Below are 562,619 nucleotides of genomic sequence, written 5' to 3' on the forward strand. Positions count from 1 at the left end.
AGTTGTTAAAACTTTATTAACAGACCTCAAATTACATAGATTTCTTGCTCTGGGAATTCAATGTTTATAAACGTGCCGCTTCAAAACAAGCCATTTTAAGGTTGATTTCTTACAAAGTTATTAAACTGACAGCATAGCATCTAAAAAAAAAAATCTTATTTCCTAATCGTGAAGATATTTCTTTTGAAATTACTCATGGAAATAATAGTTCTAATATATGGCTTCACATCTAACCTATAGCTATATAACATTAAAGATTACATTAAGGAGAAAACGATCAGCACGCTAACTCAACCATGGTCACAGTAGCAGCTTTCTCAAGGCTGGAATTGTCATTTAAATCCATTTTTTATCTTTACTAATTCATTGAAGGACTAACAGTGAAACAAATGCCATCTCGAGCATTGGCATAGAATACAGCATTTAGTGCCTTATAAGAAAGTAAAAAGAAACAAGAATGTATGGTACATCAGCAGATAGAGCAGTAAACATGCTTTATCATTTTGAAGAAGAATGCGGTATTGCACGCAGGCTTGCTATTTATTCAGTTTGTGGGTTTGGTTTCAATGGTACCAGTTGTTAAGACAAACGAAGCAATAGAAGAAGAATCTTATCAGGTCTTGGTAATTCTTTATTATGTGGTTGCATTTGACACTCAAATTAGTGAAACAAAGGGCCAACTTGATGAATCATTGAAAGCAAATTATCTGTGGCTCTCCAAGGCTTCCTGCAAGAGACTGCAAAAGGCAGCTCATGTATTTTACAGGGCTGTGTTAACCATCAGCAAGGAGGTTGCTGGTGACCAACCTTTCTAAGCCTTTCCTTATATTTTGCCGTGGCAAACCAAAGCATTGTTTTTATGATTTAGGCTCATGGCTGTATGTTAGACATCTGTTTCACAGTGTATCTGACCAAAGTCATTAAACTTATGGGTTTTGGTAGAATAGGCTGATTTTAAAATCTACTGATAAAGGAGACAAACTAAATTTTCTAATTTAATGCTGAGCTTGACTTGAATGATGTCCAGCTTTCTGTTTGTCAAATATTTAATTAGATTTCCATGATGGTCATAGACAGTATTCTTGGCAGTCAAATGCTCACTAAAACAAATACAGTAGTGTAATGTAAAGCCTGTGGAGGTTTCTGCGTGTAAGCATGGGAACTTTAGAAATCATCTGGAAAGCAGCCCAGCTATTTAATTTAATTTTAAATTCATGTGAATTAATAGTTCTAGCTATCTGGAGGTTTGGTTTTTAACACTACTGGAATCTACATACATGTAGATACGTATCTGTATACCAAACAGTTAGACTTGCAAAGAGGAGAAGACCATAGGCTGACTTAAAAGCATTTAATCAACTTGGAAACGAGTCAAGACACAGAACATCTTAAAGTCCATCTGACTTCCTGCTTCAATTTATGTTCAATATGCAAGGGATGCTGAACTGTCCATGCATTTCTGTTCCTCCTTAGATCTAGAGGTAAAGACAGACTAAAACACAAACAACTGCTTTCCCCAGCCCAGGAGAAAGCGTGGCAGAGCTGTGGTTAGGTTTTTCAACCTTCAGGAGGACTTAGGATGTAAATGCCAAAATAAAAATCCATGTAGAGTGAGGAAGCCATGTAAGAAGTAGTGATCCAGGTAGAGACAAACCTCTCAAAACTGACAGTGGCCTTGCAGTGAGAGAGCTCTTTCATTGATTCCTAAATAGAACTGCTCAAACAGCAACTTCTTCCGAGTCGTCTGGATGAATGAAATAAAATAATATTTTCGTAATGCATTTTAACCCAGGTTGTTTTTCAGAGATTTCCTTCCAAACTGTTGTTGAAGTTCATGTAGAGACAAAATAGGATAATCTACACCTTAATATGATGGACCATTATAAGCACACTTTCCACATTATGGTTGGCCTGGAATGAGTACTCGAGTGGAAGAGCCTCTTACTCTTTATCTATGTCAGTGAATCTCAGCAACTGGAAGCCAAAATGTTCAGTGCAAGTGAGGATGAGGGCAATGGCTAATATTTCTGCTGAAGACCCAGATGTTGTTTGCCAGGACGTTTTCCCCGAGTAACTCCATCAAAGCATGCTCTACATCTTGCTGTCTCTCCTTTCTCCCATAACCAGAGGCAGGGGGTTTGTGCGTGCAGTCAGCACACAGAATGCCTCCAAACTGGAAGCTGCAGCTACTCTTCAGCCCTGTCACTTCCTCAGAATGAAAGCCCAGACAGTCTTAAATGTTTAATTATTTTGTGACTCATTGATGGCAATGTGGCTCCTTTGCTACAAAAGCAAACAAATAAACAAAACAGAACAGAACAAAACAAACAAAAAAACCCAAACACAAAACCAAACTGAAATTTAAAAACCCCAAACAAACCGTAATATTTTAGAAATCTTACATCTGTGCCCAGTTTTAAAGAGAGTAAGAAAATGAAGGTTTCTTTGTTTATCTACTACCCTTCACAAAAGAGTGACAAGAAAAGGTATCTAGTGTGATATACGTAGTTAAAGTCTGGGTGAGTTCTTCATGTTTCTCTGCAGGAGTGCTGAAAGCACTTACATTCCCTTCGCACTAGATGTATGAAGATGTTTTTCAGAAAAATATTGGTGATAGAAGTGCTTAAAATAGATTGGAGGGGGGAGGTAAATTGTATCAGGACCACTTTGATGTCCTTATGCCTTTGAAATGAAGACTACGAGTTACTGAGATTCTATACATGGCTAAGCATGAGAAATTATTTGTTAAAAATATAATCTAAAATGACTCCTGCTAAAGTTGCATCATTTTCTCATTTGTGTTCTATCCTGTGGTCTGCGAAGCCTTGGGTCTCTCTGCTCAAGTCTGAAACTTTGGCCCCACTAATCGCTATACATCTTTTAACCCTCTTTGCTTGCTGTGGCAAGGAGCTCACTAGCAAGTGTAAAGCTCCCATTTCTAGCTCTGCAGCCCCATGAGGTATGAGCTTAAACCACGATCACTAGCATCAAACAGAATATTGCTTGTCCTGGGCCGCTAGCCAGTGACATTTGAGAGGATGGCTGGGAGTGCCACATTTCACGGGGGAGAAGTAAGCTTTTTTTGTCTGACTAGCTAGAAAAATGAGACTAAAGCTGCTAAGGAGGTTGGAATATGATGAAAGTTTGTGTGAATTAATGGACAGAGGGGCAGTCAAAGGTATACAGGAAATGAAATGCATCACACTGATATCATCTCCATGTGTTGTTTTATTATTTATGTATATATAAAATTTTAACCTCTTTTTTCCTGAGAGAAAGGGCTGCATTTTTGCATTGCAAACACAACCAATGGAAAAGATTCAGCAGGCAGCAAAGTAATGAGCTTACACTATAGATTTTTCAAACTGCCCAATGATTCATGAAATGCTTTTCAAAACTGGAAATATGCATTGAGGATTGGTCAAAAAAAGGTAGAAACAATATTAGAGATCAGTCAATACTGGCTCTCCTTTATGAAAGCAGGCTGCCTTTGAACTTCTGACAGAAGCAAACAGTGATAGATGCATTAAAAAATGAAGTATTGCATCGAAATAGAAGTGCAAATGAAAACAGAAGGGGGAAAATTGTGAGATAAGATCTGCTGAATCTGCTGTTGTTTCGTTTTCTATTTCTTGGTTTTCTTCGCAATCTAGGAAGCATAAATAAAGGTATTGGGTACTTCAGAAACCATCTGTCTAGCTCAACTGAATGGACTAATCTGCTTTAAGACCACATGTGAAACACTGTACTTAATTCTAATCACTTTTTTGAGGGAGAAAGTTAAACAAGGTGCATCCTGGAATATGCAGCATACTCAAAATTCCGTGTCTAAAGTCAGAAACTTTGAAGGTTAAGAAATCAGCACAGGAGGCCGCAGACAGAGGGTACGCAGTACCGCTTGTCATCACCAGAAACTGTTCTTCATGGCCTTTGGATTTACCATCTACCACCAAAACAAAAGAAGGAAGACATACATAACCTCTGTAAACAGAGCACAGATTTAACATATGGACTAAAGCAACTGAGGACATGATTACTACAATTTGGTAGGAGATTGGATTACATTTGAATATTCTGGGGGTACCTTTACTATAATATAAGAGCTCTCAACAGGATCCTGAATAGCTCAGTGTACATATGTCTGTTCCTTTGCAGAGAAAAACTACACCAACTGGAAGTAAAAGTGTTAATTGGAACATAATCTCTTAACTTAAAAAAAAATATCAAGCAAATATCAGATATGAAGCATTAGAACAAAAAAGGGAAGACAAGAAGGATAAGTGTTCATTATGGATTGGTTTGCAGTTCTTTATGTATTATTAGAGAGTCAATAGAAAACTCTCCTCCTATTACTAACACAAACACAAACATCACTTATGATGACAGGCTGAACAACAACTATGGCAACAAGGGGATCCATTACCATCAAACTGAAAAGGCACAGTCAGAGAATCAAGTGAAGTCCTTCATTGGCCAAGCTATATATATATATATATGTATATATATATTATTTTGGTAACAGCTACTGCTCCTATCTACAGGTTCATATAAACCCTCTTTACTATTCACGTAATATATCACTATATAAGCATATATGCAAACTTAGAGCAATAAATCAGTTAGCGTACAGTGTAAGAATAGCTGCCAGTGACTTCTGTCATAGCCCAGCGATTTCATGCTCGTGTCCCATGTGCTTCTGAAATTGCGGAGTTGCCGCCTTTGTTATGTATAAATTTCTTCCATTCATGTCAACATACTCCAGAAACAGTTGCCTAAATGAAATCTTGTGGCTTTGAGCTTATTGCGGAGTGGTCTTGAGCACTCTCATTTCCCAGGGAAGCTGACAGGAATTGAAGAAGGGTCTGTGCATCCAAGTGAGCTGCCTGTTAAAGAAAGCGTTGGTTCTAGCCATTTGCAGATTCAGATGGGGATAGATTTCTAGTAGGTAATATCAGAGAGTATGGGCCCAGGCTGCAGTAATTTTGAAAGTATGCAGATAGTGACCATGTTTATGTAGTCTGCTTAATTAATTGCAACTGAACGTAGAATCTGGAACTCAGGAGAGTACAGAATGACTACAAAGTTATTTCCTATGTCCAAATCTGGTACTGCAAACCACCCTAGACAGCTCTAGCCAGGATGAGTAAGCATTGCAGGAACTAGCTTTGAAACAGTAGGAGAGGTTCTTCACTGCGATAGATACCTAACTGAATGCTTCGAGCCAGCTGCTAAAACAGATGGATTTTCCTCCTTTGTGATGTGCTGTGTCCTTGTTTAAACATTTCTGCCATATTATTGATATTTGTCACAAATACAGAAAACAAGTCTTTGTTTCATACAGGATAGATATCTTGGGTGTCTTCTGGCATCCGCAAATCATGGATTAGAGCAAATCCATGGCTATAAACACTCATTTTTCTTTTTTATGCTTCAGGGCAGAGGACCAAGTTCAGATCAGCTGCAGAGCTGGATCCAACATTTCCTGCAGCAGCTGTACCTTCCTTTCTTTGAACTGCTATTAATACTTGTTATCACATTCCCTAGCCTTTGTCATCACCACCTGCCTCATGCTTGTGATTCAACTGACAGAACTTTAAAAAACCTTGTACTTTTCCCAATCACGGTAAATATTTTATTCAAGGTAATTGTTATATATCTATTGTCTCCCATAAACTGCAGTGCCAGGAACATACACTTGAGTTTTCCCGCAGTACTTTTACTGCCTTCTGGTTATTGCATTTGGCTTTTTCTTTTGCTTCATTTTTCCAGGTTCCAGGGACCAAAGCATTCTAATCAAACACTCATATTTATCTAATTGCTTTGTCTTTCCCTTTTGTTTCTTATTTATTTTAGTTTGGAAGAGATTGTTCTTATGCCTTCTTTCTCTACAATAGTTTCTGTTTGTATGGTGTCTAATTTTATTACCAAAAGCCCTCAAATTCTCTAAGGTTTGTTCAGTTTTTCTTAAGATCAGTACCTCAAACGTGAAGCTAAGCTCTGTAGGGCATGTGCTGTTTCTGTCCCGAGTTCAAATAAATGAGGCCTTAGGCCATTTATGGCTTAGACCATAAATTCAGATGTCAAAGGAACAGGTGGTAACGTGACACAAGCTGTTCTTGCTCATTGTATGAGTTTCCTCTGCTCAGTCTCCTACTGCTCCATCTCTGTCACAACCCTGAATCACTCTCCAACAATGGTTACTCCATTTTGGCGGGTTCAGTTTCTATCCACTGATAAATGGGAGCTTCTCTGCTTCCGAGCAGTATCAGTCTGGAAAATGTGGAGCTTGGAATCTGAAAGCTCGTATATACTGGCACATTAACTCGGGCACAGAACTGCATTACTGTGACTAAAGCCTTCTGGGATGAAGCTGGCTCACATCGCCCTGCTTGGAGCCTGTGCAGAGGAGCTCAGGTCCATCTGCACATCAGCTCCTACTCACTAGCAGTCTGCTAGGTTGAAGCACTGTGCGTTGTGGCTTGAGAACATGCAGATAGTACAGGAGAACAAAAGCTTACCAAAGAAGTAAAAACAACAGGACTGATACATTAGTAGAAAATAACGTAATAGTTGCTCAGTGTTTGTTCAATCACTGATTTTGGAGATATTAATATATATAATTGGATATCCTGCTGGTGAGCAAGTGTGGGCAGTATTGGGCTTTCTTCCTCAGTTGGAAAAGAAGGAGTTATCTGCCAGTCTTTTTTGTGTAGCTGGCTCAATCATTTTAATCAAACCACTGACTTTGTCAATCATCTTAAGCACTATTCATTTTCGAGCATTGACTACACACTAACTGGTCCTCACAAAATCCATGTGGCTTCAGCCCTACTTACAGGAGATAGTTGTGTAGCAAACGTAAGGAATGCTGCTCATTAAACTCCAGCTGTCACTTTATAGCTATGAATATGTATTACCTTGGGTATTGAAGCCCATGAAGCCTAAAGTTGGGCACTGAAACTTAGAAGCCTCTTTTGGAAATCTGAACCTTCTTGACTTCTCAAAACCAAGAGTTCTTATTTCTCAGTATCATTTGAGGATTGCTGTGATAACATCTCCCATCTAAGCTTGTAGTTAAAAAAGTTTCAAACAGAACTGGGCAGAAAGCAACCTCATGCAAATGCTGGCTTGGAACAGTGCTTGACTCTCTGATTCTGTACATTTCTAGTTACCATAAGTTATGAAACTTCACAGTCTCTCTTGAATTACCATCAGCAGTTACCAAAAGTTGATGAGACATATTGGAGACTAATGGGTCATTGGAAAAAATTGTGTTTTCTTCACTCTTCCCCAAAAGGCAAGGATGGGCTATGCACAGGCTCATTTCTGGAGAAACTGGGTCAGCCTCTATTAGCATACATGCTAGACATATGGTCCAGCTCTGGTGTTCAATTTCATTTTCTCAGCTTCTGCAGAGGCTTTGGTCAGCCCATTTTGCTTTGCACCACCTCCCCAGCCAGCAAGGCACAAGGACCTGCAAGAAACTATGCAGGGATGAACCAGAAATGTCCAGGAGCCCATGATTACTGCAATACTTTCAGATTGCCCTGTCCTAACACATTACACCTGCCACTAACACCTGACACAAACCTTTCTCAGCTGCCCCTGTCTTCAACTAGAACCACCTGGCTACTTTTTCCTACCACCTACTCCACCATGTACTTAGCCAACCCATGCAGAGCTCCATGATGTAACTGGCTAATGATGGGTCGGCTTGGGAAGTTGCTTTGCAAGAGAGCACTACGTGACTGCTAGCACAGCTACTTATCTGTAGCTATATTATTACAGCATGTCTTTTTGACTAATTAGAAATGCAGCACTATAAGTTCTAGTTTCACAGTCCAGGTATTATTAAGTAACATGCAGAAGAAAGAATGCCCTGTTTGCAACTTCAGATGTTTGAAGGTGAGAGAGGAAGGGGAAGGGATTAGAGTGGGGCATAAGGAGTATATGCAGCAAATACAGACACAGTACAGGAATAAACAAGGTCTTAGGCATTGTCACAGACACTCATAAGAGAGATTAATAAAAGTGTGAAGTCTGATCTGCACAGTTTCACTCATACAAACAGAAAAGTAATCTTCAGGGCCTTTATGCCTTGGGTTGCTGACATTTCAAGCCACCTAATTAGGATTTAACAGAGGAAATAGAAGATGGAACACAGAGAAAGCATGGTTTGCAATGGCTGCTCTCTGACCATCCCAAATACAAGGGAAATGTCATTTCTAAATCTTAATAAAGAGGTGGTGCAAAGGGAAAAACATCTCTGCCTCACCCTGCTTGGAAGTCAACATCCATGAAGATGGAGACCATTTATCCAAATTCAGGCGATTAAAGCACATTCCTAAGCCCAAACCTAAATATTTCTAGATAAGAATGTTACTTCTCAGCATGCTATGCTATCTTGAAAATACAGCTCTGGATCTAAGCTGGATCTTCGTCTTATCTTTCATCTCAACCAAAGCTGCTTAGTCTTTGTGGACACGTGGACACGTGGACTGACCTTTCACTTCTCTAGTCTATTGCTATTGAATTGTTCATAAATCTTGTAATCATTAGACAAGGTTAGCCTTCACATTTCAAAAATGGAACTGTTTTGTTTTGGTTTGTTTTTTCAAGCTGATGTTGGCTGGTTTTTGTGTCCTTGTAACACTAGATTATGCAAACCAGGTGCTGACCAGCAGATACTTCAGGGACTGCAGGGTGCTGATTGTGGCAACACTGAAATAGACTAAAACATGTAGGAATATGGGTTACATAGCTCCATTTTATTCCTAAATGCAGGTATTAACAAATTGGCAAAGTTATTGGCCAATTGACTCAAAATACAAGCATTAAAATAATTCATCCCGAACAATGCGTGGTTTTACTTTATGTTTAGTACAGTAAGCTCACCTGCACGAATTTGCTGTGCTTATTTAATATCCTCTTTAAGATGAAAAATGATGCCAGTCCTGTGGTAATAGCATCTTTTGACGCTGAGAAAGCATTTCACTGGATTGAATGGCAGTTTCTCTTTACTATGATGGAAATTTTAAAATTTGCTGTAAATGTATTGCATCAGTTACACTGTTCTGAGCAAGGATGCATACTAATGTCACAATACTATCTCAATCTTGACTTTCGAGGGAGACTAGTCAAGGGTGCCTACTTTCCGTGCTATTTTTGCTAATGGAAGCAAACCAGTCTTTAAAAGACCAGGGAGATTGGGTGGAGACTCTAAAGTAGAATGCATTAGAGCTGAGAGCTTGTATTTGCAGAAGCGCCCTTAAAATGGTGTCCCACTTTGTTATACATTAGTAACCCTTTGGAGACTTTAAAACAGATTCTGCAGGGAGCTACAGTTCCTAAACAACTTCCCAGATATGCAGCGGATTAGGATTCAGCCACACATTTTGGAGCTGAAGTGGTGACAGCTATGGAAGCACTGCGAGTCCCTCGCTACTCATTAAACTGAAAACTCACAAGTCTGAGGACCCTCACAGTGGCCTGTGTGGGGTACAGTGGGGCTTCAAGTGAAAAAGTACTTTACTCCAGGCTTGGATTTCCACATGATTTTCTGAAGGAGGAGTGCTCTAGAAGCATTATGGACTGTTCTCCCATGCTGGAATCATGGGAGTAATATAAGGAAGAAGTGTCTCCTCCCCTTGCAGTAAAGCATATCATCATAAAGAAAAAGGGAAAATCCTTATGAATTCCCAGGAGGCTATATAATTTCTTTATTGCTTTTCCTCAGTGTCCTGAAAGAGTCAAAGAGAAGTATGCCAGCAGTATTAGAATTAAGAAGCATTTGCCATACAAACAGGAAAAAAAATATGTTCAGTCAAATCAGCCATCATGTGAGCAACTGTGGCACAAGCTCTTTCTCCTTTTCCTGGCTTCCTGATTCCCCTGTTTTAAATGTCAGAACCCTCTTCTATGATATTTTAGACTTTTCTTGTACTGTTTTCCCGCATTCTGTTCACATTAATAATGCTGAGAAACACCATCCCACACTGATGCCCTCCAGCACACATCAACCATTCCTTGAATCTTTCCCATCGCTAGTTTCTGTTGCTGTTCTCTCATCCTCCAGATGAGCTTGGGGCTTCTTGTGGGTGGGTGTTGGCAAAGGTCCTTCCACTGCCAGCTCACTTAGAGCTGGAGCCTGTAACCTCCACAGCAGTCTCAGTGATTTCAAAAGCTAGAATTAGTCCCTATGGCAACAAAGAAATCAGGAAAGTACAGGTGAAATGTTGAGAGGTACCTGATGAAACTAACTGAACAGCTGGTTCCAATTTATTGCAGGCTTCTGCAATTAACTGTAATCAGATCGTCATTCCCACTATGAAGAAGATTGCAGGTAACACTGCATGGCTGAGGAAATACATTTCTTGGGTGGAGTATGATCCTTATGGTAGGACACAGGAGAACCACAGAAGGTGATGGGACATTTAATTGTCCCTGAAATCAGCAATGGCTAATTGCCACTAGATCTCGGCAACCCTGGCCTTTCAGTAATATGTGGTAAACTGAGGTATCTACAGAGGGAAAACAAAAAACAGACAAACAAAACCAAAATGACAACAACAACAAAAACCACACCAAAACCTAAAATCCTTAAATACTAATTTTCTATTCTCACACCAGAAAGAATGTTGCAACTGGAGAAACATTTTGAAAATTCATTACTCTTTTTCTCCTCTTAAGTTATGTTTATTTATGGACTTGTAACAGCTTTAAATATATGGTGATGTAAATTAAATATGCATCAATTCAAACTTTTACAAGTAAAGCCCTCTAGTTACAAAAACTGAGATTTCACTAAGTCCTTGGAAGTTAAATACAAAATCAGTAAATAAAGTTTAACAAAGGTAAATTGAAAGGCAAAATGAACTCACTCTGATGAGTTAATGTAATTCCCTTATGGAATGCTAGTTTCCCTACTATAATTAATTTTAAACACTAAACCAGTATGTCTGTTTTTTCCGATAATTATAAAAATGCATTCATCCATGTCCTTGCAAATTATTAATATTTATCATAAGGAATATCCTGTAGACATTAAGAATCAAGGGAGACAGAGTTTTCATCAAATTATTACACAGCTTTACTAGAACAATAGTGGAGTTTGAAATAGCTATGCCTCCAAACCCAAAAGACATACAGGGAGAAATCCTCAAGCCTCCTTCCTTGCACCATCAGAAATCACTCGGGCACAACTTGCACCGAACCTCAAAATCAAAGAATTCGGGGCTGCAAGTGTGTGATATTGCCAAGTATCCTACATGTTCATTCATGCTCCAGTCCTGGGAGCCAAGAGTATCAAGTGTTCTAAAGGGATGAGGCCATAATGATGTTATAAAAAGATTATGAAAGCCCCTGTAGTTCTCTTCCATTTCAGGGATAACTTCAGTGATAAGGAAACTGCATCAGGACACTTTTGAGTTACTTCTCTGACATTTAAGTCACACTGATTATCAGTAGTTCTGTTCATGGATATTTTTAAGCCTCTCAGCACATTTGGACATAAGCTTCACACTTGTAGGAACTCAAACTCATCATCAGTAGCAATAAGAACTTTCCCTTAAGTCGGCAGGAGCCAATGGGGTTTTTGCTTGCATAGAAGCTGCTGGATCAGATGCATGTGATCCTGTTACATGTTGGCTTACTGGTTATGATAAAGCTGAAAAGCAGAAACTCGAACCAAATATGAGGCATAGCATTTTGCAGTTTCAAAAACTTAGGTTCCATCTAAGTCTCTTTTCCATTAAAAAACCCAAACCCCACATATCCCACTACTTTCTGAAATGAAATTTGACCAGAATGTGCTCTTCTTTAAAATATACTTCAACTCAGAGGCAGGAAACAGAGCAATTTCATAGGATAACCGATTCTAACATGCACACTAATGTGTGTGTGAATATACATATGTAGGTATGTATATGTGTGAATATACATGTTAAAACTTACTTGGTTGACAGGTTAGCTCTTAAACTTCAGATAATTTCTTTGAGTGAGGAAGCAGAAATTCACCCACAGTAACAGCAAGGATTACAATAGCAATGATCAGTAAAACCTGTTGTCCCCTTCCAAAATAACAGGCAAACATCAGTTTACATGTTTTTGAATTAGTGGACAAGAAGCATCATCTCCACAGGTTAAGAAAAGTGAGCTGAGCATTGGTGGGAATATTGGGAAATCTTTGCAGCCTTTTTGTGGCTAGTTCCTGCAACAGACTGAAGGAGCTGGGTTTTCAGAAGATATCATGATTTTTTCTGTTTTCATTTTGCTGAAGCAGAGCAGCTCAGCTCTGTCTGTGATGGGGACTGTAAAAATACAAAGGAGCAGATGAGACAGAGCTAGATAAGAAAAGACAGACATGTATTCCTTGTCCTATCTCTACTCAATAAGTAAAGGAGGCAGAAGCCACAGCCAAGTCAGTACAGGGAGATGTGCATTATTACCTGCGCAATGATGATGCAGCAAGCTATGCTCCTACAATGCAAATTAACACTGTTTCACATACCAATGGAAAGACTTAGACCAGCAAGTTAGCTAACATGCTAAATATACCAATAGGCTGAGAAACAAACTATTAGATTTAGTCTAATCCAAAAATATCAGAGGTATACAGAACAACCATCATGGGGTAAGACAAATGGAACAGTGAAAAGACTTAGAGTGTGTGACCGTAGGGTGCTATGTTTCATGTCAGCATTCTGCATTATTGAGTTGGCTGTTTATGCTGCTGATGTGTAATGTTGTGAAGCAGATGAGCTGGTAAAGTATGAAGGGTATTCTATAACCTTTGCTGTACTTTCAATTACCTTACAGTAACTTAGAATTCAGAAAGGCTACTCTTGAGCAAAATCAAAATACAATAAGATAAACTCCATTAGGAACTGAAGCACTAGGTCTGTTTTTGAAGGAGGGCAGAATGGTCTAATTAATAGTTATTGCATCAAACTCACGCAGCAGTTGCAGTAATGACACTGATGATATTGATGGCATTGAAGATGGAGTTTAGTTCGGAATGGAAATGAGCAGAGTACTCATCTTCGACTGCGTATTGCTGTAGGCAGTGGAAGGCCTTAGAGCTCGTTTTCTTGTTCTGTTGTTCAGCTGGTTTTCTTTGATAGTGCAGCTCCAAGCAATTAATATATATATTTACACAAGACAGAGCACTTTCATTTCACTGGAGCCCCATGGCTGACACTTGGCTGTAGTGAAGAATAAGCATTTATTGGTTTTTATTCCTGCTGTTTGGATTTTCAGTGACAGCTACATGTAGGTGGATAGTTTTTTAAGGGGGTGTCCCAACGTTTTCATAATATGTATAAAACATTTCTCTTTAGTTTGTGAAAGCTGTTGGCAACAGGGAATGCTGATTCCTGCATCCTGAGATAAGGTTTCATTCTCATCAGTATTTGGTTTCTGTTCAGACTCCTGTTGTTATGTTTTCTTTCTTTCACTTTACTGATGTATCTGTTTGGCTTGTGTTATTGTTCAGAAATAAACACATCACAAAGTCTTCCAGTAACCAGGCTGATTTATGTAGGTAGATGAATTCTTTATCAAATATCAGGGTTAGTGAAGCCCCTACCCGCTCTGATATTAATGCCTGCTACCTCACAAACACCATTTATTAATATGAAATGTCAAATCCCAGGACTGGAACCAAAATGACCGAGTAGGACCAACAGCTAACATGGCAACCCAGAGCTTGAAATATACCTTGGGGATTCATCACAATAACTGATGCCCATATCTGATGCACTGCACTTTGATTCTGAATGGGTCATGCCATACAACTGAGCTCAAGGAGCCCCGTGATCAAAAGAAAGACTCAGAGTTGCATATACTGGATAAAATATTTTTCCAGTGCCATTGAATTTGATGGAAAAAGTATTCCTGACTTCAGCAGAGCGATGTATTTCTTTGCCTCTATCTAGACTTCACTCACCTGCCATGTAAACTTCAAGGTGCAATTGCAGGTGGGACAGAGGTGCAGCCAAGCATCCTTGGAGTTTGCTCTGGTAAGCAGTTCTCAAATACCATGTGGACAGAAGTTGACCACACAAAGAGTAGCCAGGTCTCCGGATACACTGTGCAAAACAACTATAGGACCTGTTTAGCTGGACATCTGCAGATTCTGCTCATTGAAGAATAGTCCTCTGGTGAAGACCCAGCTCTGAACTACCCACTTCAGAAGACCCTATTAAGAAAATGGTACTAATCTAAATACCTCCCTGGATTCAGGAACGGCCACTTGTGATACAGACCAGACTTTGGCAGATAGATCTTACTTTCTGCCTCCCTCAGCAGCAGTAAAATGCTGGGTCACTTGATGTCAGTTCTCCAAGCGAGTCTTATCTGTCGCCTCAGGAGCAGACTTACTACTTGCTTTCTTTATGTTTTAATTTACTTTCCCTAAAGATAACACTTCAAAGCAGCAACTAATGTTCTGTAACCTCTTTATTAGGCCATCTTAACACCTGTTTGTCCATTTACAAAGAGAAACTCTCTATCTGTGCAGGAAGAAGCATGCAAATATAAGAAGTATTATAGAGGCCTGGACATGTTCCCAAGCTTTACCATTAATTCATATATTTAGTATTAGGAACAATCGTAGGTTTCAGTCTTCCCAAAATGTGAATTTGTATGATGCCTTAAACAAGTTATACATCTTGTTCATGCTGCTGTACATTATAAAAACTTCACAATCTCTTAGCCCAGAGCCGCTGCAGCACAGCTAACTGCTCCATTTCACCAGGTATATCTGCCACAAAGCCTGAAAATTCACCTTTTCCATGACCTTCCTATGCCATTCCCTGGCTTTTATAATGAAAACTTTTCCAGGCATTTGCAAGGGTTGTCCAACCATTGGCATAGATTGAGGGCAGATATGATAGTTGCTGAGAACATAACACAGCAGCAGAAGCAGAGACGCTGAAAACCTTTCATTTCCAAATAGCCTTGATTTTCAATAGTTGTCTTGGTTTGTAATCTGCAGTCCCAAATTACCGAATACAGAAGAACCTCTATCCCGTATTTTCAGCAAATGTCAATTCACGTAAGGCCGTCAGCTCCAGAGCAGCTACCAAAGTGAACCTTGGAGAGGATTCTGCTCTTTACTTTCTCCGGAATAGAGAAGGCTTGTTTTTCATCAGCATTTCTGCCAGTGCCTTGTCTCAGTACACAGTCTTACACTGACATGTTACCATGTGGTCATTTGTTCATGATTTGGACTAGGAGCGGCTGCAGGTCTTCAGTCTGGATTCTCTTGCTGAGAAGAAGTTATCAGCTTTGTTGTTCCAATAGGTTTATAGCATTACAGCTGAAATCAGACTTGGATCCAGGGTGTTTTATTGTCTCTGATCAATAACTAATGCATAGAGGTCATATTGTTCATGTAATATTGGCACAATATGTCCATATGATATGGGAACAGTTTTCAAACAAGGAGTCCGAAACCTAGGTTTGCTGGGAAATGCATTTACTAAGGGAACATCAAACCAGCACTCAGGGTATTTTTGTTCAGTTCTTCAGTTCAACTGAATGTTTAGTATCTGAGTGGGGACAAATAATCTCAACTTCCCTATATAAATGGGAATGATCATTTTCCTCGATATAGGATTTACAGAATAATACCTTATACTGGCTAAGACAAAGCTCATGAAAGCCAAAGAAGTATTTAATAGATACGTTAGACCTTTAAAGATCTATGTTCTCCCTCAAGACCTGTCAGAAGAGGTGCTGAAATTTGGCCTCCTGCCCTGATGCGCTATGAAATAACCTTCAAATTCTCCTAAGCTTCCTTTTATGTGAGGCTCAGCAGAAGGGAAATATCCTTGCTTTTTTAACAGAAAGCTTCATTACACTAATTTTATTAATTGGCTACTAAATAGTTTACCCTAACCCTTCCTTTGAAGTTTACATCTGCTCTCGTTTATCACCATTTCTTAGTATTTTATACAGTGTTTACTTTCTATTATTTTTTTTAGTGACTGTTCAATGCACCTAAGGGTGTTTTACTGTATAAAGCCCTGTTTCACTGTTTTTTACCTTTCTGTGAACCACAGAACATTTGTTTGCAGAATGAGCTTCATGGGTGAGTTGCTGCATTCGGCAATATTATTCCCCTCTCTTCTGCTACCACACGCAGGGTGGCTGTTCTGTCTGGCCAAAGTAAACTCAGTGAAGCCAAGGCTGCCAGCGAGCAATTTGTGTTTCATTTGGCATGGCTGGAGCAAGTGGTGTTGTGGCAGGCAGTATGTGTGTTATCTACACATTAAGAGCATCCTTCAGGGTGAAAAACTGGCCGTTAGAAAGCAAGGATGAGTAAGAATGCACAAAAGTTATCCCAAAGTCGAATGATTTCTCAAACTGCATCAGCTTTAATAAGAAATGGCAGCTGCAGGCACCACACACGTCTTTTTATACTGTCAGACATAAATGCACAGGAATGTATAGTACATGATTAGCAAGTAGAACCACCAGATCTGCTAAGAAATTTGTGCACCTTGCCAAATAAATGCTGGTCAGGTTAGACAGTACAGACACTGACTCTGTCCTTGGCACCTCTAAGCAGTAGAACTTTGCTAATAAATGGTAAAGCACAATGGCATTTTAGTTTACCAATGTATGGTCAGGAACAGCAATATCTCAGTCCTTGAAAGGAACATTCACTCTTCTTTTTACTTCTCCATTCTTCTCCAATATTTCCCTCAGTTTTCAGAAAAGCAATTTCATGTTCTTCTCCCTGTCAAGCTCTGCGTGCTCCTCTGCTACCAGTCATGAGCAATATTCTGTGCACTGCAGTGCTCAAGCCGTTTTAACGAGCTTTGGCAGAACATCAGATTCATTCCCCCTCCCCCTATCTAATTACAGTGTGCCATTTGTGTCATTCTGGTTCAGGATCTATCAGAAGATCTATTAGAAACACCTATTTCTAGGGATTTATAGATAAGCAATAGTAATGAGCTTTAAAATGACTGAAGAATGGCATGCAGCTGTAATATTTTGGATCCTTTTCACACTGTTTACCCAGTTGGTTTAAGATGCTTTGAGGTCTCACAGCCCTGTGTAAAGAGCAAAGTCTCCTGCAATTAACATATGCTGTAAATTAATTCATTTTGGTACTTGAAGGTGTTTCATAAACTCTTGTAGAACAATTCAGTGACAAAACAATTTGCAAAGTTTCACCCATGGTTCAAAGCCCTCATCCTGCAAGGACAAATGCACAGATTTTACTGTATAAAATTTAGCAGACACATTTATATCTAAAGGGTGACTGATGTGCTTCGAGTGACAATCTTCAGCAGACTTAGACCTCCAGTAACAGGCTGAAGCTACTTTTGGCCCCTAAATATTGATAAATTGCTTTATAACAAAGTATTTGAAAATGATTTTAGTTTTATTCATTTGCCAACCTTGGTTTTCTCAGGACTCAGTTTCTGGCAGAAAGATAAAGGGTATATATGAGAGTTTTGCACATGGACCAGCCAGGGACATACATCGCTACAGCGCAATGTATGTTATTCTGATAATGAAAAACAGAACTTTGCCATGCCTTTCCATTATTTCTGACCCAAACAGGAATTTCGCTCGCATGCATTCTGCATAGGAGCAGATCAACATGGTACTCACGTTGATTTTGTATTCTCTTATAGTTTTATGGATTGAAATGCATACATAGACACATATACATGTGTACAAAAAATTGCTGGTTTGATTTTCTGAGCTGTCAGTCTTTCTCTAGTAACTATAGACTGCAGTCCAGGACAAAGTCCAAAGGTATCCTTCCTGCCTACAGAGATGGGTCTTAAAGCTTTTCAGTGTTATACATCCATCAGCTTAGACACTGATCAGATTTTACAATATTTACTGTCTGCTTAGTAGGACTGATTTAAGGCCTACTCAAGAGATTTGGAAAATAAAGGTATCTATCTTCACAGTTGTTATCTTGCTTTAAGACAGGAATGAGTCCTCTACTTTGCTCATTCCTGTAGTAGGACCTGTGTTGAACTTGCCTATGAATCATAGTCCCAACTTCATCTAGTGACCAACCAGTCAACTGCAGTGTCTTCTTTAAGCCAACTTCCTTGGCAGTTCTGTAATCTGACCCCAAATCTGGAGCTCTCATTAGGCATCAGGAAGGAAACGCAGCTGTGAAGTACAACACCTAGCCTGGCTCCTTAGAAGACAGTCACTGGGTGATCTACAGAGTTCACAAGCTGTAGATCTGGAAAGAACAGGTCAAAGCTTGCTATGAGGATAGACAGAAAAGTGTCCCTCCACAATCAGCTCCTGCACCCAATTTCATGACACAGCTAAATGTAAGTTAATGTTTTCACAAATATATTTTTTCTGCCTGGGATCTCTTTCCAGTGTGCTGAATAACTTCAGGGTTGAGAATACAAAAAAACCAAGATAATAGCTAAAATGAATAGCCAAGGCAGAGTGCTATAACAGAGACAGAAGCCTAAGGCCTGGGGAGCAATAAGACAGGAATAGGAAAAAGGCAACTCCTTAAACATAAATGCACAGGTTTTCCTATGACCATACTGAAACGATACACGTTATGTGACTCTGTGCTCCATCATTCCTGTGTAGCAGTCTCAACATGTCAAAGGGTCCATGGAAAATGGCTTTGTATCCCTTTACCCTTCCAGTGCAAAAACTCAGAGTGATCTCTGCCCTAGCTCCCTATGTCACTGTACATTAAATATTTTTCATTTAAAAATAACAGGAACCCACGGACTCTATGTTTAGCCTTAGATGATTCTGAGTTTGTAATATACTAAGAATTAATTCTCATCTGCAGGCACCTGACATTTCAGTCATATGTATAACTGAAGAGATAAGACATTGAAGAGCTAATGCAGATCTGCAGTTCCCACTACCTGCTCATGTGTTGCTGTATTGCATTTCCCAGTCTCAGCTTTGTTCTCTGAACATGGAATGTCATGGCTCATGAGCTGACTTTGTCAGCCTTTCCCCACTATCTCCTGCTATCATCTACATAGCTCTTTCTGGCTGCATTATCTGTAACATGGTTCTCAAGAGCTAGTTTAGAAGTGGATGATGAGGTACTACAGTCTTTGCTTCCCTTATCCAACACACGTGGATCTTCCCATAAGACAACACACAGGCAGTATCTGTCCTGTTTGCCAGTCTTTCTTTGCTTTTGTAAACCGAGAATGTAAAACAGTTCATAGTTTCCCCCTTGTATACCAACTTACATTTCTACAGCCTAATAATGTCCATACACTGAAAGATTCAAGGGGCATTTTCAAGGCTCACAAGTTCAAAATGTGGCTGCTGTCGCACCAGTGAAGGCTGTGACAGCTGTAAAATCCACATTTCCAGAAGTACTATAGGTGTTAAGTTTGCAGACAGTGATACAATGGTAAACACAAAGGTAAGAAATGTGTAAAAGCTTTATTATTAAACTATTCTCAATTGGAAGTAGAGAAGCTCCATTTAACTGCATCTACCCACGACTACATCAGTACCTGATGACATTTACCTCTGCATCTTACTATGTCACCTTTTCTTGCTGCCTCTCTTTTCATGGATCCCTAGGGCAAGTAAAAACTTGACTCTCTATACCGCTCAGTCATGACCTTTGTATATCTACAGTCCCAACAAATACCAGGTTTTATTAGCTGGGATCCTGTTTTCTGCAGAACTGACTGACAGTGTTTCATTAATGGGACTGCAGGTGTGAAAAAGGTGGTGTTTCAAAACGAAGTTGAGGAGGATATTCAGAATCTGTTGATTTTGTCAGCCTCCATTTTTCTGTTTCATTACAATTAACGGTAGAAGCCACCTGCTGCTTCTTGTGGCGACAGAAGTAGGACACACAGTGGCCACATCCAGTGGAATTTTTTTTTTTTATTGTATTTAAAAGTTATTTAATTCAGTTCCATCTTCAGGTATTTCAACTCTCCATAATCTGAAGTAACAGAAGACGTATTGGATATGTCATCACTTTGTGACTGTCAATTAGGGTTCCTATGGGCCTGGGATTTGCTGCATGCCTTTATGACTTTAATCATGACATTTACCTGGCATTCCGTTTTCCTATATAGAAAGCAATAACAGTGTCCTCATGGGATTGGTGTGTTGATAGACAAATTTAATGGCTGTGGGACACTCCAGTGCCATTGGGAGGTGGCCACAGAAGAATTCACATAAAATCTGTAGTATTAATGGAGTGATCCAGTGAGGATTATGGTAACCAGATACATAAACACTAGAAGCTCGCCAAACATTTTTGGATGACTAGTGCAAATGAATAACCATTTAGTTGTCTGATTTCTGTTCATTTGAGAAACAAAGTGTGAAAATGCAAAGGGGGGTTCACAGTTTCCCTGTTTGGTAGCTGGCCGTGGACTCTTTCTTTATACTGCTTTAACTTGAATCCTATTACCCCTGTCAACAAAATAGTGACAGCTAAAATGAGCTGCAGTGTAGTTTTGGAATATCCCTCTCCTGACCTTCTCTATGTACAGATAATATTTCTAGGGCTTGGTTGTAGTTCCTGAATATATATATACAAGGTGATATGTGCCTGGATATAGCTCCTTTGTATTTGCAATGTGGCAAAAATAATTAAAAAACTGGCCTCATGGAGTTTAACTCTGAATCTGAAAATTAAATTATACAAAAGACAATTTCATGAGTCATAAAAGTAAAGATTCTAGGCAAAGAATGTTCATCATGGATCTAACTTTCATTACTACAATTTTTCATGCTATGAACTGATTTTAAATAATAGGGATGCTCCCTGGTAGTGCCCATTAGTCCTTTGGTGCATGCTAAAGAATGGATTCACAGAGTGGTAGATATTGAAGTTCAAGGACGCTTTCTGACACAAAAATGCAAGAAGCCCTCAGACTCCTGAAAGGCATCAGAATACAATATAATCCTGCTGATAAAGAAAGGAAAATGCCAAGCAGCCAGTACAGCTTCCCAAATGTCTACTCAAAGAATGCATGGCAGCAAGAATGTTTTGGAAATTGAGAGAATTATGTATAAAGGAGCAGAGTTGGACAAAGATAAGAGCAACCTAATGTGCACTGAGGCAATTTGAGTTAAAGAAGAAACAGCAAATAAAAGAATATTTGAAGTCATCAGGAAGAAAAAAATATACTAATGAGAAATTAGACCAGATAATAAATCATCAGGAGGATTACCTTACTGTGCTGGTTTTGACTGGAGCAGACTTGATTTTCTCCGTAGTAGCTAGTATGGGGCCATGTTTTGGATTTGTGCTGAAAACAGCGTTGATAATACAGGGGTGCTTTAGTTCCTGCTGAGCAGAGCTTACACAGAGTCAAGGCCTTTTCTGCTCCTCACACCGCCCCACCAGCCAGGGGGCTGGAGGTGCACAGGGAATTGGGGAATACACAGCTGGGACAACTGACCCCCAGCTGCCCAAAGGGCTGCTCCATACCATGGGATGTCATGCTCAGCATTTAAATCTGGGAGAAGAAGAAAGAAAGGGAGATGTTCAGAGTTACAGAGTTTGTTTTCCCAGGTAACTGCTACATGTGATGGAGCCTGGCTTTGCTGGAGATGGCTGAATGCCTCCCTGCGCATGGGAAGTGGTGAATTAATCCCTTGTTTTGCTTTGATTGTGTACACAGCTTTTACTTTACTTATTAAACTGTCTTTATCTCAACTCACAAATTTTCTCACTTTTACTCTTCTGTTTCTCTCCCCCATCCTGCTGGAGGGACATGAGCAAATGGCTGCATGGTGCTTAGTTGCCAGCTGGGGTTAAAACACGATACTTACTAATGATTCAAAAAATGACTGAGCTGCCTGCACTGTGGGTTTGGTTTGGGTTGGTTTTCTAAGTTTGGTCTGTAAAAAAAAACCAAGAAAATGTGGTATGGACAGTTAAGTATGAAAGAAAATGTTGCATGGCTGGCTCAGGAGCCCAAAACTTTTACCACCCTTCCTTAGGGCAGACTCACGTGGAGGCAGGAGTGTTTGCCCCACATCTCTACCTTCACTTCAGGAGAAGTTTGCTGAATGAAAAAAGTTTCAATGAATGGTTGTTGCCAATGAGATTTGACTTAATTGTATTTCTGTGACAACCTACACTAACATTTGCGAGAGGGGTCCGAAGCCTGGCTGGGGAATAAAATAAGGAGTTTGTTATTAAGTCAGACCCTTCTGATAGTTTGTAATGCCTTAATTCTGGGAGATGGAAACAGCACCATGCATGGAAAAATACGAAAATATGGAGCTAGACAAGGCCTTAGGAAGACTCCTCCTCTGAGACAGAATCAGGAATAGTTAGCCTATTTTATTTTTCCCAGAATCCTCTGGGAAAAGCTTGCAAAACTTCCAGAGGCAGCCTGCTCCCAACCTTTCGTCCCATAAATCAAAAGGTTTTCCTAACATCAGAACGACACACTGTGTTTCAAACTGAGCCATTTCTTCCTTTTTATTGGAAGTAGACACAAGGGAATAAAAAACGCATATCACTGTCTTCTTCATTACAGCAATTCTCACAGGTGATTATCACATCCAGCTGCCTTCTTTAGCAATCAATTCTACCAGCCTTTCATTTCTAAACCTTGTACTGTTCTCACTGGCATTCTCTCAGCTTTCTCAGAATTGGCCACATGTTTAAGCGTGAGATTGCAAACCAAGTACAGTGGTCCTGGACAGCCCCAGCATTACTAAAAATCATGGCATAATTAGACCACACTTCAGAATTACATTTGCTTTTTTCATCCAGTATCACATTTCTGCAGTGACTCCTATTCAGTTTATGGCCAGATAATTATCTGCAGTGATTTTGCTTAGTTAATCACAGCATGATGGTGATTCCACCTAGAGATCTGTCTGTATCGGATGTCACCTTACAGATTTCAGGATGTTTTTCCAAGTTATCATCACAATTTTCTGTTCTGGTCTTTTCCTTGCCCCCACCCTGGTTCATAATCTCAGTCAACAGTGAAACACTTATACAACAGGACATAGGAAAGGTTTTGTAGGATTGCACTGGTTGTATCTTCAGAGTTTGATGTACCAACAGACTTAGCAAAACACCTCTCACAAAATCTTATTAAAAATGTATTGAAATTAGCTTGGATACAATCACTGTCTTAGCAACAGGATGCAAGCGAAAATTGCTATGAACAGGAAGCTAGCATGTTTTATCTACAACAGTGACAATTCAGAGAAAGAAGAAAATACATATTTCATAAAGTTCATATATCAGCATATAATTTCTTAATAAATTTGGCACTTTTATATTCTAGTCAAAAACAGAGAAATCATAAAACAACTCCTAGACATGAGAAATGAGAGTAAAAATAAGAAGAATTAAATTCTTTCTCCAAAAACCAAAGCCATACTTTGTTAGGCTGTGAAGCACTGGAATGCTACAGAAAGGACATACTGGAAGGTCCAAAGAGAGAGCCAAGCCTGGCAAATCAAAGCTCACAGTGAAGAGCTGAAGCAGCCAGAACAACAGCTGACGCGGGGTTGTAGAAATACTGTACCACAGCCCAAGGAGGTGATCATCTTTCTCCTTGTGGCTTTAGTGAGACTACACATAGAATTCTGTACATAATTTTTGGCACGCTAATACTGGAATGATGTCAGTGAACTAAACATAATCTAGAAAAAAACCTGAGGGATTACGTGCAGATTAGAGAGAATGCTTTTGAAGAAGGATTAAAATAAGATTTGATAAGGAATGATTATAGGGAATATTATAAGACCTACAAATCTTTGACAGGGAAGAAGTGAAATTTTTCAGTTATACAGTGGATCATAATAGTGAGTTACAAAATGAAGGCAAAAGAAGCAAACATAACCAGAACACTAGGAGAAGCTTCTTAACTCCATTGCCAAAGGTACATGTCTAATAGGAAATGCTGAAACCCCCTTTGTCAGCAGTAGCAAAACTTGCCTGAGAAACTCTAGAAAAGCCAGGAAACACATGTCATCTTAATGAACCTTCTGACCATTATGACACAGTGTTATCTAACTTCTGATCTCATTTAAGCATATCGCAAACTAGGCTCCAGGTGCAATTTGGAGTATGGAGTTTGAAAAACAGGATCTCTTAGTAAACCTTTCCAGAAGGCAGTGAAAGATGACCAAGTCAGGCAAAATTGCTATTAAAGATGTCTCAGACTGAATGAATAACGCTCCTGTGGAACTAAGACTCGCTGGGATTTCTACATACAGAATTACGCATTTAGCTTGTGAAATATTCCACTCATTTGAGTTAAAAGCTGCAAATGGTACATTCAGTGGAAGAGAGCCAAGGTCATACTCATAACAGGTGAGCTCACCTGCTTCAACTTGAAATAAAGAACTTCCTACCAAATAAATGAGAAATGAAATTCCAAAGCTATGCATTATATACCCCCTTCCTTCATCAGAAAGTGATTTTGCCTGGTGAGATGGATGTCAACTAGTACATGCCAGTTATTTATCCATTATGTCTTTAATTATTGCACCCTAAGAGTGTGAGGTGCTTTGTAAACACATAAGGGGACAATGCCTGAGGAACTGACAATCTAAAATGGACACAGGTGTTAACACGATCCCAAGCAAAGCAGCCTGAGGTACGAAGTGGAGAGACTGGCCACAGCTGATACAGCACAACGGAGCTCAGTTTCTGACACGGGGATTTTTGGAAGAGAAAGAATGGACTCGACATGAATAGGCAAATATTTGCTATCAGTGCCATTTTAGTCTGGGTAACAGGGTGCAGTCTGCTGGACCACTCTCACTGATATAAAAGATTTGCAAGTATTCCTTGCCTTCAAGATTTGGCCTTTCGTAAAAAAAGCAATGACTTAAGTAACCAATGCAGGACTTGAATGGAGGCTCAGAGAATGTATATAAAATGGTTAAACAAGAGAAATGTACTACCCTTTTAATTAATGCACATGAATAATTCTTCCTATGAAAGTAATAACTTCTCAGTATTTCCATTGTTTCTACCACTGCCTGTTGTTTCAGAAATACCTTCTGAAACCGGTTTTAAAATGTAAATCAGACTATGAAAATGTATATGTCTAAGTACTTTGCTGAACTGCAGTCCATTTATATTTATGGATTTAAAAAAAACCCTACAATGTGAATTTTTATTAAATAACCAGCTTCTATCTTCTGTAGAAGCTCACACAACGTCTAGTGGACATTTTCCTGAAAATAAAACCTACACATGGAGAAACATTAGGTACACATCTCTTTCTGGGCTTCAACAGCCACTGTTGATACAGAAAACAAGTGGAAACAAAACAGAGATAAAGAGTGGAAAGTGTGTGCTTTGGCAGACAGATCTGCATTACCTTACACATTATTATTGATATTGTGCCCTAAGGTAGTCCCACAATGCATCAAAAAAAATTTAAAAGGCATAACTTAACAAAGTCTTTTAATCTGTTTAAGAGATTTCTTTGAGTTATATTAAATTGGCAATGTCAAAATCCAGACACTGCTACCCATCTCTGATGAAGTTATCAAAATCAGATGAAAGAAATCTGTGCTACGATTGTTAGGCAGGAAGCCTGGCCAGGTTTTCTGCCACACTTGCTGATGAGGCAAAAGCCACAGCTTGTAGAGAACAATTGAATATTTCCATGTGTTATGCCAGTAATAGATTTCCCTGTAGAGAAGTGTCTCTTGCTTCCAGCTAACAGCAACGCTCACCACCTAAAATGTGACAAATGGACTGTGTTCAAAGTTGGCTAATTGGAATCTCAGTAGTGTGGACGTGACTTTTGTCATTTAATGCTATGACAGCTCATCTGTTCTCAATGGTAACTTAAATAGAAAGCACAGACTCTTCTTTTGTCATCCATTGGTATCTAGTCACAAGTGCTGCTGTCACAATTAGTGAAATACCGAGAATTATTGTGCAGTTACTTTCTATGCATTCTTAAAGAATTTGAGCTGATTGAAAAAAGCTTCTCAAACATGAAGATAAAATAGTACGCTAACCGGCTTCTCTAATATTGTTGTTGAAGCCTAACAAGAAGATAAAATTGAATCCAAATTTGGAAGGTGTAGGATTTTGGATTGACAGAAGTATGCAATGATTTCAATTGATTTTTGATTCTTAAAATAAATAACTTTCTGCAAAAGTACATTGTAAGATATGGAGAAGCCACACTTAATTACTCCATTTAATACTACACTTACTCCCAAAATATGTGATAAACATTGTCAATAACTGATTGTTTACATTGATTTTAGCCTAGGCCAAATGTTCACTCCTGACTGCTTTCAGATGGGAATGTATAATGGCAAATTAGCAGACAGCACACTCATCTGGATTATGCCCATTGCACAGGACAAGGAATCCTCATTAACAGTTGGGAAAAGTATATTCACAGCCTTTACAGCCTCATGAACACTGGAAAAACACCCCAGTAAGCTTGATTTTCTTCTCACTATTAATTCAATTAAACAGTGTACTTAGATAGCACATAGATTAAACAGGTGAGTAAGCAACATCTTTGAATTAAGGGGTTCATTTGAATGTCTGCAGTTTGTTATTTGCTTACATCAGATTTAAAGCAACAAGATGTAGGAAACAGCTGTAGAAATCATACGGACAACATCTGGACTTCAGATAGTCTGATCAGTAATAAACTCATGATATGAGATCATGGGTATGTATGTTTTTTGGACCAGCATCTTTTTATCAGTTAACTCCATTGGAGTCAATAGAATTGAAGTAACCAAAGAGAAAATGTCAACTGGTATTTTCTTCTTGCAGCTTAAATGGGTCTGTTTTCACTACCTATCTTTTCCTTCATTTGATCATAACACCAGTAATAAAACTTCAATTCACCTTCATAAAATGGAGTCAAAGCATCTAATTTCATATACTTCTATTTTATTCTAAAGAGACACTGATTACTCACCTGAAAACATACCATCTTATACTGTTGTACCTTTCAGCCTCATTTTTTCATTTATATCCGTTGTTGACTGTGATGGAATTATACTAGCAAAACAATATGATCCCAGCCTTGAGAAGATGTCTCTCTGCTAGGTCAAACAATTTGCCATAATGAAAATCGCAAAAAGAAAATAAGTGCATTCACCGAACAGTCAGGAACACCGGCCTTTCTCCTCCATGCCTCATGATAACAGATTGGCCTTGCCAATTTCCATCATAAAAACATTTTCGTCTTAGAAGATCTTATAATTTTTGTTTTGAGTGATTGCTTTTAGATGACACATAGCAATAAATATGAACTTTATTTTATTTAGTGACCAATGCTTCTGGAAGACTGCAAGCCAACTACAGCGGCAGTGTACTGAATACATAAAACTGCTATTAAAGAAGGTTAAGGCTGTGTCATAAACTATCTAAAATGCTATTATTATTTCGAGCTCAGGCTGATATGTTGGTGCATGGTTGGGAGCAAAGAAAAGGATACAACAGCAGGAATGAAAGCACAGTCATAGTCAGAAAAAGTCGCTGTAATAATGACTTTGGGATGACTTCAATAAAAACAGGAGCAGACGCACTGTGGGTTACATAGTCTACACCACCGATACCATATCAAAATCATTAAACTCCCAAGTCACAGGGGATTTTTTTTTCAACTAATGATCTAGAACAGGAGAGTCAAACTCATGTTCACCAGGAGCCACATCAGCCTGGAGGTCGCCTTCAAAGGGCCAATTGTAATTTTAGGGCTGTATAAATGTAACTACTCCTATATATTTATTCGGTTAATGTTGATGGGCATTGGCTCAAACCTTGAAAGTTCACAGAAAGAACCAATCAAACTACAGAACAGATTATTTTTGCACGATAGTGGTGTTACAGCCATGATGATTTGTGGATATAAGAGAGAAGATGATGACACTTGTATTAGTAACTACTGTAATACAAAACAGGAATTATTTACATATTCTGTGAAATACAAACTATATTTATTAACTAGGTTATACGTCTTGCAGAATGACATGATTTATATGTGAATTGTACATCTGGTTGAAATATTTGAAATTCACTGATTATCTGATAACCTGCTGCCCATGAAACTCTTTTGGTTTGGATTGTGAATAAAGAATATGTTTCATTTTTCTTCCACTCAAAGCACTAAAGAGCTGAAAACAGGGTAAAATGAATTAATTCAACAATTTCTGCTATTTGCTTACATTAACACTAGTAACACTGTAAATTATTGGTTTTCTTCCAGTTTACTGGCTTGTGTATTTTTTTCTCTCTGCTTTAGTAGTTCCTTGAGTTTTGGAATCCAGGGATCCTGGAAAATGAAGCCTGTTCTGTAGCTGTAAAACTGACATTTACAGTAGAAATTTGCTACATCTACTTTGCTCAAAAAGAACTCCCCCACAAAAGAACAAAACATCTGAATGGCATCTTCAACACCTTGGCATATCTAGTAGAACTGTAATCTAGCGCCAGACACTGAAAGAATTAATTACCCAGCACCTCAGTACTGAAAACACGATTATAACAAGCACATAAATGTCATGTACACAGACATGATGTGGTAACAACTTTCTACTTTGATAATGATGTAGATTTGAACTGCAATGTAGAAGCAGAGATCATGAGGGCTTTGCTTTACTTTCCTCAGCTTTTTTTTGGTGACCTCCTTCTGTTTCTGTCATCTGTATATGTTCTACAATATGGGAAGGATTTTGGATGAGGAAAATGTTTCTCCTTCAAAGTACTTAAACAAAAATCTTTATTTTCTGTAAATCAAATATATTTATCACTATACCATATTTTTGTTATAACGTATGAGGTAGAAAATATGAAATATTGCATATACTGATGTGAAATGCTGCAATTTTAGGTTTATCACTGCAAAAATTATAGCTTGATAATGAGGTTAAGAATGAAAATGTGGTATATAAAAAAACCCCTTATGTGATGTACATTTCAAATGCAGTTTTAATCAACCCCTTATGGAGGAATGTGAAATCTAAGTAATAAAAATGACATACTGCCTATGAGAGTTTTAAAGTGATATGCAGTTATATCCCAAAAAGAGGCTGGATAATCTGACAAATAGGGTTATTTGTCACGGCGTGTCAGCTTTCCCAGGAAATTGATTGGGGCCGATAATTGTTGGTACCAGCAACTTCCAAAACAGCTCTTCCATGCTTGTCAGCAACATAAAGTAACACAGCTCTTAGTACAGGTAGCTCAAAACCAGTTTTTGGTGTAATTATAAAAAGACTAATTGAGACCAGATAGCACACACACAAACCATATAGATCATGAGTGTCTCATGAAACACTGTTATTAATTATTATGGTCAGTGATAATTGTAAGGGATTTCCTTATTTTTAATAACGCTTACATATCAGGTCCAAATGTAACATTGCAAATCAACAAGTCCCTCTCACACAAATAAATAAACCCTAGCATGCCTATTAACATATCTAGACATGTCAAGGGGCATTAAATAGATCGTTTTATTACCACGACTGCAGCTAACATGAGGAGCTTGGCTTCTTTCACAACAAAGAAAACCCAACAAATTTAACATGACAAAAGATAAATCAGTGCGCTCAAAAAGCTATTAAGCCATAAGTGTTAATTTCCCTTAGTTAAATCTTTGCTCCATCACCTTGTTATATATGAATCATTTCATAAAAGTGAAAAAAATGGTGCTTCAGATATATTAAAGTCCCATCTTTATGTCTTCCTGAATAGGTCAGGTTGTTAAACTTTCAGTAAAGGGTACCTAAATGCAGCTCTCTTTGAAAAAGCTAAAAAAAGATGACACACATTGTGCAGTGGAGAGAATCTGTGAAAAATCAAGAATACAGACATATCTCAAATGGATCTCATTGACTTTTAGAAACACTTTGAACAACAGCTGTAGCCACTGGGGTGCTGTAATGACATACCCCATTATAAAATGTAACACTAAGTAAATGTAGGAGTGGAAATTTAACAATTGGACGTTTAATGGCTGCAATTACGGCAAAAGAATAATGAACCTATTAGACAGAAGAACTGGCAATTACTCTAAAGCTTATTGCAATACAGCTGTGAAAAAAGTAATACAGAAGCATGCTTAAAAATGGTTATTAAAGGGGGATAATGCATTCTGTTTACCTTGACAGAAGCAATTTTTCCTCTGAAATGAAATGGAGCTTTTTGGCTATCAGACAGGGGAGCTCAGATGTGATGGATCCTGCTATTTAAAGGTAATGTATTTTCAGATATGCTTTTCTAGGTACAAATGATGTCTACACTAAGACTATAACAGCTAGATTTATCAGCCAACAAACAGACAGAGGAAGATGTTGAAGAACACACATAAATGAAAAATAAATAGCATGCAAAAATTTAAGGTACCGTCTAAGTAGCTACTCTTCATGAATGGAAATGTGAAATGTTAGTTGTCTCCCACCAAGACAGATTAGGTGCCAGACCCATTAGGCAGCATACAAAATTCCCATGTTGGGATTCTGACATAATTTATTTGGCTTACTTAGTTTTCAGCTGTACACATCCCAGTGAGGGTGTGAGTGTATGGAAAGACGTAAAGTGTGGTACAGATGAAACAAGGTAGACTGTAGAACAAAGCCTCAATTGTCTTGTATGGAAGTGAAATATTTGACTGAAGCAGTATATAAATTTTAAAATTTCAGTTTCCTTTAGATAGCCAGAATCGACAACTACAGGTAGAAAGTCCATTAAAGTGTTAGTAAATGGTACAAGATGTGTTACTTGTCCACATCATTAGCAATCTTACAGAAATTCAGAGGACAGCCATGTCAATCTGCCCGAAGTCAATGACTTCACTGGTGACTCTACATGAAGTGTTATGGAAAGTTAAACCTTCCACACCAAGTCATGGCAGTGTTCCTAAAACATATGTCTCAAGCCCAACTAATAATCAGTGTTCATCAGCTTTCCACTTTGTTCAGGGTTTCATAAGAGATTTATTAATTATACTGCAGCTCTCAGCCATACATTCACACAGAAGAGCTCAAAACCTAAATATGAATCTAAATTTGGATGGCAGTGAGAGCAACTGAAGAAAGGGCCTCAGGGCCCATATCTTATCATTTGGTGCAGACTGTTAGAAATAAATGAAGACTTGCCCTTAAAAGGCAATGAAAATAGGATCAACTAATTGAGAAATAGTCTTAGAAAACACAAAATAGTGACTTATAAACAGCTTCATAAGGCCAGGAACCAAAGTAATAAAAATGTTATGCACTAACAAAATTCTCATCAAGGGTTTTGCCCTAAGCTTGCCGACATCACAGAAATGAATATGTACAAAACCAGGTTTACTTTTGGCTTAAACAGCACGACCAGCAATCTGTGTGTATTTGGTCCGGGTTCTGGGACTGGTCGTGGCTGCTTTATGCAGATGTGGCTGCTCAAAGCAGCTGGAAAACTGCTATAAGAGGGCACAAAAATGTTTCAGTTTGATCTAAATTATTCAACAAGTCATTGAGGCCCAAGGCCAGTACATGAACATGGGTACGGAAAAGTGTCTTTGAGCTATGGCTCTCAGTTTCCTGGTATGGAAATTAATTTTGAGAGTGAATGGGATTATGTCAAAATTTGACCTACTGACTTTAAAAGGTTTCTGTTTAAGAGCAACATGAAATGAAAGTGAAGCTATTAATAATGTGTATCAAATATCCACCTTGCACTGTGGTACTTTTTTGTTACATAATTTGGCTACACTATGGAACTAAGTCATTAGTACACATATTCCTTGCTTACTGCACTCGGAAAGTGTCAGTTCCTGAAAATGAGTCCCCAGATCACTGAGAGAAGCAGGCTTTGGAAGTTTAGGAGTGGAGACAATATAGGCCGTGAAGAGGAACGTTACAGAGAAGACCACTAAAGAGTTCTGAGGTAAACATAACCTTGTATTACTTTTCAAGAGTCACAACTCCATTACTTCTGAAATGTGGGCTGCTTATTTATTCTTAAAATATGTAAGTATACGTATATATATTTACAGATGACATGTGGGTGCTACAGTGTGAAAATACAGTATAATAATTCCCCTGAAAAAGATAATCTTTTTTACTTTAAAGCATACCCTGAAGTTAGTGACACTTATACCATCACTCCCTAAGCAGGCCCGCCAGCTAAAATGTCATGATACTATAAATGAGGCCTCTTTTCCTACATATACTTCCTCCTTGTTTCCCTCATCTTTGCCCAAGACATTGCTGTAGAGGTTTTAGACCACACTTGGACTAGCAGTGTATTGCATCAGCATGCAAATTATACTTATATCTATCGATGTGGCTGTTTTACCAGTGTCTAAGTTATTAGACTGTAAAGTATCAGTGGTGTCTCTGGCTGGAAAGGTAGTGTTTTCACACATTCAATCCAAGCATGACTAAGAACATAGCTTTAAAAGCATAGCTTGTTTGATTAGTGTTGATGCATGCATCAGAAACTAGTAACAAACAGAAAATCCAAGAACGTGAGTATGAAGGAAAATGGAAAAAACCATGCCATGAAAAATTGCCATTGAAGAAGGATGTTATGCTCTGTTGTCATCTGGTGAGAATATATTTGTTCACCAAGTAATACATAAACATATCCTCAGGTTCTCTGCTTTGAAATGATGCTACAGAAAAAACCCACATTGCTACTATAATCAAGTTTAGGCTATCATTTGGTTTATGGCAAATAGATGGTATTAGTTAACTCTCTCTGGAAGGAATGATTCATTGCAGAAGGCGGAGCAGTACTTTGAAGACCTCCCTTCAAACTTCTGAGCTCCTCACAGATGAAGCCTATTACACGAGACTAGAGAAGAATAGGCTGTCTTTGAAGAAGCATTAACATGCAGTGCCATCTTTTAAATGTTTTAATTGCTGGTATTCGGCATTTGTATGAGTAAGACAGTCTGTTTATATAAAATTTCTCTTTCTTGTTAACGTCCTTGTTCCCCATAAATTGCTGAAAGGAGTTTGTGCTTTTTCTCTACAAGCTGTGCATATTCATCTGAGTGCCCCTGTGCTCAGTCTCCTTCAGAAAGTTCTTACAATATGTGTGCTTTCTGCAGCACAGTTATCTTTCAACTATTACAGAAAGTCACAATTTAAAAATATAGGTACTATACAGAAGAATAAAGCCAGATTGGTTAATTTCGCATCTTCTTGAATGCCGTGATATAATTGACTTCCCGAATTCTAAAAATTGCCATGCAGACAGTCAATACACCAGGGACAGACAGTCAGGATAATGATTATCTATAAAGCTTCTCTCTCTCTCTTTTTTTTTTTAATTCTCATGCAGCATCAGACCTTTTTAAATGATCTGTAGGTTGTCCTGGTTCATTCAGCTCCATCTGTCTGCTTCAAATATGGGTTTATTATGTGGTAGACTATCTACAAGTGTCTCCTTGCTACAGTAACCTTTTAAATTAAATATGTTAGCAGAGTATGAGAGCTTGCTAACCAAGGGTTTGCCCTGTTTTCCCAAGAGGTTCCTCTCAAAGAAAATTTCTCTTTACACAAAAAAAATGGCAGAAATTCTACTTACTGCATTGGGGCATGTCAACTCTGTGCAGTGAAATACTTGACAGGTCTCCCAAGGCATGTAGAAGCACCATATAGACGTAGCATGGATCTGGAAGTAGAATAGTGTTGATCAAGTGGCCCTGCTGTGATACTGAGGGGATGAGATGTTTTGGATCCAAGCTGCTTTCTGTACATCTATGTAGGTGTTTCTAAGTTGTAAGATAGAAACTCCACAAGGTAAGATACATGTCAACATGACTAAAAATTCCCTGATGCCAGACTACAGCATCAAATTCCTAACTGGAATAATCTATAACCCCTTGAATTCTGACTACTTAGGGGAAATAAATAGCTTGCATATTTTTAATGATGATTTTTTTTTTCCAGGCAGTAGAATGTAGCTCTTAATGCACTGTTACATTTCTTGAGAGTGCAACTAGGCTGTATTAATTAGAAGACAGGGACATCACTTACTTAACTCTTGGAAATCTCGGGTGCTTTAGAACTGGACTGGCATCTTCATAGTTAGCACAGAGAGGTAGGTTTTTTTTAACAACAAAATAAACCCCACAACAAAAAACCCCACCAAATCACATCTCCCAAAGAATTGAAGCACATCTGCAAACAACAGAAAATGTTTAGAAAGTTTGGGTAAACTCAAATTTCAAGAGAATTGTTCATCCCTAATTTGCATGCATGAGTCACATAATTGTCAGTGAGTGATGAAACGGGGAAGCAGGTGGCAATGTCTGCACACTGGGTTATGAGCGGAGCGTTCTGCGGCAGGGTGTGTTTCAGGCTGTAGGAGAGTTACTGGGAAATGTGACAGACCAAGTTCGTTTGGTTACTGGACAAACTGAATAGATCTGCAAAAACAGTTTAACGGGCCAGGAAGATAAATGCTATGGCTATGTTAGAAAGTCTGTTATAAGAAAAGAAAGATGATTTCCGAGATGACAGATGGCAAAATATTGCAGGCTTAAAAAAATACAAAGCACTCTGAGGGCTCCTATTATAACTAGCTCATCCAAAGAGAAGAGACAAAAAAAAGATCAGAGAGATATATTTGCATTGAGGAAAAAAGTCATACCCTTTTTATTCTGCCTAACGGCCTCATTAAAAACCAATCAAAACAAACCAAAGAAACCCCACAAGCCACAAACAAACAAAAAAACCCAAACTAAACCAAACCCCACCTTCCTATAAAATTGAGATCCACTGCTCTTCCACCCTAGCACAGGCTGTCATATTGCCTTATATTTGCATATTCCCACAGAATTTATACTGCTTACATATCTTTCTAAGCAGCATTATACCACAAAAAGTAATGTACTAAATATCCAGTAATACAGCATCCTTTGGACTAAAGACAAGAAAGGGAAAGGAAAACTGGTATATATTCTTCCAAAATATTTTTTTGAAACTGTTAGACTGCAAAAATTTTACTCTTGGAATGTTTCTAACCAGTAGTTTCTACAGGCTGCTATTTTGGTTGTTAAAAGAACACCAAAAAAAGCAAAGACCAATGAGGTGGAAGTTCAGCTTTTCCAGATCAGCTGAGGGTTGGTTCAGGAATAAACAGCAGCATCATAACTGGCCATGCATACACCAATGATGTAGTTGTAAATCCTGGAAAAGCACTGCACAGTATTTACAGTATAAAATTCTCCACCTGTCCAAAACTAAGTGATCCCGTAGGCTTGTTGACACACCATGTTTCAGATTTCAGTGGACAAAATTAAAGCTCTCTTAACTTCTGGGTCAATAATGCAGAATAATGACATTTATTAGAAGCGTTGCTAACTGTAAAAAAAATTCAGAAATACTGACATTGAGATCAGCATTTCTGACTTGTCCACTTTGAAAGACCATAACTCTGTATTGAAAGCTAAAGGCAAATGTTTTGTCATTGGCTTGTTGCATTACAAGCTCCATTTAGGACTAAACCATCCATACTGTGCCAGGAGACAGAAAGCATGTAAACCACTACAAACTTGAGAGTCATCGTGGGATCTCAACTGTACATGTCTCTTCCTCACTGAAACAGTTTTCTGGTAGTAAAGGCTTTGAATGGACTCTGGAAAGAAACCTGCATGAGAAAGAAGTTCTCCAGTGGGTTGCCCTGGAAGCTGTAGTTTGTCTACCTGAACTTAGCTTGAGGAACTGTCTGAAAAGTTAAAGCCATTTTGTTACAGCTGGTAAGCAAAACGAGCTGGAAGAGGAAAAGGCAGGAGGTATCTGTTTGGACCAAGGGTGCTAAGTGGAATGAGAATCAAGGGTGAAGCAAGATCTATCACAAAGAATGTTCATGTTTTCAGAGTTTCGGTGCTCTAAGCTTTTTGTGAGAAAATGTCCCTAAGATTAAGAAATTCTTTGCCAATCATGCGTTTGTCATTATTGCCTCAGTACCAGACCATGAACGTACTGAAGTTGCCAGGATCTCTGGTTCTGTCGTGTCTTCCAGTGCATTAGCAGATCAGTGCACAGCAAGTTAAGTCCTGTTCTTTGCTTTGTATGTTCTTATGTCTGTTAGAGAACAGGTTAAGAAAGCCAGTTCATATCCAACAAACAACAGCCTAACAAATTCTAGCATTTGTGAAATGTCAAGTAAATATGTGTGCTCACAGAATCCAGAGCGTATTTCTAGACACTGTAATCCCTCCAGTCTTAGAAAATAAGAAGGATCACAACAGCAACAGGCTTTAGGCAAACAGACAAAACCCCCACATTTCTTTGGAGGCTGTAAACCTGCAGTACCATACCTGCCAACCTAAGTAGCATTCTTCTGCTGTTTGCTTAAGTTATGCATAGATTCAGCTAGGAAATACAAGCCTGACGTACAAAATAATCAGCATAGAATGACAATTCCTACAAACGACCAAATTGCTAACCATTAATTTTCAATCATCTCCTCTGATCCTTTATTTCTGATTTCTTCATGGAGTAACTTTTGTGACCAACACACGTAAGTAAAACCTCTTGTAACTGTGTCTGCAGAAAGAGCAGCGCTTGGCAAATAAAGCATTGGTTGAGACAAGGTCATTGTAGAATTGCATACAGGTCTATAGCTTTCTGCTCTTCACTGCTGCTTAGATATAGTTCTCTTTGTCTAAGTTAATTTCTTAATTACAATCAATTATGCTACTTGTTGCTTGTTTATATTACATTTTGCAGATTTCCAGTTTTGCACTACTGAGACATAAACTTCCTGACCTTCAATACATTAAGCTAATGTGCTCCCACGTTAATGTAATCAGATGATCACAGCACTTCCCACTATCTGAGCTTTACTCTTACAGTGATTGCTGCAGAAGCCATCATGTTTCAGTTGTGTTGTCAACTACAATAACGATCTTGCTATGTAGTCTTTAGTGCATTATTCTAGTGCAGTGGCTATGAGAAAATTTAACTTGCTGAATACAAAGTCAGCTTTTATGAAAAATGTACATTTGAGACATTCAGGAGAGGTGAGATCTTTTCTTATTCAAGCAAATAGAGTAAGGACAAACAGACCGGCTTTGGGTGTGCAAGGCCTTTTTCAGGTGAGAGCTTTTTCCCCCTCAACAATTATAATAGCTGTTGTAATAAAGTACATGACTTTTTCTTGAAAACCTTGCCTTATCTGTATTCTTGGACCATCATAGCAACAAACATTTTTCACTATAGGTGTGTACAAAACTGAAACCCTGGGGATCTCGAAATCAGTTGTATTTTGCAGTGCCTATGCACCTTTAAACCATAAGCAGTTCCTGCATGGGGACATGGGTGTGCAACACTGAAATTGCATCACGAATATTTGATACAAGAAATTAAGAAGTTTCCCTTGCTAGAACTAGCAGAAGGAATTAGATTAGAACATACTGATGACAAGAATTGAAAACTTCACATTTGGCCAAAACTACGCATGAGGTCATATATAGGGGAAATCCCGAAGAGTGCTCACTGCGTGTCAGCAGCTTGTTCAGTTTGTAGCACAATCCAGCAGTAGCTCCCAAGAGTCTTTCGGCATCTTGGCTTGGTTTGGAGGCAAGTGCGCTCTTCAGTAACGGAGGTGACAGAGCAAGACAAACAGGAAATGCATAATAAAACTGCCTACTTTGTGAAACTCATAAGCTTATCTTACAAGCTGGATACATGATATATTCTCTTTGAAAATGTTATAGATAAACTTGTGCCAGCCGCAGTCCATCAATTTTATGAAATTAAATTCAGCGAACGCAGCAAATTCCCATACCATAGGAATAACTACAGAACCATCATGAATAATGAATATAATGAAAGAAATATACCTCCAAGCACAGACAAACTACTGACTGCATCATCAGATTAAAAAAAACCAGGGTGACTTAAATAGTTATTTGCAAATATCATTCTGTAAACAAATTTGAATATAAAAGCCACACAGAGTTTGTTATTCTTCACATTTGTATAAAAGAGTTTTCATCTCTGAAATGACAATCCATTCAAAGTACAAAGGCAAACGTACTGAAGGTGGCAGTTTGATTTACCAGAAGTACCAGGAAATAGGGCAGAATACAGCTGAGCATAAATTCCCACGAAAAGTTATCATCAAGTGAGTGATCACCAGGGAGTAAAATGCTTGTGCCTCCACTTCACAGAGATCTTGGGGAACAACAGCGCACTTATCACTGATCAGTACCATTGCCACTGTACTCCAGAAAATTGTATTTACAGAGGTTTATTGCTTCCTTTATTTAACTGTTTCCAAATATAAGAGAGACTTGGATCAAAAATGGCATTCACCTTTCCCCAAGCAGAAATAAAAATACACCAAGAACCCCAAATCACTTGTGTCTCCATTCAGACAACAGTTTGAAAAGAAAATGAAATGGATTTTCCTTTGTTTTGAAGACTACTGCATACCACATTCAGGCCAGTATGACATATTGAAAGATCAGATAGCTGATAGTGCGATCACCTGACAGAGCTGGCTCAAAGATAAGTCTAAAGCCTGTATTTGCTACCCAGCTCAGGTTGTCCCCCTTTCGCTGTGTTCGGCTGGCGCCAGAGAACGGGAGGGTCTGAGAGTGAACTTGCCTGTGTTAAGTCTTCATGGCAAAATGTAGATATCTCTATTATCTTTCTGCATTTAGCATCTCTCTGCCTGCCTGCACGGCTCCTCATTAAAGGACAATGTGAACTTACAGCAAGGAAGAGGGAGAAACAAACATCCCAAATAAGATTACAGCTTTGAAAATACTTTATAGATAGGGGAGATGCAGCTCCCACAACCAAGAATGGGTGGGAGTAACCATGAGAATCCATTCCAAAAGTTAGCTGTGTAGCGCCACCGTAGCATCAACAAAAATAACCACCAGTGCAGGGCAGGTGAAAGGAATCTGAGTTTATTTACTCTGTCTTCTGAACCAAACAGGAGCTGTGCTTCAGTGGGAATCTGGGATCGGGAAGTTCCTCCCTGCTGCATTATAGTGCCATAAATAGCAATTTTTGTTATGTAAAAAATGGTAAACAAAACAGTAAAGACAACTTATCCTAAAAATGTTGGATCTAACTGTACTGCTCTTCTTAAAGATAATTAGTAAAAACTTGGCAAATGCAGAAAAGGCACGCATATAGTCCTGTGTCTGGTATGACGTTTATCCATCCAGAAAACAGGATTTTATAGAGGGTAGTTAACATCTCAGTTAATGAGTCTCTTGACTCAGCTGATGCATGTATGTTCCTTAGTGCCAAATTACACATACTCTGGACAGCACAGTGTTACCCCCACTACAGACAGAAATGTTTTCGGGTGGTTATAGACATAGTAAGGGAAAAGAAACTGACTTCATTAACATGGAAGTTACTGATTCCTATGCACAACTATCAAGGAGAGGGTATGACCTTATGAGTGACACCAACATAGAACGGAAAATCGGCAGAGAAGCTGAAGGAACATAAAGAGGAAATAAGAGGCAAAGTACTACTAAATGAGTGATGCGGATGTTCATTTGAATACAAAAATGTTGTTTACATTTTTAGGGTGACTAAGTTGTGTTTTAATGCATCTCAGAATTAATCAGAGGCTTATTCATGCAAAGGAGTGGTACGCGTGGGGCCTGCTATCAGTAATCTGCTTCTTGCTGGCTGCTTTTTTTTTTCAGGAAGCCAATTAAAACCCCACAATTGTAAGCAATCTGGTTATGTCATTGTATTTCCTGGATGGTAAATCCGTAAAAATGCTTGGACTTTGCATAATTTGGCCCACAGATGTCTCTCAAAGGAACTGAAATATATGTAGAAAAGATACATGGGTTTTTGTTGGAGTTAATTTGGAATGAAAAGGCAGAGCCCTACTGCAAATCATATTTGTGAAGCTGGGAAAAAAATAAATGTGGTTGTTGCCATCTGGCTCTTTCAAAATGATCCCTACAGAGATCTGTCTCTGTCTATTTATACCATATCCATTGTCATCATATCTGACCGTCCTGTGAGATGGCACTCTGGGCAAGAAACATAGAGGGTGATACTCCGAAAATTATGGAGATGATTCTCAGTGAAAATCAGCATAGCAAGATTAGTGAATGAAGTACATGGTTTACACCAAATGAGAATCTGCCCTTATGAATGAATTGCCCGTTGTTAAAAGATTTTAGAAGTACACTTGTCATGGCTGTTCTTAGTGAGTTTGTCCTGCCTCAGAGACCAGAGATAAAGGAAAATGGCTTTTTGCTTTCCTCTCCTGATGGGCATTTCTATGTATGTACAAATGCAGTCTCATTTACACCAGTACTCATGGACCCTCAATAAGCATATTCACACACAAATACATATTATGCCGGAAAAGCTAATATACCCACTTGTGACATTCTCTGTAAGAAGCAAGGCTTAGAGGAGGTTGCAGGGGCACTGAAGAGAGAACAATTAAAGATAAATATCTGGAAATTAAATACAACTACTCTATAGCTAACAATAAGGATAGGTAGGCAGCGGTCACTACTTCATATCTAATATTCAGGGATACAAACAGAATATTGTGCTCCTCTGAAAGCTTTTTTGTTTGTAGCTTTGCCTGTGTATTTCTAACTGCCCTTCCCCTTTATGCAGCTGTGTCTCGTCTTTTAAGGCAATAAACCCCTTAACAGGCCCTACCAAGGCTCACTTTCTGATTAAAAGGATTATGGGCATCCACTCAAGGAGCAGGGAAAATACCGTGTGATTTAGGCATCCATTCGTACCATTCAAATGTTGATTATTCATGGTAAAAAGTCCATGAGGATACCACAGGAAAACATGTTAACAATATATTAACAACAAATGTACTAACAAAAGATACCTGATTTGTGGGAGGAAGCTGGTTTCAACAATTAAAAGTGGCTACATTCAGCCAATCATTTTCTCCTTTCCTAATTTCAATATCCCACCTAAATGATAGAACTGTTAAAAATATTTGACCATCCAAGGGGAAAAACCACATGAAATCCCCAGAGGTTCCTGATACAGCAGAAGAAATGCTGTAAACATCACATGTTTATAAGGAGTGTTCTATCAGTGTCTGTGTACTGCACCATTAAGACTCTCAAAAGGCATGTAAACACATCTACAGCAATACAACACTGAGGAGCTTAATTCTGCTCCAATTGAACTCACCTGAGAGCAGTACGGAGTAGCTCAGTGCTGGTTCATGTTTCCACAGCATGCCCTAACGCTTGCTCACTGCTGGCCCAGCACCACTGCCAGTTGTTTTGGCAAAACAATGCCATGGAAATCCTTGCTAAGGTATAGGAACTCGCACTGGAATGAAGGACCGGTGGGAATGCAAACACCCTCACGCAGTATCTTCACTGAACCCTTCTTGGGCTCCACCTCACCCCAAATGGCCTGATTCTGATGCACTACTTAGTACAAAATGGTATTACATTTCAATCAAAACCAGTCATAAGATTTTCTCCTAGTGGCAAATCCACTCAACCTTATTTGAAGGAGGAGGCATTCCTAATTCATCCACCAGGATTTTCAGCCTAACCACAGCTGCCAATTTAAAAAAAAAAAAAGAACCAACCTACTTCAGGGAGCATGAAATAAGATAACACCAACAGCTGATACCAGGTTAGTGTTAAAATCTTCACAGGACCTAGTCTTGGAAAGGTTGTGAAATGCAGTTATCTGAGCCTGAATACATATTACACTTCCAGTCTCTAGTATATTCATTTTTCTTGAGCATTTTCCTATGAATAACTGCTCTAGAGAAGCCTGGTAGCTGATTCTTTCCCTACCTTTCAGCCACCTCTTAGAAGACCTTCTTCTACTTTCCACTCTTCAGGGCTCAGTTTTATATCTTTTCTTCTAATCACACGTAGCTCCTTTGCTGGAGGTTGATTTTTCTTTCACATTTTTTTCTTCAGGAGAAATATAATTTTTCCAACAACAACCTTTTGTTCCTTTCTCTTCAAGTCACACAACTATCATTCTGCAGTTCTCTCAAAAAACCCTTCTATTTTATATAATTAGTCATAGATCAGAATAGCAGACAATGTCTTTCCTACTGTCATTTTTTAGAGTGTTTCTGATAACTATATAATGAGAAAAGCCTTTCCACTATACTTCTCTTGTGCCCTAGTTGGATATTACTTGTATTTAGATCTTGACATAAAAGCCTGAAATTAATTTTCATGAATATTTGTTGCAAAAAGAGGACACATTTGCAATGATAATATTTAGATTCTATTGAGGTGCAATCGACCAGCTTGCAGACAGCAAAATAGAGGCTCAGGAAGAAATTACCTAAGATATCCGTAGGACTCAACATTCATGGCCAGATCCTCCGTTTGGCTTCAATGGAGCAATGCTGATGTACTCCCACACACAATCTGGCCTTGTTCTCTGCAGTGCTATGGTACCCAATACTCTTTTTAACAGGTTTACCTTTGTCCAATTCATTTTTTTTTCAATATTCAAGCAATTTTTCTTTACTTCAAAAGAATCTCCAACGTCTAAGAGGTCTAAAATGCAACCCATGATCTCTGTGTCAGCCTCTTAGCTTTATAATTTTTTATTCAGTCTCCATGTGCAAACTCAAAGACCTTCAATACGCATTTCCTTTCTGGTGCATCTCCCACAGATGCAAAATATTCCCTGGAAACTCTTCCAGAGATGAATGTGCTGAAATTTCACTGCGTAGGGGTAGAATATTATATTATGTAATATCAAATTTCAGTCTCATATCAGAGATTTTCGTCTGGAGATATTACAGCACCCAAAATATAATACTCCAACTTCTGTATTCAAGTATTTAACTCCCAAATAAACGCTCTATCAGCTGGACCCCTCGGGAACTCCAGTGATATCTGGAGCTTATCAGACAACCCTTAGAATTTTTTTGGGGGGTAATTTCTTGGGGAAGTATCTCAGGTTTGGCTGTGCCTACGTGAAGGCAGCAAACCAAAAGTGAAACAGTGCTTGCATCCCACATGCCTAGATAAAACATCTTCACGGGTTTATTGTCCAGCATTCTGCAGTAACAAACATGAATGGCAGGCAAACCCCAAAAATTAGTAAGATCCTTTCATGCATGTGTCTACAGGGAGTCTTTATTAATGTTCAAGTTGAACCTCTAAAGAGATGGCCAGACGTTTTGCATGGCACTCCTCCTGGCCCTTTACTTATAGGATTTTATTAGCATCGACACTGAGATATTACTTATGTAATAAGAGTTTATGACAGCACAAGTACTTATATGAGAGGACTGCACATCGTTAGAACATATTTTCTGACATCGTGTATTCTTCATTAACTTTTAAATATTTTACTAATTAGATTTCGCTTTGTGAAATGGACACTAAATGGACGCTATCCTGGCTCCTACTCCATGAAAAATTATGGGAGGTGGGCAGCAAATGTTAATTGAATATGCAGCAGTAGCTGAGTTCTGCTGCTGCCCTTCTCTTCCTGCTGCCCTTTTCGAGACTGAAGGCTGCCATTATTGTTTCATTCCTTTGACCTCTTATAAGGGCAGCAGAGAAAGGTCAGGTTGCTCTTTTCTTTCCACTCCTCCAGATCAGCTGGCAGTCCAGACCTCTCCAAATTTGTTCCCATAGTTTTCTATCGCAGTATACCTCCTTGAATATCTTATTTCTATTCTTACCTCCGATTTATTGTTCTAGCACTAATACATCAGAAATTAGGCACCTCCAACTCTCCAGGCACCTAGATAACCTCTTAAAATACAAATTACTATCACTTGCCATATGATCAGATAGGAGCAAGAAAGACACCTAAAGCGAAATGTGATACAGCCCTCCAACAGCCCCACCAAAATCCTCTTGCTTCCTTTCAGCCAATGTGTGTCCGTGACTTAAGGGGAAACAAGCAACTGGTCCTGAAAGGTAGTGAACATGTCCTACAGGAACAGTGAGTCACTGCCTCCACCTTCCCACTTCTTTTTGTTTAACCCTAGTGTCCCAATCTAATCAAAGCTTATGTGATCACAGACACTCTGCTAGTTTGCAAGTCTGCCTGCCTCCACCTAGTAACTTTGGCTTTCACCAGGTAATTTAAAATTGATTTCACAGAAAAACAAAAGTCTTTGATATAGGCCTAAGTTTCATGAAGATCGGTAGTCAGCTAATAGGAGGCAGTCCCTGCTGGCACTTTGAATGAAGGAAAGGCAGGAAGGGTTTAAATTGTCACTCGTGTGGTCAGTTTGCCCAGAGGCTGGGAGGAAGTAGCAAACAGGTGAGACATTTTCACCTTAACTTCTTAAGTTACTGCAGGAGAAAGTGCATCTGGGGACACATGAAAGGGATAGAGGTAGCATGGAAAGACAGAGGACACAGATATCACAGAGTATGAGGATTTTTCAGGGACATGGGGGAATCTAGAGCTAAATCAATGGAGAAATGCAGATTATTAAGGACAAATCCATTGCTTAACCAGACTTCATTACTCCCAGAACTAGTAATAGGGCTATGGCTTATGTCCCTTCACTGGCAATAAGTAGAGAAACCATATCAGCCAGAGCTTCTTCAAGGATTCACTCAGATTATTTAGCTTTCTAGATCAAAGTCAACAGCTTCAAGTGAATCTGGAAGACAATGGCATGAATGGCTTTATGGGGTAAAAAGAAACTTCAGCCTTTATTGATATCAGCAAAATGAGATCAATAAATGCAGTCACATAACCTTCAAAAGTGTAGGCAACTCTAGTTATTAATAATTCACTATAAATGAGTGTATCAGCACTCGCTCTGTTCAGGTGTCAACATTTTTAGGTTGAGATAATATACAGAATTTACTGGAAAAATTTTTACTGTGCTATCTTTCCAAATAACCTGACTACAGTGTTCATGCTGTTCCCTGAAGGTACAGGGCTTACAGAGGACCCTTACCCATGCCTAATAAAGGCATTTATAAATCTGTCCATAGAAATCTCTGCATATGGAATCAGGCTGATCCTGAACAGCAATGGCAATGTCCTTATTAATTAAAACATTTTCTTATTAAGAGATTTTAGTACTCTCATTAACAGTAATAGCATGAGAGCAATATCTTGTTAAGAGGAAATACAGTAGCAGAAGGGAGAATGCTCTGGAGAGGAAAATTTCCATGGGGCTTAAAGATCCTTGGCACAGAATATATAATAAATGAGGGTGACTTCTGTGTCTCAGAAAAGTTACCTTGCTTTGCCCACAGAAGAAACATGGCTGGCTCTTAGTTTAATTACATATTGCACCCAGGCTTGATTCCTATAGCAAACGAGTTTGACGTTAACTATTCTTTCTACGTTACAAGTTAAGAAAGTTCTGATTTTGTATAACTTGGTCACGGATACCAGTGCTCTGGAAAATGCAAAGCAAACATATTCTATGAATTTCTCAGGTATCAGAATACGATTTTGGAAATTTGTTCAATAGAATTCGATAGATCTGGAACAAAAATTGAGAAAAGTTATAGACTGCTTATTTGTTCATCTGCCAGTTCACATGCATTTTCAGGCAAAATATTGAGTTAAATTAAGCAAGCAAATTTGGATGACCAAAGTAAAAAACAAGCTCAGTCTATTCCAAAGTATCTTTTCAGTTCCTGAAGTTTTAAACTTTACTGTTGGGGAAAAAAAAAAAGCAGCAGCTGTGTTCAGCAATTCATAGAGGAGCCTGATACCATTGATTCTGCTGTCTGTTGTGCCCGTGTTGGTGGTGCTGCTATGAAACATGACTCTAGGCATACTCAAAGGTGTGGCATGGAGGAATTAACCTGCTTCTTTCATGTCTTCATAGCTAATACATTTTATCTCGTTATTATGTAGACTGATCAAAGGGAGAGAGTTTAAATGCTTAGTGACTTGTCATACTGGGACCTTCAACTGTTCGAAACAGTAAATTATTTTCAGACAGTTGCTGCTGTTCAATTATGCGTTTTTGTTTTGTGATGCATATAATCCATCACCATATTCACAAATTCAAGATTTCCCAGTGGGAAAAGTTTTAAAGATAGGACTTCTATTGCTTTCAATGCCTTATCAAAATGGAGGCAAGCAACACATGTTTTCAGCAACAAATATCTTGGGAAATATACTAAGGGCTCAATCCTGCCGTTCTCAGATATTTTAGGATTTGCTGCTACCAACAGAATAGCTAAGGCAGTATGCTAAGCCCAGATCTATTTTGTTTTCCAGACAGAAAACTGTTTTGAGGAAAGAAACAGGGAGGCTATCAAATTTCAGATCAAAAGCGTAATACATGTGTAAAAAAATTTACTCAAAAGAATGAACATTAGTTTCTTTGGTTTACAGATTATGAACATTATAAACCATTTCCGTGAGCAATACAGGAACAAAAACTCTTAAGCAGTGCTAAAAACGCTCTTCCCCATCAGGAGGAACGGACAGTTTTGCAGCTGTCCTTTGCAGCATCTGTGACACAGCCCGTCAGCGCTAACTGCAGACACACAAAACGCCTGCACCTCTTCTCTGGGAAACAACTGATGCCTGTCCACACCTTTTCTGCCCCTTACAGATCTTCTGCATTTTATATGAATTAAAGAGGTGACAGTGTACAGGGAATCCACCTAGATTTACCCCATCCATTCCACCAGGAGCTTGGTTTCTTTTGGTGTATTAGAAACAGAAATACATTAAGTCACTGACAGAATGAAACAGAATTCTTGATATGGTGATGTACAGTGTTGTAACACCACTGAGGACACTTTTGAAATGTGAGTGCAAATCATAAGACTCTTAGCTTGCTAGATGCAATCAAAACAGTATCTAAGATTTCAAGCCTTAAAAAAATCTAAGGGAGAGAAACACCAAAATATAGATCCGAGCTTTGGGATATCCACCCGTATTAATATTGTGTGGGAATATTCCCGCAGGACGAGGAGAATGTCAAAGACAGGCCAGCTTTGCTTATGCATTGTTCGCCAGAAGAGAAGGATCTCAACACAGTTTTTACATTTCAAATCTTTGTTTTGCTTAACATAGAAGTTATTTCCAGAATTCCCTGTGAGAATCAAGACATCGTTACTCTGGGTGCTGAGCAGACGGTGTATAGCCTGATCCTGGCCTGAAGATATTTCCCTTCCCAGACAAGATATATGTAGCCAACTTTGACAACTTCTCATGCAATTCTTTGTGATTAGAAATGTGCTCAGAAAACAGTCCATTAAAACTGAATGAAAGGTCAAGTCCTCATTTGGGTAATTATGTTGTTTTCAAGAGCGATCAGAGAGAACTATGGCAACAGATTGTGGATTAGTATCTGCCACCATACGGCACTTCAAAATGACAAATAGAAACAATGCATAGACTTTGTTAAAGAAGCAAATTGTAAGCAATTTTAAAAACCTGTTGTATAAAATCAACCCTTGGTATTAAATACCAGAAACCTGTGGGATATATATTTTTTTTGTGCACATTGCTACACAGGTACAGAAATATTCAAGACCATCAAGTCTTGGGCAATTATATCTTACATCTGACTATTTTAGACTTTTTCACTTCTACTATCTAGGAAATCTGTAAAGTATCTCTAGCTGTAAGGAAATATTTGGGCTGCTTAAATACATTCTTAAAAGGCAAAGATACCAAAGTACAGAGATTGAGTATTTAGTCTTATTAAAATCAGCAAAAAAACCCCCAACATCCTGGAAATTCAAATGGAACAGAGTTTTCCTGTCAGTACTGCTGACAGAAAAAAGCACCAAATTGTTCCTCTTCACCACTGCTTCCCCTTTATGAAAATCGCAATATGGTCTTAAAAATCAGGAACGCAAAAAGAAGAGAATTTTTGTACCTTTTTCTCGCTTCCAACTTGCTGAAATTGCACAGATCACTTCTGAGTTTATTCTGCAAGGTGAACTGCACTTTTTTTTTTATTCCTTTTCAAAGAGCATTCTCATATGAACCATGTCCAAATCCTGAAATCTTGTGAAATATGGCGCCTTCAGGAGCTCAGAGCTGTGCAGCAGCGAGCCTGGGCAGGCTGGACAGCACGCCCTGGAAAATTCTAGCGCCTGCTGCTGGGAGATGCTCAGCAGAGATGGCAGCGCTTCAGCACTTCAGTTTGAAGAACGAGCTTTCCAAGGGCGCCATGTCGCCGGCACCATGCTTCCCAGCCAAGCCCAGGCCAGGAAAGCTCTCCCAGGGCAACGGGGCAGCCTGTTGGCTACAGCTGCTCCGCACACACAGAGCTCCAGGGTGGAGATGGCTGGTTAGAACTCTCCCGAGCAATTCCTGGTGGGATGTAAATGCACCCCCAGCAGGTCCTGGGCACTGCCTGGCCCATGTCGGCTGCCAGAGCTGGGTCAGAGCTGCCACTGCCCTCCTGTCCTGGTTTTGTTAAAAACAAGTTTCTCTTTTAGTGAATTTGCCTGTCAGCTAAAGCTTCATATTAGCTGCATTCTCCTGGAGAACCAGATACATGTTTTGGTAAACATAGCAATGGAATGCGAGGTCATTGATAAGGATGGATGCACATCTTGTGAGAGGGGCAACGAGAAACCGGTGACCAAAAACTGACCAAGTATAACATCCCATTCACATCAGACTTCAGATGAAAGTGGGAGACCACGAGGATCTTGTCCTTTTTCCTTACGGCCGACATTAGGAGAGGATCTTGTGAGTCGTCCCTGCGAACTGAGGCCTAGTGACAGACTGAATCCAGCTCCAGCCTAGGACTTTGGGTGCTGGCTCTGCAGTTGCCGGTACTTTCAGGGTTGGTTTTGTATATTTTGTATTACTTTCTCTATTTTTATCAGTAGCATTAGTAAAACATTTTTAACTTTCCAACTCTCTTCTCTCTGTCCTTCTTTCCCTCCCAGTCGCCTGTCCTGAGTGGGAAGGGGGGAGAGGGAGGGGGTTTTATTGTTACCCTGCGATCGAACCTCGACCCCTCCGCTGGGAGACCTGCCAGCTCTCCAGAGCTGCTTCCCTCAGCGAGAGGCTGGCAACAGACAGCCAATCCTTTGCCTTCCTTGGAGAGTGACACCCCTCTTGTCCAATGAAAGCCGTAGCTCTGTGTCAGGTGGTGAACAGCCCGCCCAAAAAGCTGCATCACACCTCCACCCTTCAGCTTCATCTCTGACACCAGGATGAAGTAACTGAGACAGGTAGAAACTTCCCCCCAAATGACAGAGCTGTTCTGATCAAAAAACGTGTGAAATAAACTGTGCAAACAATCGCATGGAAATCGTGCAGCCTCTCTCCTACCTTATAATTCCAATTACATTCTCCTAATCTACAAAATTGAAAGGTAATGAGCAGTATTTCCTTAAACCACATTAAATAACACTGTCAAAATGCAAATTTATTCATTAAGTATAAATGAGTGTGTTAAATATTCATGAATTGTTGCTTGCAGTATATAATTAATCCCATGGTCTGTGTGTCCAAAAGCATTTAGAAGATAAAGAGTTGAGAAAACACTGCTGCAGAATGATAACATTTAAAGCATGTTTTTAAAAGCAAAGGTCGCCAGCCCTTTGGCTCCTAAACTATTACCAGTGCTCATAATTCATTGTAATGCCTCTTCAGCATGTACACATGCTTTCATGATTCAAGGTTTGTGTTCTCAGCCCTTGCTGTCTAATGATCTATTCAAGGAAAGAAATACTTGAGAGCGGAAGGTGCTATTAAATTGTCCCATTCACTACCGATGCACTCAAATTAACATGGCACTTTCTACATTTGAAAATTCCCAAGGAATACAAAGCTGCCCTTGAGAAAAATGATACAGTTTGACTCCCTGGTCCTTCTTTTTTCTGTAAAAAGTGAATCCTGACACTTGCTTGACTGTCACTAAGGCTGGTTGCCATTTCAAGTATCATGAAAGATAAAACAAAGGCTTCAGCACCAGGACTGACCTCTTTTTTCCTGTGCTTTATAGCCATTTGCAGATGTGAAGCTCAAACCCTGTACTAAGCTTTAAGCAGGTGCTCCCATTGATGCCAATGTGAAGTGTGGCACATAAATCACTGGGATGTTATGGCTAAATGTCATTAGCTTAAATATTCACTCTTTTTTCTGCTTTTCTTAAATTCCCACTGCTTCCTTTCATGTAATCAAAACCACTTTCAGAAACTTTGTCAGTCTGCTTCATACTGGTTTTCGGGAAGAATCTTTGAGGTACTGATGGAATTATTTTTTCAAGATAGCACGAAGAAATAACAAAAAATAAAATCATTAGGGTGTTCATAGTAATTGCCTCCACGATCACTTGATGAACTCAAGCTGCCTACTCTACAGAGCTTTCAGCTAGTTGTGCAAGTTCTCCTGCTATTGTTAAAAAACAAGTTTCTCTTTTAGTGAATTTGCCTGTCAGCTAAAGCTTCATATTAGCTGCATTTTCCTGGAGAACCAGATCCATGTTTTGGTAAATATAGCAATGGAATGCGAAAGTTATTGATAAGCATGGATGGACATCTCGTGAGAGGGACAACGAGAAACAGGTGTCCAAGAAACTGACCAACTGTGTATAGCATTCCATTCACGTGAATACTTCATATAAAAGTGGGAGATCACGAGGATCTCATCCCTTTTTTGTCCCTTTTCCTCATGGTCAACATTAGGAGAGGACCTTGCTGGTCGTCCCTGTGAACTGAGGCCCAGTGAGAGACTGAATCCAGCTCTGGTTGGCTGCAGAGTCCAGTCCAGGACTTTGGGTGCTGGCTCTGCAGTTGCTGAGACTTTCAAGATTGGTTTTGTATATTTTGTATTATTTTCTCTATTCCTATTGGTAGCATTAGTAAAACATCTTTAATTTTTCCAACTCTCTTCTCTCTGTCCTTCTTTCCCTCCCGATCGCCTGTGCTGAGTGGGAAGGGGGGAGAGGGAGGAGCAAAAGGGGGAAGTGGGGGGGAGAGGAGGTTAACAATACATCTGCCAGGGTTTGATTGTCACCCCGAAATCTTAACCCTTGACACAAGTGAAAAATCCTTCCTTCCTTCCTTCCTTCCTTCCTTCCTTCCTTCCTTCCTTCCTTCCTTCCTTCCTTCCTTCCTTCCTTCCTTCCTTCCTTCCTTCCTTCCTTCCTTCCTTCCATCCTTCCTTCCTTCCTCCTTTCCTTCCTCCTTTCCTTCCTTCCTCCCACTTTCAGAAAAAAAATACATGGCAGTAAATTGATCTATGATGTTTTAGTGCATGAGATTTTTACCATGTCATTTTGTCTGTGTGTGCTTATGTGTGTGTGAATTAATCAACACAATACCAACCAAAAGTGACTCACATTTCCAAGTAACTCAACTTCTTGTTCATGGCACAGGCCATAGAAAATTAGTATTTAAGAAGTGCTGAGAGGCTGTGCTCTGTCCAAATTTAAATCTTTATTTTTTTCCCTTGCAAACATGTAACAAATGGTGTATTATTTGTGTGAAGACATGTTCATCCAGAGCCAGCAAGAGTATCTCTGCGTGGCATGGGCTTGTTCTGTACCATGTGGACATACCCTGCAAAGTTAGGTGCTGGAGGATTTTTGGTTTCTGTACAGTATATTCAGGGGACACATTTGCATAGTTCTCTTCCTACTTGTGCAGAACTAATACACAGGACAAGGAAGCAATCAGAGTTTTTGCTAGGTGACATCACCATACATCAAGTGTCTTTCATCATTCAAGTCACTAAGGTGATGAAGTGATACAACTTGCAGTGTGTCAAAAACCGAGCTGAACGTCTTCTCCGTCGTGCTGACAAAAAAAGGCAGCATGAAACCAAATGGATTTGATTAGCGTTATTTCAAGGCCTGAGAAGCAGTGCTTTAGGCACTATAAGAACAGGCTAAATGCAAAGGTGGTCACAGAATGCAGGATAAAGTTTCATCGTATCTATTAAACAGGTAAGTCATCAAACGCCACAGCCAGGCAGCTGCAATCCAAACACTGTTGCCACTCAGTTTACAAGACATTTGTGATAATTGCTTTTGTTGTAATTAAAAAGCTGTGCAAGTCTACCCAGATGTATTGTAACTAGCACCTTATCTCCTGTGCCAAGATGAGGACAGACCTCACCTGTCAAAGACAATTAACTTAGAGAGTTCTCCCCTGGACAGGAGAAGAGTTAATCAGAAATTCTCTGGTAGAATGTTTTGCTTTTTCTAGTGAAAAATGCTAGTTCGTTGTCATTTAAATCTCCCACAGAAAGATGCAGATTTTGATCAATCTTCTGACAAAACAAGGCTGTTCTTAATCTGTTTCATTTTTTGACAGAACCTAGACTGCAGTTTGCGAATTCTGCCGACCCAGAGGAGAGACGGGAGCTGCTAGCCCAGGGACTATCCTGGTTTCTCTCTGCAATGATAAACAGAAGGGCCCAAGCAGATAATGTTTGAAGAGCCTGCATTTTCATTTGAAAACAGATGGCTTTCCCCCATCTCCCACTCACCCCTGCCCAAATTCCAGAATCCTCCAGAGGCAGAAGTGTGACGGTGAGGTATCATGTGTAGCCAAACCAACCTAGGATAAAGGCTGGAGATACAAAGGTGATTGGAAAGACTGTTTTGCAAAGAAAAGGTAGACAACAGCACAGTGTTCCTGGACCCAAGGTGTGTCTTTAAGATTGAACAGTTGTCCAGTGTCTGAGAGCAAAGATCATCAGTGATTACACATGCAGCTTCAGTGACTCTGCTTCATAGGCAAGTTCAGGGAACGCTGTGTATTGCTGAAGGAGAAGAATGCCTTGAATGAAGGAAGACAGGAAAAAAGGATTCTGAGCATTCAGCATCTGTCTTTCGATGCAGATGAATGGACGGCACAGTTTGGGTGGTCTCCCGTTCAGCAGAAGGACAAACAGCCTGCTAGGGAAGAGGCTGAAGAAGAGTGCTACAAGAGAAACTGATGAAAAAACAAACCAAACGCCACACGAGTCTTTATCCAGCATGAAGTCAAGATGTCAAAACCAAAATTAATCAAGGATGTAGAAGTAGTAGTCCAAATGAATCTGGGTAAAAAGGAATCAGAATTGTCTCTTTATGAATTAAGCGTAGCTGATATTACTGACACTGTCTGGGAAGAACTACATAACCGAAACATTAAAATAAATGATCATAACCTATTTTGGAAAGATCAAGTAGAGAGAAGGGAAAGAAGGGTGGAACTCAACAGTCAAAAAGACAGTCTGTTTTCAGGACACTGGCAGCTCAGAACGATTATCTTGAATGCAATGGATCAATACTCTAACAGATAAAACACTAGATGGGATAGTAGCTGCTGTCTGCAAATCACCAAATCATAGAAGAGAGCAGGATGACTGGATGCCTTTGCACCTTCTGTAATGTGCAGGAGCAAAAAAAGCTGCGCTATCATCTGAGATTTCAATCTGCCTGACATATGCTTAAAGTTTCATGATGCTGGTACTAAAACCTCTGCAGTATTTTTGAACATTATGTATGAACATTTCTTAAAACAAAAAGGGAAACTCTCCCCAAATGAGAATTCTATGTGAGATCTCATCTCACAAATAATGAAAAGAGATCAGAGGACTTGATAAGAGAACTAAATATTAGTGGCTATGATGCTTGATTGCTCTTTATGGGCATAAAGAAAAGGAAGCCCAAACAGTAATATGGATGGTGCAGTCAGTCTTTTTACCAAACTGGAAATTATTGTAAAGGAGAATCAGCTAGGAGAGAGAACTTATCAATAACTGGAAAATACAAATATTTTACCTAATAGCTGCAAAAATTAGGAAAGCAAGCTGTACGTGTTTAAAAAAATCTAGCTGAAAGGGTTAATGAAAGCCTCTACATAAGTATGACTCACTGAAATAAAGAAAGTTGATAACACTGAATATAGAGTAGAAGTAAGGAATTACATAAATAATTCCTCCAATAAATGTAGCCAAGCAGTAAGGAGAAATTTATGTCCAGAGAATTAAGGACAATATTTTTCAAATACATTAGCAATCCTGACAATGGTACCAGTTCTTCATCAGGTCGAAGTGGAAATTTGTTAAGAGTAATGAAGACAAAAAGAAGTGTTCAATAAGTATTTGTGTTTGGTATTTAAGGAAAAGACACACAACTGGTGATGCTTTATGAGGATGATGAACTACCAGGCAACGAAACTCCTCAGACAAAAACCATTAAGTGGAAGCTACTGAAGTACGAAATATTTGCATAGAGAAATTCCGATAACTTTCACCCAAGAGTTGTTAAAGAGCTGACAGAGGAATCTCTATTGTTATTACTGCTTTTTGCTAATTCTTGGAACAATTGGGAAAGTTCCAGAAAGCTGGAAGAAAACTTATGTTGTGTTAATATTTAAGAAGGATAAACTTAATGACCTAGATAATTACAGTCCTGTCAGTCTGAAATTGATCTGGAGCAAAGTAATGGAATAGCTGACATGGGACTCAATTACTAACTAATTAAAGAGGAGAAATATGGTAAATGCCAATCTGAGTGCAATATGGAAAACAGATACTGTCAAACACATTTGCTGGCTTTTTTTCCAATTGTGACTACAAGCAAAACACAACACTGTTAATATACTTTGATTCTATATGACATTTGATGTGGTATTCATGACATTTGAGTTAAGAAACCATAATAATACAAAACTGACGTGTCGCACATTAAATGAATCAAAAACTGGTTAACTGACATTTCAAGATGTGAATTTAAATGGGGAATGATCACAGATCAGGTATTCTGCTGGGATGGCTTCCCGGGCACACTCCAGTTAAAACTGTTATCAACAATTTGGAGGAAAACCCAAAGGTTTGCAGAAGACTCAGTCATTAAGGGAGAAATTAGTAATAAAAAGAAAAAATCATTGACACTATTTGACAAGATGGAAATGTAAAGCCACAGCAACAAAAAATTCAGGGGAACAGGCTGGCTATCCTATAAGGGCTTGAAAAGGTCCAAGGGGGATAACTCAATAATTAAACTATTTCTTTTTACCTGGCTATCTGGTTCTATGACAAATAAATACATTCATATTCACATCCCATGCCGCTACTGCTAAGTATGAATGTGCTTCAAGAGTTATATACAAACCCAACTGTCCTGCATGGAAAAAGGATGAAATGATCCATATTACATCATGCTATTAGTATGCATTCACAGCTCACGCTGTAATGGTTCTGAAGGGAACATTACGGTATATTCAGAGAGTATGTCTGAAAAAATAACACACAAATTCTTAACAAGCCTCTTGGCAGCATATCAGATTTGAAGGACCCTCAAAGCTGAGTGTGTGAATGGCATTTCTTCCCTTTATTTAGTTTCCTTCGACTCTTTGCAGGGGATGACAAAATAGCCCGGTTTGCAAAGGAAACAAATTCCTGTGCCACGAGCGCCTGAGTTCCACAATCTGGCCCAAAATTAGATGGTAACATTTGCTGCATTATATATGCCAGTGTTGACAAACACACCTGGACTCTCCAGCCCTTTCATGAACCCAGTTAGTCTATATGTGTTTAATTCAGCACATACAGATCAAGCTAAAATTTACACGTCGAAGCCTGTTGCTTTTTAATCACGTTCTTAGCAGGGCTATGAAACAGGAAAATGAGAAGCTAGTTAGAGGCTGGAGGAGATCCAGCTTTCCTCTTAGCGCCATGAGGTCCACTGCATGATGGAAGAGAAGTTAGGTAGCTCCTCCTCGTACCCTTGTCAACGCTGTAGCTGCAAGTTCGCACCTTTTCATGAAACGTGATCTCTCCCACAGCCCCTCTTACAAGTCTTACTCAGCTCGCTCAAGCGTGTGCTGAACGTCTGCTCCCAGGGGTTTCAGCGACTTGAATTCCGAGAGCACACTTGAAGGACGTACCCCATATGGATAGGAGCCAGCGTACCTTTCCTACAAATTCCTGCATTTCTGTGTTTCAACACGCGGAAATAAACACATGAATTGTTCTTCTAAGTGTAGGCTTTGTGGCTGAAAGTCAATTAAGAAATGATGTAAACACAGGTTCATGTTTGTGTGCAGCAGATTATAATGCTTTCTAGAACAGTTTCTAGTTCCTTTGACTTCGGTGAACTGTCAAGTATTGTTATAGTAGCATATACATAAAAAAGAGTAAGCGTTTAGCACAAAATAATGTATAAATTATGTCAGACAACTGGAAAACTGTATACATTTATTCACATTTTAAAATAACCCAGGCACAATTTTGCAAGTACATAGAAGCACGCTCTCCAAATGGGAGCAAAACCTAAGTAGCGTATAGCAAGAAAACACACGGCAGAACATCTAAAATAAGTAGAAATAGTATGAAAGTTTTCTAAGTCTACAGTGATATCTACTATGAATACAGTTGTCAGCGTTACAAAAAGGTAACCAAAGAAAGCATGTAATAAATAGTCTAACATGAACTTTCTACGTAAGTTTATGTTAGCAGCATATAGTAGCAACTGTCTAAGAACAGAACATTTGTATACTGTACACACATGCACATATGCACACATATACAGACACAACTGGAAGGCCACAAAACCAAAAATACCCTGGGAAAATGATGAAGGGAATTTTTATGTGTGATGCAGTATATAAAAATAATGCATGCATTAGCAAGCATCCAGCATGGTCATGATAAAATCACAGCCATGAGTGGAATCGCAGTTAACTCTTCATCAAACTAAGCACTTTCCATGCTGGATTACTCTGTCCTATACCGCATTCCTGATTTATGGAGCACATTTGGATGTTAACCTTAGAAGGAGAAGGAAAACCTTGGTTACCATGACCTGACAGGAGAAATCAGATCTTAGATTTGAGAGAAAAATACCAATGCAAAAAAACATACCCACGTGAAGCCTGAGGGGAAGGGTGTTGGGGAAATAACAAAAGGCTTCTATTTAGCCAAAAGATGAGTTAAGAGGAATTTCACCTTCCTGTGGGACAGTCCAGTATAGCGCTCTCATTTAAGAAGCTTTAGTTCTCACAGTGGAGAGGTCCTGAGGATGTGAACTAGATTCCTTTTGGGTGAAACTAAAAGTTGTGATCCAGTCACTAGTGGCCTCCATCCCATGGGACCAAACTAGAGACCGTGCATGGTGTGGACATCAGGACCTTAGCACCAGCTGTTTCAGGATACAGATCTGATCCAGCTGAGCTAATTCCTTGCCCGTGCAGATATAGGCTTTGGAAATATACAGAATAAACATGAGTCAATGAGTACTACAACCTATAGTTACTGTGTAAGAGATTAATCTTATTTATTCTTACGTGCCACTACCTGGAAAAAAAGTCTTTCCCTATACTCTCTTTTTGTGCCTGCAGATGTGTGTCTGTGTATGAGGATGGGACAGACGAACAGCCAAAAGAGCAGTGAGCACACCATTTCTCTATTTCTCCAGTCATCCCCAGAAAGACGACTTTCAGCAGCAACAATATGAAAAACCTACAGGCATCTTAGCCCGTTTACTCCGTGTACACTTCCCATTAAAAAGACACTCCCATAAACGTCAAAGATTTGTGATTGTTGCCCTGTCAACATCTTGACACTATCCATGTCAATAAAGTCATTCCCGATGTTACACTCAGACGTGGAATTTCCTAAGAACACAGAATTGTGACTCTGAGCACTGGAGCAGATTCACCAAAGGAAGTTCAACTTTTTCTGATATTCCAGTGAAAAATGTCAAATGTAATAAATATTTCTGGACTGGTTTCAACGATTGATTTGCTGCCAGCTGCTAATGGCACTTAGAGAGCTCCAGCAAAGTGCTCTGAGTAACACATGATATGAGAGAAGAAAAAGCACTACTTCTGTTGCTGAAACTAAGTTTACACACAACTTACATTATTTATTATAGTGCGAGAATAAAACGTGTAACATGCTATCATGCATAATACATGGTAAGAACATGCATTAGTTCAAGTTTACAGTCTCTTTATGGCCCATAAATCAGAACAGCAGTGGCAGATGCTGACAGCTGCATATCTTGAGGAATTCTCAGAAATAGCAGCGAGCAATGCAAAAAAGACGCAACATCAGCTCTTTAAGACACCCATACAATGGTCACTCTTCGTGAGTCAGTCTTACAAACAATAACAAAACCCAGTGAAGTATTTCCCGCCGCATTCCAAGACACGGAGTTCAACACCTGAGGTGAGACCATGCTGCTGATTCGAGGGACTGTCCCTGTGCTGACACCCACCACTCCTCACCCCTAGGTCAGCACCACCGCTCCCCTGGCCCCACACAAGGGGAGGACGGGACAGACTTTGGGCAGCTCACAGGCTGCGTAGGTCAGCTGGAGGATGTGTGCTGTCCGACGGGGCTGGCAATGGGTGGGAGCAGGCCCAGGGATGCCATTCTGATGATGATGGCTTCCACAGAAGCCCTGCCCTTCAATGGGGAGAGACCCTGTCTTTCTCCTTCAGCCCCTTTCTGGAGGGTTTGCCTAGGAGACTCCAATCCAGAACACACACACATGAGAATTCTGTAGATTACACAATACAAAGTTTACAAGCAGCTTGCTTTTCTCTCTGTCATTAGCTATACGTCACAGCAATAGCCAGAAAAATAGATATGAATCTGGTGGTTGGCTATTTACCATATCATTCTTCACTCCCCCATGGTGAAGTCACACTCCTCTGCATCCTCTCAGGAAAGAAGGAACAGAATGAGACACATCTGCTGAAAATCAAACACTTTCTCCTCAAAAGAACTATGCCTAGTCAGGAAAGACAGTCCTTTTTTGGTAAATACATGACTCTCTGTTGTACGCAGTACATCAAAATGACCACAGACAGCTCCAGTGTGATCCTTTGGCACTAACACAGTTTCACTCTGGTGGGTACCCTAAGGTTCATCATAAAAATACTCCAGCATAACTATATCTATATGCTATTTTTGAGATACATGTAGCAAAAAAAAATATCAGCAAAATATAAGCATCGGTATGTAAAGTGCTTCTGATTTTTTACTTACTAGGGGCACCCTCCAGTTATAATTAATGAGTGATTACTTATTAAAATCTTACTTACCTGGACATGTGCTCTGGCTGTACGTCTGTGCTCTGCTGCCAGCTACCTTTGTGTGGGGTCCTACTTCTGTCCAGCTCACGAGCTGGTGAATAAAGACCATCTGCATCAGCCCTCCAAGTGCTGGATGGGCTCCTCTCCATTAGCTGTGCGACGCATTGTGTGCACACGGTACTTCTCAGACAGACACTGCTTACCTTAGCGCCCAGGAGTGCAAAGATTTTACTGGCGTGGGCGCTGTATTCGTGACCTTGCCAAAGTGGTTTCCATTAGTTCCTAACTGAGTCCTCAGAGATTCCTAAATCAGTGAGTCTTCAGATAATTTACGTTGTGTTAGGCTGACTTCTTCATCCCCGGTGTTGTTTATATAGAAATCTTTAGCAACAAAGAATTTGCCTCTGTTTTTTTTCCTGCAAAGGCATGTTTTCCCACTGCTGGTAATTCCTACTGGAGAGAGTAGGACAATAGTTCGACCTTTGAAGAAACAGAATACTTTGGAAAAGTATTTCCAGGAGAGATAAATGGGTTCTCCTCTCCTAAAGCACTTTAGGGGCATTTTTTAGAAGTTGCGACACCATCTGCTCCTAAGTAGAACTCTTCCTCAGTCCTTCTCGCTCACTGATGTAACTGATTCAAGCAGTCTGCAGATGGAGCCTCCCAGCCCAGATGGAAAGGGAATTTGGCTGGATACATGGACTACTTTTTTTCTCCTTGTGAAGAGGCCTTAGTGTAAGCAGAGGGCTGTGATCTGGGCATCCTAGCAGGAATGAGAAGGCTGGGATCGTGTCTGCTGTGTCTGTTTAGAAAAACAAAAGGCAGGTTTTTATGTTATTCAGTTAATTACCTGTGGATTTGTAGCTAGCCACTAGAAAAATATCTGCTCCTATTTAAACTTCTTTTCCTTGAAAAAAATTAAATCAGAAAGTAATGCAAATAATACGTGAAGTGTATTAAAATTTAAATGTTCATTAAAAGCAAGCCTACAGCAGACCAAACAATAAATGCCCCTTTTCTTTTTTTTTTTTTTGGTTCCACAAGTCTATTTTAGAAAAATAACTAAGCTATAAAATAAAACATTTGCTGACTATTTAGCTGATTGACAGGGAAAAAGAAAAAAAAAGTCAAATTACTTGTGAGTATTCCTCTATTAGCTGCAATGTGAATACCTATTTTGAAAACCTCAGGTAAACTCCCTGCTTGTTTTATACACATGAGTAGTTGATTAAAATAGGACTACTTGAATGAATAAGCAATTAGGATCTGATTACGTTCAGGTAAAGTCTAGTAGGCTTTATTTTAAAGAATTAAAGATTTTCAGCTGATGTCTTAACTGCTCTCAGAAGGTGAATCATCGAGGTCTCTCACTATCCAGCCAAGTACTGAGATTCTTTCTTCAGTACCACAGTGCTGATTTTTAAGAGATTTCAAGGAAGTAATTTCTTTGTAGAATCATTTTTAACACAGCGGTCACAGTTCCTTACTGATATAATAAAAATCATGCAAATATGTGTTTAGTTTATGCTAAAGACAGGCTCATTTAAATAAAGGAGCTGATGTTCATTTACTCTCATGTGAATGAAGCCTGCTGGAATGTTTCTAAAAGTGGATCTGCTCCTACTGCAAATCCAAGCAGAGAGCAACGCTTCTCCTTTGCTCTGACAACTGCACTCTAATGATGTTCTCGGTTTTGCTGTACATTTAGCTGTTCTTAAGAGCTGTATTTTTCTTAGCTAGCATGAGATATTGTTTCGTACAGCATGCACGCACCCTACAAGGAGCTTCAGTATGAAACACATAATTCACAACTGATTTATGGCGATTTGGCAAGTCTTAATTATCTTAAAAAACTTTCTCAGGCTTAAAAACTGCCGTGCATGTGAACACAGCTTGGGCAGAATCCTTATTCTGTGCTCGCTGGGGAGCCAGACTTTGCTCCATGAGGACACTTCTGATGTAAGTCTGTCCAGCCCATCTGCACTGACATATGCAGCACTTTCACAGTAACCTTCTATTAATCCAAAGGCCTTCTAAATACAAGTTCAATTTGACTGATGTTCTCCTTTTCAGCTCCCCTTCCCACAAGGGAGCTATAGGTTTTCCCAGGCTGCCCTGTACAATATGTGTGGAACGTTCTCCCTAGTTCTGTATGTCCTGCATTCTTCAAATCCTGCATTACAGTTTTTTTTATTAGTTTTCCATCTATCCAGCCATCCATCTGAACCAAAAAGATGCATATGCATATGGCAATAAATCTAGTTTACTGTCTTTTGCAACTGCAACTCTCCATCCATCCATGACCCTTCCCCCTCTTGTTTTCATCCCATGCTATATTAGCCTACAATTGATTTTAAACTCCAGGGAGAAGAAGCAGCCACTTTAAATTATTTCTATAGTACAGCGTTGTCTGTAGCCTTCAGACAATCTGGGCACCTCTTCTGCAAGGCATTATACAAATACATTGCAAATGAGAGTATCTGTCTCAAGAGCTTACAAGAAAGTCAGTCGAGACAGGGAGTAGGAAAATATTATTGTTCTCCATTTCCGAAGAGGAAGGTGAGACATCAAGTCACACAAGAAGCCTGGGACAGAGCGTGTATTCGAATATAGATATTTATCCGGGATCATAAGCATGGCCCCAGTCTTTGTCTGACAACCAGCATGAGCACTTACAGCACTACAGTAAGCAGTGAAAGCTGAGCTATATTAAACATAAAATCAGAAAGCTGCATTTGCAGTAGAAGGGGCAAGAGAGATACCCTGGCACCACCTACCAACAGGAACAAGAAACCAATGCTCAGGAGGAGGAGCACAGGTGAAGAGATTTCCTCCTCATCCTAAGAACTGCAGCTGCTGATGGGAGAATATATATGCCATGAACATACAAAATACAGATTCATATATATACAAATATACAATAGGAAATAGTCAGTATACAAATACTTACATGTAAAAATAGCTTTTTACTTTCCCCTTTTCATGATTTACAAAAGCATACAAAGTTTCTTGTTGGTTAATATTAACGTAGTGTGAGTAAACCCTGTGTGTCTTGCTGCACACGTATTTTTTTCAAGTGTTCACAGTATTGGCTATTACAGTGTTGAATCTGACATTCCAGATGTTAAACTTAAAGCATTAATTTAAATACAGTTTAAATAAAACTCACATGTGTAGTGGAATTATGGTCATGTTATGAATGAGTCTGCTGCAGTTGAAAACCTTCCATAAGAGTAAGCTTGGAAATACAGATTTCAACTAAAGGTGAGTATATCTTAAAATTCTTGAGCTGCCTCTTGATGTGCAGGTAATATTGTGAGATGGTGAGTTCTTTCAACTCTATATGAAGCAATGCAAGCTGAGAGAACTCAGTATTGCATATTATCCTTGGTAGGAAAGTGGATTCACAGAACAATTCGCCATCAGATGCAGACACACTGTCACTCTCTTCAAATACCCAACTGACAAGAATAAAAGACAGGTACCGTTGGTTTTGTATTAAGAATAAATAAATGCTCTGTAGCATTCTTCATCAGGAAAGTGCTTTATGGATTTAAATTAATCCTCAGAGCTGATGGATGAAATTTTGATGGGAAAATACTGTCAAAATACTGGTATCTGGATGTTGGAGCAACGCAAAGGCACACTTGAAGTAAATGGAAATGTTCATAAGACAACTTTACACTAACCAGCTTGGGTACTAACAGCAGGCTTGGTACAACAGCCAAAGGTTTATCATGGGCTGCAAAACACAGTCTTTGCTAAATGCCATGCTGTGGAACTAAACTGTGGGACAACAGCCTCAGAAAGTATAGAACAGGTCATCCAAGACGGTGCAGCCTGACCAGGGTGGAATGATGCTGCACTTCAGAAGTTATTAATTGATCAGCGAGAGCCTCAAGTAAACAGTATCTTCTCATGCAAGAGTTTTCTGCAGTTCAAGAACCACGTTTAGCTCATCTCTGATTTTACCACATATGCAGGTGCTCAGATGTATCAATGTATTCATGTGTTTTTCAAAATTTACTCACTCGTCCACCTTGGAGGTCTATACTTTTCCTCATAGTTCTTTTGCAGAAAATTTCTACTAATCCCACAAATGGAACTAGTGCTGCAGTACCGCAAATGAGCTAAAAATACTAATTTGAATTAACTAAGGTGATGGACAAGTTTTAAAGGACCACCATGTTCTCTGTGTGCACACCTGTACATAGGAAATCTCATCTGTCTTTAACTGCTACTGCCTTGAAGTAAAATCCAGTTAAAGTATAAAGTGCGTTGTGAGGAGTAAAACCCTAAGAAATAACAAACAACGTGTCTGCCTTCCACAGATGATTAATCTTGCTTAACAGCTGAACCATCACCCTCTTTGTCTTCTAGTTTTTAGTTTAGTGTTACCTATGCTGAGAAAGGCCAGCCAGATGTAAGCAAAATTCTTGTAAACGGAGACATTTTTGTAATATGCTGTTAAGGGAGAGTTAAGAAAACCAGTATCAAGACACTGTCCAGTTGGGGTGGGTAAATATTATTGTGTGCCTCTTGGCCCATTCAGCAAATACTTTCTTTTCTGTGATAAACCTATGGCCTCCATACGGAGCATTTTCGTGCAGAAAGTATTCCTCACACTCATCTCTTCCTGGCTCGTAATAGTGGTAGGGAACTTTACGAAAGCCTTCTGACCTAGGAAAAAAACAGATACATTTAAGTATTATTGCCAAGGAAAACATTAATATATACTGTACCTGAATTATCTGAAATCCTTCCCATGTGTCAGCACCTGAGCTCCTTTGCTAAATTGTATGGGCTTTCATTACAGCATGATTTGTATGAATTTTCCTATAGAAAATGAAGCTAAGTGTATATCTCAACACACACTGGTCTTATCGGTCAGTAAGCAGCTGATGGGCTGGCTCTTCCAGGTACGGCACATTTTGTTTAGCCTGAGAGAACTCAGTCCATAAAGGCTCCATCACTAAGCAAAGTCTTCTGTTGACACTGGTTCTTGAACTGGCTGAATAAGGCAGTTATAAGAAGAATATACATTATATAAGTAGGCAATGCAGTCAGAACTGCAGTTTAAGAAAACCCACCCTTCTCTGCCGTTAACAGAATGAAGAGCTATCATGCCGTTAGCTGGTTTTACATCAGGTCTAAGCAATGCCAGCTTGCCTGAACTCTATGAGGACAACTTTAGTCCTGCCACCCCTCATCTCAGGGCGCCTACTGTATTTTCATAAACAAAGAACAACATATGTTCATTCCATCTGGATGACTCACTCAATCAGTGAAATCTGCAAGTTCTAAAAACTCAGTCTCTAATGTTAAGATACCCTAATTAAACAGCTGTGACTCAATTCTGTTTTCTGGTTTTTAGAGTCTGCCAGGAATGAGGAGTAACAGAGAATGTGGACTGGGGGTCCACACAAAGACCCGACTTTAGGAACCTGGGACCCACTGAGCGGGTTACATTCAGGACCTGAACCAGCCTAGCTACAGAAGAATAGACTTGTACTAGTACCACACATCGGTTATGACGTTTCCTGCTTTTCTGAATGAGGAATAGTTTCATTTTATATTTTGCTACCATATACTGTAGATTAAAGCACTTAACTTAGATTGTGTGTATAGTTTTACTTCTGACAACAGAATTAATCCATTGTCACTGTGAGGTCGCTACCAGTAGTTGGTTGGAATTTATGTCAGTTTACTGTGATAAAGCTCGCAGGACTTGTTTTATTATCTAATTAGAAACCCCCTACTACTGAAAACAAGCCATATATAACCTTGAAAGTTCAAGCAGGTTGCTCAATGGTGGTGAAATGTAATTTCGGGTAACTCTCCTGGGCTAACCAGTTCCTTTCACTTCCAGGTGTATTTGGCATTCAGAGAACCAATATATTACTATTTCCTCTATAGATTTGTTTTAGCAGTAGAAGTAAGTACATTTGCCAGAAGAATACGAAAATACTTTGTTGCCAACTAATTCAGAAACCACAAATGATCTTTCATTAAAACCAGTTCCTTATGACATCCAATGTTAGATTTTGTAAGTGTTTTTATTTTATCAACAGCAAATGACATATCAAGACTAACTCAGCTAACAATAGTGTCACATTAAGGCAAAACACCGGGAAATGACCGTCTGATCTATTTTTTGGATTTATAATATTAAAATAAATCACAAAATTTTGACAAGGCATCAGAATTGTAGATGTATGAAAATAATTTCCTGTGATCTTACTTGCAGTAGGTGTCATTTATCATCCCATAGACGTGAATTCCATAGCAGGCATCCATAGCCAAAATTAAGGTAAACCAACCCGTACTGAGATATGAACCTGACTGGACTCTGTAAAAATACAACATACACAAAACAAATTGCAATGAGAAATTATCAACACTTTATCAAAGAAATAGAATCTATTACCTGGGACAAAAGGCATTAAGCAACCTGACAATCTGTCAAAACCATACAATTATTTTGAATTATTTATAGATATGCTCTCATTCTTGCCAGCTTGGGGCCTCAAGCTATTGTCCACAGAAAAAACACCACATTCAATATCTGAAGTCAAACAACACATCTCCCACAAGACAGAAACTATTTCATTTTTATGTCTGAAGGACAGCAATTAGTAGACTGTGTAAAACGAGACAAAGTTCAGCAGAAAGCAAACGAGTGGCAGAGTTTGTGCTGTGTGCACATGAGTATCCAACATCCTCTTCCACAAGAAAAACCTTCATCTGCAGTGGGCTTGAAAACTCACACAGCAATGAAACTTCTAAAGACATTTGGGTAGAAAAGCACGTAATACGAGGCTTTGAAAACCAAAAATTTTTGCACGTTGCTTTATATAAGTTTGTGTCATCATTCTTTAAGATAACATAGCAGAGAGAAAAACACAAGAAGAAAGTGCCCAGATTGATAACCTTTGCTCCAATAACTAGTTGCATTAAATCAGCGTAGAAGTATTACCTGCATGAGTGAGAACAAATGACATGTGTAAGGATTTGGCTTACACACCGGCTTTGTGAGCAAACACGGGTTGTTAATTACAGACCAAATCCTGCTCACTCAACTCATGCAAATGTTACCACAGGGGACGGGGAGTCAACAGAGTTCCCCAAATACGATTCTATGATCTTAATAGAGCCCCAGCTTTGTCTCCGTTTGAGAGAGTTGGGTGTGAGTGAGAGGAGGGGATAGTTTAGCTTTATGCCACATCTTTTAGCTCTTAAGTTTTGGGTACAGCAGGGAGCAGTCTGTTCTCCATCATAAGTTAAAGCAGACTAAGGTTTGCACACAATTAAGCTTTGCTGCAAAAGAGCTCCCAGGTAGGCCTATCCGCGAATCAGTTATCCTTGTCAACAAAATCTTCCGAAAACATTTTCATCCTGGGGTAGGAATAAAGCTTTCATGTGGCAAATAAAAATAAATCATATAGCAACTTATCCAGCCTATAAACCCCAACTTTCCTGCGAGACAGAGGAATCAACTCCGGTGTTTCTTCCTGGTTCAGAACAAGAACGTACTATGGTCTCCTGCCCCCCAGGTAAATCTGCCTATCAGTAGCTTTTGGCTCATATTCTGTGTTACTTCCTTGCTCTTTTTTTGTTGAACCTTGACTAATTTTTCTTAGTGGAAACCAATTACCTCGGCTCCCAGGGAGTTTTACCGTACTCAGGAACACTGAAAGGAGTTTGCGCTAAATTGCTAAATCTTCTCTTCCTTGCCCATGTCTACCTTCCTCCATGGGTTAGCTGGTGTAAACTTCTATCTCTACTTTTACTGAAATGTTCTTTTCCTTGGGGAGACCCCTAACTACCTGCTTGGATGCTTTTCTAAGGGACCATTCTGGAAACCATAACTACAGGGTTAACTTGGCACTGAAGGATGACAAGTGGGAACAAAAGGCAGGGTGTCAAATACCCATGTTCCGTTAGCTGGACACCAGCTATGATTGTGCTTCTTCACTTGACACCTTTGTAGCCATGAAAATGTGCATGTGTTTATCTGTCCCCTTAGGATCTTCCTTTCTTCAAACAGAATGATCTGCTATTGTCTGGCGAAGAGAATTCCCACTCCAATTCAGGTTATTTCACAGTAACATTCTGCCACGATAAAAAGCTGCATTGTTTCTAACTTGCTTTCTGTTCTTGTGCCAGAAGAACACTAGCCTTGAGTTTTTAAAGCCATTTAAAATCATAATAGCTACTTATAAGAACACTGTGAAGATCAGGACCCTTCTGATAATGGAGGTTTATTGGAGAGTACTATATTGACAGTAGCATCTGAAATTTGCTACACTCAGGAGGAAAAAGGAATTTTAAAAGAGAATTAATCAATATTTCATGTCTTATTTTAACACCATTGGACCTTAGTCCTCTCATCTATATACTACACTGGCAGGATAAATAAAAACAGCAGAGTGAGTTCCCAGATACCTTCCCTGGGAGATGAAGTACATGACAGAATACAGATTACGTACTTTAAAACAAAGCACTTAAATTGCTCCCATTTTTTTCCTTTGAAGATACATAGGGATACAAGGGAATATGCTTAAGCAGTGGGGATTCTGGATGATTTGGTAACACCTTAGAATTCAATCTGATACTGTAAACATACATTCAACATTCTAATGAAAGCAATATTAGATCTGTGAAAACAATTTTAGATGTCCCTAAAAAGTCATAAATCTCTGAATACTTTTAAAAATATCATCCCATAAAGCCGTAGTGCAAAGCAATGTCTCAGCTCTTGCTATTATGCTAACACCGTGCACTCAATTTCTTTCTCTACAGGAGAGTTTTACACGGATTTTGGCCAGGGCTTTTTGAGACTCATGAGAAGGAGCTCCTCTCGTTACTGTAATTGCATTCAAATTTCCCATTTTACACACTGAAAAGGATCCTCCATGTATGAGTAGCATAAGGCTATGTCACTGCGCAAATCTGAGAGAAGGAGGACATTCCTCTCAAAATAGGGAAAACAGGAGTTTGTTAAACATCATCCACAGAACAACTATAGGCAAATCTATTGTGATATATGTGCGTGCAGCAAATCCAAAATTCTTCCCTATGGCTCATAGTGACTTTTTGTTATACTCTAAAATGAATGGGGCACCAGATCGAGGCAGGAAATTGTCTGAACAGCTCGGGAGAAAACAATGCACTGGTTTTCAAAAAATGCATTTAAAAAGAAGATGGTTTTGCTTTCAAGACATGATTTACAACTGGATGCAGCAATAAAATGGCAATTCTCACAAAAAGTTACTTTGTCTGTTTATCTTGAGAATGAAAGCTTGTTTTGCATACTTCCTACATCATTTGGATTCTTAAATAAATGTTAGTTATTGGGATGTAATTCATTCTGCTAAATACCATCCAGCATTTCAGACAAGTACATAAGCATATTCTTAACATTAAACACATGAAAAGACCAATGGAATCAACTTAATTAAGATGCTCGAAACAAAGTATATTCCTGCCTATCTTGTTCTTAGTGAAGGTTTAAGTGCTTAAACTGTCATTATTTCATCTCAGAATATAAAAGTAAGCTCCAAGATTCATAGTTATTTGCAAGTTTAAAGTCTCAAAACATAGGATTTGCATTTTTAGTGATGCTCTCCATAAAGTCCAATAGAAAGAACTGACTATAGTTTCTCACAACACCTTAAAAAGGAGCCTTGCCTTCTACATTTCAGAAGGAAATTATAAAAAACATATTTAGGATTGCTAAAATAGTAATGTGTGATACATAAAGCATTAATTAAAAAGAAAAGCAATTAGACATGGTTCTTTAGCCTTAGCTTTCCAATATTCTAAAAAAGCATAATAAATGATATAAATAAGATGGAATAGGTAGAGCCCAAGAAAATGTTGGTGACTGAAATTCATCTTCTTTGACGTCTATAACCGGGCTTTGATGGAGGCTAAATGAAGGAAAAACTGGTTCCTTCTCTCATCAGGGGGAAATGGAGGAACATCAAATATTTTCTTCCTGATCCAGGGCAGGTGAGTTCAAGTCAGGGAAAAGTTTTGTTGTCTGATTTTACCATAGAATTCCAGGAAGTTCTTTTATTAGTTTGATTGTTCCAGGATTTTTTTATGTGCATAATCAATTCTAACTCTATGGTTCAATGGGCTGTAATTTCCAGTGGGGATTTCAGTGGTAAAAAACCCAAAGTTTGTTGAGGCAGAGATGTTCTGTAGACAAGCCATGAAAACGCAGAAAAGAATTCAGAACCTTTTTTTTCCTTAATTATTTACTGGGATAAATTAGAGAGCACAGAAGGTCAATTAAGAGTGTTAATTAAGATGAAAAACGAAGAAATGTAGGACTTCAAGAAGCTATCAAGTAACAGAGAGCTTGCCAAAAGCAGTAACTAGACACTTTGCCTTTTTTGCTTTTTTCAAAATATTGCAGGAGAATAAAATTCAACAATGACAGATTGAAACGACGAGATTCTCCAGGCCAATTAATTGACAATAAAACTTATCTTTTCAAAATGGCTGTTCATAGACTCTAATTCTCAGATGACCCTCCTACCAAACTACTGAATCAGCAGCAGCTTTATTTGCAGCAGCTTGCCAGGCCCCTTGATTAATAAAGAATTATAAGTAAGTGTATGGGTCTAAACAAACTAAGAGACCTGTAATCCACAGAGTGGAGGCTTCATCATGTGAGATGTCCTTCCAGCATGCTAAAAGGTTTGTCAAAGTGATTCAGAATAAATAGAAATATTTTCAAGAACTGTGTCAAGATTAGTTTAGACCATATTCAGGTAGACATGGCTCTGGCACTGAGGAATTTGTATCCGCAGTGCATCACGACCCCATGGATGCCCTGGGAGGGGGTCAGCACGCTCTGGTTTTGCCGGGCTCTGCCACTCGCCCCGTGTCAGCCTCATCTGTCACCGACCCTCGGGAATGAGGGTAGAAGGTCCATGGCCACTCCACGCTCCCTTGTTAAAGACAACCAGCTCTTCTTCTCCCTGGGTTACTGCAGGATTTTGCATGGCTGAATAATGGTGTTTCCTTACAACTAAAAAATTGGAAATTCAGCTACCTGCACAAACTGGTGATCCATTACTTAATTCTATACTTGCCAGACTAGTGCTATCGCGGTATCTACGTTGACTGAGATGTAGTTTTTTCTTCTGCAGAAGCATTTCTGAATATATCTGCTGAACAACTCTTCTTCTTTGCCATATTAAACAATCACATTCACCAAGTTTGGTCTATGCTTTCCTCTTCATAGCAAAAGTAGATTTATTAATGACAGATTAGAGTGATCTGACAGGAAAATGTCCCCACCTCTGAGAGAATGGCAAGGCTCATTTTCCTAGCACCTCTCCTCTGAGGAGGACATGTACTTCTCATGCCAGAAAACTCTTTTCTTGAGAGGAAGAAAATGAAGTACACTTGGTACAGGAGAAGGGCAAGAGTCTAAATGCTGAAGAATGTTAGCACTAGCTTAGATGTAATTTGGTTTTCTGTAAGACTCAGTGCTTCGTTGCTAATAATTTCATTATGTGCTTTGCGCCGAAAAAATAGCACAAGAAGAGCAATGGAGACACAAGCACAGAGAATTGATTTCACTTGGTAAAAACGGTTGCTATTTCTGCATTATAAAGATACCTGTTCGGCGGTTGTTTTTCATAATTATTCATTGTTTTGTACGTGTGTGTATGCACGCGCGTGCTTGCTTTGCATTCCACAGCCATGCAGGACATCTAATAATAAACACCCATGCCCCTCTAGCAGTGAGCAGACTGTCTCACACATTTAAAAGCCCACACGGCGCTTCAGGTCATTCTGAAAAGTGAAACATTTATCTATGGACAGATGTTTTATTATCCATCATGTATGGTTTTATGCAAAGCTTAAACAAGTGGAATGCATTGTGAACAGCACAGACCACATTCCAGATTCAGACAGTGGCCGTGACCAGCAAGATGTACCTGGGAATGGAGAAGGGATGCACTCCTGCCAGCCCAAACTCTTGGCAGATCATCCTTACTGTGAAAATAAACCGCAGTGAGGTGGCACACTGGTCAGTCATCTCCGGAAATATGAGTTTTCTAGCTATATCAATACTGCACCAATGGAACACACAGGACAAGAATCTGTTTCCCTTGAATTTGCTATAAAACCACACTAAAAGCTACTCCTAGGTCACAAACTACCCCATAAGAATCTCTCCCCATAATCTGATTTTAAAAGAGTTTAAAAAATTAGTAAATCCTATGTCAAATGGCCTTGAAAAATAAGACAGCAAGGACACTTCTGAATGATTACAAAAGGGAACACAAAAAATACGGCTTTCTATTTAACTGCATCTAATTAAAAAATACAACTATTTGACTTACTATTTACGATTTTTGGCAAGACAGGCAAAAACAATATTAGAAATAATGAAGACTCTGTTACTGCAATTACTGAAATCCATGCGACATCTGCTTGGGTGTGTAATTTATGCATACAGTTCCAATCTTTGTGTTGTGTGCATATTGTTTTCTTTCTTTCCTCTCTTTCTCTGCTTTACTCAAAATATCCATGTAAACCTGAAACAAAGGAGGGAAGTGGGGGGGGAAAGGCAGCTGAAAGAAATTGACTTCTGCTGCCCAGGCTTCTGCACTTCCCTTATTTCTGGTTCCTTAACCTGACTTTGACACAGCTCAGTCGTGAACCGAGGCAACAAGAGAAGGAAGTTATTTCATTCAGGCAGAGAGGGCTCCTTCAGATGCCTTTGCTGCTCAGCTCAGAGAAGAAAAGGAGAATTCTTGTTTACCAAGAGTAATCAGAGAGGACCAGCTTGCTGCAAACCACACAAAAAAAGAAATGAGGCTAAAGAACTGTAATTGTAAACCCTACTTTCCAGCCTATATATATATATTTATATAGATATAGATATAGATATAGATAGATATAGATATAGATATAGATATAGATATAGATATAGATATAGATATAGATATAGATATAGATATAGATATAGATATAGATATAGATATAGATATAGATATAGATATGTATGGAGAGTTGGGCAGGGAAAAGTTTAATGAAATATAACAAGGGAAAGCGTAGAGTCTTACATCTGGGCAGGAACAACCCCAGGTTCCAGTGTAAGCTGGGGAATGAGCAGTGTAGGGGAAAGGGACCTGGGGGTCCTGGGGCAGCAGGGTGACCATGAGCCAGCACTGGGCCCTTGTGGCCAGGAAGGCCAATGGTACCTGGGGTGGGTTAGAAGGGGGTGGTCAGTAGGTCAGAGAGGTTCTCCTGCCCCTCTGCTCTGCCCTGGGGAGACCACACCTGGAATATTGTGTCCAGTTCTGGGCCCCTCAGTTCCAGAAGGACAGGGAACTGCTGGAGAGAGTCCAGCGCAGCCACCAAGATGCTGAAGGGAGTGGAGCATCTCCCGTGTGAGGAAAGGCTGAGGGAGCTGGGGCTCTGGAGCTGGAGAAGAGGAGACTGAGGGGTGACCTCATTAATGTTTACAGATAGATAAAGGGTGAGTGTCAGGAGGATGGAGCCAGGCCCTTCTTGGTGACAACCAGTGATAGGACAAGGGGTAATGGGTACAAACTGGAACACAGGAGGTTCCACTTAAAGATGAGAAGAAACTTCTTCCTGGTGAGGGTGCCAGAGCCTGGCCCAGGCTGCCCAGGGGGGTTGTGGAGTCTCCTTCTCTGCAGACATTCAAACCCGCCTGGACACCTTCCTGTGGAACCTCAGCTGGGTGTTCCTGCTCCATGGGGGGATTGCACTGGATGAGCTTTCCAGGTCCCTTCCAACCCCTGACATTCTGGGATTGTGTGATTCTGTGATGTATGTATTTTTATGAGGTGATTCTCGTGCAGGTTTTCCTGCTAATCTTTTAACCTGTGCTAATCTTTTCAAGCTGAATGGCATCTCCTATAGAGAACAAGAATTACTAGCTGAATTTCTTACAGCTGTTGGGCTTCTGCAGCTTGCATTGAGTCTTCAGATACAAATTCTGCTCTTGGTGCAAATTGTCTACAGGACAATAAATTCCAATCCCAATCTCTTTTTTCTTCCCCACTCTCTTCCCTAATCCTGTTTCTAGAAATATATATGCTCTTGATTTCTCCTGACTCCAGATTCTTCATTTCCCTTTCTTAAGTACAAACTGTGGCCTGAGGCACGGCCCATGCTATTGCATGTGCTCAAGTTATTAGTAAAAGATGTGATGCCTTTTGTAAGTGCTCTGGTTGCAGTTGCCACCTGAGATCTGAAGTCAAGCAGTTTACGCGTGATTACCAATAACCCTGTCCCACTGGAGGTGTATTGTGGAGAAGGAGAAGTGTCTGGCACCGCACATCTCCCTTTGCTCTTGGATTTTGCTGATGAACAAATGGATATTGAAATCAGAAGATGACACATAAAAGTGTGGACGATTACAACCATGCAATTATGTTTGGAATGAAGGGGAACTAAATTCACATGATTTGAGGGCTAAGCTGTCGGTATCTTTACACAGCCATTTTTGTCTTCAAAAATCACCTAAGTAAAATTCACTCCACCCTCAGGATGACTGAGCTTGCCGGGAAATGCAACTCTTCTGGTCTATGACAACACAGCACTCGCCTCCCATTACAATTAGTTGTGCTTGCAGTGGTTGAAGCAAATGGCAGGTAAGACCATGTCTGCTTTCCCTGGACAGTACTCAAGCCTGCATGTTAGTTGTGGCACCGTGGTGCACTCCCATCCCACCATTTTCCACTTTCCTTCGGCCTTTACTATTAATAGGTCAGACTTACTGCAGTCCCCGATGGCTCTGACAAAGGGATTGACGGCTGAAACCTTGACACAGGTTTCACAACTGGTTCAACATTTTCCCACAGCACGAAAGGGAGTAGAGAAGGATTTAGATTTTCATCCTTCGTAACAAAAAATGAATCAAAATTTGAAAGTGTGCCGAGTGGAAGAGAAAAGACAACAGTGACTTTTTCCTGCATCTACATTTAAATCAACGCTTGCTGTCTTGGGTCTGCACATTCTTCTCCAGGGAGGATGTAAACTAAACAGAGCTGCAGTTAATCCAGGATCCCCAAAGAGAATTAATTAAGCAGGCTTTCCCACCCTTTTCTTTTGGTATTACAGGGCACTTACTACTCCTAGCTGCATATTTTAGTGAAATCTATTGTAGGTGAATACAGAAGTAATTTCTTGATTAGCTCTCACCTTGTCAAGGCAAGATACTAAAGAGAGTTCATCTAATCTTGTCTGAAAGCAGCTTGGATATGTAATAAAAACATTTTTTTTTTATGTTTAAAGCAAAAAATACGAGATGATTTTCTAAAGGTGCACATTGCATGTCTGTGGCGTTGGGATATGAGCAGAGGCTTTTATAAAGGTATTCTGGTTTACTGCTATGGTGAAAATAAAAGAACACCTATCACGAGACTGTACCGAACTATTTGTTTGAGTGGGCAGAACAATGAGCTGGCAGAAACCACACTGATGTACATCTAGCTGATACCCTCTTACATTTTCTACAATCCAATCACTACTTCTTTTGATGGTAACATGGAAAAGAAGACAGTATTACATTTTTCTCCATACATTGCACATTTATCTGAGAACTGTGCTTTTCACCAAGATGAATGCTCATGCAAAAAAAGCTTATGGACTTACGGAGGGCCAGTCATAATATTAATGGGAAGTTTCATTTACGAAACAAAATTATTCACTGAAAAAAGAGCACCCCACATATAAGACATTCGCGGGTGCGTATCCCTCTATCAACGACTTGTGTCTCCCCAGCTGTGGTATCCATAAGAATGTATTGTAAAATTAATTCTTAATTTGTTGCTAAATTACTCACTGATTATTTAGACTGCGGTAGCACTGCAAATCCTCACTGTGCAAGGCACTGTATACCCACATGTGACAGTCCGTGACACAAAGAGCTTAGCTGTCCATCATGAGAAACAGAACCTTTGGAGTAATTTAACACGCACACAAAAGCCTCTGCAGGAAATATAGCAGGTAGAATAGAATAAAAGAAATGCAAGACCTTTTAGTATTGCTCCATAGAAACTTCCTCCAATACTGCATTGTGTTATAAAGACATATTCTCTGAAACTGAATCTGGAGCCACAGTGCTCTTCTCTAACCAAACCAAAAGTTCATTTTAGATTATGGAACATCCATATTTTTAGCAATAATGAAATCTTAAATCCAGACAAATTATTCTGATGTGGAAAAAAGGAGATAAAAATAGAACTTGTGTGGGTTTGAATTTTAATTCACATGCAAGAGGCCATAATGTAACCCATCAGTCAAGCTTTGAAGATGAACTGCTAATTAACACAGATGTTGCCTTCCCTTTTACTATTGTAACTTTCTCCAGATTAACTTTTCCTTAAAGTAAAAAAGGAACAAAATATTTCTCTTTTTTTTTTTTAAAAAAACAAAAACAAACAACACACAAACCCAACCATATAGTTTAATGACAGATACACACATTTATAGGTAACATGCTATGGTTCAATTTCAATATTAGGGTCTTGTTTACTCTCTATATTCTATCCAAATGTCTCTAGTCTTTCACTGGTTTCTTAACTAACTCACCTCTGTCCAGCTATCTAGAAAGCAGCAAATTCTCCCAGCCTCTGAGCTACTGAATCTTCCCCACCTTCTCCATTGCTCAGTTCACATAGTAGCTGGCTTTCTGATGGGTACCCCTTGCTGATGTACACTGTGGACACCAGAGTCTGAGGTCTAATTAAAGCCCCCACTTGAACCAGAGGGTCCCAAATCCTCAGGACACGCAAGACTAGCTTTTGTCTTTCCCCTTCTGTCCACCAAGAGGGACTACATTTGGCAGCAGGGTCTCTGGAAGGCCAGGTGCCTAAAGGCGTTGACACAAATATTCGCACTGAAGGCACCACCTTGATTGCAGACAGACATATTCAGCGGAACAGACAAAGAATGCCGCATTTTCTTCTCTCAGATGGCAGCGTTTAGAAAAAAGCATGATACAGAAAACTATTTAGAAAAGCAGAAGACTGCTCACTGGAAGAGGAACTGTGGCTCAGAGTAGATTCCCTTCTATCCCACTGCACCGTTCCTTCCGCAACAGACAACTTCAGGCTGTTTCCTTCCCTTATTCATTGAATAGACTGCAAAAGGTTCATACAAATGGAAGTGGGGAGGAAAAATCTCCATGCTTATTAAAATGACAGTGAAATGCTCTAAAAGAGAATTTTTATGGCTTCCCTGCTCTCAGTGGAAGTAACAAATCGGTTAATTTTCTACGTCTTCCACAATCCAGCTTTTTCAGAATGGTCAACACGAGAATTATCGGACTGATCATCTCACCAGCTCACTGTCAGCATGATGCCTAGTTACCGAGTACGGTGAATAATTTATTTAGCTTCAGGGATTTGATATTTCCAGTAAACCAAAGTCTCTAGAGCACATTCATGAAGCTGGACAGTGGTCCTTTGCTTTATAAATAAAAGCTCTGGTTTCTCCTCCACATAATACATTGCTCTCAGTGTCATCATCTTTTCAGTGGTTCCCAGCGTCAGCTATAACGTGGAGGCTCAGCTGTGCTGCCAGGGAAGCTCCGCAGGCACCTGCTCTTCGGGAGCCCACACACCTGCCAGCACACATCAGAGGGGCTGCTGCTGCTCCTTAGGCACCAAAGTTCAGGACATCACCTTTAACCGGATTCTTGTCTATAAGCTTTGCACATCAAACATTAAAACAAACTAGTTCATTACAACTAAAAACTGCAGCCCGCTTGTTACAGTATAGATGACCCAAGACTACATATTTTTGGCACCAAATTATAAAATCTAAAGCTGCAAAAAAAAATCTGTCGTACAGTAACGTGACAGAGAACCTTGGCTAACACTAGTAACTACATTGCTGGAAGGAATACCAGATTAAAAATTAAGAGTTCAATCACACACAGTAGTGGAGATAGCATCACAATTAGCTTTACAAAACAACATCATTCTTTATGAGGCTTTTTCTTTTTCTCTTCATGCTATTTGCCTGATAAGCCCTTGCCAGAAAAGACATTAAACTAATTAAAATTACTTATAGAAAATGTGGGACAACTGAAATGATTTATTGATTTTTCTTCTCAAAATAAACCTTATTTTGAATTCCAAATATACAATAATAAAAATAAAGCAGAAGCCTCAGATAGTATGTTTACTCCCGACATATATGAATGCTAATATATTTACAGAGACAATCCATTAAAACTTTAAGGTTACAATAGTTGTTTGGAAAAATCAGTGTAGAATACATTTTATGCAATTAAATTCCTTTTCTGCTTTAAGGTACAAAGCCAAGCGCTGAGGTGTTTTCAGGAAAACCTAGAACTAACAGGAACTTGCAACAATAGTTTAAAAGTGTCCAGGCCAACAAGTAAAAGTGTGAACATTTGTCATGCAATATTAATGCGGTGCTGATATAATCCATTATCTGCATGCAATCTGAAGAGATGAGAGAATACGAAGCTGTGTTAAATATCAGTCTGTGGTAACTATCGCTTCTTATCTAGGCATGGAAATAACAAAGGAATCTTTTTGCTTCAGTTCTTTGGGAACTCATTTTAAGCACTTCTACAAGACCTTCGTCTTCCACCCTGCAACGTCATGAATGCTCCTTAGATCATATTGAGAATTTGCTCATCCTGTGAATATCCCCAGTGTTCAAATGCATTTCTATGAAGGGTGCTCATGGACTGACAGCCTGAGCAGAACACAGCATTTGAACCTTCACGGGGACCCTCCTCACAACTCTCTATCTTAAATTCCTTTGAAGTTTCAAGAAAATAGCTAGACTTACTGAAAAATGAATAGCTGATCCAGTTTGATGTTGTCCCCGTCTTTTTTATATACCCCATCTCCAGAGTTCCAACTCAGGCACTTAGATATAAACGTTCTGTAGCACATACAATGAATATATGCAAGTAAATAGATGCAACAGCCACATTCACAAACCAGCAGTTTTACCCCTTGATCTCTGTGGTGCCTTTTGCCACTCCACTAGCCATTTTGTCCTCAGATTTGACAAGAGAAGGCATAGCACTTAGGCAAAATACATTTCTTCTCTTTTTTTCTGCTCTGCAAGTCAGCATTATCTGATTAGGTCTACTTCCTACGGCTTGTTCAGTCTTGCTTATCAGACACACTGGAAAATATTTCCAATAATAAGCCACCAGAAATCTGCCTTCATATCTGGTGTCAGGCTACATATAACAGAAATCTTTTCATATTAGTTTTAAAGTATTGCTTCATTCAACAAGCCGACGGCTGGCTGACACACAATCTAACCTAAAGGCTATGGATCAGCAGGTAAATGCAGAAATTCTATTAGTTTTCAGACCTGAGGTTTACGCCTTTCATTTCAAATGAAATCAAAATCCTACACATGAATAGGTAAAGCACAGAGTAAAGATCCTTTCTTAAAACCATCCATTACCTGTTACATGAGTACAAGGAAGAAAGCAGTTCCTGCATCTTGTATATACTGAATTTCTTGTGCTCAATGACTCTGGCAAGGATGGTAAATAGCAGACATAAAAGAGATCCATTTTGACGAAAGATTAAAACCATGACGAACATTATATTAGGCAATGTGAAAACCTGCAAAGGTACGAAGACGGGCATATTCAGATATGCTTGGTATTAACAAAACCTCTCCAAGCTTGTATAAATTGGACTTTCTTACTTCAATCTGAATTTAAATGTCATAGGCAAACTGTCTATGCTTTAGAGGTTTTAGAAATGAGCATCCTCATGTAGCACCAGAGGAACGAAATAATGCAAAAGTGCATGTTACAATGTACCCAGAAAGTTTAGGAAAATATTTCTTTTTCCAAAGCGGAAGGGCGGGCTGACACACCAGAAGGCTGTGCTGCCATTCCGCGAGACCTGGACAGGCTGGAGGAATGGGCAGAGAAGAACCTGATGAAGTTCAACAAGGACAAGTGGAGGGTCCTGCACCTGGGGAGGAATAACCCCAGGCACCAGGACAGGGTAGGGGCGGACCTGCTGGAAAGCAGCACTGCGGAGAAGAACTGGGGAGTTCTGGTTGACAACAGGTTGGCCATGAGTCAACCATGTGCCCTCGTGGCCAAGAAGGCCAACGGTATCCTGGGGTGCATTAAGAAGAGTGTGACCAGCCGGTTGAGGGAGGTGATCCTCCCCCTCTACTCTGCCCTGGTGAGGCCTCATCTGGAGTACTGCGTCCAGTTCTGGGCTCCCCAGTTTAAGAAGGACAAGGAATTACCGGAGGTAGTCCAGTGGTGGGCTACGAAGATGATTAGGGGCCTAAAGCACCTTTCTTATGAGGAGAAACTGAGAGAGCTGGGTCTGTTCAGCCTGGAGAAGGCTGAGATGGGTTCTCATCAGTGTTTATAAATATCTCAAGGATGGGCGTCAAGAGGAGGGAACAAACTCTTTTCAGTTGTGCTCAACGATAGGATGAGGGGCAATGGGCACAGACTGAAGCACAGGAGGTTCCATCTGAATATGAGGAGAAACTTCTTTACCTGGAGGCTGACAGAGCACTGGCCCAGTCTGCCCAGAGAGGTTGTGGAGTCTCCTTCTCTGGAGACACTCAAAACCCACCTGCCCACATTCCTATGCAATCTACTGTAGGTGAACCTCCTGCTGGGTTGGACTAGATGATCTCAAGACATCCCTTCCAACCCCAACCATTCTGTGATTTCGTGAAGAAAAGCATGACTTTCTCTTCTTTGAAAAATTAGCTGTAATATTTGTCTTTGGAATATGGCATTAAACAGTAAAGAAGCTACTTGGCTTGTTGGGGTCCCTCTTTCTTATTATACAAGCCTATTCATATCTTTCATTTGTCTTTGTGTTTATTTGTCTTTAATCTGTATTTTTCTCTGGAAATAGGTTTGATAGCCACTTGTTTCATTTCGTGTTGAAGCTATCTTACAGCTTGATGATTACAAGTGAGTTGGTATTCTTTATCATAGCTATTATAATATTCAGTCCTCATGTATGGATTTCCCTTACATTTTCTCCAAGAGAGGTAGAATTGTAGCTGTTACATAAAACTGAGAAGAATAGAAGTCTACACAGTGTGAGGTTTCACCTTATGTGTTCAGTCGGATCAAGAAATGTTACGTCAACTGGCTTACAGTAAAAGCAAACAGAAAACTCCAGATGCAATGTCAGGGTACAGCTCTCAGTTAAGTCCAATACGCCAATTAAATCAGAGTTTATGAAGGAATAAAAACCAGCCATGATCGTTCTGTTTTATCTCACAGAAGATGAAAGTAGAAACGCTGGTGTATCTTGCCCTTCTGACAAGTATATGCCAGCACTTCTCCCGATTCTGCATAAGAACTTTTGACATGGAAACAGTGCTCTGCACTCTCCAGTCAAAGGCTGACCTAAATGGTGCATGAAAATCCACTTTCTGTTGCGGTATACTAAAATCAGGGATGCAGAAAGCTAATACGAAATATACCATATCCGAGCTGGCTCCACTGCTCATGTGGTACCTTTCATCCCAAAAGGTTCATGGCAGACTGCATACACACTGACAAATGCTCCACTTGCAAGGGAATGTGGAAGGCGTTCAACAGCATGGCAACGACAAAGGACAATTCAGGATGAGGATGAAGGTCCGTGTATCAAGTAAACTCCCCAATAGCATGGGAGATGCTTGTGCAATGCTGTCAAGAGAGGAATACTGATATGGAGTAGTTTCCTAATGCATCCTTGAATTACCTTGGAAATTGCTCATCGAAGTATTGACCGGATCTGACTATGTTGAACTTGTTTGATCTGATGAGATTGGGCTGTATGGCTGCAGTTTGTGATAAGAAGCCAGTGTCAAAAATAAACTTCAGATCTCAGAAAAGCCAAGCAAGAAAACTCACAACCCTAAACTATTCATATTCAACATAAACAGGTAATTTATTCTTGAACTGCTCATATAATAGTCTATATCCATCTATCATTATGAAAAATACATGGATACACAGCTTATTACCATATGAAACAACGCAGAGATCTTATGTCTCTCAGATTTACCAGCATTGCTCAGGGCTTTGCTGTTTTAGAGTAATGTCATTATCTTGATGCTGTGTGGTATTGTCCTCCATTGTGCAGTATTCATTATTATGCGCTTTTTTATTCACTACCTCTGCAGATATGCACCGATCAAGCTAACCGATTTTCTGATACCACAGACATGCATTGCACTTAGGTCTACCACAGGTATTCCTCATGCTTACAAAACAAAGCTCTTCACTCTTTGTAAATGCTGAATGATTTCAATGGTGATATTATGACTTTGTTTACCCTCCATTCATTCCTAGGAGGATTTAAGAAATAAAAATTTACCGTTAGGGGGAAGGAATATAAATTAAACTACTTTATGAAGGCCATTCCTTAAAATGACTCAGACAATAAATTGCAGCAATTGTTCAAGAGCAAAAGCTTTTGTAGGTACCTGAGAACAACACCACAGGTGGAGGAAGAAGAGAGAACATCTTCAGCTGAGACCATTCAGGTTTACCATTTACTTGTACAAGCATAACCGGAGAGCTGCTCCTCAATTAGTGAACTGTCACTTCTCCTCTGGGCCTTGAATGATACTTTGCTCTTGTTTTACCTTTGTATTTTTATTTGGTTTCTTTAAGTGCTTGCAAAGGATTAGTTTGAAAGGATGCTTGTTTTCACACACGGTGGAATGAGTTGCCTGTTTCTAACTTGCAAACTACAATGCAGACTAGACAGTCTTCATAACATATACACAGTTTATAGAGGCTGTAAGAAGCAGCTGGAGTGGAAGTGTTTTGCACAGAGCAGTGTTTGAAAAGATGCTAGATATTATCTCCCTCAGTCCTCAAATACCACAGGAAATGAACACATAAAACAAACCTAATTTCTCCCATGAAGATTTCTGAGTTTCTCTTTAAGGAAAGAGTCTGGGATGAAGGCGTAAGAAATACAAAACTATCTCCTCTTGGTAACTTATTTCACTAGTGCATGAACTGCATGAAATACAATTCTGTATTGCATGAATGTGTGAAAATTAACCACGGGAAAAATGTATTTTACACCGCGGTCCAGAACTGAAATATACATTGGTGACATGCTCCTTTCTAAGCAGCTTAATACTGCAAGTAAATGAGACCTCACAGTGTTATGTAAGGTATGCAAGGGCAGATATTACCAACAAGCAGAAAAGTTAAGACTCGGGTGGACAAAGCCAGACCTATACAGCTCAGTTAAATCTATTCTGAGCTCAAGTGCCATCCTCAGTCACACCCAGCAGCCTGTCAGACACGGTGCAATCGAGCTGTGTGGTTGACGACGTTACTGATCCAACTGTTTCTCACCACCAAACAACTGGAGGTTAGGGATCCCACAGTTCTGGTAGCACATGATGCAGGTCTCTAACTTGCTTCGTGTAAAATAACCAGACTAGACCGACTCACATCCATGGGAAGCACAACAGCAGGTGGCTGACCACACCGGGCGGTTAGGAAGTGGCTCTGTCTCACACCAGTCCAGCCAGGAACACGTGTCTTGACCCTCTGGAAATGTGCACTCATGAGTTTTGATAGAGCAGCTTCCTAGAATTTTCTACTGATAGGAAATTGGAAAAACAAATGCATCTAAGGAGAACAAAATATCTGATATTTTGATTATGGGCAAGTAAATACCTTCAAAAAGACTTTGTACCTGCAAAGACCATTATTGGAACAACATCTTTTTCAAGCCTGGCTTGAAGTATGCCTAGTATCCACATATAAAGATCATCATTGTAATGGTGATTGCTTTGCCACTCCAGGAGTCCACTCCAGGAGCCTGAATAGCAGACACAGCTATGATTAAATGTAATTCAATTCACCTCTTTGTATCTTTTACCTGGCACCACGTTGTTATTTACCTGAACAGTGGTTATAAACCCTCACAATTCAAATATTATACAACAAAACCAGAATATTGCCAACTTGAGACAAGACCACTAGTAAAGCACTCCTCCTTAAGCAAATAATGGTGAGAGATTTTGAGTGCTTTGCCTTAGGCGCTTAACTTTGTTCAAAAATAATCATGAGGGTAGGCAGAAAACATATTTGACAGAGCGGTTAGGTGGAGGCTTATATTACTATGGATTTTCATTCAGTAGCAGCAGGTAGAAGATGAGTTTAATGCACTTTCTAGAAAACGATCTTTTGCTTTACGCGTATTTGCTACAACAAAAAGTTTCAATTCAAACAATATTTTTTCCAAAACGCCATAAAAAGTGAAGATGTAAAATTATTTATGTTCTTTGTGATGTCTTTTGGTTTTGGGTTTGACATCACACTGTACTGTGCTCATATCTAAATGACTTCATGGATTGATGGCCTCAGCTGCCCAAGTGCTCAAAATCAGCATTTGCACAAAGTTGTACTGAATTGTTGAGTCGCCTTCACATTTTGGAGTGCTCCAAAATAAACATCAGTCTTTCGGTTTCTGTTCAAAGTACTTCCTGAAAGCAAAATGAATTAAACTATTCGCACACCTCTAAGTTAAGTAGGTATTCTGGCTCGTTAACTGAAGCAGACAGCAGCTGTCTGACATATCCAAACAGCTCGTTCTTGCTCCCATTGAAACCACCAGCAGTGCTCTCATTGTCCTCAGAGTCATAGGACAGAGCCCAGAGTAAGCAGCAAATAAAAAAAAAGATAAATCTAATTTTAATAAATTGCATTATAACGCATAGTAGACTACAGGGTGACAGGAAGGCGATGTGCTTGGCAAAACCAAGCTGCACGAAGCAACAGTTAATACGGCACATCCCACAAGGGTATGTAGGCGTTTGCAACATGAGTACCTGTATATTATTTGTCGCAGCAGCTCTTGAATATCTCCCTCACCGGTGGGCAATGTGCCAGTAACCATGCAATTGCGACGGAAAACCAACTGGAGCCCCATTTAAAAAGTGAAAATCCCTGTTGGCTTCTGCCCCTGAATCTCAAGCGGACCCGATAAACCTGCTGATGCCTTATTAGGAAAAACATATTCCACAGTTTATCATAAATAAGTGGGATGTATGTTTAGGTTCTGCCTGCAAAGAAAACCCTTCATCCTGGCTTGAATGTGTCGGGAACTTTTCAAAGTACAGAATTTCAAACAAGATTAAGCCCCAGTAAATCCTCTTTCATTGTGCCTTGCTGTGCAGACTGTCCTTTCACTAAACACAGGTTTGAAATATGGGGTAGCTTATTTCCCAGAGTGCCATCCTTCTTTGGCTCAAAATCCCACAGAGATTTGTTTTCTCAGCCAACCCTGCACATTCCTCCCACTAACGAGTACAACTGTGCTACAAACCAGACATCAAAATGACTGCCATGCCACAGAATCCAGGCTCCTACAAAGAAGAAAGAGAAAAGAGACAGACATTGTTCAACCTGATCTCCCAAAATGATGCAGAACCCCTTCAAATAAACTGACCCGGTGTTCCTGGTGGTTTTGTATTTCTTGTTCTCCACCTTTTCCAAAATGTCCTTTTCAATAAAGTTTGAATAAATCTTCAGAAATGTAAATGAAGTGCTCTGGAAAGGCCAAGCAATCAACTTTGAAGCCCAAGGAAAAGAAATATTTTTCATTGCAGAATTTATACATCATTCACTCAGAAACAGTATCTTAATTTTAACCTGTATGGTGTCCATGAATGAGCTTGAGCCTCACATGCAAGAAATGAAGTCTTGCTGAAAGAAAAAACGAAGTGATAGTCTTTTTCCAAGTTCTAACAAAAGACAGGAATTATTCAGAAAAGAACAACCAATCAATGCAAGTATTGTAAATACTGCAAATATTGCTTTCATATGAAGCAGAAATTATTTTATAGCTTTCCTGAGAGGAACTGTGAAACCCATTTTCTTTTCCTGCAAGGATAAGTAAAGATCTTCCGAAACTCTATTACTATTATACTCTAAAACATGTGTAAGGCACAGACATAAACTCTCCTAAGAAAACAGCAAGAAAACAATCTAGTTAAAAGTTTCTAATCACAACATTACCTTTCTGGTTTCTTCTGGAATAAAAATGGCTGATTAGAGGGATGAAAACCAGCAATTGATTCATTAGTTTGTAAGGGCAGAGGAATAAAATCCTTAAAATCCCAGATGTTTTCCCATGAGTTTTGCGGAGTGATTTTGTACCTTCTGAGGCATGTGCCAGGAGGAGGTCAGCTGAACTAATCCATGCTTACACCTTGGCATCTCCATTGAAACATGACATCTCTGCACTGTAGAGTTATTACTTGCTGCCTATGACACTAAGTCTCAGAAAAAGGCCAGGCTTGATCCTGAATGGAGGTGTGACTGACATGTCTTTCATAAGCCCAAGAAACCTATAGACTGGGTGTCTCAGGAGACTAATAGTTCATCTTCTTTTGGAGTATTCTCCTCTTCTGTCTGGCTTTCACAGCACGCTTTTTCCCGATACAGTAACTACAGAGCGGAAAAGGAATCACCAAAACTCGAAGGCAAGTCAAATGTATTTGCTCATGCACATTTACCCAATAAACAGGGCTTAGGCATTCATTACCAGTTGTGAATTCCTCTCCTCTAAGTGTGAAACCACAGCTTCCTTGGTTGGTCTCACAAGTTTTTTCCACACAAAGCAGGGAATCCTAAAATCTCACAGTGAATGCCTGGCAGCAAACAAACAAATCAAACAACACATCACAGAATAAAAGCAGCCATAAAAAACCCTCATGTATAAAAATTAGTTGTCAGATAGCTGACAACTCCATTCTGTCTTCCTGTAGCTCGTAATACCCAGGAAACAACCTCTTCCCATTTATCACTATTTACCAATACCAGTCTCTCAGGTCTCAGAGCTTGGACCAGCTACAATTGCCACCCACTCCATATTCACAGAATCCATCTCCTTCTCATGCCATCTGTTCTTTGTCCTGGACTAATCAAGATATATAGGGCAATATGATGACTACCTACTCTCAATGCAGCTCCTAGTATCTTACTGTAGGTTTCAGGAGAATCGCAATGGCGAGGCTACGAGTATCGTCTCTAAACTCCTGGTGTAAAACCACTGCAGCAGAGAGCCAAGTTTTAGGATGAGTACTACTCCTGATGCTGTTATCACCCCTTGTGCTGTGTTGGAAGAGAGATTCTCTCTGATTTTTTACCACTACTATACTTCAAAGCTACATTTGGTGCAAACAAATCTAGTTGATAATGGCCCCTAACACAGGATCACGTCTTGAAATTTGACCACGAAAGGACTCTAAGATTTACTTCTGAAAATCAGGCTTTGATTGGTCTGTTTGGGAGTAAGGCTGGTTACCAGTGATAACACATGCATTTAGACTCTTAAAGAAACCTGACAGGTGCCAGACATAAGAAATTCTCATTTTCCTCTGCGAGTCTGGCTCCATTACACACATGTTCAGATCCCATTTTTGTTAGCCAAAGTCCTGTTTAAAAAATCATTTAACAGGTTTTAAGAAGCCTGTAGTCATTTATTCAGAATTTTTCCTTTTTATTTCAGTCGGATATTAATAGAACAGCAAAGAAAAATGTTCCCATGGTTTAAAGAACCCATTTTTCTCTATATCTGCCTCTGCTTATACATGAGGGGGGAAAGGCTCTTATAATCTACAGTACAAGCAGGAAAGGTGACAAGGGAAAACTTATCTTTTAAAATGCTTTCCTGTTTTACTTCAGGTGAAGCAGGTGGTTAACATGCTGGAGGCTGTTTTCTGTGTAACCTGGAATGCTAAAGAGAAGCAGCATTCTAAATATCATATATAGAGCCTGCATCATAACATCTGTGACAACTTGAGATGCACAGACAAGAATAAAAGTTTAACTAGTTTTGAAGTGAAAAATTAAATACCAGAGAGAGTGTTTCTTACTATCTGCCCAATATTAAGAATGCTAAATAATTTAAAAACGACGGTGCCGCAAACCACACAAGATTTTACCCTTGCAAACAAAGTTCAGGAGCTTTTTTTGCTCACAGGAAAAGCATCTTAGTTTGAATTAGTATGATAAGGAAATATTCCCACTTCTCTGCTGGTTTGGAAGTGAGGTTAATAGAGGTGAAACATTCAACCAACATCTCTAACATACACATTTTTCTGTGCAAGAAATCATTATTCCCACTTCATGATTTTATCAGCCTGGATGCAAGATCTGCAAAATGGAGAAAGGCTTACAAATTGTAAAAACGACTTTTAGAGAAAAAGAGAATTATATCTTTATGTTTCTGGCCAGAAAGTAAGCTAGGGTGGTTATTTCATTGAATAAACAAAGACCAAGTCATCACCTCTCTCTTTGCTGTGGTCAAAGTCAGGATTTGCACATCCCATCCACTAAGGCTTGCATCTTCAGACCTATCCGGGCTGGTACGATTCAATCCAAGCAGTAGTAACATTTTAGTGGATTCTATTTCTTTTCTGCTTGAATTAACTGTCTGAAAGATTCATTACTTGCATAGTTCAAGGCTCTGAACCAATCCGAATTCACTTCAGTGGCTCATTTTCATAGGACAGAGTTAGTTTGTACACAAGTGTAATCTGAATTTTATCAGGAACTGAGGCTGTTTTGATAACCATGGTACAAAAACCCTAAGGCACTTGAGTACCTAATTTCCTTAATTCACATTAAAACCAAATGTATAGAGTATTGTAGTTTAAAAAAAATCTTTGATGTTAATAGGACAAGTGATAAAATGTGGGTCTAATCAAAATGACTCAGTATTGCACATTAAACCCCACAGTACCCAATTACTCATTGCTGTTTCTGGCGAGGAATGTGATATTCAAGGGTATAATCTGACCTGCGGTCACCAATAACATATATATTAAAAAGAGCAGGTTGATGGCAGGGCTACGAAATGCTGTTCTTTTACTGCATGATCTTAGCTTTGAATCCATTGGTAGTAGTATTAGAACAGTAGTTACATGATACAACTTTATTTTAAACCAATCAGGTCCACAGATTCAGCAAAATCATGACACGGTTGTACTTGACAGAAGGCAACATTAATAAGCTTGGCCTTGGTATGGGGAAGATCTTCCTTTAGAAAAAGCACTCGTGTGTTTTGTTTTGAACTTGTCATTTTGATTTGTCTGAGAATCTCTTCTTGATTTACCTTGAGAAACCTTACGAGGCATAAAGAGAGACCTTTTTGGGATGTCTTGTCACATGAAAAGGCTTTATCCTACTGTCCACCCAGTTTGCTAAGTAAGCGACCTGCCATGCTTGTATTAATTCGCTCAGCTCAAAGCTGAAATGCATTTTGAAGCTCATCTTTCAGAATTTTTCTTCTTGGATCTATTGAGCTTGCTGTGTAGAAGCACAAAACTGTCATAGAAAGGGAAAACAACAACAATGAAAAAAACCAAATAAAACAAATAAAAAAACCCCAACCAAACAACCAAAAAAACAACCAAAAAAACCCTGTCATGTGCTTTGGGTTGTTTTTCCCCCCTCTTCCAGTTCAAACAAGTGTCTGTTTTGTGCTGCTGAGATTGGTACAACACCTCATCCATTTCAAAAGAGAGACTGCTTTATGAACTCATGGAAAACGGTTATTTTATACAGCAACTTGCAGATATGATCCTCTGACAAGCAGCGCTCATTAAAAGAGCATCAGCTGGCTCAAGCAGTAGTCTCGCTTGCTATTGAAGTAAGTCAGACCCTTGGGGATTTTAACATCATTTGTTCAACAAACAGTCTCATTCTGTCCAGCTGTAAAAGAAAGAAAAAAAATCCAATTTAAAAATAAATCTTTTGTAATGTGCTCAAGGAAATGTATGGTATGGGAGGATTGAGAAGTTATCTATTATACAGGCATTCTGTTCACATCCAGGATGATTGTGCCTTGATAAACGAACAGTGACACTATTGGCAAACCCGGGATTTGAAGTAATGGTTCATTAATGCAACTGCACACTAAGTAATGTACCTGGGTGTCAGCATTCTGCCAGGTTTTCTTCCTCATTGTAATGCTCTTTTTCCTCCTGGATATGTTTAAAAAATATCCTGGCACTCCTGTCAATACATTAGTTTGAAAAATGTCACCGTGGGCCCGGAACTGTTGTGTGTGTATGTAACTGTGCACTGACACAGGCATTGGCTTGATGCATACTGGTGATGCGAGTTCAGCCTCCTGTAGAGATCCAAATTATGATACAATTGCACTGAGCTTACAGACTTCTCTCATGCTGGGATGGAGATGGTGCGAGGAGCTAAATTCACAAAACAGAGCAACGTGCTCATACGGCATGGTTTGAATAGCTCTTCCAGCTGCACGCCGCGCACATCTTGCTTTTCTTTAGAGGAGTGCGGAGATTAGATACGGCTGAGCTGGGGGTGCCAGGTATTCACTTCTTGCTCTTCACTAACATGATCCTTCTCATTTTGATCTGAGCTTGCTTGCTTGCTTGCTTGCTTCCTTCCTTCCGTCCTTCCTTCCTTCCCTCCTTCCCTCCTTCCTTCCTTCCTTCTTTGTCTTCTTCTTTCATTTTTTTAATCATATTCAACAGTTCCCAACTCTACCGGCCAGTGACCAGACGTTGTAATACAATCGTTTGTATAGCCCATGGCTCTGTTCCAACAGGGTGAGTGCTCAAAGGCCCTGGCAAGAATATTTTAAAGTGTCATTTAGGATTTAGGATCAATTTGAAAAAGAAAATTAGAATCAGCACTGTTGGTAAGGCAAGGTTTTAAAGTACACATAGAGCAGAGGAGGATTCAGCATCAAGGGCAATGACATCCAAAGGGGACGGGCTTAGTAATTCCTTCCATCTGTCACCTATAGATGACAGAAAGTTCATTAAGCTGTCTTCGTGCATTCAGAGAGGAAAATCACATTTTCAGCACAACTATGTAGCACCATGCTTAACTATTATCATATATGTCAGCAACAATTGCTAGTTGTTGGATGCCTTATATAAATATATCATGTGAAGAACTCAGAAAAGGTGTGTGTAATTGTTTCAAATATGTTTCATTAGATTTTAATTTGTAGACGGATGTGACTGGTGCAGCATAAAGTGACCTCATGCTTCCTTGCCCCAGGAAATTCTTGGAAATGAGATATTTCAACTCAGTGGGATTCACATCGCAATGTATTTTAAATTACAAGAACTGAGTCTTTTGCTTGCTGTTGTCCATCTGCGTGATATTCTTTGATTTACTCTTAAAAGCAGAACGTATAGATTGCTTCTTATCCGCACAGCTTAGTGAGTCTTACACAGAAAAATTAGGAAGGAAATCTCAAAGGCAATTATGTTGGAATTAAACAGCTGCAAGGAATCATCAAATGCATTGTGGCCAGACCCAGCGGGAGTGTTTGAAATAGTTTGAGTTTGTGTGAAAACTCACCTCACGCAGACTTTTTGAAGGAAGACGCAAGTGTCTGCTCAGGGTTTTCTGAAATGTTACAGAATTGCTCAGTTTTCCCCGGTCCTATGAAGACATTACTAACAGTCAGCAGAGCTCTCCTTTGCCAGCGGCTACTGATTGTAATCCCTTTCCCCTGCCCTCGCAGGTAGGGAACATGAACAAATATCCACTGCAGTTAATGGGATCATCTTAAATCCTTCAGAGGCACCTATCCTACTCCATTAACCCACCAGGGACTGGCTGTAACAGAGACAAGAGTGTGGTTTGATTCCCAACTTATCTCAATTGCCACAATATTTCTTAGGGCGCCCTTTACCAATGCATCTTTGCACACAAATGAGGCCGAATGCACCGAACCAACGAAGGTTACCTACTGTTCAAACTTTAAAGCACATCAAGGAGCATGCCTAACTAATTCAACCACTGGGCTAAGATCACGCTGTATATTTGACAGTAAGCACAGTCTTTCCAGCTTGCCCAGGGGAACCTCCACTCTTATCATTTTGGCTTTTGATGTGCAGCACCTACGGAACAAAAATACTTAGCAAGTTGCAAACATTAAGGGTGAACTTGAAAAGTTCTTGTTCCAAGCTCAGATATCTGATATTGAATGTGCCTGTTGGCACATTCCGAGCAAGAGCAATTTTAAAAACTAAACCTAACATACCATTATTGATCTGATTTTGTCTGCTGTGCAAGGTGCAGCCGTTCCGCCGAGGTACCTATGCAGTTCACACGGCTGAAGGCCACTGAACTAGAGAACAAGCTGATTGATTTCCTATTTGTGTCCAACAGTACTTTAGTGGCATTAAATATTATTTAATGGCACTGATTACATTTCAGTAAAATTTCCAAAAAAACCTTAACAAAAAATAGCAACAACACCCCTCCCCTGTCCGGTAGCATTGTTCTATATCTGAAGCAAGCACACTGGTTGCACTGGAGGGTCACATCTTGATTAAGCAGAGTGTCAAGAGTATTGATAGCATCTTTTCAGTATTCTGGGGAGCAGTCATCAATAAAACCCTAACAGAGTACAATGACTTGTACTCTCCTTTTATTAATCATGAAAATATATTTACAGTTGGGGCAGAAGTGCATTGCACAGAAGCATCAGTCCTCTCCGCTCACATCCACATTGCAACCCCCGTTCATTTTATAGGAATTGAAGTCTAAAATGGAAGTCAGTTCACATGAATCTTCCTGTTGCAAACAATTATTGTTACCAGAAATCTTCAAGGAAAATCAAAACAAAGCTCACAGGCAAATCAAAATGACAAGTTCAAAACAAAAACACATTAAAGCTTAAAGAAAAAAAATAGATCTATTTCCTTTACCAACTCAAACTTAATAAAGAAGATTCTGACAAGCACAGTCCTGTTATATATACAGCTGCCTGACTCCGCATTCCTGACTGTTTTATATGAAATGGTGTCAAGAAACTACCCTTTCAATAGTACTAAATGGGAAACATCTCAAGTGTATTTACTTCAAAAATCAAATGCAGGTGAGCAAGACGCTAGTTTAATTTCTTTTTTATGGTAAAATTCCTGGCTCATTGCTGGGCTGCAGCTGCCGGTTTGTTTGCAGATTGACTTGTCCAGAGGATGCAGAATGTGAACAGCATCTCGGATTCTCAGGGGAGAGCAGAGGGGAGAAGTTCTCTCCTGCAGGTCAGCAGTACGCAGCGGGGGTCAGAAAGGCAAGTCTGCCTCTTCATGGAGACCATCCAGACAAAAATCTTTCCCCTCACTCCATGAAGAAAATCTTTCTGGAAAGAATTCACTGCAACCAGTCACCGCCTGATCTCTGAGTTTCTTGTTTCACCAGTCCCAAGAGGTGCAAATCATCTCCTGGGATACATCAAACTGCTCGTGTCCATGAGGATACGCAGCTCCTCATCAGAGACATTCAGTATCTCACATAGTTTAGCCCTTAACACACAGAGGCGAAAAAAGAAGACAATAAAACTAAAGTAAAATACTTTGCATGGTTCATGTGCATGAAACAAGGAATGAGGGGTGAGACCCCATCTGGAATATTGTGTCCAGTTCTGGGCCCCTCAGTTCAAGAAGGACAGGGAACTGCTGGAGAGGGTCCAGCGTAGGGCAACAAAGATGATTAAGGGAGTGGAGCATCTCCCTTATGAAGAAAGGCTGAGGGAGCTGGGGCTCTTTAGTTTGGAGACGAGGAGACTGAGGGGTGACCTTATTAATGTTTTTAAATACATAAAGGGTGAGTGCCATGAGGATGGAGCCAGGCTCTTCTCAGTGGCAAACAATGATAGGACAAGGGGTAATGGGATCAAGCTGGAACACAAGAGATTCCACTTAAATTTGAGAAGAAACTTCTTCTCAGTGAGGGTGGCAGAGCCTGGCCCAGGCTGCCCAGGGAGGTTGTGGAGTCTCCTTCCCTGGAGACATTCAAAGCCCGCCTGGACACCTTCCTGTGCGACCTCACCTAGGCGTTCCTGCTCCAGCAGGGGGATTGGACCGGGTGATCTTTTGAGGTCCCTTCCAATCCCAAACATACTGTGATACTGTGATACTGTGAATCCTCCTGACCACATACTGCAGGGGCTGAGCAGCTAGTGGAGTTCCTACCTAGAAAGGGAAATAATGTTCTATTTCCTACGTCAATCCCATGGCAAATATTTGCAAGAACTAAGCAAGCATACTTAATTGGCTACTCTTTTTGTAAGCAGAAGCCACAGAAGATGTTTATCTTCAAATCTGATTTCATACCTTAGCTGTCACTGAGGAAATTAACCATTCCACAAGTCACTCTCTCTGTCAAATACGGAGACAGTTGGCAAATGTAGGCCATAAAGGTAGAGACTAATTACCGGCTGTATGAATTGTTGCTGTTTTCCTCTGTCAATTACGTCACTGTTAATCATGGAGTGAACTCCTGAGAGTTTTGTATCGTTCCTCCCTGCATTTTTCACAAATGAAAAGTAAACAAATGTAACCAGCGATCATCCTAAGCTCTCTCTATCCACTGGCAGGAAAAAGTTCTAGGAGTCGCAGCATATCTCTCCATTAAGAGGAATTTTAAAATGTTAATTTCACAAAATGCTTTTTAACTAACAGATCGAGACAGGTCGTGATTTATCTTATGAATTTGAATACTATTTATGCACACATTTACTTCTGGTAAAAGATTTTCTGCACGCTATTTGTGCACGGTTGTTGCTTTTTGGGGCTCAGAATCATTTACCTTGGGCTACATAAGACTCATCATAAAGGGGCCAGAGCAAAGAGTGAAGTACAAGGGAAGAATGGAAGGAATGTATATACTGTAGGTCAGTCTTCTCAGTCATAATAACTGAGTTAATAATTTTTCCCTATGAGGCCACCCTGGTGTTTCCACCAGAAGGTTCAGCTGTATCAGGTAAAAGGTAAACGTCATAAAAAGGTAGAAGTACGATTTACTGTTAAAAAGACAATATATCTGCCTATGTTGGGCAGCCAGTGGTGCATCAGTATCCCTCCAGCACTTTAGAAAAGACAAGCATCCCAGTTTGCTCCACAGGATTTTTTTAGAAAATGTGATATTGTAGTTGAATTCATTCAATACACCTAGATATCAACACAGAATTTCGCACAGGAGACCAGATGAAAAGAATATCATAAAAATGTCATAAGGGTACACAGACAGGTGAGGGAATGAAATCTTCACAAATACCAATACAGGACACAAGCAGCACAGTTTGAGGCAAGTTTGCCTTGGATTGCACGAGCAGTCTAATCCAATTCCCATATGAGTTAAGGAGTCTCCTTCCACCAAATTTGACACATAGGACTAAACCCACCACAAGCACATGCAGAAGGAAACTACTGATACCTGTTAGCATTGCCCATCGGCTTTTTGTTCCTATAGATTGTTATGGTCACACTGTATTTAGCACAATGCCTATCAGTACTCCTGAAAGGACTGTGCAAGAGCAAGTATTATTCTCACTTGTACCTTATGGATCCACGAATACCCCTACAGAAGTATTTTCCTCCTTTCATCTGGCACTAAAGAACTGTACGTTGCAAAACTGCTCTGGATCAAATGACAACTCTTGCTGATAGAACTGAAGACAGACCTCAAAATTTTGATTTGAAATACAGGAAAAGCCTGTGTACTACACTTCACTTTAAAAATTAAGACTGTGCGTAAGAAAAAACACATGAACAATTGCATCGAATTATATGACCCAAATTATCTTGAAATGGTAATTGGTTATGGTTTGCACTTGGCACTGCTCAGTGACATAGCATGGGCATAAGACAGCAGTCTTCACACAGATCTGCATCAGAACAAGCCATTTGTATGATGAGAATCATTTGAATTGACTAAGATAACAGTGTCTCGGTCTTCTACTGGAAAGACTGGCAGTATGTGAGACAAACAGGACATGCTGCTCAGATAACGAATAAAAACTAGCAATTATTGAGGGGTTGTCATTTGAGTTTGCTAGACACAGAACCAATTAAGAGCATCACCATCTTTCTTTTCTGCATCATAGAAGCTGTGCGGTGTAAGATGTCTGTTGTTTCTTGCCTACTGATCCAGGGATACTGTATTTCCAAGCAGTTCTGGGAATAGAGGCTAGCAAATACATTGGCCTTCATCTGGAAAGTCAATGTACTGGAATATGTTGAACACACGAGGCTGTTACAGAGGTTATGCCAGCTCTGCTGGGGGGAGGAGGAGGTTACAGGAAATAGAGGGCTTTCTTTGTAGTAAACATATAGAAGAAAAAGGCTCAAAAAGTTAGAAAATATTTGCTAAGTTTAGACACACGTGTTTTGCTACCTGCGTTTCAGTTCAGCTCCTTGTCATGCGGCCAGCAAGCTCTGCTGTCCTGTGCCGGATTCAGCAAGATTATGGTTTTGGCACTCGTTTTCTCTGAAGGGAAATGTGATATGACATGAACCTCCTTTTCTTACCTATTTGCTTTCTGTGATCACAATTAGATTGAAACCTCCCTGCAGCTGTTGCAGAAATTCAAACCTTAGCATAGATGTTCAAAACTTACACACAGTCTTTTGGTAAATACTGTAATTCCCGTCTACATAGAGACTGATAACCTCAATTTATAGATGCATACATTTTAAAGAACATAATTGATTTAATTCTTCGCTAGAGTTACTGGTAACTGAACAAATGATGGGTAATAGTGCATTTGGAGTAAAGAGGCTGTATTCCAGGCTGTGAGGGATAGCAGGAAATCCATCCACTCCTGTGAACTGCATATCCCTCCTTTAGCACGGCAGGAACGATGTGGCATTCAGGCTACAATCAAATGAAGATTGGAGTATTCCTGTTATGACCATTAAAATAATTAATTGCTTATTAACCTGCAAAGGATTATCTTGAACCAATACGATTCTGCTAGTTGGACTTCAGCCATTTGATTACTTACTACTTCTGTTTACAGGGAATTGGGGACTACTGCTACTCACCCTATCAGTCATTAAAAGGAAATTACTTTTTCCAGTCAAGCTATTACGGTCACAGGATTTTTCCATTTTCTATTACTGATAGTATGAATTACTATAGCATTGACATATACAGAATATACCTTTCTTTTGGTCTTATTTTAACAATTGGGCAGCTTTTGGGTTTGCAATAGGGCTGTTAAAATTAACTGCAATAGGACAATAAATGTCATGGAATGGCATGACAAGACTGAAAGCAAAACATGGTAATATCAGGTAATAAGGCTGAATTACTGTACTGGTAAGTTTGTATCGTGCATTCTGAATGTGATACCCGGCTGGTTACACTGCTGTCAGGCAAATCTTCAGCACATTGTGTAGAGAGGTAAACTGGTAATTCTAGTTCATTTCTAATTCTGAACTAGATCCATAAAATTACTTGAAAACTGTATCTGCAATAAGCTGATTGTTTCAGCACCTATTTCTTATAGAGAAAAAAAAAAAAGGGAGGGTGAAGAAAGCAAAAAAGAAACACCACAGAAGTGACAATTTGATGGGATTGCAAGCTTACTCAGCCATCACTGGGATGCCTGAAAGGCCAGGCACTCACTTTCCTTGGTACAGATTAATTAGCCAGCTGTGACTCCTAGATCTCTATTTTTAACTAATGACTTCCATAAATCTCTGAAGACAAGAATTTACCACTGCTACATTACACGTAACTGTAGCTGCAAGATATTACTACCAGTGGAAATTCAAGTTTGCAGGAAACTGATACAAGGTTTTTCCATGAAGAGTAGGAAAATTAACCCTGACACCTATATAATTCCACTTGGGCTCACCTCCATTTCCGATATAACACTAGAGCAAATTGCATCCTCGTGCTTCTCATACAATCACGAAAGTGCTAATATTAAAAAAACCCGGTAAGGCGTCTGTGTTATAGTTAGAATTAATGATTGTGAAAAGGGAAAAGTTTGGGAAATGTTGCAGTAAGCAACAGCAGGTGAATTTGTCCCAAGGCTCGTTCATAAAAACCACAATACACACATTTGTACATGGACACCTGTAACTCCAGTGAAGGCAAGCAGAACTATTTTGTCATTATTTGGATTGTTTTTGTACACTTGTGCTTATTACCATTGGGCTCACAGCTCTCATTCTGAGCAGATGCACTGAAGTAGGTTTAACTACCTGCAGGTTTCAGATAAGAGTTGTTCCTTTTTCAACTCGGGTTTGAATTCCCTCCGTTCATGCAAAATTTCGGTCTGCAGTCAGGGTAAAGACAAAGTACAGGATGAAAGGAGTGTCTGCCTGCAGAGTGATCCTCGATAACTGCATACAGCAGGATATTGTCACCAGCTGGAAGAGCATTCAGGTGTCACTCATAAATGTGATTTTTAACAAAATGATAGTCAATAGAATTTCTATAACATTGCAGTGAGGAGAGAAGAAGATATGAAACACTCCAGATGTGATCTATGCTGCAATATTAAGTGAATTACCAACATTTTGCAGCAGGTTTGTCTCAAGGAATACAAAAATAACTCAGCTTTGAAACATCCCAGTAGTTCTTTAATGGGCGCAAAAGATCAACAGATAATTACGGTGTATTTTGGTAATTACAGTGGGTATGATTTATGGTATATTTTAATTACCACAGAGAGCCTAGCATGAACGATGAACACTTAAAAGTCAAGATAAATATACGAACACATCGCCTATGAAAATACATCCTTTAAGTAACATGTATTTCACTGATATTTGCAAGAAACTGCAAAACTACATGAGAATAGCCCTGTTCCCTTTGTTATGTAAATGGCTGATGAGTTACAGGACCATCTCTCACTCTGCCAGATTCAGTAAGACAAGTTATGGTCCCCTTCATGAGCAAATACCTTTAAGAAGTCCATAGGAAAGAAGACGCCTATTGCTTCAGTTTAAATAGGTGACGCCAAATGCCATTTTGTTAGCATTATTTCAGCCTTATGCTAATGAATTCCAGCACTGTTGTAGGTGAGTCTCTCCTCAATTATGCAAACTTTGGTCTTTAGTATAGAGGTCATAATGTGACACACAAAAATTGTATAGTAATGAGGTTATTCGCATTCTGTTACAGTGCACAAGAATTGAAAACCAAAAGTGAAATTAACTTTCTTCCTGGTCTTTTTTGTCTTCATAGATTGAGGGTAATAACACAGTGGTATAGGATGACTGGGATACAAATATTTAGAACCCAGCATCATACCAGTATTACAAAGCAAACATCATAGTGGGTAGTACTGCATTAACACCCCTGTTCTGAGCTCTAGGAGATGAATTTCATATATAATACAGTCTGATGTTTACCAATTCGTCACAACGACCTGGCTTGCTACTTCCTCAGAAAACTGCCCAAATGAAAATGTCACACATATTTGCATTCGGGAGGTTACTGTGTATCACTGCACACTTCTCATACCGTCTAAACAGAAGTCTGGTTTGTGCTGTCAGTCTAATGGCTCAGCTGCTAACCCCGTCCGAACTGCCCTTGGGAGGCATCAGGGGACTCTCCATACTGGTAGCCTGAGGCATGAAGAGGATGAGGCGCTTTGTTCCACAAAGAAGAAGAAAAGCTACTGTCAGGACAGCCTGTATCCCACAGGATCTCCTTCTGGAAGTTATTGGAAAGTGTGACTACAAGCAAGGAAAGGTGGCGGAGGATGGCTGGTGTGGGGAGCTGGAACCAGCTTGTGCACAGTAGGAAAGGGGTTTGAATTGGGGAGAATAGGATTTCAGATTAGGAAGTTGCCTTAGGTCAAGCTGATGCAGAACACAGCTTCGAGGATAAAAGACCATGTTTGGTACATGCATGGATAAGGACATCCACATGTTGCTATCCCTGCTTAAAGTCTGTTTCAACTCACTATTTTGTTGGATCTTTTTAGACCTAAAAGAATAATTTTATAAAATGTGTGTATAACATACGGTCCGGGTGTCTTTAAAACGCATCTTACTCTGTTAACTACCAGAGTAGCTGGATTAAGACAAAAATAGGTTGTGTTTCTTTCTCCCTAAATGTTCATCACACATCTACTGAAATGTACAAAGCAAAGCAAAAATCATAACTCTGCTTCAGAGGATGTGCTGGAACAAAAGGACAGGGCTAGAACTGGATGTTCATTTTATGGGAATTTTTGACAGTCCAAAATTCAATTTCACTGCAAACTAATAGAGATAATTTCCAAAGCAGAACCCTACAAGCTATGTCATCAGTCATTTTTATCCTCAAACTTCCATTTCAAAGTGAGTTTTGAATTTTCATTTATCGTTTTTCCAGTAAAACAGCAGTAATCCCTGTTATTCACTATTTTGAGAGAAATGCAAACATGACCTAGAAGATGATTCATGTTACATTCAGAAAATGGATATGGCTGATTAATACTCAGTATTATTCTGCTTTTCTGCATGAAGGATACACCTGTGTAGCACAAAGCAGTGCAATGCAAAATAAAGATATTCAACTTTAGCTAGAGGAGTGAAGTGCAAACAAGTTCCATGTCTCCTGTCTAATAGTCATAAAACAGTGCAAGAAATGTCTATCCAAGTGGCCCGACCTTCTAAAGTAATGAATACCCAGCAGCTACCAGCGAAGTTGCTGTGCCTCAGAATTCATTTAAACTAAAGCTATTTATTAAGGGGAAGATTTTCACAAGGAAAACATGCTGTTATGGGAACAGAAATACCAGGTCTACCTTGGGAAACCTTATCACTGTCAAACTCTGGAGTGAACATCTAACTTTTGGTACCTAGGTGTGAAAATCTTAGTTGTATTTTCACTGTGTTTTATACAAAATGGCTGACAAACGAAAAATAATTACTTATATGTGGTGACACTATCTCTTTTGGGCAATGCTGGAGTCAGATCCAGCATTTATGTTCTTCCCAATTCTCCCTCTTTTCCTCGTCCAGGAAATCTGTAGCTCTGCCAGTATGTGCGAAAAAACCATCATGACATAATGCTGTCACATAACGTGTTCCCTAAAAGTCAGTTCTTCCAAAACAATCTCTTTTGTGACTTTCTCTGGAGTCACAAGGGGAAGACTCCCATCACGTCTTAACACACCTTCCAGAATTTCTCAGCTTTTGGAAGATAATAGATGTTCTCTGACTCCTGTGTGCGAAACACCATGTCCTGGTTTTGTTAAAAAACAAGTTTTTCTTTTAGTGAATTTTTGCCTGTCAGCTAAAGCTTCATATTAGCTGTATTTTCCTGGAGAACCAGACACATGTTTTGGTAAACCTAGCAATGGAATGCAAACTTATTGATAAGCATGGATGGACATCTCGCGAGAGGGGCAACGAGAAACCGGTGACCAAGAGACAGACCAACTGTGTATAACATTCCATTCACGTGAATACTTCATATAAAGTGGGAGATCACGAGGATCTCGTCCCTTTTGCCTTTTCCTTCCCTTTTTCCTCATGGCCAACATTAGGAGAGGACCTTGCTGGTCGTCCCTGCGAACTGAGGCCTGGTGAGAGACTGAATCCAGCTCCGGTTGGCTGCAGAGTCTAATCCAGGACTTCAGGTGCTGGCTCTGCAGTTGCTGAGACTTACAAGATTGGTTTTGTATATTTTGTATTATTTTCTCTATTCTTATTAGTAGTATTAGTAAAACATCTTTAACTTTTCCAACTCTCTTCTCTCTGTCCTTCTTTCCCTCCCGATCGCCTGTCCTGAGTGGGAAGGGGGAGAGGGAAGGGAGGCGCAAAAGGGGGAAGTGGGGGGGAGAGGAGGTTAACAATACATCTGCCAGGGTTTGATTGTCACCCCAAAATCTTAACCCTCGACACACCAACATACTGATGTTGAGATCTGGGGTTTGAGGTGGAAGCATTGTCACAAAAGCAACGAAGTAGCAACAAGTTTTAAAGGTAATTTTTTGTTAGACAGGCATACATTCTGTTCCACATTTGCATTCAATGATCTGTACAAGCTGAATGCAATACCATTATCCCTTCTATTTGAATTCTTTTTCTGCTACGGCACAAAAGAAATAATTCTTAATCACACGGTGAACTTAGACTTGCAAGTCATTAGGAGACCAAGGTTCCCTTCCAAGCTGAAAGGGCTGCATCACGAGAGATGCAGAGGTGAAGGAGAGCTATTATTTAGCCGCAGGACAAATCCTGCTCTCTCCACACCGCAGGCTGGCAGAGTGCCCAGCACTGGGCTGCTCTGCTCATGCCATCAGTTCAATAGAGCTTCAACCTGACAGAATTACTCCGGATCCGAAAAGGAAAACTTCTTGTTAGTACTGTGCCAGTTGTTTAGCATCTCACCAATGGTGCTGAATGTGCTACTGGTGAGCACTTGAGGTCTGGAGCAACAGTGTATGAATAAGGATACAAAATTAGTTGTCTCACTTGACTGTATTCTTTACTTTTACTTGGCTTAGGCAGCTTAGGGGAGGCATCTACCTGGCATATTTGCAAGAAAGGATCAGTTTCCATCAAGAAATAATTCCTGACATTGACAGCCCTGTTTACTCAAGTGCAGGTGCAGCTGAAATTTGGAAATGAGAGAATATGTTGTAATCGCATCCAACACTGAGGAAGGGTCTTCCCAGGAAAACTTTGCTTTAGCTGCTTCTTCCAGGGTGGGAAGCAGCAGAGATTAGAGATTTGTGTTGCTCTCGCCCCTGAGGATTTCTGTGCGGGAGCCCCAGAAGGGACAGGCTCTCTGCTCTGCACAGAGCAGCAAGCACAGCTTCACTAAGACAAAATCCTGCTATAAACACGCTCTGCTGCAAAAAAAAAGAGTAACCCGGATCAGTGTGGCTTTCTGTACTTTCAAATACCAGCAGTACTGCAGTGCACCATTTCCTCTGGGTGATCCAGCACAGGCTAGATGCCATTTCAGTACTGCTAGAGGTAGAACTAAAGCTAATGGGCCATACAGGTATCGCAGAGGGAGGTGAAACAGTGGGGACAGGGAGGTCCCAGACTGAGAGGCTTCAGGACCTAAACGATCCTTTCCCTGAATCCATGGACTGGGAGCTGCAAAACTCACCTATTCAGAAATGAAGGTATCTTCCTCATCAGAGAACTGAGTTATGTATTCAGTGACTTCTTGGTTGCCTTCCATCAAAGATATTTCCTGTTCTCTTCCTGCACCTAGTGCTAAAGCTTCAGCCTTATGTTTTCCTTAACATCTTTAATCACGGTTTTTGGCTGAATGAGCTTAACAGCTCCTGAGCCTAAAAAGTTCTTAGTTCAAACTATGTCCAAAACTTTTCTAATCATTCACTTTGTCATTCGAATGCATATAAACTTATACATGCGTATATAATCTGAAACGTTTCTTCTGCAAATGACTGTGCTTATATTTCCAGTATCTTCATGTCAACTAAAGAAGCTTTAACTTATTCCATCACACAAGAACGGAAAGACCCTACACGCCAAACACGCACCCTCTTTATTCAAGGTCATGCTTGTGGGGCAGTTTCACTACATGGTTGTGAAACTGCAATCCTGAAACCTCTGAGATGAACTCCTTCCCATCAATTCTGAATTCTACCCCACTAGTGGCATTAACATGCACAAATCTGCTAGAATATGCAGTTTTTATCACAACTATTAATGAAATGCAACATCATAAACAATAAAGTTTAATTAGTAACTAAAGTGTCTATGGCAATTAAACAAGAAGGAAGTGTTCTGGAACACAGCAAGATGGATTATACTTTGAGTCATTTACATTGCAAATGGATTTTAGAGATGTTATTGATGGAAGTTTAGGGGAAATTAAGATTTTTCGAAAATAAGACAATGACTCTATGACACTCAAAGGCACCACTTGGCTTAACATGAACTTGGTAACTGGAATGGCAGGTGGAACTAATGGGAGTAGCTAATAATGTGAAGTGCACTGAAGGAACATTAAAAAAAAAGCTGAAGAGACTATAGTGCAGTGACATGACTCATTAATGTCAGGCCAAAATAGCACTCAAAATTAAATAATACCTACTCAGTAATACAGTAAGGGAAAAAAAGAAATTAATGTATGTCATGCCTATTTGAAACTGAACACAGCTGCTTACTATACAGTCATAACTCCAACTGAAACGCTGTGATCATTTAACATTCAGAGCAAAGGTCCTATTTCAAGACAATCTGTGAGTAACCTAAGTGGACAAGTGGTGGAACACTGTCTGCTTGTTTCAGCTCACAGTTCATTCCACCTGAATTATTCAGCCTACAACAGCAAAGCTGGATAATTGTCAGGAGAAGGCTGGTTAAGAACAAAAATAAAGAGGAAAAGAGGCAGGTGGCTGTGACTTGAGGCCAAGATTTCTCCTCTGTGACAGGAAGGTAAAGAAAGCATTAGTGTTCGCTCTTTTGCAGAAAAAAAAGCCAGCAAAAGCTACATGGGGAAGAACTCCCACTGGCTGATTTGCTAGGAAAGTGAGCTTTCAGTTCTGTGCAGGCTGCCCTGAAAGCAAGCAAATCCTCCTGGGTCACCTCCGAAGCAGCCTGGTCCTCATGCACCTTGCTACCCAGTGTGTGTCGATTCCCTAACCCTGCGATCCCTCGGGAATGGGCGCTCAAGCACCCGAAAACATCGCTGGGCCTAGAACAGGGACCTGTGACTGTGCAAACAGCATTCACAAGCCTTGCAGGGCCTGCCAAGCTTTAGAGTGATCCATGAGGACGTATTTAGGAAGAGGCATTTTGAGTTCTTCATCTGCGGGGTACAGGAATTTGAATTGTTCCCACTGGCAGTAGATACAACATGGGCAGTTAAAGATTCATTTTTGTGACAGTAAGAATGGAAAAATAGTGGCTTTTGATTCTTTCTTTTCACTGGTTTCCATGCACTTGAACTGTTTTATTTTTCAGACCAATCTAATATTTAAAACACTGTCTGCCCTCGCCAATTGCCCTTGTGTCAGGCTTTTTTTCTGTTGTTTTCTCATGTCTCCTCCACTATCCTATGCTCGGCTTATCAATGGTAATGAAATTTAAGAGACAAAATCCTGGACTTTGGTGCTACATTAGAATTTCAGTTGGTTTCGTAAGGATCCTTAACATTAACTATTTTCTCCTTAAGGGAAGAGGTGAGTAAACAGAGCAAAAGGTATTTGTCAATAGCTTCAATAAATAAAGTCCCTTGAAACTTCGGCTCCTACTCTTGTCCCTGTTTGTTTGCATATTTACAAACATTCTGGCACCAACACATAGGATTTTCAAAAGCATTCAGGTGATTGTTTACTCTGCTGCCGGTGCAATAGGAGGTAAAAGCACCCCTTAACTAACGGCAGCCCTGATAAGCCTTTGCTGAGAGTAAATCCCATCTCCAAGGTTTTTCTTCCCAAGTATGTTTGCAGAATAAGCACCGTGAGAATCTCATATCTTGTCCGCAGCGACGTCTGCTCTACAGGATAGATTCTCTCTGGAATATTTGCTACTCTGCAGCGAACCACAGAGAGGGTCGATTCTGCTACACAGCCTTGGCAGGTGACAAACTTCTGTCGCTCTGGCTCCTCAGTATTACAAGGAGACACTGTCTGTAGCTTGCTTTTGTTCCAAGGTGCAGTGGGCAAGGTGAATAGCCGCATGTACTTCTGAGAACTGCTTTGCCCTCGAACACTCACGTCTGTGCAACATGAAAGCTATACAAAAGAATGAAAACAGTGAAAGCAAAAAGTCTGAATGTGCTATTCAAAGGCTTGAAGGTTTTGCTTTATGCTCTTCTAATAGCTCTGAAATGAAATGACAGTAGATCTTTTTAACTACGTGCAGAAAATCTGCTCTTGCAAGTGCTGGCTGCTCCCCTCCTGGTGCTGAGCACTTCTCTTGCTTTAGAACTGCAGCACTCAAGGCACGTGCTTTGTACCTGTGGGACAATCTCATCATTTATATATTTACTATTGCAAGGTGAAGGAAAAAAACGGAGCTCTAAGAGTTTGTATTGTTAATGCATGGAGGGGCCACGGAGCTGACTTTCGGAGCAAAGCTTTGCAACTGGAGGGCACGTGCGAAAGTCCGCATACTAAGTGGCTGAGAGGTTGTTTTCCCTTGAATTCAAACTTCAGTCAGATGACATGACATATGGAAATGGCGCCTTCAGGATTAGCTCATTAGTGCTCTTAAGACCTCTGATTCACCTACCATTTCAAATGCAAAAACTTCCACAAGTTTTGTAAATATTAAACAAAATAACGGCGTGTGCACAAATGTATGGGAAGGTTTTCAGACAGCTTGGGGAAAAAGTGCTATGTGTTTGTTGCCACAAAAAGCACCTTTTTTCCTCTGTGAATGTCAAATTCTTATGGGTGTTGGTGAATTCTGACAACCAGAAACCAGCATGTATTTACTCTGCCCTGTGTGGATGAGGAAATACAACAATATACGAGATCTAAACGAGGAAACATTTTCATTTTGCATAGGGTCTTGGATCTTTAAAATGAACCAAATCCCCAGCTCTGAAAAACATTTAACTTTGAGATATTTGTTGACAGGTAGGCTCAGATCAGAGATCTAGAGTTTGAATTTTTTGTTCTGTGACACCTGTGTTTCTTCCCTATGCATAACAACGCAACAACTAGGGAAGAAAGTCTGCCTTATAATTAGAGCAGAAGACAGAGCATGGAGAGAGAGGATATTCACACAGCTTGAGATGCTTTTCTCCAGGCTTTCTACAGCCACTGAAGAGAGAGAACTTTACGAGGCAACTTATGGCCCCTAAGCAGGCCTCTATTTTTAATCACCTCTCCAGTGACTCTCAAAAGGACTCCAAGGGCTGTGAAGAGAGGCCTTCTCTCTGATGAATACAGAAGGGGCAAGAAAGCCAAATCTCCTAATGTAGGTTTCTGAGCAGGGGTTTAGATCCCCTCAGTTCTGTTTTCGCATATTCCACAAGACTCTGTGCCTGGCAATAGGCAGGTGCCTCAGTTTTCTCATCTGCAGAGTGGAAGAGCTGGCGCCCCTTCCATCCCCCGGTTCCGGGGCTGTCCCGTAAAGCAACGGCAGGACAAGAGGCAGAACGGGCGGGATGTGACGCTGCACGCCGCAGCATGCTGGATTCCCCCTCTAACAGCACGTCTGCACCGATAACCGAGCTAGAAGGAAGATGACGCTACCAGTCCTTAACTGCAACATACAGGAATTGGAATATGATGAGAGGTGCTGATATAAATGCGCTGTGCTGAGAGGTAGTTTTCCCTGCAGGAGCGCTATCCTGGATGTGGCATAGCTATTTTAAAATGTTTTATGATTTTAAAGCATCATAAAGGTCAAAGTTTAATAACTGTGGCATATAATTCCCCCTACCTTTAGCTCTGCTTCTAGTGTTATTAACTTATCCACAGTCTAGACATAATATGCAGTGCAGTAGTTTGAGCAACGCTCTGCCGAGCTGACAGGATCAGCTTCTCAGGGGATGTAAGGGTAATTCACCCTCCAACTTCACTGAATCCTCTTTGGACCGAAACCTGCTAGTTGAACAAAAAGTTGCTACAACATGTCATATGCTATAGCATGTAAGAGATGTCAGATGTGGTGAACATCTGTAATTGAAAACACACAGTCGAGTGCAAAGAGGAGATAGCTGTATTTCAGAAAATGAATGGGATGGTTCCCCATGTATAAATAGCAGTTTTCACTAACGTTATCCAGCTCCTAAGGATAAAAGGTTTTCTTTCGCTTCCACTGGAAGAGGATTCAGCCTCTAAAATGATTAGGGAAGACACTTTTCTTGGATTACTGAAAGAACAAAACACGGCCCAAGCCAATGTGTCACTGTGGAGGAATACATGTTCTTGCAGCATCAATACAGTCCCCCAAATTCAATTAAAATATCAATGTATTGAATTAACTTTGTCTTTTTTTTCCGAGCTCTGGATGTTCTCAGCTGCATCCATGAGGAGACAGATCTAAACCACAGCCAAACCAACGAGCGACTACTGCCGGCTTCAATAGTTTCAGATCAGCAGCTGTTTGAATGCACTTGGGCAGCTTTTCCTTCTAAGAATTGATTAGAAATGTTTAGTAATAAAAAGCCCAGCATTTTTAAGTAGTTATGTAACAAAAGTGATTTTTCACATAGCCCACAACTAGGTGAGCATTACCTTTTGAATGTGCAAAAATACGTGTTAAACTCGGTTCCCACAAAACCTCACACATGGAATATCAACATTTACTTTCTGCAAACATTTATACCAGATATGATTGCTTGACTGTTTGCTGAGTTAATCTGAGAGTGTGAAGTAAATTAATTTAAAATTAAAATTAATAGAAGTTGTTAGTTCACATTATTCATCCCGCTTTGTTTAATACAGAGGTCAAGTAGCAAATGCGTGTGGAGGCAAGAACGCCACACCAGTCTCCTTCCTTTTGCCCCGGTCTATTACACCTGCTGGGCATAGCCTGCTACTCTCCAGTTCTGGCACTCAGAAAACCTTCATCAGTAATAACATTTATGTCAATAAAAGAAAGAAAATAACTTCATTTTGCTCATCCCAGGACACAAACGTGGAAAAAAATGTGGCACTTCTTAGATGCAGAAGCATTATACTGGAGACAACCTCCCTTCCTGTGCTTACGTCTATCTTCAGAATCAGTATTAATGCTGTAACACTATGCAACAGACATACGGAAGTGCTATTTGTTTCTCATTTACCAAACAGATAAGAATATGGAAATAGTTTCAGTCCATTTGTTTGATGAGCTTCCTAAGCCAGTAATAAACAAATCAATACAATTAGTTTTGGCTCATCATCATTAGGACCTTCACTACTGGGATACAATTTAATTATACCTCTTGTTCCACAGCAAAGGAAAGCCTTTGAAAATGGGCCACTTTGCCAACTATTGAACCAGGAGGGAGGAGCAAGAAGATACATCAGTGATGGAGGAGTTATTATCTAAGCAGGGTGTACAACATATAAAGCATATTGTGGAATACAATTTCCCTGATTGCAAGTCTAAAATATTCCTGCCATTAAGTGCTTACGAGCAACCCAATGTGAAATCCAGCTGTAAAATGACTGTGTATATGACATGCTTCATGTGAATGTTGCAATTAATACGGCATGCATCAATCACTCTTGGACTTGATTACAAACTACACTAATCCTAATTGATTAATTAAGCTGCAAAGTTACATACAGTAATGTAGGTTAAAAAATCCTCACCATATGTGCGGTAATGTCCCAAAATACATTTTCATAGCGGAGATTAAATGCTGTTACTTTGCTCTCGGCTGTGCATTAAGAGTCTAACAAGAAGGGCTGCACTAAACATGGATATCCCTGCAATTCTCCACTATAGGAATGCGGCTAGCTATAACAGGTAATGGGAACAAACATCCTCATTCTAACCCTCAGGAATATTTTGGGGAGGAAAAGGCTGAAATCTAAAGCTGAAGGACTCCTGAACCACAATTCTGCTGTGGCAATACCTGCAGAACAGTCCTCACCTCGGCGGGGACAACAGAACATCTTTAGGTGCACTGAATGCACACTCAGAGTGGCAACTCTCCAACACCATCAATCAATGCCTCAAGACTCTAATTGGTATTTTTGCACCATCTTTTTATGCCACGATTGCACTCCCTCTTCTCTAAACCGTGTCTGACAGGTTTGAAAGCAAAGATTACTCCAGAGAGGGGCAGGCGGGGTAGAACGGTGCCAACCTGCACAGCGAGAGGGGCCCAGATAACCTGAAGCTGGAGATGAAAGAGCTACACAGAAGAGGAAAGAAATCTCTAGCGATCTCCCCATCATGCCACCTTATCAAGGGCTAGGTTTGCCAGGCTTTTATTTGCCATGGTTTCAGTCCTCCAGGGAAACTATCTTCGTGAAATCTAAGGTGACTTGATACATAAATAATGCAACTGAGATCACTCAAAAAACATAACATTCACTACACATCCAGTACAAAGCTCACTATTGTATTTATAACAATACATCTTTGGGTGACACATTTTAGATCGACTTATAGGAACTTTTTACACAATCAATAAATGTTACCTCCAAATTAATTGCTTGGATGCTTAAAAGTGTATTTCTGCTCAGTACCCAGCACCAGGCACTGCTAATCAATGCATTCTACTGTATCATCCTAATTTCATCTTATTTTTGAATGACAATAAAAACCAATCCCCCAAAACAAAAAAACAAATGAACCAACCAAAAAAAAAAAAAAGTGTTTTTAAAAAACAGGAGCTGCTGCTTGTATACTTTGAAAAACTGTGGTATATTTAAGGTTTCTGTATGGAGAATTAAGATGCTAACTTCAGACAGCTCTTTTAGGTATCTTGCTGTAAACAGACACATAAAAATTACAGTAGGTTGTCTTAGCTGAAGTTCATTATGAAGTATCATAATGCCAATGCAAGCACTGTAAGCCACTGAGGTGTTGTCCATAAGAGGCTCTGCTTTCAAAGTATGTCAGGCTGGTTTTTAGTTTCAGCAGGTCTCCAGCGTCATCAGAAAGGACCAATCCATCCTGGAAGGTAGGTATGGAAGGAAAATTACCCTATGCTTCCCCACTAACATCAACGTAACACAGCCAATTCAGGATCTCAGCAGTACCATCCCAGAGTGAGCATCTGGAGATTTCCAGAAAACAATAGGATTTTTCATTAAAGCCTCTTATACAGGTCTCTACCTTTTGCTTGGTAAAGTCTGTGAAAAATAATATGGTCTATTTCATGTTTGTTTTGTGGTTACTTTTGTTATCAGGATGTGATGCACCAGTGTCTTTTTGACATGTACGTGTTTGCCCTTCCTATGGTTTAACACTTTAGCTTCTCTTTCATCAGGCCCCTGGATCATAATCCAAAAGTAATGGTCTAGTATCACTGAAATTGTCATCTGAGTACAAAGCTATTAAACACAGCTGGGCTGATAAAAGGAAAGAGACTACTGCTGGTGAAATGTGTTGATGGCTGGGCACTGTAACAAATTTATCAGTCTCTTCTACAATGTATTATCATTTGTAACTGGTGAGGCAGAGTGGAGAGGGCACTGTGTGGTTGGGGCTATTAAAAGCCCATTTTTCTGTGAGGAAGTTTGCCCCGTTTGTAGCGTTCTGTTTTGTTGTGTTGTCCGTAACACCTTCCTCAGCCTCACAGGACACGATGCTGGCCACATTTTGCATTTGCAGTAAAGCAAATCCTACAAGAGGCTACGGTTAAGACAAAAGGGATGGGAGCTTGGGGGAGGAAATGCAAATTTATTAGCATAGCCGTGCCTGAAGCGCACGGGGAGCTGAACCTTTGGCACGGTTCAAGGATCTCTCAACAGGCCCTGCCTCACTCATCGCCGCTGCTGAGAGCCCATGGGAAAAGCCAGCAGTGACCTTAACTCAAATGACCCTACAGCAAAAAAAAGGAGAATTAATCAAACTTGGGTCGTTGTGTCAGGAACATAGCAAAACCATTTTCTGGGATATATTATCCTCCACAGAGAAGTAAACCATCGACATAAATATAGGAATACTTGATCCAAACATCTTTTGTTTCATTGGCAAGAACCTAGGGCTTTGAGATTTCACAATTTTACTGAGAGTTCTACAATATGTACCATTCTTTGGGCCCTGTTTTCTGGAATCAATTGACTATATGGGAGGTGCCACTTTTGCTAAAACAGGCAAAATTTTCTAGCCATCATGATTTCAGAGAACAGCTGGAAAACACAAACTCTGAAATCCCCAAAACAAGAACACAAACAGAATTTCATGTTTATCCTTCTGAAATCTCATCTTGGGAGGCTGAGCTCTGGCCTTGAACACCTGAGAATGTTGGCATTAAGATACTTACTGACACCTCAAACAAGCTCCTATTGCTGGCCCAGAATCTACACAGGGGCTCAGAGAAGAAGCTCCACAGTATGTGTCGGTGCAGATGTGATGATGAGCACGTCTCATTGCCAAAGAGACACGTTTCTGCAGCACCTGGTGTTTTTTCCGAAGTTCAAAACGCAAGCAAACCAACACACTTTGGGACTTGAAGGGAAGAGAGCTGACTGAAACTCTGACCTTGCACGCCAGTGAAAAAAATGTCCGGCTTGTTACTAGAAACCCTTTCTGAAAAGAAAACACAAGTGCATTTATTTCAGCGGGCATTCGTTCAAGAGAGTGCACGCATTTTGTGCTTTTATCTCAACATCTGATTATATACATGCAAAACAATATTTGATTCTGTCATCAAGTGGGTAATTTTGTTGTTTTATTGTTTCTTTTAAAACAGATGATAGCTGCAAACAGAGCAAAATCAGGCTAAAAGCTTTAAATGCACTAAAGCTTACCTATGCGTTTTCTATGGTGCATCACTATCTGACAGCTCTTCACTGATCAAGCTGTTCAGATCCACAGTTACAACATCCATTAGGATCTTGCAGTGAATTCTACTGTCTGATTGTTCCGCCAGTTCTAAGAGGATAAAGCAGTATGGGCAAATTCTCTATTTCCAGAATGCAGTTATAATAATAGGCCCATAACTCCTACAGCAACCACTTAGCAATACTCAAACGCTGTAAAACGCCGTAGCTGTGAAATCTAACAGTCATAACTTCAAGACCCCTCAAAACTGCTCTGCTTTCCAAGATCTAGTTAAGCTTATCTGGGAAATTTATGCCAATAGCAATCATACATGTTCATCTGCAGATGCGAGTTCAAAGGACAAATCTTGATGATTTCAGAATATATTCTTCCATTTTAATTGAACCCAGGATGTTGAAAACATGCTGTAAAACTCAATCCTTTTCCAGTGTCATTATTTTCTCCAATACTGAGTGGTTTGAGTGGTTGGTTGTTACGGAAATGAATGGAAAATGTCAAGAGATTCTGAATTTCAAGTGTTCTACTCCTGAAATCAGATCAGACTGTACTGCAATAAGTAACTAATGGTGTATCTGCCCAGTGTAGTCAATTACACTGCCTTTATAAACTGAAATATTTCTTGTATGTATACAATCGGATGGTTGACTTGTATAAGCTGTATGACCTGTAACTTGGAATATCTTTATGTGCAGTTAAAATCTCAAGCATACTGTCCTGTCACCATAGTTTCTTGAATTTAATATGATATTAATTCAGCAAGTCCCAAAACAGTTGAGATGAGATAAAAGAAACAGTAAGAATTTTACCCGGACTTGGGCAAAGCATTTGAAAGTGTCCCACACAACATTCCTGCCTTTAAATTGGAGACATATCGATTTGACAGATGGACCACTCAGTGGATAAGGACTCGGCTGGACGGCTGCATTCGAAGAATTGCAGTCGATGGCTTGATGTCCAAGTGGAGACCAGCGATGACTGGTGTTCCTCAGGGGTCAGTACTGGGACTGGTGCTGTGACCATCTTTGTCGGTGACATGGACAGTGGGACTGAGGCCACCCTCAGCAAGTTTTCCAGTGACACCAAGCTGTACGGTGCAGCTCACAGGCTGGAGAAACGGGATGTCATTCAGAAGCACCTTGACAGGCTTGAGAGGTGGGCCCGTGCTAACCTCATGAAGTTCAACAAGGCCAAGTGCAAGGTCCTGCAAGTGGGCCAAGGCAATCCTAAGCACAAACACAGGCTGGGCAGAGAATGGATTGAGAGCAGCTCTGAGGAGAAGGACTTGAAGGTGTTGCTTGATGAGAAGCTCAACATGTTCCAGCAATGCGTGCCTGCAGCCCAGAAAGCCAACCATGCCCTGGGCTGCACCAAAACAAGTGAGAAGAGCAGGTCAAGGGAGATGTTTCTCCCCCTTTGCTCTCGTGAGATCCCACCTACAGTACCACATCCAGCCCAGGGGCCCCCAACATTAGAAGGAGGTGGACCTGTTTGAGTGAGTCCAGAGAAGTCCATGAAGGTGATCAGGGGGCTGGAACACCTCTCCTATGAAGACACGCTGAGAGAGTTGGGGTTGTTAAGCCTGGAGAAGGCTCTGGGAAGACTTTATAGCAGCCTTCCAGTACCTAAGGGAATCTACACGGAAGCTGGATAAGGACTTTTTACAAGGGCATGAAGTGATAAGACAAGGACTAAGGGCTTCAAACTGAAAAAGGGTAGATTTAGATTAGATAGAAGGAAGAAATCCTTCACTGTGAGGGTGTTGAGGAACTGGAACAGGTTGCCCGGAGAAGTTGTGGGTGCCCCATCCACGGAAGCGTTCAGGGCCAGGTTGGATGGAGTTCTGAGCAACCTGGTTTAGTGGAAGGTGTCCCTGCCTATGGCAGCAGGTGGAACTAGATCATCTTTAAGGTCCTTCCCAACCCAAAGCATTCTAAGATTCTATGATCCTGAAGATCCACTAACAAGGGAAAGCTGTGGCTTTATAATCTTGCTTCAGAAGAGAGTCTTTCACATAATCACTAAAAATTTTAATTTCTCTGCACAGAATGAAATTCCAAATGGCTTTTGACAGTGGTAACTCTTCTGCAAACCTATTTTGTTTTAGTAGCTGAACATCAATTCATACCATAATGAAAAGTAAATCTTCAAAGTTCTCTCTCTCTCTTCCTTAGCATTTAATACAAATCGATGACACAACGTGACCGCTATCACAACATCTCTCCTTGCAGATTATTTTCTTCACACATTTAATCAACAATGCTAAGATACTAAAATCACTTTGCTGCCTTTTTTCAATTTATCAAGACTTAGTCTTTCTCTAACTTTCAGGCAGCATGTAAGTTAAATAATACTGGTTGAATGTGGATTGATTTGAGGGTAATAGTTATATGTGAACAGCATATATTGTATTTAAATTTAGTGATCTAATTAAAGCAGTGGAATCTTTGAGTACATGTATCACAGATGGCACAGTAGTTTATCTTTCAATAGGTCTCCTGTTATAAACTGTAAACTTCACTCGACAAGCTCAGTAAAACATTTTATGCATATAAACTGACTCCTAATTGTGTGCTGACATTTCTAATAGTGCAACAATCCCAAGGATCTTTCTATTTTATTTGGCAAAGTGCTCTTTACAATATCATTCGCTCTCTTTCTCTCTTGAGATACAGGAAGGTTTAACTGGAGCTCCAGGATACTCTGCACACGGTCAGAGCTTTCATCAGCAGCCAGCCAACCTCTTTATTACTCCTTCATTCCCCAGGTTTATGAAAAGGGCAGTTAATTCAGCAGGCAGCCCTCTTACCTCTGTCCCAGTGCTGCCGGAGCGATGGCTCCGATTCCTCCTTCGCCTGCGCTGCTCTAAGCCTGCAATAACTCCACTGAAATAATCAGTAAAACCGGTCTTTGTGAGAGGAAAATGAAGCTCTTTATCTTTCAGAGACTTAGTGTTCTTTCTTACTGCAAAGTAAGTGCTTTTTCTGTATTGAAGCTATTAAAAATGTCAAGGTGCATCTTGCAAGGCCAAAGACATTTTACTTTTATGACCAAATTTCAGTTTGAATAATTACAAGACCCAGTTAAAAATACGTTTTCCACAAGAAGGGGCAACACTTTCATGAAAATGTTTTCCTTCCATACTGCATTTCCCCCCCTGTGTCAAACGCACATTTGTTCTTTCCTTTCATTCGTAAATGCCTATTTGCTGTTTAGCAGCCACTGCATTTCATCACAGAGGTGGCTGCATTTCGCAGTGGATAAAAGGGACTCTTTTATAAATAGTAAAGTTAATTATTTCATCTTATTTCTTCATTTCCACCAAGATTAGCTGTTATAAATAAATACATTTACAGTCATCAAATACTACTGCCTCATTTCCCATTAGATTCATTCTCTACACTTCTTTTCCATGAAATCAGACTCAGCTTTTTTATACAAAGAGGACACATGATTTTTAATTCCACTAGGATTATGTCTTTGGGTCAAAGCATAATTGCCTACAATAAGTAGAAGCAAGAAAGAGTGACTTGGAAATGGAGAGACAATATGCTGGACCTGTTTAAAAGACATCTGGTGCCCCAATTCACTGATAGCAATGCTGAAGGGCATTTGTTTTCCCCTGCTATGTGAAAATTCAATTTCCTTTGAACTATGGGGAAATCATATTTTTATCGATTAAAGGGAACCAAAAAAAAAGCAGACAGATACCCAGTTTTGTGGGTATCACACAGAGCATCTCTGGCCTTGCATATGGTGTACTACTGCTTTAAATAAAATACTGTTGGTCTTAATTTCTTTCGACAGCAGCCAGATGTAGGGAGCCAAGTGTGCATCTGTGGGAAGACCAATGGAGAAACAATTCTGAATCTTTACATTAAGAGTTAGCCTCAGGCTCTAACTATTATTCGGTAGAGGCACTTGGCAGGGAAGGTATATGCAGTTTGTAAGGTAAGAAGGGGTCTCCATTCCCCACCCTGGCACCAGACGGAACTAATGAACTACAATTAAGTAACATTTGATCCATTCACAGATCAACTGACAGACTGAAAACTAGGAGGGATGTATGCTCAGTAGTGCTGTGGAAAGGACGTGCAACCAGAGCTTTAAAAATACCAATAGCTGCGTGCTAGGTTACTTCTGCACCCCTCTCAACAGCTCTGAATTCTCCTGAGTTGCTGCAGCCCCTTGCCAGTCCCTAAAATACCACCAAGAAGCTCTTCTCAAGGCCAGCATCCTCACAGTGGCTCCTGGACACACATCTTGCACTGACTGTATGTGCTCTGCACAACCGACTCTCTGATCCCTCAAGGTTGTTCACATCAGGGGAGTAAATGTCTTTTCAATCAGCTGTAGAGCAGCTGTGAGCAGCTGGAACAATGAAAGACAGACTGCTACAGCTGGATCCCCTCCATTCAACTATCTTACCTACTGTGGCAACACCTGAAGCTCCCCAGAGCATGGGAAGGTGATGGAGATTCAAGTATCTCCAACTACTGTGGGGCATCTGCCATCCTCTGGGTTGCTGCAACCCACCGATGGCTCTGCATTGTGAGAGGGTGCATGGTGGGGGTTCCTGGGCCCATGTACAGAGAAGGCAGCAATGTCACAAGGATTTACTGCAAGTCTCTCCTGAAGTCCCAGCCTGGGCACACTCTTGTTAACAGCTTTAGCACTGGTGAGCAGCAGGAAACATTTGGAAGAGTAACATTCAGAGCTGAAGTCTGCTCACGACAGATGGGAAAGTTAATTCAGTCCCGGACAGCAGATGCCACAAAAGGTTAGTCACAGAGTCATGGGTCTGAGCAGGCGCTGTAAATACAGTCGAGCATCAGCTTAAGGTATCTTACTCCTTTGCAAAGAGAGCTACTTTTCTATCATTCCATCCAGTGGCTTCACTGTTCTGTGTTCAATCCCACTTCCAATCAGGAAACAATTAACAATGTTAAGTGCCAGGCAGAGTCACAGCACAGTCTACAGACAAGTCTGACCCAGCTACAGCTCTATAGGTCCTGCGGTGTAAGGCTAGAAGGTGAAGAGAGAATGTGCCAGAGAGGAAGAAAGCTCTGTCCACACTCCTGTTGCCAAATTATCAACATACTAGTGTACTAAAGCCTTACAAAGTCAGTTCCTAAACAAACACACACCTCTCAGTGCAGATACTTCAGTCTACCTGTTAAAAAGAAAAGGCATTCCTCCAAACAAACAATTAGCTTTCCCCTCTTCTATTAAAAAAGAAAATGCAAATTTAGGGAAAAAATAGTCTGTATCACAGTATGTTTGGGATTGGAAGGGACCTCAGAAGCTCATACAGGTCAATCCCCCCATGGAGCAGGAACACCCAGCTGAGGTTCCACAGGAAGGTGTCCAGGCGGGTTTGAATGTCTGCAGAGAAGGAGACTCCACAACCTCCCTGGGCAGCCTGGGCCAGGCTCTGACACCCTCACCATGAAGAAGTTTCTTCTCAAATTAAGTGGAACCTCTTGTGTTCCAGCTTGATCCCATTACCCTTTGTCCTATCATTGTTTACCACTGAGAAGAGCCTGGCTCCATCCTCATGGCACTCACCTTTTATATACTTATAGACATTAATAAGGTCACCCCTTACCCTCCTCTTCTCCAAACTAAAGAGACACAGCTCCCTCGGCCTTTCCTCACACGGGAGATGCTCCACTCCCTTCAGCATCTTGGTGGCTGCGCTGGACTCTCTCCAGCAGTTCCCTGTCCTTCTGGAACTGAGGGGCCACAACTGGACACAATATTCCAGGTGTGGTCTCCCCAGGGCAGAGCAGAGGGGCAGGAGAACCTCTCTGACCTACTGACCACCCCCTTCTAACCCACCCCAGGTACCATTGGCCTTCCTGGCCACAAGGGCCCAGTGCTGGCTCATGGTCACCCTGCTGTCCCCGGGACCCCCACGTCCCTTTCCCCTACACTGCTCTCTAACAGGTCATTCCCCAGCCTATACTGGAACCTGGGGTTGTTCCTGCCCAGATGCAGGACTCTACACTTGCCCTTGTTAAATTTCATCAGGTTATTCCCCACCCAACTCTCCAGCCTGTCCAGATCCCGCATACAAACATCCCGTATACAAACAGTATTCTGAGAAGACCAAATGTTATTGCGCCAATGGGAGGAATGACTTTCAGAAGAAAAGGCAGTCAGCTAAAACTGCCAACCATACATACTTAAGTCCACAGAACTGTTGGCTTGAACGTCCCAGCTGAGTTTACTCACTGCAGAAGTAGAAAGAAGCAATTTCGGCTGTTTCTAAATTCAATTTTTGAACTGGAAAGATTCCAGATAACTTTGGACAGTAATTTCACTGCAGTGAGATATGTCAAGACTTTTCTATATCCAGGTGTACTTTAATATGTCTAGAATTCTATAGGACTTCTGTATGACAATTAAAAGCTTCCTGATATTGTTCACTACAACCACTTCCATGGGAAAATACTTAACAGTCATCATTCCTGCGCTTGGGAAATTCACTCCAGCTATCTGGCCAAACTTCTGTGGGTTTTTTGGTATCTCTCTGACTCACTTTTCCATGTCACTTTTTTCGTCTGTCCCAGGGTGCAATTTATTTTCAGATCCAGTTTTATGTTGCCAGAAATAAGTAATTCGGAAGAACCAGGATGGCAACCAGACCAAGAAGTGCATGATATAGCAGATGAACTTTCTGTTGTAGTAAGAACATGAAAGATACCACCTCTGTCATGCCTTTACCGAAACAACAGCATCCTAAATAACTGCGCATACCTGTTAAAAGATATGGTACATAACCAGAAGAACCCACAATTTACCTCCCTTTGCGCATGAAGAGTGAAGCGCCTAGGTCAGGCATCTAGACTCTCTTTAGTCAACAAAGAAGGGGCAGAAAATCTGCTTCACCTGTCTTTACACAATCCTTTCAGAAAAGTACTTTCCAGAGATGTTTACTGAAAACTGCTGGAAGGGAGGCGAACGAACTACCTAAGGCAAACCCCTACCCTCCAAACTGCCAAAGCAACCCACTCAAAGTCTACCTGCATTAGGGATTTTACATCTCTACCTTATGTAATTTCAATGAAGTCCTCTATATTTTATATTTAATATGTTAAGAACACAAATTCAGTCAGTTAACTACGCTTAATGCAAGCCTTTGGTTTTCACTGGGTTGGGAGCCATCTCCTTTTACATTAGCATTCTGTGTCAAGAAGCTGCACCCTGTGACATTAAGGATCTAAAAGTTTTATTACTGTATTCTGTAGCACTAAAAATCAAAGAATCCAAATCAATGCTACAGATCACAGAATGTATCATTGGGAGTTTCTCACCATTAAAAAAACATGTCTCATGATCTATGTTGTAAATACACACTCAATCAATTTTTAAAACGTATTGCTCTGAGTGTGTAGGGATGGTAATGGGAATGGCAAGGATGTCGCTGAGATATTCCTGCCCAAATGTTTCCCCTGAGTGAAAGATGTTTTATTGAACTGACATGGGAAACTATAAAGACAGTTTTTACAAATACAGATACGCACAGTTTGTTAGTTACAGCCAGACTCTTTTGTAGAACTAGAGACTGAAGTTATGGCCACTAATAATGCCAAACACTGCTTCTGTAAGGCCAGTACTTCTATAATCCATAACGGTGCAGATCGCATGATGAGATAAACTTATCTTCAGATAGTCTTCCACACAGAGGCTTATAAATGTATGTTCCTCTCACAGATAAGATAAAGGTTGAGCAGAATTATACCATTTTCCCCCAAATTTATTGAAACAACTATTAAAATCAGGCCATTGTATTAGCCTTGATATTACATGGGTGATTACAAGCGAGTTTTGAGGAATCAGACAAGAAAGCAGAAAAGAAAAAACAGCCTGTAGGCCAGTCTGAATGAAAGCAAACCACACCACTTTCAATTCTCCTGCTCTGCTGTCATGCACAGGAATGCAAGAAATAAAAGCACTTATTAAATATAAGGTGGGAGGGCTGCTGGCTGGACTACTTAGCCTCCAAAGGGCATGAAACCAAAAAATGGAAAGGGTCTAAACTTCCTGCATGCACCTGCAGCCCACTCGGTACCACTCAGTGCTAGGTTGGTATGTCCTCTTCAACAGTAACACCGCAAGGTAATTTGGAGTCCAATTGTACTTTAACTAGAGAGGGCTCCCCTAGGAATTAGAAGAATCAATTACTGCATATTAGATGCAGCAGATATAACTTTTGTGTGAGCCTTTAATTTGAAACCAATAGATTTGGTCCTCGCTAGAAAAGTATGCGCTTTTTAACTTTGACTTTAAATAGTATTTTCTCAGAAGTTTTTAAGTAAGAGTCTCTGTATCACGTTGCCTCCCTACCCATTCCTTTTAGTTCATTGCTTTTGCACATCAGAGACTGAGTTACACTTTTGAGTCTTTCACTTTTAAAGCAATAATTGAACTGTATACATTGCTACCATATGTTTCTTCAAAATGTTTAAAACATTACCAAACAATAAATCTTTTAATCAGTTTATTATACTGGTCTTTTACCTCAGAGACTTAAGGTCAAATCTGGATTAGAGAAGCTGGTGTAACCTGATAGTTTCATCAATTCATGGCAGCGCTCCCTGCACATAGTAAAAGAACAGTTTACCTGAGCTGGACCAGCTGTGGACCAGCTTGGGAGAGAAGGCAAACCTGGGGCAGAAGCATTACAGTGAACTGGGTCTGACACGAACTCACAGAACTGGAAAGGCTTCACCGGGTTCTGGTGTGTGACATCAGCTTGTCACTTTTGCAGGCACTCAAATTATTCAGGCTATTTACACATGAGCTAAGAATTTCAGCGAGTAAGAAGGGTACAACTTCTCAAAGCAGATCAGGAACCTAATCCCATTTTACGCTATTAGATCAAGGAGGCGCTTCAGAAAATGTTTATCCCCTATATTTCTGCCATGCCCACTAATTATAAAGAGCAGCTACTGGTGATCAAGAAATGAAAACAGGAATAAAATACCGACAAAACTTAGGTGCCAGCTCCTGAATTTACTAGAACTAATTGAAACGTTTTCCTCACTTTGAAGAGAGAAACCAGCTCCTGACGCAGCATCCCGTGTGCAAATCCCGCTGTGAACAAAAGTGCAACACAGCGTCTGACCTCCCGACTTTGGTGCAGAACGCACACGTTGAAAACGAGATTAAAGATCTGCTGTTTCGGACCAGGCTTGGATTTAGAGGGATTTGGTGACAGTGAGGAGAGGGGCAGAAGGTGGTAATGGCGGTCTGAGAACGCTGTAACGCTGCTTAATTCACAGCCAAATCTGTGGCACAGAGCAAGCACAGCTTTTCCACCCCTCCTGAAATGAAAGGTTGCATCAGGTTCTATCAGTGCTCTCTGGATGCCACCGCAAAGGCATCTGAGCTCACAGTTTACCACGTCGAGTAAGAAAAACAGCAGCATATTGTGGGCTATTTTCATCAGGTTTTCTTCAGCTAATTTTATTCCTCTTGTGCTATAAGATCATTCATAGCAGCTCAAAAATGCCTAATGAAAAGAGAAATAGTGTATTTGATTCCAGCCATGCTGTTCTAAGAGAATTAATCAGAGTCATCATTACCTTAAACACTTCCATTCAGTGGGTTTTATGATGAGCGCAAGAAAAGTAAACGCTGTTTCAAATAGGTACCTCTGTATATTAAATCAAATAAATGAGTGATAAAGCGCTGGCACTTTTTGGCTGTAATTCTCTTACTGCTTAGAGCAATTTCTAATGCAAATGAAGGATGATGTAGCAGAGCTATTTAGCAATTTTCTTTGATGGGCAGTGCTGACTGCTGGAAAGTGGCAGGAGTGCAACTGCTCCGATGTGGAGTGCTCCAGTGTGTCTTGAGAGCTTCCTTCCCACATCTAATGATCATTCCTGCCTCCTGCAAAGTGTGACCTTTAAACAAGGCTCAGCTGAGCAATACAAGCCTATCTTTGCACACAGGCCAAGACACAAGAGCTGGGTCTAGTCATACAGAATTTTAGGAAAGGTGCAATTTCTAGTGAATTCATTTAGGAAGTTCCACTACTGTCTGTTTATAGAAATGCACTTTATATGGATTTGATCATCATCTGGTCATCCAGGACTCCCCCCAAGGTAAGCATGAACTTGCACAGGCAAGAATACATGTTTGTGTTTTCTGAATGTCAGGGTAGTGCATCAGGGCCCATTTTGGGAACCCCGAGTGAAGGACATCTCCATCGCTCTGCCATCGGCTTGCAGCATGATACCTGCGCACAATTTGAAAAATGACTCCCTGTATAAGTTTGACAATCAGGAAAACAGGGAAATTAAAGCTGATTTTATGTCCTGCGCTGCTTTAAGGTCTGTGGGTGATACGCATTATGAAATGCTAAATACTATTAATGAAATCTAACTGGAGCATCAACACTGGCTTCAATCTCGGGAAGGAAGATGGGCTTGGGAACCATCCCTTTATTTAACGAAACATTGCATAAGGCCAGAAGGAGGTTGTCATCAAGTAAGAGCATATCTACAAAATGGAGTAGATTATATGTCTACAACAAATAAAGCACAGAAAAATTCTTCAGAGACTGCAAAATAACTTGGACAATGTGAAATGCTGTACAAACAGCATTTTTACAGTGGGATAGAGCATAGGCTCTCTTCAGGATATATATGGGAAAAGAATAAGCCCCGGTTATCGCCAGTTTCTTGGTCTTCTTGAACCTTTGTGTCTCATGGATGTGGCACTGACTGGAAACCTCAAGCTACCAAGATGCAACTCTGCTGGGTTGCAAGCTCACATCTCAGACCTTCAGACCAAATAACACAACATCAGAAGAGGCAAAGTCTTACAAAGCTGTAGCGAGGAAGAAAGACCAGACCCCCACGTCTTCACCAGCCACGCCAAAACATCGACCGGCCATCCTGCTAACAACAGCACAGAGCAGATGTCGTCCTTCCTAGAGTATGGAGGCACTCAGTGAGGCCCAAACAAACCTTCCCCAGCCCTTAGCACACCCTGCCACACACTTAGGGGGAGCAAAGGTGTTTCTACTGCTGCATCCTAGGGAAAAGCGAGACACGGTGTTCTGGAGTAAATGAAAACATCAATAAACCCACTTCCAGCAGGATAGCAGAAGGTCTGGAAAACTGGGCAGACCTTACTGAAGAAAGCGGCCAGGGCAAAGGAGAAAAACCTCAGAAAGCTGTTTTCCAGGCAAACTGGCCCTGTTTGAAGGATGCTCACCAGCATTTCTGCAACAATATTTCACAACTTTTTTTTGCTCAGACTTTTCTGTCTGAGGAATGACTTCGGAAATGGAGAGGCAGGGCTTGCTGAGATCCATATGTTGCGGTGAGAAGAGATGTAACGCTGAGCTTTTTCCACAAGACTGGGCAGGGCAATCTGTCCTCAAAGGGCATATTTACAGGAAATCATCAAAGATAAATTTGTGGTTTCCACTTTCCTGATTGGGGCGGATGGTACTGCATGATTGCTACTCCAGGTCCTCAGGTGTCCTGCTGTTTTCAATACTTTGCACTTTAAACTGTCTTACAACTGACTTTGGTTTGTACTTATTTATTAAAAAAACCCACTTCCATCCATTTAACTAGTTAATGCTTTCACAGCCCTTTGAAGCTGTAAAGCACTGCAAATTTAGAAACTGTTCTTAACAATCATTTGGACAAATGGATCCAGAAAATTGCATATTGATGGAAGGAGTTTATGTTCTTCGCAGTCAAATATTTCCTCACTCATTTAATGCAAAATTGCTTGGCCAAACAGATTTTCCCAAGGCTCTCTCAATAATGAATGTAACTTTCTTTTGTTTCTGGCTCTTCTCCGAACCCATCAGGAAAAGGTAAAGCATCATGACATAGGTCTGTTGTCTCCTGTAACCCTCTGGGACTGTTCTCTCTAATGTGATTGTTTGAAAAATCAGCAGTTTTCTGGCAGGATATAAACCAAGCCATTCTACTTCCAAATAACACTGAAAAAAATCTGAGCCTGCTCACTCATTCAACATTAATTTTTAAAAGAATCAATTTTGTAATCTTTCAATTATGGTTTATTATAATGATAAAAATCACTAAGAAATAAGGGTTTTTTCCACTTCTAGTGGTGGTTGCTGTCATCACACCACTTTCAGCAATGCTGAAAACATCTGGACTAATAAACCAGGCATTACTTATTTATATTTCAGTATTACTTATTTAGAAAGATATTAACCATCGATCCCCTTAGCAGCTGGTGACGCTACGAAAACTAAAAGCAAATAAATTCTATCTATAGGACATAAAAACCTAAAGTCACTGTGAGTCTGGCTCTCTTGTACTGCTGTAATTGAAAAGTACTTCGAAAAATCCAAAGCAAAGCCCATGGCCCCCGCTCCTTGCTCACACTGCGGAACACACGGTCTCTGTGTGAGCACCTCTGATTGCTGGAAGCTCACAGAAAGGCTGTTGTAACTGTGGTCCGCGGCCACATACCAGATCCCATTTCTTTTCACACCAAAATCATTGTGCTGAGTGTCTGGCTTGCTTGAGCAGGGACACGAAGCATCTGTGACAGTTTGTGTGTACACACGTGTACAAATTGCTGTATAACCGCTCCAAGCATCTATCAAAGCTTGCATATACAGAGCTACCTACTCACATAAGAGGGAACACGCATTGTTCGTACAGCAGGTCACGCCAGAGCTTAGCATTTAACAGCATGAGCACAATGGCTTTTATTAGGTTCACATTTTACAATAAAAAGCATACAGAAAAATAACTTGGTTTCTGATCAAAATCTGAGCTCCCTGCTGTTTTAATTCCTGTAACCAACGATCATCAATAAATAAACACGCACAACTTCTACGTCCCACTGTGAAATTTTAAGTACTGTATGTACTGAGTTGGGATCTGGAATGCCAGATGAGACTTCCAGGTATTCTGCTCCAGGATTCAAGTGAAAGAACAAGCACAAGGGCACGGGCAGAGAGGGGAGAGCTGTTCTTCATCAGGTCTGTGACCTGCTTTAAAAGAGGTTGTGCCGAAAACAGGAGGTGTGTTTGAGGCAATATGTTTCACAATAAAAGGACAAAGGCTCAAAGAAGAAAGCCACACAGGTGACATAGTTGCAAACAATGAGCGAGGAAATCAAAGAGGAAAAGATGTGGAAAAATACCAGTAATGATAGAGAAGGAAACAGATATTAGAAGGAAAGCAGGAAACATGGCAAATGGAAACAATACCTAATGAAAGGGAAACATGAGCAAGGAAGAGTTTGAGACCAAAGTACAGTGAGCACATGTGATTTGAGTTAGCTAATGCAAATGGAAGAGGCTGAGATGGGCATAAGGAGAAGGCACAAAAGCTGAAATGCTTGGGGAGCTGCTTGCTTGGGGCCAGGCCTCAGCCTCACGGACAACACATGCCTTAGTATGGCATCCAAAGAACCGGACACAAAACCACGCTCTGAACGTCACCATACAACCATGTGCACCGTGGCTCACAAATTCAACCCACCGTTTATCTCGCTGAACAGAAAATTAAACCCTGCCTTTGCAAAGCCACAAGAACTGTCGCCTGCAAGGAGACAATCCCGTGGATGGATGCACCGAGTAATTCGGCTGGTCTCTGGGCTCCCTCTCCTCCCTAGCGTTCCCACCCCAGCAGCCTGAAGGTGCCTTTGCCTTCCCACTGATATGGCCAAGAGCAGCAGGGAATGCGGTAGAGAGGTGGGAGCCTCCAACTCCATCCCCTCGACGGGAAAGGCTTCTCTGACTTAATTCTAATTAATGTTCTTGCCACTAAGATAATTTGGGAGATCTATGCATTCCTGAGCCAAGCACTTGTAACTTAGAGCTCAATATTCCAACATACAAAATGAGAGGCTGGTCTATCCCTGTCAAAGCACCATTTTCCTATTTGTTCTTGCATGCTCCACCTATGGATATAACAGAAAATGAACTTGCTCATGTGGCTGGCCCTACTACTCAGTAGTAGCCAATACTCAAACAAAATTGCCACAGATGACAACACACATCTTTACAGTTTTCTCATTCACCTAAAGAGAGATGGTATTCTACTGACTCAGTGTCAAGCTACCTTCATTTTTCTAACACAAACCTGAAGGACCTAAGATTACGTTAAAATTTTTGTTCAATGCAGCCATGTTGCAAGATTTGAGTACCTCTGGCTTACTTAATTTTAAAAAATTTCTTGTGAAGACTACATGCACCGTTTGATTAAAAAAGAACTTCTAACCATTGGTTTTAATATACCGTTGGTTTTGAAGTACATAAAGAGTGGACACAAACTTCACTGAAGCATGCAAATCTACAATTCTGTGCAAAATGTTCTCTTTACAGGAAGTGCAATAGTACTGTAAAACGTAATTAGATATAATCTTCCCTGTTTTCTTTAGTTATTAACATTATGTAAAGATAAACTAAGGCATAATGAGTCTTTTCATTATCACATAATTGTTATTTTATTGGTTACATTACAAGCAATATAATACTATACATACTTCCACCTCTCATATTAGTGGGCAATTATTTTGAAACTTTCTATTATAATCTACCCACAGAGACCCATGTATTAATGCTACCACGTTATTACAGTATGATGATGACCACGGTTTTGAAATCAATATGATAGCCTCAGGGAAAAATGTGAAGTAATAATGAAGAAAATATCTATATTATATGCCAGTTTCAGTCCTGGTACACAGACAGAAGTTTAAGGGAAATGTGGAGCTGCTCGTGCTACTGCTATCTTGAAACTGGTCAAATACATATGAAACCTGTGGTTGTTATTTCAAAAAGAGGAGGAATACTTTTAATTGATCCAGAATTAAAAGCTTGGAAGTGGAAGCAGAGTAACCCTTCCCTGAATATATCATTCACAACTATCATACTAAACCATTGCCCAAAGTACTATATTTTCCACTGATAATGCAATGACCTGGTCTTAGTTACTTGTCCATTCATTGTCTTTCTCCTAACCAAGCAAAGCAGCATAGCTTGGAAGCTGCTGGTCCTTAGACAAGTCTAAGCAGCACATAAAGCTTGTGGGTATCCTGAGGACATCTGACACAAAGTTAAATGAAATTTCACATCCACAAGGCACTACATTGGCGAGACCCAAAATACCTCTAGGTGTGGGAAGGCTCTAAGCAGCCACTGCAGCTGGAAGTCCCTGGCAGAATCTGTACGGTGGAGCTGAAATCCAACTCTATCGAACACTGTGCTTTCTTGGAAGAGGAGGTAAAGGTAACTTAAGATAATTAAATAAGCCTGGAGGAGTTAAGGCCCGCTGCTTTCTTCTACTCCAAATACAAAACGTATTCCAGTGTCATCACTAATATAAAATCAGAGCAGCACGGAAAAGAGAGAGCGAATAAAACAGAATACTAAGGTCCAGCAAAGACACCATTCTCCCTTGATAACAGAGGACAAACACATGACAAACACTGGTCACATTTTGTAACAGCCTAGAGGAAGGTGTGGGGACAACGCTAAGATGGATGGACGCAGGATACGAAAAAATAATACCCAAAGAAATTGAAACTAAAAATCTTCTTTTAGAGGAATACTGCTTTGCAAATACTCTTCAGATTATTTTTTTCCCTAACATTTTGATTGGCTGTAAAAAGTCACGAGACTACTGCTAATTTCATATGGAAGGAAATGCCAGAACATTATACCACATTTGGCTGAAAACAGGTTATAGAGCAGCAGAAATAGTTTCCACTTTGCAGTTCCAAACCATTCCGACCCAAAATTAACACTGTAAGAGACTGAAATGCCTTCACAATAAGCACACAACATTCAGAAAGCTTTATGGGCATGAATTTCTGCACAGCAATAGCTTGTGCTTTCCTCCGGTGTTCTTTTCTCAAGGAAGTCAAATTGTAAAAAGGGCATAAATATTCCTTGCATCACAAAGGCATTTTGAGGCTTAAGCAATACCTGCAATACTTTTGGAAATGCTCTCATGGAAAAGGTTTGGGACGCTCTTCAGAGACAGGATCGCTAGCATCTCTAATGGATGTACTTCAAGGAAAACTCTGAAACAACATACGGAAAGCAAACCAAACAGAGAGCACATATTTCCGACATTTATGCTTGGTTCTATTGTTAAGATAAAAGCATGCTGTTTGTTCCTTAGGATTTCATCTGCTATCGTTTTCTTTCCTCTGTCGGTAGTGTAGAATGAGACAGCATCTGCAGCAGTTTTTAAAGTTTTGCAGCAAATCCTGTACTTTGGAAATTTTAATGAGTCGTGTAGAGAATGTTATTAGACAGGGAGTTCATCCCTGCTTTCCGTAACCAGTATGGCTATAGCAGAGAGGATGTGCTTGCTGAGACGACTGGTTTTAAAAATAAAGAAACAGAAGTCTCCAAAGACCAGGATGGGATAGTAACAGCAAACTTGCAAAGAACAAATATGGGCATTTAGAAACCTTTTCTTCTACTGCAGTTGCGTGTTTACTGAATACTTATGTACTGTGCAGTGTGGTGTCTCTGGTATGCGGTCTCAGCTGTATTCAATGCTACTACCAACAAGAAATGCTTACAAAATCTTAAAAATAGAATGGCTGAACCTTTGAACATCTGCATCAAAAAGTATTCCCCTTCACACCCAAACTAAGCTACACATATTGATCAATATCTAGAATGCCACACAGACTTGAGGACACTCCTCAAGATTCATAATAAATCCCCACAGTTGTAGTTGTTTTTCCAAACCGCTATAGCTTCCAAAACCTGCTGAAGATGTGAATGCCTGAGAAAAACTGTACGTGCTGCTCTTGTGTATGTTGCTTTCTAAATGCACAGCTGCCTCACTGTTAAAAGCTCAGAGAATTTGAGTATCACAGGAACTGTATAGGATGTAGTCAGCGGTTGTTTTCTAAACACAGGCTGTAACATATCCCAATGGCACATCAAGTTCTCCGAGAAGCGTGGTTGTGAATCCTGAGTTACCTTCAAAGATGCGTGCTATAAATCCACGTGAGCACATACATATCTGTACAGCTTCGCTGTTCTGAAGTTGCAGCCTGAATTTTTTATATGGAACACACGATAACAGACATATAAATAAACAGTGTAGAACATCTGTTGCGTGTTTATATGGGTAAAAATACACACTGAAGATGTGCATGACCAAGCGCCTAGTTACACTGAGTTCTAAATTAATGACACCAAATGTCACCATTTTCCCCTCTTTTTCCTCACACCTGTGTGTATGAGGTCCACACAGGCTTGATTTGTTATCAATTAAATTTTCAGTGAAGTATTTGTTTACTAATCTCTCTACATTCTAAGGTGAGGTACTCCAACACCTGTTCAGCCTGTTTCTACTTTTAAACAGTTTCTCTTTTGCTGTGTTACCTACTTTTTCAAAGCTTTGAGAAGACAATGTTTTTTTTCTAGACATCATCATTCAGTGAGATATCAGAAATTGGTTCTCATCCACCTTTTCTTATAAAAGTATTTTCTCGCAAGTTTTACTAGCTAGTGGGTGTGGACAGATGTAGAGAAACTCTTCTCTGTCGGAAGCGACAAATCACTGTCGTGTTTTATTCCCCAGCTCCTAAGGTTGCTTATCCTCACTTGAGCAGCGACTCTAACACAAAATCCCCCAATGCACCCCATGCCGTTTGACTGCACTACGTTGTCTTTTCCTAAACTCTGTAAATATGGCTCAGAGGACCTTAGGGAGCTTCCATTAGAAAACCCACAGTTAGCATGCTACCCGTTGGTTACTGATAAAGTAATAGTAACATTGCATTTATTTTCTAAACTACTTGATATATCTCAGAAAAGTATTGCTGTGTGACAACTGGTGATAAGTATAGACTTCAATGGTAATCACTGCGTTTTAAAGACAACTATTTCAACTGGCAGCAAGGCTGAGCTGAAAAGATCAATTAATTCCTTGATTTTTAAAGCATCACTTCTGTTCCTTTAAAAGTTTAAGCTCCTTCAGGAAAATCCAGGTCTATTTGAAACACAGTGATCTGAAAAATGAAAATTTTGCACTATGGAAGATGATCCAGTGAAGCTCATGTGAACACCTAAGGCTTCATTCAAAATCTGTGCTTCTGCTCATTTTTCCCTCCAAGCCTTCTGCCTTGCAACCATGAAACACCTTCACTGTCAGCAGCAAACACAGAACCAGTTCAATCCACAGCACTACCAGGGTTTCTAGCATACGGATCACCGACTTGCCTAATCCTTTCTAAAGGTATATGCTCATGGGATGCAAGAAAATGGGAGGCAGAATCTCATCTACACACACCATCCCAGTGTTGCTCATGAGAGGTATCAGCAATACCCTCATGACTAGAAAAGCTGCAGAATATTTAAAAGCCAGGATGGAAAAAGTGTGTGTAATGAGTACAATACCAAACATTGTATAAAGATTTAACATCTGGCTTGTCAGGAGCAGAAAACTGATTCAGCGGCACTTATAGAAGATGCTATAAATTAAGGGCAATAGATACTGAATTAATTCAAAGAACACGTGAACATGCACAAAGATAAAGTAGATCCTGATTATGTATTTCTTGACCTGAATCATCAGGTAAAAAGAAATAACTCCATGGGTAAAGTCAGCAATCACCACAGAATCAATAGGTGTCTGAGCCCACACCAATCCATACGCAGCCACAGTTTTATCACAAAATATTAGCTAATATTGATATTTTTTAATAAAGTTTCACTTCGCTATGTAATTAGTGTAATGTTGTAGGGGTTGTGTTTCTCAACAAAAGTACCAGTGCCTTGTACAGCACTTACTGGCACGTTAATAACAACTGGACTACTTCTATTGAGCTCCATCTGCCTAACAGAGAAAAGTGTTCATCTTAATTAGGAAAATCTTCATAAAGAAATACAAATGCAGTTACTAATGAGCTGAAGGGAATAAATCTAGGACACTCAGGAACAACTGGTGTTTTACCGGGAAATGGAAGAATGAATATAAACCCCAAAACAGTTGTTAGCTGTCCAGTGATTGACTACAAATAGCAATAGATGTTGAGCTTTTAAGTGTTTTATAATGAAAAATCTATTTATTTCATTAAGGCTTCATGCTTTAGACCCTTGTTTTTCCAGGTAATAAAGCAGTCCTGGCTGACAATGAAACTATTTAAATCCTCTATGAATTAAGATGGACAAATCCATTAGCATTTTTTGAAGGAATTACTTTATAAAAAGAAAGAATGGAAGTGCCAAGCAATGGTTCAAGAAAGAATCCGCCATCGAGCGCTTGAAAAATGGTCACCAGATCACTGCTCCAGGGAGCTGACAACTTTTTGCTGACTTCATTGGTGCAGCATTAAACTCTATATCATCATGATAAAGACTATACAAGAATGTAAACTACAATTTATTTTTGTCCTTAAGAATGTTTCAGGAGGCATTACACATTTCCTCTGCCAATCTGAACCAGTTTTTCCACCATTTTCTTCAAAGAGTTCTGTAATTTAAATACATTGATATGACGCGACTCTGGCCATTTTCCTTTCAAAACAAAATTAACTGATCTTCTAGAATTTATATTTTAGAAAAAGCATATTAATACAAAGCACGGTTGAGAAGTACTTCCTAAATCTAACCCTCTGTGTCAGTGTTCACAACTTCCCAATGAAAAACCACTTTCTGCAAATATTACCTAACAGTAGCTTTTATGTTTTCTCTGAACGGCCTTGATAGGAAAACTAATACGTATATGTATGCAAGTGCAAAAGTGGAAATAGCATTACTGTAATATTTAATTCAGCTTCCAAACCAGAAATACAGCTTAAAGCTCTGACGTTCTGGCCGCTGACAGCTTTACTACCTCAATTCACAGAGAATATCACCAAACAATAGAAATTGCAGCTACTTGAGCGTCAGAGAATGTAATTTCATTTATTCATTTCAATGACGTTTTTCCTAGGCTACAGCTTCATGTGGATTAGTCAGCCACATCAAAACCCACGTATTGGCTGAGGTGAAGCTGTGATGACTGCAAATGTCTGACAGTGTCAATCTGAACTTTAGAAGAATATAATTTGCTAGCTCTAAATGACAGAGATATAATATAGGTCTCGTATATCTCCAAAGCAATAAATAATTAGTGAGCGGAACTGAGGAAGAGAGCAGGTTGAGCACACCCCCAAATTTTGAACCTTGATGCAGAAGTCAGTGATCACAATGATCCATCTTTCTACCTTGAATGATAAAACAGCTTTCTCGCAACCCAACACACAGCACCATCTGGCATGAACAGAACAAACTAAGAACTTCTGGAAGAGAAGCACAAAAGCAATTTAGTTTCTTCAGAATTGTCCAAGATATTAACAAAAATCCTTCAAAACCATCCGTTTGACTGCAAATGTGGCTCAGTGAACCTGCCTGCTGTAGACACGTGTACAGGTAATAATCTCAAGACGATGATGTTGAATTGAACTGAACTGTTTTAGTTATGGGATCGGTGTTGTCAGAGTTAAGATAGAAAATTGTCTACCAAACTGGCTGAGTTTCAACATATTATCTCATGTCTCTTAATGGGGATTTTAGGAACTCAGAATACATCTCCTCAGCAAAGCACAGCAGGCTCTTGTCGGTAGTTATTTATAAAAAGAGTGACTACGAACACCAAGTTTAGCTGTGCTTTGAGCAGTGTCACAGCACAGGCATCACCGGCTGTTTGCTGGGGCTTCACGTCCCACGGGTGCAGTGGGACAGGAGCAGTCTGGTCACATCGGCAGTGCCAGGAGGGGACGGGGAGCTGAGCCATCCCCGGCACCCCTTGGATGTGCTGTGCTGCGTGGTTAGTCTGAGGTGTTTGGAGTACAAACACACACGGAGCCTGCAGTCTGGGTGACATTACACTGTCTCGCTGATATTAGCACAGATTTATTTTATCATCGCTTTTTGAAAGTGACTTTTAACGCAGACTGTTTTCTAAATGATCCTTAAAAGACACTCCTTTCTTCCACATCACCTTCACCTAAGGCAATAACATCCAGTAGCACTGATCTATTTGCTGCTAGTTTTCATTAATTTTACCCTCCCTAAGGGTGGTGCAGCTTTGGTGCCAGCTAATTAAAACCTATTTAGGGCTGTTCAGTGCACTTTATCAGACCAAAATTAGCTCCGCTGCTTTAATGAAGACTACAGTTTTCTCTGTTATTTCCAATTAAATGTTATATCATATTGCATTCTATTTCTAACACATGGCAAAGGTAGAGAGGGGCTTTATAACCACTTACCTGGATTGAGGTACATAAAAAGATGCCACATTTAATTATTACCTAATGTTTCTTTAAATTCCTTCACTAGACTCAATACATATCATATACCAAAACATTAGTGAAATAGTGGAAGAAGCTGCCAGCTTTATGCTCCCTCTAGGGAAGCACCAAGTAAAATGCATTAATGAAAAATTGTGCACGTCTGGTAATGAATATTATTTATGTACAACAATTATTCAAAGCAGATGAGCGTTCACTGCCTTGAACCCAAATGCTTCACTAATGAAGACTCTCAGAAAGAACATATGTCCCCCAGATCCATACCACCACACGCAAGGTTAATTCTCCAGCGTGGATAGCCCATCTCAGAGGGAATTTCCCGCTGTTGTAGAATTTAAAAAAATATGCTTCATTGTGAAACAAAGAAACTTGTTTGTTGGAATTTAGAGGCAATTCTTGTTTCTTCCATGAGACAATGATAAAGCCAAGCTGTGCGTTTTGAACCTGCTCTTGGATGAAGCTCACACACCAGTGGCGCAGGAGCAAAGCTCTTCTGCAGCAGAGAAGTGACTGCAGCATATACCTGTTAGCTGCTTCTCATAGCATCCTTTAAAACCTCAACACCAGTAGGATGAAAATACTGAAAAGTCCCACTAATTACCTAAAAAAATGGTACATCAAAGAGTAGAAATAGAAAGCTCATTAAAGGCTTGACAGACTAGAAATCTGTTGCAATCTTACTGTGCGTTAGTAGCATACACTGTACATAAGGACAGTATTTTAGGATTAAACTAAAATAGATGTGGTTACAATGCACTCAGTATGTTTTAAAATATGAGTTGAACTTGGTTTCCTTCCAGAATTTTTGCCGGTAACACTTTGGGACAGACCTCTGTTCAATCTCATATTGCAAGCCAGAGCTGATGTTTCTCTAAGGAACTAAAGGAATATTTGGCTGAGGAACCCGAATCTGTCTCAGCATCCTAATAGTCTGGCACAATGTGCAAAACTCTCTTCATCACCCACAAATCTCTTGTGCTCTCCCTTTACTGCTTTCACAAATACCTCTAACAGCCTCATGACCCTCCCTCAAAACAGCAGACAGGTCCTGTGGATGTTACACAAAATGCAAGTTTCCAGCTGAGGTCCCCCGATTAGTAGGAAACTGCAGGATGTTTTCTTGTGACACAGAAGATGTTGGCTGGTGGCACAGTGATTGTTTCCCTTGTTTCTGGCTGACAAGCGCACTAAATGATAAAAACACCATTTACTATTTGACGTCGAAAAGTGAAATGAAAGGTGCAGTAGATACAAGGGTATTATCTGATTGCCACTGTGAGAAGCGGTGGGTTTTCTCATGATGTTAATAGGAATGCACCTACAAATGCAATGTGATGTGGGTCACGAGGTAGGCTCTTTACAATTTGTCCTATTCACAGTGTGAAACTTTTAGTTGTTGTAATGGATTAAGGAGAAAGAAATTGGGCCACTTTGACATTAGGCTGCTTAAGAACTTTGTTCATAAGCACAAGGAGAATGGAAGTTCAATCTGCCTTTGATATACAAAGAAGCATTTGTATTGTGTTAATTGCATCATAATAAAACCTTAAGATGTGTTAATTTGTTGGAGAGGAATGAATTAGGTTGGAGATGAGGATACTTTGACATTGGATGATGAAAATTTTTGATAGGACATACTAAGGTCTGGTTTTACAATAAGAATTTTGACAAAGTATTGTAAAATCACTGTGACCTGGCTAACATGGAAAAATCATAAATATAAACCAATTTATGCTTTGTAATGCAATTATGTACCCATGATCACACATAGCTTGAATAATATGTAAACCATATGACCTAGATTGTAAGAGAGATCAAGAACAGATCTTGTGTATTTTCTCTGTCAGACTCTGTTCATCAGTTTGCCCAGTTACACTGAAGAAGTCACGATAACGTTGACACCTTCATGACATATAGGAGCTCCCTCCAACTCCAGAACTGCAGCAGCAACGTGCACATGGTGAACAAGCTGAGGGGAAAGCTCTCCTCTACATTTCAGTAGCTTCAAACAAAGGAAAAATCCAAACTTACCCAGTTAGACTTCACAAAGTGAACCAAGGAAGTTTGAGAGAACAAGCTCTTCTACTTCAAAAGCTGAGTAAAAATTCAGACGGAGTTAAACTGTGAATATCTATATTTTTCATTTTGTCAGAATAACTACGCTCCTTCACAACTGCAAATTCTCAGTGCGCAAATTCACAAATTAATACTAAGACACAGCAATGTTCTGGAAACTGCTTCCTAGTTAGCTCCGGTGAGTCTGCCTGACAGGTGCTCTTCCATGCCCACACACAGGTGAGCAGCATTTTTCCACAATTTATGGTGTTAATTCCACAAATCCAATTTCTGAACACTCTAGACAAAGCAGTGGCCCTCACACTTCCATCTCCTCACAACCCACTTAAGCAGCATTCTCAGGTATGGAAAATAGGATTTCAGCATAACTCTGGTAAAAACCTAAATCTGTTACTGCATCACTGAGACTCCATTTTCACCAAGTAACAGAAATAATATATAACACTGAGGTTTATGTTTGAAGAGAAGCTACAGTGCACCTCAAGAGAGAAGAAAATACAATATCCAGACTTATCCTTTGGTTGTGCATTTGGAAATGTTTGTGTGGCATAATCCTCTTCAAATAAAATGTCAATTTAATCAATAGTAAATTGAGCTGAAAACAACGCACAGCTTTGAAAACACTTCAGGAAGACATCCAATATACTTGGGACTCAAGCCAACGGAAATGGAAAGAACAGAAGGTAGCGTAGGTGGGGTAAATGGGGCCTGGCTGCTGCCTCATCAAGCGCTTATAACAGTCAAAACCACATAACAATCCATTAAAAACGTATCTGGGGACTCATTTAGTAGCTGGCATCCGGCACAGACTTCTCTCACGTATCTTTTGTCAAACATTATAATTGTTCTTCACAAGTAGGACTTACCGGTCTTTTCCCGTCTCCTTCTTAAATACCGCATCACAGTAACTCATGCGCTTCTCTGTCGTCACGTAGATTTGGGCAGTTGGGTAGCTCTCAACAGTTCTCTTTAGCATGTTGTACACGATGCCATTTCCATCCTTCCTCATGTTTCGAAAAGGTCCCCAGATCACATAAACAGTGTTGTTGGTTTCTTTGAAGAAGTATTCAGGATTCTTGAGTAGGAGAGGCACGCTGGTGTGAGAGACCACTCTTACGGTTGTCCTCTTCCCAACATCCTCCTCATAGCCCTTTGTGGGAGCATTGTTCATCCTCCATATGCAGGAGGACTTGTCTATCTCAGCTCCCACCTTCTGGCCAGCCATCTGTCCCGAGTTTGAAACAATGGCACAGAGGTCACAGTCAAGCTGTAGAGGCTGAAAAAGAAAAAGAGAACAAAAATATATAGCAAGTCTTTATCTATAAAACACGAAGACTGAAAATTCAGCTAAAAGAAAAACAAGCACAGCCCAACAAACTGATAGCAATGCTTCTCTCTAGAAAAAACCAAACAACTTTAACCATGCCCATGTGGTAGAGCCCTACCACTACGAAACACTGAAACACAACCCTTTTTAGAGAAACAGATGGCAGTTCCAATATTTTTCTCTGTTCTCCACCTTGCGAGGTCAACTAGAAAAAGAATCATTCATTTTTTCCGCCTAAATGTTACTCTTTCCACTAGAAAACAATACAAGAAAGAAGCAGTAGAAAACAATATTTAGATCAATTCCTTTTTTTCTTTTAACAAGATGTTGTCAGCAATAGAAAAAATAATGCTGGAACTTTAACTGTGCAGTGACTGTGTTTTTGTGTCTGAATGAATTGTTCCCAACTATGTGATAGAGGTCAAATGAGATGTAACTCTAAAAAGCAATGAAAAGCACGAAAATCCTGCATTTGGAAAGGAGATTTAGACAAAGGAATACGGTGTTCTGTCTGGAGAATGGTTCTGATCCATGAAAAATGAGAGGCAGATGGACTGGTGACATGTGAACCAGTAACGTAACCCTGGACAAACTGAAGTCAAAGACAGTATTTCCTCAGTGTGTCCTAGGGTACTATTTCTCCAATACAAATTGAAAATAGGAACACTTACCTAACAGAGGTATACGGATCTCTCTCATGTTCCATTTGTCAGACTATACACAGTAAATGCATTTTGGTTCTTTTTTACCAAGAGTAAAAGGAAATGCCCCATATTTAAGTTGGATTGTATGAAAAGTTTGGCTAGAAACCTAAAGCGAATGAAAACTAGATCCACCAAAAAAACCTACAGAAGACAGTCCAGGCCACAAATCATCGACAATTTTTTGTACAGTCACAGACTTGATCTTCTGCCACGTTCCCATCTGGAAAACAGTGACTTCAGATCAGTGTTTATTAGGAATAACTAATCTGATGTTCTCTGGACATTTAGCCCGACAGGATGCTAGGTGCTTTTCTGATCAGACCTGTCATTATTTCCCTTCAAAATCACACCTCATTTAGTTGATGTAGATGAATATCCTGACTACATTTGACCACTATAACCTTAGGACACGGTGCCTGACGAAACATCATGGTTTTTTAATATATCTATGATGGCGGATAATACAAGGACACGAGATAAACATCTGAAAAGAGCCAAATTATAACAGCTAAAGTATCTCATCTTTGGGTGACAAATATTGTACTGAACTAAAATACATCCCGCAAGGCTTCTGCAATAAATCTCACAATTGCAAAGGTTTGATTTCTCTATGTGAGTGATTCATGAAAACATTCTTTCCTCATTTCATCAGGAGTTAAAGATGCCTGACTTCATGCAAAGGCATTGGCAACATTTCCTTTGCAGAACACCGCGTATGTTTTTATAGCTGTTGCAGCTTTAGAGAGCTGTCCTGCATAGCTCTTTGACAGCAGGGGTAAAATCCCAGGAGATGCAGCTGAACACAGTCTTTCTGTTTACTGCTTAGTTACAGAAATCCTCTCTAAGATACATTATGAGGACATGGCTGGGTGACCTAAACAAATCCATAAGCATAACTCACCTCTTAACATGAAGTGAATTGTTGAAGTCCCAGCAGATTAATTTATAGCTTTCAGGGTGAACTTTCAAACTAACAAATACTGAATATGAAACTGCTAGATAGGAAAAGCCAATTTGGTCAAGAATCCGGTCCCATTTAAATTTGTCTCAACCTCAGTGTTGGTTTATTTATTTTTTTCCCGCAATATTCTACCTCCTCCATTGAAATAGAGCTGCTCTCTTAAATTTGGAATTGTTTGATTTTCTGACCTCAGTTAGAAAGGCATTGCACATTTTCTATTCATTGAGTGTAACTGTTCTGCTCGAATAAACTGAGTACACTCACTCTTGCAATTGTGTCCCCTGGTTTTCTAGCTCTTTTGTTGTGATTCATTTATCTTGTTCCAATTTATAAAGCACTTTCATAATATTGAATGCCTGGACTAGGTCAACATATAATCTGTTCTTCTTCAATAGAGGCAGAGACTTAACCCCTCCGAGCCCTACCTCGGAATAAATGTTTTTACAATGTAGAGAAATTTCACGTGTCCTAATACGCATATTTCCCAACAGAGATCCCAGAGGGAGTAAGGAGCCTGACTGACAGACATCCCACTGACTCCAGCATCATCCACTGATTTCAGTATCTTTTTGCATTGCATCTTCCAAAACATATGAGAAAACATGCATCAATATTCATCCATTGAACCCCCACATGGAGACAGGCCAGCAACTTGCTCTCTTGATTTATAAGCACCACAGACAAAAGGGGTAGTTTCAGTAATTCCACATACAATAGCTTTCTCATTTTCCTCATTTAGCACGACATTCCTGGTTATTACATCCTAGCTCAGGTATGGCTGTCCCATCACTTTAAGACTCAAAAGCTGCTCAGATGTAGCTCCTCTGCCAGATGGCTCCCACGGGAGCTATTCAGGCACAGGATTTGGGTGCCCAGCGGGACTGGAACTGGGAAGCACCTGGGTAGCTGTGGCTGCTGCTTCTGCTGCTGAACTAGGACACAGCTGCCACCTTGCTATGACCCTTGAAGGGTTGGAGCGATCTCACCCCATACTCTGGCATTCTATTAACACATCCCTCACACCTTTTTCCCACATGCGTTTTCCGGCTGCAAGTTGCTCACGACAGCCACAACCTGTATGAGAAACCATCACTTTTCCATTTAACTTGTTGTATTGTTTCTATTAAGGACAAACAGAAGCAGAGAGACAATTCTTACACACAGAAACTGGAATATAGAGAGATGAAAACTGGAGAATTAGAGAAAATGTGCCTTCTTGGTGATCTGTTTTGCAGTTAACTGTAACCATTTACAGGTGTCCACATCACAAACACCAGGACAACAATGAAATGCTAACCCATCAGTAGCCGTATCAGAGAAACAAACATGGTTCTGGCAGGCAGTCCAGGCTGCCCTCTCATCTGCAGAGAGGGTACAAAAGCCATAGGATTGAAAGAGATTGACAGGACCATACAGAAACCCGTGTTCTTTCTGTTATTCTCACGGGACCGAGAACGTCAATTAAGGGTTTACCTGTACCTTTCACAAGATCTTTGTTCACTTGCATTATATAGATATATGAGCTAAATTAGAAACAAAACCAACCAAACAAAAACCACAACGGAAAAGAGAACCGTTCACCTTTTCTTCTCTTTTCATGTATTTAGATGCATATTTCACCTCTACGCACCGTGGGGACTGAGCTATTATTGCTTCTAGAAAATGATTCATTTTGTCACCGACCAGAAGGACGTAGAAGTCCTCAGCAGAGCAGCTGGGCACGATTCTGGCAAATTGTCTCATCTTTTTTCCTGAACGATACACCGGAACTGTTGAGGAGCGCTTATATTTTAATCAGTAAAGAAAATGAAATGTCTGACCTTTCCATTTCCTGTGCAAGCTTACAGACAATAGAAAAGATAATTAAAACTGTGAATTAGAACTTGCAAAACAGTGCTGCTTCTCTAGCGAAGAGAAATAGCTGTGCAATAAAGGTCACTTATCAAACAGTTCTAGTTATTAAATCTTTGCATTTAGCACTGAAGTGGCTTCACAGAATCAAAGGTCAAATCATTAAATAACAAAACCAGTCAGAATTAGAAAAGGTCACAAGCAAATCTAAATAGAAGTAGGTCACAAAACATAACTCTTTCATGGAGTATTTCGATATTTGGAACACTGGTTACTTTCCAATCACAAACAACTCCCACATAATTTCAAATGTCTCCTCCTAGAGACTGAAATTCCAGCTACAGGACCATTTGTATAGAAGGGTTTCCCAACGGCACAGATCCAGGATCACAGAGTTTTCCAGGCCTGGACCTGTAGGTCTGCCGAGGTCCCAAGCGTGGATGATCCCAGGCCAGGTCTCAACCCCTTGGCCAAAACTCCAGCGCAAGTCAGTGGAGTCCAACAAAGCAACATGCTGACAGATCCTTCACGTGCTGATCTCCCGGCTTCACAGACTGCCAGATTCACTCTTCAGCTGGACCAAACCGAGCTCAGGACTTACGCAGATGTAATTTACACTAATGAAAAGCCCAATTTCTCTTGCGGCTTCTGAGCGCTGGAGAGCTCGCTCCAACCGCCAACTCTGCTCCACTCTGCGAATCCCACAACGAATCACACAGATAGTTGGGAAGTTCAGATTAAACTTTCCCAATTGTTACTGTAACAATATGATTGTAATTTTGTAAATTGGACGCAATGCCCATTCACTACATAATGAGGCAATTATTAGCAGCTCGCCACATATTAATTTGCTCCTTTAATGTTGAAACAAATGAGGTCTTTTCTTATAATCATCCTATTTGAGTGAATTCTAACAAAGCCGATTGAACAAAGCTCCAGAGAGACTTTCTTTATTTCAATGCCATTTATTCTTCTACTCTTCTTGGATGTCTTTAGAATTTTAGAGGATACAACATTTATAATGATGCCAATAGGGAATAGATTTTGCCTTTATTCTTCTTGATGTTCTTTTGAGGCCTTTGAAATGAAAGGTACAAGAGAGGCATTAACCGTCTGGCATTGTTTTTATTGCTTTTCTCCACTTCACAAGCAAAAAATGTATTTTAATTTTTCCTGTTTTTCAGTAATGATTAAGCAAGCTGGTTTTTTCTACACTTACTCACTTTCTTCAGACCTCTGACTGGGAGGAAGGACTTGCCAGGCTTCTCTAAGACAAAATTCAGCACATTTAAAGAAAAGAAAGAGGGCATTTGCATGTTCACCCAGCAAGAGCTGTGGTATATAAATCACATTATATAACTAACATCAAGCAGTAAAAATAAAAATGATAAAAACCACAGGTCTGATTACCCTGAGTTTGCGGTTGTTCCCCCTTCTCTCCTGTTGTGGTTTTTTAATCTTCAGTAGATGATTTTGGTCCTAGCCCTCGGCATCACATCCCAGCAAACATCTCCGTCTTCATAAAATTTAATGTTAAGATTTCATAAAGATTTTAACATTTTGACATTATTTTGAAATAAGCCCTATGTCAACATGCATCCCATTTCCAAATAAATAGAAAATGATCTGCTTCTCCATAAGACTGTTCCTGAGGCTGAAGTGCCGAGGATGTTTTATTTAGATGCCTGTCACTGATATGTACAGAAGTGCTAGCAGGAAGTTTTTATTTAAATTGAATAAATTTGAAGGGAATGCATAGGAGCCACGTAATGGGACTAATCTTGCAGTAAGAGACTGAATAAATAACCATCTCTGAAATTCTTTCTATATACACTCACCCAATTGTTACAGAACTGTCATTTCCCTGATTTATTGATTCAGCTCATGTCACAGCTCCTTAAAAGGGTTGTATCAGAAGGGGTATCTTGTGGATTCCTGAAGTCAGTGGTAAAGAGACAGCTTGGACTTTGGGCAGAGGTGAGAACTTTTGTGCCAGTGTCTCCAGCTCTATCTAAACTTTAATTTATCGTGTGTATTTTTGAAACATTTTATCTTTCTTTCTCATGGAAAGGGAAAAAAAAAATACACAAACCCAAACCTTCTGAACACGAACCACAGTGCAAAGTGATGCGGTGTCATCTTTCTCACTTTCCAGACAGCTCCAGTTGCTCTATGCCAGCTCGTACCTCTTTCAAGATATAGCAGAGCAAATGCTCACCAGAATGTTGTTGGTTTTGCTGGGGAGCAGTATAGGCAGCTTTGAAAAAAGACAATCAAATATATCGCATGACACTCAGAGCTGAAAAATAAATGCCTCAAATATATACGAGAAAACTCTGAGTAGCAACAGAGCCAAGTATATGGCCTATAAAGAAGAAAACAGAAAACCACATATTTTTATGTATTTTCCTCTATTCTAATATAAAGTAAAAGCTGAAAAGTCAAAGATAATACCTGTCTTGATAGTCCCATTAAATAAAATTTATAGTAAAACCAAGTCCAGTTTGATCAAAATATTTTAACTATTTTTAAAAAATCATATTTAAATAGTATTCTAAAATGGAATTAAAACGCTCCTTCAATTGAACATTTTTTTGTATTATAAAAAGGTTAACACATAGCAGTTCCCATTAACAGAACGGTCTCTCTCATTTTTTCCTTTCTTCCTGAATTCCAGTTGAAACATCATTGAGACTGATACCTTTTAAATAAGCCTATGCTGGTATTTTCTTCTGGAATAACAAACTACTAAGAGATTCCCAATAGCTCTGTTGGTAAAAAAAGTCTCAAAAATGGAAAGGTGGTAGGGAGTAAATAAGGAACAGGAGAAATTGTTCTGTGTCTACATGGAGGGTCAGTGATGGAAGGAAGCAGCCAGATTCAGTGTTTCAAGCACAACGGCGAGACCCAGCGGAGGCAGAGCACTGGAGAACTGATGGTCAACAGCCCTGGGGGACTCCCAGCACTTAGACAGGGGCAGGTGAAGAAAGCTTTGCCCTGAGGTGTTGCCTGAGGGATGTGTGAGGATCTGTCCCGTGTGTGTGCTCTCTGTCAGCTGAAATCTCATTTTAGTTTGCGTCTCGGGTGGTTGGTAAGTTTTCCTCTCCCAACGTACGAGGGCAGAAGGGATGTGCTCTTATTAACATGAATGTGTCACAAAAGGGGAAGGAAATAAAGGGAAGCGGGATACAAAAGGAGAAAAGTGGACAAAAATTCAAAGAACTTAAACAGATTACAAAAAGGTAGGATATAATTTAGTGTTTAAAACAAAGCCATATAAGGGGAAAGAGTATTTGAGAAAAAGTAAAATCCTGATATACAGCCAGTAAGATAAACCATGATGTTCGGGAATGAAATCTAGCAAAAGACAAGTTGGTTGGAAGATATTTGTTAAGGTATAAACTAAGTATGGTGAAAAAAGCTTTATTGGACATGTCAATGAAATAACTCAGCATTATGCAGACAGAATAACTTTTTTCCTTTAAACTACAATTGCCCAAATGGAAAACAGGTACGTTCGGTCCAGCATACAGTACTACACCCTGTAGGTAACCAGAAACCCTAACGCCTGTAGACATACAGATCTCTGTGTCTACAGTTCCAGATCCACCTAATTAACATCTCTAAATTAGGGTAGGACGGGGAGAAAAATAGATTCTTCTTTGCCATATAAAATGTCAAGCTAAAAATACAAAGATGTCCAAGAACGTATGTGGAAATGTGCATGTCAAACACAGTTGAGGATTGAATGCCTATTTGTTATGGGAGGGAGGCAAACTCCACTATGCACACCCTCACAGCAAGTTCACGAGGCGGGCACTAATACAACATTCACTCTGAAAAGCATCCCATGACTAAATTAATTTTCCAATTGCTTAAAGAGGAAAACAAGACAAACTACATTAATTCTAGAGTACACCTAATTTCATCCCAGTGGTTTAACCGATGGCCATAAATAATGAGAATGTTTGAGATACTCCATCTATCACTCATTTGCAAATATACAACCTTTGAAATACCGTGGCTTTGTAACAGTTCAAAAGCTGGGAATTCTTCCAACCAAATGCTGCTTGCTGAATCCAATAAGTCATTTATCTTAACATCCGTCACATTGCTCACTTTCCCTTGTTACCACGTGATGGCTCTTGAATTATGTACACCACAGTTACCGGACAAACACAATTTACACCAGACACTGTCTATCAAACTTCATAAACAACTCCAAATGCAACACAATAAGCTGACCTTAACTACGGCCCCCCTTTTGTCACTGCTGCAAAACTGTATTTGCAACAGTATATTTCTTACCATCAAAAACATCGTCACTTGATCCAGCAAGTCGTCAGTGTTGTAATATTTAGATGTACTTTATCTCCTGCAATTCTCTGCTTATATTGCATTTCTTTTCTGGTTTTTGTATGTAGCAATAAGGAAGATAAATTTGTTTCTTCTCTATACAGGCATATTTGCTCGGCAAACAATACAAAACACAAGGAGGTAAAATGTCACTCACAACTCAAGGAGACATAAAAGGGGGAACGTACTGTTAGCACATGGACTGAATAGCGAATGAATCACAGCACGAAAGGACAGGAACAATTTCTCACATCCAGAAGCATGTATAGCAGCAGAGGACAGGTAACAGGTAACACAACATCCTTCCGTACGGATGGCCTTCAAAGCAACTGAGCCCAAAAGGACTCCCTCCCCAAAAGCTGGATTTTCTTTGCAAATAATAATAAGCATCTGTGCAAAAACATTAATGAGAATTCTTCAGTATGAAGTTGCCTATTAGAAGATTTTTTTCCTAAGGAATTCTTTGTCACATATGCAAAACATTAGTTACCCTGTAACCGCTGACGTTAATTTGTATTTATTATAAATACCCACAGATGGCAGTAAAGTATATAATGTATACAGCAGATTTGTTACAAGTTTGCTTTCTCTAATAACCTCCTATTATCAGCACTCACCATTAATCATGGGCCATTATCTAGGAACATATTTGGCTGAACCACAGGAACGCCTGTTAGGCCTCTAATCTAAATACATTTGAAAAAAATTACACTCACAAACCATGGGCCTTCTAATATGAAGTTCACATCTTATTTCAGGTCAATTTATTTGGGATCTAACCTGGGGAAATGATATCAAGGTAAGCGGCAAAAAACACCTTGTATCCCTTTTTTTTCTTAGATGAAAATCCACCTAACAGGCTGGAAGTCTAACCTCTGATTTATTTTGGTTCCATGCTGTCTAGGCCTATTATTTAATTTTGTCTCTCTTGGTGGTCTATCTATCAAATTATTTGTATGCATGGAAGGAAAGTGATAAGCTAAAATGTTAATTATCCATTTTTCTGAAATTAAAAAAAAAAAAAAAATCCATGACAAGAATAACAATAAGTTTTATGACAATAGCATTAAAACCAGTAGCATTTTTCATTTGACAAAATAGGCCGTAAGCAGCTTTCTGATACCCGTGTTTTTAATTGCAGGATACGTTATCTAAAAGAGAATACTTACTTGCTACATTCATTTCTTTTCCCCTCATAGGTATATTGGGAATATTTGCCGGACCGCTTTATGACTGTCAGCTTTACAAATGTTTAAAACCTTCTGTAAAAATGTCATTTGAGGTTAAGACTTGGCTTACAAGGTCCTAGTCCAAAAATTAAATTGTTTTAAACAGCCTATACTTTAAGACACTTAAATCATTTCATTTGCAGAAAGATACAAGGTTAAATCACCATTTTTCAGATATCTGAACTTTCGAACATTATGGCACTGGGCACTATGACAGAAATTTAAACTGGATTGGAGAGTTCTGCTTAAATAATTAGGAAGATTTATGTTAAGGTCTTTTAAGTCATTAATGGTAGCTGTTGAAGCATAGCTGCATATTTAAAATCTCTGAAGCTAAAGGTCTGTTTCAAATGAAAAAATCATTGTACATATACTCTCTTCTGATTGCTTTCGCATCATTGCCTCAGTGAGTATGTCCACTAACTAAATTTTCATCAGTGCAGATTTCATTGCAGGCACTAGTTTCTATCATGGACTAACATTACCTTTGTAAGCACCCTCAAGTGGGAACTACTGGGTTAAATGATTTGTAAATAATTCAAAGATCATTCTGTATTGGTTCTCCTTCTTCATGGAGCTTGATGGTGTAGTTTCTGGTACTACCGCATGCCACAGCAGCCCAATTTCCCCCCTCACTTACAGGCTTACGCTAAAGAACAGTCCCCGAGCACAGTGGCCTCTGCTACATCTTACTGAAGCCAAGAGGGTTTTGAGCAGGTCATTGCAGCATCGCTCTGGAGCTCAGGACCAGGCCTGAGGAGGTGCTGAGGAACACACACACACACAAATGAGGTGGTAAGTTATGTGGTGAAGCATGCTAGAACCAGCTGCAAAGCAAAATCTTATTAAAAAATGAAAATAACAAGCCCTATCAATCTTTTCTCCACTATATAGTCTGGCCTGACAATAATGCTGTTGCAAGATATAAACAACACTACCTCCAAAATGGGTACTTATAATCATACAGCTCTTCTCCTTATAATCTAAATTTTTAAGGGAGAAATTAATTTCAAGTCCTTCACACATCTTAAGGAGAAAAATACCACTGTAATGTACCTATATGCTGACTTTCTAGGAAAATCTATGGCACATTCATAGCTTCCATCACAGTCAAAAGCAAAACTCCCACTGACATCGTTGGAGTCAGGACATCACCTAATGTTGGAATTTTGGAAAGAGAAATTTGTATTCTTGGTTCATAGATGGAAAAGCCACCTATCTGTAAGCAGACTCAGCAAGAGAAATAGCAAAGAAACTTCTCATGTGACGTATCCAGCTTGGGGTAGAATCTCTGCAGGTCTGAGCTCAACAAAACATACGCTAATCTGAAAAATAAATTTAGAAATGAGACCATAAAATGAAAAGGCTCAGAAAAAAAAATGTTCTATGCAATTACAAAGGTCACGGTGCTGCTCCTTCGCCTGGGCAGCAGCAGAGGCCTCTCAGCTACCATTCTGTTTCAACCTGTGAAAAGGATACAGGTTATTTTCTTGATGTAAGCTATCTACTCACAAAGCCAGGTAACAGTCTTCCTTCTTTGAATGTGAGCATCCATACACACGCTCTGCGCTATATGGACTTAACCTGGTGACAACTGAAATTATTACCCCCATGCCTACTCCTGGGATGGAGACCTAGGAGGCCACATTAGCTTCCTGCTCTTACTGGCAGCAAATGGGTTACGTCAGGTTTTGCCTGTGAGGGCAGAGGGTTTGTGTGGTTGGGGTGTTTGTTGTGTGGTGTTTTGGGTTTTTTTTAAACCTGTTGACTTTAATGAAGCTCGTGATTCCTTATGTTTCCAAGGACTCTAATGACAGGAGCATCTTTATTGTTCAACAACATGAAAAGCAATCTTAAAGGTCAACACAAAAGCTCATCAGCTGGTCTGTAATTCCAACTGACACAGCAATGACTAACGTGGTTCTGACAAAACAGGTTCTTGGGGACAGCAATAAGGAGGGAAACTTGGGGCCCTCTGAGAGCATCTGCCTGTTGACTGCTTTGGCTTGCTGGCACTATGAATATGGTGAAATACACATCAACTGATGGCCTAGTAAGGGAAGCGATAATGGAAGACCGGCAACTGCTTTCTACAGCAAACAGGTTGCGTTTTTCCTTTCCTCCTCCTCCCAGGCAATGCCACAGGTTCTCTTCCACCTCTGGATCCCAACAGCTCACAGCCACACGCTGGGAACTGGAGAGCAACACCACAAAGAACGTCTGAGGGACTACAGTATGCACCCAATCAATCAATCAATCAATCAATAAATAAATACACAGATGTATATTCCACTGAAGTCATCAACTAATTACAAAATAATCATCCAAAAGAAATGCCCATTCAGGTTACAGCTAATGTAGAAGGGAAAAAGCCCAGAGAACAGCAATAAATCTTGGCTTGCACAGAAATAGCCTTTCTTCATTTCCATAAACAGCGTATGTTGGAAAACTTCTATAGTCATGTTAGTTCTGTGTTCTCTTGTCTGCTTAGTGACTTAAAGAAGGCACATACATATGTATTAACAAAACTAAAAGCAGCGAGAGGTATTTATGGAGAGTTTAGATGATGTACTAATTTCATTATAAGAAAATATTTACAAAGCAACTGTGAAAGCTTTGGCATCTCCTCTATCTGAGTCACACCACTGCACAATTATAGATGCGGTATGAAGAACAACGTGTGCGTGTGTGTGCGTCTTCAGCTACCCCATCACACATGGTCTCAGACACATATAGTGGTTTTTAGCTAAAATGGATCAAGGCAGATGAGCTGAGGAAGGAATACTGATGAGCTACTTATGTCCCATAAAAGAGATCCCTTTTTTTATCTTTTAGGGAATGCACCTTTGTAACAGAGGGCAAATAAGCTTTAGAACAAGTGCCCAGAAGATTCTGTAGCCTCCATCCTTATAGATTTCCAAAGCTTGACAAGGCACAGACCACACCTATCCTTGATATTCGTCCTATTTATAGATGATGTTGGACAAAATGGACTCAAGAGGTGCTTTCCAACTTATTTTTTTCAATAATTCTATCACTTTAAGAACTAAGGGGAAATTGGATGAATTGTAATGAAAAAGACAACACACATTTTTAGTAGTGAGGGCTGTTCATCACTGGGAGAAGAAGAAAAAGCAACGATGACAACAACAAAACAAACCACAAACCCAAACTAACAAACAAAACCAACCAAACAACAAAAGAAAACCACTGCAATAAAAGATTGCAAGTTGAATAATGAGAAAAAAATTATTCTCTTTTTCCTTGTCTGTTTTTGGTTCTTTCTACTGCCTGTCACCCGCAGAATCACATATGAAATACAGCAAGAGAGACAGAAACATTGCTAAAATGAAAACGGGATGATAAGATTTGATCTGCATGTCATATCACAGTCCTGCACAGAACCTACACCTAATAAATCTTATTCCCGATAAAACATTACTAGGCACAGCTACAAGACTGGAATCCAGATTGGCTTAAGGTCATAAACACAAGTGCACTCCAGCCAGTGTAGCACAGGGTATGGGCAGGCAACACTGACATTTTGTTCCTGGCGTATGTGAAGTAGCTCCAGGATTGCTAAAGTGGTTGCTTCAAACAGTTTAGGTTCATTGCTTCATAAGGTATTTGTAGAGACTGTAAATTTTAGTTGAGTCTTCCTTATAGGTCTTATTTCTAAGGCCTGTTAGCAATGAATACAAGGTGATATATATCACGTCATGCCTGGAGAACGATGCTGGGAGTTCTTGTTGCTACTTTTTGCTCTACTGACAACGGTGCCTTCACCGGTACCGGAACGCAGCCGAGCTGCAGAAGTAGAAGGTCCGGCTGCCTCTGGGGTTAGGAAAGGGGTAAAAAGAAAGCAAAACTCCCTGCTAATCCAGCATGAATACATCTTTTCTGAAACAGAAGTCAGGACTGGCGTCACGTGCTATCACCATGGAGCAGTAAGCTGTAGCTTCACAGTCAGGGTGCTGTGGAGAGTGTGAAGTCCAGGCTGGGACAGAGGGGAGGAGGAGAAGAGGTATGTTGCAAGAAATAAAATGTACATTGCGTTCTAGAAAAATGAGGAAAACTCCCATACAATGAGACCTGCAAAGCTCCAACTATAATACAGCAGAATTATAGTGGCTATGAAAGGTAGGATGATGAAAATCAATTCCAAAAAAGTGTATCACGAGTGAATACTGTACTTATCCCCTCCCTTTGGAATAACCCCACTGTAGCAGCAAAACCATTGCTAGTTCTGTGACAAGATCCTTGCGAAAATCCCGCAGACCCTGTTTTTCAAAAGAGCAATAATGAAAAAATAAAGTCCTGTGGTGCTTTTCCTCTGTCAGCCCTGTTTATGAATTCATAGCACAGCATGAAGGTTATTAAAATCCCATATGTGAGAACCACACACAGCACAAGGAGATATGAATTGGCATTCCGCAGAGATAATGCTATCTAGTGGGCAAAACAAGTTGCACCGTTTCATTCTTATCCAGAGCATGTGGCTGCTGCTCATGGAGAGCTGACCGGACGCAAACCATTTCTTCTTCTTACCCGTCGATTAATAGTTTCAAGTAAAGAGTGTGGCTGTTATCTTGCTGGGCTTTGATATTCCCAGGACACCCTTCTACCCACACATCATTTAACATGGGGTGGATTAAACGCTATTTGGGTGACTCAGATACAGTAACTATTAAACACATTGCTGTTTACTTCCACATACATGCATTGCGAATCAAAATGTAATTAACTGTGGAGATAACCAATACGTTTCATGAATTAATTCCAGAGTCCTGCCTACCCAATAATTTAATTGTTTTCCAAAATTATCCATTTATTTCCCATTTTATTATTGAAACAAAACAGTCAACGCTGGGGTTTATTTTGCTGCCAAAAATGTTTTGATCGCAAGTAGCAAAAAGCTGGAAAAACTTCAAGGAAAACAGAAAAAACAAAGACAAGTCACAACAAGCTGCTTTGGGAAAAAGGTTTATGGGAAGAAACCAACCAACCAACCAACAATAACCACCAAAAAATAAAGCAACAACAACAAAAAAACCCAAACAAAACCATCACACCACAACCAACCAAACACACCACAACACCACTAACAAAGCATAGACATGGACTAAAAGTTCCCCCAGTGTTTGAATGCTCTGGAACTTTTCTAAAGAGAAAACAACTTGCAGTCCATGGTTTTAAAAACCTTGAAAGGAATTGAATTACATGCCTAAAACGTACTCCACTTAAGGACAACCATCAAAGGTTTGCAAGGTTGTTCCTCTGTCTTGCATTATGATTGATCAGCCATCAGTGAGACCACAGGTGTCTAACGGCAGTCGGCACTAATGACAGAGATGGAAAGCACTCCAAAGGAGGAAAGGCAGGATCTCCCGTGAAGAAACACAAGACAAAACGATCTTCTGGCAGGATTGAAACCCATGTGCTTGTTGGGTACTCTGCTATATTGCTGAGGAAGGGTTTCCTTCTCATCCAGATCTCTGTGATCTCACACTGCTGCTCATTCGCCCATTTGAGCAATGACTGCTGAAATTCAGAACTGGGGTGATGCTGTGAAGTTTCTGTTGAGATCTGAACTTTCTCTAATTTCAGAAGTGTTCAGACTCAAGATTCTCATTTATACTAAATTATGCACCCTTTCAGCTATACCTTCCAACCCTATTGCTATGTGGTAGGCCCCATCACGGTATCACACCTTCTGTCTCAGCTATTGGATACTACTTACTTGCTACAATCATCATCACTGTCAGAAATTATGATCTATATCAATATTTTACAGAAGCAAAGCGGGGAAGACAGTGAAAAGAAATCAAGTCTCATAACTAAAATGCTTACTCTTACAAAGTAGTCAGGAACATTCAACTGTCTTGAATGGCGAAGCAAAGAGGGGAAATCAACTGCTCCGAATCATGGCTGCAGCTAAAGGATGGTCCAGCTGCACCTGGGAATCAAAACAGCTCAACAGAAGCTTAATTTCTGAAGATGTCTGGCAGAGAAACCAAATAGCGAGGGCTGTCTGGAGTGCTTAGCTTACGAAATATGTGCGATGCATTTTTTGCATAGGGATGACAGAATTTTCTTGCCTGAACACAAAGTGAAAAGCCTGGTACCAGTACGTTTTTTTTCTGGATTCATGAAGGAATGACCTGTGGTTTTGAAAAGGCACAGCTACAGCGTAATTGCATTGTACAATGACAGTCCCTGCACTTTGGAGGAGGTGGAAGGTTCAATCACCACCTAGAACAACGCAAACAACCCTTTCTAGAGAAACATATGAAGAAACATGTTCTTCAGGGATGGGGAGATTGCGGTTACCTCCAGGTTTGAGTTCAGCTCTGAGGACACTCGTGCAATACTTTTGGGTGATGTGACAGTCGCATTAGCTTAAGCTTCTGATGCTGCAAAATACTTAAGATCAGCCGGTCTTTTGCTTATGCGATTGGATTATTTTTGCTTCAATCATAAGCCCACAGACTTTTATTCTATGCTGAAAATAAGAGCCCACCCTTGTATCTTTTTCACTGCCACTACCATTACAAAACACGAGGAAAATAACTCCATTTTCCTTTTAGCTTAGCTCCTCAAAAGCAGCCTTACTGCATCTCTATCAAATCAGAAGAAAAAACCAAAATGAGATAAAAAACCCCGACTTTTGTTCTCTTGACCTTGGGAAATAAAAATTCACCAGAGCTTCCCTTCATCTTTCCACTTTATTTCTGCCAAGTCACAGAACAAAATAAATATCCAACCAAAAAAAAATCTTCTATCAGTCCTTTGAATACTTTTGGGACAGAAATCACTGAGAAGTGATGTGTCAGGGCACCTTGTCTGTTTCTTCCTCTCCCTTTCTCAGTCTAAGGATGGTATTGAAAAAGCAAAAGCACTTATAAGTGCTGTTTGGGGCATAAAATCCCCTGCCATTTATCTCTCACTAGGACAAATTTTGAAAAGAAGAGCACTTAGAAGTCTGTTTTTGTCTCCATCTACATCATTCCCTTTCTCAGATGTACTTCAAAATAAAAATAGAAATGAAATGCCATTTTCACTGTTTTGATGTTCAAATCAGGCATGTCTCCTCTAATTTCTTCCTTATGCATTTGCTCTCTAGCAAATATCAGTTTTGGTTTACGCTTCATTCTGTTCCTCTCTCTTTTTAAACTCAACGCACCCCCCTCCCCACCGCCCCCCAATTCAAATAATGAGATTATGACGCTATAATTTTATTCTGAGCATGACCTTTGATTTCTATACCCAAAAAATAGAAGATCCATCCGTTGTGCTGGCCAGATGACAGCAGCACAAACATTTAGCTAATTTAATTGATGCATTAACTTTCTAAAGCGGGGGAACCTTCACTTACAATGGCAGCCATCTCCTGAACCACAAATCAGAAATGGGCACTCAGTGGCAGCAAAATCATCAATACAGTTTTTAATAACTGAAAAAGCAAACACCATCTTGAGTCATACATAAAGGGGTTTGAAATGATCTTTTCACTCTGTTTAGCTGTAATGACAGTAAATTTAGTCTGGGAATTTGACTTCAGCACAGATCTGGATCAGCTGCTGAAAGGCAGGAAAAAATGTAAAAAGAACAATCCATGCCCTGGAAAATTTAAGTAGCAATGGAAGAACAGGGTTAGTGCAGAGAAGAGAAAATGGAAAAAAACATGATGAACATTTCCAAATATGTCAAACATGCTGCAAAGGATTGTCCATGTCTGTTCTACGTGAGCAAGAGAGATTTGGATTAGACTGTAAGCAGCTTTCTAGCATGGGATACTTTAAAACAGTTACAAAACAATCTTGCTGGGGCACAAGTATGAACTAGGTAACCCCTGAGGTCCTTTCTCTTTCTGTATTCTGCGATTCAGTGAGTTGAACAGGCTGATATACATATATGCTTCACAATTTAGCCTTCTTGGGTGACGCTAAAGAACGAAGGTGACGCTATAGAACGAAGGTGACACTCTGTGCTGTACGGTAACAGTGTCCAGCTCCGCACTGTGCCCTGTACCAAATGGAAAAGCAGCTCTCCAGGTGCCCTGCAGCTGGGCAGATGTGCGAGCGTAACTCATGTACTAGTAAAGTAACCTGCAATTTGACAAATTCTAATCCCCAGATAACCAGTAAAACGAGAACAAACCTAATTCTCGATAATGTAACAGCAGCAGTAACAATAACAACTTCCAACTTTTTAGAAAGTCAAGATTATTTTGCTAAATATTATTAATAATTGTTTTAGAACACTGTCACGTGCTTCTGAGTTTCAAGTTAAGCTACAGCAAAATGAAACTGAACTGGAGGGATTCACTAGCCCATCACCTTTTAAGATTTGTGCTGAAATGCAACAAAAGAGTTGCAGTCAATCTTTCTTTCCTCTAAATCTGTTCAAATGCTACCTAAAGTATTCCCAGACAACCCCTGCATCTTGACAACAGTAGGTATAAAGCTGTCTTTGAGTAAAAGCTGTATATCTTCTTAGCTTATGACAGCTTCAGACTCACTATTTTTTTCGTCAGTAGAAGGAATGGAAGTAATTGTGGAATAAAGTACCACTCGACGTGAGTAAGGATAAGGATGTCAAATTCTGTTCTATTGTAACTCAAATGATAAGCAATTAGAACCTGCTCTAAAGGTTGCTTAAATAAACAGTAGTTTGTATGAGTTACTTCTCAAAAACTGTCTAATGTACATAGCGCAGTCTGGAACAGCGATATGTCTACACTGACTGTGCTGTTACATGGATAATTCAAGTATAAGAATTTCTACCTGTGCAAACAATGTTGGTTTTAAAGTCAATTTGAGGGTGTGTATTTTCACATGTTTCTGATCAGGCCTTCACTGCTGCCTTTCTAAAATCTTTGCCATATTGTCAGCATCGTCTTCATATATAGCTGCCAATGGAAAATGGATCAGACACTACAAATTGCTCAAAAGCAATGAAGCCTTGACGGAACCTTCCCACAGAAAGTCTCTGAACACAGAGCCTGAGCCTGCTGTGCCTGAAATTCCCTCAGTGAGGTCCCCCCATGAAGCCAAACATACATTTGTTTACTTCAGAGGAAGCATAAACGTCCTATGGTAAAGAAATGCTAGTTTGTGGCTACCACATTCAGTAATTTATTACAAAAACATAGTTATGCATGCTTTAAAACATTGCTAAGCGATTGAGCCTACTGACCTACAAAACACAGGTTACATCTGCATTTCAAACGTTGCTTGGTTTCAAGCATCTGCAAACTTAGATGCTAACCAAGTAACTGTTTCAGCTGAAAAAACAGATAACGGGGTTCCAGTGACAATAACCCTTGATAAAACAGGAGTGTATTGTGTGTAATCTTGCCCCCTGCATCAGAGAGGTATCGCCAGTTATTGACATTCAGTTTGCCAGCAAAGAAAACCCATCACTTGTGGAAATACACAGGTAGATTTCCCCATCCACCACTACGCTGGATCTGTCCGGTGAAATACAAACTGGTCGCAATATGTGAAAATCAGTTTAAATACCGACCAAAGCTCTCCGACAGAGATCGGTCTGCCTGCTCCCTCTCCAGCAAACGCTGCCCTCGCCAGAGCTCGCTGGGGACAGAACCACTTATGGCTACACAGCACAGGGGCTCTGCTACAAGAGGAAGAAAAGGTTATAAACACTACAAACTTGGGAAAAACAAACTGTAAAAGCCGATGTGCTTTAATTATTGGCACTGGGATGCAAAAGTCTTGCGCTGTCTTTGACTTTACACTTGTAAATATTAAATGTAATAGCACAACAAGGGTACTATTGAGGACAATGATGCCAAGATTCTCTGTAAGATGCAACCTTCAGACAACTATTGTAGATACTAATTGCTTCAGCAGGATTACTCATGTGGTCAGAAAGAGCTGGATTTATCTCTCTGGTAATTAAAAAAAAAATCCCAACTCCGTACAAGTCTGCTAATGCATACAATTTCATCACAGGGAAAAGGAACAGAGGATCACATTCTCCTTTCACACTGACATGAACCTGAAATCCTAGGTAAGCCATTTCTGCCAGTGGCAAAAATAAGGAACCTGCCCTGTGAATTGTAAACTATTATACAGAGATCCAAACAAAGAAGGTAAAGAGACTGCACAAGTTTCTGCTGAAAAATTCCTATGCTGAGGGAAGATACTGCTTCTGGATTATAACTGTACTTTTTACCTTTGTCCTTGTTGCTGAGCACAAGAAATACCAATTCTGTTCCCCAAAAGAATGATACATGAGAAATAATAATAAATACAGATATCCTTTGAACTAAGATTAACTTGCTTCAAAGAGCTTTTTTATAAATAGGTGGTATTGTTAAAGGGGTATGTAAGAGTACAGCTGAAAGGTAAACAGCAGGGTAATGAAACAATCCCTGTGAAGAAGCAATAAACAGCATGGAGTTGAGTCTGGCCGTGGGTGCATTTTCAACTTCAGGAGTCTGAACTTTAGCAGCCATATCTATTCCTTAATTTCTAAATCGGTGGAGTGGCCATCAGAGCTACCTCTGATAAAGTTATTTCTCAAAGAAATAGAAGTTTTTCTAGCCTTGGAGCAAACGCATAACAAACGACATACAACTCACACTCCCTTTCACTTTAAGCCTGACAGTGTCACCTTAAGTAGCCCTTCCTTCTGAACAGGCCTCCTACAATCAATAGCATTGTTCCTGAAGTGAGCTACCGCTTACGTTCACAGACACCAGAACATGGAAGTTTGAGGCAACATTCAGTCTTAACGCAGTTTTGTTTGTGCTTGGTAAGATTCGATCTCTACTATAGGGAGACTCCACTGACAGATGGAAGAAGGAAGAAATGGGAACACAAGTTTAACAAGGCAGAAAGCAGGCAGGGACAGCAGAGCCCATATGCACCTAAAGTCTAAAAGACAGTTAACAATATATATCTTGTGGATCCTGGCCCAGGGGATTGACAACTTTAATGGCAAGACCAAGACTTTTGCCTGTTCAAGGATCTGGTATAAATACCTAACTAGGGTGGCTGAGAATTTAGAGGTTGGAACCAGAGTCTTCTCAGTGGTGCCCAGTGACAGGACAAGATACAATAGGCATGAATAAAAACACAGTAAATTCTGTTCAGACACATGAAAAACTTTTTCGCTGTAAGGCTGGTTGAACACTGGAACAGGTTGCCTAGAGATGTTGTGGAGTCACCATCCATGGAGATACTCAAACACAACGAGACAAAGCCCTGAGCGACCTGCTCTACCTGACTCTGCTTTGAGGAGGGAGGTTGGACTGAATGATCTCCAGAGATTCCAAACCCAGAGGGAAATATCTTAACCCCAATGGGGCTATGTTTACAGGGGTGCTTTTTCCACTGTTCCACAAAGAGAAAGGTGTAAGGATGGACATATTTTTGCTGTATCTGAAAAAATTATTTGATACTGCTTCATCCAACAGATTGATTTCTGAAGTGGGAAAGCATGGCATTGAGCAAGACAAGAAACAGAGAAGGTTATAAGTCTTAGCATAGAGAAGAAAACAAGGATGTGTATTAAAGAACATTTCAAGGTTTTACTGTAGAGAATATGTAGTGCCATATGGGTACCTACTAGAACCACTTTAGGTTTTTTTTATACCATTTGTCGCCATTATAAAAAAATAAATCAGGGCATCTAACGGAGGTCAAACCAATATAGAAAAGGATAGTAAAAATTTTCTGCTAAGGAGAAATTAATTACAACCTGCTATGCTGGCCAGGGGAGGTCTTTCTTAGACCTAGTTGGATAATTTCCAGTCTAACACATAGTTTCTGTCAATAATTGGCAACACATATCTTAAATATGCTAATAGCACACAGATTTTAAAAAGCGTCTCCATTACATATTAGAGTTTCTGCTAAATGTTTTTTATTGTTTGCATAGAACTAGCAATAAGCTGAGTCTGTATAGAGGAAGGTTCAGGTCCATGGAAGCTGATCTGGGTTTCCTGCTTTTAAATGCCAGACTATGGAGAGCTGAAATCATCCTTTTGTGAAAAAATATCAGTAAGCTCTATGCAATCACTAGACACCACTGGTAAAACACTGTAGTACTAAAATCCAGATAGTGTCATCTCGGTATCACAGAATCCCAGAATGTCAGGGGTTGGAAGGGACCTGGAAAGCTCATCCAGGTCAATCCCCCCATGGAGCAGGAACACCCAGCTGAGGTTCCACAGGAAGGTGTCCAGGCGGGTTTGAATGTCTGCAGAGAAGGAGACTCCACAACCTCCCTGGGCAGCCTGGGCCAGGCTCTGACACCCTCACCATTAAGAAGTTTCTTGTCAAATTTAAGTGGAACCTCCTGTGTTCCAGTTTGTACCCATTACCCCTTGTCCTGTCATTGGTTGTCACTGAGAAGAGCCTGGCTCCATCCTCCTGACACTCACCCTTTATAGATCTGTAAACATTAACGAGGTCACCCCTCATTCTCCTCCAGCTCCAGAACCCCAGCTCCCTCAGCCTTTCCTCACACGGGAGATGCTCCACTCCCTTCAGCATCTTGGTGGCTGCGCTGGACTCTCTCCAGCAGTTCCCTGTCCTTCTGGAACTGAGGGGCCACAACTGGACACAATATTCCAGGTGTGGTCTCCCCAGGGCAGAGTAGAGGGGGAGGAGAACCTCTCTGACCTACTGACCACCCCCTTCTAACCCACCCCAGGTACCATTGGCCTTCCTGGCCACAAGGGCCCAGTGCTGGCTCATGGTCACCCTGCTGTCCCCAGGACCCCCAGGTCCCTTTCCCCTACACTGCTCTCTAATAGGTCATTCCCCAACTTATATCCTCAACTTGTATCCACAGTGTAATTACATCAAAACAACAAAGAATGGCAGGTAACAGATTATACAGACTGAATTCTATTATTTTCTTCGGTCGGAGTTATTTTTGATTTTCAGTTATGTGTAGGTATCACCCCATGTTCTGGGCAACTAACTCAGGAATTGAAATATGTGAAGACCACACATATCCAGGTTCATTTTGACAGATTAACCCCATGTTTCATGAACAGGTTCAGAAAGAACGGCATGGTGAAGTGTGAGCTCCTGAGATGCAATACTAGTAAAAATCATCTAGACTAAATCATAAAAAGAAGGAATGAGCGATATAACACCATGAAAAAGGAAAGGAGTTGGAAGTGATGATAAATTATACACTAAACTACCTGCGCAATATATTTGCAATTGATGGCACTTTCTGAAACCATCAGAACCACATTAGAAATAGTTCAGTAAGCAGCCTGAGTTCTGTTATGTGCAAGAAGGAAGTTGACTGCGGATGAAAAATACAGCAAGAAATCAACCAAAATCATGGATTTCTGCAGTAGAAGAAACTTAATTTGTTGGCTGCTTTGTTTTTTTTTTTAAAAAAAAAAGAGAGAATTGAGGGACTGTCGAGGGTTAAGATTTTGGGGTGACAATCAAACCCTGGCAGATGTATTGTTAACCTCCTCTCCCCCCCACTTCCCCCTTTTGCCCCTCCCTCTCCCCCCTTCCCACTCAGCACAGGCGATCGGGAGGGAAAGAAGGACAGAGAGAAGAGAGTTGGAAAAATTAAAGATGTTTTACTAATGCTACCGATAAGAATAGAGAATATAACACAAAATATACAAAACCAATCTTGTAAGTCTCAGCAACTGCAGAGCCAGCACCTGAAGTCCTGGATTGGACTCTGCAGCCAACCGGAGCTGGATTCAGTCTCTCACCGGCCTCAGTTCACAGGGACGACCAGCAAGGTCCTCTCCTAATGTCGGCCATGGGGAAAAAGGAAAAGGGCAAAAGGCAAAAGAGGCGAGATCCTCATGATCTCACACTTCTATATGAAGTATTCCCGTGAATGGAATGTTATACACAGTTGGTCAGTCTCTTGGTCACCGGTTTCTCATTGCCCCTCTCGCGAGATGTCCATCCATGCTTCTCAATAAGTTTGCATTCCATTGCTAGGTTTACCAAAACATGTGTCTGGTTCTCCAAGAAAATGCAGCTAATATGAAGGCTTTAGCTGACAGGCAAAATTCACTAAAAGAGAAACTTGTTTTTTAACAAAACCAAGACAGGGACCTCCCTTGTGTAGTTTAAATGTCTCTTAGCTTCACTGCCTTCCCTGAACACCCATGGACCGTCTACCTTTAAAATTTTATCTGTTACAAATTGGAGGTAATTCAGCAAATACAGAATTTAGCATGCACTTAAATGCTTTGGGACCCATTCCAAAATGCGTGAAAAATCAATGTCTTCATCTGGTTTTGGATGAGGCCCCTGCTGAATATATCTGGTGCTAAGCATGGGCTGAAGTGTTCTGCTAAACAAGTACGAGAGAGAAAGAAGTATCTCAGAGAGGTCATTTCCATCTGTGTATAAGCACTTAAATGTTACCAGTCTGAGATGCCCAGCTTTAGGCAATGTAAGGTGAAAGCATCTGGATGCTTTAAGAACAGCTTATTGAAGAATCAAAAACGTAGCAGCAGAAGATATAAGTTCTGGATAATACTAAGCTTCATATGTCCTTTGCCTTGACCCGTCATGCTTATTTGTCATCATCTGGTGATCTACGTTCTCCATGTTTCTGATTTTAATTCACATGAACAGAGTGTTACAGGGAAATGTGACTCTACAAATCTTTAACTATACAAGTGAAAAACGTGTCGCGAAATTCAGGTATGGAGCTCAGAATTACAAGGGATCTCAAAAGTTGCCATAATTTACATGTATTCTAAGACTGTCAAAGCCCGCACCAGCCTAAGTCTTCAAAAAAGATTCCAAAGGACTTCACAATATGAGATAAAACAATAATTTTAGGCTATGCTATAATGTAATTTGTTGCCAAATGATTTCTATGCAGTTTCCAAAAGAGACAGCTTTATAAGAATGGAAAGATTTGTAAAAGTCTGGTGAAATTGGTATAAAAACTGTAATAAAACAGTCAATATAATTTCAGAGTTAACCATCTATTTTCACTACTACTTTAGGGGTTTTGTGAAAGGTTTCCACCTTCCACCTTAAATGCACCATTCCTGACTGCTGAACAACCAAAAGAGAAAGCTGCACCTAAAGACAATTCCAATGGAAAACTAAAATAAATATTAAATACTAAGTGAATGTAAAAGAACACTTGCAGTTTATTTTCTGTCAGAAAAAAGGAGAGTCACACTGTGCTTCTTTTGTTCCATTGCTCTACTAGAATTCATTACCTTCAAAGAGAAAAACAAACAAAAAACCCCTTCATTCCAGGGCATCGGTGTTTAATTATAGCACATTTTACTTCCAGTCCAAGAACCACTGGTTCTGTGCTTTAAAGATGATGTCTTCATGGCTTGATACATGATGTGGACACCTACATGATGTGGACACCTCCATTCATGATTTCTTGTCCCCATAATGACAGCTTCTTATTTCAGGTAAAATATTAAAAAGAAAAGGAAAAACAACTGAGTTATGAGCTTGTGGAGTGAGCAGATTAAAAAAAGGCTGAGTTTTTCAGGCTTTCTAATTCTGAACCTATCACCTGGATTCGTATTTTGAATACTATTACTATTGCTGAAGATTACCTAGCACCACCACCTGTCCCTTTGGTATGAAGACAAATTTAGCTTGAGTAAGAATATAAGAAGGTAGTTGCCCAAGGAAACAGGGCAGCTTTAACTCTGCGAGCTCTTAGGGACAGCCTGCGACAGTGGACATGGCAAAGGAGGTGCCTTCAGAACACCTCCTGGCAAAGGTGGCCCTAACTCAGATGTCCTTATATTCTCATATCTCCCCTTTCACCCTTTGCTCCAACAGGTAGGTAAGGGGGACACAACAGCAATTTAGACATCTCACCTCAACGAGGAAGCAAGGGGAACAAAGGTCCTGCTCAACCCTTGGCCGTATTTGTGTTCAAGTGATGGCATATTTCAGAATAACAGCACAAGTAGACCACTTACAGTGCAACTGTAGAGGGATGGCTCGGGAGAGAAGCATCAATGAGGCACTGAAGTAAATTATGTGCATGCACAGGACAAAAAATTCTGATAAACCTTCTTCACTTTCCTGTGCTGTCCATCATTTTCCTACTCCACTCTCCCCATTTTTCCAATTTCATGTGTATTGTTCACTGATATTCTGAAAAAGTTCCAAATCACACAAGTAGTTAATACTGATTAGACAGCTGCACTTTAAAATCAAAATACCTGGCTCCAGAGAATACTTTTGCAACAGAGGAAATGGATGAAATAAAGTTATCTTCTAAAATGAGGGCCATAGCTAAATACTGCTCACAATCAAGGGAGAGGAGTGGAATGGAATCCTCATTAAAAAGATGTCATCCACACCACCATCCATACGCTGTGAAGAAAGTGCAGAAGCCAACCTAGAAATAACGTAACATAGTGTGTAAGAAAAAACACTGAAAACATAACTTCTTAAAAATAATTAAGCAAACAAATTCATCACCATCGATGTAAACCCTTCAAAGCTTTGACAAGCCTGAAGTTTCCTGCTCTGCAGCCTGATATCCAAGATTCACTGCAAAGCCCTGTTCATCCAACTAACTGCATTTCTCAGTAGCTCTACCTAATTATCAGTTTGGCAATGAAGGAGGCAATGGGGAGCGTATATATGTAAATACACCAAAATATGCTAGGGAACATTAAATGTGTAAAATCAAGCATTGAAAATGTGGGGAAGTGTCAGAATTAAGGTTGCTGTGCAGGCCTAATTGGGCAACCCTGTGTGCACGCATTATGATAGTGTATTTAATTACCCGACCACCTACTATTTTTTCCACTGGACCCCTGCTTGCACTGACTGACATAATGAGCAGCTACTCAATGCCTTTGTTTTCTTGTTATTAGTCAATGTGTCCCCATGCCTCATTTATTGAGCACTATTCACACCCTGCTCTGAGACTTATTAATTTCTGCATGGGCTGTCATACAGCGCTTATATTCTAGTAGCTCCTCACTTCTCAAATACCGTTCTAAGGTGAGACGCAAAAAGATTGCATTAGCCCTCTTCAGCAGAAGGGTTCTAAGAAAGTAAGGCGAAAGTTATTAATTAAATTGAGAAGTATACATTCACCGACATACAGAACCTGAAGCAATTAAGAGTTATTTGGTCATTTCTATATTAAAAAGATTTTCATTGACTTGAGCTATCTCTGTGCTTCATAAATCAGACCCAAGGGTCTCAAACTATGCATTCAGAAAGTAAACAACACACAATTAGTAAAAATATGGCTTGATTAGACTGGAACCACAAAGAAATTCTGTAACAGAGGCAAGAATAAAATCTAGCAGCCAGCATTAATGCTGAACCATGACAGCCTTGCCTTCCATTCCTGTAATGTCCTAACTCCTTCACAGCTTGCCATACCCTCAGCAAAGGCAGCAGTCCTAGTAACCTTCTTTATATGTTTTCAGCTGGCACCAAAAATGGTAAAATCTGGACAATGAATGAAGCTGAAGTTGTCCCATTATGCGCAGCCATGAATACATCGAAGAAGTGTGAATCAAAAGCAGAAAGGCAATTATAATCATGGCATTTCCCAGACCCTGAACCTTGACTTTCAAACCCATCATGTCAGCTTCACAGGCACACCTATCTTGTCCATGGCAGGGCCAGAACCTTCCTACCCACCACACAGACTGCAGTCAGTTGAGTAAAACAGTAATAGTGGCAGTAGCAGAATACTATTCTCTCCTTCAGTAGCCACACTGGTTGTATTTTTTAATAACACCATGACTGTTATTGGGAAAACATTATTCCAATCAGCACTAGTGAAAATAATCCATTTTCCCTCAACCAACAAATATGTCATTAAGAAATAAAATATTCATACTAAAGAAGCATCCAAAATGTAGAGTTGAGCAGGCAGACATATTCCAAAATTCAATAGGTAAACTAATTACGAGGTATTTAACAAGATTATTTTCTAAATTGCTTTTTGTGTCTTTCACCCACCAGTTCTCCTTTAAGGATACACAAGTTATGCAGCAGGCACACAGGCCCACTGCTCTGCCAGCACAGTGAAATAAATATCTAGAGGTCAGAGCAGTGGCCTTGGGAAGCCTGAGCTGGGTCTGGCCTGGTCCTGACCTGCTCTGTGGCCTCTGGTAAATGACAACCTCAAGGTCTCACTTTCCCAGTCTGCAAAATGGGATGGATACTTGATCTCAGAAAGAACTGCACTTGGTATATTGCTCTTCTTGAAAAAAAGCCTCCCTACATCAAACCTCTCCACATGTCAAACTGTGTGTGAAGGTGAAGTATTTAGCATGGTCCATTTAGTTAGAAAATTATCACGTATCCTGCAAAAGCCTCATTTGCTCCCAGCGCATGGGGATCGGCGGAGTTACGCCTCCGACCTTCCAGGCGTCACCCTGCAGGGATAGGAGAACAGACGGGCAGGGACAGGCCAGGGGAGGAAACCTGAGGCACCGGCACGTGATCCATCAGTCAAACGTAAAACAAGCTAAAATTCCTTTTTGCAAAGTCCTTGTAACTTGGCGTGGATTTAGCTACCAATAAACTCCAGCCATGGTGCACACAAATGCAAGGATCCTGCACTGGAACGACAGATCAAGCCTTCTCAGGTGCCCACTTCCTGTGCACAGCAGGTGCTCAGCTATTAGAACTGAAAAACTAAAATAGCAAAGTCTAAAAATCTATGTAAATATGTGGTTTAGAGGAATGATTTCAACTGATTATTTAAAAGTATGAAGAGGTCATCTCACTGCTAGTAAAACATAATTAGCAGAGTGACATAACTTTCACTCGTTAATTATATTTCTTTCGTACCAACACTACAGGAACTGCAACAAAGAAAAATTATGATCAGTAAAAATGTTTTCCAATGACAGGTTTTTTCTCCTATTAGCTCTGCAAAGCATATTAATCCTGAAAGAATAATATTTCCTTTCAGTTTTGCATAGCAGTGTGTACAAATAAAAACGTTAACTGCCAGGACATAATTTTCAGTATGCTTGTCTTACTTCAGATGTGTGGTTTTTGTTTGGAGCACAGCTGTTCATATTTCCCAACATGAGCTTCAGTGCTGTAAATATCTTCTCTATTGAGGCTGCATTCCCAAAGTGCTGCACGGGGGCCTCCTGTACAAATGGTGTTAGTGCTAATGTAAGCTCTGTGCATGCAAATCCATGCACGGCACTTAGAAAATGCAGACCATGGACCTTGACCCCACCATTTGTCACTGAAGCAGAACCGCTGTATTTAATGTTGTGACTGTGACATAAATCAGGTTTTTCAAAAGGCTAAAAGCACTCACTCTGAGATAAAATTTAAACAGATCGTTCTGCAGAACTGCATTAAAGAAGCAAGTTACTCCCAGCAACCTGGAAATCAAAATTATTTGGAAACTGAAGGAAAGATTGTTTGGCGTTTATCGCCACGTTTTTTCCCCCAACAGTAGAAGTCTGTGTTGTGTTTAGCTCAATTTCTTTGCTTCTGGATTTCAAAAACAAGTCCTTTGGCTGTCAGCATAACACAGCTGGCAGCACTATTGCCTCTGTGCTGGAAGGTCAGAGATGCACATCTCTGACTGAGACACGGGCTGGCAGCCAACGCTGACGCTGCAACAGAGCGACTGGGGGATGTCGCTGCACAGTCAGAACCGCCTGCCTTCAGGTGAGACATTAAATCAAGGTCATCTCTGCCCATCGGTGGGGACCACCTGGGTGAAAGGTAACAATCCCATGGCAATTTTCACAACAGTAGGATATAAGCACAATGGTCTTGACAATATTTTCTCCTGAGAAATAGCTTCTGGTATCTGAGATTCTTTGGAAGCAATTGTTAAGCAAAATAATAGAAGCCCGTGGGACTATTCAAACCATGTCAACAATACTGCCCTCCTTGCTTTGCAATACCTTCCCTGTTTAGGAGGAAGGGTTCCCTGCTTCTAAGTACAGTAATAGTACTGAGTCCAAGTACACATAAATACATTTTGTATAGATATAGCATATAATCATAAGGTTTTTAGAACTGTGGGTTCACAAATTTCCAGTTTCCTGAAGGCAAATTTCAACAATAATTATCAAATCAGGTTAGTATCATTCAGTCTGCTGCTTGAGAAAGACGGAAAAACACAAGAAACATAAGATTATACAAAAAAACCCAAAACAAGCCCAAACCCTATTTCTGCATCATTGTCTTCTAAGCCCACCAAGTCAAGTTTATTCTATGGCTGGTGACAAAATTGGTGGTTGGTGGCCATCTACCCCCTCTGTGCCCCAGCTTTGTGACTACAGGGAGAGAAGCTGATGAACAGACACAGGCATTTTTTAGCTTCCATAGGATCAATCTATACTGTAAGATCAAGAGCAGAAAGAAAAACTGGTACAACTATGGATGGATGTCAGGCTGTTGCTCTGAAATATCACATCTTTTAATGAGAGCTAGAACAATACACAGGTAATGTAACAGGGTGGCATGGAAGTGCAGTGTACTGTGCTCAGGGAACTTGGGCTGTCACAGAAATCTCCCATCCTGAGCAAGGATTTCACCTGTTCTTCATGGACTATAATCAAGCAAGAATGAAGAATTTTGAAAGAAATGTTTTAATTTTTAAGAAATTTTTAAGAAATTATAAAGCATGGTTTTCTTTCCAAGGAAATTGGGAGAACTTGCATCATTTCAGATATTGATACAATAGGGTTCTTCATTATATTAATTTGAGCAACCCTAGGCAGACTTCAAGGAAGGAAATACGTTTTATTCATGTGATGGGGGAAGTAAGAATGGAAGGATATCAGATAAAAGGAAAACCGGACTAACGTTACCTTTGACCACAACTGAAAATGAGAAGCAAAACCTAACATATATATATATATATTAGATACTGAAATAAATTTAAGCATTCACATAAAAACACTGCTTCTATAAAAATAAGAAATAAGCATATACTTAATGTCCATCATGGGAAAAATTCCAGTGAAGTTACAATTAGATTTTGAGAGTAATTTTAGTAGTAATCCATTTCATTCCTCTACCACCATAATGATTTCATCAGTAACAAATTCTCTAGGTAGTATCGCACTGGAAGGTTTGAGGATGGCACCATTAAATAGCATCCATAATTGTTACAATCAACTGCATATTACACAAAAGGGTGCATTTGTGGATGACTGTTAAACGTACCAATTTGTGAGATTAGCATTACACTGAGCCTTCAAGAACCTATTACCTATGGACCAAAGCTCATGTCAAGTCTATTTTCTGCCGCAAAATGAAACTAGGCATCCTTTCACAGTAGAATACGCAAATACTGCTGATTACCATAAACAGTTTAATTACGACGAGGCAAAACACAGGTTCTCCAAATACCACAGGGCGTAGCTCTAGGTATAACAGCTGTCAATATGTGGATGTTTTCTCACCTCGTTTCAATCTCCTTTGCCCTTAAACTACGATAAGAGCCTTGTGGACACACACACCCGTTCCACAAAGCACAAGAACGTGATGTTTCCTTTACAGCAATAACTGGGAGCAAACCTAAACCAAGCAATCTGTTATAGAAACACATCTGCCTCCCCAGATCCTCTAGAGCAGGGGTGGTAAACCCATTGTCACCGGGGGCCACGTCAGCCTCGCGGTTGCCTTCAAAGAGCCAAATAGCATGACAAGGCAACCTCAACGTTGATGTGGCCCCTGGTGACAATGAGTTTGCCACCCCTGCTCTAGATCATTGAACAACAGACACTACCTCTGCGCAGAACACTCTTTAAAGATTATCCTAGCTCAAATACAAAATATAGTCGAAATCTGGGAGACCCTTAGGTCGACAAATACTTCATTGCATAACTATATAGAGAGATGCTCATATTGCAAAAGAAACAAAAGTGCTACAGTCATGAATTCTCTAGCAATTCAAAAATTCAAACAGATTTTAAGATGTATTTTGCAATAATATCTACTCACATCTAACGCAGAAATGCCTCTTAGTGATATGTAGTTGCCAAAATGATATTTGTTTATAAAGGTCTTGCCAGACAAACTAGATTTTTCAGAGAAAAATGACATGCTTAGTTAGTTAAGAGAAATTACTAGAGGCACTTTCACATTTAGTAAAGACCAATAAAAGGACTGATTTTGAGGAATTCAGAATACAGCTTAGATAATTGGACAATTAATCTGAATGCACAAGAGCTACAAGTGTATGTACAAATCAGACGGTTTTAACGTAAAATGAATTGCTAATTTCTTAAGAGACCTGGCACATTCCATCATGAAAGCTGTTCCTCTAATGAACAAACATGTTAAACTGCAAGAACACTACTGCAGACTGAATGGAAAAAATAGTGGCCAAAAGTCATATTTCCAAGAATAACTCAAACCACTCTAAGATTTCTCATCTGGACCGAAACAAACAAAACCAGGACAAAATAAATGGTGTTTGCAGAAAGAGCAGAAAACCATGAAGAAAGTATTAATACCAAGTTGGGCATCATCTTGAGAAACCACAAAGTCATTACTCTCATGATAAAACCATCCAATACATTTTAGGAAAAACAAATCCCAGGTAATTTGATATCTAGAAGCAGAGGTAACATTATGTCACATCCTTTGTCCTGTTACAGCTGAATCCAACGCCAAGCTCCAGAAAACGGAGACGGGGACAAATGAGGAGGAGGCTGGCTTTTCCTATGGACAAATTAGGAAAAATATGGAAGAGTTTTGCTTGCTAACATGGTGATAAAGGTGGAACTGCAAGTGTCTGCATCCACTGGAAAAAAGAAGAGAATGAGAAGCGGAAATATTTAAGATCTTTAAAGAAGCAGGAAACAATGAGGTATAAACGGCTGCAATATTTTCCCTGTCTCTGTCTGAGGAAAAACTGCAGTGGGGAACTGTTAGTCCACTGCATGATCTTACCAGGGATGTGGGCAAAGGCCCAAGAATTATAAATAGAAAAGCAGACAGGTTAAAACCTGAGTTAATGTGAAATATGGGTCAATCATGTACTAGTAGGGAGATGAGCAGAAAATTGGGCTTTTTTGAGCTCTAAACATTTTTTTCTATATGTAACTACTTAGCACACACTGAAACTAGCAGAAAAATATATGCATTATTCATGCTATTCATGGTAGACAGGCACTGTAGTTTCGGTGAACAGGGCTGGAAGTAATACCAGAGGAAACAGAGGCCTTAAAAGAAGACACTCATTTCAGAAACATCAGTGTCACTGTAATTATTTGGGGTTGTTTTTAAGGATTCTGTTACGATAATAGTTTGGTTTGCAGAAAATGGTTTCTGTGCTGTTCAGATAAATGCCCTCACAGAAGGTTATTTCTTCCCCAGGAAATGAAGGGTGGGTAACAGAATGGGAGCAAGCCGCTGAAGAGCAAGTGGAGGGAGCTCCACCAACCTGGTTCCTATGTGATTATCAACAGCCTGAACATAACAAATGTTTTAGATTTCATGACAGAATTTACCTTGTGTTGCAGCCAGCGGAGATAGGAACTCATTTTAAACAGGAAACAATATCCCCCCCATCCATTGCTTGAAAATGACTTCTCATCCACAATTATCTGTGAGTTTTGCCTTCCCATTTTCAGCTATCACCAGCTTCCACACCTAGAAAACTCCATTTCTCCTTGATTCTTGTGCTCAGCTCCAAAATAATTTATTAGGAGTTACATATGCTTATCAAAGGCAGACAGAATTCATGCAAAAATTAATGGCAGTCTATGAAAGTTGCTATATATCATCATATAATACGTGATAACACCGCTGTCACACCACTTGAATTGCCCTGTCCTCTGTCAATCAGAATAAAGCATTAGGGTAGTGCAAAGATTATTTTTGTTGTTGTTCTGACAATAAAGTTCTGGCTGTAACACAATGTAATAAGTCACAATATATCAGGGGTAGTAGATCCCAAATCATTATATGAGAGTTAATCTCACCACCCCCACTTCACTTTTTGAATGTGACCAAAAGCGACTTGATCCAGAAATGTTACGTGCTCTTTATAAACATGAATCCTTGACAAACATGGTGAAACAGAAGAAGTGAACAGTACCTTTGGCCCACACCAGCAGCAGGACAGAAACTGAGGTTAGTACACAAGAGTTCCAGCCTGTTCCTCTACCTGTTCTCTGCTGAGTAAACGATCAAGACTGAACATCATTATTTGCATGACAGTAACGTTGTCAGCTCCATCATTTGTCACTGACACTGGTGATGACGAAGCGTATTGAACAACTGGAGCAGAAATGAGTGGACTCAGCCGAATGGGGGACCCCACAGGATCCTGCTCTCCTGTGGGACTCCCTGAAGATCTGCCATTGAGAGGACTAATGAAGAGACGTCACCTGCTACGATTTTGAGACAATTACATTTCTGTGGTTTCTAACTAGAGAGCCTGTTTAGCCTCAAACCCACTGAAAAGTACCTGTACCCAGCCTTTGGAAGACTCTGGCATGGCAGCAAATAAACATTTTAGGGACTTGCTCCATTTGAGAAAGAAGTTATGCTTGTAAAGACAGCAGAAAGAAACTTAAAAATGTATGTGAGCTCCAAGCAGAGACACAATTTTGCCATAAATTCTTCTGGTTGGAAATCTATTCCCAGTTGCTTTTCCAAAGCCTGTCATCTGAAGACTGGATCAATATTATGCATTCTTCTTGGTGCTACATCTTGAATCGATTCAGGAACCAAACCTTGAGCAGAAGGCAATGGTTGCTGCCTTGTTAAGAACAGTCCCTCGTCTCCTAAATCTCCAAGCGGTGCCTTAGAAGTTCTCCCGAATAGTATATTTTTGGAGAAGAGGTAATCTGATGTTCTAGTGAAAGAAATTTTGGGCAGTGAAGGGCAAGACAAATTGCAGAGGACAGAAGCTGAAGGAAGAAATCAGCACTGGATCTAAAAAGGAAGATTTAACAGGAAATCCTACAGACATCAGAAATTTTTACACACTAGAAATAAGATGACATGAGAAACTGTATCATAAGCTAGAAAATATTAATAAATCAATAAAATTAAATTCACAAAAATCAGTCATTGATCAATTCCATAATAAACTGTATGTCAACAAATACAGGGCTATTGTTTTTACCTAAAAGCCAAACTTTGTCCTTCACCTTGGTGTTTAATTTCTATCATCGTGTATTTGCCAGTGCTGATCTAAGCTTTCAGTGTACTGCTCTGGAACTCTAATACTTGCGGGTGGCTCCTGTGCATGTAGTCGGGCATTTCATAGGAGTCTAAAGGCATCTGAAAAAAAGCTCAGAAAAATACTTTTTCAACTTGATGCACTCCAGAAATTCTATTTTGTCTTTACAAACATGACTCTTGGGCATCAGTATTCAAAAAAGCAGAAGGGAAGGAGGGTGGTAGCGTCACTGAACTAGAAGCAGGGAAATCAACCCGAATCAACTTTGCACTTTGGCTGGTGTAATATTAATACAGGGCCCTTGAGCATTCTCTGCAGACTGGAGTAAGCAGGTTCTGTCCCCTGGAGAAATATTGATCCAAGATCTGTGGCACTTCCATCATTTTCAAATCTAAAACTCTGGGTCCTAACTGCAAGAGACTCTTAAAGACAAATTCAAGCAGCTGTGCTATGAAAAAAAATGCTGTGTTTACTTGCAGAAAAGAGGACTTGTATGAACAAAGTCAAGGCAGTAATGTGTACCCCTTGGGTTAGGGATAAAAATGGAGGACGAATTGCTGTTATTGAGTGGACAATCCCAAAATCGCTCCAGTAATTTCTCTGCACTCATTTTTGGAATTCCATTTAACACTGTATTTATGCATCCAATGGGCATGCCAACTGCTTTTCTGAATGACAGGAAACAACAAATTACTGTAATCTCTGACTAGCTGAATCTAAAAAAAATACATCAAATGAGAAGGAAAAATAAAGATGGAAGAAAGAAATACTGCAGATAACACACAACTTCATCTTTTCCCCACCCCTACCCAGACTGAATTGGTTTTCATTTTAGGGACTTAATTTACCATGAATTTTTCAATGGTGGTGGTAATTATTGGTTTAGAGGTAGTTCAAAAATTATTTATGATGAGTAGACAAAATTTACAGCTACGCTCACAGAAAATGTAGGTCCTTGTTACAGGTACTCGATCAAGTACAGCTCCAAGATCCACACACTGCCAGAGTAGTGATGCTGGTCAGGGGAATGACGCTTTCAATAAGACAGTCATACAGGCCCACATACAGACCAAACAACACATATTTGGTAGTATGGATTAATGTATTCAGACAGATAAGAGAGAGTATCACAAGAAAAGCAATTATTTCTGGTGCGATCTGCATCTGCTCTCAGAGGGTCTCTTAGCTCATTCCTCTCTATGCAGCAGTTATACCAGTCCACCTGTTCCAGCTCAGTCTGAGAGCACATAGAACAGATAAACAGCTCAAAAATGCATTTAAGGTTCACATTTTAATCTAACAAAAAGCCTAAGAGAAAAGGCTCACTCAGTAGAAACTTTCCACCAACTCAGAGAACAATAAACCAGAAAAAACCCCGATATATCCAATCCACAGAGCCTTGCAGCAGACCATGAAGCTGCCAAGCGCAGGCTATGACAGATGGCCATGGGAGCAAACTTGGAAAGCAAAGGCTTTCAAGGAAGATGGTTGTAGCTTTAAAACTAGCCAGGAATTGGCATGATTGTCAGTGTTAGGAGCCTGTCTCTCGTGCAGGTTCTAACTGCTGTGCTCACGTGCACACCCGTGCACACATGAGTGTATGTGTGGCTGGCACGCAGCCTCCCTGTAGGGAAGTATGAACAGCCCTGGGTCAGCTCAGTGTGCACATCTCTGCCAGAACTGCGATGCTGGGCAGGAGCTCAAAGAGCTACAATTGCTGATTGCCACAGCCAGCAGAAATCCATTGTGTAGAAACAGTTATATGAGTAAAATTTCATTTTCACTAGCTCTTTTTACTCTATGGTGTATTTTATACACCAGTACAAAGTGTACCTTAGCCATCACCACTAGCAAGACTTTGCTGCAAAGGATACCTTGATCCTCCATGAGAAACAGACTCCAGGTATAAATGAGGTGAGTGACACGGAACTTATGATGAAAGCATCTTCATTTTGAAAGAGCAGCAGTGGGAGGATATTCGGTGAGTAAATTACAGAGCACTGCTCTCCCGGCTGATGAAATGAAACACCAGGAAGACACCTTGCTTACTATTAATGCAAACCAGCCCATCATTAATTTAGCAACTATTACTGACAAAAGCTGAAATCACATCATGGCAACAGAATTCAGTTCTCCTCCAGGGTAAGAGCATGCTCAGGTTACAGCAAGTTCCTCCTTCCTCCGTTCAACCACAACCCTCACCTGCTCATTATACCAACCATCCTGCCTTTCCTGTCATCCCCAAAGCTTTGGTCTTGTTCAAGAATCTATTGCACCAAACCTCTCTGATCTTTTCTTTACCAGTCCAAAGAATATTCCATTCACTTTGTCTGGTCCAGCTGCCATTTAATGAAAACACAAATTTACTGATGGAAGTTTGTCTATCAGGCTGGTTAACTGCAAAGCTTAGGTTGTTCTCTGTTTTCCAAACGGTGTCAAGTAAGTTTTCGTGGTGTCGTGTCTCTCGGTTGGAGAGGCATGTTCACACTTCTCAGTTGGAAAACACAACCGGCACCTTCTCATTGGGAGTCTAACATTAGCCAATATAAACCTCCCCTTTGCTAGCAGTAAAAAAAAACCTCCAAGAAAGTGGGAGAAATCTCTGGAAATTACATATAACCAAGGTAGATGGCAAATCTATAGCACCGGGCACATTTTCTGCTATAACCTGTAAGCTCCATTCAAAAGATCAATCCAGCCCATGGCTGTGTATCTTAGGCATTTATTTCTACCAGGCCAGATTCTTTAGGGATTGACTTTTGATGGCACAGCTCACTTGCTGATAGTAATCGCTTCTCAAGTCCCTTAGTCTGGTTTTTTTTTTTAAGGAAAGAAAAAAATAGCAAAGCTGCCACACAGGCAGCACTGCTTGACTCATCACATTCAGGCTCTGTGTGGAGCAGATTTAATTCCTTTGTATAGAATACTTGATATATTTATCCTGGCACTTGACTTTTTCCTCATGAGACACCATCAGAGTTGTGGCAGCTTTAAAAACCTGAGCTAATTCCATATATACAGAAGGAAAAAGGCTGAGCTGGCAGGATTTGCTCTACTGAGACACACATCATCTGTGCTGCCTTCTCTCCCGCAGGTTCGTAACAGCCTGAGCGGTTTCAAGTGGACCTCGCAGCTCATTCTGATGGTTCTCTCTCCTCTCAGGCCAATAGGGAGCTGGAAAGAGGAAGAAAGCAGTGGGGACTCTGGTGATAATTTGTTCAGTGAGGTCTGTTTCTGTAATATAAGATGTGCTCCCGGAGTTGATCATTTGGTGGTTAAAATCTTTGGCAGGAATTTTATTTTTAAGCACGTGCCTGCGGCTCCCAGAGCCAGCAATGGGAGCTCTGGCGTAGTCAGCAAACACAGAGGGTTGGGGGGACAGGAATCAACAACCCACCATACAAATCCCCCTCAGAATTACAACGAGCAATACGATTGTCATTAAAAATGTTATTTATCAAAACTAGCGTGGTCAGCAGGACAAGGGCAGTGATCCTTCCCCTGTACTCTGCATTGGGGAGGCCACACCTGGAGTATTGTGTTCAGTTCTGGGCCCCTCAGCTCAGGAAAGAGATGGAAGTGCTGGAGCGGGTCCAGAGAAGAGCAACAAGACTGGGGAAGGGACTTGAACACAAACCCTATGGGGAGAGGCTGAGGGAGCTGGGCTTGTTTAGTCTGGAGAAGAGGAGGCTTAGAGGTGAGCTCAGCACTCTCTAGAACGACCTGAAGGGCAGTTCTAGCCAGGGGGGATTGGGCTCTTCTCCCAGGCAGTCAGCAATAGGACAAGGGGGCATGGGCTTCAACTCTGCCAGGGGAGATTTAGGCTGGAGATTAGAAAGCAATTCTGTGCAGAGAGAGTGGTCAGGCATTGGAATGGCTGCCCAGGGAGGTGCTGGACTCACCGGCCCTGGAGGTTTGTAAACTGAGATTGGCCATGGCACTTAGTGCCATGATCTGGGCAATGGACTGGAGTTGGACCGAGGGTTGGACTGGATGATCTCTGAGGGCTTTTCCACCCAGTCGATTCTGTGATTCTGTAGCCAATCCTTCTGTAGTCTTTTCAAGAAAAGTTGTTCCTGAAAATTTATATGGCAGAAGCAGACAAATATTGAGAATAATATACAGCATGTTTACTTTTAGTTCCATTATTATGACATGATTACTAAGGCTGAAATGGTATAACAGAACAACTGATATACAATTGTGTCTTAGAAGGGATATAAATGATATATGACTATGAATCAGATGACCTTTTCTTAACAAAATATCCTGTGAATTCTTAAGCCGTAAAAATGAATAAGATCCCAAAGGAAAAGACAGGATGGAAGTTATGAAGTTGTCAGCAATTAAACACTAAAGCAACTTTCTGTCACTGTGAGTTCTGGTTGATGAAGCCTTTTAGTCTCCCTAGGACCCACCTCTTCCCAGCAAGAGCACGACACAAGCTTCTCTCAAGTTAGCAGAACACACCACACGAGTTCACTGTCCCGTACCTTCTGTTTTGACATAAAGCCCAGTACTATTCTCCCAGTTCCTCTTCATAGTAAGTGTCAATCTGTATCCATCACTAACACAGGTAAAACTTCAAGCTTCCCAGGTTGATCACTAACTTTAGTTATTTTTAGTATTTCATATGAAAATTTTGGACCTTTTAAAATTTTTTCTTACATCCCATATGTGGAAAGAAACAGCTATTAAAACATCCATCACGCTCTTTGCTTTCTTTGTCCATTTTTTAATTTAGTTATTCAAGAGGTATGAAAACATGGTCTCTCATGATTGGTATAGGTGCTTCCTATGATTACTCCTAACAAGTTTGTCAACTGTGGTTTTGCTATTGTTGAAACAGTATGTGCCTTATATTACTACCAGATGGCACATAGCAAGGCCTGGATTTCTGCATGTGATGTTTTCCTCTATACTCCAGGTGCTATTGTGTTTTTAATGAAGTTAGCCATCCCCAAACAAACAAAAAAGCCCACACCAAAAGAAACACACAAAAACCACACCACAAACTAGACTTAGGTTGAACGTTCACACATGTATGTGGCTGGGTGTGCCACAACCAGCAAGCAATTATTGCTTGTGTACTAGTTTGCTCAGGTTACAGGACAAAATGGTGTGTATATGATTCAAATATATTTGTTTCTTCAATATCACAGTATTGATGAGGTTTTCAGTTGCAATAGGATTAAAACAAACTGACAACCAAAAAACCCCACCTGCTACAATGCATGTTTCTTTTCCCCAGTGCTCATCGCTATACTGCGAGATTCTTCAATGCTCGGGACACAAAGGCTCTTCTCTCCCTCAGAATTCATTTCAGATGAAGCCATTAGATCTCACAGTTGCAGTTTAACGTCGGGATTTTAGGTCATCTCAGAACTTACCCTTTTCCAAGAACAGTTTTAATCTTTGCATAGTACTTGAATATACTACTTATAATTATGTTTCAAGTGTTATTGCAGCTATATTTCAGATTTTAGGTATGTAAGAAAATGCTATATTATTTTAATACTGACGGTATGGTAAAAATCTATTCAATATTCACCTTTCAGGAAGCATAATCAAATATCCAAGAACACTATTAGACTTGCCTAGCATAAAGTTTCAAACCACTAATGGGTTTTAAATTGATGTCATAATGCTGCAATTTAAATACATGATGTTCATTAATTTTACCAGAACTCTTTGTAGAGTAGGAGCAGTGCGAAATAAGGAAGAAGGTTATGTTTCCTACACCTGCCTTTTTTTTCCTATCTGGTTGCCCATTTCTGATAGAAGAGAAGAATCTTTACATCAGCTTGGGGTGGGGGGTGAGGTTTACTCAAATGACAATATGTTTCGATTAGGTAACCACTGTGGAGTGGTATCAGAGTAGTATTTTCTGTGAAAAAATACCAGGAATAGGATAAAAGTAACTAACACATGATAGGCATGACATTTCTTAAAGATGGATTTCATGGGACCTATCACCAAAAATCCATAGGTACAAAGTAGAAGAAATAAGGGATGAAAAAGGTCATCTTGCCCGTCTTGCCCATACACTTTCCCACTGAAAGGTCAAAATTCATGTACTTGAGCAAGATGGGAATACTGCAGAACAGGCAGCAATAGCCTTTCCCAAATCTAAGGGAGTCCCCTCAAATGTGGACACACAAAAAGGAAAAGAGATCCCACTGTGAAGGACTAACCAAGGGTTCTGTTCTCTTGAGGGGAGCGAGCTACAAATTTTCTAGGTGAGGAATTACCTATTTCAGAAATCTCAAAAGCCAAACTAAAATGTGTCTAGATGTAATGGGCCAGTATAGTACAACACTTCACTCCTATTTATACTTCAAATATAGTATGTTTAATGTACATAAAGTCAGGTTTTCAAAGCTGTTGCTATAGCTACAGATCAAGGAAACCATAGCAACAACCCTGTATTATGTACAGTCTTAATTAGGGATTAAGTTATGTCTCTCTTTGCATTTTATATTAAATACTCCCATGCAACCTAGTTATAGTAATCTTAATTTTTTTCAGACTTTTTAATAATCAAAATGCCATAGCATGATACTTTCAAGTCAAATACACAACTCCTAAAATATGTCTTTACCACATTATTCTGATCATACCTAATAATATACACATCACTGTTTTTTACTTAAGATAAACACAGATGTTCATATCACCGTGTTAACTCCTTTAATAGAAATCAGTGATCAGTTCAGCCTTAACCACCAAGTAAGTGATTTTCCATCATCTCATAAGGGTTTCAAGTCCCATCTCATCCCACTCAACTTTGCCCCAAAAGAAATGAGCTCCTCCTAACTAACCTTTTTTTCTATTGATTGAAGTTGTGGGTTTTTGTTGGTTGGTTGTTTTTTCCCTTGTTCATGCACTATTTGAGTACACTGAGAAGTCAGGATGAGAGAGCCCTGGCATGCGGCACACGCGGAGAGGAACAGGAGAAGAGAGAACAAATGTGAAGAACAGGAAGAGGATGTTGGAAGTGGCCGATGAGCAGGAGGGGGTGTTCTCAAATAGCGGGAGACATGTAGGACCCAGTGGGGTGGCAGGCTTCAAAGGACACCCTAGAAGAATGTGAACACGTTCAACAGGTGTGTGTAGATTCTCTCAACAAAACAAAGAGAAAGCCAAAATGATGGTTTTAAAAGCCTTCTCTGCTATCTTCCTCTCCATCACATAATTTTCTGATAATTCATCGTGGTATTTCAGTTCTATGAAACGAGTAGAAATTCAACATATCTGGCACTTACAGAAATGAGAGATCTGTGGTTTTAATCTCTATGAACAACTGAGAATTGCTGGTCATTTTAATACAAATAGCAAACAAATGCATATTTTAAAAGCAATCTGTGTTATAAAAAGTGTAGTCTGACAATGCTACGAGTGTGACTTAGGAACATGAGCCCCGTAAAAGCTTTTCACATGGGCAGCACAATAAAACTTCCTTTGGACAGGGAACAATTAAGTCAGAAGACGGCGCATTCGCAGTCAGCAAGGCACATTCAGTTTCTTCGTTATCATTTTAATTAGCAAAATATTAATGTCATCTGCAAATACAAGGGGAAAAACAATTAAAATTACTAAGTTTAAGGAGTCCTTCACGACCTAAGCTAAATTGAGACAAATGTCTTACTAACCGATACTGGTCACCAACTTTCAGGACATTCATTTCCATTTACCGTTAGAACTTCCAAGCGTGTTATCAAATTTAAGAATGAATTAAGGCTCCCACAAGCTACAGCCAACCTCTGATGAGGGCGATGGTGAATAAAAATGGATTAGCATGCTCCTCTCCTCTCCAGTTATCAGTCCAGACTGATAGTGATCAAGTGACTGTGGCAGCTCTGCCTCATTTGGATTCCACACCTGCCACTGTGGCAATAACCCAGGGACATGCAGAACACGCTGCCCTCTCATTTCCAGTGGGTTCCTGGTCCTTCTGTATTTAAGATATGCTGGATGGAGCCGTAGCCCTTTTGAACTCAACAACAGCTCCCATTCATTTCACTGGGACTAGGATTCACACCCTGACTCAAAAAGATTTCCTTTCAAGTGCTCGTTCTTTTTCTCCTCCTTAAATAACGTACTTTGGCCTCCAGCATACTCAGTGTTGTATCTTATATGGACAACAATTAAAAGTTTAAAAGAAGCTACCTCCTAAAAAGCATAACCCTCTCTCATTCTGATTTTCGTATTTAACACTCTAAAGGTAAAATAGTAACTAATTTGTCCAATACATTTATAGGACTGAACATCATGAAGTGGTATTGGCATTCTCTATAAAAGCTGGTGTGTGAATTAATAATTTAATAATGCAATTTAATAAAGAAAAATAAGTAACAGTAAGTAGAAGTCTGATAGTATTTTTCACAGTTGAGAGTGCTATACCTGTGCAGAAACAACTTTTATAAAGAGTTAACTTTTTATGTTAGCTTATTTTGCAAGTTTGCATCTGTTACAAATAGTACAGAGAGAGAGGAAGGGAGAGGAGTCTGGGCAAAAAGCACCCACCAATATTGCCAACACGCAAAAACGCCATCAGATATTTTGCTGGCTAAGACAGTTTAAAGCAGGAGCCCCTATAAAATATAATCTTATCATTGAAGTATTTTTATCCCACAACAAGTATTCTGCAAAGCAGATGCAGGCTAAAGCATTTTAAAATACAGACTGGAAATACTGACCTGGCTTTCAAATAGATACCAAGTGTTAGTGTAACAGTTGCAGAAAAATCCAGTAAACCTCTAGCTCTATAACTTTTCTACACTCGTATATATTCATTTCACAAATGTCTTCTTCCATGCAAATAAACACAAACACAAACTACTTCTTCCTTGGGTATTGCAGACAAAATGAAACATTTTTAGGACTCTGTTACAAAAGCAACCAAGAAAATTTCCCTTTGAGTTAAAAGGACTAAAGGATTGAAATTAATCTGAAAAATTTTCTTGTTTGTATAAATACCAGTTTTTACTGGGACTAAGCATGATTTTAAGGCAAGGTCACCGCTCTCTCCACCACAGACATGATGGAAATTTAAAAAACTCAATGGTCATTTAAACTGCAGCACACATTTAAAAGACACTTTGCTCAGAAACATTACTCGTTTTAGTATTTACAGTGGACATGCTGGTAGAAAAGGAGGAACAGAAAAGTCTACGGGTCCATTTTGTTGTGCTCTTTATAACAGGTCTTACCTCTTGTGTCTTCACATTTATGTATCCATAGTGAGTTCTCAGAGGCTGCCTTTGGCCATAAGAAAATGGGATCCATTTGACACTGGTTTGTCCAAAGCAGTTTAGGATCAAAGGGAAAGTTACTTCATTTGTGAGACGAACGATGATCAGACAGAGGAACGCCGCAATGAAACTCACAGCAACAACGGACTTTCTCTGGCATGAAAAGAAGAAAGAAGATAAATTATTAAAATTAACAATCAGTTTTAATAAAAAATACATATCTTCTATTACGGGATGAGGGAAAAACACTTTAGAAAGCCTCAAGTGAAATTATTTTTATGGCAGTCACTTTGCTGCAGCAGCACAAGGAGCTGGGTGACTGGATCCCTTTGTTTCAATAAATTTGCATTTCGGAGGTTTCAGGAGTTTCTTTAAGAACTGGTTTAAATTTTATTTGTATATGGAATTACGATTTTTATGTAAACGTCCACCCCAAAGTCTCCATTCAAAAGCATCCGTGCTCTAGACATGCGACAAACGCACAAAGTGGAAATGCCACTTGCAGTCATACCACACAAAATTTACTGCGCAGAAGATGATTGCCACAGATTGTATTTATTGTGCGTTCATTTTAAATCATTCCAACGCAGCAGAACTCATACTCTAATATTTTTAGAATAAATGTGAAGTCAGCACAACGGCCCTGCCTTATTGGAGGTTCACAAATTGACCTTGTGAGGCATTATTATCTTGGACAAGACGACCTCCATAGTTAATAATGTAGCAGATCTGAAGCCTGTATCTAATTAACCTTTGCTTTCCACCTCTAACCTATCCAGTTGGTCGGACTGGTTAATGTAACCACAGAACGATGTCAGCTTTTTCCCTGGGTAACTACCCAGTCCGCAGGAGGAAAAACTTAGAAGAAATACGATGTTCCCTCATTCTTTGGTATTTTTTGAATGATACAGTCAATTACTTCTTGACAAATTAGTTAAGGACAATACATGTTAGTTAGCATATGTAAAGATTCTAGGTATGATACCGTATCATAAGGGTTATCTTTAAATTTTCCCTGAGGGACTGGAACAATAATCATTTACAGGTGTTTTTACTGCACTTTAATTACACTCAAGCTTTACCCTAATTTGCCACAGTTTAATCACCCTACTGAATGTAATTCTACCCCCTGTAAACAGTAAAACATACAGAAAAGAGGCAAAAAGAATTATTTGCCTAAGGGCCTACATAAGTATATAGCAACACTCAACACTGGGACAGCAGAATCGGATCACCCTGATTTTTGTCTGCAAATACCACCACCTAACAGGCACCAGCTGAGTACACATTTAGGACAGATTTTGTACATGACGGCAATCAGATCAGTCATGCTGCAACAGCCATGGAGGGGTGGAAGGCGAGCTCTGATTGCAACCACGTAAGATGAATTTGTTCTTTGCCTGGAGGTTCATTTGACAGTCCGCAGAAAATCAAATTCAAGACGCCGAGCAGAAGAAACGATGATATTTACCCAGCAAACATACTGGGAAAGGTGCAGACAGAGTTTTACTGAACGTGAGCATACAGGGCTCGTGTGCCCACACACACAGCCTGGGGACACTGCTGCCATTCTTCCGTTTGGTTTCTGGACACAGAAAAAGGCGAGAATCGCAAAGAGCATACAGCAAATTTGAAGGGATGGTGCTGTATTCCCACACACAAGAGTTAACAAAATAGTACCTTATGGGGGTCGATTGCATGGCTCTGTTTTGATGTATTAGGAGGCTGCAATTTATAAGATACAAGCAACAAAAGACCGAAATGGAAAACGTGGGTGAATGAGGTCACTGTGAGGAGAAAGGGAAGAGGATGATGAAGAGGAGCAGTATTGTGGCAATGCGATTCAGTGAGGAATTGTAGTCGGCTAATGACCGTGCAATGTAAAATTAAACCCAGCAAATCTTCAGAGGGCAACGCAGCAGCCGCAACCCAATCACAGCTTTCGGAATTCATGGAAGCCACTGCACTTTTCATCAGCTGCATTATAACAGATTTACATTAAATTGCAATAAACTGGCTGGGGAGCACTTCTGTGTCACTTCTTTTTGTACCAGATGGAGTCAGAAATGTTTAGCTATATATCAGGGCCTTGTAAGCGTTAAGAGGAGCCAAGATGTGCAGTGCAAGTGATAATCATAAAACCTTGAGAAGGACTGCGAATTAGTCATATTATTTATTGCAAATTGGGATTAAACTATTGCAAATACTTAAAGGGGAATCTACAGCCTCATTCTACTACCTGAGCACGCTTCAATCAAAACATCCACAGCGGGAAGCAGCAATACTGCCCTGTATGATGCCACTAACTGATTTCCACATATTCTCTATTCCTGGTTTGCTGAATACCATTTGTACCTCCTTTATTTTGTGTAGATACGTCCTGAACTTGAAAACACTGCGGTCAGCTTTGTGTGCTTCTCACAGGGAGCTGTTCTAAGGAGCCTCTGCCCCAAGAAGAATTCGGATTGTGTAGTTAGATTTCTTGGCCTTTTCAAGATGCCATCTGATTTTTATATTCACTCTCTTTAAATAAACTGCACTATAGGAGAAAGGAAAAAAAACCACCAACGACTGTGGCTGCCTTTTGTTTTCTTATGTAAGAAAATATCGTTTGAAAAAGAAAACACCAAAGATTTTTCTGTGTGTGTTGCTTAGCTAGAAAGAACCTGCACTAACTAGAACAACACAACAAGATAAAGGCATTTTTACAGCAGAAGGGAATCAACACATCTGTTATAAATGTTTTTGGGGAAAAAAAACCAGCTATATACAAACACAATGTCTATTTATCAACTTGTACAAAGGAACTTGTGTTAAGGATTTGGTTCCCTTGCAATTTTTTGTTAAAGGCATGAGATCCAACAATACGCGTTCTCCAAGGGAAAGACTACTGCAAATTGTAATTTCATTGGCTCAGTGTTGAAAAACAACAAAGCACCTACTTCTCATAATTTTAGCCTTTAGCATCCCGTACAGCAGTCTGTTCAGTGGGCAAGACTATTCTAAAGGGCACCTCTAAAAGTAATTGCTTGCCCTTACGTTCTTCCCTCCTTTACCTGCTCAAAAATAACAACACCAAAGTGGTATTTGTCAGGAGGTACTTCTTGTAAGATCTCTCTTTCTGCAGGTAAATGGATTTTGTTCTCTTTCCTGTAATAAAATTTAAAATTTAGTATTGGAGACTCCACACATTCTACAATATGACAGGGAAGTATGAAGCTATGTACAGGGATGAACACTAGACTAATTTCTCTCAAAATTTGTCTGCATCAACATTTTAAATGTTCACACATCCTAGCATTCGGTAGAGCTATACCAACGTTAATTAGCAGCTCTCCACAGAAAGAAATCTTACCCCTCCTTAATTTTCAGTTCTCATGAATACAAATAGTATCTCAACAAAATAAATGTTTCTCTAATACGGAAACATCCTCTGTATAAAGCTCAATCAACCTATATATCTTGGTAGCTAATTTAACATAGGTATCTTGATGTTGCTGACATTTAAATAAAAAAAAGTATATTCAGTTATAAATATTTTTATACATATTCAGTGAAGAGTAAACAATAAGACATTGTAAACAGTTTCTTAGCTGCACTATCACAATTTATTAGCTTTTGTAATATTTTATTTCATTCAATATAGTATATGACTAGTCTAGTTGAAAATTGCAAGAAAGATACCATACTTATGAACCCCAGGTTCCAGTATAAGTTGGGGAATGACCTGTTAGAGACCAGCGTAGGGGAAAGGGACCTGGGGGTCCTGGGGACAGCAGGGTGACCATGAGCCAGCACTGGGCCCTTGTGGCCAGGAAGGCCAATGGTACCTGGGGTGGGTTAGAAGGGGGTGGTCAGTAGGTCAGAGAGGTTCTCCTGCCCCTCTGCTCTGCCCTGGGGAGACCACACCTGGAATATTGTGTCCAGTTGTGGCCCCTCAGTTCCAGGAGGACAGGGAACTGCTGGAGAGAGTCCAGCGCAGCCACCAAGATGCTGAAGGGAGTGGAGCATCTCCCGTGTGAGGAAAGGCTGAGGGAGCTGGGGCTCTGGAGCTGGAGAAGAGGAGACTGGGGGGGGACTCATTCATGGGGATCAATATGGAAAGGGTGAGTGTCAGGAGGATGGAGCCAGGCTCTTCTCGGTGACAATCAATGACAGGACAAGGGGTAATGGGTGCAAACTGGAACACAAAAGGTTCCACTTAATTTGACAAGAAACGTCTTCATGGTGAGGGTGGCAGAGCCTGGCCCAGGCTGCCCAGGGAGGTTGTGGAGTCTCCTTCTCTGCAGACATTCAAACCCGCCTGGACACCTTCCTGTGGAACCTCAGCTGGGTGTTCCTGCTCCATGGGGGGATTGACCTGGATGAGCTTTCCAGGTCCCTTCAACCCCTGACACTCTGGGATTCTGTGAATACAGGATGCTATAGCAGAAGAGTGAAGGAGTTAGGTATTTGTTAATTACATTAACACTGTGTAGCTGCTCATTTATGGTTTAAAACCAAAACAAAGTGGACACACATCAGGTCAGAGCACACATAGTGTAAGTTCTGGGATCCCATACACACTAGAACTAAACAGTTTATTCCCAACTCTTTTCACTCAACCCCCACAATAATAAAATCCCAGTTTCAGATATTTCTCAGACACCAAACTCATTCTGTCTAGTACGTATATCAAAATAAACGAGCAGTAGGCATGATTCACGCTTCTGAGGCTTCACTTTATATCCAGGTTGTTAAAATAAGAATTGAAATAAAAACAGGATTGTGTCATCATACTATGCTAGTTAGGATTTCATGAAAAAGTTCACATAAATAAAATAACAGTACTTTCGGGGGGAAGGGGGGAAGTGTATATATATATATATATATATGTATATATATATGTACATATTTGACTATTTATAATCTCCATATCATCTGTGTTTGGCTATTTACCCATGCCAGGGTGATTCATTAGCTTAATTTTGGCAAGAACTTGACAGTCTGAGCAAGTTTGAGTGATTTTTCTTTCATAATCTGCTAAGTGTGAGATGGCAAGAACAGTTGTTATAGTTCAACAACGCCGGATAGACACAACCATTTTTTGTGTTGTATACAGTTGTCTAGCAGGGAGGAAGAAAGGAAATATCTTCAGCATAAGAAGATAGACATTACCTAAGTTGTAAATTTTACTTATGTACTAAGTAGGTACTTGGTACCTTTACTTTCTAGCCCAAGAGCACCGCTCTGCCACATCGAATGTATTCTATGGAAGAAACTATCAAACCACTCTCCAAGTGGTAATAAAATCCCATCCTGGCAAGGTTAACAATAAAAACCCATTTCACAGATGCATAAACTGAAGTTGAAAGCAACTTTCCTAAGATCACAAAGAAATCAACAGAAGCTACGACTAAACTTTTATTCTAACTATGTTGTTTCTCAGGTTTATTGTTTCTGTTATAACTAACTACCTGAATTTGTTAAGTACCAAAGTTGAACGCGATATTATGGAAGACTCTAGTAAAGGACCCTTGCGATCACTCAAGTTCCATGCCCCAAAAAGTAACTGAAAAATCAGCCTTTTTTTCAAAAACTGATTTTTTACAATATTTTTTTTTTTTCAGTCATTTTAATGGATACACGATAATACTGCGCTTGGAAGGACAAATCAAAGGTAAAGACTTACGTGAGGGCTTTGAGTCTCTTAGATGACACAATATGCAGTAATATTGTACCTTTATGAGCATACAGAATAACTCAATCGCCTTTTTAATATCTCTGCACATTACACTACTTTTATTATAGGACTGATGCAGGGATTCAGGTTTTTTACTCAAGCATAATACCAATTGAAAACAATAATGGCTACACTTACTGAATTTGTCTCGTTTTCTAGACCACTATATTAAAAACAGTTTTATTTAATTTTCTCCTCTATAGTCTAGCGCATCCTCTTTGAACGCTGCTTTCTGTTACAACAGAGCATCAAATGAAACTCTTTCAGCACACTAGTTCAGTACACCTTACTGATTTCCCTTGTATTGGAAATAAATACGCCTTCCAGCTATTTCTTTTGTCCTGAATCTCCCTTTAACAGGGCTGCTGGAGGGATACTCAGGCAGGGGTCCTGCAAGTTTTCAAAGAGGGAGCAAGACTGTATAGCAAAGACCCTTTTAGAAACAGATACATGTCAAACAACATTTGCATAAAATCGGTAGCTGAAGATTTACTTTCTTCTCCTTCAGAAGTGAGAGTTAACCCGAATACGTTCAAAGGCTCCACGGGAGACGGATGTCGATGCTTCTCTCTCAGGAGAAGATTACAAAGCAGGTAAGGGGTTGTATCACAAGTCAGACCTGCTTTAGGTTCAAAACCCAGGCAAATTAAGATTAAAGCTTCTTTTTTCTTGTCCTGGAAAAGGGCAGCTTTGCTAAACTGGAATGTAAGCAGCCAAGAAGCTGAGGAGTAAGAGCAGAAATAAGATTTGGTGATGGACAAGTGAGGCAAGAAATGCAGCTCACAAAAAACTAGATGAAAGTTATACACTGAAAGAAACACATGACTTTTAGCCTTCTATATGGCCTAGAAAGTACTTCTTCTAACAATGTATGCTGGGTCAGGACTGTATTCATAGCTTATGAAGGTATGAACGGTAGACACTTCTTGGCTCCTCTGTAGGAATTCTGGCCTTTTTTATAGCTAAGGGAGCTCAAGAACACAACTCATTGTACCTCTTCTATTGTTGCGATTTGTTGAAAACTTGTTACATAATTCAGTTTTCACCACGATTCACAATGCAGTCCCGTGCGAATGGTGGTGTGTCTAGGTTCGTAACAGATAGACGTGGTGTTTTTCACAGCAAAATACAACACATTCAAATGTCTCCTTCATTAAAGCAAAAACTCTGCAGAAAGGGCTCAGGCAAGACCTGAGCAGCAAACAAAACCAGGAATCGGCACAGTGTTGCCAAAATAATTGATGTAGCAGCAGCAGTCGCCTATAACGCAAGTCTTCACTGCTTACGTACTGTGGGATTATTCCTGTTGAGATTTAGTCTCAGGTAACTGCGTAACTACTACATACAGTGTTCACATCAGAAACAGCACACATATTTGGTTAATAATATGGAATTATGGAAGGTGAAGAACTTCAAAGTTTCAAGGAGTAAACGTTGAAGTATTTTGGAGATCTCTCATATGCGACCATGCATAAGAAGTTACTACATTTGAAGAGTCCCGGGTATTATGAGCCCTTCAAATTGCAAAACGTTGTCAAATTAATCTGCATCACTATTCGCTCTTGACCGAAACACAGAGTCTGATCTGAAGGAGCTGGGGTTTTTTTGCCTTTTTTTAAGAAATCTGGAGATATTCTTACCCCTTCAAGTGATTTCAGGCTTTCCAGCACTTTGAGTTCTCCATATCCTACAGTGTTTATTTCCTCCGCTCTTTTCCTGCTTGCCCAAAGCTGAGTTATTTCCTTCAGCAGCCTAGTTCTGGCCTAGAGCTCCCTATGCAAACAGTCTCTAGCCCCAACAAGGCGCAAATACAGCATTAGCACAGCCCCAGTCTTCACAAACAACCTAAACTTCTGACCAAGGCATGCTTTTTGCCAGTCTGCTGCTTTGATTTATTTGTACTCTAAATGAAAGCTGGCCAGTAGCTTAAAAGATCTAGCCCATTAAAATGCCCGTGACAGAGAAGCACACTTTAAATAAGGTTGTTGACTTTTCATTCTAGAAGATTTGTTAAGACTGTTTAATCTATAACTTCTGTTACTGGTTTATCCATGCCCTTCACAACTAGGGTAACCTTCATCAGTAGCTGTAGATGCATATTATATAAATACTAACGTGGTCTCTGCATGATAAAGCGGCATTAAAAAGAAAAGCTTCTGCAGTACAGCTCTCAAATGGTGCTTTTTTTTCCTCTAACTCTGGATTATTGCCCGGCTCTTCTTATCAATAGCTTGGCGAGCTTTCAGACACACACACAGCCTAACGTGTGCTTCCCTATAATAGAACTGCTGGTACAAGAATCTGTGATCTTTCAACCTGGCAGTTGGTTGTTACTACTTATTGAAGTACCACCGCATTGTAGCTATTTTTCACCTGCTGAGAAAAAGTTCCAAGAGAAAACCACCCAAATGCGAGTATTAACTCTAACCCTGCCAGATACACCTCACATAGCTGAACTCTCTCTTCTTTATAGAAATATATAAAGACTCGTGATAGGCAACATCGTAAGAATGAAGCGCTAACTGGGGAGCTTTCACAAGCGGTCTGAAAGACACCCAACAGCTGCCAGTATTTTAATGAAAAATTCCTTTCAAAAAGTTTATTCTTTCCAGCAGAAACAGACTCAAAAATGAATAAACCAGAAAAGCAATAACAAAACTTCACAGGCGCATCAAGAAAGATTTGGAGTTATTAAAAGCCTATTGCATTTCTTTATTATTTTATATGAAATATCAGAAATACTCCATTTCTTGTTTCAAAAGCTCACAGGAAAGGGAATGTGATGGCTCCTAAAGTAAAAGTGAGATAAAATCCATTTCTGCTCCTAGCAGTAAAATAATCCATGCATTTGGTACACAGCAGGAGGAATGGATGTTAATCACGTACCTGTATGTCTAGCAAACACTATGCTGGGATGTAACCTCTAGAATTACTAACTGTTAGATAAGAAAAAAAAAAAAATCAAACAAGTAAAATTAAAAATATGACAGCAGCCCAGGGGCAGAGAAAATGAAAGTAAATAAAATGCTGCGACAACCCCAAATTCTCATTATTTTCAGGTTGCACATCTGTGAAGCAAACGCCTTTTGGTGGAAACCTTCACTTGCCTGCAGCTCACTTCTACCTGTGGGGAAAAGTTTATGCTACAGAGCAAAAACTGCGTACCTAGAAATTCACACAAGTGAAATGTAATTGCCCACCACCATCTGGACGAGCCCGAAGTTCCTCCATGGACTCCTCCTCTGTAAAGATCCCTGACTGCCACGCTGCACTTGAAGCTAACAAAAATTGGCTCTGTGCCTCAGTTTCCTTCTAAAGGTCAGATAACACTGGATGACAAGAGAGATCTTGCCTACTCTGCCACTTGGCAGGACTCTCACCCTGGCCCTTCCCATCAGCTTCATCCCACACTGCTCTCCGGGAGGCCAGCACGTTTGGGAAGTTCCTCTGGATGTTGTCTCTGCCACGGTGTGCGCAGTTGTCCTGGTTTTGTTAAAAACAAGTTTCTCTTTTAGCAAATTTTTGCCTGTCAGCTAAAGCCTTCATATTAGCTGCATTTTCCTGGAGAACCCGACACATGTTTTGGTTAAACCTAGCAATGGAATGCAAACTTATTGATAAGCACGGATGGACATCTCGCAAGAGGGGCAACGAGGAAACTGGTGATCGAGAGACTGACCAACGGTGTATAACATTCCATTCACGTGAATACTTCATATAAAAGTGGGAGATCACAAGGATCTCGTCCCTTTTTGCCCTTCTTCCCTTTTTTTCCTCATGGCCGACATTAGGAGAGGACCTTGCTGGTCGTCCCTGCGAACTGAGGCCTAGTGAGAGACTGAATCCAGCTCCGGTTGGCTGCAGAGTCTAATCCAGGACTTCGGGTACTGTCTCTGCAGTTGCTGAGACTTACAAGATTGGTTTCGTATATTTTGTATTATTTTCTCTATTCTTATCAGTAGCGTTAGTAAAACATCTTTAACTTTTCCAACTCTCTTCTCTCTGTCCTTCTTTCCCTCCCGATCGCCTGTGCTGAGTGGGAAGGGGGAGAGGGAGGGGCAAAAGGGGGAAGTGGGGGGGGGAGAGGAGGTTAACGATACATCTGCCAGGGTTTGATTGTCACCCCGCAATCCTAACCCTCGACAGCAGTGCACCTGCTATTCAGAAGCACAAAAAGGAAAACAGCAGCAGGTGGTCATTATTCATTTTAGTCTTGCGTTAGGCACCCTCAGACAGTGCACATCAACATCTTGTTACAGAGGCAGGGATGCAAACACTGGTTGGTGTGAGGGTAGAAACCTCCTTCACAGCCCCACCGGGCAAAGATCTGAATTCAGAGAGCAAAACCACGAAGATTTTTCAAACTGGGCCTCCCCTCCAAAAAGCAGGACCGCTATGAATTTGAAAGAAGCTGAGAGATGATGCTCTTCAACTGGTCTGTAGGAGCTATGTGGTTCCTTGAAGTTGTCCCCCAGTCTCCCCCTCTTTTTTTTTCATTTCACCAAGAGATTCTCCAGCACAAGCTGTAGCCTCCATATGCAGCCTTTTACACAAATCCAGTAAACTGGGCTCCAAATCGTTTTTGCAAGGCCCTTTTCTCTTTATCAGACACAAAAATCTCCCTATTTTCTTTGGATAAACCTGCTTTAGCCTACATCATCTATACATGGTTGACACGTTTGTCATCAGAAAAGTAAAGTGTATTATTCAATGCCTCCAAGCACTGTCTGCTGCTGGCATGTGGAGTAACATTTCAATAGGCATAATCATTTACAGCTGATAAAAAGCAAGGCCTAATTACAAAGAAGTGTAGGCTGAGATCAGCTATTTTGTGAAAGGATTTTAAATTTTCTGCAGTGTAGCCAGGAACATATGACTCGTAGTGAGGAAAACACGCTTTCTCTATTTAACTCTTGTTCCTTTCTTTATGTTGTTTTCTCTATTGGAAGCTTAGGGGAAAGCACTTGAGAAATCCTTTTTGTATGTTTTTTTTTTCTTTTTCCTAAAGAAATTAGACACCAGCATAGCAATGTCATTTCTGAACAGATCTTCAAAGTCAAGATTTAGATGTAGATGTTAAACTATTTCTGTGGCATACAAGCCTTCAGGGCAACTTTTGAGCAAATGGAGGCATATGGCATTTGCTGGCATGGTCACATTAGGGTTCATTCTATTTTCTGAGTTCATTTTCTAGTGCAAGAAGTGGAGTTTTGCAAGTGCAACAATTTGCAAGTGCAACACGCCATCTGTGGGATATACATTGAATTCCTTGCTAGGGCAGGGGCTTAGGTGGTTGGTTTTGGACAAAGGTAGGCAGAACACAATCACATTGTTATCACAGCACTAGAACATAGACTTTCCATCTAGGATGCAGATCAGCTGTGGTAACCGCTGTATGCTCAGAGCAGCAGCCCCTACAGTGCTATGATCAACATGAAAAAAGAAGCCAGGCCTACATTTTCTACATCTTACATCTCGTTTGTAGGAGGGGCTGCACTGAGCAATGCAGCGCCTGTACGCGCACAGAGGGGCAAATGACCTGCACATTTTTGGCAGAGAACGTCCTTTCAAGTACTGGCAGAATCTGACCTTATTTTACACACTTCTATTGATAAAATCACAAGGAAATGTTGCAAACCAGCAGGAACTTAAACTAAATTTAAGTACAATTGTATTCCATCTACATGTAGGAGTCTGTTCATTATTCATCTTGGGATAACGTGAGCCAGAGGTTATCAGAAGGTGCCACACGACAGACTCCCCAGATAGCAAAGAATATATAGCATTATAGTTACAAAATATAATGACTGCTCACACAGTGCTCAAGAGGTTGCTGACATATCCCTTAGTTGGCTGGGGAGCTTCTTAAATCAGGGCACTGAAACTCAATAAAAGCACTGATCAAGGCAGCCGCCTGAATTTAATTATGAGCTGTATTGATCATGTCTTCTCTTAAAAAAGAAAAGCAGAAGATAAGGTGTCCACAAAGCACGGAGCTCGTGGCAAGGCCTGGCGGGACCCTGCACAACAGACTCCTTGGCTGCTCTGACAAATCCGCAGTCTTTGCCTTTTTTGCCGACCTTTCACTTCTAGGAATTGGGAAAAGAATTTTCTGTGAACTAGTTTTTATCCAAAAGAAGCAAAATACAATTTCACATTTACAATAAAATCCGTGACCTGAGACCTATTTCGTGAATGCACACTATTGAATGGTAGCTGCAGTGGAATAGCATCCAAAAGCCACAATCACCATTGTGCTAAAAGCTATAAATTCTTGAGATTCATTATTTCTGCAGTGCATCTCAATAGGAGCTAGAGGAAATCATAAAAATTGATAGTTTTCCAAAAGAAATTCTTCCAAGCAATAAAGTTTAATCTCTCACTGATCTGTTATCCTGATAGAATAGCACATGGGCAGTAACACATATATCCCACCTAAACACACATTCTATCATCATATCACCCTCCTCTCACGCTGGGTGAGCTAACTGAATTGAACTTGACCTTCAAAGCCCTTGGAATGCAACAAAATATCTCTGTTTTCTGACATTTATGGGTGGCTTTTCTGCATGGCTGCTTTTATTGCCTAGAAAATAATGGTGAAAGCTGTGTGGACAAACCGTCTATAAACACTGACAAATCACATGAAAGGAAGACAGATTTATTCAGTGTATATTACTCCAGAACTAATCTAATCAAACCCAAGATTTACATTTTTAAAGCAGATCAAAAATTCATAGAGTTAGCATTTTGATACAATAGATATATATGACAGTTTTATTTTAATCTGCAAGTGTAATTGAACTGATTTGGATTTTCTGTGCTCTTATTTTTGATTAAATAGGTTTTATGTGTTTCATATGAAAATACATCATTGAACTTGCATGTGCAATAGGAAAACTCTATGGAAAACTCATACAGAAGATTATCATCTCTGTCTGATAAAGCTTAGATAAAAACACATATGGACATAAATCTATATTAAAACCTAAAAGTTCTAGATGTAAAAAGACAAATATATCCTACTTGTGGCTTTCTTAAACTTAAAAGAAAGCACTCCTGGCCGCTTCACCAGAACCGATGCAGAACGTCTGCTGGAAGAACTGTGACACAAATGTGTACCCAGCAAAGTTCTCCATTCTTTAGTCCATTAAATACTGCATGATTGCCAGGTGTCAGAAATTATTCCAAACCCATTGTCTCCATGTGTGTTTTACTTATTTGCATGCAACGAACAAACAAAAATAGTAGAAAACCCCAAAATATTCAAATTGAGCTTATTTTTTGCATGGTAGTAAATTGAAACTACAGTGGCAACACTGCTTCAAACAGTCTGTGGACTTCTCTAGGAGACAAGATGGTCTTGCAAAACCAAGGATGCATCTGTTATGGGGTGGACACGGGTGGCTCCTGTTCTGTTGCCCAATCTTGGGCAGGTCACTGCTTCTCTGTTCCTCATTTTCGTAGTCTGTCCAAGGCCCCTAGCAGTACACTGTTTTCAAACAGCAGCAAAGCTTGACCCAATTAGAAACAAGTATTTTCACCAAATATTTCAGTCAAAGACATAACCTACTGTTTGGGTACTCAGTTCTAAGTCAGCGCATCTGGCAACTTGCATTGAACAAAAACAACTGTTGAATACCGTTCCTCCTTCATTTATAGATACCTCTCATTCAGCTCTTGAATACTCTTCTTGAGGTCTGTGGGACCCAGATACTGCATCTTTGTGGCTTGCAGCTGTAAAGAAACTTCCTTAATTGCCAACTGTGCAAGCCTTGACCTGCATGGGCAAAAAGTTCTCACCTTCAGTTTTGTTGCTGATGGAGGAAGCAGATTCTACCCATCAGCTTCTGTAGGTCATACATTTCTCCCACACCCTAACAACCCAGAGTTTTCATTTCTCTTTAACACCACTGTGGTCTAAAGCAGTAGAATAAGGCCACTCGGACCATAATGAACTCCTCACAATGTCCCAGAGGTTACAAAAGGGTGTTTTCCATCAGGGAAATTGTCAGAGACACCAATGAGATCAAATAATGTGCCCCAAGACCCTTTGCAACTACGAGGCAAATGTGAGTTTTCCTGAAGTTCATTTAGAACCAGAATCATAGTCAGGTATTTAAAAAAAAAAAAGGAAAAAACACATTATTTTTAATATTGCAGCATTTAGGATCTATGATATTCAGAAAGCATGTATAATGAATACAGTAATGTCACCCTTACATCTACTGTTTTGTCTGTTTTCAATATTTTCCATTATTTTTCCCAAAGGTCTTCATTTTTAGGTCCTATTTATCAGTTTTTATCTCTAGCTTTACCCCAGTGCTGCTGAAAGAGCAGTTACCCACAGAAGAATGAATCTGGACTGGACACAGGACCCCGCTGTCCTGTGGCCACATGTGACCCACATGGTGCTCACGGTCTCTGTCACAATATTCGGGTTTCTAGTAGTTTGTACTGTCATTACAAGTTATGAGAGTTTACGATCTGTTCCCATCACTACAAGTTATAACAATCATCCCCGCGCTCTGAAAAAAGCAGCAAAATACTTTCTCAGTGAACCTCTAAGTCTTTTAGCCATAAATCTCAACAAATAATGGTGTTTAATTCAACACTGCTATACAGATTAATGAGACATGTTGTCCACAAGTCAGGGGAGGAACACAAAGATCCATCCTAACTTATTTCATTTCCAGATTTATTCATTGTAAGCATTACATGACATTCACACGGTATTGAAGTTCAAAGAACAAAATGCACATCACTAATAAGCTGATCATTTTTCATTTTATTTTAGATGCCAAAATTAATGATGCTGTTCCTTTTTCATTAGATCTCTTTCTTACACTTTGTTTCACTGAATCAAAAACAGGGTATGTGAGCAATCAGAATATTTCTCTGCAATTTCCTTGCTTCTGAATGTGTAACTAAGCCCACAGTGCTAGAAAATAGATTTCATCACTTTAAACCCCAGGGCACTCAGGACTCCAACAACTTTTTTGGAGAGAGGATCCAACTTCAGGTGTTAATGTTTCAAGACATTAAATCCTGATATTTTCAATTTCTCATTCTTAGTTATTCAGCATTCACCAGAAATATGTCACCACTCAAGTTTCAGCTGATCTTACTTATTTCCTCTTGCCTGAAAGTTTATCAACTCACTGAGTGCCACAACATCTAATTTGATACCCTCTGACCACTCTTAGATGTTCAAAGTCAGGCAGCACTCCACGCTCTGCTGTGCTGGGCAGTGCCTCTGCTTCAGCACCTTCTCGCTACCCAACAATACTGTGCTCAAACTCTCCTCTTTTATTGACGTTAAGGTATCACTATCTTTGATCCCATCGTTTTTCTGCCATTATGTCCCAGCCTCCCATTTAAGTCTTAAACCTTCCTGCCAGTTTCTCCTCTCCTAATTGTTTTAAAGAATCTTGTAACTACTCTTCCTCATCTACTCTTCTCTGTCTAGCTGACTAATGCCATCCTAAACTCCCTCTCAGAACACCATGTTTCATCTCATAGTAATTCTTTCTTACGACATTAAATACCTTTTTTCTGGAAACAAGGTCATTTTCCCTGTGCAGACCAGTACACATACCCCTTTTTTTCTGTAGCTCTTTGGCTTTTGTTTTTCTGTTATGATACCACTGCTGCAATTGCTGTAATGGTGATGGGCTGCTGTATTTCAGCCTTGTTAATGTCTTTAAACCTTTGTTACGTAGATACAGATTCTTTTGATTGGTGCTGCACTAAGAAAAAGAAAGCACTGTTCCACTTAGGCCCCATGAAGTGCCCTCTATGACAAGGAGTATGGAGGGGGAAGTATATAATGCTATAGAGAAAGAATGTGCTTTGGGGGATTATGGGGGCATCACCTTTTCATAATGTATTTGCCTAGAAAGTATTCATCTAAATAAAAGGCCAGTAGACTAGAAGCACTTTTCTAAACAATAGACTGCATTTAACATTTCTAATTAGTCCTACCAATTCTCAGAAATTTACTTTTGATGTATCTCCTCTCAACTGGTTTTAGCAAGCTCACCAAACCAAGTTGTTCTTGTATCTTCCAATAAGCAGCTCCTCTGTTCTCCTGATAGATGAGCTTCTCTACGCCTGTTCTTCTGCTTCCCTGTCATCTTCCTTGACTATGGGTATTGCACTCAGTCTTTCAAAAGGAATCTCACCAGTGTGCGATGGTTCAATTTTATTGAGATTCCTGATCATCTTGTGAGTGATCAGCACATCCATAACAAGTCCTTTGTCACTTGTTTCCAGCTGATGAGCTGCCAGTACATCAAGTACAGTGGCCACCTGATTCCTTTGTTTCTCTATGGTTTGTCTAATTGATAATTTTATATATATATATATTTTTTAACACTACAGAACATCCCTGGAGTCTTCTGTAACTATAGCTTGGTTATGAACTGTAGAAGCCAAACAACCTCCATAAAGCTTTTAGAAAAAGACTTTCAGAAAAGCTCAGGTCTCTGTAATGCCAGGTAGGATAAAAGAGGTTGCAGCAGCTACATAATAGCAGCTATTGTGTCTTGAAAACAGCATCTCAATCTATTTTTAAGTCTTTAGATGCTGCTTCAAAAGCCGTGCACAACAGCCTTAACTCACATTACTTTGGAAGTATCTCAATGAGAAACATTGTCCACAGGGTGCGCCACAACGGAAAACATAGCTCAGCGAGGTCACTTTATCTAAGCTTATTTACTATGTTTTTAAACAGAGTGAAGAGGAATTTTCACACTAAATGATTTAGCCTCTCAAATTTTGACCAAGATTGTACCAAGGAATGTCATATGTTGTCCACTGAAGGGTAAAAGCGTACAAAGAGGACGAAGCAAACTACCAGTTACGCACATTTAGTTTCAACCTTCCTCCCTCCTGTCATTGAGCACCGCAGCTGTCATCGCCTAAAAGCCTCACACTGTCACCTCAAAGAGACAGCAGCTGACACATCCCTTTAAAATGAAAGCAAAAAGAGATCTTGTGACATCATAAAACCGGGGATGATAAAATCATTTGACATAACACTAAGTACAGAAAGACACTTTCTGCTAATCTTTCACTTTTGTCTCTTCTTGTTATTGGACGCTCACAAGGGAGAAGCAACGCAGCTACCTCTCTCACACCCAAAGTATTTCCCTTTGGTGACCAAAGGACTACTGAAATCTATAGGGAAGCTCTGCTCTGGTTAAAAGCTTCAGAGTTTTTTCTGTCTTCCCCGACCACAGGATGGATTGCCTACATCATACTTATACAGGTAAAAACCATGGATAAATTACTGTGCTATTTTTACCGCACAGAGACCAGAGAATCTCCTCTGCACCACAAACAAAATTAATACCTTAAAAGACAGGCTTCTCCCCCTGCAGAAAAGCATGTCACAGCTGGCCACCTTGCTGACTAGGGGGACACGTTGCTATTCTATTATATAGGGGTAAATGGTTTGCTCTTATTTTAACCACATTGCGAACCCAATACAAGCGCAAACAAAGCTGCCGTTGAGAATTAACAAGGTCAGTAAGCTGAACTAAAAGCACGTTAAAAATTGCATCAGAGAGAAATAAATGATAGGACAACAGTCCGCTAAGGCACACATTCAAAAACGATCTGATCAAAAGGCAAAGCGGTCCAAAATCTGTCACTTACTCAAACTATTTAAGATTAAAACAAGGTAAGGTAATCACATCACTAAGAAAGCAAAATTAGATTTTTTAAATTATGCTATTGTCTAGTAATGAATAAATTAGGTTTGATTCATTTTATTCCCTCCTCCTGTGCAACACAATTACAACAGCACTGGAATGAGATTAATAAAAAATTAGCATTTCATCAAAGGTTTTTAATACCCATCTATGATTTAATTTGATCACCAAATTTGATCTATAGTGATATTAATAGATAGAAAAATCCATAGTAGAGTCCATTATTGTTGAACTTTATCATCTTTTTAGAAAGTACAATAGTAAAATTATCTATTAATTAGATTAATTTCAAGGAAGTGTAAATCATCCTGACCCATGATACTTGCTTGCAAAGCTATTGTGAGAGAATAATTTATAGGCAACAGTATAGGAATATTATTCTGAGCAGATGCAAACCTTGAACTTCCAGTCACTAGACTTAAATTCTAACTAGGAATACATCACCTTACAGAAACTCCTATGTCCTCAAGTGCTGCAAGGAGGAGGAGAAGAAAAACAACAAAAAAATCTAAGTAGATTGTTGTTGTAACATACAGTCTGTATTATTGCTTAACATTGTCATTAATTAAAAGTGGATGAGAGTAAAAATCTCTGATTCTCAAAGTGAGAAGGACTGTGCCGCTCAAATAATAGAGCCCCATTTAAAGAATAAGTCTCACAAGTACTTTGATTTGTAACCTATCCTGCTGGCGCTCTATATGGCCTTGCACAAGTATTCAACCCTAAGCAGTAGCTGGCAGTGAATACACGTAGTAAGGAAGGCAAATAAAACACTTAAGCATAGCTTTGCAACTTTTTCATCACATTAAATCAATTTCTACAGATGCTGGATTAGATCTGTCCCAAACATTTATCGGATTCCTAGGTTTAAAAATTTAACCGTATGGTCTTTAAGGCACCAATAGCATCCCCTAAACGTTGAATGGCAAGTAATCGAGACTAGATTCTTGTATTCGCACGTAAATTTTCAATGGAAATTAGTCACTGTGTTTTCTGATGAGCTATATGGCACATTGCACTGTCTATAAATTGTAAAATGTTTTCAGCTATGATGGATAGAGGTCTTACCTGTAAAACCTCATTATAACATACTGAGAGGCTGCCAAAATGTTCTGTTTCAAGAGATTAAGAGAACAGAATTGTTTTTATGCACGCACATATTCCCAGGAACACCCTAAAAGTGTGGACAGATGGAAAGTGCTATTCTGCCCCATGATTACATTCCTCCACATGATAACTCCTGTACCATGTTTTTTCTAACATTTAGGCTTTTAAGATAGACACTGTGCAGAACAGAAGCAGACCACTGACCTGGAAAACCTAGAATTTTGCACCCCAAGACTTCAGTAAAGATCAAACAGAACGGATGTAAATCTGTAATATTATGACTAATCAAGAGTGGACAGAAGACAGCAAAAGAAGCTTCTTCCCATCTCTTGAATCCTCAGTTAGTTTTAAGTCCTGTGCAGTGCAACACATCCAGTAACAGAACACGATAAACACCATTGCTTTAGCTAAAATTTAATGACAGTTTATAGCACCAAAGCAAGAGCACTTTTTCTTGAGGAAATACTCCATGTTTCTGACAGACTACTTAGTGACAGACTATTTAGCAGATGCTAAATGTCCTGAATCTAAATGAAATGTGTGTACCAGAGAGTCAGTGGAAGAAGGACCTTGCAATACGGTCCTTGATCTCCAGTTAGAGGTATTTGGTGTGGCATTCAGTAAGGACTGGAGTTCTTTTATAACAAAGCTTCAAGAATAAAGCAAGCTACTAGAAACACCACTTGTACTTCTGCTGTCTCTCTGGAATTTCTAGTGAAGTGAAATTGATTTTCCTTTTTTTATTAGAGAGGCTATTAAGCATGAGGCACCAAGAGAAAGCCACATAACGAGACAGAAGCATCTGCAAATGCCTGTTAGTTGTTGCACAGTTGCTTTTTGAGAAGAAATACCTGCATGGGTGGAAGATCAATCTCTGTGCAGGCACCAGTGGCAACACATAGGGCGACTCCAGGAGCCTGCGTGCATCCAGAAATCTGCAGGTGCAGTAGGCGGCCACTACGGAAATCCGATCCTAAATTTGTCAAAGGATCAAGGACATTTCTCTTCTGACAGACATCCTAGCTCACTAGAGACTGTTCCAGTAAATGCCACATATTGCTGATAGCCCACTTTGATCGCTCAGTATAAAGAAGTTTGAAACTAGGGCTTGCAGATGAGATTAAGAAACTCATTATCCACACCTCCCCCTTTCCATCCTTTTCTTTTAAACTCACATCCTCATTGCATTTTTCTTTGACTTTCTCCCTTATGAGGAAAGGCTGAGGGAGCTGGGGCTCTGGAGCTGGAGAAGAGGAGACCGAGGGGTGACCTCATTAATGTTTATACATCTATAAAGGGTGAGTGTCAGGAGGATGGAGCCAGGCTCTTCTCGGTGACAACCAATGGTAGGACAAGGGGTAATGGGTACAAACTGGAACACAAGAGGTTCCACTTAAATTTGAGAAGAAACTTCTTCATGGTGAGGGTGGCAGAGCCTGGCCCAGGCTGCCCAGGGAGGTTGTGGAGTCTCCTTCTCTGCAGACATTCAAACCCACCTGGACACCTTCCTGGGGAACCTCAGCTGGGTGTTCCTGCTCCATGGGGGGATTGCACTGGATGAGCTTTCCAGGTCCCTTCCAACCCCTGACATTCTGGGATTCTGGGATCATCCAGAGCTGAACATACAGATTTGTTATCTACGCCATCTTCCAACATAAGCAGAAGCTGGAAACCAGACCCAAAAGGCGTTGGGTAGCAGCACATTGCTGCTGTAGAACAGTGGGCCCTTGTTCTGATCTTGTTTCTGCCTGACACACTACTTTCCTGGCCAGTCTTTTAGAGAATGTGATTAAAAAATAAATTGTAGGCATAATATTTCATTTTTTGGTAATAGAACAGTTTAGCACACAGTGACAAAGAGAACAAAGGAGGATACCCCCCCCAACAAATACACAGTTTAGAAGGCACTTATGGTCCTATGAGAGTAGAATAAATTCCTACAAGGAGAATTAATAGGATACCTTATTCTTTAACATCTCAAGGAGGCAGAAGTAAAACAAAAATGAAACTCAAAGTGTCTTTTATTTCAAACAAAAGCAGGATATTTAAACAAGAGAGTGTCATGGGAAAGATTTCGTACCACTACAAACAGTGCACTTGTTCAGAATATAACAGCAATAACATTACTAATGGAAGCAAGACGCTCTCTCAATTTTCATGTGGATTGTAAATTAGAGAAACCAGTATACGAGCTAAAATATGCACGTATGCATGTGCATGCGCACACACACACACACTGCTCGCCCTTTGCAATGACTGAATTGTAATTTCAGCTCTACGATAGTCAGAGTACAGATGGATGGTTTCTCATCTGCATCTAGCTGTGGCCTCCCTGTTTGTCACAGGGCCCAGGCAATAGCGCGAAGCAGAGTTATACTCATTAGTCCCTGGAGGATTCCGCAGTTTATGATCAGACAGAGATGAGTTTTCCATCTTCCCACTGCTTGTATATCATTTAACATTACAAGATGTTCCATGAATAATGGAAATAATGAAGCTATGTCCTCTAAGACACTCTCCCCAGGCCAGAGACAGCATCCACTGGAGTTATTAACAAGTTATACATGCGCTGATTAGCTGGCAGAGTGTGTATTACAGGTCAACTTTGCTTGCCTTTCCTTCACCTGGGACATTACTGCGGATCCTTGTCTTCTAAACAGTTGTTAATGCTCACAAAACTTGTAGGGATTTAAGTAGCTCTGAGATGATGAGGAAATGCAGAATTTATTTGTAGAAGAGGACTGGACAGACAAATGAACAGGCAGATAAGCACCATGGCTGTATAACTTATTTCTAATAAAATTTAAACAGTCACTGCTCTTCTAGTTATTTCCTTACTGGTTCATTCATATAAAATAAATAATAAAACAGACTGAACGACTTTTAAAGTATGGATTTTTCCCATTTATCTACAAACTTGAGGACAAGAAAGAACGTCAATGCTCTACCTATTCTTCAGAGGCATTTATGAGCATTAGTCTTCATTCCTCAGAAACAGTAAGACAGGATTCAACTTACTCAGTGTTGAATACTTCTTTTTTTTAGCACTTAAGCACAGTGTAACAGCAAAGGCCCTCAGAGACTTATTTAGTAAAGTAGGCTGGAATACTCTAATTCTGGATTCATGCTGGCTTTAAATTCTATAACAAATCCAGAGCCACGTAGGAATTCACAGTTGTAATTGTATTGAGCAGCATGGCCAGAAAAACACTTTCAAGCAACAAAGATGTAAATTAATCCTTCCAAGTAAAAAAGAATTTTTCTTGAATTTTTGCAAAAAAAAAAAAAAAGGCACATTATTTAAATTCCATTTGTTGGAAATACATAAGCATTAACTAGTTCAGTGGTACACTAAAAGGTCCGCAGGAAGTAAACATCTTTAATATAAGAACTCACTGCTGAAAACATGCTATGCTGGCTTATCTCCGAGGTAACTAAACCCTGAATAGGAAAAGCAGCAACTGATCAGAGCAGCGCCCACACTTGAGGTCAGATGGGCACAACTCAGCTATTTCAAGTGTCGCCTGACATTTTGCTGGCTCACCAGTGTACGTGCACAGCTCCAGACTTGACAGATTGCTTGCCATCTTGTGTGCCAAGAGTACAGCAAGAGAGAACAGGTGAGCAGGAGTGAACTGGGAGGATAAAGGATCACCACTCACAGAGAAAAAACTTACTCAAATACCACTGTTCTTGTAAAGGAATTCTAAAACTCTCTCAGTATCTCATCAGATACAAGTGGCTGAAGTTAGAACGCTACATGCCATTATGCATGAATACCTCGAATTTACTTCAGAAGATGCTTTAATGCAACAAAGCTGGAAAATGCAAATATTTGTTAAATCGTGTAAGACGAACAGTTCTGCAATCATACTGCACTGACAGAGAGTGATTTTCTCTTCATACACATCAGCTAACGTGAGGTACTACAATTCCTGTAAATTGAACTATTCCCCATTTTCATCAGAGTGAAAAGAATTCAGTTCAAGATTAAGCAACAATTAAGTTTTTTAAATCCTGTGAACTAAATGAGATGGTGAATGATGCATATACCCGAGCTTTAGTAAGTCACTGATCTTCATTGGACTGTGTTACCTTTAATATCACTAATAGGAGTTACAAAATGACAAAAAATACATTGTTACATAATCATGTTGTTCTGGTATCTCACTAAACACAAGAGCAAAACACATTGCATGAGGTCTGGGTGCATGGGAGGCTTATAGAAAAAGCCAGAGATGGGTTAGAGGTGAAAAAAAGCCCTGAAATGTGGGGATATTCAGAGCATGTGGCTAGAATTGCACAGCTTCTGTTCCCAGGGATGCTCTTAAATACATCCTCAAGGCAGCAATGTGATTACAAGGAACTGGTGCATTGAAACGTTCTGAGAATGGAAGCTGATCCAGTTCAAACAAGTGAGAAATGAGTATGCTACAATGTTGAATATTTAATTAAAGCGAGAAAAAGAGAGAAGATTCACTAGAGACAACTGTTTTGCACTGGCAGGCTTTGGCTAGCTGGCTTGAGAAAGATTTCAATTGTTAAACTCAATTTGAAGAAAGGAAAAAGAGATAGAGGCATGCAAGAGTCTGATATTGTTCAATTAACATTCTGGTTTAAAATTTTAACAATAGCATACTGAAAATGCCCATTTAATGCGTAGGAAAATGTCTGCTCCCTATTGGTTTGGCATGTTCCAGAAATGCTGTCTGATTATACCTCAGCCCAGAAGATTGAGAAAGCTGTCTTAAAGGATTACAACCTACAGACTTACATTTCTGATTTGTAGAACTGCTGGAGGGCATCGTTGAGTGAAAGCAGTTTGTGAGGGTGTTGTACAGAATGTACATCTCAAATGTTTTACACACATGAATTCAGCAAACCTGCCTTCCTGGACAGCAGTAAATCAAGGACACAAGCATCTTGGGAAGGAAAAGGAGAGAGTGATACATTATATAATTTTTCTCTATTTTGTCTGGTGAACACGCTCTTCAGATAGTGCAGAAGTCTGTTTGATAAAGCAATTTGATTGAAAACAACTGTGCTATTCCTCTGAAGAGTCCACATGAGTATCACAGATGGCGAGATAACTTGCTGTAATTTTCTCCAAGAACACTGAATCAGGCCTTCAGCCTACATAGCAGTCGATAATTTCCAATAAAATTCACTAAAGGAGATTTGTTTTTTTGGGGGAGTGGGTAATGCAGGGAAAGAATTTTGTATTGGCACTTCTCAGATTTTGATTATCCCAGCACGCATCTCTGCTGCGACACCGGCGTGTGTTCTACGCTCGGCATGTTGAATATTCCTGCCCTGGCGATTCTGAGTGCACATGTAGGCTAATATCAGGTTTTAACAGTGACAAAGAAGTGAAAATATGAGAAAGCAAAGGGGTGAAAAAAAGGCATAAATACTACTGAACCACAAGTGACCTAACGGATCTGTCTGGAAGACTACAGAACTGAGGATCTAGTCCAGTGATTGCTTTGTAATATCTTTACTTTACACCATACAAGATGGGTAAATGCGGTGTCATTGTGTCCCGCTATTCAGAGCCTAACTAGAATAACTGGACTCGATTACATTTGTAGTGGATTTGCGGGGTGAGACATCTAAATCTACAAAGAAACCAATTGTGTTTCCCCATACCAAAGGATTAGATAAATTGGAAAAAAATCAAATATAGCATTTCTATGATCCAAGCTACTCAACCGCAGTTACCACTTAATGTTTACAAGAATTTGTACCAAACACACTGACCACAGAATGGACAGGCACAGAGAAGACTGTCAATTGGCAGGTGCACTGTGGACTGTAAGGATGGACACAAGTGTGTCAGTGTTTCCAGTGAGGTGTTAGGGCAACTATGGGCCTTGAAAATATACAGTGCTCTGGATCTCAGCCAGCCTTCTGCAAACTGAAAAAAAAACAGGTCTTCTGCTTTAAGATTTTATTCCTCATTCTCCAATAAACAGCCCTTCCTGTTTCTTCAATAATATCCAACATAAGGCAAGGTTATATCAAGCCAACCTTCTATTTCCAGTGACTCTTCACATTCTCTAAACCATTAACAGGTGAAATCACTGTCCAGCCGTTGACTCAAGAAACAGCACACCTGGATTCTAACATCTCACTGCAGCTGGGTTCTTACTGTGGTGAGGAAACACTATACCAACATGCACAGCTAGTCCGGGTTTGTTACCTGGGAGGCAAATAAGAAACCTGTCTTAGTCCTTGCAACTCAAATACGGTAGTAACCTTGTTCCCATTTGCCTAGACAGCACAAAACTTGGGAGCACTGGCGTTTGCCTGCCAGTGTTTGTCACACAGGTGTATTGCTCGGCTGCCTCTTCAGCTTTCCCACATGCTCCCTCTTGACACAGAACCCTGAAAGCATCTCCACTGGCAGCATTGGAATATGCACAAAACTGGCAGCTTGTCTGCAAGCCGCCTTCCTCCGCCAATACATCAGTAATCTGTCTGAAGGGCCTGCTTTAATTCCAGCTCTCACACCTTTCATTTACTGGCATTTAGTTCTGTTCTCAATGACTTGTCCCCGGAGAGTTCTTTCCCTGGGGAAGAAACGCCGCAGCTCCATTGATCGGCGCATGTTCTGTATATAGCAATTTCACACGAGTAGACCATATTGCTTGAACTCCGTGGCACAATTTCCATTGTTTTGGAACAGCTTTAAGGCTCTCCAAATGGTCTCATCAGCAACACCATTATCTGTTAAAAAGGCTGAACTGCTCTTGAGTGCTGTCATTCCGTAAGCTCACCTGCACTGAATGGAATAGCATCCTTGTTGCAAGTCTACACCACATTTTGGGTCTTGAAAAGCAAACAATGCTTCAGTTCACACATAGAGCTCCAACTAAACTGCCAAGGAATCTTTTTAGCTCTTGCTGCTTTTGATTGTAACTGATAAACTGCCAGCTACATATTTTTCCCAGTAATACAGCCCAGGAATCTGCTTCTACTTTGGCAAGTTCAAAATAGTTTCTGCTGCAACTAACTCCTGCATAGAATGCTATTCAGACTATTCAGCCTTCTGGACTATTTCCCATGCAAATCCCGCTTTCAGTTTTATGAACCAAATTTAAGAGGAAAAAAAAAAGGGGGTTATTTGAATAATGAATTGCCAATCTAGAATTTCAAAATCCTTGCAGATTTTGCTCCCAGGAGTGAAAATATCTAACCTTTCACAGAAGTCTGGCTTTTAATTCCCTTCCTGCCTTTCCACAGTTGAATTTCAGATACTACAGGTGTATTTCAGACACCTCTTTTGCAACACTGTTTCTGAATTATCTGGTTTTTACTTGTGTGAAGTGAATCTACACTTTACTTCAGCACTCTTGTGCAAAATACGTGTTTTTAAACCCCAACAATACCCTCTCTCCTCAGCTTCTACCACTGAACAAGACCAATCTATTTTTTATTCTCTTTTTTTATAGTCAAACAACATTTTGCTATGGATTGCCTAGAGTTTGTCCCATTATTACTCTTCAGATAGACCAGAAATCTCGACAAATTAAAGCCATTAGCCCTTTCGTGGCCACAGCACTTGCAAAAACAAATCTTCCATGTCAGCTGCAGTCAGCTATAGCCTATAGGTAGATTTTTGGAAAGGTCAGATCTTCACATTTACCCTTTTCTGCCTGTTTGCTGTTTTGTGGTACACTGTGCTACAAGGGTCACACTCCCAAAGCATCCAAACAGCAATAATAACTGTTTATATCAACTTAATAGATCAACAAAAATGACACCAACGTGACGTTATCTAAATGAGCAATGTGCAGTGAGCCAGTTCCAACATTTGTTGTTTCAGTTACACTAAATTTCAATGCCAGAAAAATTTTGATTAACACCGGTAGAAAACTGGCCAGCTGTGCTGTGAACCCTTTCACCAAATGGTAAGTTCAGAGCATTTTTAGAGAGCCATGAACAGAAAGTTTCATTTTGTCCTCTCGACATCGAAACATACAGGATAAAATACACAAGCAAGCACCATTAGCTGTATGTGAACAGCAAAAGCAGAGCTTGGCTGGAGCGGCACCACAGGGGATCTGCGGCCCCTGCTCTGCCCAGCAGTTCATGTGTTACCCAACCGCAGAAACACCCACTGCTGGAGGATCAAAGGGATCCACCTGCTAAGGCCCCTGGCATGGCAGAATGGCCTCCTTTCTATGGAGCATCAATTAAAGGCAGACTGGAAGAACAGGCTTTGACAGCAATGTACACTTGAAATGAGTGAATTGCAGAGATTAGCAAGCATTTTGTCCACTCTGTGGAGAAGGCAAACCCTTGCTCAACACTGTGCAAGTACAGCCCCAGGGTGTCTTATGAGGATCCTGGGGACCTTTCAGAGAGAACAACATTACAGTATCACTGACAAACAGCAGCACTCCTCCTGGTTGCTGAGTGTTTTGTCACATCAGCCTGGGAAGGCAAGAAACATCATTCAACGATTCATTCTGGTTAATGAAGTTTTCTCTCATTACACTTGAGTGTTTTGTTTTCCAAGACAAAATATTTCTCACAAGAGAAAATGTATGTCACTGTGTTGAGGCAGTTAACTGGCATTCCTATCCCCATCCCATCCCCATCCCCATCCCATTCCCATCCCCAACGAAATGGTTCGGGTACACCTGTAGTGTGTCTGTTCAGTTCTTACACAGAAGCACAGGGCTTCCCCAGAGGCTTGTCCACACGGTACAACAAAAGAAGATCTCATAGCCCCTGAGAAAGGCACTGACTAGACTCGGACACTAAGGAAAAGACAGCCAGCTTCTACATTTCTATGGGCGCCTGTCTCCTGATGCTACCTATGCAATGATCCAATTTGTTATAATGCTTTCTAAATCCTAGCCAAGAGTTTTATCTCTGAAGATACAGAGTAAATATAAGAAACGTACTTATTAAGAAGTCAGAAACTGTGCTACCAAAGTCTGTGTGTGTGAGTGGGGAAACGTCACTCATCATGCAAGCTCCAGTTTTTCCCAGATTACTCATTAGGAGCACAAAATAATTCTATTTCATATTTCTGCATAGACGCTTCAGACTTTGAGCCCAGTTCTTGTTGCTGACAATAGTGGTTGACGGGTAGATGGAGGTTAGAATGGCTCCATTATAAAGCAAACCCAAAAGAATACAGAGTTAAAGGTTTTGTAGCTCACCAGCTCTGTCACTGCTTGATGATTCAGCTTTTGAATTCTTGTCTCTGCATCTTCCTTTTAACATTTTTACAGGACTTTCTAGCTGGAATACCTATTAAGGCAGCTGTGTCATTTACTGGATAAAAATGAAAGAGCTCCCTCTTTAAAACAAGTAAAAATAAATACAACAAATGCGTAGTATTACTCTTGCCCTATTGATTTCAAATTTCACAGTAGTTTCACTATTGTGTTAACATTTACATGATAACCCAGTGGAGACATTTTTCAGTGAAATGCACCGAGGGTCACCTTGGGACCTGACCCTGGTAGGGTTCCATCCTCCTGCATTGTCCTCTTCCCTTCGAGTCGAGTATTCGTTTTGAAACTGCATCAAAGCATACATATGGCTCACGATAAAATTCTCCAGAGGAGGCCCACTAGTTTAGGAACAACGGTGGACAGAATACAAACAGAGCAGTGTGAAATGAAATCTCAGCAAGGCTCTGCCCAATTGAAGTCTCTTCTGCATTCAACATTTGAATTTTCTACATTATTTATTGCCACCATCAAAAGTTTAATCCTTAAGGCATCATTCTGCATGCAGTTGCCTTAAAAGCACATGAAACCCTAGGTAGCTTAATTCCAATACAGTTATATACATTATTAATCTCATCTCCAAATATTATGTGCATTTCATCTGAGGAATTGTCTGAGATCCAGAACTTTAGTGTGGAGACCAATTTTCTTGTATCCAAGCTGATTTCCACGAGCTCTGTTAAGTGATCTTTCACTCGAAGACTACACTGCAGACAAGCACACTTTTGTTAGCTGCAAGTAGGACCAAGAAAACATCTCCGAATCCGAACACTTACCTAATGGAATCATTTTCAACCTACATTTCTGAATTTTTCTCTGCAGCTGACAAGTCATACATTCCGAACCGTTCCCCTCCTCACACCACTAGAAACTCCCAGTAGATTACCCCGTAATTGTGGCCAATTGCAAGGTACCTTGAGGTAACTTACTACTTTGACTGCATCAAACATGAAAACTTAAGATGTGACAAATCTCAGAAGAGAAAACTCTCTGCAAGTACCACTTGCATTATTCATTCCCTACTGTCAACCTGAGTGTTCTCAGAAGAGTTCTCCAAATGTCACCTTCCCACTAACTTTCACAGAGCTCGGTACATGTGGCTAGAAATACTGTTGCAAGTATATCCCAGTGTAAACGTTCGGTTTCCACATACACAGAAAATGCATTAGTTTCTTCTAAAGAAAAAATAGGGGGAAAACAGACAAGCACGCACCACGAAACAACTATGTTGTGTCCAGAGAGCCAGTACATCCTTCTGTGTTATCTTCAAAACTAAAAGGAGATCGAATGAATGACGTGTACAGGAAGGCACGGGCTGATTTCTGCAGGACTCCTGACCTCACATTCAGTCTGTGACTGCCTGCTCAGTTTGCCTGTATTACTGATACAGTGGTTATTTCTCTTATTTCCCTCCAAAATTCGTATCTGAGAAATAGCGACGCTTTGTTCAAATATATATATTCTTACACATGAGGAAATGTGTATATTCTTTGTTAATATTAGTTTTTATTTCTACTTGTGAAGTTGTAGCCATCTAGCTAAGAAAAGGAAACAAGATAAAATAAGCAGATGTCAAGTGGAATGCTATACATCAAGCAAGGGACTGTATGGCTAAACTACTGGTAAGTACCACTGATAAATCACACAGTCCAGAATTCATCGCTTGCTCAAAATAGGAAGAAAAAGCTTTGTATTTTGAACATGTGAAAGAAAGAAGCTACAATAAATATCTTCTGTAAACATCCTCAGATCTCTCAAGCAGAAAGAGAGAAAACATTCCAAGATTCAGGAATGAAAATGCTGATAACATCTCAGTTGAAAGTATTTTAGGATCTGATCCAAAATCCAGTAAGACATGGTGAGTTTCCATAGGGCATTAAGCTGTAGTTTCCATAGGTAATCACCAATAACTGCTGCTAGTAATTAAGGAGTGGTTGTGAAGCGTGCAGTACATGTCCAGAAACTACACTGCTAATATGTGCATTTCAGATTTTTTATTGTATAATAGTCTTTGGACACAAGGATTTTTCAGAATCCCAACATTACAAGCATTTTAAGTGGACTTCTGGGTTTCTTGACTAGCCCATTAAAACAGCAGTTTTTCTTTCAAATCCTAGATCCCATGAAGTCAATTAGCTCTTCCTGCCTGAGTAAAATGGTCCGCTTCCTCCACTGACTCCTTTGCACCCTTGTCTTCAGAGAAAAGCCCAGATTTTCTCTGTAGCTTTCACTGCCGAGATCCTTAATATAAAGTATTTATGGTGTCTGGCAAGGTAAAAAAAAGCTTTCTGCAATTAAAGCCTTTATGAACATTTTTGACTCTGTTCCATTCCAGTCCTAGTGAGATATATATATATAAGCACACATTACAATCTGTATTTCAAAATGAGGGAAACCAAAGCAAATAGGTTAAGTAGTCCAGATAAGGGTGGATGTCTGAGCACACCAGATTCAGCAGACAAACCAGAAGATTCATTACAGTCTATCATTGTAATCGCTTTCAGCACAGCCTTAGCTACATAACTGCCTTGTACAAGTAATGCAAATACCACTGATTTCTCTTGCATACTTATTAAAAAAAAAAATAGAGCATAAAAGAAACATGCTTCTTGGAGTTTGCTTTAATTAGAAATCAGGAGGAATATCAACTTTTCTTTAAATTACCTTTGGAGACCATAACTGGTTAGTTTAATTCTTCAAAGATTGCCGTACTCTGTCTCCTTGCCTTTTTTCTCTGTCATACATTGGCTCGTTTTATGCCTGACAGTTCTTTTATTACCAGATTTCAATTTGAATCCGATTTCCCCTCTGTCTCATTACTTCTGTCTTGCTCTCTGTTTGCTCTCTTTTTCTTTTCCTGTCTGACAATTCTCTTATTAGCGGATTTGGGTTTGCTTTTGTTTCATGCTTTCTGATTTTATTCTCCTGTGTCTTATTTTTGCTTTTTTACTTATTTTTCTCCTGTCAAGGCCTCCTTTTCTTTCTGCCTATCCTTTCAAAAGTTATGTACTTAGATTTTGTTTAAGGTTGCTGGATTTCAGCATGTTGTGGAGTTAGTTTATGGATAGGTACAGCCATGCAGAAGGAATCAGGTTGAAACCTTAGTTCCTTCAGCTGTTTGGTCTAAAAGCACAATCACTAACATAAGTGTCAACCTATTTATATAGCCATTAGCTCTGCTTCTCAGCTACCGCAACATGCCCTAGATCTAAACTGACTGGGTTAAGAGCAAGGACACTGCTTTTAGATTCATTACTTTCACCCAGAATCCTCCATAAGCCATTAGGTTCCCTCCAGTTAGTACAGAGAAAAGGCGACACACAAGCCATGCCTTCGCTCTGCTGCTCGCAGGCTCTCCTAACATCATTGCTACAGTAAGCAGATACTCTCCTGGAGCCCACTAACAGGCACAACCAACATTACTTGCAGTTCCTTGTGTCTCAGCTCCTCCCCAGTGAATCATCTGTGTGTGTGCACATCACGCAGTGGTGCTGCAAGTTACTGCGGAGGGAAAACAAGAGCTTTTGTAGGCTTCATAGGGGAAATGTTGGAAATGTTGCTATTAGCGAGCTTTATCCAGCTGGTCTCCCAATCTTTTAAAGAACTCGCAGTACCAGCAGGATTGCATGTGGCCCAGGGGCTGGCAAACACCCACTGGAGCAGGGTGACCACTTCCAAGCAGTCAGGGCCCTGAATGAAAGTCAGGGAGACCTCCCTAACTTGTCACCTGCATCACTAATGCGCTTCAGCTGCCAGAACTTGAGGGAAGACCGAGAAAGCACCACTGGGACAGGGGGCTGATCTGAAAGGAGATGCTTGGCCCATCATAATACTTGGGAATCCACTTATCAACAGAATATTTATTTTTATGGGAGTATAATACACAGTTGGGTGAACTTGCTACCATTGACTGCAAGGAGGAAGAGAATATTGTCTCGCTGTCCCTTCATATTGTAGTTCTGATGATTTGCAATCTAAAAGAGAAGCATTGTAGTTATAAATTTTCTCCTCCATGCTTATAAGATGGAAAACTTCTGTTTCCAAAGGCACCAAGAAAGGAGCTTTACTAGATTTCTTGGTGAGAGCTCAAACTGATGCATTATTTGTCAAGAGACACATTAAATAAACTTGGCCTTTTTTGCTGTCATCAGCTGCCTGAAAGACGAGCTACAAGCATTAGAGTTGCTTTTAATGTCACAGCACTTATGTTAGAGAAAGCACAGTTGAAGCTTCTTATATTTGGAAGGAAGGTATGATGTCAGGAGTGGGTATTACTTGCTGGGGCTGTCTGTTCCTCAATGGGAGACTGGTTCCTGTGTAGTGTCTCCTGTACAGATCTGCACTGGGGACGAACAAAGTAATGAATTGTCTCTGGTCAATGGAAATCGGGTGTATCAATAGGAGGATGAAGTGCCATGTCGTTTTCGCAGCCTGTAAAAAGAATCTCGATGAAGTGACAAGGCATTTCTTTAAAGGTCATTATTACCCAAGTGCAAGGAGCATACTTCCATTCAATTATTTTCACACCACAGCCCTCTGTATTGCCACCAAAGAAATGTTCAGGTCATTTTTTTGTTGACAGGTCACAGGATTTCCTCCCAGCTTCCAGTTCTCCAGACTTAAAGTTCAAAAGCAGGACTCTACACAAAGTGCAGTATAGACCATCAAGCCAATGATTTTCTGCTTTAGCTTGTGAAAACTGAAGAAAAAGCACATCATGTGTCATGCACTGTGGGCTAGGCATACTCGCACCCTGTTCCATTTGCTAATGAAAGCAAAGAAATAAAAAGAATGTAATGCATACAATTATATGGGGAAGCGCAACATAAAATGTAAAGGCATGCAGCCACACAGCATTATTTGCTGTATTTAAATCCTGTGGACGTACTAAAAACTGCAGCTGTGTGAACCAGATACCAACCCTTCCTTGCTATGCACAAATTCTGTATTCTTGGACCAGTATCAGATTGATCAAACTGAATCCAGGATGAGAAAATGAAAGAAAATAATGAAAATGCTCAGAAACATACTATTGGTGAGGCAGGATTTTCTCCTTTTTTCCCCCCTTTTCCTTTAAACAGACAGATCTGCACCAATTTCTCAGAGTGAATAGGATTAATCACATTACCACAGTAAGTCCCACAGCACAGATGATTCATCTGATGTGCTGATAAAGAAGGCCATCTCTGCTCCTGCACACCCTGCTCTGCTCAACATCACTTCGTCTCCTGTCTTGTGATTTATATAGAATTGGGACTAGATTGCACACCCTCGATACAGAAGTCCCACTAACATTTGAATAACTGTTCACCATTACGCGTAAAAGCTCTTAGCAGTGGTCTTTGAGCGTGGCTGAATGTGACATAGCACTAAACTGCAGCAAGCAGACTGGGATTAGAAATTTCAAAGCCATTTAGATGCCTTAATGATGCACTGTCATAATCCGCCTTCGGGAATGATCTGCTCTCATAGCAAGAGCCAGCGCATTAGCAACACACCCCAATTCCCTCAGGCTCTCCTGTAGCCTAATTAAAACAACCAGAAGCCTTGTTTCAAGCATTCTCCACTGTCTATGACAGATCTGATCACAATGAGCACCCTGTGCACCCTTCCCAGGATAGCCAGAATCAGTAATTTGTAGACACATACTGCTTTTAAACTAAGACTGTATGGCAGAGCTTTCCTTTTTCCCAGTGTCTCAAGAAATCGAGCAGTCAAAAGGCAAATAATAAGTTTTCTGAAGTCAAACGTGCACCCTGTAGAAACTAGAGACTGATCTGCATTCAGATACAAGACAAACTCTACAGGCCAGCCCATAACTCTACTGTACCCATCAGTCATATACTTCACATGGAGACTGGCAAGAAACACCAACATTTGTCTTTGCACAGCAATTCTTAGCAGAATCCAGATAATCCCAAATGGAAGATGCACAAGGCATCCTGGGTCCTCACTTTCTCAACCTTTGTGTCTTGAATTCAGCAGTGACTGTTTTGAATCTCAATGCTGATCTGGAGTCATAAACCGCTCCTAAGTTTCTGCCTGGAGCCCACCTATGCCACATTCGGAGCAACTGCACATGCCAGAACTACCATGGACCCTGCACATTTCTGCCAAAACTCCATCCGCTTCACTGGAACTTCATTTGGCCCTGAGTCAGAAATTACTTAATTCAAACAGCACCTTGTTATAAATGTGCTAGGAATTATCCCCCAGTTGTTTATCAGCAGGAAGACAAAAATTTAAAATACAGTTTATATTTTCCAAGGCCAAGAATTGCTGGCTTTATAGTAACACTATTGACTTGTAAACAAACAGTAAAAAGGAGGATAAAAATCTATCACGCAGGATAATATCCCTCTCAGAAATACTCAAGCTATATCTACCTAGCAAATAGAGAGCAAGCAAGGCTTCTGAGCCACTTAACACTTCAACTGTTCAGAGAAACCCTTGGATATTGTTAGCAGATAAAAGATAACAGGTTGTGAAATGCATATCCTTTCATTTACCTTCCACATACTCCACATTACCTGAGATAAGTGTAAATTACCTCAAGTGCATTCCTTATCAAAAAAGCAAGGATATGTTTCCATACTCTTAAAACATTTATATTTTCAGTTTACGTTTCTTCTCTTCAACTTTTGTCAAAGACGCACATAGTGCCAGTATTTTCTCCCTGTATCCCATCCTGAAGAAAAGTCTATAGCACAGAGAAAGCAAGCAGGTTGGAGTCGAGTATTCAAATCTTGATTTTTCACCATGCATTTGAACAGTTTCCCCCAGAGTTCACAAGTATTTGTGTCCAGTGAATGCACAAAAAGAGCAAAAAAGAAAGCAACCTACATATATAACACAGTATTAATATATCTATGTGTTTCAGACCACACTTCAGGAAAGCTCTCTGTCATAAAGACTTGAGTTGGTCAGTAACAAAGGTACCCAGCAAGTAAGAAAACTCAACTACTTCAGAAGCCAAACTCACTGCCAATTTTGTAGCCTTGTAACTCCCAACTATGAACTCTAATGACTGAAACACTTTGTTAACTAATAGCAAATAATTTTCTACTATAGAAGTACTCCCTCTACAGAAACATGATGTGAGCACAGGAGGTTGAATCTGAAGATGTCACTCTTAAATGAGTTGACTCAGGTAGGCGTCCCTTCCAACTTCACACCACTTTGTTGTTTAAAAAGTTGTTCCAAAACTTCACTGGCTTGGAAATACATGCTAAGAGACAGAAATTGCAAAGGAAGTGGGAAAGGCTATAATATTCCTATAAGAGAAGATAAATTGAAGAAAAACTATGTTTTTTATATTCTTACTGTGTTCAAATAAAAACCTCAGTCTTTTGTGGAAGATAATTTCTAATCAATTGGTTCAAAGCCAACGACTGAATTTTGTACAAACCACAAGAAGATTGCCAATGATGTCTACACCTCACCCTAGTAAGGTTGTTTCATGATCTATCGTATTCTGTAAATCTCACCTAACACTGAGCTCTGCCTCTGAACTATTTAACAATTAGATGAAATGTTTTGGTACAGTTTCACTGTAATTCAATTGAGAGTTTAAATGAAACAAAACTTCAAAATGCCACTCTATTTATACGCATCCTTACATCGCTTAAAATACCCAAGACCACTTCCAGCAAAACTTTCAATTGCTGCAAAAACTTAATGGGCCTTAATGTTTTCTATGCCACAGAACCAAACACAGACAAGCTACAGGTTGATGTTATTTAGAATACTGTAGGACACCAAAGGAGTACTCCAGGGTAAAAAGCTCCCTGCTGCTAATCGTCTGTGTATGAGCTGACAGCAGTGACATGTACACAAGGTGAGAATTCACGATGCAAATGGAACATTGTCTTCAGAATGGGGAGACACAGGTTCGCTGGTCACATCTATTGCGAATTTGCACACGTACACGCAAATTAAAAAAGGCTAAAAAGCAAACTAAGCTGAAAGTTAGCTTGAGGAATAAAGCTGCTGCAGTATGAGTTTAGGATACCATCAGAAAACAGAGAAAGAAATACGCGCACGCAGAGGGCAGAAGGAAGGGATGCCCAGAGAGAAGGACAACCATTAGTTGGCCAATTGGTGGATGTATCATTATTAATATAATGACAGGCACAAATGCATTTGACTTGGTTGCCTAAATATAAAAAACCCTCATGACTCCTACATGGCCCTTCCCTTTCTATGAAATCATCGGTTACAAAACCAGCTCTGTCACTACAACCTTGACTAGTACAGAAGGCACTTCATACTTGCATGAAACAAATAGGAACTGATTGAGTCTGCACTAACACATGAGATTCAGCTGATGGGTCATTAAATGTTGTGAGCCGCATCCCATTATCTTACCCCTCATTTGTTATTTTTAGCTTTCTGTTCTAAGAAAAGAAGTCACAGGCTACTATATTCTGTCTGCCCATTTCACCACATTCAATAATCACATCTCCATACAAGTTTTGTGCCAATCTGCTGCACAGGGTATACTCCAAAGTCTTCCACACTCACGGCACTTCTGGTCCATACCTGTACACAAAGACTAGCCAGCTACCTGGAGGTCCTCCAGCTCAGCATCTGCCATAGAGTGATTTCAGAGAGCCCTGCTACCAAGGAAAAGAACTAAACAACACAAAGGGGTGTGAGGGGGAAAATCTGATGTACTGCGAGGAGATGCCATTTCATAAAGGTGGAGGGGAAGCAGCCAGAAAAGCAAGAGATGCGAGTTGGAAGGAGGGAGGGAAGCATACAGTGACATGAGAGCCCCATCCAGAGGCAACCAGGTTGTAAGAATTTCACTAGTAATAGAATGACTTTTTACTCATTAAGAAAATCACTTTAGATGTGCTGTTGGTGTCTGTTCCAATTGTTTCCAGGACAGAAAGATTTGTTAAGAGGGTTAGATAATGATATGTCCATAAGAAAAATGAGACAACATAAATGTGTTTCAATGTCTGCATAAGGTCACCAGTAAAGTGCTCAGATTTCTATCAGCTATTCAACAGTGGCCACCATAAAGCAAGTTCTGGTGGGACCATGAACATACAGGAGCCAAGTTCAGGGCTTATCACCCAGCACAAGTCAGAAGAGACTACTAGGGGTTGTACATAAATACATTAACTCTTACGTATAAACAGGAAATAAAATGTTTCCATGGAGCAAGTATAAGATTATTCCTTACGGCAACCCTAAGACATGAGAGCAAATGCACAAAACGTACATTTCTGATAATCCTTTTTGACATATTTCATTACCCAACTCAGGAGTCCTGCAGTTTATTTTGATTAGGATGAGAAATCTATGATACAACCAAACATCTCATGCAATTCTGTCTGCTAACAAAATAAAACCGGAAGAGAAATTAAGGTAAAAAGGGGTATTTTCTTTACTCGCACAGTCCCAAACTTCTTTCTAGGTGACATTCAATCCAGAAGGATTTTTTGCCTTTTCCTCTGGACTATACTGCCAAGGATGATTTTGTTACTCCATCCAATGCTCTAGTACTCTTTCTACCTTCTCTCACCAACATATCCAAGCCTTTATAAAATCATATGCAGTGAAACCTTCTGCCTACACACACCCTGTGCTTGCTCACGTTTGAAGTGGAAGCCGCTGTCACTCTGCCATCTGTTCTATAAAAGAGCATCTCTGTTTCATACGGTTTTTCCAGATGACAGGAAACTATTGTTTTCCCATTGGTGGCAAGAGTTTTAGTCCAATTCGGAATAATATCTAGTAGCAAAAGCACAGGGCAAAAATACTACATTCTAACTCTGGGCAACCTGATCTGGTTGAAGATGTCCCTGCTCATTGCAGGGGGGTTGGACAAGATGACCTTTGAAGGTCCCTTCCAATCCAAACTATTCTATCATAACAATAGAAATTTTAAAAAATAATAAATCAAGTTTCCTGGAGGGCAACCCCAAAAGACTCCGAGGGTGTGAAAGAAAGACAATAACATTACACTGGAGTGTGAGAGTCTGCTCTCTGTTTTAAGTCCTTTAAATGGAACCTTTTTGATGCTAAAGAAAAGCAATAGCATGAAAGCATTTATGGTAAAAGGCCAGCTTAAAATGTCCTTAGCTCAAAGGCCATCCAAGGCTATGCGTCTTTGACAGTTTTTAAACATAAATCTCCATAGTTTGTTCATTTCCTTTCAAAGCCTAACTTGAATTGCAACCCAGCTGTGGTAATCTGGGAATTTTATTTTAAGAGTGGGATTCAATTTTGAGTGTTTGATTCTGCAACTTTAGTCCTGTGTCAAACAATCAATGAAGAAGGTTCTATTTCTTCTTTCCCTGCAAAACAACTGCTCTTCGGTGCAGTGTTGTGCTGTTTCATGTCCATATGAACATGTTCCGCTCTTGTTGAGGCCGGTATCTCTGTTTAGCCTCAGTGGCTTTCCTCTCTGATCCACGAGCAGATATTATTGATTCCTTGCACTGTGTGTGCATTCTTTGGTCCCTCGCCACAGACATTGGATATTTTTTTTTCTTTTTAAAATTTTCTTTGAAAACATTTTGATTTGCTGTCCATTTTTAAGGTCAGGTTTACAAAACAAACACACCCCCTACCTTTGCTTGGTAAAGCTTGTTAAATATTTTATTTTATTTGTATTTTTATTAGCTGGATACAGCCCTCTGGGGCACTTTTATGAAGGATGCTTTTGAAATGTAAATGTGATTGATTTGATATTACAGCTTCTATTATTCTACTTGCACAGTGCCTTTGGGAAAAGAGAATAGAGTTCCTCTTTCTACTGATGAAAAGGTTCTATGGTAGGTATTTTCCTCTCTTCTACACACAAGCACAAAGAGCCTAATTACTAAAGAAAGTTAGCACTGTTCACATGGTCACAACTTCTAGCGTTTCTTCCATTTTCTGAACTGTTTTGGATAAGAAAAACAATAAACTCCATACTCCCACTTAAGAGGCAAGTTAAAATTTAGATGTGATGCAGACACAGCTCGACCTTTAATAGACCAAATAGTACGAACCATACCATTCTTGCCACAGTCACTAATGGAAAGTGCATAAAGCAGTACAGCTAGGTGGTCTGGAACGTGCTGCTGCATTTGCCACCGCAACAGAAAAGCTGTGAGAGCTAAAGAAAAGCTTGCAAAACCCTTTGATTAATTTCTCATATTGCAAGAATTATTTATTACCTTTAAGAAGCAGGTAAATAAGTGGTCAATTCCTTTATGTAACACCAAGTCCTTCAGGAAGAATGTATTTCCACCACTTGGAAGTGATGGGCTTGTGAACTCCCATTTGAAACACTCTGTTCTACTTTCCCCTCCCACAAGGGGGTGAAATGGACATTAGCAAAGGTTTTTCACCGTAGTTCTGCACTGAGATCTTCTTCTCTTTTCAAAGCAAGCATATTTGTATGACTTCTCCCATCTATCAAATCCAAACGATTTAGCAGAAATACATTTGACTGTAACAAACAGTAGAAACAGTTTCAAAACAGTGATGTATTGTCTGGGGAGATATTAAAAGTAAAGCAGGTAACTAAGAAGTTATCTGCATTTCACACGCATAGAATTAAAATACACCCACAAGAACAAGAGGCATTTGTGTAAAATTTAAGCAATATTAAGTGTGCAGTTTTTCCAGTGAATTGGTAAAGCTCAGAAGATGTAACTAATTAGAACAGAAGGCTGCAACAGTTAGACTGTTTCAGAAAGAATAGTTAAGGTATGTTGCCATATGGTGCTTAAAACTCATTTAATGCAATCCAAATAGAGGAACATGTGCATATACCCCTGTGAGTTGCCCAAGCATTAATACTGCCTTTTAACTCAGCCATTTAGTACAGGCACAACTGTTACTGAGCTATATGACTTTAGACAGTGAAGGTAAAATTAAATTGGGAAAAGACTACAAAAGCTATGAAAATGGCATAAATCAAATCAAATTAAATATTCATCTATGTGTTATATGACATATGATTTTCTATTCTGCTGAAACAGATAGCAATGTGTAGCAATAAACTCTATAACTTCAAAGGAGCGGCCACTGTACACAAACTGACACGGTGGTTAGGACAGTGGGGTCATGCAGCAGATCCTGAGGTAACGGACAGAATCTCTATATCTAAATTGCTCATGTTTGAAAGTACCAGGTGCCATCTGTTCCTATTCAAGTGTGCTCCTTGACAAATATCAAGGCGAATTTTTTCGAGTTTAAGAAAGAAGCTGACATGACATTTATGAATCTGAGAAAGAAGAAGAGTTAGAAGTTGAGAATATCTGAGACCTTAACCAACAAAATTTGTCTTCATTCTCTTCTATGAAAACACAAACTCTTCTTTTACTAATGTGGATGTTGCGCTACTGATATTGATCCAGAAACAACAGCAAAAGCAGAACTTTGCCTTCTCCTCTGTTGAACTTTGAGAAAGCCTGGACCTCATTTAAATACTGAGATTTAGTCCATCACCTAACAAAACTGTTCATCCTGCTACCCTGGGAAAAAAAGAGTTAATACAAAAATGAGTAGCCTAAAAATCTTATTCTCTCTTCTGCTGGAGCTATTCTTACCCACTGTGTCAAGATCTATCATCATATAAACTCCTTGTCTGCTATTTATGCTTACTATTGCACTTCGCATGTTTTAGGCAAATAACACACAAAATAAGCCCTTTTACTAAATCCAAAAGAAGGATGGCAAACTATTTTTTCTATTGTTTAATGAATACAACTGTCTCACATCCATAATCCCTGGCTCATCTCTTAGGAGGCAGAATATAATTCCCTGGGAGATTTCAGTAAATGTGGAACTGTGCTGCAGTTGTGTAACCGGTGATTGCCTTCCACGAGCTCTGCGCTGACACAAGGACACCGCACACAGCAATAGCTGTTCTGCTCACACCGCTGGGAGTACAATAACCGCCCTATATTCCTACCTGTTCCAGTTCCTGAATCTTAATCACCTGGGGGCTGAAGACACTCCCTTAATTGTGTATATTTTACAACCAGTCAATGCAAAATTAATTACTAACTCTCCCAGTCCTCCAAAAGACATTTTAAAAGATTTTTAGACCTATACATTTTTAAAAAGCATCCTCCATTGATCTATGTCTCTGCCATAGATCTGCGTGCTGCTTTCTGTTCTCTTCAATCTGAGTCTTGAAAACGAGGTACCTCTTCTGAATCCCAATGCCTAAATGTATTCATTGACATTTAGTAATACATTTTACTACTCTGGCCTTTGAGTATGCTGTATCGTCACTGCCTGGTCATCCCATAGTTTCCCCACAGGTCAATGACACTTCTAAGGAGGGAATAAGCAAAATGCTATTTGAGCTGATGGTATCACTTTCTTATTGTGGTGGCTTTGAATTAAAGGCTGTGAATAACAATAACTACACCAGACAGCTCATTGCTTTTGGTGTCAGCTGCTTTCGGAAACTACCTTATTGCTACGTATGAGGCCACACTCCCAAGGGGTTATAGAAGAAAGCTGCATTGCCATCGCTTTCGGGGACAACAGATCATGCAGAAGGTTAATTCTGAAAATAATGTGATTGTAAACAAGATCTTCTGAAAGCTGCACCGCTTATTTTGAAGAAATCTATGCAAGATAGAATACACAGGGAAACTGCAAAGAGTATTAGCTTAAGAACTGTTCTTCTATGTAACTTCCCTGATTTAGCTAATACGAAAAATAGACACTTAAAACCCCATACTTGAATGTTTAAGACAGATATTCAGATATTTCCCTAATCATCAACACTGAAGATTCTTACTACAAGTTTGCATCATTGAGCCATCTTCAACAACATAAAAATCACGTGTGAGTTTATGATTTATCTTTCACCCAACTGCTTATATTCTTATAGCATGTTGAAATTCAGTCATCTCTGTAACAGAGAAACTAGCCACCCAGCATCCAAAACCAGGACAACGTGGGAGAAAGCAGATGGAAAAGGTGCTGGAACAGACATAATATTAAAAATAAAAATAACTTTTAAAAAAAAGGTGTCATAGGGCTGCCAACTCTAGAAAGAGAAGTATCCCCTTTCAAAGGTCTCATCTTAAAGCCTCTAGTTTTATGGGAACAGATGCAATGAAAATATACCATAAGTGCACACATGTTAGAGCAAGGGACAGACTTCTTAAGGCTAGGTAGGTAATTTATACATAGAGTGATCAAAGCTTTCTGCCTAGAAATCAGCAGGAAAACTGTCAATTTCCATGGGGACTACCTTTTCCTTCTCACAGCTATGTTTCAAGAGGAGAGACTTTAAGAGGAGTGAATAAAAAAACCCCACCGGCTTCTAAGAGGAAAATGCCTCTTTTGAAAACAATTACTGAAAGTCCTTCTTTGTCCTTCTATCCTTGTCCTTTCCCCTCCACACAAGAAATCACAATCTGGTTTCCATCTTCTCAGATCAGCATTGCCTGTTTTTACAGTGGTACCAAAGATGACTGATTAGCTTTAATTTTTTGATCGACTATTTCCTATTAAGAGACTGTGATCTTTGTTTTGACAAATACTTTGGACAAATTAGCCAGACATCAGCTACCTACACACACGTCTGTTGCTGTTTTTAACAAGCCTTAGTCCCCGACTTGCCAGGGAGGCCGTCACATACCTCTCAGTGAAGTGTGCCTGTTTTTGTTGCCCAGAACACATGAAATGGCATTAGACACCTAAAAAGCAATTAAATCCCATTGTTCAGTACAGACCTTCCCGAAACAGGAAATTTTATATTATTCTAATAAGACCTATTCCAAAATCAGGGTCTAGGTCAGAACAGATGAAGAGGAACCTCAGAGATTTAGGTACTTTTGTATACAGTTTAATTCCAGTGTTGTCTTAAAGGACAGATTCCCCAAAGACCTTATTGAGCTTCTACATTGAAGAGCAGTGTATCCTATAAATTCACTGTACACTTGGGTTTACATATTAGTCACTGCTACTTTGTAACAGTAGATGGTTATAATAATGGTATTTCATGTTGTTTCACAGTTAGGGAAGATAGAATAATGATTTGGGAATCCACAGGGAGCCAGTGAAACCAAGTAAATGTTTTGCGATTCAAATTATGGTGTGAAAGCAAAATTTTCCATCGAAAGTGCCGGTATAGATTTTTCAAAGTGTCTTTAAATACCATTTCCCAAACTGTCGTAATACGTAATAATGTTTTCTCCTGACTCTCAATCATGAAACCAATCATTGAATTAATTATTTCTCAGAGATCTTTATGATGCTTAGCACATTCTTTCTACACTCGATTTGCCTTTGTGTTTTACAAGCAAGTGATTTCAATGCAATATTTTAAAACATACATTACTTAAGAAAACCGCTTTGATAAAAATAACAAACGATCGCTTTCTGCTGGCAAGAAAACACTGCAACAAGTTAAAACAGTTTGACTGAAAGCTGAAGTTCGAATCATAGTATTCAGAGTTAGGCAGAAGAAAGGGGGTTACTTGGAAAATAAGAGAATACAGAAAGTCTTGGAAAAAGCCAGGGCATTTCTTAATCTCTCTTTCAGGTGTAAGCTCAGCAGCTCCTTGAAATCCGAATATATGTTTGCACTAAACACCAAGTTGCAATTTGTTGTGTGTGTTTTGGGTCCAAAAAACTTCAGCAAATCCTTCTAGAACGGCCTTAAATCACACATCAAAAATATTTCAAAGTAAATACAGGTTTTTAAACCAAAAACTGACTGGTTGACTTCTGCCCAGGAGTCCCTTCAGAGGTGACAACGAGCTTAAGCTGCATGCCAGTAACCAGAAACTGCCAATGCCTTTTCTGGCCTTGGCAGCATCATTTCAACTTCTTGCCTCGGTTTCTTAATGCCGAATGATAAATATAACAATGTAGACACACCTACAAGAAAATGCAAGGCATAACATAACGAGGTATTTTAAATAACTACTCCCCCTGCCCCAAAAGGATCTACTCAGAATGTAGGTTCTACTCTGGAACATCGTGCATCCAGTATGATGTAGTACGGCTGTCTGGGACTGATACAACATTGGGGAGATTGTTTTTCCTTTTATTATCTCAAACTAAACCAAACAAATGCTATTAATAGCAGCAATAGTCTGTGTTATGGACCTCTTTATTGCTGACAAAAAAAACAGGTCCAAGTTACTGGAAGGTTCATCTCTCTCCCATCCCTTCAAAGGCTGCATTAAGTACCTTGCAAATGACAAAGCAAATGGGTAAAAACAATACAACAAAGAAGAAAGATACGAAAAATATGGCTTCTTCCTTTAAAACTTCAAGAACATGAATCTGAATCTTGTACCTAATGCCTACACATTGTGGCTTACAGAAACATTAAAAATGTATAAACAGAATTTGAAATAGCTCGAAGAACCACAGAACAACACATCTGTTAACCAAATGGAAAGTACCTAAAAAATTAACGAGGTTGTGGAATTGTTTGTTTTATTCTTTTGCACTGCACACAATGATTATGTGTTCTTCCCCTCTAAATGAGTCCTCTAAGCTGTAAGAGTTTAAATAAACAGAAGTGTCCAGCCATAATGTCTGTTTATATCAGTCTTTGATCAAGCCCAACTACAACAAATTAGGAAGAGTCTATAAGTAGTCATTAGCAGCATTATTACAAAATACTTGCATAACATATTTCTCTCAGTAAGGGTGGGTAGTCTTAAGCCAGTTTACGACTTCACAGTACACTGACTTAGGTAAATATCAGCATAAGACAGGATACAATACGCTAAGACTCACACTAAAATAAGTCATTTTTGAAGAATAGGGTGTTCTTCATGTAGCATTTCCCAGTCTTTTGTAAGAAGGAGAGAACAATGGGCATGAGGTCAGCAAGAAAAGGAGATTGATGGAGTGTAACCACAAAGGGACTATAGAAGGAAGGAAATGTCTTCAGCATAAGTGAACTGTATTTAATTTGCATTAGTGACATGCATAACAGCACTCTCCTAACCCCCCAAAACAACCTCCAGACCAAACAAACAAAACCAAACCTACACTGCAAACCCCGTTTTACTTTGTGCACAGGCTCCGTTTGGAGATTGTCAACACACTGAAAGAATCCCCAAGAAAATTAATGTAATATTGCAAACCAATGAGAAAGATGTATTTTTCTTCTATGGCCTGTTCTACTTCATCAGCCAGCAGGGGTAAAGTCCTGGAATGTGCATCTGAGCAATTTGTGTGTTGTCTCAGAAATATACCTAACAGAGTTGATATGCAGGGGGAGAATCTCTCTCCTTGACTTCCATATTATTAATCTGCATTTGCGAAGTCGTGCTGGTCCATGCATCTGTACACCAACAGCCACCAAAAGGGAGAAATCTCCATGTGTCTGTCCATTGCTGATACAACCAAGCTCTTCCATCATTAAAAAAAGAAATAAATCTAGAAACAGGGCCATGGATCAAAGTAAAGATAACCAGTCTTTTCCATAATACATTAACATTTCACAACTAAAGCTAAGGAAGACACTGCCACCTCATAAAAGAACAGATAATTAATTTCACTACCACCAGAAATGCTCTTTATAGGAAGAAATCTACTTTTGCTTCTTCAATACCATTAAAATATGTCTACAGCCAATCCTTATTCAGGGCTAAAGGCATTTTTTAAATTACCAGTTATTATGTTAATTTTTTGCTAAGAAGATTTGTGATTTATATAGCGTGCACAGTTTAACGTAACTAGAATTTACCCTCCTGCTGCTAATTGATGACAAAGTACTACACACTTTCTTAAAGAAAAATTAAACGTAATTTTCAAGTCCATTACTGACCTTTATTGTACACAAACTGCTTGAAATAATAACATTATCTACAATCCAGTTCTAGATTACCTTTAACTTCCATACCCTGAATACACCCATGACATACTATCAACCAGTTAATATAATCTCTTTTATTTACAACATATTAGTGGAAGAAAATGGAAGGGCAAATAAAACATACCACCAGAATAATGTGGGTTTCAACAGATTTTCAAACTTTGAGAATTATTCATAATTTTGGAAAACATGACACTGCTACACAGGCATGCACAGTAAATATAGAACTTTCTTTTTAAAAAAATCCTTTTAGTTAGTTTACAGAGATTCCCAATTCCATTAAAGCACTGGGTTTTATTTTAGCTAATGGAAATTCTGGTAAAGGTAGCCAGTGTTTGTTCCCTGACATTTCTGCTGAGAAAAAACCCTCATCTTCCTCTCTGAATCCACAGTACATGTGTAAGAAATAATCAATAGCTCTCAGTTAATAAATAATCACTTTAGTTGTAATCCTGAGGCCCACAGCCAGGGGGTCATCTTTGACTCTTCCTTCTCAAGACACCTTTTCAGCGTCTTAAAGCTACTTTCCATATAACATTTCCAAAGCCCATTTTTGCGCTTTGTGCACATCAGTACAAACTAATTTGTGCCCCTATTATTTCAGTATTGATGATTTTTCCTTCTCACAGGTAGTTATTGTTACACTCCGCAAAATTCAACTTCATCCACAGCCCAGCTTTGATTTCAGAAACCCTGCTGACACCTAAGTCCGTCTGTTACCACCTCCAGTTCTCCAGACCTTCGCCCCGTTCCGCACGCAGCTTCGAGACCTTCGAGGCCTTGCTTGATAGAAACGCAGCAAAACCTCTTCCTTCTCTTTCCAGTGCTCCCAATCTGCCATTCCAAACCAACCAAGCGAAAAAACCCCATCAACCAACAAACCCACCCAAAACTGCAGTTTTCAAGGCTGCACACAACGGCTTTTGTATAAAGCAAAGCCCGTCTTCGCACGCATGCACTGGAATGCTCCAATTGTCATTGGGACAGAGAACAAAGGTAACAGCACATAACTCTTCTGACAACATCAGCAAGCTGTACATCAAACCTGAAAAATAATGTCTTCAGTATTAAATGCTTGCACAGAACTAAGTGAAATATTCTTTAGCAGGCAAGAACTGATTTAATTTTTTCCCCTCTATCAAGCCAACAAAAAAAGAAAAAATAAAGTAAATATAGAGTAAGTAAATATAAGAGTAAATATATTACAGAGTTACTCCTCTTCAGAAAATACCTTTCACAGAAGCCAAACATTTGTATGCTTGTGAAGAGAATTTTGCATTTTAACTCTACAGTTTACATCCATTTTTTAATGGACATATATATACATAAAATTTGCTGTTAAGCTCCTTGGAACAAGTACTGCACACTCCTTGCTCTTTATTTGAAGCCGACTTGAACAAGAGGTTCTTGTCCCTAAGTAAGTTTCTCAAGGCTCTAGAGTTAATTTTTACAGCCACCTCAGTTTAGCTGGATAAAGCTTTAGCATCATGAAGTTAGCAGAGAATTTCACCCTACAGTTCAGAATATAAAGAAGGGGATACAGACAGTGGAACAGACCCCACCTTAATGCTCAGGTGAATCGCTGGGGAAACCTTGGACCTTTCTGGAGATTAACATATGCACAACATGATCCAGCAGTTCTGTGGAATTCGGATCAATACGATCAAGTGGGATATCAGTGTTAGAGAGGTAACACGTAGAAGATTTTACTTTCAAAATACTCAGCAGTCGTAAATAAGTAAGCACTGCAAATTATATCAAGGCAGAACATATAAGAAGCGCAGGTGCAGAGGCTAACTGTTAGTAAAGCAGTTCAATACCAATAAGCTTCAACCAATATATCTTACAGCAAAAAGAGAAGAAATTCTTGCAAAAATCTGTCCATAAACAGATGCTATGGGAAGGAGGCATGGATGCATCTCTCACATCCCTAAGCCAGTGAAGGTGGGTGCTGGGAATCACAAGGGAGCGCTGTTGCTATTGGAATAGAGCGATGGGCTCCATGCACCATTGGTGTGAGCAACACATTTATGTTCTTTTAAAAAAATGCAAGCTATTGAGACTGTTGTGTGCAGAGAAGAAAGTGCTCAAGTACAGGCAAGGGTGGAAAGTGTCTCAGTGTGCAGCTGCAATAATAAAGCTGGGTGTGAACAAAAACAGCCATCGCTATGAACAATTTTGCAGTTCAATCAAGTTTTTCATTCACAAGTCTCCAAGGATTATACAAATGTTCATTAATGAGGTAACCAATCTCTTTCCAACTCATTTTCAGATGAGTTAACTAAAAAAAAAAGTGATAATAAAAGCTCGTTTCCCAAGCTTGCTGTTTTACGATTATACGGCCACCCAATAGGAGATTTTATGGCATATTCACATATAAGGCAACATCTAGAGAGCTCTGCATTTAAAAAGTGCTTGATGAGATTGGATTATACACAAACAGGAAGGAAAAAAGCTCAAGTGTGAGACTGTTTGGCTCTATCTCCTTTTATTCTCCTGTAGTGAACTTGGTGACAGAAAGGAATTAGATCCTTCAGATACCTGGAATCGCAAGCTAGGAATATTGAATCTCCCTTCTGCACACACAGAGAGCAAACAACAATCATGGTAATGTATTATACCACAGTCCTATCCCTGAGCAGACACACACAAAAAGAATTTAGTCAGAAATTGGAAATACTTCTGATCACAATGAAAAATTGCAGGAAGCTAGATAGAGGGAACTACAGTAAGCAGTCGCATTATCATCTGTAATGGGCAATGGCTGCCACAGGCTACAAACAGCATTTGGATTGTTCAGCACAAACTGGGAGGACCTATGTGAACGTTTAGAAGGTCTTTCAATCCACAATGTCCATCATATGCCAACAAAGTATAATAATGAATCTGGAGAAAAAGCAGATCGGTAGGTTGTCAATCTGCATGAAATGGCCAAGTCATGCTATTATAAAATCTTTTTTAAAAAATGACCTAATGTGCAATAAGGGGAAAAAATTCCAGAGGTGAGTGATGCAGCTGTATAGCCCATTCATTTACTACCTCAGAAGGTAAGAAAATACCCAAGACAGTAAAGCAATGTTTTGTATAATTGGTCATGCACACTAAACCGTAGTAAAGGGAATTATTAATTATGTCACAGCTTCCCAACAAGAAAATAATGCACCATTTTAAAGTAGGGAGCAACAGGGATCAGTGGCTTGGGAGGTAACATTTTGCATATATAACATGAATGCTGTGGGTGTTTGCAGAGTGAAGACAGCACGAGGCATAGAGAAGGAGAGACACATACGCAAAGTCCAAACAATTCAATTCAATATGAACGCTAATCCATGTGCTACACCACACAAATTTCCTCAGAATTACGCAAGACAAACAAAATTAAATAATAATGAAACTGAAGAAAGCACACAGGTTATAATTACATACAAAACCAGCAAAGAATAAACATACACACACTGAAGTTTCATAAAGTACAGACAACACATTCACTCCCTTCAGTTAAAACAAGTGAACGGGTGCTCCTAGCAATGTTAAAATAAGCAAAGTATTCCTATGAGAGACACAGCAGATGCAAAATAGAGATGCAGCCTGAATGTGTCTCTTTCAACTTGATACAGCCATCAGTGATAGCATGAAGCTTATTAGCGATCATCCCACCTTGAAGCACCACGTGAATGAAAAGGCAATCAGGCTACATGATGTCAGTGAGATGGGACTTCAAGGTTCATTCCAATAAAAGAGGCAGTCGGTTCCTTGTGTGTGAAGGTCACTATCACCAGTGGAGAAATATACACCTGACTGCAAAGAAATGTCTTGCGGTAGTGTTTGCATGTGAAAAGTTTGGTTCAAGGACAGGAAACCATTCTAGTGGAAGGAGATCGTAAATCACCAGAGACCTGCTTCTTGAAAACGAAAAAGTAATGACAAGAAAAAAAAGACTGAGCTATACATAACTGACTTCCCATCCAGTAAAACCTTGCAGCATCAAAATATGGCAGCTCAACAGTCATATTAACTCTTCAGCTTGACAGAGTCACCTGAAACAGTTTTATGCCCATATCAAGGGAGATGCTAGAATGAATCAAAGAATTGTGAAGAAGAATTTACTCAGTCTTACATCCGGCATCTTTGCAAGATGACTGTCCTTCCCCATTATACAAGTGCCCAAGAACAGAAAGATCTTTCCCTGAGCACCATAGCTATGAGGTAAGGGTACAAGGCACCATTAGATGTGGTAGTCGCTGAATCTCACTTTGAATTATCACAAAGAAATTCTCTAAATATTAATTTGCAGATCTTTTGTGAAGTGAACAATGGGTGCTACACAGACCTCAGGCACGACAAAAGAAACCTGAGCCCAGTGAACAGCAATAACTCATATAATAGTGTCCAGTCTAAGGAGAAGACAGTAGAGTGTAGGAAAAGTCCTATAGATTGTTGGCTTAATGGTCAGACACTGTAAAATTCCTCCATACTGGGCAGGCAGCAAAACCAACACTAGAAGTCAAAAATTAGAATAAAAATAGGTATTTTTTACATCCCTTTGTTTAAAGGCGTTATGTTGAATGCCAGCTCTTAAAGAAGGTGGCCTAACTTCAGCTGCCTTGGAAACAGAGTCAGTCATTCAAGGCAAATTACACAGCAGCAAAGCTACATCTGTTTAACAAGCATTAACTTCTTTGTAAACACATTGCAGAGGACAGGGATCTATTTCACAAAACGGAAGTAAATTTATTAATGACAAACCAAGTCATAACTGGGAAGGCTGAAGAGGACAAAATACGCTTTTGAGACTTGATCAGCAGACTACAAAAGACAACGGCGGTCTTCCAAAATCCTACTCTATCAAGAATTTCTTCTTGCCCAAAAGGAAAGATTAACACACGCAAAAAACAGACAGGGTTCCAGCCCTTAAAGCACCAATTTGTTTTGCCTTTCCCTGACTTGTATTTATTCTATAAATATACAGACAAATTTTAAAAGTGTAAGTAAACCATGGAACAGAAGGGTAGGACAGGTTCCCAAGACAGGGCATTGTAGTGAGATAGCATGGCTGCATTAACGGTGGGGGCACAGGGGTCCATCTCCAGATAGGGTTCAATGATGGGAAAGCACAAACCCAGACTAGTACACGGTCTTGCCAGCTGGTGGATCCTAGCTGCCACCAGCCCTCTCTTTGCAGTATGGGTCTCTCAAATGCAGTTCCACTCTCTGCTGCTGGCAGAAGTCAGGGGTAACAGTTCCTCCTGCTAGAGGAACTCTTCTTTTGCTTCAATTACATAAATGGCGCTTGGGGTGCCAGAGGTCCCACTTCAGTCCCTGCTGACTCACATTGCATCTCTGCAGCTATGGTTCATTACTCATCAGTCTGCAGGCTTCTTCTGTTCTCATCTGTGACTAACTATTAAAGCACACTAATATGGAAAATTTACAAGAAAATGGACTTCGCTGCCTGGGATCAAAACAGTATTAATCATGCAAATATCTGCACTGTGCATTTGTAAATGTTGTGGGGAAACCAAGAAGTCTGGCTGTGTCCCAAGAATGTGCTTATAGCACTAGAGCTATCTAGGTTAAAATCTCCTTTTCTAAGTACTAGATTAAATAAATACTGCAGCCCACAAGTGGAGAAATTTGAAGTCTTTTCCAAAGCTGTTTCATAATATTAAAATGCCATTTATTAGACAAGCAACTTTGAGTCTGTAGAAGTCCAAGGAAAAAGAATCACGTTGCCATACTTCCCAAACGTACTCAAATAGAACAGTTTAGGCAGAAGCATGAATTGAAGCAGAAGTAGCTTCCAATAAGTCCTCCAGCTTCTGCACACAGCACAGCTGCAAGAGAGGACTTGGGTTGAGAGTTTACACATAGCAGAAGCTGCAACTATCACAACTATCATGTTTCCTCTCCCTTAAATACGATCACGCTGTCGGAGGATTCTGCTCCTTTTGAAGCAATTTGGTTCTCACCCATTCAAAATTGCTTCTGCAGTGCTGGAAGAAAGAAAGGTCCAACTTCAGAAGAAATGTTGATGCCTTCATATGAGCAAGACATGGTTTTCTATTTGAAAAAGTTAAATAGCTTTCTCAGCCTCTTTGGTTGCTAATTTAATCCCTCTGCTGGCAGATATTTTTAGTTAAGTTGCTGGAAGAGTTGTTCTGCTTTACAGTCAGGTGGAAAATAATAATTCTTTGAAGACATCTCAGCCCAGAGAAAACACAGGCAAAACACTAACTTTCTCCTTGGAATCGTGGTAAGAGTTGGATAGAGGGGGCTACTTGAGAGAGACTAAGTCTAGTTTTAGCTAACTGAATGCCAGGAGACAGATTTGTAAAATGCTAAATTCTTTTTGCAGAGCAAGGTGCAAAACTCGGTTGGCCAGGGCAAAGCAGATGCTTTCTGACCTCTGACCCAGTCTGACCTCCACATCATACACAACTACGCTTCACCCAAATAACCTATATCAATCTGAAAGACTTGAGTTATATGTTTTAATTTAGGAGCAAAATACTTAGTCTGCTGTAACTACAGAAAAGAAAAAGCCACAATGCTACACTAAGCCTTTGCAAAGGCCAGGAACTAATGAACAGAAGTCCACATAGTTCTAAATGCCAAACCACACCTCCGCAGCACAAAGTTGAAACACTCCCAGAGCTCCTTCCAGGCTAAGCCAGGGGAAAAACCTCATTGATCACAGGCCTGCAAGCAAATCACTGCTGAGACACCCAAGGGAATTCTCTGCACCATCTTCCTAGAGATTGTGCTGATCTGGCCTGCTTATTATCCAGATACCAGCTACGGCCTGATTTGATGCTCACAAGGAGCCCTGCTTTCACCAAAGTCAAAATATGTAATGGGAACAGGCAGAGTGTAGAAGAGGAATTCATTCCTGGCAGGCAATTAGCAGAAACCCTGATGCATGAAATATAATAGAACCATCATATTAATGCAGAATCCTAGGTAATAAAAGCTATCCCTAATTTATTTCAGGGTTCACTGAAGGAAAGATAGAGGCCAAGGAACCTTTAATTCCACATCTCCAATACATATAGATTAAAGAGCATCTCCCAAAATTGGAGGAAAGCAGGTATTTCAAGAGAGGCAGCCAATTTCTCCTTAAATACTCATAGTGATACAAGTCTAGTGTCTCCCCAGGGCACTGTTCCAACACTCCATCCCTTGAGTGCAGTGAAAACTAACAAGAGTCACTAATGACATGTTTGCTACAAAGGCTAGGTCTGTTCTTGATAATATTACTAGACTTATCAGCAGCATTTGTTACCGTTGGGTAGATCCTGCTGCGTTGCTGACTAGCAACGATCAGGCACGTATGGATAGTTCTGCTCAGAACTGGCTGCCGTTTGGCTTTTAGTTGGTGAAAGTGAATTCATTCTCTCATTTTGCTGGGTTTATGTAGGCAGCTCACTTCTCCCCACATTGATTTTAAGGCCTCAGGGCAGCACATATTTCTTTTATGACTTTTACTTGTTCTACATGTATTCATATGCGTACTTGTAAAGTGCGTCTGGGATGAATATATAAACACATTATCTAGTAAACCGTGTGTTAGCAAACTATAAGCAACCCAACTGAAGGATGGCAGCTCTGGTAAGTATCAGATATGTATGACACAACTTTCCCAAAGTCATGTCTCATCTACTTTTCCATCTCTGCTTTCCTACATTTATTCTGCCACTAAATTGCCTCACTTGAGCTCCCAGTCTCAAATCCTTTAGCTCTTTCTCCTTCCCTCTCAGGCTCAATCAAAAGGCCACCTACCTAACTCATGCAGTGGGTGCACAGCCTTATATTGCATTTCATGTTTCTGATGCATCGGTTACCACTCAATCTCTGCAAGGATGAACGGTGCCAAAAGCAGCAATGTGAAGCAACTGAAATGAGAAAAAGGGACCAAAACCAAACAAAGACCATACCCCCTCAGCCCTCCAAAAAACCCCCACAACCCACACAAAACAATCAAAAAAACCCCAAAACAAATAGGAAAAAAAAAGGAAAAAAAAATCATATATGGGTTTCTAGTTTTGTCTGAAACATAAGATAGATAAACTCAGCACTGTGACATAAAATAGTACGGACATCTGCACTTTGAGAACATGTGTTCTAATCTCCTTTGGAATCCCTAGTGCTTAATCTGTCAATCACCACACACAGTATTTACTTCCAGGTATTAATCCTCAGCTGTTTCAAGCATTAAAAATTCATCAGGTTTGGACAATACAACTAAAAACCCCAAGGTTTTTAATCAACTCTTTTCACAGAAATATCCTACCTTGTTTTAACTAATAAAAAAAGCAATCCTATTGACTAAAAATTTAATCTTAATTATTTTGCCAGTGTGACCACAGAAATATCTCTGAACTAGACTCAAATGCGAGGCACATTAGACAAAGGTAGCAGATTAGAAGAAAATCTCCTTTACTGTAAGAGGCAGAGGACTTTGTCAGGGAAATCACTGGGCAGGTTCTTCCTCTCTGGACCATACCATTTTCTCTAGTTCAGAACAGCCTTGAATTTTTACCCCCTGGGTTCCTTTGATTACTCTGGTTGTAGACCATGAGTCCTAACAAGACAGTGCACTCCTTAGCCACATCATGCCGACATCCATGCACCCCAAGCATTTGCAAAGTGAAGATTGTTTCTGTTTCCTTCCTACTATTATTTTCCTTTCTTATAATTATATTGAGAACGTGATGCATTGAGCACAGCTCACTGGAGCCCACTGGCAAGAACCCAAGATGAGGAGAGCAGCACTTCGGTAAAAATACTGGCAGCCCATGGCTGCGTGATTGACAGAGAGAGAAACTTGCAGGTCCATCGCCGTATTTGGATCTCTTGTTTTCAGGATAACTTCCCTTAGTATTGTCCTGCACTATTCATAGCATGTTTTGAATATGCTATATGGCCTACACTAAACCGGTATTTCATGACAAGTTTCTCAAAATTCAAAAAATTATTCATAAAAGTAACTCTGTTTTATGGCTGCATCCCTCATTAGACAATTTAGCACCAATTGCCATTGATCATCAAATTTCTTCCCACTTCATTGACATTCACAAGGGAGAGGCCACAAGGAATTACATCCTAGAATATGTCAGTTCCTCCACTGTCTCACACAGTCTCATGTATTTTATTCTACTGAAGTCAAACCTCTACCTTCTCATTTTGAAAGGTACAAACAGGCAACAAACATTCTCCCACCAGCGCTTGGCAGAACTCCTTTAAACATCGCAAAGTCACTCTGCTTGCCAACTCATCTACCAAATACTTTTGAATTGGAATGACCCTCACTGCAGTGAATTTTTAAATGTAAATGTAGTCAGACTGCCTATATTTGCCAAACTAGGAGCTACACATTTATGAATGCTTCTGTTCAAGTAAGCAGAGAATGCAAGACTAGGTGTTTATTTTTATTGATGATAATGTTTCTGTCTGATGGAAGGCTAAAAGCTTTAATAAAAAGCCTCCTTGAAGTGAAGGTCAGCACAATCAGATACCCAGGACACGAGGTTTAATTCACCATATGAAGGTCAGTAAGGGAAACCAGAGGCTACCTTGCGTGGTGTTACTAACGCATAAAGGCTTGCACACCAATTGCAGCAACAGATTTTTGTATAGCGTTGCTGAAACATTTAGAATATAAACACAGGATCAATTTAACTGTCCAGCATTCAAACAAATATAAAAAGCAACCCTGAGCAAGCCTGTTTGCTGATTGTGAGCTAACACAGAACCTCAGCACTGGATGCAGGCAAAGAAACCCTTATTATCACTAGAGAAACAAGAGATTGCGTTGTAGTCTTGGTACCTACTGAGGAAATATTCTCCTTGTCCTACACAGGTATTCAAAAACAAATGCATTTTGATAAACTGTAAAATACAAACATAATGACTGTGTAAGAACTACAAGCATGAGCTCGGTAACCACTATATTGAAAGGTTGCCTTCAAACACCCTACACTTTCAAATCAAATTCCGAAGTTATATGTTTCATTCTGCTCTGAAGATACTCCAAAATCTTTATCAACCACAAGCAAAAGACAGATTTTCATAACCTCAGGCTGGTGTTTTACATAACCAGTGGACTTTTGCCTGGAATAGCAAAGACAAACAACGCTGTGCTTCAAGATGTCCCAGGACTTAGTTACAAATTAAATAACACATCACCTCCTTCAAGGAGAAATCACATGGCTAGAACTCCATGAAACGTTTGATCTAGCGACAGATTAACTGCAGACAGACATCTCCACACTGTTATTGGTATTGACAAAACTCCCACAACAGGGACACAACCTAATAAACCAGAAGGACCAATTATTTCTGCACTACATTCTTTACCATCTCAGTTCTCCAAGCCCTTGAAGTTCCTTAGGAGAAATTCAAAGCACCAGCAAAAAGCCCTTGGAAAAGTGTGTTTAACTTTGTCAAACTTCTGGAGACTTCTGTGAGTCAAGAGCTGCTATTTATCAGCATATTCTGTAGTTCATATAGCACATGCTTACATTAAGTGTCAGTTTCCTTTCTCAGCAACTCTTCTATGAAAACACTTATATTTTTTAATGACATGGGGTCATTTTAGCATCCCAGGAGAACTGCAGCCCCTTCCCCCCATCCTCCTTCAAAAGCAAAAAGCACTGATGAAATACCAGCAGGATATCATTCAATGCCTGTCTTCACAAAGGTATCTGATCCTACCTATATACAACACTGAATTTTGCCCCAGCATGTACTGGTTACTCCAAACGGTTCATTAGGAACATGAAGATATTGGTAAAAAACCTTTCATTTACAAATCCTTTCTTGCCCAGTGGCCAACTGAGATAACAGTTCTCTCAAACATCAGATTTTAACAAGTGCACCAACTTAATGCCACCTTTTAAAAAATACAGAGGTCCTCTAGACAAGGCATCTTCACCAGCTCTCACAGAAGACAGTGCAGAACACACAATTTTCCGGTTTATTAACAGCTGATCTCAAATTAATGTGAATTTGGTCAACCTAGCAATGAAAGCAGAGCTGCTTGGAGCAGAACACCTCCCACACTTCAGGTCTGATCACTGCCACATCCACCCAGCACATGCAGCAAAACAACATCGTCGGAAAGATGGGAATCGGGAAGGACGCTGAACACGATGGATTCTTGCAGACCCCCTTCTGCGTGGTGTGAAACCGCAGCAACACAGTTTCTGACCTCTGTAAAACCCAGAAGGAAAATCTCCTACCAACGCGTATTAATTAAAACCTTAGTTGATCGTTTCTTTAATACAGGCATCAAATTTGCATTTCCTTAACCAGTAGGCTAAAGTGGGTATCTAGTGGTGAAAGTATTAGGCATTTGATACTCCTCAGAATTACAAACTTAGATCCTATCAGCAATCCAGTAAATTATTGAAGTTTACTACAAGAAATGTTTCAATAGAATTTAAAATAAAGAAGGGAAGGGCACCAAGAAGGCCGTTATAGAAGGTAACAAATACAATTACCAAATTTTACCCAGTTTAAACCACTGTTCTGCTCACACAGATATATAAATAAATTAAATAATTTATCTTCCTAACAATGCCCAATAATAATATTGATTGTGCCATTTAAAGAGACACCAAAAAAGCCACCCTAATTCTTACAGTGAACATAAAGAAAGAGTAATTACAGAACTACTGGATGGAAAACAATCACAGTATTTTAGTTAAAGAAGCCGAGACTAAGTAGTATAATGTACTCATCTGTTGTCTGTCATAACGAAGGCAGTAATTTGTTCCAATACCATTTAAGTATCTTAAATCATTTGGAATGCATGGTAAACTTCACAATGGCATTGCAAACATTTTAAAAGCTATAATTTTGTTGGGAATCCGAGTTCAGGATTAGGGTAGCAACAACAGGGAGTGTTCAAAGTGAGACACTTCACTCACAGAATTTCCAGCAGAGGTCCAGAGGCCAGGGAGGAGATGCTGTTTCCTTGGAAACCAGTCTACATATATAGTTGCAGCGTTTAATATGGATAAGGTGACACAGTTACTAAGAAGCAAATATAATTATTCTTCTTTAAACTGAACAAATCTAGAATACAAAACTGTCCAGTCTCTAAGAAACACAAAAAGATGCTCAACGGCAAAGATCAAACAGCAAGAACGCACAAGCAGAGCAGAAGAGAACAGCCACCAGTGTCCAGGCTGTAAAAGTAATAATGAGAATAAATTCCATGTGTGTCCTCCCTTGTGATGAAGGACTGCCACACGACCAGTTCAATCTTTTATTTGTTTGTTCTCCCTACAGTCATTATTGGTAGGATATGTTTCACTTGGCATAGGTCTTAGAAACAGGCTGCATTTCGGGAGAGCAAACTCATTTAAAGGTATTTTTGTTAACAAATGGATCTTTTATAAGGGCCACGCACAAGGTATTGACCAAAAAGCAAACTTTCAGGGAAAAAACAAATATATATATATATTATATATATATATAAAATATTGGCCAGTCACATTTGGTTTTAGCTTAGCTAATATTTTATGTGTATTCTGGAAGCCCAAAGCCCACTGCACTTGAGCGGTCAGCAAGGCAGGATTGTTCATGTGACAGAATTTCATAACTGAGTGGCCATAAGACCTTCCATACGATACAGCCACAGAAAATGTATGTTTTAACTGGATATATTTTAGCCCCCAGAAACATCTGCTCCTGACCTGGAACACACTTATGAATGCCCTCGATTTTATGATGACTGTGGGGTCTCTAATGTCAGCAGAAGTACTGCAGCAGTCGCTTGCCCTGCAGACATCCATGCACGTGGTTAAGTCTTTGAATGTGAACTCCAACACAATCTCCACAAAGAACAGTAGTGGAAACCAGCTGAAACTAAAGGCTATAGCTAAAGGCAAACAAAAAAAATCTCGTACAGTTTACACCGAAGTCAGCCATTAAAAAAATAAACTTTAAAAAGCTCTTCACAGTTTTCATCCCTTCACCTGCACTGTTCAATTACAGGAACCAACAACAACATTAGGAGAAAGAGAATATTGAAATCATTGCGTTTATTTTAAGCACTTGAAACGATTACACATCCATGAAAAAAAAAAAATGATAAAAGGATAAAGCTGTTTAAGTTTTAAGTCACAGATAGATCAAAGTCAGTCCTGGATTGAGAGTCTGCTTAAATCAGTTCTTGATACAATAAATTAAATATTCAGATATGGAATGCAAAAATCCAATAGAAAAATTGATCTGTTACATGAAACATTTGCTGATGACTAGGCACCTAAATAGCTGTCAGCTCTCCTAATAACTCCATGTTAAAAGACGTGCTCATGACAGAACAAAACCACCGCCATCAATCAGATCCAAGTTATAGGCCTGTATGCAATTAGTAGCGTGCCATTTCCTTTTCTTTCTTAAGACACAATTATTTAGTAGAAGGTGTTTGACAAGGAAATACCGAATAAGTACTACAAAACAAATCATTGGCAAGAGTTTGTTCACTTTTTAAAGTGAATTTGAATTTCAATGTGGGGTGGGGGTTTATGTGTTCACGGATCAAAGTACAGCATTTTAGCGCATTATATCAATGTTACCAAATTTCATTAGACTGTCAAATTGAAAACCCAGGAAGGGAAAATAATAGCAATAAGAGCTATGAGAAAATAATATATAAAACAAGTGATGCACAATGCAATCGCTCACCACCTGTCAACTGATACCCAGCCAGTTCCTGCTCAGTGCTCACCCATCCCACCCTGGCCAACTTGCCCCAGTTTAAGTGCTGAGCATGGCATCCTATGGTATGGAATATCTCTTTGGCCAGTTGGGTCAGCTGTCCCAGCTGTGTCCCCTCCCAGCTCCTTGGGCACCTCCTCGCTGGCAGAGCGTGAGAAGCTGAAACGCCCTTGATTTAGTACAAGCACTACTTAGCAATAACTAAAACATCAGTATATATATATATATCTCTCAACGTTATTCTCACACTAAATCCAAAACACAGCACTAGAGCAGCTACTAGAAATAAAAGTAACCCTATCCCAGTCAAAAATAGGACAAAACTTTATTTTTTTTTAAAGTGTGCTGACAGAAAAACAAGTTACTAATTTAAAATTAGTTCTCTATAATCACAGGATTCATCAGTGAAGATTTAGATGTACTTTTAAAAATTACTAGCTTTTAAGCATATTAAATGCTAAGATCTAAATGTACCCACATAAGTTATTATGGACTTGCACAACGTTAAGAAAACCTCTGGCATCATTTAAAGCTGCTATCTGGGTGCAGGGGCATATCAGTATGAAAACTGTATTTTAAACACAATCTATATAGGGTTATTGTTCCATTTATTTTTTACTGTTACCATGATACGTGGCAGCATGACGATTATCCCAGTCACAATGGAGTTGTGTCACACTACTAGAGAAAACATAACTTACAATAACTACACATTCCTCATTTTTAGCAGCAATCTAGGACAAAGCCTTACTAGAGTCTAATTCTTGCAAAATACGGCACTGTTGATGTCAAAACTTCATACAAAAATTTCCAGTGATTTAAACTTAGTCTCAGATAATATTGAGTAAAGAGGTCTAAATGAACGGAACACTCCTCTTAAATATCTATCATTTAAAAAACCAGATCACAAACAGGAGGAAAAAAGACAGGATTTATCACAGGTAAATGGGCTTCAAGATAGCTTCAATGCTCTTTGTGCTACAAAGGTACCACCAAGTTGTAGATGTCATCTATAAAAACAGAGTTATTATATTTAGAGTTGTTCCTTCTCTAAATGTAATGCTAAGCCTTCCAATGCAGAGTTGTCATTTTTCCTCTTATATAGAGACTCAAAAGGATAAAAATGAACCTGCACTGGACACGTGCCTTTCACAGCCCTGTTTCTTTGACGTGCCCATGTCCACTGGTTCAATCCTCTACCAGCAAAACAACAGCTGACACCTCACACGCTGGAACGATAGCTGGAACAATAGCAGTTCAGCTATTCCATATAGAGATCACCTAAATACCCCGCAGGATAATTAGCAAAGTTCAAGAGGCATTTTTTAAAAAGAAAGTCATAAGGACAGTAAATCTGGGCGAGACATCACTTGCTCACAATGATATTGTCAATTATTAGAAAAACACAGTATTTCTGGCAATAAATGGCAAAGCTCTATGAAATAACCCTATAAGTTCAACTTTCATTTCCTCCTCATTCTTAAAATTTTCCTGTTTTCTGAGAACAAAGTGAAGAAGATAGAAGAGAAGTTACTAGGGAGGTGTGTAACCCCTTACAAATGGATTTGTCATCCACATCTAAGTTTTTATCATTTATGTATATGTAAATAGAAAAAGTCAACTCTATGAAATTGTTTTGTCTTTGTTTTCAAAACTTCCTGAAGTATTTCCTACTGGTTTGTTTTAGTATCTTAGCACACCTCTCATTCTGTACCTGTCTGTAATAAGGTCATTCTGCTTATTCAAATGTATTAGTAGAAAAATTCTGCAATAAGTCCACTAAATTATAACAATTATTAAAAATACAGGTAACTAAAACACTGTAATTTCTAGGTTCACACTGAATACAGAGTACCTTACTACCTGCAAGAAACTAAACAAACCAACTAATCTATCAGTCAACAGTAATCAATCAGGTTTGCTCTCTAGGGTTTTTGATACTGTCAAAGGCATTTAGGAATAAATCCAGTGATAAGCCAGAGGAAACCCTTCCAACTTGCCTGTCTAATGAATACATTCTCAAGTAGCAGCAGCCAAAAGCTTGCACAGACTGAGTTGAAATGCACATAAAGTAATAGTCAAACAACGGCCAGAGAAGGACAATAAACACTCGGATGATGTTCCTTGTGCCTTACTACATAATGAAAAGAATGTGTTTCTCTGGTTGCTGGGACCAGGACATAGAGAACCAAAAGGCCCTTAAATAAAGTCTAACAGAGATGGGAATTATATTTTCATTTGTTTGCAACTTCGTGTTTTCTTTAGATACTTTGTGTCTAGTTCAAATATTTATGGGCTTTCACTTTATAAAATTGGAAGAAAATTTCTAGATGAGGAGATTTCAAAAATCAAAAGATTCTTGTAAAATGTGACACTAACAGCGTCTTCCCCCCTTTCCTGCATTTCACCATCCCACATCCATTTGGGCAACCACGTACAAGCTCATGAGTTATTTCACTGTCACCGGATCTGTAGTTTTTAATGAAAAGTCAGCTTTTGGCAAAAACATTCCCTAAAGGGAGCTACAATTGCGGGGAGCTCTGGATATGCAGAGAAATCCCTGCTCTTCCAATTTTTGTCCGTAAGCGGTGTAAGTTCATCATCGGTGCCAGGGAATACAAAACGCTTCCCCTTGTGATGCCTGGAGTAATATTTGAGGTCACCCCTCTGCTGATGCCTCTTCCGCTCTTCACTGTTCTTACTTCAGCAAACCTCCCACTGGACTCAATTAGAATTTTGCTTGAGTAAGCACTGCAGGGTATGGTCTGTTGGCATTAAATAAGTCATCATTTTTAATTGACATTTTAAGTTCCATCAAACCACAGACTATACCTCACACTGCCTCAGTAAGTGTTTGCAAAGGGTAACAATTTGGATCATGTTAATACTCACAAGTGATCCAAGTATACACTGTACAAATACTGAGGTTAGGCAAGTTATTTCAGGACAAAAGGTATCTAGATCTATTCTTCTTCAATTAGTAGTATTTTGAAAGTCATAAGACAGCCCAAAGTTATTTTAGGGCATGCACATATTTCTTTTAGATCATTCGGTCCAGCATCATAAGTATTCTGTACACTAAAGACCTCCTAAAAGGCTGTTTTATTGGTAAATTCATCCTAAGGCTCTTTTTAGGTATAACATTATCCATCCTGAAAACGCTGTAACAGCATGCTCACCACTTTTCATGGGTACACTAACTGCTATCCAATCACCCCAAAATCTTCCATTACTGGCATTTCTTGTTGGGACGTCCTCCCCAATATCACTCCTCCTCCCCCTTCAAAAAAGGCATTAACACAAGCTTTTGGTTAGTTGTGTTAGTTGTATTACACACTCAGGATGTTTATTCTTTGAAGCACTTTGAGATTGACATTTGTATGAACCTCAATAGATGTTGAACATAACATCAGGTTACTTTTTTGGGTTTTTTTAGGATCCTAAACCGCTTAGCATAATATTATTCTGAATACGTGGAGGACAAGCTTCATACTAATGAATGACCTGTCTCACAATTCCTCTTCACACATGTGCTTCTGTTCACTTCTACAGAAATACATGTAGAACCCTAAGTTATTCTGACCTTCAGAGCCTATTTTTCCCCCCATTTCTTCAAACAAAGAAACACAGAGAAACTTCACTGAGTCTTACAACATGTATTTCAATCCAGAAGCCATTTTGCAAGCCTAAATCATCCTACTTGTTTTGTTTTTTCTCCCCCAAAAGGACAGCCCCATTTCTCGGAGCGCCCCTCTACTTCAAACATTCCCATGCTCAACTGCTGATGCATCTTCAGGATTAATGACAGCCAAAAGGCAGCAGATATGAAGCTTGTGTAAGATTAAGTCATGCTTATAGAGAACAGGTAACTAGAAATTCAAAGGAAACGCAAGGGAACATACGAGCTTTACATGCACTGTGTTTATGTACAAGCAGAACAAAAACTGCAGAGAAAATACTTGAAGAGCCAAATCAAGTGGATTGTTTCTGTAGCATCCTAGAGTTAAAAGGCAAATTACAATCAGTCCCACAGTAAAATTGAATTTGACAACTCTTTTCTATTGAGATTAGGAATTATCATCTTGCAAACCTGCACTTTGGAGCATCAGTGTCAACCTGTCTGGAACGCAATTTAGATTTTTCAGTAACATAAAATGCCTACTCTTCTGTAGTCATTAGTGGCTGGCATAAACAGTCTGACAGTATTATAAATGAAGGCCCTGACAGTTTGCAACACTAATCCAATACTTTGCCAGTGGCTCTAGAGCTCTCTGAGAGGGGAAAAAAATGCACCTCTTTAATCAGAATCCCTTTGCTCATTCCTGTGCTGATGTGGTTTGCAAGTCTCTTTGTGGGACTAACCTCATTTCTGTTGAGCTAGAAACCACACAGGAAAGAATTACCTATGTTTATGCACACGCTTAATGTTCTTATCATAAAAAGATGAGCTCATGTAGTTTACAAGTTATTTCTTAGAGACGAATCTAAAACTAATGAGTAATACATAGTTTGAAATGGAAACAGTCTGGGATCTCTCACTCCCTCTAGTGGCCACTGGTGCTTCGACACCAGATTCAAGAAGGTATGTGAACTGCATCCTTTTAATATATGAAACTAGACGAGTTCTGCTGCAATGTCGCATTTTAAATGGAAATACCTGAAGAAATCAATGGCGAATTCTGCTTAAAAACCGGTGGCATGTTATGGCCTATAGTTGCCTAAGGAAGATTCCTTCTCGGCAGGGACAAAAATGAAGGTCACTCTCTAGGAGGAGAAAGCACTAGGGCTGGACTTAAAGTAATTTAAAATTACATTAACATTTCGATGGTTTCTTATGTGTTGTGCTTGCCTCAAATCAAAAAATAATAAAGATTTGGGAAAAAAGAAACAAGCAACAACTGGTGCTATTCATAGTGAAAAGTCAGTAATGCAAAATAAATAGGAAAAGGTAAGCTGCTTTTTCACACAATTCACCTTCAAGCTGACAGAACAAGAAATTGGTAAACCTTCTGCCTCCTCCTCAAAACAAACAACACTATGTTTAAAACTCCATTGAAAAGGGAAGAAAAGTAGTCTAAGTAGAGTGTAGAGCAGCAACGTGTCAATACAGCATCCAATTATCTAGGTTAAGCAAAGAAGATGGATGGGTACTACACAAATTTCAATCCCAAACTCAATAACCCCCATCAGAACAGAGGGAAATTTTGAGAAGTGCAATACATGCAGAAGAGAGCAATTCAAACTATTTGTATTGCTCTCTTCCAGGTTAACTACAATCACTGACAGCAAAACAAAACCCCTGGATTCTACAGTTCCTGTTCATAGTGGATTAATGACTAAAGATAAATTAAATGATCGATCTACATTGTGCAAGGAGTGACAACTATTGGAAATATTAAGATGCTATTAAACTGACAGCAAAAGGTACAAAATCAGTTCTGATATCCCCGTCTTAGAACTTACAGAAGAATTGGATTTTTGTACTGGAGTACATTAACCAATTGACAAATTTGGGATTAGCTGGTTTATAAAGGAAACCTAAGACTATATTCATCAGACTGGCAGTTTGATTAAGAGCATGAAAATAACAAAAGTGAACTGAAATACACCTCTATTAAGGATCCAAATAATATTTTGGAATTGAAAATGCCTCTCCTTTCCTTGGGGAGCTGGAGGGAAGAGTAAACATCATATAGCATCGCTATACAGTCTATACAGAAGTATCTGCAAATCTTTTCTACTGCAAGGCAGTAAAATATCAATTAAAATATTCTCACTTCTGAGCATCATACGTCAAACAAAAAAAGAAATTAAATGTGGAACCTAGAGAATGATCAGACCAGAGATTTTAAAAAAATATGAGAAAAAGCAAGGGTAAATATTTCAATTAACTAAAAGAAGAGATGACAAGGTGATATGCTTCAAATACATAAAAGGCTACTGGTCTTCATGCCTGTTGCACAGTACAAGTAGTAAAGGGATTAAGTTTCAGCAAGACCACTAAGGAAAACATTTCCAAACAGTAATGAAACATGGTAGTTTAGGCTGCAAAGTCTGCCTTATTGAAGGTGTTCAGAACTGCTCGGACAATCAGGCATGCAAAAGGCCCAATACAGCTGAGCTTGCCTTAGGGCAAGATCACAGAGATGATCAGAGAGGTCCTCTCCAGACCTGTGAGTCTATGAACAGGGAAAGAACAGAAGCAGTCACTGAATCTGAAAGACAGAAGATAAGCAGCAAAACAAGTGAATTAACAGCAGATACTCCTTAACACATTAGCTTACCAGGCCACAGAACTCATTACCAGGGAAAAACAGAGGTTGAATGTTAAATACTTCACTAAAAGCAATCATTCATTTTTACAGACACTGAAAAATAACCTCATACTTCACAAGACTGTGCAGCTATAGCACCAGTAATGCTATTATTTATGGCTGTTTACATGGTAATTTTGCACTACAAAGAACAGTTCACTTGGAAGGTGAGGATGAGACCGATCCCCTCCACAACTTCCTCTCTAAAAGAAAGGGCAGCAATCTAAAAAATAACCAAACAAAACCAAAACAACACAACAAAAAAACATCACCACAAACACAAACACCACCACAATCCACACAACAAAACCAAATACACACCATCCTCCCCCCATCCAAAAAATAACCCACAACACACTACCACCCCTACAGAACAACTCTCCCACTGGGATTTTCTGCAAAGATTGGGTTTTTCATTACTTTTATTTTTTTCTACACTAGCCTAAAAGCAGATGCTTTTCTCCAGATACCAGAAAGATAATGATATCCCAAATACAAGGATTTGCTTTGTCAGTAAACTAAAACTAGATCATACTTCTGACTGACACTATTCAAATATTGCACAAGACTGATCACCCACTATTTACATAGGTGTTATCAAAATCCACAGGGTTATCGTGTTCATCTCTTCTCACTGAGTGGATTTAGTGGTTAAAATATGAATAGTTATTTGTACTAATCATTGTGAAGGCAAACATAGAAGGGAGACACCACTTTCTAAGGTTCTGAGACAACCTTAATACATCATGATAGCTTTGAAAATGGCATATTAAAATATGCATGCATATAAAAAAAGGCCCTAATAGAGCGTAGTATTTCTTTTACAATTCCAGGAGCGCCCTCTTGTGTGAAAGCTGACAGACATTCCCCTGTGTGCAATGGTGAAGCACGTCAAATGATGCTTTGAGGTCTGCAACAACATAATTACATTCCCCCTTATCACCTCGTAACCTCGCCTATTTCTGACAAGTAATTTTTATTTCTTCTGACCCATTCCACTGGATTTTTATTCTTATAGACACATGAGCAGGCAAAGTCAAACCTGTGCAAAATAATCTATTCTGTCTCTCGTCTCATAAATACAGTTTCCTCTGGTGTTTCCCTACTCAGTTCTGCAGGAGTGAGACTCCCTCCAGGCTGCAACACTGACACGTACCAGACTCTAATAGAAAGAATATGAAATTGTCAGCCAACACTTTCAAGCTGATAAGAGAAAACAAAAAAAAAAACACCCAACAAACATAACTAGAACTGCAAGAGGCGAGTGAGCAGGGGACTCAGCTTGCTTTTTGTTGTCCGACTTCGAATCAGACAGTTTGCAATGGGAAATTTCCTGAAAACGACCGCCTGCTTATACTGGGATGTCAGTAGGAAAGCATCATTTGGCACAGACAAAGATGAAAACTGAAAGGCATCACAGACACTTACCCGGAGGTAACATATTGACTAATGCCACAGATTTCAAATTGACAGGTGCTCATTAAAAGCCACAAAGGCAAGCTGCCAGGGGGAAGGCAGATTTACTGGGGGAAATGCACATTGCCTGTTAAAGCTTCCATAATTACTAAAAAGCGGGCAGATTCAAAGACACTGAGGAAGAGTGGGTAAAAGCAAATGGGGAGAGAGGCAGATGGAAAGACCTAAGCAAAGGTAAGAAGATGAAAGAAGAGAGGCAAAGAGTTTACAAGTTGAATCCACATAGAACATGAAACTCTCATCACTTGCGCTACTTGTCCTTTTAATTTCGTGCTTGCCTTCCCCTAGCAATTAAACTAAACGTCCTTGACAGTCTGTCTTCTGGAGCAGCACAGAACTGAAACTAGACATCAGCTTCAGCCCTTTATGGTCCCCATAGTATTCTAATTTTCTAAATTGGAGATTTATGGAAATTCTGACATTCATCTCTCAGTTAAAATGCTAGCACGTTGCTTACAAACACAGACTTTTTCTCCTTTTAAGCTACAAGGCATAGCTGCTTTCTAATCATTATCCTGCACACGATGAACTATGAATTTTATGAGCGTTATTGTGTGCTTACATCTCGAAAAGCGTCTGGCCACAGACGTGCTTTTGCTCTCTGTATTCTTTAAACAACACTAGTAATAATTAGCAACTGTGAGCAGCCTGATTATCATATGAATGGAGAAACAACTGAAAATGCAGCAAAGTTAGGACCCAGCAAACATCTAAGTCTTCAAAATTACAGAATCTTTAGCAACAGATGTCATTCAAAAGTTTACCTGCCCCCACACCATTACGTGAAAACTATTATTAACAACACTAGGCTCTAAATTGCACCACGAGACTTCAGGTTTGATTGAAGACACTTCATAACATTGATGACTTCTTTCCTTGTGTAGTCACATAATAAGGGGATCTGAACTCAGGTTCATGTTTCCAGCAGCCTTATTTGTTATTATTTATAAAAATATACGGGTTTTTTGTCTCGGTTATCTTGTCTCTTCGCTTTCTTGTCTCAGATATCAGAAAGTAAATTTTCATGTAATTAGTTCTCCATATATGTTGACAAAACAACTAAAAAAGTTTGACGTGACTGAGAATTTACTGTTATTAGAAACGTTACTGTCCATTAAATGTGAAAGAGGAGTATCTTAAAAGTTGTAAACCACATGAATTAGAACACTAAGCTGTCCTAAAACTACCTTTATTTCTATGTTGTGCTTCAAGAAGCCTCTACAGGAGAAAGTTCTAAGAAAGGCAAAACTATAACTAAACCCAAATATGAACCATCAATACTTCTAACTCTGCTCTAATTATCCTCAGAGTTAAATGGGCTGCCATGCTGCAGAACGCTTGTAAAAGCTTACGAAAAGCAAAGAAAATGCAAGTTCTGAGATTGTCAAGATTTGTCTTTGTAAAAAAGGCAATGAAATCAGACCAAGAAACAAAATTACTGCACAGACACCCTTTCATGCAAGGGGCTAACTATGAAAATTTGATGGAAGACAAATGCAACTGAGTACAGGTTCTTCTACATCAGAATGAACACGCAAAATAACGATCAGCTATAGCCAGTAGTTACATGGACTGGTTCTAATGAAAAATACTACACTATTTCCCCAGAATATGTTGTGATATGGACATATCTGTCACCAGTGGGATTCTTGGAGAGAAAACATTACACATAAACAAGGTGTGTTAAGAGCACAGATGGTATCTATTTTACAAGTGTCTCCGTATGCCAGATCCACCCAGCGCCTTTCCAGAGTCCTCCTTTAATAACGTGAAATTTCATTAAATCTTCTGGCAACTGCTGGCCATAAGCCAAGGCACTAACACATTCTCCTCATCCTGCAAAGGAACGAATCCTAAAGGAGCGTGTATGCAATTGTTAACCCATCAGTCCTCTCTGTACCCAAACCCTCAGTGTTTTAAGTAAGACAGAGGTGGGCTAAGTTCAGTCGAAGTATTTATCTACCTTTCTCTCATGCGCACTTCCAACTTCACTACATACTTCTCTTACAGACCATGGTAATGTTTACATTTAGTGTTCCCTATGTGAGGACAGAGAGGCAGATACAGCAAATGTAAGTTATTTTTGACAAAAACAGTAGGACTTAAGAGCAAATTTATCACCTTGCGCTTTTTTTCCACAAGTCAGAAATTCAATCCATTTACCAAACTGTAAATCATGTCCTCAGAACTTTCAAATTTTATTTGCAGAGGTATTTAGTCACCTGAGAGCCATCACAATATTTGAATATACTTCTGACAATGAAAACGGCTTCCTGGTTTTGCTTACAGCCTGAGACAAAACACACAGGAAAAAAAACCCACAAACAAATGCAAAACCAACAACAGGAAAACAAACAAACAAACCTAACAACAACCAAACAATGGTTTCCCAGATATGGTAGTTTGTGACTGTTAGTTTCAGCTGCTGAGTGTTCTCATTCCCCTCATAGCTGCAACAGTAGGAAAAGGCCAGGGGAAGAAGAGAAGGAAAACACCCACCCGCCCAACCCACACAAACAAAACCACCACCAACAACAAGGCATAAACCAACCCCCCCCTGCTCTCCACTCTTCATCACACAGCACTCTGAAATGTCTCCAGATCCACAATTAAATCCCTCCAGGACTTTGGAGACTGACAGACAGCACAGCACAAGCAGCAACCCACCTGTTAACATCCCGATTGCCTACAGAGCAATTTCCCCGCTCCAGGTCTCCTGCAGCGCCAGGCGCAGAGCTGTCACATCTTTTGTGGGTTTGCTGCCTCAGCAAATCCAATTTCCACTTTTATTTATTTTCTAAATGAAATCCAAGCTGAACTGCTTCCCCAGGAAAGAAAACTGATGTTAAAACACACCTGAATTTGTCTCTCCTGACAATACCCTAAGCAAGGAGGTAAGAAATAATTTTCTCTTTGTACAAAGGAAGAAATTTAAGGCTTCAGTAGACAGGAGCTTAGATCATCCCAGCAATCAATCCCAACCAGCAAATTCTAGGTCAGCGAAAGCAAATGGAAGTCAGAAGGCTCCAAAGAATGAAACACTCAATTGTTAAGAATTATGGAAAAAGCTTGAGATCTGGTTACGACAAAGGTCGTATTAAAGCTGCCAAGTGGAAATACAAAAGTTATCTGGAAAATAACCTCCTTCCAAATCTGATATGCAACAAACTACTTGAGGGATTTTGTCTTGAAACAACAAAAATGAGACTTTGCAGGGGGAAAGAATAAAGAAAAAAGGAATCATCTTGGAGTTATAGAATTAGATCCAATATTTTAGAGAGATATGAAGTTTCTGTGGGGACAGAAAACAGTTGCCGTTACAGACAGGTTTCCTTCAGCCTTACAAATGGCCAGAAGCCATGGTCCCTTTCCAGAAACAAAATAATGGGCATTGAGTGGAGTTAGAGGTGTTTCCTGTGCGTGAGGCTTATTTACGATGTGGCACGTCTTGCCACAGTACACAATAAAAGCTTGTGGGTTCATGAGAAGATTGCATAAGTTCATGAAAGGAACTTGTTAAGGGTTACGGAGTAAACAGAAACCACTGCTGGCTCAAGAGGCCTCCTCTCCCAAGTTGTTGGGAGCACACAGCAGGTGAGGCATTGTCTGCTGCTTGCTCTGGTCTTTTACTTCTGCCAAGCAGGCCTTTGGTCTCACCTTTTGTACATTAGTATAATTTAAATCCTTATAATTATAAGGATATTCAAAAGTCCTCAAGAGGACCAGAGCACCATGCTACATGAGCACACAATGCAAAGGGATCGATACCTTGCTGGTAGCCCTAAAGCACCTGCACGGAAGTAGGAAGGTGAGGGCTCAGATCTCCACTCCTCAGAGCACCCCACGCAGCAGCTGTAAAATGCATTGTCATGTCTACAAGTACCTGTTTAAACTCTCCTTCAAAATAAACACCACTTCAGCTAAGAGCAACTTGGGGGAATTGGGATCCTTATAAAATAACACACAGGCTCATGTGACCTAAATCCTCATTGATACCAAAGAACAGAAACCAGGCACCAATTATACTTCTTATTGTGTGCCCAAATGCTTAAAATGCTTTTCATAAATGAGACTAAGTCCCAGCAACCCTGCAAGAATTTTTTAAATCCGGAGCATGACAAGCTTTTGAAATGCTACCCTTGGGGCCAACATGATGCCATCTCTGATATTTTATGCCTAGCCTTATCAGTCCTGGCAGGGACCTGGCTTCACAGTTTGAAAATCTGTGCAGAGACAAACATCTGGCAGCAATCTGGATGTGGCTCCTTTTCAGCTGCGTGATTAACAGCGCACACTGGGTTTGGACAGCCACTATCTCAGACACCTCTTCGTGCCTCTAACCAGACTCCCTGGGGGAGGACAGTAGCAAACCACAAACAACACATCCATAGAGCAGCCTCTGGAACTGATCAGTCTTTTTGGTCAATATTTTGTATTTGTAAGATTCAGGGCCTGGATTCCAGTTCTTCAGACAGCGACAGATGCATGGTTGGTAGAGCCAGGTTCACAAAGAAGGAAAAACAAACCAACTAAACCTCTTCTCTCTGCTCACACCACACACACAAACAAACCGACCCACGCAAACCCACAGAGACTGCAATTGCTATGAGATGTCCTACACAACCCAAAAAGATTGATACCACTGCCATACATCTCCTGAGCCATTCCATAGCAGAAGGGAAGCTGCCGTGGCACAGATACACATAAAAACTGAGCAGATGGGACCAGTGCAGATTTTACCATTACACTGTATGGAATGGGACCAAAGAGCTTTCACAGGATGTCACCATGCCCCTGTGTGGTCTCTACCATCAGAAATCAAAGAGCCTTTTCTCCAAGTCATCACCAACCTGGGTACTTCCCACATTGTAAAAAAGGAAGATTCTCTGGGTATGGAGGAGGGGGAAGATGGTATTTAAAGGTATAGGTTTTTTGCTTGTTTTTCTGGTTTTGATAGAAACGTAGTGACCGATAGACAAACCAGATCCAGGAAAAATATCAAAGTGGCTGAAAAATCAAATTGAAAGTGAGAACAGCTGCAGGAGAGATAGGTCTGTAGCACACAGGAATCTTATTGCAATGTCTGTCAATACAACAGAGTTATTAAAAAAGGGAGAAAGCAAGGCAGGAGCACAAAACAAGGATCAGAGGCTTCTGAGATGGATGCAAAGAAATTCATCTAACACAAAAGGCTAAATCTAACCCAAAGCATTCGAAATGACGTCAATTAATTGAGAATAATAGTGCACACAGAGTAATCTTGATGCTGCTGATAACATAAGCTGACATATCTCCTTATATATTACACACAAATATTTTTTTCATGCTGTATCAAACACTCACAACTTTTTATCCCATTAATTTCATTCCCTTTCCTGCTAGCAAAAGGATTAAGATCCAGCCCAGTCAATGAGCTTCTTTCCATTGACTTCTGTGAGGTCTGGCTCAAGTCTACACTTGTGATGGCCAACACACGGCTTACGGTATTTATCTTGTCATTGTCCAAAGATAAAATTATTTCGGTGTTTTGCACAACCATTTGCTGAACCAGAGAGAAAGCAGATTTCTCTAACGGCAGTAGAAAATAGCTGGGAGGAGAAGAGACAAAAATAATTTTGAACCTTACCAAGCCAAATTACTGGGCTATTCAGTCAGTAATTGGCATGTTGGAATATAATTGGGGGCCTAAAGATTGAATGCATCCAAGTCACCTACAAAGCCTTTACGTTCCAGGAGGAGGGGCAGGGGCAAGGGAGTCAGGAGAACAAGCCAGAAACTTGCCCATGCGTAACCAGACTGGGTGTCAGGCTTTCTAAGTCCGAACATTTTGTTTCAGCGTACCAGGAGGGGAACAGGATGTCATGGATTAATTCAAGTTATGACCAATACAAATGACAACAGCTCTAACACTGCTGTGTGCTTACAGAGCCACAAAGACAGCAGGCATCATAGTGCAGCTAAACTACAATTCAGAGGTCTGCGTAACAGAGACGACTTCTCCTCCCTGCTTGAGCTAACTCATTAACTGAGAAAAGTAATCCAGACTTTTGTCATTTTATTGTACTTAAAGCACCTTCCTGTATGTAGATTTCAGGATATCACACGGTCTAGAGTCATTAGTTTAAGAAAGGTGCAGAAAATTTGTACTAGCTACTCTGTACAGCAACTGCTTACTTGTAGGAATAAAAAAAATAATAAGAAAATTCAAAGGAGAGCAAAAGCTACTGAAGCAGCTCCTCCAAACACACAGTGATTAGCTGATGTAATTATGAGGGGGGTGGGTGGTTGGTTTTGGATCTTTTTAATAAACCACAAGATGGAGGCAAACATCTCTAATACCTCCTTATTCAGCTTAAATGTATGGAATGTAAACCATTATTTGAGCACCAAGTGGTGTTCAGAAATGGGTTTGGCTTGCCCATCTTTGTAGTCTAATATAACCTACCAACACAAACGTCTTCGCTTCTATCTGGTTGACTGCGAAGGAGTGAGAAACCTCCTGTACTTCCATACTCTTTCTCACTATTGATAACGGTGCGACACACAATGCTTCCAACACTATCAGTCTGCTGCCTCTCTCTCTTTCCAGGGCACAGTTAAAGTCTTTTTCATGTTTACTCTTATTTCTTCTGTCACGCATACAAGTACAGCATCTTACACTTCCAGTTTTGTAGGCTCTCTCCATATATAGTCCTCGCGAAAAATCTTTTTACATGTGTTTATTTCTCCACACTACAACTCTGAATTAATTGTCATCATCTATTGTTGTAGTTTGTTAGCTCCCCTCCCCCCACCCAAAAAAAAAAGGGGGGGGGGGGGGAGGGGTCACAAAAACAACCACCACCACACTGCAAACCACCAGGGGTACAATTCACATCCAGCTGCACATTCTGAAGGTACTTTCAGCTCAGATTTCCAATTATATGAATTATTTATACATGTGACACACCACCATTTTGCAGAACAACCATCAAAACAGAAGTGGGGTGTGTGTTGTTTTTCTGTTTTATAGATGGATATAAAATATCCATCCTTGGCTCTGTAGTCCCTTATCCTTGCCTCAGTCAAAGCCTTTCAGTGGGTTTTACAACGTCCACAAAAATGCCTTCTGCTACTTCAGATGCCAGACTCAGTTACAAAATCGCATTCACGGAGCTTTAATCAGACCCAGTCAGCCTCCACAGCGAGATAAGGGCACACAGCTGGCTGAGAACCAAAATAGGTTGAGGGTCAGCCAAGGAAAGTAAAAATTGAACATACTAATTCATGACAGTGCTGGAAGAGGAAATGAAAAGTCAGGAGCCTGAGGGGTGACCTCATTAATGTTTACAAATATATAAAGGGTGAGTGTCAGGAGGATGAAGCCAGGCTCTTCTCGGTGACAACCAGTGATAGGACAAGGGATAATGGGTTCAAACTGGAACACAAAAGGTTCCACTTAAACTTGAGAAGAAACTTCTTCATGGTGAGGGTGGCAGAGCCTGGCCCAGGCTGCCCAGGGAGGTTGTGGAGTCTCCTTCTCTGCAGACATTCAAACCCGCCTGGACACCTTCCTGTGGAACCTCAGCTGGGTGTTCCTGCTCCATGGGGGGATTGACCTGGATGAGCTTTCCAGGTCCCTTCCAACCCCTGACATTCTGGGATTCTGGGAGTGCTAGATAGGAAAAAAGACCTTGGCCCAAAGAAGTCACCAAGTAGCACCCAATGCCTTTTTCTCCTTGTGTTTCTGACTGTCTATAGGTAGTTTCTCTGCTCCAGGTTCTTGTTGCCTTCACCAGTGTAACTCTGTCAAAGTAGCTCTTTCATTAATCACTGCCCAGCTACCAGTGATATTAGTAACAACCATAAAGATTTGATTTAATGTAGGAATATGCCCCATTTATTCTTTCTCTAAGTAAAGATTTTTCCAGCCACTAAAGCAGAAAAAAACACATCTCCTTTGCTGACAGGCATGTTACTCAAAAAAGAAGAAAAGGAAATGATCCTCACAGGAAGGTAACAACCCACTTCCAAACCAGCCTTTAAAAATATCATTCATCTTAGACTGGAATATAAAGCATGGTAACTTTCAAAATGTCATAGTGCCACATGCAGTGTTTTCCTAGGTGGATGTTTCCTGTGAAGTAGGTTTCACAGTCATCTTTTCCACACGCAATGTTGAATTCATTGTTTCAATTCATAGTATTGAAAACAATACTATAGTTAATGGGACAAATCCCCAGAAACTGCTTTTACCAGGAAGTGTAAATTACAGAAAGCACCACACACAGACTGAATGTAATGTTTACAATGACTTCTATCTTCTGCTGATGTTTCAGTAACTTATAAACACTGCTCAAATAATTTACAAAGCGTTAGCAATACCAAGCCCTACTAGCAATGCATTCATTTGAAGAGACAGAACATAGCGTACTAAACTGGTTTACATATGTTCAATAAATCATTTATAATGACCTGTGAAACCCTTAGAAAAAAAAAATAAATACAATAAATTAATTCCATTTGGTAAATGCAGCTATTGACTAGCTATTTAATAAAGCACTCATAACACCATCTGAAGCATCTGTCTATAGCACCACATGCTTACTAAACTATTCACCACTAAAATAGGCAACTTTTAATAAAAAACAAATCTAAATTTAATTCTAAAGATTATTGACCTGCTCTAGTTGTTAAATACATCATTCATAATACATTTAATGAAATATTTATTCTGAGTTATGCAGCCCTCAAAACAAACACATCCTCACAGCTGTTGAAACAGCATCCGTCTTCCATGCAGTAACCACTTCATAGATTACGATGAATGCATTAACAATTTATAGGCTACCCCGAGTCAAGACAGAAAACGTTAGAGAGGACATGCATTTGGGTATCTAATAGAACTGAAGAGCAGGGACAGAGAAACACCACGCGAGCGCCATTCCCTTGGGACGTCCAGAGTCAAGTCCCTTTATTTGGTCCTGGAAGGATCCTCTAAAACATGGGATTTGTTCTAACATGTCTTGGAACTTTTTCAACTACCTTAAGAGTGGCTAGTTTCATGTGCAGATTTTCAAAGCTTACCTTCTGTTTCTACAAGTATTTCTGGCTTAGCAGCGAGCAGAGTTTTGGACTCAGGGTGAGAAAGGGAGTTGGCGCAGTACCTTTAAATAGGACACAGTTAAAACGTCAGGATCCCAACACTTTTAAGCAGCTTAAAAAGTTAACCAGGAAAAACACTTTTCTCCATCAAGTAAAGTAGAATTAAATATTTTTTCCATTTCGTAAAATGATGATTTGCAGGTAATAGTGTGATAAGTGATATTTGAAGAATCAAATTATGTTTGGGATTGGAAGGGACCTGGAAAGCTCATCCAGGTCAATCCCCCCATGGAGCAGGAACACCCAGCTGAGGTTCCACAGGAAGGTGTCCAGGCGGGTTTGAATGTCTGCAGAGAAGGAGACTCCACAACCTCCCTGGGCAGCCTGGGCCAGTCCCAAAATAAAAGATGCAGATGCAATCCACTTCTACATTTCCTGGCTACTGACCACCACCCACCTTTGCCTTGGGACGTAGCTTTGTCACTACATCTGATTTACAATTAAGCTATGATTTTTTTCTTGGAAATCCTATGCAGAGAATTCACTTGTTATTTTGCACGTTCAATAATGGCAGAAGCTCTGCAGAATTCAATTCTGTTCTTTCTTACTCCAGTGAACCCTTAGTGATGTTAACGAACTCGTGCCTCTTTACCCAGAAATCTGGTAATTGGTAGCAGATAAAATACATAAAGCAACAATGTTTATCTTCTACATTTCTAAGGAGCTCTGTGCTGCATCATTTATACCATGGAAACACGTTCTGGCTTATAGAAGCACCCAAGCTTGTTTGCAACACCTCTGCAGGGTGACTCGGTGCTGCCCAAAACACCTGCTGTATTTATTGCTCTGTCCCAGCACCATTCTTACCCTATTTCAAAACATTTTCTCAGTCTTCTGCAGAACACAGTTTACTTCAAAAGCAACACAACAGCACAAAATGCCTTCAAACCCATGCATGAGTAGTGAAGTGGTTAAGGCAAACCAATTTCCCTACACACGGACCATGAGTAGTCTTGTTACTAAAGTAGTCTTGGTACTAAAGCAGAAAACATTCTGAGCCGCTAAGCACAGTAACAGCAACTAAACCAACAAGCAGCTGTTTATTTACAGCTTCTGTAAGCTCATAGACCCTTCCATTGAAAAAGATGGAACACAGACCTTTCAATTGAAAAAGCTGGAATATTTTGTTGCTTTTGAATCTGGAGTTCTGAACTGCTGAAAATGAAGTTATACTCTAGTCATGCATAGTAACTCATTTTTGGCCTCCACATTCAAAAATTCAGAAAAATATTAGAAGTCTTGTGTTCATATCAATATCTAAGAAAGAAAATTTAGAAACTTGGAAAAGTACTGAAAAGCCAGAAACTACATCCAGAAAGACAAAGGATGCCATCTGTCCAGCAGAACGCAGACATGCATGCAAACAAAACACATTCTAGGCCAGTCTTCCAAACTGTGTATTTGCTACTGATAGTAGGCCTGCAATAATATTCCCTGTAATAAAATCAGTTCTGCTGATGCTTGCAATAAACTCTAGGACTCAGGTGTTCGGCTTCGGTTTTGATCCTTTGTACCAAAGCAAAAATACGTCATTAACTTCAGGAATCAGAGGATCCAAAGCATAGGACACCCACTGTTTACACAGTTTGGCTGAGAAGCTGGATGAAGTTTAGCCTTGAAGCCAAGGAGATGAAATATGGCAGCGTATTAGACACAGGGTGGTCACTTGAATCTTTCCAGATGACAAGAAAGTACTGCTATAGCAGGAGGGCCAAAACCACGCTGAAGGAGAGAACTGTGACCATAGTGTTAGAATGAATTCTCTTCACAGACACCAGTGGATTGACCTTTGTTTCCTAAAACATTCTAGAATAACATTACCAGGAAACATTTTAGCAAACAGCTCATTTTAAGCTATGGTGAACAACTGGTAAATAGAAGAAAAAAAAAATAGTTTGACAATACATTTGCATTATAATCCCCAAGGGAAATGTAAAGTTAGAATGCAAAGCACTTCTCTAACTCCTCTGAACCCTGGAAGACTAGGTTTGGGGCTATCTAGCAGACATTGTCCATAAACAACATGGTACATTCTGCCATTTCATTAAAAATAATGTGAAATGCAACCGGCAGAGTCTTCCCATGCACAGTTTATGTGAGCAGAGGTTGAAGTTTGCTGTGCCTGTACTGCAACCCTTGAGAACAAGGAAAGGTGTGGATTTCAGCAGAAATGGACAGCTGGAATAAATCACTCTTGTTCATCATACTTAGCTCTCTTAAAGGCATGTGTATCAAACATTCCCTCACCCTTAATACCAAAAAAATCCACGTGGAATTTTCATAGCAGGAATAAGGTAGAAACCTCATTCCAGGTAGTCTCTCCTGTATAATTACATAAAGCTTACTTTCTTGGTGAAAAAGTTAATAACCCTGAATATAGGTTTTAAACAGGACCTTTGGGAAAAACAGGGCAAGATGGGTCAGTGAACTGCAGAAAGAGATGAAAAGGTGATGGACCAAGTTTGCACTCGCTGCCTCACAAACCATCAAATTAGTAGAGGCTTATTGGTTTAGCTAGATTTTCCTGTACAGTTGAACACGAGCAGCAAAAGAAGAGTTACATTCCACCACTTCAGAAAATTCTCAACTGAGTTCATTACGCATGAACAAATTAAATTTAGGCTCTAGGACAAAAAAAAACCCAACCCTGCCACATTAAAGTTTGCTGCCAAATACAATCCTTCAAGCTTTAGGAGTATTGCAAACTGTAATTCCTTTCAAGAGAAGCCTGCACTTAATTGCAGAGACCTTAACAAAGGATCAAGAATGCCATATTCAGGACAACTACTTAGTAATTTATTCATGCCATGAGCCAATTGGTAAAGGGTTCCCCTATCACAGAACTGAAGGGGCACTATTTCCAACTCTTCTGTCTACCCTTCTACATGTAAAATAGCTAAACTTCCAATGTTTCTACCTTCTGGAGGAAACACTATGCCACCTCAGCAAGATTATAGAGAGAACCAAAAGTGCTTGACCTGCTCACAGGTGAGGATGATTCTGTTAACACAGTTATTAGACACACTTCAATAAACCTGCCACATATGGTGTACTACAATTAACATTATGAATAGCAGCAGCAGCATTGTAGAAATCATAAAAATTGCAGAATAATCAGGACTGGGAGACCTCTGGAGATCACATAGTCAAACTTCCTGCCTAAAGTAAGCCTAATTTCAAAGTCAGATCAGGTTGCTCAGGGCCTTGTCTTATTGAGTTTTGAATATTTCCAAGGCTGTATATGCCAGGCCCCTGTGCCAGTATTATTCCAGTCTTAGTGTACAGTTTTTCCTCCTTATATTTAGTTGAAATTTCCCTTGTTGTGACTTGTGGCTGCTGACTTTTTCCACTATGCTCCCCTGAGAAAAGCCTGTCTCCATCTTCTCCAACCCTTCTAGAGGCAGAAGACTGCTAGTAGCTACTCCCTAGGTCTTTGCTTTTCCAGGCTGAGCAAGCCCAGCTTCCTCAGATACTCCTCATAAGATTTTTCTCTCCTAACATCTAGGATACTGGTGGGTGGTTGCCTGCCTCCCACTATTCTTCGCAAAGGAGAAACCTTTCTCACTTTTAATTTTAGTTCCTATAGAAAGCAAGCATGCACACATCAACTTCCCATACACATGTAGACATACTTGCTATAAGTTCTAGGGGATGAGAACAGGAAAAAACTTGCCCAATGGTTGATCCAATAAATTCTTTCCATCTGCTTTGTCACACTTCAGCATTACTCTTGGCCTGTGGCAGGACGAGAACCAAGGACAGACAAGTCCTGATCTCCACTGGGTGCCTGCACTTACCAGGGAAGAGCCAAGCTTTAAAAATCCATACAGTAGTTAAAGACCTCTCTTTTGAAGCGAGGTCTTAATTAAGCCAGACAACCGGCTGTCATTACAAGAAATGCCTTCAGGCACCTCGCTTGTTCAGCCAGCCCAGGTGCAACCCGTTGTTGGCTTTCAGAGAGGCAGGAATACCTGCACAGTCCTACTCCCATCACAAAGGAGCAGGAGTGCAGACAGATCCCTTCGCATGAGCAGAGCCTGGAAGGCAATCATGAGCTGTAGCACAACCAGCCCTCACACAGCTGGCTTCCATGGAACAATGTTTCTCGCAGCAGAACAAGAAACAAGAAAATTGCTTGGATCCCTTTTTTGTCAACCAACACACAGATACACACAAATATAAATAGTGTAATAACACGGACAGGAGAAGCCAACTTTTCCTTCCTCTCACAAGGAACAAAGATGCTGAAGGGAGTGGAGCATTTCCCTTATGAGGAAAGGCTGAGGGAGCTGGGGGTCTTTAGCTTGGAGGAGACTGAGGGGTGACCTCATTAATGTTTACAGGTATCTAAAGGGTGAGTGTCAGGAGGATGGAGCCAGGCTCTTCTCAGTGACAACCAGTGACAGGACAAGGGGTAATGGGTGCAAACTGGAACACAAAAGATTCCACTTAAATTTCAAGGAACTTCTTCATGGTGAGGGTGGCAGAGCCTGGCCCAGGCTGCCCAGGGGGGTTGTGGAGTCTCCTTCTCTGCAGACATTCAAACCCGCCTGGACACCTTCCTGTGGAACCTCAGCTGGGTGTTCCTGCTCCATGGGGGGATTGCACTGGATGAGCTTTCCAGGGCCCTTCCAATCCCTGACATTCTGGGATTCTGTAAAAAGAAATCAGGCACCTGCTGATGCAGCCTATTGTATTACGCATACATTACCATAAAATCCCCACCTGTGGCATGAATTACCAACAGTCTAAGATACAAATTAACCCCAAGAAAACATTTGAAGTGCAGTCTCTTTCGCACTTCTGCGGTAAATCTTAATCTATTTACCCACACTTGCTCCATGCTTCTGTAGCAACAATGAAATTAAAACCAGAAAAAGGCCAGACTGCCATTCTGTTATTTCTTCTTAGTGGTAGACATGTTCCAGTCTGTATATGGCTAATGGCATTTTACCCCTCAGGGCTGGAGGAGTCATCACCCATCCACGTGCAGCCAGGGACAGCCCCCGCTTTCTTCTCAGTTCCTACCGCCACACTCAGCCCATCAGCACTTGAACCTTCAGCCACATTCAGAGAGAGCCGGTTGTTTTTCCCAGCTCTTACTCCTATGTTTCTCCCCGCACTGTGGCTCTGGGAAGGAAAGGATGTACTCACATCTCGCTACTTTGGAGTATGACAGAGCAGTTAGTTGAGATATTTGACTTTTTTTTTTTAATTTAGAATCATTGTGCAGGTGGAAAGAAATTAGCAATTCTGAAGCACTGAAATTTTGTTTTCTTACTCTTCAGATTTATGCTTAAGGTTCTCCAGTTTGCATCACTTCTGCAAAGGAATAAAACATGTGTGCTGTGAAAACTAACTTTATCTTACCTGGTTTTTAATGCAAATTCCACATTCAGTCCCCTACATAAGAGCGACCCATATGTTTTCCTGTTTATTGCCAAAATAAGCCTGATTTAAGCGCCTGATGCAAAACTGACTGAAATGTTAAAATCCATATTACAATACAACTATGATACATCTTACACCTTCTTAAACAACAGTGCTAAATACAATGTAATTGTATTTCAGAATTTTAATGTAGTTTTTCCTATAATTTCCACAGCTGCTGCTGAAGTTGCCATCACAGAATACCTTCAGGGACATGTAATTCCCAGGTCTATTGCTGCTGTTTGAGAAGATGTGGATGGCACTTCTGGGCTTTCATTTTTGACTGTCAGAGTACAATAAATTAGGGAACAGAAGTGACATCCCTTATCAAAACTTAACCCAAGTGCCTATTATTAGATCTGATCTCCAGACTCAGGTTTCAGAAGACAGTTTCGCATAACTTTATTTAAACAAGGGTAATACTTATCTGTTTGCAGGTTAGCATTTCAAAGCATGTGCTGCCTAAATCTGCTTTGAATTAGTCCTTTGAAGTATAATAGCAAATGCAAAGAAATGAGTTCAATTAAGTTTAATTACTTCCTTCCACAGCTTTAGGTAGAGCCCTTATTATATTTCATTACCTTTCCTCATGGACTGCATGGCAAATTGATGACTAATAAAAGTACAAAACCAAATAAACTATTAAGCAAGTACATTACATACACATAACAACACTGTACATGTATCACACTAATTAAGGTATTATCACAGTCTGCAATCACGTGAATGGAATAATAAGAAGGGAATTTTCACACGAGATTTGCAAAACATGGATCATTCTCTGAAGTTTTTAATACCTTTCTTACGTTATTTGTAAATAGCTTTACATTCCTGAAAGGAAAGCAAGCCTACTAAAGCACAAAAATAGTTTATACTTTTCACTCAAGTATATTAAAAAACAATCTAGTCAGCAAGCTGGTTACCAATTACATTCTCCCATGTCTGGCAGTTACAGAGGCACGCAAAAGAACTCTACCCTTCCCAGCCATCTGAAATACCATACCCGTGATCCAATACAGATCCTATAATCTCACTTTTTTCCAACTACAGATGGTCAGAAAGATGATGTAAAGCAATGGTAGTGCTACGTAAATAAGGCAATTCTTCCCACTTCATTTGGATGAGAAGTTCTCAAGTACCGACTTGAAAAAACAAAGCATGATGCATGTATATAATATTGTTAATCACTATTTTGAACCGAAGTTAAAACAACTGCGTCCACTAAAGGGAAATACTAGATCAGTGGTATCTTAGCATTTCTGATCCAAGTGATGAGATAACCTTTAAAGGTTCCAACTCAAACCATTCTATGATTCTATGAAAACAACTATTTTTTGTTCTTAGTGATAAAATACTGATGAACAAAATAAAATATACTAACAGTTCTATAACTGTCATATGACTAACAGCAGTATACAGCTGTTTATGGAACTTTTCACTGACTAAAGAAACTTACGACTAGTCAAACATCTCGGGCTGGCAGAGTCATAGATTTTGAAGACTGAAGAGCAATTTCAAAACTCATTTTCATTTGTTACGAGAAAATAAATATGTTTCCTCCCAGTAAATAACTTCTCAATCAATTGAATGTTCAGGTTTTTATTCTATTTTAGTTTCCACACACAGCAGACTTCCCACAGTTTTATCTACACTACTGATGAGTTTTCAATTTTCCATCTTACAAGGATGTCTATTTCCATAAACGGATTTACATTTTCCCATAAATTGCTTTGGAGCATTTTCATGCAATGCTTCAGATGACACTTTACGAATACAACAGTGGTTTAATGATGCCATTAGCAAATCATGACAAGCCATGGTCCCTTGCCTTGAGGCCCAGAAGGAAACTCGGCTTTCTGGCTTTATTCACAAGGGGCCGAGGACTTCCCTTTGAGAGCAAGACTTGGCACAGACAGAAAAAGAATAGAAAGGAGCAAGTCTGTCAAATTCAATTTTCTTTTCAGTGTCACTGGTAATGTTTTCCTCTGGATTTTGAGGCTAAAAAGCAGCTACAATCCATTTTCACAAGTCTGTGACCTGCATGATATCTGCCTTTTGGGGGATGCACTTTTCACTGTACAATTGTTCCTCACTGCAATGGCCTCGGGCAGATCTGAAACTGACGATCAGAGGTAAAAGGTAAAACAGGAGCCTGTGGCTCCAGCAGCTCTTGAAGTTTGCATTCAGAAGGAGTACACCAAAGTCAGCTTCTCCCACTGGAATCAATGAATGGCAAGCAGTAATAAGGTCTCATGCAAGATTTCAGTGGGGAAAAAACGCACAGTCGATCTTCTGGTTAATTTGTAAGTGCCATCAAATGTAACGTTAGTTTTAGCAAATACTGAAAGCTGAGTTGCAGAAACATTCATTTTCTAACCCTCACCTGAAACATCAGACACACCAGGAGGCAGAGAAAGCTATGCAAGCAAAGCTTAAAGAAAATACCAGCTCAGTATCACCTTACGTACCTCAAAAGCACAAGCACCCCAGGAGACAGAAGATGAACACACTGCCTCTAGACGCATGGTCAGACTTGGAATACCAATGGCATTTAGTAAAAAAACAGGAAACAAAATATCTTCAGGGACACCAAGATACGAGACCACAAATAATTGTAGTATTCTTTCTTTCTTTGACAGAGGTTCAGTGTAACACTTTCAATAAAGGCCAACTACAAGGCATGTTCTCTTGCGCCCATAGAATCCAACAAGGGAAAATTTTGCGTAGTATTATTTGGCCACATTATAGAATAAACTAAGTAGAGTGGACTTCGAATGACTTGAACATCTCTGACTAGTACAATTATGGGTAATCCTTCCTTTAATTGAAAAAATCTGGCTGTAGGACAGAACGATAGAAATAAAATCTACGACCTGCAGAAATAGTAAGCAGAAAAGAACCAAAGAACATTTTAAGTATATAGGTATATACACATTCATATGCTGAATAATAGATCACATCTGAAAAAATAAAGGGCCTAAAAGCATAAATCCAACAGACATAGTCACCAACTGTCTATTAGGCTGAGTACAATTACTACTTACAACTGTAGCATTAGTGCTATTAGAATACAGCTCTGCTTCCTAAATAATTCAGACTTATCTACAGGTCAAATGTAGAAGTTAAGCAATGCAAAAATGTTGTGGTACCTGGAGTCTGTGCAGGGCTGCAGGTGAGGAGGTGGTGGCCCATGCAGAGACAGAGGGGTGGCCCTGGGTTGTTGCTCAAAGGCAGCAGAGCTGGACAGTGTGCTCAGCTGAGCGTAACTGGAAAAGGTTATAGAGGTATCTACAAGTCCAGGACAAACGATGATCTCCATCAGACTAGACAAATAGGGAACAATTCCCTTCGTCCATTCTAGGCACACTAAGACCATATTCCAGCACTCAGAAGGCACCAATTTATCAGGCTGGACAAGGGGACTTGCTGCCTCTCTTAACTCAGCATGCTCAGAATACAGCTGTGTTTCTGCTGCAGAAATTCCATATGGCTTCTCCTCTCATTTAAATGGTGGCTAGATCCAGACGACTTATTGCCTATGCACTGGCAGTCTCTACTGAAGGGCAGACAATTAAAAGAATGGGCTACTACCACTGCAGGAAGTTTTTTGGTAGTAGTATCCACATAAACATTTCCTGGCCCCTTGTAGACTAATCTCTCATGCTTGCACCACCTTCTCAGCTGGGCCCAATACAATCTTTGCAATACTCAGGAAACTAATTAGTCTTAAAAATGACCCTCTGGAAAGTAGAAAGAGTTATTCTAATCCAGTTCCATTTTCTCCTTATTTTACCACAGCCCTACATCCACAACAAGGGGGGAAGTGAGTAGCTGTAGGTGGCTCGTCAGAGGTGCCAGTCTCGGAAGCCAGAGCCACACTGAGGAAAGTGGCAGAGATGCTGTTCCCTGGGATAGTGACCACATGTTGACTAACTGGCTCTTGGATTACACATCTGGCTCTGGGATCCAGGTCTGTTCTTGTGGCTACGGCAGCAGTTACAGACAAGGAGACAGAGTCACTATATTTAGTATTCTCAAGAGGAAGTGTGGTTAGATGGGGGAAACTTCTGTGGCATTTCAAGGTCCTCAGTTCTCCAGTTTCATCTGAAGTGACCTGGTAAAACCACTAAGATACCCTCAACTAGTTTAATGAGGTGTGAGTGGACAAGTGGCAGCAAACACAAAGGACAAACATAGTACAAATTGCATTTCATAATAAGAGCTGCAAACTGCAGAGACAGACTGCCAGGTCTCAATAACAGGTACAGAGCAGGCAGTGCTGGCTGAGAGCACATCCACAGTAAAGGATACAGTTCAAGCACTGTTCCTAAAGATGCCATTTCTTTTGTCTTGTTTGGAATGCTCAATGGCTCCTTTTTATTCCCATTTCCCTACTCAAAAATATTTAGTAGGGTAAAACTAATTTTTCTGTAAAAATCTTTTTACGCTGCATGGAAGGAAACGAAAGAAAGAGATAGAAGATGGATAGAGAGACACGCAGAGGCAGGTATCTGAAATTCTCTCATTAATCATATGGAAACAAGTTACAAAAGTTTCTCTTTTGGCAAAACTCCTATATTCCAATTACAAAAGACATGTCCTCAACCAGATTTTTTCGCCACATTATACATTCCACAGCTCCTAGGGATCCCACAGGAGAATGAGTCAGTCTGATTCTCCATTCTGGTTTTTCAAATGCAAAGGCTTCTTTTTTTTGTCTCCACAGACAGGCACTAATAGAAAGCTCCCCACTGTTAACCGTTAATTATTACCTGACTAGCTTTTCACAGACAAATGCAAACACAGGAAAATTACAATAGATCAGCTGACATGCTGTAAATAAACGTGTAAATAACTTATTCACGTGGCTGAGAAGGCGAAGCTAGAGAAGCATAGTAAAACTACAGGGTGTTTCAAATAGATGGACCCAATTTGAGGTCACTATACTGCTAAATTAGGTCCATATTTTGAAACACCCTGTATAATGAATTTTAATAATCACATAGAACCTAGTGTGGACACATAATTTGGAATTCAAATCTTTATTCCTTTGCCAAATCAGAAAAAAACCAAAAATCCTATAGGAACTTTATTCTGGTGTAACTGCATCCCACAGCAGAATGCAACATATCCAAAAAATGAAAGGCTCCTAGGTTTTTTGGATTAATCCAAAAACGTGGCTTGTGCTCCTGAAGAAGGGCCAGATCTCAGGAATCCAGAGGAGCACGTACATAAACCACAAGCACATAATTTCATAGTCTTCTGTAAAATAACATCATAATTAGTCAAAGCATATCGGGTGGTGTTCTACTGGCCTCAATGGGTTTGTAATAATATGTGTTTATTAGTTCTTTTGATATACGCATTGAAATCACTGAAATTGTTATATCTTAGATGTAAGATCATCCCAGGAAGGAAATTATGAATAAACAACAGATTTGGAAGAAACTAGAAACTGATGATTAACAAAAAAAGTGGTATTTGGTTTCTGGCTTTTCCTATTTAAACACCAAAACTCATGGAATGATGTCTCATGTTACATGTTCGGAAGGGCATTCCCTTTGGCAAAGACCTGGCAAACTTATGCTAGTAGTGAGATTATATTAAGGAAAAAAAAATCTTAGAAAGAGACAAAAGCTACCTAATCTACACCAAGCCAACATGCAAGGAATGCATCATTACAAGAGAAAGGATCTATAAGTAATTCATTCTGCATTTCTCCTGTACAAATTCCTATCTATTCCCATGAAATAAACATGTTTTTCTGATTACATTCAGCTGCTCCACATGTGTATCTTATCTGCCTAAGCTACTATTCCACTGCCTATTGTTAATGCAAATTGCTGCAAAATGTACCCTTCATAAGAAGCTACTGCTTCATTTAATTATTAGCAAGTGTGTGCTCCCACTTCAATTTTAAAACATCACACATGCTACACACACATACAAGAACTGCTTAATAGGGCCGCCTTTGGACAGCATGAGCCATTACTCCTGAACAGCGTTACTTACAAGATTTCATCTCCCAGACGCTTCCATTTCAGTTCCTGCCTCACCTTTGTTTTTCTCAATAGTAAAGATGAAAAAGAATATCCAGCATGGTATTTTATCCAGTTTCAAATATATCAACCAAGAATTATCATGTTCTCCAGGTGCTTCTGCTGAAATGATCCAAAGCAAAATAACTTATTATTTTAAATACAAAGCCCATGTATATAAATTGGATACACCAGTATATCTTTGTTGATATAATTCGTGACACTACTATCAAAGTCATATTCGTAAGAGTGTTAAGGCAATATTTACATAAACACTGCGTGTTGAAGGCAGGGGGGAGTCCAGAGAATATTCACTGTGATCTTTAACATTTTCTGGGATGATACACAGCAACTCACATCTCATCCAGCCATGTTTTATTCTGTTCTTAGACTCAGGGACACAACATACAGTACAATCACACATTGTCCTTTTCCAGCCCAAGTCCCCATTCTGCAGAAACCAGTGAACCCACTAGAACAGCACTGGTCTTTCCTATCTCAGCAGTGCATGGGTTATTTACAACCACTACCACACAAGACGCAGCAGATGCAGTTTTTCCTCCAGCAGGAATAGCAAATTCATCCCACACAAGCACTGGATGCTGACAACGGTGACACAAATACTCCCTCAGCCTTAAGAGATGACAGGGCCCAAGGTAGAGTTTTGCCTTATTTATTGAGAATACATCCAATAAATCAAGCTGCCTTTACCCACCTTGTTTACGGATCTCCATAAAGATCAATTCTTCCCTACTCCTGGAAAGAGCTCTCAGAGAGGTCTTGAATACCAGCAATACTTCCACCTCTTCGTTATATACGTTCACACTGCTAAGAATCAGACCACAGATGGAGAGCAACTGACAGGCGGAAGAAAGTATCTGCAAAGTGTAATGGATAACAACCACAAAATAAATTGCCAGTTGGGTTCATAGGCTGGCTTTGTTCCTGGGGTCAACCGACTTGCCACACATCAGCACCTCTCTGGAGCAATTAAGGGACCCAACAGTAGTAGCCAAATCAAAGCCTCCCACTCTTCCATGGGCTTCCCACAGAATTTCCAATCCTCTCCGGTGCCAGCCATTTATTTGCAAGTGGCTGCGTGCCCCAGGCCCATAATACCTGACAGTCAGACTAAAAGTCTGAAGTAGACCTACAATCAATAATTCCATTTTTCTCACACAAAATAGCTCTTTATTTTGTGGCAAAAGCTGCTCTGAGGAGGAGATTGGTGCAAAAAAAAAAAAAACAATGATATTTATCTAATAATCATCAGGAAGATACAGAAATTCACCTTCCATTCCATGTGTGAGCATTTGATCTTTCTTAACAAATACAAGGAAACTTTTTTTCCCCTCCCTTAAGCCACACACACACAAAAAATATGTCTTAAAAAAGGTAAACCTACTGCATAAATATTGCTTCCTTTAGAAAAGGAAAGAGCAAACCCCAGACAGAGCACCATGTCCAAGACTACACTTGTAGAAGGCGCACAGATACTGCTGGTATGAACCATGGCAAGGGAACAGAAAAACCACTGAAAGCTCTACCTTTTCAAAGTCACTGAGGAGGTGGTGTGAGAGTTTTCACTAAAACCTAAAGAATAAAACCAAAATCAGGATCTTTTAAGCTGCATTTTAGACCCCATTAGTAACAAGTGTTTAGCTACTGTGACAAAGGCTGTTTTCCTTTTGGCTACATCTCACTAGAAACAAGAGCACATCTGTCCTATATTTCAAGAATTTTGATATGTTACATCAACGTAGAAGAATTTGCTGCTTCCTATGATGATTTATGCCATACTAGGACATGACAAGTTACCTGGCATTCGTGACTTGTCAAAATGAAAATTTAAAAAATAAACAAGACCTAAACCACTGAAGCTCACGAACATGTCTACAAAGAGGCTGAATTTTGAGAAGACTGCTCTACCTTTAATACGCAATTCCATAGCCATGATAACACACACAACAATTGAGTATCCCGGGTCGGGGAGAACCCAAAAACATCTGGAGAACACATGCTTCATTCCTTAAAGATGAACTGCAACACAATAGCCTTTCTCCCATTACTGCTTTATAACATAACTACTTAAATGCAAAACTCTAAGTGCGAGACAAGACCTAATTTCATGCTGATTTTGCAGCTTTAGTTTTCACACCTCTAATGAATTCAGACCAGAAACTCCAGTTTTAAACCAATTTAAGTACGCTTACACCGGAGATTGTCTTGGTTTAGCTACATGGGCATCAAAATCAAATTCATACAACCAAAGCAAGTCTCTTGTAGGACCAGGCTGCCATCTCCTTCTCCTTGGGAGGGGGTTAATATATTATCTTGAAAGTATAATTAGTTTGAGATCATTGCAAGTGAAAATAAAAAGTGGTTTTGTACTTCTTAGAATTTAATTTTCCTTAAATTTTCAAGAAGGCAACACAATAAAAAACATATTACAAAATTCTATGTACTACACTCCATAAAATCTTACACAGTAATCAAGCACCACTGGGCCATGATACAGCAAATCCTAGCCCAGCACATTGCTGGATTCATTAGCACAACTTCATTCACTTTGGAGCAATTTAGAGGTAAACAATGCAGAGCAACAAAACAACAATAACAACAAGCTGTCTTTTAGTTAGAAACAGAATCATTTTAATAAATGAATTTAAAATAGAAATGTCCAATGTAGAAGGAACATCAGAAAGAATTAACTATGGAGTCTTGCTAGTTTTGTTTGGTGGGGCGGAGAGGAAATCAGCCGTAGCAAATAAGGACGGAGCAATCCAACAAGAAACCTGGTTAGTGCCTCAGAAATCCTGATTTTTCTCTGTAACTCCTTGTTGCAACCCCCTGTTATTTTGCAGCTCTTTTGTGCATAGCTTATAAGGGGTACCTTTGTGTATTTACAATTTCCATCCATAAAGATATAACCATACACCCCTTGGAATGATCCCAGTCACAACAGAAATACCACAGCCTATAGAACTGTTGATTGTCAGGTTAAGACAAGCTGAGAAGAAAGCTCACGTGACAGGGAACCTGTAGCAAATTCATATGTTGCTGGGAAATGAGCCATCAGGGGACCCTCCCATGAGAAGCATCTCTCCAACTCCTGCCATGTCAGGGGAAAGAGCACAGCATGAGAATCAAACGGGATCCAAGTACAACTCTCAGCGTAGGAAAACGGATGGATGCCATGCATAAACATCGCTGCAGTCAATTTAACAGTCGAGGGAGGATGTGAATTATCTTGGACCTGATACAAGCAGGACACAGAGGTCATCTCCATGGGAGGCCCCACATCCTGAAAATCCCTCCCAGCAAATGGAATTACGGTGAAACACAAAACCTACCCTGCAAAACAGAGCAGAGGTGAAACAAAGAATGTGCTTCTGATTATGTTAGAAACTTGGGAGGAAAGATCTACAATCTTCATCATGCACATAAGGGTCAAAAACAAAAAAAATCGAATTAATTATTAAATATTCAAAATGACAAGAGTCCAAACACCAGGACCAGATCCTTGTAGACCTTCTGCCTTTCCCCTCTAAAAAGCTACTTGCTAGGGTGGAAAATCTGATAGAATGAGATCAGCTTTGCTATTTGAGTCTCAAAAGTACAGATGGAGCATATGCCTGCAGATAGGAATGTTATCTGTATTACTGCCATGTTCGAACACCCCGATCAGATGCAGGCCATTGAACGCTCAGAAAATCCTCAAAGAAAATTCCTGCCAAATACAGCTTTCCATGTGAACTGAGGGGAAAATGCAGCCTGTGGATTTAATTAAACCAGCTGGAATAACCACGAAGAGAAAACATGCAAAAACCACCATAGGTGAACACGTAGGTACCATCAGCTTTAACACCATCTAGCAGAAAATTGTTACAAACATGTGCCAAAGGGTTTTGTTTGGCTGAAAGCTGTAAGTTACTTGTTGCAAAACAGTTCTTTTTATCATTGGATTAGATAAAAATATTAAAGCAACTACGGGTTTTAGTTTGCCACCTGCTTACTTTGCAAGAACTCAGAATCAACTGTGGTAACGAAAAGTGTTGTGTCACGTTATACAAATACTGTTTAGACCAGAGAATTCCACTGAAGCTTCCAACTCATTTGTGATCTCTGCTGGTAGGTGGCCACATCCAGCCTATAGGCACATGAAATCTTCCTTGTGCACTGCACAGTAAACACACAGCACACAAAACAGAAAGAGACCTCTTTCTAGATTTCAAGCTCAGTCCTCACTGTATGGGCCCATCACACATGGACTTTTTAAATTAAATTCCACCACACTGAGCTGACATGGTTGAAATTGTACTATGCTGACAACATAATCCACTTTCATCGTCTTCTTTGAAACCTCCATTTAAAAAGAAGAGTTTGTAAATGGCGGAAGGCATTATCCTCTGCCAAGTTCAGTGTGTGTGAACTATATTACCCATTCCATTTGCTTTAAAATATCGTGGTCCGGTCCTCGATGAGGGATATAAACATTTTACAGAGTATCATTATCATTTCTCCTATATTTATTGTAAGATGACAGGTACAATGAACCACCATTTTTCAATTCTGCAAAAACTAGCATTTCTTTGAAGTAACTTATTGAATAAAATCTGTCATCATTTTAAAGGGTCAGTGGCTAATACAGTGGAGGTTAGGGAGCTCAGCGTCTTTAAGGACTACATAAATATTAATCACTCTGTTAATCTAGTAATCAGCAAGGTGACATGTAGCTACCATAGTAACAAGCACAAAATCAACTGTTTGCTTCCAAGGAATGCCTACGCCTCACTCAGCTATTTGCCAGGATTTTTAAAGACATTATGGAAAATATAAAAACACATCCTGCATCTTAGAACTCGCCTCTTTCCTCAACAGAAGGAGGAATTTATCAGAAAAGAGTTTCACTGGTTTTAACAAGAGTGTCCTGCTACCAATTGCAGACAAAGTTTCTGGAGCCACTATCAGTGACAGCCCCACCAGTCTTACAAACTACAAGAGCTACACACAGAGATTATTTTGCACAGTAGTTATAGGGAAAGGAGGTCTTGGTATCTACACGTTATACACTTTTTGTAACATGCTCTTAACCACTGTAACTCCAGTTAGTAATTAATAGCCACCTCTGTTCTTTGCACTTTACAGACACATCTATCCAACTTCATTTCTATTAAACATACAGAACTCCAACATTCAAAAAGTCTCAACATCTTGGTGAGAGAACGTGGAATGATTGAGAAGGGGGGAAAAAAAATGAATCTAGGAATGGAGGCAGTGCAATCAGAAGGAAGTGTCAGAGAGGCACTCCGGGCTGAAGTGGCAAGGACACATAATTGGTCTGGCTCCCCATTCCCTGTGCCACCACCTATTTAAAAATCTATACCTATAGCACAGATTGATTGATTTTATATGTTTCCACACAGGCTACTAACTGAATAAATGAGGGAGTCAGAACAAACCTGAGAGAAAGGAGGAGGGTGTAGCTTTTTTTTGTATTTTCAGGGAGGAATTAGTCTGGTGTTACATCAAAATATACATATTATTTTGAATTTCTTTGTCTTGTAAAAGCTTGAGGAGTACCTATAGGCATTACATTAAAAACTTATACACCGTTAAGTATCTTGATCTAGACATTTAAATTACTCCTATGGGACATCTGTCTGAGAAAGTCCAGCCTGCCTTATGGCAAAGCTAACCTTCACTTATCTGTTTCACTTTCTATCCTTGCACCTGCTTGTATTAACAAGATTAAGAATTAAGCTGGCAAAGGGCTGAAGTCAAGGAATACCAATTTATCTAGTGATTTAATCAGAGTTACAACCAAATGGAGCTCCAGGCCTGAGCAAAGGGAAGGTGTTTATTGTGCTATAATTCAAACACTAAAAGGAAGACCCTGCAGAAGTCATGCTTGTGGCAGGCTGTGTCACCAAACTGTGCAGAGGAAATGACTGGGAGGGCAAAAGAGACACCGAAGTTCTCTTGTAAAAGGACATTCTTATTTAACTGTTAGGGCCAGAGGGAAGATTTTGCATATGATCTCTCCGCATAGCCAGAAAATGTAAAAAGATCAAAGCTGTGTTGTTCAGGGAGTGTTTAAAAACGAGTGCTTGTCTTTGTGAAGCCAGGCTTCATTCACAGAGCTCATACCTTCGCATCCCAAGCCACAACTTCCAATTGCATCAGCGCTCTCTGTTTAAAGGAGTTTGTTACTAGCTATTTCTGAGCAGAACCTGCTAGCCCAAGGAAATTTCTGCACTTGAGGCAGACTTTGCCATATTTATTAATATGGGCTGCCACAACCTACATGCTCATGAAAGAAAACTAAAAAAATGAATAAATAAAATCCACGTACCATAGACCCACTAGTAGGGAATGAATGAAAGGGGAAAACAGTGCAGCAAAAAAAAAGTAATAAAAACTGGATTCAAGGAGACACAGAAACATTTATTATTTGAAGACTGTTTCAAAGCTTTGTGATTTATCTGTTTTGCTGCTATGCTGAAGGCAACTGCTATGAGAGGCAATCCCAAAGTTTGGCATAATCAACCCTTTGTTAGTAGATCAGACTGAAAATAACAAAGCATTCACAGATCAGTTCTGTTTACTGAAAGGAACAGAGTGCAAATGTATTCAAAATATACACAGAAAGGAGCAAGGCAGATAGCAAATGAATCTGAAACAAACCACTTTCCAGCCAGGCACAGGAGAGTGACTCCCTGTGAGTGACAACACTGTGAGGAGACAAACGCCGCTTGTTTCCAACTGCCCGCACTTCCGCCTCCTCCCCTTTCATTCAATACTTGGTGCTAGTGATGCTCCCTCACCTCCATGACATGCTGGCTGCAAATACTTTTATCTCAATGAGGAAAGCAGGCTGGAGAAAGCCTATGATCACATGGTAAGTTTGCGCTTATATTTACTGGCGAGAAGGGGGAAAAACCTTCTATCAAATAGGTTGCTTAATTAGCAGATGTAATTAAATATTAAGTATAATTGTGTGAGCATGTGTATCTTAGGTAAATTCAGCAGAGGAATGTGTGCTTAAGGAGCAACTGGGACAGCTGTGTACATCTGCAACCTTTGCTTTAAAAGCAGTAAATGCTGCACAGCCAGATAAAGAAAATAACTTCCCCTGTTTTGCCCTTTGTACTGAGGGTCTGTTGCCCGAAAGCTATTGCTCCTGAAGGAATTCAGCTCAAAGTCAGCTGAGACAAACCAGAGCCCCTCACCCCCCTCCTGTTATTCCCTACACAGTTCCCTTCCCGCTAGCCGATAGCTCGCGGTTCTGACAATGCAGGGAAAGAGGAAAAGAATGGCAGAGGGAAGCAGAGCACAGCTGTACATTGCAGAATCTCTACATATTCATTTGCCAAACAAAGCCACTATTCAACGACAATGAAGATGCAATAGGACCATACCGAATCCATGCCTCTGAGCAGCAAGGGGCTCTCTAACAATGCATTCAAGCAACAGATAGCGATTTACCTTCAAAATGCAGGCCATGTTCTTTCTCTATCCTTCCTACCACAGAGCAGCAGGATTCTACTTTGTGAGCAGCAGCTCCAGTGTCAGGCAAAAGGCTGGCAGAGCTGCAGCACTGCTAGAGCTTACATTCCTGTAGATCCAAATAAGGGTACCACGCATCCAGGATCCGTTAGTCATATTAGTCTTTTTATGCCCCTTTCGTTCCACCCATCAGCTCCTGCCACTGGCTGGGAGCCAGCCCAGTACCTCCCCTCCGTCACATGACCCCGTTTGATTCATGGCTCCAGCGTGTATTTTTGTAGGCTCCGGGACGCTCTCACGCAATACTATACGTACAAACGGCAACGTATACCTTGCAGATGTTTCGCGATGGTCGCAAACGGAGCTGCATGTTTATAATTAATCCCTGTGCAACTCTCTAAATGTTCTCAGGAGACCGTTGCTGCCGGTTGGTCAGGAAAGTCCAAACTCTTATTTGGGCTCTAAAAATCCTTATGCTGCTTGTTAGTGCGAAGTATTGCTTTATGTCCAGCCCTTTTCATTGTACAGCCCTCTTCTCTTTGTCTGAAGGCTGCAACTGCTTCCCTATGAGACCTAATCATTAGCAGCAGCCAACACAAATATCCCACCAGAGGTGCTTGGACTGTGCTGCGCCTGCCTTTTTGTGTAATGGGCTGGCATGCATCACAGGGAATGGAAACTGTGGGCTGGTGGGGTTTTTAGTATTTGTGCAAGTCTGATAAAGGGTCTATGAACTTTCTTTGGGCTTTCCAACACTATGGTGGGATTAGCTACAGATTAATACATTCATCTGTTTAAGAGATCTTCCACTTCACATCTTATTAAATTCAAATTCTTCTCTTGCACATCATGGTCTATGTATTATAAAGGTTTCACTTCATATTTGTTACTTCTCCTTCGGTCTCCTTCTCCACCTTTTACGTTTTCCCAGTACTTCTCATTACTACATCTTGGAACCCTTTGCATTTTCTGTACTTGGCACCTTCCCTGTGTTCCTTGTGTGCTACATTGCCTCACTCCTGCTGCTTTAATACACACCAAAGCTCTCCCTCTCCCTTAATAAATTCCTTGTAGTGGATGTCTTCATCCTCTCTGCGGCAACTCAGGGTACCTGTTTATATGCAGCCAATACACTCTAGTTAATGTTATGAAACTGCTGACCACAGGTCTCCTTAATATGTGGAATCCAGAAAGGGTTAGTGCTGTGCTGCACATTTAATAACTAATACTGTTCCCTGCCTGGCAAGCCTCTCCTGTCCAGATGCAATCCCTCAAGATACTGAGTTGAAACTAAAGGAATTAGCTGTCCCCACTTCTATGCAGGGGCCAGTCACCCCCAAGAGAAGAACAGAAAGGGACTGGAGGGGCTCTCTCCAGCTCACACTCCTTGGCTGCCTTCCTGTGCATTTCTGAAGAAGATGCAAATTTGTGTTTGGCCTTTGCACCACCCCTCCGGATCGCTGCAGTTTTACACAGGTCCTGCAAACTCCTCAGCACCTCCTCAGCACTGGAAATCCACCTCTCTGCTCAACTACAGCCACAAGCCAAAGCTCTTGAGCTGAAAATTGTGGTGTTGTTGGGGAAAATAATGAAAAAAAAAAAAAAAACTTATTGAAGTTTCTAACTATGAGTTGTCTAACATAAGGAAATACCTAAACAATGAATCAGTGGAAGAAGCTTGTGAGGAAGGAACCTATAGTCTTTTTTTATTAGAAGCTACCACCAATCAGCATTATAGCATTCTGGGTTGCAGTTTATGCCTCTCTAAGGACTAGTTGTTCATAAGGAGTTACGAAACAAAACTCCGGTTTTAATTAATAAAATACACAAACTATTCTTTTTTCTTACTAAAAAAATTGCCTGTTTTTTCCCCCCAGCAGTCAAATATGTAGTTTTTCTGGGACTGAAACTATTCCTTCTGTGTGGTATGGGAAAAGTTGCCATCTGAGACAAACGAAAAATATTCCATCCCCTTCCCACCCCCGCCTTACCAACACTGTAAAGAACAAAAGGAATGAAACTTGGAGAGAAACTGTCCTGAAAAGGTCAATCATTTCAATATGTCCAAAGTATTCGAGGACTTCCAGTGAATTATACGCCTTAAGGAAAGGCAAGGATGTGGGTGTCTTGTTTTAAGCACTTCTCTGACATGCTTTGATTCTATAGACTACATCAGGCAAAATCTTAGACGTTTTTAAATGGATATTTGTCTTAACAATACTTCATTATCACTTCACCCCAGCAACAGCCATCCTTCCCTCCTTCACACACAATCCAACCACCTCCTATTCACCTACCTGCTGGGCTGCTTTATGACACCTTTTTAGGGGCATAACAAAAGTAATTTCTTAGTTTGTCCAAGAGGCAGCTACAGCCCCTCCAAATCTTCTCAGTTTAGTGAAATACAGGCAAATACATTTTCTGGAATGCTAGAAGCGCTCTAAGTGCCCACGAGTTGCTCACAGTGTGCAGAGGGTCCCACAGCTCCTCTGGGCCATTCGCAGCCAGCAGGACCCTCCAGCAGCTGCTGCTGTTGTAGACAATGCTCTGCTGGTGCTTCTAAGTGAGCCATGGGAAACTCTGTCTTTGTTCTTTGGAAATGCAGGCAAAGTTTGAATCTTTTCTTCTTTAACTTAGAGAGGAGAAAACCTAAAGCCATGCCTCTCAGACAAATACACACTCTTCTCTAAAGAAGGATATGATATTCCACTTTATTTGCTCCTGGGGAAAAGAACTGAAGGTGTGACTCTAGCTGAAGTCACCATAAACAGCAACAGAAAGCCCAGCCTTAGGCTGAGCTAATCTCACCTCAGAGAAACAACATGAAGAAATGCATCCACTAAATGATAAAAGCAAACAAACGTTGCAAGCACACCTTTTCCATAAGCCTCATGAAATGTTTTACTTGAACTTAAAATGCTTTTGTGCTTTAGGTCAAACATGGCTCACTCAAATTTCAACCGTGCATACAACTTTGCATCCAAAATAAACACAGTTTTTGTTGCCTGGTAGGGATATCAAAGGCAGTATGAAGCTGCCCTTCAAGTCTGAGTCATTGTGACAGGCCACACAAAGTCACTCCTAGCTCTGAAGACAGAGATCTTCCATATTTGCCATCTAGTTCAAACCCTGCCAATACATTCCTACAGAGATGCATCTTCAGGGAAAACATGGTGGTTTGGGCAGCAACTCTCTTCAATTCTAGATCTTAAAAACTAGTTCTGTCATAACCCTTCGTGGAGAAGGCTGATGAAACCTTAATTTGCAAGGATTAATACAGCTGCACAGTACCAGCATGCAAGGAAGAGTTTCTCTGTACTGCTGATATGGCTGGTTCCGCTGGGCTAGGCTGTGCCATGCGTACTGCTTGGTGGGTTTGTTGGGAGAATGGACATCACGCAGCTGATGAAGCTGTACTTTCACCTATGATGAGAACTCCAAAGCCAAAAGCCCACAAAAGGGTAACAGACTTTAAGTTAATTGGCTAGTCCCATATTCTGTATTTTAAAAGTGCCTGATTAGAGAAAGTCTGAAAACCACCATCCTCTCACTAACTGCTGAAACCAGATGCTGTCGTATCTAGTGAAAACGTGCCAAAAAAGGAAGAAAGTATTTTTGTACTCGCTGCCACTATAAACTTTTGTCATTTGACAAGGGATGGGACAAGATGGCATTTCTCACCCTTCAGGTGCAGCCCAAGTCAGTGGGGAAGTAACAGATTCGCGCTACTGTTATCCAGTCAACTCATCTTCCCAACCTTCTGTATCAATTTTTCCTTACCTAATGTAACTCACCATTAGATGTAAGCAATATAACCTACTTGTCAGCCCAATGGCATGACAAAAGTAGAAGATGAGAGGATAGAAAAACAGCAGGCTATGATTTAAACAGGAAATCTTATCGGGTTATCCAAATGTTACACGTAATTTTAATTTAAACCTGACTTGTCAGGTAAGAAAAAAGGCTGCATAAAGCCAGTGTGCTTCATGTCAGAGCTGAACTCCTGCTACACTCCATCTGGAGTCCAGAAGCTGAGAACACATGAGGCTTGATACAGTCTGAATTCTACCTTTACCTGTCAGAAAAACCCTTACAGCTTAAAATAAGTATGCCACATACACAAGCTAAATCAGAAGTACATATTGCTCTACTCAGGTTCTTCCTCAGCACAATTTGATTGTCCCTTACTCAGCTGCAGGACAACTATGCAGCATTTAAAACAAAACCAAACAAACCTTCAGTTGTGGAATACTTCTGCATGTTTTACCAGCAGGAGATGAGGGTTGCTCGGCACCATTAATGCTATTAGAAATTCAGCTCATCACCTCACTATTATTCAGTGTCATGGTAACAATTCAGCATAAGCACACAGCACTTTCAGACCTTGCACGTTCATGAGTTCCCCCCAGCCACTTTCTAATACACACCTACAAACATACTGAATTCTGTGTCTCTTGAGTTTCTATCAACTTAACATTAATTTTAAAAAATCATCAATTAAAAAATAAAAAAATGAAGTGTTGCCCAGGCCTAACGCTTTAGGGAAAAAAAACAAAACACCTTTATTCTCTAACACAAAACAAATGTTTCAATAAGGTAAATGCTAAGCTATTTTATATCTATGTGAAATAAAGGATATAGTCTATCCTATATCTTTAGTATATGTCTTTTACAGAAAGCACACAATGTTGTCAATAAATATTTACTATTTGAAAGAAAATAAAAACCTACTATTTTTAAATGCATGGATACTCAGAGATTAAAATGCAAAGGTCTGTAGAAGTTCCTGGGAGTAGAACAAAGCAAACCCTGAAAATCAGTAACTTTTTCAGAATATTGTCATGTTATTTTCAATCCAAACTCATCTGAGAACTTCGGGTTTCTGCCTTCAGAGTTGCTTATTACACAGTAATCATTTTACACTGATTGTTCTATTTAATATTAATGAAACAGTGCATGTTATATCTTACTTGTAAATTTGTTTTAACAGAAAAAAAAAAATGGAATTCAAATAGAATTTAAAATGCAGGGGTGAAAACAAACAAACACACACCACCACCACATGCCAAAACATCCCACCCAAACCTGCTCAGAGAAGAACACTGTGTATCTTCCCAGACAGCTTTCCTCTAATTAAAACAGACTAAGCAACTCTGAAGAATTCTGTGTCCACTTAGGCCACCAGCTGTTTTGCCTGTATAAAAAACAAAGTTAAACAAATGTATAGCTTACTGCAGTCTCCAGGAGAAGAAAATCCATCAATAATATCGTGAAGGGCATTTAAAAGCTAAATGATGTGTTTGAAAATGTACTGACATTTAAAGGTAATGTTGCTGACTAGAGAATATGGTTGGTTGATAGGAATTTCTTCCAAGTTCTGCAGCCAAGGACATACTTGGTTTTACATTCTTTACTCCTACTATCAGTACCTTTACATTCCCACTGTTTTTATAACATAGAATTCTAACATTACAAAAGCATTAATGCTATTTCACACTTAGATATGTCCATGTCAACTTGCTCGCTAATGAGATTTTATCTTTGAGAATACAGCTGTTCACATAAAAGGAGCTTAGGAAAAGCAATGACTTCAATCACAGTACTGAAGACTCTAAATTGGAATAGAAATTTTCAATCCAGCATTTCAATTTAGGAGAATACCGTCTCCTGAACTGCAGAAGCAGAGACCGTCCCCTGCCGTGCTTCCTCCAAAGATCCAGTCAGCTACTGGTTTTATGCACTAAGCTCTGCTATTATCCAAACCGCCTGTCTTTTGACAAAAACCTGTCCCTAGCCCTTTCCAAGGTTTTATCTAATGTTTCTTTGCACTTGAAAGGAAAAGCTCAAAAGCACAGTGGTAAAGACAGATTTGCTTAATGCAATGTAGAATTAATTTTGTTCTGAAGGGGAAGGAAAAAAGAAAAAGTGTTGGGGTTTTTTTGACTGCTGTCATGTAACATATCTAGGGGGGCTCATCCCCCATGCTGTCAAATCTGAGCCACCTTGCTCAACCACATCCTGCTACACATCATACTGTCACAAAACTCTGAATCCCAAAGCCCTAATATTGGTCTTAAATTAAGAATTGTTCTCCAGGGAAAATAATAAATCAGTCTCTCTGTATTCTGGTAGTGAGACAGGAACTTGAGAATCCTGGTTTTGCCTAGGAGCAGGGAGGTTGTGAAGGACACGAACCCATCTCTACTTCACAGGCTAGAAAACAGGCGAAAGAGTCCCTGGCACTCACCTTGCCTACCCAGTGTCTCATGCATTATCCTTTTAATTATTGCATAGACCCCATCACTGCCAGCATCCTCTGAGTTCTGAAGGTCTTCCCCCATTCCGGCTGGCAGCCACGGGGCTCTGAGTGGGGACAGCAGCAGCCACCGCTCAACAGGCTCTGCCTTGCCATGAGCAGAAAGCCAGAGAAACCTGCTGTGCCACCAGGGACAACAGGTTCTCTGCCCCACATCTTCTTAAGGGACGGAGAGAGTAGCATGACAACCAGGGTAGTCCAGGACAGAGGCTGCACGTGGCTGGGGTCCAGAAAACAAGATCCTGAAGACAGATTTGCCTTACACATCAGAACTTTCTATACCTAATTAAAACCAGTGCAATGGCAAGAGAAAACCAAAGGATTTTTTCCTAATCCTAGTCTCAGGTTTTAGAGTTCTTTGTAGTTTCAAGCTCTCAACAGAAAAACAGGCAAGTGTAATCAGACATGGTCCAATTCTGCAACTGTTTAGCACTTGCACCAGTTCTACCAAAGCCAGCAGCACTGACAGGATATAAACCAGCACCAAGTGTAATTGAGCATTATGAATTAGCATTATTTTAGCATGCTATAAATGGACCTGTACCATGATGACAGTAATTTTATGAACAAAAAAGTGTTTCACAGATGCTTTCTGGCTTGGATATATTTATTCAGTTATGGCCCCAGTGTTTAGACATGCAGCAAAAAAATATGATTTCTATACCAGAAAACTAAGCAATGTTTTCACGTTAACAGAGGTGTCATATGGAGAGATTTACAGTGACAGTCAAACTCACATATTCCTGTTTTAAAACCTCATTCTGCACTTGATTGCTGAGTTATGGAACCAATCAAACTGTTAGACTAAAATCCAGCTCTACTCCTTCCATTAAAATTCTTTCAGCGAAATTCCCTTCTTAGCATATTTAAAGTCTTACCTAGCCACGGCTTGAGAAACAGAGAGTAAAAGCTGCTCACAGATTTTGAATCATGAGCTTTACTCCTCTGAATCCAAGTAAAATGATTCTCTACTTATTAAATCCACACTCTTCTTGAAGCCTTTAGAGACACAGACTAGCCAGCCATTGTCTTGTGTCCTATTGTCAGACTTTGCTCCACTGCATCTAAAGAGAAAAACCCATGAAGGTTGCCAGTAGCAAAAGAAATTGCTGTATGTTGAAGAGTCCATCCCAAACTATAAACATATATTAGCAAGAAAAAGGCTTTAATACCTTCTGAAACATCTGATAGCTATCAGACTTATAACAAAATACATTCTGTGCAATGCTTTTAATTAACAATGTTGGAAGTTTAGAACTGACAAGCGTGCTTCTGACAGTCTTCTACACTGCTGTGTAATACTGAACTAGAAGATAAAAAGATGTGGTTATAAGGAGATTTAAGGTGCCTAATGAGTTGGAGAACTTTCAGATATTGCCTTTATTGGAGTAATCAACAACCCTGAGTTTAAAGGTTTTGGATTCCAAACACAAACATTGAATTATGCACAAACAACATTATTGAAAGCATGCGATTAAAGTTTAGAATTCAACACAAAACTAAAGACAGACAGGAATTAAGTTTGTCTGTGCAACTTAAATTTAGCCTGGGTATATAAAACTCAGAATTTCTAGATGACACGATCACACAATACTTTCCTCAAAGGAAGTTTGGGAGCTTTTTTCTTTGGAGTTTTTGCTGTTGTGGGTGGGTTTTTTTGTTGGTTGTTGTGATGTGTTTTGGTTGGTTTTTCTTCTTGTTGGATTTGTTTGGTGGTGGCTTGGTTTTTTGTTTGTTGAGGGGGGGAGTGTTTCGTTTTTCACCCCTTTTGTAATTCAAAAAACCAGAACTTGCAAAAGATGCGAGTGAATCAGCGTTACATGAATATGCTGTTTCCTACTGGAAAAAATTAAAGATTATACAGTGAATGAGAAATGGTTTCACGGAAAAAAACGCAGAAGTAGTCTGGTGATTTAAATCATTGAAAGCTGCTGTGAAGAGGCGCATTCTGTGCTTGTCTCTAACAGAAATCCTCTGCAATGCTCTCTGAATTAATTGCTAGGCTCTAGTATTTTCCCTCATTTTCTGAACTCCCATTTCGTAATTGCAAAGGCTTATTCACTGAGGCACTGGGCACTTGAAGATGCAATTGAATGTAATAGGAGTTATATTTTGAACATATTAATTGATACACAATGCTAAGTACTCTAAGAAGATAAATCTTAGTTACCCTATACTGGACAACAACATAAATGGACACTAATCATTTTTTTGGTGACACTTTTTTTCCTATAAAACAGTAATATTTTTTAATGTGGATAAGTCATATTACAGTGAATGGCATAAAAGTGTCCATTAGGAAATTAGGCATCATTTCTTGAGGAAATGCTTTCATTGCCAGGATGTAATACGTGGCATAGGGCCACACTTGGGCAAGGAGGAGCAAACAGAATATAAGCAGCTGCTTTACACCTGCACCTGGTCAACTTCTGCACATAAAAGAATCAAAGGCATTAGAAAAAGCCAAATTAAATATACATAATGTTTAGGAGATAATTTGACCAAATTAAGACCTCAGAGGTAATCAACTTGGCATTTTAAACTCTTGAACACCTAGGTTTGTTATCTAATACTATTTTAGTATACAGAAATCAGAGGCACAGATTCCATCTCCTGCTATTACAGTGGCACTCAACAAGGCTGCCAGGTCATTTTTTCCAACTTCCAGCACCATGTGGGACACCACTCCTCAAAAACCAACTCACACAAAAGCGGCCACCTCTGGACCTAGAGTACGAGATATAAAGTTCCCCTAATACGCTGTAGCAGTAAAGAAAGGCGAGATCCCAATCTGTGACAAACCCCAATCTAGTTAATACTGGCTGCTCAGTCTACCAACTCTGCCACTTAATAGGATATAACTTAAGTGGTCTCCGTCAACATAGACTTTCTCAGAAGCTACAGAAAGAATGTCTGTCATTGTCATACCAAATAACTTAGGAAATAAGATGTCTCAGAGCAAGTCCTTTTAATGGTCCATATAAAGTCCATACAATGGTCCCTGGACAATTAGAGATGTGGTACATTTGCTAATTGTTATGATCTATGACTTCTTGTGGTCTTGATGTTTTGTTAAGAGTCATTGTAGAATTTACAAAGAGACATTAAGTTCTCCGTTAGCACTTTTACCAGAGTGAATGTGGAAGATGCATACAGCCGTTAGAGTGGTAAAACAAAGATTTGGTAGTCTGACTATTGTTAAAAAGCCATTTTTTTAGCAATTTAATCCTGCCATACATCAGTCTAAGCCAGTCAGGGACTTAGACTCAGTGGCCTTTGGTGGAAAACAGCAGGCTATGCAAAGATAATTCAGTTTGCAAAGCTTTCACTGGAAATAAGTTGTGTATCTCCAGAAGAAATCTACCATTTCTTCAATCACAGTTGTTTACAAACCTTCATAATTGTCATCCCTCCCTCACTGCAATTTAAAGGCCTCAGTAAAGATATTCTCAGCAGTTTCAGTACCAGCGTATCATTTTTTTTGTCTGTCCTCCTTATTGATAGCAAAGCCATTAGTGTTTGCAAATCACTTAACACCCCGATTCTCTTGCAACAAAAGTGCAAGTCATGTAAGTTTATTCCCTTCTTGGTGTTCACAAAGTGTAAAGAGACGTATTTTAAATAGAAAACATTTTAGAAAGAAAATTTTAATCATTCTCAGGTGGGTAACACTCATTTCACTCACCACCCCCCCCCCCCACCCTGAGATTTCTTACTAGAATCAATCTCAATAAAACTACAGTATTTCTGTTAATCCACCAGAAAGAAACAAAGTTCAAAATAGCACGTGGTTTATCATACACAAAATAATACAGTTCCATAACGTTTTTATTATTTTCAAAACCTTCCAGGTTTTCTCCTTATCAAGATGTGACCAAATTCTGCCCACAGCTCAGTTCTGGCTTTAAAATGCTGCAGTACACGATAAAAAAAAACGCTTTATAGTCAGAGATGAACTTACTGTGTCCAGCTTTCCATTTTAATAACATTTACAACAGCATTTGGAGATACTGAAACACCAGATTTCATTGAGTGAAAAAATATATACTAGGAGTTAAGATTGACTTTATGCCCATTTAGACATTCTGTATAGCAGTCATTTAAGCAAGAAATTGGCAGCACAGGGTAAATTCAGGACTTTAAGGACTAGTTCAATTTAAACTCTGGAGTCCACATGCAAGCAGAATGGCTGCTCACACCTGAAGTGTCATTCATGGTTCATGGATAGTTCCTCCATTTTATTAATTTGAAACAAAGTCATCCTTTGCAGATAAAGGTTCCTAAAGTAGAGGTGCATCATTTGGGACTTGGGGGTAGGGAGAGATTTAATTATATTGGACTAATCCTATCCTCTAATTCACTAAATGAAGCATCCTTCCAGAAGTGGATGCCACAGGAGAAATGGCCTGATCCACTGGACTGTGCCCAGAATCATATTTATGTCTTTCTTGGTATAAACCACAATCCTCAGAGAGTTTTACTTAGAAGGAAGATATAAACTACACTGTTAGGTGAGGTCATGAACAACTGAGAGGCAACTGGTTCAGAAGTGTCAGGAAGGACAGTTTTTTAAGTCATAGCTCAGTCATACCTTCATATTCTTGCACAATTTGCTTTGCAATTTAGCATTTATCTAAGAATAAAGAAAACTGCACATTGCTGCAGTCCTGTAAAAATCTTAGCCTAATATAATAGCCACCAGCAAAGAGCATCCCTTACGGAAAAATCAAGGACATCAGCCTATGCAGTCACACTTCCCTTCCATGAGCCACACGGTTGTTGTTGTTGCTATAGTCTAAGGGCTGTAACATCAACAAGGTTTGAGTCAGGACTAAAAGGTCTTGGGATAATACAGGGCAGGGTGGGGGGGGAATTACAGAAAGAGGTCAGACAGGAAATTACATCTGTTGCAACTTTGAGAGCATTTCCTTCCTTCCCCTGGTTACTATTTTTAAGCTCCACAACACGAAGCATGAGGAATTCCTCCAAGGGGACAGCAGCTCTGTATTAGAAAGGCAAAGGCACAAGGCCACTGACAGGCATAGTTAAACAGACTGGCATCAGGGCTGGGTAAAGAGCTGACAAATTTGTGTTTCATTCTATATTCACAAACAAAATGGAAACAACTTCTAAAGCGGAATTCTCTTCCTTTAACATAGCCTCCTAAACATAAGTCCTAGGTAAGTGTGAGCAAATGTGTGAATTTTCAAAGCAGTATCTTAAACCCACTTGAGATGTTAGTGACATTTACACCTCACTTATTTCTATCTGGGTTTCAGAAAAAGGGCACTGTTTGCATCACTTGAAGCTTTTCTTATGCACAGTCAAAACGAACACAGTTACACAAAATAAGTTCACTGGAGGGATAGGAGTTTTAACTTTTAATACATTTCAGACAGCACCTCTGTTTTGCTTTGAACAAAGCTTTTGGAGTTATACCATGCTATTCTACCTCTCCCCAAAAACAGCTGCAGAGAGCTATGTGGGATTCCTCCCCAGCTCGTGCTCCCCTATGTCCACACTTCCCTCTCTCCAAGCCAGCTCAAAGCGGTAGCGAGGATGATCGACCACAGCCAAGCTAAAATAGCGTTGGAGACTGTCCACATAGTATCATACTTATTTACCTGAGTATGTTAGTAAGTGCTGGAAAGGAGTAGTTTTGATACAGCCAAGCAAGACAGCTTGTCAGAGGAAATTATTTCAGCTGGGGAGCAAGCAATAATCTCCAAAAGCCACCATTTCTGCTTTACTGTTTGTATGCTCCAGTTCACAAAAATGGTGAACTTCCAAGAGGCAAAGTGAAGTTAGATCAGGACTCTGCAAGTCTGAGAAGAACAACCTGAGAGAGAGGGAAGACAGAGAGAAGAGCTTCTTAACACCCAGACCTCACCGTGACGCAGATGGAAATTTAAAGTCTCTTCCATATTCACTTCTTTTCTATTTCCAGGAGGCATTTGCTCAAGTGTTTAGCACACATTTGCAGTTTGCTTCTAAAACCATGCAAGAATTTTCAATAACGTGCGAGAATCACTGGAAAATATTCTTAAAGAAAACATGAATGTATTTACAGGAAAAGTGTAAATTAATGTATTCCAAGATTAGTCAGAAAGTTTCCTAATTGTGGCTGAAATGCACGTGAATACTATTATGATTAATTACACTGAGAAAGAAAACACAAAGAACTGCTCAGGAAGTTGCTAAACGTGATAGAAAGTGATGTGACTGCTCACAGAAGTCAGGATCTGCTCTCAAACAGTTCAGGAACACGGGACACTAAATTTAGAGGCTAATTATACTGCATGTTATGAAATCACACACAAAAAAAGTCTCTTAGAGTTCAGATTTTTATTGGCTCTTTCAGTTCTTGTTTCAGGCTGCAGTGTCAGTATTGGAACACTTGATTCCAAAAGCAAAAATTATCTACACACTGAAAAAATAAGCCCTGCCAGGTGGTCCTGTCACCCACCCCTTTCACAGTATGTATGTGTATTTTTAGTAAGGTAAATGACATATGAGTCTGGTAGCACTGCTAGATCACAATTATCTTGTAAGAAAAAGTGATTTAGCTGCCTGCTGTGACAAACCTGTGCTGTTGTCTGTTACTTGTGACTGACTTTTCAAGACGTGGTTGGATAAAGGTGCAAACTAGTTACCAGAAAGCATTTCAAGCAATGATGGTAACTACTTTCACAGTCACCAAAGTGTACTTTATGTAAGGGACAGCAGTTTTACTAAATATAGGGTGCTTTGAAAAGATGGACCCAACTTTAGATTGGGCAGAGCCAGTTACTGCAAAAACTCGTGCTGTCATCTGGAGAGTCTTGTGTCTTCAACAAATAACTCCCATTAAGACATTATTCTGTTTTAGCTTCAATGTGCTCTCGTCTCCATGCAATATCCTTCTTTGGGATTATCCTTCATATCCAGACGTAACAAGGTCTTTGTTTCCTGTTTCTTGCACATACTACTACCAATAATTAGTCATAAAGAGAAACATTAATTTTTAAAGAAAGACGGGGTATTTTAAAAACAAAAATCACCTGGGAAAATGACCTGCCCATCCAAGCCATCCGTACTTGTCATTATGCTAAGAACTGCAGACATGAACAGTGAAAGCAAAGAGCCATGCTGCTCGTCTTCTTCCTCTATGACATGGAGCTGGTTGTAGCCTGCTCTGGGCTCCAGAAATACCCCAGGCTGGGATCCCCAATGCACAGCTGCCAGCCCCCCCAGAGAGCAGTGCAACTGTCCCCTCTGGTCTGGCAGACACCTTTGCATGCACTTCCAGGACAGGGAGGACTCCTGAACTCAGATAACACCATCAACAAGAGCGGCTCCTGCTCAGTTGTTTGGCTGCATTCGTGCTGTATTGTGCCATTTGGTAACCTCAGCCGCGGAACACAGAGTTCTGCTGCGGGTCAGCACTTGAGGGGGACAACAGCACAGGGTAAGCGGTGAAGGTGCAAACCCTCTTCTGTTTTCAAAAAGTGTCAGATGGGAAGCATTCCTGCATGCGTGCAAAATCACAAACTAATAATTTGGTTTTTTTAATTGAGAACAACAGGTATGGATCAGAGTCTTCTCTACAGGCCTACGGACACAAGAGAGGTTCTGGAAAGCCCTTGAAGGTTAATGTGAAGAACACAGAACTGCAGAAAGGAAAGATATGAGAAGGAGCAGCTGCACCGTGTACCAAGCTTGGCACATTTGAACAGGAGACCAGGAAGATCTATGATTAAAAAAAAGAAAAATCAATTTTCTATCCAAAAGTTGTATTTACAGTAAATAGCTCTCTTCAGTCACAGAGACAGTAGACAGGCACACTGCATGAACCTGTCTTCCCATACGTACTAGGTGAACCAACTTCATTACAGGTTTATACAAGGATAAACTGTGGCTCTGTTATAGCTTGAATTAATCTAAACTCTTTCCTCTTTCAGGATTAATCTGCAGCAAGATCAACTCCAGGAGCAGGCACCTGGTTGCATGAATGCTATTGCTAGTGAAGAAAATAGTGCACATGTGTATGCACGTACATATGCGTGTATAAGGGGAAGAACAGGAATAGAGAATAAAGACTGCAGGGACAAGACAGTGGCTGTTTAGATTTCTTAAAATGCCATGAATCCTTAAAACAATCACAACAGTTTTTAATCAAGAAATAAGCAAAGCTCACATCCCAAGTGAAGAGCATAAATAGAGCAGAGAATTAATTTACCAAATGCAACAAACCATGGAAAGAACAAAAAAATTGATAGCAAATATAACGTAGAACAGGAGGGAACCTAAACACAGGGTAGCACTCATGGCAATTATGGAGAGAACTTTGGTAATGGAAAGTGTTCTGAGTAAAGGGTCATCTGAGCTACATGTGATAGGGGAGCAAGAGTTCCCCATAAAGGAGTAGCACAATAATTCAATAGATGATGCTCTGCATGTAAGAGAAGAGCACACAGTGGAAACCAGAAACAAATGTTAATGGTCAGATTTGGACCAAGACATAACCTTAGCAGACAAAAATATGAAATAGATACTAAGGCTTTAGCTAATAAGATATAGTAACTACAAATACTTTCCCAGCATCATGCAAATGAAGGAAGCAAAGTCATCCAACCAGCATAAATGTTGGTATGATTGTTAAACCACAGAGACAGTGTAAATTACAAAAAGAAAAGTTATACTGGTCTAAATGTCAGTTATTCTTAGCTCTAGTAGGCTGTTAGCAGCCAACACTGCTGGATAACATTGGTGTTTTCTTGTCCACTTTCAAAAAGAACACCCTGTTTTACTATTAAGCTTATAGTGGGATCACATCAACATGACCAAGATGGTGATCTGCCTCGCAAGACTCAGCATCACAGAAAAGAAAATTGTGGTATATAGATTTAAGAGAACAAGAAACCATAACACCATCATAGTTAAAATTCCCAAAAGACAGGAAAATATTACAATTGTAAAATAAAGTGGCAATATAATAGGTTTTTGATCTGCCATGAAATACTTGGAGTACAGTGCAGGGACTCCTGACCAGAGGCTGAACAGGCTGCTGTGGCTATGTGGTCCAACACAGTACATGGCAGATACACTAAACAAAGCTCTGAAAGCTTGACATCTGCATTTACACAATGCTGCAACCAATTTGTTCTGCAAACAGAAGAAAACTATGAGAGGAAAGACGCTATAAACCTTTTATTTTTTGAAGGAAAATATATTGAAGTTTGAAATACAGACAAGACAACCACATAACAGAACTATTCCTAAGTGCAGGTCATGAAAAGCCAGAAGGGTTTCTTTCTCCACCTTGGACTGGCAAATTTCACATCACATATTCCAATATGGACATTGCAACCCAGAAGTGAAGCAGAATCCAAAGGAGTCAAGCTTATTTAAGGATCTACAACAACGGTAGCGCCCAGCGTGTGTACGTGTATATGTGTCTCTGTGTGTGCACGCTTATGCATCTGTGGGTGTATGTATATAAAAACCTCACATTATTAGCTTCTTTTCTGTGACTGTGAATGTTACCATTTGTTCACGTTACCCTTCGAGATTATTGTACAGTATTTGTCTAACAGACTTTAGCACCTTATTTATCTAATGAAGTAAGAACTTAAACAGTGAACACTCAGATTTGAGTTGGGAAGTAGGAAAGAAGACCTTCCTGAAAGTACAAGAGACAGAATTTGTGGCCAACTAGCACTCCAGCAATGAGAGAGCACAAGAACAATACTGGAGTCTGGCATTAAAGACCCCCAAGGCAGATCGTTTGTGATGCGGTTGTGCTGTGCTTTTAGGAAGAGTGCTCCAACCCAAATTCCTATAGCCATGGCCACCTTCTCATGTGTTCAAAGGCAAACCACTGCCATGGAAAGAAGTAGTACATTTGAGTCAAGATTTCAGCAAAGGGCAACGAAACATAAAATAACATCGGAAAATAAACTTGTTAGCATCAAGCCCTCCAATTCCCACTGAAGACATCTGCTGAGGAGCACACGTGCAGCAGTAGTCAGAAAATGTATAAATGTACTTTTAAAGTGACAAATTCAAAAGGTACCCAAGCAGATACACTGACCTCCCTTCCTCTTCATGGTGTTTGGTTGGGTGCAGCAGCTCACTGCAGTTCTTCAATGCCATCCAGAACTATAACAGTGCAATTCATAGCTTGTACTTAAACAGAGACGCTTCCGATGAGAAGATTGAATTACTTTTCTGAGTCAGAGCTTTCTAATTTGCCCTTTGTAACCTTGCTGCTCTCCTTTGCTTTCTACTAGTCGCAAGTGCAGCATCCTGAGAGCACAGGTGTGAACTCAGCCTGATTTATCCAAATGTTACGAATTTTTATATTTTCAAACAGTTCCAAAAATCTATAGAATTATAATAATTATATCAGTTGCATTGCATTTGTATTCCTGTATTACCTGTGCCCCGATCAACTTATTTTTGTTTAAAAAAAAAAATAGTCATTCGATGGTATGGACCGGGTTATGTTATATAGCTAAAATATCATAAAGCAAAAACTGTGTGGGACACGCTGAGGTGAGCAGGATCACCTGGGCCTGTTTGGTCTTACTTTGAAATCAGTCTCAAGAAGAGAAAGAATAAATTAAAAACAGATATTGGGTGTCCCAGAACAAATACCAGTAGAATGTTGAACATGGACCAAGAGCTAGTCCACATTAATAACTATTTCTTGTTGGAATTAAATACTGGAATGGGCTTATATAGCTGAATTTCCCACTTCTGTTCTGGCAGTTGGAAACAGATGATGTCGTCCACTAGATTACTCAGACTTATTAAACCATGGAAAAATGGATGCACTTAAATGAACAAGCCTTCAGTGGTCAGTCATGCTTCAAACTGGATCCTTCAGTTTCTGAAGGACGACTGCCTTTTCTGCAGAGTTATGGAATACAAAACACGGTGATACTATTGCCTGTGACTGGCCAAACACGATACAAGATAAGACGGAAGGAGGTACCACCCCTTTGTGTTGCTGTAGTCTGGCTCCTCACACTAAGGAGACATTCATATTATCTCCGTATGTTTTCCATTTCATTTTTTAAAATTCCCTTAATTTGATCTACTGTGTCCATCTGGATTTTATACCTCCCATCACCCACAGTTCTGGTGTGGCAGCAGGTCGTAAGGTCCATCAGGGTAATCCCCAGTGAATTACTTTCACTGGAATTGTTGTTCTCTGAACTAATTATCTTTTTGTCATCTTCCCTAGGAAGGTTTTTTGGAAGAATACTGTTTCTGTTTCCCCCCATTGCTGTCCCTCACACACCCTGGTGAGTGAAACTTGTGATCAGTTGAAGATTCTTGTCCTCTTAAGAAACAGGTTAGAAATAGACTGTTGTTGCTGAGCATTTCTAGATTTGTGATCTCTGTCTTCCCATTGCCTGCCAGAGACCCTCCACATGTGGTTGCTTTCTGAAGCAAGCACGACTGACCCGTACAAGCTAATGAAAGCAAAACGAACAAACAAGCCTTTGAGTCATACTGGATGAACTCAATTTACGGCATACTCCATGTAGGAAAAGAAAAAAATAGTCACGTATGCTTATATAACTAATTGAATTACTTCCAGAATTCCTTCCCTCCAGCTTAACACTCAAACTCATAGGGAAGCATTTGACAGAATTTATTTATTTGGAAAGATGACTGCCTTCAACTATTGTAGCTCTTACACTCCTCAGTAATCAAGTGACCCTTACCTGAAAGCAAAGCCTCAGACTGAATCCTAGCACTTTCTCCTACTACTGAATTTCACAGTAATATTTTACATCAGTTACATATTTTCCTTCTATTTTGATAGGTTGAGCGGCCTTGAATTGACTAGTGTCATTCTCTAGAATGAAGGTGGAAGGGGACAGCAGGAATTGATGTGCTTTCTTTGTACTCATTGAGCCCCTTCCCCCTAGCCAAAAGAATCCCTTTAGCTTGCTTCAGAACTTCACAAGCCACGTCTTTGAAGACGTCATACAAGCACTTTCTGTAGTCACAGAACATCTCTCCACCACTCCAAATCCAGCATCTCTTCTCTTTAGAAGCCTTGGTCCCTTTGAGAACATACTTCTCCTTTACTTTTAAAACACCCTTACAGCATCCTACTCAGAATGTGTTCCAAGGACTACTCCATGTCAGATGAAGCATAGTAAAATACTGTTATGTAAAATAAAGCTTCTTGCTGAAAGAAACAGAAAACAGATTTACTTCCATCTTTATGTTGAAACAGCAAATCACAGAATCAAACTGATATAAAGCTATTAGTTGGGTCGTTTGGAAATGTGCCGGCACATCACAGGAATACAGTCTTCCTGAGACTACACAAAAGCAGATGATACACGTCAGGACTAAGGCTACACAAATAACCGATTTTGCAGTTTGCTTGGGAAGCACAAAAACTCATTTCAGATTAGTCTGAAATATTTTCAGTTCTTAGGGGAGAAAACAAACAAAATCCTACTGAAGTCAGAAGAAGGCATTTCATACTTAAAGTCTTTAACCTTCTGAAATGCCTTTGCATAAGAAGCTAACAGAGAAAACATTTTAAATGTTTATTGCACATTCTGCAAAAGAGTCATCCATACTATTTTTCAGGCAGACTGATATGGTACACTAGAAATACATCAATCCTTATGCACATATACTATTAAGTTTCCATTATAATTATTTATTAATGAAAGGAAATTTGCAGGATGGGTTTTATGCCTACTGCATAGAATACAACACCAAAATCTATATACTTGTATTCCCCCAAAAGAAAACTGGAATTGGGATGTTTTTCTGAAGCCTTGACAACACATTTTGCAGAATGCCTCAGCCCATTCATATCTGTACTACAGAATTCTGCAGAACAATATTGCATTCAGAGGAAAAATGATAACCTTTTCAAGTCCTGCCCATCTGTATTTCCTTGTCCTCTGAGCTGCCGTGCACATAGTAAATGGTTTATTTGTTTGTTCTCTTTCTTTTGCGTACATGGATCAAACATAAAACACAAACAACCAAAACACTACAGTGTATCAATTATTCCTGGCATCAGTAGTGACACAAGAGATACTCCCAGGCCAAATGATGGGTTCTGGCTACCATTCCCATCACAATCTCTTAAATATTTTGTATAAGTCTGCTAATTTATATCAAGCCCTAAATCCTTTTAAGTATCCACAAAACAAACATGTCTATAAAGTCATCAAGTAGTTTTTCCTTTGGGATTGATAGTTTAGAAGAGTTTTCCATGATTTTCATTTTACCTTTAAACAACAAACTCAGCATTATCTAACATGTTGTCTCTAAAAATTCAATCAGCAGCACTTTCTTCACAGCCTATGTTTAAATCTTAGCACTTAAATGGTATTCTACATCTTCAAAGCAAGCATGGTACAAATATTTTAACTAATCCTTGTAACATTTCAAGGTCCACATTAGTTCAATAATTTAAAACAAAGAGAAAAGATTTCTACTGAGTATGAAGAAAACAAAAAAATCATTCCAAAACCAGGAACAAACACAGCATGCATTCAGTATCCTAAACACACATATAGCATGAAGCACTACGCCTGCTTTAGAAGCACCAAAATCCACACAAGTGAAGATATTCCAAAATGCGGTAGTATTAGAAAACCAGCACCGTACACACAACATTTTGAGAACAGAAACACTATTAACAGCAGCTCATCAACACAGCTCCAGTTGCAAACCAACCTGCATGAGCACATTCTCCTCCTTCCACACTTCTCTGACATCAGGCAAACTCTCAGCTCACTCTCTGTAGTGCAAATCTAGAGTAAAAAGCTGTCCATTTAGAAAGCAGCTCTCTCACCTGGTTTAAAGCTGTATAGGCCATGGAGGCCAACCTGCTCATTGAACATTTAGTCATAAAGAAACCACCCCACCCTTTCCTGGGCAATCAGAAGGCAGCTGTGACCAGCTTGGCCAGAGCCAGCTTGTTCTGCAGCTGTTTTGCCAAAGCCAATTTATTTGTCACATCCCACCTGTTCACTTCGTTAGTAACTATGGGAGATGTTCAAATTCTACAACAGCTGTAGATATTTAAGCGTTTTAAGGGCCAGGTTTCCAAAGGTATTTAGGCATATAATTCATTTACTACAACCACAGTCAGACATCTAACTGGCTCTCTAGTTCTAGGACTTAATTCTGTGCAATCTTACATCTCCCGATTCCAGTTAATCTGAGGATTTGGCACAAACAGCTCATTTGCGTCACTTTCTCAAATCAGGATCTCGTTTCCTTCCCTGGCAGTCACAGCTAGAGGACCACAGTGCCATCTCTCTCTCTGAGCAAAACCTGCAACATCTTTTAACCTGCTTTCATCATGGGACGAGGTTGTTGTGAAGAAGAATTATATTATTGTATACTAAGCAGGCGATCATTACAGCTATTGTGCATCCCACCATCTCTTTTATATAGCTACAGACAGTTGCCCCACTGCCATTTTGCTGTAGTCTTCCAGTTTCGGTAGCACCTTATTGAAAGAATGTCATATCCCATTAGTTTACACCCGGTGTGCTATGGGATTGAAATACTGCTGTTATATAGGATGCCAAAACAACTGACTCCTGCAGAGATGATGGTGCTGGATGACAAAGGAATATAGCTGAGACAGGCAGACCGATGTTTAGCTGGCACACCTCATGAGCAGACCGTGCTCATGAGAACCTTAGGAAGGCACTGCCATATTCTTGCCTTTTGTGTTCCAAACTGTCAACCTAATAATTACCTGGAAGCACAGGTGAAGGAGAATTTTTACCATGCCAATTCTGCCCCTGCATGTACAGGTTGCTCCAAAGGAAATAATCTGCCAGACACCTGGTTTGGTGCTATATTAAAACAAACTATTTGGAGACCAGCAAGTCAGTCTATCCTGAGTCAATTTCAGGGGCATCTCCCCTGTGTCCCAGAAGGATGTTCTGGTTAGCTGTACCAGTTAATGTTCCTCCTCATGCTGATTTCACAGCCTTCCAAAATTCCTCGTAAAATGATAATTCCTGAGTGCCCTTCTGCTCTCATCAGCATAATCTTTGAACATTTGGTAGGATCCCTTTCATCCCTTAGCACTTGTCACTGCATTGAATTTCCAGCTTTCTGAGATATGCTGGCCTCTAGGAACAAGAACAAATAGCAACAAGCAGTGCCATCAGCTGCCTCCAGTTACCAGCCTGATCAGAGGCAGAAGTTCAACATCTTTAACAGCAAAGAAGAGATTTCTCAGAGCAAGCCGGTAACTTTGCTATGAATCTTTTATATCTGGCTCAGGAGACTTAGATCTAGAGATGGTTTTCAGCTTATTTAGCCTCACACAACTTTCTAGGTGACCACACAACTGCAGAGATGGTCTTGATGGACAAGGCTTGTCCACTGCAGAATGTCACTCATCTTTGTTCATAGAAGCAGTTACACATTCAAGCCAATATGATTTAGAAAAGTGTCCTGGTCAGCCTTAGGTTACAAGCTGCATGTGGTGGTGATCTGGCCAACTGGACCCATTAGGAAAATGACATTTGGGAAAACAAAGGAGGCAAATTTCAACCTGGATTAGTCCTCTGAAGTAAAATTCAATAAGCTTGTACAAATACAAGTGGTGAGCAACTCATCGCATCATAGAAGCAGAGTTTAAAACAAAATAATTTTCTTCTGTATAACAATTTACCCTTCAGGTCCCTAACTAGAGGGTGACAGGAAGGGAAAGGTAAAACCAGTAGGAACTCAGACTCAGTATATCCTTTCCCTTTGTCTCTCACCAGACACAACTTTTCCCATACAATCATAAACTCCAACAGGAAATGAATTGTGATTCAGTGACCCAAGTTCAAAGCTACTAAAGCAGCAAATCAGCACAAGTGAAGCAGAGCTAGTGCTAACAAAGAACACATGCTACTTGGGACACACTTGGAGGCTAATTTTCAGTAGAGCTGAGCACTCTCAGTGCCAGCTGTAGCCAGGTGGAATGGCAGGAGGTCAGCACAACAGAAGATCAGGCTCTTTGATTTAAAGACGATTGTGAGGCACAGAAAGCCTAAGTGGGAGATGAAAGGATGGAAGACTGTGACTGTCAGTAAGAGTCAAGCATTGTGGGAAAACAAGTCAAAGCCAACGAAATAATCTTCTCTGTGCCCTGTTCCTCAGAAAGGCATAAAACTCAGAACTTTAAGAATCGGGGGGTAAGAAGTATTTGTGGAGAGGAAAAAAGTGATAAATGGTGCAGCATATTTCAGAGCTGGGATTTTAGGGTGACTGCTAAACAGATGCTTGGTGGGAGTACCTAAGAGAAGCCTATTATGTTCTCCAACAGGTAGAACCCATTTCTGCAAAAGGATGGTGTAGGAATCCTTCTGCAGAAGATAAAGCACAAGCAGATACCCACATGCACAGCCCTGTAACTTGACTGCCCACCTGTTCAGTAATTTCCAAATCTGCATAAATATCATAAATTATCTTTTACTATGACATATATTCTCTCTAGTACCTATAAATATGACAGCTTATTGCAGAGTCTTGATTCAAGAGTACTCTATGCCCTCACTTAGTAATTGCTTCACCCACTGACAGCTACAGCTCTATCAATATGATCCTAGTGATATTCGTTATGCAGTGTATAAAGTATTAAAATACCAAACATTTATTAAATACTAAAAACACGTCACTCCTTCCCCTTACCAACCAAAAAGGAAATGTGAATAAACCTTGGTATTTTTGGTAACCACAAAGGAGGAATTGAATACATATATATAAAAAAACAGTAAAAAATTACAAGCACTTTCAGTTTGTAAATTAGCACATTCCCAGTTGTCTCCAACTGCAGACTCAGGACTGGATCAGTAATCTCCACAAACATGTGAAAATGAAGCAACATGTTTCAGACTATTCTGGCAGACTGGAGAGATTCAGTACTTGGCCTCTTTTTTAACATTTCCTTTACCATTCCTCATCGTCAAGTGTTGGAATGATAAAGGACTCAGCACTCCGATTCAGTGTGAATCACGCAAAAGCCATTTATTACAGAAACATGTCTCCTTATATACGCAACCGTTCTCTAATCACGAATCCACACTCCAAGCATGGATTCGCTAAATGAACATCATGGGCAGTCCACACGCTGGAGCCCCACCGATGATAAGTCCGACGACTCACGCCATGCTGAGGCCCTGTGAATGAAGAAACGCCCCTCCTTCTCACAGCAGATTCTGTTCTCAGCTTCTCAAAGTGGCCTTGAGATTCCTTTGGGCCTGACTAATTCAACAACATATCTCCTCCTAACGAAACCCCTCCACAGTTAAGATCTTATAAAAGCAGGCATGGCCCTCACTTGTATCCTGCTGCTGTTCTTCCTGCTTCTGGAAATGCAGAGATAGGCTGAGAGAACTGGACCACACGCAATATGCAGCAGTAAGAAAGTGCCATGTTCTGTTGGATGCAGAACATAAAACTTGGAGAGAGAATTAGTTTGTAACTCTTCTGATTTTTTGAAGATAAGAGTGTCTCCTCCTTTCCTATCACTTAATAAGAGAAGTTGGAACCTACACATCTGGAAAGTGGCATGTTCCCAGAACCTGTGAGAATCACTGGACATCCACATGAAACTCCTTTTTTGTGTGTTTTTTTAGCACGACTCACACATGACCTCTCAAGCAGTAAGCGCCCAATGCCTCCCTGATGGTGGCTGCCTTCTTAATGCAGGCAATGTATTGCAGAGGGAGAAAAAGCCCAAGTTAATACAGCCTCAAATCTCTTTAGCTAAGTAGAGGCTTCCATCTGACTGGAGAAATAGATGGAAGCAATGTATTTAACCTGAGAGAACAACTCCAAGATAAGCTTCTCCTTGGAGACTGGACACAGAGAAAAACAAGATTCCAAAAGGCAAACACGTTATTCAGACGAAGAGGTTTAGAGGAAAGCAAGTGGAAAGGACATTCCATCTTCAAGTTCTTCAGTAAAGATAATCTTTAATGGTTCCCTGGTCACCAAATCCCAAATACTGTGATAAGTTGCTAGTGTGCTAAAGCACCAACTAAATAGTTTATCTCACCATGCCAGTGTCTAGTCAAGTCTCATACGCTGCGGTAGAATGTTTTTAAAGAACAATATTTTTAATTCTTTATAGAGAGGGGATGGATCTAAATGTATAGAATTACTTTGCTGTGTTGTGCATTAACATTGGTTATCAGTTGTTACCAGAACTGAGCAGTTTGTGGATATGTTATTTTGAGCTACCCCTGCTGCAGCATGTAGATGCCTTGAGTCTTACCTGTATTTATGCAATTAAGTTGCATTTAAGTTTTTAGATTTCTGCACTAAAGTGTTGTGAGCTTCTCTCTAGGACAGGCTTTCCATAATACAGATCCAACAAAGCTTTAGTGTAAACACACTGTTGAACCTTGAGGATGAAATGCACAAGATCTGAGTACTGAAAATAAGGCCAGGGTGGATATCTGTGTCTTCTCCTCTTTTCTGAGGCTGGCTGAGCAAGCTTTCCTGAACAGGAAGAGATCTTGTTATGAATTTAATCAACATTAGATTTAGTGGGCCCTAAGTTCCACATGTCTTTCTGTATTTTCACTGGCTGTTACTGTTTTTAAACAGCTGTTAGTGAAAACTGCAAGAGAAAACTATATTCTGATAGTCTAAGTCTTATATCTATAGCTTCTCACAAGCTTTGACATAAATTTGGATTAAATGGACTATATGTCCTACATGTCCTGAATGTTCTTCTAAGATATTGAAGGGAAATTAATAATTAGAAAATAAGCACTAGTAAAGATACTTAGAATGAACACCTTTCTCTAGGATAAAAGAGAACTTAATAGTGGTGCCATTGAAGTGTGCCTGTGATTAGTGTTTACTGTGGATCATAAATTTGCATGCAAACACTTGTGCAAAACTCCTAGTGACACCTACAGGGGGTGTTCACATGTCATTTAGTCGTAGCATTCACACTTTGCCGTGAGGCTGATCAGTAAATTGATAAACCACATTGACACTACACTTGCTTAGCTTAAGATATAAGAAGTAAATATCTAAACCCTGTTTATGTCTGACCAGACTGAAGACGGTGCAGCTTATTCTGTGCATCCAGGCCCCCAGTTGCAGTGCATACGAGTCTGATCCACCTTGTCCAGTAGCTGCGGCCCCAACTGAAATTCAAGAGAATGCCAAACTCAAGAGAATGCAAATGTCTTTCTAAACACTAGTCACATCGAACAACTTAAATAAAGGATATTAACTGATGCATTTGAAAATGAAATGTGATAAAATTATGCTCTTCTTCAGCTGCTGTAAAGGGAAAATAACTGATAAGCTAAAGATGAGTAAATTTAAGATGGATCAGGTAAAAATTTCTTTCAACTGTACTTAAAGGAACTGAACACAAGATATCTGCAGAGCAATTTTAGGGGTTGGTTGGGTTTGGGACTTTTTGGTATGTGTGGGCTTTTGTTTTGCTTTGTTTGTTGGTTGTTTTTTTAAAGTGCAATAAGTAGACCCGCTGTGTCAACGTGTGTGTTTCAAGGATATCGCAATCTCATCTTTCAGGGAAGGACATTACAGCTTGCAAAAGAAATCAACAAGGAATCTACTCCTCTTTCGTGAGCATATATCCCTTCTCTCTGAGTGACTTAGATGGGCATATTTGTAGAAGGGTAGTCCTTCATTCTCTGAATAACCAGATTATAAAACAGTAGGTATTGCTGAGGGCGAGAAATCAAACTTGATGGTCTGATGCAATATGGCATTTCCTGCAGCTCAACTAGTAGTTCATTTCCATACAAAGTCCTTTAAATAGCTAGGTAAGAATTCCACTCTCCCTTGGCTATCTCTGTCAACAGAATTTGCATTGCATGCAGTATTTACTGCATCCTTCAGGAATCAGGTTCAGGTGCATGGAAATTCCCCGAGAGGTCATGAACGAGCCCAAGGGCACAGGAGCTCCAAGAGGCAGCCAAGGGACTCAGTATCAAAATGGTTTGTTGGGATTGTGCTGAGACTGAGATATAATGAGTTAGCTCTGTGAAAATACCTGTTCAAGGCAAGAATTAAGACACAGCAGACATTCCATATTAAAGAACAGTCTGGCATGCTGGTAGCTAATTGATTGGTAATGTTTAGTATATTTGTAGAATGGAGCATAAGGAAACAATTAAGCCTCCATACGGCTTATAAGCTGTAGAACTGATTTTTTTAAAATCTTCTCTTATTTGATAGAAAATAACAGCAGCTTCCAGCCTGCTGTTAAAGTTTATGCACCTAAAGCAGGCAATCCAGTTTTCTTCTGACAGTATTTCATTTACATAGCATTTAATACCAAGATGTGCATTCTCCCTCTGCTTTTATCATCAATTATCTTCTCTTTAATGAAACCGCATGTTTTAGAGACAGAAAACAACCCTACTCTTTTTAAAAAGTGAACAGAACAGCAGCTGTTTATTTTGGAGTGTTCAGTGACATCAGATCAAGTTCTCTTCCCTCCAAAATAAGAGCTGAGTTTTAACGTCTATTCCCTGAGCAGCATTTTCTTGTTAGGTAACATTTTTCTCCTCAGTTGTTAGAAAATATGAAAAAAAGAAAAAAACCATAGCTTTCCTTTCACTAGAGAGCATACTGATTTGGGGTTTTAGCACAACTTAGTTCTCTTTGAAATATAGACATGTCTCTGATTGGAATTCCAAAATAAACAAAGAACCCTCAGCCAAACCCTAGAGAAAGGAAGAAAAAGGAGATCTAAAGCAGTTATCTCTCCTGTCAGCATGCTGAGCGAAGAATTCTCCCTTGATTTCCAGCAAATATTTCAGCGAGAGCAAGATGAGGTCTTTATTAACTGAGAGGTGAAGACAAATAACGTTCCACTGACTGTGCTCTGTAAACGAAATGAAAAGTCTCTATACTTGGAAAAGCAAACTAGATCCTTCTGAAGGGAACACTGCAGAGTCTAAACTCATTTCCTTTACAATGTCCTCTCCCCCATTTAGGCTCTATCCTAGTTGTTACCTCTTCCCTTTTGGTAAGTTTTATCAAAATTTTTGTGTCTTTTTCCACTTGTTTGGGCTGAAATCTATTAATACATAACCAGCCTGTGGACATATCATCGTCATATAATGTGTTCTGTATACCTACATGTAGCACCTATCTTTTGCCACCTCTTAAATGCCCTGGAAATACTGTTCCCCCGCCTCTCCCTTCAAACAAAACGTACTTCACGAATGAAAAAAAATACATACTGAAGCATGTTGGGAGGTTTTCTTCTGTTCCAAAATTTGTCTAGACTGTAGTCTGGCCATCATGTGCAATGTATCTGCCCCCAGCCGTGACTTTCTTGGGGAGCACCTTAACACCACCTCATTGGCCTGGTGTGCATCTGACAGGGTTGAAGTCATTTGGCTGCCTGCAGCACAAGCTTCTCCATAATGCTTCCTAGTGGCTTCTGAACAGACTGCACGGCCACCTGATGCCCCAGTGTGAGCTGACAAACTCATTCTGCAGCAGAGAACACAGCCAGCAGCTCCTTTCTAATTTGAGCTTATCTCCCTTCTGTGCCCACCAAAGCACTGCAAGCTGTACTGAACCAGTCTCAGTGCTGCCCTTGGCCCTCCTTCCTGGGCATTGTTACCTCTGTTGTACTTCTAACTATGCTGAAGGATGGTACCAGTCTCGTGAGTTCCCCTGTTCATACAGATGTTTTTTTGACCGTACTAGATCTCTTAACTATCACAAAAGCCCATAGGTGTATCAAATCTGGAAATGTACTTGGTAACTATCCCAAATCTATTTCCTCTACATGCCTTCAGCTGGATATATTCCCAATGATTCAGTTTCTCTGGTACTAGACAGTGTCCTTCAGATGTCACATGCTCTCTTCACCTTCAGTTTCTGACATGGCTTTCACTTTAGTTGGATATCCTGCTCCCAGCACCCTATCTGGGATTGTTACAATTTGGTACAGTGCTGAATTCTTTCCTCCTTGAGTCTTCCTGCAGGAAAAGCAATATCAAATGCTGTCTTCGTGCCCAAGGTTCCCTCTAGCTCTAATTTCTGTTGACTGCGAAATGCCTTTTGAGTCACACTGATGGCCAGAAATGTTTTTGTTGTTTGGGTTTTTGTTTGTTTAAAAAAAAAAGAATCTCCTGAAACCCATGAAAAAGGTCGTCAAGGGGCTAATTCCTCTTTTTCATGTGAGTGTCCTAATGCCAAAACTTAGCACTGTAAGATGATCTATACCTCACAGAAGTACTGAACAAGCATTACACTTATGACTTTTTGCCTAGTGGTTCTAATGTGTTATATTTTATGAAGGCTCTGGATGACTCTCCCAGGACAAGTGTCAAGATCTGATTATCATTTCTTTTGGCAATATTTGTATTAAAATACATAGGTCATCAGACACATTATTTTTGACCTTGTACTTTTTTTGAGATCTGAGAGTGCACAAGACCACACAGCAATCTGTCAAAAGTAATATTTTATCTCTAACATGAACTTAGAATTGTTTGTACACTGAGTAATTTTTACCCCTTATTTTGAAAACAATGGGAAGACATTTAATATTTGTCCAAAAGTTTAGCTGACAGCAATAATTATGGCTAATGAAGACACAAGGACAATATTTTATGAAAGTTTGTCATTTTGACCTGACTGAATCATCTGATGTGTTCTATTTTCAGTGTGGACTTTATGTTAAAATAGCCATAGCTTACCACTGTCACAAGTAAAATGGTTAAGGTTATTGTAAGGTCTTTTTCATCTGGAGAGAAGACTTGTAAAAACCAAACTATTTCAAAACTTCCTTCTTTATTATTAAATTAATTCTGATAACATCCCTCTCCATAATGCATTATGCGTTGAAATTCTGGCGATTTAATACTAGCTCATTGCTGAAGATTCAAGATATATTTTAAAAGTTTACTTTGTACTGCAAAGTGTCAGTTGAAAGTACCTAATCTTATTATGGTCAAATATTTTATTATGAGGTGCCCCACTAATCCAACAGAAACAGGAAGGTAGCTTACCTGGAATGTTTTCACAGAACAACTTAAAGACCAAGATGATAATTAGGTATGACTTCCAAGATAAATTACAAGTTTTAAAACCTATTTTTAAACCAAGTTATTCTTATATTAATGCACATAAGTGTCTTCCATTTAATGTAATAAATCAAATCTAAGTCTGTCCAGCTGTTACCTGGAGATGTTGACAGATGTGTATTGCCTCGCTTTTGTGAATCATTAGCTACTGGAATAATCTTAAGAAGCTTTACTTATGTTTTTATTTTAATAACTAACATCAACTGCAACACACATTATATCCCCTCTAAGCTGATATTTGATTATAAGGAATCACGGACCTTTCAATAAGCAAAGTAGCCTCTAGGATCTTTGAAGATCTGGATTAACTTCCAACTCCCAACTGAAAGTCTGGGCAAATCCCCCAGGGGGTTATTAATAATTTGGAAAAAGAAAATAAAAATAAAATTATGTACCTGCAGAAAATTGATATAGCCTAGTGACTTGAGAGGAGTAGATGGAAGGTGCGATTCATATACATATTCACCTACTATAGCTCTACAGTCTTGCAAAAAGATAGCAATAAACAAAAAGATTGCAATAAATAAGTTAGTAAAAACGTGCTACAGTTACACTTGGAGCATTACAGGCTTAAATCATTGGCATGTGGTGAAATTTAAGATGCTCTTGGTTCCTACCTGGCCTCCAGCTGCCATCCCAGGCGGCCTCTCATAGGTTGTGTGTCACATCTGACAGGCCCCTGTATCAACACCATAACAGGTTAAAAAACATAATAATAAAAATCAGGTAGTGCAGTATTCAATAATTCTAAGTAAAGAAGTTTACTCCTAAACTTGTTATCAACTTACTTTGCTTAAATAACCAGATTTCATAAATTATATACTAGTCAGTAGCTTAGCTAAAAAAATTCCATTCAACATCCTCATGATCTGTAATAGAAACAAGCATAAAATAATCATACGGGAAATAGCAATATAGAGATTTTACACATCAAAATGCAACCTCTAGTAATTCAAGACTTTTCTCATGCTAGTAATAGAACCGCTTAGATTTAGCGGCAGAAGACAACTGCATGTCACGGAGTGCCTTAATACAAAATGAGGAACTTTTAATATCTGTGAGAAAAAAAACTACGTTATTAGCATTCATAGCATAGCCCGTAATGTACTGTATTTCCATGACTCAAGAGCACTATTTGTTTGATCTATTCAAAGCAATTCTGGATGGGAAGATCTAATTCATGGACACGACCTTATTACAGCATCTGACACCAACAGGACTATTGCTGATTTTCCTGCTCACCACTGGACGACTGGGTACAAACTGTAAGGGCACATTCATGTTGAATTATTATGAAAAAGTCACGTAAAGAATGAGAAGGGAGTTAAATCACTGTACAAAGATTTAAACTGGAAACTGGTAAGGTTTTAATAACATTCTGCATGTGAATTATGCTTCCAATAACACATAAATGTATCACGAAGCTTTAGCTGGTATAAAGCAGTTTCTCATGGCTTAATGTATTTGGGAAGAGAATGGCTGTACTTTGTGGTAACAGAAATGCCAATTACGAATCAAACTCATAGTTTAATTCACTTAACTATAGCTGCAGTTAAGACAAAAGCCCTGTTTAAATACTTTCTCTTCAGCTTGTGAAAGTGGAGGGACAATATTCATGTCCTTACGTTTACGGGGGAACAGAAAGGAAACTGCAGCCGTTTGCTCCCAGTGTGGCTGTGGTTTAGCTGGACTGCAGCCGCACCGCGGCCCCTCCTGCCTTCGCCTCAGGGGAACGGCCGATCCTTCCTCACCCGCCACGTTTCTACCCGCCACAGCACCTCCAGCTTTGTTACCTCTGTCCCCAGAGCACCCACCCGTGCCAATGTGAGGAACGCTTACAGCAGAGAGGCAATTTTGAAGGAGCTAACACGCTTGGTTCTTGGTGTGTGTGGTGCCTGTGCCCAGGTGTTGGCGGGAATCTCCGCGAGGAGGCGCCAGGGCAGCGCGGCGCCTGAGGCGGCTGGTTCCAACTGGTTCTGGCCGAGCCCACTGCAGGGCGCCGCTGAGCTCACCGCCGGCGCTGCCGAGGCCGCTGTGCTAACAGCTTCAAGACGGGAGAACACTGCGCAGCTGGGGGGAGCGAGGAGAAAAAGGTGCGAGAGATGAGCCCCGTGAGCACCCAGGTCAGACAGGGAGGAGGAAGAACCGGAGCTCCGGGTGCCGAAGCAGAGAATCCGCTGCAGCCCCCGGACAGACGGCGGTGGAGCAGATTTCTTCCCGCAGGACGGCAGCTGTGGAGAGGATCTGCGCTGTGGCAGGGGACAGCATGAGCTCTGGGTCCAATAAGCTGGGAACAGCACACACGTATTTGCTCGTATACTCAACTTGCCATGTGAATTGTCCTTGGGAAAGTTGAACCTGCTAAGAGCGCTTTGCCTCAGTGGGTGGAAGCAACAGCACCACCGGACATTTCAGAGATGCCTTGTGGTGGCCTCATGTAAGAAGCTGCTTGATCTTCAGATTCTTCTTCGCTTTACTTACTAATGGAGAGAGGATGAGCAGCGCTGTTCTTCCAAGTAAAGTCAGTTCAATAAAAATAAACTAACAGCTCCTGTGTTGGTGGAATTGGTTCTAGCTACAGGCGAATTAATATCCCTCTGCAAGCAAAATTGACATTTTAAGGAGTATTTGGAAGAAGAGGTTTTGATCGTATTATAAGATTTATTTACCTCTAAGGGGAGACTCTATTCACCATGTTCCAGTATTTAAAGGGTGGCTACAAAGACGACTGGGACTCCCTTTTTGCAAGGAGTCACATGGAAAAGATGAGGGGTAATGGGCACAAGTGGCTTCTGGGGAGATTCTGATTGGACAAAAGGGGGAAATTTTTCTTCATGAAAACAATCAGCCATTTGAATTATCTCCCCAGGGAAGTGATGGTTTCCCAGACACTGGACGCTTTTAAGATTCAGGTGGACAGGGTGCTGGGCCATCTTGCCCAGACTGTGCTTTTGCCAAGGAAGATTGGACCAGGTGATCCTTGTGGGCCTTTCCAGCCTGGTATTCTATGATTCTACAATATATATGTAAGCATTATTCTGTTAAAAAGGCCTCATCACAACCCCAGCTGCAGGGGAACCATTAACAGAGCCTGGCAGCTTGGATTTGTCCTGACTGCTGCTTTTAGGATTTAAATAGCAATCTTTAGCCTCAGCCCCATCTCTACATCTGCTTTAGCTGGAAGTGAGCAAGAACATCCAAATTTTACACAAGCAGACTGCTTTTGGCCTCAGGACAGCTGCCAAGCCTTCAAAAGCCATTGCTATTCAGATCCCACTGTTCCACCTCTGAGAAAGCAACCATAATATTGCATGTAAATTTAATACTAACATGAAGTATTTGTTAACCTTTGCAGGTTTAAGTTCTGTTCAGTGTTTTATCTCAAACCTCAAATTAGCACAAAAACACCCCCATACAATGGGAAAGATTTCAGACCCCTAAACCCATGAAAGCTGAAGTGAGTTACAAGATCACAATTAAAAGTTTATTTGCATTGTACACAGTCAACCCGCTTACACTCTAAATTATCTTGTTATTACAGTGGTACAGGAACTTTTAAAGAGATGTTAAAGGATTTGAACCTGCATTATCTCATTATTCTTACGCAATCCGTCAATAAATCAGTGTATTGTGTATGACTAGAAGTGCCTGGCATCATCTCCTCAACGTCTACATCAACAGTGAAACTCACTGTAACATCCCTGACCATTTCAGACCCCACACATCAACCCTGGATGCAACACAAACCCCTCATAATGGAGCAGCCCATCTCTAAAAACCCACAAGTGCAAACTGGCCCCATCCCAGCCCCCTAGCCAAGCGTTCAGTCTTTTAGGTGACCCATCAGGCTTCTCTGCCTGTACCAACAGCCCTTCCCCTCACAATTAGGGCACCCACAGCCTCTGACCACCTGCACAAGGGACATGAAGTAAAGCTGTAGGGAGGGTGGCCAGGGCACCCCCCACAGAACAGCAGCAGGAGGAAAGGAGGGGCAGTGCTGTGAGGTGGGGACATGCGGTAGGGCAGGGCTCATGTGCAGCCAAGGGAATGGAGGTGGCCAGGAAAGGCTGATGCCAGCCTGGCACAGGAGGCTGACAACCTGAGCACCCCACCCACCCCGACTGGGTACAGAGACCTGCACCAGCTCCCCTGGAGCACTGGGCTGCTACTGAGATCAGGCCCAGTGAAGGCTCTGGGAGCCCCGGGCTCATCTGCGTCAGCAGTGAAGCTGGTACCCTCCTTTCCAGGGGCATAGGAAGGTCATTTTTCAACACCTCACTAAGACAGACAAACAACTTAGGTCAAGTTCAAAGGATTAGAGGGTGTTGTTTAGGGGAAAAAGGAAAAAAAGTATACAACACAAATAGAATGAGAGTCTGAAAGAGCAGAGGTAGCTCCAGGAACAGCCTGCAGTGTGATGGGAAGGCTCTCACCTTCCACAGACTCCAGCCCAGCTTCAAGTAATTCCATCTATTCTTCTTTGAAGAAGCCATGTGCTGATACATTAAGAACCCCTTCTTAAAGTAAGCAGTCCTCAATAACTCCCGTGCTTTGGTCTTCTGCTCATGCTGTCTCTGAAACTCTACCCCCCAAGCCCAGAATAAACAACTCTCACTTTAAAAAAATATATTTTGAAATCCTACCAAAAGTCTGCTTTCTGTTATGTTAACCACTGGTTAGTCAACATCCTTCCCTGGCTTTGAGGAGAACAGCTGCCAAGAAGTGGCCTTCACCTCTACAAGGCTTTGCTACAGAGAGACTAGCATGCAAGAGATTAATTCCAGCTGCATGTTGATATTTCACCTTATTCCCACATGTTAAACATTTAAAAATATACAAGGTACTTACGCTTTAAGCAGTGTGCTAAAATACAAAGACCAAAGCTTCTCCTTTATTAAGACTTCAAAAACACGTGTTAATTCTGCTCAGCCCTGCTTTTGCTGAAGCAGGTGAAGTTACAGCTCACTTCACATGTCCTTGCCCATTATTTCCTATTGCACATTCAATTTCCACCTCATTAGTTTGATGTGTTGTTTCCAGCAGAAATTCCCTCCCATTTGAGTGAGCCTCATATGTTTAAACAAGAGGGGCTCCCACAAGCACCCATCTCATCTCTCTCGTTCCTTTCTAATAGGATAATTGATCTCCACAATTCTTGTAGTTCCATAATCATGGGTGCAAGATGTAGGACTTTTTCCTGTTTTTAACACCACCAGCTCATTTCAGAAGGTTAAAAGAAATAAAATCACACCTTATTGTATGCAACAGACTGATTAAAAGGCTATGTATTGGCATAACAGGCCACGTATAACTCTTAGTTCTGCTTGTGGATGAAGTTACGCAAAGCCTCCTGGTGGTAAACATCTGGAAAGCAAGAACACCCCAGCATGCTATGAAGAGAGAACCCAGTTCCTGGCAGCTCCTCGCTTGCAGAAGCACTGCTTTCCCTTGTGTCAGCAGCTCTTGTGAACAGGTCCAATCCATCCAGGCAAACAGGACACAAACCTTTTTGATCTCAGCTGTGGTACACTTGAAGAAAAGCACACAAGTTTCAGTCTGCATAGGTGGAGAATAAAATGCAACAAATGGACAGAAGTGTACGAAGGTCCCTCAGGCATGTCCTTGTTCAGTCATTTCATTTGATAGAATTGCATCTGTGACACACAAGTATTCAAGACTGTGGGCCCAGGGAGAGGCTACAGAAGCCTTCCAAATTTCAGAGGCATGAGGCAGAGAGACTTCTACGCATCCAGGAACAACTGAATGAAGCACACATTACAAAAAAAGAAATTCCTTTGTCTTCATCTGTGTTACCAAACACACTTAATAGCAAGATGGCTGCAAATCAGCATTCTGTCCATTGCCTCATAGAGGCCAGAAGAGCATTCTCAACTGCAGTTCCAGTTCTCCTTTTCATTAGCATCTGAATGAGTGTGTAGGGAATCCTAAAGGAAAAAAAAAATGAAAAAGAAAAACAAACAAACACAACTAAGATTTCATGTGTGCCCACTTCCCCTTCAGTCCTTACTGCAAGAAGAGGATCAAAGAACCCCAACCCTCCCTTTCACCCACAGGGCCAGGCAGTGTTATACCATCCGAACACTACAGTGGATGTTTCACCATCAAAAACTGCCCCACCACATTCTCTCTTTGCAGTTTCAAGTCTCCTACCACTACGAGTTTTTGAACAGTCTTGCTTCAGAAGAAAAAGGAAGGATCTCAGTACAAACATCTCTCATCCTGGTTGCACAAGGCAGTCTATGCTAGCATGAGATTTTTCTTTACCTGGGTTAGAAGCTGATGTCGTCTCAGTTGTTTATAGAACTGCAACACAGAAGGATCAGCTCTCACTACTTTTGAGTCAAAATCCAGAACACGGAGACCTGCAAGGCCAGGGCTCGGGAAAGGGCTGCATAAGCCTGCCCACTTTCAAAGACATGAGACAGGGAGATTTCCACACAATGTAAAGACATGCCCTATCAAAGACACAGAAAAGCTTGTTAAAAAACAAACAAAAAAAGAACACCACATTGTATGCACATTAACCTATCCTGCGAGTCTCTCAAGGTACAAGCTTGATTAAAAAAAAAAAATGAAGTCCCTTGTTTGACTACATAACTGATTAAAAGATGAGGAAAAAAGACAGTTTTGCACTGTCAGGAATTTTCCAGTAGACAGTAGGGTCCAATAACTCTGATAAGCTGCTCGTGTGAAACTCCACAAAGCCCATATACCCAACACAGCAGGAAAAGAAAACCTGTTGTTTTTATTCCTAGTAATTAACTGGTGGAACAGCCAGGCTGAGCCAGAGTTTGGGTAGATCTGGCCAGCCCTGTATGCACCAAGAGACATCCCAGGAGGCAACAGTATTTACAACATAGACCGTTTTAAACAGTGGCATGGGAACAAACTCACAGGTCCTTTACTGAGAGATGTGTTTATCAAAGCGTATGGAGTCTTCGGGAAAGGTATTACTTAGTTTGAAAAAAATACAACACACCTTTGAAGGAAAAGTTCAGCCCAAAGAGCACACCTGTGACTCCTGCACCTTCCTCACGTACACTGCAAACCTCAGGGTCACTAATGGTGATGCTGTCAGGGAAACACTGCCCTGATCAGCCCACAGCAGTGAAAAATGACAGCAAGTATAGAGTTTGCAGCACCCTTACAGAAATTCCAGGCTAGCAATACTGCTATGCACAAGCATCACAAACAGGAAAAGAGGTGCTGCCTTCTCCACCACTAAAGACACAAACACACCCTAGACCTCCCCCACAACAAAAGCCTTTCAGTTTTCCTCCCTGTTTCACCAGCAACGCGAGCTCACTCAGAAAATAAGACTTATGACGGTGTAAAAGTCTGTAGGCAGCTGCAAAAGAACACTCACCTGACTCTTGTGAATGGAAATAGCCCATGCCAATTTTAAAGGCAACTGTTGACAACTCAGATGAACTCCTGATGGTCCTTTGAAGACCCATTTCTGCATTTTGATGACCTGTGTAACCCCACATAGAAATCTAACCTTAGGCAGCCCTGTAGGAATGGGAGCAGGAGAGAAACAGGGATGTTTTCCTGACACTCATCAGCCAGGAAGCCAGAAGCCTAAGAATAGTTTTTTCCTCCCTCCTTTCCCATGTCAGTCTTTCATGAATTTTAGAGCTGCATTTAACAAAAAAAAAAAAAAAAAAAATCCCACACTAAAAAAACTAAACCCACATGCAAATAGAACATCCTGAAATTACATTTGGGACCCACTTAAGCAGGAGAATTAAACTCCGATAATTTATCAGTTGAGATGCAGAGAAAAATACCCATTGCAGGTAGCAGAACATTATTCTATGAGAAAAAACAAACAAACAAACAACAACAACAAAAAAACTACACAGCCACCAAGCCTTGCTTCAACAGAACAGACAGGAAATGCAAACAAGCATACATAGCTAGAGAATAAAGATAAGCAAACATAAGCAGCCCAACAGATAGGTACAGCTGATGCAGCACATGACACCACAGCTCATAAGAACCCCAAACCTCTCTCATTGTAGAGAAGACCTCCTCCCTGGTTTCTTTTAAGTGATCCTTATCAGGCAGTAGACAGTCAGTAATAAGTTGTTTTAATTTTTCCCCCCCTTCCTCAATAAAAGATCAAAAAGTTTACTTACCCTTCTCTTCACTTTCAAATCCTACAACAACTCCTCGTGCCCCATTCACCAGCCCTTGAGATTCTTAGCTAGCATCACCTACAGAGAAAAGGAAAAATCCCTCAGCGCTCTGGCTTTCCAGCCCATCCAGCCACCTGCAGCTCAGCTTCTAGCCAGGAAGCATAAGCATACAGCAGTTTCGTGTGGTCACAGTCACATCTTGCAACTGCAGGATACAGCACCATCTCCAGTTGGATTGAAACTGTTTAACAGCCTTTGCTTCCTAGGATTCCCAGCCACAACATTCTGCAGCACTAAGCACTTCAGTTGCTTCTGTCCCCAGCTGTGAGCTCAGATTCAGGGAACAGATTCACCTTCCCCAAACACCAGCAAGCCTAGAACCTAGCGAACAACTTCCCAAGGCAAACAGTGCTGCTGCTAAGCACAGTCCTGCATCCTTTCCACTCTGACAGCCCTAACTCACAGCAACCTGCCCAGTCCTGCAAATCTAGCAATCTGTACTATATTCTTACAGGTCAGGAGGGCTGCTGTACATGGAGCTGAGACTGCAGACGAGGACTGTCTGTGCTCTCTGCTACTTGGAAGCTTTAAACCTGATTTAAGGTGTGTGCCAAAGTCATAGTGGTCACCACTGTCCACGAGACAGGGACCTGTGCTCAAATCAAATAAATTCTCTATCTAGATAAGATTCTGAGCTGAAAGGATAAGCAGACTAGACTAGAATCTTCTGTTGGTCTGGCATAACCGTTCCTACAGAATCTGCATTCTATACATTAATCTAATATACACATCTATCTGCTATTCCTTTATTTTTTATGCCATTTGACCCACTGGTCTTTCACAAGTGTATGTGCACACACTCACCTGAGCTCCAAGCTTTAGCTCAACTCTACCACCCACAGGACACTGAGCATCAATTAACTTCACTAGCATTGGGTCACTGTCCAAAGCCTTAAAAGCGTGCACTTCTGTTAAAGAAAGAAAGATGTGACGAATTGCAATCATTGAATTCAGCAATTCATCTTTTAATACCCATTCTGCTCTGCTAATAAGACATCTTGTCACAAACCTTGTCACATCTAACAGCAGAAAGTTCACTGTTGCCTCTCTTCCCAACATACCTCCCAGAGCATGAGAAGGCTCAGAAATGAAAGGCCAGCACTAAATAAGAACTGAGCAGTCACCATTTTGAGCCTATGACTAGTTTCACTTGCTGCCAACACCAGTTCTCCAAAGAGGACTAAGGAAGATTCCCAGGGTCAGAAAGGGAGGCAGAAATTAAATAGCCCTTAATTCCAGTTTTGGCTGGATAGAGCACCGCCTTCTTGAGATGCTATGGAAAGAACCAGAGGTATGGGGGCAATAATGACCCACACTACTCCTCAGCAAGCAATGAGCTCACAATCTCTTACACACCAAAAACTAAGTTTGGATTTTTAAGTAAAAATCTGTGAAGTTCTGCCCCCAGGCAGCTCAACTACAACACACACAGCTTAGACTTGTGCTGTTGTGCATGACAGACCACCAATTCCTCCTGACACCCTATTGCATCCACTCAGAGCTCAGCCCCAAAGCCAGCAGCTTCCTCCAAGGAGTTCACCTGATAGCTGTTGCAACCGTCTCATTAGTTATTTCTACATCATCTTTATGGGTGCAGAGCCGCGTAGCCAGGATCCCATCGCACTCAGACCTGTTAGTAGCAGTCTGCATCAGCAGTCTGGTAACCTCCTCTGTGCACCTTGTGACTGGGAAAAGAAGTTTATTATTTAAAGTCATCAGGAACAGGTGTTGAGCAGCAGTAACCTTCACACAGCTGGATCAGGCTGTGCAAGCCCCAGACTCTGGAGCAATGGGCAGAGAAAGTGCAGTGTCTGCCCCAGCCCTGCCCTGGCCACTGTCAGCTCAGGATCCATTGCATTCCTCAGCAGAAATTGCAAAGAGGGACTCCAGAAAGTGTCCCACGTTGTCAGACGAGCATATATAAAACCTGTTTACATTAACTAAAGCATTTACAGCTACTGCTCCCAGCCACACGTTCCTGATAGAGCGCAGAGAAGTGACAAACTGGTCTTTCTTCTGGTCCATTAGTAGGGAGCAGGGATTACAAAGAGAGCAGAGTTTTTCCTCACCTGCCTAAACGGACTGCACTCAGGAGCGAGACAAAGGTCTTGTCAGTCTGTCTCCGCATTTTGGTCAGCTCCACGTTTATGTGGATGCATTTCACTCCAGCTTTTTGCCTGGCAAATCATTCTCTTATTAAGAAGGGAAAGAAGCAGACTTGAAGGATAAGAATACATTTCAGGTCAGTTTTGTACCAGGAAGCAGAACTTGGTTTCTTCATTAGCCTTGCAGACTAGGGGTAGTTGTGAGAAGTCCCCACAGATGATTAGCTGAATTCCTCCAAAAGGCTCATCTCGTTTTCTGACTGCTCTTGAAAAGGAAGGAAGAGAAGCTCTAAATGCTCTCCAGGACCTGCACATAGTCAGGTCTCAGAAGTTACTCCTCAGTCTGCCAGTATATTCAAACATACACTCCCTGCGGTAAAAGACTATTATCCTTAGCTGAGTCAGAAGAACTCAAATAATTAACCAATGCTATTATAAGGCATTTGTTTTGCTTTTGCCTACCTATCCCAGCTATCCTTACTCATCTTGGTTCCTTGGTAGCTGTTATACTGCTTCTTTCTCCAACAAAGAATTGCTGGACACAGCATAGACAGCCATGGCTGGGAAGTGGGGACATGATCAAAACCTATCTCAAGATAAAGGCCTGCTGGCTGTGAATTCATGCTTCCTTCCAGTCCTATGCCAATGGTTGCCTTCCACCCATTCACATAATCAGAGGAAGGAAGCAACCTGGAAATTCAGAGAAAGTACTTTCTTTTAGGTGTTTGACACTTGCCTCGCCGCTGCCTCCAGCCTGTCAAAGAACTTGCCATCCACCATGGAGATCTCATAGACAATCAAGTGCTGGCAGGCCAGCCAGTGCTGGCGCACCCCAGGCCCCTCTGCCAGCTGAACACACTGTTCCAGCGGTGCCTTCCCAGAGCCCATCCCTGGCAGGGGAAGAAGAAGGCAAAACTTTGGAAAGTTCCTGACTCTTTGGGAAGAGGTTGGACTAGCGGTTCAGAAACAAATGGAACCTCACACCCACTTTCCAGTACAAAGAAACACGAGTGACAGGGCAGCGGCTTCTTGTGTGGGCAGCTATAGACAGGTGAGGAGAAATGAAAAATAACCTCAAAGTTTGTTCTGTTACCCAAGAAACAATTAAGTTATACTCTGACAATGTACCATGATCTACAAATCAAGACAACTGCTCAATTAACTACATAAAGTACAAAGGACATTGTAATGTAATAGATAAAAGAGACTTTCTGGGGATGTAGGTCTACAATCTACCTCCTAAAGACAAAAATCATAAATGAAGGCACCTAGAATCTCAAGACTTTTAACCGGATGTGATAATTACAATAGCAATTTTGACAATGAGCCAGCACTGGGCCCTTGTGGCCAGGAAGGCCAATGGTACCTGGGGTGGATTAGAAGGGGGTGGTCAGTAGGTCAGAGAGGTTCTCCTGCCCCTCTACTCTGCCCTGGTGAGACCACACCTGGAATAGTGTCCAGTTGTGGCCCCTCAGTTCCAGAAGGACAGGGAACTGCTGGAGAGAGTCCAGCGCAGCCACCAAGATGCTGAAGGGAGTGGAGCATCTCCCGTGTCAGGAAAGGCTGAGGGAGCTGGGGCTCTGGAGCTGGAGCAGACTGAGGGGTGACCTCGTTAATGTTTACAGATATATAAAGGGTGAGTGTCAGGAGGATGGAGCCAGGCTCTTCTCGGTGACAACCAGTGACAGGACAAGGGGTAATGTGTACAAACTGGAACACAAAAGGTTCCACTTAAATTTGAGAAGAAACTTCTCAGTGAGAGTGTCAGAGCCTGGCCCAGGCTGCCCAGGGAGGTTGTGGCGTCTCCTCTGCAGACATTCAAACCCGCCTGGACACCTTCCTGTGGAACCTCAGCTGGGTGTTCCTGCTCCATGGGGGGATTGCACCGGATGAGCTTTCGAGGCCCGTTCCAATAACATTCTGTGATTTTCATTTTTTTTCGCCTGATTTCAGGACAGCAAGAGGAAGTGGAATGTTTATGTGTCTGCAGCTTCCTCCTTCCACCTGAAGGCTACCTAGGAAAGCAGCTACACATTCATAAATACAGAATATCTCATCTATTCACAGGCCTCTGGGGCTAAAGGCCTTTAAGAAAGGCATTCTCTATTATGAGGGCCAATAAAGGTATGGGCACAGTCAATGACAGAGTGCCCATCAACACAAATACCTTTTCATTGAGGCGCAAATTGGCTGGAGTCCTCAAGTCCTTTTTACTTACACATTTCCACACAACTCCCACTTGCCGGACCTCAATCTTCTGTTTTTCAGCCAGAAAATGCCTTCATTTCACCAAGAAGCAAAGGCAGCTTGGAGCTTCTTGATCTGTGTTCTCTCCTTCAAGGGTTTAAAGGATTTCAGCCCTGGTTGTTGAATCATTGGGGATAAGCAGTGGAATCCAGGCCTTTCACAACTTCAGAGACAACTGCTTTTTAGAAAGCACCAGCCTTTTCCCTTAACTTTTCTAGTCACTTCTCAGCAAGCGTTGAAAGGTTTGAGACCAGAGGCTGAGGAAAAGCTCTTTGACATTAGGCAGAGAAGCCATAGTGCTGTCTTCCGCCCTATTTTACACTGCACTGATTGAAGAGCGACCCATGTCTGTCTTTCAGCTCTGGCAAGATGATCAAATCCTTCAAGCAAACATTTCTGTCCCTGGATCTGCAGTCCCCTCGCTGGAACTCAGTGGAGCCAATGGTAAGTGCTAAAATCAAGAGGAAGGGAGCTCTGTGGAGCTGATGAAGAGCTGGGATTCCCAGCCTGTTTAATTCTGGGAAGCATTACTATAGACACTGTTCACACCTAGTTGCAAAGGGAGAGAGCAACACCTATTTGTAAGTTCTGAGTAGCTCAGCCTAAGGCAGAACAGCATGGTTTTACAAGGGAGGAATCAAATAGTTTGATGTTGGGGGTGTGCCTAGAGTATGCAACAAAGAGTGTTATCTCACTGCAACAATATTTTCATAACCTTCAATACTAATCTTATGGTCACTGCGACTTTTGCTAACTTTCAGGCAAAGGATTATGAACTGCGTCAGTATGAGACTGCCAAGTGGGTCAGCACAGTCATTTGGGGAGAGACCCAGAATGAGAGGATGCGCCAGGGCTTCTGGAAACTCTTCCACTACATCTAAGAGAAGAATGAAAAAGGTACAATGTGCTGGTTTTGAACTGCAAGAAGCACAAATGGGAGATTAAGCCGAATAGCATAAGACAGTAGATGAGCTATAGGACATCCTTGTGCCTGTTGGCCCATTCTACATGTGAAGCTGCTTTGGTATCTCATTTTAGGATACTTCTGCATCATCCCTCACAGCAGCACCCAGGCACTGTCTTCCCTTGCTGCTCAAGGCAAAACTTCTTCCCTCTCCTCTAGAAATGAAGATTGATGTGACTGTACCAGTGACATGTCTGATAAAATCTGGCTACGCAGACTTAAAGATCTCTTTCTTTGTGCCATTTAAACATCAGGACTCCCCAACACAGCCAACCAACTTGGATGTGTTTATCAAGGAGCGCAAGGCAGCAGCTGTCTTTGTGCAGTAAGCAGCACCAGCGCAGCTGACTAACAAAGGCTGCTACTGAAATGGCTTCATCTATTAAGTCTGGACTATTCTTTCTCACAGTTGTGGATATATCCTGCTGTTCAGAGCCTTCACTGGCAAAAACCTGGCCATTTTCAAATCTTTCTTATGCTTAGATGTCCTAAGAACAAAGAGAAATGACCAAGTTTTGAAACATTGATTATTTAGCAGACTCTTCAATATTGCATTGAGTGGGTTTTTATAGAAACACAGTCTACGGAATCCTCTGCTCTTGGACACACTCTGTGCTACAGAACATCTAAATTACTCTTCCAGCCCCCTTTATTTATAATCCCAAATACCCACAAAACCTGCAAGGCTGTTATTTATTACAGGAAAATCACACAAAGCTACACTTTCCCCCTCTGCATGTGCTAATGTCACAGGTAACAATCTGTGTCAGATAATGCTCTGAGCATTGCCAGCAACTTAAGTTTTGGCATTTTTTTTAAATCCTACCTTTTAAAACAGCACAAATAGCCACATGCTCCCTGACATCTAGTTCTGCACCATTTACCTAGTAACTACAAACTGCATCTGAAGTGCTCCAACACTGCATGCTTTGCAAGCCTAAGATTTCCTTCTGTGAAAATAAGCAAGCAGGGGCATGAACTCCTTAACAACACAACCTTTTCACTTCTACCAGGTCCTTTGGTGGATTTGCCTCCCCAGAGAAATATGCTGATGAAGCTAAGTATTGGCCAGAATCTTAAGAAACAGAGGCCAACCATTCCATTAAGACTTTTTCTATACTGCAGGCTATGCCAGTCCCTTCAAGCTCTTCAACAGGCACAACAACGTGTGGTATTTTAAAAAGTAACAGTGGGCAGGCAGGGTGGAATATTAGGAGGCTACTAATCAGCTCTGGATGAAAACAGACCTTATTAATGGCTTTTGCTTTAGTGCAGAAGAGATTTAATTTGCACATGGACACAGCATGATGTCTAATTTATGTTCTCTAGGATGAAATACTTTTGTAGCTAAAAAATATTTCAGCTCTTTCTACAAGATTGTACCAGCTCAAGTGGGAGGGAGATATGACAAACTCATTCCGCTTATTGAAAGCTTCTAGGAAACACTAACCTGAAAATATTTCTACAGAACAGTTTGGACATCTAGTTCTACTTCTCATTAGAAGTGCTACAGCAATAGCTCAAGTCTAATGGAGAATGGCTCCTCCATAGAGCTAACTTTGCCATATTGATATCACTCCTGAGACAACAAAAAGATGAGGGAAATTAAAAGAATTTTTTTAAGAAACCTACCATTAATGAGTTTTGGGCAACAGTAACAGCTTAGCAGGCGCTAGTGCCTCACATGCAGTAACATTATCTTTTTTAATAGCGTTATTTAAATCCCCCCCACCTCTACCCACATTTTTCCTCATGGGGGCTGGCCACTGTCTTGCTCCAGACTAATGCCAGTGACCAGATTAAACTAAGAGTTCGGTGGAAAAGGGTGAGCAGCATCCAACCTGTACGCTTATTCTGCACACACCATCTGCACCTCAACACGTAATACCAGACTTATTGGTGGCCTGTCCTTTAGGAGCAAACACACAAGTAGCATTCAGCTCTCACCTTCAAAATAAAGACTTGTTCAATTATTTAACTTTGTCCAAATCTTGGTATTGTGAGGTCAGCTGCAGTCAACATCCAAGTTAGAAGATACTTGCAGGACTAGCATTTGAACTAGTTTAGACCCTGCTCTAAATCAGGCATTTGAAGCTTTTATCAAGTAGACTAGAGCTGTTTTACAGCAAGCTGTTCAAACCAGAAAACAGTTCACAACAGGTAGAGTTTACAAGTTTTTATTGGTTCCAATCAGTATCAGCCAAACATTATCAGTGTGGTAAAAAACCTCTTCAGTTTTTAATGCTGTTCATGCAAGTGTAACCCATCGTTCGGCAATCTTCCACCTATTACAACAGACATAACCATTATAAGGAACCAAACCGGCACAAGAAGCTTGCTGGGAACAACTCAGACCTTAGATTTTCATCTCTGTTCAGAGAGAGAGTTCAAGGCAAAGGTTATCATCATTTGTTCCAGCAAATAAATTTAATTATTCCTACAGTTACACTCACCTTCTTAGTTCTTCTTGGAGTAGTTTCAAAGCTGCCTCCTCCTCACCTAAGGCAAGAAAACACAATTAACATACACAGTAACACAACTGCTGTAAGCTCCAGAGCAGCTTTGTAACCTCAGAGAAAAGTGGAACGGAAATGGTGATATCACAGTCATTCATTTGGCAGAATCAAATATCATCAGTGGCTACAGATTTTCCCAGAAGTTAAGAGAATTCATCTGCTGTGCAGTCTTACCCGGTGAGGTTGCAGATAGCACGGTCCTTCCCTGAGAAAGAGAGAAGCTGTTTCAGAATAACAGGCACCACTCCATGCAAGTTTAATTATTTATCTATGAAGTTCCATCCACTGAACTAATTTTACCTACAAGGAGGCTGCATTTTAGCTGGTACATGACTGAACAACAAGAACTTTAACTTGCAACACCCAGATAAGATATGTACAGATTAAAAATGCTAAATTGGAAACACAGAATTACTAACATTGGAAGAACTGGGAAAAAGCTACTACTTGCTTTGTGATCCTGTCTCTCCCTGACAGGAAGCTTTATTCTGTCTGCTGGAGGAAATTAGTTGGTACAGCAATCACCTGGAACTTGATCCTACTTTTATGTACAGCCAACATAACCAAGATTAGCAAAAATTAATGAGTAGCGACAACCACAGCATAGAAGTGTTGGTTTTTTTTAATTCAAGAGTGCAGCGTTACAGTGTCAGTTCACAGAACAGCCAGACACATCAGCTATGAGTTATGACAGCTGTTTGCTAATACACATCCTGCTGTACTACATATTTAATACCTTACTGGATAAGTGGTCTCCACTGATTCAGTTTCATTTTCATTGTGTGAAGACATTCAACAATAAAACCCTAGTTTTAAGAGTCACTGAGGCCACATCTTCTGTTCACACAAACAGAACCCTACATGAAGGTCACCACTGACTGCAGTTCAGGAATTGTCAGGGCATCTGTTCCAAAAGAGCCCTTCCTTTTCAAGTCAACTTGAAAACTACATAGAAGTGGATTCTTGCTACAAGCATTATTCCCACACTAGCTGAGAGTAGGAGAATCAGCATACAATAGAGGAAGACAAATCAGATCCATTACAGGACTAACTTTTGGCACTACTATCTAGATGTTTAGCACAAAGACAATATTCCAGTAATTATCAAACCCCATGTATTCCACACTTACCTCAGACATGTTAGTCTTGTTTTTCACACAAACTGCCCACAAGCTTCACTCTGTAACAAGTGCATTTTTATTAACACACTCTCCTTGGCAGCGGTTCAAGAGTTAGTTTGAATGTGCGTACTGTTTCAGTGCAAGAGTCCTCCTCAGGCTCTTTCAGAGAGATTCCCATTGCTTAGAACAAATCATCACAAACAGTACATGCTTAGAGAAGCTTAATGTTTTGTTACTTCTGTTCCTCCTTAAAGGACTAGACTTCCGCCTTTCAGACCTTACTCCCAACCAATCTTCATTCCCATCATGTAAAACCTTTAATCCAGCCATAGAGACAAATAATTTACCACATTACACCAACTATTTGAGATCAGTGCTATTCCCTGAAAAATCTCACTACTTAATTTAACCTCTAAAAACTTAAATGGCAAATAATTGTACTGGTTTTGGTTAGCACAAGCTCTGCACTGGCGGGTTATCACACATTCTTTCTTGTTAACTAGAAACTCAAGCAGCCCATAGCACTTACATCATTTCAACTACTCCATACTATTGCTTTTCAGTTACAGAAAGAAGTTAATATTCTCAAGTTGTAAAAAAAGTCGAAGTAAGCAGCTTACCAAGCAGATGTCACAGAGTATCCAGCAGTTCTCCCATTCTCAAATCTAGGATACACACATAAGAAAATGAAATGTCTGTCCAATGCTGATGTTACTCTAGCACCCCACAACTTCCAGAAACTCCTTTGCCCATTACCTTCACAACCATCCTTGTACCTTATCACTGCCTTTGGTCACAAAGTGTGAGATTCAATCCCTAGGACCTCAGGTAACTGAACTCTGCTGATAAGCTGTGATTTACTGGTAGCGGTAAGAAAATCATCAAGGAACCTTCTGCTTAACACCACAGCTACACCACAATTAGAGCCCAGCATCTAATAACCTCCCCAGCACCTATCACACAGTTCTGACCAGTCAAATGAGTTTTCTGGCTACTTACTTCTGCTGGTAGCGCCACCAACTGCACCACCCCACAGCTGCACCGCAGCAGCCCTGGAAGAAAGCAGTGTCAGTCAAGTACAGAAGCGAGCACACAAGGATGAAATCTTGTCAGGCGCCTGAAGTCAGATAGAGCTAATTGCAGACCTCCAGGACTGAAGTCAGGGCAGTCATGTCTCATCACACAGGCAGCTCGTGCTGTCAATCACTCAACAGCTATCTGCTTTAGGCTAAGGTTGCTACAGGGAAGAGGGCAAATACACAAATAGCACAACTCTGTGAGCCCACAGGCACACAGTGAAGAGTTTAGCTCAAACGAGCCTGCCAAGGCTGGGCCTTAGCCAGCATGTCCCCCCTAAGCATCCTTTGCTTTTGGACAAAATGCAAGCAGCAGTGAACACTGGCCCCTTGCACCACCCTCCCAGCTTACGTGCAGTTAAATACTTGATTTCTAGGCAGATTTTTTTAATGCTAATACTTGCAAGTTAAAACAACTACTTACATCAGAATGAGAAGTGCCTCAGAAGCCTGCAAAGGAAAAGTTGCTATCAGGCAGAGGCCAGCAGAAAGTTTCAGCACAAGAACAGTTTCAGTGAAATACTGTATCAGTGTTTAGTCAAGTTTTATCCTCATTGGGATCAGAGACCTGATTCAACATCATCTACAGTAAACTGCAACGTTCCCAAACCCCCTTCCACATGCAGGGCCTACAGCCAATCCCCAACACCCCCAAGATGACAATTCCTCAGCCCCAGTCACCACTGGAATTGCAGAAATGAGCCAGTGTCTGAACCGCAGAGTTCAGTGACTTGAACTTTGTGTAAACATCTAAGTTGGCCTAAAATGGGAAAAGCATTGCAGAAACTAAATTTACAGGACTGCTGCATTCACCATTCAAGGTCTTAACAGGCACATTCTAGAATTCTTTACCACCACAAAATAATTACTTGATTTTACTGTGAAGCATGGGGGATATGAAGGAGCACTTAGGCTACTAGTATCTTTGCTTCAGATTCTCCAGAAACAAAATGGATTTGTAGACCCTCTTATCTCCAAAAGCAAACTCCCAAGAGCAAATACAGCACAACCGAGCACAGCATCCATGTAAAAAAAAAAAATCTTTTAAATTACCTGCAATTAGGAAGGCCTTGTGTTCAACATCAGTAACAGGTTAAACAGCTGCTCATGTTGGAGGCACAGGAACCCTCCATCTAGGGCACCCTGGAAAGCAACAGAACACCTAGAGAACTTGGAACACTAACACCAGATCAAAAAAGATTGTGTTACTGAAATAGCAAAATTATCCTGCTGTATTTGTGCTTCACAAACACAGCCTACTCTACTCTTCTACTCCTACCACTTAGTTTTTGATGTTCAGCCCATTTACTGATCTTCCAACACAAATTTTCAAAATATTCATGGAGCAAAATAGTGTTTCACCCTCATTTTTAATGTTTTGTCTGTCAAACTTAGCCTAAGGTACCAGAGGCTGCATCAGATAGGAGCGAAAGACAGTAACAGCGTGATCAACATGGTTCATCTGCTGAACTATGCCGTCATCACACACAGCCTTTTCACACAGCAGGGATATAAATTAGTTTTTCCAGATGCAGGTAATACAATTATTTACCTTGCACAGCTTATAGCTTCATCTCCCAAAGCCTGCAACAGAAGAAAACAATCATTCAGATTCCCCACATCTTTTGTGGGGAAGGTTCCAGTCAGATTTCGGGCTTGAGGAAGGTTTGAAGTGACCCCAAGAGTGCGATTAAGATGCCAACAAGGTCAAATGCCACCAATCAAGCCACTTTTATTGCACAAATGCGAAGAGATAGAGCAATAGGAAAGGCAGGAAATGTCAGAAGGAAACGAAGCAAGCATTCGGGAAGAGAAGCAAAGGATAGTCACCACCATGGATCCAGCGGCGTCCCGTTGGTCCTCAGTCTTCAGTTCTTTGGTGGTGGATGCCCAGAGCAGCTTGTTTCCATGGTCCTAGCCCAGCTGTGGTGCCTGATAAGCAAAGGATTGATCATGCTGCTTCAGCAAGTTCATACAAGTTTCTTTGCAAGCTGCAATGTTTCACAATTCCGCCTTGTTTCATCCGGCAGGCAAACGCAAGCTTTGAGACAATTAATTGATTTCAGTCTCTCACACCAACCCACGGCTCAAAGACAGCTGTCTTGGTTCACAGATCACTGTCTTCATGGTCCACAGTGGTGACAGAGGGATAGTAAAGTAGGAAAAGAGCATTTTTTTCATGCAACTTTCACAACTGAATGTTTTGGTTGATACACTGCTCAGGTATATTTAATACTGCCTGGTGGTATGGTGGCTATAAACTGAGTATTGGTTACAACATGCTGAATTAATTATGTTAATTAGAATGATACACAGTCAAAACAACAACATCGCTACACCACACAACATATAAAACAAGATGCGCTTAATCCACGGAGCACCTGGAAGCCATGAGAGGGCATCAAATTCCCAACCTTTCCCGGTCTGGATGGGGACATGGGCTACTTCCCTTATTCTAGAAGCTATCTGTTTAATAATCTCACCATTGTCATCGATTTTTAGACAACAGTTCGAATTATTTAATTTGTCACAAACACCTCCTTTCTCAGCCAGCAGGTAGTCATGAACCATGCGCTGTTGCAAAGCTGCCGGCCGCATTTTTGCAGCCTTGTCTGCCAACAGACCAGGCGCCCGAGGGGTCTCATTGCTAATGTTTTCCAAAGCATCTTGTAACCGAATAATGAGATTCAAATTATCAACAGGTTCTTGAGCACCGCTAATCACTTCACTTGGGTTCCAGGTGACAGGACCATAGTGCTGGATGATCCGTTGAAGGGGCCACATTTGGCCACTACCACCCACTACAGCAATATTAACAGATCGCTTACTTCGTGAAAGATCATCAGATAGCCTGACACCCAGATTCTTGCCATCGCCTTCGGGGAGCAGAAAAAACAAGGGATGAATGACCCCAATATAACATACTCCAGTCCAATTTGCTGGTAGCAGTTTGTACGCGTGCTGCCCACACACCCAGTAGTGGCCCTTTAAGGCTCGAGTTCCATTTTCAAACAGACCTGTGGGAGTCCAGGGGGTTTGAAAATAAGTGGTGTTACTTGTCCCCAGAGGGTGATATGGCTCCCAGGTCTGGCGCCTGTTGGGGTCTGTAACACTACAAAACCAGGCGCCAGATGTTCTTCCCCATGTACACGAAGTACTAATATTATAAATCAAACTATAATTATCAATAATTTCTCGTCTACGCCTAGAGTGGAGGCTCCAACACAGATATTCTCCAGTCGGCAATTTGGAAGTTGACCCAGAACAATTGTTGGTACCTTCAGCAGGAAGGACTGCCCAAGTTATCTTTCCCTCTGTGGGTAAGGTACTATCATAGAAAGTAACTCTCAACTGGTTAACAGGGGACCAAAAGCCAGAAAAGCGTTTTCGGTGTCCAGTTTCATTTATCCAGGCCCATCCTAGCTGCCGAGGTACAAAAGATTCATCAGTGGAGTTGAACAATTCACAGTATTTCTGCAGCTCCGAATGCAAAAACAGTGGATTGTCTCTGACTCGTGAGCAATTAACAGGCTTGCAGCCATCAATGAGGCAATGGTTTCCATACGTGTAGGTCCAATTGCATTTACTTGTTCCCATAAAGACACCACCTTCCTGAGTTCGATTCAGACAATACTGGCCCTGAGCTGGGTACCGAATTGGCCAGGGTGGTGGTGCATCTTCCTCCCAATAGGTACCATTCTCCACCTCGCTGTAATTGCTCACCAGCCACTCAGGAGAAATGGGGACAGAGGTCCAGGGCCAGCTTTCCAGGCCGAGCGGCCCTCCGCACACCCAACAATTGGTAAGATTAAATGTATGTGCCACAGAATAACCTAAAGTCACAAACTCATTTTCCCATTCTCGGCTAACACTTAAGCTGAGGCCTCCCCAGGGGACAAGGGCAGAGAAAACAGTCGCCCAAAACAATGTCTGCAGTGATATAGGATACATCCTAAAAATATCAACAAAGCAATAAGTATCAATACTATATAAGGAATTAAAATCCAGATGAGGGTCCTCTATCCTGGCTCAGGATGTTTTTCTCCGCAGAGTTTGTCTGCAAGAGAGAAAAGAAAACATCCTCGGTTCGTTTTGGGTGCTGGAGGTAGGTTACTATCAAAAGGATGGGATGACCCATCCTGTGTGTATTAAGCTTTTGCTCTTTCCCATTAGCATCCTTTGCCTTCCAGGCATATTTATTTAACAGGGTTTCAAGTACCAACAGCACATTCCCTACAGTGGGAAGGTCAAAGAACACAGGTTGGCCAGGAAAACAGGAGGGATTTTCAGGGCCATCAGGATCAGTTTTAATCTGCAAAGCAACAGCACAGTATTTCCAAGTCTTACCTTCTCACTAAGTGGAGTAGTCAGCAAACCACACGTTTTATAATTCTTCCAAACACTGGGAGCTGCTTGCACAGCTTGTATCTTCATCTCCCAGAACCTGTAACAACAGAAAATAATAAATCGCATTCCCTCAGCCTTCATGGTCAAGCCTACACCTGCCAGCAAGAGATCACAAGAGCCAGACACATCAGATAGGAGCGAAAGACAAAACTGTTCTTCACAGTATATTCTGCTGAACTATGCCATCATCACTGTATCTGCCTTGGAATCAGAGTACCAAGCCATCGCCTCTTGTGACAGTTTTGAAAAATTGAAGTTCCCCACATAAAACACAAATATTCAAGAGTTTTTGAATAACAGGAAGCACCATTTTTTTCCACAGATCAGTGGAAATGAACCCCAAAATGTTTCCTCCTCATTTTAAATATCCCACCCTTTCCACCACAGTGCTTTAACAGCTCCATGGAAGAAACCCCTACATAAACTTCACATCTCTCACCAGGTGATGTTACTCTTCAGGTCTTTCAAGTGCACAATTCAAATCCTGGAAGAAAAAAATAAAAGCTTATGAACAGTATATTCAGGAATCAAAACATCAAGAGGAATTCTAACTTGTTGTGCCTCAGAGGAAAGTTATGGTGGTAAATGTGCTCATCATCCTCTTGATCAAGAGTAGCAAATAAATGTCATCATTGTGGCACAAAAGGGAAAACTTAGGTCAGGGATTAAAGTCTGTCTATTGATGATATTAGAACAAAAGATAAAAACACTAAGTGCCTTTTAATGTTGAATTTTGAAGTTATTTTTTACCTTGTGAAGTAGCATCAAGTCTCCATATTCAGCAGCAGATCTGGAAGAGACAGAGCAGTTTCAGACACCTGTAGAACCAGAGGGAGTTCCTCTGGCAGTGACAGCAAGCACAGAAAAAAAAGCCTCAGCACAAGAGTTTTCAGAAATCACTTCTGTCCACTACTCTTATACTGAAACCATCATAGGCTCTTTGCTTTAGTTCACATCAAACCTGATCGTTACAGGTTCTTTTTGAAACATGCATCAGGCACTTTTCTCCAAACACCAAACTATTAATCACCATGCACAGTGAAACAGCAGCAATGAAGGAAAAAATGCATCTAGGGTACTATTATAGCCTGGCAAGAGGCTGGATTAGTGGTTCAGAAACAAATGGAACCTTACACCCACTTTCCAGTACAAAGAAATAGGTGACTTTTCCCAGCAGAGTCAGGACTGCCTGAAGAGACACCAGCTACTGGATTACAAACACCAGTCCTATAGTCTCCTGAGATACAAGAGTACTCCAGGCCAGTTGCTCTGAGTGTACCTACACTTTAATTCTCAACTCAAACTATCTCAGAAGTAGCACTTACCTGTTTCAAAGCCATCACAGAGGTAAGAGTGTAGTTGCTACATCTTAAACTGAAAACAAAAGATAATCTATCAGTTTTTCTTCTTTGAAGAATCAAAATGTCCCGTTCACACATTCTCTTTTAAAAAATGCAAGTAAAATTCAAAACAGTGTCCTGAGCCTTACAGGAAAGCTCTCCCCAACGTAATCTACACTTCAGCTCTTTGAAGAGACCAAGCCACCAAAGTGCATGCTAGCTCGTATTTAAGCAGGACAGAACCACTAAAATTCTTTATGTTCTCCAGCTTCAGTTCCAGTGAGTAATCACCAGGTCGGCCCAGCAGCCATGAACTTCCTTTGGCTGTTCAGACATGACCACACAGCCTCAGCCATGGCAGACACATCACTACGCACTATTCCATGCCCAGCTCAGATATGTTGGTATTCATCACCCTCTCAGATGTCCCTACCAACATAGTTTTCATCATGTGCAGGCACATGGAACTCCAGGTGATCTACCACACTGCTTTGTTAACAGGGGGTATTGAATTGTAACTCTTAGGAAGTCAACATTACCCAGAGCACGTGGCAGGGCTAAGGCTGTCTCCTCGTGCACCAACAGGCTATTCTGCAGGGGACAACCTCCACCTTCCCCACAACCCAGCATCTGCTTCCAGGGATTAATTCGGAGGAGGAGGAGGAGGCAACCCTTTATCCTACCACAACACACTTCACACAAAAATGCCCATTTATCAGTCAAAGCTTCCTCCATAAAACCTAATAAAAAAAAGAACTAAGGAAGCTGAAGGGAGACCTTCTGATCTCTGAACTGCCTGAAAGGTGGCTGCAGCCGGGGTGGGTCGGGCTCTGCTCCCAAGGAACAAGCAACAGGACAAGAGCAAACAGCCTCAAGTGGCACCAGGGAGGTTTAGGTAGGACACTGGAACAATTTCTTCCCCAAAGGGCTGCGGGGCATTGGAACAGGCTGCCCAGGGCAGTGCTGGAGTCACCATCCCTGGAGGGTTGGACAGACAGACATGAGGTTCTCAGGGACATGGGGCAATGCCAGGGGTGGGGGATGGTTGAACTCGATGATCCCGAGGGTCCCTTCCAACCAAAGCAATGCTATGGCTCTATAGCTTGTCTCTGCAGCAAGCACATGCCACCCCATCACCTTCCAGCAGTATTTCCCACGGGAAAAGGGCTCCCAGGTGAGACCCCGCAAAGCCAACAGCACTCCACTTCTCAACCTCCACCACCCGGGCCGCACCGAATCCCAAGGCCCGAGCCCCTGCCTTCCCCCTTCGCTCACCCCCAGGGCGCTTCCAGTCCTTAAGTCCGAGGTTCCCCGGGGCCGCCATCACCGCGGGGCCTGCGCGGGCCTCCCCTCCCCGTAGCCATGAGGGGGCTCCACGGGTCTCCGCTCCCCCAGTGCCGCCACGAGACGGAGTCTCCTCAGGTCTCCCCAGCGGCCTAGGCCGCAGAGCGGGGCCCGGTGGCTCAATCCGCCGCCATCCTCTCCCACCAGCGCCCATCGGTGACCACGCCCCACCCGCAGCGATCCCGCATCGCCCCCCGGAGCGGCGCAGGGCTGCACCGCGCGGGAAACCCCCTCCACTAACCGGCGGGATCACGCCGATCACTCCCTCTGCTACGCCGCAAACCGAAAGGCCTAATGGCGGCCTACGCGCCCTTTATATAGCGCCGGTGCCGGTCACGCGGGAAGGCGTGGCTTACGGGAGGGCGTGTCCAGGAGGGGGCGTGTCCAAAGGGCGCGTCGCGGCGGCGGGCGGGGGAGCGATGCGCTCCGCGGCCTCACGGGCGGGAGTTTTCTTCCGGGGTGCGGCCCGCTCGGGGGGTTTCGCTTCCGGGACGGCGCGGCGGGCCCTTCCCACCCCCGGCAGGTAGGTCGGTCCCGGCGCGGCCCAGCGGGCCCGGGCGGGGCGGGGCGGGCGCGGTGGGGCGGGGCGGGGAGCCCGGGACCGCCCCACCGGCAGCCGCCGTGACGCCCGCGGGGAGCGGCGCTGAGGGGCGGGGGGTGCGCGGCCGCGCACCCCCCGCCCCTCAGCGCCGCTCCCCGCGGGCCCCCCGGGTTCGCCCCGTCCTCGGGGTTCGGGGGGAGGCCGCTTGGCTGTTGTCAGGGGCTAAAAATGAACCGCGATCCCCGCCGGGAGTCATCGCCGTTGGGGAAAAAATACCCCAAAATTGTCAAATTGGCAGTTTTAGCCGAGGGGAGGGTGAGAAAAGCAGCGCCTGTCATCTCAATCTAGACTTATTTGTCTTTATTAAGGCCCTGTCGTAATTTGAAAGTAGCCAAGTTACAATAATTTTTAGCCAAAAACACCGAGGTTTCTCGGTCAAACCTTCTCTGAGCAGCTCCCGGCGGGACGGGTCTGACCGTCACCTCTTTTTGAAAACCGTCAAATGGAAACATTCAATATATAACAATCCCAAGGAAGAAGCACGTTTTCACGACAGATAACCTAAAAGTGAGATTTTTTCAGTAGCGGTGTTTGTTGAACCAAACACACTTGAAAATGTATCTTTTTTCTTCTTTGAACTGAATGCAGTTTATTATACACTGCGTTACTGGCTCGGTACTATAGACTACACTGTTTTTTTAGGAAAGTGACATATTACTATATATGAGGTACATTAGTAGAAGGTATTTCTCCTATTCAGTTGCGAAGTCAAAACTGTAGTTTTGTCCGAAGTTTTACTGCAGGGTCACATCCAGAGTGACCATCACCGGCCACAGATACTCCGTCCCAGCTTCTTACCGGGGCCTGACGGATGGAGACTTTCTCGCCTCACAAGGGTGAAAGGTGTTTTGTGAGATAAGTCAGTCCAAGTCTCAGCTGGTGACACTTTCAAATGGTATTAAAAAGAGATGAAGTGTCTCTGTTAGTCCCCTGGCTCCACAGGAGGTCCCGCTCACCCCACAGGTGATGACCTCGCAGTCCAAAAAAGGTCGGTTCGCCCTCCCCAGCCTCTGACGCTGCTTGTCCCCAAAGCCTGTCATAGAATTCCAGCTCCTCCATGCTGAGGTGACAAAGCTCTATGGGCCCTTTTCTGCTGCCATCAGCTGCAGGTGGATTTGTCCCTACCCTTTGGAGCAGAAGCTCACAAATCATTTTTCGGGCTCCCCTGGAAGCTCAACAGTTGGCACGTTATTACTATTATTATTATTATTATTATTATTATTATTATTATTATTATTATTATTATTATTATATTCCCTTCTCTTTCTGTCCGTCCCCAGCTGACCCAGCCGAGGAAGGGAGGGTTTCACCACCCGAAGGCTGCCTGCCCACCTCCCCTTCCTTGAAGGGATGTTTTGGGGTTTATCGCTTTAGAAACTGGTGGTTTGGGAGGATGGGAGATCGCAGGCTCCCCAGTCCCGTAAACATTTGCACGTACCCGACGTGATTTTGGCTGCGCGAGTGTTTCTAATGGTGTAAAGTGAGACGGGTCATTTGAGGAAATCCCCGCGTGCGTTTAACTGCTGCAGGGTCGGTGCCAGAGGTGCCAGTCAGCGAGGAAATGACTTATTCAGGTTATTTGTGCTTCCGTTTTTTATTTTGATGACCATCGGTGCAACACAAACTCTGAACAGTGAGGAGAGATGAAGTTGATAAGATTCAGTGTTTCTCTGCGGTTTGGGGTGGGACATCACGTCCTGACACGGAATGATGAAGCTCGATTGTGCTCGGGAGAACCCAGTCCCTCCGTGCTACATTTTTCTTTCCTTTTTCTTTCCAAAGGGGACAGGGGAGAAAAGTTTTCAGACCTTCTTACAACATCAGAAGGAAAAAATAAACCAAGAAGATACCACCCCCCGTTCCTCCCCCCTGCATGTTACTCGTAACGTTACAGGTAAGACCATGGGTTTCCTATTACACCGCGTTCTGTGCATTTGAGGTTCTGCTTTTAACATCGTGTTGACGCGGACCCGTGCGCTCTCGTGATTTCCTTGCGTTTTGTGGGTTTTATCGCTTTCTTCTAAAGGCAGAGGAAGGGGAGGAGAACCCTTCAGACACGGTGCTGCTAAGCTGCACCCCGTGAAGTTTTGCGCACCCCCTATCTCTCGTGCCCCAGGGCCACGCAGCCGGCCGGCCCTTGAGTAATCTCTGCGCACGGCTTCGCGAGATTGACAGGCTGTCCTGCAGCTTCAGGTTTAGTAACATATTTTGCCAAGTTCGCACAAAGTCTGCTCGGGCATACGGACACGCGCTAGCCTGCGGCGATCATAAGTGAATGAAAAAGACAAGTCTTCCCAAGGTACAAATGCTGTCCTGTGTGCGAGTCCCTTCGATTCAGAGGTTTCTCGGGAGCCTTGGTATTCCCGGCCTGCCTGGAATTGTTTTGGTATCTGCAGCGCTCTGCTTAATCGACACTTCACACGCCATCCAGCTGCTCACGCCACGAGCGCTCTCTAATGAACATATTTACTTTGCTTTTTGGTTTTGTTTTCTTTCGGGATTTTTTGGTTTTGTTTGCTTTTGGGCAAGTTTACGTCTAATTTTGGATCGGTCCAAATGTTGACCATATATAGTCAGGACTCCTTTTCAGAGTTTGCCAAAATGAAATGTGATGATTATAGAAAAATGAATTATGGAAGGGAAACTAGGAGAGCTGGTTTGTTAATCCCCGTTGTTCATAAGTTGACTTTTGCTGCGTGCGATACCTCAAACTACCCAAATCTCAGCTCCTTTTATCAGGGAGTCACTTGTGCCCAGCGGAGTGTCTCATACGCTGGTGTTTAGAACGGGGTTCGGTTCTTTTTCTTTCACTGGCCTGCTATATGTTTTCTGCCGTGTGTCAGAAGCGCCACGTATGATGAATATTTTGGTTTTAACAATGTGTTTAAGATGCCTCGAGGTCAAATGTGTGCTGGCCAGCTTTTGAAAAGTCTCTGAGGAGGATTTAGGTCCCGGTGTCTCCTTCCTGACTCCTGTTCTACAAAGGAGGGACAGCAATATTCCTTTGCCTTTTCAAAGTGCTTAGAAGGTACAAGTTCTAAGTATTTAAACCCATTATGCAATTGGTTGCCTATTTTTAGTGCCTGAACCATTTTTAATGTTCTTTTTACAATGCAAATGTGCCTTTATCGAGGCTGACGGAATGAACTGTTTCAAGCACGGAAGCCACGGGGAACAGGGCTCTGTTGGGGGCTGGTTTAATATAACTCTTGTGAAAGGTGATGTACGGCACATCGAGATCCGAGAACTGCTGCGAGGCGCTTTTAAATTAAACGGTGAGAGACTTCTCTAAGAATCCCCGTGTTTCAAACTGCATGGAAGTAGGTGGAAAATGTTCTGAATGCAAATGATAGAGTAGCTCTGTTAACTATGGTATTTTTGTCCCCGCTTTCCAGTAGGGCCGTGCACCTGCCGCTGGGACAGCCATGGAGAAGAGCGGGAACATTCAGCTGGAGATCCCTGACTTCAGTAACTCCGTCCTGAGCCACCTGAACCAGCTCCGCATGCAGGGCCGCCTGTGCGACATCGTGGTCAACGTCCAGGGCCAAGCTTTCCGCGCTCACAAGGTGGTGCTGGCCGCCAGCTCGCCCTACTTCCGCGACCACATGTCCCTCAACGAAATGAGCACCGTCTCCATTTCCGTCATCAAGAACCCTTCTGTTTTCGAGCAGCTCCTTTCCTTTTGTTACACCGGGAGGATATGTCTGCAGCTGGCCGACATCATCAGTTACCTAACGGCCGCCAGTTTCTTGCAGATGCAGCACATCATAGACAAATGCACGCAGATTCTCGAGGGAATTCATTTCAAAATTAACGTGGCAGAGGTGGAAGCGGAATTGAGCCAGACCAGGACAAAGCATCAGGAGAGACCGCCAGAGTCTCACCGTGTGACGCCAAATCTAAACCGTTCTCTGAGCCCGTGTCACAACACCCCGAAGGGGAGTCGCTTGGGCCAGGTTAGCACCGTGCTGGATATTCGGGAGCTCAGCCCGCCCGAGGAGTCCACCAGCCCCCAGATCATCGAGCAGAGTTCGGACGTGGAAAGCAGGGAGCCCATCTTGCGCATCAACAGAGCGGGACAGTGGTACGTCGAGACGGGCATGGGAGACCGGGGCGGACGGAACGACGACGACGTCCGGGTGCTGGGAGGAGTCCGCATCAAAACGGAGAACCTGGAGGAGTGGCTGGGGGCAGAGCATCAGCCCTCGGGAGAAGACGGGAGCAGCGCGGAGGAGGTCACGGCTATGGTGATCGACACCACGGGCCACGGGTCGCTGGGCCAAGAGGCTTATGTCTTGGGGTCCTCGGGGGCCAAAGTAGTCCGGCCAACCAGCAGCGAGATCGACAGGTGAGTTTTCTTTAACTTGGTTACTGCCCTTGGCCGTAAGAGGAGATAGTGCAAGATTTTCACGTGGCTGGGTTGGTGGCTTTGGGACGTTTCCCCCTTCTATTTCCTGTGGCCATCTTAAGCATAAAGGAAGTTTTTTCCTGGTGTTAGGAAGCGTGTCCAATTTGGGTTATAGTATTTTAGTTGGGCAGCGAACAGAGCAGGATGTCCAGGAGATGAATTAGGAGCACCAAGAGGAGGAAAGGTTGGAGTCTCTACCTCTGGGTGTGTAGCTGAGGTGGGGGTTTTGTCTAAAGAACATGTTGCAGTTCAGGCTCAGCAGATATCGTGCTCAGCATCGAAATTGAGGTCACATACAACATGTGTTACGCAAAGTGTTGTTGCAGGGATGCCTTCTGGCCTGAAAACCTGGGGGTGGTTTTGTTTGAGAAACAAGTCGGTCACCAGCTGTAGGTCAAGAGGAAATTTTCTTCCTGGTGGTCCAGGACAAGAGTGGACCCTGGGTTTACATCTTCTGAAGCAGTTGAAGTGGGGAGCCCATCGTTGTTGTTTTTGAATGAAAGAGCAGAAAGCCTTTACTGAAAATAAGTGGTGAAATCTGCTGTGTTTTGCTTCCCCATCCATCTGCTTCCCCTCCGCTCCCACATTTGTTTTCCTGCCCTTTGCTCAGCCCAAAGAACGGATCTGATAAGGGGCAGATGGGTTTTGTTTGGGGGTTTGTATTTGTAGGGTTTCCATTCACATCTCCCTCTCTTCTAGCTCAGTCCCGCTGGTCCCGTGGGGGAGCAGCTACCTGGAAGCAGTGGATATTCTGTCACTTGTCACTTCACAAATCAATGTGTGGGAATGACCATGAGCTGGCCCTTGGGACAGCGATCCTTTCCTCGGTCCTTAACTCTTTTCCACGGAGCAGCTCCCCTCGAGCATCTCTTTTTGCACAGCACACCATATCCACTCTTTCCCATGCGGAATCCACCGCATCACTTTTGTTTCCCACTTGGAAGGCGGAGGAGGGCGGGGGTGGTGACCAAGCGGTGCCCTTACAGAAATGGTTTCTTCTGTTGTGCAGTTCCTGAGTCACTGGGCCCATATCGCTTTCCTTGTGATAGTGACTGAAAAGCTCTCTGTGACTTAACTGGAAGCCGAATGACTCAGTTGTATTTTTCAGATGTTAAAACTGAAACCACAGACCAGTATGACTTGGTTTTTCCTTTATATTCGCGCTGTTCCGCCTCCCGTGTGTTAGCTGGTGAGGATGAAGAGATGCTATACAGGTGCCTCTATTGCTCACCCGTTGTTCTAAGCACCAGAGTGACCTGATGCCCATTAAAAACTCCGTTTACGCTTTTCCCCCACCCCACAGATTTAGCCCTTCTGGCAGCATGGTTGCTGTGACTGAGCGGTACAGATCAAAAAGCGAGTCTCCCGGGCGGATGGATGAGCCCAAGCAGCCCAGTTCCCAGGTAGGCAGATCAAGAAGTTTGCGAGTAAATGTTGGCATGGAAGGTGAAGGGGCCTGTGCTGTGATGAAGCGTGTGATATTTTATATTTGCAAGCAAAACTGTGCGTGAAACAAGGACCTCAGACTGTTGCAAAGGGTTTAGTTGCTCACACTGGGAACGTACGCCATTGGTATATGAGTTAAAAATTATTTGGGCTGTCATTTGGGATTTCGGCCAGATACCTGGAAAACAACCTCGTCATTTTGATGTTATTTTTTTGTGGCATACGGTCCGTATCGCAGTGGCAAGTGTGGAACGACCCTGTGTGCCCGGCAGATAAGTAAAGTGACAGTTCGTAATCAAATGACTTTGCTAGAGGCAGGTGAGGGGTTACCAGGTGGCTTTGCCCTTGAATAAGAGCAAGTGAAGCAAGGGGGACAAAATTGCGATTGCTGTCTGCTAACTTTGCAATACGCTTCTGTAAAACAAAAGTTACCTTTTTGTTCCTATTTTGCCAAAGCTTCGGCTTGTGTCCTCAGAATACGTTTAGAAAATTTCAGGTCAGGCTAACCCTCTGGGGTAAATGCGACACACAAAGCAATTTTAGCTCTATGTACAGAACAGCTGCTATTATTTCTCCGTTATGAGATGGCCTCAAATGTAAAACCACAAGCTACCATGTACCACTCTCCTGGTATTGCCGTATTAATGCTAAAAATAGTCTGTGATCCCTGCGGGGTGGTAGAGTGGAAAGAAAGTCCCGTAGTTTTGTGCATCTGCTTTAGTCCGGAGCAGCTCACCGGCGCTTGTATGGTTGGATTCGATGGCACCTGGCACGGTTACGCTGCCAACTGTGTCTGTGTAGCCCCAGGTGCTGGAGGAGAGGCCCTGCTAATCTTACACCACTTGCTTGTCCGTGTTTGGCATTATCAGGAAACAGCATTAAGACCTGGGAAGGCAAACGCTGCATCCTCCAGCATAGAGGTGTTCAGGGGACCGACTGCGCTTATCCTGAATGCGACAGCCAGAGGCGGCTGTCCTAGAGCCCGAGCTTGTGGTTTAGGGTTACCCTTGGCTGTTTGTCTTTGTGGCTTCAGAAAACACAGAGAAGCTGGCTGGTCCTTGCTGTGCAAGTCGGGCCAGGCGTGCGAGCTGAGCCTCCCCGGCGATGCCGCGGGGCTGGGGTGCGTGGCACAGCCGTTCAGGCAAGCGCGACTCATTATAAAATGAATCCTGAGTGACACCTGAATAAATACCCATGTAAAGTGACACCCGAAGAGTTTCAGCTATGATTTGTAGTTTATTCCACCTTTGTTTTACTGCAAGCTCATCGATTGGATTCTTTTTTTTCACCTTTAGGATGTAAAAAACAGAATGTGGAATACAGTATTTTAATCAAACTGGCCCAAGTTTTAAAAAAAGTAACATGTACTGACATGTTTGCTGCACAACTCAGTGGCTAAAAGCTAAAACCTGGCTGGCTGTTCTTCCCGGTATCTAGTGCAGGACTTGGCAGAAGGGGCCCTCATAGCAGAGGTTGCTAATTGATTGCTCATTTGTCTTCAGCCCCAAGGCTCCAGTTAAGCACTTAAATGTGTGCTTGAGGTTGAAGACATTAGTGCTGCTGATTCTGAGGTTTGGCACCTGCTTCTGTGCTTTCCTGGCTGGACCAGGGCCCGTTCTTCTCTCCTGCAGTTTGTTTTAGGCCACTGGGTATTGAAATCTCTGCCGCTTCCTTTGCAGGGGGAAGAATCGGCCATGCTCGGAGTGAGCGGTTACGTGGAATATCTCCGGGAGCAGGAGGTTTCGGAGCGCTGGTTCCGCTACAACCCCCGACTCACGTGCATTTACTGCGCCAAATCCTTCAACCAGAAGGGCAGCCTGGACCGGCACATGCGTCTCCACATGGGCATCACGCCTTTCGTCTGCCGCATGTGCGGGAAGAAGTACACCCGCAAGGATCAGCTGGAGTATCACATCCGCAAGCACACGGGCAACAAGCCCTTTCATTGCCACGTCTGCGGCAAAAGCTTCCCTTTCCAGGCCATCCTCAACCAGCACTTTCGCAAGAACCACCCTGGCTGTTTGCCTCTGGAGGGGCCGCACAGCATCTCCCCCGAAACCACCGTCACGTCTCGGGGGCAGGCGGAGGAAGAATCTCCTCCACAGGAGGAGGCTGTGGCCGTGGGGGAGACGGCACAGGGATCCGTGTCCACGACCGGGCCGGATTGAAACACGGCTGCCGAGTCTCTGGGGAGAAAGGACCGTCTTCCCATTTCTTTTGGCTCTAAAGAGTCAGCACCAACCTGGCAGGCTGGTACTGTAATTAGTGCAATGCCACCACTGGACAGAAAGAAGCTCTCAAGATGTTGCCAAAATTGCAAAATCTTTCTCTCACACATCCACACACCCACACGTAGAGTGTTCAAAGTTTTTCTCCCTTATTCCTCCTCCTCTCGGAGAAAAACAAAACAACTGTGTCAATCAACTTCTTATTCAGGGATCGACAGGATTTTACATTTTTTTAATGCTCCGTAGCGATCTGGGACGAACAGTCATTTCTGTTTCTCGACGGCGTTTTGGCCCAGCAGCCAGGTCAGCCGTGCAGAGCCGGTGAGTCCGGCCTATCTGCTGGGCCAGCCCAAGGGGAGAGCAGGGACACGGGACCGTTGCCTTCCTCCGTTCCCCAGGCAGTTAAAAGAAAGCAAAACGACTGTCCTGGTGGAATCGGCCTTGCCCGAGTGTATTTATCCCTGTCTTATTTTTGGTGTGTCTCTTACCTTTTTAATCTTATTCTTTCAGGGCTTTTGGCTTGCCCGTTCCAGGCGCGCGGCCTTAATGCCCCACGTTAAAAAAGGGCACGGCTACAAAGCCATGTTCTAGAGGTCGGCAAAATTTGAAGCAGTTCGGCTACTGAAAGTGAAATTTAGGAGCGGCGAGGCTTGTGTGGGACTCTTGACGCATTGGGAGAAGGGTTGGAGGGGTCTTTTGGAGGAGGTTGTCCTTTGCTGTCGCCGATCTGGAGAGTTCAGAGCACTCAGGCGTCCTGAGCGGTTCTTGCTTTGGGTGTTGCCGAGCGTTAGGAAAAGGTTTTCTGGCCTGGCTGAATTGCGGAGTTAGAGGCCTGGCTACCAAAGTCCTTCACCCCTGCTCCCCCCTCGACACGCACTTGATCTTTTCTAACAGCAATACGGTGTACGGAAATGCTGTCGTCCCAGCCCAGCAATCGTGGGTGGTTGCTTTTAAACGTGTTTCTACAAACTAGTTTGATAACTTTTTTTATCGATGAAATGCAAAAAGAAAAGAAAACCCTACTTTATTTCCTCGTAACGGTTCAGGAAACTTAAAAGCAAACGGTTCCTAGAGCAATCACAACCCTGTCCCCTTGCATGGACTTAAACTTTTATATTCTAAGCAGCTCTGATGTTTAGAGCAAGTTAAGCAAACCCGGAGAGACATGCCTGCGTTGTGTATTGTAGGTCGTGCTTACGTGTTTCATAAACGGAAAAGCATGGGACAGGTAGATAAGTGCAAATATATCGACATCTTTTGAAGAAGTCTTTTTAAAAAATATGCAATACTTTAGGAGTTTTCTCTGGTTCTGATGCCGAGTTGTTGACGGTGGAGGGGGAGAATGAACGACAGGTTGCGCGGATTGGGTTCGGACGTTTGGTTGAAGGAGTTCTCTTGAGGATGCGTGACGTCTGTGATAAGGAAGGATGAAGGGTCCTTGAGGTGATGGGAGGAACAATGAGACACTGAAAAAGGAATTCACTTGGTCTTGCAAGCCTGGCGAGCGCTCGGAGCGTGGGCTTGGCAGGCAGGAGCCTTACCGAGGGAAAATAAAGCCCCGCAGTCTGACTGCACTATTTTGGGCACATGGAAACCTCTCCAACCCTCGCTTCCCCCACCTGCAAACCGGGACTCGGGATCGTTTTCCTGCCCCTTCAGAGGGAAGGATTTGAAGGAGGGTGATGTATTCTTGCCTGGCTTTATGTATTTTTCCTCTTTTATAAGCGAGGGGTCTCACTGTTCCTCCCAGTTCTCTCTCAACAAGCAGACGTGGCTGTAATGTTCTGTTTGCGCGTGGGGAAGGGATTTGTGCCAGGATCGTGTCTAACGGGGACGTGCTCCTCAGAGAAGAACCTTTGCAGGTTACGAAGTACAATTTCATTGACCATTTCAAACAGGAAAACTGATCTTTCACCTCCGTTTTCCTTCTGTCCCTCCTTCCTCCTCTCGTGTCAAGTGAACGATTTTCTAGTGGCCGCCCGAGGGACCAGCCCCGCTGGGTTTCCCCTCAAAGGTCAAAAAGACTTGTACTGAAACGGTAACGTTGCCAGAGAGCAGTCGCAGAAGCTGAGAGATGAGAGGGTGGGGAGGAGCGGAGGTGTGTAGGGTATGCTGCTTTAGTTATAGCTTTTGAAGTTACCAAAAATCCAAAAGGAAAAAAAAAGAAGTTAAAAACTTTGAAATCCTATCCTGTTCACACTAGAGAGCATCAAAAGTTACTTTTAGTTGCTTAAAAGATTTTTAAGTGTTTTAAAATAGAACTTTTAAAAGAATACTACCAAACTATAAAAACATAAAGTTATTTATATACATATATTATATATAAATATAGTGGGAAAGTTTCCCTGCTAAGCTTGCTGTGAAGAGAAGGGTGAAGGTGCAGTAACTGCTATCCAAGCAACACTTTTCTGAAAGAACAGGCGGCAGCCGCTCCATGGAAGCGCAGTGACGAAGGGCCGACAGAAACTGGTGGGTGCCGTGATTTGTGCGGCACAGCCATGAGTTTCCTGAGCAGGTGTTTGTTTTACTGTATCGATACTGTGAACGGAGGAACGTCCCAGCCGCCTGGGATGCCGGTGGCGCGTCCCGTCTTGCCGATTCACCGCTTTCAATTCGCCTGGTTGAAAACCGTGAAATTGGTCCTTCATATCGTGCTAGGCTGGTCTGAAAACAAAGCTTGTGAAAGGTTTTTATTTTGTTTTTCCTCTTTTATGTTTATTTTTGTTGTTATTTTTGGTGCAGAGGTTGCCACTGTATAAACAATCATTTCTGATTGCATGCAAAAGAGCCAATATTCTTGCCCGGGCCTCGCTGAGGTGAAGTTTATAGCTTGTAGCTAGAGTCAGTATAGGGTATGGTAGCGGGAATCATTTTAATATTATTTCTGTACATTTAATGGATGTGTATGTGTATGTACGTGTGGGAATCATGATGTCTCTAATGTTTTCTTGAACAGCGCTGAAAGCAGTTTAGGCCCATCCGCACTAGAAGATGGAACCAGTTCAGAAGGAATCATTTCGTTATTAAACTTTTCTTTCAGTGGTTGACTTCCTCAGTGCAGATGAGGCCGAGGTTCGAGAAAAAAGGGGTTGGAGGTCATATACGGTATAGAAAAACCTCATGTGAATTTTCCAGCAGTGGTGTAGCTACTTGGAGCTGCTTTTAGTAGCAGAACGCGACCATCTCTCGTTGCCTCTCCATCAGTGAGCTGTGTAGTCCTTCAGCTGCCGGCTTTCCAAGCGCAAACGCTTCTGCGGTGGGTTGAGGCACGGCTTTGCATTTCCACGCCTAGCTGCAGCTTTCTCCCCTCTGCCAAAACTGTGATTTCAACTGTGATTTAAGGATGTGAAGAGAACTCTGTCGTATTTTAATACCTCTGTATGTAACATTTCTGTCCGCTTCAGAGTTAGAGCTTACTAACGGATTTGTTCGCTCACCTCAGGCAACAGAGGGAACGCACTCTGATTTCTGCAGTTTCCCTTCTCGGAAGGTGAACACATTTCTTAGTTCTTTGCTGCGGCCGAGAAACCTTTCTAAATGTGAAGCGTTGCGGTGATCTTGAGCCTGCAGAAAGCCCCGGTGCCAAGTCACCGCAGAGCAACGTGACGGTCGCCGTGGCCATTCCCTGCTGCTGCCAGGTTCCCTGTGAACAGCTGTGAAAATAACCAGAATTGTGTTAATACTGTGCTGCTGCTTTGGGGAAAAGCTAATCTTCCGCTCGGGAGGATAACCGATGGGAAGCTGGGGAGAGGGAAAAAGCACAAGGTCTTTTTTGCTCTCCGGCGGTGGGAGTGTGTGAAAGCAAAACCGTGCCTCTGATTTCCAGCAGCTAAACAGAGAGGGATGAGTGAGGAGGCTTTATGAAATGTGAATTTGTAACAGGAGGCTGAGAACACACTTAGGGCCGCTTTGTAAGATCCAGGGATATCAACCTGGTAGGATCCGAGCAGCTGATGCGGACGGGCTGTGCTTCACATGTCCTCCCGGTGTTGTCCGGCCATTGGGTTCAGTCCTTGGACTTACTTACATCTTCTCTACAATTTTTCCAAGCTGTGATCTGTAAAATTGAACTTTCAGAGATCTGGGTGGTTGAAGGGCAGGAGGAATAGAAAGTGTTGTGTCTCTGCTGCTGTTTGAAATCCATCTGTCCCATCTGACAGCTCTTTGGAGCTGGAACTGTTTGAAACGATCTGCGGTCTTGCTGGAAAGCGTGGTAGGGAGGGTACAGAGCCAGGAGTTCAGCCCTCTGGGAGATCAAGGTTGAAATCAAGGAACGGGATGGATCTCTCTGCTTGTCCTGCTCTGTTTTGTGACAGCTGGGTGAATTAGTTTTCCAGGGCAGGCTGTGCCGTGTCTCTGCGATGTGGTAATGTCACCTAAAAGTGCGGTACCTGGTTCAGTAGATGCTTCTACGCAGTCCGGTCTTGGAGCAGAGTCCTTGTGCCGCCTTCAGCCCTAACAAAGCATTTGCAAGGGCAGCGTTGTAGCTTTTATAATATTTGCTGCTGACTTCATCTCCCGCAGAACCCAGAAATGGAAAGACAGCTGGAAAGGTGGAGTTTGGGTGGATGGGAGTTTGTGAAGTAGATCGAGTCATGCACCTTTAAAACCAACAAAAACTAGCACCCCTTAAACTTAGTCTTTATACAATTTTCCTCTCCATGACGTGCCTGCCAATTTAGCCGTACCAGCATCCGCAAATTTCTGCAGATTAGCGACACCAGATACCGTTGTTGCTCTACTGGAAATATTTTGGGGATGGGAGAAGTCAAGGAGCTGTAATTCAGGAGACTTCTAATTTTTGCCAAGGTTTGGGCTCTCCGTTTCCCCCGGGACCACAGGCAGCAAGTCTGGGCTCTGTTGATGGAGCTGCCGCCGGCGTAACCTTGTCTGGCGGTGACGACGCTCTCAGAGATGAGCAGTGCTCCTGTCCCGAGGGGAGATCCATCCTCAGAGCTTTGATGCCTTCCGTGGAAGGTCCTAAAGAGGAGCTCAGTTTTAATCATCGTCATTCAAAGGATATTTTAATATCAAATACATACATATATATGTATGTACATTTATATATATAAATATATATTTGTAACCAAATAAAAGCTAGAACTATGCAAACGCTACTGGCTGTTGCTTGAAACTAATGTCTACCAGAACACTTTGGAATAGGGTAGATTTGTTCAGGTTTATTTTCTTTTTAAATAAAATGCAGCAGGCCAAAGTTTTGCTGTGGTTAGTCTTACTAGAAACTTAGGTTATTCCTAATCTGGAACCTGCTCAAGTGGGTTTTAAAATTATCTGAAGAATCCTGCCATCTCTAAAATATTTCCACCCGCTTTGGTATTATTGCTACCAGGCTTTATTTTGTGAAACGTAGGAAAACACAGAGGCTGGGATGAGGAGAGATGGAATGTGACGTTTGGGGTGATAGTTTGAAGCAGAATCAAGGAGGAACTGGGAGCATTTTCTTTTGGACGTAGGGTTGATTTGGCTTTGAGGAATCTTCCTACTTGTGCAAACGTTGAGGTGGAGGCGGCGATTGGAGCATCACCGGGTTGGATTCTGCTATTGGGAATCTGCCCCCTGAATCCGACGGTACCGGAGTTTATTCTGCTGGGAGAAATTTCTTGTGGTTTCTACCATTTCTTTGTGTCAGAGGCGATCTTTGCTTTTAGGATTAACTGTAACCTTCGGTGACTTTTGACTTTTTATTCCTGAGAACTGTAGGAAATTCAGGTTTCTGATAACATTATCCTCATCCCAACTGTGAACAAGTTACTACTGCTTCTTATAATTTATTGTCTTTCTGTTCCTGAACGTCTGTGTGATCCAGCTGTTCACCAGCGCCACTTTCCAGCACTTCATTAGCTTTTATGCACAGGGAATTGTTGCAATGGATACGTTGACCACGCTAGTTGGAAGAGTAGAAGCCTTTGGAGAATGACTTTTACTTCCTCTAGCTGTCATTAGGGAGTGCACACACACATACCTGTATATACATATATATGTAGACATATATAAAGTGTTTCGATATAAACTCATTTAGCATTATTCTTACTTAATTTATATTTTAATCCAGTTGTAAACCAAAGTATTACTGCTTGTCAAAGGATGCGTCTCGGAAATAGGAGGAACCGTTTCAGATTGGAGCCCTGAGAGATCTTTGCTGGCAAAAACATGGATACGAATAAGACTTAGGAACATGTGCTGGTGAATCCTAGAGATGTGCAAACTTGGGAGGATTTCAGACTGACTTGCTGGGTAAAGTTTGATGCTGGGGAGGTCAGTGTGGGTTATCATTTAAAAGCGTGGCTTGGCAGCATTTCTGCAGCTGCACTTTTGCATCAGAATCACTTTGGAGTCTCTGCTGCCCTCCTGGTTGCAAAACCTGAGGCTTCTGCCCTGCCTCTTGCATTGGGGTGCTGTCAGGAGGCTCGAGGACTTGCCTATAGAATGCCTTAAAGAAATCCCCTGCAAGGGAAAACGAGGCAGGAATTTAGGTGCGGGTTTGCTGTAGAAGCTGTAAGATGGATCTAAAGTGATTCTGCGTGGTCCTCTGCCTGACCCTGCCTTGTACATGCAGGGTCTGGGTGAATTCTTCTAAAAACACGTCTAAAAGAGGGGACAGGCTGTCTCGGCGCTGGCTCTGCCCCCATTCCCTTTGGTTTGCTGTTCCGTGCTGCGGTATCTGATAAGAGTCAGAGCCGAAGGTGGTGGTGGAGCTAAAGGCTTGGGAATTGCAAGGTTTTTCACAATACTTGATGTTTTTATAGGAAAACAAGTATGTTGTGGCAAGCCTAGAAATAAAAAGGGAGAAGACAGCAGATCAGACTGTAGCCTGGCACAACTGGGAGCTGGAGAGAAAAGGCCACAGAAACGAACACTAACGTGTTTAGTGTCTAATTTACAGTTTTAGAAAATAGGTTTTTGCTATTTACTGATGTCTAGAGGTGCTTTTTTTTTTAGTCACCTCCATGGAGGTGCATGTTCTGCTGTCACCAATGGAAATAAATAGGTTCAAAGATAAAATCTTCCTGATTCTTCTGTGCTGGGCAGTAACTGCCTTTCCAAGGAATTAGCAAACGCTGTGAACAAATTCACCTCTAACAATCTCCCGCAGGCTTGGCAGTGGCTGCGCTTCCTCCTGCTCTTCTGCTCAGCCTGCAGGGTCTCTTCTTAGAGAAGATTTCCCTGCATCCTTTATTTTGAGCAAGGTGATGGTCCGGCTACCTTTGTCGATCGAGTAGGTTCATGTAACGCTCCCCAGCAGGATCCGTGCGTAGTTGCAGCTCATGGTACATCAAACCAGCTACGTGCAGGACAATTTTTAGCAACTAGATCTGGTAAATGTAAAAAGACCGTAAGCTAATCTAGTTCTAATTGTAGTCGCCAGGTACCACGGGTTGAATATAAGACCTTTTCTGTGCCACGTACCGTACCAGCGCGTAGCAACATCATCCGTCACGTCAAATTCCCTTTGGTTGGGGCATCCTGTAAGCAACCTCAGTGCATATACATATATATCATTTTTTTTTAACAAGGAGGTAGCCCTTTCCACTGAAAATTTCCCCAAGTTGATTATAAGGTAGCACTGGTGTCAGTACACAGGATCCTGTGTTTCCTCGGTGTTCAGCGGGTTGGTGGAATGTAAGCCGGAGGCTTTGGGTGAGGGGGTTGTGAATGCGTGCTGCTGGCTGGCCCCATCATCGTTCTGATGGCTTTGGACATGGACCAAAAACTACTATTTATTTTAAAGCTTTAATTCTTTTCATGGAAACGCTGAAAAGTCTTAGCTCCCTCCCTAGTGATTTTTATGTTCTGTTAAATTCTCATCCAGCATCAGTTTATGATCTATGAACAATTTCTATAATACCCACGAGAAGGACTTTGCAGAAGGTTTAAAACCTGTGTCTGTAGGAGGTGATGGTTGTAAGGTGTTTTTTCTGCTGCCATAGAGGCTGGGAGGGGTGAGGAAGGGCGTTTGTGGAGAGCCGGTCTCTGTCACAGCGTGGATCGAGTCGCTGGTGGGATTTATTGGGATATTTTCCTCGTGGCTTCCCATTGCATGAGCACTTCAGCTCCCCAATTCGGTAACAAACACCAGACTCCGCTGCCTTCAGCATCAGGAACACAGTCAGGACTGACGGACAGCACGGGGAGCCTGCGGGGGGAATCTTAGGAGGGGAATCGTGAACCAAAATGTTGGCTTTGTCAAAGGCTTTTGCAAATGCGGAGTTAAACCTGCTTTTGGCAGGGCCGTGGAGTAGGTCTGGGGGTTTGGGCTGTTAACTTCTATTCAGATCCTTGTTTTTGCAGGGTGAGATGGGCCATTTCAGAAATTTGGGCAAGGAAAAGTGGTAGCGTTTGAACCCTGTGTTCTCATTCCAGGTTTCTGCTAAGACCCACAGCAGGTACGTCAATGCCATTGATGGGGAGCTGGGGGAGTGATGGGTGCCCCGGGCTAGAGATGCCCCACATAAATGGGCACCTTTGAAAACCAGAAGGATGGTGAACTATTCCCAAAGTGGTCTGAGCTGTGCCCATTGAGCTTGCAGGGCAGGTGTTTTCTGCTAAGCTGGCTGAGAGAACTGTTCAGCCTGGAGAAACGGCAGCTTAAGGGAGAGCTCAGCACCACATGCCAGTATTTTAACAGGTGGCTGCAAAGCAGATGGAGACCCCTTGTTACAAGGGGGCCCATGGAAAATATGAGGGGTGATGGTTACAAGTTACCCCTGGGGAGATTCCGACTGGGCGCAAGAGGGAAGTTTTTCCCCGATGAGAACAATCAGCCATTGGAATCATCTCCCACAAAAGTGGTGGATTTCCCAACACTGGACACTTAAAATTCAGTTGGATAGGGTGCTGAGCCAGCTTGTCTAGACTAGACTTTTACCAAGAAAGGTTGGACCAGATGATCCTTGTGGTCCCTTCCAACCTGGGATTGGTGTTGGGAGAAGAGTGGGCAGGGATGGAAGGAGAAAAATACTGTTAATCCAAACCTGGTGATGGGGACCTGCTTACATCATGGAGAGCGTGATGCACATCACGCCTCTGACAAAGCCGGCTTTATTGTATTTCCTTAGAAGTTTTTAGGAGTGGTGGCAAATCTCCCTCTAGCCACAGACTTGTTGCCCTTGCCCTGTGCGCTGATGAGCGCCGCAAAGGCTTCAGCCCACGAAACGACAGAAAACAGCAGCACTTCCACCACGCAGATGTTTGCCTGTGTTAGCTGGAGTTTCTTCAGATAGCCAGGGACACGCCGTCTGAGTTGTTCTAACGGGGAGATCTGCAAAGTGCAAACAGAAATAGCAAGGAAAGGAGGCTGGCTTAGCAGGGAGGAGGGAGACACCCGAAATAAGCAGAGGGCTCATCTGTTTTCAGCACTGGCTGGGGCTATTGGCAGTGAAAACCAAGAGGAGGTGTTGGGCAGAATGAAAAAGCTGTCCTACGGCATTAGAGTGGGGCGTCACCCGCGTTCTCTGGCCTGGAGCCGCGAATGAGGGTGAAGGAAAACCAGTCAGTCGCTGGCGGAGGCAGATCTGCTCTGAAGGCTGGAAATGGGGAGCACCAGACAGATTTCAAAGTGCCGTTTTCTGGATGTTACATTTTCTAGCACGCGTTTAAGCTGTTGTAAACCGAAGTTTGCTTCCGTTTCAGCGCTCTCTGCTTTTACCCATGTCATTTCTTCTGTTTAAACTCAGCAGCCAAGGGGAGACTGCAGAGAAGATGGAGCCAAGCTCTTCTCAGAGGCAGGCGGTGGGAAGAGGAGCAGCGGTAGGCAGGAGGTTATACCAGCGAGATTCAGGTTAGGTATTACATTTTTTCACTGTGAGTACAGCCAAACAGTATTGGAACGGGTTGCCGGAGAGGCTGGGAAGTCTCCATCCTGGGAGATACTCCAGACTTGACCAGGCAAGAGTTAGTCCTGCTTTGAGGGGGGAGGCAGGGCTGGGGGCCCCATCCCACCCTCCCTTTTTCTGGGCTTCTCCACCACTCCCCTGGAGTATAAAATATTGACCCACCCCCTGCTGCAAAACGCAAGACAAAGGATAGTGGTGTATCCTATCAGTGTATTCCAGTTACAGTTTTTTTCGTTTGTTAATGATTAATCCGTGAAATAGCATCTCGGGTGCCACAGTCTGTGAAATCCAGCAGCTCCCTATGCGTGACTGCAGCCTCCGGGTTCCTGTTTCCATCGGACTACGCCAAGCTGTATTGTTAATTTTTTTAGTGTTATAACGTAAAAATGGGCAGCTTTAATGGGCTTCCTAGTTCATATCAGTTAAGCTTTTGAAACATATTCAGGTATCTTTTAAATACTGCTGTGTGTAAGTTCCTTGTTTAATCTGACATATTCTATTATTTTACTGCAGTTATCTAAGGCAGTACTTTAAAACAAAGAAAATCAGTGCATTAATTATTTGCAGACTGTCAGCAATGTTAAGCCTCCATCTTCACTTAGTTTTTGTCAATGTACTTAACCCCCCTTCCTCCTCAGATCTATGGTTACGTGTCTTCGTTATTTTTATATTGTAGTGAAGCTTATTTATTTAAACCTTCCGGTTACCTTTGCAGTCAGACCCAGTACCATTGGCTATGAAACTGTGAAACTAATTAGAAACAAAAAATGAAGCTAGATTGGTTATAGTTTTACTACTGGTTGTAAAATAGCAGCATAAAACAAGAAAAATACGATTGAAATTACTCAGTCTGGGGCGGGGGGAGGAATTGCAACACTACAGCTGAGAAGCTTCTTGGAAATGAGTTTTAACCTGATGCTCTTAGTTCCCTGGTCAAGTTTAAAGAGTTGCGTTTAGCCTGAGGGCTGTGTTGGGGTCCGTTCGTTCACCCACATGTCTGGGGCATTGGTTTGAGATGGGAGTTTGTGCTCCCATTGTGCTGTTTTCTTAGCGTTTACACGTCTAAGGAAACTCTGTGGATTACTGTGAAGCTTTTACTTAATACTTTATTGCGTGCCAGAAGGTTTTGAGAGCTGGAGCTGTGCTGTTTGGGAAGCAATTTTCTGGATTGCAGGTGAATTTGGGATGGAGAGCAGAATTTTGTCATACTTTTTGCATAAGACTGATTCCTTTTGGCTCCCCTGGAGTTCTTGCCTGGACAGAAAGCTGATGGGCAATGGCTTCCAGAGCGACGTTGTCACAGGGCAAGCGCCTCCGAGAAATCATCTGAAGCGAAACGGGAGTGTTGTCACGCAAATAACGCACGTTTCTTTTGTGTTCGTGTACGTCAAATTGCTGACAGTTAGGACAGGCCGAGGGGTGCGAGAGTAATCCCGCTTGGTGGCAAAACAGGGACTTTTCTGAGTTAGGAGAAGAATAATACGCAGCTGTATGTTTTGTGGGAACGTATTCCTCACCTTGTACCCCACGCTTACAGGGAGGGTCAGCGAAGTACAGGAGGAGACCGTATCAGAGGTTAGTTTGCAGGAATGAAAGCAAGTTATTCAAAGTACTGCTTTTGTCTAAAAAGGGATGCGGTTTTCCCCTGGTGTCTCAAACAGGAGCTGAAGCTCCCAGTTGTCTGCAGAGCCGCCCTCTGCCCCCCCCTTCCCACGTGTCGCCCCATTTCCCTGTACAACACTGTGAACGTGACACTGGCAGCTCTTCGTAACGTTTCCATTCAAACTGCCCAGAGCATGAAATGCTGTCCCACGCGGTCACACCGCGATGCTGTAGCGGATGAGCTGTGACAATAACCCCCAAAGAGGGGCCCTGGCGATCAAGCGCTTCCTCGCTGAGCAGGGAAGAGCAGAGTATCAGAACAGAAGTTAACATAAGCGGCTTCATATAGCAATTTACTAATCAAATTTCATTTTGTAATGAACTAAACTGACAATCAATTCCTAAAAATATAGAAGCCTCTTAGAGGGAATAGTCAAGTATGTCTTCAACGGAAAGATTTAACTGGGATAACTTTTAATAAAGAGCACAGGATTTATTTTCCTTTCCTTTTTGTTTTTTGAGCAATCGCTCTAGAAATTACGTTGCGTTAAGCAGCAGAAGATTCACAGGACAGTAACTACCTCTCTCTCTTGGAGTGCTGAGGTTACCACGCTACACACTCTATCAGCAAAGCTTTCACTTAAATAAAACAAAACAGATTTGTTTTTCCTTACCTCTGTGTTTCAGAAATGCAGGTCTGCTCTGTAAAGTGACTCTATGAAAATGGCATCTAGCAGGAGCAGGGGGAGACCTTTCGTGGTCCTTCGCCCCCCGTTTCTCGCTGTGACCCTCACGGGTTCACTCCAGGGCTGCGACAGCTCGTGGCGGCTTCGTTTGCGTTACTTCACGTATTTCTGCGTTATAACAAACTGTCCTGCAGGCCAAGGGCTGCTGCGAGCTCAGCTTCCTGCACTGGGAAATTAATTAACGGTGTGGAAGGTAAGAGGAGAATCCATCTCCCTCCTGCCTCCAAGGGAGCAGGCAGCAAGAAAAGCAAAGCAATAAAATAAACAAAACACTTTTATATGTTGGTCATTAGTCTGCAGATCTAACTCTGCGAATTTATATAGATATATATACGTAAGAATACATACAAGAGAGCAGATCTCTCGTGTGAAAAGGTGCCATTTTTTTTTTCTAAACAAGAGTCCCTTTCCAAACTAGAACAGCACTTTAAATAGGTTCCTCTTAGAAAAAATAAAAAGAAGAAAAAAAAGAAAAAAGAAAAAGAAAAAAAAAATCCTTTCCTGAAGAAATGCACTTTAAACCGTAGGATGAGCGTGGCTGTCGCTGGCACGTGGCACAGCCACACAGAGCGCGGGAGGGAGCGACGTGTCCGGCGCGGGGCCGCAGCTGCAGCCTGGACACCCAGCAGAGCCTGGACACCCAGCAGCTCCGCGGCAGCTCTACCTCCGCTCCCGCCGCCCCGGGCACGGCTCGGCCCCGCTGTAGCACCGACGGGCACGCCGCCTGCCCCAGCGCTTTCGTAATCGGTCAAAATAAACACCCCACCCTTGCCTGTAAAGAACATTGAAATCCCGTTTATTCCAGGTCAGAATTTACACCCAGCGACAACACAGCAGACGGCCCGTCCACAGGCACAGGGCTGAGCTGAGCAAGCAGAGCCACCACGAAGTTGTTACTGGGGTTGTGGTTTTGGTTTGGTTTCTTTTTCCCATAATGTGGATATGGAACCCTAGTCAGTTCAGTATTTTTTATTTTCAATCCAAGTTTGTCTGTCCCACATTGATTCTGCTCTGAGCTGGTTTGCAGAGTAACCATTTGTAAGAAAAACTGTGCTGTCGCCTTCAACTGTTCATATATAAATCAGGCTTTTTAGGACAGGTGTCCTAACACTCAAGACTTCCTTTCACAGTTAAGAAGTTTCCTGCTGTACTAATTATTCTCCTTTTGTTTTTTAATTAATGGTTTTTTTTTGGTTGCAATCCTTTTTTTCAAAGAGAAGTAAAAAGTCAGTGTTCACACTAGCGTGCAGTGGGTTGAACCGTGAGCCTGCTGCGTGTATCTTGTGGCGATCAGACTGTTCTGAAGTGATGGTACAAGCTGTTCCCAAGCTGGTCCTTCACCATCACCTTCCTCTTCCTCCTCCAGCGCTGCTGGAGGGGGTGGGCAAGGGTGGGGAGAACCAGAGCTGGGGAAGGGGGAAAGGACACAATGGTAGAGGGGACTGTACAATTGCAATGAAAGCAGTTTAGCAAAACAAAATTTTCTAAAAAAGCTCTTGTTGGACAGCTTTAAGAACAATGTGAATGAAAACTTAGCAACTTGGGTAGGAATCTTGGAAAATTCTATAAATGTATACTTGAAATCCTGTTTGTATTAAAAAGAAAACAAATTGAATTTTCTTCTTTCTTTTAACACTGTGTAAAAGAACATTATGCATGTGAGTGGTTTGAGAATTAAATGGTTTAATACTCAGGTTGTTGTCTGTGTTCTGTACCTGACAGGGCTGGTCTGACGTTGATTTTTGCTGCCACTTCAAATGGTGGTGTTACACAGCTCTATGCTGCCCTGAGCTCAGCAATGCAGAGCAGCCGGGCTGGGCCAGGCTGCTTGTTCTGGTGTCTTAGGTGATTTCTGTCCTTTTTTTTAATGAGCTTTGTGTCATCAATTCCAACAGCTCAGCCCTTTCCGGTGTCAGCGGGTGGAGAAAGCACTGTGCTCTCACTGCCAGCCGAGCGCCCGGTTCCTCTCACAGCAAGATGACGTCCTGGGTTTGGTTTCATGGCAGGGACACCTCCAGCCCTCCTCTTCCACCGGCCTTCACAGCCCCAAGCACAACCAGAAATGTAGAGGTTACAGGAGGAGGTTGTACGTTTCTGGAGCTGCACCAGGAGGTAAGGAAGCAGAAGACGGGATCCAGCAAGAACAGACACGGTGCCTGCCAGAGTAGGATGCGGGGGGGAGAATTTCTGAATTTGGTTGATTTGTCAGCTCCGTGACAGAGAGGAGGTGACTCTCCATGTCCCAACCACTCGCAACATGAACACAGATGCTCAAACCTTCCTACTGGATCACAGAGGAAAGAGGGCAACAAAACCTCCCAGACCTACAGAGATGTTCCCAGATGTGACCAAACACCTTTCCACAGCAGTTCTTCTCCAGACTGGCACATCTAACTTAGCTCCCTCATTGCTTGGGAATTGCTGCCCAGAGGACGCCTTGATCAAGGCAGATGTTTGATCCTACAAAATCCAGAGTAAATGGCACACTAGGGAACACTGCGGACTGGTGTTTGAGCAGCTGTCTGCACACAACACTTCCGCAACATGTACTGATAACAGAACTGTGCCTCACTGCCCTTCTTGTTGGAAAAAGCTGCTGTAAACATAGAAGATCTTAGAGGAAAGCTCACCACGTGCTCTTCTGCACCTTGAAAACAACCCTGTCCAAGGTCCCACAGCAGCATGGCCACACTGGGTGGACCAGAGATGGGATCACACACATGGCACAGCAGCAGGCCATGACACCTCAGCTCTAGGAGTAAACTCACAGGTGAAATATCAGGTTTTTAACAGACCTATGGATATTGTTTACCTTACCCAGGCACTGTTCATAGACACCTCTGCTTTTAACTTTTAGCATGGACCTCATTTAAAGCTTACTGCTCAAAGAGACAGATTCAAAGCCTCAGCTGTGTGAAGCTTTAACTAGTGATTGCTCAGCACTGGCAGCGCTTCCACCTACCAACTGTTCCATGCAGAGCTGTGTAAAGATCACAGAACAGTTTGGGCTGGAAAGCTTCAAAGCTCCCCCAGTGCCACCCCTGCCATGAGCAGGAACATCTTCACCAGCTCAGGTTGCTCAGAGCCCCCTCCAGCCTGGCCTGGGATGTCTCCAGGGATGGGGCATCCACCACCTCTCTGGCCAACCTGGGCCAAGGTTTCCGGCCCAGCCAGCACATGCCCTTTGGCTGAGGTTGTTCCATGGACCTCTCCAGCATGGGGTTGTTCTGCTGGGACTTTGAAAAAGTTTAAATAAGCCTAGGAAGTGACTTAGTGAAAACTGTCCATTCAGAGATCAGTTTGTTACATACAGATCTGTGGGTTTTTAATGTACCAGGGTATCAGAGTTACAGATTGAGGCCTTAAAGGGAGGAGGGTTGGATATAAGAATGACAGCAATGCTGCACTTGGGTTTAAGTGCCACTAAAACACTGATGCCGGAAAAAATTCAGCTTCCCTTTGCAAGAAGGATGGAGGAGGTGAGGTGCCCTCTGCCCAGCCTGACACAGCGAGGAGGAGAGGTAACAGCCCAGCTGGACGCAGTCCCTCCCTGCAGCACGCACCAAACAGTAAAACCAACCACCCCAGGAGCAGCCTGGGCTTTGTGGCAATACCCACCGCCCCTTGGCCAGGGGCAGAGAAGGGAGAAGCGAGGGCCCGACAGCCGCTTTAGGAGCAAGGATCAGCTATTCTGCCCATGAAGATGATGGTGTTGAGGGCGGCTTCCCGGATGAAAAGCAGGAAGGGCCTGTTGGCATTGAAGATTATTCTGTTCATGGGGAAGGAACGGCCAGAGACAGTGACAGCTGTAGCAGCTGATGCCTCGCTGCCTTCTTCATTCACCTACCAACCAAAAGAGAAGACGGGATTAAAAGATGGGCATTAGGCAGTAAAGAGAGGGCTCTTCCTCCTTCCATTCCTCCTCAAAACCCCAAACTGCTGAGGAACTGAACAGCATAGAGTCAGAGCTATTTTTCCCTTTGAATCATTTTGGTTGGAAGAGACCCTTCAAGATCATCAAGTCCAACCATTAACCTAACTCTGGCTCTAAACCATGTCCCTAAAAACCTCATCTAAACACCTTTTAAACCCCTCCAGGGATGGTGACTCCACCACTGCCCTGGGCAGCCTGTTCCAATGCCCAACAATCCTTTCTGGGAAGAAATTTAATGCTTCATATTTTTAAAAACATAGAGGAAGACACTTCCTGGGGAAAAACAAGGCTTACCTCGAGGAAGGCTTTGTGGAAAGCCTCAGATACGTACAGGTCTGTACGGCCCTCTGCAATGATACCTGCAATACAAGATGGAGAAAGTTAAAACCACGTCTTTTAGACAGCAGTTCAAGAAGAGCCCCTTCATGGCCTGTGTTCAAGCAGAAGACACATCTGTACTAAGACAAGAATGTCTTCCACCAACGGCAACTGCCTGCCCAACTCCCACACCCTGACGGCAGAGTGGAGCTGCATGTCCACGATGGGACTGACCACAGAGTCCGTCACTGACTGCAGTGACATCTAAATACTTCTGTGTTCTTATTCCTCACGTGTTGCTGCACCTACTGCGCCTGTGGAGGAACGGCTTCCTCCCACCTCTACCCTGCACCACCCCATCTCTGCATCTGACCTGGGAGTCTGGCATTTTCCGGACTGAAGAGATCTTCCAGCCCCATTTTTCTCAGCTTCTCCTTGACGCTGAAGCTGTCCTCAACGCGGAAGCGAGGGAGGTAGACAAAGAGAGACATCTCTCTCATGGAGTCTATCCAGCCCTGCAGCTTCTCCGATGTCAGGTCTCGCTCCACCTCCACCAGCGTCGTCCCAGCACGGGGCAGGACCAGCACCATCGTGATATCGTCCCCTCTGTAAGGCAGCTCCAGCACCTGGACTTTGTCCTGGGGGATGGACACGTAGTAGAATTTGGACTCTTGGTACATAATTGGGACTTTGCAGGTTTCACCGTTGGCTTTCTGAAATATATCCAGTTTTGTGTTTGGAGCTGGGAACTGTGATTTCCAGTGCCCCTAAGAGGGAGATGGAGAGGAGAGAGACAAAAATAAGCATCATGTTTTTTCCCAAGAGAAATGGTCTGCTCCCCCAGTTTCCTTCGCCATACCTTAAAATAAATGGTGTTGACCAGGACCAAGACAGTGAGGTCATCAATACCTCTTTCTGGGATCACTTCTGTAATGCGCCTCTCCGTCTTATTAGCCACCCACTCATTAATGATGTTCCTGGAAAGTTCTGGCTTCTCCTGATGGAAGAGACCCCCCCCCAAAAAAAAAGTTAAGTCAAGGCTTCTAAACATCTCTTTGTATCCCTTCTGCAGGAGCACAGAGGGTGCGTGTGCTCATGGAGGACGCTGCCCCCAGCAGTGCTTAGAAATGAGCAGCTGGGATGTGACTGTGGTTAAGGTGAGCTGAGACAGCAGCTGCTGCATCCCATACACCCTCCTGCCTCCCCTGATGTGCCATGCACCCAGAACAAGGCGCTCCCCGTGGGCAAAAGGTAGGGACACAGCAAAAGCAGGACAGAGGGACAAAAACGAAAAAGAAAAATCCCCAAGTAGTTCAAACTCACTTTGAAGTTCAAGGGCCAGAGTTTCGCTCCATAAACTATTTCACTAATGTTCTGGTAAGTCTCATTAAAAACCAAGGATTTCTCCCCAAAGAGGCGGTTGGCTGATACCAGCTCTGAGGATTTGTTGGCTTTCTTGTAAAGCCGGCAGTTCAGCTTGGCAAAGAAGAAGTGGATCTGATCGGATGTTTTCTCCGAAATGGTGTCGAAGCGAAAGACCTGGAGGAAGTAAACAGCGAGAAGGAATCCATGAGCAGGCTCTTGTGCTCCCACAGCAAGTGATGATCCTGCCTTTACCTGCTGCTCAACAGCCTCAAGCGCGGGGCCAAGAAATTCGCAGCCCCTTACAGCTTCACCCTCTGCGTTTAATTTGGAACCCAAATCTACATAAAAGCAACACATCACTAGCCTGAGACCTTGGAGTCCAAAACAGAGGATTTAAACACCACCCAGCTAGAAGCAGGTCTTGGGTCAGTGCCGGTCACAGGAGGACTCACAAGATTGGTGCTAAACCTTCTTATGATGATGCCTAAGGCTGCTCCTTCCCAGGAGCAATCTTCCTGGCCTGTTAAGTAATTCTGATACACGTTCTCTATTTTTGCAGGGAATGGAACTATGTAGCAAACATTGTGAGGGTAGATTTCTGCAGCACAATGAATTTTTTTCTTATCTGATCCCGTAATAGTTGCCAGCTGAAATGACATTTATGATTTGTCTACTACTATCCAACCTCAGGGCTTTAAGGCACAGAAAATCCCACAGCACGTTGCTCCACACAAACATCCAGAAGCTCTGGCAGTTTTGTATGAGGCAAAGGTGGTTTTAGTGGCCCTTTTGTAGGGAAAAGGGGGGATACGGAGAGCAGCTCTGCATCCTGGGTGGCTTAGGGACAGAAGGGTCCCCTTCCAGCAGGGAGGGCTGCCCAGAAGGCAAGGCACGAGGGAAGGTTTTGGGAGATGCGGTTCACTGTTCTCCTCTGCCCTGGACTGTGTGGATGACAGCAGGTGATCCCAACATCACTTACTCCAGAAGTAACCGAGATCTGGCAGCCAGGTGGGATGCAGGGTGTCCCACGTGTCTTATTTTTGTCCCAAGAGAGAGGGAAGGAGTGTGAGAAAGAGCTTCTCCCAGTGGGGCTCAATATCATGGGTTTTCCTGCTTTTTGCATGAGAAAAGGCTAAGCTGTCTGCTCAGCTATGTGCTTGCCCAATCTACAAGAAACAAACTATTCCCATTCCCTTCCCTCACCTCCCAAATGGGCTTCCTTTCCTCCAGATGAAAACTAACCTCTCAAACCCAGGAAATCCACCCTGAATGCTGGATCCAAATACGGAATCAGAGGAAAGAGCTGGGATCTAAACAAATCCAGAGAGAAGCAGCCTGTGTGTGTCCTTCCCAGCAGCTTGTTTAAATAAACATCTCCCTTCCCAAGCCAGGGAGCCATCCTGACCCAGAGCGCCCTTCAGCAGTGGTTGGCCACTGTCACCTTTGTGGCCTTTCAGACCCAGGAAAAGGCTGAGGGAGCACCACTGACCTCCATGAGCTGCTGGAGGGTGCTACCACAAGCTCCGAGCTTGGTCATGGCGAAAGCCGTAGAAATACTGAGGGGAGACATAAAGATGTTTTCCCCGTTGTCCTTGGAGTCAGCCAGGTACTTGTAGAAGACAACAGCAAAGCGCGAGTTGGCCTTCGACAGCTCCCAGACCCGGGGGTTAGTAGACTCTGGGAGCTTGCCCTTCCCTGTGTCTTGCCCCTCGCCCTCCTGCGGCTTCTTCTCGGGGTTGCGATAGATGCAGATGGGATTCACCGGGATGTCGCGCGGCTTCGCGGTGCAGACGTCCTCCACGACATAGTGCTCAGGGGCAGCCAGACCCCAGATGCTGAAGAGACACACCAGAAAGAGACGCATTGTCCTGGAACCAGAGAGAGAGTTTATACACATTCGCCTGCCCAGAAAACCCACGCTGCCGGTGTGGCCCGTGGGCCTCTTTTCAGCCAACATCAGAGTGACAGGAGCCCCACGGTCCTCTCCAATCATCCTTGTGTCCTGTAGCTACAGTATAAAGCAGGAGGACAGACACCACCAGCAGGACAAGCATGCCTCTGAGAACACACTGCTTTTTGAAACAATCCACTTGAAAACAGTGCTTTCCTAGAGCCCTGGGTACCTTCTTTTTTAAGATGACCTGCAGTCTGGGTGAATTTATGCTTCTGTACAGATCCCACACATGTTCCTCATGGGGAGAGCACCCACATACACCCCAAGCTCCATAGACCAGTTGGCCTTAGACAAAAGTATTTTTTATAGTTTCCTTCCCTTTCTCCTTGGGGGAATCTCCTGATCTCTTTTCTCTCTTTACCTGAGCTCCTCTGTCCCCTTCAATTACTGTCTGTGCTTCATGCTATTTAAATTATTGGTGCAGGAAACACTACAGCAGAGAAGGGATAAGGAAGAGGTCCCTGGGGAACCTCCACGCATTGAGCATCTTTAATCCCTACAAAGTGTATTTTATAAGCATGTATGGTGTAGCTGGTGCATCACAGCTAGTCCTATCCAAAGTCCCTAACATCTCAATGCAAACTGATTGTCCCTGGTACCTGGGGAGGGGAGGCTCATGTAAATAATCATGTTCCAGCAAAAGCAAGTCTTTGAAAATCTCCCAGCAAGGCAGAGATAATTAATCTTTCCCACCTTTGCTAAAGCGGGGGATCTGCACATCCCATCAGCTCCGGCAGCAAGGCCTCAGCAGCTATCCCAGGGCTGATGAAGCGGCACACGAGATTTCCTGTGCGCTGCGGTTTTGAGATGCCCTTTACATGACTCCGCGTTGGGTTTGTTCACACACCCATGGGAGGAAGCTCACGGACCGCAGCCGCAACAGCTCGGGAAACAACCGCTGCGAAGGGCTGGCAGCCCGCCCAGGTCTTGCTGGCCCTGGAATAGCTTTTCAAAGACACGTCTAACTCGGGTAGGTCCCTGCCTGTCCCATGTACTCACTGCTGTGGCCACCAAGCATTGCCACCCGAGGGACTAAATTAAATATCAGCTGCGTTTAGCGCTGGCAACCTCCGTGGTCTGGTGGGCCAGCACCTGGAGGAGGAAAACAGGAACGGCTCAAGAACTGATCTGGGATGCAGGAAAACTCCGAGCTCTTTCGCAACCCCCTCCCCAGGCTCTTGGGCAATGACTTCATCTCAGCTACAGTTCCACAGCAAAAGCAGAAATTACCTCATTTGGCACCATGATCATATTGAGCCCCGAGGGCCCCTCTTTAGCTAACAGCATAGCAACAAGTACTGCAAAAAAACATGCAAAACAAGACATACTTGGAATCATAGAATCATTGGAAAAGACCCTCAGGATCATCAAGTCCAACCATAACCAAACTCCAGCACTAAGCCATGTCCCTAAGAACCTCATCTAAATGCCTTTTAAACCCCTCCAGGGATGGTGACTCCACCACTGCCCTGGGCAGCTGTTCCAAGGCCCCGACAGCCCTTTCCGGGAAAAAAGTTTTCCTAATATTCAATCTAAACCTCCTCTGGTGCAACTTGAGGCCATTTCCTCTCATCCTATCACTTGTCACTTGGGAGAAGAGACCAACTCCCGCCATGCTACAACCTCCTTTCAGGTAGTTGTAGACAGTGATAATGTTTCACCTCAGCCTCTTGTCCTCTAGTAAGAGCCCAGGTCTTAATGGAAAATGCAACTGCAGACTGACTTGGGGTAAAGTAAAAGCACTTACTATACCTGTAAAGGCTAGAATAAAAATGGGAGATTGTAGAAATAAATGCACATGAAAGCAAGGATGACATGCTCTGGATCAAACTTCACTTTCGTGGGTTTCCCTCCATAGCCTGGGGCCACAAGTGCTGCTCAGAAATTGTCCCTCACCAGCTTCGTCGCCCTCCTCTTCACTCTCTCTAGTACCTCAGGCCACAGCCACCCCTCTTGCTGGTAACAACAGATTATCTTTCAAAAGTCTTAGGACAAATGCAACACCACAAAGGGGAAAAAAAATTCTAAAAGGGGAAGGAAGTCAACCAAATAAAGAAACAAAAACTACCACTCAGGGCAGGAAGGCAAGAAAAAGGAAAAATATTCAGACAATTGAAAGTATTCCAGGAAGCACAGCTCTTCCGAACCTTCCTATACGAGTGAAATAAAATCAGCCAGCAACGAGGCAGGGACACTTCTGTGTCCCACAACCCCAGCGCCAGGACCAGAGCGGCTCTCCCTCGCCTATGCTTCATTCTCGCTGGCTCCAGCAGCACTGACGTGCTCGTGGCTGGTCCCACCGCAGAGGGGACAACCTCGCTGCAGTCCCTGCCCTGTCACTCCGCTCACTTCTGGGAAAGACACGTCCACAAGCACGTGGTGACCTGGCTGTACAAGCACAGCTGCATGCTCCTGTCGAGACAGAGGCAGATGGTGGCGTCTGTTGGCGTCAAGTGCTGCTGATCTCACATTTAAAACCCAAAGCACAAGAGCAGGGAGAGCACCTCATCTTCACCCTGTCCTGATTAAATGGGAAACGCTCCTTGTTTCTACCTCACAGTAAAGTCCTGACTCTGTCAGCTTAGAGGAGACACAGGACTTCATACTAATGCCTTAAATCAAATTTATCAGCCGCTAAGCCTGACTCAGCCCCTGATGTGCCCAACCTGCATATACAGCATTTCCTGCAAGAGAGGAGATGTGAGACTCAGGGTGAACCACCACCCTGAGAGGCAACGGCTGCCCTTTAGAGCAAAAGATCTTTGCTATTTCTTTGGCCAGCTCTTTGCAGTAGCACTTGGCCAAAACCACCCTCCTCCCCATCTCTTTGACTCCCTTTTCCCCTGCAGTGCTGCCACGCACTCGACATGTCAGCTGCTTTCATTCTGGAAGGATCCCAAAAGTATTACCGCAACATCACTGCCTGAAAGGGGCTGCTGGCAAGGAAGCTGTAAAAGTTAAGAAGGGCTCTTTTCCCCTGCTTTACCCCTTAGGAAGTGTAGAAAGCCAAGAAACAAGCTGCTGATTCAGCTCAATATGAGAAGGCTCCAGACAAGCCTACAGAAGTCCCCCCATCCCGTGCCTGCTGTGCAACATGGCCGGGCTCCAGCCAGCTCTTCCTCCATCCCACTCCTCCTCATTGCTGCACGAAAGGACAGCTAACTGGGCTTGGCCTCCAGCAACCACCCTACTAAACCTACCGGTGCCATCCGTGGCGGCATGAACACCCCACAGCACCCACACAGTGTGCTAAAGAGCCCAGCAAATGTTAAGCAGCTCAAAACATTCTGAGATTGACTTAGGCTCTTGAGGATAAAAGCCTTCCCCATCCCCCAAAAATGGAGTGCAAAGCAAATCAGGAGTGCTTTTTTACAGCCGGGCAAGAGATCAGTGATCACTCAGGACAACCCGACCTTACGAATTGCTCTCCACGCCACAAAGCATTGCTACAGGTCAGGGATAAAACTCAAGCATGACCCATTAGCGAGCGGTACAGCTGCGAGGGGAGGACCCTCTTGAAACAGCTCCTCGGGCCCATGCCCAGAGAGAAAAACACTCTGGCAGCAGCTAAAATTAATTGGCTCCTATAAAGGGAAATGATCTGTGATGAGGATTTAATTAACAACGAAAGGTGAGTGGAATCTGTTTCTCTTACCTGCCCCTGTACCTCCAGCCTTCTGCTTTTAGGATGTAAAGGCAAATCGTTAAGAGGACAGGCAGTCTTGCTTGAACCCAAGCCAGTCCAAAGAAGATTCCCCGCTGGATTTCTGTGCTCAAGCAGAACCGAGACGAAAGCAGGGGATGGTGGGAGGGGAGGAGGATGCTGAGGCCAAAGGCTGATGACCGGCTGCAGAAGGTTAAGCAAAGAGCAGAAAAAAAGAGCAATGTTTAGTTTAAAAGAGGTTTTAAAGTTCAATCTGACAAGGGAAAGTTTGACCACTTACCCCATGGAAGTACCAGATGCCTTCAGCTCTTGCCACTAGAAAATTCACTGCTCCAACCATGGAAAAAAAAACGACATTTTCAAGAGTTCAAATATAATTGTGCCACTCTAAGGTATTTGTAAATCTCACTTTGGTACCTTGTAGCTCAGCAACATGTTTCCCTCTGCCCCCAGGCCTGCCACCCCCAATTTCCCAAACAGGCATAAGTTTGGCGAAACTGCCCCACTTCACACTCAAATACGATCCCCCCGTAGCTCCACACACCTTTCCACTGGCACAACTGGAAGCTAAGAATTAATAGCATCTCCCCCCACCTGCAGCCCACACCTGGGAGCAGGGCTAAGCAACACAATTTCTGCTCTGGGATGCAGTTGCTCTACAAATTCAACAGCATTGCCTCCTGAACATCAAAACCCAGGAGCTGGCGGGCTCAGCGGGTGCTAAAGCCGCGCTGTCACTGGCCTCCAGTAAGAGCCCAGGTCTTAATGGGAAATGCAGCTACAGACTGGTTTAGGGGAAATTAAAAGCCCTTACTATACCTGTAAGGGCTAGAATAAAGATGGGAAACAGATTGTGGAAATAAATGCACATGAAAGAAAGGATGACATGCTTTGGACCAAACTTCATTTCCGCGGGTTTCCCTCCGTAGCCCGGGGCCAGAAGTGCCGCTCAAAAATTGCCTCTGCCCAGTGTATCATTCTTGCTCTCTCATCAGTTCCACAATCATGGATATCTTCATCAAATTTTCCATGGTAACTCACACACTTCCATGTCCCAGGGTCTTTTGGGGGGAATTTGGAATCTGTAGGGTGTGGAGGATCCCTGGCAGAGGTTTCCACTCACCTCAAGCTCAGAGGTAGTTTAATGCAGTAAAACCAAGAGCAAATACCTACTGTATTTTGCACATCCCACACAGCTCAAGCTAACTTGAAAGAACTCAAAGCACACCGGAACTGCGACTGCGCGCTTGCTTCACTGTAAAAAAGAAGAGGCCAACCATCTAAAACCGAGCAGGGAAATGCTTTCTTTAATGGTGGTGGCCCTATTAACAGTGAGGTTAAATTCCAGAATTGGCACTGGAGGGCTGAAGGGATCAGGCAGTTGCCCAAGCCATACCCTTTAGTGTGGCAAATATATGGTTTTGGTTTTTTTAGTGCAGTATTTATAAATCATAATTTATAAATTACCAGTCCAGCTCAAAGCAACAACCCAGCCCTCGCACCTGGGCAGTTATACCTCAGCGAGCATCCCAAATGCCAAGTGTGATAATACAAACCATTAGCTGCCATGTTTGCTCTAGCAGAGGGACATTTTTCCTCCCAAAGCTGCTGTTCACAGACTCAAAGCAGGAACCGACTGCTCAAAACTATCAAGCACCAAAGCTCTCAGCCATGTGGCCTCAGTTTTAGTCTCTTCCCAAACTCACAGTCCAGAAGACAGGGAGTCGGAGTTCACCATGGCACGGAAGGAGGTTCCAGAAACAGCTCCAGAGGTCCCAGCTGGGCCAGGGGACCCCGTTGCTGCAGGGTGCTGCCGCCTTTTGCCCATGCATGGGAATGGTGCAGCCCAGCACGGCGCTGTGCTGTGGAAGGTCGCAGGTTCTGCTCTCTGCTCCCCAAAGGAAAGGGCCCAGAGCAGTTCACAGCAGCAGGGAGACAGTGGGTTTTGTCAATTGCACCATCTTAGGAGATGCTGGAAACAGCCCTTAAACATATCCGGGTGCTGAGCAGGAACACAAACCTGCTGAGATTTTGGGTTGTCCTTTGGGTGCTCAGTGTTGAGTTTTACAGCAACACAAAAGGAGGAAGACTCACGCACTCACAGAGCAAGACTGGATCAAGAAATCCTGTGTTCTGGGCTAGGCTTCAGCTCCTTTCTATCCTGGTATCCATACCCAAAGGGACAAAAAATATTCCAGCAAGTGCCATCCGCTTGAGCCCAGCCTCTCCTCTTTTCCTGATACAAACCCCTCCAAGTTTCCCCAAAGCTGATGCAGAGCAGCCACCGCTCCCTTCTGAAGGATCCGATTCTCCACAGCATTTCACATCTTTAAAAGCCAAACACCGCAGCAATACTCTTTGAAAAAAAAAATTCTTAAGAGAGTACCTGAGCATCCTGGACCCACAGACTAGTGGGAAAAATGGAAAGGAAACCATCATCAACTGAAACATCCAGTTTTCTGCTGGATTGCCCAATAAATATAATCCCCTTTTGAGAATTCATCATCCAGCAAGAAAATACAGCAGTGCGGAAGTGGGAGGGGGCCGAACAGTGAGCAGTGATGGGCTTCAGTCCAGCAAAGCACACACCTCAGCCCGGATCCACTGTGCCTGGGCTCAAAAGTCAAGATACAAGCAATAAACCTGCATGACCAACCAGGGCAGAACGTTGTGCTTTCAGTAGGAGAGGGAATCGTTTTTCAGCAAAGTAGCAGCTTATTCTGTAACAGACTATGTTCAGTCAGCCTCAGATTTATAGCCAGCTACTGACTTGCTAAAACCCACAAAAAGGAGTAGATTAAAAAATCACAAACCAGACCAGGCATCAAGCCTTGTTCTCACTTTAAGGCAGGTTCCAAGCCAGGCTCAACATTAAGAGGGACACCGTTTGCTCTGTGGTCTGAAGGGCTTGTTTTATTCTAGGGTTTTTTTTGTTTTTTTAAAATACGTAGACTCTCTTTGAGAAAAATAATCCATTTTGCTAATTGTGTATCCTTTTTGTTCATCTCTTTTGAACACATGAAGCAGCCACTTCACTTATAGGTAGAGTCAGAGAGGAAGGGGCCAGACCCCCAAACAGAGGCACGGGGCTTCTCTGCTGTTTGGCATCTCTTATACTCCAGCCTGGCAGAGAACAAAAACATCCTTGATCTGAAGAAAGTCTTACATCTCATCCAAAATGTACAAGAATGCACATTCACCCCAGACAGAAAAATGAGAGATATTTCAAAGTGTTCTCCATTAATTTATCATTTAATATAAATGCTGACAGAAAAGCAGGTTAAGACCTTGTAGACACTTCAATCTATTTACAAACCAAATATTGAATCACCACCTTTCCACTCATTATTTTTTTGTTGAATCCGCAACTCAGAGGACTCTTAGACACTATGTGGAAGCAAGGCGAGGCTGAGTCAGCTTTAAAAGGGAGAAAAGCAAGGTGAAGAAGGAAGAAGAAATAGCATTTCAATATATGGCTTTTTCTATATAACCACCATGCATACACAACAGGTCTCCATTTCCTTGAGAAATAAAGGAGACAAATATTGACTTCCAGATCTCTTGCCCTTTGCCTCCTTCAATCCATTCCGTTCCACTTCAGCGCATCTAGGCTTGCCTTTCAAATTTAAAAAGTATATTGTGGGAGTAAAGACACAAGGAGTTGGATATAGGGAACGGTCTCTTCCACCCCTTTTGTCATCTCGGAGTTTTTCTAAAAGGTAGTAAAGCATCTAACCTTTCCAGGAAAGGGACCTCAATGCCTTGTGTGCCTCTGAACATCTCCCCCATGACCAGGCCTGTATGTACAAGACTTCAAAATTCCCCTGAACTTGCCAAGAATTCAGTTTATGGAATTCTTACAATACATTCTACTTAATTCCTATTAAAAATGTTTTCATAGTTACAAACAATAAATATTCACAATACCAACCCAGAGTCAGCCATTCTCATAAAGGTTCAAGAAATTTCGGGTTTGTTTTAGACAGGGAAGAGAAGCAGGAAAGGAAGAAACCAGCAGAATGAGAAGAAAAGCAAGAAAAACACTAGCTCAACAGAGAGAATCCATGACATTTTGTTTAGCATTGACTTATGAGAACAGTAGACAGGGTATTTCATTTATCCAGGATCCTAAATAAAGTCAAGAAATAGCTGATAACCTGACTCAACAAATCTCATGGTCTCCTTTATTGCCTAGACTATCCTTTTTATTTAATTTTTTGTTACATATACCTCTGCAGGGCACAATCACATACAATCAATACGATTGGAAAATTACATGAGCTCTATCCCAAGCATATATGCACCAATGTTAAAAAGTTATTTAAAAAACCAAACAAACCAAAAAAATAAAATAAACTCCACCCAAAAAGGTGATAATGACTGCAGAATGTCTCGGGGAGACTTTTATGGAACTACCAAGATCAAAGAAAACTAGGCTTACAAATAAAAAGAGGAAAAAACGTCATCTATAGAGAAATCCCACAACTGGAAGTTGATGGTTTTAAAGAGGGGGTGGGAGCTGTCATCTAGAAGCTTCCACAACTCTTTCTCCCTCCTCCCACATGTGCCTTGCCTCACCTCTTCCTCCCCATTGCAACAAATACAATGGGGAAAGAGCTTGACACAATGCTACCAGTCATAGAAAACGGGGAAAAAATGATCAAGCTACAGCACAGTTGTTAAGCTGGCTTCAAGAAAAGCTTCTCTTGGCATAGAGGCTGCTCACACAGCAAGCAGAGGCCAAAGGAGTAATGGGAAGTCCTTAAAATGAGAAAAAAAATGGAAGTCATTTGATGTGTTCGATTTGCCCATGTTACAGCAGCTTCACTGCGGAGAGGTTGCGGATTAAAGGTACCAATTGTAACCTGTGTGGCAGCGGTGACAGGAACAGGGTGGCCTCTCTTCTGTCTCAGGTTGCTTTATACATTTAGAAAACGCTGCTATCAAGTTGTTGGTTTTTTTTTTAATCCAGAAATAAAGAGGTCAGTGCACACATCCAGTTGTGGGATCCATCCAATATACAATCTGGTTTGGATGCCAAAGACTTGCGAGTACTGTCTGCCACAGAATTATTAATAAAAATCCTTTTAACATTACAAAGAAGCAACTAATTTCTTAAACATCAAACACTCCACAAGATTTTTTTCTTACAGATATATTGTCCCATATACTTTTCAAATATAATTCCATCATCTCTAATGCTTCTTATTTTCAGAGACACTGCAGCACCTGTTGCTACCATTTTTCCCAAGAATGTATTTTTTCAAATTGAAGTTGATAGTTGTTTTCCCTAAAAATTCTAAATCTAAGAATCAGTTGTCCAAAGACACCCAACTTGCTGGATGCAGCAGATACCTAAACTTCTCCAAACGCTGAATACCTGGTGATTTCCACTAAAACCATACACAAACTCACTGAAATTGCAAAGACTGCCTGGGAAAGATGAGCTAATTATTTAGGTTATTGAGCTATAGGCATCCAATTTTGATTATTATAGTAATCTATTTTAAGCTTAAAATGACTGGGATGCTCCTGATGCAGACAAATCCACATTCCCATGTGCTCTTTTTGTTGTGAAGTTTCAGAAAAAGCTGCACTCTTTGCTTAGTGTTCAAAGAGTTTCCACAGCACGATATTACACTTGCCATTGGGAAATAAAATTATAGAGAAAAACAATATTAAATTTGTTTTCATTTTCCTACTAATCAAGGCTCTACCTGCATCACAAGAAGCGTCTTGAAGACTGCGATAACACTAAGCTGTTACATTCTTCTTCCTACACAAGAATAAAGACCACAAGTTAACTGTATAAGGACACTGCTGGGATAGCATTCCCCAAAATCACTTACTAATATTGTGAAACTTGAACTAACTTACTCTAGCCTTTCATCCTCCTGACATTTCAACAGAAGATAATGCAGCTGTTAACAGCTGCGTGTGGGAAAGAGAATTCCCAATGAAGTTTTTGACACCTGGGACTATATGTGGTCTGAGAACAGCTCCATTTGTGCTACATAATCCATATGCTTGTATATCGCAAGTAACTGTTAGCAGCAAGGCTATACCTTTCAGGTGGCTCAGAAGAGCCAGCTTCACTTGCCTCAAATTCAGAGTTTACATCTGCTCAAGCAAGGCAAATGTTTTTTCCAGTTTGTGTCTAAATCGCCATTTAGACAACTCAAGAACGTTCGCTTCCTTTTTTAATCCAGGGGAACTGATTTATTGTGATACAAGAAATTAAGCTGCTGCCACACTTTATTTTGGTTGTTTTTAAATCGGTGCTGCCAACATTAGGAGACGGGAATAGGAAGGGTGTGTTTTGGGAAGTGAATGATGACAAAATATGAAGGTAACATTGTGCCCCATCCTTGCTCTGTGCTCCTTCCATCTATTCTAGGCCTACAAAATCTTATTCATATACACACAGACAAGCACAAAACTTGCACCCTGTTTGTATGTTTGTTTTCCTCCCCATTTTAGAACAGAGAAAATGAGTTAGCCCTCCTGCTGAGCCTCCTGATTATTAGCACTCCATTTCTTGGACCATGGAACCGGCTCTGAAATAGCTAGTCAACCAAAGATACTTTATATTGGGGTTCTTCAGATAACTATCCTGTAAGTCTGCTTCATTATAGTCTAGATTTATAAATGGAAATGAGGGTTTATGCTACTCTGCCTTACAGACTTCTCTCTGCAAGTCAAAACTTCCAAGAGGTTAAAAGTTAGGTCAAGGACGGAAAATGCAAGCAGCTTTCTTGTATTAGCAATGAAAAGCCTCACTCCCAGCCCTTTCTAATACAGGATTTGCCCCACCTTACTCAGTCCGTGCTGTCGAGACAATATCATCATACGAGTTTGCTTCTTCCACATCTAATTTAATGTAATGCTCCAGTTTGACAAGTCTTTTCAGTTCCAATGGGCTTAAAAGTCAGTCACATTTGTAACACAGATTTATCTTTCACTGTAACTGAAGAAATTGTAAATGGGTATTAATTTTAAACACTTAAAGACAAGGCTTCTTTGATTATATAAAATTTCTACATTCCTTCTCCCTTTCTAGATGAGCCATTCTGGCAGCTGAGAGAATGCATGAGAGACTGAAAACGTGTTCGAATACTCCAGATGCATCGCAAATTGTACAACTAAATGGAATGATTTTCCACAATTCAATGCACGGATAAGGCCTGACAATCATTAACTTTTGCAAATTGTTATTAGGATAATACAGTCAACTCACAAAATCCTACAAAGATTTGACAATTCAAACGGCTACACCAGGAAAAAAAAAAAGTGTAAAGCACAAGTCTTTGGCTCTCCTTTAAAGAAAAACAGCAGTTTACCATGTTTATACAGATCCCCCGTTTGCCTACCAGTAGGGGCAATATCACATTTGTGCATCACTGAGTAATAACACCATTAGAAAAGGCAACTTCACAGAAGTTATTGGCTAAGCGAATTCATTTGAATGCTCTGTTTTGAGGCAGCAAGCTGTCACTGTTACACAATCAGGGAGGGTGAAGGGGCAAACCACAGAAGGAAAGGAAGGAAGGGATGGACAGAAGGTAGAGAATACAGCTCAGAAGAAACTACACAGAGAACTTAAGAAAGGGGATAACAGTGCTGCGAGTCTGAAAAGTGCTCTGATCTAAATTCTAAAAAGTGTACTCTAAAATGGGACAGGATACAACAGAATACACGAGGGGCAAAAGAAAAGGTTAAGTTTCTCCTATTAAGAGAACTAGGTCACAGGAAAGGAAGAAGAAATGTTGACAGAAGGAGAAGGAAAATAACACTCCAGAATAAACAAACATCATTTCTACACTGACTGAATCTCTGCTTGACATACTAAAGCTTAACCTAACACTTGAAGCTCCCTATTCTGGAGGGTCTGTCTGTGCTGGGGCTGAAACCCAGGTATCAATAAGGGTCCAAAGCTGTTTACTGCAGTAGAAAATGGAACCTACCTACCAAATGATGCAGTAGTGCCCTAACACCATTGTAATACTGTTGTCTTCTTTGCCCAAGCAGAAGAAACTAAACTACTTGCAAGCCAAGACAGGTTTCAGAGGTGGACAGTATTCCTGTACAAGTGGGATAAAGATGCACTACAAAAATGAATGTAGTAAGATAATTACTCCATTAATTTTCATTCCCTGGTTATTTACTGTAACCATGAATGGTTCTTCTATATGTAGAACTGTCCTCCCAGTTCTACTAGAATGCTTTTCCACAAAGAGGGAAAATTTTAGGTGCAGCTTCCAGAAAGACTTAAAAGCATGCACTGAATTTTGCTGTTCGACTTGTTCCATCAACTAAACTTCTGCAAAAAAAACCCCAGAAAAAGGACAAGAAGAGGAGAGGAAAAAAAAAAACAAGCCAAAAGAAAAAAAATCAATATTGTTGGTGGATATTAAACGAACTATTTGAGAAGCCAAACTATAATACTGGGCAAACAGGGCATTCACCTGGCGACACCGATCAGAACAAGGACACTATGCACAAAGTACAGCATGGAGAGCTGGATAATGGAGGAAAAACCCCAACAGTAAGGTCTCCCTTCTAATCCACAGGTTTTGGAAGAATTCACCATATGTAGGCCAGCAACCTGAAAAGTTCTTACTGCAGAATTCCTTCCAGGAGCAGAAGTGGAGGAAAAACTAATCCTTAACCTGGTAAGGAAACTAGTTGGCCCAAGTAATAAACGGTAACAAGTTTTTTTCCCCCCCCTTCAGATTTTCTTCCTAGTGTTGAAAACAAATCTGTAGGTTCAAAGCAGATCTTATACAACCGTCTTCCAAAAATTTTACATCAAGAATTACTGCAGCCAAAAAAAAAGGTACATTCTGGGCTTGTCCTCCTAAATTAGAATATTGCACTAATTATCTCAACTAAAATGAGCTCCCTGTGTTAATAAAGACACAGCAGGAAGAAGTAAAACTAATTAAAAGCAAGGAGGAGGCTGACCTGACAGTGGTGCTCTGCACTAAAGGATGGGAGAACAGGGCACAGTGCCTGGGTCAGTTGACTTGTGAGCAGGTTCATCATCGTCATTTCCAGAGCAGAGAAGGGAGGAACAGACCTGACGGGCTCAAAACTCAGCCTAGTTGTGCTTGGCTCAACGGGGAGCGGCTGTAATGTGAGGCCTCGAGTAGGAGATATGGATAGATGGGGATAAGGTGTAGACGAAGCTGTTCTACTGCAAAGATGATTCTTTGCCAAACGTTAAGAAGGGTTAAAAAAAGAGAGCAAGCTTCAAAACTGCTTTAGGCAATGAAGAGGCCAAAGTTCAACTAAGAGCAAAATAAACCCCTGTGAAGACATATGGAAAGTGTGGGCATGTGTGCTGAAAAATGCCTTTATTTTTGTTCAGTGCTTCTACCTCCCAGACATTTGATCACAACAGCTGCGCTCATGCGAAAAAATTCTTAAAACATACCCAATATATATACAGATATAACTATGTATATATGTATATATATATTTATATATAAATTTTTATTTAAATAAAAAAGAAAGCTCGAATCCCAAGCCAATATGTGTATCAAATCCTTGACCAGCCAGGTCTGTAGGGCATAATCAAATTCAATGTGAAATAGTATATAAACGCGGTGCCTTGACTGGGCAAATTAAATAATTGCTACTCAAAAGAGTCTTCTGTTTGGACTCTCCTACTGGTAGGCAATAGTGGGACTGTATCCCCTCCCACCCCCCATTTTGTTTTATTTAACAGTATGATGAATGCAAAGCTTAGCCCAAGGTTGCTATGACCTCAGCAGGAGTTAAGGTTAAGGAAAAAAACTAAAAACCAAGAAAGTTTATTAACTCTTGCTTTACCCAACCAAAGCAATGCAGTAATTTATTACATAACCAGTGCTTCCCGATTTAGTAGTCTAACTCAGAAAGGAAAAACAAATGAGAACAGGCCAAGAAGGAGCGAGCAGCACTTGAAAAATCATTCTCCACAGAGTTCTTTGTGTACAGGGTCTCAGCCCAGTGTGTGTCAAAATAGCCAAAAAATGTGCAGCAAGAATTAAACCTCTTTCATTTCTTTAACTTTGAAAGAAAACATGTAGAAAGGCTTAGAGCTTCTCCAACTTACGCTTACAAAGCATCTGCTTGGAGAAGTAGCACACTAGCTCTCTATCAAGCAACATTTGTTTTTCAGCACTTCTGACAGGATCCTTGCTGTACCTGAAGCGATCCTTTTGATGCAACTTTTCCCCAGTACAAGGGGAATCTAGGAAGGAAGGCAGAGAAGCTGCAGATTGATTCTCAGGTGTCAAATTCTAATACAGACCTTAAACAATGCCAACTTTAAAAGAGAAATAAAACTTCGCCTCTATTTTTTAAAGATTGACATCACTGACACATGAGAATCAAAGATGTTGGTGAAAGGTCCTCACAACATCATTACAATTAAACAACATGTATCACTGAATAAAACAAAAAAATCAAGTTATAGAGGAAGTTACTATGTTTTTAATAATAAAATAGCAAGGAAGAAAAAGACAATAGTTGCTGAGAAGGAGGCATCCATGAAAGACCTGTTTCAAAAGGCAAGTCCCTCTGCATCAAGGTACTTGTGTAGAGTCTGGGTGAGCGTGTTTTAAAGGCAAAATGAGAAGGGGAAAGAAACCCCAGCAAATGCAAGATAAATTAACCTGGTTTGCCAGCTCATCAGCAGTTAACATCCTTCCAGCAACTGCATAGAAACAGGAAGCAGAGGGATCATAAGGTTAGAGATTCTGCCTCAGTCAGGGCTGCACAACCTTCAGTGGTTCGTTAAGCTTCTCTAGCACAATCCCCCGGTAACGAGCTTCAGAAACACCTGTGCTGTAGCAGATGGGTCTGCATTCTGCTGACCTCTCCAGTGCCAACAGCAAATAAAAGGCCAACAACCCTAAAAGAATATATGTTGGACACTTAATTTCTTACGCTCTTTAATTACATATGCTGTGCTGGGACATATAAAAAGGACTGTATCTGTTGCATCACAAAGATTCCGTCACTTGTAGTTTAAACTTAAATAATTTAAGCAAACAGTCTCACACAAGATAGGGTTCAGTTCCTAGCTATGATGGGAAAAATTGTTTTAAGAATGAAGTTTGCTGCACATCTTTTGACACCGTAATTCACAGCTACTCTCCAACCCCCATTCCTTGTTTACCTTTAAACCATTTAAGGAAGTGACCACATTGTTTTAGTCATTGAAAAATTAAGATGATAGGGAACTATGCACTGGGTATGTAATAATACCAAAATAAAAGAAAAAACCTACTTCATTAAGATCATACAATTAATCAAACAGAGTATATATATAATATCTTTTTTTTTAAGCCCTGGGATCCAAGGCGTCCAAAGTTATTAAAATAAAGTTCATTCACAGAACAAAAACAAATTTAATTTGAATCGCTTGCAGATACTGCTAATTTTCATATTTTTTTTTTTAATTAAAAAATGCGTTAATGTGAACTATGTGCAGGATTTGTTTCTAGTAGTTGTGTTTGTGCACATTGCCTCTGGACCTGCTGCTCTGCTACTGCTGTTGCTCCTGGGTTTCTCCGATCGCCCTTGGAAAAAAAAATGTGACGGAAGCTACCAAGACCCCAGCAAAATGAACTCTGGGGTACGTTGGCCTCACTTCATGGAGCAGACGTGGGCGAAACTCCCGCTCTCTGGGAGTCCTGGTTGTCTCCTCCTCCCTCTGGGTCCTCCGACAGGCTGAGAGATGCTGTCTTGTTGGACAGGAGGCCAATGTTCTCTTGTGTCAAGGGTGATCCGTTTGGAACGTCGCTGCTGAAAGGAAGCAGTGAGAAGAAAGCAGGAGGCGGGGAAGAGAAGTAATTAATGAGATTTCTCATTTAAGTAAAAAGGACTTTGCATATTTTCACAACTGTTCCTTGAGATGTTGCAGCAACAAATATGAAAGACTTGTCTTGTATAATAAATACGTTGCCAGGTATACTGGAAGTACTTACCTGACAAAGAACTGATACAAGGCTCATAGAAAAAAAGACTACATATTTTTATGGTTCTAGATTAGTTGTATTTTGCAAGCTATTTCAGTATATGCCAGAAGATGTACAGTATATATCTGTACAATGCAGACACTCCAGAACATTTAACTTATCTGGAGCATCTTAATTTTTCCGTTTTTAAAGAAGAAATAGTTGTTTCAATTTCTTTACTTCCAGAATTTGATACAGAAAAAAATCAGTTTCTGCTCTGAAGGCCTCAATCTAATGCTGCAGCACCGAACTCAAGGATCAGTTATAAGAAATACAGACTTCCGAAACAATTGAGGTATGCATTTTCTGAATACACTTTCTGAATAAATATCCAGATTCCAAACTGCTCACATGACGTTATGCAAACCTGATGAAACACCTGAGGTTCTCCTGTTCAAAGCAGTAGTCTGAGTACTCCCAGATGCTTGCAGCCATCTGAAAACACTTGCTATGTAGATTTCCAGCATTCCCAGACAACAACTTACTTCAATTGACTATCAAATGTGAGTTTAAATCAATCCCAACATCTATACAAATAAAAATTGCTGCCTACAAATAAAAGTGAACTTAGTTTCAGAGTTCCATACCTTCCTAGAGAACATCCACATCATAAACCTTAGCGGGATGGAATAACTTTCCTCTCACATTTGGAACATTTCTTTCCTCTGAAACTAAAGCAGCAGATAAAGTTTTCTTTTATGGCTGGTTGTTTCCTGCTCCTTCTTACTAAGCATCCAATATTAACCAGATGGAATTCTGGTCTCAGAAAGATTATAATTCTTCTGTTGTGTTAACTGATACAGAGTCTCATTCCACTCACTAACTAATCAGCTGAAATTGCCCTTAATTGATGCTTGCACTACAAAAACCTGATTTATGTAATATTTTCATAGCAGACGCTGTGGTATCAATGTGAGGCAAGTGGTATTACCTCTATACCAGAGAGTGACCCTGCTTAAGTCATTCTCCTGTGATACAAAGACAGACTGAAAACCCCTGTTACCTGAATGTCAGTGCGAGGTCCTCAGCTGGAGCCTTGCTCTGCGGCTCTAATTGTCCATTTTCTGTCTGTTTAGTGGTGCCCAGTTTGTTTTTTATATCCAGTGAAGACTGACTCTCCTTTAAAAACAGGACAGAAGAAACATTCTTTAACATTGTGTTAGAAGAATTTGAGGCTTCACCCTTTTGGACTGATGATGAAGGCCTGTAAACTGGAGTCACATGTTGTAACCCGCAAAAGCCGTAAGACAAGAAAACAGACTCTGTAAGATACGCTCCTCCCCTCAGGACACAAGATTTCCTGAAAGGAAGGGATGATTCTTGTAACAACAAGCGAAGACCATAGACTGTAACAGCACACAGACTTCTGAACACTAGCCTGTACCTGCAGACAATGTTTTCTGTGTTAAAGCAGTTTATACAACTCATGGCACAGTGACCTTGGAGATGATTCACAGTTTTCACCAAATTCAGCACCACACTTATTTCCAAGTGGCAACAAAATAACAGCAGAATATTTTCAAGTGGCCAGAATTCGAATTCAAGTAATTCTCAGAAGGTTTTGAAGACTAAAGAGGTGAAGAGGGAGGCGGATGAGTCCAGCTGTGGTCATCCAGAGAACCTCTTTGGCAGGCTAAGAGGGCTGCACCACGGCTCTCCCTCTCTCTGCCTTCCCACCCCCACAGCACTCACCATGCTCAGCTCCCGGGTTCTCTTCCCAATTTCCCTTTCCACCTGGTGTAGCTCCAAGCTCAGCTGCTCACTTGAGATCATCCCAGGCCACTTGGGAGGCGGGGCTGGGGGCTGTGGTTGGCCTGCCAGGGTAGTCGCCTCCCTCTGCAACAGCAGCCTGTTACTAACAGCCTAAATGCATAAAGCCAAGCACATACACAACTGAGCACACAACAACCAAGCACAGAAAGAGCTCTACGCCATCATCGAGAGCATTGCTGCTTTGCAAAACTAAGGCCTTCTCTCTCCAGGTTTAACAACGTCCCAATCAAAATCACTTTCAAGGCAAGTTTTAGTATTTTTTTAATGCAAGTTTAAATATTTTTTACATGTAGACAAGTCTTTCACTTTTAAACAAGCAGTGTTAAATACCTTTTACTGTAATAAATTTGCATGGGTTTTCCCCATACACCTTTCCCTTCTCAAAACTAAGATTAAGCACATGAACAAAGCCATTATAGATCACAAAAGAGTAAAAGCAAATCTGCTGTTTTATTTTACAGTAGTAGAATTTATTAAATTCTACAGCAGAGCCAGTATTATTGCTAAACCATATAAAGTATCTCCATGGACATGGATGTCAGTATGTAAGCTCCCTGCTGGCCCAGATTAGAAAGCACAAGAACAGAGAGGGGCAAGTGACCACAGTGATTCCCAAACTGCAAGTTCCTAGCAGCCAACTCAAAGCAGTAACCACACCAGTCACTCCAAAAACTTGTTAGTATTTGGGAATCGGTTCCATAAGTGTGTGCTCTGCCTTTAAGCTACTACTCCACACAACAGAATGTCTGGTTGGTTTACAAGCAGAAATGCTCATTTGAGAAGAAAACCAAACAATCTAGTTCTTCACGCTCAGGCTGAATGAATTAAGAAATTGCTACAACCTTGTAGCAGGTAAATCAAGCCTCCTGAATTTCAAGTATCTACTTGCAGCTTTGAACACAAGACAGAAATTGAAAGCTGTTATTGCTCAAAATAACCAATGAGTTTTCAGAAATTCACATTATGGTAAAATCAAGGCTCAAAACTCAGACACGCAGGATTTACCACTGCCAAAATCACAATAATAATGAGCAGGAGAGGCAGACCACTTATGAGTTTTGCAACTTTTCAATACTCTTCGATTATGGCAAAGGCAGACATGCAAGATTTAAAACATTTTCTCCTCTTGACCCAAACAAGAGCACAAGAACACAAGTTATGTTTCAAGTAACTAAAAAATGCATACTGCTTGTAACTGCTGCTGTGACCTAAAACTGTGAGCTCTTACAATGAATCTGCAATAACCCTTCTCTGTAACACATGTTCTTCAGTAACCATCGTTTCAGCAGAAGCTGCTACCCAATACCTACAGCAATTTCTTCTGGGAAAACATTAATATGAATAGTTGCTGAGGTACAAAGAGTAGTTTTCTAGTAAATATTTACTGATTATTTTCCTAGGAGAAAACAACACCTAAAGCTTTTCTAAGACAATTCTTTCATTATGCTTTGACATGCGTCCTTCTGTGACTAACAAAATACAAAGATTCCAGCTCATTAATTCTTTTACAAATGGAGACTCCCATCTTTCCTCATGTCACAACTACATTTTTTCCTAGGCAAGGAGACAAAATATTAAAGTTAAGTTTTTTAAGCTAAATATCTTAAGCTTTTCTTTTCTTGCATCTTGTGACTTGCACTACTTAGAGATAAAGAGGTACAACACAAAGCCAAACATGAAACAGATGAAGATCTCAGCTTTCTGTACGTAAAAATCAGACATTTTTCAATGGCAGCAAAGCCAAGAGGAACAGGTGTCTACACCACACGTTTGTCTCTGAGTTAAGGGAAGAACAGAGGGGCCAGTAAGTGAGAGAGAGAATAAAAGCAAAGAGAAACGTGCACAGAGCACAGATTCAAGTATGGTGTTGATCTGCACGTGAAGAGCAGGGAAGTTTCTGGTGCTACGCAGAGAGGTTTACACTTGCACCATAGCCCTGATGCCCAGCGTCACAGAATTGTTACTGGTTATCCTTATAGTCTGAGAAAGATCATCAACACATGAAAAGCAGCTTTACTGGCTTCATCTCTCTCCATACCACCCCTCACCGCTCTTCCAGATGTCGGTACCAACCTCTAGTCCTCGCATTTGTGTCTGCTGGCTAATCTGATGGTCTACTTGCTGCAGCTCCATGCGCAGCTGCTGCTCTCGTTCAGCTGAGGGCAACTGTTTCCCATGACCAGCCACATCTGACATGGACAGTCTCTCCCTTTGGGATCAGAAAAGCAAAAAATAATTAGATTAAAACAAAAACAACTTGGTTCAGCTTGCACAGAAAGAAAGAAAAGAAATTTAAGAAAAGGCAAAGGAAAAATAAAACAATTCTACCTGTCATTGAAACGTCCCTGAGAAGGTATATTTTGATGAGGAGAATATGGAGAGCCTCCCCAGCCACTGTGAGTTCCATAAGGATTGTAGTCTGCCAGTGAACAGAAAGAAAACCATATCACATTACTACAAAACTATCCTTTAAGTAGTTCAACCAACACACAGTACTGGACAGAAATTAAAGAATAACCAGAAACATCATCCCCCTAAGAATGCGGATGTCTAGCATTTCTTCCGCTGCAACAAACGCAAAAATACTACGTGTTACCAGTCTCACATGCACAATGCACGACTCTTCCTACACATCCAACAAGATTTGCTACAGCCTTCCAGAGTCCAGATTGGGAAGGAGTTCAGGCACTCAGGGAGACAGGGACTAAAAACAAGCTTACAGCTGCCATGAGAGCAATTACTTAAGTTGCTAAAAGACTCACGAGTTGATTAATAATTGTGAGACACCTAGTCAACACCAGTTCGAAGATTAAGCTATCAGGAAAGCTAGAGTTCTACCTCTGACAGAGTCTAGAAAGTTACTGCTTGAATTAAGCAAATCACTTTTTGTTTTGTTTCCAGCAGTTTGCTGAAAAAATCTAGAAGGAAGTTTGGGGAGAATATAATTAAGTATTTTCTTAACATGATTCAGTGCACCTCAAGAAAGAGATTACTTTTGGAATAAGACATACAGCCACACTATACATGTGATTAAAAACCAGATGTGTAGAGAACAAACCACTCCTACTCTGCTTGCTTTGCCTAACAGTACATAAAACAATGGCCGTACTAAGCTCGCAGCAGCAACTACCCATAAAGTAGGAGTGCAGTGCAGTACTCTGTTATGACAGTTTTGCATTATATATTTGAGAAAGTGGATTCTATTACAACAGATTTAAAAGAACCCTCATCTCAGAGGGATCAGCAGAACAAAACTTTTTCTAAACAGCAACAAACAACACTACACATGCAAAACCTGTCCTTAGAGCAGGAAGCAGTGGCAGCCTTTTTCTTCAGGTTTCTCAGTGTAGCCCTATCTGGAGTTATTTTTAGTGGCATAACATACATTTTTAGATTTCTGAAACTAGAATTAAGTTTACAGGGGTTGTCTTCAATTTGTACTACGCTGTATAGCACTGAAGAAAAATTGCAAAATCCAAGAGCACACACCGTACCTGAAATGATCGATTTGGTGGTAGCTCCCTGAACCGCCATGGCCGGCATGGGACCTGAATTCTGGTACATCGCTTTGGAGGTACGAGAGATGGCCCCAAATCTCGACACAGTTGGCCGGTCTCCAAATGGAATGAGGTCATCGTCACCAGTCTCTGCCGCTCTCCTCTGCATGTCTAATCGCTGGTCACGCATGGCTTTACTATCCACATTCTAGCCAAGATACAGAAGAGGCAGTCAAAAAAACTTACTCAGAAGAAAACCAAAAACCCACATTCCTTTTACAACAAGCTGGTACCAGTACAGTAAATCTCTCTTGTATTCTCTATTCCCTTCATTCTTCAACTAGTCTTCCTATTTTTTTCAGTTTGTAACTCCACTGTTGATGTCTCTTTAACGGTGTAACTTAAGATGATCATTACTATCACCACTGTGAAACACTTGCATAATTGTGAACAAGTCTAAGAGAAGGGAGCAACAGCAAATGGAAATTAAGACAGAAAATCTAATGGGACAGAAGGGGAAAAAAACCTGCAGAATAAAAGAAGAGATCAGCAGACACCTCTGAGGAACACATACTTCTTTCAAAGTCCAAAAGAAATTTATCTGAAGGTCAGCGTTAAGAACCATAACACCTACCAGCCTAGAGACGACTCGAACTGCTTGTAACATCCTGGTTTCTAACTCAGCTTCAGATTGGGTTAGCAAACAAACAGATGAAATATTTTCTCTCTACTCAAAGAAGTTTGCCAAGCCGTCACAAAGGAAAAGATGTGCACGTAAAACAAGTTGGATTTAGCAGGATAAGTCAATTTGACTTAAATTACTTAAAAGAATAAACAACAGGTTATCGTAAAGATTCCTAACAAAACTTTTCCTGAGCTAAAGTTAGGCCAGTTATGGGACAAGTCACCTGGAGTAACTTAAACACAAGTCAGTGTGTTGTTACCAAGAATAAAAATGTATTTAAAAAAGCTTCCTCAACACAAAAGAAACACACAAAAAAATTACACTCCCCTCAAATAATCACCACATCCAGATAAACACAAAACATTAGCAGAAATAAACAGACTCACTAAGAAAAAGTGCTTAGTTAAATGGGAAAGCTATCTGCTGGCTGCCAGAAAACGTAACACAGTAAGAATTGCCAAAAATCAAGTTAAGACTTCGCTAAAGAAATGAAACTGTAGCACAGTGCTATGTACAGCAGAAAGAATAAGGTAAGTGGGGCTACAACACAAAGAGGACTGGCTGAAAGCCAAACACTTCAGTATGGTCCAAAATTAAAACTCCGTAAGCTTTCAGTGAGGATAAAGGATTGCTAGAAACAGACAAAATAACAGAGCTAGGGCAGGAATAAAGGGGTGAAATGGCTCACAACTGAGGTGGAAGTTAAGAAATGCAATGTATTGAAACTGGAAAAGGCATTAGACAGCATCTACTTCAGAATTCCGAAACAAAATGACATTTTGATCTCAAGTCTCTAGGATGCTAGCAATAATTGTCATTTATTTCTGTTTACTTAGTGGGGGTCTAAGAATGTAGTGAAGTTGCAATGCCATCTGCATAAAATCCAGCATTATGCACTCTCAGATGATACTATTCTTATGCTTGAAAAAAAGAATATCTTATGAACAACAAAAAAAGGAAGAATTAGTTCACTTGCCATCTGCACTGAAGGTCTCCTGAGAATTTTTTCCTGTGAGGAGAGAAAAACTGAAGCGCAGCAGAGATCCTATTCACTTACCCAAAAACTAGCTCTGGGGCAGAAGAATGCTTTGTTTAGCAATGAAAAAGGAGGCTGCTTCTCCAGAACCCTATTACCTCTCTTAATTGAGTTCCAGTTTGTTTGCACGGTTTTCTAGCAGCAGGGATGAAAGATGAGAGCTGTTTGCTGGTTCCTGAATGCTGCCACTTGGACAGCAATAAGCTGATTCTGAATAATCTCAGTACTTCCCCAGGTCAAATGTGACAGTGTTGTGACTCAGAGCAAACACACTGCGTAGGACAGAGAGCAAAAGGAGATGTAAAAACTTAAAGATGAAGATAAGATGCCTTCTCTTGCTCTGCTTTTCCTGGGAGAAAGCATCCTTTTTGCTCCCATTTAACCTAGTGCCATCAAGGTCTTACAGGAAAGCAATTCAGTGGATGGAAAAACAGATGCATTTAATTCCAAAGATGCAGAGGGGAAGCAGGGAAGCCTGTCTGTGGGCTCACGGAAGCTGAACAGAAAAATCCTGTGATTTAGTTCAGGGGTTGCAACAGGTGAGCACATGTCCACGGAAGAACAAATTCTGGACAGAAATTCCTTACTCCTCTCCTTATTGGCCAAAGGTCACCATGACAGTGATGATATATAAACAAAAGATGCTACAACTCTTTTGCAGATGGGAGGTGAAGAAGAAAAACAGATGCATCTTTGTAAAACAGTCCCTCAGACTAAGCAGTCCTCTCTCTTTAAGACTTCAATGTCTTCCTACTTGATGTGCTACCAGCACACTTCTTGCTGTCAAGTGATGCTTGAATGTTAGGAAGAAACAGAATAGTGGTGGTATTTCAGAATTCTGGTTTTTTGGGTTTTTTTTCTTACATTCATGATGGCCAATGATGACACCCTTCCTTTTGCAGCACTTACCTAGCAAAAATGCAGTAGCAAAAAATAAGACCACAGCCATGGCTTCAAAAAAGGGCAGCACAGAGTTAGATCCAAGTTTTGGGTATTCTTGCGGTCACAAATCACAAAGAGCCCTTCAAGTAAAAACCAGTGAAGTACTCTGCAAGCTTGCAAATGCATTCTGTGACTGTAACACACTTCTGAGCATAAATACAAGCATTGCCATCATCCTGGAAAACAAAGAGTCCCTCCCAAGACAGAAGTACCAGCTTTTCTGCCGAGCTCCCCTAATCACTACATACCGCCATCTCCACACTCCTTGCTGCCACGACATCTTTGGGTTTTGCATCTTTGGTTCCAATATAGGAGCCGATGGTGTCACAGGACCAGGGAGAGTACTGGCTATAGTCGTTTCCTTTGTATTTCCCAGCTACCTTCAGGTCTTCATCCAAGTACTGTACAAAAACAAAAATCTGGTTCTGTAAGTGAAGGGAAGAAGCAGCTTCGCAGCCACCACTACATAGCTCAACAACTTGAAGAAAAGCACCACCAGGATTATTTTTTTATCAGATACATCACCATTTGGAATTTGGCCACAGCAAGCATGAAATGCGTCAAATTCTGATCACCTGGCTATGCTCCCAGTGCTGACTGTTCACTTGGCCAGTATGAAAGTGATATTTTGACCTTGGTTAAAAAAAATAAACCTCTATCGTGCTGTTACTTAACTCTAAACATGTCAGGAACGAATGAAGCAAAGTCCACTGCGCATGAAGACTGACTACAATTAATAATGGCTCCAAACTAATTCTCTTGGTTGCACCAAGAGCAGATAGCTTAGGATCAGCGGTAGATCAGAGAGCCAACAGCCAGTCAAGAGGCTGGAGACTGCACTATAAGGACTTCCCAAAGTCCTACCCCTCCGCCATGTGCCAACACTGTACTGTTCTAATTTCCGTGTTGTCTTCACCTATCATGAAAACACTAAGTATTTTCTAAACATGCTAGGAAGTCACATTTTTGTCAAAATATGCTTACCTCCTCAGAATGAAAGGGGTGAGGCAAAGTTGGTGATGGTGCAAAAGGAGGTGGAGAAATCACCTTCCTCTCTTCTAGCTGGGCCATGATCTCTTTTCTTCGTCGGTGAAGTTCATCCAGGCTGGGATGAGGCTGAAACAAAGACAGACATACCTTAAAAAACATGGCAACCATATACTGCAATAAAAGGAAAAACAATGAATAGACAGTATCAGTACAATAATAACTAATCACTTTGTTGAAATCTATGTGTTAACTTTTATGTTTAACATAGGACGTGCACATTCCTACACTGGTCAGCGTTAGTTCAAGACATCCCAAGGGCAGGGAATGTTAATTGCCTAAAACTGATTAGATCCTCAACTAACTCAGTGTTTCTAACTTTAATACTACTTATCTTTTAACTCACAGGTAGCTCAATGTGACCCTGCGTTCCAGCTTGGCAAAGTTTCCACTGGAACATGTTCCAGCACGGCAAGTGTCCATTTTAGTCATATGGGGAAAAGTGTTAGAACTCTACAAATCATAACCTAGTACCAGTTAGTTTGCATTTATTATTCATTTCGCAATAGAATTAAATATCCCATAAATATGTTAAACTCAAAACCAATACATCTGTGAGCTACATGAAAAATGCTTCCTGGACTCAGTAATACGATTCCTCTGAATGACAGCTACAGTCAAACTACTCTACAGGACTCAATTCCAGCTGGAGATCAACCCAAACAGGCTTGTACACTTCTAGGAACACCCTCCAGTTGGCAAGTCTTAAAAGGAAAGAAAATTTGGAAGAGTAGAAATTTTATCTCCTTTATCAAGGGATGTATGTTCACATATTTATTTACTTAGGCACGGAGATGGTCAGTCACAGATGGGCAGCACAAGAACGCACATGTGACCATATGCCCACACTGTAAATAAGAGAGTGGTCCTCTCCAGAATAATCTTTGTTGGAGAAGTCAGGGCCATATGTGACTTCCAAAATTAATTATAATGCTTTTCTACTCTGAGCACTAAGTAGCAGCCCACTTTTTTACATTTTAACTTCATTGTAAGTGCAGAGTTGACCAGTAACTAAGCTGCCTGTTTATTAGCTTCAAATGCACCCTTCCTAAAAAATTCAAACTCCTATTTCCTCACAAAAAATATCACCTTACTGCAATTAAAAAATAATATATAATCAGTAGTTTATATAATCAAGTAGTTTATACTTCCTCTCTCAAACAACTACAAAAACACAATATAAAAGCCATACCCTGTGGCATGAAGGTCTGATCTGACCAAGATGAGGCGCCACTGGGCAATACCCCTCTGTTTGCTGGTATCTGTCTCTGGATTCAGGTACGTAGGGAGGTACGGCCACTGGTGGTATCTCGATGGGCACTGGGCTTCCTCGCACCATCTCCTCTCGCTGATACGGCTGGACCGGGGGATACACGCGACGGCTGTCGTAGTGCGGCGGATATATGGGCTGTCCCATAGGAGGGTACTGCTGCGGCTGTGTGTACTGGGGGCTCACCACACGATCCTGAAGGTAGGGTGGGTAATGGTCTAAATAAGGTGGCCCAGGTTCAGGAGCGGATGGAGGAGGTCGGACAAAGCGAGACATGGACTGAGTGGGATAGTAAACTCCTGAAACAAAGCAAGAGGAAAAAAACAAACAGATTCAAGAAAGTGATTAATCACAGCTCACAAAACACACTCATTTCAAACATTCCATTCTACAAGTATCATGAAAGAATGATAGAAATTAATTCCCATTTATTGTTTGCCCCCACTGTCTAACCTGTATTTCTACACAAAAATTAGCCACAAAAAAGCAAAATATGATCCAAAGCTCAAGTGGCACAGCTTAATTATCTAAATAAGATACCAGCAAGGTGTAAAGCTCACAGTTGCTGGAGAAGAGGTGGTGAGACTGAGCTTATCACTGGTGCCACAAAAATAGGAATAATTCACTAGAATGTCTCTGCAGATTGATAGTAATACTTTTAGCTAGACAAGACCTAAAAAGCAAACTGAAGATGAGCCTGTACATCTTTACCCATGCAGCCAAAAAATCCAATTTGTTTCAACATATCAGAGCCACTGCCTGTGTAAAAAAACTTGGATTCATTAGAATTTAAAATTATCTAAAGATTTGTTCTACCTCTTGAAGAACAGAAGGAAATTTCAGTACTGCGAATCAACAAACACTAAATTAATTATAATGCTTTTCTACTCTGCGATCACACCTCCTAGTTACCTGAAGATTTTAGTAATTTGTCTGGGCTCTCTGGATAATTTAGAACTATGCATTAATATGTGCTCATCATTAATAATGTGTGCATCAAATTTTGTGGACAACTCGGATCTCCATTTGCACACAATAATCAAATGTAAGCTTTTTTGCCTCAAAATGCTCTGCAACTTTCTCAAAAACTGTGGGTATGCGTGTCCTTCCTTTCTAGGGCTTTTTCTTCTTTCTACTTCTTTCAGTCTTCCATTCCTTACTTTTCTTTACTTCACTTTGTCATTTCTCTCTCCAACCTTATGTTGCATAAGAATCATTCTCTGTCTTTATGTATAACCATACCTTTTTGTTTTAATCCCCTTCAATATTCTTTCTCCACTTCATCTCTTTAGTATTTAGAACTTTTGATCTCATTTCCTTTCTTATGGTTTTTTTTTTTGTGCCCAGCCCTTCTCTTAATTGCACTTGTCTCTACCACCATGTGCATGCGCAGACATTTCTGGTACGCTCGTATGCTTTTCATTAAGGGTGTAAGTATTTTCACCCCTCACGCATAAACCCCTCTGCTTGTTAAGCCTTATTTCCATTTTCCCCAAGTCAAACTGAATTAAGGTTTACCATGTTACATCTCTGATTTAGCCTAGCTGGGAAGAACTGAAGAACAAATGATCTGCTACACTGGATGGATACAAACCTGTTTTCATATGAGTCCTCAGTCAAGACATAAAAATCCTACCATTTCCATTTTATTATGCCATCACCACGTTAGTGACTATAGTCCACATGACACGCAAGAAAACTCCAATTTTTAATGGCTATGAAGATGAAAGATAGAGAGTTTGGTCTCAAACTTACCTTGTTGGTAGGGCGCTGGCTCAAATGGTGGGGCAGCTCCTCTAGGATCTTGATAAAACATATCTGCTTGTGGAGTGTTATACAGCTGAGACCCTCGGGGTACCATGTGCAGCTGCTTGGCGACAGACACTGAAGGCAGATCTGCTGGGGCCCGAGCGGGCACAGGATGAGGGTTGACCGGTAAGGCAGAAATAGAGCTCTTGGGGACAGATTCCAGCCTAAAAAGTAGAGAGATGGTACCTCTCATTAAGGTCTGATATAGCACACTGTACTTCAAAAACACTGTTCTTCGTCTATATTCCAACTTCTGAATGCTTACATCACTTTCTCCAATTAAAATACAAGCAAAACAGGAAAGTAAAGCAGTTTAAAGTTTTAGCTTTAGTTTTTTACTCTCCTCTTTAATCACTTGGAAAAAAACACAACCAAAGAAAACCCCACTCTTGTTCTATTTCTTTTCTAGCAAATGGGTTTACTTTGTTTCTACTGCATATTTACACACATGACACTTTGAACAAGATGTAGGAAGACTCGTACAAGTCAGGGGGGGATCCAGGGGCACTGCTACTCAGATGGTCCATCTTCCCTGGCTTCAGAGCTGTTTCATAACTGGAGTCAGTCCCTCGAGAAATCAGTTGCGTCACCGTGCTGCCTGTTGACACAATTCCATTTGGCAGAGCAGGAGTTTTCCTACTGGGCAAGTCCACTCCCCCTTCCTCCGAGAGGATAGCTCCTGAGGGCAGGCCCACCTCGTTCAGCTGGCCCAGGGATGCGCTCAGGGGTCTTCTGGGAACCAGACGCTTGTTCATTTTACGGAATCTTCAGAAAAAGAAACCACACATCAAAAAATCAAACAAACAAAAAAAACACCTAACAGGAGTTGCATTTTTAATATTGTTTTCAAGTTCAAGTTTCCTAAGGGCTTGTGAGAAATTTATTGTATCTGTTGGACTACAACTTCACTGCTATTTGAACTGTTAAAAGGAGTTTCGAGCAGAAGAACAAGGATGGATTTTTAATGACAAGTACACCAAGAATTCACAGCTAAACTTCACACAGCGAGTTTAACATCTTATTTCCTGTACACAGATACATTTCAACTGTACAGAAGGAAACCAAAATAAAACATCACAAAATCTACCTGTAGCATCAGAAGCTTCAGAATAAGGATCACAGCCTATTGAAGTCTTTTTTAATGCAGACAAGAAACGAATAGCAGAAAATTTAAGTGACAAAAGATGAATAGATTCCCTTTTGCACCATTTGTCCAACAATAAGCCAAGTCAAGCCTTTATTGCCATGTCATATCTTTTAAAGCATGGTTTGTTAGGATTTGTTATTATACCAATAGGCAACTTAGAGCATTTGCATTGTTTATTAAATTATGTGATTGCAGAGATAAAAACTCTTAGACTAATTCCAAAAAAACTGCTTCTGGTAAGTCTGAACAAACACGAGCCTTTTAACTAATGTTCCACAAAAGTCAGCAGATTGACGGTACTGGACCAACAGAGAGCAAATTCCAGAGTTGAAGGTCCTCCCCTGAACATCCTGCCATTAGCGGAGGCACCAGAACGCAAGTGGGAGGGAATATTTGCAGGTCTGAGCGTTCCCACTGCTTAACATTGCAGAAGAGGCCACTTCCTATGCAAGAAGGTTTCAACAGGGTTGAAGCCAACATTTTTGTATCATACCTAACAAGCAAAGTGAGATGGTAACAGAGTAGGAAAGTAGACACATTATTGTAGAAAATTCAAAAAGGGGGCAGTTACACTCTATTACTGAATCTTCTTTATGTTCGCCCATATACACAGTGTTAATAGCAACACAGAGGCAAAAAGTTTTGTCTTTGTGTTTTTTTTGTTGTTGTTTTGTTTTTCAGATGTGACTGAGTATAGAGTAATCTTTACAAGCATCCCACTCAATACCCAAAGCAGTTTCTCCCTGCAAAGCAGCAGGAGGTTGGGAAACCACTGCCATGTTCTCCCTGCCAATTACTTCTGGACACCCACCTCCCACCAGGGGTCTAAAAGTACAGTGTCCGACGGCTCCTGACTCTCTGAATGCTTGCGCACATCTTGCAAGATGAGGAGGACAGATCATCCCTGCTCGTTCATCTGGTACGCAACAGTACACTCAGGAGAGACGAGTGCACATGTATTGACACCCATTCAATCAAAGGTGACAGGAAGAGTTTAAGTAGCACCCTCTGTAATAAAATATTTAGAATAAAAGTTGCACAGTGCTGCCCTCTGGATTTTTCAGGACAATTTTAGGAATCTTCGTTGCAGTCTCCACATGTGCAGGACATAAAAATAATGTAAAAATTTTAGAACTTGTTTATGCACACTAGGTCTTTGTCTTTTGCCAAGAGGGGAATCAGCTGCTGTTTAAGCAAGTCTAGATTCTAATTTGCTACCTAAGGCATTACCACACACTTCCCTGTAACCTTCCGGCAAACTTAAAGCTATATATAGAGATACAGGAAGTACATAAGAACTGCAATGCACATTAATCATACTAAACATTTTTAAAAGGGGAACACTAATGCAGTATCTACTCGAATTAAGCAAAGCTGAAAGGTACAAGGAAGAACTGGAACCCAAAGTGTGCCAACCACCTACAGAAACTGCTGCAACCTTCACCCTAAAACAACATCAATATTAAGGCACACAAGCCAGTCTGGATAAAACTGGCCTCCTCCACCTGCTGAGCTGACAAACAACCCTTCTTGATAGGTACAACTAGTTCAGGAGCACTAATACTGACCCCACCACCCTTGTTAACCATCCAAACCAGCGCTACCCATCTCCATTTTCTTAACATTATGACAAAAGGAAAAACCCCAACTGTTTCTGCAGAACACAACTATCAATGTCCTATTCTCTGCCCATTTGAATAACTGCCTTTGTCATCCTAATACCACGTGCTCCATTCTCTCCTTGTTTTGTCTATGCACTGCACACTGGCTATACAGCCCATGAACTGACACATTAATGCTTCAAGATTTCAATTATTAAGGAAAAAAGACAAGGCTGCATACCACTTCCAAATCTTGGAAGTTTTCTTCCAATTTAAAAAAGCGCCTTTTCTTTGACAGACATGAATTATTTTAGCCCAAGAAAAAAGTACCAAGTTATATACACTGCTTAAAATACATTGTATTTAACTCCAAAATTATCCGCTTTACTTAGAAAAAAAAATATACATATATATATTAAAACAACCTTCAGAACAGCAGCAGCTTGCTATAGGATAACTGAGTGTCCCCTCTAAATCTGTAATATATGTAACTTATTTACTGCAGACTTCATAAGACAACCATTTCAGCTCTTCCAAAATAGCTATAACCACTCTGAGGTTATGGAATGGGTGATCTGTCAAAAAGTTTCAAAGAACAAGCACTGCAGAAAGAAAACTCACGATGCTGGTTTTTAGCTCTCTGGATAGCCCTCACAGCACAGAAGAGGACCCCTATAGCTAGAAAACTGCCAGCAACCTACTTCTCATAGCTAAACATAAAGGCAAGATAAGAAACACATACAAATAAATGACCAAATGGATGCAAACAAGCATGTTTAGTTACACTTAAATAAGGAAAACTGCCCACTGCCAAAATCTCAACACTTGCATAAACAAACTTTCAGAGCTGCACGACTGCTCAATACAGCAAAACATACTATATTTAAGAATCAACAGTTCTTAAACTCAGGAGATAACTGTTATCAAGTTTTTCACATTATTTCTTGCTAACGTAACAGACAAGTTAGGTCTCCTCTCGCCATTCCCAGGTATGATAAATGACTCGCATGGAGAAGAGGAAACAAAGACCCGACTGACTTCCACCATAAGAGATACACCTACTTTTCCAGCTCCTCCTGCGAATGTGCGAAGGTGCAGCTGGCGCCCCGGGGGCATCCTCCTCGCTGTTTCATGTCTCGGCACATGTACGTCTTGTACTTGCTGTGCTGAGGAGGCTGAGAAGGTTAGAGAAACCAGGTGAGATACCTGAATGCAAGTGCACTTAACCAGGAGCTGAATGCAGCGTGATATTGAGAATTCCTTCAATTTAAACATTTCAGAAGTACCTTATGTGAAATAAAGGACTGGAGAAGTATTGGTGTTTAGTTCTTGAACAGAACTAATATATTCAAGAGTAGACATTTTGACAACTATCACCATCACTTTTTAACACGTTTTTATTCAAATTCCTTACTGGAACTTGACTGGAACACAGCTGTGTGTTTCAGGAAACAGTTAAGCGCACAAAACTGATACAGGCTGAATAAAATCACCACGCTTAATAAGAAACCACCAAGTATTCATCAAGCTTTGCAGTAGATTGAAAACAAATACAATTTAGTCAGTTACTTTTCCTTTGCCTCCTGTTAGTTCAAAGTGGCACGAGTATCCTTTTGATCTCTACAAGAGTCAAATTTCAAGAAGTTCCCTTTTACCCCGCTTTGGACTAAAAATCTCTTTAACTATCTATATAGCTGAGGATCAGCAGGGTATGGGTTGCCTTCTGTATTTTTCTTTGTTAAGTTTCCCAAGAAACAATGACTTACTGCGATCGTGCTGCCTGCGTGTACTCCCATTTGCCAGTCTCTCTAAGTAAATTCTGACAGAAGGCCAGAGGTGGGCCCAAAGACATTTAAGTTCCTACACTTTTTCATGGCAGAATTAAATCAGAGATTATACTGTATCAAAGCTCCCACTGAGGGAAATGTCTGTGAAAGAAAACTTAGCCAAAAGATATAAATCTGTAAGAAGCCATCCACAAAATGATTATTTAAAAATACCTACTATAATGAAAACAGGCTTTTGGCAGGGTGTACACATGCTGCACAGCTCTCTGCTGGCCTCTGCCGCCAGGCAGCAAAGCTCTGCCCAATTCTCACATGTCCCCTCTCCCACTTGTGAGACTTTGGGTTCCCTTCCAAGCGGCACAGTGTGTACCAGGTCTGGGCATTGGTCACCAGAACAAAAACCCTCAGTGTTTTTCCCATTTGTGTATTTCTGCTTCTTTTCCTTTTGCTGGTAACAGTGCTCATTATGAATTCCAGTGAATGCAGAAATAATTCACTCTGATTTTACGCCTGCCCCCCCTTTCTTTTTTGGTCAGAGAAAACCTTTCTACTAGTTCTGCCGCCTAAACCAGCTCTCCAAGAGGACGAGTGCCAAAGCAAGGGAGAGAGTGGGAATGTGTGATAGGCAGCTCTGTCTTTCAGCAGCAGTTCACATTATATCCACTTGGCTACATAACAAAATGAGATCAAAGGAACATGTGATAACTATGAGATAAGCATATATATATATATATATATTTAGCAACATAATCTCATTTCTGAAACAAAAAAAAACTTGTTTCAGGAACTTGGATTGCACCTCAATATTAAGCCTTCACACGTTTAAAACTTTACAGCACAGGTCTGCAAAAAAATTCATTAACACAGAGCCATCTGACTCAAGTGTCACATTAAAAGAGGCCCAAGAAAATTCCCCACAGATCACATTTCTAGGCACCTCAGCTTCTCTTCCCCACTCTCGCATCAGGAGGGTGGTTTATTCATTTCCCTACACTTGCAGCTGGATCAGTCTGTTTTCATTTTAGTGAGCTGTACAAATTAATGGAACAGGTATTGGAGGTTTGGGGTTTTGTCCTTTCGTGTTTGTTTTATTTTGATAAATACAACACAACAGTCATATTTTTAAATCAGCTCTTTGTCAAATCAAATCTCTCCATACAACATTAGTAAACCTCTACTCTTGGATATAGCCAATAAAATTTTAGGGGTAAGCACTTGCTAAATGATTTAGCTTTTACCTGTTGCTGATCTGTTCCTTTCTTGCTGTGATTCTGGATATAATCGACTAAGCCATGAACCACAGTCCTCACAGCAACTAGTCCATTTTCCAGTTGTTCCCATGTTGGAGGTGGGGCATCTATTGTACCAACAGCAAACAGAATATAAAAAGTCAGAAGGATTCTCCAAAATCAGGCACAAAGAAACCACCAGTATCACAAAACTTCACTCGACAACCAGAAAGATTTTATCATATGTGTGTGTCATTAGATAAAAAGCATTCAGCACCTTAATTTAGGGATATGTACCACTTAAAGAATAAAGCTATAGGCTCAAAATTGAACCACACGATGTATCAAAAGAGCCAGCAAGACTACGTCAAATTATCTCCTCCTACCACAACTATCATATCCTACAAAAACTCGTGAGTAAATGCATTGCACAAACTCTGCACATAACAAAAAGAACTGTGCTGAAAATCCCTCTTCGCACTCAAGGCTCCTGTAGGTAAAATCATTCTGTACAAATACCATCATCACTGGCCTAGATCACACGGGCACAGCCACTCAACAGCAACAAAAATTGATGCCTCTCAGAAAAGTGTCACAAGACAAATCTACACATCAGACCACAGCAGTGTGAAGAAGTTGCACAGCCTTAATTCTATAGCGGCACTTGTTCTTTCTAGCCAATTTACTTCTCTAATCATTTAATCTGTTCCAGCAGATGACACACTCACCACATGCCTACACACTCTGCTGCAAAACACAGGACCTCAAGTGCTTCAGCAAGCGCCTTTCAAGGTCTTTTGAACAGTTACATTCTATTCCACTCACAAGGACTACTTTCTTCCAGAGGCGCTTCAACTTTTCCACTATTAGTGACTTCCCCTTCCCAGACTGTCGTTCACACCCTTGCAGAATTACATATCAACAAGAAAAATACTCAGTTCCCTGGGATAACAAACCTTTCTTGTCTAGACTCATTTTTGCCCTGCTTCTGTCTGTTCAATTTATCCAAATTATACTTCGGAATCTGAAATTGTTTACACAGAACATGCCTTATGATTTTAAGCTGCTTTTAAAAGAGTCTTCTGAGCACAATATCTGCAGGCTAGAGACTTCAGACCAAAAAATTAATACATGGTACTTCCAGAACAAAGACATACAATTTTTAGGTAAGTTAACAGAAGTCCTTCATCTGCTAAGTGTTTTCTTGAAGATTTCCCCCAGTTTCTAAACAAATAGCGGTAGGTGTATTAAAAAAGGGAAAAGGAAGAAGCTAAGAGTGCTGCCGCTCCCCGCTATTAGCATTGCCAAAAATCAAGTACACATCATGTAAGCTCACAGGACTGTATGTATTCAGCATCCTCACCCATGCTCACTCAGTACTATCAAACAATGATGTTCTTTCTTCAGAGAAGTGGGGAAATTATTCCTGCCACACTTCTGAATCTAGTTCAGCTTCAGAATCATTCAGTTCCTCATCCAGATTACTGCTGTTCCCAGGCTGGTTACAAATAACACTCAAGAATCTTTAGTTTGAGTTCGAGAATGTTTCCTTCCACTTGATGAACAGCTTTCAACCCTTCAATAGTGTTAAGCTCCTCTTGCTGAACTGTAAGTTAATGGTTTTCATAGAACATCCAGATTTACCTGGACTGGGATCGATATTTGCCAAGAGCTCTAGGTGAGGTCGAAGACGATTCAGGTTAGCTGGATCTCCAGTCCTCTGAAGAGCAATAGTTAATTCCTGAACACTCTGTGCAAACGAGGCTGGGGTCTGCAACTTAAAAAAATTATAATAGTTAACTTTCTACAGGCAAAATAATCCTTATGGTTTCTGAAGGTTGTCGCATGAGCTCACAAGAGCCGTCTTCCAAAACTGGACTAAAACGTTTTTCACACAAGCCCCTTTCAGCACCTTTTTTAAAAATCCTTCTCCAGCATTAAAGGATGCACAACTCTAACATAACAAGGAAAAATACAGCTCTAAATAGACAAAACAAAGGGTGGTATTATTTCTAGTAATGTAACCTATTTCTTTTCTGCGTTGTGCTGGCACCCAGAAAAAAAAATACAGAATATTAAAAACCATTTAATTAAGATTTAAAGTCTAATCTCAAAACCAAGAGGTTTGCAACTTGCTCTAAACTGAGTACAGCAGACAATAAAGAGAAGATGGTTGGAGGATAAAGGTAGCTAGCAACATTCCAGTTACTAACATAGCATAATTTCAGTATTTAAAAATCCTTTCATTCTTCTCCCAAGATCCTTCAGGAGGTGTCTGGCAAGACACCTGAATTGGTGGGATAATGCACAAACACAGAGCAGACCAATCTTGAAACTGATCCTCCTGCACAGCTTTTGTAGTCATTCAACAATCTCACCTAATGCAGGCACTTACCTGTGAGTCCCTAATTTAAAAGCCCATTTATCTTAAGTTCCCTCTAAATGAAAAGAGACTGGGGCATTTCCAGAGGTCAAGTCATTTTAAGAAATACTTACTTCAGGTATAAACTAAGGGACTGATTTTCTTTTAACTTACGCACCAGGCTCCAGCCTGAGAACACGAAGCACTAATCTCCGGTTACCACCCTGGCATTTACCAGCTGTGCAGCTAACCAATCTTTGTGGCTTCCCATTTGCAGAAAGAGGTCAAGTAGAAAGAGGTGGAAGGATGGCAGAGGGAGCAGTAGATTACAAACTTACGTTCTAATTATTCAGGTCATAACAGGTTTTGAAATAACAGGGCAAATAATGAGTGAGTACACATGGGCACAATTTGTAAATTCACTTTACAAGCATTTAAATCTACTACAGTTGCAAACGTACTACACTAGGCTGATTTTAGGTGGCTTTACCTTGTCAATGATAGACTGCATGTGCGATTTGTGAGATTGGTCTCCATATAACAGCGAGGACCACTGATCTGGTGCAATGCGTAGACCTGCTTCCATAGCAATTTGAACTATCTGGGAATCATGTTCCCTTCTCAGAGCTTCGTAAGTGCGAAATTCCTCCTTCAGTTGCATCAGGGAGGAATCCTCATCTCGCTTTGTCACCTAGTGGGGAGAAAACAGTCAAACACAACTAAGCAGGATAAGCCAGAGATTAGGTAAAGTCCAACGCAAGTGAAATCTTCAGTCAGCAATTAAGTTCTTCCTCCCAAACTAAACTATAACACCATGCACTGAACTACTAGAATAACACACCGTGCATAAACTGGAACCACTATGAAATGGATACCAAGCATAATTTACTCAGACTCTGCTCCAGATACTGGTGGAAGTGTCACACTCCCTAAATGACTTTAGAGCATCCACACCTTACTTTTCTAATCAAGGTATTTTGTTTCTATTGCATAATTTTGCTTCAAGGTACAAGTAGCAGCAACAAAGCATTTTTCTCCTTATTTGGCAAAAACCAATGAAATCCAAGCTGAGCACCTAGGAATGGACCACTAAATACTGTAAAGTGTAATAAGCAGCTTAAGTTCTCTCTATACAACTCTGATATCCAAGAGCCTTATATTTCTTTGTTTCTAATCACACCACCACTCAGTTAACAGAATTGGGGATTTTCCAGCTTTAAGTCTTTTCTAAGGAGAGAAGTTATGCTGGCTTACAGGTTTTGTTACTGTGCAATTATTAAACCTGGATGGAGTAAAAGCTTAATTTTACAGTCTACAGTTGCCACTTCAGCCTACATTGCCATCACAGTCGTACAATAAAGAACTCTCCAAGCACATGTGGGACTTGATGGTTAATTCTATAACTATAGATCTTTTGGGCACATGTAATGCTACAGGATAACAAAAATAAAAAATCAAAACCAATATTTTTCATAGTGTTATGAAATCTCCAAGCGGGATCTTTGTCATACCTTGAAGCACGAGGCTCTGTAAAGAAGCTGGACAACGTGCCCTATGCTCGTCTTAGAAGCCTGAGGAAATCGCGGCTCCAGCCTCTGAACCACAAAGAGAACCAAGACCTTCCGTGATAAAGCAGATCCATCTTCCAGAGCCAGCAGAACAAGCTTTAAAGCCTCCTCTTGCATTGCTGGTGTGGGGGAAATATGAAGAGATGCAATATGAGAGAAGACCAAGAAAGATTTTTGCACAGTTTGCTTCCCTACAAGTGGGAGACCAGCTACAACCCACCCCACCCCATAACACACACAAACCCACAGGCAGGAAACAGAGCTGAGCAAGAAAGGAGGGAAAAGAAGGAAGGAACACTTCCAGATTCCCAGACTGTGACTGGGGAGACGGAAGAAATAATAATTAGAAAAAGTTAAAAATTCTATATTGGGTGTCAGATGATAGGAGGACTTCTTCATTCCTGTCTATATGTCTCTTTATTATTGACAGAAGAGTTTTCCAAGTGTATTATCTACATCCCACACCTATCCCAGCAGAAGCAGCTGATAGATTGATGAAGGGCCAGGTTGGTTTCCATGCTGGTAAAAGAGCAACTAGTGCCCACACAAATAGATGAGGTGCTGTAGTACCACATATTTGGCTAGGTAATAAGCCGGTCTCTTCCCTGTAGTGGTACAAAAGTTAGTACCCAAAAGTTAATCTTTCTTAATCTGTTTCACTGAGGAAAAGCTTATTTATTTTTTCCATTAAGAAATTGGCTTCATATTTCAAGGCATTATTCTCATTGGTCCTCAACCAAGTCTACATTTCCAGTAGACTTTTAAAGCAACATGAATTGTTTTACTATTCTATGAAAAGGAATTTTTAAGTATCTATCTTTTTAAAAATGCATACACACATGCTCCAAACATAACAAATCTTTCCTCACAGTTGTTTTGTATGTTTATTACCCCAGAGAAGTAATAGAAGCCATGTCCAGTCACTTCTAGTAACCTTATATTTTTCTAGAAGGGTCATCTTCAAATAATAGCGAGTGAGAAACTACTTCCCATTTTATCTTATCACAAGAACAAAAGGACATGCATTATCATGAATTTTACAGAAGACTTTGCAAGTCTTTTGCAAAGTGAGAAGTTCATGGCAGCAGCCAAAGAGATAAAGCATTAATTCTGAAGACCTACCACTAAGAAATTAAGCCACTGCCTAATAAAAATCACTCAGTCACTTTGACACATGTTTATCAATCCTCCTTCATTCTGGATAATTCCTAGTACAGAAGCAGTGTTGTGATGTGATCTACCTGGTCCGAGGAACTGGCATCCTCTGGCTCTCACTGCAGCCCAGAGGTTGGAGGAGAGCTGCTGAGGATTTTGATGCTGAAGGATGAGCTCTGTGACTGTTCTTTCACCGAGTGACCGTGCCGCACGCATGGCTCTGATCCGCCCTTCTTCCTCCACTAGCTGGCAATGAACTAACGTCACAAGTTTCCTTTGCATAGGACGACTTAGCACGCTCTGAGTAGTACTGTTAAGACCCACACCTTCAAAACAAAATGAAGGAGAAAAGAAATATATAAACAAATATATAAACTATTTCATATGTCCTCTTTTATGCCAGCCTTCAACCCGCTGCAGAAGTACAAATGCAGTTCTCCTGATGTCCACTTTATTAAACAGAACACCAGAGAAGGCATATCAGAAGTTTGGTTTTGCCAGTTTTACTCAGCACTAAAAGCAAACAGTTCCTAAGGGTCAGCTTTGTCACAGTTTTAAGTCTTGTGATTGACTGATTTGGCTCTCTAGGATGGAAGCTCTAATAAATTTTCTCCCTATGTTGGAAGTCACTCCTACCTCCTCCCATACAGATTCCCAGGGGACTCCTCAAGAGTAGGATCTTCCCCCATTTATGGGCTTCAGAGATCACTGCCACCTTTGACCATTTGTTTGTTTCCACAAAACATTTGGTTTTTTATCTATATCTAATATCTCCAGTTCTTTGGCCTGGGCAAACCAAGCTCACACCAAGTGAAAAACCACTTGGGTGATGTTTAATTATGTGCAAAAACTGATCCACAAATGTGCTGGGAGCCACAGTAACCAGCTTAAAGGAATAAGTGACTCACTTGACATAAGGCTCCCACACGGAGTTTGTTCTACAGCACAGAGCCTGTTTGTTGGGACACTGCTACTCAGGGCAATACTGCTGTCACACTGTACTAGTTGGAAAAGCTTGACACGGCTTGTTATAAAAATGCATTTTGGAAAACTTAATGTCCACCTCTACTAACTGAGCTGACAGATTTCTCAAGTCCACCATATGTAATATGATAAAATTCCCCCTGCACACTCCTGTGAAGCAATAACCTTACTGCTTAGGAAAGTTGTTTTGTTTCTAAACAAGGTCTATATCCATTTTTCAATAGCCATCTGCATAGTTTGTTTTGCATCTTATCTGTTTTCAGCTTTCATTTTCAAAGGAAACAATGCAGGAGCTACCTCTTGCGCTGCTCAGTGGTTTGAGGTACAATGCTAATTCTTCCACACATTTCTTGCCCTCCTCATAATGCTTGGTGTCTTCAGCTCCACTACATAAAGTAATTGGCTGCTGCTCAGGAACCTGAAAAGAGATGACAGTCCACAATGAATACGCATAAATAAGTGGCAGTCATGCTTACCACACCAAATCAAGCTTGTTAATATCAAGCATTTCCTGTTTTCATCCTCTTCCGTGCTTTTTCTATATTAGTAAGCATTTTTTCAGCTTGCTTAATGAGCAAATAGCATTCTTTTAAAAAAAGCAAAAGAAAGACCAAAAAATGAAGAGAATTCGTAGTTACCAGATTTATTTAGTGGCTGGCAGGAACTAGGAGCAGAAGGTTTATTCCAGGACAAAAGAAATTATTACATGAGAAACATGGCATTTCTTATAACTATTACAACTATAAAACTTTGGCAGAAATAACAAACATATTGAGACATTCTCAAAGCTGACTTGTCAAAAAAAAAAACAAAACAAAACAAAAAACCACCACCCAGAACAAATCAGACAAATCCTGGTTTGTAGGTAAGTACAGATTCATACCTTGGGTCTCACAGCTCTGAAGTCATCTGGGGATAACCGATCAGAGCTACTGGGATTAGTGGGAGAAAGACTTATCAGCAAATTGACTAAGACACCCTTGGAACACACTCTGGCTAGACCCAATTATCAAGCAGCAAGACCAAGTTATCCTACATAGTGAATACAAACACACCCTGCAAGTATTAATCTGACTGCATTGTTTTCTTTTTAGGGGTGCAGCATAGCCCTGTCGTGCTGTTTCTCAGCATCACTATTCAGCAATATCAATATATGATAGCACAGAGAATTGGAATTTCTCAGAAGACTAAACATGAGCACTTTCTGCATATGCTGTTGAAGTGCAAAAGGATCTCAAACTTCTGTCTTCAAGCTGATCACTACACCACTGGCAATAACAAGAAGCTAATCCCACACAGCTGCTAACAAGGACTAACCAAGGTGCTCATCTCCAAGCACAAGCCTTTAATGCTTCAGTTAAAGAAGCTACAAACCCACTAACCTTCACGTGCAACCAAGCCACGCATGGCAGCAGCAAATAAAGGCAGTGATAACTAAAATATATACACACATATATACATAGGGTTGCCACCACCACTACAGACAGGAGCTTTCCTATCAATGTTAATAGAAAGCGAGCTGTTTCAATCATACAATCACACTTCCACAGGCTTAGACAACTGTGTGCACTGAGTTGCTCATCTGACACACCTTGCAAAATAAAGTTACCAGCTGCATAGCTCTTACCTCTACAGTAGGTGGCAAAAAAAGTCTCCCAGTGTAACCTATCAGCTGCAATTAAGACAGTTGATACTAACCCAAAACTAACATAATCAAGACAGTCTGGATCAGACACCTCCCCTTTTACTCCTATTCAAGGAAAAAACAAAACCAAGTTCAATCACACCAACACAGCAAGGCCAGCCTGGGTGCTTTCACAGACTGCAGTCAACTCATCAAGTTTTGGGGGTGTTTTAGTTTCAGGGACAGAGTGGCATTTGTTTAGTTTTTTGTTTGTTTTCAGCAAAAGGAGATTTTGCAACTGTATTTACAGTGGTCAGCCATAACTGTTGCAACAGTCTCAGCTGGACTGGTTTCTTGGGATTTGGGAAACAAATACAAGCACCTTCAATATTTGCTTTCATGTTAACAGAATACTCCACCTCCTTTTCAAAGCCACTGCCATTTTAGCAGCTGCTTCTGTTTGGGTAGTAATACAAGCACAACTGGCTTATTGATAAAACAACACACATCTCATGCATTTGTGCCGAGACAGACTGCACAGTCTCTGCCATATTTACTGCTGTAGTACAGTCTGTGCAAATTCCTATTTGCTCCTGCAAGCACTCAGTCTGCCATCAGCGACGATCTGAAACGTGACTATAGTGTCACAACAGCCAGCAGACAAAGAGGGCTCGGGACAGCCGTGGGACAGGAAGCCGTGTCCAGCCCTGGATTGCGATCTGGAATTAAGGCAGGTTTAGCACACATTCACAGCAGTGCTTTGGAATGCCATACAAAGCACAACTCCACCAGAGAGACACAGGGACTGTCTCAGCAACTAACAGAACGCTTCCCCCAGGGAAAAGCTGGCATAGAAAAACATGAAAGAGTTAAGCTATTCAACGCTGCGTATCCGCGTATCATTCCCATTTCTTCTCTTTACAAGGGAAGCTTCAGTGTAAAAATCTAAAAGCCTTGTACAACTGTACTTTTTGCAAAATGAGCCCACAAGAGATTAAACTTTCATCTTAAGCTGGAGCAATAAGATGCTTATTTGGTGGTTGTCAGGAGACAAGAACGTATTTCTCCCCACACACAACTCATCTTCACTCATGTGATGCATCTCACAGTAAAACTTAAAAATACTTTGTCCTTTTGCTGATTCTATTATATGCACTTCCAAGACTTTTGGAAATATTTTTGGGTTAGAGTAATTTTAAGAACAGCATCTACCAAGAGAAAAATAAAAACATGATTCAGAGAAGTCACAGGAGATCCAAATTTTAATTTTGATTCTGTCATGGAATTGCTGAGGGAAAACTGAGAAATAATTCGACTCCAAAACATTTTCAGTTCCCCTTGGCAAAATATCCTTTCAATGGCACACAAGACCTTATGGTCACTTCTCTTTCCACCTCTTGAGAGCCTCAAAACAAGACGCCTTTCAGAGCAAATTCATTCTTTTCATCCTCATTCAATATTTCATTCTCTCAGACACCACACCCTTATCACAGTTTTCAATGCAAATGTCTTTACATAAAATAATAATCAACACTTCCTCAGGGGAACAAGAACAAGACAGGAAGAATTATCTCAGATGTTTAATCACTTCAAATTTGTGCTCATTTTGCGTGCATCTGCCTCGGCAATGACTGTATCCCGACAGTGGAATGTCACTCATCAGCATGGCTGCTTGTGGCTGTGGGAAGAGGCCAGTTATGATGGCATGAGGAAGGGAACCGGAAAAGAACACTAAACCAGAATCTCTAACCAGGCAGTGATGCCAAACTGGGGATTTCAGTGTAACTTGATGAAGGATGTCAGCTTGAGTTGTCACTAATTACCATTAGACATCTAATTGCACAGAATGAGAACATGTTAAACAGACCAAACCTCTTTTTGTGTGGATTGAAATCTGTTTCTTCCAATATTTCCACCCCCTCTCACACTCTGCAAACAGATTATTTGCTTCCTGCCAAAAAAAACCCCAAAACCTAACACAACCCAAAGTCTACTGTCTTCAGTTCCTCAAGAGCTTGCACTAAAAACAACTTCACAGAAATTCCTCTTTTGTGGCTCTGTACAGTAGGGGAACAGCATTTGAGTATCTGCAACAGTTAATTTTCACATCAAGGGTGGTTATAACCTGGGCAAAAAGTTTCATTTTGTGGAAGAGGTAAGGAGATGGAAAACTGAGAAACAGCCTCTAATTCAACTAAAAAACCAACTCTTTTTACCATTAAAGTGATGAAACCCACATAGAGAGAGAATGCTATCATCAGAGGAAGAGGTTACTGCTTTCCTGGGTGGCTCTGTGACAAACTTAGCACATTTTCCCCAGAAATACAATCCTGCTTATTTCACCCCTTGGTGCATGTGCAAAAGCCAACCAACATGACTTGCCCTGGAATCCTATCATTGCTGCCAGTCACAGCAGAATAGATTTGCTTCTTCAAGCTGCCTGGTTTCCTCCTCTGCCTCCAGCAAAGATGTACTTAACACTTAGAAATGTGTGAACTTCTCAGAAGCCAACCCACAGGGAAGAGAACAAACTGTTTTCTCCCCCCAGATAAAGCTTTGTGTTGTACTGGATTTCCTTCTAAAATAAAACCTGGTTTTGGAATAATTAAAAAATTAAACTAACATGCATCTCCCCATGGACTCAGGTTAAGGTGTGCGGGCATTTGTTGGAAATTAGAGGATGTTAATGACACATTTACCCTCCTGAAACTAAACCAAGCGGAACAAGAAAATTAAATCTGTTGATATTAGCTACTCATGCTCTGTAAGCTGGCTTGCTGCTCACAGATCATTTTTGTGGCTACGTAACAAAGAGAGCCCACCTTCTTAATAGGACGGAGTTCAAAATTACTGTAATTTCTCCCAAGTACCTTTTTTTTTTCTTTTTCCCTTAACAAAGCCTTTTTCTGTAAAATTATGAAAGAAAATGGCCATAGAGAAGAACTGTTTCCCTGTCCTTCAGTGCACAGTGTATTTACTTTCTAGTACTCCACAGTCTGGTAAACACTACAACAGGTGCCAGGAATGGAAAAGGAAAGAAAAGAAAGGAGGGAGAGTCATAGTGAACCTTGATGTCATTCACGTGCTCACCGGAATTAGGAACTGGGAGGGAGATGGTACAAATGAGCGGGGAGAGAACAATGTATTTTTTGGGTGGCATTTGCAGCTTTCAGGTCACCAAGAAACAAGGTCTTATAAATCCTGATCACGTAAATATAAAAAGTAGCACAAAAATGTCATTAGTTCAAAGTTGCAACCTAGAATTCAGTTCACTCTCAAGACAAATCCAATACTATCATGAAGGTACTCTTCCTTCTTCATACCTCATACACAAACAGATGAGGACACCCTGGTTGGACGACTAACAAAACCAGAATAAAGCTCTAAATTACCTGTAACAGAGGCAGAGAGATTCTCATTGCAGAGGATCTTGTTTTTATGGAAATTTTAATTCAGGTAAAGATCAAGTTAAAGCTATCACATAGCTTCTCACAAAGCTTAACAAATGCATACAAAACAACCCCAAAAATGCAAGAAGAAAAAGACATTTATGATAAAGGTAGGTATTTGGCTGCAGTTGGAACTATTCTAGAAACTCAGAGGAAGGAAGAAGGGAGAAAGAGAATGACAATATTTATTTATGGCATCACCCACAGATTCCACACTGCTTTGAAGCTCTTCAAGGATGGCAGCAGAGTTATCACAAAAATGGAGGCACACAATCTCACCACCCTCTCCTGCAGAGCAGGATGAGTCACTCAGCACAGCCAGGAACACAACCTAATTGTTAAGCTTCTGAAACAACTCCTATGCCATACACCACTAAAGAACAAGCTAGTCATATTACTTGATAAATCCAACAAAAAAAGAAGTGGCAAAACACCATCTGGATCTCTAGGTCACAGTGCCTAATGAAAAGCATCATAAAAACAACTTTCTTTCCTCCACACCTTTTGAAGTTGCTCCACAACAGAGCTCTTCTCTTTTCCCTGAGCCGTGGATCACACACAATTTTCTGCTACCTCTGACTCAGCTCAGCCCAGACACAGAAGCAGAACAAAACAAAAACCCCAGCCTGTCTACATTTTTATTCCTCACCCATAAATTAGACACAATTGTCCCTCCTCTCCCCAAGCTCACAATTCTGTCCAGCCTTAGGAATGGCATCGGTCACAGGAAATTACCAGCAATCTAACAGTGATAAGCTGATGCCAATTTAAGTCTGTGCTGCAACTGAACAGGGTGATTCTGCTTTCTACACATCCCAGTGCTGCCAGAGCGCTGTCATCCCCATCAGATCACTGGTTCAGCTAACCTCACAAGTACCTGTTTGAGTCTCGGGCAGACTCCCCTCATCCACCTATACGGATTTAGATTAACATGTCAGCTCAAGAAATCATATTTCCAGAGCACTGTTTCAAACTAAACATAAGGCAGTACAAAGGCTGCTATCAGAGGGGTCTGTCCCACTTCCCTTACTCTCTCCTCCTGCTTTGGGACAACCAATCACAAGCCCATAGCATGAATATGGTAAAGGAAGTAACACTGAAGAGGAATGGCTTCCCACGAGATAAGCTCCTGGATTCAGTTCACCTTTTCGGGAGAGCATGGCTAGATAGAAGCTAGGGAAGAAGGAAGGGAACAGCCCACGGTTACACTAATTTAGATGTAACAAAGTTTTACAGCAACCAGTGTAAGCAAGATCTGAACTGCTGTTCCAGCCACCTCTACTAGAGCACATCAAAGGTCTAAAACCTGCATTTGTCAAAGTCAGTCTACAAAAAGGTGTCTACTCTACACACAATTAATGCAGAATTACATTCTTTATTCATTAATTACCCATCTAAAAGAAGGAAAACAACGTAGACACAGAATTAAAAAAAAAAAGCACCAATACCTGAGCACCCACTAGTTGCAGCAAGGCTGAGTTCACAGGCAGGAGGTCAATGTCTGTGTTGATAGTGGTCTGGTCAAAGGGACATGCCTTACGGTGGAGCTTGTTGAGGCACATCTTGCAGACAGTGTGTCCGCAACCCAAGCTGATGGGCTTCCGAATCGTTTCGTCGAAAGTCTGTGTGCAAATCGGGCAGGAGAGAAAATCCGTCCATTGTGGAGCTTGTACAGGCATTGCTTCAGGAGTAAATTGACAAGACAAAAATCTAAAGCGCAGATTCCACTGGAATCAAAATCTTTGGAAAAAAAAAAAAAGTCTGTTTGCTTTTAAATATCTTCTGTAAGTACAGACAGTCAGCACATAGTGTGAAACATAACCTAAAAGAAAATAGAAACAGAAAGTGAGCGTTCTCTACTGGAATTGGCATATGAAATCTTTTGTGCTAGGTAAACACCACTTGCAGAGGTACGGCTGAACTAGGAGTGCAGTTCTGACACTAAAGAGAAGACTGAGTCATGATTTGCTTTAATCCCAGCTAGTCTCTGGCACTGGGAAAAAAACCCAACACTTAAAACACCACTTAAAGCCATTTCTGCCTGTATGCAGCTCAAAACAAAAACACCAATATAGTTATCTATGTCACTGAAGTTAGAGACTAATTAGTTTTTTATTTTTATGTTCTGTTTTTTCTTTACAAATGAGCTAATTAACAGCAACCACATTTGGATAAAAACGATAATTTTTGAAGTGCTGTTGTGCTTATGCCACTATTTATTTTTTTTATCGTATTGAAGTTTTAATTAATTCTGCTTAGACAAAGCTTCATCCAAAACGCTTATGACAAGTAACGTTTCCTCCGAGTTCAGTGGGCTCTGGCATGGCACACAGTGACGCTGTGGGGACATCTGAGCTGCCATAACCTCAAGAAGATGCGGATGAAGAGCTCAGGGTACAGTCACACACTGTATGACTGCAATACTACATACTGCTACTACTGGACGTGCAGACAAGCTGATCTGTGCAGAGCTCCACGGTACCATGTGGGTTTATCCAGCCACCTCCCAGTTATCCCGGAAACCTCCCTTCATCGCTGGGTATAATTCAGCATTCAGAACTTGCCCCTGGGGCTCTTTACCAAACTACTCCATCCCTCTAAAACAGGAGGAAAATTTCTAGAAGTCACTTTGGACTGGAAGAATGACAACTGTTTCTCAAGGAACCCCCAAACTGATGTCTGGCTTACTTTCTATCACCAGTGAAGCTAGCAAGAAAACAGTGCAGCTCACATAGATTTACTACCAAGTGGATTTTTCTAAATGAAGAAGCAAAACATCAAGAAAAAAAAACATGCCAAGCACCCAAATGTATTAGCTTCACTTTCCCACAGACCACTGGCTTACGTTTTACACTGAGGAGTCTGTACCTGCTTCCTAATACCTGTTCAGATAGAAAGTCCTTGTATAAGGAAACCAGCAGCCTTTTATAAAAGCTTAGCTTTAAAAACAACCTCAAAATTAAAATCTCAATACTAAGAAAAGACAGAGAGAGAAACTTCAAGTTAGGACTTGTGCAATTCAGAAGCAAAACACTTTAAAACAGCAACAACAGTCTAATGCTAAATAAAACACAGACTCTGAAAAGCCTCAGGCTTTTGTTATGGAATTTAGTGCAATGTTATTCACAGCTAAAATCATTTTGCCAAGGCAAACAATGAAGAGTTACTAGTATAAGCTTTTAGTCTTGTTTCATCAATGAAACATTAAAGCTGAGTTCTAATGCTAATGAAAAAAATGACTTCTGTCTGCAAAAGACAAGGTACAAATGCCACACAGCCACTGTCTGCCACCCAACAAGGAATCAATAAGAAATCAATAGCAAGAGACACTGCCTAAAACATCCAGGACATTTATTTCCAAGCCCTCTTTTTATATATTTTTAGGTAAACTCTGTTATAAGTATTCCAGCTAGAAACATTCTTTGTAAACCAAATCTGTAATAGAAATTACCTTGAAATTCCACAAAAATCCTTCTGCCAAGAGGAGTACACAGCTTGACAAATCTAGTGTATGTATTGCTGTGCTATGAAATACCATTTGAGGTTCCAAGTTTAAGAGCTGAATCATATTGCTTCCTTTCCACCACACTGGAATTAAAATATCTACCAACAATCTCCCAGGCTCATCTGCAATTCAGAAACAATTTGAACAGTCTATTTGAAACAGATTATTAAGCAAGCATTAAGGAAAAGAGCGATTTCTTACTGAGGAAATCTAAAACTAGAAGCTGACATAAAGCACTAGAAAGAAAATGTGGATGTGGAGACTCCAACATCCCAGGCTCTGAACTGAAAAAAGAGTTAAGCAAAACTTTAACATGAGTTAACTACTTAATAATAAACAGAGACATGTTGTTCCTACTTACACCTCTGGCCACTCCAGACAACTGGCATAATGCAATAGGTCATATTTATCTGGCATAATGAAATAGGTCATATTTATTTACAATCTCGACAGTTGACAGAGAAGTTTGGGGAGTCTGGGGAGCGAGGGGGTAATTAGTGGCATCCTGATCTCTTACCAAGGCAGGCCTCAAAAGTCTGGAGAACAAAGAGGCAAAGCTTACGCACAGGTACAGTTCTCCAAAGGGTCCAACAAGTCCAAGCCTGGCACCAAACTGCCAGAATAGATGGGCACATCACACCTGAATGGAAATCCCACAGCCCTGACTGTGGAATTGCACTAAATAGAGGCACATTTCATCAGTGGGTGACAGTTCCCCATTTCCTTCTCTCCTCCTCTCTATTTCACCAGACTCTGCAGTGCCTGTGCACACATACTGGTGTTTAAACACCAGAGGAAAGCCACAGGTAGCACTGACAATACAAAACACGGCTGTGAGAAATCGCAGGAAATCATTTATTTCAGCATGGTCTAACTGCTGGAACAGATGGCTAACTAGCTTGATCCGGCCAACCTTTTCCCCAGGGAAGAATAGAATAGCTGTCTGAGCAACAACCTCTGCTCTGCTAATAAATCTCTCCAGAAGATCAGCACAGAACTGTGGAATTCTTCTGGTCTCATGTAAGACAGAGATGGCATTGCAGGGACCGAGGGTTCAGGAGCTGTACGCACACAGGCTGGCACCAAAACAAGTATTGCTGCTGCCGCAGCTTTCCACATAGATTGTCCAATTTTCCTGCTAGATCTTTCATCTTCAGTCAAGGAAGCAGCACCAAGCAGTGAGATACAACCTATATCTATTTCAGGCACAAAGCATACAGATAGGGTATACACATCAGAAGTGAAGCTGGGAACGATACGCGCCTTTTTGCAAGCTTTGTGACTTGCTGTGACCTCGGAAACAACTGGAAGCAAAATATTCTCGAACTTCAAAGAGCTACTTTCAACAGGAGAGATTTCAAGTAGCAATAAAATTATGGAAGTGAGACAGTTTCATTATCACAGACGGCTACCGGAACCATCATCGCTGTAGAAAGATAATACTTCCTTGTACAGATAATGTAGAAGGAACACATTCACACTTGCATTCTACAACTCTTCTTTTTTTAAATGTTTCTCTCCCAGCATTATGCCAGAGCAAAATACAAATGCAAATATTTATAAGAGGCATACCCATTTAAATAAAATCTCCCTTCCCATAATATTATGACATTTTAAACTCACCCTCTCAATTTGCTAAGCATTTCAAACTGGTTAGCTTCCAACACTTCAGACATATATACACAAACTTCTTGGTGTACGATTGAGGAAAATATATTCCAAAACCCAAGAAACCGAAAACTAAAAAGACACATCCACAGCACATAAATTGGAGGACTAGAAGCTGTAATTAAGAACGAACATGCCCCAAGACATAGACCTTGGATACTACAGCAGGTCCAGAGACAGTTTTATTTCCTTCCTTCTGCATCTGAACACACGAAATACCTGTATGCAAGCCGCCTCCTCCTGCTTAGTGATACATAAGCTGCTCTTATCCACAGCTAGAAGCACCTGAAAACATTTTTCACTCTCTTCTGGGCCCTCCCTCAACTCCCCAAAAAAATCCTTGAAATTCCATCCTTCAATTCAGACTGGAAACGTCACACTGTAATATCAGATCAGTGACCTGTCTACTCTGGGACCCTGCTACTACTTCAGAGAAAGACAGGATCATTCTTCAGAGAAAGACAGGATGGTTCTATAAGCCACTGGGACAACTACTCGACACTTTATCGCATTCCTTACTCGGCTGGACTACAACGCAGAGGGTAACACAGGCTCCTGTCCAAGCTGTGTTGTGTCTGCAATGACCAGTGCCTTCCACACGGAGCTAGAAAGCTTTGCAGATTCAACCCTCAGGAATGAGATGTTTTTAAAATGCAGAACACTTTGTACCAATATCCACTGGCATCAAGTTTCGTGCGTGATGACACACAGGAAAACTCTCTTCTGCTTTCAGCTAAAGCTCAACTCCCTTTAAATTAATTGCACCCTCCAGTCCTTTAGTACAGGTACCATATACATACTGACTCCTTTCACAAACACGTTATTTGGACCTAACGTGTACTAGCACAGCCTTATCATGTGCCGTTTCGTCATGCCGAAGCTGGCAGGGATCTTTCCCAGCAGCAGTCCCCGGTAAGTCATGTTACAGCTTACAGCAGATGACTCAGCACACGTATGGGGCACCCTCTGCTCCACTTCTGCCCTCCCGGTACATACAGTTCTTCAGAGTTTTACCGGCTCCCCTGTTTTTACACATCTCTCTCTCCGGCATTTCGCTAGGCTCTTCTCACTCGAGCAGTCTCATCTTCTTGAAATTTGAAGATCAACATTCTTAGTAATTTTTATCGTCTGCTTTTGTTTTAGCCCTGAAGCTGTTTCATTTTTGCTGAGTCTTACTTAGAAGTGAAACGAGCAGAACTTCCTGTAGCAGTTAACAGTAAAGATGTAAGTACATCTATTGAGTGCAAAGCTTAACATTAAGGAGCTTCTCGCTGCCAAAACAAACTCAGGCTTGCCTACCAATCTGCTTACACAAACACAGCTTGTGGTTAATCTGTATTTTCATCTAATAAAGAAAAACATTTTATTAATTATTTTAAAGACTCTTACTCATTAGTAGTACCATGCACATTCCTGAGAAAAAGTAACCTAGCCAAAGATGCAGCTCTCTCTTCTGCGAGACTGGTTCTGTGATACATTAACTACTTCAAAACTTTGCTGACACTCAAGATTAAAAATAAATCAACAACCTAAATGAAATTAACAGAATAGTGAAACAATTCCTAACTAATCGGGATTATCAGATGCCCACAGTGCAATCCTACCCGAACAACCTGATCCCTTCATACCTGCCTAGTGCCAAACAGACATCACCAATTTTCACCAGTGCTTCACAGAACCTATTTAGGTAAATAAGTTTTCCACTCCAGTGTGATCTACATAATAAATAGCGTTTCTGAGAACACTGAAGTATCACTGCTCTCTTGTCTGAGAAGAAGCACAGGGCCTAATATTTTTAAAAGTCCTGAATTTCATTGTAGCAAAAAAATTAACGACAACCCCTGGGAAACCCTGACCAGTCAAAAGTAATGGGGCGTTTATAGAGACCCAACACTTTGGTCTCAGAAGGCACACTGAAGCCACACACAAACACCCCATATGCCAAATTCACGCTTCACAGAAAAGCACAAGCCATGCTAGCTGTGTTTTTAATATCAAAATCGCTGAAAACAAAAAAAGAAAAGAAGAAAAAACAAAGCCTGTGTTTGATCAGAGAAGAACAGGTAGAAAAAAAGCTTCTTACCTCCACCCAGGGAGCTCCATGAACAACACTAATATGATAAGCCCTGAATAGTATTTCTGCTAGATTGAGATTCTTTCTCTCCTCCTGTTTGCTGGCCGAAACTTGGCTGTACCCTGTCAACTGACGGCAAGTGCTCCGCTTCCTCATTCCTTCCCCGCGCCGCCTCACGCCTGCTCGCAACACACGGCTCTGCAACAGACTTTTCCACCCAACAGCAAATCCTGGAAGCCCGTGTGCAACACACATTCCAACCCTTCTTTTAAATCTACATAAATACCAGTGGGCTGCAGTGACTGTATAATATTTTCAGAATGTATACAAAGTCTATACTGCAAGAGGTTTTGTTTGTTTGGCTTAACAACCAACCAAATGCCACAACTTCCAGATATACTAGTGCTTGCCGTAAGATCACCCATTTAAACAGCCACAGTAAAGAGAAACAGGACAAGCTTGTAGAAATCTTCAGATTCAAGGATACAGACACATATTCCTCTCAGCTGGAGAAGTCACTCTCAAAAAAAGAAAACACAAAAAGGAGAGAAAAATCAGAAACATCATAAAAGTTCTGCTCCAAACTCACTGAAGCTCAGTTAAATCACTTTCAAGATTTGCCTTCTTTTATTCACAGTAATTTTGGACGGTGAAAACAAAGGAAGAAGCTTATCTACTTTCATGCAAAAGTCTCTAATTTGGTAGCCTGTAAATTACCTTAGAAATATGGGGCCAATTAAGGACAAGATGTTATCCCTCATTTGAAACTTCCTGGCTTGTAACACCACAAGGGAAGCAAACAAACAAAAAAACCCCAAACACACCTATGTCACAACTCCATCACACTACCTCCCAACAGATGATCGAGCAGCAACTTACAATGATTTAAGCTTCGCAACATCCTGTGAGTGAGAGCTAATGTCTTATCACAGAATGGAAAAGTGTTGAATAAAGTTATATTTATCTAGCGTCTCACAGAAAAAAAAAAAAAACACATGGTATGAAATCTATTTTATCATTTTCTTGACCTTTTATTCTCACTTGACATTCAATCACTAATCACGCACCATTAAAGTAATGAAAAGACATCAGCTATGTAAAGGAAACACAAACCTCCCTGCTCATACCACCCAAAACATACAACCTGCACATGGCTCAAACAGTAAATTTTTGGGGAAGATATACACGACTAACTTCGTAATTTCTGGTTGATACTATACATCCATTACAGCTTATTTAGAAGAAAGGGGAAGTGTTCAACTCTTACTATTAAGTGGTTTCGTGATCTATTACCTAGGAAATTTTTTCTACCAATCATAAGGACTCCCAAGCCCATCGATGATTAAGACTAGGGAGTTAACAGCAGACACGCATGTCTAGAACATGCTCCTTTCCTTTCAAAGAGTTGTTGCATTTGTCAATGCAGATGACTATTACAGTAACACAGTGATTAAACCAGGATTAAAAATCAAGGAAGAACCAAACAGATTAACAAAAGAGAGACAGAAGGCACTTAAAAGAGCCACAATAGTTTTCAGTTTTTGGTTCAACTGGTCAAATTTCAGTCAGTCCTGTTCTCAGGGAGGCAAGAAATCTGCTTTTCCCAGGAGCACATACATGTTGCTTTCTGAACACCCAAATAATCACAAGAATTGCCACATTATTGAGTCTGAGGCCTTTTCCAAGTAATTGGGGAAGTTAAAGAGAGGACAATTCCTTTTGTATATCAGAAGATCAGAAAAAACAGGTTAAAGTTTTCGTAACAAGTCTCCTCTAGACAGTTTTTCAGAGTTTATACAAAAGCCTATATTGCAAGAAGTTTTGTTTGTTTGGCTCAAAAACCAACCAGCACAACTTCCAGATGTACTAGTGCTTGCCATAAGATCACCCATTTAAGAAGCCACAGTAAAGAGAAACACGACAAGCTTGTAGAAATCTTCAGATTTAAGGATACAGACACACATCCCCTCTTGGTATCAGCTAGAGAAGTCATTATTCTTCCTTATTCACTCCTTTCTAAAATATTCCAGATTAACTGTCTGCATAGTTCTTCCCCAGTTAAAGCTAGCAGTTTTAAACACAGGTCTTCAATAAACACAGGTAAGCAGAAATGTGGGTGGACGACAATTACACAAGGACCTCATTTTAACTGAAACACAGCAACACATGGCTACACAACCAGCCCACCTAAAATAAAAATGTAAGTAGTTATCTTCCAGAAGGGACAGCAATGGGAAGTGGGTAGCGTTCTGAAGACTGCAAACACTTCAGCTGCATAAGCACAGAGGAAAGAACAAAGCAACACTTTTTACATTTTAGTGATCTGAAGTATCAAAAATATAACAGCACAAGTTAGGATTGGTATCTCCTAATGAGAAACCATAGGAAAAATGAAAATCACTAAAGGCCAGTATCATTCTTTTTCATGGAGGAATAATCTACAGTTACCTGACTACTACTATAGGCATTTGGTAGATGAGAAGTAAATTTGGGAAAGAAGGGGAGATCATCTCGTTGTCACTGCAATATGTTTATAATTTCTTTGACTGAGAGAAGTATACATGACTCATTCAGTTAAGACCCATCCCAACTCAATGAAAGAGAAAGCATTAAAAACTCCGACTTAAAAAAAAAATGAGAAACTGTTGCTTGCCACCCACTATCCAGTAAGAGCTTCTTTCCCAGCTTGATTCAGCAGCTGTAATTTTTCTTTTATGTCAATGACACACACTACAGCTATAAAAACATTATCATTGCAATGTGAAACAATGAAACAGCAGAGAGGAGAATTAAAGTCCGGCTGGATACACCGGTCCAAAGTTGTCCAAAACCACTCCTCAGCCTCCAACCTGCAATACAACCTTTAAGAATTCCCTTCACCCCAGCAAACTTCCATAAAAAACACTCCCACTGAATAACAAACAAAAAACCAAACAAAAATTGCAGAAGCTGCATCTTTCTAGCTGCTTTGTGTGTGCACACATGCATATTTTCATGGTGTACTGTGAAAGTATTACTGAAAATACGTTTGATGGACTTACAGGACTAGACTCGAGTAACAGCCGGAAGTTCCTCCCACCTCCATTCTTTTATGTTCAACAGTTAGCATTACACTATTCACCCTCCCTAAAATATTTGTTTTCAAACAAAAGAAGATAAAAACCTGAAAATCTCATATATTCAAAATTCCAGGTGCAATAGTAAGGACACACTGAAATTTAGAGTAAGAGCAGTCTTAAGTGAATACCTGCTGCTGCCAAGTGTAGGAAAGAAGAGCCTTCTACTTCAATGAGTCTTCGAAAGTCAAATCAAAACGTAAAATTCCATTTTACACAGAAGTTCCCCGGTATTCAGAAATCAAACATTTTAAGTGTCCGCTTCTGTACCTCCTCTTTAGTGGGTCTCCCTCTTTTAATTTCTTTGATTTGAAGGTGTTTTTTCTCGACACTTCATAGATGCTGCCCCCATTGTAAAAATAGATGTCAAACAGCTTCATGCTAACAATTGTTTACATAACAGGAGTCTCTAATAAAGCTTCAGTTATTCTATGTACTTTCAAAGCAATTTATTTTGGAAGACTGCACTTAAACGTCAAAAAGATCTCTTAATAAAAGCAAAGTCATCCAAGAGCAGTGAAAACAACTCATGATTTTTTTTAAACGAAACTACCTACGTAGTTTCTTGTCTGCCTGTTTTTTAATCATGAATTCATTTTAAACATACTATTATCACAAGAAAGGTTGTTATATGTTGTATACAAAACAATCTCTAGACTACTGTGATGTTATTTCAAGAGGTAATGGAGCACCCAGTTTGCTGGTACATTCATTTCATCACAGCAGGAGTTCACAATGACATTTTTTCACCTCCTGAGCCTTATGATGTTCTATACACTGTTGCATCCTCCTCTCAAAGAATTATTAAACTATATCAGCTTCAAGAATTCAGCTCCTTCAGGTATCTGTTCAGTCAACAACACAATATCATTTCTACTTTAGTAAGAAACCATAAGGTACCATCAACTTCAGAGAAAAGATGCACATTTGAACACAGTTGTCAGAACACTCTTCTGTTACCACAACACTGCAACCTTAACAGCCCCTTCCAAAGTGTGGAAGTAAGTAGACTTAGGGGTTGCTACTAGAAGATAATCTAGGTTTTCCCCATTTCTTTTCCAGATCTACCTGCACTAGTCCTCTCTATAACTAAAAAAGGAATTGTTAAAAGATGAGCGAAAACACACAAACTGTAACCGAAGAGCAAATGACAGCCACTACCTACAAGCAGGATACTGCACATGAGATTTAACACCGCAGCAGCAGAATCTCATCTCCACTGCAACAGCAAATAATAAGCTGCATTGCTTCCCACAAGCTAATATGGGTTAACCACCTTGTCCTTGTGAGGACTAAAACATCCAGATTTCTGTTTTAACTCTACCCCTAATGAAGACAGATAATAAAATATCACCTATTTGGTATTTTCAGTGCAGTTTCACGCACAGCTCCACGAGGCAGCACTACCTTCTCCCCAACGCTCTCCTGCCAGCTCTAAATCCAACACGTCTCGTCTCCACTAGGAGACCACATTAGTTTCTAACAGGCTCCAAAAGCTGTTCCAGATCTGTTAAATGGTCAAGCAGTACTGGAAACATAAGGGAAAGATGGAAGAACAGAATATGAAAACTTCAAGACAGTTTCTTTTAGCATCACAGGTTCATCAAGTTTTTAGGAGTACTTTCATAACCAGCTTATTTTAGCACAGATTTTTAGGTGTCTTGGTTAATTGAAGCCATCTCTAAAGCACTGGTTAAGTTTTAACGACACCTTTAAATATGATAAAAAAAATTATAAAGCAATCCTAACAATGAGGCGTAATGAGAATAGGTGAAATGGAATATGGAACTCAAGTGATAATCCGTGGAATTGTTCCTTTATACTAAATCCACCTAAAAATTTTCTGTGTTTCAAAAAGAATGCTTCACAGCTAGATTCAACCATCATTTATTTACCATGCAAATCACACAAATACAGTCAAAACCATCCTTTCAGCTCATCCTGGTTACAGTACTGAGCAAAGTGCTATCTAAAGTAGATGAAAGAATCCTGTAGCAGTCCAGAAATTCAAGTTTTGTTACTGCTCCTAGAACCAGAGTTGCAAACCTAGAAGCAAACATGTAAATGCTACAACAGCTGATAACAAAAATAGCTTACTATTACCAAACTAAGCCAGATAACCTCCTTTGGCTAGCCCTGCAGTAGCTTCACTGGTAATAATAGTAGGAATATTAAGATAAAGAACCTAAGTTTCACAGGTGACTATTCTGCTTGTTTCCATGACAGAGGTTGAAATTGTATTTTAATAACGTAACCTAGTCTGCACTAAAGCTCTGGAGTCACCCAAGGTTAAGAGGTAGCTTGTTGCAGAAATGGCACAGAGCCTGGAGAGTTTCAGCTCTGACATAACAGTTGCATTTAAAAATAATAAAAATTAGCTACTCAACATACTAGTCAATATTTTCTCCACACCTCTGAGTATAGTTTCCTTGTAAAAATCCAAACGCTTTTCGTCAAGGACAAACCTGCTCATCACTCATCGCTTTTAAGTAGTGTTAAATTACCATTCGCACAGGGTTTAAAGTCTCTAAATATCAGTAGGAGAGATCACCCAACTGTTGCTGAAAAGCAGGTTAATTCAGGTGCTTCTGACTCAGAATGTAATTGAGCCTCATTTGCTTTAAATGCTACTGGCACCCGGTGATTCAATTTGTAGCACTGCTAAAAAGAGCAGTTCCAGTGGCCAGAAATAGCCTGGGGCAAGGTACTCCTTTTGAATGAGACTTTTCATGTAACCTTCAATTATAACAAAAAAAAAAAAAAACCCAAAACGTAAAACCCACACACCTTAAATATTTTGCTGCATTGGTATTAGTCTCACCTTCCAGTTTTATAAAAATAGCATCTCTTCTTTACAGCTTTACAGGATCATTAAAAACAGTACTCGTGGTTTTAGTGAGTGGAAACAAAAGGCTCAAGTCTCAGGGTTTCCATTAAACACCTCCTCTGAACCAGTAACAAACACTGCAGAGCTTAACCACAAAAATGAAAGCTACTTTTTTTTTTTTAATGTAGAAAACAATGTAAGACAGTTGTATAAAAGAGAAAAAATGCAAACCTCCAACATCGCACTGACCAGTAATAAACAAAAGCTATCTTTACTTTTGGCAAGAGCCTGAATTCAAATAGAAAAAAAAATAAAAAAGGATGTATTTTGTTGCCTCTTCATAGGTTTTGGAATTATAATCCTAGTTATAAAAAGTTTAAAGTTACAAAACTTGAAAATCATCCAAGCAAGAGGGCAAAATATTATAATCCTGGGAAGTCATCTATCAAAAATCCACTGTCACCTTGACAAATTTTGCTGCTCTGGCCTTGTAAACACAGTTCTACTCCAGACGTGTAATTTTGTCTTTTCAAAGCAAGTTCTCTTATTTACTGCTTACAACGCATGAAACCTGTTCTAAGTGGAGCAGACCACAAAGAACAATTCTCTCATTCTCAGTTTACAATGCTAAGTTTCAAAAGATGTGCTCATCTCTGGAAACACATTACAACTATAATATAGCAGTATCAACAACCAGAATGATATGAAATAAAAAATAGACAGGACACCATCTCCCAGACTCAACTGCCAGAGTTCTATTAGTAGAAAGTATACAGTTCTCCACAGTGTCCTGAACTCATCTACCTTTTAAAAAGCAAAGAGCTAACTTCTGTTAGTGAACCTTATTCACAGATTAGACCTCACTCATGGAAGACTAAGGTCTGGAAGGTACTCAGAAAGAAAACAACAGCAGCTCTGCAGTCAAGCATCTTTGTACTTCAACTGGGTGGTTTAATTTCCATTAATATCTCCTTCTTGAAGTGGTCACAGCCCACCAAGCACTTTTAACAGGCAAACATCGCAGACTGGTGTGAGTACAAGTGCCTGAGCCTTCACACTTCCTGACGATAATATTATCCTGTTCCAGTACCTCGAGAGTAAATCTGATCACCTTTGACAGTTAATGCACGCCTGGACTACACAGAAATCTACCTGTCTCCATTTTTAAAATTTCCTTCTTTTAGAGTATTAAAATTGAACAGATGCACTTAGCTGTCAATCACACCTCTTGCTCCAGACTGAGCCAGGGTGACAAGCAAGCCTTATACAGGCAGTATTTGCATGACTTGATCATTTACATTCTCTGTCTTGCATTGTGTAAGGCCCTGATTAAACAGCAGCTACCTAAATATACGAGAAGGCACAGGAAGGGAAAACCAGACATTGAAACAGTCAGTCTTACCACTCATGCAGTTAACATCCCTTTACATACTCCTGTATTTACCCACGCACTGTTTTGGGAATAAAAGCAATGACAGTAAGCTAAAACTGGATGACCAACAATTCAAATAAAAGAAAATTCTAAAAATCTGTGAGCCAAAGCCACCTGTAATAGCATGACTGAAGCCTTCATAATTGCACTGGAAATTATTTTCTTTAACATACAAAACCTAACAGGAACAAAGTATTTAAATATATTCTTTAGCATAGCATAGTCACTGGATTTTCAGGGGCTTACTGTCAATTTTGATTCTGTAATGACAGCTCACATACCAGCCTGTCAAATCAACATGACTGATTCTATTCCCACTTCTCAAAAGCCACACTAATTCATCAAGGTGATTTCAGAACTCATCAAATGTGCTTGAAGGAAAGGCTTGCTGTCACTCACATCCCCTTTCTGAAGGCTCCCGACTACTGTCACACAAACTGGCAAATGAGCTGGTCTAAGCCTTTCTTTTTCCCCTATCCTGGGGAAGGGGTAGGGAGAAGGACAACTGACATTTTTATCTCTCAGGTGAATTTATATATTACTCACAGGAAGACACAGTGGAATGTGGGTTTTTTCCCCCTGCAGAGTTTACATAAAAGAAAAACATCTGTGATCGTTTTAATACCTGGTGAGTAATCTGACACCACACCCCAAGCTCATCGTGCAGTGCCTAATGTGATAGCCACACCATTACATCCTCAAATACTGATGGATAATTTGCCTTACTGATACCAAGCATTTATGTGGCCACCCTTCTTCCTGGTATATCCTGAAATCATCTCCGTCATGCTCAAGCCTCAGCTTGACAGAGCTCAAGTTGTTCTATTCTAAGAAAATCCGCATAAAAATGGCTGCGATCACATAATTCCTCCTCAGAAACACACCCAGAGACATCCCCACCCAGTCCTTGTATGCTATTTTGTTAGAAACATTTTTCCACTGAGAAAGGAGTGACCAGAAAAGCCACCTACAGATCTGGGCTTGCTGAAGCCACATAAACCCTCAGATTTAGAAAACCAGGGGGCAAACATTTAGTTTCTATAGTGCAGAGACTCTGACACTTAGTGTAGAATAACCCAACTGATTAATTTCTGATATATCTGATACAGGAATAAATACTAAAAAAAAAAAAACCAAAAAAAAAACCAAAAAAAAAAAAAAAACCCAAACACCTTGCCAATTTTTATGTCATCTTATTATCTTATTTTTATTCCTTTCTCTTCATAAATGCTAAACAAATGAGACAGAATATAACAGATCAAGGAGAGATGAAAACTTGGCCAATATTTCTCTCCTCCCTGCCACCAAGGAACATATTCTGCAAAAATGACAGTGCTTGGTGAGAAGATAAAGTTGTCTTAACTCTGGAAAAAACAGCTATAGTTACTACTAGTATAACCTATGGAATTTATTTTGCTTTGCAGCCACAAAGCTATGAAGTCTCTGTTACCAGAGCCCTCTTGCCCTTCTCTACCAGGAGCCCTCAAAACAGGAGACTGGAACAGAAACACTTTTCTCAAACTCCAAGCAGGCTATCAAAAGTGACTTGTTCTAATCCAGAGCCTTAGTTTGGAAAGCACCAACTGGGTGTGCCTTTTTGCTTTCTGGTGAAGAGTTTAGAGGTATCCTGCACCCTAACAGATCTTTTATTTCTGTGTCCAGAGTCACCAGTAAAATAAGTAGCAGGGAACACTGAAAAGCTACTTTTCCGATGCATTCTGACAAGTCAGAACAAGTTTATTCCTGATACTTCCAGTTGCCTAATATTGTCAATAGGCATCCTCCCACTTGTACAAAAAAAGCAGAGACAGACAATTTAAAGGGTTTCCAAACACAGTCTGAACCCCTATTTTGAGCACCTTTTTGTGCACTAACTCACAACTATCAATGCAAAACAACTTGTTTGTCTCCCTGAAGATCCTCGAAATAAATACATCCTTAAACTTGACAAATGGGATAATTCAGAAAGAAAAACAAAGAATAATGAAGTAAGCCATCTTCAAACCATAAAAAAGCTCTGTAGGAAGTACAACACAGTAGATAAATAGTATAAAAAAAGGTAAAACAGAAGGAATATCTCCAGGTAGCAGTCACAACATGATTTAATACAGAACATAAATACAAGAGACTAACACCACATACAAGCATTAGCAAATTCAGAAGGCAACCCTGATGGCTCAGACCTTTTCTATAGAATCCAACAGCAGTTAGCAACAAAGCAGTCACATTTAAAATAGACTCACTTTTCTGAATAACATTTTCTTTCCACTTGTTGTATGAATCACCTACAAAAAAGTTATAGCGTCCAAGCTTCCATCCTTAAAGCCTGGTTAAACAAGACTGAAATCAAAATCCACCATTTTAACTGAAGTTTTTTGCAGCACTACTAAGACTTCTCTTTTAATTAAGTCTACAGGAGGCCTTTTCACGCAATTAAACAGAGAATGACTCATAAACAGGAAGGACAGCCCGAGTCGCAGCCTCTGGTTTAACTTAGGCTAAACTGGCTTGATGGAGTGGACTGGCTAACTTATTTTTATCTTTCTCCTTTCAAATTTACAGCGACAGCCAAAGTAGTCACGAGGGAGTGCACCATGAACAATGCTCCCTAACTTCTCACCACTTCCAGAGGAAGCAGGGATATTTTGATAGTCCCCAGTAAAGGCCAAGAACAGAGAGTCCCACGGTTGCTCCATTATCCAAGCAGCCAATCCTGGAAGTCCGAATTGTCAAAACAAAGAAATTAATAGGCAATATGCCATCTCTGTTACCTGCATTAGCTAGCTGAATTGAATACTGACCCATATCAGAAGTTAAATTTAAAAAAAAAAAAGTAGCTAATACCAGAGAACTAAAGTAAGACTAATAATTATTGTCCTTCTGGAGCTGCTAAATTAAGAGCTAGTAATTTTCCAGCTTCCCAACAATTTTTCAATTTTAATGTCTACCCACACAATTAGTAACAATTCAAGTGATCAATGACAATCTCAGTACTATAATAAACAACTATTTATCAAGATCTTTTCAATCTGGTTCATTGGTTCTGTTGTGTCCAACACAATACTCCGTCAATTTGGCATCTTACACATAAACACCTGAGTTCCTCAGACATGTCTAAAAAAAATTGCCCAAATGCCATGTAAACCGGACTTGTTAATTGCTGTGGAAGAACTCAAGAAATACCTGTCTAACCAAGCTAGAGAACACACCATACACTATTGGGAAAATTTTTCATTGATAGAAGGGAGAGGCTGAGGTTTGCTTCACAGTTCACATACACTCCTACTCTTTCTCCTCCTACCTGAAGCAGAACAACATTTTGCTGTTCTGTGTCTCCTCAAACCACTTGAAGCACTTCTCTGTGGCACAAAAACCAGGCTTGATTTTCGTAAAATGAACAGGAATAGGAATTTCAAATTGTGAAACAACACAAACAGAAATGATTGCTTCACAGGACTCATAAGCACGAGCAGATTTGTTAAGATTTCATGAGCACAATGTTCACCTATAAAGGCAGGGGAAAACTTTCTACTGAGCTTCCCAGAGAATACCTTACACTCAGAAACATAATATTCAATTATATTAGGCCTGCATAACTGCCAGAATTATTAATGGTCATAAAATAATGTTGATGCATTATGCCACAATTTCAGAATGTCACTTAAGCTAATCAAAGTCACCTTCTACTATTTCTTTCAAATTCAGTTGACATTACTTTCAAGGTCTCTCCTTTGGTTCTTCCATCTTGGTACACAATTAAAAATAAAGGGCACAAACCACGGTGGTCTAGCTGTTCTCCAAGTACCAGATTCATCAGACACAAACACTGGATAAGGAAGTCTTAAGACTTTCATTTGTTTGTACAGCTCCAAACATCAAATAGTACCTGAAGGACTTCCATTCCAAACTGATAACAAAAAGGGGCGGAGAGGGAACAAGTTGAAAGAATGTGACAAGAAAAATAAGTCAATAGTAAGAGTTTTATTTCGCTTCTGAAGGGTATTTATATTATGCAGTCACTGTAGCAAAACATGGAAGAGTTACCCATTCAACTACTACAAAAAGAGTGCTAAGTCAGTATGAATACTGCTTACTCTAAAATCGAAGCACAGAGAAAGTTAAAGGCTACCGAACACTGGGTGTGTTCCACAGAAACCGGTTTATTAATACACAGGTAATTAAAACCACCCCCCTCAGCATGGATTTCAATTAATTCACTTTGTAATACCTTCACTGAACCTCGCTCTTCTCGCCCAAAAGTTTGAGTTGGAGACCAACACTGCCTGGCACAATTTATCGAAAACAATTAGCTGCAGGCCCCTGAAGACCTCCAATGCATAATAACAGGACAAGATTCCTGCTACTGTAGTAGAACTCTCCCTTCGAAACAGTAGGGAAGTTCAAAGTTGCAACTGAAAAACCTTCCAACTTGCTCACCATTTGAACTGAAGCAACTGCGAGAAACTATTTCAGGTGGAAGTTCTGTGAAGATCTTTAGAACGAGGCTACAAGCACTGCTGCTCCATCAGCTGATCCACCAGAATTTTATTAGGAACAGATTTAAAAACAACCATACCTGAACCTTCAAAGCTTCTCCTAACAGGGTCTGATGAACACGGAAGCATCCTGAAAAATAACTTCTGGAATGCCCAGATTCCATGTTAACAGCCTGCTTTGAAACAGGAGCTAATGACATCATTTAAAAAACACCTATTCAACCGGCATAGTAGAGGGAGGAGACAAACCAGACTTTCCTTGTTTAAAAAAAAAAAAAAAAAAAAAAGAAGTCAGGAGCCACCTGCAAGATCCAGATTCTCCCAGACCAGCACATTTAAAGTACTTCAGCAACTCCATACACCTTGTTTCTTCAGCTGTCTTGTAGCTGAAGGGCAATCCTACTACAGTAGTCTCAGATTTACACCAAATGTTTGTGCGATTGAGAAATAACGTTTTATGTGAAGGATTAAAAAAAGTAGGTTTGCAAGACTTTTTGCAATAAATCAGTAGTGAGAGCAACGTATACAGCAAGAACAATGTCACTTATGGCTACTTTAGTGACTTCGAGGTTGGAATGAATAACTGTCAATAGACACTCCAGCTTTTGTAACACTGAACTCAAGACTCCCCTTAACCACACTATTACCAGACTAACACAAATACTCTTTTTTGTGTTCTTTGTCTCAAATTACAGAGCAACCTCTGCCACAATCTATATGAAACACATGAACAATCTGTTCCTTTCTTCAGCCACACTTGCGCTATTCTTCAGTTTAACTGCATATCCTCTATTTCTTGTGTTGCAAAATAGGAAAATTTGAATTACTTTCTGTCAAAATCCTCTTGCCTTGCCTCCTCTCTCTTCCTCCCAATCATCTCTCACACAAAGGATTTTTTTCTCAATGTTCCTGATAACTCCTTTAAATGTGGCTAACATTGTACTAGGTAAAGGCACACAATGAAATGATACAGAGATTTTCTGTATCATTCTACACGTGACCCTTACGTTTCCTGATTTTATTCTATTTTTTTAAATGCATGCTGAGGAGAAGCTCTTACGTAGAAGTCTCCAAAGGCTGTCCAAGTCCTTTTTCCTCTGCGACTTAACATTAAAAATCTGGTTTTCCAAATGTCAGTGGCTGGTGCTCAGGAGATGCTGCTAATGATACAACATCCCATTTTTCATCTGCACAATGCAACAGTGTCTCCCTCACACCAAGTTCAAGCTCAAGCCAGAGCCAAGAGCTGCCTTGTCAAAGGTAACAGTAATACTCATGGTTATTCTGCCAGTCTTACATAGACAGACTTTTTGTAGTTGCAGTAAGAGTTCTGCAATATGTTGCTGATATAAATAATAAGCCATCTCTACCTGCCAAAAGATGCTCTATACCACAGGTGCCTTCCTTCTCACTGTGTTAGAAAGAAATCTCAAAAGGGGGTCGGGGGAACACCCATCACATTCGCATGAAACACACTCTACAAATTCCAACATAGAACAGTGTACAACTGGTACTCCTGCTGACAACATAAATTTGCAATAAATTATTTCAAAATCTGGATATTTCTACCCTCTTCCTGGTAGCACACAACAAGTTGCTACCATGCAGTAACAGGAAAGCTATTTCCCCTAGCACTCTAACCAGAAAGTCTTTTTAGATCAGGGGAAAAAAAAAAAAAAAGAAAAAAAAAATTACAATAAACTGACAGGATTTTTGCACTTTCTTGCCCATTACGCATTTCCACAAATAAAAAAACCTCATTAGAAATCAGCTAACCCTTTGAAATCTAATACCATTTCAACTTTTACTGTACTGGTAACCAAGAAAACGAAACCGATGCAAAAGATAACCATCAAAAGAGACACTTCTTGAGAAAAACAAGTGGTCAAACTAAGTGATGGGAACTGCACCTAATTCAGTACGCACTGTGGAATATCTGCACAGAAAGGAAAGAAACACAACATAAGTAAATATTTGTGGCTTTCTTTCTCAGTTATCACAAGTCCACAGACTTCAGACTGCATTACTGTAATATAGCCTACACAGAATCTTGAAGGTCACACTGAAATTTCAGCTGGTGCAGGATGTTTATAGAATGATCTTTCACAGTAGAACCATAGTTTACGTTTATTCCTGTACAATGATGGTTTCATATTCATTACCAAGTGCAGTCCAAGGCAATAACTTCAAACTACAATTTTCTCTATGTCTTGTCTCTCACGTACTCAGAGTTAGAATTTTTTTGGCTTAACAGCCAATATTAGTTGGGATACTTCAGCAAACAACCACCTGATTTACTGGGCGCAGGAAAATGAACCACAAAACCACACCGAGTTTCATCTGCAAAATCATTCAGTGAGTTCAGTGGAGAAAATTTTAAACAAGGAGCAGGCTTTGCAAAAAATTAAAAAAGCTTTCTAAAGGGTCATCTGCCTAAAAGGTACCTTACACTCACTGCTTCATAGCTATTTTGAGAGCCTCAGGATGTTTGGGAACCTAAATGCAGGTGAGTTCTTTCCTTCTAGTTCAGCTTTACACTTAATACTGTTTGAAAGCTACAATTCCATAAGTTCTCAAGTGGATGAAACATTTTCTCCAGGTATCCAGCATGTAAACCATATGATTCCTTGGGTGGAATTAAAGTAATTATCCTTCAAATTAATACATATTAATTCATATTACACAATGGGAAAGGTCAGTTCCCTAAGTACCACGAAACATGATTTTACGGCACTGGTTAGTTATGAAATACAGACCCTAATTAAAAAGGGATGTTGGTCTTTGCCATCATTATCAGAGGCAACTGCCATCAGCATCACCCAAGATCTCTGAACCACATATAAAGCAATTAAGTCAATATTTTAATATATACACTCACAGAATCTCAGCTTCTGCTACACTTAATTCAACAAAATTGATAATGGTTTCTGCCCAGATTGCTGGTCAATTGCTGGCAACAGAGCAGAATGCAATCCTATTAACTGCTGTTCATCTGCTTTAGCATGGCCACCTTTATATAATAATATACATGTCCTAAGATACAAGTTAAACTCTGACATATTAACATATGCAATTTCTGGATTTACGCCTCCACTTGTCCAGTGAAACACTGGTTTTTAAAACCATTACCAGCATGCAATAGTCTCATTGTAAGATTCAGAAATATTTTGCTTTAAATTGAGCTACTTTGGATACAAAGCTGACAAAAACATAAAGCAAACCCAAAAACAAACAAACAAAACCCAACAACATCCACCACACCAGAAAACATACAAGTAACTTCTCCCCATTAAGGTCAGTGCTGCTCAGAAGTGATTGACAAGCTCAACACTCAACCCTCTGGTTGTCAAAGACAGACCGCACTGATGGCACCAACATTTCTAAATCTCCCCCCGAAGAGCCTGTCAAGCTGTCTGCTTTGACAGAACCTTTTCTAGCACAGGAAGGTAAAGAAATAAGCTATTGCAGGAAAAATAAAAGGTGCCTAATTGATAATGTCTGCTTCTATTTATGTCAATAGAAACTATAATTTCATATCAACACCGTGTATCAATAGACTGAAGAAAGCCATAGTGCTAGTGGTAAAGCTCAGAAACCATCCAGCAGGCACACACTCCTCCTAGGAACATTGGGTTATTTATACAACTATGAAGTCTCTTTTTAGCTTCATTGACTTCAAACACAGAAATACAGACATTTAAAGTTGATTAAAAAACCAACACCCTTGACATCCTTGTAAGCCTAAAGCAGGCAAAAAAGGTAAGTCTAGGAACATACTCATTTCTGCTTCATAGTATTTCTGTGTTATCTAACAACTCTATTGCTCCAAGATGCAAACAGAGTATACATGCTGAATTTAACAAGAGCATTTCTTTCCAAGCAGAGCCATTAGAGAATAACATTGGTACACCAGTTACAATGATTAAAGCTCTGCAATAGTCCAGGTTACCTTGGAGCTTTTAATTGTTTTTGCCTGTGTTTCTTTGTTGTTGTTTTTTTGGGTTTTTTTGTTTTGTTGTTTGTTTTGTGGTTGGTTTTTTTTTGTTTTTTTTTTTCACTTCAGCAATTTTCAATATAGTAAAAACACACGGAAAACATCTACCACTGGAGAAATTCAAGATTTTTAGCTCACACTTAAATGAAATTAAAACAATAAGAGAGCTACTCTGAGGAAAAAGCCATATACACGCATAGAAAATTAAAAACCCGCAGTTCCTAGGGAAAGAAAAACAAAACAAAACGGCATCAGTTCCCCATTTTTAAACGGCACAGGCCTCACAACGGCTTTTGAGGACAAAAACTGACACCAGGACGTTCCCAACCACATTAACACGCAGGCAGACCAACACTGCACTCCCGGCAAGATACCTCACCTATCCAACAGATAAAAACAACACCAGGGCGAAAAGCGAGTGAAAGGAAGCGGAGTCGCTGTTTTGTTTGATCGCGGTTTCTCCCGGGGGGCACCTCACTCTCCCCTCAGGCGCAACAGACAAAAGAGCGACAACCCAGAGGTGTCCCCCACAGCGACCGCGGGAAATAATCATATTGCCCCCCGCGCTGCTGGTTGAATTGTGCCGAGTGCGACGCGAGGATGAGTTTTCTCTTCTTTCCAAGCACGCAGAGCCCCTGGAAAAACAACAGCAGGCGCAGGCCGCACACAAAAGCCGCCTGTCCCCGCTTCGCCGAGGCCGCCGCTCGCCACCCGCCCAGGTCGGACCCACCCGCCGGGCCCTGCCCGCCCCCTCCGCCTCTCCTGCACCGGGCGCGGGGCCGCCGCAGCTCCCTCCCTCCGGGGAGCTCGGAAATCGAGCCCGGCAGCAGCCTGAGGCCTAGCGAGGCCGGCAGCGGCACAGGCCTCACTGGCGACAGCAGCGCCCGCCCCCCCCGTTCACCATCCCCAGGAAGGGCAGCGGAGCCCTCCTGCCAGCGCCCCCGAGCCCAGCGCCATTGTTCCCCACAGCCCAGCCCGGCAGCGGGAGGCAGAGCAGACAGCGCACTCACCACACGGGCCGGGCTCCCCGCAGCGGCCACCGGCCCCCTCAGCTGCGACACACGGGGGCGGCCACAGCGCCCTGCTCCTCCAGCACCCGCGGGCCCCAGGGCTCCCCCACCGCCGCCCGCCGCCCCTCGGCCGCCGCGGCTGCAGCAGCGGCCATCTTGTGCGCCGGCTGCCTCTCCTCCCCGCACCGCCTACCTCCTGCACCGCTGCCGCCCGCCCCTTCCTGCGCCCGCCCTCCCGAGCAGGTGGGGCGGGACCGGACCGGCAGAAACAGCCGAGTCACGGTCAGGAGTGCTGGGAGGGTTTGGTGGGGTGAGAGATGGCGCTCCCGGGCTGTAGTGCCGCCGCCCGCCGTGGGGAGCGTGTTGTGAGCTCATGTGAGGGACCGAGCGTGTTCCCCCCATCCTTTCTTGCCTTTTGGGTGTGTTTTGTTTTCCTTTCACCTCATTTTCTCGTCACCAGTGGTCACGGCGGGCGCAGCGAGGCTGTGGGGTGCAGGTGGAGGGTGTTCACACCCCCGGTGCAGCCTGACGAGCGACCTGTGCCGGGATCCCCCAGGGCCCCGCCCGCCATTTTCCGTCCCTCAGCGCCCGCAGCGGGCGGGGCGGCCTCTGCTCGGGGTTCGCTGCGGTTCCCGCTCCTTTCCCGCCGTGCTGCCTCCCGCCAGCGAACCGCAGAGCGCTGGGGCTGGGTTATTTCCTTGCTTAGAGGGACTAAACCAGACGTGAATGCTGTTCTCACGTAGGTGGCTGTGCAAGGCGAAGACCCCGTTGCTCTGTCCCCAGAGCCAGAAGTGGCGCTGGTGCTGGAGAAGTTTGCCCGTAGGTTTCTTTGCTGCAGGTCATATTTAATTCATCTTTGCCCTTAACCAGCACCCCAGGTAAGATGTTGGGGCCCCGCCAAGCCCTCCTGTATCACACAGTGTCTGAACTGCACTTGGGCTACTGAAAACATTTAAGTTCTGAAATATCTTACGAGTGTTCCTGAAGACTTGCTGCGTGTAGTTAGCACGTACTGACAGTTTTGAAGTACTTTGAAACTAATTATTTAACATCAGGATATTTCAAGGTAGCGTTGAACTGATTCCTGCTTTATGAAAACATGAACTGTGCTGTAAAATGCTAAGGAGTTTATCCAAATATGTTTCCTAATTTGCCAACAAGAAAGGAGTTCGGTGTTCCCATCCCATTCCCCGCAGGTTTCATCTGGACGTGCCCCGCTGCAGGCTCAGCGGGGTCGGTGCTGGCGGGAGATCGCTGTGCGGGATGCTGCACATGGAATCACCGCAATTCCCAACACTTTATAGCCTGTGAGGAGCACACCCTGTGCTGTCAGTTCAGCACCTGAGCTGCAGGGGACTGCACGACATGGAGGTGCCATTGGAACAGCGCGATGTCGGGTCAGGAGCGACCAGAGACAGAGGCTTGAGAACGACCTGCAAAAGGAAACAGGGCTGTGGCATGGAGACAGAAACATGGGAACACGTAACAGAGCTCCTAGATAGAAGGGAAAAACTACACAGGGTGAGGTTAATCTTCAGCTCCTATTTTGGATTCTTTTATGGATTGCAGACAGATGTTCATGTTAACTTTACAAAAAAAGTGAGAATAGTGAAATGTGTTATTTGTCTCAGTTTTATCAAATAGTCTCTATTGTTTAGTCTTTTCCACCAAAACAATTTAACATAATGCTTATCAAGGATTAATGCTTGAATAAAATAATATTCAGAACAGCTATTAAATCAGTTTCTGAAAACAGGGGTTTTATGCCATATTCACAGGTATTTGAGATGTTATGAACACAGAAGGCTTCAATCTTTACAAAAAACACGTTTAACCTACTGAGAGTTACATAAGGGTTATAAATTGGGAAGCTTAGTTAAGTGTGAATCTTAAGCATTATGGCTGGTTTACTGTTATTTCGAGAAGATTATCAGGAAAGATTTAGAAGTCTACAAACAGAAATCTAAACCAAGCAATATTTGTAAGCATCAGAATCTTTAGTACCATCATTACGTAATAAAATATCTGGATGAACGATTTAATCAAGAACATCATACTTAGATTCGGAAATCAAGGTTCATCATAGATTAGCACATTATTATATTTTTACCATTCTGTTGGCATTGTAATATTTCCTACAATTCCCCAATGAAACATGAATACCACTTGTTCTTAATGACTGTATAAATTATGTAAGAGTCTTTGTCCTGCAGCACAATCTTTCATGTAACCATTTGGCAAATTGCAGCATACTTTGTTAACAAAAAAATCTGAATTGTGATAGTCCTGTCTAATTAGTCTTCCCTCTTGGAGATGAAGTAAGTAGTAGCTCTGCACATTGTTCCCAATCAATTTAATTATCGTCTTCATCCTATTTTTCTAATTTAAAACTGTATATAACACATAAAATTCTCAATCGGCAATTGCCATATTTTGCAGACTCCTCTCTGAAGTGTTATGCTAGAAATGTGAACCTCGCTGGACTTCTGAGTATCTTGTTCAGACATAGGAATCGGCACTGGGAGCTGAAATGGAAGGTGTGCTCTGCAAACTTGGTTTAAAGCCACAAAAACTAGAACTGGCCCAGGCCTGAGTGAATCCTCTTGTGTCCTGGTTTAAAGCAGGTGATTGTACAGGGCGCATCATTCGGGTGTTTTGTTCAGCCTGGGTTTTAATACTCCAATCTAGAGACTTCTACCACTTCTTACATGTGGCTCCTATACACGGTTCCTATATTGCCGAACGGTTTTCGTTTTCAGGTAGCTTAATTTTTCCCTGAACATTTAATTCTGCTCCCACTTAGTGAATTCTGTTACCAGTATTTACTTGCTACCAACAACTACAACATAGTTTACCATGGTACTGCATTGTTTCAATTTAAAGAAGTAGGATCTGAAATGACTTGTGGTTCTTGTTAAGTAGCATTGCAAGGGTGAGTGCTTTAAATCTCAACCCCCATTTTAGGCCTCCATCACAGTATTTTTGTTCTGGATTTTAAAATAAGTTCAGAAATTTGTAGATGAGCTTGTTCTCTCTTGGGAACTTATCCCATAAGATGCCTAGATTATTTTTAATGTCTGCTTTCCCCAGTTATGCAGCACTTCTTCTTGCATGACATATTGCTTTAGCTTAGGAAACACGAAACAGTATTTGCTTCTAGGATCACTGTATTCATATCTCTTTTCAGCGTCTCAATTTTCCATTGCTTCTTTTTCTTTTTGTTCTCTCCTTCCAAAAGGGAATACTGCGTGGGCATGGTTCTAGGATTTTACATTTGTGGCCACCCTAGTAATTTTCTTCAGATTATGCATTAGAAATGAATCCACATGTTAGCCTGTATGACTGAGAGAAATAGGTAAAATAACAGTGTAACTGTCAAATTGTATCATCTTATGGTTCAATTTGTATATTATTCTTTCCATTTAAAACTGTGGAAACAGAATAGCTGTCTTCATAAAAAGAAAGGGGGTTTTTATGTGTTGGCAATGTTTCAGTTTGCTATTTGAGTTAGCTATATGACCTGCAAAGCTGATAAAAACGGAAAATTGCTCATTTTGAAACTTGTGATATCAGAATGAAAGGCAAGAATTAAATACTTTTCCTGCAGACATTTAAGAAAATATCCTTATTACTTCACACAGCCAAGATTCTTGTGTATATCATATAAACCAAAAGATAACAAAAAAGAAAATCTTTAGCACTTTATTGTGCTTGATCATGATGTTAACAAAACCTAAAATTCCTGCACTTTTGTAAAATTGCACTGACAAAAGTATCTCAACCATAACATGTAAGGTTTAGATTTCCTTTAGACAACAGAAGCTTGAGTGATAAAAAGGAATGTGATGGGCACAAGCGTGAAATTAGTAGTCTTCCATGGATGCTTCACTATTAACCACTTGGTTCACTCAAGCAAATGATACTATATAACCACTAAACATTATTAGATGTGTTTAAAATTTGTAAAACTTTTTGCAGTTCTTTGGTGCTATACTGTGAAGATATGAGAGGTTTAATGTTCAGTGTGCAGACCAAGTCAGAGTCATTACCACGTACTTGTTGTTCTGGTGCCCTCTGCTGAAATAACCATTCTTTTGGGTTCTGAATCCCCTCTGGAGAGGGCCCAGAGCCTCTGCCAAGTGCCATGTGCAGCCACCTCTTTATCTTGCACTTTAGCGCCTTGATTTATTTTCTTTTCTTCTCTGTCTCAACAAAAAGCAGAAGCATGACCCTCTTTTACCTTTCCTTCCTCCAGCAGTACTTAGGTTGAAATGTGTTATTTTCCTTCATAACATTGTCCCATCACATTTTCCTACAGCAGCCTTTCATCGAGCTTAGGAAAGTAACATGTGAGCTAAGATGATAAAGAATTAAGAACATTATTTTTGCTTTGAAGTGGAGTGGTTAATTTTAACTCTGCAGGTTGATTCAGAAAAATTTGCTGAGGAGTATGTGATTGTGATTTACTATCACCTTTGACTTCATCACCTATAGATCTAAAGGGTAATAAAAACAACTCTGCTATAATCGGTTGCTAAATATGTTTTCGTGTGGAGAGCATACACTTTGATATGCAGTTTTTGAAAAATTATTCTTCAGAATATAGTATAGTACTTTCATATAACTTCAGGTGTTACAGTATCCCACAATAGCTTCATGTTGCCCTATTAACATAATGATTACAGCTTCAAAACTAATTATTTAATATTTTTCCTTCTTTGGTAGGTTCTTGTCATAGGAGAAGAATACTGACCTGACATGGAAGTCAAAACATCATTTAGCAATGCCAGTAGGATTCCTGAAACTGTATCCAGATTAATCAATGAAGAATTTGTCCTGGTTTATCAGCAATCGGAGGATGCTTCTGCAAAATATGAAGAACTTCAGCTAAAAGTTTATGATTATATTAAATGTGTAGTAGGATTTGTATTGGTCAAAAGATTGCAATTTCTTTGGAATATTTAGTTAAAGATATGTGTGTGTGCTTGAGGAGACAATTTTTGTACTTGCTTTTTATCAGTGAAATTAACATCTCAGATTAAGCAAACCTGTCCAAAACTGGCAGTTCAGTTTTTCTTTTAATAACTTCTTTGGGCATCAGCTTTGTTAGTATTCTGTGGCTTTATACATTAGTAAAGGACTAAAAAGTTATTTTCAAAGGCTGAGCTTCAGATTAAAGCTTGGGAAATATTCTTTGTGTAGGGACCTGAGACTCTGAATATTGATATCTTAAAAGCATGTAATTAGGCTGCATAGGAATAGGCCACAGAGGGTCTTGGTTTTGAGTTTTTAATTTAGGTTTCCTCTTTAGTGCTACTCTAGGCATGACTAAGACCTTTTCTAAAAGCTTTCTACCTCTAAACAGCAGAATATTTTAGCATTTTGATGACAGTTGATTGGTTAATTACAAATTTGCCCACTTGAGTTGCAGTAGCTGATTTACTGGTTTGGGTCCACTTGGAACAATAGGAATTTGTTCCCCTTGAAATGACAATAAGTACTTAGTCTGTTTTTGCAAAACCGTTTGGCACTTATTTACAACCAATGATTTCCGTCTGTTTTAAACACTAATTACGTTTGGAAAGAGGCAAGAGACCTGGAGGTAGAATCCATGATGCAACTTTATTAAGGGCCATGGCTTTTGTTTGATCTGCAAAGCTAGTACTTGTCAAAGGCTGTATTTTTTTTTTCCCTGGGGACTGGGTCTTACCATGTTCTTGACACTTCCTTGGGCTTGCACCCCTCCTATGTGTGAGACAATTGGATTGGATATGACTAAGAAAGGAAGATTTTCTTTAATCTATAGAAAGTCTGTTGATATTTGTTCTGAATGGAGAATCTAAACACACAAACCTGTTTTCTTAAGAGAGGTCTACAGTTTTTAGGTGGATGATTGTTGGATTAGCAGTGACAATACGTGCATTATTTGTAATAGGATGGGACAATGGATTATGTTTGATTTAATTTTGTTGATTCTTGGTGTGCTGTCTTGTTCAGTAAAGTTTCTTAACTTTTGCATCGAGTAAGACTATATGTTTGGAAAATAATAGTGAAAGTGAAACTACGAGTAAGTTTAAAAAATGTCATCTGCTCCTCCTTACAGGTATTTTCAAATGGATATGATCAGCTGGAGATGGCAATGGAAGAGATACTGAGCGATTCGGAAAAAGACCAGGACAATTTCCCTGCTCTCCGAGAAGGTTCCAGCGAGGCAGGAGATGGGTCAGCAGGCCAAACAAATCTGCCATCTCTGCACCTCGTTTTAGACCCTTCTACTACAGGTATTGCTAAAGTGCTTCTCTTTCAGTCGTATATGGCAGTTTATTTCTTTCTGCAGTTTCAAGTTAACCTTAAAATTGAATACAAAGCCCTCGGGAGCTTCATTGCAAAACCATACTGGAGAATTCCCTGGGGCCTCCTCTCCTTTACTGATTAGTTGAGGATTATAGACTGGAATGAATTCTCACCAGATTGATACCCTGTGCTGCTCTGTTTATATCCAGATAATTTTCATCTTGTCTCCAGCCCTAGATGAGTTAGGACTCTGTGTCGTGTAACTTGCTGAATGGACTGGAGTTGAGGTGGAGAATCAGCTGATGGTGTATGAGAAGTTCCAGGGCAGTTTCACTGACTGTGCTACCTGCAAGTGAAATAGACCCTGAGCAAACTGAGAGACTTTTTGGTTTTGGTTCTATCACCAGGTGTTAGTAAGGACAGCTTTAGATTTGATATTTGGTAGGAGTGGTTATGGTGCTTTTCTGGTATTTGAAGTTGTGGTGAAAAAGGGAGGACTGAAGATTATAATATAATATAATATAATATAATATAATATATAATATAATATAATATATAATATATAATATAATATAATATAATATAATATAATATAATATAATATAATATAATATAATATAATATAATATAATATAATATAATATAATATAATATAATATATTTATGGACGTGCAGTTCAGTTTCAAATTTATTTTGAAATATTTGTGTGATTTTTACATGAAAAGAAGAAATGGACCTTGTAATACTCAAACATTCTTGGGGTTTTGCTTTTAATTGCCTTTCTGAATGTGGTGTTAGGATACTCATGACATTCAAATGCTACGGATTTTGCTTTCTGTTGTTTTGAAGCAGTCCGAAAACACGCATTTATTGCAATCCTGCGTTACCAGCATCTCACTGTTTAGCAAAAGTAATGAGGTGAGTGTGTCTGAGCTGTGATACAACTTGGAGCATGTGAATCTGTCAGATCAGTTGTGCTGGAACAAGTTGGGACTCAACCTGCTGGTCAGAAGCAGTGATCTGCTGGTGGAGGCTTCAAGACGAGTGAGATTCCTTTGTAGCTGTGCAGTGAGAGGATTCAAATGTTCATCTCTGAGTGACAGTGAAGAGCTCAGGAATGGCTGGTGACTCCTGTTGTATTTCCTGGCAATTAGATGAGGGGCGATCCCTTTTGGACAGTGTAACCTGACCTTTTGTGCAAAGTATTTGCACAAGAAGTGGACCATGCATGTGAAGACTAACAGTTAACGTAATTAGGAGTAGACTCTTGTTACTACAGTAGTAGTAGGTATTGTATTAATTTTAATTAGGAAATTACTTCTCAACTGCTCAATTTTTAAAAACAGCAAATGCCACCAGATGGCAGTCTTATCAAAAGAGTAACGGAGAATTCAATTTTAGTGAAAAGGGAATTCAAGATAGCAGGAGAATCAAGGGAAAGATCCACAGCCACCCCCTCCCCCCCCCAAACCTACAATTGATCTTTTGAACTTGCTTTGAAGCTCTTATTACAAAAGTGAAGCTAAAGTCTTAGACAAGGAATATACAGCACGATCTTTTAGCATCGTTCTTTTGTGTTGTAAAATGTAAAACTTGCCGCCTCCTGGTGTTCAGATGCGCCCATGGCTGGGCTGGGAGGATGGAACAGATTACTCTTTGTTGAGTTACTTTGGCCCTTCCTGCCTTTGGGGGCTGTTTGACCTGAGTTTTGCCTGTTTTAATCTCGGCTAAAGCAGGTACAGAAATGATGTTTGTTCCTGTCTCCCAGGTTTGAGTCTTGTGTGGTGCTACCCAGGTTCTGTCCCACAACGTGGGATATCAAATCACGGTGGTTTACAGGATTCAAGAAGAAAATTCTGTTTAATGATCAGGGGCTTTAAGAAAGTTGTTCTGAATAGTGAAATAACCTTTCATTCTGAGGAATGAGAGGATTGACGCTGTTTTCAGTACAGTGGTGTTTAAATGTAGCGTGCTGCCAGTCATATGGAAGAGTTAATATCGAGTTATATAGGGGTAGCTTAGGCTGACGACTAGACTGGAGTCCTTAGAACTGCTGTACAGAATATTGGTTGGTTGCTCATTAGCGCTGGAAACTTAAAGATCGCGTTCCCATGTTAACTTAAAACCATCAGCCTTATCTGTGGGTAGCATTCCTAAGAGAAGACATTAAAAATACCATGATGTGAATCTGTTCTCATGGAAGCTGTATTTAGAATTATCTGCCTAGAAGTTATCTATCCTAGTGGATCTGCAGGTTCAATGAGTCATATGCAGTTGTTCTAAATAAATCTCTTCATTCTTTGTCTTTCTTTTCAGGGTACTAATTATGATGATGGAGGAAAAAAAAAAAGCCCTGAGTTTAGAACATCTTGTCTTAGCCTTGGAAGAAGGCTTTTTCTTTTCTTTAATGATAAGGGTGGCAGCTACCTGGCCATTTACTTTTTTTTTTTAATTCTCTGTGCAGCCGAACTGGGGCAGATGGGCATTATAAGGACTTCACTGTTTCATAGGCCAGAGGCTGGTGTTCCCGTTGCAGGTATTTGGGATTATTATCTGTTCTCTTTATTTTTTTTTTCCACATCCTCATATGCATCCTGCATGCCCACAGAATGTAAGTTAATGTCCCTCCGGAGCGCTGGGCCTTGCAGCTCATGTGTCTGAGCATGCCGGTATCGTTTGCACCTGACCTGGCTGCTACGTGTCTGTGTGTGCACAGCTCAGTGCAATCTCTGGTGTCATGACTGTGTAATAAAGACGTTCACAAGCAGGCATGTTTTTCAATATTCCTGTTCTTTATGTTTTAATGAAAGACCAAACATGATTCCCTCCCACCAATAATGATTTAAAGTAACTACTATATTAGTGTTAGGCATAATCCATTCCAAAATGCAGCAACTACATATAGAAAATTGAGAACATACATTCCCTAAAAACCATCCCTAGCTTTTAGTATTATTTTCTCATTTTAGCTTTTTCATCTGAGCAGATATACTAAAAAATAAATATACTTGCAAAGGTTGTGCAATATCAACCTCACTTAGTTCTTAATTATTAATATTGTAATGGATATTTCTGGCAACCCAGTCATCTAAGGTCCCTTCTTTCGGGGTAATAATTTTTAAAAATATCACTGTTTACGTGTGTCTGGCGGAGCCTGCTGGAGGGCAACAAACGAATGAAGTGCAGGAGGTGTTGGTCAGGCAGTGCGGGTCTGGTTTGCGTTTGCAAGGGCCAGGAGTAAAATCCCAGCGTGTGGTGCGTGTGCGTGAAGCAGCTCCGGGAGCGCTCGCCCGGGGCTCTGCCGCAGCACAAGTTGTGTTCCACGCACAGTTCGATGCCCACGCTCCCAGCTCGGTCCGTCTGTCCCGGTCCCGGCGCTTTGTCCGGCTGAGCAAGGGCTCGGACTGCGGGCGGGCTGAGGGCGGGGCAAGGGGGCGCGCGCGGAGCGGCGGCGAGCTGCGATTGGCCGGCTGCGGGCGGCACGTGCCGCCTCGAGGCCGCGTCCGGTCGCCGCGGTGCTCGCGGAGCCGTCGCCGCCGTTGGCGTCGGGGCGAGCGGTCGGTGCGAGAGAGAGCGGAGTGCGGGGCTGGCGGAGCCGGCAGCAGCCCTGCCTGCGGACGCGGACACAGCGCCATGTGCGGGATCAGCTGCGGGCCCTGCTGCGGACGGGTATGAGCGAGCCGGGCCCCGCCGCCCGCCCTCCCCCGGGGCCGCGGGGGACACGGGGCCGGGGGTGTGGGGGCAGCTCCGAGTGGCGAGAGAATGGAGTTGGTGCCTGCACAAGTGACGGGACGGGAGGAAACGGCCTCCAGTTGGGCGGGGGAGGCTCAGGTTGGCTATTGGGAACATTTCCTCCCAGAAACGGGAGGGAGTGCGGTCTGGGTGACCGGGCAGTGAGGTGACTGCGAACTGGCTGAGGGGAAGAAGCCAGAGAGTCGTGGTCAATGGGGCAGAGTCCAGTTGGAGGCCTGGATCTCATGCAGTGCCTCAGGGGTCAGTGCCGGGGCCTGTATTATTCAGTAAATTCATCAATGATTTGGATGAGGGACTAGAGTGTCCTATCAGCAAGCTTGCTGGTGACACCAAGCTGGGAGGAGTGGCTGATACACCAGAGGCTGTGCTGCCATCCAGAGACCTGGACAGGCTGGAGAGCTGGGCAGGGAAAAATTTAATGAAATATAACAAGGGAAGGTGTAGAGTCTTGCATCTGGGTAGGAACAACCCCAGGTTCCAGTGTAAGCTGGGGAATGAGCAGTGTAGGGGAAAGGGACCTGGGGGTCCTGGGGACAGCAGGGTGACCATGAGCCAGCACTGGGCCCTTGTGGCCAGGAAGCCAATGGTACCTGGGGTGGGTTAGAAGGGGGTGGTCAGTAGGTCAGAGAGGTTCTCCTGCCCCTCTGCTCTGCCCTGGGGAGACCGCACCTGGAATATTGTGTCCAGTTGTGGCCCCTCAGTTCCAGAAGGGCAGGGAACTGCTGGAGAGAGTCCAGCGCAGCCACCAAGATGCTGAAGGGAGTGGAGCATCTCCCGTGTGAGGAAAGGCTGAGGGAGCTGGGGCTCTGGAGCTTGGAAGAGACTGAGGGGTGACCACATTAATATTTACAGATATCTAAAGGGTGAGTGTCAGGAGGATGAAGCCAGGCTCTTCTCAGTGACAACCAGTGACAGGACAAGGGGTAATGGGTGCAAACTGGAACACAAAAGATTCCACTTAAATTTCAAGGAACTTCTTCATGGTGAGGGTGGCAGAGCCTGGCCCAGGCTGCCCAGGGAGGTTGTGGAGTCTCCTTCTCTGCAGACATTCAAACCCGCCTGGACACCTTCCTGTGGAACTTCAGCTGGGTGTTCCTGCTCCATGGGGGGATTGGCCTGGATGAGCTTTCCAGGTCCCTTCCAGTCCCTAACTTTCTGTGATTCTGTAGTTCTGAGAAAGGGTTATTAAACATTGGAACAGGCTGCCCAGGGCAGTGGTGGAGTCACCATCCCTGGAGGGGTTTAAAAGGCACATAGATGAGGTTCTGAGGGACATGGGGCAGTGCCAGGGGTGGCTTAACAGTTCACTCAATGGTCTCTTCCAACCAAAATGATTCTATGATCCTGTTGTACAGTCTATTTTTTGCATTGTAATAGTGCCTAAAGTTCAGGGTTCATGTGATCTTGTCCTGGAACTTTTGCAAGGACGTTAAAAGTAAATGTGTTGCTATCTGTGATTCAAAACTGTTTTTCCGTTGTTTTCTAACAGGCTCGGAACTTCCCCTTTCGGAACCTGTCTCTTTGGAGATGTTGGAGCAGACCGAAGAGGAGGACACCCAGGCGGAAGAGACATGAGGAAGATGTGGAGTCTCTGCACAGCCTTGAGGAGATCCTGACCAAGCCAACCAAGGAAGAAGTGGAGACTCCAGTGCATATTGAGAAGACTCCAGAGCGCGTTGATGAGAGTCCAGAGATCTTTGAGCAGACAGTAAGGAAGACAAGAGAGGAAGATGCAGAGACTCCAGACCACATTGACGAGACTACAAGCAAGATAAGAGAAGAAGATGCGAAGACTCCTGAGCGCATCGAGAACACTCTCAGCAAGATAACAGATGAAGATGCAGAAGCTCCAGAGCGCATTGAGAACAGTCTAACCAAGGCAACAGAGGAAGACACCGAGACTGCAGAGTGCACAGAGGAGACTCCAAGCGAGCCAACCGTAGAAGACGTGGAGACTCCAGAAAGCCTGGAAGAAAATGTGAGGAACCAACCTGGGGAAGATGTGGAGGTTCCACAGAGCGTTCAAGAGGCAAGTCACTGGTGCACAGACAGTTCTATATGACATAGGGCTATTTTAGAGATAAAAGAGGTAAAAACAAACAGAAAAGCAACCCCCCAAAAAAACCCAAACCCCGACTTCCCCAAACCAGGATTTGGTTGCACTGCACTCAGATCCTTTCTAACTGAGTTGTTGCTGTGCTTAAGGCTGTGGTACTCAGTATAGCCCTGAAACTTTAATTATTCAAGTGTTATATATGAAGAACAAACATTATGTGGTTGCAGGGGGACCAGTATATCTATTTCTAAAGTCAATTGTTATGTCTATTTTCAGTTCTCTAGTGCTTTGCTCCTCAGCGTGTATCAGCATGTTAATACAGTAGCTGTTAGTGCTGGGGTTCAGGAGATCTGGGCTCTCTGGTTTAATTCTTACCTCTTTCATTGGCTTGTGCAGTAAGTTGTGCACTCAGCTCCTCTGTGCTTTCAGTTAAAAGCCCAAAAAGCCCCAGGTAACTGAAGGCAGCTAAAAAGTGGCAACTGAAGTGAGCGTTGTTGAGGTGTTGTGAGATCCTGGTGCTGGCACGCTGGTGTCTGCAGCCTGCGCTTGTGCAGGGACCATGTTCCTTTCTCTCTGACTTGTTTCTCTTGGCCCTTTTCCTGGCAGAGCACAACTGAGGATGGAGCTGAAGACACACAAGAAGGAGCTGTTGACTGCGACAGCCTGAGAAGAGCGCAGATCCAGCAGACTGACAGCGAAGGAGCAAGATGGCTCGGGGTAAGTAAAGCTGGCATGGTGGCCAAGCCCCCAGCTGATTAAAGTGTCCTCACTTCATTGCAATCAGTGCAGCTGTGGCAGTTTGAGCCACAGGGTCAGGAGGTGGGTAGAACTTTCGTGTTATGTTGCGATGTTTCTACATTTTCTTCAGGATCCAAGGCAATAATATAAGAACTTGCTTTGGTGTAGTGTCCAGATTGGTAGTATAGAGACTTTGAGCGGCAGATTTCCCATCTCTGCCTCCTGTTTTTACCAGGAGAAATATTAGAAAGTATTTTTGACCTGTGGTACATTTCCCAGCTGATGGGAAGAGTTTTTAGTGATGCTGCATTTGTAGAGTGATTTGGAGGCTTTTCAGCTGAAAAGTGTTGGCTGGTATTGGATGTGTCTGAGAGAAATGCAGCTCTAACTGCAAATTTCATAGAACCCATGTTGAAAGGAATACAACAGTTTTTGTTCATTTTGAGTGAGTTGGGCTTTATTACCAATTCCTTTAAGTACTGAGAAGCTTGAAATCTTGCTTAGTAGCTTCTTCTCGAGGTACCAGTAGGTGAAGGAACTTCGATCTTTCATGCTACAAGAAGTCTAATAAACCTTTCTTCAACTTCTTGATGCTAAGAAAGCATCCGGGGTTTTTGAATGGTTGGCCCTGTTCTGAGAGAATGGTCAGTTTCAAAGCCAACCATGAGATTACAGCCTAAGCACTGGCAACACTTGCCTGTTTAAATAAAAAATGTCTTTATTGTCCTCCAGTATTTGATACAGCATTTGGTGTTTGGAGAGCCCAAACTGACAAAATTGTTTAGTAACTAGAGATGGACTATTCCTGTGAAAAGGTGGAATGGAATCTGTGTTTCATTGTGCAGGCTGTGTCGGGGCTCTGGCTTCTGTCTGAGTTTTGTGCTTTGTCTTTGTTTCCACTTTGTAGGCTGAAGGGGACCAGTTACCTGCAGAACACACTGTCAGCCCGGACGAGACGTGCAAAAGCAGGGCCCTGAAAGCTGGAACTTTGGAAAAACTGGTGGAGACGCTTCCGACGGCCTTTGCCGATAATGACTTCACATACATCAACATCTTCCTCTCCACGTACAGGGCCTTTGCTTCCACCAGCACAGTCCTGGAGCTGCTCCTGGACAGGTGAGAGCCGGGACAGAATGGAAACTGAGCCGTCATTTATTATACACGACAGGGGGATGTTGACAGAAAAGAATCCTGCAAAGTTCAGGATTTCAGCATAAACACACCATGTGTGAATGCACGCTACCCACATCCCAAATCTCATTAAAGCTTAAGCGCCAAGTGGGGAAAGCATGCGTGGTCTGACCGCTAAGGAGCCAAACTGGGACCGACACAAGAAAACCAATACAACTTGTCCCTTAATAAAAGACCAGTGCACGGGGGATATGTGCAAACCCTTCATCTCTGCCACAGCTCCCCAGCCACGGTGGAATTGTCCAGCATGAAGCCCTTGTCTTCATGCCAATCGTATATGAATATGCCAATATCTATATGTTTATGCCAATTGTATATGGATTACGTGCTTTGGGTTGCTCAGTAGAGGTTCCTCTAAACAGCCATCTCATTTTTTCAGATACGGAAACCTGGAGATCTCGGGCTCTGAAGAACATGGAAACCAGAATTCCCCCGGATCCAGTACAGTGCTCAGGACGTAAGTTTGGTTTTGCAGCGCCCAGCGAGCCCCAGTCAGGGTTCGGTGCTGGAGCGGGAAGTGGGCAGCAGAGCTGTTGTTTCCTGTGACAATTCACAGCCCTGTTTGCTTCAAGGGGCTTGTGTAAAGGCCGGGTATCAGCTGTCTCATAACATCCAATAATACAACGCAGAGAAAATCTTTAATGATTTTGAATGACTGCGCTGGTTTATCAAGGTGTAATTGAAGAAGCAGCCTTTAGTTTCCTATGAAGTATTAATAACATTTCTTGCATAAAAAGAACAAATTAAATTCTGTGCTCACGGAAGTGTCCGTACTGCCTTCACGTGGGGGATGAATGTCTCAGTGTTCCTGTTGTTATATTAGGTACAGATCCATGCGATTGCATCAATAACTGCTGCATACAACCCATGTGTTCTCTCTGAATTTGCTCACAGTGCGATGGCATCGATTTTACAAACCTGGCTTGACCAGTGTGCTGACGATTTCCGAGAGCCACCCGACTACGTGTGTCTGCAGAAGGTGCTGAGTTATCTGAAGAAGAACATGCCTGGCTCTGACCTGGAGAAGAAGGCGCAGAACCTCCTGGAGGAGTTCCGGAAAGAAGAACGGGAGAATGATGGTAAAGTACCTTTCTCTGCTGTCTCTGTGTTCTCCCAGCGTCAAGCCTGACATGTCCCCTTATCCAGGGCACAAAGCTTCCTGTGCCGTGAGCCGAAAATTCGTAAGGACTCACGTGGTATGTGAATGAGAACTGGAATCAACTTCCAGCCTTAGTAGGGGGACTAAGTTCTTCTACATGCATTATTCTCACATTGGCTGCGTGTTTTTCTGTCCCCGTTGGCTCTGGAGCGCATAACGGTAGGACTGGTGTGCAGAAAAGGCCCAGGTTTAGACTTAGTGCTGCGGCAGCCAAGGCTGCTGATCAATTCTGCACATCCCGTGAGAGGGGCGGACTTGCCGGGAGGGGTGGCCAGAACAGGGGACCCAAAGTGACCAGCTCGGTAGGTTTTCCACGTTGTGCAGCGTCTGGAACTGGGAGATCACCAGGGTCTCACTGTCCTCGTCCATGGCCGGCACCTGAAGAGGAGCCTGCCTGCCATCCTAGGCCTGGTTCCAGGCCCTGCAGCCCTGAATCCAGCTCTGGTTTACTGCCAAGTCCAACCCAGGCCATCCGGGGGCCTGTCCTGCAGCTACTGGAGCCACGATTGGTTTTGTATATTTTGCATTACTTTCTCTCCTCATCAGTAGTACTAGCAAAGCATGTTTTGACTTTCCAACTGGTCTCGCTCCCTTCTCCTCCTCTTCCCTTGAAACGTGGACATAAGAGCATTCTCAGCGTAATATTTTGGGGGTATAATTGCAGTCTTGTCTCTTTGCAGTTCAGCTGTTTTTCAGACTATAGAATGCATAAATGCTGACAAGTAGATTATCAAAGTTCTGCAGTGTTAATAAGGAGTTGTTGGGGGGGGGTTGGTAGGTTTTTTCTTCCCAAAGAATGGTTAGTGAATATGTCAAGGCACTTCTCAGGTAAGGGACCCTGAACAGCTCAGTTCTCCCTGTTTCTTTTTCTTCTGCCTTCTCTTTGCCCATTTAATCTTCGGGTCCTTCTCTAAAATATGCAGCACAGTGAGGCCGTTACCCCAGGCAGGTCCCTTTGCATGTTCTGCTCTTCTATGTAGTGATTTTCCAAATATCTGCTTTGATTACTTGTGTTCTGTATAAATTCACTGACTCGTGTTTTCCCCGCTGGCCAGACGCGTTCCACAGCCTTTCTCCCTGCAACCCGGATGAGGAAGAGGAACTGCAGATCAGCGGCCCAGAAGAATTCTCATTGTTCCAAGAAGACCTGATGGCAGAACAGCTGACATACATGGACGCGGTGCGTAGATCATACGTGTTACTTGAAATGCTCGGGGAAATAGTTCTGGGCTTCTCATTGTTTGTTTGTCTGTTTGTTTTTTAACTTAACTTGGTTATCCAAACTTGCTTCATTGATTGGGCTTTTCGTTCAGTTCTTCTGAAGGTGTTTGTCTTTTTTTTTACAGTGTGAATGTAGGCTGTGTGGCCTCTTTTGCAAAGTTTAATATTTGACCCTTCAGAAATAGCGTATTTTGACTGTATCTTAGGCTACCTCACCTGAAGATGTATAAATACTTTGTAACTGTAGTATTCGATTTGGCTTATTTGTATCAATCTCCTTCAAAAATATCACTATATAGAAATCTTTCCCCTTGGTAAAGTAAGTGATAGAAAGGTGTCTGTTATTTTGCTAGGACAGTTTATCTGACAGTTCTTTTAGGGCGTCAGGCCTAAAGAGTTATAGCAAAGTGTATATTTTAAAATAAGAGAAAACCAATATTTCCCTTTTAATACCATATTAGATTCAGATGCAGTTTGTACTGTAACCATGCATTTCTTGCTGTGGGCAGTAGCGATCCAGGCTGAGTTGGACACCTCTGTTTCCCTCTAGACACTCTTCCAGAACGTTGTGCCCCACCACTGCCTGGGCTGCATCTGGTCCCGAAGGGACAAGAAGGAGAACAAACAGCTGGCACAGAGCATCAGAGCCACCATCTCGCAGTTCAATGCCGTCACCAACTGCGTGCTCAGCACCATCCTGGAGAGCAAAGAACTAAAGACACAGCAGCGAGCGAAGATCTTGGAGAAGTGGATCCGTATCGCACGTGTAAAGCGTTTATTCACGACTGTTTCACGTTCCTTGTGCGGGTGCTGTGGAGCTGGGAGGGGACAGGGGGGTTGTTGGTCAGTGATATTTTTGATGCTTAGTATTTGTAGAGCTGCCCGCTTAGCAGGGAGAATGTGCAGCAAGCAGGACACGGGGCAGACAGAAGAGCTCTGACTATTGGTGATGCTGACGTTTAACGCTCCTGTGTTTCTAACCGCTCCTTTCACAGCAATGTAGGGTCCTGAACAACTTTTCGTCTCTGAAGGCCATTGTTTCCGCCTTGCAGTCCACCTCAGTTTATCGCCTGAAGAAGACCTGGGCCTGCGTTCCAAAGTAAGGCTGTGCAGTGTGTCACTGGATGTGTTTTGGTGCTTTTATCTTTTCTGTGCCCAACTGTTAACGATTGTTGAGAAAAAAATAGTACCCTGGTCTGATTCAGAGTGCTTACAAACAACTTAAATGATTTAATCTTTTCCTGTACAGGGACACAATGCTGATGTTCGAGGAGCTTTCAGAAATCTTCTCCGACTCTGACAACTTTGCGATGAGCAGGGAGCTGCTGATGAAGGTGGGAATTAGCTTGAGTTGCCAGGTTGTGATCTCACCCAAAGCCGAGCTCAGCCCTGTTCCTAACCAATGAGCTCCCGTATGTGGTGCTTTGGGGAAGACGGGTCTGTAAATCCCGGCTTTTCTGCTGGGGCGAGAGGTGCCGCACAGCGAGATTTGACACAGAGGAGTTACGAATGAGCGCTTTGGCTTATATACCGCTCTGTGCAGACATGAACTGCTGGCTGAGATACCAACGATGATGTCATGAAAGCATCATTTACAGGAGTGCTGTTTGGTGAAGCAGACGAGTTGTATTTTGTTTGCTTCCACAGGAGAATTCTAATTAGTATTATTATTATTACTTCTCAGTCAGTTAATCCACCATTGCTCTGACCGTTTGCAGGGAGTCACACAAGGCACGGTACCTTACCTGGGTACCTTCCTAACAGACCTTGTCATGCTGGACACAGCCCTTCAGGACTATCTCGAGGTAATTTGGGGCAATTTTTGGAATCCTAAATATCCTCCCTCCCTTGCAGTCTGCTCCTGCATCTTCCACTGGGTGCTAGTGCAGTTCTTAAAAATGGAGGACTCTATTTAAATAGACTCAGGTATACGAGCGCAGTGGTTTATCCTAGAGCTGGAAATAGGTCTTTGTAGAGGCCTTTGGTCAGGGCAGCTCTGGCCTTTCCCTTGGTGTCGCTACTTCATCCTGTTTGTGATTAAGTCCAGCCGAGCCTGTGCTCTTCTCCTCTGATCCCTTCTCTGTCCTTCCAACAGGGCGGCCTGATCAATTTTGAGAAGCGGCGAAGGGTAAGTGGAACGGTGACTGTTCTGTGATCGTTAGTGCCTGACGCTCTCTGCTAGAGCGTTCTCTTGGGGAGGCCTGTTGTCTTTGCTCGAGCGTATCCAACAGGCGCTCACGTTACTCAGAGGGTGAGGAAGGAACAGTCCCCGGCACGCTGTGAACCTCTGCCGGGCTGTGAGGGGCAGAGCGGAAAGAGAAATTCCTTTTAGATGGGGGCAGCAGGGGAAGAGGAGCTGCAGGGCACTCGCTGCCACGGGATTTACGTCTGGGGCACGTTCCCCCCGTTTGGTGTTCACGGGGACACGTTACACGAGCGCGTTCTGTGTGCTGGGAGCGAATCAGACCTGCTGGCGTGAGACCTTTGCTGGCCACAAGATACAGTCTGTGACCATCTTCCTTGTGCTGCAGTAAATAGTTGTGGGTAAAAGGTGCAGAGAGCGGAGCGGGTACCTGGGACCGAGAAATCAAGGCTGCGCGTTGCCTTCCAGCCTGAGCCTTGTTGGTCAGAGATCAGTAGGAGCGAAGGTGCCGGGGTTTCCTCTGTCCGAGGGCAGTCGCGCCAGATCTCGGACAGAATTATTTTGGGCAAGTGTGTGTGCAAGCGGAGTGAGGGAAGAGCAGCGCGTTCCAGTCACACGTTGGGGGCAGCGTTTTGTGTTCCCCTGGGCCAAGTGTGAGTGCACAGAGCCGGGGAGGATCAGGCTCTGCTGTCATCACAGGCACCTCTCGTTCTTTCCCTTGCTTAGTGCCTGAGAACCACCTACGTACAGAGCGGGATTCCTCTCTCGGCGCCACTCTGGCCACGCAGGGGTGACGGGAAGGGTGAGCTGCAGAGTTGCAGCGTTTGAAACAGTGGTTCTCGAAATAGTCACTTCTTCAACTGAAACCGACCCGCGGGTCCAACTCAGATTGTCCTGGATCTGTTGCTGCGTGTGTTTAGTGTATTAACGAGACTGGCTTTGTTTTTCTAATTAGAATTCCTAATTTATTATTTGTTTTCTTAGGAGTTTGAAGTAATCACACAGATTAAGCTGTTGCAGTCCTCATGTAACAGCTATTGCATGGCACAAGATGAGAAATTCGTGCAGTGGTTTAGGAGGCAGCGGCATTTAAGTGATGAGGAGAGGTAGGGTCTCAGCCCGGCTGGCGAAGCAGCTTTTCTTCCCCCGCAGGCAGGTTCAGGTTCTCTCAGCCTTGAGCTCTGCGCTGCCAGGAGCTGCTCCCGGAGAGTGGAAATACACACGCACAGAGCTGCGCTCCTCCTTGTGGGGATGAACCCTCTGGGACGTGGGAGTGACCCAGGGCTTCTCAAATACGGCCACTCTGAGATATTTCACTAATGGTATTGCCTGTTCTGCAGTTTCCGTCTGTCACGTGAAATCGAAGGAGCAGCTGACAAGAGCACCGCATCGGGCAGAGCTCAGAAGAGCGTGGTGAAGAGATTCAGCCTGTGAGTACAACGGGGAGGGGGTTTGGTGTGTGAATATGAACTGGAATAAATCGAACACCAGCTGACAAACCTGGCTGGGGATCCAGAGCACTGCAGTGCTGTGAGGAGACACCGTCAGCTAAAAATATGTATTTCTGTTGTCTCTTTCTATTGGTGTAATTAGCCATGAGGGTTATCGTCTAAAGACTTCAGAAATAACCCTAAGCTGTCAGACAAAGGAACAATTTTAGTGCGGGATTATAAATTCAATTCAAATTTGCAGCAGCAAAACAGAGCAAATAAGGATAGAGTCTAATTTGCTATACACACACAAGCAATAGGCCACTCGAGATAGGAAAACACAACAGCAGGTCAGATTGTTGAAGCAAGTGACAGCTTTGCTCAGCCCAGCTCTGTTGTGCTTTCTTTTCCCCCCTAGGCCGTTCCTGGGCTTGGGGGTGAGCGCCCACAGCACCCCCGTCAACGCGCAGCCCAAACCTGCTCCAGGTGGGAGCTCTGGGGACAGCACCGTCACCATCGTCCCTCCCACCGCCACTGCTGAGGAGCCTCAGCACAAGGTAGGGCCCGGGCCCTGTGTTCAGCACAAACAGCCTGTGCGAGGCTGCTGACGCTGCCGGCGGCCCCAGGCGCTTGCCCAAGCCTGTGGGTCTTGACTGGAGCGTTGCTGGCAGTGGAATGGAGGGACCTGAGCTCTGGGAAAGGCGATTTTGGGGGGAGGGCTCATGTGCATCAGCCCAGCCTAATTCTGGGGCAGGCAGAGCAGCTGAGCGAGTGAGAAGCAGGTGAGGTCAGAGCTCGCCAGCCCTGTGCTTTGACCTGCCAGGAACTGCCCAGACCAAGCCTGGTCTGGGCTGGGTTCCGTTCCCAGGGAGCTTTGTCCTCCAGACTCTGCTCTCTTGACCTAAACTGCCTTAACTGGGTTGCCTAAGCCCTCGTTAAGGCTGTTGTGCTGAAGAGTGTCATCTTTAGCTTTTGGATCTTTGAAATTAAATGGTAATGAATGTGTTTGATCTCGCCTCCCCCCTTGCTGCCATCTGGTGACAAGTGCTCCAAGAAGTGCCCCGGCTCCGTGACTCCCATTCCATCAAAAGAAGTGCCGCCAGTCCTGCCCCTCTACAACCAGCAGAGCGGAGACAGCTGCATCATCCGCACCAGCGTAGAAGAGGACAGAAGCGGCAACATCTACAGGAGCATCCTGGTGAGTGGTGGGAACAGCAAAGCGCTGTTACTGTGGGTGGTGTTTTCACCCCAGGTGACTTGAATGGTGCTTTTAGTTTTGGAAACACCTATTCCCTGATCAAACCTCCTTGACAGGGAACATGACAGATGTTACAAATCAAAACATGTGGAGCAGGGGATGAATGAGAGGTTTGCAAAGAGCATCTCTCAAGGTTTCTGGCCTTGAAATTGAAGCTTGCATTTGATCAACAATGCCAAGGGAAGCACTTTGAGCCAGTGCCGGCTTTGCTGCCCCTGCTCTTCTGCCAGCGCCGGCTGTTGTGTGTCCAGCTCAGCACTGGGGTGTGTGAGCTGTGACGCAAGGTGCCCCTTCCCCAGCAAACCCAGCTCCAAGGCCCAGAATCTTTGCAGGACATCACAGAAAGTGTTTAGCAGGGGAGACTGTGGATGAATGGATGTCTGCAAAGAGCAGCTGGGGCAGCTCTTGCTGCGGATTCGATGGCTGCTGAGAACAAGGTCTCACCTCTGCGAGTGGTTGCTCAGGAGAGCAGAGGCTGTGATTTCCTGCTGCATTTCTAGAGCAGTGCCTGTTGTCTTGAACTAACTCCACCACCAGGTGTCACAAAGAGCGTGTTTTAGTGTCTGGCAGAATCTACGACTTAGTTACTAAGCCACTGTAATTTTTCAGTTCTTCGAAATCGTTCCAGGACCAAGCAGTCTGCAGAAAGACAGGCCTTTGCTAATTATTAAATCATTATAGAGTGAATAAAGCAGAAGCCCTCATTGCAACCCTCTCTTTGCAGCTGAGTAACCAAGAGAAGGCTCCTGCTGTCATCCAGCGAGCCATGGAGAAGCACAACCTGCAGTCTGGCTCGGCTGAGGATTACGAGCTGGTCCAGATCATCTCCGCGGACAAAGGTGGGGAAGCAGAACTCTGCTGCTGCTGCTGCTGCTTGAAGAGCTCTGCTGCATTTTGCCGGCAAGAGTAACACGCGAAGCGACGTCAGAAACGCCATCGCCACGTTGTCCCAGCTGCCGGTGAGAACAAACCCCTAACGCTGAGTGGGGCGCCCATTAACGCTCGCTCTGCTCCCTCTCTTGCAGAGCTGGCCATCCCACCCAAGGCGAACGTGTTCTACGCCATGAACACCCAGGCCAACTTCGACTTCGTCCTGAGAAGAAAAGCTGCAGCACAGGAGGAGCCCGCACTTCATGGATTGTAATGGCTGAGCTCTGTATAAGATTTACTGTGTATATTATGAGTATGTAAACTTTTTTCCCCCCAGGTTTAGTCTGGAGTTGATATATTTTAATATGTGACCTGTAGATAATGTTTGAGCTTTGTATAATATTTAATCTTTATATAACAAGTATATTAACTTTTTTCCAGTTTCTGTCTGCAGTTAATGTATTTTAATACTTGATGTTTTTATCATATTTAATCTTTCCATACTTCTATAGGAACATTCAATATTATATAATCTTTTTTCTACTGATTTCTGCTTGGAGTTACTATATTTAAATAGCTTAGCTTTATAGAATATTTTAGCTTTGTATAATATTTAATATTCATAGAGTAAGTACGTAAACTTTTTTCCACTAATTTCTCCTTGGAGTTAATATATTTAAATGTTTTAGCTGTATATAATATTTGAGCGTTAATTAATATTTTTATTTAATGTACTAATATTTACTAGTATTCTAAAATTATATTTAATGTACAAATATTTATTTTTTTAAATATACTAATATTTAATATTTATTTAAAATTTTATTTAATGTACTAATATTTACTATTTATTTAATATGTGCATTTAATGTACTAATATTTAATATTTATTTAATATGTACATAGACCTTCCCCAATAATTATTTTCTGGAGTTGATATATTTTATTATTAAATCTTTATATAATATTTGATCTTTGTGTAATATTTAATATTTATATGATAAGTATATCAACTTTTTTCAACCCATTTTTGTCTGGAGTTAATGTATTTTAATGTTTCTTCTGTATATAGTGTTTGAGCTTTATTTCACATATATATATATGCATATAAAATAAATAGATAAACTTTTTCCCACCCTTTTTTTCTGCAGTTAATAGATACTAATAATTGAGCTTTATATAACACATAATCTTTATTTAATATTTATATAATAAGTACTTGAACTTTTTTCCACCAATTCTTGTCTGGCATTAAAATATTTTAATATTTGATCCCTCTGTCATATTTAATCTTTACATAGATGTAACATCTCTATAATAAATACGTAACTTTTTTCCACTAATTCTTCTCTTGAGTTAATATATATTAAGATTAGAGCTTTTATATACTACATAACCTTTATCTAATACATAATCTTTATTTGTATAATAAATATATGAACTATTTTTTTCACACCAGTTCTTGTCTGGCGTTAAGGATTTTAATATTTGAACCTTATGTAGTATTTAGTCTTTATATAGATGTAACGTTTCTATAATAAATACGTAACTTTTTTCCACTAATTCTTCTTTTGAGTTAATGTATATTAAGATTTGAGCTTTTATATCATACATAATCTTTATTTAATAGATAATCTTTATTTACATAATAAATATGTGAACTTTTTTTCACACCAATTCTTGTCTGGCGTTAAAATATTTTAATATTTGATCCTTATGTAGTATTTAGTCTTTATATAGATGTAACATTTCTATAATAAATACGTAACTTTTTCCCACTAATTTTTGTCTGGAGTTAATATAGTTTAATATTTGATCTTTATATCATATTTAATCTTTATATATTATTTACTGTTTCTATAAAAGTATGTAAACATTTTTCCAGTAGTTTTTGATCTGGAGTTACTAGGATTAATATTTAAGCTTTATATAATACATAATCTTTATTTAATATTTATATAATAAATACTTGATCTTTATCCCACCAATTCTTGTCTGGAGTTAGTGTATTTTAATGTTTGATCTCTAGATAAGATTTGATCTTTATATGATATTTAATCTTTATATAATATTGAATGTTTCTATAATAAATAGATTATTTTTTGACAACTAATTTGTGTCTGGAGTTAATATATTTTAATGTTTGATTTTGTATTCTATTTAATCTTTATTTAATATTTAATACTTGTATAATAAATATGCAAACGTTTTCCCACCAATTCTTGTCTGGAGTTAGTGTATTTTAGTGTTTGATCTTTATATAATGTTTGAGCTTTGTATAATATTTAATGTTTCTATAATAAATAGATGAACATTTTAACACTATTTTGTGTCTGGAGCTAATGTATTTAAATATTTGATCTTTATGTAACAATCAATCTCTATAGAACCTTTAATGTTTCTATAATAAATATGTCAACTTTTCCCGCTCATCAGTGTCTCGTTCATCTCTTTTCCTCTCTGAGACTGCACCGCGGTCTGAGAGTTTCCACCTTTTCCCCACTGTCTCCATCACGGCATTTTCTGCTCCTGGCAAAAAGACGACCCCGAATTTAAGCCGCCTCTTGCGTTCTGGTTGTACTTAAACTACCCAGGGAGACAGCACACTGTTGTCAGGTTGTCAGGTTCTGGTGACAGCCTTAGAACCGGTGATGCGCACCAACCCTGCCTGTGACCTTGGTGTGAGCAGCTCCACTTGCTCCTCACCCTGGGGAAACTGCTCCTGGCTCCGGGTCTGTCACCCTCACTGCGGGGTCTGCACCAGCCGGGGCTCCGGGGGCTTCGCTCTCGTGCTCCACAGCAGAGGACAAACCCCACACTCACAGGAGAACACAATAACTCATGGAGCAGCCGAGCTTCACAGGAAAGGGGAAAAATAGCAGAAAAAGAGCAGAACAGCGGAGAAGGGTTTGCACTGGCTCCTGCCTTTCCAAAACACAGTCAGTGCTGAGCAGGGAAAGCCCGGACAACACCAGCCCAGGAGCTGAAAGCACAAGTGCGGTCACCTGCTGAAGTGAAGGGTGTTTGGGGTTGCACTGGGAAGCAGTTTTAGTCCTTCTGGGTGAGCAGCCTGGGTGGTGCTCACCGCATTGGGAAGAAGAAACCCAAAAGAACAAAACAAGTAGAATTCTTGATAGATATGGGGGCAACACTAATTAAAACCTGAAAAGAAGAAACTCCAACCCCATGATGGGAGGGGCCTTTTCTTGTTTTGTTAACTACAGAAACAGCTGTTGGGAGGGCAGAGAAAGGATGGACACGCGTCTCTCGAGTTAGAGGAGCCATGATGGAAGAAAGAACCTGGAAAGTAACTCAGGAACCAGGGGAACTGAAATTGAAATTGACACGGGATTGGTGATGTAACTACTATTAGTGTTATGGATGTGAATGAAAATGAGAATGGCTTAATAGTTAAATGTGTTGAACCGAGTTGTATATGGAATTCTCATTTTATATTTGATGTTTAGGTTGTAAATGGACTGTGGTATAAGCATATCCACAAAGGGAACTTCCCGACAGGATTGTGTAAGAAATGTCTAAGAACAGAAGATAAGGAAACCAGGGCTCGGTTGAGGATTCCGGTCGCCACTGGAGGAACAGAAAAAGAATAGCGGAGAATGGTGGGAGGTATTTACTGAAGGGGTGAATGGGAATTTAGAGCCCACCAGTGATGAGGACAACAGAGTGCAGAAAGAGAAACCACATTCCGTGTTGCTCCTGTTGTTCCTGGGAAGTGAAGGCCAAGAGCTGGGAAACGATAAAAAGTCGCCACGCTAACGGCAAAAATAGGAAAGGTGGGGACGTGGCCCTTGCTGCCGAGAAGATGACGAACTCGGCTGCGGCTGCAGCCTGGTCGGCCAGAGAGGCAGGGGGTGCAGAACCCTGGACCTGATCCTCTTGCTAGCAGTGGCGACTTATTGTTCCCAACTTAGCCTGGCCAATCCCTGTACCAAGTGCTACGAGCGTGTGAGAATAGGGAGACTAACCCAATATGTTCTACATTATCACGCTCATACTAATTCTGGATGTTACGATAGAACAAAATTGGAGAAGTCTGAAATCCAAGGGCAGGAATTATGGGTAGCAACTAACCTAGGGAAAGGTGGACTGGCTGTAGGCTGTGTCTCCTGCCCTAGGGGAGAACAGAATACCTGTTTTACACAAGCTGGGGAGTGGGGCTATTCAGACGGAGGGGCAGTGCAAGATCAGTAGAAGGAGGAGTTAGTTAAGAGTGCCACTCAGGAATTAAAAGGAAAGCAAGAGCAACAGAAATTGGTACAGAACAGCAGTGATTGATATGAAGAATTAAGGCAAAAAGACAAAGGATTACAATTACCAAGAGTAGGGAAAAACCTGTTTATAGATCTTATGGAAAAGATAGCCTGCTCCCTGAAATGCCTGTACACCAATGCGTGCAGCGTGGGGAATAAGCAGGAGGAGTTAGAATCCTGTGTTCGGTCGGGAGATCATGATCTGGTGGCAATTACAGAAACGTGGTGGGACAGTTCACATGACTGGAATGTGGTCATGGATGGCTACGCCCTTTTCAGGAAAGACAGGCCAGCCAGGCGTGGTGGTGGAGCTGCTCTCTATGTGAGAGAGCAACTGCAAAGTACTAAATTCTGCCCAGGAGCGGATGAGGAACGAGTCGAGAGTGTATGGGTCAGGATCAAGGGACGGGCTGGCAGGGGTGATACGGTTGTAGGTGTCTATTACAGGCCACCAGATCAGACTGAGGAAGTTGATGAGGCCTTCTATGCGCAGCTGAGAGTGGCCTCACAGTCACAGGCCCTGGTTGTTGTGGGTGATTTTAACTTCCCTGATGTTTGCTGGAAGGACCATTCAGCCAGCCAGCCACAGTCCAGGAGGTTCCTCCAGCGCATTGATGACAACTTCCTCATGCAGATGGTGAGGAGCCGACCAGGAGAGGTGCACTGCTGGATCTCATCCTCACTAACAAGGAGGGTCTGGTCGAAGCAGTAAAGGTCGAGGGCTGCCTGGGTTGCAGTGACCACGAGATGGTGGAGTTCAGCATCTTGTGTGGCAGGAACAGAATAGCAAGTAGAATTGCAACCCTGGACCTCAGCAGGGCTGACTTCGGCCTTTTCAAGCAATTGCTGGGGGAAATCCCATGGGCAAGACTGCTTGAAGGAAAAGGGGCCCAAGAGAGCTGGATTGCATTCACAGATTGCTTCTTCCACGCTCAGGATCAGAGCATCCCCACACGTAGGAAGTCGAGGAAGGGAGCCAGAAGGCCTGCGTGGTTGAATAGGGATCTGTTGGGTACGCTCAAGCAGAAGAGGCGAGTTTACAGGTCATGGAAGCAGGGGCTGGCCAGTTGGGAGGAACATAAGGCTGCTGTTAGAGGATGCAGGAAGGCAGCTAGGATAGCCAAGGCCTCCTTAGAACTACAGCTGGCGAGAGGGGTCAAGGACAGCAAGAAGAACTTTTTCAAATACATAGCAGATAAAACTAATACCAGAGGCAACGTAGGCCCACTGATGAATGGGGTGGGTGCCCTGCTGACAGAAGATACAGAGAAGGCAGAATTACTGAATGCCTTCTTTGTCTCTGTCTACTCCACTGGAGGCTGCCTGGGGAACCCTGTACCCCTGAGACCCCAAATGAAGCCAGGTCAATGGAGGAGTTTGCTTTAGTCGATGAGGACTGGGTTAGGGAGCAGTTAAATAGTGTGGACATCCATAAATCCATGGGTGCAGATGGGATGCATCCGCGGGTGCTGAGGGAGCTGGCTGAAGTCATTGCTGGACCGCTCTCCATCATCTTTGCCAAGTCTCGGGAAACGGGAGAGGTGCCCGAGGACTGGAGGAAAGCAAATGTCACTGCAGTCTCCAAAAAGGGCAAGAAGGAGGACCCGGGTAATTATAGACCGGTCAGCCTCACCTCTGTCCCTGGGAAAGTAATGGAACAGCTTATCCTTGGTGTCATCTCAAGGCACATCAGGGATAAGAGGGTCATTAGGGGCAGTCAGCATGGCTTTACCAAGGGTAAGTCATGCTTGACCAACCTCATAGCCTTTTATGAGAATGTAACAAGGTGGATGGATGATGGCAGAGCGGTGGATGTGGTCTACCTTGACTTCAGTAAAGCCTTTGACACAGTCCCTCACAGCATCCTCACAGCTAAATTGAGGAGGTGTGGTCTAGACAATAGAGTAGTGAGGTGGGTTGCAAACTGGCTTAAAGAGAGAAGCCAGAGAGTGGTGGTCAATGGTGCGGAGTCCAGTTGGAGGCCTGGATCTAGTGGAGTGCCTCAGGGGTCAGTACTGGGGCCAATATTATTCAATATATTCGTTAACGGTTTGGACAAGGGAATTGAGTGTACTATCAGCAAGTTTGCTGGTGACACCAAGCTGGGAGGAGTGGCTGACACGCCAGAGGCTGTGCTGCCATCAGAGACCTGGACAGGCTGGAGAGTTGGGCGGGGAATAACCTGATGGAATTTAACAAGGGCAAGTGTAGAGTCCTGCAGCTGGGCAGGAACAACCCCAGGTTCCAGTATAGGTTGGGAAATTACATATTAGAGAGCAGTGTAGGGGAAAGGGACCTGGGGGTCCTGGTGGACAACAGGATGACCATAAGCCAGCACTGGGCCCTTGTGGCCAGGAAGGCCAATGGCATTCTCGGGTGTATTGCAAGGGGGGTGGTCAGTAGATCGAGAGAGGTTCTCCTTCCCCTCTACTCCGCCCTGGTGAGACCCCATCTGGAATATTGTGTCCAGTTCTGGGCCCCTCAGTTCAAGAAGGACAGGGAACTGCTGGAGAGGGTCCAGCGTAGGGCAACAAAGATGATTAAGGGAGTGGAGCATCTCCCTTATGAAGAAAGGCTGAGGGAACTGGGGCTCTTTAGTTTGGAGAAGAGGAGACTGAGGGGTGACCTTATTAATGTTTATAAACATATAAAGGACGAGTGGCATGAGGATGGAGCCAGGCTCTTCTCAGTGGCAAACAATGATAGGACAAGGGGTAATGGGATCAAGCTGGAACACAAGAGGTTCCACTTAAATTTGAGAAAAACTTCTTCTCAGTGAGGGTGACAGGGCACTGGAACAGGCTGCCCAGGGAGGTTGTGGAGTCTCCTTCCCTGGAGACATTCAAACCCGCCTGGACATGTTCCTGTGCGACCTCTCCTAGGCGTTCCTGCTCCAGCAGGGGGATTGGACCGGATGATCTTTCGAGGTCCCTTCCAATCCCAAACATACTGTGATACTGTGATACTGCGAATTAAATGTCACCTCGTGCTGGATATGTGGAGGGTCTCAAATGACTGAATATGTTGGACGAACCCCTTGTCAGTTAATGTTGAGGGCAAATTCGTCAAGTACCTCTATTCCTCCCACTTGGTGGCCAGATCCACCTAATGGATATTGGTCTCGAAACTGTTTGTGCCATGCATGATCCCCTGCTTTATTCAGTTAATACATTCAGCAGTCCAAGGCATGCAAATCTCAGGCATGCCTATTGATCCTGAAATGGCAACAAAAAGAACGGGGTATGAGTTAATGATTTTGAAAGATAACACCAAACTGGATGTAGCCACCCCTAGGCAGGTGCTGGCTAACTTTGCAGCCAAAGCACGAATCAATAGGATAGAAAGAAAAAGGGGGAATTGTGAGAAAAGCGGTGGTGATTCGTGCCAAGATGTTTAATGTTTACAGATATAACCAAAGGAGGCACGGGCTCTGAACCTGGAAAAGGAAAAGGTGGTTAAGTTCTGTGTAAAAAGTTATGAAACTTGTTCATGAAGTTATATTGATAGAGGGAACTAACATTTTAAAGGTCAACTATATAACTACATAATAAGAGCCTACTAGGGAACCAACACTTTAAGCCACAGAATGAATATCTAGTTTAGAGCTGTATGTAAGCAGTTGTATTAAGAAAAAAACAGAACCTCATCGAATGCCGAGATAAGAAGTTTTGCAGCACCAACTGCAACCTTGAGCAGACAAGAGAGCCAAGATTTACAGCAAAAAGGGGGCGCCAGTCTGGTTTCGGTCGACTTGGCAGCTTGGGTTCCAGGCAATTCATTGCAGTGAGCCAAAGGTAAAACGTTCACTGTGACGAAGCTGAACGATGTTCATCCTTCATCCAAAGACCCCCAACGACCCCTCCTCAAAACCACCAAGTGACTGCGCAGGCGCAGCAGGGGAGGGTCAAGAGGAGACTGTGGAAAGGGTTATCTGAGACTCATTTTAATAAGAATCGTGAAAGGTAATGAATATGTATGGGCGTTCCTGGGGTCATTATGAATATGTAACACCTTACTGTCTTTAAGCACACTTCTTATTGTTAAAAGGTGTAAGTGTTGGGTGAAGCGAATCCCCCGCGCACCCAGCGCTGTTTTGCTTATGCTCTAACGAACACATCTTTAAGGAATACAATGAAGGAATTGGATCAAACGTTGTTTATCCATAGAAAAAGCCTAAGTTATTTATTTCACTACGAAGCAGCCTCATTTTTTCACTCAGCTGTGTAATTGCTCTGACCATAGAAAGAGTGAAAAAAAGAGCAGAAACACTGAGAAATGAGCCAGTGTGTTTAACCACAATTCACATTTCTGGGGAAGGAACCCCCTTTGCGCAGGAAGAACACGTTCTTGATTTCAGTTGCCTATTCTTTAAAACCTTTAGTAGAATAGCGAATCTATTGAATGGCAAAGTGAAAACATCACTGTAAATGACAAGAACTTCCTTTTTCCTTCCGCGGTTATGCTTGGACTTTGCAGTTTTGCGCTCGCCCCGGGCTCTGCCGCAGCACAAGTTGTGTTCCACGCACAGTTCGATGCCCACGCTCCCAGCTCGGTCCGTCTGTCCCGCTCCCGGCGCTTTGTCCGGCTGAGCAAGGGCTCGGACTGCGGGCGGGCTGAGGGCGGGGCAAGGGGGCGCGCGCGGAGCGGCGGCGAGCTGCGATTGGCCGGCTGCGGGCGGCACGTGCCGCCGCGAGGCCGCGTCCGGTCGCCGTGGTGCTCGCGGAGCCGTCGCCGCCGTTGGCGTCGGGGCGAGCGGTCGGTGCGAGAGAGAGCGGAGTGCGGGGCTGGCGGAGCCGGCAGCAGCCCTGCCTGCGGACGCGGACACAGCGCCATGTGCGGGATCAGCTGCGGGCCCTGCTGCGGACGGGTATGAGCGAGCCGGGCCCCGCCGCCCGCCCTCCCCCGGGGCCGCGGGGGACACGGGGCCGGGGGTGGGGGGGCAGCTCCGTGTGGCGAGAGAATGAGTTGGTGACTGCACAAGTGACGGGTCGGGAGGAAACGGCCTCCAGTTGGGTGGGGGAGGCTCAGGTTGGCTATTGGGAACATTTCCTCCCAGAAACGGGAGGGAGTGCGGTCTGGGTGACCGGGCAGTGAGGTGACTGCGAAGTGGCTGAGGGGAAGAAGCCAGAGAGTCGTGGTCAATGGGGCAGAGTCCAGTTGGAGGCCTGGATCTCATGCAGTGCCTCAGGGGTCAGTGCCGGGGCCTGTATTATTCAGTACATTCATCATGATTTGGATGAGGGACTGGAGTGTCCTATCAGCAAGTTTGCTGTTGACACCAAGCTGGGAGGAGTGGCTGATACACCAGAGGCTGTGCTGCCATCCAGAGACCTGGACAGGCTGGAGAGCTGGGCAGGGAAAAATTTAATGAAATATAACAAGGGAAGGTGTAGAGTCTTGCATCTGGGTAGGAACAACCCCAGGTTCCAGTGTAAGCTGGGGAATGAGCTGTTGGAGAGCAGTGTAGGGGAAAGGGACCTGGGGGTCCTGGGGACAGCAGGGTGACCATGAGCCAGCACTGGGCCCTTGTGGCCAGGAAGGCCAATGGTACCTGGGGTGGGTTAGAAGGGGGTGGTCAGTAGGTCAGAGAGGTTCTCCTGCCCCTCTACTCTGCCCTGGGGAGACCACACCTGGAATATTGTGTCCAGTTGTGGCCCCTCAGTTCCAGAAGGACAGGGAACTGCTGGAGAGAGTCCAGCGCAGCCACCAAGATGCTGAAGGGAGTGGAGCATCTCCCATGTGAGGCAAGGCTGAGGGAGCTGGGGCTCTGGAGCTTGGAAGAGACTGAGGGGTGACCACATTAATATTTACAGATATCTAAAGGGTGAGTGTCAGGAGGATGAAGCCAGGCTCTTCTCAGTGACAACCAATGACAGGACAAGGGGTAATGGGTGCAAACTGGAACACAAAAGATTCCACTTAAATTTCAAGGAACTTCTTCCTGGTGAGGGTGGCAGAGCCTGGCCCAGGCTGCCCAGGGGGGTTGTGGAGTCTCCTTCTCTGCAGACATTCAAACCCGCCTGGACACCTTCCTGTGGAACCTCAGCTGGGTGTTCCTGCTCCGGTGGGGGGATTGACCTGGATGAGCTTTCCAGGTCCCTTCCAGTCCCTAACTTTCTGTGATTCTGTAATTCTGAGAAAGGGTTATTAAACATTGGAACAGGCTGCCCAGGGCAGTGGTGGAGTCACCATCCCTGGAGGGGTTTAAAAGGCACATAGATGAGGTTCTGAGGGACATGGGGCGGTGCCAGGGGTGGCTTAACAGTTCACTCAATGGTCTCTTCCAACCAAAATGATTCTATGATCCTGTTGTACAGTCTATTTTTTGCATTGTAATAGTGCCTAAAGTTCAGGGTTCATGTGATCTTGTCCTGGAACTTTTGCAAGGACGTTAAAAGTAAATGTGTTGCTATCTGTGATTCAAAACTGTTTTTCCGTTATTTTCTAACAGGCTCGGAACTTCCCCTTTCGGAACCTGTCTCTTTGGAGATGTTGGAGCAGACCGAAGAGGAGGACACCCAGGCGGAAGAGACATGAGGAAGATGTGGAGTCTCTGCACAGCCTTGAGGAGATCCTGACCAAGCCAACCAAGGAAGAAGTGGAGACTCCAGTGCACATTGAGAAGACTCCAGAGCGCGTTGATGAGAGTCCAGAGATCTTTGAGCAGACAGTAAGGAAGACAAGAGAGGAAGATGCAGAGACTCCAGAGCACATTGACGAGACTACAAGCAAGATAAGAGAAGAAGATGCGAAGACTCCTGAGCGCATCGAGAACACTCTCAGCAAGATAACAGAGGAAGATACAGAAGCTCCAGAGCGCATTGAGAACAGTCTAAGCAAGGCAACAGAGGAAGACACCGAGACTGCAGAGTGCACAGAGGAGACTCCAAGCGAGCCAACTGAAGAAGACGTGGAGACTCCAGAAAGCCTGGAAGAAAATGTGAGGAACCAACCTGGGGAAGATGTGGAGGTTCCACAGAGCGTTCAAGAGGCAAGTCACTGGTGCACAGACAGTTCTATATGACATAGGGCTATTTTAGAGATAAAAGAGGTAAAAACAAACAGAAAAGCAACCCCCCAAAAAAACCCAAACCCCGACTTCCCCAAACCAGGATTTGGTTGCACTGCACTCAGATCCTTTCTAATTGAGTTGTTGCTGTGCTTAAGGCTGTGGTACTCAGTATAGCCCTGAAAGTTTAATTATTCAAGTGTTATATATGAAGAACAAAAAATATGTGGTTGCAGGGGGACCAGTATATCTATTTCTAAAGTCAATTGTTACGTCTATTTTCAGTTCTCTAGTGCTTTGCTCCTCAGCGTGTATCAGCATGTTAATACAGCAGCTGTTAGTGCTGGGGTTCAGGAGATCTGGGCTCTCTGGTTTAATTCTTAGCTCTTTCATTGGCTTGTGCAGTAAGTTGTGCACTCAGCTCCTCTGTGCTTTCAGTTAAAAGGCCAAAAAGCCCCAGGTAACTAAAGGCAGCTAAAAAGTGGCAACTGAATTGAGCGTTGTTGAGGTGTTGTGAGATCCTGGTGCTGGCACGCTGGTGTCTGGAGCCTGTGCTTGTGCAGGGACCATGTTCCTTTCTCTCTGACTTGTTTCTCTTGGCCCTTTTCCTGGCAGAGCACAACTGAGGATGGAGCTGAAGACACACAAGAAGGAGCTGTTGACTGCGACAGCCTGAGAAGAGCGCAGATCCAGCAGACTGACAGCGAAGGAGCAAGATGGCTCGGGGTAAGTAAAGCTGGCATGGTGGCCAAGCCCCCAGCTGATTAAAGTGTCCTCACTTCATTGCAATCAGTGCAGCTGTGGCAGTTTGAGCCAAAGGGTCAGGAGGTGGGTAGAACTTTTGTGTTATGTTGCGATGTTTTTTACATTTTCTTCAGGATCCAAGGCAATAATATAAGAACTTGCTTTGGTGTAGTGTCCAGGTTGGTAGTATAGAGACTTTGAGCGGCATATTTCCCATCTCTGCCTCCTGTTTTTACCAGGAGAAATATTTGAAAGTATTTTTGACCTGTGGTACATTTCCCAGCTGATGGGAAGAGTTTTTAGTGATGCTGCATTTGTAGAGTGATTTGGAGGCTTTTCAGCTGAAAAGCGTTGGCTGGTATTGGATGTGTCTGAGAGAAATGCAGCTCTACCTGCAAATTTCATAGAACCCATGTTGAAAGGAATACAACAGTTTTTGTTCATTTTGAGTGAGTTGGGCTTTATTACCAATTCCTTTAAGTACTGAGAAGCTTGAAATCTTGCTTAGTAGCTTCTTCTCGAGGTACCAGTAGGTGAAGGAACTTAGATCTTTCATGCTACAAGAAGTCTAATAAACCTTTCTTCAACTTCTTGATGCTAAGAAAGCATCCGGGCTTTTTGAATGGTTGGCCCTGTTCTGAGAGAATGGTCAGTTTCAAAGCCAACCATGAGATTACAGCCTAAGCACTGGCAACACTTGCCTGTTTAAATAAAAAATGTCTTTATTGTCCTCCAGTATTTGATACAGCATTTGGTGTTTGGAGAGCCCAAACGGACAACATTGTTTAGTAACTAGAGATGGACTATTCCTGTGAAAAGGTGGAATGGAATCTGCGTTTCATTGTGCAGGCTGTGTCGGGGCTCTGGCTTCTGTCTGAGTTTTGTGCTTTGTCTTTGTTTCCACTTTGTAGGCTGAAGGGGACCAGTTACCTGCAGAACACACTGTCAGCCCGGACGAGACGTGCAAAAGCAGGGCCCTGAAAGCTGGAACTTTGGAAAAGCTGGTGGAGACGCTTCCGACGGCCTTTGCTGATAATGACTTCACATACATCAACATCTTCTTCTCCACGTACAGGGCCTTTGCTTCCACCAGCACAGTCCTGGAACTGCTCCTGGACAGGTGAGAGCCGGGACAGAATGGAAACTGAGCCGTCATTTATTATACACGACAGGGGGATGTTGACAGAAAAGAATCCTGCAAAGTTCAGGATTTCAGCATAAACACACCATGTGTGAATGCACGCTGCCCACATCCCAAATCTCATTAAAGCTTAAGCGCCAGGTGGGGAAAGCATGCGTGGTCTGACCGCTAAGGAGCCAAACTGGGACCGACACAAGAAAACCAATACAACTTGTCCCTTAATAAAAGACCAGTGCACGGGGGATATGTGCAAACCCTTCATCTCTGCCACAGCTCCCCAGCCACGGTGGAATTGTCCAGCATGAAGCCCTTGTCTTCATGCCAATCGTATATGAATATGCCAATATCTATATGTTTATGCCAATTGTATATGGATTACGCGCTTTGGGTTGCTCAGTAGAGGTTCCTCTAAACAGCCATCTCATTTTTTCAGATACGGAAACCTGGAGATCTCGGGCTCTGAAGAACATGGAAACCAGAATTCCCCCGGATCCAGCACAGTGCTCAGGACGTAAGTTTGGTTTTGCAGCGCCCAGCGAGCCCCAGTCAGGGTTCGGTGCTGGAGCGGGAAGTGGGCAGCAGAACTGTTGTTTCCTGTGACAATTCACAGCCCTGTTTGCTTCAAGGGGCTTGTGTAAAGGCCGGGTATCAGCTGTCTCATAACATCCAATAATACAACGCAGAGAAAATCTTTAATGATTTTGAATGACTGCGCTGGTTTATCAAGGTGTAATTGAAGAAGCAGCCTTTAGTTTCCTATGAAGTATTAATAACATTTCTTGCATAAAAAGAACAAATTAAATTCTGTGCTCACAGAAGTGTCCGTACTGCCTTCACGTGGGGGATGAATGTCTCAGTGTTCCTGTTGTTATATTAGGTACAGATCCATGCGATTGCATCAATACCTGCTGCATACAACCCATGTGTTCTCTCTGAATTTGCTCACAGTGCGATGGCATCGATTTTACAAACCTGGCTTGACCAGTGTGCCGACGATTTCCGAGAGCCACCCGACTACGTGTGTCTGCAGAAGGTGCTGAGTTATCTGAAGAAGAACATGCCTGGCTCTGACCTGGAGAAGAAGGCGCAGAACCTCCTGGAGGAGTTCCGGAAAGAAGAACGGGAGAATGATGGTAAAGTACCTTTCTCTGCTGTCTGTGTGTTCTCCCAGCGTGAAGGCTGACATGTCCCCTTATCCAGGGCACAAAGCTTACTGTGCCGTGAGCCGAAAATTCGTAAGGGCTCACGTGGTATGTGAATGAAAACTGGAATCAACTTCCAGCCTTAGTAGGGGGACTAAGTTCTTCTGCATGCATTATTCTCACATTGGCTGCGTGTTTTTCAGTCCCCGTTGGCTCTGGAGCACATAACGGTAGGACTGGTGTGCTGAAAAGGCCCAGGTTTAGACTTAGTGCTGCGGCAGCCAAGGCTGCTGATCAATTCTGCACATCCCGTGAGAGGGGCGGACTTGCCGGGAGGGGCGTCCAGAACAGGGGACCCAAAGTGACCGGCTCGGTAGGTTTTCCACGTTGTGCAGCATCTGGAACTGGGAGATCACCAGGGTCTCGCTGTCCTCGTCCATGGCCGGCATCTGAAGAGGAGCCTGCCTGCCATCCTAGGCGTGGTTCCAGGCCCTGCAGCCCTGAATCCAGCTCTGGTTTACTGCCGAGTCCAGCCCAGGGCATCTGGGGGCCTGTCCTGCAGCTGCTGGAGCCACGATTGGTTTTGTATATTTTGCATTACTTTCTCTCCTCATCAGTAGTACTAGCAAAGCATGTTTTAACTTTCCAACTGGTCTCGCTCCCTTCTCCTCCTCTTCCCTTGAAACGTGGACATAAGAGCATATTCAGTATAATATTTTGGGGGTATAATTGCAGTCTTGTCTCTTTGCAGTTCAGCTGTTTTTCAGACTATAGAATGCATAAATGCTGACAAGTAGATTATCAAAGTTCTGCAGTGTTAATAAGGAGTTGTTGGGGGGGGGTTGGTAGGTTTTTTCTTCCCAAAGAATGGTTAGTGAATGGGTTAAGGCGCTTCTCAGGTAAGAGACCCTGAACAGCTCAGTTCTCCCTGTTTCTTTTTCTTCTACCTTCTCTTTGCCCATTTAATCTTCGGGTCCTTCTCTTTCTCCCTAAAATATGCAGCACAGTGAGGCCGTTACCCCAGGCAGGTCCCTTTGCATGTTCTGCTCTTCTATGTAGTGATTTTCCAAATATCTGCTTTGATTACTTGTTTTCTGTATAAATTCACTGACTCGTGTTTTCCCCGCTGGCCAGACGCGTTCCACAGCCTTTCTCCCTGCAACCCGGATGAGGAAGAGGAACTGGAGATCAGCGGCCCAGAAGAATTCTCATTGTTCCAAGAAGACCTGGTGGCAGAACAGCTGACATACATGGACGCGGTATGTAGATCATACGTATTACTTGAAATGCTTGGGGAAGTAGTTTTGGGCTGACCCCTCAGAAATAGCGTATTTTGACTGTATCTTAGGCTATCTCACCTGAAGATGTATAAGTACTTTATAACTGTAGTGCTCCAATTTGGCTTATTTGTATCAGTCTCTTTCAAAAGTATCATCATATGGAAATCTTTCCCCTCGGTAATGTAAGTTATAGAAAGGTGTCTTTTATTTTTCCAGGACAGTTTATCTGACAGTTCTTTTAGGGTGTCAGGCCTAAAGAGTTATACCAAAGTGTATATTTTAAACTGGAGAGAAAACCAGTATTTCCCTTTTAATACCATATTAGATTCAGATGCAGTTTGTACTGTAACCATGCATTTCTTGCTGTGGGCAGTAGCGATCCAGGCTGAGTTGGACACCTCTGTTTCCCTCTAGACACTCTTCCAGAACGTTGTGCCCCACCACTGCCTGGGCTGCATCTGGTCCCGAAGGGACAAGAAGGAGAACAAACAGCTGGCACAGAGCATCAGAGCCACCATCTCGCAGTTCAACGCCGTCACCAACTGCGTGCTCAGCACCATCCTGGAGAGCAAAGAACTAAAGACACAGCAGCGAGCGAAGATCTTGGAGAAGTGGATCCGTATCGCACGTGTAAAGCGTTTATTCACGACTGTTTAACGTTCCTTGTGCGGGTGCCGTGGAGCTGGGAGGGGACAGGGGGGTTGTTGGTCAGTGATATTTTTGATGCTCAGTATTTGTAGAGCTGCCCGCTTAGCAGGGAGAATGTGCAGCAAGCAGGACACGGGGCAGACAGAAGAGCTCTGACTATTGGTGATGCTGACGTTTAACGCTCCTGTGTTTCTGACCGCTCCTTTCACAGCAATGTAGGGTCCTGAACAACTTTTCATCTCTGAAGGCCATCGTTTCCGCCTTGCAGTCCACCTCGGTTTATCGCCTGAAGAAGACCTGGGCCTGCGTTCCAAAGTAAGGCTGTGCAGTGTGTCACTGGATGTGTTTTGGTGCTTTTATCTTTTCTGTGCCCAACTGTTAACAATTCTTGAGAAATATATTGTACCCTGATCTGATTCAGAGTGCTTACAAACAACTTAAATGATTTAATCTTTTCCTGTACAGGGACACAATGCTGATCTTTGAAGACCTTTGCGAAATCTTCTCCGACTCTGACAACTTTGCGACGAGCAGGGAGCTGCTGATGAAGGTGGGAATTAGCTTGAGTTGCCAGGTTGTGATCTCACCCAAAGCCGAGTCAGCCCTGTTCCTAACCAATGAGCTCCCGTATGTGGTGCTTTGGGGAAGACGGGTCTGTAAATCCCGGCTTTTCTGCTGGGGCGAGAGGTGCCGCACAGCGAGATTTGACACAGAGGAGTTACGAATGAGCACTTTGGCTTATATACCGCTCTGTGCAGACATGAACCGCTGGCTGAGATACCAAGGATGATGTCATGAAAGCGTCATTTACAAGAGCGCTGTTTGGTGAAGCAGACGAGTTGTATTTTGTTTGCTTCCACAGGAGTATTCTGCTTAGTATTATTATTACCTCTCAGTCAGTTAATCCACCATTGCTCTGACCGTTTGCAGGGAGTCACACAAGGCACGGTACCTTACCTGGGTACCTTCCTAACAGACCTCGTCATGCTGGACACAGCCCTTCAGGACTATCTTGAGGTAATTTGGGGCAATATATTTAACAAATAGACTTAGGTACACGAGCGCTGTGGTTTATCCTAGAGCTGGAAATGGGTTTTTGTAGTAGCCTTTGGTCAGGGCAGGTGTGGCCTGTCCCTTGGTGTTGCTGCTTCATCCTGTTTGTGATTAAGTCCAGCTGAGCCTGTGCTCTTCTCCTCTGATCCGTTCTCTGTCCTTCCAACAGGGCGGCCTGATCAATTTTGAGAAGCGGCGAAGGGTAAGTGGAACGGTGACTGTTCTGTGATCGTTAGTGCCTGACGCTCTCTGCTAGAGCGTTCTCTTGGGGAGGCCTGTTGTCTTTGCTCGGGCGTATCCAACAGGCGCTCACGTTACTCAGAGGGTGAGGAAGGAACAGTCCCCGGCACGCTGTGAACCTCTGCCGGGCTGTGAGGGGCAGCGCGGGAAGAGAAATTCCTTTTAGATGCGGGCAGCAGGGGAAGAGGAGCTGCAGGGCACTCGCTGCCACGGGATTTACGTCTGGGGCACGTTCCCCCCGTTTGGTGTTCACGGGGACACGTTACACGAGCGCGTTCTGTGTGCCGGGAGCGAATCAGACCTGCTGGCGTGAGACCTTTGCTGGCCACAAGATACAGTCTGTGACCATCTTCCTTGTGCTGCAGTAAATAGTTGTGGGTAAAAGGTGCAGAGAGCGGAGCAGGTACCTGGGACCGAGAAATCAAGGCTGAGCGTTGCCTTCCAGCCTGAGCCTTGTTGGTCATGGATCAGTAGGAGCGAAGGTGCCAGGGTTTCCTCTGTCCGAGGGCAGTCGCGCCAGATCTCGGACAGAATTATTTTGGGCAAGTGTGTGTGCAAGCGGAGTGAGGGAAGAGCAGCGCGTTCCAGTCACACGTTGGGGGCAGCGTTTTGTGTTCCCCTGGGCCAAGTGTGAGTGCACAGAGCCGGGGAGGATCAGGCTCTGCTGTCATCACAGGCACCTCTCGTTCTTTCCCTTGCTTAGTGCCTGAGAACCACCTACGTACAGAGCGGGATTCCTCTCTCGGCGCCGCTCTGGCCACGCAGGGGTGACGGGAAGGGTGAGCTGCAGAGTTGCAGCGTTTGAAACAGTGGTTCTCGAAACAGTCACTTTTTCAACTGAAACCGACCCGCGGGTCCAACTCAGTTTGTCCTGGATCTGTTGCTGCGTGTGTTTAGTGTATTAACGAGACTGGCTTTGTTTTTCTAATTAGAATTCCTAATTTATTATTTGTTTTCTTAGGAGTTTGAAGTAATCGCACAAATTAAGCTGTTGCAGTCCTCATGTAACAGCTATTGCATGGCAGCAGATGAGAAATTCGTGCAGTGGTTTAGGAGGCAGCGTCATTTAAGTGATGAGGAGAGGTAGGGTCTCAGCCCAGCTGGCGAAGCAGCTTTTCTTCCCCCGCAGGCAGGTTCAGGTTCTCTCAGCCTTGAGCTCTGCGCTGCCAGGAGCTGCTCCCGGAGAGTGGAAATACACACGCACAGAGCTGCGCTCCTCCTTGTGGGGATGAACCCTCTGGGACGTGGGAATGACCCAGGGCTTCTCAAATATGGCCACTTTGAGATATTTCACTAATGGTATTGCCTGTTCTGCAGTTTCCGTCTGTCACGTGAAATCGAAGGAGCAGCTGACAAGAGCACCGCATCGGGCAGAGCTCAGAAGAGCGTGGTGAAGAGATTCAGCCTGTGAGTACAACGGGGAGGGGGTTTGGTGTGTGAATATGAACTGCAATAAATCGAACACCAGCTGACAAACCTGGCTGGGGATCCAGAGCACTGCAGTGCTGTGAGGAGACACCGTCAGCTAAAAATATGTATTTCTGTTGTCTCTTTCTATTGGTGTAATTAGCCATGAGGGTTATCGTCTAAAGACTTCAGAAATAACCCTAAGCTGTCAGACAAAGGAACAATTTTAGTGCGGGATTATAAATTCAATTCAAATTTGCAGCAGCAAAACAGAGCAAATAAGGATAGAGTCTAATTTGCTATACACACACAAGCAATAGGCCACTCAAGATAGGAAAACACAACAGCAGGTCAGATTGTTGAAGCAAGTGACAGCTTTGCTCAGCCCAGCTCTGTTGTGCTTTCTTTTCCCCCCTAGGCCGTTCCTGGGCTTGGGGGTGAGCGCCCACAGCACCCCCGTCAACGCGCAGCCCAAACCTGCTCCAGGTGGGAGCTCTGGGGACAGCACCGTCACCATCGTCCCTCCCACCGCCACTGCTGAGGAGCCTCAGCACAAGGTAGGGCCCGGGCCCTGTGTTCAGCACAAACAGCCTGTGCGAGGCTGCTGACGCTGCCGGCGGCCCCAGGCGCTTGCCCAAGCCTGTGGGTCTTGACTGGAGCGTTGCTGGCAGTGGAATGGAGGGACCTGAGCTCTGGGAAAGGCGATTTTGGGGGGAGGGCTCATGTGCATCAGCCCAGCCTAATTCTGGGGCAGGCAGAGCAGCTGAGCGAGTGAGAAGCAGGTGAGGTCAGAGCTCGCCAGCCCTGTGCTTTGACCTGCCAGGAACTGCCCAGACCAAGCCTTGTCTGGGCTGGGTTCCGTTCCCAGGGAGCTTTGTCCTCCAGACTCTGCTCTCTTGACCTAAACTGCCTTAACTGGGTTGCCTAAGCCCTCGTTAAGGCTGTTGTGCTGAAGAGTGTCATCTTTAGCTTTTGGATCTTTGAAATTAAATGGTAATGAATGTGTTTGATCTCATCTCCCCCCTTGCTGCCATCTGGTGACAAGTGCTCCAAGAAGTGCCCCGGCTCCGTGACTCCCATTCCATCAAAAGAAGTGCCGCCAGTCCTGCCCCTCTACAACCAGCAGAGCGGAGACAGCTGCATCATCCGCACCAGCGTAGAAGAGGACAGAAGCGGCAACATCTACAGGAGCATCCTGGTGAGTGGTGGGAACAGCAAAGCGCTGTGACTGTGGGTGGTGTTTTCACCCCAGGTGACTTGAATGGTGCTTTTAGTTTTGGAAACACCTATTCCCTGATCAAACCTCCTTGACAGGGGACATGACAGATGTTACAAATCAAAACATGTGGAGCAGGGGATGAATGAGAGGTTTGCAAAGAGCATCTCTCAAGGTTTCTGGCCTTGAAATTGAAGCTTGTATTTGATCAACAAAGCCAAGGGAAGCACTCTGAGCAAGTGCCGGCTTTGCTGCCCCTGCTCTTCTGCCAGCGCCGGCTGTTGTGTGTCCAGCTCAGCACTGGGGTGTGTGAGCTGTGACACAAGGTGCCCCTTCCCCAGCAAACCCAGCTCCAAGGCCCAGAATTTTTGCTGTAATTTTTCAGTTCTTCGAAATCGTTCCAGGACCAAGCAGTCTGCAGAAGGACAGGCCTTTGCTAATTATTAAATCATTATAGAGTGAATAAAGCAGAAGCCCTCATTGCAACCCTCTCTTTGCAGCTGAGTAACCAAGAGAAGGCTCCTGCTGTCATCCAGCGAGCCATGGAGAAGCACAACCTGCAGTCTGGCTCGGCTGAGGATTACGAGCTGGTCCAGATCATCTCCGCGGACAAAGGTGGGGAAGCAGAACTCTGCTGCTGCTGCTGCTGCTTGAAGAGCTCTGCTGCATTTTGCCGGCAAGAGTAACACGCGAAGCGACGTCAGAAACGCCATCGCCACGTTGTCCCAGCTGCCGGTGAGAACAAACCCCTAACGCTGAGTGGGGCGCCCATTAACGCTCGCTCTGCTCCCTCTCTTGCAGAGCTGGCCATCCCACCCAAGGCGAACGTGTTCTACGCCATGAACACCCAGGCCAACTTCGACTTCGTCCTGAGAAGAAAAGCTGCAGCACAGGAGGAGCCCGCACTTCATGGATTGTAATGGCTGAGCTCTGTATAAGATTTACTGTGTATATTATGAGTATGTAAACTTTTTTCCCCCCAGGTTTAGTCTGGAGTTGATATATTTTAATATGTGACCTGTAGATAATGTTTGAGCTTTGTATAATATTTAATCTTTATATAACAAGTATATTAACTTTTTTCCAGTTTCTGTCTGCAGTTAATGTATTTTAAGACTTGATGTTTTTATCATATTTAATCTTTCCATACTTCTATAGGAACATTCAATATTATATAATCTTTTTTCCACTGATTTCTGCTTGGAGTTACTATATTTAAATAGCTTAGCTTTATAGAATATTTTAGCTTTGTATAATATTTAATATTCATAGAGTAAGTACGTAAACTTTTTTCCACTAATTTCTCCTTGGAGTTAATATATTTAAATGTTTTAGCTGTATATAATATTTGAGCGATAATTAATATTTTTATTTAATGTACTAATATTTACTAGTATTCTAAAATTATATTTAATGTACAAATATTTATTTTTTTAAATATACTAATATTTAATATTTATTTAAAATTTTATTTAATGTACTAATATTTGCTATTTATTTAATATGTGCATTTAATGTACTAATATTTAATATGTATTTAATATGTACATAGACCTTCCCCAATAATTATTTTCTGGAGTTGATATATTTTATTATTAAATCTTTATATAATATTTGATCTTTGTGTAATATTTAATATTTATATGATAAGTATATCAACTTTTTTCAACCCATTTTTGTCTGGAGTTAATGTATTTTAATGTTTCTTCTGTATATAGTGTTTGAGCTTTATTTCACATATATATATATGCATATAAAATAAATAGATAAACTTTTTTCCACCCTTTTTTCTGCAGTTAATAGATACTAATAATTGAGCTTTATATAACACATAATCTTTATTTAATATTTATATAATAAATACTTGAACTTTTTTCCACCAATTCTTGTCTGGCATTAAAATATTTTAATATTTGATCCCTCTGTCATATTTAATCTTTACATAGATGTAACATCTCTATAATAAATACGTAACTTTTTTCCACTAATTCTTCTCTTGAGTTAATATATATTAAGATTAGAGCTTTTATATACTACATAACCTTTATCTAATACATAATCTTTATTTGTATAATAAATATATGAACTTTTTTTCACACCAGTTCTTGTCTGGCGTTAAGTATTTTAATATTTGAACCTTATGTAGTATTTAGTCTTTATATAGATGTAACGTTTCTATAATAAATACGTAACTTTTTTCCACTAATTCTTCTTTTGAGTTAATGTATATTAAGATTTGAGCTTTTATATCATACATAATCTTTATTTAATAGATAATCTTTATTTACATAATAAATATGTGAACTTTTTTTCCCCACCAATTCTTGTCTGGCGTTAAAATATTTTAATATTTGATCCTTATATAGTATTTAGTCTTTATATAGATGTAACATTTCTATAATAAATACGTAACTTTTTTCCACTAATTTTTGTCTGGAGTTAATATAGTTTAATATTTGATCTTTATATCGTATTTAATCTTTATATATTATTTACTGTTTCTATAAAAGTATGTAAACATTTTTCCAGTAGTTTTTGATCTGGAGTTACTAGGATTAATATTTAAGCTTTATATAATACATAATCTTTATTTAATATTTATATAATAAATACTTGATCTTTATTCCACCAATTCTTGTCTGGAGTTAGTGTATTTTAATGTTTGATCTCTAGATAAGATTTGATCTTTATATGATATTTAATCTTTATATAATATTGAATGTTTCTATAATAAATAGATTATTTTTTGACAACTAATTTGTGTCTGGAGTTAATATATTTTAATGTTTGATTTTGTATTCTATTTAATCTTTATTTAATATTTAATACTTACATAATAAATATGCAAACATTTTCCCACCAATTCTTGTCTGGAGTTAGTGTATTTTAATGTTTGATCTTTATATAATGTTTGAGCTTTGTATAATATTTAATGTTTCTATAATAAATAGATGAACTTTTTAACACTAATTTGTGTCTGGAGCTAATGTATTTAAATATTTGACCTTTATGTAACATTCAATCTCTATAGAACCTTTAATGTTTCTATAATAAATATGTCAACTTTTCCCGCTCATCAGTGTCTCGTTCATCTCTTTTCCTCTCTGAGACTGCACCGTGGTCTGAGAGTTTCCACCTTTTCCCCACTGTCTCCATCACGGCATTTTCTGCTCCTGGCAAAAAGACGACCCCGAATTTAAGCCGCCTCTTGCGTTCTGGTTGTACTTAAACTACCCAGGGAGACAGCACACTGTTGTCAGGTTGTCAGGTTCTGGTGACAGCCTTAGAACCGGTGATGCGCACCAACCCTGCCTGTGACCTTGGTGTGAGCAGCTCCACTTGCTCCTCACCCTGGGGAAACTGCTCCTGGCTCCGGGTCTGTCACCCTCACTGCGGGGTCTGCACCAGCCGGGGCTCCGGGGGCTTCGCTCTCGTGCTCCACAGCAGAGGACAAACCCCACACTCACAGGAGAACACAATAACTCATGGAGCAGCCGAGCTTCACAGGAAAGGGGAAAAATAGCAGAAAAAAAGCAGAACAGCGGAGAAGGGTTTGCACTGGCTCCTGCCTTTCCAAAACACAGTCAGTGCTGAGCAGGGAAAGCCCGGACAACACCAGCCCAGGAGCTGAAAGCACAAGTGCGGTCACCTGCTGAAGTGAAGGGTGTTTGGGGTTGCACTGGGAAGCAGTTTTAGTCCTTCTGGGTGAGCAGCCTGGGTGGTGCTCACCGCATTGGGAAGAAGAAACCCAAAAGAACAAAACAAGTAGAATTCTTGATAGATATGGGGGCAACACTAATTAAAACCTGAAAAGAAGAAACTCCAACCCCATGATGGGAGGGGCCTTTTCTTGTTTTGTTAACTACAGAAACAGCTGTTGGGAGGGCAGAGAAAGGATGGACACGCGTCTCTCGAGTTAGAGGAGCCCTGATGGAAGAAAGAACCTGGAAAGCAACTCAGGAACCAGGGGAACTGAAATTGAAATTGACACGGGAGTGGTGATGTAACTACTATTTGTGTTATTGATTTGAATGCCCAGTATAAATGAAAATGAGAATGGCTTAATAGTTAAATGTGTTGAACCGAGTTGTATATGGAATTCTCATTTTATATTTGATGTTTAGGTTGTAAATGGACTGTGGTATAAGCATATCCACAAAGGGAACTTCCCGACAGGATTGTGTAAGAAATGTCTAAGAACAGAAGATAAGGAAACCAGGGCTCGGTTGAGGATTCCGGTCGCCACTGGAAGAACAGAAAAAGAATAGCGGAGAATGGTGGGAGGTATTTACTGAAGGGGTGAATGGGAATTTAGAGCCCACCAGTGATGAGGAGAACAGAGTGCAGAAAGAGAAACCACAACCCGTGTTGCTCCTGTTGTTCCTGGGAAGTGAAGGCCAAGAGTTGGGAAACGATAAAAAGTCGCCACGCTAACGGCAAAAATAGGAAAGGTGGGGACGTGGCCCTTGCTGCCGAGAAGATGACGAACTCGGCTGCGGCTGCAGCCTGGTCGGCCAGAGAGGCAGGGGGTGCAGAACCCTGGACCTGATCCTCTTGCTAGCAGTGGTGACTTATTGTTCCCAACTTAGCCTGGCCAATCCCTGTACCAAGTGCTACGAGCGTGTGAGAATAGGGAGACTAACCCAATATGTTCTACATTATCACGCTCATACTAATTCTGGATGTTATGATAGAACAAAATTGGAGAAGTCTGAAATCCAAGGGCAGGAATTATGGGTAGCAACTAAGCTAGGGAAAGGTGGACTGGCTGTAGGCTGTGTCTCCTGCCCTAGGGGAGAACAGAATACCCGTTTTACACAAGCTGGTGAGTGGGGCTATTCAGACGGAGGGGCAGTGCAAGATCAGTAGAAGGAGGAGTTAGTTAAGAGTGCCACTAAGGAATTAAAAGGAAAGCAAGAGCAACAGAAATTGGTACAGAACAGCAGTGATTGATATGAAGAATTAAGGCAAAAAGACAAAGGATTACAATTACCAAGAGTAGGGAAAAACCTGTTTATAGATCTTATGGAAAAGATAGCCCGCTCCCTGAAATGCCTGTACACCAATGCGTGCAGCGTGGGGAATAAGCAGGAGGAGTTAGAATCCTATGTTCGGTCGGGAGATCATGATCTGGTGGCAATTACAGAAACGTGGTGGGACAGTTCACATGACTGGAATGTGGTCATGGATGGCTACGCCCTTTTCAGGAAAGACAGGCCAGCCAGGCGTGGTGGTGGAGCTGCTCTCTATGTGAGAGAGCAACTGCAATGTACTAAATTCTGCCCAGGAGCGGATGAGGAACGAGTTCAGAGTGTATGGGTCAGGATCAAGGGGCAGGCTGGCAGGGGTGATACGGTTGTAGGTGTCTATTCTAGGCCACCAGATCAGGCTGAGGGAGTTGATGAGGCCTTCTATGGGCAGCTGAGAGTGGCCTCACAGTCACAGGCCCTGGTTGTTGTGGGTGATTTTAACTTCCCTGATGTTTGCTGGAAGGACCATTCAGCCAGCCAGCCACAGTCCAGGAGGTTCCTCCAGCACATTGATGACAACTTCCTCATGCAGATGGTGGAGGAGCCGACCAGGAGAGGTGCACTGCTGGATCTCATCCTCACTAACAAGGAGGGTCTGGTCGAAGCAGTAAAGGTCGAGGGCTGCCTGGGTTGCAGTGACCACGAGATGGTGGAGTTCAGCATCTCGTGTGGCAGTAACAGAATAGCAAGTAGAATTGCAACCCTGGACCTCAGCAGGGCTGACTTCGGCCTTTTCAAGCAATTGCTGGGGGAAATCCCATGGGCAAGACTGCTTGAAGGAAAAGGGGCCCAAGAGAGCTGGATTGCATTCAGAGATTGCTTCTTCCACGCTCAGGATCAGAGCATCCCCACACGTAGGAAGTCGAGGAAGGGAGCCAGGAGGCCTGCGTGGTTGAATAGGGATCTGTTGGGTACGCTCAAGCAGAAGAGGCGAGTTTACAGGTCATGGAAGCAGGGGCTGGCCAGTTGGGAGGAACATAAGGCTGCTGTTAGAGGGTGTAGGAAGGCAGCTAGGATAGCCAAGGCCTCCTTAGAATTACAGCTGGCGAGAGGGGTCAAGGACAGCAAGAAGAACTTTTTCAAATACATAGCAGATAAAACTAATACCAGAGGCAACGTAGGCCCACTGATGAATGGGGTGGGTGCCCTGGTGGCTTAATACACAGAGAAGGCAGAATTACTGAATGCCTTCTTTGTCTCTGTCTACTCCGCTGGAGGCTGTCCTGGGGAACCCTGTACCCCTGAGACCCCGGATGAAGCCAGGTCAATGGAGGAGTTTGCTTTAGTCGATGAGGACTGGGTTAGGGAGCAACTAAATAGTCTGGACGTCCATAAATCCATGGGTCCAGATGGGATGCACCCGTGGGTGCTGAGGGAGCTGGCTGAAGTCATTGCTGGATCGCTCTCCATCATTTTTGCCAAGTCTTGGGAAACGGGAGAGGTGCCCGAGGACTGGAGGAAAGCAAATGTCACTGCAGTCTCCAAAAAGGGCAAGAAGGAGGACCCGGGTAATTATAGACCGGTCAGCCTCACCTCTGTCCCTGGGAAAGTAATGGAACAGACTATCCTTGGTGCCATCTCAAGGCACATCAGGGATAAGAGGGTCATTAGGGGCAGTCAGCATGGCTTTACCAAGGGTAAGTCATGCTTGACCAACCTCATAGCCTTTTATGAGAATGTAACAAGGTGGATGGATGATGGCAGAGCGGTGGATGTGGTCTACCTTGACTTCAGTAAAGCCTTTGACACAGTCCCTCACAGCATCCTCACAGCTAAATTGAGGAGGTGTGGTCTAGACAATAGAGTAGTGAGGTGGGTTGCAAACTGGCTTAAAGAGAGAAGCCAGAGAGTGGTGGTCAATGGTGCGGAGTCCAGTTGGAGGCCTGGATCTAGTGCAGTGCCTCAGGGGTCAGTACTGGGGCCAATATTATTCAATATATTCATTAACGGTTTGGACGAGGGAATTGAGTGTACTATCAGCAAGTTTGCTGGTGACACCAAGCTGGGAGGAGTGGCTGACACGCCAGAGGCTGTGCTGCCATCAGAGACCTGGACAGGCTGGAGAGTTGGGCGGGAAATAACCTGATGAAATTTAACAAGGGCAAGTGTAGAGTCCTGCATCTGGGCAGGAACAACCCCAGGTTCCAGTATAGGTTGGGAAATTACATATTAGAGAGCAGTGTAGGGGAAAGGGACCTGGGGGTCCTGGTGGACAACAGGATGACCATGAGCCAGCACTGGGCGCTTGTGGCCAGGAAGGCCAATGGCATTCTCGGGTGTATTGCAAGGGGGGTGGTCAGTAGATCGAGAGAGGTCCTCCTGCCCCTCTACTCCGCCCTGGTGAGACCCCATCTGGAATATTGTGTCCAGTTCTGGGCCCCTCAGTTCAAGAAGGACAGGGAACTGCTGGAGAGGGTCCAGCGTAGGGCAACAAATATGATTAAGGGAGTGGAGCATCTCCCTTACGAAGAAAGGCTGAGGGAGCTGGGTCTCTTTAGTTTGGAGAAGAGGAGACTGAGGGCTGACCTTGTTAATGTTTATAAACATATAAAGGGCGAGTGGCATGAGGATGGAGCCAGGCTCTTCTCAGTGGCAAACAATGATAGGACAAGGGGTAATGGGATCAAGCTGGAACACAAGAGGTTCCACTTAAATTTGAGAAAAACTTCTTCTCAGTGAGGGTGACAGAGCACTGGAACAGGCTGCCCAGGGAGGTTGTGGAGTCTCCTTCCCTGGAGACATTCAAAGCCGCCTGGACATGTTCCTGTGCGACCTCTCCTAGGCGTTCCTGCTCCAGCAGGGGGATTGGACCGGATGATCTTTCGAGGTCCCTTCCAATCCCAAACATACTGTGATACTGCGAATTAAATGTCACCTCGTGCTGGATATGTGGAGGGTCTCAAATGACTGAATATGTTGGACGAACCCCTTGTCAGTTAGTGTTGAGGGCAAATTCGTCAAGTACCTCTATTCCTCCCACTTGGTGGCCAGATCCACCTAATGGATATTGGTCTCGAAACTGTTTGTGCCATGCATGATCCCCTGCTTTATTCAGTTAATACATTCAGCAGTCCAAGGCATGCAAATCTCAGGGACGCCTATGGATCCTGAAATGGCAACAAAAAGAACGGGGTATGAGTTAATGATTTTGAAAGATAACACCAAACTGGATGTAGCCACCCCTAGGCAGGTGCTGGCTAACTTTGCAGCCAAAGCACGAATCAATAGGATAGAAAGAAAAAGGAGGAATTGTGAGAAAAGAGGTGGTGATTCGTGCCAAGATGTTTAATGTTTACAGATATAACCAAAGGAGGCACGGGCTCTGAACCTGGAAAAGGAAAAGGTGGTTAAGTTCTGTGTAAAAAGTTATGAAACTTGTTCATGAAGTTATATTGATAGAGGGAACTAACATTTTAAAGGTCAACTATATAACTACATAATAAGAGCCTACTAGCGAACCAACACTTTAAGCCACAGAATGAATATCTAGTTTAGAGCTGTATGTAAGCAGTTGTGTTAAGAAAAAAACAGAACCTCATCGAATGCCGAGATAAGAAGTTTTGCAGCACCAACTGCAACCTTGAGCAGACAAGAGAGCCAAGATTTACAGCAAAAAGGGGGCGCCAGTCTGGTTTCGGTCGACTTGGCAGCTTGGGTTCCAGGCAATTCATTGCAGTGAGCCAAAGGTAAAACGTTCACTGTGACGAAGCTGAACGATGTTCATCCTTCATCCAAAGACCCCCAACGACCCCTCCTCAAAACCACCAAGTGACTGCGCAGGCGCAGCAGGGGAGGGTCAAGAGGAGGCTGTGGAAAGGGTTATCTGAGACTCATTTTAATAAGAATCGTGAAAGGTAATGAATATGTATGGGCGTTCCTGGGGTCATTATGAATATGTAACACCTTACTGTCCTTAAGCACACTTCTTATTGTTAAAAGGTGTGAGTGTTGGGCGGAGCGAATCCCCCGAGCACCCAGCGCTGTTTTGCTTGTGCTCTAATGAACACGTGTTTAAGGAATACAATGAAGGAATTGGATTAAACGTTGTTTATCCATAGAAAAAGCGTAAGTTATTTATTTCACTACGAAGCAGCCTCATTTTTTCACTCAGCTGTGTAATTGCTCTGACCATAGAAAGAGGGAAAAAAAGAGCAGAAACACTGAGAAATGAGCCAGTGTGTTTAACTACAATTCACATTTCTGGGGAAGGAACCCCCTTTGCGCGGGAAGAACACGTTCTTGATTTCAGTTGCCTATTCTTTAAATCCTTTAGTAGAATAGCGAATCTATTGAATGGCAAAGTGAAAACATCACTGTAAATGACAAGAACTTCCTTTTTCCTTCCGCGGTTATGCTTGGACTTTGCAGTTTTGCGCTCGCCCCGGGCTCTGCCGCAGCACAAGTTGTGTTCCACGCACAGTTCGATGCCCACGCACCCAGCTCGGTCCGTCTGTCCCGCTCCCGGCGCTTTGTCCGGCTGAGCAAGGGCTCGGACTGCGGGCGGGCTGAGGGCGGGGCAAGGGGGCGCGCGCGGAGCGGCGGCGAGCTGCGATTGGCCGGCTGCGGGCGGCACGTGCCGCCGCGAGGCCGCGTCCGGTCGCCGTGGTGCTCGCGGAGCCGTCGCCGCCGTTGGCGTCGGGGCGAGCGGTCGGTGCGAGAGAGAGCGGAGTGCGGGGCTGGCGGAGCCGGCAGCAGCCCTGCCTGCGGACGCGGACACAGCGCCATGTGCGGGATCAGCTGCGGGCCCTGCTGCGGACGGGTATGAGCGAGCCGGGCCCCGCCGCCCGCCCTCCCCCGGGGCCGCGGGGGACACGGGGCCGGGGGTGGGGGGGCAGCTCCGTGTGGCGAGAAAAGGGAATTGGTGCCTGCACAAGTGACGGGACGGGAGGAAACGGCCTCCAGTTGGGCGGGGGAGGCTCAGGTTGGCTATTGGGAACATTTCCTCCCAGAAACGGGAGGGAGTGCGGTCTGGGTGACCGGGCAGTGAGGTGACTGCGAAGTGGCTGAGGGGAAGAAGCCAGAGAGTCGTGGTCAATGGGGCAGAGTCCAGTTGGAGGCCTGGATCTCATGCAGTGCCTCAGGGGTCAGTGCTGGGGCCGGTATTATTCAATATATTCATCAATGATTTGGATGAGGGACTAGAGTGTCCTATCAGCAAGTTTACTGATGACACCAAGCTGGGAGGAGTGGCTGATACACCAGAGGCTGTGCTGCCATCCAGAGACCTGGACAGGCTGGAGAGCTGGGCAGGGAAAAATTTAATGAAATATAACAAGGGAAGGTGTAGAGTCTTGCATCTGGGTAGGAACAACCCCAGGTTCCAGTGTAAGCTGGGGAATGAGCAGTGTAGGGGAAAGGGACCTGGGGGTCCTGGGGACAGCAAGGTGACCATGAGCCAGCACTGGGCCCTTGTGTCCAGGAAGGCCAATGGTACCTGGGGTGGGTTAGAAGGGGGTGGTCAGTAGGTCAGAGAGGTTCTCCTGCCCCTCTGCTCTGCCCTGGGGAGACCACACCTGGAATATTGTGTCCAGTTGTGGCCCCTCAGTTCCAGAAGGACAGGGAACTGCTGGAGAGAGTCCAGCGCAGCCACCAAGATGCTGAAGGGAGTGGAGCATCTCCCGTGTGAGGAAAGGCTGAGGGAGCTGGGGCTCTGGAGCTTGGAGGAGACTGAGGGGTGACCACATTAATATTTACAGATATCTAAAGGGTGAGTGTCAGGAGGATGAAGCCAGGCTCTTCTCAGTGACAACCAGTGACAGGACAAGGGGTAATGGGTGCAAACTGGAACACAAAAGATTCCACTTAAATTTCAAGGAACTTCTTCATGGTGAGGGTGGCAGAGCCTGGCCCAGGCTGCCCAGGGAGGTTGTGGAGTCTCCTTCTCTGCAGACATTCAAACCCGCCTGGACACCTTCCTGTGGAACCTCAGCTGGGTGTTCCTGCTCCGGCGGGGGGATTGACCTGGATGAGCTTTCCAGGTCCCTTCCAGTCCCTAACTTTCTGTGATTCTGTAATTCTGAGAAAGGGTTATTAAACATTGGAACAGGCTGCCCAGGGCAGTGGTGGAGTCACCATCCCTGGAGGGGTTTAAAAGGCACATAGATGAGGTTCTGAGGGACATGGGGCGGTGCCAGGGGTGGCTTAACAGTTCACTCAATGGTCTCTTCCAACCAAAATGATTCTATGATCCTGTTGTACAGTCTGTTTTTTGCATTGTAATAGTGCCTAAAGTTCAGGGTTCATGTGATCTTGTCCTGGAACTTTTGCAAGGACGTTAAAAGTAAATGTGTTGCTATCTGTGATTCAAAACTGTTTTTCCGTTGTTTTCTAACAGGCTCGGAACTTCCCCTTTCGGAACCTGTCTCTTTGGAGATGTTGGAGCAGACCGAAGAGGAGGACACCCAGGCGGAAGAGACATGAGGAAGATGTGGAGTCTCTGCACAGCCTTGAGGAGATCCTGACCAAGCCAACCAAGGAAGAAGTGGAGACTCCAGTGCATATTGAGAAGACTCCAGAGCGCGTTGATGAGAGTCCAGAGATCTTTGAGCAGACAGTAAGGAAGACAAGAGAGGAAGATGCAGAGACTCCAGACCACATTGACGAGACTACAAGCAAGATAAGAGAAGAAGATGCGAAGACTCCTGAGCGCATCGAGAACACTCTCAGCAAGATAACAGAGGAAGATGCAGAAGCTCCAGAGCGCATTGAGAACAGTCTAAGCAAGGCAACAGAGGAAGACACCGAGACTGCAGAGTGCACAGAGGAGACTCCAAGCGAGCCAACTGAAGAAGACGTGGAGACTTCAGAAAGCCTGGAAGAAAATGTGAGGAACCAACCTGGGGAAGATGTGGAGGTTCCACAGAGCGTTCAAGAGGCAAGTCACTGGTGCACAGACAGTTCTATATGACATAGGGCTATTTTAGAGATAAAAGAGGTAAAAACAAACAGAAAAGCAACCCCCCAAAAAAACCCAAACCCCGACTTCCCCAAACCAGGATTTGGTTGCACTGCACTCAGATCCTTTCTAATTGAGTTGTTGCTGTGCTTAAGGCTGTGGTACTCAGTATAGCCCTGAAACTTTAATTATTCAAGTGTTATATATGAAGAACAAACATTATGTGGTTGCAGGGGGACCAGTATATCTATTTCTAAAGTCAATTGTTACGTCTATTTTCAGTTCTCTAGTGCTTTGCTCCTCAGCGTGTATCAGCATGTTAATACAGCAGCTGTTAGTGCTGGGGTTCAGGAGATCTGGGCTCTCTGGTTTAATTCTTACCTCTTTCATTGGCTTGTGCAGTAAGTTGTGCACTCAGCTCCTCTGTGCTTTCAGTTAAAAGCCCAAAAAGCCCCAGGTAACTAAAGGCAGCTAAAAAGTGGCAACTGAAGTGAGCGTTGTTGAGGTGTTGTGAGATCCTGGTGCTGGCATGCTGGTGTCTGCAGCCTGCGCTTGTGCAGGGACCATGTTCCTTTCTCTCTGACTTGTTTCTCTTGGCCCTTTTCCTGGCAGAGCACAACTGAGGATGGAGCTGAAGACACACAAGAAGGAGCTGTTGACTGCGACAGCCTGAGAAGAGCGCAGATCCAGCAGACTGACAGCGAAGGAGCAAGATGGCTCGGGGTAAGTAAAGCTGGCATGGTGGCCAAGCCCCCAGCTGATTAAAGTGTCCTCACTTCATTGCAATCAGTGCAGCTGTGGCAGTTTGAGCCAGAGGGTCAGGAGGTGGGTAGAACTTTCATGTTATGTTGCAATGTTTCTACATTTTCTTCAGGATCCAAGGCAATAATATAAGAACTTGCTTTGGTGTAGTGTCCAGGTTGGTAGTATAGAGACTTTGAGCGGCAGATTTCCCATCTCTGCCTCCTGTTTTTACCAGGAGAAATATTAGAAAGTATTTTTGACCTGTGGTACATTTCCCAGCTGATGGGAAGAGTTTTTAGTGATGCTGCATTTGTAGAGTGATTTGGAGGCTTTTCAGCTGAAAAGCGTTGGCTGGTATTGGATGTGTCTGAGAGAAATGCAGCTCTAACTGCAAATTTCATAGAACCCATGTTGAAAGGAATACAACAGTTTTTGTTCATTTTGAGTGAGTTGGGCTTTATTACCAATTCCTTTAAGTACTGAGAAGCTTGAAATCTTGCTTAGTAGCTTCTTCTCGAGGTACCAGTAGGTGAAGGAACTTAGATCTTTCATGCTACAAGAAGTCTAATAAACCTTTCTTCAACTTCTGGATGCTAAGAAAGCATCCGGGCTTTTTGAATGGTTGGCCCTGTTCTGAGAGAATGGTCAGTTTCAAAGCCAACCATGAGATTACAGCCTAAGCACTGGCAACACTTGCCTGTTTAAATAAGAAATGTCTTTATTGTCCTCCAGTATTTGATACAGCGTTTGGTGTTTGGAGAGCCCAAACGGACAACATTGTTTAGTAACTAGAGATGGACTATTCCTGTGAAAAGGTGGAATGGAATCTGCGTTTCATTGTGCAGGCTGTGTCGGGGCTCTGGCTTCTGTCTGAGTTTTGTGCTTTGTCTTTGTTTCCACTTTGTAGGCTGAAGGGGACCAGTTACCTGCAGAACACACTGTCAGCCCGGACGAGACGTGCAAAAGCAGGGCCCTGAAAGCTGGAACTTTGGAAAAGCTGGTGGAGACGCTTCCGACGGCCTTTGCCGATAATGACTTCACATACATCAACATCTTCCTCTCCACGTACAGGGCCTTTGCTTCCACCAGCACAGTCCTGGAGCTGCTCCTGGACAGGTGAGAGCCGGGACAGAATGGAAACTGAGCCGTCATTTATTATACACGACAGGGGGATGTTGACAGAAAAGAATCCTGCAAAGTTCAGGATTTCAGCATAAACACACCATGTGTGAATGCACGCTGCCCACATCCCAAATCTCATTAAAGCTTAAGCGCCAGGTGGGGAAAGCGTGCGTGGTCTGACCGCTAAGGAGCCAAACTGGGACCGACACAAGAAAACCAATACAACTTGTCCCTTAATAAAAGACCAGTGCACGGGGGATATGTGCAAACCCTTCATCTCTGCCACAGCTCCCCAGCCACGGTGGAATTGTCCAGCATGAAGCCCTTGTCTTCATGCCAATCGTATATGAATATGCCAATATCTATATGTTTATGCCAATTGTATATGGATTACGCGCTTTGGGTTGCTCAGTAGAGGTTCCTCTAAACAGCCATCTCATTTTTTCAGATACGGAAACCTGGAGATCTCGGGCTCTGAAGAACATGGAAACCAGAATTCCCCCGGATCCAGCACAGTGCTCAGGACGTAAGTTTGGTTTTGCAGCGCCCAGCGAGCCCCAGTCAGGGTTCGGTACTGGAGCGGGACGTGGGCAGCAGAGCTGTTGTTTCCTGTGACAATTCACAGCCCTGTTTGCTTCAAGGGGCTTGTGTAAAGGCCGGGTATCAGCTGTCTCATAACATCCAATAATACAACGCAGAGAAAATCTTTACTGATTTTGAATGACTGCGCTGGTTTCTCAAGGTGTAATTGAAGAAGCAGCCTTTAGTTTCCTATGAAGTATTAATAACATTTCTTGCATAAAAAGAACAAATTAAATTCTGTGCTCACGGAAGTGTCCATACTGCCTTCACGTGGGGGATGAATGTCTCAGTGTTCCTGTTGTTATATGAGGTACAGATCCATGCGATTGCATCAATACCTGCTGCATACAACCCATGTGTTCTCTCTGAATTTGCTCACAGTGCGATGGCATCGATTTTACAAGCCTGGCTCGACCAGTGTGCCGACGATTTCCGAGAGCCACCCAACTACGTGTGTCTGCAGAAGGTACTGAGTTATCTGAAGAAGAACATGCCTGGCTCTGACCTGGAGAAGAAGGCGCAGAACCTCCTGGAGGAGTTCCGGAAAGAAGAACGGGAGAATGATGGTAAAGTACCTTTCTCTGCTGTCTGTGTGTTCTCCCAGTGTCAAGCCTGACATGTCCCCTTATCCAGGGCACAAATCTTCCTGTGCCGTGAGCCGAAAATTCGTAAGGGCTCACGTGGTATGTGAATGAGAACTGGAATCAACTTCCAGCCTTAGTAGGGGGACTAAGTTCTTCTACATGCATTATTCTCACATTGGCTGCGTGTTTTTCAGTCCCCGTTGGCTCTGGAGCACATAAGGGTAGGACTGGTGTGCAGAAAAGGCCCAGGTTTAGACTTAGTGCTGCGGCAGCCAAGGCTGCTGATCAATTCTGTACATCCCGTGAGAGGGGCGGACTTGCCGGGAGGGGCGGCCAGAACAGGGGACCCAAAGTGACCAGCTCGGTAGGTTTTTCACGTTGTGCAGCATCTGGAACTGGGAGATCACCAGGGTCTCGCTCTCCTCGTCCATGGCTGGCATCTGAAGAGGAGCCTGCCTGCCATCCTAGGCCTGGTTCCAGGCCCTGCAGCCCTGAATCCAGCTCTGGTTTACTGCCGAGTCCAGCCCAGGGCATCCGGGGGCCTGTCCTGCAGCTGCTGCAGCCACGATTGGTTTTGTATATTTTGCATTACTTTCTCTCCTCATCAGTAGTACTAGCAAAGCATGTTTTAACTTTCCAGCTGGTCTCGCTCCCTTCTCCTCCTCTTCCCTTGAAACGTGGATATTCAGTGTAATATTTTGGGGGTATAATTGCAGTCTTGTCTCTTTGCAGTTCACCTGTTTTTCAGACTATAGAATGCATAAATGCTGACAAGTAGATTATCAAAGTTCTGCAGTGTTAATAAGGAGTTGTTGTGGGGGGGGTTGGTATGTTTTTTCTTCCCAAAGATTGGTTAGTGAATGGGTTAAGGCACTTCTCAGGTAAGAGACCCTGAACAGCTCAGTTCTCCCTGTTTCTTTTTCTTCTACCTTCTCTTTGCCCATTTAATCTTCGGGTCCTTCTCTTTCTCCCTAAAATATGCAGCACAGTGAGGCCGTTACCCCAGGCAGGTCCCTTTGCATGTTCTACTCTTCTATGTAGTGATTTTCCAAATATCTGCTTCGATTACTTGTGTTCTGTATAAATTCACTGACTCGTGTTTTCCCCGCTGGCCAGACGCGTTCCACAGCCTTTCTCCCTGCAACCCGGATGAGGAAGAGGAACTGGAGATCAGCGGCCCAGAAGAATTCTCATTGTTCCAAGAAGACCTGGTGGCAGAACAGCTGACATACATGGACGCGGTATGTAGATCATACGTATTACTTGAAATGCTCGGGGAAATAGTTCTGGGCTTCTCATTGTTTGTTTGTCTGTTTGTTTTTTAACTTAACTTGGTTATCCAAACTTGCTTCATTGATTGGGCTTTTCCTTCAGTTCCTCTGAAGGTGTTTGTCTTTTTTTTTACAGTGTGAATGTAGGCTGTGTGGCCTCTTTTGCAAAGTTTAATATTTGACCCCTCAGATATAGCGTATTTTGACTGTATCTTAGGCCAACTCACCTGGAGATGTATAAGTATTTGTAACTGTAATGCTCCAATTTGGCTTATTTGTATCAATCTCCTTCAAAAATATCATTATATGGAAATCTTTCCCCCTGGTAAAGTAAGTGATAGAAAGGTGTCTGTTATTTTGCTAGGACAGTTTATCTGACAGTTCTTTTAGGGCGTCAGATCTAAAGAGTTACACCAAAGTGTATATTTTAAACTGGAGAGAAAATCAATATTTCCCTTTTGATACCATATTAGATTCAGATGCAGTTTGTACTGTAACCATGCATTTCTTGCTGTGGGCAGTAGCGATCCAGGCTGAGTTGGACACCTCTGTTTCCCTCTAGACACTCTTCCAGAACGTTGTGCCCCACCACTGCCTGGGCTGCATCTGGTCCCGAAGGGACAAGAAAGAGAACAAACAGCTGGCACAGAGCATCAGAGCCACCATCTTGCAGTTCAACGCCGTCACCAACTGCGTGCTCAGCACCATCCTGGAGAGCAAAGAACTAAAGACACAGCAGCGAGCGAAGATCTTGGAGAAGTGGATCCGTATCGCACGTGTAAAGCGTTTATTCACGACTGTTTCACGTTCCTTGTGCGGGTGCCGTGGAGCTGGGAGGGGACAGGGGGGTTGTTGGGCAGTGATATTTTTGATGCTCAGTATTTGTAGAGCTGCCCGCTTAGCAGGGAGAATGTGCAGCAAGCAGGACACGGGGCAGACAGAAGAGCTCTGAGTATTGGTGATGCTGACGTTTAACGCTCCTGTGTTTCTAACCGCTCCTTTCACAGCAATGTAGGGTCCTGAACAACTTTTCATCTCTGAAGGCCATCGTTTCCGCCTTGCAGTCCACCTCGGTTTATCGCCTGAAGAAGACCTGGGCCTGCGTTCCAAAGTAAGGCTGTGCAGTGTGTCACTGGATGTGTTTTGGTGCTTTTATCTTTTCTGTGCCCAACTGTTAACAATTCTTGAGAAATATATTGTACCCTGATCTGATTCAGAGTGCTTACAAACAACTTAAATGATCTAATCTTTTCCTGTACAGGGACACAATGCTGATCTTTGAAGACCTTTGCGAAATCTTCTCCGACTCTGACAACTTTGCGACGAGCAGGGAGCTGCTGATGAAGGTGGGAATTAGCTTGAGTTGCCAGGTTATGATCTCACCCAAAGCCGAGCTCAGCCCTGTTCCTAACCAATGAGCTCCCGTATGTGGTGCTTTGGGGAAGACGGGTCTGTAAATCCCGGCTTTTCTGCTGGGGCGAGAGGTGCCGCACAGCGAGATTTGACACAGAGGAGTTACGAATGAGCACTTTGGCTTATATACCGCTCTGTGCAGACATGAACCGCTGGCTGAGATACCAAGGATGATGTCGTGAAAGCGTCATTTACAAGAGCGCTGTTTGGTGAAGCAGACGAGTTGTATTTTGCTTGCTTCCACAGGAGTATTCTGCTTAGTATTATTTTTACCTCTCAGTCAGTTAATCCACCATTGCTCTGACCGTTTTCAGGGAGTCACACAAGGCACGGTACCTTACCTGGGTACCTTCCTAACAGACCTTGTCATGCTGGACACAGCCCTTCAGGACTATCTCGAGGTAATTTGGGGCAATATATTTAACAAATAGACTTAGGTACACGAGCGCTGTGGTTTATCCTAGAGCTGGAAATGGGTTTTTGTAGTAGCCTTTGGTCAGGGCAGGTGTGGCCTGTCCCTTGGTGTTGCTGCTTCATCCTGTTTGTGATTAAGTCCAGCTGAGCCTGTGCTCTTCTCCTCTGATCCCTTCTCTGTCCTTCCAACAGGGCGGCCTGATCAATTTTGAGAAGCGGCGAAGGGTAAGTGGAACGGTGACTGTTCTGTGATCGTTAGTGCCTGACGCTCTCTGCTAGAGCGTTCTCTTGGCGAGGCCTGTTGTCTTTGCTCGGGCGTATCCAACAGGCGCTCACGTTACTCAGAGGGTGAGGAAGGAACAGTCCCCGGCACGCTGTGAACCTCTGCCGGGCTGTGAGGGGCAGCGCGGGAAGAGAAATTCCTTTTAGATGCGGGCAGCAGGGGAAGAGGAGCTGCAGGGCACTCGCTGCCACGGGATTTACGTCTGGGGCACGTTCCCCCCGTTTGGTGTTCACGGGAACACGTTACACGAGCGCGTTCTGTGTGCTGGGAGCGAATCAGACCTGCTGGCGTGAGACCTTTGCTGGCCACAAGATACAGTCTGTGACCATCTTCCTTGTGCTGCAGTAAATAGTTGTGGGTAAAAGGTGCAGAGAGCGAAGCGGGCACCTGGGACCGAGAAATCAAGGCTGAGCGTTGCCTTCCAGCCTGAGCCTTGTTGGTCATGGATCAGTAGGAGCGAAGGTGCCGGGGTTTCCTCTGTCCGAGGGCAGTCGCGCCAGATCTCGGACAGAATTATTTTGGGCAAGTGTGTGTGCAAGCGGAGTGAGGGAAGAGCAGCGCGTTCCAGTCACACGTTGGGGGCAGCGTTTTGTGTTCCCCTGGGCCAAGTGTGAGTGCACAGAGCCGGGGAGGATCAGGCTCTGCTGTCATCACAGGCACCTCTCGTTCTTTCCCTTGCTTAGTGCCTGAGAACCACCTACGTACAGAGCAGGATTCCTCTCTCGGCGCCGCTCTGGCCACGCAGGGGTGACGGGAAGGGTGAGCTGCAGAGTTGCAGCGTTTGAAACAGTGGTTCTCGAAATAGTCACTTCTTCAACTGAAACCGACCCGCGGGTCCAACTCAGTTTGTCCTGGATCTGTTGCTGCGTGTGTTTAGTGTATTAACGAGACTGGCTTTATTTTTCTAATTAGAATTCCTAATTTATTATTTGTTTTCTTAGGAGTTTGAAGTAATCACACAGATTAAGCTGTTGCAGTCCTCATGTAACAGCTATTGCATGGCACAAGATGAGAAATTCGTGCAGTGGTTTAGGAGGCAGCGGCATTTAAGTGATGAGGAGAGGTAGGGTCTCAGCCCGGCTGGCGAAGCAGCTTTTCTTCCCCCGCAGGCAGGTTCAGGTTCTCTCAGCCTTGAGCTCTGCGCTGCCAGGAGCTGCTCCCGGAGAGCGGAAATACACACGCACAGAGCTGCGCTCCTCCTTGTGGGGATGAACCCTCTGGGACGTGGGAGTGACCCAGGGCTTCTCAAATATGGCCACTCTGAGATATTTCACTAATGGTATTGCCCGTTCTGCAGTTTCCGTCTGTCACGTGAAATCGAAGGAGCAGCTGACAAGAGCACCGCATCGGGCAGAGCTCAGAAGAGCGTGGTGAAGAGATTCAGCCTGTGAGTACAACGGGGAGGGGGTTTGGTGCCTGAATATGAACTGGAATAAATCAAACACCAGCTGACAAACCTGGCTGGGGATCCAGAGCACTGCGGTGCAAATAAGGACAGAGTCTAATTTGATAAACACACACAAGCAATAGGCCACTCGCGATAGGAAAACATAACAGCAGGTCAGATTGTTGAAGCAAGTGACAGCTTTGCTCAGCCCAGCTCTGTTGTGCTTTCTTTTCCCCCCTAGGCCGTTCCTGGGCTTGGGGGTGAGCGCCCACAGCACCCCCATCAACGCGCAGCCCAAACCTGCTCCAGGTGGGAGCTCTGGGGACAGCACCGTCACCATCGTCCCTCCCACCGCCACTGCTGAGGAGCCTCAGCACAAGGTAGGGCCCGGGCCCTGTGTTCAGCACAAACAGCCTGTGCGAGGCTGCTGACGCTGCCGGCGGCCCCAGGCGCTTGCCCAAGCCTGTGGGTCTTGACTGGAGCGTTGCTGGCAGTGGAATGGAGGGACCTGAGCTCTGGGAAAGGCGATTTTGGGGGGAGGGCTCATGTGCATCAGCCCAGCCTAATTCTGGGGCAGGCAGAGCAGCTGAGCGAGTGAGAAGCAGGTGAGGTCAGAGCTCGCCAGCCCTGTGCTTTGACCTGCCAGGAACTGTGCAGACCAAGCCTTGTCTGGGCTGGGTTCCGTTCCCAGGGAGCTTTGTCCTGCAGACTCTGCCTTCTTGACCTAAACTGCCTTAACTGGGTTGCCTAAGCCCTTGTTAAGGCTGTTGTGCTGAAGAGTGTCATCTTTAGCTTTTGGATCTTTGAAATTAAATGGTAATGCATGTGTTTGATCTCGCCTCCCCCCTTGCTGCCATCTGGTGACAAGTGCTCCAAGAAGTGCCCCGGCTCCGTGACTCCCATTCCATCAAAAGAAGTGCCGCCAGTCCTGCCCCTCTACAACCAGCAGAGCAGAGACAGCTGCATCATCCGCACCAGCGTAGAAGAGGACAGAAGCGGCAACATCTACAGGAGCATCCTGGTGAGTGGTGGGAACAGCAAAGCGCTGTGACTGTGGGTGGTGTTTTCACCCCAGGTGACTTGAATGGTGCTTTTAGTTTTGGAAACACCTATTCCCTGATCAAACCTCCTTGACAGGGGACATGACAGATGTTACAAATCAAAACATGTGGAGCAGGGGATGAATGAGAGGTTTGCAAAGAGCATCTCTCAAGGTTTCTGGCCTTGAAATTGAAGCTTGTATTTGATCAACAAAGCCAAGGGAAGCACTTTGAGCCAGTGCAGGCTTTGCTGCCCCTGCTCTTCTGCCAGCGCCGGCTGTTGTGTGTCCAGCTCAGCACTGGGGTGTGTGACCTGTGACACAAGGTGCCCCTTCCCCAGCAAACCCAGCTCCAAGGCCCAGAATCTTTGCAGGACATCACAGAAAGTGTTTAGCAGGGGAGACTGTGGATGAATGGATGTCTGCAAAGAGCAGCTGGGGCAGCTCTTGCTGCGGATTCGATGGCTGCTGAGAACAAGGTCTCACCTCTGCGAGTGGTTGCTCAGGAGAGCAGAGGCTGTGATTTGCTGCTGCATTTCTAGAGCAGTGCCTGTTGTCTTGAACTAACTCCACCACCAGGTGTCACAAAGAGCGTGTTTTAGTGTCTGGCAGAATCTACGACTTAGTTACTAAGCCACTGTAATTTTTCAGTTCTTCGAAATCGTTCCAGGACCAAGCAGTCTGCAGAAGGACAGGCCTTTGCTAATTATTAAATCATTATAGAGTGAATAAAGCAGAAGCCCTCATTGCAACCCTCTCTTTGCAGCTGAGTAACCAAGAGAAGGCTCCTGCTGTCATCCAGCGAGCCATGGAGAAGCACAACCTGCAGTCTGGCTCGGCTGAGGATTACGAGCTGGTCCAGATCATCTCCGCGGACAAAGGTGGGGAAGCAGAACTCTGCTGCTGCTGCTGCTGCTTGAAGAGCTCTGCTGCATTTTGCCGGCAAGAGTAACACGCGAAGCGACGTCAGAAACGCCATCGCCACGTTGTCCCAGCTGCCGGTGAGAACAAACCCCTAACGCTGAGTGGGGCGCCCATTAACGCTCGCTCTGCTCCCTCTCTTGCAGAGCTGGCCATCCCACCCAAGGCGAACGTGTTCTACGCCATGAACACCCAGGCCAACTTCGACTTCGTCCTGAGAAGAAAAGCTGCAGCACAGGAGGAGCCCGCACTTCATGGATTGTAATGGCTGAGCTCTGTATAAGATTTACTGTTGATATTATGAGTATGTAAACTTTTTTCCCCCCCAGGTTTAGTCTGGAGTTGATATATTTTAATATGTGACCTGTAGATAATGTTTGAGCTTTGTATAATATTTAATCTTTATATAACAAGTATATTAACTTTTTTCCAGTTTCTGTCTGCAGTTAATGTATTTTAAGACTTGATGTTTTTATCATATTTAATCTTTCCATACTTCTATAGAAACATTCAATACGATATAAACTTTTTTGTACATATTTCTGCTTGGAGTTACTATATTTAAATAGCTTAGCTTTATAGAATATTTTAGCTTTGTATAATATTTAATATTCATAGAGTAAGTACGTAAACTTTTTTCCACTAATTTCTCCTTGGAGTTAATATATTTAAATGTTTTAGCTGTATATAATATTTGAGCGTTAATTAATATTTTTATTTAATGTACTAATATTTACTAGTATTCTAAAATTATATTTAATGTACAAATATTTATTTTTTTAAATATACTAATATTTAATATTTATTTAAAATTTTATTTAATGTACTAATATTTACTATTTATTTAATATGTGCATTTAATGTACTAATATTTAATATTTATTTAATATGTACATAGACCTTCCCCAATAATTATTTTCTGGAGTTGATATATTTTATTATTAAATCTTTATATAATATTTGATCTTTGTGTAATATTTAATACTTATATGATAAGTATATCAACTTTTTTCAACCCATTTTTGTCTGGAGTTAATGTATTTTAATGTTTCTTCTGTATATAGTGTTTGTGCTTTATTTCACATATATATATATGCATATAAAATAAATAGATAAACTTTTTTCCACCCTTTTTTTCTGCAGTTAATAGATACTAATAATTGAGCTTTATATAACACATAATCTTTATTTAATATTTATATAATAAATACTTGAACTTTTTTCCACCAATTCTTGTCTGGAGTTAGTGTATTTTAATGTTTGATCTCTAGATAATATTTGATCTTTATATGATATTTAATCTTTATATAATATTGAATGTTTCTATAATAAATAGATTATTTTTTGACAACTAATTTGTGTCTGGAGTTAATATATTTTAATGTTTGATTTTGTATTCTATTTAATCTTTATTTAATATTTAATACTTATATAATAAATATGCAAACGTTTTCCCACCAATTCTTGTCTGGAGTTAGTGTATTTTAATGTTTGATCTTTATATAATGTTTGAGTTTTGTATAATATTTAATGTTTCTATAATAAATAGATGAACTTTTTAACACTAATTTGTGTCTGGAGCTAATGTATTTAAATATTTGATCTTTATGTAACATTCAATCTCTATATAACCTTTAATGTTTCTATAATAAATATGTCAACTTTTCCCGCTCATCAGTGTCTCGTTCATCTCTTTTCCTCTCTGAGACTGCACCGCGGTCTGAGAGTTTCCACCTTTTCCCCACTGTCTCCATCACGGCATTTTCTGCTCCTGGCAAAAAGACGACCCCGAATTTAAGCCGCCTCTTGCGTTCTGGTTGTACTTAAACTACCCAGGGAGACAGCACACTGTTGTCAGGTTGTCAGGTTCTGGTGACAGCCTTAGAACCGGTGATGCGCACCAACCCTGCCTGTGACCTTGGTGTGAGCAGCTCCACTTGCTCCTCACCCTGGGGAAACTGCTCCTGGCTCCGGGTCTGTCACCCTCACTGCGGGGTCTGCACCAGCCGGGGCTCCGGGGGCTTCGCTCTCGTGCTCCACAGCAGAGGACAAACCCCACACTCACAGGAGAACACAATAACTCATGGAGCAGCCGAGCTTCACAGGAAAGGGGAAAAATAGCAGAAAAAGAGCAGAACAGCGGAGAAGGGTTTGCACTGGCTCCTGCCTTTCCAAAACACAGTCAGTGCTGAGCAGGGAAAGCCCGGACAACACCAGCCCAGGAGCTGAAAGCACAAGTGCGGTCACCTGCTGAAGTGAAGGGTGTTTGGGGTTGCACTGGGAAGCAGTTTTAGTCCTTCTGGGTGAGCAGCCTGGGTGGTGCTCACCGCGTTGGGAAGAAGAAACCCAAAAGAACAAAACAAGTAGAATTCTTGATAGATATGGGGGCAACACTAATTAAAACCTGAAAAGAAGAAACTCCAACCCCATGATGGGAGGGGCCTTTTCTTGTTTTGTTAACTACAGAAACAGCTGTTGGGAGGGCAGAGAAAGGATGGACACGCGTCTCTCGAGTTAGAGGAGCCCTGATGGAAGAAAGAACCTGGAAAGTAACTCAGGAACCAGGGGAACTGAAATTGAAATTGACACGGGATTGGTGATGTAACTACTATTTGTGTTATTGATGTGAATGCCCAGTATAAATGAAAATGAGAATGGCTTAATAGTTAAATGTGTTGAACCGAGTTGTATATGGAATTCTCATGTTATATTTGATGTTTAGGTTGTAAATGGACTGTGGTATAAGCATATCCACAAAGGGAACTTACTGACAGGATTGTGTAAGAAATGTCTAAGAACAGAAGATAAGGAAACCAGGGCTCGGTTGAGGATTCCGGTCGCCACTGGAGGAACAGAAAAAGAATAGCGGAGAATGGTGGGAGGTATTTACTGAAGGGGTGAATGGGAATTTAGAGCCCACCAGTGATAAGAAGAACAGAGTGCAGAAAGAGAAACCACATTCCGTGTTGCTCCTGTTGTTCCTGGGAAGTGAAGGCCAAGAGTTGGGAAACGATAAAAAGTCGCCACGCTAACGGCAAAAATAGGAAAGGTGGGGACGTGGCCCTTGCTGCCGAGAAGATGACGAACTCGGCTGCGGCTGCAGCCTGGTCGGCCAGAGAGGCAGGGGGTGCAGAACCCTGGACCTGATCCTCTTGCTAGCAGTGGTGACTTATTGTTCCCAACTTAGCCTGGCCAATCCCTGTACCAAGTGCTACGAGCGTGTGAGAATAGGGAGACTAACCCAATATGTTCTACATTATCACGCTCATACTAATTCTGGATGTTATGATAGAACAAAATTGGAGAAGTCTGAAATCCAAGGGCAGGAATTATGGGTAGCAACTAACCTAGGGAAAGGTGGACTGGCTGTAGGCTGTGTCTCCTGCCCTAGGGGAGAACAGAATACCTGTTTTACACAAGCTGGGGAGTGGGGCTATTCAGACGGAGGGGCAGTGCAAGATCAGTAGAAGGAGGAGTTAGTTAAGAGTGCCACTCAGGAATTAAAAGGAAAGCAAGAGCAACAGAAATTGGTACAGAACAGCAGTGATTGATATGAAGAATTAAGGCAAAAAGACAAAGGATTACAGTTACCAAGAGTAGGGAAAAACCTGTTTATAGATCTTATGGAAAAGATAGCCCGCTCCCTGAAATGCCTGTACACCAATGCGTGCAGCGTGGGGAATAAGCAGGAGGAGTTAGAATCCTGTGTTCGGTCAGGAGATCATGATCTGGTGGCAATTACAGAAACGTGGTGGGACAGTTCACATGACTGGAATGTGGTCATGGATGGCTACGCCCTTTTCAGGAAAGACAGGCCAGCCAGGCGTGGTGGTGGAGTTGCTCTCTATGTGAGAGAGCAACTGCAATGTACTAAATTCTGCCCAGGAGCGGATGAGGAACGAGTTCAGAGTGTATGGGTCAGGATCAAGAGACAGGCTGGCAGGGGTGATACGGTTGTAGGTGTCTATTACAGGCCACCAGATCAGACTGAGGGAGTTGATGAGGCCTTCTATGCACAGCTGAGAGTGGCCTCACAGTCACAGGCCCTGGTTGTTGTGGGTGATTTTAACTTCCCTGATGTTTGCTGGAAGGACCATTCAGCCAGCCAGCCACAGTCCAGGAGGTTCCTCCAGCGCATTGATGACAACTTCCTCACGCAGATGGTGGAGGAGCCGACCAGGAGAGGTGCGCTGCTGGATCTCATCCTCACTAACAAGGAGGGTCTGGTCGAAGCAGTAAAGGTCGAGGGCTGCCTGGGTTGCAGTGACCACGAGATGGTGGAGTTCAGCATCTCGTGTGGCAGGAACAGAATAGCAAGTAGAATTGCAACCCTGGACCTCAGCAGGGCTGACTTCGGCCTTTTCAAGCAATTGCTGGGGGAAATCCCATGGGCAAGACTGCTTGAAGGAAAAGGGGCCCAAGAGAGCTGGATTGCATTCAGAGGTTGCTTTTTCCACGCTCAGGATCAGAGCATCCCCACACGTAGGAAGTCGAGGAAGGGAGCCAGGAGGCCTGCGTGGTTGAATAGGGATCTGTTGGGTACGCTCAAGCAAAAGAGGAGAGTTTACAGGTCATGGAAGCAGGGACTGGCCAGTTGGGAGGAACATAAGGCTGCTGTTAGAGGATGCAGGAAGGCAGCTAGGGTAGCCAAGGCCTCCTTAGAATTGCAGCTGGCGAGAGGGGTCAAGGACAGCAAGAAGAACTTTTTCAAATACATAGCAGATAAAACTAATAACAGAGGCAACGTAGGCCCACTGATGAATGGGGTGGGTGCCCTGGTGGCAGAATACACAGAGAAGGCAGAATTACTGAATGCCGTCTTTGTCTCTGTCTACTCCGCTGGAGGCTGTCCTGGGGAACCCTGTACCCCTGAGACCCCGGATGAAGCCAGGTCAATGGAGGAGTTTGCTTTAGTCGATGAGGACTGGGTTAGGGAGCAGTTAAATACTGTGGACATCCGTAAATCCATGGGTCCAGATGGGATGCACCCGCGGGTGCTGAGGGAGCTGGCTGAAGTCATTGCTGGACCGCTCTCCATCATCTTTGCCAAGTCTTGGGAAACGGGAGAGGTGCCCGAGGACTGGAGGAAAGCAAATGTCACTGCAGTCTCCAAAAAGGGCAAGAAGGAGGACCCGGGTAATTATAGACCGGTCAGCCTCACCTCTGTCCCTGGGAAAGTAATGGAACAGCCTATCCTTGGTGTCATCTCAAGGCACATCAGGGATAAGAGGGTCATTAGGGGCAGTCAGCATGGCTTTACCAAGGGTAAGTCATGCTTGACCAACCTCATAGCCTTTTATGAGAATGTAACAAGGTGGATGGATGATGGCAGAGCGGTGGATGTGGTCTACCTTGACTTCAGTAAAGCCTTTGACACAGTCCCTCACAGCATCCTCACAGCTAAATTGAGGAAGTGTGGTCTAGACAATAGAGTAGTGAGTTGGGTTGCGAACTGGCTTAAAGAGAGAAGCCAGAGAGTGGTGGTCAATGGTGCGGAGTCCAGTTGGAGGCCTGGATCTAGTGCAGTGCCTCAGGGGTCAGTACTGGGGCCAATATTATTCAATATATTCATTAACAGTTTGGACGAGGGAATTGAGTGTACTATCAGCAAGTTTGCTGGTGACACCAAGCTGGGAGGAGTGGCTGACACGCCAGAGGCTGTGCTGCCATCAGAGACCTGGACAGGCTGGAGAGTTGGGCGGGGAATAACCTGATGGAATTTAACAAGGGCAAGTGTAGAGTCCTGCATCTGGGCAGGAACAACCCCAGGTTCCAGTATAGGTTGGGAAATTACATATTAGAGAGCAGTGTAGGGGAAAGGGACCTGGGGGTCCTGGTGGACAACAGGATGACCATGAGCCAGCACTGGGCCCTTGTGGCCAGGAAGGCCAATGGCATCCTTGGGTGTATTGCAAAGGGGGTGGTCAGTAGATCGAGAGAGGTCCTCCTTCCCCTCTACTCCGCCCTGGTGAGACCCCATCTGGAATATTGTGTCCAGTTCTGGGCCCCTCAGTTCAAGAAGGACAGGGAACTGCTGGAGAGGGTCCAGCGTAGGGCAACAAAGATGATTAAGGGAGTGGAGCATCTCCCTTATGAAGAAAGGCTGAGGGAGCTGGGGCTCTTTAGTTTGGAGAAGAGGAGACTGAGGGGTGACCTTATTAATGTTTATAAGTATGTAAAGGCTGAGTGCCATGAGGATGGAGCCAGGCTCTTCTCAGTGGCAAACAATGATAGGACAAGGGGTATTGGGATCAAGCTGGAACACAAGAGGTTCCACTTAAATTTGAGAAAAACTTCTTCTCAGTGAGGGTGACAGAGCACTGGAACAGGCTGCCCAGGGAGGTTGTGGAGTCTCCTTCCCTGGAGACATTCAAAGCCACCTGGACATGTTCCTGTGCGACCTCTCCTAGGCGTTCCTGCTCCAGCAGGGGGATTGGACCGGATGATCTTTTGAGGTCCCTTCCAATCCCAAACATACTGTGATACTGTGATACTGCGAATTAAATGTCACCTCGTGCTGGATATGTGGAGGGTCTCAAATGACTGAATATGTTGGACGAACCCCTTGTCAGTTAATGTTGAGGGCAAATTCGTCAAGTACCTCTATTCCTCCCACTTGGTGGCCAGATCCACCTAATGGATATTGGTCTCGAAACTGTTTGTGCCATGCATGATCCCCTGCTTTATTCAGTTAATACATTCAGTAGTCCAAGGCATGCAAATCTCAGGCATGCCTATCGATCCTGAAATGGCAACAAAAAGAACGGGGTATGAATTAATGATTTTGAAAGATAACACCAAACTGGATGTAGCCACCCCTAGGCAGGTGCTGGCTAACTTTGCAGCCAAAGCACAAATCAATAGGATAGAAAGAAAAAGGAGGAATTGTGAGAAAAGAGGTGGTGATTCGTGCCAAGATGTTTAATGTTTACAGATATAACCAAAGGAGGCACGGGCTCTGAACCTGGAAAAGGAAAAGGTGGTTAAGTTCTGTGTAAAAAGTTATGAAACTTGTTCATGAAGTTATATTGATAGAGGGAACTAACATTTTAAAGGTCAACTATATAACTACATAATAAGAGCCTACTAGCGAACCAACACTTTAAGCCACAGAATGAATATCTAGTTTAGAGCTGTATGTAAGCAGTTGTATTAAGAAAAAAACAGAACCTCATCGAATGCCGAGATAAGAAGTTTTGCAGCACCAACTGCAACCTTGAGCAGACAAGAGAGCCAAGATTTACAGCAAAAAGGGGGCGCCAGTCTGGTTTCGGTCGACTTGGCAGCTTGGGTTCCAGGCAATTCATTGCAGTGAGCCAAAGGTAAAACGTTCACTGTGACGAAGCTGAACGATGTTCATCCTTCATCCAAAGACCCCCAACGACCCCTCCTCAAAACCACCAAGTGACTGCGCAGGCGCAGCAGGGGAGGGTCAAGAGGAGACTGTGGAAAGGGTTATCTGAGACTCATTTTAATAAGAATCGTGAAAGGTAATGAATATGTATGGGCGTTCCTGGGGTCATTATGAATATGTAACACCTTACTGTCCTTAAGCACACTTCTTATTGTTAAAAGGTGTGAGTGTTGGGCGGAGCGAATCCCCCGCGCACCCAGCGCTGTTTTGCTTGTGCTCTAATGAACACGTGTTTAAGGAATACAATGAAGGAATTGGATTAAACGTTGTTTATCCATAGAAAAAGCGTAAGTTATTTATTTCACTACGAAGCAGCCTCATTTTTTCACTCAGCTGTGTAATTGCTCTGACCATAGAAAGAGTGAAAAAAAGAGCAGAAACACTGAGAAATGAGACAGTGTGTTTCACCACAATTCACATTTCTGGGGAAGGAAGCCCCTTTGCGCGGGAAGAACACGTTCTTGATTTCAGTTGCCTATTCTTTAAATCCTTTAGTAGAATAGCGAATATATTGAATGGCAAAGTGAAAACATCACTGTAAATGACAAGAACTTCCTTTTTCCTTCCGCGGTTATGCTTGGACTTTGCAGTTTTGCGCTCGCCCCGGGCTCTGCCGCAGCACAAGTTGTGTTCCACGCACAGTTCGATGCCCACGCTCCCAGCTCGGTCCGTCTGTCCCGCTCCCGGCGCTTTGTCCGGCTGAGCAAGGGCTCGGACTGCGGGCGGGCTGAGGGCGGGGCAAGGGGGCGCGCGCGGAGCGGCGGCGAGCTGCGATTGGCCGGCTGCGGGCGGCACGTGCCGCCGCGAGGCCGCGTCCGGTCGCCGTGGTGCTCGCGGAGCCGTCGCCGCCGTTGGCGTCGGGGCGAGCGGTCGGTGCGAGAGAGAGCGGAGTGCGGGGCTGGCGGAGCCGGCAGCAGCCCTGCCTGCGGACGCGGACACAGCGCCATGTGCGGGATCGGCTGCGGGCCCTGCTGCGGACGGGTATGAGCGAGCCGGGCCCCGCCGCCCGCCCTCCCCCGGGGCCGCGGGGGACACGGGGCCGGGGGTGGGGGGGCAGCTCCGAGTGGCGAGAGAATGGAGTTGGTGCCTGCACAAGTGACGGGACGGGAGGAAACGGCCTCCAGTTGGGCGGGGGAGGCTCAGGTTGGCTATTGGGAACATTTCCTCCCAGAAACGGGAGGGAGTGCGGTCTGGGTGACCGGGCAGTGAGGTGACTGCGAAGTGGCTGAGGGGAAGAAGCCAGAGAGTCGTGGTCAATGGGGCAGAGTCCAGTTGGAGGCCTGGATCTCATGCAGTGCCTCAGGGGTCAGTGCCGGGGCCTGTATTATTCAGTACATTCATCATGATTTGGATGAGGGACTGGAGTGTCCTATCAGCAAGTTTGCTGTTGACACCAAGCTGGGAGGAGTGGCTGATACACCAGAGGCTGTGCTGCCATCCAGAGACCTGGACAGGCTGGAGAGCTGGGCGGGGAAAAATTTAATGAAATATAACAAGGGAAGGTGTAGAGTCTTGCATCTGGGTAGGAACAACCCCAGGTTCCAGTGTAAGCTGGGGAATGAGCTGTTGGAGAGCAGTGTAGGGGAAAGGGACCTGGGGGTCCTGGGGACAGCAGGGTGACCATGAGCCAGCACTGGGCCCTTGTGGCCAGGAAGGCCAATGGTACCTGTGGTGGGTTAGAAGGGGGTGGTCAGTAGGTCAGAGAGGTTCTCTTGCCCCTCTACTCTGCCCTGGGGAGACCACACCTGGAATATTGTGTCCAGTTGTGGCCCCTCAGTTCCAGAAGGACAGGGAACTGCTGGAGAGAGTCCAGCGCAGCCACCAAGATGCTGAAGGGAGTGGAGCATCTCCCATGTGAGGAAAGGCTGAGGGAGCTGGGGCTCTGGAGCTTGGAGGAGACTGAGGGGTGACCACATTAATATTTACAGATATCTAAAGGGTGAGTGTCAGGAGGATGAAGCCAGGCTCTTCTCAGTGACAACCAATGACAGGACAAGGGGTAAGGGGTGCAAACTGGAACACAAAAGATTCCACTTAAATTTCAAGGAACTTCTTCCTGGTGAGGGTGGCAGAGCCTGGCCCAGGCTGCCCAGGGAGGTTGTGGAGTCTCCTTCTCTGCAGACATTCAAACCCGCCTGGACACCTTCCTGTGGAACCTCAGCTGGGTGTTCCTGCTCCGGCGGGGGGATTGACCTGGATGAGCTTTCCAGGTCCCTTCCAGTCCCTAACTTTCTGTGATTCTGTAATTCTGAGAAAGGGTTATTAAACATAGGAACAGGCTGCCCAGGGCAGTGGTGGAGTCACCATCCCTGGAGGGGTTTAAAAGGCACATAGATGAGGTTCTGAGGGACATGGGGCGGTGCCAGGGGTGGCTTAACAGTTCACTCAATGGTCTCTTCCAACCAAAATGATTCTATGATCCTGTTGTACAGTCTATTTTTTGCATTGTAATAGTGCCTAAAGTTCAGGGTTCATGTGATCTTGTCCTGGAACTTTTGCAAGGACGTTAAAAGTAAATGTGTTGCTATCTGTGATTCAAAACTGTTTTTCCGTTGTTTTCTAACAGGCTCGGAACTTCCCCTTTCGGAACCTGTCTCTTTGGAGATGTTGGAGCAGACCGAAGAGGAGGACACCCAGGCGGAAGAGACATGAGGAAGATGTGGAGTCTCTGCACAGCCTTGAGGAGATCCTGACCAAGCCAACCAAGGAAGAAGTGGAGACTCCAGTGCACATTGAGAAGACTCCAGAGCGCGTTGATGAGAGTCCAGAGATCTTTGAGCAGACAGTAAGGAAGACAAGAGAGGAAGATGCAGAGACTCCAGACCACATTGACGAGACTACAAGCAAGATAAGAGAAGAAGATGCGAAGACTCCTGAGCGCATCGAGAACACTCTCAGCAAGATAACAGAGGAAGATGCAGAAGCTCCAGAGCGCATTGAGAACAGTCTAAGCAAGGCAACAGAGGAAGACACCGAGACTGCAGAGTGCACAGAGGAGACTCCAAGCGAGCCAACTGAAGAAGACGTGGAGACTCCAGAAAGCCTGGAAGAAAATGTGAGGAACCAACCTGGGGAAGATGTGGAGGTTCCACAGAGCGTTCAAGAGGCAAGTCACTGGTGCACAGACAGTTCTATATGACATAGGGCTATTTTAGAGATAAAAGAGGTAAAAACAAACAGAAAAGCAACCCCCCAAATAAACCCAAACCCCGACTTCCCCAAACCAGGATTTGGTTGCACTGCACTCAGATCCTTTCTAATTGAGTTGTTGATGTGCTTAAGGCTGTGGTACTCAGTATAGCCCTGAAAGTTTAATTATTCAAGTGTTATATATGAAGAACAAACATTATGTGGTTGCAGGGGGACCAGTATATCTATTTCTAAAGTCAATTGTTACGTCTATTTTCAGTTCTCTAGTGCTTTGCTCCTCAGCGTGTATCAGCATGTTAATACAGCAGCTGTTAGTGCTGGGGTTCAGGAGATCTGGGCTCTCTGGTTTAATTCTTACCTCTTTCATTGGCTTGTGCGGTAAGTTGTGCACTCAGCTCCTCTGTGCTTTCAGTTAAAAGCCCAAAAAGCCCCGGGTAACTAAAGGCAGCTAAAAAGTGGCAACTGAAGTGAGCGTTGTTGAGGTGTTGTGAGATCCTGGTGCTGGCACGCTGGTGTCTGGAGCCTGCGCTTGTGCAGGGACCATGTTCCTTTCTCTCTGACTTGTTTCTCTTGGCCCTTTTCCTGGCAGAGCACAACTGAGGATGGAGCTGAAGACACACAAGAAGGAGCTGTTGACTGCGACAGCCTGAGAAGAGCGCAGATCCAGCAGACTGACAGCGAAGGAGCAAGATGGCTCGGGGTAAGTAAAGCTGGCATGGTGGCCAAGCCCCCAGCTGATTAAAGTGTCCTCACTTCATTGCAATCAGTGCAGCTGTGGCAGTTTGAGCCAGAGGGTCAGGAGGTGGGTAGAACTTTTGTGTTATGTTGCGATGTTTTTTACATTTTCTTCAGGATCCAAGGCAATAATATAAGAACTTGCTTTGGTGTAGTGTCCAGACTGGTGGTATAGAGACTTTGAGCGGCAGATTTCCCATCTCTGCCTCCTGTTTTTACCAGGAGAAATATTAGAAAGTATTTTTGACCTGTGGTACATTTCCCAGCTGATGGGAAGAGTTTTTAGTGATGCTGCATTTGTAGAGTGATTTGGAGGCTTTTCAGCTGAAAAGCGTTGGCTGGTATTGGATGTGTCTGAGAGAAATGCAGCTCTAACTGCAAATTTCATAGAACCCATGTTGAAAGGAATACAACAGTTTTTGTTCATTTTGAGTGAGTTGGGCTTTATTACCAATTCCTTTAAGTACTGAGAAGCTTGAAATCTTGCTTAGTAGCTTCTTCTCGAGGTACCAGTAGGTGAAGGAACTTAGATCTTTCATGCTACAAGAAGTCTAATAAAACTTTCTTCAACTTCTGGATGCTAAGAAAGCATCCGGGGTTTTTGAATGGTTGGCCCTGTTCTGAGAGAATGGTCAGTTTCAAAGCCAACCATGAGATTACAGCCTAAGCACTGGCAACACTTGCCTGTTTAAATAAGAAATGTCTTTATTGTCCTCCAGTATTTGATACAGCGTTTGGTGTTTGGAGAGCCCAAACGGACAACATTGTTTAGTAACTAGAGATGGACTATTCCTGTGAAAAGGTGGAATGGAATCTGCGTTTCATTGTGCAGGCTGTGTCGGGGCTCTGGCTTCTGTCTGAGTTTTGTGCTTTGTCTTTGTTTCCACTTTGTAGGCTGAAGGGGACCAGTTACCTGCAGAACACACTGTCAGCCCGGACGAGACGTGCAAAAGCAGGGCCCTGAAAGCTGGAACTTTGGAAAAGCTGGTGGAGACGCTTCCGACGGCCTTTGCCGATAATGACTTCACATACATCAACATCTTCCTCTCCACGTACAGGGCCTTTGCTTCCACCAGCACAGTCCTGGAGCTGCTCCTGGACAGGTGAGAGCCGGGACAGAATGGAAACTGAGCCGTCATTTATTATACACGACAGGGGGATGTTGACAGAAAAGAATCCTGCAAAGTTCAGGATTTCAGCGTAAACACACCATGTGTGAATGCACGCTGCCCACATCCCAAATCTCATTAAAGCTTAAGCGCCAGGTGGGGAAAGCATGCGTGGTCTGACCGCTAAGGAGCCAAACTGGGACCGACACAAGAAAACCAATACAACTTGTCCCGTAATAAAAGACCAGTGCACGGGGGATATGTGCAAACCCTTCATCTCTGCCACAGCTCCCCAGCCACGGTGGAATTGTCCAGCATGAAGCCCTTGTCTTCATGCCAATCGTATATGAATATGCCAATATCTATATGTTTATGCCAATTGTATATGGATTATGCGCTTTGGGTTGCTCAGTAGAGGTTCCTCTAAACAGCCATCTCATTTTTTCAGATACGGAAACCTGGAGATCTCGGGCTCTGAAGAACATGGAAACCAGAATTCCCCCGGATCCAGCACAGTGCTCAGGACGTAAGTTTGGTTTTGCAGCGCCCAGCGAGCCCCAGTCAGGGTTCGGTGCTGGAGCGGGAAGTGGGCAGCAGAACTGTTGTTTCCTGTGATAATTCACAGCCCTGTTTGCTTCAAGGGGCTTGTGTAAAGGCCAGGTATCAGCTGTCTCATAACATCCAATAATACAACGCAGAGAAAATCTTTAATGATTTTGAATGACTGCGCTGGTTTCTCAAGGTGTAATTGAAGAAGCAGCCTTTAGTTTCCTATAAAGTATTAATAACATTTCTTGCATAAAAAGAACAAATTAAATTCTGTGCTCACGGAAGTGTCCGTACTGCCTTCACGTGGGGGATGAATGTCTCAGTGTTCCTGTTGTTATATTAGGTACAGATCCATGCGATTGCATCAATACCTGCTGCGTACAACCCATGTGTTCTCTCTGAATTTGCTCACAGTGCGATGGCATCGATTTTACAAGCCTGGCTCGACCAGTGTGCCGACGATTTCCGAGAGCCACCCGACTACGTGTGTCTGCAGAAGGTGCTGAGTTATCTGAAGAAGAACATGCCCGGCTCTGACCTGGAGAAGAAGGCGCAGAACCTCCTGGAGGAGTTCCGGAAAGAAGAACGGGAGAATGATGGTAAAGTACCTTTCTCTGCTGTCTGTGTGTTCTCCCAGCGTCAAGCCTGACATGTCCCCTTATCCAGGGCACAAAGCTTCCTGTGCCGTGAGCCGAAAATTCGTAAGGGCTCACGTGGTATGTGAATGAGAACTGGAATCAACTTCTAGCCTTAGTAGGGGGACTAAGTTCTTTTACATGCATTATTCTCACATTGGCTGCGTGTTTTTCAGTCCCCGTTGGCTCTGGAGCACATAACGGTAGGACTGGTGTGCAGAAAAGGCCCAGGTTTAGACTTAGTGCTGCGGCAGCCAAGGCTGCTGATCAATTCTGCACATCCCGTGAGAGGGGCGGACTTGCCGGGAGGGGCGGCCAGAACAGGGGACCAAAAGTGACCAGCTCGGTAGGTTTTCCACGTTGTGCAGCATCTGGAACTGGGAGATCACCAGGGTCTCGCTGTCCTCGTCCATGGCTGGCATCTGAAGAGGAGCCTGCCTGCCATCCTAGGCCTGATTCCAGGCCCTGCAGCCCTGAATCCAGCTCTGGTTTACTGCCGAGTCCAGCCCAGGGCATCCGGGGGCCTGTCCTGCAGCTGCTGCAGCCACGATTGGTTTTGTATATTTTGCATTACTTTCTCTCCTCATCACTAGTACTAGCAAAGCATGTTTTAACTTTCCAACTGGTCTTGCTCCCTTCTCCTCCTCTTCCCTTGAAACGTGGACATAAGAGCATATTCAGTGTAATATTTTGGGGGTATAATTGCAGTCTTGTCTCTTTGCAGTTCACCTGTTTTTCAGACTATAGAATGCATAAATGCTGACAAGTAGATTATCAAAGTTCTGCAGTGTTAATAAGGAGTTGTTGGGGGGGGGTTGGTAGGTTTTTTCTTCCCAAAGAATGGTTAGTGAATGGGTTAAGGCGCTTCTCAGGTAAGAGACCCTGAACAGCTCAGTTCTCCCTGTTTCTTTTTCTTCTACCTTCTCTTTGCCCATTTAATCTTCGTGTCCTTCTCTTTCTCCCTAAAATATGCAGCACAGTGAGGCCGTTACCCCAGGCAGGTCCCTTTGCATGTTCTGCTCTTCTATGTAGTGATTTTCCAAATATCTGCTTTGATTACTTGTTTTCTGTATAAATTCACTGACTCGTGTTTTCCCCGCTGGCCAGACGCGTTCCACAGCCTTTCTCCCTGCAACCCGGATGAGGAAGAGGAACTGGAGATCAGCGGCCCAGAAGAATTCTCATTGTTCCAAGAAGACCTGGTGGCAGAACAGCTGACATACATGGACGCGGTATGTAGATCATACGTGTTACTTGAAATGCTCGGGGAAATAGTTCTGGGCTTCTCATTGTTTGTTTGTCTGTTTGTTTTTTAACTTAACTTGGTTATCCAAACTTGCTTCATTGATTGGGCTTTTCGTTCAGTTCTTCTGAAGGTGTTTGTCTTTTTTTTTACAGTGTGAACGTAGACTGTGTGGCCTCTTTTGCAAAGTTTAATATTTGACCCTTCAGAAATAGCGTATTTTGACTGTATCTTAGGCTACCTCACCTGAAGATGTATAAATACTTTGTAACTGTAGTGTTCGATTTGGCTTATTTGTATCAATCTCCTTCAAAAATATCACTATATAGAAATCTTTCCCCTTGGTAAAGTAAGTGATAGAAAGGTGTCTGTTATTTTGCTAGGACAGTTTATCTGACAGTTCTTTTAGGGCGTCAGGCCTAAAGAGTTATAGCAAAGTGTATATTTTAAAATAAGAGAAAATCAATATTTCCCTTTTAATACCATATTAGATTCAGATGCAGTTTGTACTGTAACCGTGCATTTCTTGCTGTGGGCAGTAGCGATCCAGGCTGAGTTGGACACCTCTGTTTCCCTCTAGACACTCTTCCAGAACGTTGTGCCCCACCACTGCCTGGGCTGCATCTGGTCCCGAAGGGACAAGAAGGAGAACAAACAGCTGGCACAGAGCATCAGAGCCACCATCTCGCAGTTCAACGCCGTCACCAACTGCGTGCTCAGCACCATCCTGGAGAGCAAAGAACTAAAGACACAGCAGCGAGCGAAGATCTTGGAGAAGTGGATCCGTATCGCACGTGTAAAGCGTTTATTCACGACTGTTTCACGTTCCTTGTGCGGGTGCCGTGGAGCTGGGAGGGGACAGGGGGGTTGTTGGTCAGTGATATTTTTGATGCTCAGTATTTGTAGAGCTGCCCGCTTAGCAGGGAGAATGTGCAGCAAGCAGGACACGGGGCAGACAGAAGAGCTCTGACTATTGGTGATGCTGACGTTTAACGCTCCTGTGTTTCTGACCGCTCCTTTCACAGCAATGCAGGGTCCTGAACAACTTTTCATCTTTGAAGGCCATCGTTTCCGCCTTGCAGTCCACCTCGGTTTATCGCCTGAAGAAGACCTGGGCCTGCGTTCCAAAGTAAGGCTGTGCAGTGTGTCACTGGATGTGTTTTGGTGCTTTTATCTTTTCTGTGCCCAACTGTTAACGATTCTTGAGAAATATACTGTACCCTGATCTGATTCAGAGTGCTTACAAACAACTTAAATGATTTAATCTTTTCCTGTACAGGGACGCAATGCTGATCTTTGAAGACCTTTGCGAAATCTTCTCCGACTCTGACAACTTTGCGATGAGCAGAGAGCTGCTGATGAAGGTGGGAATTAGCTTGAGTTGCCAGGTTGTGATCTCACCCAAAGCCGAGCTCAGCCCTGTTCCTAACCAATGAGCTCCCGTATGTGGTGCTTTGGGGAAGACGGGTCTGTAAATCCCGGCTTTTCTGCTGGGGCGAGAGGTGCCGCACAGCGAGATTTGACGCAGAGGAGTTACGAATGAGCGCTTTGGCTTATATACCGCTCTGTGCAGACATGAACTGCTGGCTGAGATACCAAGGGTGATGTCGTGAAAGCATCATTTACAAGAGTGCTGTTTGGTGAAGCAGACGAGTTGTATTTTGTTTGCTTCCACAGGAGAATTCTAATTAGTATTATTATTATTACCTCTCAGTCAGTTAACCCACCATTGCTCTGACCGTTTGCAGGGAGTCACACAAGGCACGGTACCTTACCTGGGTACCTTCCTAACAGACCTCGTCATGCTGGACACAGCCCTTCAGGACTATCTTGAGGTAATTTGGGGCAATATATTTAACAAATAGACTTAGGTACACGAACGCTGTGGTTTATCCTAGAGCTGGAAATGGGTTTTTGTAGAGGCCTTTGGTCAGGGCAGGTGTGGCCTGTCCCTTGGTGTTGCTGCTTCATCCTGTTTGTGATTAAGTCCAGCTGAGCCTGTGCTCTTCTCCTCTGATCCCTTCTCTGTCCTTCCAACAGGGCGGCCTGATCAATTTTGAGAAGCGGCGAAGGGTAAGTGGAACGGTGACTGTTCTGTGATCGTTAGTGCCTGACGCTCTCTGCTAGAGCGTTCTCTTGGCGAGGCCTGTTGTCTTTGCTCGGGCGTATCCAACAGGCGCTCACATTACTCAGAGGGTGAGGAAGGAACAGTCCCCGGCACGCTGTGAACGTCTGCCGGGCTGTGAGGGGCAGCGCGGGAAGAGAAATTCCTTTTAGATGGGGGCAGCAGGGGAAGAGGAGCTGCAGGGCACTCGCTGCCACGGGATTTACGTCTGGGGCACGTTCCCCCCGTTTGGTGTTCACGGGAACACGTTACACGAGCGTGTTCTGTGTGCTGGGACCGAATCAGACCTGCTGGCATGAGACCTTTGCTGGCCACAAGATACAGTCTGTGACCATCTTCCTTGTGCTGCAGTAAATAGTTGTGGGTAAAAGGTGCAGAGAGCGAAGCGGGTACCTGGGACCGAGAAATCAAGGCTGCGCGTTGCCTTCCAGCCTGAGCCTTGTTGGTCATGGATCAGTAGGAGCGAAGGTGCCGGGGTTTCCTCTGTCCGAGGGCAGTCGCGCCAGATCTCGGACAGAATTATTTTGGGCAAGTGTGTGTGCAAGCGGAGTGAGGGAAGAGCAGCGCGTTCCAGTCACACGTTGGGGGCAGCGTTTTGTGTTCCCCTGGGCCAAGTGTGAGTGCACAGAGCCGGGGAGGATCAGGCTCTGCTGTCATCACAGGCACCTCTCGTTCTTTCCCTTGCTTAGTGCCTGAGAACCACCTACGTACAGAGCGGGATTCCTCTCTCGGCGCCGCTCTGGCCACGCAGGGGTGACGGGAAGGGTGAGCTGCAGAGTTGCAGTGTTTGAAACAGTGGTTCTCGAAATAGTCACTTCTTCAACTGAAACCGACCCGCGGGTCCAACTCAGTTTGTCCTGGATCTGTTGCTGCGTGTGTTTAGTGTATTAACGAGACTGGCTTTATTTTTCTAATTAGAATTCCTATTTTATTATTTGTTTTCTTAGGAGTTTGAAGTAATCACACAGATTAAGCTGTTGCAGTCCTCATGTAACAGCTATTGCATGGCACAAGATGAGAAATTCGTGCAGTGGTTTAGGAGGCAGCGGCATTTAAGTGATGAGGAGAGGTAGGGTCTCAGCCCGGCTGGCGAAGCAGCTTTTCTTCCCCCGCAGGCAGGTTCAGGTTCTCTCAGCCTTGAGCTCTGCGCTGCCAGGAGCTGCTCCCGGAGAGTGGAAATACACACGCACAGAGCTGCGCTCCTCCTTGTGGGGATGAACCCTCTGGGACGTGGGAGTGACCCAGGGCTTCTCAAATACGGCCACTCTGAGATATTTCACTAATGGTATTGCCCGTTCTGCAGTTTCCGTCTTTCACGTGAAATCGAAGGAGCAGCTGACAAGAGCACCGCATCGGGCAGAGCTCAGAAGAGCGTGGTGAAGAGATTCAGCCTGTGAGTACAACGGGGAGGGGGTTTGGTGCCTGAATATGAACTGGAATAAATCAAACACCAGCTGACAAACCTGGCTGGGGATCCAGAGCACTGCGGTGCTGTGAGGAGACACCGTCAGCTAAAAATACGTATTTCTGTTGTCTCTTTCTATTGGTGTAATTAGCCATGAGGGTTATCGTCTAAAGACTTCAGAAATAACCCTAAGCTGTCAGACAAAGGAACAATTTTAGTGCGGGATTATAAATTCAATTCAAATTTGCAGCAGCAAAACAGAGTAAATAAGGATAGAGTCTAATTTGCTATACACACACAAGCAATAGGCCACTCGCGATAGGAAAACACAACAGCAGGTCAGATTGTTGAAGCAAGTGACAGCTTTGCTCAGCCTAGCTCTGTTGTGCTTTCTTTTCCCCCCTAGGCCGTTCCTGGGCTTGGGGGTGAGCGCCCACAGCACCCCCGTCAACGCGCAGCCCAAACCTGCTCCAGGTGGGAGCTCTGGGGACAGCACCGTCACCATCGTCCCTCCCACCGCCACTGCTGAGGAGCCTCAGCACAAGGTAGGGCCCGGGCCCTGTGTTCAGCACAAACAGCCTGTGCGAGGCTGCTGACGCTGCCGGCGGCCCCAGGCGCTTGCCCAAGCCTGTGGGTCTTGACTGGAGCGTTGCTGGCAGTGGAATGGAGGGACCTGAGCTCTGGGAAAGGCGATTTTGGGGGGAGGGCTCATGTGCATCAGCCCAGCCTAATTCTGGGGCAGGCAGAGCAGCTGAGCGAGTGAGAAGCAGGTGAGGTCAGAGCTCGCCAGCCCTGTGCTTTGACCTGCCAGGAACTGCCCAGACCAAGCCTTGTCTGGGCTGGGTTCCGTTCCCAGGGAGCTTTGTCCTCCAGACTCTGCTCTCTTGACCTAAACTGCCTTAACTGGGTTGCCTAAGCCCTCGTTAAGGCTGTTGTGCTGAAGAGTGTCATCTTTAGCTTTTGGATCTTTGAAATTAAATGGTAATGAATGTGTTTGATCTCGCCTCCCCCCTTGCTGCCATCTGGTGACAAGTGCTCCAAGAAGTGCCCCGGCTCCGTGACTCCCATTCCATCAAAAGAAGTGCCGCCAGTCCTGCCCCTCTACAACCAGCAGAGCGGAGACAGCTGCATCATCCGCACCAGCGTAGAAGAGGACAGAAGCGGCAACATCTACAGGAGCATCCTGGTGAGTGGTGGGAACAGCAAAGCGCTGTGACTGTGGGTGGTGTTTTCACCCCAGGTGACTTGAATGGTGCTTTTAGTTTTGGAAACACCTATTCCCTGATCAAACCTCCTTGACAGGGGACATGACAGATGTTACAAATCAAAACATGTGGAGCAGGGGATGAATGAGAGGTTTGCAAAGAGCATCTCTCAAGGTTTCTGGCCTTGAAATTGAAGCTTGTATTTGATCAACAAAGCCAAGGGAAGCACTCTGAGCAAGTGCCGGCTTTGCTGCCCCTGCTCTTCTGCCAGCGCCGGCTGTTGTGTGTCCAGCTCAGCACTGGGGTGTGTGAGCTGTGACGCAAGGTGCCCCTTCCCCAGCAAACCCAGCTCCAAGGCCCAGAATTTTTGCTGTAATTTTTCAGTTCTTCGAAATCGTTCCAGGACCAAGCAGTCTGCAGAAAGACAGGCCTTTGCTAATTATTAAATCATTATAGAGTGAATAAAGCAGAAGCCCTCATTGCAACCCTCTCTTTGCAGCTGAGTAACCAAGAGAAGGCTCCTGCTGTCATCCAGCGAGCCATGGAGAAGCACAACCTGCAGTCTGGCTCGGCTGAGGATTACGAGCTGGTCCAGATCATCTCCGCGGACAAAGGTGGGGAAGCAGAACTCTGCTGCTGCTGCTGCTGCTGCTTGAAGAGCTCTGCTGCATTTTGCCGGCAAGAGTAACACGCGAAGCGACGTCAGAAACGCCATCGCCACGTTGTCCCAGCTGCCGGTGAGAACAAACCCCTAACGCTGAGTGGGGCGCCCATTAACGCTCGCTCTGCTCCCTCTCTTGCAGAGCTGGCCATCCCACCCAAGGCGAACGTGTTCTACGCCATGAACACCCAGGCCAACTTCGACTTCGTCCTGAGAAGAAAAGCTGCAGCACAGGAGGAGCCCGCACTTCATGGATTGTAATGGCTGAGCTCTGTATAAGATTTACTGTGTATATTATGAGTATGTAAACTTTTTTCCCCCCAGGTTTAGTCTGGAGTTGATATATTTTAATATGTGACCTGTAGATAATGTTTGAGCTTTGTATAATATTTAATCTTTATATAACAAGTATATTAACTTTTTTCCAGTTTCTGTCTGCAGTTAATGTATTTTAAGACTTGATGTTTTTATCATATTTAATCTTTCCATACTTCTATAGGAACATTCAATATTATATAATCTTTTTTCTACTGATTTCTGCTTGGAGTTACTATATTTAAATAGCTTAGCTTTATAGAATATTTGAGCTTTGTATAATATTTAATATTCATAGAGTAAGTACGTAAACTTTTTTCCACTAATTTCTCCTTGGAGTTAATATATTTAAATGTTTTAGCTGTATATAATATTTGAGCGTTAATTAATATTTTTATTTAATGTACTAATATTTACTAGTATTCTAAAATTATATTTAATGTACAAATATTTATTTTTTAAATATACTAATATTTAATATTTATTTAAAATTTTATTTAATGTACTAATATTTACTATTTATTTAATATGTGCATTTAATGTACTAATATTTAATATTTATTTAATATGTACATAGACCTTCCCCAATAATTATTTTCTGGAGTTGATATATTTTATTATTAAATCTTTATATAATATTTGATCTTTGTGTAATATTTAATACTTATATGATAAGTATATCAACTTTTTTCAACCCATTTTTGTCTGGACTTAATGTATTTTAATGTTTCTTCTGTATATAGTGTTTGAGCTTTATTTCACATATATATATATGCATATAAAATAAATAGATAAACTTTTTTCCACCCTTTTTTTCTGCAGTTAATAGATACTAATAATTGAGCTTTATATAACACATAATCTTTATTTAATATTTATATAATAAATACTTGAACTTTTTTCCACCAATTCTTGTCTGGCATTAAAATATTTTAATATTTGATCCCTCTGTCATATTTAATCTTTACATGGATGTAACATCTCTATAATAAATACGTAACTTTTTTCCACTAATTCTTCTCTTGAGTTAATATATATTAAGATTAGAGCTTTTATATACTACATAACCTTTATCTAATACATAATCTTTATTTGTATAATAAATATATGAACTTTTTTTCACACCAGTTCTTGTCTGGCGTTAAGTATTTTAATATTTGAACCTTATGTAGTATTTAGTCTTTATATAGATGTAACGTTTCTATAATAAATACGTAACTTTTTTCCACTAATTCTTCTTTTGAGTTAATGTATATTAAGATTTGAGCTTTTATATCATACATAATCTTTATTTAATAGATAATCTTTATTTACATAATAAATATGTGAACTTTTTTTCACACCAATTCTTGTCTGGCGTTAAAATATTTTAATATTTGATCCTTATGTAGTATTTAGTCTTTATATAGATGTAACATTTCTATAATAAATACGTAACTTTTTCCCACTAATTTTTGTCTGGAGTTAATATAGTTTAATATTTGATCTTTATATCGTATTTAATCTTTATATATTATTTACTGTTTCTATAAAAGTATGTAAACATTTTTCCAGTAGTTTTTGATCTGGAGTTACTAGGATTAATATTTAAGCTTTATATAATACATAATCTTTATTTAATATTTATATAATAAATACTTGATCTTTATTCCACCAATTCTTGTCTGGAGTTAGTGTATTTTAATGTTTGATCTCTAGATAAGATTTGATCTTTATATGATATTTAATCTTTATATAATATTGAATGTTTCTATAATAAATAGATTATTTTTTGACAACTAATTTGTGTCTGGAGTTAATATATTTTAATGTTTGATTTTGTATTCTATTTAATCTTTATTTAATATTTAATACTTATATAATAAATATGCAAACGTTTTCCCACCAATTCTTGTCTGGAGTTAGTGTATTTTAGTGTTTGATCTTTATATAATGTTTGAGCTTTGTATAATATTTAATGTTTCTATAATAAATAGATGAACTTTTTAACACTAATTTACGTCTGGAGCTAATGTATTTAAATATTTGATCTTTATGTAACATTCAATCTCTATAGAACCTTTAATGTTTCTATAATAAATATGTCAACTTTTCCCGCTCATCAGTGTCTCGTTCATCTCTTTTCCTCTCTGAGACTGCACCGTGGTCTGAGAGTTTCCACCTTTTCCCCACTGTCTCCATCACGGCATTTTCTGCTCCTGGCAAAAAGACGACCCCGAATTTAAGCCGCCTCTTGCGTTCTGGTTGTACTTAAACTACCCAGGGAGACAGCACACTGTTGTCAGGTTGTCAGGTTCTGGTGACAGCCTTAGAACCGGTGATGCGCACCAACCCTGCCTGTGACCTTGGTGTGAGCAGCTCCACTTGCTCCTCACCCTGGGGAAACGGCTCCTGGCTCCGGGTCTGTCACCCTCACTGCGGGGTCTGCACCAGCCGGGGCTCCGGGGGCTTCGCTCTCGTGCTCCACAGCAGAGGACAAACCCCACACTCACAGGAGAACACAATAACTCATGGAGCAGCCGAGCTTCACAGGAAAGGGGAAAAATAGCAGAAAAAGAGCAGAACAGCGGAGAAGGGTTTGCACCGGCTCCTGCCTTTCCAAAACACAGTCAGTGCTGAGCAGGGAAAGCCCGGACAACACCAGCCCAGGAGCTGAAAGCACAAGTGCGGTCACCTGCTGAAGTGAAGGGTGTTTGGGGTTGCACTGGGAAGCAGTTTTAGTCCTTCTGGGTGAGCAGCCTGGGTGGTGCTCACCGCATTGGGAAGAAGAAACCCAAAAGAACAAAACAAGTAGAATTCTTGATAGATATGGGGGCAACACTAATTAAAACCTGAAAAGAAGAAACTCCAACCACATGATGGGAGGGACCTTTTCTTGTTTTGTTAACTACAGAAACAGCTGTTGGGAGGGCAGAGAAAGGATGGACACGCGTCTCTCGAGTTAGAGGAGCCCTGATGGAAGAAAGAACCTGGAAAGTAACTCAGGAACCAGGGGAACTGAAATTGAAATTGACACGGGATTGGTGATGTAACTACTATTTGTGTTATTGATTTGAATGCCCAGTATAAATGAAAATGAGAATGGCTTAATATTTAAATGTGTTGAACCGAGTTGTATGTGTAATTCTCATTTTATATTTGATGTTTAGGTTGTAAATGGACTGTGGTATAAGCATATCCACAAAGGGAACTTCCCGACAGGATTGTGTAAGAAATGTCTAAGAACAGAAGATAAGGAAACCAGGGCTCGGTTGAGGATTCCGGTCGCCACTGGAGGAACAGAAAAAGAATAGCGGAGAATGGTGGGAGGTATTTACTGAAGGGGTGAATGGGAATTTAGAGCCCACCAGTGATGAGGAGAACAGAGTGCAGAAAGAGAAACCACATTCCGTGTTGCTCCTGTTGTTCCTGGGAAGTGAAGGCCAAGAGCTGGGAAACGATAAAAAGTCGCCACGCTAACGGCAAAAATAGGAAAGGTGGGGACGTGGCCCTTGCTGCCGAGAAGATGACGAACTCGGCTGCGGCTGCAGCCTGGTCGGCCAGAGAGGCAGGGGGTGCAGAACCCTGGACCTGATCCTCTTGCTAGCAGTGGCGACTTATTGTTCCCAACTTAGCCTGGCCAATCCCTGTACCAAGTGCTACGAGCGTGTGAGAATAGGGAGACTAACCCAATATGTTCTACATTATCACGCTCATACTAATTTTGGATGTTATGATAGAACAAAATTGGAGAAGTCTGAAATCCAAGGGCAGGAATTATGGGTAGCAACTAAGCTAGGGAAAGGTGGACTGGCTGTAGGCTGTGTCTCCTGCCCTAGGGGAGAACAGAATACCTGTTTTACACAAGCTGGTGAGTGGGGCTATTCAGACGGAGGGGCAGTGCAAGATCAGTAGAAGGAGGAGTTAGTTAAGAGTGCCACTCAGGAATTAAAAGGAAAGCAAGAGCAACAGAAATTGGTACAGAACAGCAGTGATTGATATGAAGAATTAAGGCAAAAAGACAAAGGATTACAGTTACCAAGAGTAGGGAAAAACCTGTTTATAGATCTTATGGAAAAGATAGCCCGCTCCCTGAAATGCCTGTACACCAATGCGTGCAGCGTGGGGAATAAGCAGGAGGAGTTAGAATCCTGTGTTCGGTCGGGAGATCATGATCTGGTGGCAATTACAGAAACGTGGTGGGACAGTTCACATGACTGGAATGTGGTCATGGATGGCTACGCCCTTTTCAGGAAAGACAGGCCAGCCAGGCGTGGTGGTGGAGCTGCTCTCTATGTGAGAGAGCAACTGCAATGTACTAAATTCTGCCCAGGAGCGGATGAGGAACGAGTCGAGAGTGTATGGGTCAGGATCAAGGGGCAGGCTGGCAGGGGTGATACGGTTGTAGGTGTCTATTACAGGCCACCAGATCAGGCTGAGGAAGTTGATGAGGCCTTCTATGCGCAGCTGAGAGTGGCCTCACAGTCACAGGCCCTGGTTGTTGTGGGTGATTTTAACTTCCCTGATGTTTGCTGGAATGACCATTCAGCCAGCCAGCCACAGTCCAGGAGGTTCCTCCAGCGCATTGATGACAACTTCCTCATGCAGATGGTGGAGGAGCCGACCAGGAGAGGTGCACTGCTGGATCTCATCCTCACTAACAAGGAGGTTCTGGTCGAAGCAGTAAAGGTCGAGGGCTGCCTGGGTTGCAGTGACCACGAGATGGTGGAGTTCAGCATCTCGTGTGGCAGGAACAGAATAGCAAGCAGAATTGCAACCCAGGACCTCAGCAGGGCTGACTTCGGCCTTTTCAAGCAATTGCTGGGGGAAATCCCATGGGCAAGACTGCTTGAAGGAAAAGGGGCCCAAGAGAGCTGGATTGCATTCAGAGATTGCTTCTTCCACGCTCAGGATCAGAGCATCCCCACACATAGGAAGTCGAGGAAGGGAGCCAGAAGGCCTGCGTGGTTGAATAGGGATCTGTTGGGTATGCTCAAGCAGAAGAGGCGAGTTTACAGGTCATGGAAGCAGGGGCTGGCCAGTTGGGAGGAACGTAAGGCTGCTGTTAGAGCGTGTAGGAAGGCAGCTAGGATAGCCAAGGCCTCCTTAGAATTACAGCTGGCGAGAGGGGTCAAGGACAGCAAGAAGAACTTTTTCAAATACATAGCAGATAAAACTAATACCAGAGGCAACGTAGGCCCACTGATGAATGGGGTGGGTGCCCTGGTGGCAGAATACACAGAGAAGGCAGAATTACTGAATGCCTTCTTTGTCTCTGTCTACTCCGCTGGAGGCTGCCTGGGGAACCCTGTACCCCTGAGACCCCGGATGAAGCCAGGTCAATGGAGGAGTTTGCTTTAGTTGATGAGGACTGGGTTAGGGAGCAGTTAAATAGTGTGGACATCCGTAAATCCATGGGTCCAGATGGGATGCACCCGTGGGTGCTGAGGGATCTGGCTGAAGTCATTGCTGGACCGCTCTCCATCATCTTTGCCAAGTCTTGGGAAACGGGAGAGGTGCCCGAGGACTGGAGGAAAGCAAATGTCACTGCAGTCTCCAAAAAGGGCAAGAAGGAGGACCCGGGTAATTATAGACCGGTCAGCCTCACCTCTGTCCCTGGGAAAGTAATGGAACAGCTTATCCTTGGTGTCATCTCAAGGCACATCAGGGATAAGAGGGTCATTAGGGGCAGTCAGCATGGCTTTACCAAGGGTAAGTCATGCTTGACCAACCTCATAGCCTTTTATGAGAATGTAACAAGGTGGATGGATGATGGCAGAGCGGTGGATGTGGTCTACCTTGACTTCAGTAAAGCCTTTGACACAGTCTCCCACAGCATCCTCACAGCTAAATTGAGGAGGTGTGGTCTAGACAATAGAGTAGTGAGGTGGGTTGCGAACTGGCTTAAAGAGGGAAGCCAGAGAGTGGTGGTCAATGGTGCGGAGTCCAGTTGGAGGCCTGGATCTAGTGGAGTGCCTCAGGGGTCAGTACTGGGGCCAATATTATTCAATATATTCGTTAACGGTTTGGACGAGGGAATTGAGTGTACTATCAGCAAGTTTGCTGATGACACCAAGCTGGGAGGAGTGGCTGACACGCCAGAGGCTGTGCTGCCATCAGAGACCTGGACAGGCTGGAGAGTTGGGCGGGGGATAACCTGATGGAATTTAACAAGGGCAAGTGTAGAGTCCTGCATCTGGGCAGGAACAACCCCAGGTTCCAGTATAGGTTGGGAAATTACAGATTAGAGAGCAGTGTAGGGGAAAGGGACCTGGGGGTCCTGGTGGACAACAGGATGACCATGAGCCAGCACTGGGCCCTTGTGGCCAGGAAGGCCAATGGCATTCTCGGGTGTATTGCAAGGGGGGTGGTCAGTGAGACCCCATCTGGAATATTGTGTCCAGTTCTGGGCCCCTCAGTTCAAGAAGGACAGGGAACTGCTGGAGAGGGTCCAGCGTAGGGCAACAAAGATGATTAAGGGAGTGGAGCATCTCCCTTATGAAGAAAGGCTGAGGGAGCTGGGTCTCTTTAGTTTGGAGAAGAGGAGACTGAGGGGTGACCTTATTAATGCTTATAAATATGTAAAGGGTGAGTGCCATGAGGATGGAGCCAGGCTCTTCTCAGTGGCAAACAATGATAGGACAAGGGGTATTGGGATCAAGCTGGAACACAAGAGGTTCCACTTAAATTTGAGAAAAACTTCTTCTCAGTGAGGGTGACAGAGCACTGGAACAGGCTGCCCAGGGAGGTTGTGGAGTCTCCTTCCCTGGAGACATTCAAAGCCGCCTGGACATGTTCCTGTGCGACCTCACCTAGGCGTTCCTGCTCCAGCAGGGGGATTGGACCGGATGATCTTTCGAGGTCCCTTCCAATCCCAAACATACTGTGATACTGTGATACTGCGAATTAAATGTCACCTCGTGCTGGATATGTGGAGGGTCTCAAATGACTGAATATGTTGGACGAACCCCTTGTCAGTTAGTGTTGAGGGCAAATTCGTCAAGTACCTCTATTCCTCCCACTTGGTGGCCAGATCCACCTAATGGATATTGGTCTCGAAACTGTTTGTGCCATGCATGATCCCCTGCTTTATTCAGTTAATACATTCAGCAGTCCAAGGCATGCAAATCTCAGGCACGCCTATCGATCCTGAAATGGCAACAAAAAGAACGGGGTATGAGTTAATGATTTTGAAAGATAACACCAAACTGGATGTAGCCACCCCTAGGCAGGTGCTGGCTAACTTTGCAGCCAAAGCACGAATCAATAGGATAGAAAGAAAAAGGGGGAATTGTGAGAAAAGAGGTGGTGATTCGTGCCAAGATGTTTAATGTTTACAGATATAACCAAAGGAGGCACGGGCTCTGAACCTGGAAAAGGAAAAGGTGGTTAAGTTCTGTGTAAAAAGTTATGAAACTTGTTCATGAAGTTATATTGATAGAGGGAACTAACATTTTAAAGGTCAACTATATAACTACATAATAAGAGCCTACTAGCGAACCAACACTTTAAGCCACAGAATTAATATCTAGTTTAGAGCTGTATGTAAGCAGTTGTATTAAGAAAAAAACAGAACCTCATCGAATGCCGAGATAAGAAGTTTTGCAGCACCAACTGCAACCTTGAGCAGACAAGAGAGCCAAGATTTACAGCAAAAAGGGGGCGCCAGTCTGGTTTCGGTCGACTTGGCAGCTTGGGTTCCAGGCAATTCATTGCAGTGAGCCAAAGGTAAAACGTTCACTGTGACGAAGCTGAACGATGTTCATCCTTCATCCAAAGACCCCCAACGACCCCTCCTCAAAACCACCAAGTGACTGCGCAGGCGCAGCAGGGGAGGGTCAAGAGGAGACTGTGGAAAGGGTTATCTGAGACTCATTTTAATAAGAATCGTGAAAGGTAATGAATATGTATGGGCGTTCCTGGGGTCATTATGAATATGTAACACCTTACTGTCCTTAAGCACACTTCTTATTGTTAAAAGGTGTGAGTGTTGGGCGGAGCGAATCCCCCGCGCACCCAGCGCTGTTTTGCTTGTGCTCTAATGAACACGTGTTTAAGGAATACAATGAAGGAATTGGATTAAACGTTGTTTATCCATAGAAAAAGCGTAAGTTATTTATTTCACTACGAAGCAGCCTCATTTTTTCACTCAGCTGTGTAATTGCTCTGACCATAGAAAGAGGGAAAAAAAGAGCAGAAACACTGAGAAATGAGCCAGTGTGTTTAACTACAATTCACATTTCTGGGGAAGGAACCCCCTTTGCACGGGAAGAACACGTTCTTGATTTCAGTTGCCTATTCTTTAAATCCTTTAGTAGAATAGCGAATATATTGAATGGCAAAGTGAAAACATCACTGTAAATGACAAGAACTTCCTTTTTCCTTCCGCGGTTATGCTTGGACTTTGCAGTTTTGCGCTCGCCCCGGGCTCTGCCGCAGCACAAGTTGTGTTCCACGCACAGTTCGATGCCCACGCTCCCAGCTCGGTCCGTCTGTCCCGGTCCCGGCGCTTTGTCCGGCTGAGCAAGGGCTCGGACTGCGGGCGGGCTGAGGGCGGGGCAAGGGGGCGCGCGCGGAGCGGCGGCGAGCTGCGATTGGCCGGCTGCGGGCGGCACGTGCCGCCGCGAGGCCGCGTCCGGTCGCCGTGGTGCTCGCGGAGCCGTCGCCGCCGTTGGCGTCGGGGCGAGCGGTCGGTGCGAGAGAGAGCGGAGTGCGGGGCTGGCGGAGCCGGCAGCAGCCCTGCCTGCGGACGCGGACACAGCGCCATGTGCGGGATCAGCTGCGGGCCCTGCTGCGGACGGGTATGAGCGAGCCGGGCCCCGCCGCCCGCCCTCCCCCGGGGCCGCGGGGGACACGGGGCCGGGGGTGGGGGGGCAGCTCCGAGTGGCGAGAGAATGGAGTTGGTGCCTGCACAAGTGACGGGACGGGAGGAAACGGCCTCCAGTTGGGCGGGGGAGGCTCAGGTTGGCTATTGGGAACATTTCCTCCCAGAAACGGGAGGGAGTGCGGTCTGGGTGACCGGGCAGTGAGGTGACTGCGAACTGGCTGAGGGGAAGAAGCCAGAGAGTCGTGGTCAATGCGGCAGAGTCCAGTTGGAGGCCTGGATCTCATGCAGTGCCTCAGGGGTCAGTGCCGGGGCCTGTATTATTCAGTACATTCATCATGATTTGGATGAGGGACTGGAGTGTCCTATCAGCAAGTTTGCTGTTGACACCAAGCTGGGAGGAGTGGCTGATACACCAGAGGCTGTGCTGCCATCCAGAGACCTGGACAGGCTGGAGAGCTGGGCGGGGAAAAATTTAATGAAATATAACAAGGGAAGGTGTAGAGTCTTGCATCTGGGTAGGAACAACCCCAGGTTCCAGTGTAAGCTGGGGAATGAGCTGTTGGAGAGCAGTGTAGGGGAAAGGGACCTGGGGGTCCTGGGGACAGCAGGGTGACCATGAGCCAGCACTGGGCCCTTGTGGCCAGGAAGGCCAATGGTACCTGGGGTGGGTTAGAAGGGGGTGGTCAGTAGGTCAGAGAGGTTCTCTTGCCCCTCTACTCTGCCCTGGGGAGACCACACCTGGAATATTGTGTCCAGTTGTGGCCCCTCAGTTCCAGAAGGACAGGGAACTGCTGGAGAGATTCCAGCGCAGCCACCAAGATGCTGAAGGGAGTGGAGCATCTCCCATGTGAGGAAAGGCTGAGGGAGCTGGGGCTCTGGAGCTTGGAAGAGACTGAGGGGTGACCACATTAATATTTACAGATATCTAAAGGGTGAGTGTCAGGAGGATGAAGCCAGGCTCTTCTCAGTGACAACCAATGACAGGACAAGGGGTAAGGGGTGCAAACTGGAACACAAAAGATTCCACTTAAATTTCAAGGAACTTCTTCCTGGTGAGGGTGGCAGAGCCTGGCCCAGGCTGCCCAGGGGGGTTGTGGAGTCTCCTTCTCTGCAGACATTCAAACCCGCCTGGACACCTTCCTGTGGAACCTCAGCTGGGTGTTCCTGCTCCGGCGGGGGGATTGACCTGGATGAGCTTTCCAGGTCCCTTCCAGTCCCTAACTTTCTGTGATTCTGTAATTCTGAGAAAGGGTTATTAAACATTGGAACAGGCTGCCCAGGGCAGTGGTGGAGTCACCATCCCTGGAGGGGTTTAAAAGGCACATAGATGAGGTTCTGAGGGACATGGGGCGGTGCCAGGGGTGGCTTAACAGTTCACTCAATGGTCTCTTCCAACCAAAATGATTCTATGATCCTGTTGTACAGTCTATTTTTTGCATTGTAATAGTGCCTAAAGTTCAGGGTTCATGTGATCTTGTCCTGGAACTTTTGCAAGGACGTTAAAAGTAAATGTGTTGCTATCTGTGATTCAAAACTGTTTTTCCATTGTTTTCTAACAGGCTCGGAACTTCCCCTTTCGGAACCTGTCTCTTTGGAGATGTTGGAGCAGACCGAAGAGGAGGACACCCAGGCGGAAGAGACATGAGGAAGATGTGGAGTCTCTACACAGCCTTGAGGAGATCCTGACCAAGCCAACCAAGGAAGAAGTGGAGACTCCAGTGCACATTGAGAAGACTCCAGAGCGCGTTGATGAGAGTCCAGAGATCTTTGAGCAGACAGTAAGGAAGACAAGAGAGGAAGATGCAGAGACTCCAGACCACATTGACGAGACTACAAGCAAGATAAGAGAAGAAGATGCGAAGACTCCTGAGCACATCGAGAACACTCTCAGCAAGATAACAGAGGAAGATGCAGAAGCTCCAGAGCGTATTGAGAACAGTCTAAGCAAGGCAACAGAGGAAGACACCGAGACTGCAGAGTGCACAGAGGAGACTCCAAGCGAGCCAACTGAAGAAGACGTGGAGACTCCAGAAAGCCTGGAAGAAAATGTGAGGAACCAACCTGGGGAAGATGTGGAGGTTCCACAGAGCGTTCAAGAGGCAAGTCACTGGTGCACAGACAGTTCTATATGACTTAGGGCTATTTTAGAGATAAAAGAGGTAAAAACAAACAGAAAAGCAACCCCCCAAAAAAACCCAAACCCCGACTTCCCCAAACCAGGATTTGGTTGCACTGCACTCAGATCCTTTCTAATTGAGTTGTTGCTGTGCTTAAGGCTGTGGTACTCAGTATAGCCCTGAAACTTTAATTATTCAAGTGTTATATATGAAGAACAAACATTATGTGGTTGCAGGGGGACCAGTATATCTATTTCTAAAGTCAATTGTTACGTCTATTTTCAGTTCTCTAGTGCTTTGCTCCTCAGCGTGTATCAGCATGTTAATACAGCAGCTGTTAGTGCTGGGGTTCAGGAGATCTGGGCTCTCTGGTTTAATTCTTAGCTCTTTCATTGGCTTGTGCAGTAAGTTGTGCACTCAGCTCCTCTGTGCTTTCAGTTAAAAGGCCAAAAAGCCCCAGGTAACTAAAGGCAGCTTAAAAGTGGCAACTGAATTGAGCGTTGTTGAGGTGTTGTGAGATCCTGGTGCTGGCACGCTGGTGTCTGGAGCCTGTGCTTGTGCAGGGACCATGTTCCTTTCTCTCTGACTTGTTTCTCTTGGCCCTTTTCCTGGCAGAGCACAACTGAGGATGGAGCTGAAGACACAGAAGAAGGAGCTGTTGACTGCGACAGCCTGAGAAGAGCGCAGATCCAGCAGACTGACAGCGAAGGAGCAAGATGGCTCGGGGTAAGTAAAGCTGGCATGGTGGCCAAGCCCCCAGCTGATTAAAGTGTCCTCACTTCATTGCAATCAGTGCAGCTGTGGCAGTTTGAGCCAGAGGGTCAGGAGGTGGGTAGAACTTTTGTGTTATGTTGCGATGTTTTTTACATTTTCTTCAGGATCCAAGGCAATAATATAAGAACTTGCTTTGGTGTAGTGTCCAGGTTGGTAGTATAGAGACTTTGAGCGGCATATTTCCCATCTCTGCCTCCTGTTTTTACCAGGAGAAATATTAGAAAGTATTTTTGACCTGTGGTACATTTCCCAGCTGATGGGAAGAGTTTTTAGTGATGCTGCATTTGTAGAGTGATTTGGAGGCTTTTCAGCTGAAAAGCGTTGGCTGGTATTGGATGTGTCTGAGAGAAATGCAGCTCTACCTGCAAATTTCATAGAACCCATGTTGAAAGGAATACAACAGTTTTTGTTCATTTTGAGTGAGTTGGGCTTTATTACCAATTCCTTTAAGTACTGAGAAGCTTGAAATCTTGCTTAGTAGCTTCTTCTCGAGGTACCAGTAGGTGAAGGAACTTAGATCTTTCATGCTACAAGAAGTCTAATAAACCTTTCTTCAACTTCTGGATGCTAAGAAAGCATCCGGGGTTTTTGAATGGTTGGCCCTGTTCTGAGAGAATGGTCAGTTTCAAAGCCAACCATGAGATTACAGCCTAAGCACTGGCAACACTTGCCTGTTTAAATAAGAAATGTCTTTATTGTCCTCCAGTATTTGATACAGCATTTGGTGTTTGGAGAGCCCAAACGGACAACATTGTTTAGTAACTAGAGATGGACTATTCCTGTGAAAAGGTGGAATGGAATCTGCGTTTCATTGTGCAGGCTGTGTCGGGGCTCTGGCTTCTGTCTGAGTTTTGTGCTTTGTCTTTGTTTCCACTTTGTAGGCTGAAGGGGACCAGTTACCTGCAGAACACACTGTCAGCCCGGACGAGACGTGCAAAAGCAGGGCCCTGAAAGCTGGAACTTTGGAAAAGCTGGTGGAGACGCTTCCGACGGCCTTTGCCGATAATGACTTCACATACATCAACATCTTCCTCTCCACGTACAGGGCCTTTGCTTCCACCAGCACAGTCCTGGAGCTGCTCCTGGACAGGTGAGAGCCGGGACAGAATGGAAACTGAGCCGTCATTTATTATACACGACAGGGGGATGTTGACAGAAAAGAATCCTGCAAAGTTCAGGATTTCAGCATAAACACACCATGTGTGAATGCACGCTGCCCACATCCCAAATCTCATTAAAGCTTAAGCGCCAGGTGGGGAAAGCATGCGTGGTCTGACCGCTAAGGAGCCAAACTGGGACCGACACAAGAAAACCAATACAACTTGTCCCTTAATAAAAGACCAGTGCACGGGGGATATGTGCAAACCCTTCATCTCTGCCACAGCTCCCCAGCCACGGTGGAATTGTCCAGCATGAAGCCCTTGTCTTCATGCCAATCGTATATGAATATGCCAATATCTATATGTTTATGCCAATTGTATATGGATTACGCGCTTTGGGTTGCTCAGTAGAGGTTCCTCTAAACAGCCATCTCATTTTTTCAGATACGGAAACCTGGAGATCTCGGGCTCTGAAGAACATGGAAACCAGAATTGCCCCGGATCCAGCACAGTGCTCAGGACGTAAGTTTGGTTTTGCAGCGCCCAGCGAGCCCCAGTCAGGGTTCGGTGCTGGAGCAGGAAGTGGGCAGCAGAACTGTTGTTTCCTGTGACAATTCAAAGCCCTGTTTGCTTCAAGGGGCTTGTGTAAAGGCCGGGTATCAGCTGTCTCATAACATCCAATAATACAACGCAGAGAAAATCTTTAATGATTTTGAATGACTGCGCTGGTTTCTCAAGGTGTAATTGAAGAAGCAGCCTTTAGTTTCCTATGAAGTATTAATAACATTTCTTGCATAAAAAGAACAAATTAAATTCTGTGCTCACGGAAGTGTCCATACTGCCTTCACGTGGGGGATGAATGTCTCAGTGTTCCTGTTGTTATATGAGGTACAGATCCATGCGATTGCATCAATAACTGCTGCATACAACCCATGTGTTCTCTCTGAATTTGCTCACAGTGCGATGGCATCGATTTTACAAGCCTGGCTCGACCAGTGTGCCGACGATTTCCGAGAGCCACCCGACTACGTGTGTCTGCAGAAGGTGCTGAGTTATCTGAAGAAGAACATGCCTGGCTCTGACCTGGAGAAGAAGGCGCAGAACCTCCTGGAGGAGTTCCGGAAAGAAGAACGGGAGAATGATGGTAAAGTACCTTTCTCTGCTGTCTGTGTGTTCTCCCAGCGTCAAGCCTGACATGTCCCCTTATCCAGGGCACAAAGCTTACTGTGCCGTGAGCCGAAAATTCGTAAGGGCTCACGTGGTATGTGAATGAGAACTGAAATCAACTTCCAGCCTTAGTAGGGGGACTAAGTTCTTCTACATGCATTATTCTCACATTGGCTGCGTGTTTTTCAGTCCCCGTTGGCTCTGGAGCACATAAGGGTAGGACTGGTGTGCAGAAAAGGCCCAGGTTTAGACTTAGTGCTGCGGCAGCCAAGGCTGCTGATCAATTCTGCACATCCCGTGAGAGGGGCGGACTTGCCGGGAGGGGCGGCCAGAACAGGGGACCCAAAGTGACCAGCTCGGTAGGTTTTCCACGTTGTGCAGCATCTGGAACTGGGAGATCACCAGGGTCTCGCTGTCCTCATCCATGGCCGGCATCTGAAGAGGAGCCTGCCTGCCATCCTAGGCCTGGTTCCAGGCCCTGCAGCCCTTAATCCAGCTCTGGTTTACTGCCGAGTCCAGCCCAGGGCATCCGGGGGTTTGTCCTGCAGCTGCTGGAGCCACGATTGGTTTTGTATATTTTGCATTACTTTCTCTCCTCATCAGTAGTACTAGCAAAGCATGTTTTGACTTTCCAACTGGTCTCGCTCCCTTCTCCTCCTCTTCCCTTGAAACGTGGACATAAGAGCATATTCAGTGTAATATTTTGGGGGTATAATTGCAGTCTTGTCTCTTTGCAGTTCAGCTGTTTTTCAGACTATAGAATGCATAAATGCTGACAAGTAGATTATCAAAGTTCTGCAGTGTTAATAAGGAGTTGTTGGGGGGGGGTTGGTAGGTTTTTTCTTCCCAAAGAATGGTTAGTGAATATGTCAAGGCACTTCTCAGGTAAGAGACCCTGAACAGCTCAGTTCTCCCTGTTTCTTTTTCTTCTACCTTCTCTTTGCCCATTTAATCTTCGGGTCCTTCTCTTTCTCCCTAAAATATGCAGCACAGTGAGGCCGTTACCCCAGGCAGGTCCCTTTGCATGTTCTGCTCTTCTATGTAGTGATTTTCCAAATATCTGCTTTGATTACTTGTTTTCTGTATAAATTCACTGACTCGTGTTTTCCCCGCTGGCCAGACGCGTTCCACAGCCTTTCTCCCTGCAACCCGGATGAGGAAGAGGAACTGGAGATCAGCGGCCCAGAAGAATTCTCATTGTTCCAAGAAGAGCTGGTGGCAGAACAGCTGACATACATGGACGCGGTATGTAGATCATACGTATTACTTGAAATGCTCGGAGAAATAGTCCTGGGCTTCTCATTGTTTGTTTGTCTGTTTGTTTTTTAACTTAACTTGGTTATCCAAACTTGCTTCATTGATTGGGCTTTTCAGTTCTTCTGAAGGTGTTTGTCTTTTTTTTTACGGTGTGAACGTAGGCTGTGTGGCCTCTTTTGCAAAGTTTAATATTTGACCCCTCAGATATAGCGTATTTTGACTGTATCTTAGGCCAACTCACCTGGAGATGTATAAGCATTTGTAACTGTAATGCTCCAATTTGGCTTATTTGTATCAATCTCCTTCAAAAATATCATTATATGGAAATCTTTCCCCTTGGTAAAGTAAGTGATAGAAAGGTGTCTATTATTTTGCTAGGACAGTTTATCTGACAGTTCTTTTAGGGCGTCAGATCTAAAGTGTTATATCAAAGTGTATATTTTAAACTGGAGAGAAAATCAGTATTTCCCTTTTGATACCATATCAGATTCAGATGCAGTTTGTACTGTAACCATGCATTTCTTGCTGTGGGCAGTAGCGATCCAGGCTGAGTTGGACACCTCTGTTTCCCTCTAGACACTCTTCCAGAACGTTGTGCCCCACCACTGCCTGGGCTGCATCTGGTCCCGAAGGGACAAGAAAGAGAACAAACAGCTGGCACAGAGCATCAGAGCCACCATCTCGCAGTTCAATGCCGTCACCAACTGCGTGCTCAGCACCATCCTGGAGAGCAAAGAACTAAAGACACAGCAGCGAGCGAAGATCTTGGAGAAGTGGATCCGTATCGCACGTGTAAAGCGTTTATTCACGACTGTTTCACGTTCCTTGTGCGGGTGCCGTGGAGCTGGGAGGGGACAGGGGGGTTGTTGGTCAGTGATATTTTTGATGCTCAGTATTTGTAGAGCTGCCCGCTTAGCAGGGAGAATGTGCAGCAAGCAGGACACGGGGCAGACAGAAGAGCTCTGACTATTGGTGATGCTGACGTTTAACGCTCCTGTGTTTCTAACCGCTCCTTTCACAGCAATGTAGGGTCCTGAACAACTTTTCGTCTCTGAAGGCCATTGTTTCCGCCTTGCAGTCCACCTCGGTTTATCGCCTGAAGAAGACCTGGGCCTGCGTTCCAAAGTAAGGCTGTGCAGTGTGTCACTGGATGTGTTTTGGTGCTTTTATCTTTTCTGTGCCCAACTGTTAACGATTGTTGAGAAAAAAATAGTACCCTGATCTGATTCAGAGTGCTTACAAACAACTTAAATGATTTAATCTTTTCCTGTACAGGGACACAATGCTGATGTTCGAGGAGCTTTCAGAAATCTTCTCCGACTCTGACAACTTTGCGATGAGCAGGGAGCTGCTGATGAAGGTGGGAATTAGCTTGAGTTGCCAGCTTGTGATCTCACCCAAAGCCGAGCTCAGCCCTGTTCCTAACCAATGAGCTCCCGTATGTGGTGCTTTGGGGAAGACGGGTCTGTAAATCCCGGCTTTTCTGCTGGGGCGAGAGGTGGCGCACAGCGAGATTTGACGCAGAGGAGTTACGAATGAGCGCTTTGGCTTATATACCGCTCTGTGCAGACATGAACTGCTGGCTGAGATACCAACGATGATGTCATGAAAGCATCATTTACAGGAGTGCTGTTTGGTGAAGGAGACGAGTTGTATTTTGTTTGCTTCCACAGGAGAATTCTAATTAGTATTATTATTATTACTTCTCAGTCAGTTAATCCACCATTGCTCTGACTGTTTGCAGGGAGTCACACAAGGCACGGTACCTTACCTGGGTACCTTCCTAACAGACCTTGTCATGCTGGACACAGCCCTTCAGGACTATCTCGAGGTAATTTGGGGCAATTTTTGGAATCCTAAATATCCTCCCTCCCTTGCAGTCTGCTCCTGCATCTTCCACTGGGTGCTAGTGCAGTTCTTAAAAATGGAGGACTCTATTTAAATAGACTCAGGTGTACGAGCGCTGTGGTTTATCCTAGAGCTGGAAATAGGTCTTTGTAGAGGCCTTTGGTCAGGGCAGCTCTGGCCTTTCCCTTGGTGTCGCTACTTCATCCTGTTTGTGATTAAGTCCAGCCGAGCCTGTGCTCTTCTCCTCTGATCCCTTCTCTGTCCTTCCAACAGGGCGGCCTGATCAATTTTGAGAAGCGGCGAAGGGTAAGTGGAACGGTGACTGTTCTGTGATCGTTAGTGCCTGACGCTCTCTGCTAGAGCGTTCTCTTGGCGAGGCCTGTTGTCTTTGCTCGGGCGTATCCAACAGGCGCTCACGTTACTCAGAGGGTGAGGAAGGAACAGTCCCCGGCACGCTGTGAACCTCTGCCGGGCTGTGAGGGGCAGCGCGGGAAGAGAAATTCCTTTTAGATGGGGGCAGCAGGGGAAGAGGAGCTGCAGGGCACTCACTGCCACGGGATTTACGTCTGGGGCACGTTCCCCCCGTTTGGTGTTCACGGGAACACGTTACACGAGCGCGTTCTGTGTGCTGGGAGCGAATCAGACCTGCTGGCGTGAGACCTTTGCTGGCCACAAGATACAGTCTGTGACCATCTTCCTTGTGCTGCAGTAAATAGTTGTGGGTAAAAGGTGCAGAGAGCGGAGCAGGTACCTGGGACCGAGAAATCAAGGCTGAGCGTTGCCTTCCAGCCTGAGCCTTGTTGGTCAGAGATCAGTAGGAGCGAAGGTGCCGGGGTTTCCTCTGTCCGAGGGCAGTCGCGCCAGATCTCGGACAGAATTATTTTGGGCAAGTGTGTGTGCAAGCGGAGTGAGGGAAGAGCAGCGCGTTCCAGTCACACGTTGGGGGCAGCGTTTTGTGTTCCCCTGGGCCAAGTGTGAGTGCACAGAGCCGGGGAGGATCAGGCTCTGCTGTCATCACAGGCACCTCTCGTTCTTTCCCTTGCTTAGTGCCTGAGAACCACCTACGTACAGAGCGGGATTCCTCTCTCGGCGCCGCTCTGGCCACGCAGGGGAGACGGGAAGGGTGAGCTGCAGAGTTGCAGCGTTTGAAACAGTGGTTCTCAAAACAGTCACTTCTTCAACTGAAACCGACCCGCGGGTCCAACTCAGTTTGTCCTGGATCTGTTGCTGCGTGTGTTTAGTGTATTAACGAGACTGGCTTTATTTTTCTAATTAGAATTCCTAATTTATTATTTGTTTTCTTAGGAGTTTGAAGTAATCACACAGATTAAGCTGTTGCAGTCCTCATGTAACAGCTATTGCATGGCAGCAGATGAGAAATTCGTGCAGTGGTTTAGGAGGCAGCGGCATTTAAGTGATGAGGAGAGGTAGGGTCTCAGCCCAGCTGGCGAAGCAGCTTTTCTTCCCCCGCAGGCAGGTTCAGGTTCTCTCAGCCTTGAGCTCTGCGCTGCCAGGAGCTGCTCCCGGAGAGTGGAAATACACACGCACAGAGCTGCGCTCCTCCTTGTGGGGATGAACCCTCTGGGACGTGGGAGTGACCCAGGGCTTCTCAAATATGGCCACTTTGAGATATTTCACTAATGGTATTGCCTGTTCTGCAGTTTCCGTCTGTCACGTGAAATCGAAGGAGCAGCTGACAAGAGCACCGCATCGGGCAGAGCTCAGAAGAGCGTGGTGAAGAGATTCAGCCTGTGAGTACAACGGGGAGGGGGTTTGGTGTGTGAATATGAACTGGAATAAATCGAACACCAGCTGACAAACCTGGCTGGGGATCCAGAGCACTGCAGTGCTGTGAGGAGACACCGTCAGCTAAAAATATGTATTTCTGTTGTCTCTTTCTATTGGTGTAATTAGCCATGAGGGTTATCGTCTAAAGACTTCAGAAATAACCCTAAGCTGTCAGACAAAGGAACAATTTTAGTGCGGGATTATAAATTCAATTCAAATTTGCAGCAGCAAAACAGAGCAAATAAGGATAGAGTCTAATTTGCTATACACACACAAGCAATAGGCCACTCGAGATAGGAAAACACAACAGCAGGTCAGATTGTTGAAGCAAGTGACAGCTTTGCTCAGCCCAGCTCTGTTGTGCTTTCTTTTCCCCCCTAGGCCGTTCCTGGGCTTGGGGGTGAGCGCCCACAGCACCCCCGTCAACGCGCAGCCCAAACCTGCTCCAGGTGGGAGCTCTGGGGACAGCACCGTCACCATCGTCCCTCCCACCGCCACTGCTGAGGAGCCTCAGCACAAGGTAGGGCCCGGGCCCTGTGTTCAGCACAAACAGCCTGTGCGAGGCTGCTGACGCTGCCGGCGGCCCCAGGCGCTTGCCCAAGCCTGTGGGTCTTGACTGGAGCGTTGCTGGCAGTGGAAGGGAGGGACCTGAGCTCTGGGAAAGGCGATTTTGGGGGGAGGGCTCATGTGCATCAGCCCAGCCTAATTCTGGGGCAGGCAGAGCAGCTGAGCGAGTGAGAAGCAGGTGAGGTCAGAGCTCGCCAGCCCTGTGCTTTGACCTGCCAGGAACTGCCCAGACCAAGCCTTGTCTGGGCTGGGTTCCGTTCCCAGGGAGCTTTGTCCTGCAGACTCTGCTCTCTTGACCTAAACTGCCTCAACTGGGTTGCCTAAGCCCTTGTTAAGGCTGTTGTGCTGAAGAGTGTCATCTTTAGCTTTTGGATCTTTGAAATTAAATGGTAATGAATGTGTTTGATCTCGCCTCCCCCCTTGCTGCCATCTGCTGACAAGTGCTCCAAGAAGTGCCCCGGCTCTGTGACTCCCATTCCATCAAAAGAAGTGCCGCCAGTCCTGCCCCTCTACAACCAGCAGAGCGGAGACAGCTGCATCATCCGCACCAGCGTAGAAGAGGACAGAAGCGGCAACATCTACAGGAGCATCCTGGTGAGTGGTGGGAACAGCAAAGCGCTGTGACTGTGGGTGGTGTTTTCACCCCAGGTGACTTGAATGGTGCTTTTAGTTTTGGAAACACCTATTCCCTGATCAAACCTCCTTGACAGGGAACATGACAGATGTGACAAATCAAAACATGTGGAGCAGGGGATGAATGAGAGGTTTGCAAAGAGCATCTCTCAAGGTTTCTGGCCTTGAAATTGAAGCTTGTATTTGATCAACAAAGCCAAGGGAAGCACTCTGAGCAAGTGCCGGCTTTGCTGCCCCTGCTCTTCTGCCAGCACCGGCTGTTGTGTGTCCAGCTCAGCACTGGGGTGTGTGAGCTGTGACACAAGGTGCCCCTTCCCCAGCAAACCCAGCTCCAAGGCCCAGATTCTTTGCAGGACATCACAGAAAGTGTTTAGCAGGGGAGACTGTGGATGAATGGATGTCTGCAAAGAGCAGCTGGGGCAGCTCTTGCTGCGGATTCGATGGCTGCTGAGAACAAGGTCTCACCTCTGCGAGTGGTTGCTCAGGAGAGCAGAGGCTGTGATTTGCTGCTGCATTTCTAGAGCAGTGTCTGTTGTCTTGAACTAACTCCACCACCAGGTGTCACAAAGAGCGTGTTTTAGTGTCTGGCAGAATCTACGACTTAGTTACTAAGCCACTGTAATTTTTCAGTTCTTCGAAATCGTTCCAGGACCAAGCAGTCTGCAGAAGGACAGGCCTTTGCTAATTATTAAATCATTATAGAGTGAATAAAGCAGAAGCCCTCATTGCAACCCTCTCTTTGCAGCTGAGTAACCAAGAGAAGGCTCCTGCTGTCATCCAGCGAGCCATGGAGAAGCACAACCTGCAGTCTGGCTCGGCTGAGGATTACGAGCTGGTCCAGATCATCTCCGCGGACAAAGGTGGGGAAGCAGAACTCTGCTGCTGCTGCTGCTGCTTGAAGAGCTCTGCTGCATTTTGCCGGCAAGAGTAACACGCGAAGCGACGTCAGAAACGCCATCGCCACGTTGTCCCAGCTGCCGGTGAGAACAAACCCCTAACGCTGAGTGGGGCGCCCATTAACGCTCGCTCTGCTCCCTCTCTTGCAGAGCTGGCCATCCCACCCAAGGCGAACGTGTTCTACGCCATGAACACCCAGGCCAACTTCGACTTCGTCCTGAGAAGAAAAGCTGCAGCACAGGAGGAGCCCGCACTTCATGGATTGTAATGGCTGAGCTCTGTATAAGATTTACTGTGTATATTATGAGTATGTAAACTTTTTTCCCCCCAGGTTTAGTCTGGAGTTGATATATTTTAATATGTGACCTGTAGATAATGTTTGAGCTTTGTATAATATTTAATATTTATATAGCGAGTATATTAACTTTTTTCCCATTTTTTGTCTGCAGTTGATGTATTTTAATACTTGATGTTTTTATCATATTTAATCTTTCCATACTTCTATAGAAACATTCAATATTATATAATCTTTTTTCTACTGATTTCTGCTTGGAGTTACTGTATTTAAATAGCTTAGCTTTATAGAATATTTTAGCTTTGTATAATATTTAATATTCATAGAGTAAGTACGTAAACTTTTTTCCACTAATTTCTCCTTGGAGTTAATATATTTAAATGTTTTAGCTGTATATAATATTTGAGCGTTAATTAATATTTTTATTTAATGTACTAATATTTACTAGTATTCTAAAATTATATTTAATGTACAAATATTTATTTTTTAAAATATACTAATATTTAATATTTATTTAAAATTTTATTTAATGTACTAATATTTACTATTTATTTAATATGTGCATTTAATGTACTAATATTTAATATTTATTTAATATGTACATAGACCTTCCCCAATAATTATTTTCTGGAGTTGATATATTTTATTATTAAATCTTTATATAATATTTGATCTTTGTGTAATATTTAGTATTGATATGATAAGTATATCAACTTTTTTCAACCCATTTTTCTCTGGACTTAATGTATTTTAATGTTTCTTCTGTATATAGTGTTTGAGCTTTATTTCACATATATATATATGCGTATAAAATAAATAGATAAACTTTTTTCCACCCTTTTTTTCTGCAGTTAATAGATACTAATAATTGAGCTTTATATAACACATAATCTTTATTTAATATTTATATAATAAATACTTGAACTTTTTTCCACCAATTCTTGTCTGGCATTAAAATATTTTAATATTTGATCCCTATGTCATATTTAATCTTTACATAGATGTAACATCTCTATAATAAATACGTAACTTTTTTCCACTAATTCTTCTCTTGAGTTAATATATATTAAGATTAGAGCTTTTATATACTACATAACCTTTATCTAATACATAATCTTTATTTGTATAATAAATATATGAACTTTTTTTCACACCAGTTCTTGTCTGGCGTTAAGTATTTTAATATTTGAACCTTATGTAGTATTTAGTCTTTATATAGATGTAACATTTCTATAATAAATACGTAACTTTTTTCCACTAATTCTTCTTTTGAGTTAATGTATATTAAGATTTGAGCTTTTATATCATACATAATCTTTATTTAATAGATAATCTTTATTTACATAATAAATATGTGAACTTTTTTTCCCCACCAATTCTTGTCTGGCGTTAAAATATTTTAATATTTGATCCTTATGTAGTATTTAGTCTTTATATAGATGTAACATTTCTATAATAAATACGTAACTTTTTCCCACTAATTTTTGTCTGGAGTTAATATAGTTTAATATTTGATCTTTATATCGTATTTAATCTTTATATATTATTTACTGTTTCTATAAAAGTATGTAAACATTTTTCCAGTAGTTTTTGATCTGGAGTTACTAGGATTAATATTTAAGCTTTATATAATACATAATCTTTATTTAATATTTATATAATAAATACTTGATCTTTATTCCACCAATTCTTGTCTGGAGTTAGTGTATTTTAATGTTTGATCTCTAGATAAGATTTGATCTTTATATGATATTTAATCTTTATATAATATTGAATGTTTCTATAATAAATAGATTATTTTTTGACAACTAATTTGTGTCTGGAGTTAATATATTTTAATGTTTGATTTTGTATTCTATTTAATCTTTATTTAATATTTAATACTTACATAATAAATATGCAAACGTTTTCCCACCAATTCTTGTCTGGAGTTAGTATATTTTAGTGTTTGATCTTTATATAATGTTTGAGCTTTGTATAATATTTAATGTTTCTATAATAAATAGATGAACATTTTACCACTAATTTACGTCTGGAGCTAATGTATTTAAATATTTGATCTTTATGTAACAATCAATCTCTATATAACCTTTAATGTTTCTATAATAAATATGTCAACTTTTCCCGCTCATCAGTGTCTCGTTCATCTCTTTTCCTCTCTGATGTAACTACTATTTGTGTTATTGATGTGAATGCCCAGTATAAATGAAAATGAGAATGGCTTAATAGTTAAATGTGTTGAACCGAGTTGTATATGGAATTCTCATTTTATATTTGACGTTTAGGTTGTAAATGGACTGTGGTATAAGCATATCCACAAAGGGAACTTCCCGACAGGATTGTGTAAGAAATGTTTAAGAACAGAAGATAAGGAAACCAGGGCTCGGTTGAGGATTCCGGTCGCCACTGGAAGAACAGAAAAAGAATAGCGGAGAATGGTGGGAGGTATTTACTGAAGGGGTGAATGGGAATTTAGAGCCCACCAGTGATGAGGAGAACAGAGTGCAGAAAGAGAAACCACATTCCGTGTTGCTCCTGTTGTTCCTGGGAAGTGAAGGCCAAGAGTTGGGAAACGATAAAAAGTCGCCACGCTAACGGCAAAAATAGGAAAGGTGGGGACGTGGCCCTTGCTGCCGAGAAGATGACGAACTCGGCTGCGGCTGCAGCCTGGTCGGCCAGAGAGGCAGGGGGTGCAGAACCCTGGACCTGATCCTCTTGCTAGCAGTGGTGACTTATTGTTCCCAACTTAGCCTGGCCAATCCCTGTACCAAGTGCTACGAGCGTGTGAGAATAGGGAGACTAACCCAATATGTTCTACATTATCACGCTCATACTAATTCTGGATGTTATGATAGAACAAAATTGGAGAAGTCTGAAATCCAAGGGCAGGAATTATGGGTAGCAACTAAGCTAGGGAAAGGTGGACTGGCTGTAGGCTGTGTCTCCTGCCCTAGGGGAGAACAGAATACCTGTTTTACACAAGCTGGGGAGTGGGGCTATTCAGACGGAGGGGCAGTGCAAGATCAGTAGAAGGAGGAGTTAGTTAAGAGTGCCACTCAGGAATTAAAAGGAAAGCAAGAGCAACAGAAATTGGTACAGAACAGCAGTGATTGGTGTGAAGAATTAAGGCAAAAAGACAAAGGATTACAGTTACCAAGAGTAGGGAAAAACCTGTTTATAGATCTTATGGAAAAGATAGCCCGCTCCCTGAAATGCCTGCACACCAATGCGTGCAGCGTGGGGAATAAGCAGGAGGAGTTAGAATCCTGTGTTCGGTCGGGAGATCATGATCTGGTGGCAATTACAGAAACGTGGTGGGACAGTTCACATGACTGGAATGTGGTCATGGATGGCTACGCCCTTTTCAGGAAAGACAGGCCAGCCAGGCGTGGTGGTGGAGCTGCTCTCTATGTGAGAGAGCAACTGCAATGTACTAAATTCTGCCCAGGAGCGGATGAGGAACGAGTCGAGAGTGTATGGGTCAGGATCAAGGGGCAGGCTGGCAGGGGTGATACGGTTGTAGGTGTCTATTACAGGCCACCAGATCAGACTGAGGGAGTTGATGAGGCCTTCTATGCGCAGCTGAGAGTGGCCTCACAGTCACAGGCCCTGGTTGTTGTGGGTGATTTTAACTTCCCTGATGTTTGCTGGAAGGACCATTCAGCCAGCCAGCCACAGTCCAGGAGGTTCCTCCAGCGCATTGATGACAACTTCCTCATGCAGATGGTGGAGGAGCCGACCAGGAGAGGTGCACTGCTGGATCTCATCCTCACTAACAAAGAGGGTCTGGTCGAAGCAGTAAAGGTCGAGGGCTGCCTGGGTTGCAGTGACCACGAGATGGTGGAGTTCAGCATCTCGTGTGGCAGTAACAGAATAGCAAGTAGAATTGCAACCCTGGACCTCAGCAGGGCTGACTTCGGCCTTTTCAAGCAATTGCTGGGGGAAATCCCATGGGCAAGACTGCTTGAAGGAAAACGGGCCCAAGAGAGCTGGATTGCATTCAGAAATTGCTTCTTCCACGCTCAGGATCAGAGCATCCCCACACGTAAGAAGCCGAGGAAGGGAGCCAGAAGGCCTGCGTGGTTGAATAGGGATCTGTTGGGTACGCTCAAGCAGAAGAGGCGAGTTTACAGGTCATGGAAGCAGGGACTGGCCACTTGGGAGGAATATAAGGCTGCTGTTAGAGGATGTAGGAAGGCAGCTAGGGTAGCCAAGGCCTCCTTAGAATTACAGCTGGTGAGACGGGTCAAGGACAGCAAGAAGAACTTTTTCAAATACATAGCAGATAAAACTAATACCAGAGGCAATGTAGGCCCACTGATGAATGAGGTGGGTGCCCTGCTGACAGAAGATACAGAGAAGGCAGAATTACTGAATGCCTTCTTTGTCTCTGTCTACTCCGCTGGAGGCTGTCCTGGGGAACCCTGTACCCCTGAGACCCCAAATGAAGCCAGGTCAATGGAGGAGTTTGCTTTAGTCGATGAGGACTGGGTTAGGGAGCAGTTAAATAGTGTGGACATCCGTAAATCCATGGGTCCAGATGGGATGCACCCGCGGGTGCTGAGGGAGCTGGCTGAAGTCATTGCTGGACCGCTCTCCATCATTTTTGCCAAGTCTCGGGAAACGGGAGAGGTGCCCGAGGACTGGAGGAAAGCAAATGTCACTGCAGTCTCCAAAAAGGGCAAGAAGGAGGACCCGGGTAATTATAGACCGGTCAGCCTCACCTCTGTCCCTGGGAAAGTAATGGAACAGCCTATCCTTGGTGCCATCTCAAGGCACATCAGGGATAAGAGGGTCATTAGGGGCAGTCAGCATGGCTTTACCAAGGGTAAGTCATGCTTGACCAACCTCATAGCCTTTTATGAGAATGTAATAAGGTGGATGGATGATGGCAGAGCGGTGGATGTGGTCTACCTTGACTTCAGTAAAGCCTTTGACACAGTCCCTCACAGCATCCTCACAGCTAAATTGAGGAGGTGTGGTCTAGACAATAGAGTAGTGAGGTGGGTTGCGAACTGGCTTAAAGAGGGAAGCCAGAGAGTGGTGGTCAATGGTGCGGAGTCCAGTTGGAGGCCTGGATCTAGTGGAGTGCCTCAGGGGTCAGTACTGGGGCCAATATTATTCAATATATTCGTTAACGGTTTGGACGAGGGAATTGAGTGTACTATCAGCAAGTTTGCTGGTGACACCAAGCTGGGAGGAGTGGCTGACACGCCAGAGGCTGTGCTGCCATCCAGAGACCTGGACAGGCTGGAGAGTTGGGCGGGGAATAACCTGATGAAATTTAACAAGGGCAAGTGTAGAGTCCTGCATCTGGGCAGGAACAACCCCAGGTTCCAGTATAGGTTGGGAAATTACAGATTAGAGAGCAGTGTAGGGGAAAGGGACCTGGGGGTCCGGGTGGACAACAGGATGACCATGAGCCAGCACTGGGCCCTTGTGGCCAGGAAGGCCAATGGCATTCTCGGGTGTATTGCAAGGGGGGTGGTCAGTAGATCGAGAGAGGTCCTCCTGCCCCTCTACTCCGCCCTGGTGAGACCCGATCTGGAATATTGTGTCCAGTTCTGGGCCCCTCAGTTCAAGAAGGACAGGGAACTGCTGGAGAGGGTCCAGCGTAGGGCAACAAAGATGATTAAGGGAGTGGAGCATCTCCCTTATGAAGAAAGGCTGAGGGAGCTGGGTCTCTTTAGTTTGGAGAAGAGGAGACTGAGGGGTGACCTTATTAATGTTTATAAACATATAAAGGGCGAGTGGCATGAGGATGGAGCCAGGCTCTTCTCAGTGGCAAACAATGATAGGACAAGGGGTAATGGGATCAAGCTGGAACACAAGAGGTTCCACTTAAATTTGAGAAAAACTTCTTCTCAGTGAGGGTGACAGGGCACTGGACCAGGCTGCCCAGGGAGATTGTGGAGTCTCCTTCCCTGGAGACATTCAAAGCCGCCTGGACATGTTCCTGTGCGACCTCTCCTAGGCGTTCCTGCTCCAGCAGGGGGATTGGACCGGATGATCTTTCGAGGTCCCTTCCAATCCCAAACATACTGTGATACTGTGATACTGCGAATTAAATGTCACCTCGTGCTGGATATGTGGAGGGTCTCAAATGACTGAATATGTTGGACGAACCCCTTGTCAGTTAGTGTTGAGGGCAAATTCGTCAAGTACCTCTATTCCTCCCACTTGGTGGCCAGATCCACCTAATGGATATTGGTCTCGAAACTGTTTGTGCCATGCATGATCCCCTGCTTTATTCAGTTAATACATTCAGCAGTCCAAGGCATGCAAATCTCAGGCATGCCTATCGATCCTGAAATGGCAACAAAAAGAACGGGGTATGAGTTAATGATTTTGAAAGATAACACCAAACTGGATGTAGCCACCCCTAGGCAGGTGCTGGCTAACTTTGCAGCCAAAGCACGAATCAATAGGATAGAAAGAAAAAGGAGGAATTGTGAGAAAAGAGGTGGTGATTCGTGCCGAGATGTTTAATGTTTACAGATATAACCAAAGGAGGCACGGGCTCTGAACCTGGAAAAGGAAAAGGTGGTTAAGTTCTGTGTAAAAAGTTATGAAACTTGTTCATGAAGTTATATTGATAGAGGGAACTAACATTTTAAAGGTCAACTATATAACTACATAATAAGAGCCTACTAGCGAACCAACACTTTAAGCCACAGAATGAATATCTAGTTTAGAGCTGTATGTAAGCAGTTGTATTAAGGAAAAAACAGAACCTCATTGAATGCCGAGATAAGAAGTTTTGCAGCACCAACTGCAACCTTGAGCAGACAAGAGAGCCAAGATTTACAGCAAAAAGGGGGCGCCAGTCTGGTTTCGGTCGACTTGGCAGCTTGGGTTCCAGGCAATTCATTGCAGTGAGCCAAAGGTAAAACGTTCACTGTGACGAAGCTGAACGATGTTCATCCTTCATCCAAAGACCCCCAACGACCCCTCCTCAAAACCACCAAGTGAGTGCGCAGGCGCAGCAGGGGAGGGTCAAGAGGAGACTGTGGAAAGGGTTATCTGAGACTCATTTTAATAAGAATCGTGAAAGGTAATGAATATGTATGGGCGTTCCTGGGGTCATTATGAATATGTAACACCTTACTGTCTTTAAGCACACTTCTTATTGTTAAAAGGTGTGAGTGTTGGGCGGAGCGAATCCCCCGCGCACCCAGCGCTGTTTTGCTTGTGCTCTAATGAACACATCTTTAAGGAATACAATGAAGGAATTGGATTAAACGTTGTTTATCCATAGAAAAAGCCTAAGTTATTTATTTCACTACGAAGCAGCCTCATTTTTTCACTCAGCTGTGTAATTGCTCTGACCATAGAAAGAGGGAAAAAAAGAGCAGAAACACTGAGAAATGAGCCAGTGTGTTTAACTACAATTCACATTTCTGGGGAAGGAACCCCCTTTGCGCAGGAAGAACACGTTCTTGATTTCAGTTGCCTATTCTTTAAAACCTTTAGTAGAATAGCGAATATATTGAATGGCAAAGTGAAAACATCACTGTAAATGACAAGAACTTCCTTTTTCCTTCCGCGGTTATGCTTGGACTTTGCAGTTTTGCGCTCGCCCCGGGCTCTGCCGCAGCACAAGTTGTGTTCCACGCACAGTTCGATGCCCACGCTCCCAGCTCGGTCCGTCTGTCCCGGTCCCGGCGCTTTGTCCGGCTGAGCAAGGGCTCGGACTGCGGGCGGGCTGAGGGCGGGGCAAGGGGGCGCGCGCGGAGCGGCGGCGAGCTGCGATTGGCCGGCTGCGGGCGGCACGTGCCGCCGCGAGGCCGCGTCCGGTCGCCGCGGTGCACGCGGAGCCGTCGCCGCCGTTGGCGTCGGGGCGAGCGGTCGGTGCGAGAGAGAGCGGAGTGCGGGGCTGGCGGAGCCGGCAGCAGCCCTGCCTGCGGACGCGGACACAGCGCCATGTGCGGGATCAGCTGCGGGCCCTGCTGCGGACGGGTATGAGCGAGCCGGGCCCCGCCGCCCGCCCTCCCCCGGGGCCGCGGGGGACACGGGGCCGGGGGTGGGGGGGCAGCTCCGTGTGGCGAGAGAAGGGAGTTGGTGCCTGCACAAGTGGCCTCCAGTTGGGCGGGGGAGGCTCAGGTTGGCTGTTGGGAACATTTCCTCCCAGAAACGGGAGGGAGTGCGGTCTGGGTGACCGGGCAGTGAGGTGACTGCGAACTGGCTGAGGGGAAGAAGCCAGAGAGTCGTGGTCAATGGGGCAGAGTCCAGTTGGAGGCCTGGATCTCATGCAGTGCCTCAGGGGTCAGTGCCGGGGCCGGTATTATTCAATATATTCATCAATGATTTGGATGAGGGACTAGAGTGTCCTGTCAGCAAGTTTACTGATGACACCAAGCTGGGAGGAGTGGCTGATACACCAGAGGCTGTGCTGCCATCCAGAGACCTGGACAGGCTGGAGAGCTGGGCAGGGAAAAATTTAATGAAATATAACAAGGGAAGGTGTAGAGTCTTGCATCTGGGTAGGAACAACCCCAGGTTCCAGTGTAAGCTGGGGAATGACCTGTTAGAGAGCAGTGTAGGGGAGAGGGACTTGGGGGTCCTGGGCACAGCAGGGTGACCATGAGCCAGCACTGGGCCCTTGTGGCCAGGAAGGCCAATGGTGCCTGGGGCAGATTAGAAGGGGGTGGTCAGTAGGTCAGAGAGGTTCTCCTGCCCCTCTGCTCTGCCCTGGGGAGACCACACCTGGAATATTGTGTCCAGTTGTGGCCCCTCAGTTCCAGAAGGACAGGGAACCACTGGAGAGAGTCCAGCGCAGCCACCAAGATGCTGATGGGAGTGGAGAAGCCCCTGTGTGAGGAAAGGCTGAGGGAGCTGGGGCTCTGGAGCTTGGAGGAGACTGAGGAGTGACTCATTCGTGGTGATCAATATGGAAAGAGTGAGTGTCAGGAGGATGGAGCCAGGCTCTTCTCGGTGACAACCAATGATAGGACAAGGGGTAATGGGTGCAAACTGAAACACAAGAGGTTCCACTTAAATTTGAGAAGAAACTTCTTCATGGTGAGGGTGGCAGAGCCTGGCCCAGGCTGCCCAGGGAGGTTGTGGAGTCTCCTTCTCTGCAGACATTCAAACCCGCCTGGACACTTTCCTGTGGAACCTCAGCTGGGTGTTCCTGCTCCATGGGGGGATGGCACTGGATGAACTTTCCAGGTCCCTTCCAGTCCCTAACTTTCTGTGATTCTGTAATTCTGAGAAAGGGTTATAAAACATTGGAACAGGCTGCCCATGGCAGCGGTGGAGTCACCACCATTGGAGGGGTTTCAAAGGCACATAGATGAGGTTCTGAGGGACATGGGGCGGTGCCAGGGGTGGGTTAACAGTTGCACTCAATGGTCTCATCCAAGCAAAATGATTCTATGATCCTCTCGTACAAGCTATTTTTTTGCATCGTAATAGTGCCTAAAGTTCAGGGTTCATGTGATCTTGTCCTGGAACTTTTGCAAGGGCATTAAAAGTAAATGTGTTGCTATCTGTGATTCAAAACTGCCTTTCCGTTGTTTTCTAACAGGCTCGGAACTTCCCCTTTCGGAACCTGTCTCTTTGGAGATGCTGGAGAAGACCGAAGAGGAGGACACCCAGGCGGAAGAGACATGAGGAAGATGTGGAGTCTCTGCACAGCCTTGAGGAGACCCTGACCAAGCCAACCAAGGAAGAAGTGGAGAGTCCCGAGCGCACTGAGGAGACTCCAGAATGCATTGAGGAGAGTCAAGAGCGCATTGAGCAGACTACAACCAAGATAAGAGAGGAAGATGACGAGACTACAAGCAAGACATCAGAGGAAGCCGCAGAGACTCCAGAGCGCATTAAGAACAGCCTAAGCAAGCTAACAGAGAAAGACACCGAGACTGCAGAGTGCACAGAGGAGACTCCAAGCGAGCCAACTGAAGAAGACGTGGAGACTCCAGAAAGCCTGGAAGAAAATGTGAGGAACCAACCTGGGGAAGATGTGGAGGTTCCACAGAGCGTTCAAGAGGCAAGTCACTGGTGCACTGACAGTTCTATATGACTAGGGGATATTTTAGAGATAAGGGAGGTAAAAACAAACAGAAAAGCAACGCCCCCAAAAAAACCCAAATCCTGGCTTCCCCAAAGCAGGTTTTGGTTGCACTACACTCAAATCCTTTCTAACTGAGTTGTTCCTGTGCTTAAGGCTGTGGTAGTTAGTAAAGCCCTTAAACTTTAATTATTCAAGTGGTATGTATGATGAACAAACATTATGTGGTTGCAGGGGGAGCAGTATATCTATTTCTAAAGTCAACTGTTACGTCTCCTTTCAATTCTCTAGTGCTTTGCTCCTCAACATGTATCAGCATGTTAATACAGCGGCTGTTAGTGTTGGGGTTCAGGAGATCTGGGCTCTCTGGTTTAATTCTTACCTCTTTCATTGGCTTGTGCAGTAAGTTCTGCACTCAGCTCCTCTCTGCTTGCATTTAAAAGGCCAAAAAACCCCAGGTAACTGAAAGCAGCTAAAAAGTGGCAACTGAAGTGAGCGTTGTTGAGGTGTTGTGAGATCCTGGTGCTGGCACGCTGGTGTCTGCAGCCTGCGCTTGTGCAGGGACCATGTTCCTTTCTCTCTGACTTGTTTCTCTTGGCCCTTTTCCTGGCAGAGCACACCTGAGGATGGAGCTGAAGACGCACAAGAAGGAGCTGTTGACTGCGACAGCCTGAGAAGAGCGCAGATCCAGCAGACTGACAGCGAAGGAGCAAGATGGCTCGGGGTAAGTAAAGCTGGCATGGTGGCCAAGCCCCCAGCTGATTAAAGTGTCCTCACTTCACTGCAATCAGTGCAGCTGTGGCAGTTTGAGCCAGAGGGTCAGGAGGTGGGTAGAACTTTCTTGTTATGTTGTGATGTTTCTACATTTTCTTCAGGATCCAAGGCAGTAATATAAGAACTTGCTTTGGTGTAGTGTCCAGGTTGGTAGTATAGAGACTTTGAGCGGCAGATTTCCCATCTCTGCCTCCTGTTTTTACCAGGAGAAATATTTGAAAGTATTTTTGACCTGTGGTACATTTCCCAGCTGATGGGAAGAATTTTAGTGATGCTGCATTTGTAGAGTGATTTGGAGGCTTTTCAGCTGAAAAGCGTTGGCTGGTATTGGATGTGTCTGAGAGAAATGCAGCTCTAACTGCAAATTTCATAGAACCCATGTTGAAAGGAATACAACAGTTTTTGTTCATTTTGAGTGAGTTGGGCTTTATTACCAATTCCTTTAAGTACTGAGAAGCTTGAAATCTTGCTTAGTAGCTTCTTCTCGAGGTACCAGTAGGTGAAGGAACTTCGATCTTTCATGCTACAAGAAGTCTAATAAAACTTTCTTCAACTTCTTGATGCTAAGAAAGCATCCGGGGTTTTTGAATGGTTGGCCCTGTTCTGAGAGAATGGTCAGTTTCAAAGCCAACCATGAGATTACAGCCTAAGCACTGGCAACACTTGCCTGTTTAAATAAGAAATGTCTTTATTGTCCTCCAGTATTTGATACAGCATTTGGTGTTTGGAGAGCCCAAACTGACAAAATTGTTTAGTAACTAGAGATGGACTATTCCTGTGAAAAGGTGGAATGGAATCTGCGTTTCATTGTGCAGGCTGTGTCGGGGCTCTGGCTTCTGTCTGAGTTTTGTGCTTTGTCTTTGTTTCCACTTTGTAGGCTGAAGGGGACCAGTTACCTGCAGAACACACTGTCAGCCCGGACGAGACGTGCAAAAGCAGGGCCCTGAAAGCTGGAACTTTGGAAAAGCTGGTGGAGACGCTTCCGACGGCCTTTGCCGATAATGACTTCACATACATCAACATCTTCCTCTCCACGTACAGGGCCTTTGCTTCCACCAGCACAGTCCTGGAGCTGCTCCTGGACACGTGAGAGCCGGGACAGAATGGAAACTGAGCCGTCATTTATTATACACGACAGGGGGATGTTGACAGAAAAGAATCCTGCAAAGTTCAGGATTTCAGCATAAACACACCATGTGTGAATGCACGCTGCCCACATCCCAAATCTCATTAAAGCTTAAGCGCCAGGTGGGGAAAGCGTGCGTGGTCTGACCGCTAAGGAGCCAAACTGGGACCGACACAAGAAAACCAATACAACTTGTCCCTTAATAAAAGACCAGTGCACGGGGGATATGTGCAAACCCTTCATCTCTGCCACAGCTCCCCAGCCACGGTGGAATTGTCCAGCATGAAGCCCTTGTCTTCATGCCAATCGTATATGAATATGCCAATATCTATATGTTTATGCCAATTGTATATGGATTACGTGCTTTGGGTTGCTCAGTAGAGGTTCCTCTAAACAGCCATCTCATTTTTTCAGATACGGAAACCTGGAGATCTCGGGCTCTGAAGAACATGGAAACCAGAATTCCCCCGGATCCAGTACAGTGCTCAGGACGTAAGTTTGGTTTTGCAGCGCCCAGCGAGCCCCAGTCAGGGTTCGGTGCTGGAGCGGGAAGTGGGCAGCAGACCTGTTGTTTCCTGTGACAATTCACAGCCCTGTTTGCTTCAAGGGGCTTGTGTAAAGGCCGGGTATCAGCTGTCTCATAACATCCAATAATACAACGCAGAGAAAATCTTTAATGATTTTGAATGACTGCGCTGGTTTATCAAGGTGTAATTGAAGAAGCAGCCTTTAGTTTCCTATGAAGTATTAATAACATTTCTTGCATAAAAAGAACAAATTAAATTCTGTGCTCACAGAAGTGTCCGTACTGCCTTCACGTGGGGGATGAATGTCTCAGTGTTCCTGTTGTTATATTAGGTACAGATCCATGCGATTGCATCAATAACTGCTGCATACAACCCATGTGTTCTCTCTGAATTTGCTCACAGTGCGATGGCATCGATTTTACAAACCTGGCTCGACCAGTGTGCTGACGATTTCCGAGAGCCACCCGACTACGTGTGTCTGCAGAAGGTGCTGAGTTATCTGAAGAAGAACATGCCCGGCTCTGACCTGGAGAAGAAGGCGCAGAACCTCCTGGAGGAGTTCCGGAAAGAAGAACAGGAGAATGATGGTAAAGTACCTTTCTCTGCTGTCTGTGTGTTCTCCCAGCGTCAAGCCTGACATGTCCCCTTATCCAGGGCACAAAGCTTCCTGTGCCGTGAGCCGAAAATTCGTAAGGGCTCACGTGGTATGTGAATGAGAACTGGAATCAACTTCCAGCCTTAGTAGGGGGACTAAGTTCTTCTACATGCATTATTCTCACATTGGCTGCGTGTTTTTCAGTCCCCGTTGGCTCTGGAGCACATAACGGTAGGACTGGTGTGCAGAAAAGGCCCAGGTTTAGACTTAGTGCTGCGGCAGCCAAGGCTGCTGATCAATTCTGCACATCCCGTGAGAGGGGCGGACTTGCCGGGAGGGGCGGCCAGAACAGGGGACCCAAAGTGACCAGCTCGGTAGGTTTTCCACGTTGTGCAGCATCTGGAACTGGGAGATCACCAGGGTCTCGCTCTCCTCGTCCATGGCTGGCATCTGAAGAGGAGCCTGCCTGCCATCCTAGGCCTGGTTCCAGGCCCTGCAGCCCTGAATCCAGCTCTGGTTTACTGCCGAGTCCAGCCCAGGGCATCCGGGGGCCTGTCCTGCAGCTGCTGCAGCCACGATTGGTTTTGTATATTTTGCATTACTTTCTCTCCTCATCAGTAGTACTAGCAAAGCATGTTTTAACTTTCCAACTGGTCTTGCTCCGTTCTCCTCCTCTTCCCTTGAAACGTGGACATAAGAGCATATTCAGTGTAATATTTTGGGGGTATAATTGCAGTCTTGTCTCTTTGCAGTTCAGCTGTTTTTCAGACTATAGAATGCATAAATGCTGACAAGTAGATTATCAAAGTTCTGCAGTGTTAATAAGGAGTTGTTGTGGGGGGGTTGGTAGGTTTTTTCTTCCCAAAGAATGGTTAGTGAATGGGTTAAGGCGCTTCTCAGCTAAGAGACCCTGAACAGCTCAGTTCTCCCTGTTTCTTTTTCTTCTACCTTCTCTTTGCCCATTTAATCTTCGTGTCCTTCTCTTTCTCCCTAAAATATGCAGCACAGTGAGGCCGTTACCCCAGGCAGGTCCCTTTGCATGTTCTGCTCTTCTATGTAGTGATTTTCCAAATATCTGCTTTGATTACTTGTGTTCTGTATAAATTCACTGACTCGTGTTTTCCCCGCTGGCCAGACGCGTTCCACAGCCTTTCTCCCTGCAACCCGGATGAGGAAGAGGAACTGGAGATCAGCGGCCCAGAAGAATTCTCATTGTTCCAAGAAGACCTGGTGGCAGAACAGCTGACATACATGGACGCGGTATGTAGATCATACGTATTACTTGAAATGCTCGGGGAAATAGTCCTGGGCTTCTCATTGTTTGTTTGTCTGTTTGTTTTTTAACTTAACTTGGTTATCCAAACTTGCTTCATTGATTGGGCTTTTCGTTCAGTTCCTCTGAAGGTGTTTGTCTTTTTTTTTTTACAGTGTGAATGTAGGCTGTGTGGCCTCTTTTGCAAAGTTTAATATTTGACCCCTCAGATATAGCGTATTTTGACTGTATCTTAGGCCAACTCACCTGGAGATGTATAAGTATTTGTAACTGTAATGCTCCAATTTGGCTTATTTGTATCAATCTCCTTCAAAAATATCATTATATGGAAATCTTTCCCCCTGGTAAAGTAAGTGATAGAAAGGTGTCTGTTATTTTGCTAGGACAGTTTATCTGACAGTTCTTTTAGGGCGTCAGATCTAAAGAGTTATACCAAAGTGTATATTTTAAACTGGAGAGAAAATCAATATTTCCCTTTTGATACCATATTAGATTCAGATGCAGTTTGTACTGTAACCATGCATTTCTTGCTGTGGGCAGTAGCGATCCAGGCTGAGTTGGACACCTCTGTTTCCCTCTAGACACTCTTCCAGAACGTTGTGCCCCACCACTGCCTGGGCTGCATCTGGTCCCGAAGGGACAAGAAGGAGAACAAACAGCTGGCACAGAGCATCAGAGCCACCATCTCGCAGTTCAACGCCGTCACCAACTGCGTGCTCAGCACCATCCTGGAGAGCAAAGAACTAAAGACACAGCAGCGAGCGAAGATCTTGGAGAAGTGGATCCGTATCGCACGTGTAAAGCGTTTATTCACGACTGTTTCACGTTCCTTGTGCGGGTGCCCTGGAGCTGGGAGGGGACAGGGGGGTTGTTGGGCAGTGATATTTTTGATGCTCAGTATTTGTAGAGCTGCCCGCTTAGCAGGGAGAATGTGCAGCAAGCAGGACACGGGGCAGACAGAAGAGCTCTGACTATTGGTGATGCTGACGTTTAACGCCCCTGTGTTTCTAACCGCTCCTTTCACAGCAATGTAGGGTCCTGAACAACTTTTCATCTCTGAAGGCCATCGTTTCCGCCTTGCAGTCCACCTCGGTTTATCGCCTGAAGAAGACCTGGGCCTGCGTTCCAAAGTAAGGCTGTGCAGTGTGTCACTGGATGTGTTTTGGTGCTTTTATCTTTTCTGTGCCCAACTGTTAACGATTGTTGAGAAAAAAATAGTACCCTGATCTGATTCAGAGTGCTTACAAACAACTTAAATGATTTAATCTTTTCCTGTACAGGGACACAATGCTGATGTTCGAGGAGCTTTCAGAAATCTTCTCCGACTCTGACAACTTTGCGATGAGCAGGGAGCTGCTGATGAAGGTGGGAATTAGCTTGAGTTGCCAGGTTATGATCTCACCCAAAGCCGAGCTCAGCCCTGTTCCTAACCAATGAGCTCCCGTATGTGGTGCTTTGGGGAAGACGGGTCTGTAAATCCCGGCTTTTCTGCTGGGGCGAGAGGTGGCGCACAGCGAGATTTGACGCAGAGGAGTTACGAATGAGCGCTTTGGCTTATATACCGCTCTGTGCAGACATGAACTGCTGGCTGAGATACCAAGGGTGATGTCGTGAAAGCATCATTTACAAGAGTGCTGTTTGGTGAAGCAGACGAGTTGTATTTTGTTTGCTTCCACAGGAGAATTCTAATTAGTATTATTATTATTATTATTACTTCTCAGTCAGTTAACCCACCATTGCTCTGACCGTTTGCAGGGAGTCACACAAGGCACGGTACCTTACCTGGGTACCTTCCTAACAGACCTCGTCATGCTGGACACAGCCCTTCAGGACTATCTCGAGGTAATTTGGGGCAATATATTTAACAAATAGACTTAGGTACACGAGCGCTGTGGTTTATCCTAGAGCTGGAAATGGGTTTTTGTAGTAGCCTTTGGTCAGGGCAGGTGTGGCCTGTCCCTTGGTGTCGCTACTTCATCCTGTTTGTGATTAAGTCCAGCTGAGCCTGTGCTCTTCTCCTCTGATCCCTTCTCTGTCCTTCCAACAGGGCGGCCTGATCAATTTTGAGAAGCGGCGAAGGGTAAGTGGAACGGTGACTGTTCTGTGATCGTTAGTGCCTGACGCTCTCTGCTAGAGCGTTCTCTTGGCGAGGCCTGTTGTCTTTGCTCGGGCGTATCCAACAGGCGCTCACGTTACTCAGAGGGTGAGGAAGGAACAGTCCCCGGCACGCTGTGAACCTCTGCCGGGCTGTGAGGGGCAGCGCGGGAAGAGAAATTCCTTTTAGATGGGGGCAGCAGGGGAAGAGGAGCTGCAGGGCACTCGCTGCCACGGGATTTACGTCTGGGGCACGTTCCCCCCGTTTGGTGTTCACGGGAACACGTTACACGAGCGTGTTCTGTGTGCTGGGAGCGAATCAGACCTGCTGGCGTGAGACCTTTGCTGGCCACAAGATACAGTCTGTGACCATCTTCCTTGTGCTGCAGTAAATAGTTGTGGGTAAAAGGTGCAGAGAGCAAAGCGGGTACCTGGGACCGAGAAATCAAGGCTGAGCGTTGCCTTCCAGCCTGAGCCTTGTTGGTCAGAGATCAGTAGGAGCGAAGGTGCTGGGGTTTCCTCTGTCCGAGGGCAGTCGCGCCAGATCTCGGACAGAATTATTTTGGGCAAGCGTGTGTGCAAGCGGAGTGAGGGAAGAGCAGCGCGTTCCAGTCACACGTTGGGGGCAGCGTTTTGTGTTCCCCTGGGCCAAGTGTGAGTGCACAGAGCCGGGGAGGATCAGGCTCTGCTGTCATCACAGGCACCTCTCGTTCTTTCCCTTGCTTAGTGCCTGAGAACCACCTACGTACAGAGCGGGATTCCTCTCTCGGCGCCACTCTGGCCACGCAGGGGTGAGCGGGAAGGGTGAGCTGCAGAGTTGCAGCGTTTGAAACAGTGGTTCTCGAAATAGTCACTTCTTCAACTGAAACCGACCCGCGGGTCCAACTCAGTTTGTCCTGGATCTGTTGCTGCGTGTGTTTAGTGTATTAACGAGACTGGCTTTATTTTTCTAATTAGAATTCCTAATTTATTATTTGTTTTCTTAGGAGTTTGAAGTAATCGCACAAATTAAGCTGTTGCAGTCCTCATGTAACAGCTATTGCATGGCACAAGATGAGAAATTCGTGCAGTGGTTTAGGAGGCAGCGGCATTTAAGTGATGAGGAGAGGTAGGGTCTCAGCCCGGCTGGCGAAGCAGCTTTTCTTCCCCCGCAGGCAGGTTCAGGTTCTCTCAGCCTTGAGCTCTGCGCTGCCAGGAGCTGCTCCCGGAGAGTGGAAATACACACGCACAGAGCTGCGCTCCTCCTTGTGGGGATGAACCCTCTGGGACGTGGGAGTGACCCAGGGCTTCTCAAATATGGCCACTCTGAGATATTTCACTAATGGTATTGCCTGTTCTGCAGTTTCCGTCTGTCACGTGAAATCGAAGCAGCTCCTGACAAGAGCACCGCATCGGGCAGAGCTCAGAAGAGCGTGGTGAAGAGATTCAGCCTGTGAGTACAACGGGGAGGGGGTTTGGTGCCTGAATATGAACTGGAATAAATCAAACACCAGCTGACAAACCTGGCTGGGGATCCAGAGCACTGCGGTGCAAATAAGGACAGAGTCTAATTTGATAAACACACACAAGCCATAGGCCACTCGCGATAGGAAAACACAACAGCAGGTCAGATTGTTGAAGCAAGTGACAGCTTTGCTCAGCCCAGCTCTGTTGTGCTTTCTTTTCCCCCCTAGGCCGTTCCTGGGCTTGGGGGTGAGCGCCCACAGCACCCCCGTCAACGCGCAGCCCAAACCTGCTCCAGGTGGGAGCTCTGGGGACAGCACCGTCACCATCGTCCCTCCCACCGCCACTGCTGAGGAGCCTCAGCACAAGGTAGGGCCCGGGCCCTGTGTTCAGCACAAACAGCCTGTGCGAGGCTGCTGACGCTGCCGGCGGCCCCAGGCGCTTGCCCAAGCCTGTGGGTCTTGACTGGAGCGTTGCTGGCAGTGGAAGGGAGGGACCTGAGCTCTGGGAAAGGCGATTTTTGGGGGAGGGCTCATGTGCATCAGCCCAGCCTAATTCTGGGGCAGGCAGAGCAGCTGAGCGAGTGAGAAGCAGGTGAGGTCAGAGCTCGCCAGCCCTGTGCTTTGACCTGCCAGGAACTGCCCAGACCAAGCCTTGTCTGGGCTGGGTTCCGTTCCCAGGGAGCTTTGCCCTTGTTAAGGCTGTTGTGCTGAAGAGTGTCATCTTTAGCTTTTGGATCTTTGAAATTAAATGGTAATGAATGTGTTTGATCTCATCTCCCCCCTTGCTGCCATCTGGTGACAAGTGCTCCAAGAAGTGCCCCGGCTCCGTGACTCCCATTCCATCAAAAGAAGTGCCGCCAGTCCTGCCCCTCTACAACCAGCAGAGCGGAGACAGCTGCATCATCCGCACCAGCGTAGAAGAGGACAGAAGCGGCAACATCTACAGGAGCATCCTGGTGAGTGGTGGGAACAGCAAAGCGCTGTGACTGTGGGTGGTGTTTTCACCCCAGGTGACTTGAATGGTGCTTTTAGTTTTGGAAACACCTATTCCCTGATCAAACCTCCTTGACAGGGAACATGACAGATGTGACAAATCAAAACATGTGGAGCAGGGGATGAATGAGAGGTTTGCAAAGAGCATCTCTCAAGGTTTCTGGCCTTGAAATTGAAGCTTGTATTTGATCAACAAAGCCAAGGGAAGCACTCTGAGCAAGTGCCGGCTTTGCTGCCCCTGCTCTTCTGCCAGCGCCGGCTGTTGTGTGTCCAGCTCAGCACTGGGGTGTGTGAGCTGTGACGCAAGGTGCCCCTTCCCCAGCAAACCCAGCTCCAAGGCCCAGAATCTTTGCAGGACATCACAGAAAGTGTTTAGCAGGGGAGACTGTGGATGAATGGATGTCTGCAAAGAGCAGCTGGGGCAGCTCTTGCTGCGGATTCGATGGCTGCTGAGAACAAGGTCTCACCTCTGCGAGTGGTTGCTCAGGAGAGCAGAGGCTGTGATTTCCTGCTGCATTTCTAGAGCAGTGTCTGTTGTCTTGAACTAACTCCACCACCAGGTGTCACAAAGAGCGTGTTTTAGTGTCTGGCAGAATCTACGACTTAGTTACTAAGCCACTGTAATTTTTCAGTTCTTGGAAATCGTTCCAGGACCAAGCAGTCTGCAGAAAGACAGGCCTTTGCTAATTATTAAATCATTATAGAGTGAATAAAGCAGAAGCCCTCATTGCAACCCTCTCTTTGCAGCTGAGTAACCAAGAGAAGGCTCCTGCTGTCATCCGGCGAGCCATGGAGAAGCACAACCTGCAGTCTGGCTCGGCTGAGGATTACGAGCTGGTCCAGATCATCTCCGCGGACAAAGGTGGGGAAGCAGAACTCTGCTGCTGCTGCTGCTGCTGCTTGAAGAGCTCTGCTGCATTTTGCCGGCAAGAGTAACACGCGAAGCGACGTCAGAAACGCCATCGCCACGTAGTCGCAGCTGCCGGTGAGAACAAACCCCTAACGCTGAGTGGGGCGCCCATTAACGCTCGCTCTGCTCCCTCTCTTGCAGAGCTGGCGATCCCACCCAAGGCGAACGTGTTCTACGCCATGAACACCCAGGCCAACTTCGACTTCGTCCTGAGAAGAAAAGCTGCAGCACAGGAGGAGCCCGCACTTCATGGATTGTAATGGCTGAGCTCTGTACAAGATTTACTGTGTATATTATGAGTATGTAAACTTTTTTCCCCCCAGGTTTAGTCTGGAGTTGATATATTTTAATATGTGACCTGTAGATAATGTTTGAGCTTTGTATAATATTTAATATTTATATAGCGAGTATATTAACTTTTTTCCCATTTTTTGTCTGCAGTTGATGTATTTTAATACTTGATGTTTTTATCATATTTAATCTTTCCATACTTCTATAGAAACATTCAATATTATATAATCTTTTTTCTACTGATTTCTGCTTGGAGTTACTATATTTAAGTAGCTTAGCTTTATAGAATATTTGAGCTTTGTATAATATTTAATATTCATAGAGTAAGTACGTAAACTTTTTTCCACTAATTTCTCCTTGGAGTTAATATATTTAAATGTTTTAGCTGTATATAATATTTGAGCGTTAATTAATATTTTTATTTAATGTACTAATATTTACTAGTATTCTAAAATTATATTTAATGTACAAATATTTATTTTTTTAAATATACTAATATTTAATATTTATTTAAAATTTTATTTAATGTACTAATATTTACTATTTATTTAATATGTGCATTTAATGTACTAATATTTAATATTTATTTAATATGTACATAGACCTTCCCCAATAATTATTTTCTGGAGTTGATATATTTTATTATTAAATCTTTATATAATATTTGATCTTTGTGTAATATTTACTATTTATATGATAAGTATATCAACTTTTTTCAACCCATTTTTCTCTGGAGTTAATGTATTTTAATGTTTCTTCTGTATATAGTGTTTGAGCTTTATTTCACATATATATATATGCATATAAAATAAATAGATAAACTTTTTTCCACCCTTTTTTTCTGCAGTTAATAGATACTAATAATTGAGCTTTATATAACACATAATCTTTATTTAATATTTATATAATAAATACTTGAACTTTTTTCCACCAATTCTTGTCTGGCATTAAAATATTTTAATATTTGATCCCTATGTCATATTTAATCTTTACATAGATGTAACATCTCTATAATAAATACGTAACTTTTTTCCACTAATTCTTCTCTTGAGTTAATATATATTAAGATTAGAGCTTTTATATACTACATAACCTTTATCTAATACATAATCTTTATTTGTATAATAAATATATGAACTTTTTTTCACACCAGTTCTTGTCTGGCGTTAAGTATTTTAATATTTGAACCTTATGTAGTATTTAGTCTTTATATAGATGTAACATTTCTATAATAAATACGTAACTTTTTTCCACTAATTCTTCTTTTGAGTTAATGTATATTAAGATTTGAGCTTTTATATCATACATAATCTTTATTTAATAGATAATCTTTATTTACATAATAAATATGTGAACTTTTTTTCCCCACCAATTCTTGTCTGGCGTTAAAATATTTTAATATTTGATCCTTATGTAGTATTTAGTCTTTATATAGATGTAACATTTCTATAATAAATACGTAACTTTTTCCCACTAATTTTTGTCTGGAGTTAATATAGTTTAATATTTGATCTTTATATCTTATTTAATCTTTATATATTATTTACTGTTTCTATAAAAGTATGTAAACATTTTTCCAGTAGTTTTTGATCTGGAGTTACTAGGATTAATATTTAAGCTTTATATAATACATAATCTTTATTTAATATTTATATAATAAATACTTGATCTTTATCCCACCAATTCTTGTCTGGAGTTAGTGTATTTTAGTGTTTGATCTCTAGATAAGATTTGATCTTTATATGATATTTAATCTTTATATAATATTGAATGTTTCTATAATAAATAGATTATTTTTTGACAACTAATTTGTGTCTGGAGTTAATATATTTTAATGTTTGATTTTGTATTCTATTAAATCTTTATTTAATATTTAATACTTATATAATAAATATGCAAACGTTTTCCCACCAATTCTTGTCTGGAGTTAGTGTATTTTAGTGTTTGATCTTTATATAGTGTTTGAGCTTTGTATAATATTTAATGTTTCTATAATAAATAGATGAACTTTTTAACACTAATTTACATCTGGGGCTAAAGTATTTAAATATTTGATCTTTATGTAACATTCAATCTCTATAGAACCTTTAATGTTTCTATAATAAATATGTCAACTTTTCCCGCTCATCAGTGTCTCGTTCATCTCTTTTCCTCTCTGAGACTGCACCGTGGTCTGAGAGTTTCCACCTTTTCCCCACTGTCTCCATCACGGCATTTTCTGCTCCTGGCAAAAAGACGACCCCGAATTTAAGCCGCCTCTTGCGTTCTGGTTGTACTTAAACTACCCAGGGAGACAGCACACTGTTGTCAGGTTGTCAGGTTCTGGTGACAGCCTTAGAACCGGTGATGCGCACCAACCCTGCCTGTGACCTTGGTGTGAGCAGCTCCACTTGCTCCTCACCCTGGGGAAACTGCTCCTGGCTCCGGGTCTGTCACCCTCACTGCGGGGTCTGCACCAGCCGGGGCTCCGGGGGCTTCGCTCTCGTGCTCCACAGCAGAGGACAAACCCCACACTCACAGGAGAACACAATAACTCATGGAGCAGCCGAGCTTCACAGGAAAGGGGAAAAATAGCAGAAAAAGAGCAGAACAGCGGAGAAGGGTTTGCACTGGCTCCTGCCTTTCCAAAACACAGTCAGTGCTGAGCAGGGAAAGCCCGGACAACACCAGCCCAGGAGCTGAAAGCACAAGTGCGGTCACCTGCTGAAGTGAAGGGTGTTTGGGGTTGCACTGGGAAGCAGTTTTAGTCCTTCTGGGTGAGCAGCCTGGGTGGTGCTCACCGCATTGGGAAGAAGAAACCCAAAAGAACAAAACAAGTAGAATTCTTGATAGATATGGGGGCAACACTAATTAAAACCTGAAAAGAAGAAACTCCAACCCCATGATGGGAGGGACCTTTTCTTGTTTTGTTAACTACAGAAACAGCTGTCGGGAGGGCAGAGAAAGGATGGACACGCGTCTCTCGAGTTAGAGGAGCCCTGATGGAAGAAAGAACCTGGAAAGTAACTCAGGAACCAGGGGAGCTGAAATTGAAATTGACACGGGATTGGTGATGTAACTACTATTTGTGTTATTGATTTGAATGCCCAGTATAAATGAAAATGAGAATGGCTTAATATTTAAATGTGTTGAACCGAGTTGTATGTGTAATTCTCATTTTATATTTGATGTTTAGGTTGTAAATGGACTGTGGTATAAGCATATCCACAAAGGGAACTTACTGACAGGATTGTGTAAGAAATGTCTAAGAACAGAAGATAAGGAAACCAGGGCTCGGTTGAGGATTCCGGTCGCCACTGGAGGAACAGAAAAAGAATAGCGGAGAATGGTGGGAGGTATTTACTGAAGGGGTGAATGGGAATTTAGAGCCCACCAGTGATAAGAAGAACAGAGTGCAGAAAGAGAAACCACATTCCGTGTTGCTCCTGTTGTTCCTGGGAAGTGAAGGCCAAGAGCTGGGAAACGATAAAAAGTCGCCACGCTAACGGCAAAAATAGGAAAGGTGGGGACGTGGCCCTTGCTGCCGAGAAGATGACGAACTCGGCTGCGGCTGCAGCCTGGTCGGCCAGAGAGGCAGGGGGTGCAGAACCCTGGACCTGATCCTCTTGCTAGCAGTGGTGACTTATTGTTCCCAACTTAGCCTGGCCAATCCCTGTACCAAGTGCTACGAGCGTGTGAGAATAGGGAGACTAACCCAATATGTTCTACATTATCACGCTCATACTAATTCTGGATGTTATGATAGAACAAAATTGGAGAAGTCTGAAATCCAAGGGCAGGAATTACAGGTAGCAACTAAGCTAGGGAAAGGTGGACTGGCTGTAGGCTGTGTCTCCTGCCCTAGGGGAGAACAGAATACCTGTTTTACACAAGCTGGTGAGTGGGGCTATTCAGACGGAGGGGCAGTGCAAGATCAGTAGAAGGAGGAGTTAGTTAAGAGTGCCACTCAGGAATTAAAAGGAAAGCAAGAGCAACAGAAATTGGTACAGAACAGCAGTGATTGGTGTGAAGAATTAAGGCAAAAAGACAAAGGATTACAGTTACCAAGAGTAGGGAAAAACCTGTTTATAGATCTTATGGAAAAGATAGCCCGCTCCCTGAAATGCCTGTACACCAATGCGTGCAGCGTGGGGAATAAGCAGGAGGAGTTAGAATCCTATGTTCGGTCGGGAGATCATGATCTGGTGGCAATTACAGAAACGTGGTGGGACAGTTCACATGACTGGAATGTGGTCATGGATGGCTACGCCCTTTTCAGGAAAGACAGGCCAGCCAGGCGTGGTGGTGGAGCTGCTCTCTATGTGAGAGAGCAACTGCAATGTACTAAATTCTGCCCAGGAGCGGATGAGGAACGAGTTGAGAGTGTATGGGTCAGGATCAAGGGGCAGGCTGGCAGGGGTGATATGGTTGTAGGTGTCTATTACAGGCCACCAGATCAGACTGAGGGAGTTGATGAGGCCTTCTATGCGCAGCTGAGAGTGGCCTCACAGTCACAGGCCCTGGTTGTTGTGGGTGATTTTAACTTCCCTGATGTTTGCTGGAAGGACCATTCAGCCAGCCAGCCACAGTCCAGGAGGTTCCTCCAGCGCATTGATGACAACTTCCTCATGCAGATGGTGGAGGAGCCGACCAGGAGAGGTGCACTGCTGGATCTCATCCTCACTAACAAGGAGGGTCTGGTCGAAGCAGTAAAGGTCGAGGGCTGCCTGGGTTGCAGTGACCACGAGATGGTGGAGTTCAGCATCTCGTGTGGCAGGAACAGAATAGCAAGTAGAATTGCAACCTTGGACCTCAGCAGGGCTGACTTCGGCCTTTTCAAGCAATTGCTGGGGGAAATCCCATGGGCAAGACTGCTTGAAGGAAAAGGGGCCCAAGAGAGCTGGATTGCATTCAGAGGTTGCTTCTTCCACGCTCAGGATCAGAGCATCCCCACACGTAGGAAGTCGAGGAAGGGAGCCAAGAGGCCTGTGTGGTTGAATAGGGATCTGTTGGGTACGCTCAAGCAGAAGAGGAGAGTTTACAGGTCATAGAAGCAGGGGCTGGCCACTTGGGAGGAATATAAGGCTGCTGTTAGAGGATGCAGGAGGGCAGCTAGGGTAGCCAAGGCCTCCTTAGAATTACAGCTGGCGAGAGGGGTCAAGGACAGCAAGAAGAACTTTTTCAAATACATAGCAGATAAAACTAATACCAGAGGCAATGTAGGCCCACTGATGAATGGGGTGGGTGCCCTGCTGACAGAAGATACAGAGAATGCAGAATTACTGAATGCCTTCTTTGTCTCTGTCTACTCCGCTGGAGGCTGTACTGGGGAACCCTGTACCCCTGAGACCCCGGATGAAGCCAGGTCAATGGAGGAGTTTGCTTTAGTCGATGAGGACTGGGTTAGGGAGCAGTTAAATAGTGTGGACATCCATAAATCCATGGGTCCAGATGGGATGCATCCGCGGGTGCTGAGGGAGCTGGCTGAAGTCATTGCTGGACCGCTCTCCATCATCTTTGCCAAGTCTTGGGAAACGGGAGAGGTGCCCGAGGACTGGAGGAAAGCAAATGTCACTGCAGTCTCCAAAAAGGGCAAGAAGGAGGACCCGGGTAATTATAGACCGGTCAGCCTCACCTCTGTCCCTGGGAAAGTAATGGAACAGCCTATCCTTGGTGCCATCTCAAGGCACATCAGGGATAAGAGGGTCATTAGGGGCAGTCAGCATGGCTTTACCAAGGGTAAGTCATGCTTGACCAACCTCATAGCCTTTTATGAGAATGTAACAAGGTGGATGGATGATGGCAGAGCGGTGGATGTGGTCTACCTTGACTTCAGTAAAGCCTTTGACACAGTCCCTCACAGCATCCTCACAGCTAAATTGAGGAGGTGTGGTCTAGACAATAGAGTAGTGAGGTGGGTTGCGAACTGGCTTAAAGAGGGAAGCCAGAGAGTGGTGGTCAATGGTGCGGAGTCCAGTTGGAGGCCTGGATCTAGTGCAGTGCCTCAGGGGTCAGTACTGGGGCCAATATTATTCAATATATTCGTTAACGGTTTGGACGAGGGAATTGAGTGTACTATCAGGAAGTTTGCTGGTGACACCAAGCTGGGAGGAGTGGCTGACACGCCAGAGGCTGTGCTGCCATCCAGAGACCTGGACAGGCTGGAGAGTTGGGCGGGAAATAACCTGATGAAATTTAACAAGGGCAAGTGTAGAGTCCTGCATCTGGGCAGGAACAACCCCAGGTTCCAGTATAGGTTGGGAAATTACAGATTAGAGAGCAGTGTAGGGGAAAGGGACCTGGGGGTCCTGGTGGACAACAGGATGACCATGAGCCAGCACTGGGCCCCTGTGGCCAGGAAGGCCAATGGCATTCTCGGGTGTATTGCAAGGGGGGTGGTCAGTAGATCGAGAGAGGTCCTCCTGCCCCTCTACTCCGCCCTGGTGAGACCCCATCTGGAATATTGTGTCCAGTTCTGGGCCCCTCAGTTCAAGAAGGACAGGGAACTGCTGGAGAGGGTCCAGCGTAGGGCAACAAAGATGATTAAGGGAGTGGAGCATCTCCCTTATGAAGAAAGGCTGAGGGAGCTGGGTCTCTTTAGTTTGGAGAAGAGGAGACTGAGGGGTGACGTTATTAATGCTTATAAATATGTAAAGGGTGAGTGCCATGAGGATGGAGCCAGGCTCTTCTCAGTGGCAAACAATGATAGGACAAGGGGTATTGGGATCAAGCTGGAACACAAGAGGTTCCACTTAAATTTGAGAAAAACTTCTTCTCAGTGAGGGTGACAGAGCACTGGAACAGGCTGCCCAGGGAGGTTGTGGAGTCTCCTTCCCTGGAGACATTCAAAGCCGCCTGGACATGTTCCTGTGCGACCTCACCTAGGCGTTCCTGCTCCAGCAGGGGGATTGGACCGGATGATCTTTCGAGGTCCCTTCCAATCCCAAACATACTGTGATACTGTGATACTGCGAATTAAATGTCACCTCGTGCTGGATATGTGGAGGGTCTCAAATGACTGAATATGTTGGACGAACCCCTTGTCAGTTAGTGTTGAGGGCAAATTCGTCAAGTACCTCTATTCCTCCCACTTGGTGGCCAGATCCACCTAATGGATATTGGTCTCGAAACTGTTTGTGCCATGCATGATCCCCTGCTTTATTCAGTTAATACATTCAGCAGTCCAAGGCATGCAAATCTCAGGCACGCCTATCGATCCTGAAATGGCAACAAAAAGAACGGGGTATGAATTAATGATTTTGAAAGATAACACCAAACTGGATGTAGCCACCCCTAGGCAGGTGCTGGCTAACTTTGCAGCCAAAGCACGAATCAATAGGATAGAAAGAAAAAGGGGGAATTGTGAGAAAAGAGGTGGTGATTCGTGCCGAGATGTTTAATGTTTACAGATATAACCAAAGGAGGCACGGGCTCTGAACCTGGAAAAGGAAAAGGTGGTTAAGTTCTGTGTAAAAAGTTATGAAACTTGTTCATGAAGTTATATTGATAGAGGGAACTAACATTTTAAAGGTCAACTATATAACTACATAATAAGAGCCTACTAGCGAACCAACACTTTAAGCCACAGAATGAATATCTAGTTTAGAGCTGTATGTAAGCAGTTGTATTAAGAAAAAAACAGAACCTCATCGAATGCCGAGATAAGAAGTTTTGCAGCACCAACTGCAACCTTGAGCAGACAAGAGAGCCAAGATTTACAGCAAAAAGGGGGCGCCAGTCTGGTTTCGGTCGACTTGGCAGCTTGGGTTCCAGGCAATTCATTGCAGTGAGCCAAAGGTAAAACGTTCACTGTGACGAAGCTGAACGATGTTCATCCTTCATCCAAAGACCCCCAACGACCCCTCCTCAAAACCACCAAGTGACTGCGCAGGCGCAGCAGGGGAGGGTCAAGAGGAGGCTGTGGAAAGGGTTATCTGAGACTCATTTTAATAAGAATCGTGAAAGGTAATGAATATGTATGGGCGTTCCTGGGGTCATTATGAATATGTAACACCTTACTGTCTTTAAGCACACTTCTTATTGTTAAAAGGTGTGAGTGTTGGGCGGAGCGAATCCCCCGCGCACCCAGCGCTGTTTTGCTTGTGCTCTAATGAACACGTGTTTAAGGAATACAATGAAGGAATTGGATTAAACGTTGTTTATCCATAGAAAAAGCGTAAGTTATTTATTTCACTACGAAGCAGCCTCATTTTTTCACTCAGCTGTGTAATTGCTCTGACCATAGAAAGAGGGAAAAAAAGAGCAGAAACACTGAGAAATGAGCCAGTGTGTTTAACTACAATTCACATTTCTGGGGAAGGAACCCCCTTTGCGCGGGAAGAACACGTTCTTGATTTCAGTTGCCTATTCTTTAAAACCTTTAGTAGAATAGCGAATCTATTGAATGGCAAAGTGAAAACATCACTGTAAATGACAAGAACTTCCTTTTTCCTTCCGCGGTTATGCTTGGACTTTGCAGTTTTGCGCTCGCCCCGGGCTCTGCCGCAGCACAAGTTGTGTTCCACGCACAGTTCGATGCCCACGCACCCAGCTCGGTCCGTCTGTCCCGCTCCCGGCGCTTTGTCCGGCTGAGCAAGGGCTCGGACTGCGGGCGGGCTGAGGGCGGGGCAAGGGGGCGCGCGCGGAGCGGCGGCGAGCTGCGATTGGCCGGCTGCGGGCGGCACGTGCCGCCGCGAGGCCGCGTCCGGTCGCCGCGGTGCTCGCGGAGCCGTCGCCGCCGTTGGCGTCGGGGCGAGCGGTCGGTGCGAGAGAGAGCGGGAGTGCGGGGCTGGCGGAGCCGGCAGCAGCCCTGCCTGCGGACGCGGACACAGCGCCATGTGCGGGATCAGCTGCGGGCCCTGCTGCGGACGGGTATGAGCGAGCCGGGCCCCGCCGCCCGCCCTGCCCCGGGGCCGCGGGGGACACGGGGCCGGGGGTGTGGGGGCAGCTCCGTGTGGCGAGAGAAGGGAGTTGGTGCTGCACAAGTGGCCTCCAGTTGGGCGGGGGAGGCTCAGGTTGGCTATTGGGAACATTTCCTCCCAGAAACGGGAGGGAGTGCGGTCTGGGTGACCGGGCAGTGAGGTGACTGCGAAGTGGCTGAGGGGAAGAAGCCAGAGAGTCGTGGTCAATGGGGCAGAGTCCAGTTGGAGGCCTGGATCTCATGCAGTGCCTCAGGGGTCAGTGCTGGGGCCGGTATTATTCAATATATTCATCAATGATTTGGATGAGGGACTAGAGTGTCCTATCAGCAAGTTTACTGATGACACCAAGCTGGGAGGAGTGGCTGATACACCAGAGGCTGTGCTGCCATCCAGAGACCTGGACAGGCTGGAGAGCTGGGCAGGGAAAAATTTAATGAAATATAACAAGGGAAGGTGTAGAGTCTTGCATCTGGGTAGGAACAACCCCAGGTTCCAGTGTAAGCTGGGGAATGACCTGTTAGAGAGCAGTGTAGGGGAGAGGGACTTGGGGGTCCTGGGCACAGCAGGGTGACCATGAGCCAGCACTGGGCCCTTGTGGCCAGGAAGGCCAATGGTGCCTGGGGCAGATTAGAAGGGGGTGGTCAGTAGGTCAGAGAGGTTCTCCTGCCCCTCTGCTCTGCCCTGGGGAGACCACACCTGGAATATTGTGTCCAGTTGTGGCCCCTCAGTTCCAGAAGGACAGGGAACCACTGGAGAGAGTCCAGCGCAGCCACCAATATGCTGATGGGAGTGGAGAAGCCCCTGTGTGAGGAAAGGCTGAGGGAGCTGGGGCTCTGGAGCTTGGAGGAGACTGAGGAGTGACTCATTCGTGGTGATCAATATGGAAAGAGTGAGTGTCAGGAGGATGGAGCCAGGCTCTTCTCGGTGACAACCAACGATAGGACAAGGGGTAATGGGTGCAAACTGAAACACAAGAGGTTCCACTTAAATTTGAGAAGAAACTTCTTCATGGTGAGGGTGGCAGAGCCTGGCCCAGGCTGCCCAGGGAGGTTGTGGAGTCTCCTTCTCTGCAGACATTCAAACCCGCCTGGACACCTTCCTGTGGAACCTCAGCTGGGTGTTCCTGCTCCATGGGGGGATGGCACTGGATGAACTTTCCAGGTCCCTTCCAGTCCCTAACTTTCTGTGATTCTGAGAAAGGGTTATAAAACATTGGAACAGGCTCCCCATGGCAGCGGTGGAGTCACCATCCCTGGAGGGGTTTCAAAGGCACATAGATGAGGTTCTGAGGGACATGGGGCAGTGCCAGGGGTGGGTTAACAGTTGCACTCAATGGTCTCATCCAACCAAAATGATTCTATGATCCTCTCGTACAAGCTATTTTTTTGCATCGTAGTAGTGCCTAAAGTTCAGGGTTCATGTGATCTTGTCCTGGAACTTTTGCAAGGGCATTAAAAGTAAATGTGTTGCTATCTGTAATTCAAAACT

General features: G+C 42.4%; 11 protein-coding genes, 1 long non-coding RNA gene, 7 other non-coding genes and 2 pseudogenes across 43 annotated transcripts; 10 read left to right on the top strand and 11 right to left on the bottom strand.

Annotated features, from left to right (window-relative positions):
• Nucleotides 1-55,991: 55,991 nt before the first annotated feature.
• Nucleotides 55,992-305,803, bottom strand: ST6GALNAC3 (ST6 N-acetylgalactosaminide alpha-2,6-sialyltransferase 3). Of its 7 annotated transcripts, none has more exons than XR_011739815.1 (6): nt 274,455-274,738; nt 179,180-179,374; nt 135,272-135,681; nt 65,110-65,217; nt 62,038-63,548; nt 55,992-59,670 (listed from the first exon to the last, which is right to left on the bottom strand). XR_011739815.1 is itself a non-coding variant. In XM_071810561.1 (6 exons), exons 2-6 carry the CDS (start codon nt 304,520-304,522, stop codon nt 63,362-63,364), a joined length of 918 nt encoding a protein of 305 aa, XP_071666662.1. In that variant the 5' UTR covers nt 304,523-304,566; nt 305,727-305,803; the 3' UTR covers nt 55,992-63,361. The 7 variants fall into 7 exon arrangements, 2 of the variants coding, with proteins under 2 accessions (XP_071666662.1, XP_065698345.1); XR_011739814.1 differs by having other exon boundaries at nt 61,819-63,548; XR_011739811.1 differs by having other exon boundaries at nt 55,992-61,724; nt 61,819-63,548.
• On the top strand, nt 273,762-307,531 carry LOC139828319 (uncharacterized). Of its 3 annotated transcripts, none has more exons than XR_011739819.1 (4): nt 273,762-273,867; nt 288,356-290,196; nt 292,022-292,082; nt 305,042-307,531. It is a non-coding gene; the product is annotated as an uncharacterized lncRNA (long non-coding RNA). The 3 variants fall into 3 exon arrangements; XR_011739817.1 differs by having other exon boundaries at nt 288,732-290,196; XR_011739818.1 differs by lacking the exon at nt 305,042-307,531 and adding an exon at nt 292,610-292,978 and having other exon boundaries at nt 288,732-290,196.
• LOC136103822 (ATP-dependent DNA helicase PIF1) lies at nt 307,346-329,573 on the bottom strand. Its single transcript, XM_071810562.1, is given in 25 exon segments — nt 307,346-309,832; nt 310,173-310,282; nt 310,285-310,363; nt 311,275-311,420; nt 312,050-312,109; nt 312,112-312,127; nt 312,914-313,017; nt 313,650-313,794; nt 314,179-314,479; nt 319,373-319,710; nt 319,879-319,924; nt 320,116-320,146; nt 321,072-321,121; nt 321,683-321,727; nt 322,062-322,114; nt 322,563-322,588; nt 323,192-323,281; nt 323,691-323,722; nt 323,969-325,014; nt 326,125-326,195; nt 326,486-326,582; nt 326,985-327,029; nt 327,296-327,335; nt 327,871-327,919; nt 329,471-329,573. Coding segments are annotated over 8 exon segments (597 nt in total). The 5' UTR covers nt 313,675-313,794; nt 314,179-314,479; nt 319,373-319,710; nt 319,879-319,924; nt 320,116-320,146; nt 321,072-321,121; nt 321,683-321,727; nt 322,062-322,114; nt 322,563-322,588; nt 323,192-323,281; nt 323,691-323,722; nt 323,969-325,014; nt 326,125-326,195; nt 326,486-326,582; nt 326,985-327,029; nt 327,296-327,335; nt 327,871-327,919; nt 329,471-329,573; the 3' UTR covers nt 307,346-309,775.
• LOC136103824 (heme-binding protein 2-like) lies at nt 316,826-319,334 on the top strand. The gene is given in 5 exon segments (XM_065842274.2): nt 316,826-316,905; nt 317,223-317,358; nt 317,585-317,750; nt 318,439-318,482; nt 318,485-319,334. Coding segments are annotated over 5 exon segments (549 nt in total). The 5' UTR covers nt 316,826-316,830; the 3' UTR covers nt 318,613-319,334.
• LOC136104161 (small nucleolar RNA SNORD47) lies at nt 319,992-320,067 on the bottom strand. The gene has a single exon (XR_010651720.1). It is a non-coding gene; the product is annotated as a small nucleolar RNA SNORD47 (small nucleolar RNA).
• On the bottom strand, nt 321,190-321,268 carry LOC136104153 (small nucleolar RNA SNORD79). Its single transcript, XR_010651712.1, has one exon. It is a non-coding gene; the product is annotated as a small nucleolar RNA SNORD79 (small nucleolar RNA).
• On the bottom strand, nt 323,547-323,632 carry LOC136104165 (small nucleolar RNA snR60/Z15/Z230/Z193/J17). Its single transcript, XR_010651724.1, has one exon. It is a non-coding gene; the product is annotated as a small nucleolar RNA snR60/Z15/Z230/Z193/J17 (small nucleolar RNA).
• On the bottom strand, nt 326,665-326,745 carry LOC136104164 (small nucleolar RNA snR60/Z15/Z230/Z193/J17). Its single transcript, XR_010651723.1, has one exon. It is a non-coding gene; the product is annotated as a small nucleolar RNA snR60/Z15/Z230/Z193/J17 (small nucleolar RNA).
• On the bottom strand, nt 327,104-327,185 carry LOC136104152 (small nucleolar RNA SNORD24). The gene has a single exon (XR_010651711.1). It is a non-coding gene; the product is annotated as a small nucleolar RNA SNORD24 (small nucleolar RNA).
• On the bottom strand, nt 327,416-327,483 carry LOC136104171 (small nucleolar RNA SNORD75). Its single transcript, XR_010651730.1, has one exon. It is a non-coding gene; the product is annotated as a small nucleolar RNA SNORD75 (small nucleolar RNA).
• Nucleotides 328,269-328,346, bottom strand: LOC136104163 (small nucleolar RNA SNORD74). Its single transcript, XR_010651722.1, has one exon. It is a non-coding gene; the product is annotated as a small nucleolar RNA SNORD74 (small nucleolar RNA).
• Nucleotides 329,574-329,609: 36 nt separating the features above from the next.
• Nucleotides 329,610-349,864, top strand: ZBTB37 (zinc finger and BTB domain containing 37). Of its 2 annotated transcripts, XM_071810558.1 has the most exons (5): nt 329,610-329,752; nt 331,613-331,724; nt 333,229-334,178; nt 335,542-335,641; nt 337,364-349,864. In XM_071810558.1, exons 2-5 carry the CDS (start codon nt 331,704-331,706, stop codon nt 337,850-337,852), a joined length of 1,560 nt encoding a protein of 519 aa, XP_071666659.1. In that variant the 5' UTR covers nt 329,610-329,752; nt 331,613-331,703; the 3' UTR covers nt 337,853-349,864. The 2 variants fall into 2 exon arrangements, with proteins under 2 accessions (XP_071666659.1, XP_065698632.1); XM_065842560.2 differs by lacking the exon at nt 329,610-329,752 and having other exon boundaries at nt 333,226-334,178.
• Nucleotides 349,865-353,413: 3,549 nt separating this feature from the next.
• Nucleotides 353,414-361,494, bottom strand: SERPINC1 (serpin family C member 1). The gene is made up of 7 exons (XM_065842562.2): nt 361,341-361,494; nt 357,221-357,599; nt 355,690-355,905; nt 355,226-355,363; nt 354,740-355,133; nt 354,343-354,407; nt 353,414-353,957 (listed from the first exon to the last, which is right to left on the bottom strand). The coding sequence occupies exons 2-7, from the start codon at nt 357,593-357,595 to the stop codon at nt 353,784-353,786; spliced, it is 1,362 nt and encodes a 453-aa protein (XP_065698634.2). The 5' UTR covers nt 357,596-357,599; nt 361,341-361,494; the 3' UTR covers nt 353,414-353,783.
• A 4,017-nt stretch (nt 361,495-365,511) lies between these two features.
• RC3H1 (ring finger and CCCH-type domains 1) lies at nt 365,512-426,577 on the bottom strand. Of its 10 annotated transcripts, none has more exons than XM_065841734.2 (20): nt 426,445-426,577; nt 403,771-404,144; nt 397,547-397,667; nt 396,352-396,591; nt 395,054-395,229; nt 394,033-394,233; nt 392,825-392,951; nt 391,190-391,308; nt 389,227-389,339; nt 385,900-386,181; nt 385,363-385,580; nt 383,530-383,906; nt 382,275-382,406; nt 381,539-381,709; nt 378,625-378,835; nt 377,459-377,549; nt 377,204-377,339; nt 375,050-375,220; nt 374,361-374,476; nt 365,512-373,145 (listed from the first exon to the last, which is right to left on the bottom strand). In XM_065841734.2, the coding sequence occupies exons 2-20, from the start codon at nt 403,999-404,001 to the stop codon at nt 372,992-372,994; spliced, it is 3,387 nt and encodes a 1,128-aa protein (XP_065697806.1). In that variant the 5' UTR covers nt 404,002-404,144; nt 426,445-426,577; the 3' UTR covers nt 365,512-372,991. The 10 variants fall into 10 exon arrangements, with proteins under 10 accessions (XP_065697806.1, XP_065697808.1, XP_065697809.1 ...); XM_065841736.2 differs by having other exon boundaries at nt 365,512-373,142; nt 381,539-381,691; nt 392,825-392,957; XM_065841737.2 differs by having other exon boundaries at nt 375,050-375,193; nt 392,825-392,957.
• Nucleotides 426,578-426,620: 43 nt separating this feature from the next.
• LOC136104041 (rab GTPase-activating protein 1-like) lies at nt 426,621-438,514 on the top strand. 7 transcript variants are annotated; one of them, XR_011739822.1, is made up of 5 exons: nt 426,621-427,322; nt 427,641-427,965; nt 428,884-429,068; nt 431,170-432,725; nt 435,055-435,488. XR_011739822.1 is itself a non-coding variant. In XM_071810566.1 (5 exons), exons 3-5 carry the CDS (start codon nt 431,203-431,205, stop codon nt 438,064-438,066), a joined length of 399 nt encoding a protein of 132 aa, XP_071666667.1. In that variant the 5' UTR covers nt 426,621-427,965; nt 428,884-429,068; nt 431,170-431,202; the 3' UTR covers nt 438,067-438,514. The 7 variants fall into 7 exon arrangements, 1 of the variants encoding a protein (XP_071666667.1); XR_011739824.1 differs by having other exon boundaries at nt 426,621-426,863; nt 427,188-427,965; XM_071810566.1 differs by lacking the exon at nt 435,055-435,488 and adding an exon at nt 437,981-438,514 and having other exon boundaries at nt 426,621-427,965; nt 431,170-431,337; nt 432,548-432,725.
• A 2,344-nt stretch (nt 438,515-440,858) lies between these two features.
• On the top strand, nt 440,859-441,869 carry LOC139828236 (ral guanine nucleotide dissociation stimulator-like 1 pseudogene; annotated as a pseudogene).
• Nucleotides 441,870-462,674: 20,805 nt separating this feature from the next.
• On the top strand, nt 462,675-469,628 carry LOC136104096 (ral guanine nucleotide dissociation stimulator-like 1). The gene is made up of 11 exons (XM_071810584.1): nt 462,675-462,708; nt 464,089-464,123; nt 464,559-464,774; nt 465,004-465,107; nt 465,258-465,393; nt 465,723-465,809; nt 466,015-466,047; nt 467,047-467,133; nt 468,547-468,690; nt 469,209-469,323; nt 469,510-469,628. Exons 1-11 carry the CDS (start codon nt 462,675-462,677, stop codon nt 469,626-469,628), a joined length of 1,110 nt encoding a protein of 369 aa, XP_071666685.1.
• Nucleotides 469,629-503,252: 33,624 nt separating this feature from the next.
• Nucleotides 503,253-504,032, top strand: LOC139828237 (ral guanine nucleotide dissociation stimulator-like 1 pseudogene; annotated as a pseudogene).
• Nucleotides 504,033-504,396: 364 nt separating this feature from the next.
• Nucleotides 504,397-510,885, top strand: LOC136104092 (ral guanine nucleotide dissociation stimulator-like 1). Its single transcript, XM_071810585.1, has 11 exons — nt 504,397-504,403; nt 505,135-505,217; nt 505,809-506,024; nt 506,254-506,357; nt 506,508-506,649; nt 506,977-507,063; nt 507,269-507,301; nt 508,301-508,414; nt 509,801-509,944; nt 510,463-510,577; nt 510,767-510,885. The coding sequence occupies exons 1-11, from the start codon at nt 504,397-504,399 to the stop codon at nt 510,883-510,885; spliced, it is 1,164 nt and encodes a 387-aa protein (XP_071666686.1).
• Nucleotides 510,886-525,769: 14,884 nt separating this feature from the next.
• LOC136103827 (ral guanine nucleotide dissociation stimulator-like 1) lies at nt 525,770-532,161 on the top strand. The gene is made up of 12 exons (XM_071810586.1): nt 525,770-525,788; nt 526,066-526,148; nt 526,737-526,952; nt 527,182-527,285; nt 527,436-527,577; nt 527,905-527,991; nt 528,282-528,314; nt 529,314-529,435; nt 529,670-529,751; nt 530,841-530,957; nt 531,742-531,856; nt 532,043-532,161. Exons 1-12 carry the CDS (start codon nt 525,770-525,772, stop codon nt 532,159-532,161), a joined length of 1,239 nt encoding a protein of 412 aa, XP_071666687.1.
• An 8,814-nt stretch (nt 532,162-540,975) lies between these two features.
• On the top strand, nt 540,976-552,200 carry LOC139828325 (ral guanine nucleotide dissociation stimulator-like 1). Its single transcript, XM_071810587.1, has 11 exons — nt 540,976-541,003; nt 546,451-546,485; nt 547,080-547,295; nt 547,525-547,628; nt 547,779-547,920; nt 548,254-548,340; nt 548,546-548,578; nt 549,579-549,665; nt 550,802-550,993; nt 551,778-551,892; nt 552,082-552,200. The coding sequence occupies exons 1-11, from the start codon at nt 540,976-540,978 to the stop codon at nt 552,198-552,200; spliced, it is 1,158 nt and encodes a 385-aa protein (XP_071666688.1).
• Nucleotides 552,201-562,619: the final 10,419 nt, after the last annotated feature.

Source organism: Patagioenas fasciata, chromosome 6 (assembly GCF_037038585.1).
Source record: "Patagioenas fasciata isolate bPatFas1 chromosome 6, bPatFas1.hap1, whole genome shotgun sequence".
NCBI lineage: Eukaryota > Metazoa > Chordata > Aves > Columbiformes > Columbidae > Patagioenas > Patagioenas fasciata.

Bases quoted from the DNA above. Each gene is read 5' to 3' on its own strand.
- ST6GALNAC3 (XM_071810561.1), bottom strand. The intron at 135,682-179,179 runs GTAAGACCTGTT...TTTCTTTTTCAG, and splicing joins TAAATGTGAAGACACAAGAG to CCTCTACAGCTTGACTGTGA. The intron at 63,549-65,109 runs GTAAGATCACAG...TTTTTTTCCTAG, and splicing joins ATAAATGACACCTACTGCAA to GTCAGAAGGCTTTCGTAAAG.
- RC3H1 (XM_065841732.2), bottom strand. From the start codon at position 404,001: ATGCCTGTACAAGCTCCACAATGGACGGATTTTCTCTCCTGCCCGATT. The intron at 396,592-397,546 runs GTAGCTCCTGCA...TTTGTTTTGAAG, and splicing joins ACCACTGAGCAGCGCAAGAG to GTGTGGGTCTTAACAGTACT. The intron at 392,958-394,032 runs GTAAAGCCACCT...AATTTTTTTAAG, and splicing joins TGCAGTCTATCATTGACAAG to TTGCAGACCCCAGCCTCGTT.
- LOC136104092 (XM_071810585.1), top strand. The intron at 506,025-506,253 runs GTAAAGCGTTTA...CTCCTTTCACAG, and splicing joins AGTGGATCCGTATCGCACGT to CAATGCAGGGTCCTGAACAA. The intron at 509,945-510,462 runs GTGAGTGGTGGG...CTCTCTTTGCAG, and splicing joins ACATCTACAGGAGCATCCTG to CTGAGTAACCAAGAGAAGGC.
- LOC136104041 (XM_071810566.1), top strand. From the start codon at position 431,203: ATGGAAGTCAAAACATCATTTAGCAATGCCAGTAGGATTCCTGAAACT. The intron at 431,338-432,547 runs GTTTATGATTAT...TCCTCCTTACAG, and splicing joins ATGAAGAACTTCAGCTAAAA to GTATTTTCAAATGGATATGA. The intron at 432,726-437,980 runs GTATTGCTAAAG...GTTTTCTAACAG, and splicing joins TTTAGACCCTTCTACTACAG to GCTCGGAACTTCCCCTTTCG.
- ZBTB37 (XM_071810558.1), top strand. From the start codon at position 331,704: ATGTTACTCGTAACGTTACAG. The intron at 331,725-333,228 runs GTAAGACCATGG...GCTTTCCAGTAG, and splicing joins TGTTACTCGTAACGTTACAG to GGCCGTGCACCTGCCGCTGG. The intron at 335,642-337,363 runs GTAGGCAGATCA...CTTCCTTTGCAG, and splicing joins CCAAGCAGCCCAGTTCCCAG to GGGGAAGAATCGGCCATGCT.
- LOC136103827 (XM_071810586.1), top strand. The intron at 527,992-528,281 runs GTAATTTGGGGC...TCCTTCCAACAG, and splicing joins CCCTTCAGGACTATCTCGAG to GGCGGCCTGATCAATTTTGA. The intron at 531,857-532,042 runs GTGGGGAAGCAG...CCTCTCTTGCAG, and splicing joins GATCATCTCCGCGGACAAAG to AGCTGGCCATCCCACCCAAG.
- LOC139828325 (XM_071810587.1), top strand. From the start codon at position 540,976: ATGCTGATGGGAGTGGAGAAGCCCCTGT. The intron at 547,921-548,253 runs GTTCCTAACCAA...GACCGTTTGCAG, and splicing joins CCAAAGCCGAGCTCAGCCCT to GGAGTCACACAAGGCACGGT. The intron at 548,579-549,578 runs GTAAGTGGAACG...TTGTTTTCTTAG, and splicing joins ATTTTGAGAAGCGGCGAAGG to GAGTTTGAAGTAATCGCACA.
- LOC136104096 (XM_071810584.1), top strand. From the start codon at position 462,675: ATGGCATCGATTTTACAAACCTGGCTTGACCAGT. The intron at 466,048-467,046 runs GTAAGTGGAACG...TTGTTTTCTTAG, and splicing joins ATTTTGAGAAGCGGCGAAGG to GAGTTTGAAGTAATCGCACA. The intron at 467,134-468,546 runs TTTAGGAGGCAG...AAGTGCTCCAAG, and splicing joins ATGAGAAATTCGTGCAGTGG to AAGTGCCCCGGCTCCGTGAC.
- SERPINC1 (XM_065842562.2), bottom strand. From the start codon at position 357,595: ATGCGTCTCTTTCTGGTGTGTCTCTTCAGCATCTGGGGTCTGGCTGCC. The intron at 355,364-355,689 runs GTGAGTTTGAAC...CTCTTCCATCAG, and splicing joins TCTGGCCCTTGAACTTCAAA to GAGAAGCCAGAACTTTCCAG. The intron at 353,958-354,342 runs GTAAGCCTTGTT...TTTGGTTGGTAG, and splicing joins TCCACAAAGCCTTCCTCGAG to GTGAATGAAGAAGGCAGCGA.